Source organism: Meriones unguiculatus, chromosome X (genome assembly GCF_030254825.1).
Source record: "Meriones unguiculatus strain TT.TT164.6M chromosome X, Bangor_MerUng_6.1, whole genome shotgun sequence".
NCBI lineage: Eukaryota > Metazoa > Chordata > Mammalia > Rodentia > Muridae > Meriones > Meriones unguiculatus.
In genome coordinates this window covers 18,384,047-18,960,762 of record NC_083369.1, presented here as the reverse complement: position 1 = coordinate 18,960,762, position 576,716 = coordinate 18,384,047, and the positions used below count along the sequence as shown (strand labels likewise).

The 576,716-nt window shown below is 43.8% G+C and overlaps 7 protein-coding genes, 2 long non-coding RNA genes, 2 other non-coding genes and 4 pseudogenes across 15 annotated transcripts; 4 read left to right on the top strand and 11 right to left on the bottom strand.

Annotated features, from left to right (window-relative positions):
• Positions 1 to 10,127: 10,127 nt before the first annotated feature.
• LOC110542823 (melanoma-associated antigen D1) lies at positions 10,128 to 17,403 on the top strand. The gene is made up of 13 exons (XM_021629319.2): positions 10,128 to 10,384; positions 10,949 to 11,022; positions 11,883 to 12,581; positions 13,179 to 13,850; positions 13,945 to 14,008; positions 14,208 to 14,287; positions 14,452 to 14,543; positions 14,773 to 14,852; positions 14,942 to 14,984; positions 15,191 to 15,253; positions 15,812 to 15,926; positions 16,596 to 16,981; positions 17,190 to 17,403. The coding sequence occupies exons 2-12, from the start codon at positions 10,978 to 10,980 to the stop codon at positions 16,971 to 16,973; spliced, it is 2,331 nt and encodes a 776-aa protein (XP_021484994.1). The 5' UTR covers positions 10,128 to 10,384; positions 10,949 to 10,977; the 3' UTR covers positions 16,974 to 16,981; positions 17,190 to 17,403.
• A 6,999-nt stretch (positions 17,404 to 24,402) lies between these two features.
• LOC132650138 (uncharacterized) lies at positions 24,403 to 66,257 on the bottom strand. Its single transcript, XR_009588522.1, has 5 exons — positions 66,110 to 66,257; positions 64,150 to 64,237; positions 60,625 to 60,704; positions 60,316 to 60,389; positions 24,403 to 24,555 (listed from the first exon to the last, which is right to left on the bottom strand). It is a non-coding gene; the product is annotated as an uncharacterized LOC132650138 (long non-coding RNA).
• LOC132650275 (small nucleolar RNA SNORA11) lies at positions 62,453 to 62,578 on the bottom strand. Its single transcript, XR_009588645.1, has one exon. It is a non-coding gene; the product is annotated as a small nucleolar RNA SNORA11 (small nucleolar RNA).
• Positions 66,258 to 84,639: 18,382 nt separating the features above from the next.
• LOC132650127 (ribosomal L1 domain-containing protein 1-like) lies at positions 84,640 to 88,885 on the bottom strand (annotated as a pseudogene).
• A 19,238-nt stretch (positions 88,886 to 108,123) lies between these two features.
• LOC132650068 (uncharacterized) lies at positions 108,124 to 109,115 on the bottom strand. The gene is made up of 3 exons (XR_009588428.1): positions 108,980 to 109,115; positions 108,741 to 108,786; positions 108,124 to 108,382 (listed from the first exon to the last, which is right to left on the bottom strand). It is a non-coding gene; the product is annotated as an uncharacterized LOC132650068 (long non-coding RNA).
• A 41,876-nt stretch (positions 109,116 to 150,991) lies between these two features.
• On the top strand, positions 150,992 to 413,846 carry Nhsl2 (NHS like 2). Of its 5 annotated transcripts, XM_060375329.1 has the most exons (7): positions 391,086 to 392,182; positions 394,126 to 394,253; positions 394,527 to 394,719; positions 397,159 to 397,290; positions 398,444 to 400,765; positions 402,736 to 402,868; positions 404,475 to 413,846. In XM_060375329.1, the coding sequence occupies exons 2-7, from the start codon at positions 394,251 to 394,253 to the stop codon at positions 404,794 to 404,796; spliced, it is 3,105 nt and encodes a 1,034-aa protein (XP_060231312.1). In that variant the 5' UTR covers positions 391,086 to 392,182; positions 394,126 to 394,250; the 3' UTR covers positions 404,797 to 413,846. The 5 variants fall into 5 exon arrangements, with proteins under 5 accessions (XP_060231311.1, XP_060231313.1, XP_060231314.1 ...); XM_060375328.1 differs by lacking the exons at positions 391,086 to 392,182; positions 394,126 to 394,253; positions 394,527 to 394,719; positions 397,159 to 397,290 and adding exons at positions 150,992 to 151,463; positions 270,083 to 270,151; XM_060375332.1 differs by lacking the exons at positions 394,527 to 394,719; positions 397,159 to 397,290.
• LOC132650194 (U6 spliceosomal RNA) lies at positions 223,632 to 223,735 on the bottom strand. The gene has a single exon (XR_009588584.1). It is a non-coding gene; the product is annotated as a U6 spliceosomal RNA (small nuclear RNA).
• Positions 227,701 to 229,134, bottom strand: LOC110563154 (signal recognition particle 9 kDa protein-like; annotated as a pseudogene).
• On the bottom strand, positions 374,537 to 375,089 carry LOC110563153 (large ribosomal subunit protein uL22-like; annotated as a pseudogene).
• On the bottom strand, positions 389,419 to 391,572 carry Rtl5 (retrotransposon Gag like 5). Its single transcript, XM_021660141.2, is given in 12 exon segments — positions 389,419 to 389,994; positions 389,996 to 390,067; positions 390,069 to 390,131; positions 390,133 to 390,372; positions 390,375 to 390,443; positions 390,446 to 390,543; positions 390,546 to 390,816; positions 390,818 to 391,032; positions 391,035 to 391,072; positions 391,074 to 391,280; positions 391,282 to 391,472; positions 391,474 to 391,572. Coding segments are annotated over 12 exon segments (1,725 nt in total). The 3' UTR covers positions 389,419 to 389,832.
• Positions 413,847 to 452,300: 38,454 nt separating the features above from the next.
• Positions 452,301 to 459,834, top strand: Pin4 (peptidylprolyl cis/trans isomerase, NIMA-interacting 4). Its single transcript, XM_021629451.2, has 4 exons — positions 452,301 to 452,482; positions 454,502 to 454,575; positions 458,731 to 458,850; positions 459,654 to 459,834. The coding sequence occupies exons 1-4, from the start codon at positions 452,440 to 452,442 to the stop codon at positions 459,810 to 459,812; spliced, it is 396 nt and encodes a 131-aa protein (XP_021485126.1). The 5' UTR covers positions 452,301 to 452,439; the 3' UTR covers positions 459,813 to 459,834.
• A 2,042-nt stretch (positions 459,835 to 461,876) lies between these two features.
• Positions 461,877 to 477,747, bottom strand: Ercc6l (ERCC excision repair 6 like, spindle assembly checkpoint helicase). Its single transcript, XM_060374785.1, has 2 exons — positions 477,608 to 477,747; positions 461,877 to 465,826 (listed from the first exon to the last, which is right to left on the bottom strand). The coding sequence occupies exons 1-2, from the start codon at positions 477,673 to 477,675 to the stop codon at positions 462,151 to 462,153; spliced, it is 3,744 nt and encodes a 1,247-aa protein (XP_060230768.1). The 5' UTR covers positions 477,676 to 477,747; the 3' UTR covers positions 461,877 to 462,150.
• Positions 477,748 to 517,445: 39,698 nt separating this feature from the next.
• LOC110542648 (heterogeneous nuclear ribonucleoprotein F-like) lies at positions 517,446 to 518,668 on the bottom strand (annotated as a pseudogene).
• Positions 518,669 to 518,960: 292 nt separating this feature from the next.
• On the top strand, positions 518,961 to 519,767 carry LOC110542647 (inhibitor of growth protein 1-like). Its single transcript, XM_060375338.1, has one exon. The coding sequence runs from the start codon at positions 518,961 to 518,963 to the stop codon at positions 519,765 to 519,767; it is 807 nt and encodes a 268-aa protein (XP_060231321.1).
• Positions 519,768 to 561,575: 41,808 nt separating this feature from the next.
• Positions 561,576 to 565,312, bottom strand: Rps4x (ribosomal protein S4 X-linked). Its single transcript, XM_021629264.2, has 7 exons — positions 565,196 to 565,312; positions 564,391 to 564,468; positions 563,933 to 564,113; positions 563,607 to 563,704; positions 562,726 to 562,897; positions 562,204 to 562,361; positions 561,576 to 561,775 (listed from the first exon to the last, which is right to left on the bottom strand). Exons 1-7 carry the CDS (start codon positions 565,196 to 565,198, stop codon positions 561,674 to 561,676), a joined length of 792 nt encoding a protein of 263 aa, XP_021484939.1. The 5' UTR covers positions 565,199 to 565,312; the 3' UTR covers positions 561,576 to 561,673.
• Between the last annotated feature and the right edge of the window lie 11,404 nt (positions 565,313 to 576,716).

Here is a 576,716-nt window from a genome sequence, read left to right as displayed (position 1 = left end):
AGGTCTCTCTCCTGCCTATAAACATTGGGGTGCGATGCTCCCCAGTATCACCCCTTTACCATTAGTCTACTGATGGGATCCTATGGACAATACGTGAAAGGGTCCTGCTCCCCTCTTAACCATGGGACGAGGGTTTGCATGTGTTTTTCCAGAAGGAGCAGACAATCCTGTTTGGGTGCCTGGTCAAGCCATAAAGCTGTACACCTGCTCTGAGGGAAACGATTAAACCGCTTCAGAAGGCTCTGCAGAATCTATCCCTGAGTGTAGGACAGGATGGTGACCTGTCCTACAGCGCATAGTTCCAGATGCCGGACCATCAGGAGGAGGACTGCAGAAGAGGCGAAGATGGCAAGGGAGGCCTCAGCAGACATGTCCAATTACCTGGGGAAGCCTTAAAGTCCTTGTAAAGCAGGCCCAGTCAGTGTCCCCTGAAGGGCCTGAGACAGGGCCACACACCCTGTTTCTGCTCAGTTATAATGTGTGCCATTATAACTGCTAATTCCCAGGCACATGCCCACCCACTGTTGTGGGAGGCTGTTAGAAATGCTCCTATTTTACTTCCAGTAAGCTGGGATTCCCGGCTTCCCATCATATATAGTGACAGCCCACAAATGAATGAACACCCGTTTCCAGTTAATTACACCCTATATTCTCCATTTAATGGCCCATTCACCCTCACGTCGGGATTAGTGGGTTTCTGCCTAGATGAGTCTGCTTGCCCAATAGACTTTGTCTTTGGCTAAAGCATCTACCAGAGATTTCTCTAATTGGGTTGCTCTCCCTGCACCTTCCTCTCCAGAGAGAGGTAGTCAGACGTTTATCAATGGCACTATGGCAGAAATTAGTGGGATGTTTCCTGTTCCATCTCAGAATACTTCATTTTTTTAAACAAGTCTACCATTCCTGTGTGTCTAGACATTTCCTGCCTTTGTTATTCATGAAATGTATGTAGAGGATGGAAACCTATGCCCTGAGTGGGAGCCTCTGTATTTGGGATTCCTTTCTGTTCCAATTGCACCCCATGCCTTTTTATGGGGACACCTTTACCACAATTTAACTGATCATACTCTCCCAAGATTTTTCCAATGTGACCCCAATCCTGAAGGTTGATGGACCTCCACTCAACCTAGGGCACCCCTTACCTCTGTGGGCATTGATCTTGCGTGGATTTCAGCCTCTTTGTAACCATTTGGGGGGGGGCTTTCTATGGTTCCCTTCATTAGTCCCAGTCAGCCTTTCAGTGAAGGTCGATACTTGCTTATGAGGACTTCCGATGGGGCACCTGACCAAATGTGAGCTAAATTGGTCACCCCTGTGTCAGCCCCCTCACACACACCACTATCTTTTTCCTTTCTTGGTTTCACTCTCCTTATGATACCTCCACCTTGAATTGTTCTGTACAAAATTGTACACTCTCCCCCTGCTGGGATCTGATTGGGGGGTAACTCCTTCTTGCTCCTCAGGGGACCACCATTGGCTTGGATTCCAGTGAACGCTACTGAGGATTAGACAGGAGAATTACCTTCGTCAGGACAGGCCTCTTCTCTGCTTCGTACCAAGAAGACATTTTGATAGACCTGCTTGTATTGTTGCTATTGCAGTGAGCCTGACCGCAGCCACAGCTCCCACCACAGCAGTATGTGTCTTACGGAACTCTATTCGGACAGCAGACAGTCTAAATGGCATGTCTAAGTTTACAGCCTCTGCTCTTGGTATCAGGTAATGATCTTCTCCTGTTGGGAGTCCTTAATATTCACCATCGAGTGGATCTGCTGCAAGACCAGGTCAATAATCTATGGCATCTTGCACATGTTGACCGTTACCCCAGGTATACTGCTATTTGCCTCACTCAGTATCAAATGCACCTCAATAAGAGTCATTATTGTACCTATTTGCCTCACTCAGTATCAAATGCACCTCAATAAGAGTCATTGTCGTACGGCTCCAGTGCAAACATATAGAAGGCACCTGGAACACATAATTCCTTTCTCTCCTTCATAAAGCTCCATCAGGAGATAATGACCATAAATGCCACCAGAGTGGATGTAGTTACCTTATCTGTTGCAGAACATTTTTTTTTTCAGGATGTGGCCTCCAAACTCACCACTTTATTTTCACCCAATAGTTTCTTTTTGCCATAATTGTGGTCTTACTTATATTTTTCCTGATATGACTTAAAAATCATGTGCCTCCAAAATCAGCACACCAAAGTTCTCCGACTAGAGATTTTTTAACCTTGAAATTAAAACAGAGAGAGAACCTGTGGAGAATGTCGAGGTAAGCCGTTTGGAGGGCCATAGGGAATGACAAGTGAATCATCAGCGACTCCTACGACTCTTCAAAAGGTCCTGAACTACTACACACACTGTTGATCTACTAGGGACTCCTAGCACACTAGTCAAGTCTCAAAATGGATTGGAGGCTAGGGCAGTGACTGCCTCCCCTTCTTTACGGAAGTCTCCTAAGGTGACCTCCCCCCCCATCTTCCACATTTCCTTATAGTTGTGACAACCTGACTGATTGTTCCTGGGGCTTGAGGCTAGCATGGGATGGTCTGATTGGCCTTTCGATCGTTTAAAGGCTGTTACACTGGATAATAAAGCTACATCTGCACCTTTGAGTCTGGTCTCAGGAGTCTGACTCCCAGGATTCTGCATGGGCTCCGTAGCCACTCACCCCTTCCTCTCGGTTGCTGATCCCCACAGACAAAAATTCTCCATATTTTTCAGATGTGTTCTGTTTCATAAAATTAAATGTAGACATGTTATACATTTTTATTTTGTTATATATTGTGATTACTTTTCTGAAGCCATCTACATTAATTAATTAATGTTCTATGTTCCTCAGAGTAAGTGGGTTCTAAGTTTAAATTTTCATATCAAGAACACATATGGTCTTTGGTCATATTACAAATATCTGAGGATATATATGGATAGATATCATGGACATATGAAAAATAGATTCTGTGTAATAAAATGTCTGCAGACCATATGGTAAGATCATCTAGTGAGATAGAAGAAGGCATCCCAACTTTGGACATTGAGGTTCTACTTGCCAATTTTTTCTCCTTGTCACCTCTGAGACCCTGTACTTAGTACTGGAATGTTCCTTTGATATTTATTTACTTAAGTCATTGCCCAAATGCAATTGATATAATTATAAATTACAACAATTATGTACGTAGTAAACGGGGCTTTGGTGGTACACACCTTTAATCCCGTGACTCAGGAGGCAGAGGCAAATGGATCTTTGTGAGTTGAAGGGAGTCTAGTCTACAGAGTGAATTCCAGGACAGCCAGGGCTACATAGAGAATCCCTGTCTTGAAAAACCAAAATTGCTTCTGCTTCTTCTTCTGCTTCTGCTTCTTGTTCTTCTTCTTGTTCTTCTTCTTGTTCTTGTTCTTGTTCTTCTTCTTCTTCTTCTTCTTCTTCTTCCTCCTCCTCCTCCTCCTCCTCCTCCTCCTCCTCCTCTTCTTCCTCCTCCTCTTCTTCCTCCTCCTCTTCCTCCTCCTCCCCTTCCTCCTCCTCCTCTTCTTCTTTTGGAAAACACTAACTGGCAGATGACACAGGTACAGCAGGAGGGCCTGGAGTAGATTCTGAGGCTGCTTCCTTGGAGGATTCTGCAAAAGTCTTAGTGGCCATGGTTGTGGCCGAGGCCATGTGTCTCATAGAGGTAAAGCCAAAGACAAGAAGTGGATCCCCATCAGCAAGCTGCGCAGCCTGGTTAAGGACATGAAGATAAAGTCCTTGGAGGAGATCTACCTGTTCTTCCTGCCCATTAAGGAATCTGAGATTATCTACTTTTTCCTGGGTGCATCCCTAAAGGATGAGGTTCTAAAAATCATGCCAACGCAGAAGCAGACATGGGCTGGCCAGTGGACCAGGTTCAAGGCTTTTGTCACTATTGGGGACTAAAATGGTCATGTTGGTCTTGGTGTTAAGTGCCCCAGGAGGTAGCCACTGCCATCTGAAAGGCCCTCGTGCTGAGAAGCTACAGGGGAATAAGATTGGCAAGCCCCACACTGTTCTGTGCAAGGTGACAGGACTCTGTTTTGGTACATCTCCTCCCTATGCCCAGAGGCACTACCATTGTCTCTGCTCCTGGGCTCAAGAAGCTACTGATGATGGCTGGTATTGATGACTGTTACACATCAGCCAGGGGTTGGGCAACTTTGCCAAGACCACCTTTGATGCCATCTCAGAACCTTCCTGACCCCCGACATCTGGAAAGAGACAGTGTTCACCAAGTCTCCTTATCTGGAATTTATTGATCATATTGTAAAAACCCACAACAGAGTCTTCCTCCTCGTCCTCGTCCTCCTCCTCGTCCTCCTCCTCCTCCTCTTTCTCCTCCTCCTCTTCCTCCTCCTTACAGAGGATTCAGGCTCCAGCTCTGCCTACCACATAAAGATTTTTATGCAAGAAAAATAAAGTGAATTAAGTCTGTTAAAAAAATAGAAATACCTAAATAAACAAATAATGTAAATTTTAAATGAGATAACACTTTGCCTGCTTTCTTATTCACATTGCCACAAAATTTGTATGTGTGCATGTGTGTGCATATAATTATGTACGTATATACAATGAACTTGTGGAACCAAAATTAATGATAGAATAGTATTTATAATAAATAAAATGTGAAATAAATGTCAATTAATAATATGTAGAGGCCTTCTATAGTACTATCCAGAAAAATCTTAATATAGAAATGAAAAGAGAACATAATAAACGAGGTAATATACTGGGTTATGGATTAGAAGAATTTAATATTAATATATTTTTTCCAAACTGATACATAGTTTGAGTGAAATTCCTGTCAAAAATGAAGATGTTTTTTTATATATTGACAATATTTTCCAAAATATGTGAAAGTGATACAACAATAGAATAATAATATAATTTGGGGGAAAGAAGAGCAAACTGAGAGAAAATATTCTCCTTAATGTGCAGTGATTACTGCTGTGGTATTGATAAGTGACTAAACATAGAACATAAAGAAATTTTTGACAGAAGTGCAAAATCAATCCAATAGATAGAAAGTATCTTTAAACAAACTGTGTTGTGGTGATTGGATATATATATAGCTTGAACTTTCACCCCCCCAAAACAAGTCTCAAGCTAAACTTCGTACCTCAAGTGAAACGAGAGGCTGCGCAGGGCGTTCAGTGGCATAGTGCTTGTTTGGTGCTATGATCTGAATGGAAACTTTTCCCCATACGTTTCTGTGTTAGAACGAGTGCTAGGTCCCCAGTCAGTGGTTGTGTTGGGGAAGATTATGGAATTTAGGTGCTGGAATCTTGCTGGATGAAATATATTGAGGAGGAGGGCTTCGAAGGTTTGTGACCTGGCCTTACTTCCTTTTTCCTGTCTGCTTCCTGTGTGCTTATGTAATAGTATCAGCTGGCTTCCTGCTCTACTACTAGGCTTCCCTGCCTCGTACCATGTTGTCCTCACCATGATGGACTGTACCCTTTTGTAACTAGAAGCCCAAATAAACCCTTTCTCCCATAAGTTGCTTTTTGTCAGGGCATTTTATAACAACATAAAAGAAAATACTATACCTGACTTGCCTAAATGCTCTGGATTCAGTCCATGGCTCCAGAAAACAAAGCAAATCTTGTAAAAAAAATCCTCAGAATTAAATGAATGAGAGGCATTTACAATTAAAACTAGATTTACAGAAAGTAAAAGAAAAAAGTCTAGCCGGGCATGGTGGCTCATGCCTGTAATCCCAGCACTCCAGGAGTCAGAGACAGGTGGATCTCTGTAAGTTTGAGGAGAGCCTGATCTACAAAGTGATTTCTGGGACAGCCAAGGACACAGAGAAATCCTGTCTTGAAAAAACAAAACAAAAAAAAATCTTCATATCCTAGATATTGTTTATCCTAGATATTGTTAAAGAGCCCTTAGAAATTACATAAGACAACTATCTTTTGATTACATTTGTTTGTTTGTTTGTTTGCATCACAGTCTTAGTATGTAGCTGTAGCTAGCCTCAGGTGTCCAATTCTCCAGTCTCACCCTCCAAAATACTGGAATTATAGACATGTACTACCATACTCAGAAAACTAAACCGCTTTAAAAATTATCTACCAACTGGACTTCCGCAAGATTCAAATTTTTGCTTTGCAAAAGACTCCATTAAGAGACTAAAAAGAAAAGCCTAGGGACCTGGCTCAGGAGTTATGAGTGCTTGCTGCTCTTCCAGAGGATTCAGGTTTGGTTCCCAGCACCCATGTAAACCATCTGTGACTACAACCTCAAGGGATCAAGGGATCAGACACCCTTTTCCAGCACTCATGGCCACCTTCACACACACACACACACACACACACACATAAGTAAATATAAAAATCAAATTAAAATGTAATGAGACTAAGATAAACTATAATCTGAGAGAAATGCAAACTACGGATCTGACAAAGGACTCATGGCTAAACTAGAAAAGCCAATATTCAGTTTTGAAATTCATTGACGTGTTAGTTTTGCGTGTGTGTTTGAGTGTAAGTATGGCAAATGTGTGTGGCATGCGTGTACATATGTGTGTAGGTACGCACATCCATGCACTCACAGAGGCCAAAGGAGGATGTCGGGTGCGTTCTGTTTCATTCCCAGGCAAAGTCTGTCACTGAACCTGAAGTTAGGCTCCCAGACAGAAAGATCCAGCGATCCTTATGTCTCCATCCTCACAACAGGAGTTCTTAGCCATAGACAGCTTTTTACGTGCATGCTAAGAATTTTTGTTTTGTTTTTCTCTGTGGAGCCCTGGCTGTCCTGGACTCACTCTGTAGAGCAGGCTGGCCAGAAAGTCACATTGATCCACTTGCCTCTGCCTCCCTGAGTGCTGGGATTACAGGAGCGCACCACTTTGCCCGAAATAAGCTAGGAATTTTAACTCAGACCCTCATGCTTTGGCAGCAGTGCTCTCAGCAAGATCCAACATATTTTATAAAAGCAATAGAACAACCCAAATGGAAAACAGACATGAAGTATACGGAGACCTTTTATTTATGGGTGTAAAATTTTCACACAAAACTATATTCAATATAGTTAACCATAGGCAAATGCACATTAAAACCAGGGTGAGCTATTTCTACATGCTACTGACTACAGATGCCGCTAAAGATTCGTTAATGGAATGTAAAGTGGTTCAGCCACTGAAAGATCTGCAGCTTCTTGTAAAACACACACCATAAGACCCAGAAATTGCACTGCTGTACATTTAGCTCAAAGAAAAGGTAATATGTTTACACACACGCAAATAAATGTTAAAAAAAAAATTAGAGGCTAGAGATGGCCCAGTGGTTTTTGACTGATGTGAATTCAGTTCCCAGCACCCACACCAGGTGGCACACAACCACCTATATAACTCCAGCTCCAGGTAGCACAATTCTCTCTTCTGGCATTCAAAAGCCAGCCAGCACGTATGTGGCATACACACAGAGAGACAAACCCACACACACATTGAGGTAAAGTTAGAAACACATGCCTTCTCAGGGACAAATATTTGGACAAGAAATAAGAAAAACAGGAGGACCCAAGGTTTTATAAAAAAAAAAAAAAATGCCTATCTACAGTCATATCCTGCCCCTCAGACTCTCACCTCCTGGTTTCCCCTACCAGTCCCAAGGAAGTAGCCTGTGAGCCTGGTTCAGTAAAACTTTTCCTGCGTTTCAGTCTTTTGTCCTTCCTGGTCAGTCAGTCAGTCCTTTGCCTGTCCTACATAATGAACTCAGCTAACACCATGATCCCTGTTACAACATGAACAAACGTAAACAAAAAAATGAAGGTTAAACGTTTATTTTTTTAAAGAATGACTCAGGTAGATTTTTGATAAGATAAAGCAGATTCAAAAATGTGTATGCTCTTAGTTCTTGGCAAATGATGAAAACATGACTCTTTGATCATGCAAAAATATAAAGATCATGCTAACAATGCACCTCTGTCAGACTGAAAGAAGAATGCCAAGTATTAGGCAAAAGAGTGTAATTTAAAATATTTTCCACGTGCATATTTTCCTCTGAGAGCTGTGTGCTTGTGCTTAAAATGCTATATGAAAAGGTAACATAAAAACCTTAGTCACTGTCTCAAGGTAATGAAGATTCAAAACTGATTACTTAACTTGAATAGCATTTGGATAATATTTCAATCTTCAATGATGCATATAGATTGTTTCCATAATGAGTATTTATTATATCTCTGTATATGACAAAAATAAGTTAATTTATCAAGCAAAATATCCTATCAGGCTTCTTGTTTTAGCAATGTGGTAGATTGTGCTTCATTCATTAAACAATTATTTATTGAGAATATAAAATGTACTAGGCATTGTTCTTCGGGCTGAAGATACAACAATGAATCAAACAGACAACCTTCCATGTCCCTAAAGAAGCCTCTAATCTCATATGGCGAAAAGAATGTAACTGAAAAAAATAGTGGCAAGGAGGATCTATACGGCAGAATAAATTTGGAAATAATAATTTTGAGAATATCAAGAGACAGCCAACTGGAGAAGGGAGGTGGGCAGTAGAATATGAATCTAAAATTTATAGACTGGATCATGACTGGAGATACAGACATGGAAGCAGATAATACATAAAATGGCACCTCAGATCTCCTTTCCCGAGTCTGATCACGTCCCACTGCAGACACTTTACAGATGAAGTGCTGAGGAAAAACAGGCAGCTGACAGGGGAGGTTGCTATGCAACAGATGAGGGAAGTCATCCAGCCTGGCAGAACTGATGTTGGCCCTTGGGGACTAAATGCTGCAGTCCTTCCTAGCATTAGCTTCCTTTCATAGGCAGGCTTCACGCAGGAGCTGACGCCAGAATAAAATGGGAAGTGTGCTAAAACCTGCCTTGGATTTTGGAAACGTATGGGTTTGGTTTGAGTGACTTCGTATCTGTGTGTCGTTTTTCTGCGTTTGTTCCTCCATCCTTGAACAAACCCTTTCTGTGATTCTTATTTTGTGTAGTGAGTAAACTAGGCTCAGAGAAGCCCTTTCAACTTAACTATAGTCTCAGGTGCTCACGCAGCCAGGGGCAGATAGGCCAGACACTCATCCTGGAATTCCAAAGCTCGGCCGAACTTTATTCTGCAAGCCTGAGGCAGACACACACCTGGCCGTGCTGGCTGCTCCAGCAGGCCAATGGGAGCACCTAGCGAATCCGAAGGGTTTCTACTTATACTAGGCCTCCTAATACGCAAGCCTTGTTCACCTGAAACAAATACTGGGGAGAGGAAAGCTTCATTCCTATGGAGGATTAAAGAGTGCCTCGGTTCTCAGACCAGGACTAATATTATCTAAATGTTACAAGTCAGGAAAACCCAGGCCTCATATAGATGTTTAACTCTATATGTGGCAGAGCTGGTCTGGAACTCGTGGCTTTTTCGGCCCCAGAGTGCTGGGATTACCAGTGTACACCACTGTGCTGTGCCAAATGTTGTCTTTTCTGTTTAATACTAGCTCAGTGCCTTGGCTCATTCAGCGGGTTTATGCTTTAGCTACCTGTTGTCCAAAATGGAGATGTTGACTTAGAGGTGGAGTAAGAAAAAAAAAAACAAAAAACAAATTCCAGGACAGATCCTGCTGCCCACGCTCTTCCCTTCTGTCTCTGACCCACCCTCACGAAATGTTTCCATAGCAAAAAACTGCAAAAAGAGCCAGAGAAAAGCTAATTTTCTGAGTCTAGTGAGAGGAATCTAGAGATTCCCCTAGCTGACACTTGCTTTGCTACCTACGGAATGTATTTTTCCTGGTCTTTAAGGTTTCTGCGCTGCAAAGGGGGTGAACTCAGCAGGGGGGCCTTGCATGTAGCTAAATGAGAGACCCCCCGCAGAGGCCTACCTAAGAGGCCCTAAGCAAGGGGTGGGCGGTAGTCTCTGACCTGGCTAGAGAGGCCTCGGGAAAAAGGGAGGGACTGAGTGGAGACGCATTGCGGATAAAGGTTGGGGGCTGGAGTGTTGGGCAAGGGGGTGGGACCAAAAGGCGCTGCGCATCTGTTGGAGGAGTGGGTGCATAGGAAGAAGGGGGAGGAACCTTTGTACACTGTCAACCTGGTTGGCGGTGGGATAGTGTGTTGGCAAAGAGGCGGGATCTCGTTCAAGTGTACATGCGCGACAAGGTCTCCAGGGCGAAGCTTTTGTTGGGAAAGCAAGCGGCACTCTTATTTGGACAGTTAGCTGTTGCGCATGCGCGGGCCTTCCTGAGGCGGTGGGTGGTATATTAGGCGAAGAGGCGGGGTCGCCCGAGCTGCCTCGCTGGCATTTTCTCCTGGACAAGGAAAGAGTGCGGCTGCTGAGAGCGGAGCACAGCTATCCTGATCCTCTGAATCGTGAAGAAGGGAAACAGCGAGGGGGTTGGGGTTGGGGCCTGAGGCAAGGTGAGATTAGCCCCCAGACTGGGCATCTGCCCCCTGGTGCGGCGCCCCTCCCCCATTCTTTTATCCCAATCCCTTTACCCTGGATTTAGAAACCCCTCCACTGCCTGAGCCCTGATTCATACCCGCTCCGACCCATTCTAATTTAGAACACCCCCCCCCCTTTCATTCTCTGAGTCTTTATCCAATTCCTTCACAGAATCCTCCGATTTCTGGACCTTGATCCGTTATACGATTCTGCTTAATTCAAAACCTTAATTAATTCAACTTTCCGGAAGCGAATCTCTCCGGCTAACCGCCCCCCCGTCCCCGAAAACTACCGCATTCCTTAGGGTTCTTATCTGATTTCTGAACTCAGATTTGAAGCTTTTCCGTGTCAGCTCCTGGACGTTTTAGATTGTCCATCGGGACGCCCGTTTACTTTTCCCGCTCCGATTAGGCCCGTTTCTCCAGATACCCAGCACCTTCCCCGCCCCCCAGAATCCAACCACACACGCACACACAATTCGGGCCTACGTATTTTCCTTCTATAGTATAATGCCTAGTTTCTCTCCCACACCCCCCTAGGCTCTGCTCTTGCCAGAGAGACAAGAGCTATGGCTCAGAAACCGGACGGTGGTGCAGGCCTCCATGACTTCCAGGTGAGAACCCCGCTACCCATTCCTCCATTTTCCCTACTGACAGATTACGCCCAGCCCTAGCCCCTGTGGCCGCGCAAATGGCAGGATCTGATTTTGCCCTTCCGGCCTAGACTCCGCTGGCTCTCAAATTTCTACCGTTTATCGAATGGGGGGAGGGGCGTCCCTTTTCAGCCATCGGTCCCTGCTTAGAGAGAGGGGAGACCCTGTTAGTCAGGGCATTCTGCCCAGAGAATGCGGGTTGGGTAAGGAACCATTTTTTTTTCTGTAACCCTGACGCGTGTAGAGCAGTCTGTCGCCCCATCCCCCAACCTCTTGCCTCCACCCTCCCTTTCTCTACGCCGCGAGACTCCCCCTCCACCCTCTCTGCTTATCCTTCTCAATTCCTCCCTCCTCCTCCTCCTCCTCCTCCTCCTCCTCCTCCTCCTCCTCCTCCTCCTCCTCCTCCTCCTCCTCCTCCTTCTCCTCCTCCTCCTCCTTCTCCTCCTCCTCCTCCTCCTCCACCACCTCCTCCTCCTCCTCCCCCTCCTCCTCCTCCTCCTCCACCTCCACCACCTCCTCCTCCTTCTCCTCCTCAGGTCTTGAGCTCCCTACCGCAATCCTAACCAGTGCGTCTCTAAACCCGCTTGGCGTTCATGTTCCACACCAGCTCCTCCTGCCTCTGAATGTCCCTCACCTTGCCCTGCCCCCGCTACCCTTAATTAAGTTTTGTTCCCGCCCCGCCTCCCTTTGACCCTCCTCTGCCCTCAGATCTGAGAATTGTGACGCATGTCTACAGCTCCCCTGCTGCGCCGTGCCCCCCCTCCTACTGATCTGGCTTGTGAGGCCCAAAGGTTGAAAATTTCCCCCTCCTGTATTTGCAGGCCGAGGCCTCTGTAGAAGACAGCGCCTTGCTTGTGCAGACCTTGATGGAAGCCATCCAGATCTCCGAGGCTCCACCCACTAACCAGGCCACAGCAGCTGCTAGTGGGCAGAATGCTCGTCCCCAGAGTTCACAGCCCCTAACTGCCAATGAGGTGGCTGATACTGAAGTTACAGCAGCTACTGCCAGGCCTAAGACAGGCTATAAAGCCCAGAATACCAACACAAAGGGTCCAAATGATTTCTCTCAGGCACGTAATGCCAAGGAGATGCCCAAGAACCAGTCTAAGGCGGCCTTTAAGTCACAAAATGTCACCTCTAAAGGCCCAAATGCTGCCTCTGATTTTTCCCAGGCAGCAACCACAGGCAAATCAGCAGCTAAAAAGTCTGAAATGGCTTTTAAGGGCCAGAATACCACTACTAAGGCAGGCCCTAGTGCCACCTACAATTTCTCTCAGTCTCCCAGTGCCAATGAGATGACCAACAACCAGTCTAAGACAGCTAAGGCTTGGAGTGACACCACTAAGATCCCTGGAGCTGATGCCCAGGCCCAGAATGTAAACCAGGCCAAAATGGCTGACATAGGGACCAGCCCAGGTATCTCCGAAACTGACGGTGCAGCTGCACAGACATCAGCAGATGGCTCCCAGGCTCAGAATGTGGAGTCCCGGACTATAATTCGGGGCAAGAGGACCCGCAAGGTGAGATCCCTGCTAGCTTCACTTTGCTTTGGGTGCTCTCCTTTATTTGCAGCTCACTTGCTCCAAACAAACGGCATGTATAATATCAGTATTTTGTTTAGGTTATAAGGGGTGTTTGAGGTAAATGTTTATTCCTGACTCCTGATTGTCCACAGATTGATGGTACAGATAATATGTACCAACCTGTGAATAGGTTAGTTTACATTTTGAACCAACATGTGAATAGGTTATTTTACATTTTGACGGTAAACACCGTGTGTGAAGTCTTAAGCTAGACAGGCTCACACTGAATTATCATTAAATTTCAAAGATTCACCTCACGAGCTAGAGAAAATGCAGTTTGGGAGAAGTGGGGTGCCTTGAGTTCAGGATGATAACAAGTAGTGCCAGTAGTCGCACAGGAGAAGGAGAAGCTCCAGGCCCCACTTTTATGGTTTTTCTTGGTCTGGTTTGGAGATGAAACTCAAAGTGACCAATAGCTAGTGAGGGGTCGGGTTGTTCTTATATGTGAGGATTCATAGGTACTTCCTAGGTTAGCTACTGGGAGAAGCCAGGATTAATAGTGACCCTGGAATTTTCTTCTCTCTGATGATGCAGATTAACAACTTGAATGTGGAAGAGAACAGCGGTGGGGATCAAAGGCGGCCCTCACTGGCTTCAGGGAACTGGAGGTCTGCTCCGGTTCCAGTGACCACTCAGAACCCACCTGGTGCACCTCCTCCTAACGTGCTGTGGCAGACCCCACTGGCTTGGCAGAACCCATCAGGCTGGCAAAACCAGACAGCCAGGCAGACCCCACCAGCACGTCAGAGTCCCCCAGCTAGGCAGACACCATCAGCTTGGCAGAACCCAGTTGCATGGCAGAATCCAGTGATATGGCCTAACCCAGTGATCTGGCAGAATCCAGTGATATGGCCAAACCCCATTGTCTGGCCTGGCCCAATTGTCTGGCCAAACCCAATGGCCTGGCAGAGTACACCTGGATGGCAGACCCCACCCAGTTGGCAGGCTCCACCCAGTTGGCAGAGCCCTCAAGATTGGCAAGGCCCCCCAGATTGGCAGTTACCCCCTGACTGGTCACTGCCCCCTGACTGGTCATTTCCCACTGACTGGCCTTTTCCACCTGACTGGATCCCTGCCGACTGGCCGATTCCACCTGACTGGCAGAACTTACGACCCTCACCTAATCTGAGATCCTCCCCCAACTCTCGTGCCTCACAGAACCAGGGTGCTCCACAGCCCCGAGACGTGGCCCTTCTTCAGGAAAGAGTAAGTTCTGTACCTCTTCGTTTATTTTGCTGTTGTCCTTCATTTCTAATCAAGTTGTCTGCAAACAAAATTTTGTTTCTTACTTTCCTCCCAGGCAAATAAGTTGGTCAAGTACCTGATGCTTAAAGACTACACAAAGGTGCCCATCAAGCGCTCGGGTAGGTCCTTCCTTTGTGCCTGTGCTCTACGGGCATCTTCTGCTTACACATCCCCTTCCATTTTGTCCCCTCCCTTCTATAGCTGGTTCCTCCAGTTCTAATTTGAGGACCCTGGCTGAGATACCCTCACCAGGGCTGGCAAAGGGGCTACTGCTCTGTGTTCCAGCTCAGTCCAGGTGCTTCCCCCTTTCTCCTACAGAAATGCTGAGAGATATCATCCGAGAATACACTGATGTTTATCCAGAAATCATTGAACGCGCATGCTTTGTCCTGGAAAAGGTAAAAAGCCAAACCCGAGGAAAGGGAATTATGGTAAAAGTCTCAGTTCTATGAGATAACCACCAGAAGTTTAGGGCAAAGGCTTACAGGGTGGTAACTGCCTGCGTATTGGTAGGTTATGCTAAACTGCTATCATTTCATAATCTCTTTCCTTACTTCTGCAGAAATTTGGAATTCAACTGAAAGAAATTGACAAAGAAGAGCACCTGTATATTCTCATCAGTACCCCTGAGTCCCTGGCTGGCATACTGGGAACGTAAGATGGGAAAGGAGATGGAAAATGGCCTTTCTCCATGATCCTTTTTTTTCTTAAGAGTTTTAATGTTCAGTCACATAGGAGGTCATGGGCAGAGTGGGGGCATAGTGATTTCCACTGAGGAATACTGGAGAAGCTAAATTGGTAAGCTTGCTGGGTTTTTCAAGCAAATGGCTGCTGGGTTCATATATATATGTGTGTGTGTGTATGTGTTCTTGTATTCCTCTAGGACCAAAGACACACCCAAGCTTGGCCTCCTCTTAGTGATTCTGGGCATTATCTTCATGAATGGCAACCGTGCCAGTGAGGGTAAGTGGCTAGACTTGGAGCTGGGGGTTAACTACAACCTAATTCCCATGCTCACTCTCCTTGTTTTGTCTCCTTGCCTCCCATTATAGCTGTCCTCTGGGAAGCACTACGCAAGATGGGACTACGTCCTGGGTATGATTGGGCTCTTTCATCTCCTGGACGTTTGTTTAAATTATCCTTTGGCAGCAGGGGATGGTTCCAGGATTGCATTAACCCGGTGGTCTGCCTAGGGGATACATAGATTATAATGTGGATAGATGAGAAAAACAATCTTGAATGCTCTCCCTCCTCACTTTTCTTCGGGCAGATTCTCTGATTGTTTTCTTTTTTACCATCAGGGTCAGACATCCCCTCCTTGGTGATCTGAGAAAACTTCTTACTTACGAGTTTGTAAAGCAGAAGTAAGTGATTCTTCTCATTTTGACTCTGCTTGGTGTGCCTGAGAAAAGACTTTCTAAATGTCTCGACTCACAGCACTCATAGGTTCACAGAATTACAAGTATTTACTGAGTATACTCTTTGGGGTGAGATGTTTCTGCAGCATAGTTCTGCTAGCTATCCAGTGTTCTTGTAGTACGCATTCTCCGGGTGGGCCACATTGGAACCACGGAATTGCTCTATTTTGGTTCATTGACAAGATTATAAAAACCTGAAGCAACAGCTTTAGCAGAAGAGTTAAAATGAGTGTTTTTTTTTTTTTCTGTGACCCCACATGTGTCCCTTGCAGCTCTGAGGGGTTGCCTAGTTTAGAATCACTGGCATAGGAATTCAAAGACCTGCTTCTTAAAGGGTGAATGAATACCCTTTAAGGCTATATTTAAGAGTGATTTGGGAGTAAAACAATTGCTGTTTAAAGAGTTGCAAAATCCACAATTATGTTAGTTTTGGGTTTTGTTTGTTTGTTTGTTTGTTTGTTTCAGAATGCCCATAAACACAGACTCTTTTTTTTTTTCCCTCAGATACCTGGACTACAGACGGGTGCCCAACAGCAACCCTCCTGAATACGAGTTCCTCTGGGGCCTCCGTTCCTACCATGAGACAAGCAAGATGAAAGTGCTGAGATTCATTGCTGAGGTAATGGAGGAACCAATGCTAAGTCAGTTGAGTTCACTACCCAGATCCTGTGTAAAAAAAAAAGCTAGGTGTGGTGGTATGTGTTTGCAGTCCAGTGCAGGGCCTACTTGAGCCTACTTGTTGAGAAACACTATCTCAAATAATAAGGTGGGTGGTACCTGAGCAACAACCAACAAGGTTGACTTCTGGACTGGCACATACCTGCACATGTATGTACACATTGCACACACACAGGAACTCACAAGAAAAGCCAACTCGGCAGTTTACAGGTATACACTAGTCGTTAACTTATAGACATTCTGCTCCATAATGGATACCCCGAACTTACTCATTACATCTAACTAAACTTCATACGCTTTAATGAATATGTCCTTCTTCCTCATCTCACTTGACCCTCTCTCTGGCAACTGCCATTCTAATCTATAAGTCTAGTTTTAGATTTTCCACATATCAGTAAAATATGTATTGACTTACTTATTATAAGGTCTTTCAGCTTCACCCATATAGTCACCAATAGTTGGATTTTCATTTTTAAGGGCTAAATAGTATTCCACTGTATATACTAAAAATATTTTCTCTTCCTAGTCATCTGTTGATGGGCACTTACAGTGATTATGTATTTTAGCTACTGTGGAAAGGTATGGTTTTATTTTCTGTTCCTCATTGCAGGTTCAGAAGAGAGACCCCCGTGACTGGACTGCGCAGTTCATGGAAGCTGCGGATGAAGCTTTGGATGCTCTGGATGCTGCTGCAGCTGAAGCAGAGGCCCGTGCTGAAGCAAGAACCCGCATGGGAATAGGAGATGAGGCTGTGTCTGGGCCCTGGAGCTGGGATGACATTGAGTTTGAGCTGCTGACCTGGGATGAGGAAGGAGATTTTGGAGATCCTTGGTCCAGAATCCCCTTTACCTTCTGGGCCAGATACCACCAGAATGCCCGCTCCAGGTTTCCTCAGGCCTTTACTGGCCCTATCATTGGCCCCAGTGGTACTGCCACTGCCAACTTCGCTGCCAACTTCGGTGCCATTGGCTTCTTCTGGGTTGAGTAAAGTGTCAGGTAAGTAAATGACTTTGAATTAGGCAGATAGGGTTCTCGGGGGATTTATGGTCAGTGGGGATTGTATTAACAGTCCTAAGCTAGTAAGTAGGAAGATAAAACCCACGGTGAAGAAAAAGGAAGTACAGAGAAGTACTGTTTGGTGTTTATGTTCTTTATTAATTCATACAGTTTATTGAATTATTTTCCCTTTTTCTTATATTCACAGATACTGCTCATCATTTGCAATAGTTTTCCCTCTGAGTGAGGCTGAAGCCTCTGATTCCTTCAAAACACAGCTATCTAGAGAGCCACATCCTGTTGACTGAAAGTGGCATGCAAGATAAATTTATTTGCTATTCTGTCTATTACTTTTTTTTTTCCTTGTGTGTTGTCAAGTTTTGGTATCAGAAATAAATGTTGAAATTGCAAAGTGAATTAAAGATGCCCCTCTTCTTTTTTTGTGTGTGTATGTGCAGAGAGATTTCAACTTATTTCTTGGCTCTAACCTAAGGAGCGGATCAGCTTTCAATAGACGGAAATGTGGTTAGATCCAACTGATGGTTTGGGAACCAAAGGGGGGATGAACCGAAGGAGGAACAATTGTGTGAACACAATTGTCGGTGAAATCTCAGGGCTGATGTAATAGTTTTATTCATTAAATACTACATAGGTAATGTATGTGGTGGGGAATGCTGCTGTATTGGAAATGGAATGGCGAAGGAAGGTGGATGCTCCAAACAATTACATGTAAGAAGACAGGAGAAGCCAAGACACCCCGTGGTAGCAGAGTGGAGGATAGATGAATGGTCAGTGGCTTAGAAAGCGAAATCACTAGGATAGAGGCAGTGACAGGTATAACCCCATGAGGCCGGCACCCAGTCTCTTCTGTAAGGAAGAGTACCCATAGCCGCCATGGCCATAAAGGGCTGAGGTAATGGATCACCTCTTTACAGTCTCCTGGACATGTAGTCTGTCCCTCCAAAAGCCTTCACAAGCCCCTGTTGACACTGGGTGGGAGAACTTCATCAGAGACTCAGGGTTTACAAAAGCGGCCTAAAATTGGTTAGTGAAAAAAGAGAGGCTATGGTTTTGTAAAAGAACATAGAAGGGTATGTGAAAGAGGGGTGGAGGGAGGAAAGGGAAGGGGAAAATAATTATAATCTCCAAAAAATACTTGAAAAAATTAATCTTCTCTGCAGGGAGAAAGATGAGGTGTTTTTTTGTTTTGTTTTGTTTTGTAGCTTAGAAAACAGGAATTAAGGCAGTAAAACTGCTCTAAGCAGAGCTAGATAGCCTTTCGCTATGACCTGCACCCAGAACCGCTTCAATTACTGAGGCTGTCTTACCAGGAACACAATTAGGCCTCAATCCTAATTTATCTAACGACCACGGTATTTGAGCAGGTGAACAGGGCAGGATCCTAAAATCTGGGTGGTAGGAAAAGCACAAAGACAGTTTAGGAAGGGCTAACAATTGTCGGGGACGGTGTTCGAGGCTTCCACGTTCTGAGAAGAGCCCAGGGTTCATAGGAAGTATAGGGCCCGATCCCTGCACTATCTCTTGTCCTTCCTTCAGGCTTTCTTTTCAGCTGCGTATGGGGCCTGTCACGCGCACCTGAAGAAGCCACGTAAGACCTGTTCGGCAAGGGTTGCCTGTGGTTCTGAAAATTTCTGAGTGCTGGTTGACGTGAGACACCTGGGATGTCTGACCCTGGCGCTAGCTTTTCCGTGTGGGAAGGTGCTTTCAGCGTGCACTTGGTTAACAGCCAGTTTGGGTCCGGAGCACCCCACCTACCTCAAGCCTGTACCCGTGCGTGTTCCGTGACTCCCCCTCCCCCGCAACAGACAAGTAGATAGATGGACGTTGTTTTGCAGCTTTACAAAAGAACAAGCTCATAAACCCCCAGGATAATCACAGGTCTTCGCTGAAGTATTACAACCACCCCCCATCACTACCTACGGCCCAGATCCATGCTTTCTAGATTATATCTGCCCCGAAGGTACAGGAGCTCAGATGAGCTGCGGGAGACGTGGGAAGGATTCCAGACCCAAAAGCTCTGCAGTGAAGTCATCCGGCTCTTCTCCTGCCTGTACGCTCAGCTTCAGCTGCTCAGTTGTACGTGGGAAAAGACATGAGATCTCCCTAAACTTGCTATGTTCAAGAATCTAATCTAATGTGTGTCAAATTGAGTAAGGGTAGGGACCGGACAGATGGCTCAGCAGCTGTAGAGCACTGGCTGCTTCTTCCATGGGGTCCAGCTCAATTCCCAGCTATGTAACTCCACTTCCAGGGGATCTGACTCTCTGAAACAGCCACACATGCAGGTAAAACACCAGTGCACGTAAAATAAAAACAAACCTTTTTTTTTTTTTTTTTTCATTGTCAGAGGGCTGTGGATCCTCCAAGATATGCTAGATGAAAGGGTCCTGAGCTGCTGGTATGTGAGCTCACATCCAAGCAAGACTGATTTAGAGGGCGATGTGGTTACAGCAACACTTAGCGATGTGGAGGCTACCAGGAAGTTCTAAAAAGCCTGCTGAAGGAGTTTGAAAGTGTATCACTGGGGCCTGGAACTGGCAGAGTTACCCCAGTGTTTGCTGGTAGCTCCGTTAGCTCCATCCTCGCGGACTGCATCCTGTCACAAGCTTCAGTATGCCATTCTGTCCTGTTCACACCCCAGACTGGTTTTGATCCTATTCCTTCTCTGGTCACAAAATTCTAGTGTAACTTGTACAGCTGGCAAAACATGAATAAGTCCTTCAGTGTTAATGGTCTTATTTTTATGTTTGCTGTAACAAGATGTAATTGTAATTTACTCTCCAAACTATTTTTTTAAGCTCAAGGTGTGTTAAAAAGAGACAGAGACGTGTGTGTTAGCACATGCGCACACAGACACACACATGGTCGGGGGGGGGGGGAGAAGGATAAGACATCAGAAGGGACTACACTGTTAAGAGAAATTTGTTAAGTGACGAATATTTGGTGCACAGAAATTCTACATTCCTAGATTTGAAGATGAGAGAGCTGCATAGTTTTTTTAAAAAAGATGTGGGTAATTCTGCGCACTCAAAGAAATAGCTAACTGATAGACATGAAAGAAAACAAAACAAACAAACAAAATAACCCACCATATCTATAGCAGCAGGGTCAAGAATTACACCAAAAATTAAGTGAAACGGGAATTTTTTTTTTCTTACGTGGTGGCCCTACCAACATCTTGATTTTAGTCTTGCCTGAACAAAGAACCTAGTCAAACCATTCCTGAACTTCTGACCTACAAAAAACAAGGTAATAAGGGCTAGATGTTTTAGCTACTTAGTCTGAGATCTTATGTTACGCATTATTAAAAAAACTAGTATGTAGTCTGTGAAATGGTATGTTCAGATATTTACTTGGCTTTTGAGTCTTAAACAATTGGCATAAGGACAAAAACATAATTTGTATGAATTTCCCCCAGAGCAGTGTATTAATCAAACGGATCCCTTTATGTTTTGTGTTCTTTACCCCAGTCTTCCTCCGGTTTTGTGAGCCTTTGATATCTTTCTGATGGAATTATATTTATTAATATAAAAGAGTCATTGATACGAATTCCACCTTTTTTTTTTTCACTGATGTGACTTTGGGCAAGTATCTTCCCCTCTGTGACTCCTCATTTTCCCACCTGTAAAAGTAGATGAGGAAATAAAGCCATTGGGATAAACTATATTTCTGTCTACTCTCCTGTAGTTCCTGGCTATCTTTGCTATTGTGTTGAGGTCATAAGACTATGTCTGGCCAGTGTACCTCCAGGATAAGATGCCTACAGGGAAACTGTGTGTCAAGCAAACTCCTGAGGGGAATTCTCTGGATGGCTGTTTGGATGTCCTCATGGTAAGACTGGTGCAGAAGGGGTGAGATCAAGGAAGGACTAATATAATCTCTCAGTCTGGGCCCTGGCCTCAACTGTCTCTGTCTCTGCCACAACATCAAATATGAAAATATGGTGTTCTCCTGTATGAAATTCTCAAAAACAAATGTAAAATTAAAAAGTAAACAACCATAAAGAATAAAGAAACAGTCATCTGAAAGGGCATTTTAACATGTGTTTTATAATTTGGAAATCAAATAGTTTATTTTTATTTTTATCATTTTTAATTTTGTATTAATGTGTACTGATTGTACATATTAACAGGGTTTGGTGTGATATTTCCACATATGGATACAGCAAACTCTGATCAAATTCAACTTCCTTTTATCCACCCCGAAACACAGACCATTCACAGCCTCTATTAAGCATTATTCTGTATTCAGAACTATGTACCTTAATTTTTATCATTCCACTTTCTTTCCAGCTTTATTGAAGCACAATTGTAAAGTTATATGTACTTATATGTAAAGTTAGAGTGTTCAGCTATATATACATATATGTATGTGTGTACATACATATATGTGTATATACATATATATGCACACACATTGTAAAATATTACAGGATAATGATAATTTATATATTCATCTGCTCATGTAGTTGTCATTTTGTGTGGTAAGAAAGATTAGGATATAAGGTCTACTCTTTTAGCAAATTTGAAACATACGCTTCAGTGTTATTGTCTGTTGGTACTATGCTATGCATTAACTCTCTAGAACCTTATTTATCCTGATTAACCAAATATTCATACTCTTTGACAACTCCTGCCCCACCCAAACCCAGGTCCTGGCATAGACCATTCTACTCTCTGCTTCTATGAATCTGACTTTTTTAAAGATTTCATACATAAGTGAGATTATGCGCTATTCACCTTTCTAATGCCTGGCTCACTTCACTTAATATAATGTTCTCTAGATCCCTCCATGTTGTTGCAAATAGCAAGATTTTCTAATATATTTTTTACATTCATTTGTTTATTGTTGTGTGTACACAAGTATATGTTTGGGTACATACATATACATACATATACATACATATACATATTATGCCATGGCAATAATAGACATATCAGAGGACAACTTACAGGAGCTGGTTCTCACCTTCCACTAGGTAGGTTCCAAGGATAGTACTTGGGTTCTCAAGCACCTTTGCCTGCTAAGCCACCTCACTGGCCCAGGATTTTCTTACTTTTTAAACTGATTAGCATTCCACTGGGTTTGTGTACCACACTTTCTTTGTCCATTCTTGTGTTGATGAAAACACAGTTGATTTGTACTATTAGGAATAATGCTTCAATGAATTTTGGCTTACATATATCTATCACTTAGACATATTTATTTCATTTTCTTTGGATACATGCACAGAAGGTGGATTAGTGGTGGGTCTTTTAATTTTTTTTGAAGAGTCTCCATACCATTTTCCATTTAACATTTTCACTATCAATACGATATGAGGAAGAAAGGGAGAATAATGGAAAGGGGGTTCAAGTGAGGAAATCATTAGTCTATAGAGTGATTTCTGGGACAGCTGGAGTTACATAGTGAGACACTGTCTTGAAAAAAAAGAAGAAAAAGAAAAAAGAAATGAGGACATGAAGATGGGAGGAATGATCCAGGTAGATCTGAGAGGAGGTGGAATATGGGCAAGGGTGAATATGATTAAAATACATTATTTGTATATATGAAATTATCAAATAGTCAATATATATGTTGAAAGTCCATTATCACTATTTGCTCAAATGACTACAATAATTAGTGCTAATGAGGATGTGGAGAATAAGGCAACCTTTGTACAATGTTGGTAAGAATTCATATGAATTTAAATTTGAGTCAGTCCACAAAACACTTAGATTTAGATGTAAATGACACTACACCCATAAATCATCTGAAAGGGTGTATAGCTTTACAATGATCCTCCTCTCGTTCATTTATTTGGATCTTCTCAGATATCTTTCATCAACATTTTTTGTCATATACATATACATAATTTGTTAGTTTCTATCTCAGTCTTCCCTTTGCTTTGAATTGACTGTAAACGATATTGTGTTTTTATTTTTCATTTCTACATGTGAGTTAGACAAGTGGTTGGTTTTGTAAATGAAATTTGTTTCTTGTGTCAGACATTGGGGAAGAATGGGGTCTGAGAAAGAAAGGCCAAGTCAACCTTTAGCTGAAACGTTATTAGTGAACAGGACAGCTGTGAGGATGAAGGAAGAGTTTCAGCCTGCTCAGACAGCAGAATTAGTTCTTTCAAGGTCCCTCATGAGAAAGTGGGAAGGTTGTATCCAAGGAACTGGGCCCAAGGTTGACTAATCTTGCTGGGTTAGGCTTGGAAACATTGTGATTTCTATATTTCTGAGTAAAACGGATATTTAAAAAGTCCCAAGGGCATCTGCAGATAGAGGAATGTTTGGAGGGACAATGGGCCTAGTTAAGATTCAGCAAAACAGTTGTGTTCCCATCCTTCTTTCACTTTGGGTTTGTTATCTGGAAATGCCCAGTCAGGGGAGGAGAAGGAAGGTGGAACACTGAGCTCTTGTGAGAACTGTGAAAGGAGCAAGAAATATTAAAGAGAGTTGTTTTAGCCTGCCTGGCAGCACCTAGAAGAAAGACACAGAGAGAAAGAGAGGCATAGAGAGCGACAGAGACTGAGTCTGTGAGGCACCTCATAGCAGCTAGAGGATTTTTGATCTAGCATTTCTAAACTTTAGGATTATAAAACAAAAACAAGACTGATCAATGACCTTATAGAAAAGGGAATTGGGTGGGGGTGGGGCTAAAGGATTAATGAGCATCAAACTCCATCTGGCTTCTTTGCACTGGATTAAGGCATTATTCAGTTAGGAGTTCCCCTCCCTAAATTTAGTGATGAGCAGTCAGAAGTTAGCCTTTGAGTCAGAGGCTGGTATCTGAACTCATACGCTGGAAGAATGTTGTGCACATGAGTTCATGCAGTATATATGGGGTCAACGCACAGACTATAAAGGTGTCTATGGATATAAGAATCAGCATGGTTATTAAGGAAATGACAATATGAACCATAAAGTCCAAGATAAGTTCCAAAATCATTTGGCCTATGATTCTGATGCCTGCTTTCTGACTTTTGAAGCAATGTTGGCTAACATTTTTGCGTCATCTCTGACTAGGACTGATTTACTTTTAGAAAAGCAGCATTCCTCTCCTCGAAGAAGAGACAAAATTCTTCCTTTTCTTCTGTCAGGATAGCTAGGCCTCTCCTATTTTGGATCATAAGTACTGCCAATGAGTATACTTAATCCTCAATCGGATTTGAGCAACCTCATCAAGACTTTCTTGTATATTCTGAGATAAACATGATGGTATATGTTAAGGATGCAGCTAAGCCTCATACTTCCTGTGCTGATGCTTGCTGGGATCCCCAAAGCCACAAGTAGAGGCATGTGTGACTAGTTAAGGGGACTGGAAATCCTCGGTTATTGCAAACCACATCTATATTTGAGCATAACTGTGTTAGACAAAAGTACCAATTCTGTTGGCAGGAAAACAGAGGTAGTCTGGGGTGCCACTGAGGAAGATGGCCCACTTGAATAGACTGGAAATAAAGTGGATGTGGAACATTTGAATAGTTTTTTTTGTTTGTTTGGTTGGTTGGTTGGTTGTTTTTGTTTGTTTGTTTGTTTGTTTGTTTGATGGTTCAATTTCTCATCCTGAAAGAGAAGCATGAGAGGAGGGTTAAGATTTGAAACATCTTCGGGATCCAAGAAGGCATTGCTGAAAGGACAATGTGTCTGATGAGCAGGACAGCAGTGACTGCAAAGTGACCAATAGACCAAACCGTAGGCCCTAAAACTCCAGCGATTTTGTTTCCCAGGAGAGAGGAAATCCCACGGTGTGGGAAGCAATCAGGTCAGTTCTCAGGTCACCCAGCTAAACCCCAGAAGAATTCGTGGGTCCTGGCAAAGCACTAAGTCACCAGCCCAGAGACACACACCTGCATGGTCTGATCACCATCCCAGACTAACCTGTAAGCCCCACAACACCAGAGATTGGGTTTTCCAGTTGAGGGAAAATACCACTGTGAAGGACCAACTAGCCTCAGGTCACCCAGACACCTGTAAAAGGCGCCTGGCTCAGGCAGATGGTCAGTTGCCAGCCCAGAGCCACATGCCTGCATGCCCAATTCACTGTCCCAGACAGAAATGTGTGTCCCCAAACACCAGAGACTGGGTTTCCCTGTAGGAAGGAAACACAACTATGAAGGAAACATCAGGTCCAACCTCAGGGCACACCATCAACCACAAAAAAAAAATCCTGAGAAAAGTTCCCAGATTCCTGCAGGTGCCCAGCCCCCAGCACAGAGCCACTTGCGCCTGCATGCTCTACTCACAATCCCAGACTGAACTGTTGTCCCCAAAACACCACAGACTGGGTATCCCTTTGGGAGGAAACCCCATCATGGGGAAAACATCAGGTCCTACCTCAGGACACCCAGCTAATTAATCCCTGGAAAACTTCCTGGGTTCTCTCAGGCTCAGGGCTCTAGCCTCCTGCCACATGCCTGAGTGTATCTATTCATTTATAAGTGGATATTAGACATATAATACAGGATAAACATGCTAAAATCTGTACACCTAAAGAAGCTAAACAACAATGAAGACCCTGGGTAATATGCTCAATCCTCATTCAGAAAGGCAAACAGGAGAGACATCAGAAGATGGATAAAACAGGGAACAGGACAGGAGTCAACCACAGAGGACCTCTGTAAGACTCTACCCAGCAGGGTATCAAAGCAGATGCTGAGACTCATAGCCAAACTTTGGGTAGAGTGCCAGGAATCTTATGGAAGAAGGGGGAGATAGAAAGACCTGGGGGGGAAGAGGAGCTCCACAAGAACAACAGAACCAAAAAAAATCTGGGACCAGGGCTCTTTTCTGAGACTGATACTCCAACCAAGGACCACTCATGGAGATAACCTAAAACCCCTACACAGATGTAGCCCATAGTCTCTCAGTACTCAAAGATGGGAGGGAACCCAGCTGGAGAAATTAGTCTGAGGCAACTATAGCATATCCTATTCAGATGGATTCCTGTATTTTAATTGAACTCTCATCTGAAATACACACACACACACACACAATACACACACACACACACACACAGAGAAACAGACACAGACAGGAGAAGAGGAAGGGACCAGGATAAAGGATAAGTCGTGAGTCTGCAGGAGAATGGCATGTGGAGAATGGCATGTATAGCTGGGAGGTGGGATGGAGAAAGCACAGAGCTCAGGTTGACTGGCGAATCAAAAGAGGCTTGAAAGAAAGACCTACAACTTAAAAGTTTCTTGGATCAGAACGGCTTCTTCCTCTAGATTCTGTAGGCAAGAAGGCCATCCTAGGATTGCCTTACTTATTATGTGGGAAAATATGCAATTACTCACATATCAGGGCCATGCCATTACCTCAGAAGTCTTAGTGTTTAGACCTATTGAGTGCGTATATAAAGTTTGGACGGACCAGACAAAGTGAGGGCATAGGCAGAAATTAGGTATTTTTTAAGGAGGGAGAAAGCCCTCTGTTAGGAACTGCAAGCTCAAGCTATTTGTGAGGTTCCCGAAGTCCAACTGGTTTTATGTTCTGATAATGGGCCAAAATTGTGAATACAGAGGTGGAAAAAGTTAGCTAAGCTGAGAAAGAAAAGTTTTGTTTTGGAGAGGAGGTATTTCTGTAATTATTTGTCTCCATTTTTTTTTTTTTTTTTTTTGAGCGAAACCTCAGTGTAATTTGGAACTCCAAAGAAATAACTTCAGCTTTAAAGAATTGTCCTTTTGAAAGTGAAAGTCCTTATCCCTTTGGGGGAAAAGACATTAGATGAGGTGAGAGCATTGGAAATAGAGCCGAGAAGGGCTGTTAAAAAGCTGTGAAGATATTGAAAGAGGGTGCTAGAAGTGAGAAAGCTGTAAGGGGTCTTGTGTCAATATTTGTATGCTAGAACTTCTGAGGAAGGGCGGGGCCACTCAGTTGATCCATCCTGCTATAGGCTCTATCCAGGTACAGGAAAAACTGTCTTATGAGGAAAGGTCAAACAGAATTTTGTTATTTTTTTTTAAATGTATCCTTAATGTCAGTGACAGTAAAGTGAGAAGTTTGTGCAGGGACCAAGAAAAAGGGCTAGGCTGAGATCCTAAAATCTGCAGTATCAGCTTTCAGGATTTTTTTTTCTAGGATGGGCATGCTATAGGGGAAAGCTGGCTGGCCTGAGAAGGCTGGAATTGAGGAGGTGTGTTGATTGATTGGACACCCTGTAACATCATGACAGGAAGAGGGCCTGCTGGGGAAGAATGATAGATCTTTTGGGATAGTATTAATAGGGGAGTGGTATGTGGCTATCAAATGATTTTAGTATCCCAGATTTGGATTGTTTAAGGGTCTGGAAGTGAGAGGGTTGGGGAGGGTGCTGTCAGGGCAATGAGGAGGAGAGTCCATATCTGTGCTGTGAGTAGGTATACAGAGGTGGTGGTATAGAGTTTAGAAAGAATATCTCATCCCATAAATGAAGTCAGGTAGGAGGGAGATAATCAAGAAGGGATGAATGGAAGCTAATGTTTCTAAAACAATAAGAAAGTGATTTTTTTTCTGCTTCTTTTTCTAATTTTTATTTTTATATTAATTACAGTTTATCACTTTGTATCCCAACTGTAGCTCTCTCCCTCATTCCCTCCCAAAATCACGCTTCCTCCCTCTACTCCTCCCATGCCCCTCTCCAAGTCCACTGATAATGGAAGTCCTCTTCCCCTTCCATCTGACCCAGGCCTATAAGGTCTCATCAGGACTGGTTTCATTGTATTCCTCTGTGGTCTGGTAAGGCTGCTCCCCCATCAGGGGGAGGTGATCAAAGAGCCAGACACTGAGTTCATGTCAGAGACAGCCCCTGTTCCCCTTACTAGGGAACCCTCTTGGACACTGAAATGCCATGGGCTACATCTGAACAGAGGTTCTAGGTTATCTCCATGAATGGTCCTTGGTTGGAGTATCAGTCTCAGAAAAGAGCCCTGTGCACAGATTTTTTTGGTTCTGTTGCTCTCCTTGTGGAGCTCCTATCCCCTCCAGGTCTTTCTATCTCCCCCTTTCATAAGTGATTTTTATCAAGTCTGTAGATAAGGCCACCAACCCCAATAATAGAGGGTTCCAATAATTGGAACATTGGTCCTGCATATTCATTCAAGGCAAAGTGAACTGCTTCATGCTTAAAAGGAAAGAAATCAGCTCACCTGCAACCATGACATTTACCATTAATTTTGCCTTAGTTATGGCAATGGGACCTTCTGGATGTAGATGTCATCTTCAGTGCAGAGTCCTAAGGAATCAGGAATTGAAAAAAAATCCAACTCAAAGTTAAGAATAACTGGTCTTGGTTCTGATGGAGCTTATGAATTTGAGCAAACTCTTCAAGTTGCTCTGGCCACACTTGAAGCAAGATCCTAGTGGAAACCTGTTAGGAAAGCTATGTTTTCTTCAGCTATCCTGAAAAGTGGTTGCAATTAATTGGTATTTGGCTTGATCTCTTTCCATTTTAGTTGTCTCTATCATTAAAATCTTAAAGATTGACTTGATAAAGTTTTTTAAAGGGTTGAGAGTTCCTCTAGTTTTTGGAGTTGTTTTTTTTTGGGGGGGGAGGATTAGATTTTAGCATAAACATACTAAAATCTGTACACCTAAAAAAGCTAAACAAGAAGGAGGACCCAGGGTAAGAAGATCAATCCTTACTTAGAAAGGCAAATAAGATGGACATTGGAAGTAGGGGAAAACGAGAGGCAGGACAGGAGCCTACCATAGAGGGCCTCTGAAAGACTCTACCTAGCAGTGTATCAAAGCACATGCTGAGACTCATGGCCAAGTGTTGGGCAGAGTGCAGGGAATAATACGAAAGAAAAGTTAGTAAGACCTGGAGAGAACAGGAGCTCCACAAGGACCAAATATATCTGGGCACAGGGGCTTGTCTGAGACTGACTCTCCAACAAGGGACCATGCATGGTTATAACCTAGAACCCCTGCTTGCATGTAGCCCATGGCAGCTCAGTATCCAAATGGGTACCCTAGTAAGGGGAACAGGGACTGTCTCTGACATGAACTCAGTGGCTGATTCTTTGATCACCTCCCCCTGAGGGGGGAGAAACCTTGCTAGGCTACAGAGAAGGACATTGCAGCCAGTCCTGCTGAGACCTGATAGGCTAGGGTCAGATGAAAGGGGAGGAGGACCTCCCCTATAAGTAGACTTAGAGAGGGGCAAGGAGGAGAGGAAGGAGGTAGGGTGGGATTGGGAGGGAATGAGGTAGGGGGATACAGCTGGGACACAAAGTAAATAAACTGTAATTAATATAAAAATATATAAAAAAGAATAAGATCATGTGTGTGTATGAGTTTGGGTGTTAATCATTGTGAGCGCCAGTGAATCAAGCAGATCCAGAGAAAGGAAGTGAGGAAGACAAGAATCCCTGTGTTCCTCAGCTTTGTTTCAGAAGTATGGTCAGGTCACTGACAATAGACCAAGACTGACACCCGGTGTCCCTGAATATAACAGATCTGAGGAAGGAAACAGATCCAAGCATAGAGAGCCCCTGACTTAAAGCTAGGATTTGGGGATCTGGCAGAGAACTCAGAAGATACATGAAAGGAGAACAAAGATCCAATGTCAGAGAGGGACTAAAGTCCTGTGTTGGAAAAGAACAAAGGTGGTGTAGGAGATGGAGAGAGAAGTAACAAGGCTGGAGAAACTCCAGAGAATCACAGTGATATGTCTCTCCCGGGTTTTTTATACCAAACCTTTAGTATTCAGGGAGAAACACAGAACAAGAGAAGAGTGCAGAGCCCCTTCACAAATAGGGGAAAAGAGCAGGGTAAGGAAAAAGCTTTAACACACTCAGAGAACAAAAGTACTTCTGTTATGGTCCCTTGTGAGAAAATATGACATAAGAAGGCATTATACCCTAGAAAATGGGTCCAAGATTAGCTGCCCTCACCAAATCAGGCTTAGAAACATTATATTTCTTATATTTCCGGCTAAAACAGGCATTTACAAGCTCCAAGGGCATTCCTGGAGAAGGGGCCATCCAGCAGAACAATGGGCCTAGCTATTATGTGATGAGATAAGCACGTTTGCAGCCCTTCGTTTGGGGTTTGCTATCTGGAAATGTCCTGTCCCAGAAGGGAGGCAGAAGATAGCTCTTTGACAGCAGTGAAAGCATAAAGAAAGACGGAAGGGGAGTATGGTTATTATCAGGGAACGTACACAGGGTAGTGTTGGCCTGTAACCTTCCCAAAAGCATAAAGAAAGACGGAAGGGGAGTATGGTTATATCAGGGAACATACACAGGGTAGTGTTGGCCTGTAACCTTCCCCGGAAGCATCAGGGAGAGGGAATTCTGACTGCATGTGGGTGGGGCTGAGTCTGTGAGTCTTCGCAATGCAGGAGAGGTTCTGATCTAATACCAGGAATTTGCTCAAGTCATTTATCAGTTTTTCAAGATATTTTTTGCAGAACTTGACATTTTTCTTCACAATCAGACTATCTGTAAACAGGGACAGTTTTATTTCCTCAGTTCTAATATCCATATGTACACTCTTCTTGCACTACTGAGAATTTCAGGTAGTAAGCTGGAAAAGAATAGTAATATTAGGTACTTTTAGTGTTGTTGATGTAACATGGTAGTATTTCAGGGTCCTAATTAATAGAAAGTTTGTATAGATGGTCTTTACTAAATAGAGGAAATTTCTCTCCATAGTTTGCCAAGAGTTTTTAATAATAGTGTTTGATGTATTTTGTTCACGCTTTTTGGGTGTCTGCAGATATGATGGTGTGATTTTTCTTCACCCATTTTGTGAATTTCTATTGTGACAAAATACCCATAAGATAAAATTTATGATCTATGCCATGTTAATTGTACAACTGAGTAACCACATTGTAATTTCCACCTCCAGGACATGTTCGTTTTGCAAAACTGTGTTTCTAAATTTAATAAACAGCTCATTTTTCCTTTCTCCAGTCCACAATAATCACCACTGAATTTATTGTACGTGTGAATGTGACTATGCCAAGTATGTCATAAAAGTTGATTTTACGCTATTTATCTTTCTGTAATTCTTTTTTTTCATTTAGTATAATAAACCTCTAGGTTCATCCATAGTGTCAAACCACATGATTTTCTTCTTTCTTAAAACTGGAGGATTGGCTTGATCCTGTACAAACCACAGCTGCTGTGAGGTAATGAATGTGATAGCTGTGTCATGTCTAGAAGACAGCATTTCACAGCACTCCTACATATCCTTCAGCTCTTAAATTCTTTCTGCCTCCTCTTTCATGATCATTTCTGAGCCCTGGTGGTAGTAGGGTTAATAGAGATGTTGAGTTTTTAAGACTTTTTCTCAGAACTTTGATCAGTTAATGTGTTTTCGCACTGACTGATGTCTACCACAAAAAGAATCTTCTCTAACCTAACTTGAGAGCAGTCCAGGTCTATGGGTGTACATACAAATATTTAGAAGGTAATTTGGCATCATAACAACAAAGTAACTATAGCAGGTTCTATCTAAGGGCCAATGACTTTCCCAGCCAAGGGCTTTTGACCAGTACCAGGCCTAAAATTTCCTCTCATGGGGCCATCAGAAAATCCAAATAGAAAGTTGTTAGTTGCCCTATAGCAGCCATGTCACTACTGCACACCTTGCTTGGCAGGTCAGTAATGCATCACGCAGGGTCAAGCACTGGACAAGATCACTCAGGCAGCCAAAATCTCAAATGCCATAGATAGGATATACAATCTCCAAGCCCCACACCTTACAAAGAAGATATTGGCACTGGATAGTTATGAGGGGACGGAGAATAACTTGTTTTGAAGATGTGTCCACGGATACCTTTCCTGTGCTGCAGTGGATCACCCCATACCCATGCATACATGCAGAGCACTAACTGAACTTAGTGAGCTATAAAAAAGAAAGACATGAAGTTGGGGGTATAGGGGAAACATATAAGGAGTTGGAAATGGCAAATTGCGAGCTAAATATGACCACATTTTATTGTACTCTCAAAAATAATTTTATGGACAGTTGTGAGCTGCCATGTGGGTGTTGGGAGTTGATCCTGGGTCCTTGGAAGAGCAGGCAGCACTCTTAACCACTGAGAGATCTCTCCAGCACCTCAAAAATAATTTTAAAACTTAAATGACCCCTCATTATTTTCCAATTTTGAATATTATTCCAATATTTTTAAAGATGAAGAAAATTCTCTTTTATGTACATATTACATTTTCCCCTTCATATATCTATGATATATCCAAGAACGTTTGATCACATGATAGTTCTATTTTAATGTTTTACTGGAACCATCAAACTGTTTTCCATAGTGCTTGCAGCATTCTAAGTGGCGAATAAAGTTTCAATTTCTTCACGCTGCGTTCTGGTTTTTTAAACATGAGGTGATATTCCACTGTGGCTTTTATTTGCATTCTGTGAAATGTTAATGATATTTAACAACTTTAACTGTTTCTATTTGCATATTATCTTTGTAAACATGTATATTCAAACCTTTTCTTCATTTTTAATCATATAATGTTATCTTGTGATTGAACTGTAGGACTTCTTTGTATATTCTGTTATTCAATAGATGGTTTTCAAGTATATTTTTTCATCCTTTATGTTCATTTTTTTGCTGTTATTTGTTCTTTCACGAACAAATATGTTGAAATTCAGTGTAGAGGCGTTAGTTTTTGTTGCTTGTGCTTTTGGTGTTACAGCAAAAACTTTACTGCCAAACCCTATGTCATGAAGCTTTTTTCATTTTAAAGTATCAACCTTACATTGCTAACCCACTTTGTTTATGGTCTGTGGCAAGGGTGTACTTTCATTTGCTTATGGGTGTATATACTGTCCTTTCTCTACTGTGTGATCTTAGCACCTTTGTCAAGGTTCATTTAACCATGATGTGATTAAACTTCCTAACCTGTTTCCTTAGTCTGCAAGGCTGACTTTAAGCTACTACCATACTGTGTTTGGTTTTCTGGTTGGACTTGGGGTCTTGCATTGGGGAATGAACTTGAGCCTTGACTATGCTAAACAAACACATTGTACAACTCAGTTACATTCTCAGCCCTTAGATTTTGGAGACAGGTTCTTTCATAATCCTTGACATTATGATCCTCCCACCTAGGCCTCCCAAGTACTGGGGTTTCTGGTATATGCTGCCACACATGATTTAATACTGTTTTGATTACTATAGTTTTGTTATATGTATTGAATTCAGGAAAGGTGATTATTTCAGAGCTTTTTTTCTGTTTGTTTTTGTTTTGTTGTTGTTGTATTTTGTTTGTTTGTTTGGGTTTTTTTCTTTTGCTATTTCAGGTCCTTGGAATTTAGAATGATGTAGTTTAGAATGCTAGTTTTCTATTTGCTATTTTCTAACAGCAAAATGCTGTTGAAATTATATTGAATCTACTAACTGGTTTTATTTGAATAGAGAAAGGAGCTATTTGTGAAGAGAAAGGAGACATGGAAAACTAAGGGTTGATTTGATCAAGTTATATTATATGCATATCTGAAAATGCAACATTAATGAAGCCCATTGCTGTAAAATTAATATACACTAATGAAGAACTTGACAAAACTAAAACCATAAAAATATGTTAACTTTTTAAATCTATGAACATGCAAAGCTTGAAAAGCCCCATTGGTGTGTATCTTTCATTTCTCTTAGAAATACTTTCTTTTAGTTTTCCTTCATTACCTTGATTAGGACTAAGCTAGGTACTTTTAAAGGAATTGATTGCATTTATGGTACAATTGTTCTTTATTATTTTCATTGCACCATAAATGCAATTAATTCATTTCATTTTTCATTGTTATTATATAGATATGTAACTTCTTTATGTATGCTGGTGTACTGACTGGTTTTGTGTCAACTTGACACAAGCTAGAGTCATCAAAAAAGAAGGAGCCTCAGTTGAGGAAATGCCTGCATGAGATCCTGCTGTAGGGCATTTTCTCAATTAATGATCAATGGGGGAGGGCCAAGTCCATGGTAGGTGGTGCCATCCCTGGACTGGTGGTCCTTCCTTCTGTAAGAAAGCAGGCAGAGCAAGCCATGGGAAGCCAACCAATAAGCAGCATCCCTCGATGACCTCTGCATCAGCTCCTGGCTCGAGGTTCCTGCCCTGTTTGAATTCCTGTCCTGACTTCCTTTGGTGATGAATGTGGTGAATGGTAATGAATGGAAGTGTAAGTTAAATAAAATTTTTCCTTCCCAACTTGCTTTTTTGTTGTTATTTATTACAATTTATTCATTTTGTATCCTGGACCCAACTTGCATTTTTGTCTTGGTGTTTGTTACAGCAATAAAAACCTTAACTGGGGCAATTGGCTATGAATACTGCAACTTTGCTTAATTTATTAGGGCCAGACGGTCTGTTTGTTATGTAACACAGGGTCTCTTGTAGCCCAAATAGGCCTCCAAGTATCTATGTAGCTGAAGACAGCCTTAGCCTTGAACTTCTGATGCACATGCCTTTACCTCCCAGTGGCAGGGGTGGCCTCTGGTTGAGTAGGGGGTCCTCTGCCAGAGTTGGGGGCCAGTATATGGTGACAGGAAGTGGTAGGGCAAACTGAGGATAGGCTGTGTGGACATTGAGTGGATTCAGTCCATGGATGGACAGCCTATTTGGAATTCTGAGAGATGGTGTGTCCTCTGGTCCAGGAGGGTGCATCCTCTGGAGTTGAGGGCCAGGAAGAGATGACAAGAGGGGAGGGTCAGTTGAGGGTGGGATGAGCAGGTACTGAGAGAGTGAATGTGGTCCATGGGTGAGCAGCCTGCCTGGAGTTCTGAGGGCCAATGTGGACTCTGGTGGAGTAGGGGGCTTCCACTGGAGTTGTGACCACTTCTTGTTTTCAGTATTATTGTTTTCTTCTTTCTACTTGTTTTATATTTGGTCTATTTTTTTTCTTAAGATAGAAGCTTAGATAATTGGTTTTAGATCCTGTTGGAGGATATTTTAAATTTTAATTTATTTCTATGAATATTTTTTCATTACTGTTTTGGATTGTATACCCATTAAAATATTTTCACTTCATTTTCCTTCATTTGAGATGTCCTCTTACATTCACAAACTATATTATGTGCACATAATGTATAAAATTATTTTGTTTCATTTTCAAGCATATTTCCATTTGACTTTCTGTTACCATTTTTTATGGCAATACAACACACTTTGTAAGATGTAAATTGTTCCAACTTCGTTGAGGTTTATATAAGGATATTAATGATATTAAGTGTTTATATGCATTTCTTTATGCATTTGTATGTTGTCAGTTACTTAAATGAAATAACTGGTTTGTATAACGAGAATAATGGTACAATAAATATAAGAATTCAGATAGCTTCACAAGGTGGAGATTTAATCTCCTTTGTATAGAAAACAAAGAAATAACCACATTTTGGCTAATGAGAATAATGGTACAAGGAATATACAAAATTATATAATGAACCAATGCTGATGACTATTAAAACAAGACTTTGACACATGTCTTCTTTCTTTCTTTTCACTGAAGATTTGAGACTCTGTCCCAAATCAGAGAATCTATTTCCTTCTCATGATTCAGCCTGTGCTTCAACCCAACTAGACCTGAGGGCTCTATATTGAGAAGAACTGATAACTGACTGAAAAAAAATCATCAATATGTTTCCTGTGTATATGTCCCCTTTATGGAAAATTCCTGGAGAAATCAGTGTCAGAATTATATAGTGTAGGAATACAGCATCCTTGTGACCTTTAGACAAACGTTAACCCAACACTGCTAAATTCTAATCACTAATGCTACCAACATTGCCATCCCTCTTATTGCGGACTCAGTCAGATAGATCCTGAGATGTTGACAAGGCCCTATCCATTTATTTATTACAAGTTCTGTCCTCTTTGAGCATTCTGGCTTTTTGAGCTTATACCAGGAAATGATCAATTGTTCCTATGCCTTGTTCATAATGACATAAAAACAAGCTACTGGCAAGGTAAGTAGAAAGAGGAATGAGTGATTAACAGAAAGTCTTCTTAATTCTTGCAGCTTTCCAACTCTGTGGTTTTCCATTTGTGTTTCTTGGAACTTCAAATCTTGAAACCAGTTTCTAAAACTAGTTCCTGGTTCTACCCTGTTCTTTCAGTGAGCAACTTGTACTCATTTAGTATCATTTTTCTCTTAAAAATTTGACCTTGTCAAGCTTCCAGACTGCTAAGTGCATGCCAGAGAAAATTGTTGATCTCTTATTTGTCTGGCACTTAGAATTGGTCATTTCAGTTTCTCTTTTATAATTATTATCACACACCTAATTACTTGATGTTCTTGCACACAATGTTATTTGATTACAGATTTGATATTTCACAGTTTCATTAAAATAAGGACTACCTTTTATCCTTTTGAAAAAAGACTTCATCTTTCAATAAGTTATCTATTTGAAATTGTATCCTATATTTCTCTTGAATAAAAATATCACATTCTGGGGGCTGGAGAGATGGCTCAGAAGTTAAGAGCCCTCACTGTCCTTCCAAAGGTCCTGAGTTCAATTCCCAGCCACCACATGGTGGCTCATAACCATCTATAGTAAGACCTGGTGTGCAGGAAGAATGTTGTATAAACAATAAATAAATCTTAAAAAAATCACATACTTGAAAGTTTGTGTACATTGTAAGCATAATCAAATAGGATTATTAAATAAATTTATCTTTGGTGATCAATTTCCAAACATGTTTCCATATGAACAGGCAGTCTACTTTATAGTCTCAATAATCATTCTTCAACTATTTGTTATATAGAAATTCTTTACCATTGGAACATCAATTCTCTGTTCCCATAGACTCTACTAAAATTGTATCCCTCTTCCAACCCCAAATGACCCACTGCTAAGACCAAACCCATATCAGACAGTGCCATCATTGAAACTGAGCCCTATTGGAAAGGCCATAAAGTAAGTACTCCTTCATGTGTACTTTAAAAAGAGAATGGAAAAAAAAATCTCACAGTACAGCTAAAATGTATTCAGATTGGGAGGCATTTTTCCATTTTAATTCATTTGTTTAAATAACACTAGATCATGACAAATTGTAATACAACATGTAAACAGGAATGCCATCTTTCTGCTTTGCACTCATGTTATCTCATTTAATGGCAGGGTTGTATTTATTTGTGTTAGAAGTACAGTGTTTTGATTGTTCCTGCATCTAAGCTACCTATTAGTGCATTCATTTTTAACGAATTAAAAATATAAGCATGAATATTTTTCTAAGGAGGATTAGCAAACAATCCGGCATCTTAGAAAAGGGCATATAGATACTTCATCATGAGATAATCAAAATATTCCCAACAGAAACATTTTGGAAATGAAAAGTACAGTGGTTTCTGTTTTTCACTACATAGTAGAAGAGGCACTTACCACTATTGTCAGTTCCTATAGTGCTGTCAATATTAGTCTTGTGAAAACATTAATTCCTTCAACAAGAGACTACTTGGGAAGAAGAAAAACATCGGCCAGAGTGGGAGGGGGACAAGAGAGGGTAACAGTAGGGAGAACATGATCAAAATGTTATATACATGTATTAAAATGTCATCATGAAACCCATTATTGTGTACAGCAATATGTACTATTGAAATATAAAAATAGGATGTAATAATCATCTACAGAAAAAAGAAATGTGACTTTAAAAACTTTCTGTGTTCTTATGAGCTCACGGAGACCATGACAATGCACACAAGACCCACTCTTGTTTAAACCAGACAAAAATTCCAGCACTGAGGAGAAGGAGTGGAAACAAAGGGCAACCCATAACCAAGAGGCTATTTGCTACTGCTACCTGTTGGGAAAGGGAAATGGGTTTATTCCCACGGAGTGTTACTCTGAATATCAATCACACTACAAGGTAGGCCCCATGGCCAGGAGTGATTGGCCAACATAATGGAGACAGGGCCTGTCTCCGACATGAACTGATTGGCCTGCTCTTTGATCACCTCCCTTAAGGGGGGAGCAGCCTTACCAGGCCACAGAGGAAGACAATGCAACCAGTCCTGATGAGACCTGATAGGCTAGGGTCAGAAGGAAGGAGAGGAGGACCTTCCCTATCAGTGGACTTGGGGAGGGACATGGGTGGAGAAGAGGGAGGGTGGGATTGGGAGAAGAGGAGGGAGGGAGGTACAGGGGGGATACAAAATGAATAAACTGTAATTAATAAAAATAATTATAAAAACCAGATACTGTGAGGTGTGTGTGTGTGTGTGTGCGTGTCCACACAAGTGCATGCTTTGTTTTGTTCTTTTTGCTTTGTTTTAGTATGTTTTGTGCTGTAGATTTTCTTTTTTAAATTTATTGTTTGTTTTGATTTTTACATTTTTTAAGAAAGAGAACATGAAGTTGGATAGGTAGGGAGGTAGAGAGGACCTGGGAGATCAGAGAGAGGAAAGAATATGATAAAAATACAATCTATGACTAAATACAATCTATGAAAGAATATGATCAAATATATCAAAAAATTAAATTAAAAGAAATAATAAGAACTTTCTGTATCCTGACCAAATTTCCTTAATAGCCCATCTCTGTCTTTCTAAAAATTATCTTCACCTCTGCAGAGTGGTGATGACTCACACCTTGAAGCCTAGCACCAAGGAGGCAGAGGCAGGAGGTTGTCTTTGTGAGTTAAAGGACAGCCTGATCTATGTAAGGAGTTCCAGGGCAGCCAGAGCTACATAGTGAGACACTGTCTCAAAAAATCCAAAATACACACACACATATACATACATACATACATACATACTTCACTGAACACACAAACAGAAAACACAACAATAACTGTTTGAGTGATGCAAAAGAAAATACAAGTATACACTGAAAAAATAACAATAATTGAGAACTTGAAAGTTGAATTCAAATAAAGAGATAGAAGTATCCATCTATCCATAGTTATCTATTATATTTCCCTTTCTTAGGGATAGCTAGGTGTTCACCCTAGTTCCTTACTCTATACCTAATCTCTGTGGTTCTATGGGTTGTAGGTTGGTTATCATTGACATAACAGTTAATATCCACCTATAAATGAATGCATACCATATTCGTCTTTCTGGGTCTGGGATACCTAACTTAGGATGATTTTTTCTCTAGTTCCATCCATTACTATTTATCTAGGAAAACTGGGAGGTCACTGTAACCAAGAGGAGGTCAGTCCCAATTTAAACAATCAACATGATCTATGAAGGTCACTCTGGTCGCATGCTATTAAGTTCACTTCTGTACAGTGGTTAAGAGTTTACTAAGTGTAGAGTAAGAAAAAATCATGTTACAGACAAAATTAATTGAGATGCAGAGGCTGTTAAGGGAAAGGAAAGAAATTTAAAGTCACTGAAAAAGGAAAACTAATGACAGGGATGGAAATAGTAGTGAGTAATCAGATCAAAGCCGGTATTGAATTTGCAGGTTTCCAGAATTTCTGATGTGATGAAAGGATGCCAGAATGAGGTTTTGTATCTGGACTGACATGATTATACTAGATTATTAGCAAAAGTATATTTATATTTGTATTTTTATATGCAAGCATACAGATAGCATTTATAAATACATGTTAAAGACCAACAAAATATCACTGCTTCACAAATATGTTTATGGTGACTCAAAAGCATTAATGCATTTCAATATTAACATTAATAGCATTCGAACAAAGTAAAATGAAGAAAACAGATTGTCAAAGTTCTGTCCAAGTTAAACTTGACCAGCATAAAGTATATGACTTTGATTCTGATTGTAATTCAAAGAAATCGGAAAGACAAGTGGAGAGGTGGGATGATTTACTATATACTTTCCAATTCGTATAGTGACAACTGAGATCTTATTGTAGTAGGAAAAAGATCTGAAGCAAGGAGGCCATACTATCAGTACACTAGAAGAGAGACTATAGTAGATGAAACAAGGATGATAGAAAAAGATACTGGGATACAGTGAGGCAGTATATTCAGGTTGTGGCATTTCAAACTAGAAAAGAAGAAGAGGTGGCCGTGATAGGTGACTCACAAGTTTCTGACTAGAGAATCGGTAGGTTAGTAGTATTTACTGAGGTGGAAAAAAAAACAAGTCAAAGAATATATGATATTTGTAAGAAGATTAAATTATGGAAGGGCATTTTAAGACGTTGATTTACAGAGAACTGAGAGATAGCCAACTGGAGAAGGGAGGTGGGCAGTAGAATATGAATCTAAAATTTATAGACTGGATCATGACTGGAGATACAGACATGGAAGCAGATAATACATAAAATGGCACCTCAGACCTCCTTTCCCGAGTCTGATCACGTCCCACTGCAGACACTTTACAGATGAAGTGCTGAGGAAAAACAGGCAGCTGACAGGGGAGGTTGCTATGCAACAGATGAGGGAAGTCATCCAGCCTGGCAGAACTGATGTTGGCCCTTGGGGACTAAATGCTGCAGTCCTTCCTAGCATTAGCTTCCTTTCATAGGCAGGCTTCACGCAGGAGCTGACGCCAGAATAAAATGGGAAGTGTGCTAAAACCTGCCTTGGATTTTGGAAACGTATGGGTTTGGTTTGAGTGACTTCATATCCGTGTGTCGTTTTTCTGCGTTTGTTCCTACAGCCATCTCAGAAGCACATCAGGCTGTTTGTTCTTGGACACGACCCTCTTTCTGTGATTCTTATTTTGTGTAGTGAGTAATTCAGGCTCAGAGAAGGTAAGAGACTGAAGGAGGAGCACACGGCCTTTGATAGGAATGCCAGGCATGTGTCCCTGGGGCTTTGAAGCCCAGCTCCTTTCTGTGGCTGCCTCAGTCACGTGAGATGAAATAAGCAGAGATAAATAATTACTCTGAATCAGAGATTGCCTTGGCAGAGACACAACCACTTGATCCTTCTGGCAACTTCAGGAAGCCCCGGGAAGTCCTAAGAAGCAAAGTGACAGTCTTAGTCCTAGGAAAGATGCCTGTCAGTGGGAGCAGAATGGATCCTGAAGACAGGAGTCTCACATCTAGATTGTCTCATAAATATCTCAGAGCATGACCTTAGGCCTCCTAAAGCATCTTTAGGGGGTAAGGGAGGTCTGTTGCTTCGGTAGAGTAGTAAGTGTGTCTTAGTTCCCAGACCAGCATTTGAAGAACATGTAAATTGCAGACAGAAAGACCCACACTCATATTTTGTATTGTGGTTTAGCGGCCTTTTGGGTTCATACAGTGTATTGGTGCCTCAGCTTCTTAGTGCATAAAATGAGAGTGCTGATGTCTACCTTTTGGGGCTTCTCTGAGAGGGCAACAAACCCCAGTATAATGCTGTAACATGCAAGTTGCTCCCTTCCTCCTTCCAACATACGCGAAATATTTCAGGTCTGGATTCGTGCAAAAGCAGAGGTGATATGGACAATTCAGGAGTGGGTTGTTCATTCAGTTAGTGGTTCCTTCATTAATGTGTTATCTTCTTTTCTAGCTATCCTTATCTCAAACTTAGAAGGCCTTAGCATTAGACTGAATGGAGCTGGCTGCTCATTGTGGTGGCTTGAATTTGGATTCTCTATGCGTACAGCTGGTCTTCAACAGCAACAGAAATCTTTCAAACTCATGGAAATTGAACAACTCTCTACTCAATGATCACTGGGTCAGGGAAGAAATAAATAAATTAAAGACTTCCTAGAATTTAATGAAAATGAAGGCACAACATACCCAAAATTATGGGACACAATAAAAGTTGTGTTAAGAGGAAAGTTCATAGCACTAAGTGCCTTCATAAGAAAACTGGAGAGATCTCATACTAGCAATTTAAAAGCACACCTACCCGAAAGCTCTACAAGAAAAGGAAGCAAACACACGCAAGAAGAGTAGAGGGCAAAAAATAAACTCAGGGTTGAAATTAATAAATTAGAAACAAAAAGAACAATACAAAGAAACAACAAAACCAAGAGGTGGTTCTTTGAGAAAAATCAACAAGATAATCTCTTAGCCAAACTAACTAAAAATCAGAGAGACACTATCTAAATCAACAAAATCAGGAATGAACAGGGGGATATAACAACAGACACTGAGGAAATCCAAAGAATCATTAGACCTTGTTTCAAAAGACTGTACTCCACAAAATTGGAAAGTCTAAATGAAATGGATGATTTTCTAGATAGATAACACTTAGCAAAGTTAAGTCAATGTCAGGTAAACAGTTCTAAAACCTCTCCCCTCCAAGGAAATAAAAGGAGTCATTAAAAGACTCCCAACAACAACAACAAAAGCCAGATGGGTTTTAGCACAGAATTTTATCAGATTTTCAAAGAACTAATACCAATACCCCTCAAACTATTGCACAAAATACAAACAGAAAGAACATTGAAACATAGAAACTTATTCTATGAGGCCACAGTCAACCCTGATACCAAAGCCACACAGAGACTCAACAAAGAGAATTTCAGACCAATCACCTTTATGAACATTGACAAAAACACTCAATAAAACACTCTCAAACCAATTCCAAGAACACATCAATGATATCATCCACTATAACCAAGTAGGCTTCATCCCAGGTATTCAGGGGTGCTTCAATATACCAAAAAAAAAAAAATCATCAATGTAATCCACAATATAAACAAACTGAAAGAAAAAAAAAAGCCCAAATGATCATTTTATTAGATGCTGAAAAAGCTTTGACAAAGTTCAAGACCCCTTCTAAGTCTTGGAGAGATCATGAATCTCTCCAAAGTGCCTATCTAAACGCAATAAAAACAATATACAGCACCCCTATAGCCAACATCAAATGAAACAGAGAGAAACTCAAAGTAATTCCACTAAAATCAGAAAGAAACTGTCTACTGTCTCCTTACATATTCAGTATAGTATTTGAAGTCCTAACTAGAGCAATAAGACAACTAAGGATATAAATTGGAAAAGAAGAATCCAAAGTATCACCATTCACAGATGGTATGATAGTATACATAACTGACCCCCAAAATTCTACTATGGAACTACTAGAGCAGAAAAAGACCATCGTCAAAGTAGCTGAATACAAAATTAACTCAAAAAAATCTGTAGTCCTCCTCCTTTTTACCAGCAATAAACAGGCTAAGAAAGAAATCAGGGAAACAGCACACTTCACAATAGTCACAAATAATATAAAATATCTTGGTATAACTTTAACCGTGGAAGTGAAACACCTGTATGACAAGAACTTCAAGTTGCTGAATTGAAGATATCAGAAAGATCGCCCATGCTCATGGATCAGTAGGATTAACAAACATAGTAAAGATGGCCATTTTACCAAAAACAATCTACAAATTCAATGCTCTTCCCATCAAAATTTCAACAAAATTCTTTACAGACCTGGAAAGAGTAATTTTCAACTTCATAAAAAAAATTAAGAACCCAGGAAAGCTAAAGCAATACTGTACAATAAAAGAACTTCTGGATGTATCACTATGCCTGATTTCAAGCTATATTACAAAGCAATAGTACTAAAAACTGCATGCTATTGATGTAGAAACAGACAGGTAGATCAATGGAATTGAACTGAAGGCCTCAAAATAAACCCACACACCTACAAACAGTTGATTTCTGACAAAGAAGCCAAAGCCATACAATGGATGCAATGGTCTAGGAACCCTCATCAGATTATAAACGACACTATCTCTCCCTCTCTATAGTTGATCCCCACACGGAACTATTGCTGAGTGCCAGCTTGCCACAGCAGAGATGGCTGTAGCTTTGTAGATCAAAGGAGAAAAATCCCTAACCCAAACAGGGAGGATCCCACTGCAAAAGTGCATGTGTTTGTGTTGTGTGTGTGTGTACATTTGAATTGTAAATGTGTGACCACCTCTCTGTGTGCATTATGAGCATGAGTGTGTGTGTGTGTGCATGTGAATGTGAAGGCCAAAGGTCAGGTATTTTCCTCCATTCTCCGTATCATATATTCATTTCTTTTTTTGAGACAGGGTCTTTAAAGGAATGTGGAGATCACCGATTTGCAAAGATAACATCTACAAGAAATGATGCTGGCCTAACTGAATGTCTGCATGTAGAAGAATGGAAATAGAGCCATATTTGTCACCCTTCACAAAACTCAAGTCCAAGTGGATCAAAGACCTCAGTATAAAACCAGATACTCTAAATCTACTAAAAGAAAAAGTGGCAAGAGCCTTGAACTCGCTGATACAGGAGACAACCTTCTGAACAGAACACCAACTGCTCAGGCTTTAAAGGATCAGCAATTAATAAATTGGACCTAATGAAATGGAAAAGCTTCTGCAAGGCAAAGGACACTGTCAATAAGACAAAACAAAAGCCCACAGACTTAGAAAAGATCTTCAATAACCCAGCATCTGACAGAGGGCTAATATCCAAAATACATAAAGTGCTCAAGAAATTAAACACCAACAAACCAAATAACCCAATCTAAGAATGGGGTACAGAACTAAACAGATAATTGTCAACAAAGGCATTTGAATGGCCAAGAAACACTTAAAGAAATGCTCAACATCCTTACCCACCAGGGAAATGCAAATAAAAAGGACTCTGAGATTTCATCTTACACTCATCAGAATGACTAAGAACAACATCTCAACTGACAGCACATGCCTGTGTGAATACATAGAAAGGAAAACACTGCTCCATACCTAGTGAGGGTGCAAACTTGGACAACCACTTTGGAAATCAATCTTGTGATTTCTCAGAAACTTTGGAGTAGTTCTATCTCAAGACCCAGCTATACCACTCCTGAGCATATACCCAAAAGGTGCTCCACTATACCACAAGGACAACTGCTCAACTATGCTCATATTAGCTTTATTCACAATAGGCAGAATCTGGAAACAATCTAGATGTCCCTCAACGTGGAAAATGGATAAAGAAAATGTGGTACATCTATACAATGGAATACTACTCAGCTATGAAAAACAAGAAAATCATAAAATGTGCAGGCAAATGAATACAAGTAAAAGATATCCTGAGTGAGGTAACCTGGACTCAGAAATTCATACGTGGCATGCACTCACTTATAAATGGATATTAGCCAGAAAGTACAAGATAGCTAAGCTATCCTACAATCCACAGACCCAACAAAGCTAAGTAAAAAGTAAGACCCGAGGGAGGATGCTTGAATCTCATTCTGAAGACATCTCAAGACTTCTACCAGTGGATGGATATGGAGCCTGAAGAGGTCATTTACTGTAGCCAGATGGGACTTCCTGTGGAGGGAGGGGAACATGCACTTACAAAACCAAATTTTGTCTTGCCTACAAGAAGTATAGGGATAAAAGATGGAACAGAGATTGAGGGAATGGCAAGCCAATGTCTGGCTCTTGTCACCATTAATGATACTCTACTAAGCTTACAGACAGTAGCCCAGCATAACTCTTCTGAGACGCTCCGTCCAGCAGCTAATGGAAACAGATGTAGAGACCCACAGTCAAATAATAGGCTGATCTCAGGGAGTATTGTGGAAGAGTTAGGGGGAAGGATTGAGGGAATTGGAGGTATCCAGGCCACCACAAGAAGACCAACGGAGTCAACTAACCTGGATGCATGGGGTCTCACAAAAACTGAACCACCAGCTTGCATGGGTTGGACATAGGCCCCCTACACATGTGTAGCAGGTGTGCAACTTGGTCTTATTAATATTTATTATTGATTTGTCTTTTAAACAGCAGTTATTCCTAAACCAGCTGTCTGCTCAAATCACTAAACAGAGACTAGGATGTATTTAATTAACCTAGAGCACAATGCTAGGCAATAATTATTCCATCCTAAACCTCCAAGCCCACATTAGCTTCCTCCCATTCAGATCTCCCACATTATACCTTCCTTTTAGTCATATCTTAGGTCCAGTTCATCTCTCCTGGTGTTTCCAGGTCCTCTTCTCTCAGATCTCTCTTCTCCAATCCTTCCTCCCATTTGCTTCTTTCTCTTCCCCTTCCGGACCAGGATGTCCCATCCTATTCTCTCCATCACTCAGCATTGGCTGATTGTTTTATTGACAGTACAGAGAACAAATGGTGAGATGTTTACACTAACTTGAGACAGGGGATGTTTAGAATAAGCATCACAATGCAATATCCGGATTGAAACCATATAGTAAGGTAGATAAATCAGCATGTGAATGAACAAGGGTAAATTGTATACATCCCACAAGAACATTATAACAACAGTCATTACATAGCTCCCCTAACATTTGCAGCAGGGGACTGTCTCTGACTCTGTTGCTTGCCTTTGGATCCCTTTCCCCTAGCTAGGCTGCCTTGTCTGGTCTCAGTGGGAAAGGATGCCCTTAATCTTGCTGCAACTGAAGATGCCCGGGTAGGCTGGTAACCATGGAAAAAAGTAGGAGGGGATGTGAAGGTGGAACTGGGAGGAGAGGTAGAAGGGGACTGCAATCAAGATCTAAAGTGAATAAAAAATAATAATAGAGCCAAAAATCTCACAAAACTCGCTAAGCATATTAGCACATACCTTTAATCTCAGAACACTGGATGTTGAGGCAAGTGATCTCTGTGAGTTTGAAGCCAGTCTGGTGTATGTGGAAAGTTTCAGGACAGCCAGGGCTACAAAGAGAGAACCTGTCCTAGTAAAACCAGGATCTAGGAGATGTTGAGAGAGGGGAAAAACATGAACAAAATATATTGTAAGAAAAAGAAAAAGAAACAAGCAAACAAAACCTCAATGGAAAGTTTTACTAAAAGAATAAAAGGGGAGCACTAGGGAGGCCTAGGCACAGAGTGAGTTCCAGGACAGCAAGGGTGCCATAGTGAGACCCTGTCTCAAACAAACAAATGAATGAATAAAAATAAAAGGGCAGCAATAACCAGGAAGTGGAGCCAGTCTGAGGCTGACACATGCTGTGTGCTATGGATGGCAGAGCTTGGAGAAGTGCTGTTGCCAAGGCCCTTTGGAACCAAGAAGATCATGAGTAGATTCTATACATTAAGCACATAGCTTTACACTGTTACCCTTAGTGTTTTTAGAAATTTTGAATATTTTAAATAGCTTTGAACTTTTAAATTTAAAAAATTTTAAAGACTGGGATTTTTAAAAGTTTGAAAGTTTTATATTGTGGTATTGATTTTTTTTTTTATCTGCAAAGGGTTTTTTTCTCTTTCTCTTTTATTCAGTTTATATCATTGTTGTAGCCCCGTTCCTCCTCCCGTCCTAGTTCCCTCTCCCCTCCCTCCCAGTCCTCTTCTCCTCAGAAAAGTGAAGCTCCCTTTCCCACCATCCCAGCTCCTCAAGTTGCATCAAGATTGAGCTTGTCCTCTTCCCCTGTGGCCTGACAAGACAGTCCTGCCAGGGGGAAATGATCAAAAAGCTGGCAAGTAAGTCCATGTCCAATGCAGTCCCCAGTTCTGTTACTAGAGGACCCACATGAAGGCTAAGCTGCCCATCTACTAGGGAACCTTTGCAGGGGACCTAGGTCCAGTTCATGCATGGTCCTTGGTTGATATTTCAGTCTCAGCAAGGCCCTCTGGGACCTGGTTAGTTGTCTCTGTTGGTCTTGTGGAGCTCCTGTCACCTCCAGGTCCTTTTCTCTTTCCTCCCACTTTTCCACAAGACTCCCTATATATCACCCAAAGTTTGGCTGTGTGTCTCTGCATCTGTTTTGAGGCACTGCTGTGTAGAGCCTCTCAGAGGAGAATTCTGTCAGGCTCCTGCCTGCAAACTTAGCAGAGGGAAAGAGCTTCACCAATCCTACATCTGACAAAGGTCTAATACCCAAAATATATAATGAGCTCAAGAAATCAAACATCAATAAACAACATAAACCAATTTTAAAATGGGACACAGAACTAAACAGAGAATTTTCAACAGAGGAATCACGAATGGCCGAGAAGCACTAAAAGAAATGTTCAACTTCCTTAGTCATCAGTGAAATGCAAATCAAAATCTGAGATTCCATCTAACACTGCTCAGAATGGCTAAGAGCAAAATCTCAAGTGACAGCACATGATGGTGAGGATGTGGAGAAAGGCAAACCCTCCTCCATTGTTGGTGGGAGTGTATACTTTGGAAATCAGTCTGGCACTTTCTCAGAAAATTAGGGTTAACTTTATCTCAAGACCCAGCTATATCTTTCCTGGGTAGATTCCCAAAAGAAGTTCCACCATACAACAAGGACACATGCTCAGCTATGTTCATAGCAGCTTTATTCACAATAGGCAGAATCTAGAAACAACCTAGATGACCCTCAACTGAAGAATGGATAGAGAAAATATAGTACACAGTGTGATACTAGTCAGCTATTAAAAACAAAGAAATCATGATATTTTCAGGCAAATAGATGGAACTAGAAAAGATAATCCTGAGTGAGATAACACAGACCCAGAAAGACACACAAGGTATGTACTCACTTATAAATGGATTTTAGCCATATTATACAGAATATGCATACTATGAGGCACAGATTCAAAGAAGATAAGTGACATAGAGGATTCAAGGGAAGATGCATAAATCTCACTCAGAAAGGGAGATAGAATAGACAAAAGTAGTGTCTGAAGAGAAGGAACAAGGTAGGAGAGGGGGCATGGAGAGTTAAGTGTGTGGAGATCAGACCTGGGGAGAGTGAGTGTGAGAGGACAGAAAGCCTGTAAAGAAAAAAGAAACTGAGTGTGGGGATATCTCTGTGACAAGCTGGAGACTAAAGTCAGTGTAGGCTCTTGGGAGGATATGAGGGGGACTCAAACAGAGCCTCCTAGTAGCAGAGGCCAGAGACACTGAAGAGGACACCCTCTAACTAGATTAGTCTTCTGGCAGAGAGAGGGGAGTACAATCTCACCCACAAAATCTTTGACCCAAAATTTACACTGACTACATGATATGCAAGAATAAAGACAGAGGAGGGATTGAGAGAATGGTCAACCAATGCCTGGCCCAACCAAAGACCCACCCTATCAGAGAGTGCCAGTCCCTGACATTATGAACAATACCATGTGGTAATAATACTAATGTGAAATTTTGAGAATGAACAAGAAAGAAAAGATTATGGCTTACAAGTGATGTGATTTCACAGCTCTAAATGGGCTGTCTCCATTAAACTCCACCCCTCAGAGCTCAAGAAACTTGTGAACGAGGAGACAGAAAGGGTAGAAGAGCCAAAGGGGATGGGGAACATGAATAAAATAAGGCTCTCTAAATCAACATAAGCAAAGCTCACATGAAGTCACAAAGACAGAAGCAGTCCACACAGCTGCACCAGGTCCTCAGAATATATATTGAAGCTACTAGCCTAGTGTTTTTAGGGGACTCCTGAGTGTGTCAATGAGTGGGTTTTTGATTGTTGTATCTTCTCTTGGGACACTTTTCCTCCTGTTGGGTTGCCTTGTCCAAATGTAATGTAATTATTTTGTTTTATCTTGCTGTGTTTTAGCCAGTTCTTTTCTAGTCCCTCCATCACCTTCCCCTTTCCTACCACCAACCTCTTCAATCCTGTGCATTGTTCCCTCTCATATTCATGGTCTCTTTTCTCTTTCATTGTTATTGTTATACATAATTGTTGCATAAATATATATAATACAAAAATACATAATGCAACCTGTCAAGTAAAAAAAAAAGTGTTTTGGCAACAAGTTGTCAATGGGTAAATTGTGCTATCATTATTAATATTATTGTCTACTTAACACAAAACATATTTGAAAAGAGGGAATATTATTTGAGAAAGACCCATCATAAGATTGGCCTGCAGACAAGTTTCTGGATATCATCGTAATTAATGATTGATGTATGAGGGCCCAGCCCACTGTGGGCAATAACGTCCTTGCGCAAACAGGACTGATGACATCAGAAAGCAGGCTGAGCAAGCCATGAGAAGCAAGCCAGTAAGCAGCATCCGTCCATAGCCTCTGCTTCAGGTCCTGCCTCCAGATTCCTACACTGATTCCCCTGGATTATGGACTGACTACAGGCTGGAAGTTGAAGTAAACAGTTTCTTCCCAGCGTCACTTTTGCTCTTGGTGTGTTATGGTAGCAATAAAGGACATAAATCTTCAGGCCTGTATTGTCTCCCATGGATAAAACCTCAAATCCAATCGTGAAATAGCTGGTGACCTTGAAGGCGATTTCATCTCTATTGCATCTTGCCTGCTAAGATGCTATCACACTGCACAGAAAACAGAACTGGGTAGCTTTTGTCTGGGTATGTTTTCACTTTTTGTTCTTGTTTTGCCACAGCCTTCAATGGCAGCTCCCAGCACCGTGAACACCAGCTAGCAGAGTGGAAGCTCCCAGGTTTGTGGTAGCTACTTTGATCTCCGTACTACATCCCAAGTCTGGGTAATAGGATCTTACCATGTACTTCCAGGAGCAGCTTAGGCCAGTAGCAATACCACCCATTGTTTTGAGCATTTCTAGCCAAACACTCAGAGGGCAATAGCCTACAACTGGTCCTGAGATTTTGGTTTCAAAACGTATGGCTTTGGGAAGGAGCATAATCCATTCGTCTAGCACACCCCCATTCAAAGATTTTCATTCTCTCATTGAACTTTACATCAGACCTGCCAGCAGGAAAGAAATCATGCCTAGCGTGGAAAACATAGCAGACAGCCCAGGACTAATGAAGTCATAAATCTTAAAGGAGAACACACATCAACCGCCCTATTAAACCATAATGCCTAACTGTACTCTAACAATTTGCTTGGTCCCTATCCCCACAGGTAAGTGTAATCCTCAGGCCTCATTGATTTGCATTTCTTTTTGCAGCAGATAGAGGCTGCTACGAAAACAAACACTCAGTCGAACTGCAGAGTTGTGGAGCCCAATCACAACACATAGCTATGCTCTCAGCTCCCCTGACCATAGGGCCTGATGCTCGAAGATGCTCTAAGATGCTCTAGTGCCTCTGCTGACCCTTGGGTCCTGAGAAGAAAAGGTCCCTTCCCTTGCAGAGGACACTGGGGACAGTAGGACAGTAGGATAGACACACAGAATTGTGTGTGCAGAAAGCGTTCATTTGTGCATGCATGTGTGAATGGATGTGTGTTTAGACAGTCTTATTTAGCCCAGCCTTAAAATGTGCTTTGTAGGCGCGTATGACCTGGACCCTGAATTCCTGATTTTCCAGTCTCTACCTCCCAAGCCTTGAGCTAAAAGCATAGCTGCTTTATATGGAACCAGGGATTGTACCCAGAACTTCATGCTTCCCAGACAAGCCTGAAAGACAAGCTCAGCTCCTGGAACCCAGAATGTCAACATGAATCTGGGGGCAACCCAACACAGTCCTTAGCACTCACTTCAGCTACTGTGTAGCCACTATCCAGAGTAATGGGAACTCCAGTCATCTGACAAATGTGACTGTCAGCCCAAGGTGAAGTGACCTCTCCTTAGGTTAAGAGTTGCCTCTGGTTCCCTAGTAATGAGAATAGGGAATGTCACTGACATGAACTCGGGCTGGCTCTTTTCTCACCTCCCCCTGAGAGGGGAGCAGCCTTACCAGAACATAGAGGAAGACAATGAAGCCACTCCTGGTGAGACCTTATAGGGTAGGTTCAAATGGATGGGGAGGAGGACCTGCCCTATCATTGGAGTGGGGGAGGGGCATAGGAGAAGAGGGAGGAAGGGTGGGATTGGGAGGGCATGGAGGAGGGAGCTAGAGCAGGGATAAAAAATAGGAAAAAAGAAAAAGAATAAAAAATAAGGGGAAAAAAAGAGTTGCCTCTAAGGTTGTCTATCATCATTCCACTTTGCAGAATTCTACAGTCCCTGTGTTCTGCTTTTCCAAACCTTGTTTGAGTACTGGGCCCAAGTGCTTGTCTCTGCTCTCAGCTGCGTGGACCATTGTTGCCTGATGCTCTAAGTTTCTATCCAGTGCCTCCCCTGACCCTTAGATTCTAAAAAGGAAAGGTTCCTTCCCTTGCAGATGAAACTCAGGACAGTAGGACAGTAGGATAGACACACAGAATTGTGTGTGCAATGAGCATTCATTTGTGCATGAAATTGTCCCTGCATGCATATCTACGTGTGTGTGTGTGTGTGTGTGTGTGTGTGTGTGTGTGTGTGTGTGTGTGTGTGTATTAGACAGGATCTTAATTAGCCAAACCTTAAAATTTGCTTTGTAGGCAGGTAGGAACCTGACCTCGAATTCCTGCTCTTCCTGCCTCTAGCTCACAGCATCGAACACATACCATACCTGCCTTGTGTGGTACCAGGAACTGAATGCAGAGCTTCAGGCTTCCTCCAGGCTTCACGGTTAAGGTAAATTTTATACTGGAAGGCAGAGTGCATTAGACCCATTGCTGTTTGCAGTGACTGCACACCACTTGAAAATGGCGGTTATGGGCTGGGGACACTGCTGGGAGCGCCTTTTCCTCTTGCATACAACCAGCTTCTGTTTCCAGCACCACATGACAGCTCACAAACGTCTATAACCACCATTCCAGGGGACCTGACCGACCTCCTCTGATGCTCCAGGACCCCTGCAGTGCACATACATACATGCAGGCCAACAGTCTTACACACAAAAATATAAACCAATAGATCAGTTAAAGGTGATACCCAAATGGTTTTCCAAAACTTAATCTACACATGGCCTCATGTAAGACACTATTGCAGCTGAGCAATATTGTGTTTTTGTGTTGTTCGTAACTATACACAGTAGTTGATGTAGGAAGTGATAGACTGACGTGTTTATGTTCACAGTGGGAGAGGGAACGTCATAGAGGAAAATGTGAGAACGGGGAGATGGCAGTACACAGCCACTCCTTAGAGCACACGGACATGTGCAGTGTGGAGGAACAAGAGCACCAGAAGACACACTCAGGGAAGCCAGGAGCCGGTCAGCAGAGTCAATGCTAGTGAGAGGGCACAACAGTCAGAAGAATGATGTTTGGTGTGCTGCTCATGAACGCTATCATGATCATGAAGGAAAGGATGTCTGGAACACAGAAGGGGATTCAGGACACTAGAAGGGTAAAGGAGGAGGAGGACACAGTGACAACGGAGCAACACAGAAGAAAAGTTTGGCAACAAAGGACAGCACATTTAAGCAAGGAGGGGTGACAGAGAGGCATCTTGCCTAAAGTGGAGAGCAAAACAGAGTCTCATGATAATGGATGAAGCCACCAGTGAGGGGCAATTTAAAGGTGCAAGATTAACAGAGATTAGTTGCCAGCCACTGAGTTCATGTCAGAGACAGTCCCTGTTCCCATTACTAGGGTACACAAGTGGGTAGCAGCCTTGCCAGGCCACAGAGGAAGACAATGCAGCCAGTCCTGATGAGACCTGATAGGCTAGGGACAAAGGGAAGGGGAGGAGGACCTCCCCTATCAGTGGACTTAGGGAGGGGAATGGGAGGAGATGAAGGAGGGAGGGTAGGATTGAGAGGGGGCTACAGCTGGGATACAAAGTGAAATATGCTATAATTTATTAAAAAAATGATCCACTTGACCTTTAGTTTTGTGCAGGGTGATAAGTATGGATCTATTTACATTTTTTTTTTTTTTTTTTTTTTTTTTTTTTTACAATTAGACATCCAGTTAGACCAGCACCATTTGCTGTATGGTTTTTCCATTGCATGGTTTTGGCATCTTTGTCTAAGATCAGGTGTCTGTAAGTGTGTGAGTTTATTTCTGGTTCTTCTATTCGAATCCATTGATCCACCAACCTGTTTCTATGCCACTACCATGCAGTTTTTATTACTGTTGCTCTATAGCACAGCTTGAGATCGGGATGGAGATACCCCCAGAAAATCTTTAAATGTAGAGGATTGTTTTAGCAATTCTGGGTTTCTTATTATTCCATATGAAGTTGAGAATTTTTTTCAAGGTCTGTAAAGAACTGTTTTTGTAACTTGATGGGAATTGCATTGAATCTGTAGATTGCTTTTGGTAAGATGGCCATTTGTACTATGTTAATCCTGCCAAGCCATGAGCTTGGGGGATCTTTCCATCTTCTCATATCTTCTTCTAACTCTTTCTTCAGAGACTTGTAGTTTTTTTTCATACAAGTCTTTGACCTGATTGGTTAGAGTTACACCAAGGAAGTTTATGTCCTTTGTGGCTACTGTGAAGGGTATTGTTTCCTTAATTTCTTTCTCAGCCCATTTGTCTTTTGTATACAGGAGTGCTACTGAGTTTTTTTGAGTTAATTTTGTATCTGGCCACTTTGCTGAAGGTGTTCATCATGTGTAGGAGTTCCCTGATAAAGTCCAAGTAGATAAAAAAAACCTCAGCATAAAACCAGACACACTAAACCTGTTAGAAGAAAAAGTGGGGAAGAAGCTTGAACTCATTGGCACAGGAGACAACTTCCTGAACAGAATACTAACAGCACAGGCTCTAAGATCAATCAATCAATCAGTAAATCAATAAATGGGACCTGATGAAACTGAAAAGCTTCCATAAATCAAACTACAGTGTCATCAGAGGAAAGCGACAGCCTATGGATTAGGAAAGTCTCTTAACTATATCTGACAGAGGACTAATATCCAGAATATATAAAGAACTCAAGAAGTTAAACAGCCAAAAATCAAGTAATCCATTTAAAAAATGGGGTACAGAGATAAATAAAGAATTTTCAATAGAGGAATATTGAATGGTAGAGAAACACTTAAAAAAATACTACCATCCTTATTCATAGGGAGCTGTAATTAAAACAACCCTGAGATTTCACCTTACACCCATCAGAATGTCTAAGATCTAGAACTCAAGTGACAAAACATGCTGGAGAGGATGTAGAGAAAGGGGAGCACTCCTCCATTGCTGTTGGGAATGTAAACTTGTATAAACTCTTTGGAAATCAATATGGCACGTTCTCAGACAATTAGGATAGCGCCTCCTCAAGATCCAGATAGAACACTCCTAGGCATGTATTAAAAATATAATCAAGTACACAACAAGGACATTTGTTCAACCACATTTGTATCAGCTTTATTCATAATGACCAGAATGTGAAAACCCCCCAGATGTCCCTCAGTTGAGGAATGGATACAGAAATTGTTGGACATTTACAAAGTGGAATACTACTCAGCAATTAAAACAAGGAAATCATGAGATATGCAGGCAAATGGTGGGATCTGGAAAATATCATCCTGAGTGATCTATCCCAGAAACGGAAAGACAGATATGGTATATACTCATTTATAAGTGGATATTACACATAATATAGGTTAATTATATTAAAATCTGTACACCTAAAGAAGCTAAGCAAAAAGGAGGACCCTGGGTAAGATGATCAACCTTCATTCAGAAAGGCAAATGGGATAGGCATCTGAAGAAGGTGAAAACAAGGAACAAGTGGACTGGAAAAGGGGCATGGGAGGAGATGAAAGAGGGAGGGAGGGCAGGATTGGGAAGGATGGGGAAGGGGCTACAGCTGGGATAAAAACTGAATAAATTGTAATAAATAAAACATTATTTTAAAAATTATAAAAAAATGAATAAATTTTAAAAAACAGAGATTACTTGCAAACATTCAAAATTTTAAAGAGTTAAAGAGATTGGAGAAACCCGCATTTCAAAAGAAAGGCAGAAGCCCACAAGCCTGTGTCTGGACACACCGAAGGTTCAGTCAAGCCAGAGATGTGTAAATAGTGAGGACCTAGGTTCAAAACAACAAGATCTAGGAGAATCAGGACAGGTTAATGTAGAGCAGCAGGACGAGATTAAGACATGTATACACTGGGGTAATTCTAGATCTTGGATGCACGTGTCTCTGTCTCTCTGTATGCACATATTAAAGGCGGCTAAAGATAAGGGTAGATGGCATGTTGAGAGAGAAGAGAAAAGAAGAGGCTCTTACAATACAGTAAAAGGCAGGGCCTGTCTTTCTTCTCAGCAGAGGCAGAGAATGGAAATTCTCAAGAAGCAGCAGGGAAGCTGTGGCATGACATGAAATGGAATCTCTCCAGAAGTCTACCATTCTTGTAGTGAGCAGAGGATGGCTGCTTGTTCTTGGCCTCTGGGAACATACATACATAGTGATGCCTTCCTAACACTTTTGCTGTAAGCTTCAATCACCCTGCTCACCTTCCAGTCTGAGGTCTCTTTACACATAATGCCTGGACTTTTGGGAGTGTTGACTCTGCTGGTGAGGATTGAAGTGTGACACTGGAGGCAAAATTCTGCCCTGGCTGGCATAGAGGTTTTTTGTCATACACTTGACTGGAAACCCCAACTAGATGACAAGCCAGGAAGTGTGGAAATGGGGAAGCAATTTAAGAGTAGCAAGAAGCTAGATGAGACAGTTATTGTTTGGGGGGGTATAAGCCACCATTGGCAAGAGGGGGAGTCGGGAAAGAGGGCTGCAAGGCACCATGATGCAGTATGCGCATGTAGTTATTCATCTCAGATCTCTGTACCTTCTCATGTGCCTCCACCCAGCAGTGATGGGAGGGCAGGGGGGGAATGTGCAAGGTCCCATTTTTCTCCCCGTAATAGAGGCTTGTGTACTGCAGAGGAGCAGAGAACACAAGCACTTCTCTGCTTCCCTTTGTCTCATATTTAGTCCCTAGATCATGAGCCTCAGTTGCCATGGGAACTGAAGCTGAGTGTGTGATGCATTCACCGGGCTGTGGGAGAAAAGCAGAGCTGGTCCTTGAAATAAAGCCCTCTGGGAATAGAGAATTTAGCAAAGTGTTCCCGTTAAAAGAATTAGTAATTTCTAGAAATATATCGATTTCTGTGACTAACAGAATAGGAGGAGTGGAGGAAAGGAGAACAGGAGGGAGGCAGGGAGGGAAGTAAGAGAGATGAGGGAGAGGAGAGACAGGAAGAGGGTGAATGGGAAGGAGGCAGACACACACAGATGGGAGGGAGGGAGGGGGGAGAGAGAGAGAGAGAGAGAGAGAGAGAGAGAGAGAGAGAGAGAGAGAGAACCTTCCCTCCAAGGATTGTCTTGGATGTATGTGTGCTGTATCACATCCACACTGCCTGGACCACATGATTGCTGTGGGTAAAGCGACCATGAAAAGTATCTGGGAATTTAATTAGAGTCACTGCTGCTAGGGTTCCCCTGAAACTGATGTTTTTGCTGTTTTGAGCCATATTGGCAGAGGAAGCAGGCTGAGGATTAGCCAAGACAAGGGTAATGTGTCCTGTTGTCATGGAAAGGTGTAATGTGACACACACAGCTGGGGAAGAGGCATCTCCTGTCCCTTCCTCCAGGCTTCCCTATCTCTTTCCAGGGAGAGGGTCTTTACAAAGAGACCCAGGCTGGACCTGAGATGGAACATCTCCTGTGCTCTTCCTCATTAGCGAAATGAAAATTGAGCCCATAGTCTATGAGAAAATGTCTGCAGCACAAACACTGACAAACTAACACTAAATGGATAAACACTTGAAGCTGCCTCCATGGCAACCTGAGAAAAGGCATCTGTGCAGCCAGGAGAAGAGGCTGGGGTCAAGCTCACTAAGGCATTGGCAGAGCTGGATCAGTGGTCTCTGGCAGGCTGTGCTTTCCTCTGATTTGTTTTACCCTTTCAGTCTTGAAAGCACACAAGATCAGAGAGCATCGTGGACGATGAGGAGGAATTAGGCATGTGTGGTTAGGTAGTCATGGGGGATGGGAGTGAGGACAGAGTGTGGGTGGGAGGTTCTGCCTGCTGGGCCCTATGGCTCTCTCCATGGCAGCAGCCTCATGCTGCAAGGTCCAGAGCAGGCATCATGTTCTCAGAGGGCTCTTTGTTTGAGTCCTAACACTGCTCCCTGCTGGCTGTGGACCATCAGACAGAGTGGCCTCCCTCTTGGGGCCTCAGGCTCCTCATCTGTGGAATGGGGAAGACAGGACACTCGCCCCTCCCCCTCTGCAGTGCAGGTAGAGGAAACACATGCCAAGCAGTAAATTTTATATGAATCGCCAAATAAAAGTTCTCCATAATCAGCCGGCACCAGGAACCCATGAATTCACAATATTTTTACTGTTTGCAAGGGGAGTAGGGGTCAGAGGGGGCAGGCCAGGATGGAGGAAGAAGCTCTGTGGGAGCAGTCAGCCATCACAGGTGTGCCTCACACCTGGCACATCCAGAGGCCTGAGAACACACTTGCCAATCAGAGCCTTGTGCTGCTGCTGCTGCTGCTGCTGCTTTTTTTTTTTGGGGGGGGGGCTTTGTGGGGTAGGGAGGGTTGTGATGAGGTAAGCACAGCAGGTGTATGGGAGCCCTTTGTCTCCCATTGATGATGAGAGTGAGTTGGTTCAGACATCAGGTGGTCTTCTGGCCCTCCTCTGGGACCCACTGTCTTAGTCAGGATTTCTTTTATAGCTGTGATAAACAGCATGAACATAAGCATCTTGGGGAGGGAAGGGTTTAATTCATCTTAAGTTATAGTCCATTTTCCAAGGAACTCATGGAAGGAAGCTGGAGGCAGGGGCTGAAGCAGGAGCCATGGAAGGGTGCTGCTTACTGGCTTCCTCAGCCTGCTTTCTTACAGCACTCAGGATTAATAACCAAATGTGGCCCCTCTCCCAATGGACTGGGCTCATCCATATCAATTATCAATCAAGAAATTATCCCACAGGCTTGCCCACAGGTCGATTTTGCTGGAGTTTTCTCAATTGAGTTTCTTGTTCCCAAATAACTGTAGCTTGTGTCAGGTTGACATAAAAGTAGCCTGAACATCCGTTGTCTGAACCCTTGCCAAAGCTATCTCACTTAATATTCCCAGCCCTCAGTGCTGCTTTCCCTGACCTGATTGCTGTCAGAACCACCCCTTTTAGAGTAGCAGGTCTATGTTCCTAGTGAGGCCTTCTTGGAAAGGTGTTCTGGCAAGAGGATTGGTAGTAACACCCAGGGGAGTGTTTATCTGCCCCTCGGAGCTGCTTCCTCTTTTCCATATGTGCTATACCCTATCGAAATCACCCTCTGCAAACGGTGGTCATATTCAGACTCCTGATTTACTTTTAGTCTCCTTGCCCTGAAGCTAGAGAAGGCATGGGCCAGCAATGTTCAAGAAAGTTTCGGGAGATCCTAGCCATCATGTATACAACACAACACACCTGGCCTGGGGTCACAGACATCCCTTATGTTTTGCACAAATCGATGAGGACTTCCTTGTGTGTGGTGTGTGTGTGTGTGTGTATGTGTGTGTGCGTTTGAGTGAGAGACAGCATGTGTGTATACCAGTTAAACATTGTAAATCGGAGTTTTAAAAGCCCACCTTGTCCATATGTCCACATATTAAGTCTAACACCAGAGAAACAGCACAGGCCACCAAGATGGATTTCTTCCCAACCTCGAAGTCTGTTGCAAAAGGCACAGTTAGGTCCTAGTTGTGATACCTATGCAATTTCCCCTATCCTCTAAAGCCCTCCATTCTGGTATTTTGCTCTCCTGTCACTCTCTTAGAATATTTTTTAAATAATTTATTTTATTTTATGGGCTTTGCTGTTTTGCCTGCACACATTGTGTCATAGTGTTGTGTCCCCTGGGACTGGAGTTTACAAACAGTTATGTATCTTACATGAGAGTTTCTTCTTGGGTAAAAGAAGTGAGGTGGAGCAGGGACCCTGGAAGTATTGCTTCCCTCATGACCTTGTAGGGCTCTGTCTAGCTTGGCTGTGGACATTCTTGGGACAGTCCAGGAATCTCAGACACTTTCCCTGCTTGCTTCTGAATCCCTCCCAAGATCAATCTCTTTCCTCACTGCCTTATACCCAGAAATTTTGCTTTCCAAACCCCATCCTTGACAGCTATCCCCCAGCCCTTGAGATAGCAGCATCCAGGCTTGGCCTTAGCCTCACTGGAAAGTAATAACACCTAGGGAAGAGCCTCAGAGTCCCCAGCCACATTAAAAATGGGCTGGGTAGGTGTGCAGAAAGCTTTATTTTCATCATATTTTTTTCTTTGTCAGTAGTGCTCATCCCCCTTAATGACTACAGGGGAGACAATGGTTGTGATGCTTGCCTCGTTTTTCTTAAGACCCTGTCCCATCTAGGTGGTCTTGAATTATGATCAGAGCGATGAGTAAAAGCTTACACAACATTATATTCACAAAGATGATAGGATTCAGGGGGCATGTAGGCTTTTTGGGTGAGTGCTTGTGGATTATATCCCTGGAGGAAAGGCAATGGCCACAAACTTTAGTCCTCCATGCCATTTTTTTCTTTGTGCTGTTGGCATCCAGCCAATGCTTCAGAGAAACCCTTGCTAGTTTTCATCTAGATTCCTCTCTGAACTCAAGTTCTCCACACTCATCCTGAACCTTCATACAACCAAGGTCCTTCCTCATGGCAGAGTCCACTGATTCTGGCTGGTCTGGCTGGACTAGTAGTCTCCTAGTCACCCGTATGCCTCCTACAGCTCAAACCTTGGTAGGTAAAGGAAGACATCCACATTGATTTTGCAGCTTTAACGTAACCCTGATACAAAAGCTACAAACACACAAGAAACAGCACATGAGAAACACACACACACCCACAAACACAAAATAGCCTTCCCTCACACATGACCTCTGACCCACAGGGAGAAAGGCCGGGGTGTCGTGTGAGAGGGACTCTGACACTATACCTGGGTAAGGAAGATGGCTGCATATCATCAATGCTGTCAGGAACACAGGGAGCAGAGAACAGCATAGACTGAACCTGTAGCAACAAGGGAGAGATGCAATGAAAAGGTATGCTTCCCCACCATCAGTGTGCCACCCTCACTAGGCCTCCCCACAACCTTTCTCAGCTGCTCCCCAGGGCGTTTGGGGCATCATGTGCCTTTGATGATCTTATTGGGTATAGGAGAAACTGGTGCCACCTCTGGTGGCATCTCTGATTCAGATGGTGCAGCAGATGCTGGGGTTATCTAGGCTGTTGGTGCCTGCCTCACCTTCTGGGCTGCTGCTGTTTTCAGCGTTCCATGCGGCTCTCCCATTCGTGCAGTGGCTATTTAGTGTGCACTGCTGAGACCTGGCGCAGAATGCAAAAGAGATCTTAGCCCAAGCATCATTGAAATCTCATCCTCATCTCAGGTCAGCAGCTCTTCCTACTTGTCCCAGATCTACTGTCCAATAAAGGCTTCATCCCCCCACCCTCCCCCCAAAAAAGCTCAATCTGGGTCCTCATCTGGGCCCTGGCATGTTCCTCAGTCATATCCACATCCATATTCTGGAAAGCACCATCCACTGCCTCTAAGAAATGAGCCTTCCCAAGTACACAAAAAGGACATTTTCTCAACCATGTTTGTAGCAGCTTTATTTGTAATAGCCAGAAGCTGGAAACAGTCCAGATGCCCCTCAACTGAAGAATGGATGCAGAAACTGTGGTACATCTATATAATGGAGTATTACTCAGCAATGAAAAATAAAAAAAATCATGAAATTTGCAGGTAAATGGTGGGACCTGGAAAGGATCATCCTGAGTGAGCTGTCCCAGAAGCAAAAAGACACACATGGTATATACTCACTCATATAAACATACAACATAGAATAAACCCACTGAAATCTGTATATCTAAACAAACTAAGCAAAAGAGGGGACCATAACTAAAATGTTCAATCCCTATCCTGAAAGGCAAAAAGGATGGACATCAGAAGAAAAAGAAAACAGGAAACAACCTTGGAACCTGCCACAGAGGGCCTCTGAAAGCCTCTGCCTTGCAGACTGTCAAAGCAGACGCTGAGCCTGATGGCCAACTGTCGGGCAGAGTGAATGGAATTTTATGTGAGAAGTGGGAAATAGTAAGAGCTGGAGAGGACAGGAACTCAACAAGGAGAGCAACAGAACAAGAAAATTTGAACATAGGGAACTTCCCAGAGACTCATACTCCAACCAAGGACTATTCATGGAGATAACCTAGAACAATGCAATGCAGCCACTTCTGATGAGAACTGATAGACTAAGATCAGAAAGAAGGAGAGGAGGACCTCCCCTATCAGTGGACTTGGGGAGGGGCATGCATGCAGAAAGGGGGGGAGGGGGGACTGGGAGGGGAGGAGGGAGGGTCTTATGGGGGGATACAAAAATGAGTAAAGTTTAATTAATAAAAGTTAAATAAAAAATTTAAAAAAATAAAAAAAATGAAATGAGCCTTCCATTTCTTGGGATACTGGTTCTGGTGCTGAGGTAGGAAACAGAAGTTTAAAGGCAGGGCATTGTACACTCAGGGAGCATCTGCTGGCTGCCACATCCTCCTACGTTAGAAACAATGGCAAAAACAGACTACAACTGGAATAAAGCTCCTGGTCTATGTCAGGGCTGGAAATGCCCCCTCCCTCCACCCCACCACATAGAATGACATCTATGAATCTCGAGGTAAATTCCTCATGGGCCACTGAAAGCTTGCTTTGTGATAGGGTCAGTGCATAAAGCTTCAGCCAAGAACCAAGCAAGGCACAGAGGCTGTCATGTACCTGGGCAATGAACCTCAGGACCCTAATTTTGCTGGTCTCATGGCAGGTTCAAAGACTTCAGAGGAACTCATACTTGAATCCAGTGTTGCTGTGGATCTGCTAGTATTCCAGGTATGTTGGAGTAAGAAGAAAATGTCCTTCTCTTCTAGCCAAGCAGATCTGTTGCTGACCCGATGAGTTCCAGGAGAACCTTCTCCTACCCCAGTTATGTGACTCAGCTTGCAGAAGGGGGTCTGCTTGCCTCTCCAGGCCATGACTCACTCTCCCAACACCTAAGCTTCTAAAAGGAAGAGCTTCAAGGCCTTATCTGTGTGGCATATTTGTTCACAGAAAAGCCACAAGTGTCCCTCTTATCAGAATGGCTCCAGGTTTCTGTGGGACACCTTGTAAACAAAGGACTAATTCTTTAAGCCCTTTGCTCTGAGCACTCCCTGGTGCAAGGGTCCTGGCCAGGCTATACAGACAATGACTAAAAAGGAAGAACCTTGCACTCTTCAATCCCTATATGTCTCCGTGTGTGCACAGACACTATGATTATGTGCCTTGGTGAATCATGGAATGTATACATACTAGCTTGTGTCTGCACTTGCACATTCTCTAAGGACCAAACAAAGGGTGTGCCCTGGGTTTCTCCACTATGAATGTTCTCAGAGCCTTCTGATCTCAGAGCCCAAGTCTCTTCAGATGTATGATAGGGGAATTTTGTGTGTGAGTCTGAAGGGTAAACACTTAGTGATGGGTCTCTCACACTGCCCCTGCATAGTGTTCTCAGTCAATCTGTGCCCCCTTTCCACCAAGTCTGCTCCCCAATTTCTTCTTCCCACATGCCAGCTGTGGTGGTTTGAGTGAAAATAGCCCCCATAGGCTCATAGGGAGTGGCACTATGAGGAGGTGTGGCCTTGTTGGAGGAAGTGTGGCTTTGTTGGAGGAAGTGTTTCACTGGGTGGTGTGGGGGAGGAGGTTGAGGTCTCTAAAGCTCAAAGCCAAGCCCAGTGTCACTCTCTCTTCATGCCTGTGGATCCAGACATGCAACTTCCATCATTTCTCTAGCAATATGTCTGCCTGCATGCCAACATGCTTCTTCAACACCATGACAATAGACTAAACTTCTGAACTGTAAGCCAGCCCCAATTAATTGTTTCCTTTATAGGAGTTACCATAGGGTATATATTCATTTATAAGAGTATTTTAGTCATAAAGTATAGGAGAGACATACTACAATGCACAGACCCCAAGAAGATAAACCCAAGGGGCATCTCAGGCTTCGTGTGGGCCCACTAGTTAGGGGAGAGGGGGATATCTCTAACATGGACTATGTTGCCCTTCTTTTGATCATTTCTCCTTGATGGCATTTCTCCAGCAGGCCACAGGGGAAAAAGACAATCCTCATGTGATTGATGAGCTGGGTTATCTGGGTAGGGGGGCTCCCTATTCTTCAGAATAAGGGAGAGGGGATGAAGTAGGGAACATGGGACTGGGAAGAGAGGGAGGGGCTTATGATGGAGATGTAAATTGAATTAATTAATAAAAAAAGAAAAAAAATCAAGAAAAAAAATTACCATGGTCATGGTGTCTCTTCACAGCAATGGAAAACCTAACTAAAATACCAGCATATCTGACCACTGTGTGTGGCTACACCAGAGGCCAGAGTTTCTCTTCTTTGCATTCTGGTCTAGGGAATGGTCTTTCCCACTGCCTATCACCACACAAATGAAACAAGCTTATGAAACACTTACATCTGCTTTGCAAAGTCATCAGTGGCTTTTTTTTTTTCTGGATCACAAAGAAATGACATGACTGGGGGTAGTGTCAGTGAGAGATGTGTTTAAAAGCACTCGTGGGTGGTGAGGTACCCCAACAAGAGGCTAACACCCTCATAGCAGCGCCAGATAAGCACTAGTCTCAGACACCTGACAGGAGAGACTGCTCCCAACTTTCACTGTCTGAGCTCTCAAAGGGGACAGTGAGCTAGCGGTGAAGGGGCTGGAAGTTCCAGACAGCTACCTGTTTGTTGTGGTGAGAACCGTCTGCTGTCTTCCCAGCTCAGGCCACCACAGTCCCATCTCAGGATTTTCCAGCCCTGGATCCTTTCCTGCTGGGGGAGAGAACTGAGGCTCAGGCATTGCGGACAACAGCACGGGATGGGCTGAAACTCCATCAACAGGGTGAGGGCTCACTTTCACCACCCCATTTTTATTCCTGAAAACGATACCCCACCAGCATAAAGCTCAGCTAGGGAGTTCCCTTGGTCCTAACAAGGAGGAACAGTGATCCTGTGTGGAGGCCGCTTTTCCCACACTTGCAGCCAGCTCTCTCCAACAGTGTCTTTCAAAAGGGCAATTTTCCCCCATCACATGCAGGGGTCCTCTCCCCCATCCCAGACAATTGGTAGCATCTCAACCTGAGACTGAATTGCCTCATCTCTAACAGGGGAAGCTGATCGTCTCTTCTCTGGGTTCTGCATAGTGTGGAGTAAGGCAGGGAACAGGGCTGGGAGAAGGTGCTTTGCAAAAGGCTGTAAGGTGTACAGATACAGATGTGGAGTTTGCTTGTCCTGTTTGCCACAAGTTCTACACGCAAGCATCTCCATGAAGGACCAGCCTGTCAATACCAAACCAGGAAAGAAGCAGCAAGGGTTATGCTGATTTTTCACCCAAGCTAGGTGTGTAGGTGTGCACTTGTGTGGGTCCATGCATGCAAAATCCCCAAAGCAGACAGGCTTGGGCCCAACATGCTACCTTTTCACCCGCAGTTGCTGTGTGCTGTTCCTTGAAAGCGAGTCTTACTGGGTCCTTGAGTCCTGGACTCTTATTTTCCTTAGAGCATACAGGCATTGACAAGACTGCAGCATTCTCTTTCCCTTCCTTACTATCCCAGAAGGCAGCAGAAGAATCCCTTGTGTAGACAAGAATGGATGTTATTTCTTGTTTATTTCCTTGAGGCAAATTCTGAAGTTCTACCTGCAGAGAAACCAGTGAATTCATACCCTATTCTGGGTATTAATGCATAGTCAAGCTCTGGTCAGGACATTTCCTTGGCTCTCAGACAGGAACCCATGCCTGTGTGAGATGGCAAGAGAAAATATAGGACAAGAAGGGGCAATGAGTAGCATCTATTTTAGGAGATAGAGCTCCAGAGATCGGGACATAGAGACACTAGGGAGGACACAGTTGTCCCACTACACTGCTGGTATACTTGAAGCTTAGGCAGTGGTGGGCTGGAGAAAGAGTCTAGAGCAATCAAGATAAGAAGTTGTACTTGGTGTCTGACAGCCTGCCTAAGGACTCGTGGGGTTTCTCCCATCATCCTCCTGTCCCACCCCCAGCTTTTCCAGAGTGTAGGTGGGTCTTGCAATGGCCTTAGGCAAATGCTCACTGTATTCTTTGATGACATCTTTCATCATGTCTGTGGAGTGTGGGTCATACTTGGTAAATGCACCTGATCTGAGCAGAGGCCTCAGATATTCAGCCCTTTGGCCATTCCTGCTGAAGGCAGCCATTCTGAACACTGTGATAGGAGACCACAGGAACCATTATATTCTAAGCAGTAGGTACATAAGCAAAGGGATCTCTTTCCTCTTCATGGCTCTCATATCCTTTATCCAGGTGCTTGGACTGTACCAGAAATGACAGACAAAGCCAGGGCTTCCAGATGCTCTGTTCAAGAGTGCCCCACATATACTTACCCAAGCAGGCTCTTGGCAGCAAGGGAAACAAGCAGTGGCTGGTACATTCTCCAAACAGAACAAAGAATGGGAACACCATGAACTAACTAAAACACGCCAAAAATAATGTGTGTGGTGGAAGAACATGGACATACAAGAGTGTGATGAGGAGGGGAAGGGTTAGAGGGGACATGAGAAGACAGAAAAAAAAAGAGTGGATGGGAAGGGAATAGACAGGAGAGGAAGAGAGAAAGAAGGGGTAGGAATAAAGAGACTGTGCAGATCGCAGGGAGGTCTCACCTTCTTGGTCTTCTTGCCAGTGTTCAGCACTGTGCTGGGCAATGATGGCTGCCCTCACGTTCTAGGATGCTTGTGGCTACTTTAGCCTTTGCAGCAGTTGTGGCCACAACATTCTGAGGCTCTACCTGTTCAGTCTGAGCCAGAGCCTCCCAAGGCTTGATGCTCTTGCCCTTTCCCTAGCAGGGAAGGTCTGGGACATTCTAAAAGTAGCACTGGGGCTCTCTGGTGTGGCCTCTTGGGCCTTGGCAGAAGTAATGGAACATGGAAAGGCAATTCTATTGATAATTGCTGGCTGAGTGAAATTAAAGAAATTCTTCTTGTCCAGGAAGGCTGCCTGAGACTGGATGGCATCCACTCTTCTGGTTCCTGGAGCCTAAGAGAAATTACAGGCCCTTTGGCCCCTTCTTAGCAACCTCCTGGGCTAAAGGTGGTCTGGGATTATGAAGTTGTTCTTGGAGTTCCAGAGACAGCCATATTACTGACCACTAACCTCTGGGAAATGTGCAAAGAGACAAACATTATCTTAAGAGGATCCCCATCCAACTGAAGGACCTACAAGCAGTAGCTGTAGCAACACATGCAGCTAGGCTAGAAGCAAAGGCTACATTGGCAGCATATGCCTGGGTCTCCCCATCACTGGCCAGGGGTTTGGGATCCAGCTGGAATGCCTCCACCAGTGTCTGGGCCAGCACGAGGTTTTCCAGTTCCCAGGGCTCATTCTGCAAGGCCAGAAGCCAGGAGAAGGGAGGGGAGGGCCGGACATCATGCTCCCTGGGAAATGCAGACTTTTCCCAGCAACTAGTTTTGGACTCTAGAATGCTTATGGCTGTCTTGTACCCCCAAGACCTTTTTCAGTAGGACAAGAAAACTTTGGGAAACCTGTGAAAGCCTATACTACTCTTGTGTCCCTTGTATCTGTGCCCTTCTATCATGGATAGAGACCAAAAGAATCAGGTGGACAAAGAGTGAGGCTCACTGAAAACATGTGAAAGCCTTGACTCAAACTACCGGAGGCTCGAGGCGATGGATACCAAGAATGTTGAAAGTGCCAAAGCCACCAAGAGCACCAAATTCTTTATAGCTCTCGCCTCCTTAACTTTTCCCCTGTCTTGGTATCGAATGTCATGTTTTCAGCATTGGAGTATTCTAGTTGTACACTGGAGCTTGTCCCAGCTCTGCAAGGGGTTCCTAGAAAAAGAGAGCTCAGACTAAAAGTGAGAGTGAGGGATAAGGATGGAGTAGGCAGGATCTCTGGTGAGGTAGTGGGATTAAGCAGGACATGATCAGGACAGGAGGGGAGACTGTGTATGAGGGGCTGGGCAGTCAGTGACAGAGTCGTGGCTAAGGTAATCATGGGAGAGACCATGGTGAAAAGGAATTTTAGAGGGGCATGCTGGATGTCTAGATTCAATTGCTATTGGAACTGGAGGAACCAGTCACAAGAGCCCAAGATAGAATGCAATGAGAGAGGGTGCGGTGAACACTTGGATTTGAGGGTCAGGGCCTGGAAGACACACACTGATACAGATACAAACACACAAACATAGGCACGTACTCACACACAGTGGATCAGTGCTCAGAAAACAGGGGCAAAGGACAACTCTGAGAAACACCATCTCAAGGGGCCCCTCTGGCCAAAGTCAGGAGGAGAGGTGTGCAGAGCTAGCATGGGAGGGGTGGAAGTTAGGACTCATCTGATTCCAATCTAGACTGAGGCTGAGACTAAAACACTAATCTAATTGGGGCTTGGACTTAGGACGCCTGGGGGGGGTAGCTTGAATCCAAGATCCGGTGCTCTAGGTAAGGGGATAGCAGCCACTTTGCCTGGAGTAATGGAAAAGAGATGGAGGTGAGAACTCTAGACTTCTTTGGCTACAGGGTTGGGAACTTGGTTTCTGGTAGCAGTAGGCGCAGATATTATTCCTGTATCCAAAGGTAATGTGGAAGAGTAGGCAAGGGCTCCTAGCTGATTCCAAGTGCTTTGATTTTTTTTCTAAACCAGATGGCTGTGGGAGAGGACAGTGCATCTGGTTGTCCCTTTTTCTCCTGCTGTGGAATGGCAGACAGGCCACATCATAATCTCTGTCCCAGATGAGCAAGATTCAGCTTCCAGAAGACAGGAGCTTATATTTCACACCAAGGACTCAAAGGAACTTAGCCTTACCCTTGGATGATCTGTCTGGTTCCGCTCACAATGGCATCCACACCTTAGTGATCCACTTTGAGTGACCATTGGCAGACCAGCTCCCTAGGACTGAAACTGTCAGGTTGTGCCCCAGGCTTTCCTGGTGACTACTGGACATGACAAGAACAACCAAGTACTAGAGTATCTACTTTGGAAAGTCATGCTTAAGAGTAAATTTTAGCCCTGTTTTCGACCCCCAAGCAGGCTGGGAATACTCCTGCCTGTGAAAAGAACTGATCTAGGCTTTGGTATCCCAGGGAGGTAATGGCAGGACTCTACGTTGGTGGTCATGAGTACTGTAAGAAAACAGGCTGAGGAAGCCAGTAAGCAGCACCCTCCCATGGCTCCTGCTTCAGCCCCTGCCTCCAGCTTCCTTCCATGAATTCCTTGGAAAATGAACTACAACCTAAGATGAAGCAAACCCTTCCCTCCCCAAGATGCTTATGTTCATGCTGTTTTTATCACAGCTATAAAAGAAATCCTGACTAAGACAGTGGGTCCCAGAGGAGGGCCAGAAGACCACCTGATGTCTGAACCAACTCACTCTCATCATCAATGGGAGACAAGGGGCTCCCACACACCTGCTGTGTTTACCCCATCACAACCCTCCATACCCCACTGAGCACCCCCCCAAAAAAAAGCAGCAGCAACAGCAGCAGCAGCAGCAGCAGCAGCACAAGGCTCTGATTGGCAAGTGTGTTCTCAGGCCTCTGGATGTACCAGGTGTGAGGCACACCTGTGATGGCTGACTGCTCCCACAGAGCTTCTTCCTCCACCTTGGCCTGCACCCTCTGAGCCCTACTCCCCTTGCAAACAGGAAAAATATTGTGAATTCATGGGTTTCTGGTGCTGGCTGATTATGGAGAACTTTTATTTGGTGATTCATATAAAATTTACTGCTTGGCATGTGTTTCCTCTACCTGCACTGCAGAGGGGGAGGGGCGAGTGTCCTGTCTTCCCCATTCCACAGATGAGGAGCCTGAGGCCCCAAGAGGGAGGCCACTCTGTCTGATGGTCCACAGCCAGCAGGGAGCAGTGTTAGGACTCAAACAAAGAGCCCTCTGAGAACATGATGCCTGCTCTGGACCTTGCAGCATGAGGCTGCTGCCATGGAGAGAGCCATAGGGCCCAGCAGGCAGAACCTCCCACCCACACTCTGTCCTCACTCCCATCCCCCATGACTACCTAACCACACATGCCTAATTCCTCCTCATCGTCCACGATGCTCTCTGATCTTGTGTGCTTTCAAGACTGAAAGGGTAAAACAAATCAGAGGAAAGCACAGCCTGCCAGAGACCACTGATCCAGCTCTGCCAATGCCTTAGTGAGCTTGACCCCAGCCTCTTCTCCTGGCTGCACAGATGCCTTTTCTCAGGTTGCCATGGAGGCAGCTTCAAGTGTTTATCCATTTAGTGTTAGTTTGTCAGTGTTTGTGCTGCAGACATTTTCTCATAGACTATGGGCTCAATTTTCATTTCGCTAATGAGGAAGAGCACAGGAGATGTTCCATCTCAGGTCCAGCCTGGGTCTCTTTGTAAAGACCCTCTCCCTGGAAAGAGATAGGGAAGCCTGGAGGAAGGGACAGGAGATGCCTCTTCCCCAGCTGTGTGTGTCACATTACACCTTTCCATGACAACAGGACACATTACCCTTGTCTTGGCTAATCCTCAGCCTGCTTCCTCTGCCAATATGGCTCAAAACAGCAAAAACATCAGTTTCAGGGGAACCCTAGCAGCAGTGACTCTAATTAAATTCCCAGATACTTTTCATGGTCGCTTTACCCACAGCAATCATGTGGTCCAGGCAGTGTGGATGTGATACAGCACACATACATCCAAGACAATCCTTGGAGGGAAGGTTCTCTCTCTCTCTCTCTCTCTCTCTCTCTCTCTCTCTCTCTCTCTCTCTCTCTCCCCCCCTCCCTCCCTCCCATCTGTGTGTGTCTGCCTCCTTCCCATTCACCCTCTTCCTGTCTCTCCTCTCCCTCATCTCTCTTACTTCCCTCCCTGCCTCCCTCCTGTTCTCCTTTCCTCCACTCCTCCTATTCTGTTAGTCACAGAAATCGATATATTTCTAGAAATTACTAATTCTTTTAACGGGAACACTTTGCTAAATTCTCTATTCCCAGAGGGCTTTATTTCAAGGACCAGCTCTGCTTTTCTCCCACAGCCCGGTGAATGCATCACACACTCAGCTTCAGTTCCCATGGCAACTGAGGCTCATGATCTAGGGACTAAATATGAGACAAAGGGAAGCAGAGAAGTGCTTGTGTTCTCTGCTCCTCTGCAGTACACAAGCCTCTATTACGGGGAGAAAAATGGGACCTTGCACATTCCCCCCCTGCCCTCCCATCACTGCTGGGTGGAGGCACATGAGAAGGTACAGAGATCTGAGATGAATAACTACATGCGCATACTGCATCATGGTGCCTTGCAGCCCTCTTTCCCGACTCCCCCTCTTGCCAATGGTGGCTTATACTCCCCCAAACAATAACTGTCTCATCTAGCTTCTTGCTACTCTCAAATTGCTTCCCCATTTCCACACTCCCTGGCTTGTCATCTAGTTGGGGTTTCCAGTCAAGTGTATGACAAAAAACCTCTATGCCAGCCAGGGCAGAATTTTGCCTCCAGTGTCACACTTCAATCTTAACCAGCAGAGTCATGAGGGACAGGAGAGGTGTTTCTCCTCTCCCACGTGACCTGTGGGACCTGAAGCCCAGGCAAGGGGATCATTCATTCCGGCTCTCACTTCCTACAAACTGTTGGGCTTTAAAGAGATGGACTCTGGGGAGATTACTGCTGGATTCAGCCTTGCAGAAAACACACCAACTGATTCAGTCCCCTACCCCTGCCTCAACCTCTTATCCTGAGGAGAAAGCCTTGACCTTTGTCTTCCTGCCCCATTTCAGAGACTGCTTAACACATGGAAGGACCAACAGCATGAATTTGCCACCAGACGCTGCACAAAGGCCATGCTGTATCTCTTCTGTTTCTCTCCTGTTCACTCTCATTATTTCAGTGTGTCAGGATATCCACTTGTCCAGTCACACTGTCTTTTCCTGGTATTCAACTGCCCACCAGTTAGTTCCCCTGGCCTGGCTGTCTTGGCTCCCAAAGCCCAAGAAATTCACCTATACACTGTTCGAGTTGTACACTCACGGCTATGCCCTTCATGCAAGGGAACCACAAAAAGGCTTACCACCTTCCTGACCTCCAGGGCCTTTGTGAGGCAGCCAGTCTGCATTTATAATGGCTGTTTGTGCCCATGACATACACTCCAGGGCTTCATGTGCCAGTGACTCTTCCACGAGAGGCTCCAGATCCAGGTTTCCTTTGGAGAAGATCCCAGGGAGGAACGGCAGTTCAGGAAGGAAAAGCTTACCTTGTCAGTGCTGCTTCTTAACAGCATCCCAACCTCCTTCGCATCCCGCCCCGCCATTTAAAAATCAACGCTCCCAAAAGACCAGGCTTTATTTGTAAAGAGACCTCAGACTGGAAGGTGAGCAGGGTGATTGAAGCTTACAGCAAAAGTGTTAGGAAGGCATCACTATGTATGTATGTTCCCAGAGGCCAAGAACAAGCAGCCATCCTCTGCTCACTACAAGAATGGTAGACTTCTGGAGAGATTCCATTTCATGTCATGCCACAGCTTCCCTGCTGCTTCTTGAGAATTTCCATTCTCTGCCTCTGCTGAGAAGAAAGACAGGCCCTGCCTTTTACTGTATTGTAAGAGCCTCTTCTTTTCTCTTCTCTCTCAACATGCCATCTACCCTTATCTTTAGCCGCCTTTAATATGTGCATACAGAGAGACAGAGACACGTGCATCCAAGATCTAGAATTACCCCAGTGTATACATGTCTTAATCTCGTCCTGCTGCTCTACATTAACCTGTCCTGATTCTCCTAGATCTTGTTGTTTTGAACCTAGGTCCTCACTATTTACACATCTCTGGCTTGACTGAACCTTCGGTGTGTCCAGACACAGGCTTGTGGGCTTCTGCCTTTCTTTTGAAATGTGGGTTTCTCCAATCTCTTTAACTCTTTAAAATTTTGAATGTTTGCAAGTAATCTCTGTTTTTTAAAATTTATTCATTTTTTTATAATTTTTAAAATAATGTTTTATTTATTACAATTTATTCAGTTTTTATCCCAGCTGTAGCCCCTTCCCCATCCTTCCCAATCCTGCCCTCCCTCCCTCTTTCATCTCCTCCCATGCCCCTTTCCCAGTCCACTTGTTCCTTGTTTTCACCTTCTTCAGATGCCTATCCCATTTGCCTTTCTGAATGAAGGTTGATCATCTTACCCAGGGTCCTCCTTTTTGCTTAGCTTCTTTAGGTGTACAGATTTTAATATAATTAACCTATATTATGTGTAATATCCACTTATAAATGAGTATATACCATATCTGTCTTTCCGTTTCTGGGATAGATCACTCAGGATGATATTTTCCAGATCCCACCATTTGCCTGCATATCTCATGATTTCCTTGTTCTTAATTGCTGAGTAGTATTCCACTTTGTAAATGTCCAACAATTTCTGTATCCATTCCTCAACTGAGGGACATCTGGGGGGTTTTCACATTCTGGTCATTATGAATAAAGCTGATACAAATGTGGTTGAACAAATATCCTTGTTGTGTACTTGATTATATTTTTAATACATGCCTAGGAGTGTTCTATCTGGATATTGAGGAGGCGCTATCCTAATTGTCTGAGAACGTGCCATATTGATTTCCAAAGAGTTTATACAAGTTTACATTCCCAACAGCAATGGAGGAGTGCTCCCCTTTCTCTACATCCTCTCCAGCATGTTTTGTCACTTGAGTTCTAGATCTTAGACATTCTGATGGGTGTAAGGTGAAATCTCAGGGTTGTTTTAATTACAGCTCCCTATGAATAAGGATGGTAGTATTTTTTTAAGTGTTTCTCTACCATTCAATATTCCTCTATTGAAAATTCTTTATTTATCTCTGTACCCCATTTTTTAAATGGATTACTTGATTTTTGGCTGTTTAACTTCTTGAGTTCTTTATATATTCTGGATATTAGTCCTCTGTCAGATATAGTTAAGAGACTTTCCTAATCCATAGGCTGTCGCTTTCCTCTGATGACACTGTAGTTTGATTTATGGAAGCTTTTCAGTTTCATCAGGTCCCATTTATTGATTTACTGATTGATTGATTGATCTTAGAGCCTGTGCTGTTAGTATTCTGTTCAGGAAGTTGTCTCCTGTGCCAATGAGTTCAAGCTTCTTCCCCACTTTTTCTTCTAACAGGTTTAGTGTGTCTGGTTTTATGCTGAGGTTTTTTTATCTACTTGGACTTTATCAGGGAACTCCTACACATGATGAACACCTTCAGCAAAGTGGCCAGATACAAAATTAACTCAAAAAACTCAGTAGCACTCCTGTATACAAAAGACAAATGGGCTGAGAAAGAAATTAGGGAAACAATACCCTTCACAGTAGCCACAAAGGACATAAACTTCCTTGGTGTAACTCTAACCAATCAGGTCAAAGACTTGTATGAAAAAAAACTTCAAGTCTCTGAAGAAAGAATTAGAAGAAGATATGAGAAGATGGAAAGATCCCCCAAGCTCATGGCTTGGCAGGATTAACATAGTACAAATGGCCATCTTACCAAAAGCAATCTACAGATTCAATGCAATTCCCATCAAGTTACAAAAACAGTTCTTTACAGACCTTGAAAAAAATTCTCAACTTCATATGGAATAATAAGAAACCCAGAATTGCTAAAACAATCCTCTACATTTAAAGATTTTCTGGGGGTATCTCCATCCCGATCTCAAGCTGTGCTATAGAGCAACAGTAATAAAAACTGCATGGTAGTGGCATAGAAACAGGTTGGTGGATCAATGGATTCGAATAGAAGAACCAGAAATAAACTCACACACTTACAGACACCTGATCTTAGACAAAGATGCCAAAACCATGCAATGGAAAAACCATACAGCAAATGGTGCTGGTCTAACTGGATGTCTAATTGTAAAAAAAAAAAAAAAAAAAAAAAAAGTAAATAGATCCATACTTATCACCCTGCACAAAACTAAAGGTCAAGTGGATCATTTTTTTAATAAATTATAGCATATTTCACTTTGTATCCCAGCTGTAGCCCCCTCTCAATCCTACCCTCCCTCCTTCATCTCCTCCCATTCCCCTCCCTAAGTCCACTGATAGGGGAGGTCCTCCTCCCCTTCCCTTTGTCCCTAGCCTATCAGGTCTCATCAGGACTGGCTGTATTGTCTTCCTCTGTGGCCTGGCAAGGCTGCTACCCACTTGTGTACCCTAGTAATGGGAACAGGGACTGTCTCTGACATGAACTCAGTGGCTGGCAACTAATCTCTGTTAATCTTGCACCTTTAAATTGCCCCTCACTGGTGGCTTCATCCGTCATCATGAGACTCTGTTTTGCTCTCCACTTTAGGCAAGATGCCTCTCTGTCACCCCTCCTTGCTTAAATGTGCTGTCCTTTGTTGCCAAACTTTTCTTCTGTGTTGCTCCGTTGTCACTGTGTCCTCCTCCTCCTTTACCCTTCTAGTGTCCTGAATCCCCTTCTGGGTTCCAGACATCCTTTCCTTCATGATCATGATAGCGTTCATGAGCAGCACACCAAACATCATTCTTCTGACTGTTGTGCCCTCTCACTAGCATTGACTCTGCTGACCAGAGCTGGCTCCTGGCTTCCCTGAGTGTGTCTTCTGGTGCTCTTGTTCCTCCACACTGCACATGTCCGTGTGCTCTAAGGAGTGGCTGTGTACTGCCATCTCCCCATTCTCACATTTTCCTCTATGACGTTCCCTCTCCCACTGTGAACATAAACACGTCAGTCTATCACTTCCTACATCAACTACTGTGTATAGTTACGAACAACACAAAAACACAATATTGCTCAGCTGCAATAGTGTCTTACGTGAGGCCATGAGTAGATTAAGTTTTGGAAAACCATTTGGGTATCACCTTTAACTGATCTATTGATTTATATTTTTGTGTGTAAGACTGTTGGCCTGCATGTATGTATGTGCACTGCAGGGGTCCTGGAGCATCAGAGGAGGTCAGTCAGGTCCCCTGGAATGGTGGTTGTAGACGTTTGTGAACTGTCATATGGTGCTGGAAACAGAAGCTGGTTTTATGCAAGAGGAAAAGGCGCTCCCAGCCGTGTCCCCAGCCCATAACCGCCATTTTCAAGTGGTGTGCAGTCACTGCAAACAGAAATGGGTCTAATGCACTCTGCCTTCAAGTATAAAATGTACCTTAACCGTGAAGCCTGGAGGAAGCATGAAGCTCTGCCTTCATTTCCTGGTACCACACAAGGCAGGTATGGTATGTGTTCGATGCTGTGAGCTAGAGGCAGGAAGAGCAGGAATTCGTGGTCAAGTTCCTACCTGCCTACAAAGCAAATTTTAAGGCTTGGCTAATTAAGATCCTGTCTAAAAAATGATAGATAGATAGATAGATAGATAGATAGATAGATAGATAGATAGATAGATAAAAATAAAAAAATCCTAACAAGCACACACACACATGTACATGTGCATGCATCAACAAATTCATACATAAATGAATGCTCATTGTACACACAATTCTGTGTGTCTATCCTACTGTCCTACTGTCTTGAGTTTCATCTGCAAGGGAAGGAACCTGTTTAGAATCCAAGGGTCAGGGGAGGCACTGGAGAGAAATTTAGAGCCTCGGGCAACAATGGTCCAGGCAGCTGAGAGCAGAGACAAGCACTTGGGCCCAGTACTCAAACAAGGCTTGGAAAAGCAGAACACAGGGATGTCAGAACTCTGCAAACCTGATTGATGATGGGCAATTACAGAGGATCTCTTTTTTCACATTATTATTTTTATTATCTTATCACAATTTATTATATACCCCTATTGAAGCCCTCTGCCTCAACTCTCCCAGTCCCACCCTCCCTCATTCTTACTCTCATATCCAGTTCCTAGCCCACTGAAAGGGGGAGTTTTTCACCATTACCATCTGCCCATAACTTGAAAAGTCTCATCAGGACTGCCTGGATCCTTTTTCTCCTTGGCCTGGTAAAGCCACATAACCAAGGTCAAGTGCTCTAAGAGGAGTCAGTCAAGTTCATGGTTGAGGCAGCCCTTGATCCCCTCACTGAGAGATCCAAAAGGAGACAGAGCTGCCAATAGGCCACATCTGAGGAGGGGTCTAGGTCCTCTCCATGCAAGGTGCTCAGCTGGTGCATCTGTCTCAGCAGGACCCACTCGTCTCAGATCCTTTAACATTTTTGATGTCCTTGTGAGGCTCCCATCCAATCCATGTCCCTCTATCCCAACCCTCTCTTCTTACATAAGACTCCCTGAGCTCTGCCCAAGTTTGGCCATGAGACTCAGCATCTGCTTCAATCCCCTGTTGAATAGATCCTTTCAGAGGACCCTCTATGGCAGGCTCCCATCCTATTTCCTCTCTTCCACCATGTCTGGTGTCTATCCTGTTTGTCATTCTGAATGAAATTTAAGCATCCTCCCTAGGGTCCTCCTTGTTGTTTACCTTCTTTAGGTCTGTGGATTGCTATTGTATATTATACAGCTAATATCAACTTATAAGTGAGTGTATACCATGCCTGTCTTTCTGTTTCTGGGTTACCTCACTCAAGATGATCTCTTCTAGTTCCATCCATTTGCCTACAAATTTCATGATTTCCTTCTTAATAGCTGAGTAGTATTCCATTGTGTGGATGTACCACAATTTCCATATCCTTTCCTTTGATGAGGGACATCTAGGTTGTTTCTAGAGTCCGGCTATTACAAATAAACCTGTTATGAGCATACTTGAGACAATGTCCTTATTGAATGCTGGGGCATCTTTTGGGTAAATACCCAGGAGCAGTATAACTGGATCTTGAGGTACTATTCCCAATTTTCTGAGAAAGGGCAAGATTGATTTTCAAAGTGGTTGTACAAGTTTACACTCCCACCAGCAACGGAGGAAGGTTCCCCTTTCTCCATATCCTGTTCAGCATGTGTTGTCACTTAATTTTTTTAATTAAATTTTTATTCTTTATATTAATTATTGTTTACTCATTTTGTAACCCAGCTGTAGCCCCCTCCCTGATACCCTCCCAATCCTACTATCCCTCCTTCATCTCTTCCCATGCCCATCACCAAGTCCACTGATAGGGAGGTCCTCTTCCTCTTCCATCTGACCCTAGCTTATCAAGTCTCATCAGGACTGGTTGCATTGTCCTCCTTTGTGGTCTGGCAAGGCTGCTACCCCCTCATGGGGGGGTGTCAAAGAGCCAGCCACTGAGTTCATGTCAGAGACAGTCCTTTTTCCCCTTACTAGAGAACCGACTTGGAGACTGAGATGCCATGGGCTACATCTGAACAGCTATTCTAGGTTATATCCATGAATGGTCCTTGGTTGGAGTATCAGTCTCAGAAAAGAACCCTGTGTCCAGATATCTTGGTTCTGTTGCTCTCCTTGTGAAGCTCCTGTCCTGTCCAGGTCTTAATATCTCCCCCTTCTTTCATAGGATTCCCTGCACTCTGCCCAAAGTTTGGTTATGAGTCTCAGCATCTGCTTTGATATACTGCTAAGTAGAATTTTTCAGAGGTCCTCTGTGGTAGGCTCCTGTCCTGTTTCCTATTTTCTCCCTCTTCCAATGTCCATCCGGTTTGTCTTTCTGAGTGAGGATTGATCATCTTACCCAGGGTCCTCCTTCTTGCTACATGCTAAGACTACATGCTAAGACTCTATTTTTGAAGACACCACATGCTTTCAATACAACACATGGAGAAATCATTTGGAACTGAGCTGGAGGCTTTCTCCCTGTTGGCTAGCTTCTTTTTTATAATAATTTTTATTTTTTATATTAATCACAGGTTATTTACTTTGTATCCCAGCCATAGCACCCTTCCTCATTCCCTCCCAATCCCACCCTCCCTCCCTCATCTCCTCCCTGCCCCTTTCCAAGTCCACTGATAGGGGAGGACCTCCTCCCCTTCCATCTGACCTTGTTTTATCAGTTATCTTCAGGACTGGCTGCAATGTCTTCTTCTGTTGCTTAGCTTCTTTAGTTGTACAGATTTTAGTATGTTTATCCTATCTTATAGGTCTAGTATCCAATTATAAGTGAATATATACCATGTGTGTCTTTCTGCTTCTGGAATACCTCACTCAGGATGATATTTTCTTGATACCACCATTTGCTTGAAAATTTCATGATTTCCTTGTTTTTAATTGCTGAATAGCATTCCATTGTGTAAATGTACCATAATTTCTGTATCCATTCCTCCTTTCAGGGACATCTTGGTTGTTTCCAGATTCTGGCTATTATGAATAAAGCTGCTACAAACATGGTTGAACAAATGTCCTTGTTGTGTACTTGATTATATTTTGGATATATGCCTAGCAGTGGTATAGCTTGATCTTGAGGAAGAGCTTTTCCTAATTGCCTGAGAAAGCGCCAGACTGATTTCCAATGTAGTTGTACAAGTTTACATTCCCACCAGTTATAGAGGAGCATTCTCCTTTCTCCACATCCTCTCCAGCATGTATTGTCACTTGAGTTTTTTATCTTAGCCATTCTGATGGGTGTAAGGTGAAATCTCAGGGTCATTTTGATTTGCATCTCCCTAATGACTAAGGACTTGAGCATTTCTTTAAGTGTTTCTCTGCCATTCTATATCGCTCTACAGAGAATTCTCTGTTTAGCTCTGAACCCCATTTTTAATTGGATTACTTGATTTGTTGCTTTTTAACTTCTTTAGTTCTTTATATATTCTGGATATTAGCTCTCTGTCAGATATAGGGTTGGTGAAGATTCTTTCCCAGTCTGTAGGCTGTCGTTTTGTTTTGACAACAGTGTCTTTTGCTTTACAGAAGCTTTTCAGTTTCAACAGGTCCCATTTATTGATTGTTGATCTTAGAGCCTGAGCTGTTTGTGTTTTGTTCAGGAAGTTGTCTCCTGTGCCAGTGAATTCTAGGCTCTTCCCCACTTTTTTTTTCTAACAGGTTTAGTGTGTCTGGTTTTATGTTGAGGTCTTTGATCCACTTGGACTTCAGTTTATCACTTAAATATTTGATCTTAACCATTCTGAGAGGTATAAGATGGTATCTCAGTGTTGTTTTGATTTGCATTTCCCTGACGACTAAGGATGGTGAGCATTTCTTGAAGTGTTTCTCTGAAATTCGATATTCCTCTACAGAGAATTCTCTGTTTAGCTATGTACCTTATTTTTCAATTGGATTATTTGGTTTGTTGGTGTTTAATTTCTCGAATTCTTTACAAATTTTGGATATTAGCCCTATATCAGATGTAGGGTTGGTGAAGATTCTTTCCCATTCTGTAGGCAGTCGTTTTGTTTTGATGACAGTGTCCTTTGCTTTACAGAAGTTTTTCATTTTCATGAGGCCCCATTTATTGACTGTTGCTCTTAGAGCCTGTGCTGTTGGTGTTCTGTTCAGGAAGTTGTCACCTGTGCCAACGAGTTCGAGGTTCTTCCCTGCTTTTTCTTTCAAAAGACTTAGTGTGTCTGGTTTTATGTTGAGGTCTTTGATCCACTTGGACTTTAATTTTCTGCAGGGTGGGTAAGTATGGATCTATTTGTGTTTTTCTACATGTGGACTTTTGTTGGATATGCTATCATTTTTCCACTGTGTGGATTTGGCATCTTTGTCAAAATTCAGATGTCCATACTTGTATGGGTTTATGTCAGGGTCTTCTATTCGATTCCATTGATCCACCAGTCTGTTTTTATGCTAGTACCATGCAGTTTTTATTACTGTTGCTCTATAATACAGCTTGAGATCAGAGATGGAGACACTTCCAAAAGATCTTTTATTGTAGAGGATTGTTTTTAGCTGTTCTGAGTTTCTTGTTATTCCATATGAAGTTGAGAATTTTTCTTTCCAGGTCTGTAAAGAATTGTGTTAGTAATTTGATGGGAATTGCATTGAATCTGTAGATTGCTTTTGGTAAGATGGCCATTTTTACTTTGTTAACCCTACCAAACCATGAGCGTGGGAGATCTTTCCATCTTCTGATGTCTTCTTCTATTTCTTTCTTCAGAGACTTGAAGTTTTTTGTTGTTATTTTGTTTGTTTGTTTGTTTGTTTGTTTGTTTTTCATGTAAGTCTTTGTCTTGCTTGGTTCGGGTTACACCAAGGTACTTTATGGCTTTTGTGGCTACTGTGAATGGTGTTGTTTCCCTAATTTCTTTCTCTGCCCTTTTGTTTTTGGTATATAGGAGGGCTACCGTATTAATTAATTTTGTATCCAGCCACTTTGCTGAAGGTGTTTATCAGCCATAGGAGTCCCCAGGTAGAATTTTTGGGGTTACTCATATATATTATCATATATTCTGCAAATAGTGATACTTTGATTTCTTCCTTTGTGATTTGAATCCCCTTGATCTCCTTTAACTGTCTTATTGCTCTAGGCAAGACTTCAAATACTATGGTGAAGAGAGATGGAGAGAGGGGACAACATTGCCTTTTCTCTGATTTCAGTGGGATTGATTTAATTTTCTCTCCAGTGAATTTGATGTTGGCTATAGGCTTGCTGTATATTGCCTTTACTATGTTTAGGTAAGTGCCTTGTATCCCTCATCTTTCCAGGACTTTAAACATGAATGGATGTTGGAGTTTATCAAATGCTCTTTCAGCATCTAAGGAAATGATCTTTTTTTTTCTTTCAGTTTGTTTATGTGGTGGATTAGGTTGATGGATTTCCGTATAGTGAACCACCCCTCCATGCCTGGGATGAAGCCTACTTGGTCATAGTGGATGATATCTTTGATGTGTTCTTGGATTCATTTTGTGAGTACTTTGTTGAGTATTTTTGCATCAATATTCAAAAGGGAGATTGGCCTGAAATTCTCTTTCTTTGTTGGGTCTTTGTGAAGTTTATCCATCAAGGTTACTGTGGCTTCATACAATGAGTTTACTAATGCTCCTGTTTCTATTTTGTGGAATAGTTTGAAGAATATTTGTGTTAGCTCTTCTTTGAAGGTATGGTAAAATTCTGTGATGAAACCATCTGGCCCTGGGCTTGCTTTTTTTTATGGGAGATTTTTATGATCTCCTCTATTTCTTTAGGGAATATACAAATATTTAATTTATTTACCTGGTCTTGGTTCAGCATTGGTAAGTGGAACTGATAAAGAAAATTGTCCATTTCATTTAAATTTTCAAATTTTGTGGCATATAGGCTTTTAGGGTAAAACCAAATGATTGTTTGGATTTCCTCAGTGTTATGTTCCCCTTTTCATTTCTGATTTTGTTGATTTGTATGGTGTCTCTCTGCCTTTTAGTTAGTTTGGTTAAGGGTTTGTCTGTCTTGCTGATTTTCTCAAAGAACCAGCTCTTGGTTTCATTGATTATTTGAATTGTTATCTTTGTTTCTAGTTTATTGATTTTAACCCTGAGTTTGATTATTTCCAACCACTTACTCCTCTTGGGTGTTTCTCTTTCTTTCTTTTTTTTTTCCTGAGGCTTTCAGGTGAGCCATTAAGTTGCTTGTATGTTATGCCTCAAATTTCTTTTTTTGTATTTTTTATTTTTATTTTTTATTAATTAGCTTATTCACTTTTTATTCCCCCTCTACCTCCCTCCCTCTTCCTTCCAAGTCCATCCTCCCTCCTCCTTCTCCACCCATACCCCTCTCCCAGTCCACTGATAAGGGTGGTCTTCTTCTCCTTCCTTCTGATCCTTGTCTATCAGGTCTCATCAGGAGTGGCTGCATTGTCTTCCTCTGTGGACTGGTAAGACTGCTCCTCCATCAGGGAGAGGTGATCAAAGAGCAGGCCAATCAGTTCATGTCAGAGACAGTCCCTATTCCCATTACTGATAGACTAGGGTCAGATGGAAGGGGAGAGGACCTCCCCTATCATTGGACTGGGTGAGGGGCATAGAAGAAGAAGAGGGAGGGAATGTTTGATTGGGAGGGGATGAGGATGGGGCTATAGCTGGGATACAAAGTGAATAAATTGTAATTAATGAATTTTTTTAAAAAATCTTGTTTTCTCCATCTATGAGGACTGAGAGTTTTGCTGGGTATAATAGCCTGGGCTGACATCTGTGATCTCTTAGGGTCTGCATGATATCCTTCCAGGCTCTCCTGGTTTTCATAGTCTCTATGAATGATTCTGATGGGTTTGCCATTATATGTTACTTGGCCTTTTTCCCTCACAGTGTTTAGTATTTTTTTTTCTTTTTCGTTCTATATACTTACTGTTTTGATTATTATGTGGCAGGAGGATTTTTTTTCTGGTCTAATCTATTAAGTGTCCTGTATGCTTATGGGCCTCTCCTTTAAATTAGGGACGTTTACTTCTCTGATTTTGTTGAAAATATTTTCTGGGCCTTGGAGATGGGTATCTTCTTTTTCATTTATTCCTATTACTCTTAAGTTTTGTCTTTTCATGTTGTCTTGGAGTTCTTGGATGGTTTGTATCAGGAATTTTTTAGATTGAACATTTTCTTTGACTGATATATCATTTTTTTCCATTGTATCTTCCACACCTGAGATTCTTTCTTCCATCTCTTTTAGTCTGTTTGTTATCTGTAGTTTCTATTTTCTTCCCTAAGTTCTCCCACTCCATTTGTGTTTTGTTTAAATTTTCCAATTCTATTTTGAGATCTTGACCTGTTTTGTTAATTTCCTTCACCTCTCTGATTGTATTTTATTGCTTTTTCTTCAATTCCCTCACCTGTTGGATTGAACTTTCTTCTGTGGTTTTTTTTTTTTCCTTTCAGTGATCTAATCATTTCCTCTTTGAAGGCCACAAACTGTTTGGCTGCATCTTGCTGTATTTCTTTATGGATGGGCATAATCTGTTTGACTTTATCTTCCTCTATTTTTTCATGCATTGTTTGTTTCCTTCATTATCCTCTTTGTAAGCCCAGATGTAAGGTCACCTTGAATTTCACTTATGTTAGGGTGTTCATGGCTACTTGTTCCTGGATAACTGGGTTCTGGAGATGCCATATTACTTTGGCTTTTGTTGATTGCGTTTTTATGCCGGCCTCTACTTGTCTGGCTGTCTCAGGTGTTGGCTGTTAGTTTCTGATGCCTGCTGGAATCCTACAATGGGGTGAATCCGATTGGCAGGAAGATGGTTGTTCCTGAAGGAGGCCTCCTCAGCTTTTTGGTCACTTAATGACTGGTGCTTCTCAGGAAATTGCCACTGATCTCCTCAGGTGTATGATCTTGTGGTGTATCTGTTGTCATTGGTAATCAGGGAGGCTCTCCTCTCACCAGGAGAAGTCCTGGAGACAGCTGTCCTGCCAGTGGGTTTCTTACTCTGAATTTAGTGAGCTTCTGCTGCTCATACACTGTGTTTGCTGGGTGCAGCCCTTTTGGTCAGTTTAGCTAGAGAGACAGGTTGTGCTTTGGAGCAGCATCTGGGGGCTGATCCTGTGGATTCCAGGTGTCTGCAAGTCTGAGGTTGTAGCTCTGTGCTCCAGTACCCAAGTGGTAATCAGTGGCGGGTGAGCACAGGTGGCTGAAAGCTAGAGCCTGAGGGAACCCAGAAACTTTTCTGGGCATTAGCTGGGTGTCCTGAAGTCAGAACTGATGTTTCCCCAATGGTGGGATTTCCTCCTGACAGGGAGACCTAAGTCTGTCGTGTTCAGGGGTTCATAGTCCTGGATTGTGAGTCCACCACGCAGGTGAAGGCAAGTGGTTCTGTGCCAATGACTGAGACTGCAGGAACTCAGTTACTTTTCCAGGAACTTTTCGGGGGATGGCTGGGTGCCCTGAGTTTGGACCTAATGTTTCTTTCACCATCGGGTTTACTCCCGACAGGGAAACCCAGTCTCTGGTATTTGGGGGCCCACATTTCTCTCTGGGATGGTGAGTTGGAAGTGCAGGCATATCTCTGAGCTGGTGACTGATCACCTGCTGGAGCCTGGAACTTTTTGCGGGGGTTGTTTGGGTGACCTGAAATCAGTTGGCCCTGATTGCTTCCTTCACTGTAGAGTTTTCTCTCTACTGGAAATCCCAGTCTCTGGTGTTGTGGGGCCCACAGTTGAGTCTGGGATAGTGATCAGAACACACAGACATGTGTCTCTGGGCTGGCAACTAAGTGCTGGCCAGGACCCAGGAACTCTTTTGGGGTTTAGTTGGATGATCTGACATTGGACCTGATTGCCTCCCACATCATGGGGTTTTCTCTCACCTGGGAAACACAATCACTGGTCTCTTAGGGCCCACAGTTCAGTTTGTTGGTCACTGTGCAGTCACTGCTGTCCTGTTCGTCAGACACAGTGTGTTCTCTGTGCTGCCATCTTGGATCCCCCATTGCTGGTCTTTTTCTTGTGGTGTCTTTGGCCATTCGTTAGAGCACAGCTGGTTTTTCACACTAAGTCACCTTGAGTTGAAAGAGATGGAGCATTCTTGGATTTTTTTTCCTTAACATTTTCTTCTTCTTCTTCAACTTATCTTTTTCATGCTTTCTTTTTTTCCTTTAGTTCTTTTCTCCTCACACTACAGAAGGATTCGATGTTTTCATGCTGAGATTTGACAAACAAGAAAAAGATGCGAAGGGAAAACTACTTCTCAGTTTTCAGAAACAAGAGTTTCACACTCTGCTGTTTCTCTGGCAATTTTTCTGAAAGCATTTTTGAGACAGCCAGGATGTTTAAAGTGATGTGCTGAGTCTCCGTTCCAGTGTAGCCCATAAGTATATTACTGCAAGAACCATGCTTGGAGATGTTTAAGACAGTCCCTGTGATACAGTGGTCAATCTCTTTGGACAGATTCCTTTCAGAAGATTGACAGGTGCTGGAACTTTCTTCCTCTGATAAAAATGCTTTCCTATGTGTATAGGCAAATGCTGTCTAATTCTTCCATCAGTAATGAAGATGTCAAAGCTACCCAACAGTCTGAGCTTGGCTTCATAGGCTTTATATTGTCTTTAAAGCTTTAATTTATTTAATTTTTAACTTATTTTATTTTTTTGACTTTTACTAATTACACTTTATTCACTTTGTATCCCCCATAAACCCCTCTCTCCTCCCCTCCCAGTCCCACCCTCCTTTCCCCCTTCTTCATGCATGCCCCTCCCCAAATCCACTGATAGGGGAGGCCCCCACTCCTTCCTTCTGATCTTAATCTCATCAGGAGTGGCTGCATTGTCATCTTCTGTGGCCTGGTAAGGCTGCTCTCCCCTCAGGGGGAGGTGATCAAAGAACAGGCCAATCATTTCATGTCAGAGGCACTCCCTCTTCCCATTACTATGGAACCCACTTGGACACTGAATTGTCATGGGCCACATCTGTGCAGGGGTTCTAGGTTATCTCCATGCATGGTACTTGGTTGGAGTATGAGTCTCTGGAAAGACCCCTGTGTTCAAATTTTCTGGTTCTGTTGTTCTCCTTGTGTGGTTCCTGTCCTCTCCAGATCTTAACTATTTCCACTTCTTTCATAAGATTCCATGCACTCTGCCCAACAGTTGGCCATAAGTCTCAGCATCTGCTTTGATAGTCTACAGGGCAGAGCCTTTCAGAGGCCCTCTGTGGCAGGTTCCTAACTTGTTTCCTGCTTTTTGCCTTTCAGGATGGGGACTGAGCATTTTAGTCAGAGTCCTCCCTCTTGATTAGTTTCTTTAGGTGTACAGATTTTAGTAGGTTTATCCTGTATTATATGTCTATATGAGTGAGTATGTACTGTGTGTGTGTGTGCTTCTGGGACAGCTCACTCAGGATGATCCTTTCCAGTTCCAACTATTTAATTGCAAATTTCATGATTTCCTTATTTTTCATTGTTGAATAATATTCCATTGTGTAGATGTACCACAATTTCTGCATCCATTCCTCAGTTGAGGGGCATCTGGGTTGTTTCCAGCTTCTGGCTATTACAAATAAAGCTGCTACACACATGGTTGAGCAAATGTCCTTATTGTAAAAAAAAAAAAATTAAAAAAACACAAGTTTGTTGTGTACTTGAGCCTCTTTTGGATATATGCCTTAGGAGTGGTATGGCTGGATCTTGAGAAAGCACTATTCCTAGTTGTCTGAGAAAGTGCCAGATTGATTTCCAGAGTGGTTGTACCAGTTTACATTCCCACCAGCAGTGGAGGAGGGTTCCCCTTTCTCCACAACCTCTCCAGCATGTATTGTCACTTGAGTTTTTTATCTTAGCCATTCTCATGGGTGTAAGGTGAAATCTCAGGGTCGTTTTGATTTGCATTTCCCTGATGACTAATGAGGTTGAGCATTTCTTTAAGTGTTTCTCTGCCATTCGATATTCCTCTATCAAGGATTTTCTGTTTTTAAAAGGGGTAATCCGATAGACACTGTTAACTCCATGCTTTTTCAAAAGTTTTTTTAAAAACCTTATGCCTCTTCAGGTGATTCAAAATCAATTTTGGTAACAGATTTCTGATGAATCTGATGGAATACTATGAGGCAAAGACATTCTGACTCAAAGTTCCTTTGCTGGAATTTCCCATAATATCACCATTAAAAAAAAAAAAAAAAAAAAAAAAAAAAAAAAAAAAAAAAAAAAAAAAAAAAAAAACACGTTCTCATTCTCATTCAAAAACAATTTATCACTGCTTCTTCTGGACTTGGAGTGTGCAAACAGAACTTCCACTGCCTTTCTGATCTGCTCTTCGTCCAGCTGTTGCAGAGCAGTTGGGGCTGCTTGCACTGCTGTAGGTGGTCACAGTGGCTGCTGAGGCAGGGGGAGAGGAAGACACTGAGCAACTCCGTGACACCTTGTGTAGAACTCAGGAATTCAATGGCCCACTTTTCAAACCTAATTTTATTAATTTAAATTTTCTCTTTCTTTTGGTTAGTTTGGCCAAGGGATGTGCAATTTTTCTTTTTTAAAAATTACTTCTTGGAGAATTTAATACAATATATTTTGCTCATAGTCATTCTTCCTATTTCCTCTCAGGCCCACCACTTCTTTATCCACCCAACTTTGTGTCCTATTTAAAACAAACCAACAACAACTCCCCCGAAAAAGCATCAAGTCCATTGTGTGTTGCCCATGTACTCTTGGATGTGTGGCCTTTCATTGGAGCATGGACTTACCAGGATCTACACCCTTAAAGAAAACCAGCCTTCCTTTCCCCAGCAGCAATCAATTGTCAATAGCTCCTTAGCTGAGGGTAGGATTTAAAGTCCACCTCCGCTCCCCATGCTGGATTTTGTTTCACTTGAATTCACCTAAGTTATGTGTATGCTGTCAAAATTGCTCTGAGTTCATATATGCAGTTTCCTTGTTGTATACAGGAAAGAGTTTCCTTGTAGTCATCCATTGTCATAGCTCTTATAATCTTTCCACACCCCTTTATACAATAATCGCATTGGAAGAAAGGGTATATGGTACAGACATTTAATTCAGGACTGAGTACGCCACAAGCTCTTAATCTCTCCATGTTGGCCATATGTGTATTTCTGTGTTAATTTCCATGTCCTTCAAAAATTGTGGAAAGGCTACTTCCCAAAATCATGTAAACAAAAACTTGCTAATCAACCTTCATATAATAAAACCCTTTCTAAAATATACCCAATATATAAAACATGTTTTTTTACTGGGACAGTCAGCGTCAGTCTAGGACTGATGGCAAATACAAGCCAGATTTGAGAACCAGGGGAGTGAGTAAAACTGTCCCTCTTCCATGAATTCTTAGCTTGGAGTCCCAGTGCTTGGACCTCTGCAGTTGCCTCGGTAGGAGCACAGCCTGGTTTTATGTGGACTCTGACTCTGCCCGGAATCATGCCCCCCAGATCCACTCTTAACCCTCAAACAATGAGAGACTGAATTGCCACTACTAAGAACACTTCAGAATTAAACCTATCTGTAATGAAAGATACATCATTGGATGGAATAGCAGTGGTAAAGCAGCTCTCCACACATCTACAGGGACCCCTGCTAACAAACTGTTTTGGCATTGTTGGTTTTTAATCTCCTTTCACCTGTAAAGACTCCGTGAAATTGTATTCCTTCCAATATAGGTGGCCCCCAAGTACATATCCTATTTATAATGCGCTACTTTTTAGATACAACCAATAGAGCATGCAAAGGGGCCTTGATGCTGCTGGAATATGGCACTCTCTTGTCACCATCAGAACAACCATTACCCAGAGGACAAAACTTCTGGCTGCCTTTTCTGCCTTCAAATAATTCCCAGATTTGACCCTTTGACGTACTAACTGCTTCTCACTATGTGGCTCAAGCCATCCCACACTACCAAACCACCTTGGTGCATGCCTCAGACCCCCTTCGTTGTCATCCGTATTTACCTCCCTTCAATGCCTCCTTCACAGACAGCCTCATTCCATTTTTATTCAGTACATATGATTTGATCCAGAATTACCTGCCCCCACCTCGCTGACTGCCCTGCCATGTTCTTTTATCAACGTGCTGTTGCTTCTCATTCCTTCTTTCATCAAGGAGCTAAAACATTACAAAAGCAAACCCAATAACCACAGGTACAAACTCAACAAATTGCAACCCCCTCAACTGCCAATTAATTACTGTGTCCTACCATCCCAAGATGAGTGAAACCCCCATGCTCTTAATCCTAATGATCCTTGGCAAGTAGATGTGACTCACATAAATGCCTTTGGCAATTTTAAATTTCTTCATGTTTGTGTTGATTCCCTTTCAGGCTTTATCTGTACTACTACTCAAACACAGGCTTCTGCTCCAGCTGCTCAAACACATGAGTCTGTTTGAGCTGTTCGCAGACACATACTGACTGCTTTCTCTATAATGGGAGTCCCCAAAATAGATGAAAACAGACAGTGGTCCTGATTATGTATCTAAAACATTCATCTCTCTCTGTCAGCATTGGGAAATATCACTTGTGAAATTCTCTAAAACCCCCAAGTACAAGCCTTCATTGAACAAGCTCATTACTCAAGAATCTAATACATAAACAAAAAAGGGGAAATAAGGGATCAACTGCTCAGGAGCAACTGGCCAAGGCAAAATATATATATTTTATATATATATATATATATATGTGTGTGTGTGTGTGTGTGTGTGTGTATTTATCTTTAAAGATTTATTTATTTATTTATTGTGTAGATAATGTTCTGCCTGCATGTACACATGCACACCAAAAGAGGGCACCAAATCTCATTATAGATGGTTGTGAGCCACCATGTGGTTGGTAGGACTTGAACTCAGGACCTCTGGATGAATATCCAGTGCTCTTAACCTCTGGGCCATCTCTCCGGCCCCATTTACATTTTATACATGAGCCTGCAGTGGGAGAAAGGCCACAGCCACATAATAAACAAAAGAACTTCTGTGCTTATAATTCCATCATTACAGTTTCATTCGCAGTCAATGTTTAAGAATACAAAGAGCTACCGTGGTGTTTTCCGAAGTTAGCTTAGTCCCTGTGGAATTCCAGAGTCACTTCCCATGACAAGAGGAGCAGGAAGCCGTTAGAGAGAGCTCCTGCATGCGTATAAACTACAGCAAAGTGTGTTCATGTTTGTGAGTGTGTGTGTGTGTGTGCGCGCGCGCATGTGTGATGGGTGGGTGTCTGCTGTGTGTATAGCATGTATTAGTGCGTATAGTGGGCGTAGCGTACCAGGGGAGTGTGCAGTATATTTATATAGTATGTGTAAATAGGGTGGATATGCCTGCCGGGGTGTGATGTGTGTGTGGTGACCGTATTGGATGTGTATGTGCATGTGTGTGGTATGGTGTGGTGTAGGGATTCGATGTGGGAGGGGGTCGTGTGTGTGAGTGTGGGGCATGGGGGTGGGGGTACATATGCATTATGTATATTGATTAATACAAACTTAGAGTTCTTGGGAGACATCCAGAGAACACAGAGGAGGGCAGTGAGCATTTCCAGGGAGCAGCCAGACCTTACGGGCTCCTTGTTGCTGGCAATGTTGGGGCCGTCACCCCACTTCCCCAGTATTCTCGACACTGCCCTGCAGCTTTGGCCAGGTGTTCACGTGCACCTCAAGTGGCGTGATGGCTTCCTTCATCACCTACCACCTTTTCTCTGCCTGGAGAACGCCTTTGGAATGCGCACAGTGAAGGCAGCACAGAAATGCTGGGCACTGACCCCTGTGCCGTGTCTACAGTGAAGGCTAGTACCTAGGGAATAAATACCTGTGTTCATCTTCTGCCGGAGGATACTTCTGTGGCATGTTCCATCTTGAAACAAAGGGTAGCCCATGAGACTGAACCCCAATTTCCCAACATGGGGACCTACTCACTAATCCCATTGGTTGCTCCTCCTTGCCTGCCTCACCTCTCTCTCCTGCTTTGCGCTTCTGGGGGAACATTTCGATCAAACCAAACCCAGAGCCATGTTTTAGGATCAAAAATTCATATTCAGACAACTAGACAGGGAAGGGAAGGAGACAGGACTAACAGGTCCCAGCAATGACCAAGTCGTGGAAAAGACCAAACCCTCTAGTGTAAAGGCCTACCCTCTCTGGAGGTTGTTATAAGTTGCAGTCTGCCAGGGGTGTCTGTATTAGGGGAAAAAAAGGGAGGAATCTTGCTTGGGTGTGTGGTAGAGCTTTAAAACTGAGCCAAGGTCTGTAGACTCTGATGAGAGAGAGAGAGATGTGGAAGAATGTCGGAGGGAAAAGGATGCTCACTCCATTCTGACTGAGCAGCAAACACACCACAGAGGGTTAAATCTTAGAAGCCATGAGTTTACCTCAAGGAGGAAGGCATAGCCCAGAATGTCTGTTCTTACTAACCCATTATTTCCTCTGATCTCACACAAGTTTCTTTCACATGCTACAGTGGTGGTAAAACTGTTGTACAATGAAAGTGGCCACAGTTTAGGCCAAGGCAATTTCTACTTCAAAGTTTTTAAGCTGTTCCTCTCAATTCCACCTCACCCCTAACACCTGAAGACAAACACCACAAGAAGCAAGAAGTTTGACCATAATCCATGGTTTTATATAAACTTCCTCAAGGTCCCAAACAATGCATGGGTCCTGTTCCCCTCATTATGGAGGCCAAGGCTTCACATATGTGATTTCTCCTACAGGACCTCCCTGGATCCCAGCATTGCTCATAAAGCTGCACCATGAGTTGGCCCCAGAAGAAAAGAACTGAGCAACAAAAGAGGGACCTAGCCCATCTCCTGAACTTCACTAATGTATTGAAAACTCCATTGCCTGGGATGCGCTTCTGCAAGAGATGATATGAACATTACCAATCACTTCAATCTCCAACCCACCATCCAATGTGGAGAAGCATCAAAAACTTGATCAGTGCGGCAGAATGTCCTTGAGAACAATGGGTCTGAAAAAAAACCTGTGACTGCTACAATCTCTCTCAATTCCATATGGTAACACTCCTTATTCTCTTTACTTCCCTGTCTCTTCTTGCTTCAGCTCCACGTGTATACTGGGGACCTGTGGCTAAAATCTCTTCCCTGGGGGAGAGGTAAGTAAATTCTACTCTTCTTCCAAGGTCCCAACAACAAACCCAGGCTTGATTCCTCAGTATTCACTCTGGGGAACCGTGGTGGTTTGAATGAGAATGGCCCTAAATATTTGGATATATGGTCCTCAGTTGGTGGAACTGTTGCAGGCCATTTTCAGTGTGCCACTTTCTCTGCCTCCTACTTGTGAATCAGGATACAAACTCTCAGTTGTTCCAGCCATCATGCCTTTATTCTACCATGGACTGAGCTGTAACCCTCTAAAACAGTAAGTCCCAAATAGACCCTTTCTTTTAGAAGTTGCCCTGGTTTTGGTGTATTGCCATAGCAATAGTAAAAGAACCATGACAGGAGCCAATGAGCTCCTTACATAACAAAGGTGAAGGGTTATGTAAGGTGATGTGGGCACTCTTCCCCCAACAGGCTTACCCAGAAAGAATGAGGGCTTTCCCATAGCCATAAAAAAATGAAGCCCTGGCCTCTGTACCCTCTGTCCCCTACCCCCAGGCCATGTTCTGAGTTTTCAGTCAGTCAGTAGGGAACAGTTGGATAACTATCCAAAAGCCCAGATGGGTTGATCTTTTGCAAGGGGACATAGTTGAATGCTCCCAAATGACAGTTGCTCATCTCAGAGGACAGTGACATATGACAAGCCCATGTTCTTAAACTCCCTCAACTTATGTCAGTATTTCAGTCTGAACCAGAAACTCCACTAAGCACCAATGACACAGTGGTCACTGGAGATACTTTCTCCACTCAGTCTTTTTATCTACTTACAAGATTATATACAGTTTCCTCTAAACAAATTCCATGGATTCCCTTGGAAAATGCATGGACTCTTTCCTCTATAGACATCCCTATATGTCTATCGGCCAGATAAAGTCCATTTTGTGCTCATATGGAACTACAGTGGAATATGAATCTCCTATATCAAAATGACTCCCAAGACCAGATGATAGATATAATCAATCCATCTCTACTTTAGCCAAACAGTTAGTTTCCTTGGATATCCAATCCTTGTAAAAGCCAAGCCACCTTAAAGCCTTCCCCAAGTCCTAAAAAGGAAGTGTTAGGGCCAAGTGGTGGTAGTGCGCACCTTTAATCCCAGCGCTCGGGAGCCAGGAGCAGGCAGAGCTCTCAGTTCAAGGCCAGCCTGGTCTGTAGGGTGAGTTCCAGGACAGCCAGGGCTACACAGAGAAACCCTGTCATTGAACCAAACAAACAAAATAGTGTTAGATAACTGGCCGCCTGCTAATCTAAATTTGATACTTTCTAGTGTTAAATTATGAGATTATACCATTGCTTTAACATGCTGATTTCTCTGACCTACACTGGGACGCAGGATTTGCTTGACCCATTCTCTATCTCCACCAGAATACCTTCCTACCACTCTACTCATATTCTAAAGCCTCTCTCTGGTGCTTGGCTCGTCCTCTTCTTCCTAGATTGCTAAAGAAGGGAAAGTACTAGCCCTCTAAAGTGGGAGTACCTCTGGCTATGGAATGAAACTGAGACTCATGTTATGATCTGCACCTCCCAACCTTCTATTCTAGCTGTCACTTCGAACTGTCACTTCATTCTTACCCAAACTTCTTCTCATTATTCTGTGAGTCTGTATCCTGGATGTACATGACTTACACCTTGTCTAACTCAACAAAATGTCACAAATTTGAAATTTACTTCTATATGAATTCTTAATCAGTGAGTCCATGTCTAGATTTCTGTTAATCTGGCTCACCCATGTCATAGGAGATCTGCTTTATAATAATGTAATCATGTCCTTGAACGTACGTGTAAAAAATCTATCAGAATGATTATTGCAGCTTTTCTATCTGCACAGCCACTGTTGCAATGCTGCCATGGCAGCGGTAGCCTTATCCAAACTGCAATAACTGTAAATTCCTATCTTCAAAATATCATTAGTGAATTAGAAAAAAAAAAAACAAACCCATACTGATTCTCTTAGTTAGGATTTCTATTGCTTATCCGGAATTTCTGTTGCTGTGAAGACCATGAACACAGCCACTCTTATAAAGGGAAGAATTTAATTGGGGCTGTCTTTTAGTTCAGAGGTTTTGTCCACTGTCATTTGGAAGGATGCAGGCAGGCATGCTGTTGGAGAAGTAGCTGAGAGTTCTACATCAGGACTGGCAGGCAGGACAGAGAGAGAGATTGGACTTCACTTGGGCTTATGAAACCTCAAAGCCCACCCCCAATGACAGACTTCCTCCAACAAGGCCACACCTCCCAATAGTGCCACTCACTGTAAGCCTACAGGGGGCCATTTTCAATCAAACCACCACACTGACCAATAAATCTGTAAAAGAGAGCCAAGCATAATGGCCCATAGCTTTAATCCCAGCACTCAGAAGGCAGAAACAGGTGGATCTCTCTGAGTCTGAGGCAAGTCTGGTCTACATTCTGACTTCCAGGATAGCCAAAGTAAGTAGTAACACCCTGTCTCAAAAAACCAAGAAAAAAAATCTTTAAAAGATTAGATGCTCTTGAATCTGCTGTTTTGTGGCTTAGAGAACACCATGTAGTCTTTCGGCTCCACCAGCAGCTTCAATGTGACACAGGTTTTCACTATATGTGTGTCACTCCTTTCCTTCCTAGTTAGCTATACTCAGAGATGGAATAACGTCTATAAAATACCTTGAAATGTTGTTTAGTTTCCCTTTAGAACAAGACATTTCTGCCTTAAATAAACACACTTCTATTTCTTAAAAAAAAACTCAAACAAACACAGAATGCATCTTTATCCAGACTTACCGAAATAACTAATTTCTAATTGGTTTTCATGATTACACCTTACGAAGTGGTCTTTTAGTCTGGTGTCATAGCACATGCATTTGATCCCCAGAAAATGGGGGGCACAGGCAGATGGATCTCTGTGTTCAAAGTCAGCCTGTTCTACAAAGCAAGGCCAGTGAAAGCTAAACAAAGAAACCATGTCTTGAAAAAAAAAAAAAGATGTGGTTTTTTACAGGAATAACCATCCTGTTTGTCTGCATTCTCCTTGAAGTTCTATCATGATTTGTTCAAGTTTTCAAAAGGACCACCTGGGATAAAGTGCTGCTGCCCTTCAGTATGCCATAAGTTCTCCATAACATGCTTCTTTTTTTAACAAAACAAAGAGAAAAGGGATATCTTTGCTGAGTATAGTAGTCTGGGTTGGCAGTTGTCTTTAAGAAATTGAAATACATCTGTCGAATCCTTCCTGACTTTTGAAATTTCAGTTGAATAATATATTGTTATTCTGATGGACTGCTACTTACATGTGACTTGGTATTTCTCTCTTGTTGCTTTCAAGACACTCTTGTTTCTGTATGTTTAGTAGTTTACTTAGATGTGATGATAGGAAGTTCTCTTCTTTTAATTAATTAACTTATATATGTATGTTTTTATTTATTCTTCTCTCAAACATTACATCCTGATTGACCATATTTTTTACCTCCCTCTACACCTCTGCATCCGTTCTCACCTCTTCTCTCCCCCAGATCCACTCCTCCTCCATTTTCCTTCAGAAAAGAGCAGGCCTCCCAGAGATAGCAATCAAACATGGCATATCAAGTTACAGTAAGACCAGCCAACTCCCCTCACATATTAAGGCTGGACAAGGGAACCCAGTAGGATGAAAGGGGTCCCAAAAGCTGAGTCAGGGACAACCCCTGCTGCCACTGTTAGGAGTCCCACAGGAACATCAAGCTACACAACAGTAACATATATGCAGAGGATCTAGCTCATAGCAATACAGGCTCCCTGATTGTCGCTTCCGTTTCTGTAAGCCCCCATGAGCTTTGTTTAGTTGATTCCATGGGTCATGTTCTTATAGTGTCCTCTACCCCTCTGACTCCTACAACCCTTCCTTCCCCTCTTCTGTGTGATTCCCGAGCTCTACCTAATGTTCGGCTGTGGGTGTCTGCATCTCCTCCCATCAGTTGCTGACAGTTGAGATAGCCATCAGTCTGAGTACAGCAGAATATCATTAGGAATCATTTCATTGCCTTTTATTTTCCCTATCATATCTCATGTCTCTGGGTTATCCAGTGTCAGGCGTGAGCTCCCTCTTGTGGCCTGGACCTGAAGTTGAACCAGTCACTGGTTGGCCACTCCCACAAGTTCTCCCCCTCCCCCCCCATTACCCAACACATTACGCAGGCAGGATAAATTGTAGGTCGAAGGTTCTGTGGATGGGTTGATGTCCCAGTCCACCGCTGGAAGCCATGCCTAGTTATAGAAGATGGCTTGTTCAGGCTCCATATCCCCCATTATTATGAGTCTTCTCTAGGGTCACCCTTGTGGTTTCCAGGGAGTCTCCATTGCAGTAGATTTCCACATACACCCCAAGTACCCCCTAATTCCAGTCATCTATCCCTGTACTCTCTCCCTCCACCCCTCCAATATGAACCCTCCTGCTCTCATCCCCGCTCATCCCCAGCCCACCCACAAAAATCTATTCTATTTCCCCTTCCCAAGAAGATCCATGTGTCTCCCCTTGAGTCCTCCTTGTTTCTTGGCTTCCTTGGGTCTGTGGACTATAGCATGTTTATCCTTTATAACTAGTATGCAATTCTAAGTGAGCTCACACCATGTTTGTCTTTCTGGAGCTGAGTTGGGGGGGGGGGTTCTTTTCTGATATTGTCTGTTTTATGTCCCAAATGCCTCCTATATCTGAACTTGTTTCTCTCTTCCTAACTCTGGAAAATTTTCTTTTATGAATCTTTTTAAAAAATGTTTTCTGTACATTTATGCTAGATTCCTCTACTACCTATAAGTTTGATCTTTTCAGAGTGTCACGTTTATCTTGGCAGTTAAGTCAGTAATCTACTCATTATTTTATCTTTATCTTGTCCTTGTTTTTTCAGTTCCTCCACCTTATCTTCAAACTCAGATATTTTGTCCTCTCTTTGATCCAATCTATTGCTGGGATTTTCCCCGGAGCTTTTTCATTTCCAGTATTCCAAATTGTTTTTTGCTTTAATATTTCTCTTTCTAAGAGTCTGCTTTCACATCTTGTATTGCCTCCCTTTTCTATTCAGCAGTTTGTGTTCTCAATCAGGAGCTTATTTTCTTCTTTGAATATACTTACATTCATTCTAAACTCTCTGTCTGGAATTTCCTTTAATTTACTCACACTAGATGCCATTACTGTAGAATTAGGAATTTTTAAAAATTATTTTATGTGTATGAGTGTTTTGTCTGAATATATGTCTATGTACCACCTGTGTACCTGGTGCCTTCACAGGCCAAAAGAGGACATCTGATTCCCTGGAGCTGGTGTTACACATGGTTGTGAGCTCACATGTAGGTACTGGGAACTGAACCTAGCTCCTCTGCAAGATCAGCAAGTACACTTAACCACAGAAGCCATCTCTTCAGCCTGGATTAGTAATTTTTAAAGGACTTATTGTTTTTCATGTTTCCTGTGTTACCACATTGGGACATGCATTGTGTCTTTTCTTCACTTGTTGTTTTTTGTTTGTTTGTTTGTTTTTGGTATTTTTTATCAGCTATATTCTTTAAATTGAAGTATTCTCAACATTCACATGAGACTTGATTTCAGTTTACATTTCTGAAAATAGTTTTCAAGTCTAGGAGGTCAAGATGCCTGGTATAAACTCTATATTATCCCCTGAGTAGGACATTAACTGTGAGAGGAGCCATAGCTGTTGATATTATCATTATTCAAATATTGTAATAGCCAGTTAACAACAGTGACCTCCTTAACTTCAATAACTGTTTGGGAATAGCAATCAGAAATCAGATTTTAGTTAATAAAATTATGAGTGGGAGAGAAGTAAAGCAGGTAAGGATAAGGATTAAGTATTAGGAATTGGAGAGATGGATCAGCAGTTAACAGTGCTTGCTGTAGCCTATAGCCAACATCAAACTGAACAGAGAGAAACTTAAAGCAATCTCACTGAAATCAGGGACAAGACAAGGATTCCCACTCTCTCCATATCTCATCAACATGGTTCTGGAAGTCCTTGCTAGAGCAATAAGACAGTTGAAGGAGATCAAGGGGATACAAATTAGAAAGGAAGAAGTCAAATAATCACTATTTGCAGATGATATGATAGTATGCGTGAGTGACCCCAAAAACTCTACCAGGGAACTCCTACAGCTGATAAACACCTTCAGCAAAGTGGCCAGATACAAAGTTAATTCAAAAACATCAGTAGCCCTCCTGTATACAAAAGACAAAAGGGCTGAGAGAGAAATTAGGGAAACAACACCCTTCATAATAGCCACAAATGACATAAAGTACCTTGGAGTAACCCTAACCAAGCAAGTCAAAGACTTGCATGAAAAAAATTTCAAGTCTCTGAAGAAAGAATTAGAAGAAGATATGAGAAGATGGAAAGATCTCCCATGTTTATGGCTTGGCAGGATTAACATCGTAAAAATGGCCATCTTACCAAAAGCAATCTACAGATTCAATGCAATTCCCATCAAATTACCAACACAATTCTTACAGACCTGGAAAGAAAAATTCTCAACTTCATATGGAATAACAAGAAACCCAGAATTGCTAAAACAATCCTCTACAATAAAAGATCTTCTGGAGGTATCTCCATCCCTGATCTTAAGCTGTACTATAGAGCAACAGTTATAAAAACTGCATGGTACTGGCATAGAAACAGAATGGTGGATCAATGGAACCGAACAGAGGACCCAGGAATAAACCCACACACCTTTGGACACCTGGTATTTGACAAAGATGCCAAAACCATACAATGGAGAAAAGATAGCATCTTCAACAAATGGTGCTGGTCTAACTGGATGTCTACATGTAGAAAAATGCAAATAGATCCATAGTTATCACCCTGCACAAAACTGAAGTCCAAGTGGATCAAAGACCTCAACATAAAACGAGACACATTAAATCTGTTAAAAAAAAAAAAGTGAGGAATACCCTTGAACTCATTAGCACAGGAGACAACTTCCTGAACAGAACACCAACAGCACAGGCTCTAAGAGCAACAATCAATAAATGGGACCTCATGAAACTGAAAACCTTCTGTAAAGCATAGGACACCGTCCTCAAAACAAAATGACAGCCTACAGATTGGGAAAGAATCTTCACCAACCTTCAATCGGACAGAGGACTAATATCCAGTGTATATAAAGAACTAAAGAAGCTGAAAAACAGCAAACCAAATAATCCAATTAAAAACTGGGGAACAGAGCTAAACAGAGAATTCTCTGTAGAGGAATATCGAATGGCAGAGAAATGCTCAACCTCATTAGCCATTAGGGAAATGCAAATCAAAACGACCATGAGATTTCACCTTACACCCATCAGAATGGCCAAGATGAAAAACTCAAGTGACAACACATGCTGAAGATGTTGTGGAGAAAGGGGAACCCTCCTCCACTGCTGGTGGGAATGTAAACTTGTACAACCACTCTGGAAATCAATCTGGTGCTTTCTCAGACAACTAGGAATAGCGTTTCCTCAAGATCCAGCCATATCACTCCTAGGCATATATCCAAAAGAGGCTCAAGTACACAATAAGGACATTTGCTCAACCATGTTTGTAGCAGCTTTATTTGTAATAGCCAGAAGCTGGAAACAGCCCAGATGCCCCTCAACTGAAGAATGGATGCAGAAATTGTGGTACATATACACAATGGAGTATTACTCAGCAATGAAAAAATAAGGAAATCATGAAATTTGCAGGTAAATGGTGGGACCTGGAAAGGATCATCCTGAGTGAGCTGTCCCAGAAGCAGAAAGGCACACATGGTATATACTCACTCATATAGACATATAACACATGATAAACCTACTAAAACCTGTACACCTAAAGAAACTAATGAAGAGAGAGAACCCTGACTAAAACGCTCAATCCCCATCCTGAAAGGCAAAGAGGATGGACATCAGAAGAAGAAGAAAACAGGAAACAAGTTAAGAACCTGCCACAGAGGGCCTCTGAAAGGCTCTGCCCTGTAGACTATCAAAGCAGACGCTGAGACTTATGGCCAACTGTTGGGCAGAGTGCATGGAATTTTATATAAGGAGTGGGAAACAGTAAGAGCCGGAAAGGATGGGAACCCCACAAGGAGAGCAACAGAACCAAAAAATTTGAACACAGTGATCTTTCCAGAGTCTCATACTCCAACCAAGTACCATGCATGGAGATAACCTAGAACCCCTGCACAGATGTAGCACATGGCAGTTCAGAGTCCAATTGGGTTCCATAGTAATGGGAAGAGGGACTGCCTCTGACATAATCTGATTGGCCTGCTCTTTGATCACCTCCTCCCTGAGGGGGAGCATCGTTACCAGGCCACAGAAGATGACAATGCAGCCACTCCTGATGTGACCTGATAGACTAAGATCAGAAGGAAGGAGAAGAGGACCTCCCCTATCAGTGGACTTGGGGAGGGGCATGCATAAAGAAGGGGGAGGGAGGGTGGGATCAGGAGGGAAAGAGGGAGGGACTTATGGGGGGATACAAAGTGAATAAAGTGTAATTAATAAAAAAAGAAGAGATCTAATCTCATCTAATCTCAAAAAAAAAAAAGAGTGCTTGCTGTTCTTCTACATGACGTAAGTTTACTTCCCAACACCGATCTCTGGCAGCTCATAACCACCTGTGACACCAATTCCAGGAGACCCAATAATCTCTTTTTTTTTTTTTTAAGATTTACTTATTTACTATGTATACAATGTTTTATCTGCATGTACACCTCTTTACATGCACATCTCTTTACAAATGGTTGTGAGCCAGGTTGCTGGGAATTGAACTCAGGACCTGCAGAAAGGCAGGCAGTGTTCTTTTCCTCTAAGCCATCTCTCCAGCCCCAATAATCTCTTTTTACCTCCCAGGTAGGGTACCTGCACGCACATGGCATGCATACACATATACATTAGTAACTTTTCTATTGCTGTGAAGAGACACTATGACTGAGGAAACTTATAAAAGAACGCATTTAATTGGAGGAAATCATTTCCAGTTTCAGTGAACGAGTCCATGACCATCATGGTGGGGAGTGGCGGCAGCAGGCAGACAGACATGGTGCTGAAGCACCAGTAGCTGAGAGCTTACACCCTGCTCTGCAAGTTAAAGGAGTGGGGTGGGGGCATATCTGGCATGGGAAACCTCAAAGCCCACTCCCAGCGACATATCTCCTCCAACAAGGCCACACTTCCTAATCCTTCCTAACATTCCACTAACTTGGGACCAAGCATTCAAATATACGAGCCTATTGGAACCATCTTCGTTCAAACCACCACACACATAGAAGCAGAGCTTTAAATAAAACATTCAGTATTACAGTGACTCTGAAAAAAAAAAAAAAAGGTGGTAGATAAATTACAGGGGACATTTGGGAGACGGTTAGGACCAGCCGATTGTAGAGATTGTTAAAGTTATGCAACGTTATAGTTAAGAAGTAAAATAGGAGGGGATTAAAAAAAAAGATGAGAGAAAAAAAGATGTAGGAGTAAGAGACAGCCTATAGGAGATATAGCTAAAGAGTACAGTAAGGAATGTCTTATAATAATCTGGGTTGATAAACGAATACTTCTACAACCTAAGTGAGCAACATGCAAACGAAAACAAAGCCATCACGAGACATACCCACAGAAGGAGAAATTAAATAATCGAAAGCAAGAGATAAAAATACTGTTGTAATGAACAGCAATACACTTGTGATTAGTTGCAAGGTGAAGCTCTTAGATTCCTCTGGTTCTGACAGGTTTCATATGAGGAAGGGCGAGTGTGAGTCTTGGCCTCTGCAGCCTCAGTGTTCTTTGGGATCTGATGAGAGCTGTAGGCTTTTTAAGTGTTTTCCTAGTGGTTTGCTCGGGCTTCTGCATCATCTGGACCTCTTGTGATGCTGAAAGCTGTGTGAGGTGCAGTCTTTACCTCCAAGTTTCTGCTACTCTGCTGGACAGCTTTATCCAGCAGGCAGCCATGGAGAGGGCTTCCTGCTGGGCTGTGATTCTCAGCTTCCCTGCCTGTGTTCCCATAACACTGTTGACTGCTCTTTCTTCACTCCATCATTTGCACTGTTCTTTGGTACCATTCTACTCTCAATTTCCATCAGTCACACTTTCAAGTATGCATGATATTATTAATTACAGTGACCATGCAGAGAGGTAGCTCTTAACATGTTCCTCCTACCTGAAAATTTTCTCTTTATTTTTCATTTCACTCTCCTTTTATAGACAGGGTCTCATTACGTAGCAATTGGTTTTCCTGGATCATGCTGTATATACCAGGCTGGTTTCAAATTCAGAGATCCACCTGCTTCTGCATCCTGACTGCTTGAATTAAAGGCATGCACCATCACGCCCAGCCTAACTGAAGTTTTTATATCCTAGACCAACATCACAAACGTGCCCCATCCTTCTTAAACACCTTTCTATATGCCATGCCACATGTCTGAATTTTTAAATATGAGGGTTTTTCAATCTGAAATACAAATGAGATCATTAGTATTTGTATTTCTTCACAAAAATTTTTAAAAAGAATGGACACTTTTCAACTCATGTTATAATGTACACATAACCACGGTACCAATGCTGATAATGGCATTTTAAGAGTGGAAGATCTATGGTCAAACATCCATGCCTAAGCAGTGAAAATCTGAAGCAGAAAGCTAGCAAACTTGATTCCTGCAAGAAATCGCAAGGAAGGCACAAAAGAGATGAAAAACTGTTGCTCACACTCAAAGTGAAAAGTAAATGTCACCACCTTTGAGATGCAGTGACCTTGCAGAGTCACTGCATCTCAACATATTTCCTAAAAATGTTTCTTTAAACATTTTAAAAATATTTCCTAAAAACTTAACATTTACACAAAAATGTATGGTTTCCTTTAAGACACAGTTAAAGACCCATCAGTATAAGCAACCCAGTATTTACTTACCCCCAAATTCTTGGGGGGTTTGTTGTTCTTGGTTTTTTGAGACAGGGATTCTCTGTGTAGCCTTGGCTGTCCTGGACTCGCTTTGTAGGACTAGGCTACCCTTGAACTCACAGCAGTCTATTTAACTCTTCCTCTCTGAGTGCTGGGATTAAAGGCATGCAACAATACGGCCGTCTTGGATTTTTTCCTTTTTTTCTTTATATTTTTATTAAGTACAGTTTATTCACTTGGCTTCCCACCTGTAGCTCCCTCCCTCCTCCCTTCCCAATCCTACCCTCCCTCTCTCTGTTCCACCCATGCCCCTCCCCCAGTCCACTGATAAGGAAGGTCTTCCTCCCCTTCCTTCTGATCCTAGTCTATCAGGTCTCATCAGGAGTGACTGCATTGTCCTCCTCTGTGGCCTGGTAAAGCTGCTCCCTCTTCAGGGGGAGGTGATCAAAGAGCAGGCCAATCAGTTCCTATCAGAGACAGTCCCTGTTCCCATTACTATGGAACCCACTTGGAACTTGGAACCCACTGAAATGCCATGGGCTACATCTGAGCAGGGGTTCCAGGCCATCTCTATGAATGGTCCTTGGCTGGAGTATCAGTCTCAGAAAAGACCCCTGTGCCCAGATTTTTTGGTTCTGTGGCTCTCCTTGTGGAGCTCCTGTCACCTCCAGGTCTCTCTATCTTCTACTTTCATAAGATTCCCTGCACTCTGCCCAAAGTTTGGCTATAAGTCTCAGCATCTGCTTTGATACCCTGCAGGATAGAGTCTTTCAGAGGCCCTCTGTTGTAGGCTCCTGTCCTGTTCCCTGTTTTCTCCCTCCTCTGATGTGCATCCTCTTTGCCTTTCTGAATGAGGTTTGAGCATCTTAGCCAGAGTCCTCTTTCTTAATAAGCTTCTTTAGGTGTACAGATTTTAGTATGTTTACGCTATATTATATGTCTAATATCCACTTATGTGTGAATATATACCCTGTATGTCCTTCTGCTTCTGGGATACCTCACTCAGGAGGATCTTTTCTAGTTCCCACCATTTGCCTGCAAATTTTATGATTTTCTTGTTTTTTTATTGTTGAGTAATATTCCATTGTGTAGATGTACCACAATTTCTGTATCCATTCCTCCGTTGAGGGTTATCTGGGTTGTTTCCTGGTTCTGGCTATTATAAATAAAGCAGCTACAAACATGGTTGAGCAAATGTCCTTGTTGTATACTTGAGCATATTTTGGATATATGCCTAGGAGTGGTATAGGTGGACCTTTAGGAAGCACTATTCGTAATTTTCTGAGAAAGCGCCAGATTGATTTCCAAAGTGATTGTACAAGTTCACATTCCCACCAGCAATGGAGGAGAGTTCCCCTTTCTCCACATTCTCTCCAGCATGCAACACAACCATCTTAACCCCAAATTCTTTTTATTTTAATTTAATTTTATTTTGTATTATTAGTTACATTTTATTAACTCTATATCCCAGCTTTATCCCGCTCTCTTATTCCCTCCCAATCCCATTCTCCCTCCCTCATCTCCTCCTTGCCCCTTTTCAAGTCCACTGATTGGGAAGGACCAAGATCTTCCCCTTTCATCTGACCCTGTTTCATCAGGTATCTATAGCACTGGCTGCAAAGTCCTCCTCTGTGGCTTAGCAGGACTGCTCCTCCCTTGGGGGGTGGGGAGGTCAAAGAGCCTGCCATTGAGTTCCTGTCAGAAATAGTCCCTGTTCCCCTTACTATGGTAAACCAATTGGTTACTGAGCTACCACGGGGTTCACCTGAGCAAAGGTTCTAGGTTATATCCATACATGGTCCTTGGTGGAGTGTCAGTCTCAGAAGAGACCCCTGTGCCCAGATATATTTGTTAACCCCAAATTCTTAACACCTCTGGATGGAGTACTTCACTCCATGCCCAGACAGACCCACACAACTATCAGTTTGTTTTTCTATCCCTAAAGTAGATTTTTCCATGCCATGAACCTGTGTCTCACAGAATGTAGCCTTTTGCATTTGGCTTCCTCCTCAGCAAGGGATACATAGGGGACTTCTAAAGGGGCAATGCACTGTTGCTGTACCTGTGACATAATTTCCCAGTTTGATTACTCATTGTAAGCACACCTGATGAATTGTAGGCTCAGGTTTTTTGCACTTATAAATGACATGTTCAATGTGACCCAATTTAAGTTTTCCATCTTGGTAAGGCCTATTCCTCACACCAACCATTCACCTGCAAGTGGAAGTGAATGATTCTTGAAAAAGTCAAGAGACATTTCAAAGTCAGGTGACCCCAGGAAAGCCAGAGAAGAGAGAATGGTTAGGGGCAAACGGAGGTCCCAAGGCTGCCAGTGTTGTGCTTCATTGCTCTGGGTGATGGCCACGGGGGATTTCTATCATGTCCAGACACAAGGTGCCCTTCCCACCATGAGACTAGTGTGACAGGAACACTACAGGTATGCTTCCAACAGTCACATGGTGGCCACAACATCCAAGGGCATATGGCCATAGGTGGCCAACAGGAGTGTTTGTTTCCCCTTTGGAGGAAATGGCTGATGGGAAAATGCAGAGAAGGAAAGAGCTACTGGAAATTGATGACAACTGTATGTAAAGTGGGTAAGGATCACCCAGGAGTTGAAGACAGCAAACTGGAACTTGTGTAGTGATTTTCCACCATGACTCTTTTTTTTTTCTTTTTATAATTTATTTATTTTACGTGCATTAGCGTTTGTCCGTGCCAGGGCTTTGGATCTTGGTGTTACAGACAGTTGTGAGCTGCCATGTGGGTGCTGGGAATCGGACAGGTCCTCTGGAAGAGCAGCCAGCACTCTTAACTGCTGAGCCATTGCTCCAGCTCCTTCCACAGTGACTCTTACACTATGGCTGTCATGGCACAGTCCCATATGCAGAGCACTGAGCCTCTGCGCAGATGACTGTGGCTGCTTGGCTCTGGGGATCCCGGCTAGGGGGTCTTATCTGGACCTTGAAAAGGGGACCATCTATTCTGTCACCAAAGTTCCAGGCCATGCTTAGAAAGGAACTCATGGGAGCACTGGCTTTCAGTCCCAGTGGGATGTCTCTAGGGGCTCCCCAGTGCTAGAACAGCAAAGGTAAGCACACAACCTAGCCACACTCTGCAAGGCCCTCACAGAGCTGAGTTGCATCAGGAGGCAGGATAGAGCCTGGGGTGCTCTCCCAAGCACACCATCTTCTTGCGGGGGGGGGGGGGGTGAGGGAAGGAATGATGCGTAGGCTGCCTTCCTGTGGTTAGCTGGTTAGCTTTTCATGTATGAAGCAGGAGCCCTCTGGGGTACCAGGCATATCCTACACTAAAGGACAACCAGGTGGGATTACTACAGTGAAAGTATAAAATGAAAGGGATAAGGTAGCTGTGGAAAGTATGTCAGTGTGTCCCCTCTAGACACCATAGGTTGAGTTCAGGGAGACAACACATAATACTGATGGTAGGACAATCATAGACCTCAGAGCCTGAATGGACATGGACAGAGAGGACTCAAACCATCGACTCAGAGAGCCTCCCCAAGAAGATGGTCTGGGTTCCTCAGGCTGTGGCTCTCATCCTGAGCCACGAGGCTACTTCTGGCAGGGCTAAGAGCTAAGTGAAGTCCAACAGATGTTGCAGCTGGGCTTTTGGCAGGCTGTACAAGTCAGTCAGTCCTGGCTGTTGTGCATTCTAGTACCAGGCACTGTTCTTGCAGGCTCAGGGCCATTGTCACCAGTGCAGCTGCGTGCTGAAGCCATGGCAGGACACCAATGGCCCTGTGAGAATGACCTGCCAGCCGTGCCCCTACCCTCTGACCACACAGCCTTTCTCTGCTTCATTCAGACCTACTGCGGCCCAATATTGTTGCTGTGACAGCAGGCTGATCCCGCTGTCTGACATTGTGACATCAGGCTGATCCTGCTGCCTCTAGTGGGAGGAAGTGGCAGGTTTCCAGGTTCGGTTCTGAAACATAAAATTGGGCCCCATTGGAAAGCAGGAGACAGGAAGGTCCTCATCATTCCATTCCCCACCCTGTCTCAGCTTTTAAGACGATTCCTGGGGATCTGGATTCTGTTCCCCATATATGTAAGGTAAGAACCTTGCCAATTCAACCATCACCCCAGGACAAGATGTTTTCATCCCAGAGAAGGATCAAGAGCCTACTCTAGCACTTCCAACCCTATGAGAGCTCTCACCTTTGGGCAGTGAGTTCGCTGATTTCCACTCTCTTCTCCTCCATGCCCACCATGTTTTAGGGCTTGAAGCACCACTCTAGCAAACACCAACTCTGATTTGAGTATTTGATCCTTTACAGACTGGGGACCCACCCCTACACCTGCCACTCCCCAAGTCAGACCTTTCCTCAAGGGTAATCACAAGCCACTCACAGATTTACAAGCATGCACAGCCTGTAAATAGACTCAATGGCCCTGAATTTTCTTTTCACCTGTTCCCTGCATGAAATGAACAGCCTCTGGTGAATGGAAGGTGACAGAACCTGCTCCTGCCTGACATCATGTGACCACAGATCTGCCTGTGAGTTCCTGCTAGGTTCTGGGGCCTGGCTCAAGGCCCCCAAAGCTTCCCAACCCTCTGTGATGCTAACTTCAGAACATGGGGCTCAGGTAGAGGTCCTTCGGCCTCAGGAGACAATCTGGAAGGCAGACCTGGGATATGTAAGTATCACACCCAGGAACACCTGTGCCATGCGGGAGGTCCAAAGTTGCCTGTGGCTGCCATGCTTGCATGTGTGGATGCATCGTCTCAGCAACCAATGAAAGCAGAAGAAAGTCAGTTGGCTGGTCTGTATGAGAGGATGTAGTGGTTCTGGTCCCTGACCCTCCTCTCCTAAGCTGCTAGTGAGCAGTCCCTCCAGATTGGCTCAGAGAAGCCACTTAACCACTATCTTCAGCTCCAGAGAAGAACAGGTGACATTGTTTTTCTCCAACCCATTTCCCCACCATGAGTTTCTCCAACTATGTTTTGCTCCACTGCCCACCGGGGTGTTATCTTGGTCTGCATCCCGATAATACAATGGGTGAGGGGTAAATCAAAGGACATGAAAACTAAGTTCCCAAGGTGAAGGTTTTGCAATAGCTCAAGTATAATGTGCAAGTTTTGGTCAAACCCTCCCTGGATGTGTTGCCTCCACAAGGAGAGAATGATCCAGAAAGGATGGATCTCTGGGAAGGGGAAAGATGAGTCTAAATGATACCCTAATGTCTGCTGAAATGATCCAGAATGGAGGTCCCCCTTTAGTTCAAAGGAAGAGCTCAGAAGTTTCTGCTGAATTCAGGGAACATCAGGCAAAAACAGGTTCTGTGACTATCCCAGAGAAGGGCAGTAGTCAGGGAAGGGACAGGGACCTTGTGGAAGTGATGAAATGCAGCCTAGGCCAGGCTCCACCTCACAGAATCCAAATCTAGCACACAGGGATGAATGAGTGCAAGGCACCTTCTCAGAAGCAGAAATGCTTAGCCCAGGTTACCCTGAGGGCTACTGTTCTTAAGGGCCTGGAGAAAGGAACAACTCCCCATCCTTTTGCTGTGCCCCGACAAAAAGAGAAAGAACAGAAGACAGCAAAAACGACTTTAATATGCTGGAGCTGTCACAATGTGGAGACAGGGGGCAAAATCAGGGCAGCAAAGGTGGCTCCGGCTGTAGAATAAGTAGAAGGAAGAAGCAAGGCCACATCCCCGGGGATCCATAGGTAGTAAGATGCTGAATCCAGCCTGGCAGGCGAGACCTGGCTTCCTGGGCGGTCAGGAGTATGGGAAGGGCTGCAGATAGCAGTACCCTTACTTCAAAGGGCCTGGAACCTTTTGTTGAGGGCCCACATGTCGGCTGAAACACAGGCATAAATGAGTATTCTAGACACAGACAGACAAGAACTCAACTACCCCAATTGACCCCTTTGCTCTTCTAACCACAGGGAATCCCCAATCAGCAATCTGCCTCCCAGTCCCTTTCCAAAAAGTCCTGGGACTGATTCCTCCGCGCATCACTGAGTTCCATGCGGAAATGTCCTCTGCAAGAGAACATTGTGGGCAGGCACTTGGGAGAACATATGCGCACAGCTTTGTTGCATGCCACAGCAGTCAACGCACAGAGGACTTGTGGTACCTGCTTGGCTGGCCTTCCCTTGGTGCCTGACCCCACCCCACCCCCACCCTTACACAGCCCTGCCCAAGGTCAGTCATACCTAGCTGCTTCCTCAGCCTGTGTGCTTCTTTCTCTAGCAAAGGACACTAATCCAGAAGATTAAAAAAAAGTGAAAAGAAAAAAAAGAAAAGATTAACACTCAATGTCCTGGCCTCCTTTCCATTTACATGCCCCACCCCACCCCCAAGTCCTTATACATCCCACCCTCAGTCCTGTGGCAAGACCAGCACACAATCCTGAGCAGAAAGGAAGTGGGCACAGGAGCCAGATTCACTCTACCTGCCGACATCCTAGTAGTCCTGGTGCTTGATTCTGCTTGTCCCCGACAGGGAATGGGGGAACCACAGATAGATCCTCATCACCTGAAAGAAAACACAAGATGCAGCATCCAGGCTTGAGATCCAGATGGGAAGGGCCTGGTGAGGTGTAAAATGAGGCAACATCGCCCTCTGCTGGCAACGACTTGTACTTTTTCTTAGTTCTTCAGCTCCACCATACCCTCCTGCCTTCCCTGCTGCCCAGGAACAGAGGCTCTAGGGACACTAGAAATTTAGCCCGGGGCTGGTGCTAATAGGGCAACAGCCACAGCCAGGAACTTAGTGAAGTCCAGCACAGTAGGGCTCACTAGAAAAGATTTGGAGTGCTGAAAGCCAGCTTCTAGAGTTGGAGTTGCCCCACTCTTTATAGCCATGTATATCACAATCCCTCTCATGTGAGAGAACACGGCCTGCCCATACCGAGTCTCCCACAGTCCCCCTGTCTAGACAGTGAAGCCCAGAAATAAGGCTGCAATCCCCAGTTACAGAACCTAACATTTCCCTCCTCTATCCCACTGCTATCAAACCCCAAAGACTCACCCCAAAGATTGAAGTCTCTCTGGCTCCGAGACAAGAGGTATGAATTTTCTGGAAAGTGGGGTGCTCCAGTGTTGGCATCACCACTGTTCTTTTCCGCATGATCCAAGAACTTGCAGGGTTGCTCTGCCCTGTGTGTTGGAACCTCACACACAAAAATTCTCACTGAGTATAGGTTGAGGAGGGGCTGAGGGGTGAGTGGAGTAACAAATGGAGGCTTGTGAGACCCATCCCATCTGCACTCTCTGCTCCATATCCAGGCTCAGGTCAAAAGGCAGAGCTCAGCCAGGAAGGAGCCCACAGGCACTGAAAAGCCTCAGGTCCTAGCCTGGCTTCCTTGGAAAGGAGTCAGGGAGGAATCAGGAAGCCCTTGGGACTGACTACACACCCAAGTTGTACAGCCCACACGTCACGGGCTCTCTGGAACCAAATCACCCAAACTGGCAGCCAGGCACACTTCCTAACCCAGCCTGATTAGAGAGAGAGGAAATACACAGGGATGGGAATGTAACCCAGGCTCTCCTGATATCCACCCTTACTTACTGACCCTGAACATCCGAGTCAGGATTAGTGTCCCCTGACAAACCTCCAAGCCAAGGCAGGGGCAGAAGGAGCGGGGGGGGGGGGGGATGTGTGGGCTGGGAAGGAGAAGAGGAAAGGGAAGGGGAAGGAAAGGGTGAGAGGAAGCAGAGGATTAGTCTATTTACTTGGGCATGGAGAGTTTCCTTGAGCTTGTAGGACCCTGGTGTTGGGGTCACCACCGAGAAATTCTTCATGATGTGTTTACGCACAAGGCCCTTGTCTCCCCTGGCTGCTGGCAAGGTCTTCCTTGTATTCTTTACCACTGCTTTCTTCTTGGGTGTAGCATCGGTGGGCTCGGTGGACTCTACAGGTGTTGTGAAGTGCTTCTTGGAACTCTCTAGTGTAGAGGCACACATTGCTGTAGGGATGGTGGCTGTATCCACAGGAGCTGGCTTGGGTCTTTGCCCCCACAGTATGCCAGGCCTTCTCCCGATGACTTTTGGGGTATCCTGTAGGGGCTTCTTCTCCTGGGCTGATTTCTTTTTAGGATTAGCCTTCCAGAGCCCACCAGCAACAGCTCTTGGGTAACGGGACCTGCTTTGTTCCTTGCCTCTGAACACAGTTGCTTTTCTGTTCGAACAAGAGGCCCCTAGCTTTTTCATCCCCAAGGCATGGCTCCTAGGAGCAGACACCTGCTGAGAGCTAGCCGTGTTCTGAAAACTGTCGCTGGGCTGGACATTTCTTTTCCTGGTTCTGTCTGCTGGATCCATAGCATTGCCAGATACGATCTGCTCTCCATTCTTGAAGCAAATGGTCACCCTCATGACTTGCATTTCACTACACTCATCTGTCGAGGAGTCAGAGTCAGGCAATGGATCTTGGATCTCTTCAGGGACGACTTTCTTACTCTTGACGCATTTCTTCTTCTTTTTCGTCCTGCAGGCCCTGGCTCCTTTGGCCCTACGGTGGTGGACTGGGGCCACAGAGCCATGCTTTACATCTACCAACCTTTTGCTCGGCCTGCCTTTCCTGCTACTGTCTGCCTCTGCGCTCATCGGAGGCTGTTGGGTGGTACAGCTTTTTGAGGATAAGTAGCTTCTAGCATCCCGGCTCACCTGGTCAGCTGGCTGTCGCACCTTCTTCTCAACCTTGTCACTGACAAGAGGTAAGCAGTCCACAACATCCCCTCTGTCGATGGCTGAGGCTACAGACTGCTCTCCATGATCTTGATAGACCACCACTCCCGATTCCAGCACCTGTAATTTGGACCTTGAACCAAATTCAGAGTTGTGCTCAATCTCAACCTCATTCTCACTTAGGCTACTCAGTGAAGAGCTCATGTCAGGGTCCAGGTTGAGATCCCGTAGTGAGCAGAGACCATCGAGACGGATGGCAGGGGCTTCCCCGTCCTCAGGGTCCAGGACTACTTCTTCAAGTGCCACCACCTTGTTGAAGCTCATGTTTTTGGTGATAGTCTACATGGCCTGGCCTGTGAGGACAACGGTATCCCTAGTCTTGACTAGACCACCTAGGCCTTCAGAGACATGGTCACCATAGACACGACACACACTAGCGCGAACCTCAAACAAGAGAAACCTTCGAATGCCTTGATGTCCTCACCGTGGCCTTCTCATTGGCTTACCCTCCACCAATCAGATCAATCCTTGTTGAGCCATTGTCCAGGCCCTAACCAATAAGAATAGGGATGCTTGGTTGTTGAGAATTCTGATCCCGGCTGGTCCAAACCGGTTTTATGGGGGGAGGGCGGGGGGGAGGGCGGGGGGGAGGGCGGGGGGAGGGCGGGGGGAGGGCGGGGGGATTGTAAGGGGCCTTTGATGGAGCTGTGGAGGAAACTGAGGTAGGTGGGAGGTGTGGTATGTAGATGGAACCTTAAGGTTATGGTGCAGTCTGCCTTTTCTATCTTTTCCTCAACTTCTCTGGCAAGACTTCTTATGGAAGGAGAACTGCACCCTTTGAGGCTCTTTCTCCTTGTAAAGTGGAGGAAATAACCACACATAGGCCAGAGGCTTGTGAGGATTCAGTGTCGTGACGCCTGTGGAGCAGTCAACACAGAAACAATTTGAGAGCCTCTGTTTCATAGCCAGATATCCCGCTCAACAGGACAGTGGGCAAAGAAGACCATAGCCAGAGATTGATATCTGTCCACAGAAGGGACAGATACATAGAAGATGGTTTTCAAGCCATGGGCTGTATAGACAGCAACTGTGACTGTAAGGGACCATGTTCCCACGATGCTGTATTGACAGGCTACAATTTTCCCACTTCTTCCAGACCCCATCCCATCCTCACGTCTAGTTAAGGCAATGAAGAGCGAATCTCCTCGGTCTAGGACCAAGACATTTAGTGTCATGGATCCTGAAGCTGCAAACTGAAATCAATGTTCACAGACTAGGTTTGCAAACACGAAAGAGCTTTAACCCTACCAAGGGTGGTCGAGGTTCAAAATTTTGGTCTGTCCGCCTCTGAGGTGGAGGATGCCACTAGTAGAGGGTATCCCCTTGAGTGGGTAATTTGGCAGAGTCAGTGAAACACAAATCACAATGTGCTTGGCAATTTCCTTAAGCACTCTGATCAATCTCCCATCCCTTTCAAGACAGCACCTAGGTTCGGGTAACTGCTAACTGCTGCCCTTCTAAAGTGAAGAACTCAGTGCCGGGAGGGCAAGGACACACAAGGGTGTTGACGAAGGTAACCTTTGGGGAACTCTCTCAATTCCCCTGGGTAAGGGAATGCACTCTTGCAGACTAATCCATGCACCCAGCTGGTGAAATGGAGGCAGGCTACACCCCAAGGTTGTGTTTGACATGTTTCAAAAGCAAGAATGGCTGCATAAAGCAAATTCCAGAATGTTTCTTGGATTTGGATACACATGTGTGAATTAAAAATCCCAGTCAGGCATATGTGATATTTGGAAGTGTATATAAGTATCCAGAGGAGTACAGTTTAAAGGCCTAGAATGGAAACACAAGGAAGGCCTTGCAGGGACAGGAAGGCACCGGTGTTACCATACTTTGCCTGAGACTGTCTGTACCCAGCTTTTCCCAGCTGAAATTGGGAGTAGTTCTTTCCTTGGTTTCTAGAAGGTCCCAGAGTGCTAGTATTTCCCCTGCTTGCCACTGAATTTTTCCATTTTTTACAATTTATTTTTTTATTAATGACACTTGATTCACTTTGTATACCCCCTGTAGCTCCCTCCCCTCCTTCCCACCTAACTCACCCTCCCTCCCTCTACCCCACCTGTACCCCTCCACCAGTCCACTGATAAGGGAGGTCCTCCTCCCCTTCCCTCTGATCCTAGTCTATCAGGACTCATCAGGAGTGGCTACATTGTCTTCCTCTGTGGCCTGGTAAGGCTGCTTCCCCCTCAGGGGGAGGTGATTAAAGAGCTAGCCACTGAGTTCATTTCAGAGACAGTGCCTGTCCCTATTACTATGGAACCCACTTGGATACTGAACTGCCATGGGCTACCTCTGTGCAGGGGCTCCAGGCCATCTCCATGAGTGGTCCTTGGCTGGAGTATCAGTTTCAGAAAAGACCCCTGTGCCCAGACTTTTAGGATCTGTTGCTCTCCTTGTGGAGCACCTGTCCTCTCCAGGTTTTACTATCTCCCACTTCTTTCATAAGATTCCTTGCACTCTGCCCAAAGTTTGGCTATGAGTCTTAGCATCTGCCTCGATACCCTGCAGGGTAGAGCCTTTCAGAGGCCCTCTGTGATAGGCTCCTATCCTGTTCCCTGTTTTCTCCCTCCTCTGATGTCCATCCTCTTTGCCTTTTTGATTGGGGATTAAGCATCTTAGCCAGGGTCCTCCTTCTTGATTAGATTCCTTGGGTATACAGATTTTAGTATGTTTATCCTATGTTATATGTCTTATATCCACTTATGAGTGAGTATATACCTTGTATGTCTTTCTGCTTCTGGGATACCTCAAGTTTCTATAGTTCTCTCTGGTCTTAAGTATTTATCAATCTACCAATCCATAGAGCTAGTTTCATGAGCATTTTGTTAAAAGCACTTTGATCATTCAATACTGTTGGCTTATGATCATTAGCTTTCTAACTCCCATCTGAACACAGCTTATCTCACACTCCTGTGTCTGTGTAAATCACCTGCAGCTGTCTTGTGAGGAAGAGCTACAGACTTTACTTGGGGCCATGTTTAAGGGGAAATCATCAGAAAAGCACAAAAATGTAAAATATGCGACACTAAGAAAAAGATACTTGATTGTAACTTAAAAGGGAAGATAGTCCACATTTTTTTACCCAATTGAGTACACACTTGGCCTATGAAGTAACTTTAATTTTTAATCCTATTTGCACATGGTTGCTAATGGCCCTGAAAGTGCACCTGTATTGACCTTGAGGCAGAAATAAAGTTTAGTAAATAGTTGAATTAGCAACCATGGAATCGGCACTTTATCACACTGATTTAATCTCAGTCTGTATGCTACTCCATGCCTTTGGTTTGTTTTTAAAGTATTTTTATTTTATGTGTATGTGTTGAATGAATATTAATAATTAATATTTGTTCATAATATTAGTAAAGCCTTCTTTACTCCTTGACCAGCAATATCCCCCAAATAGCCACATATAGGGACTATGATTTATTCAAAGCTAAGTACAGAGCTGAGCATAAAATCTAATCTACTATCCTGCTATCAGTCTATATTTTTCCCACCCACAGTCCCCAATACGTTATTACCTTCTCTGGAATCAGTCCTCTCTCCTCCTTTCCTGAATCTCTGTTCTTGTAGTCTATCTCCACCCCACCCCACCCCCCACCAAAATTGCTCACTTTGGCTGTTCCTCCCTCTCCCTACTCATCCCAGTGTCAGCAATTTTATTATCCAATCAGAAATAATTTGGGAGGCAAGGGTTACAAAACGTCATTTTGGGTCCGTGAGTGTCTGCTCGTAAAAGACAGCAAGTGGACCTTGGGGAGCAAAATACATAGCACCAGACCAACCCCCAAAATGTATGTATAAGTGGCTGCATGTATATTGTGCACTAGGTGTGTCTGATGCCTAAGAAGGCCAGACAAAGGTGATGGATCCCCTGGAACGCTATCAGTAGATGCCTGATATAAGCGCCACCAGGCCTGGGTTTTTTGACAATGTTATGCTTGAATACTGAATTTACATCATTTCTACCCTTCTCTCTCTTCTTCCAACTCCTTCTATGTTCTTTCACTCCACTGAAATTCACGACTTCTATCTATCTGTCTAGCTAGCTATCTGTCTATCTATCCATCCGTCTATCTATTTATCTATCTATTGGGTTTTTGAGACAGGGTCCCTCTGTGCATCCCTGACTGTCCTGTAACTCACTCTGTAGACCAGAGCTGGCCTCAGAGATCTGCCTGCTTCTGCCTCCTGAGTGCTGGGATTAAAGGTACCTGGCTATGACTTCTTTTAAAATGATTACTGTAAATACTGGGTTCATTGCTTATATACATGTATTTGGGTTTAAACGTTTATGGGGTTGGATTCTTTTTTTCAGAATCTCTCTCTTTTTTAAATTATTCCTTCACAACCCATATTGCTTGCCTTGATTCATTCAGCTGTTTATTTGTATCATTTTTAATTCATTGATGATTTCAAGTCAATCTTTGAATCTTTGTCCCAGCATTTCATCCATTTCAGTTACTGGAGTCATAAGCCTCTGAAAGAGTTATATTGACTTTGTTTTTGCATTGAGATCTGTGTGTCTGGTGGAATAGAGTCTCTTCCATTTCCATGTGTCTCCCTAGTAAACAGCTTTCTCTTGGGAGCTTGATCATGGAGACTGCTCTAAGAGGAGAAAAGAAACGACAACAACAATGAGAATAACACATAACCAAGCCAGAAGTCCAGGCATGGTGGTACAGTCTTTACTCTTAGAATGTGGGAGACTGAAGCAGACCATGGCAAGTTTCAGGCTGATGTAGGTTATGTAGCAAGATCCTATTTCAAAAATCAAGAAGGGTGTAGTTCAGTATAGGAACGATTTGTTTAGCAATCGCAGAGCTTTGGGTTTGTTCTTCGGTATTACAAAATAAAATAAATTCCCCCAAACGTAGTTTCAGAACAGCTGCACCACCAAATAGCAATAGAAAAGAAAGTAGGAAATAGAACAGAGCAAATGTAAAGCAAAAAGTTAATGAGGGTAAATGAATAATAATAAAGAATAGAAAAGGAAAATGGGGCAAGAGAAAAAGAAGCAAGATTTTTTAAAAAATGGAAAATGTGAAAGAGAGAAGTAAAAATCCAATTAAAAATAAGTAAATAAAATGATGTAAAAGTGAGAAAACGGGAACAAAAAACTGAAAAAGAGAATAATGAGTAAAAAATTTGTTTTTATTGTAGCACTTGGATTGAAAAAGTCTCTTTACGACTGTTTCTCCAAACAAGGACCATGTATGGATATAACCTAGAACCCCTGCTCGGATATAGTCCATGGTAGCTCAGTATCCAAGTGGGTTTTCCTAGTAAGGGGAACAGGAACTATTTCTGACATGAACTCAGTGGCTGGCTCTTCGACACCTACCACTCCTGATGGGGGAACAGCCTTGCTAGGCCACAGAGGAGGACATGGCAGCCAGTCTTGAAGAGATTTGATAAGCTAGGGTCAGATGAAGGGGAGGAGGTCCTCCCCTATTAGTGAACTTGGAAAGGGGCAGGGAGGAGATGAGGGAGGGAGGGTGGGATTGGGAGGGAATGAGGGAGGAGGGGGTTATGGCTGGGATACAAAGTAAATAACCTGTGATTAATATAAAAAAATAAATTAGAAAGAAAGAAAGAAAGAAAGGAAGGAAGGAAGGAAGGAAGGAAGGAAGAAAGGAAGAAAGGAAGAAAGAAAGAAAGAAAGAGAGAGAGAGAGAGAGAGAGAGAGAGAGAGAGAGAAAGAAAGAAAGAAAGAAAGAAAGAAAGAAAGAAAGAAAGAAAGAAAGAAAGGAAGAAAGAAAGAAAACGTCTCTTTCCACGTCTTTTGTTGGAAATCCCCAGAAGTGGGTGGGGTTAGTGAATCAGCTGAGGCCTATTGTGATGAGGCTCAGCTCCTGTTAAATAGGCTGGTCTGTGCCTCACATTTCCCACTAGTTCTGTTAAGTGCAGCTCATCTGTGACAGGGGTAGATTCCTTCTAGAAGCTGTGTGTGCACATGCAAATCTAGAAGGCACTGGATAAGCTCAAGTTTCAATTCCTTGGATGCCATCACCATAGAAATTTTTTGAGATAGGGTCTGTCCCTGGCCTGGAACTTGTTGACTAGGCTAGGCTAGCTGTCCAGTAAGCCCCAGGAATCTTTCTGTTCCCACCTCCTCAGTGCTAGGATCACATGCATGTATGTAATCCCATATAGACCTCCATAGTTGGTTTTTTTTTTGTTTGTTTGTTTGTTTTTTGTTTTTTTTTTGGAGACATGTTCTCAATGTGTAACTTAGAACTAACAATGTAGACCAGGACATCCTTGAACTCACAGAGATCCACCTACCCATGTCTCCCATGTGTTAGGATTATATAGGCATATGTCATGCTTGGCTTTTTATTATTATTATTTTGACATGGGCTTTAGGGATCAAACTCAGGATGCCATGCTTGAAAGGAAAGTGCTTTATTAACTGGACTATCTCTCCAGGCATTTTCATATGTGCACCTAGAGCCGCCAATAGGCCTCACAAACTCAGTGTGATGTCGGTACACTCCAAAGCTCCAAAATCCCTGTTTGCAGAAGGTCAACAAAGATTGGATTCCATTAAAAACGCCTATTCTATGTACCCAGGAATGCGGCAAATGTAGAAATCATGATGCCGTGGTTGAAATGTGAAACATCCCCATAGGCATATGTATTTGACCACTTAGTTCCCAGATGGTTGCGCTGCTAGGAAGGTTATAGAACCTCTAGGATGTGAAGCTTCCTTCGAGAAAGTATGTCACTAGGAGTGGGCCTTGAGGTTTCATGGCCCAGCCCTGCTTCCTGCTCACCCTCTATCTCCTTCTTGCAGATACAATGAACTTCTGCTCCTGTCGCCATGTCTTCCCTGCCCTGATGGAATTTATCACTTGCACTGTGAGCCAGAATAAGTCCTTCAGCTGCATCTTGTGAGATGTTTGGTCCCAGTAGGGATGAAAGTAAGTGATATACATTGTGTCTCCCCAAATGCCTCAGGAAATAGGACATGTATATGGAAAACTTGTTTCCCAGCCTGCAACCTGCACTGCTTAAAGTTTAGCTTATAGCAGACACTCTCTTTCTCATGACTGCTTCTCCTTGTGTCCTCCTGTTTGATAGCTCGTGGTTATAGCACTCAGAGTCTTCTTGCTTGGAAAGAAACTAGTCTACAGATCTGAGATCAATCACAATTCAAAGGAAACCCTGTTGTAAGTCATGCATGTAGTATTTGTTGTTCCCATCTTCTTTTTTAAATCACTTGTTTTTTTTAATTAAGTGTGGTTTTCTTTTTTTAATTTATTTATTTTTATTAATTACAGTTTATTCACTTTGTATCCCCCCATAAGTCCCTCCCTCCTCCCCTCCAAGTCCCACTCTCCCTCCTCCTTCTTCACGCATGACCCTCCCCAAGTCCACTGATAGGGGAGGTCCTCCTCTCCTTCCTTCTGATTTTAGTCTATCAGATCACATCAGGAGTGGCTACATTGTCATCTTCTGTAGCCTGGCAAGGCTGCTCTCTCATCAGGGGGAGGTGATCAAAGAACAGGCCAATCAGATTATGGCAAAGGCAGTCCCTCTTCCCATTACTATATGACCCACTTGGATACTAAGCTGCCATGGACTACATCTGTGCAGGGGTTCTACATTATATCCATACCTGGTACTTGGTTGGAGTATGAGTCTCTGGAAAGACCCCTGTTTTCAAATTTTCTGGTTCTGTTTCTCTCCTTGTGGGGTTCCTGTCCTCTCCAGATCTTATTATTTCCCACTTCTTATATAAGATTCCATGTACTTTGCCAAACAGTTGGCCATAAGTCTCAGCGTCTGATCTGATAGTCTGCAGGGCAGAGCCTTTCAGAGGCCTTCTGTGGCAGGTTCCTAGGTTTTTTTCTGTTTTCTTCTTCTTCTGATGTCCATCCTCTTTGCCTTTTGGGATGGGGATGGAGCATTTTAGTCAGGGTCCTCTCTCTTGATTAGTTTCTTTAGATGTACAGATTTTAATAGGTTTATCCTATATTATATGTCTATATGAGTGAGTATATACCATGTGTGTCTTTCTGCTTCTGGGACAGCTCACTCAGGATGATCCTTTCCAGGTCCCACATTTACCTGCAAATTTCATTATTTCCTTATTTTTCATTGCAGAGTAATACTCCACTGTGTAGATGTACCACAATTTCTGCATCCATTCTTCAGTTGAGGGGCATCTGGGCTGTTTCCAGCTTCTGGCTATTACAAATAAAGCTGCTACAAATATGGTTGAGCAAATGTCCTTATTGTGTACTTGAGCCCTTTTTGGATATATGCCTAGGAGTGGTATGGCTGGATCTTGAGGAAGTGCTATTCCTAGTTGTCTGAGAAAGCGCCAGATTGATTTCCAGAGTGGTTGTACAAGTTTACATTCCCACCAGCAGTGGAGAAGGGTTCCACTTTCTCCACAACCTCTCCAGCATGTGTTGTCACTTGAGTTTTTTATCTTGGCCATTCTGATGGGGGAGGCCTGATGAAATCTCAGGGTCGTTTTGATTTGCATTTCCTAACAGCTAATGAGGTTGAGCATTTCTTTACGTGTTTCTCTGCCATTTGATATCCCTCTACAGAGAGTTCTCTGTTTAGCTCTGTTCCCCATTTTTTAAGTGGATTACTTGGTTTGCTGCTTTTCAGCTTCTTTAGTTCTTTATATATACTGGATATAAGCCCTCTGTCAGATAAAGGGTTGGCAAAGATTCTTTCCCAATCTGTAGGCAGTTGTTTTGTTTTAATGATGGTGTCCTTTGCTTTACAGAAGCTTTTCAGTTTTATGAGGTCCCATTTATAGAGCCTGTGCTGTTGGTGTTCTGTTCAGGAAGTTGTCTCCTGTGCTAATGAGTTCAAGGGTATTTCTCACTTTTTTTTTAACAGATTTAATGTGTCTCGTTTTATGTTGAGGTCTTTGATCCACTTGGACTTCAGTTTTGTGCAGGGTGATAACTATAGATCTATTTTCATTTTTCTACATGTAGACATCCAGTTAGACCAGCACCATTTGTTGAAGATGCTATCTTTTCTCCATTGTATGGTTTTGGCATCTTTGTCAAAGATCAGGTGTGGGTTTATTCCTGGGTCCTCTGTTCAGTTCCATTGATCCACCATTCTGTTTCTATGCCAGTACCATGCAGTTTTTATAACTGTTGCTCTATAGTACAGCTTAAGATCAGGGATGGAGATACCTCCAGAAGATATTTTATTGTAGAGGATTGTTTTAGTAATTCTGGGTTTCTTGTTATTCCATATGAAGTTGAGAATTTTTCTTTCCAGGTCTGTAAAGAATTGTGTTAGTAATTTGATGGGAATTGCATTGAATCTGTAGATTGCTTTTGGTAAGATGGCCATTTTTACTATGTTAATCCTGCCAAGCCATGAGCATGGGAGATCTTTCCATCTTCTGATATCTTCTTCTAATTCTTTCTTCAGAGACTTGAAATTTTTTTCATACAAGTCTTTGACTTGCTTGGTTAAGGGTTACACCAAGGTACTTTATGTCATTTGTGGTTATTGTGAAGGGTTGTTTTTTCCCTAATTTCTCTTTCAGCCCTTTTGTCTTTTGTATACAGGAGGGCTACTAATTTTTTTTTTTTAGTTAATTTTGTATCCGGCCACATTACTAAAGGTGTTTATCAGCTCTAGGAGTTCCCTGGTAGAGTTTTTGGGGTCACTCACATATACTATCATATCATCTGCAAAATAGTGATAATTTGACTTCTTCCTTTCCAAATTGTATCCCATTGATCTCCTTCAACTGTCTTATTGCTCTAGCAAGGACTTCCAGAACCATGTTGATGAGATATGGAGAGAGTGGGCAGCCTTGTCTTGTCCCTGATTTCAGTGGGATTGCTTTAAGTTTCTCTCTGTTCAGCTTGATGTTGGCTATACATTTGCTGTATATCACCTTTACTATGTTTAGATATGTGCCTTGTATCCCTGATCTCTCCAAGACTTTAAACATGAATGGATGTTGGATTTTGTCAAATGCTTTTTCAGCATCTAGGGAGATGATCATGTGTTTTTTTTTTTTTTCTTTCATTTTGTTAATATGGTGGATCACATTGATGGATTTCCATATACTGAACCACACCTGCATGCCTGGGATGAAGCCTACTTTGTCATAGTGGATGATATCTTTGATGTGTTCTTGTATTCTGTTTGCAAGTATTTTGTTGAGTATTTTTGCATCAATGTTCATAAGGGAGATTGGCCTGAAATTCTCTTTCTTTGTTGGGTCTTTGTGAGGTTTAGGTACCAAGGTGACTGTGGCTTCATGGAATGTGTTTGGTAATGTTCCTTCTGTTTCTATTTTGTTGAAGAGTTTGAAGAGAACTGGAGTTAGCTCTTCTTTGAAGGTCTGGTTGAGTTCTGTGCTGAAACCACCTGGTCCTAGGCTTTTTTTTTTTGGATGGGAGACTTTTGATGACCGCTTCTATTTCCTTCAGGTATATAGGACTATTTAATTGATTCACCTGGTCCTGATTCTGCTTTGGTAAGTTGAGTCGATCAAGAAAATTGTCCATTTCACTTAGATTTTTAAATTTTGTGGCATATAGACTTTTGAAGTAAGTCCTAATGATTGTTTGGATTTCCTCAGTGTCTGTAGTTATGTGCCCCTTTTCATTTCTGATTTTGTTGATTTGTATGGTGTCTCTCTGCCTTTTAGTTAGCTTGGCTAAGGGTTTGTCTATCTTGTTGATTTTCTCAAAGATCCAGCTCTTGGTCTCATTGATTCTTTGAATTGTTTTATTTGTTTCTAATTGATTGATTTCAGCCCTGAGTTTGACTATTTTCAGTGGTCTACTCCTCTTTGGTATGTCTGCTTCTTCTTTTTCTAGGGTTTTTAAGTGAGCCATTAAGTTGCTTGAATGAGCTGTCTCAAATTTCTTCTTGAAGGCACTTAGTGCTATGAACTTTACTCTTAGCGCTGCCTTCATTGTGTCCCACAAGTTTGGGTATGTTGTGTCTTCATTTTCATTGAGTTCTAGGAAGCCTTTAATTTCTTTCTTTATTTCCTCCTGTCCCAGCTGTCATTTAGTAGCAAGTTGTTCAGTTTCCATGTGTGTGTAGGCTTTTTGCTATTTCTGTTGTTGTTGAGGTCCAGCTTTATTCCATGGTGATCAGACAGGATACAAGGAATTATTTCAATCTTCTTGCATCTGCTGAGGCTCGCTTTTTGACCAACTATGTGGTCTATTTTGGAGAAGGTTCCATGAGGTGCTGAGAAGAAGGTAAATTCTTTTGTGTTTGGGTGTAAGGTTCTGTAAATGTTAGGTCCATTTGATTCATGACCTCCATTAGAGACATTGTTTCTTTGTTTAATTTCTGTTTTGTTGACCTGTCCTTTGTTGAGAGTGGGGTGTTGAAGTATCCCACTATTAATGTGTGGGGATCTATATGAGGTTTAAGTTTTATCAATATTTCTTTTACAAATGTGCATGCCCTTGTATTTTGGGCATAGATGTTCAGGATTGTGATGTCTTCCTGGTAGAATTTTCCCTTGATGAGTATGAAGTGTCCTTCCCCATTTCTTTTTATTAATTTTGGTTGAAAGTCTATTTTATCAGCTATTAGAATGGCTACTCCTGCTTGCTTCTTGGGTCCATTTGCTTGGAAAGCCGTCTTCCAACCCTTTACCCTCAGGTAATGTCTATCTTTGTGACTTAGGTGTATTTTTTGTATGCAACAGATTGCTGGGTTTTGATTACGAATCCATTCTGTTCGTCTGTGTCTTTTCATTGGAGAGTCCATTGATGTTGAGAGACATTAGTGACCAGTGGTTGTTAGATCCTTTGATTTTGATGTTGGCTGTGGTCATAAGGTTGTGTGCTTGGTTGCTTTTTGTTTTACTGTAGTGAAGTTAATTATTTCCTGTGTTTTCTTGAAAGTAGCTAGTTTTCTTGGGTTGTATTATCCCTTCTAGTATCTTCTGTATTGCTGGATTTGTGAGTAGGTATTGTTGAAATTTGTTTTTGTCATTGAATATCTGGTTTTCTTCATCTATGAGGACTGAGAGTTTTGCGGGGTATAGTAGCCTGGGCTGACATCTGTGTTCTCTTTGGGTCTGCATGATATCTGTCCAGTCCCTTCTGGCTTTCATAGTCTCTGTTGAAAAGTCAGGTGTGATTCTGATGGGTTTTACCATTATATGTTACTTGGCCTTTTCCCCTTGCAGCTTTTAGTATATTTTCTTTGTTCTGTATACTTACTGTTTTGATTATTATGTGGCGGGAGGATTTTCTTTTCTGGTCTAATTTATTGGGTGTTCTGTAGGTCTCTTGTATTCTTATTGGCCTCTCCTTTAAGTTGGGGAAATTTTCTTCAATGATTTTGTTCTTTTTCCTCTATTCCTATTATTCTTAGTTTTTGTCTTTTTATGTTGTCTTGAATTTCTTGGATGGTCTGTGTCAGGAATTTTTTAGATTTAACATTGTCTTTGACAAATACATCTATTTCTTCCATTGTATCTTCCACACATGTGATTCTTTCTTCCATCTCTTGTAGTCTATTGGTTATGCTAACCTCTGCATTTCCTGTTTTCTCCCCTAAGTTCTTTTTCCCCACAATTTCCTCCATTTGTATTTTCTTTAATTTTTCCAATTCTATCTTCAGGTCTTGAGCCGTTTTGTTGATTTCCTTCACCTGTCTGACTGTATTTTCCTGTTTTTCCGTCCATTCTTTCAGCTGTTTGTTTGAACAATCCTCTGTTTCTTTTATTTTATTCAGTGATTTAAGCATTTCCTCTCTATAGGCCACAAACTGTTTGGCTGCAACTTCCTCTATTTCTTTACGGATGGCCATAATTTGTTTGAGTTTATCTTCTTCTAGGTCTTAACGTATTTTATTTGTTTCCTCTATTATCCTCTTCATGAACATAGTTGTTAGGTCATCTTCTTGGATTTCATTTATGCTGGGGTGTCCAAGGCTACTTGCCCCTGGATAACTATGTTCTGGAGATGCCATATTGCTCTGGCTTTTGTTGGTTGAGCTTTTACGCTGGCCTCTACCCATTGGGTTTTTGGAGTTAGTTTTTGGTGGTTCCTGGAATCCTGTGGTAGAGAGAATCCCCTTGGCAGGAAGATGGTTTTTCCTGAAGGAAGCCTTCTCAGCTTTTTGGGTATAGTCACTGGATGGCCGGTGTTTTTCAGGAGTTGCCACTGTTCACCTCATGCATAGACACCTGAGTGGTAACTGTGGTCCTTGATTGTCGAGAGGGCTCTCCTCTCACCAGGAGAAGTCCTGAAGATAGCTGCCCTCCTTCTGGGTTTCTTGCTGTAAATTTAGTGATCTGCTGCTGTAACCTGTGTGTCTCGTGGTTTGGTCAGTTTTGTTAGGGATAACTGGTTGCCCCTTGGAGCAGTATCTGGGGGCTGTTCTAGGGGATTCCGGGCTTTTGTAGGTCTGAGGTTGGGGCTCTGTGTCCCAGTACCCATCTGGTACACAGCAGGTCCCTGGGTTGGGCCGGTCTGCGGGACCTCTTCCAGGGATATACTGGGTGGCCTAAGTCCGTCCCCTTTGCTTCGTTCCCTGTGAGGATTTCTCCTAACAGGGACTCTCAGTCTCTGGTGCCCTGGGGCGCACAGCTCTGTCTGTGCCGGAGAGCTGGGCGCACAGCAACTGTCTGTGCCCACGGCTGGAGTCTAGTTCAGGGATGGCAGCTCGTACCCACTGGTCTGCGAGACTTTTTCCAGGGAAAGACTGGGTGACCCAAGTCAGTACCGTTTTCTTCATTCCCTGTGGATTCTCTCACAACAGGGACTCCCGGTCTCTGATATTTTTTGTGCCCAGCGATCAGCCTGGGAAGGTGATCAGGACATGCAGGTGTGTAGCTCTGGTCTGGCGACCTAGTGCCTGCACAACCCGGGATCTCTTCCAGGTTCTGGCTGGGTGACCTGAGGGTGGACCTGACTGATTCCCACGCCGTGGGGGTTTCCTCTAACCTGGGAAACACGATTGCTGTTGTTTAAGGCCCAGAGTTCAGTCTCTTGGTTGCTGTGTGGAAAATGTTGTCCTCCTCCTCAGACTCAGTGTTCTCCTGGTGCTGCCATCTTGTTGTCTCCCAAGTGTGGTTTTCTTTTTTTTTTTAAGATTTATTTATTTGTATACAATGTTCTGTCTGCATGTACACCTGAATGCCAGAAGAGGGCGCCAGATCTCATTTTAGATGGTTATGAGCCACCATGTGGTTGCAGGGAATTGAACTCAGGACCTCTGGAAGAGGAAGCAGTGCCCTTACCCTCTGAACCATCTTTCCAGCCCCTGTCCCCATCTTCTATAGAGAGGTAGAAGACTTGTTTCAGGTGGCCATGGATACACTGCATAACAGAGACATGCCTGTGGATATTTCAATCCCTGCAGTTCCCCTGTTCCCCTACAGAAACATCCTCTCATATACACATAATTAAAAATAAAAATAAATCTTTAAAATATAGTTATAATATAGCTCTTGTTTCTTACCAAGTCTTTGTTTCAGTAAATGCAATCACTATATTAACATACTAAAGAAAACCTTAACAAATGTATAAATAGTTCTAAAAATGTATTATCCATTTATGATGGAAATCTTTCTAAAAAACTAGGAATTAAAGAAAACTTTTTCAAGTTAGGCCAGGTATGAAAATCACAAGCCAGGAATGGTAGTATATGCCTATAATTTCATCATCATTTGGGAAGCAGAGGCCGGAGAAATGCTAATAGTTCAAAGCCAGCCAGAGTCAGTTACACAACAAGCCTATCTCAAAACCAAAACTAATTAAATAACCAAAAAACAAAAGAAAAACTATAAATGACATATTTCTTGGAAGACTAGACACTTTTCTTCCGTTAAAGGAGACAAGACGGTACATTCATTATGACTATTTTTATTCAGTACAGTATCAGATATCTTAGGGTTATCATGAGGCATAAAAAAATAGTAACTTCACCTAGATAGGAAGTAAAACTCTCTTTCCTTGAAGATTGCATAATTCTCTGTGTAAAAAGTCTCAGATATGTGTGGTGGCTCATGATTGTAATCCCAGTAATTGAGAGGCTGAGGCAGGAGGATTACTGAAAATTTGAAGCCACCCTGGCCTGTATAGTGAGTTACAGGCCAGCCTGTCAAAAGAGAAAAAGAACAGAAAATTTCAAAGATTTTACAAAATAAACAAGGACTAGTGAGTCAGATTAATAAGTTCCCAAGATGCAAAAGGCAGCCATATTTTAGCAGTGAACAACTGGACAGCAAAATCAAAGGTAATAGTGTTCAAATTTACATGGAAGAATAGTGAAAGTTTAGGAGCCAGAATAGTTTGAAAGAAGAAAGGAGTGAATGTTGTTACCTGATTTTCAGGCCTATTATACAACTCTAACCAAAACAGTTTGGGCTTGGCAAAAGGATAGACCCACAGATCACTGGAACAGAATCAGAAAACTGAGAACTCTATTCACACATATCATTGAATTTTTTTGTTTGTTTTTTGTTTTGTTTTGATTTGATTTGATTTTCAGTTTTTTGAGACAGGGTTTCTCTGTGAAGAACTGGCTGTCCTGAACTCTCTTTGTAGATCTGGTCTTTGTAGACCAGGCTGGCCTTGAACTTACAGAGATCCACTTGCCTCTGCCTCCCAAGTGACCATCTCATGCTTTTCCCTCATTGCTGTCTGCACACAAAGCCTTGCATGTGTGAATTAAAGGTGTGTGCCACCACTGCCATCCAATTTATCATCGAATTTTCAAAGAGGCCAAAACAAAACAAAATAAAGCAAAAACAAAACAAAAAAAACCCCTGCAATTCAGTGGAGAAACACTGTCCTTTCAATAAATGGTGTTGGTATACTTAGACATTGTGTCTATGTTAACTTTCTGTTCCATAAAAAATACCTGTTACAGTCGACTTATAAAAGGAAAAGGATTATTTTGTTTTACAGTTTTTGATGTAAAAGAGAAAGGAAGGGTGGTGGTGGGGTACCACAATCTTCTCTGACAGCATGATTCTCCCTAAGCCTCACATTTTATAGTTTGAATTACATCCTATATTAGTTGTTTTTCTGTGACCAAATATCTGAAATGAAGCAGCTTACAGGACAAATTTACATTGGTTCCTAGTTTGAGAGGGAACAGTCCACCATGGCAGGAGAGGCCCACAGCTGTGACACAGGTTTGAAGTGGCCAGAAAGCAATAAGCCTGGGTAGGAAGTCGGGACCTACTTCCTCCAGGTAGGCTCTACCTCTGAAAAGAACCACAGCCTCCAAAAACATTGCTCCCACCTGGAGAGCAAGAATTTGAACACATGAGCCTATGCAGGACCTCTTGAGATACTAAAGATCCAAACTATAGCAATACTCTATTACACAAAATGAATTTTAAATGTATAGTAGATTGTCTCGAAAGAAGAATGAATACTGCCAAATAGAGAGTCACCTCATGTTTATCCAATAGCATCCCGCAAACCTGGAGACTTCCCAGTTAGGGTCATGGTAGAATGTGTACAGACCAAAGAAACACCCAGTGCCCATATCTGCAGCTTGAGTGCACCTAGTATTTGGCATTTTTAAGTTGTTCTTTCCACCTTTAACAAAAATGTGGCATAGGAGACTGTTCTGCTTTTGTGCCCTTGCTTGGGAGAATGACACAATCTCATTGGCTTCTATCCCAGGTTCACAAAGAAGATAGATAATAGATAGAAAGAAAGACCAGGAAGGAGAAAGAGAAGGGGGAAGAGGACTAGAAGCTGTGGGGGTGGGGAGGGATGAAAGAGAAAGAGTAAGAAAAAATGGAGGAAAGAAAGAAGGAAGGAAAGAACAGTGGGCCAAAAGTATCAGGGAAGGGTGGAGACTGGGGACATAACAGCACATCTACATTAGGCCTTTTATATCCCAAATGTAAAACCTAAAGCATTTCCAAAAGATAAGCATGTCTTGGAAAATTTTAGTGAGTTTTTTTAGGCAAATATTTCCAAGTAGACTACCAAAACACAGTTCCAAAAGGGAAAGGAAAATGTGTTCCAACACAATGAGAATCATCTGTTTTTTTAAAAAAAAAAAATGCCACTAAAAATACAGAAGTGGAGAAGATACTTCCAGATTTTGAAAATAATGATGCCTGCAAAGTCTCCACCCTTTAAAAAGTAACAGTGGGGTATAGGTCAGTGGTAGAGCATGCTCTCAGTGGCTAAGAGGCTATGGGTTCATACATGGGACCAAAGAAAATGAAATACACAGAAAAGCCTTAATAAAATGGAGAAATTATCAAAGCATAACTTATTTTAGAACTGTGAATTAGCCGAAAGTGTACAACAAATTGGAAAGTAGTTTTCAGGACAATACTGTTAGTGGAAATAGTGAGGCCTGTGTGAGCCATTCTCACTCAAACTAGCACACAGATATTGCTTAATGATTCCAGTTTTGGATTTGGGGTTTCCCTTCCTCTCTTCCTCCATTCCTTCATTCCTTCCTCCCTTTTCCCCTTTCCCTCTCTCTCTCTCTCTCTCTCTCTCTCTCTCTCTCTCTCTCCTTTTCTTCCTTTCTTCCTCTTCCCTCCTTGACTTTTAAATTTTCAGTTTTGAAAAGTAACATAGATACAGATGAACATCCATATAAATTGAACACAACCAGCTCTCCGGTGCTTCTCAAATTGTTCGTTTTTACCTTTCATGTAAATTACAGATTATCCTTTATGACAATCACTTCTTTGTTTTTCTTTAGGGTCTTAATGTGAATGAGATGTGCTCTTAAACAGTATAGTAGTTTTGAGCTTGGGATCTTACAAAATGAGATGATTGTGGGGCTGGTTGTGTGATATGAAGAATGATGGCTATTTAATGTGTTCACTTTTTTCCTCTGAATTACTGTATTTGCATAATTAATTCAATATCTTTATTTTTTTGTTTGTTTGTTTTTTGAGACAGGGTTTCTCTGTGTAGCCTTGGCTGTCCTGGAACTCACTCTGTAGACCAGACTGGATTTGAACTCAGAGATCCATCTGGCTCTGTCTCCTGGGTGCTGGGATTAAAGATGTGTGCTACTACCACCTGGCTTTCAATATATTTTAAAAATATTAACAAAATAAAATATAAGATAAAACAAAAGCTATCACGTTGAAGTTGAAAAATACAAACCAACAGAAAGAAAAGAGCCCACTGAAAGGCATGAGAATCAGAGACCCACTCACTCTCACACTCAGCAAACTCATTAAAAAAAAAAAACAACACTAAACTGGAAGCCAAAATATATATGTTAAGGACCTAGTGGAGCCCTCTGCAGGCCCTGTGCCTGCTGCCTCAGTCTCTGGGGGTTCATATAAGATTTGTTCATGTTGATTTAGAGGATCTTGTTTTCTTGGTGTCTCCAATACCTCTGGCTCTTACACCCTTTCCACCTCCTCTTCTGAGCAGTTCCCTGAGCTCTAAGAGGAGGAATTTGATGAAGATGTCCCAATTAGGGTGAGTGTCCCAAGGTCGCTCACTCGCTGTGTAATGCATGGCTGTTAGTCTCTGTACGTGTTCTCCTTTGCTTCAGGAAGAAGCTTCCCTGAAGGTGGCTGAGAAGGCATTGTTCCTATTGTCTTTCTGGGTCTGGGATACCTCCCTCAGGATAATTTATTTCCTAGTTCTATCCATTTGCCTGCAAATTTCATGATGTCATTTTTTTTTGAATGCTGAGTAATTCTCCATTGTGTAAATGTAGCACATTTTTCTTATCTGTTCTTCTGTGGAGGGCCATCTAGGTTATTTCCAGTTTTTGGCTATTATGAATAAAGCCACAATGAACATTTAGCAAGTGTCCTTATGGTAGGATGGAGAGTTCTTTGGGTATATGCCCAGGAGTGGTAAAGCAGAATATTAGTAGTGTCAGTGGTAAGCTCTGTCTCATGGCTTGGGACTCAAGTTGGGACAATCATTGATTAGGCTGGGTCAAAGGTTTTATGTGGGTTGGTATCCTCCTCCCTCCACTGGAAGTTCCACCTCACTACTTCAGCCTCCATATCTCCTGCTGCTAGGAGTCTCCGCTAGGGTTACCCCACATATATGGCTCCCAAGAGCCTCCCCTGCCCACATATGCCCCCCACACACCTAATTCAATTCTCTCTCCAAGATCTTACCCTCTTTCCCCACACCTGATCCCCACCCGCATTCCACTCCTCACCCTCTCTCTCACCTAGTTCCCTTCCTCTGTCTACTTCAGATGTCTATTTTCTTTCCTCTCTGGGTGATATTTAAGCACTCTTTTTTTGGACTCTCCTTGTTACTTAGCTTCTTTGAGTCTGTGGATTGTATGTTGGCTGTCCTATACTTTATGACTAATATCTATGTATAAGCATAACAGTCACTAAAGTGGCTTCACCCAGCAGCTGATGAAAGCAAATGCAGAAATCCATAGCCAAACATTAGGTGGAGCTCAGGAATCTCATGGAAGGAGCGTGGGGAGGAGGACCCCATACCAAGTGAAATAAGCCAGAGATAGCTCGACAGACACTCAGTGATCTCACTCACATATAGATATAATGATGTCAAACTCAGCCAAGGGCTGGAGTTTGAAAAAAAACAGAACAACTATTCAAAGTTGCAGTTACCCAGGATGGAGGATCTTATAGTTTGAACTTAAAAAAAAAAAAAAAAAAAGGCCTCAAGCTGGGTGCAGTAGTGCACGCCTGTAATGCCAGCACTCAGGGAGGCAGAGGCAGGTGGATCTCTGTTGAGTTTGAGGCCAGCCTGGTCTACAAAGGGAGTCCAGGGCAGCGAAGGGTACACACAGAGAGAAACCCTGTCTCAAACAAGCAAACAAACAGATGTCCTCTGTAGGCTTAGTTCTTTCACCAACCTACTTTATTTTGGGGTTCTTAAACATCCTTACCCCCCTTCCAACCCCTGCACTCCCCTGACCTTAGGTAGGAGATTAATAGGAAAAGGAGATGTAGATCCCTTTTTGCTGATTACAGTTGATGGGTCATTGGAGGTTACCAGACTCAGCGGTCAGGATACCGACCGTCCAGTCCAAAGGCCAACACTGAGCAGCAACACCAATCAGCAGGACTCAGAAGATCGGGACAAGTCAGCAAAAGCCACAAGGCTCAGTTGGTTTGCTCCGGGAAGCTCTCTGGAACGTTTCTCTCTGCAAGGCCAAGTGTCGTGTCGAAGCACACAGATCAGCGCAGTGATGCCAATCCAAAACAGCGATGTCTCACTGTGTGCGGGCCTCTCTATACATCCTCTTCTCGGAGTCCACCCACAGATGTTCTCAGCCGGCCAAAGGCACACCCCTCGCATGTGAGAGCTCACAGCAAAACATCACATGCCCTCACACAAGACAGCTTGCAGTAAAACATCACATGCCGAGCTGTTGGCTCTGCTTGAGAGCACACATAAGGTGGGGCTTCAGAGACAGGGCTCTTGAGTTCTAGGCTGGCTCCATTTCCAGTCCAAGGTGTCTGAGTCCAGGTCTGCCGACACTTCGGAACCCCATTCTCAGACTCCCACTGTGCCATGGCTCCACTGCGCATCACCTCACTACCCTGCCATGATGGCCTGTACCTTCTCAAAACATGAGCTGGAAGAAAGTTTTGTTTTTTTTTCCTCTTTTCCTTTAGGATGTTTCTGTCAGGGTTTTTTCGTATTACAGTGATAAGAAAAGTAACTAATACAGATGAGTGAAGTGGGAGTTTCTGGTTTCTTTGAAGACCGAGGTTTGTCATGTTGTATTTTGCTGCAAGCTAGGCATGTGATATTTTGCTGGAGGCTGTCTTGTGAGAGAGCATGTGATGTTTTGCTGTGAGCACTCTCATGGAAGGGCATGACTTTGGCCAGCTGAAAACATCCTTGGGTGCACTTTATATATATATATAAAATATATATAAAGAGGCCTAAACACAGTAAAAGACTGCTTTTTGGATCAGCATCACTGTGCTGATCTTCATGCTTTGACACTTGGCTTTGCAGAGAGAAACTTCACAGAGCTTCTCAGAGCAATCCATCTGAGCCTTTCAGCCTTTGCTGACTTCATGTTGCTGCTTGGTGTTGGCCTTTGGTCTGGACTGTTGATAACCTGACAACTGAGTTTGGTGATCTCCCAATGACCCATCAGTCCTAATCAGCAGGAAGTATATGAAAGAGGTCTACGTCTCTTTTCCCTATTATTTTCCTACCTAAGGTTGCTGGGGTGTTAGAAGGGAGATAAAGGTGCTTAAGAACCCTAAATAAAAGAGGTTTGATGAAAAGGCTAAGCCTACAGATGCCTTTTGAGGACCTAATGCCACTATGACATAATGGATGCAATGTAATCAATAATGATGTACTGTATAGTTGAAATCTGCAAACAGAGTAGATTTTAAATGCTTTTAGCACAAACAATTGGCAGCTGTTTCAGCCAACGTTTGTGCTGGTGACCATTTCACAATGTCTAAGTTTAGTATATCAAAATGGCACAATGTACATATTCATTTAATTTGCACTTGTCCATCATACCTCAGGAAAGCCAAGAAGAAAGGTTACTACTGTTCTGTACTAGTACTGACTGCGACTGCTTTCTGTGATGGTAGCACTGTGCTTGCTATGGTTTAAATAGGGCTTAGGAATGTCCTCTAAGTGTTCATGTACTGGAAGCTTCATCCTTAATGTGGCAGAACAGCTGAGAGGTGGGCTCAAGAGAAAGTGTTTGGGTTTGGGGGGACACTACCTTCAGAATGAATGAATGCTTCTCTTAGGCAATCAGTTCCTACAAGGGTGAGTTGTTCCATGAAGAGGAATCCTTGCCCTTAAATCCCTCTGGCTTCCTCTCTTTGCCATATCTCTGTTTACCAGTCCCAAGGGTCAAGTACACTGTAAGCAGAGGTCTAAATGTCCATGGCTCCAATCCTATCTCTATTACCCTCTTACTTTTAACATGCATGTAGAGACATCTAGTGTTTAAGAGCATATTCTTGCTGAGAACTTTATTTTTTTTTCCTTAAGTACAACCATAAGGTCCTCCATCTTGGGTAACTGCAACTTTGAACGGTTGCCGCGTGTTTTCCCTGCAAATAGTTGACTGCAGAAGAAAACATTTTAGCCTTGTTTACATGTATGTATAGTCCGACACATTCTGCAGAACCAAAGCTCCTTTCTGCAGCCACCAAAGGACAATAGTGAGGGATTTTGAGCAGTGCACCTGGGCGTTTGTTTTGCCTAAGTGGTGAGAAGCATCTGTGCAGCTTGATGGGCTATGGCCAGTGATCTGGATGAATGATAAGGGACTTGGAACACAATTCAAAAATGGATAGCAGTGAGGACTGTAGGAGAGGTAAGTGGACAGGACTCACTGAATAAATAGACAACTTGTGAAGAGTTCTGTGTGTCATGTGAGTGCTCACTGAAGGATGACAAGGTAACAAGAGCGGAGGCGACTTAATGACACGTTCTGTGAATACCAGTTGGCTTCTTTCTTCAGATACTCCTGTCATTGCCCAGTGGGCTCATGAACAGAGTGGCCATAGTAGCAAGGGACAAAGGTTAGGAATTGGCCCAGAAATGCGGATTTCCATGCAGGAAAGGAGCCAACCCAGGTTTGATCCTCAGCACCCACATGGTAGTTTACAGGATACCTGAACTTTTAGGATATACTCAAGCCTGATCTGATATATATTACTTCCATTCAATAATGGAGTGCTTCCATTATTTGTAATGGAAGTAGTTTGGTGAGTCAGACAATGCCTGGTTCATCATGGACACCTCTGATTGCAAGGTAGCATGGTGAGCCTTGATTAAACCCTATGCAGGCCGACTGGCATCCACACACTAGTTCTCAAAGTAAGGGTAGTATTCTGGATGATAGAACTTTGTTCACAAATCCCACATGGCTGCTTTTGTGATTCACCTACATGGGATTGCCAAAGGTTCCAAACAAAATTTCTGTTTGTCACTGACGTTAGCCTATCATATTTGCAGAGTGTATGGCCTAAGAGGCAGAGTACCTTGCACGGTCGCCTGGATCTACTGCAAAGCCTTCTGATGTTTGTTACATCCCTCAAAATCAGAAGTTTGGGGGGTCATTTGATCAATGAAATGAAATAGCAACCAAAATGAGATCCATGATGCTTCCAAAAGACCCTTGACTTTGGCAGAATGGCCCAGACGTAATGGTTTATACTTTATGTCTTCACATTCTCTACTATCACACCACCACCCTACCATTTGCTAAGGATGGTCACTACTTCCTACTCATCAGATCTAATCTGCATAGTATTATTACTTTTAGAAACCAACATGAAATCCTCTGTGATGGAAAGTCAATAAAACTTCTTGATTTACTCCTGAGGTAAGGACTGTGAGGGTATATTGTTAGCCCTGCTGGTTGAGCTGTCCATAATGAACTAGGCATTGTCTGACTCACCAAACCACCAATAAAGCACTCCATTATTGAATGGAAGTAATATGTATCAGACCAGCTGGTGGTTTTTACCAGCATTAAGAACCAAAAGATCATGAAAATGGCTACATCCTAAACCACCATGAAGAAGAGGTGATTTTTCAAATAAGAAAACCACATACATAAAAGCAGCTGAAACTGGAGTCACCACTTGACACACTTTATTGAAATTCTCTAAGATCTAATTGTTTTCTCCACAGGTGAGTTAAATGGGGAAGAAGTGGGACTCACCACCCTTAAATATTTCACCTTTGATATAGCATTGATCTCTGCAGTCCTTGAAGCAGTTTGTAACACTGCTTTCGCCTTACTCGCCTTAGGTCGAGGCAGGTGTAACCTGGTTTCCACCAGATCTTTTCTACCATAACAATCCTCATTCCAAAGGTCAGGGAACTAATGCGGAGACTCTGCAAATTGTGGAATATGTTTATTCTAAATGCACATTCTGAAAATAGGGAAGTGACCACAGGGTAGGTTTGGGAACTCAGTGGGACAGTGGTGAGATGGACTTTGTTGTGGTATGGATTGGTCTTTTTTTATCCCCCAAGAATTTATATATTGAGAACTTGGTCTTTAGTGTGGCAGTGTTTGTCATCGGTGGGACCCTTAAGAGGTAGAGGTAGTTCAAGGTGGTTAAATCATTGGCAAACACTGCCCCTAGATGAGCTGACACAGCTCTTATGGAACCAGAGTTAGTAGTTGCAGAAGGGATGGTCTAAGAGAGTCACTAGCCTTTCGCTGCCACTTGGCTTTCTGTATACCATGTAATCTTCTCCCACACCTGCTGCCACCACAATGCCATCTGTACAGATGGTGCCATAAAGAGGACCATCTACAAAAGCTACTTGATGGAGTCACCTGATTACAAACTTTTAGCCTCAAATACTTAAATAAATAAACTTCTCTCTCTTTTTTTTTTTTCTCCAAGACAGGGTCTCATTTGTCTCCCAAGTCAGCCCTGTCTGACTTGTATTCAGTCTATAGCTTTGGCTGTCCTCGAACTCCTGGCAATCCTCCCACCTCAGCCTCCTAATTGCTGGGGTAACAAATGTGTACAACCATCCTCTTCCCGTTTTGAAGTACCTGACCTCAGATGTTTTTTCTTATGGCAATGGGAAATGGACTAAAACAGGCCCAATCTAAAAATTCCATTAGTTACCTGACTTCTACTAAATCTTGATCTAACTTGTGGATGAAGATAAAATCTGAATCTTTCAGAATAGACAGGGAACATGGCTGCTCTTTGTTCTACAGGGGAGGTTATCCTTAGCATAATGGACTGTAAGCCCACTTGATCTAGATGGCAACACTTTCTATAAGTCATCAGGCTGCAGTAAAAAAAACAATTAAAAATAAAGTTTGGCTAATGGCAAGGCCCCATTGATGAAGACAACACTTACACGACTCATTGAACTTGGTGAGGTCTAGTTGGTAACTACATAAGCCTTCACCCCTCTGTGCTAACATCTTTAGTGCAGGAAGGTATTCTGTATGCTACCAAAAGAGAAACATAAACACCAACTCAACCACAAACCTTTGATCTACATTGGTATTCTATCTGCAAAAGACAGGCTGGTGCAATGATGGCACAAGACCTGTAAAAGTAACCAAATAATGTCTAATTTGATTTAAGGCCAACTCCACAAGATGGAACCCATACCTGACACTGCTTGGATGACCAAGAACCTGAGATTAGATAGCCCGGAGACCTAGGGTAAAACCAAATACTACTGTTCTACTAAAAGAACATATCAGTAAAATGATTCCTAATGACACTCTGCTATACTCACAGATTAATGCCTTGCTCAACCATCATCAGAGAAGCTTCCTCCTGCAGCAGATAGGAACAAATGTACAGACCCACAACCAGACAATACGCAGATAGTGAGAAACCTTGGAACATGCAGCCGTAAATGGGATGTCTTCATCAAATGCCTCCATTCAGGGCTCAGAGGACCCTGCAAAAGAAGAGGCAGAAAGAATGTAAGAGCCAGTGGGTATGGAGGACACCAAGAAGAAGACAAGGCCCTTTATACCAACAGTATCAGTGTATGTATGAACCCAAAGGGAAAAAGGAAGCATGCACAAGGCCTGCAGAGGTCTGCACCAGATGGGTTCGAGAGCTAAAATGAGAATGGACACATGCTCCCACTCCTAACCCAGAAGCAGTCTCCAATTGATAACCACTTGTAAATGAAAATTTAGTTTTCTCCAAAGAAGTCTCACTGGGGAAACAAACTACCCTTAAGGGTGAACTGCATGCCCAGCAGTGGATGACTAACAAAAAATGTACTCAGTAGATTTCTTGTGGAGTCTTTCCCTTCTGTTTGTTTATTTGGTCCAATTCAGATGTGTTAGTTTTTGCTTTATCTTGTTTTTATTTTATTACTATCCTTAGAAACCTGTCAATCTTCTAATGACAGAACATGGATGGATCCAGATGGAAGGGGAGATAGGGAGCGACTGGGAGGAAAGTAGGGAGGGGAAACTGTAATTAGGATATATTATGTAAGAAAAAAATCTATTTCCAATAAAAGAAAAAAATAAAATGGTAGTTTGGAACAAAGACAGCACCTCTGCTTGCAAAGTATGCAGCACATCAGCAAACCACGAAGAACCATCTCAGAATAAGAAGGCTAGAACTGAATTTTGGACTAGTAGGGGAAACTCTTAGGAGGCCAAGGAAGAAGTGGGTTATGATACTATTGTGAAAGTTAAACTAGACCACTGTTTCAGAAGGTAAGTATGTTAATCACTGAAAAGTCAGCAGAGAGATCAAGTCAAGGTTGGAGGACATGTCATCAGGTTGGTTGACTGAGCCTGGGTCCTCTAAGAAGCAGTTACTAAGATCAATTAGATCTGTATGTATGGAATGTCAATGAGAGAAAATATGGAGGCTGCAAAAGTGACTAATCCATAATTCTGGTCAGATATGTGGAATCCTTGAACTGCTGAGGAATCCTCAAGCCCTAGTTGGCCACCAGAGGAATCTCATGTCTCACAGGAAGGGGCCTGATTTAGAATGACTCCTTTGGAGCCAGGGATACAGCTCAGTAGGTAAAAGTGCTGGCTGTGCAAGCCTTACAACCCAAGCGCAGAAGCCCAGAATCCACATAAAATCTAAACATGGTGGCACATTGTCTGTAATCTCTGCATTCCAACAGAGAGATTGGAAGCAGAAGTAGTAGAATGAATGCTCCAGAAGCTCACTGGCTAACCAGCCTGAAATACATAGTGTAGCAAACAATTCAAGTCCTTGCCTCCACTCCCCTGGTGGTAGATAATAGTACAGAAATGGTAATCAAAGTAGAAACACATATTTAATTCCACTCTTTAGTGGGTACTTACTCCCTTCTTTGTGGGTAGCCAGGCTGCTTTGATCTCAGCGGAAAAACATGGTTTCACCCTGGGCTTCACTGGAGACAGTGAAAAGCTGCCAAGTCTATCTCCTTTTGTTTGAGACAGCAGGTGGGATGTCTTGTCAAGTTCATTCCTTTTGTTTGTGTGAGGATCACACAGACAGGTGGTCGAGGTAAAGAAGTTTTGATTTCTCTGTGAATTCATTCATTGTCCTGAGGTGCTTTTGCTCTGACTTAAAAAGGGATTGTTGGGATAAAGTGAGGCAACCAGCCCTCTTGGAAAGATCCCATAGGTAGAGTGGGGGTTTATTAATTCACTTTCAATCCTCACTCCCGACTCAAGATCTGTTCGACTCTGTCTGCCGGCAGGCTCCAGCACTTCCTCAAGACTCTATTATCTCCTTGCTGATTTCTCATTTCTGGCAGTGCTGGGTATGGCACTTGAGGATTTACATGTGCTAGGCCAGCACTATGCCACCGAGCTACATCCCCATCCCTGGATTTAAATAAAGAATCATGTTTTCTGAATTCTTAAATGTCACATAGCCCGGAAGGATAAAACCAACACCGAGGATGAGGGAGCATATAGATGGAGAAAACCTGGCTCACCAAGCTTAGTACCTGCTCTTTATCTGGATTTTTTTATTTTGCTTTGTTTTATGTGGTAATAAATACCATCGTATAAATGGCTTGGAATTTTTTTTTCCTGTTGATTGTGGCCGAAGTATGCTGGCATACAAAGTCACAACAATTTTTGTTTTAATGTTTATTCTCCAGGACTACTTTGGCTAGAGTTTTATACACATGTTTATGTTTTTATCATCATCATCATGTTTAATGTGAATAGGCATCTTACCTGTATGTATGTATGTATGTATGTAAGTATGTATGTATGTATGTATGTATGTATGTATGTATTGTTGGGATCCATAAGCAGGCATCTCTATGGCCAGCCCCAAGGCACCTGACAAACCAGATATCAGGCATCTGTGAAGCCACCTACAGACCACCTGAAACCACCTGTGCATGCTCTGGATCACCTATAAGAAAACTCATACCACCTCCCTCTCTCTCTCCTGCCCAGAGACAGTCTCTGTGACCCCTTTCCCCCTTGCCTTAATACACCTCCCACATGGAACCAGTTGTATGGTGTGATTTATGAACCAGCTGTGTAAATTTACTGCACAGTCCTAACATTGGTGCATTGGCCAGGAATAGGTGCCTCCAGAGGCCATGCCTCGTGGTGGTTGCTTTTTGGTGACAGCACCCCACTGGAGCTTCTAGAAACCTATTTCATTCCAAATGCCCTGGTGACCCACTTCCCGGCAACCAGATCGTTATTTCCTGCGTGCAACACAGGCTGGATTGGTGAGTTCCTCTCATTGGTCAGCATAAATGTCTCTCTTGGTAGGGAAAGATTGACCATTGAGTGTCTGGCAACTTCCTGGTACCTTTTGAGATTGAAGAACCCCCAACCACGGCCTTCACTGGACACAGTTGACCCTTTTTGCCAACCCCCAGTTAGGGCTTCCTCTTTCCCTTGGGTGAGATATTTTTCCCCTTCTATTGGCATGGTTTCACCCCCCCCACACTCCTCTAAAATCCTAGCACTTAGGTAAACCATGTCTCCTACACACAACTGTGCCCTTGGTCTCTGGCCAGCGCTGATGAGCTGTTGGATCAGGTAGGACCATACTCTACTGAGTCAAACCTTCCCTTTGGGATGCCTCTGGCAGGTCGATAACTCCTACTCTCCCAATGGGAACTGCCCATTTGTCCATTCCTCCAGCATCCCCACTGGGATGTCTTCTGAGTATTTAAAAACCCTACACATGGAGCCTGACTTAAAGGCCTCTTAGCTCATATGCCTCTGTAATAAAACTTGGCCTATATATATTCCTTAAATGATGGTTCAAATTGGCCAATTAACAGCACATTAAATCCCAAAATTTTATGGAATCTTTTTAATTACTGTCAGCGATTTGGTAAATGGAAGGAGGTATCTTATGTTCAAGGTTTCTCTCTTCTCTGCTCTAAACCTCTCTAGTCTTCCTGTTCTCCTACCCAACTTCTTCTAACCATAAAGTCTCAACCTCAAGAGTTCTCTACCCTTTGACCCTGTGGATGAATCTCCACCCATTCCCACCTCCAGCTTCTTCTCAACAGCTATTAGCCCCCCTGCTACCAACTCCTACTCTATAGCAAAGCCCCCTTCTTCTTCTACTCAGCATAAACCAGGCTCAATTCTGCCCTTGCGGGAGGTGGCCAGAGTGGATGGCTTAGTTAGGGTGCATATTCCCTTCTCATTAACTGAACTTTCTCAAGTAGAAAAGAGACTAGGATCCTATACCTCTAATTCTTCTGCTTTCATTAAAGAATTTCAATATCTCATTCAATCTTATAGTCTTACCTTCCATGATATATATATATATATGATCCTTACCAATAACCTATTACCTGAGGAGAGCAGGTGACTTTGGGAACAGGTTAGAACACATGCAAATGAGGCTCACCAAACAAATGCAGCACACCTGGTTGTGGCTGAGGGGGTGCCCAACCATGATCCACAATGTGATTATAATACCCCTCAAGGCATTTTAGCTAGATATCAGTTCATGATCTGCCTCCTGGCTGGTATCCACAAGGCTGCCATTAAGTCAGTTAGTTATGAGAAGCTCCAGGAGGTCATTCAGGACAAGAATTAAAACCCATCTCAATTCCCAGAGCAACTTAAAAAGGCCCTCTTACAACATACTAATCTAGATCCCAAAAGTACAGAGGGTAGGTAATTTCTGATGACCTGTTTTTTCTCCCAGAGTTAACCCAACAACAGGGCTAAGCTTAAGTACTTGTAGAAGGACCTCTTATTCACAGGCAGAAGTTTCAGTGCTGGTCTTTTAGGTATACCACGGGAGAGATGAGAAAGCCCACAAGCAAAAATACCAAATGCTGACCAAGGCCATCCAACCAGCCTAGGTGACTTCCCAGGCTCCCTTGCCTCCTAAGGCATGAGGACCCCAAGGGGTCCCTGTTTCAAATGTGGTCAAGAAGGTCACTGGGCCCAGTTTTGTCCTAACCCCCACAAGGCACCAGGGCCATGTCCAAAATGCCACCAAGAGGGACATTGGGGTGTTAACTGCCACTGTTTCTCCCATGATATGAGGGCATCACTCCCAGATCACCCTCCAGCCAATATCCTAGGCCTGGCTAAGGACGACTGAAGGTGCTCAGGTTCCCTTGACCCAACCACTGCCATCACTAGCAGGGAGCCACAGTTAATTATCATGGTATCTGGGCAGCCCATCTCCTTCCTTGTGGACACTGGAGCCACTTACTCAGTCCTGATGGAATATTGGGGACCAACCTCTCCTTCTAGTTCCCCTATTGTCGGGGCAGGGGAACAGCCTTGCCAGTCTTGCTAGCCTTGTCAGACTCCACCACTTATATTTGTATTTTCAGGGGTGTTCCCTTGACTCATTCCTTTTTAGTGATGCCAACCTGTCCCGTTCCCTTACTGAAAAGGGACATTTTAGCCAAAGAGGGAGCCTCTGTCTCCTTTACTCTACCCATTTGCCTGACCTCAAGCTGACCAGCGTCCTCTCTCCTCCTTCTCCTAGTTACCCTACCTATGAGTTGTGACACATTGCTTCCTTTACCAGCCTCTCAAGTGGACCCCCAAGTCTGGGATGTCCAAAACTCCTCTGTTGCTAGGCACCATTCCCCTGTGGTCATTTAGCTACAGGATCCCACCGGGTATATTACCCAATCCCTGGGGATGTGAGAAGTAAAGAAGGTAATTAAACACTCCTCTAAGGTCATCATCTCTCTGACATCCCCCCTCCTAAATAATACAAACCTATCATTTCGTTTCCTACTTCAAACTCTGACCTCAGCCTACAAGCTCCTTAATGTTACCCAACCGGGCTGTGTGTCTCAACTGGGACCAACTCAGAACTACTGCTGACAGCTTTTCTGGTGACTCTGTCAAGTAGCCTTACTTCACCATTCACTAACTGCTCTGACTCTGATGTTGCCACAACCCCTTGCCTTCTTCATATTACCCTCTTTGGCATGGCAAGATGTTTCAAGGGATCCAGGACACTCTGTAGGAATGCTAAGTTCCTTAGATTGTAATAAAACTATAATCCTCGATACCTCATCTCAACCCCAATGCCGTACTGATAATAATACCTCGATTCTTTGTGACACTCAGGTCTACCATCGTCTGCCTGCTGGTTGGTCAGGAGTTTGCATGCTCGTGCTCCTCTTCCCCAACCTGGGGGTGATAAACCAAAAGGAGCCTCTATCCTTCCCAATAGTGGACTCAGTAGCTACCCAGCAGGAGAAGAGGGCAATTCAAATCTTGCCCCTCTTGGCTGTTGCAGGAATCATGGCAGCTGTCGGGACCTGGACAGCAGGACTAGCCACTTCACTAATTTTGTATTATCAGCTTTCTTCCCAGTTCATCCAGGACCTCCAGCAAGTGGCTCAGACAATACTAATTCTCTAAGGGCAGATAGACTCGCTGGTAGCAGTAGTACTTCAAAACTGATGTTGATTGGATCTCCTCACAGCTAAAGAAGGTGGCCTTTGTATCTTCCTCCAGGAGGAATGCTGTTTTTATGTCAACCAATCAGGTATAGTGAAAGACAAAATCCAACAACTCCAGACAAGTCTACAAAAGTGAATGGAACAGCTCAAGGCCTCTAGCTCTTGGGCCTTTGATATTCCCATATGGAAATGGATTCTCCCTTTCCTCACACTTCTGCTCGTCTTTCTGCTTTTACTTTTTGCACCCTGCTTTATTAACTTCCTTTCTACATTCTTCCAACAACAAATGCAAAGTTCTCTAACCAAACCATTAATCAGTTATTCTTACAGGATTGTCAACCTCTGCCCATAGAACCAGATGACAATGACCTTCCAGTCAAACCTGATGGTGGGGATCAGCTATACCTTGAGAATGGCAATGCCCCTAATCAGCAGGAAGTAGCATGAAGAGCAAAGGTCACCCTTATGCCCTCCTCACCATCACCCTTCCTATCTCCTCACTTTTTAATAAAACAAAAAGGGAAGAATGTTGGGATCTATAAGCAGGCATCTCTACAGCCAGCCCCAAGATACCTGACCTTATAAGAAAACTGGCACCACCTCCCTCTCTCTCTCTTTTGCCCTACCCAGAGACAGTCTCTGTGACCCCTTCCCCCTACCCTTAATAAACCTCCCATGGGGAACCAGTCACATGACGTGATTTGTGAACCTGCCTTGTAACTTTGCTGCACAGTCCTAACATGTATACTGTGTTTGTGCCTGGTGTCCATGAAGATCACAAGAGGGCTTTAGATCTCTAGGAATTGAAGTTAGGGATGGTTGTGAGCCACATGTGGGTGCTGCAAATTTGAACCTAGGTCATCTGGAAGAATAGCAAGTAATTTTTAGCCTCTGAACCATCTATCCAGCCCCTGGGCATGTTTCTTATACTGCCCATGCTTTGGTTTCCTTATCCAAATCATCATACATGGGATAAATATTCAGTTAGTGTGTTTTGATAGTGATCTGTGTACTTTTAGACTAGGGTATGCTTCAGCTTGTTTTGGGTCAATAATTTCTTGTCTGGTATGAGGGATCTTGCAGTTCATAGATAGTGGTGAGATGACCTTTTTTTAGTGTAAACATGGAATTATTCCATGGAAGTTTAGGTAGTGCTCTCTAGAGAACTCCAGAAACTGGGCTTTCTAAGAAACTAAGCAAATGTCCATTTGGATGCCTGTGGTGACAATTTAATTTTTGAAAGTAATCCATAGAAGAGACTCATTTAATTAAGGCAAAGCAGAGATGGTTTAAAATGGAGCAAACCAACCCAGACATATAGAGGCACTTGTTATTGCCATGAGTTTTAAATCTAGTGGGTTTTCTTTTTTTTGGGGGGGGGGGGAGAAAGGCTAAATAAAGAATCTGGAAAATCTAAATCCTTGTAAAAAGGAAGCAGAAAGGCAAAGAGGTTTGTCCACCTCGAAGGGAAAAAATAAGCAGAGACACCTAACTATGAGGCAGGCTTTGACAAACTACCATATGTTTTGATTGGGGAAGAGATTTCTGTGATCCTTGATTTGAATACATTCGTTGTGACCACAGAAGCTTCCAGGCAAAGCCTAGAGACTGTGCTGCAGACACAGCATCAATTACTCATCACAAGAGCTGACACTTCCTGAATGCCCGTGTGTTGAGCATGGCGTTAAGCTATTTGTGTTCTCCTGCAATCCTTAGAACAATCCTGTAACTACATCCCTTACTTACAGGAATTACAGGCAAAAATATGTAACATACAGCATAGGTCCTACCAGCCACAGTAGATACCTGTAAATAGCCAGTAGAGACATCCTTATATACATTAATTCACAATTGGCTATGTCCAACTCTTGAGTAGGGAAACTAAGGCACTGTGAGTTCAGCAGTGGCTCTTCACACTCTCTCTGTGAACTCTCAAGGCTTGTGTTTGCCTGTTAGCACAGTGCTGCACTGTTTAGCTCCCATAGCAGAGGGAAGGCCTATTACATGTAAATAGTAAAGCTTGGTAAAGCAGAGATGTTACTGACTGAGGTCCAATAGTTTTCTTTTTGCAAAGTCCTTTCTGACAACTACCCCAGTCTTAAAATGCTTGATCTATCCTCCTCCGCATGCCACCAAATCATGGGTTGAAACCCAATCCCTGATGAGGTAGAATTAGGCAAGGCCTATAGGTGGTGGTTACTCCATGAAGACATTGCCTTCATGAGTGGAATTAGTGTCCTGATTAAAAATCCCCCCCCCAGCTAGCTGCCTTGCCTTTTTCCACCTTGTAAGGACACATGGATATAGTCCAGGAAACAGGCCTTTACCAGATGCTGAATTGGCCAGCGCCTTCATCTTGTGCTTCTCGGCCTCTGGAACTGTGAGAAATAAATCTCTGCTGTTTATAAGCCACCCAGTTTATGGTATTTTGTTATCACAACCTAAACAGACCAAGACAACCTCCAATTTAGTGTTGTAGAATTGGACATCATTATTACGTAAATCCAATTTTAATGTCAACCACATTGAACATATGCCACCGTGTGGCGTAAACAGCCAGTCTCAGGGCGGGGGGCGGATAGTAAGAGCTGTTACTGCTTTAGGATTTTCAAGAGGGGCAGAGGTGGAAGAGAAAGGGTGGTGGCCATTAAGCCATGAGTTGGATAGTGATGGAGTGTCTTAGCGTGATTCCCCCCCCCCCCCAGGAGTAAAGCACACAACTTAAAATAAAACTAGCTGCTGCATGCAACCTTTGAATGACCATGCCTGTAGTGTCATCCTGACAAGGCAGGGAGGACAGCACACCGGTTAGGTAGGAGTGGAAGAGTGGTAGTGGGGGAGGCTCCACGTATGACATGAGTATGAGGGATGGGAAAAGAATCTGTTCACATTCTGCTGAAACCTCCCGTTGTTTCTTTCAAAATACCACAAATCTTTTCTAGCAGTTTCAGCTGGAGCTCAGAGGCAAGGGCAAAGTTCAAGTAACATCAGAGTTTATTTTTTTGAAATAAAGGTTTATTTCCTCATGGAATTCTTGAAGGGTTTGCCCTGTGTGTGTGAAGCATTGAGTCTGGGCTGAAAGGAATTTATTTTAGGACCTTGAGCGGTCTTTGGCTCTCATGCCTATTGCCCTAGGATGTGATTGATGACCGTGTAAGTTTCCAGTCCACCCCCTGGAGGCCCAGCTCCGGGCCTGCACTCCTCCAGACTCAAGAAACCTCTGTTGCCTCCAGGGCAGGAGCATACTTTTCCCTCTCAGGCCTTGTAGCCCCAACCCCCTCGGAGCTCCCACCCTGGGCTGTGACTCACCGATTAGCATAGACATCGACTGCATTGTCCACTGACTTATAGATGCTTTTCTGGTTGCAAAGTTGCCACCTCGCTTTCTTTGAGTCACTAGACTGGATCTGAGGAGAAAGCATGTTTGTGTTATAGTGTAGAATCAAGCATTAATATCAAAAAGACTAAATGACATTTAGAGGAAGAAGTCCATCTAGTGTTTGCCCATTCTTATTAATTCTCTCTGTTCGGACACTTAGAACCCAGAACGACAGGATGTTAGAGTTTGGGTTGACAAGCAGATTTTTATGACCTGCTGGCTACATATTTTTTTTCATTCATAATGAAAGTATCTTTCCTGAAGTCATAGCAAGGGCATGTGGGTGGAATGCACAGTCTTAAAACTTAGATAAAGCAGGCCCAGGGGATAGTTCAGGGATAGAGTGTCTGCCTAGTACAGTGGTTTGACTTCTGCCTCTCAAACACATAAAACAACAAACAGAACCTATTGAAAAAAAACAACTTACTTTGAAGAACTATCAAGGAGAAGCCCTGGTGTCCCTCCTGAACCACCAAGTACTACCTGTGAGTCCTTGGAAAGTGGCAGCATGAAGGAAGCTTTCTCTCTTCTGCTTCTGAATCAGGTCTGGAGGCTGTGCTGGCAAACTGGCTAAGTAGTATGAAGAGGGTTCCTCCTCCTCCTCCTCGTCCTCATCCTCGTCCTCCTCGTCCTCCTCGTCCTCCTCGTCCTCCTCGTCCTCCTCGTCCTCGTCCTCCTCCTCGTCCTCCTCCTCCTCCTCCTCCTCCTCCTTCTCCTCCTCCTCCTCCTCTTCTTCTTCTTCTTCCTCTTCTTCTTCTTCTTTTACTTTGCAGCTGTGAAAACTGTCAGCTTAAAGGAGAAAGGGCTTATCCTATAACAGTTGTTCATCCTTTCAAAATTTTTTTTAAATTAAAACTCTAGGTTCTTTTCAGCAAGCTGGAAAAGCAGGATGAACTGTGGAAGGAAAGAGAAGTGGTCCATTTCTCCCAACTCCTTGCCTGTCTCTGCATCAGTCAGAGCCATGTCCAATTCCACACGTAGACCTAATTTAGGCCCAGATTGTATCTCCTAGCAGGATTACAGGAAAAACTGCTCAGGCCTTGGAGCCCTGCAGGTGGCAGTGGGTAAGAAGCACCTAGCACTTTGAGGTGTGGTAGGTACAGTTGTTAAGGGCCTCCCCTTCCTCTGCCTCAACTTCCTTGCTTGTCTTAGCTCCTGCATGTGTTAGTGCCAGGGTTTATAGGCAAATCAAAGCAACTGTTTAATTCACAGAGTGCTTATTGGTAACTCAGCCTTGAGGATGTTGGCACAGATGGTTGCAGCAGCCTTGGCCACCACATTGATTCTAGATAAAATTCTTAAATGCCTCCTTCCTGTGTCAGCCAATGCCAGAAACTACAGTGACCCTCCATTGCCCCTTTGGCCAAGTTAAATTCTTTACTAAGGCTTTTCATATCTGGCTCTGCCTATAATCTAGCTTCATTTATTCATTCATTTAACAGACACTTCCTGAGTAACCTAACACATGGAGTCACTGGGCTTGGCATTGGATATACAGCAGCAAACAAGATGAATGTAGTCCCTGCCTTCAGGGAGCTATTGGAGGGAGGAAGATGATGATAGTATTACAAAGAAATACTATTGCTATTATCATAAACAAACAGATGATCATATTACCATCTGTACTCTGCACCAGATGCTGTGTAAGAGGGTGATGGAGACCCTTAATGTTAGCTGCTTTTTGCCTGGTGAGCTTGGATGCAGAGTGGCACTTTTAGGACCCCAATTGTCCCTCCATAGACCAGCAGGACCCTGCTTTCCTAGTGGCTGTTTCTATCCAGTTTCACTCTTGGACTGCAAGGCAACACCTCTCTGGAAGTCTCTGCCTTTCCTGTGTAGAAGACACAGGCTAAGAAGGTAGGTGAAGATTTAAGTCCCCTGACCTTCTTCCATCTGCAAGCAGACCTGCTGGAGTCCTGGGAAGGGAGGAGGGGCTCTGCTCTGAGGGGCCTCCACTGCAAGTCCTTGATATTTCCTTGATGAAAGCCAGGACTCTCTCATTCAAGAGGCTGGAGTGAGGGAACTGAATAGGCTGGGGGGAAGGGCAGGGGTCCAGAACTGAGCTTCTCCTTAGGGAGCTCTGAAAGACTGCTTCAAGAATCAGAGTAGCAGGTGTGAGTGAGTGCCCTGTGGCTCAACTGCCAGGCCCAGTCCAGGTCTGTAGCACTCTGGCTGCAAAACTCTGTCCAGACAGTCTTCTTCAGTCTGTTCTTACCTCATTTCTCCTCTTTAGGAGCAGAGATCAGTCTAAACAGTTCATAGGTCAAGGAAAAGTATCCCTGCTGAGTAAATTTAAGTCTCCTACTTCCTGCCAGTTACTCTCTTGGCTGAGGTTAGAGTTCAGAAACTAAAGAACTTTGGATTCTCATTCCACAACCAGACTTCACAGTTCAAAACAAGGGGTATCTTTTGTCCACTTGTTGATTCTTACTTTAACTAGAACTCAACTTTTCTAGTAACTATGGTTTTATTTACTAAACAAGAAATGAGCATAGATGAGGGCAACTGGGTTCCAGTACTTCATTTTCAATCAACAAAAAATAATTAGTTATATATGTCCAGGGCACAGTATTATGTTTTGATATATGTGTTGCAGGATTAATAAAGAAAGCCAATGAGCATAGTTGTTGTGTCACATACTAATTTTGTGTAGCAAAATGCTTAAAAGCATAAAAATAATATTTAATTAGCGATAAAAAAACAAGGAAATCATGAAATTTGCAGGTAAATGGTAGGAACTGGAAAAGATCATCCTGAGTGAGGTATCTCAGAAACAGAAAGACACACAGGGTATATACTCACTCATAAGTGGATACTAGACATATAATATAGGATAAACAAACTAAAATCTGTATACCTAAAGAAGCTAATCAGGAAGGAGGACTCTGGCTAAGATTTTCAATCCCTATTCAGAAAGGCAAAGAGAATTGGCATTGGAGGAGGGAGAAAACAGGGAACAGGACAGGAGCCTACCACAGAGGGCCTCTGAAAGGCTCTACCCTGCAGGGTATGGAGGCAGATGTTGAGACTCATAGCCAAACTTTGGGCAGAGTACAGGGAATCTTGTGAAAGAAGTGGGAGATAGTAAGACCTGGAGAGGACAGGAGCTCCACAAGGACAGTGACAGATCCTAAAATTCTGGGCACAGGGGTCACTTCTAAAACTGATACTCCAGCCAAGGACCACTCACTCATGGAGATGGCCTGGAACCCCTGCACAAAGGTAGCCTATGGCAGTTTAGTATCCAAGTGGCCTCCATAGTAATGGGGACAGGGACTGTCTCGGACATGAACTGATTGGCTTGCTCTTTGATCACCTCCCCCTGAGGGGAAAGCAGCCTTACCAGGCCACAGAAGAAGACAAAGCAGACACTCCTGATGAGACCTGATAGACTAGGGTCAGAGGGAAGGGGAGGAGGACTTCCCTTTTCAGTGGGCTGGGAAAGGGACATGGGTGGGGAAGAGGGAGGGTGAAATTGGGAGGAGAGGAGGGAGGGAGGTACAGGTGCGATACAAAGTTAATTAACTATAATTCATAAAAATAAAAATAGAAAAATGAAAGTTTTTAATATACCATGTATAGAGATTTCTTTTTAAATTTATTTTATTGTTCTATGTGTATAAGTGTTTGCTTGCATGTGTGTCTGTGCACCACGTGTGTGTCTGGTGCCTGCAGAGGTGAGAAGAGAGCATCAGATCCCCTGGAACTGGAATTACAGACAGATGTAAGCAGCCATGTGGGTGCTGGGAATTGAATTTGGGTCCTCTGGAAGAGCAGCTGTGCTGTTGCTAATGACTGCGCCATCTCTCCAGCTCATGTAGAACTTTCTTGAACTGTTTAAAGAACAATTAATTTTCTGAAGCAAAAAAAAAAAAAAAAAAAAATGGAAACAGTCCACACAATGTTTGTGCAGACACAAGTATTTTGTCCAAAATATTTTTCTAATAGATTTTGTGGGCTTACACTTAACAGAACATATGTAGGATGACAAGTGAGAGAATTAAAAAAGAAAGCACACCTGAAATCACAGTAGATGAGTGGAGAATCACATACAAGTTCAGTATGAGAAGCTCTGAGTGGAACAGTCCCTCGTGCATGCAGACATAAAATACACTAAAAGGCACCCTAGTTTTTTTTTTTTTTTTTTTTTAAACACATTTTACCTTCTACAGTTGAAAGAAATCAGGGTTGTCTGCACTGAAAGAACATCTCAGCTCTTAAAACCCCTCTTCTGGGATACTACAGGAGCTCATGGTGGCCATCCCACTTCACCCTTACTCACTTACAGAGGAAATAGCTTCAGGCTTACTTTGAAAATGCAAGTTGTGTCTCTCAATCCCAGGGGAATAGATTATTCCACAAAAAAATGGGTTTGTATTTATTCACTCATTGCCTTTGCAAGCTGGCAGAGACAGTGCTATTCCACAGGGTCACTTCCCTCCTGAGCAGTCATATAAGGTACTTGGTTCTTTAGACTATATTCCCAAATTTCTGGCGGCTAGCTTACTGCACTCATAGCCTGCTGTGGGGTGATGCGTGGCACAGATTAGACATTAGAAGGAAAGCTAGATGCATAAAGTCAGACCATTCTGCATGTCTCTGCTGCGACTCGCTGGTATAGACGACGGTGCGTTTACTTTTTTTTTGGGGGGGTATTTACAAAGAAGAAAGTTCAAGTTTAAAAAAAAAAGCAGAAAACAATCTTAACCGTCATTACAGGGGCTGAAGCTCCTCGGAAGGACAAGGGTACTACTCTCTCCGTGCACCCAACATCACACCCTTCTCAACACACATTCATGCGGACTTTCCTCCGTTAACTCTCAGCTCCTTTGTATTCCTTTTTTGCTTTTCTCTGGGATCAAGCGTTAGTCTGCGAATTTCTGACCGCAAAAGAAAAAAAAAAAGTGTGTGTGTGTGTGTGTGTGTGTGTGTGTGTGTGTGTGTGTGGAGTCGGGCGGGGTGTGGAGGGGAGGAGGTGAATCCCGAAGTAGCAGAGCAAGGGAGGAGGAGGAGAAAAGCAGGGAGGAGGAGCCCAGTGGAACAGAGTCAGAGGGACTGGTTGCTCTTGCTAGTGTGCAGCCCGCGGGGAGCCGGCGCTGCAGGCTGTGAAGCAGCCTGCCCGCCCAGCCTCCTGCGCCTCTCTCCTGCCCGCGTCCAGGGCCCTGCTCCACCCGGACTGCTGCTGCCTTTCAGGGACTCGGAGTGCCACAGGCTAGGGGACCGTGCTGGTCCCCGCGCCCGTGCCCGGGATGCCGTTCTACCGGCGCACGGTGGTGCCCCAGCGTCTGTGCCCGCGCAAGCTGCCTCAACCACTGGCTGAGCTCCGCGACGTGAACCACCTGGCCGCTCTCAGCCTGCTCCGCCAGCTCGCAGACCTCTGCATCCACTCGCTGGCTTTGCTGGAGGACCTCGAAGGGCACCTGCTGGCAATGGGGCGCCGCACCGACAGCCTGTACTGGCGCACCGTGCGTCTCCACCGCCGCATTCCCTGTCGCCTGCTCGGCCCTGAGGACGACGAAGAATTGCTAGGTAAAAGGCAAAAGGCACCCGCAACCCGCGACCCTCTCCCACCCGCCTCTGGGGATGCCCCGCTGTGTCTGCCTGTGGCCGCCCCTCCTGAAATCGAGGGACACGGCCTCCAGGACGCCCTCATGCTGTCTGAGCCTCCTGCGATCCGCTCGCGCTGTCCCAAGTGGCCTTCTGCCCTCAGGGTTCCGGCCTGGGGGCTGCTGCCGCCTCCGGAGCGCTTGGAGAGGGAGGGGATCGGCGGGGGTCCCGGGCAGTGCAGACCAAAAGCGTCCCAGTGGTGTCGGGAACCGTGTATTTGGCCACTTTGGAAAGCGCGCCCAAGCTGCCTGCCTGCCTCCCGGGGGGCTGGGGCCCCTGCAGCCAGACCTGTACGACTTCGAGCTGGAGTGTGAAGGGGCTTACCGCGCCCAGCAGCTTCTGAGCTCCCTACCCGCCTGCTTCTCCCCGCACTTTCTTCCTTGCCTCGCCGGGAGTGGCCGGCAGGGGGAGGGGAGACTGTCCTGGGCTTTGCTGTTTCCCTCCCACCCCTCCTCCCCAGCCGCTAAGGTTCAGCTGCCCAGATTTGCTCGAGAGAGAACCATTTAAAGAAACTGTCATCGGTTTTCTTAAAAGTGTGTTCGCTTTAAGACCCAGCCATGCCTGAGAAACGCCTGGTCCACGAGTTTGCTCACTGAACGCTAGCAACCTGTGAGATTGTAGGTGGGCGGGAACTCTGGCTCTTTACTACTTTGGATCTCAACACTTTGAATAGGGAGGATCTCCTCTGTGAAAAAAGGCAGGCTTCTCTCAGAATGCGGGACTTCTCTCAAAAGGGGTGGAGGCTAAGTATGTTTAAAATGCTGATAATAGCAGAGACATGCCAGGTCATAGGGCCAACTGGCACCTAGGAAAGGTTAGGAAGGGGTGGCAGGTGGGGTGGGGGATCAGCGTGGTCAGAAAGTTTCAGATGGAGGCAGAAGATGGCTACGTGCTGACTTTTGAGTGAGGGCCTTAGGAGAGAATTGTCTGGGTCAGCCTTTCTTCGTTGCAGACTCCACCCCTTACAAAATGACAGGAGTCAGAGGCTCAGGCATCCCTCTTGCTTCACGAAAGTCTCTGACCTTTGAGGTAGATGGCAGAGGTCACTGCTAAAGAAAAATAAACTGAATCATGTGGGCAAAGGAAGGTGGAAGACACAGATGACTGCCAGATGGAATGTGGACATGGAACCAGAAGCCTCTGGGAGGCAGGGGACCAAGAAAGTCAAAGCCCTGGGTCTGGCTCCTTCTCAGTTAACAAAGAGGGTAAGAAGGTCATTGTTTTTCTTTCCCTGGGGTCCCACTGATTACCAGGATTAGTCTAGGAGAAATTGGATAAGACAGCTTGGAGAATACATTTCCAAATCCCTGCACAGCCTGAAGTGTACAGCCTGCAGAGAGCCACCCTCTGAGTTCAGCAGGGTAAGTTGAGGACTCTGAGGAAGCTCCGCTTTTCCAATTTTTAACTTTCTGTTTGCCGAGTGAGCCAACACCTCCCATGGGCTAGAATGTTGGGATGGTTTCACCAAGTCACCTGTGCCTTTCCAGCGATCTATAGGGTTAGAAAGAGACAGTTTTATGCTGTGGGTATATTGTTAAAGGAGGGGAATGATTCTTAAGATAAAGTGCCATTGATTTATCCTCTTGGAAGTTTGCAAGAGCTGGGAGTGTCTGTCTCTTATCTTCAGTGTGGCCACTTGCCTTTGTTGCTTGGACCTGAGGTACTCCGAGGACTATTGCACACACCAAACAAGGCTGCCTTCTGTGGGTCTCTAAAAAGATCTGCTTTTTTGTTCTCCTGCCCTGGACTCGTCTTGAGATTCCCAGGGTACACTTTTCAGTAGCCATAGGCCCTTTCAGGGATGAGCTGAGGGTAAGTGCCAAATGCAAGGAGAGGTGGGGGAGCATAATCAGAGTACCATCTGGCACCCCCTTGTTGCTGAGGCATAAGCTTCAACAAGGTGTCCAGCAGGCTGGCTATTAGATTCTGATAAACAAACAAGCAGACACTGTCAGGTCCAGTCCTTTCGGTTTGTTCTTTCTAGTGCCCTTTCCCCTAGCATTCCCACACCTTTACTCACCATCTTGCTGAGGGTCAGCACTTCCAGTTAGCCTTTTACCTTGCATACTACCTATGTAGCTGGTCTTGCCCTCACATTCTTCCTGTGGCTATTTCTTCCAACCATAGTAGGATGGAAATCTAGGAAGGAAGGTTTGGAAACATGGCCAGAGTGAATGACAGCTGACAGGCCAGCAGCTTGTAGCCCCCTACTGGGACAACTTGGCTGTCACTAAAGGGCTGAATAGTGGCATGTCACACTGGCCCACAGCATGCAAGCTGGGCTGGGGCTCTGGGAAGCAGCAGAGGGAGGACAGGACAGAAGGGAAGATAGAAGAGGAGAAACTGAATCCTTACACTGTCTGGGGTCAAGCTCCTACCATCTTCAAGGTTATAAGGGAGAGACTGGGCTGGTTTGGTTGCCTGGCAACACTCCCCCCAAAGGCTGTTCTTCTGTAACTTGAGCCCCTTTGAGACTGCCCTAGAAACTCTTGTAACTAGCATGGGGTGGGGGATGAGGGTGGTAGGGAAGAAGGCCCACTCAGATCTGAATCAGGTACCTCTGTTTGTGTCTCTATGGCAGTTGCCATACCTCAGGAGTGGCCTGCTTCTAAATTGAGGTTTCCCCCCTACATAGGGATTTAGATGTGACCTGTTTTGTTGCATCCTGTGGCCTTTACTCTGTGTTCTTCTCAAAGGTGTTACGGTCAAAGCCAGTGGGAAATAGCTCCATGCCGGCTGCCATATGCTGAGTCAATCCAAGCTTTCCTACTCCTCCCTCAGAGATCTATTTAATGTTTGTAAGTGCTTAGGTGATAATTACAGAAGCAATCAGGACATCAACGTAGGGGTATAATATCTCCTTTGAGATCTAGGAAGTTAGTAAAACACTATATGGCTCAAGGTATATTATGGAGGTGAGAGACAACTTGTGGTAGTTGGTTCTCTCTTGCCACCATGCGAGTCCTAGTGATTCAACTCAGGCTATTAAGCTCAGTAGCAAGTGCCTTTCCTGCTGAACTATCTCGTCGGCCCTTCTCTTTATGTTCCATACCAATGGTGAGCTCTTGTTTCACACTAGCCCATGGACTTTCTGTGAGAAACATGCTCTTTTCAGTTATCTTGGCTTGACTGCAATCAGTGAAATCCACAGCAGAAACCCTCATCTCCATTATTGTGGCAACCCTGGCTGCAAACGGTAAAAGGACAGCTGGTGTATTTTGCTTGGAATTATAGTCCTACCATGTTATAGCTTGGCATGGGACAAAAAACCAGAAAACTGCAATACTTGACCACAGCCAGTTGGCCATGGGACATTACACCCCTAGTTACATTGTTCTTACTTAGAATGATGGGGCATGACCTCTGGAGTATAATGGAGCTTAAGGGATCTTGGGACACACTTTGAGACACAGTTTGCCAGGACTTATTTTGTCTCTGTCCTGCCTGTCATCTTCAGAGGCTCTTGGGACAGCGGGTTGACAGAAGGGGGTTGGGAGTGGAAAACAAACCCATTTTCTTTCATTTTTTTCTTCACTTCCCATTTTCTCTTCAAATACCATGAAATTCTTGGTCTGCTTCATGCTATTTCCATGTTTTGAAAACATCTTCTCTGAAAATTTGAACACCAAAATGTTCACTAGAATTTCCTCTCCTTTAGAAACAAGAAATTTAATCTTTGGACACATGAACAAAAAGTGGCAAAAGCGTCAGGATGTCCAACTAGTAGAGGAATAGAAGATTTAAGTTATGGCTTCTGGGCTTGCTTTTGATCCAGATAAAAGTGATCAGGTTTCAGGAAAAGAGTGGCGCCTTGGTATCATTTGTCCTTGTCTGTACCTCTCTGGCTTGGGTAGAGTCTTTTGACACTATATGAACCCAAAATTCAGTCATTAAACCATTGTGAGCAACATAGCACTTGACAGCCAAGGCCCAGGAAAGGGAAAGGACCTGTCACCCAGACAAATCAAGACTTTTAGTGGAATGGGCCTCAACTTAGACTAGCCATTGGTTGTCCACTCCCGCAAGTTCTGTGCCACTGTTGCCCCAGCATGTCTTGCAGGCAGGAGAGAATGTAGGTCAAAGGTTGAGTGCTGGTAAATTTTTGGCACTTCCACATAATGCAGTTTTAAATGAAAATGGTAGACACCTTCAAAGAAAGCATTAGCCTTTGCAAATGACTCAACGATCACTTGCATGTTGAAATTAAAATAGCTTCTTACTAGACTCTTTCTCTTTGTCTCCTTTCTCTTTTGTATTCTTGTTGTCTGTGATCCACGAATGCATCCAGTCTGCCAATCTGGCAGTGTCTCACTGGCCAAGTCACAGAGAAAATCAGCGGCAGAAGTTCTTGATTCAGAAGGGGCTTCTGATGTTCTAAATGAGGGTTCTGCTCTCTGCCATGACACTGAGTTCCAAGTCAGTTCATTGAGAGGTCCCTGCTCTGGCATTTTCTTTAGCTGGATTGCTTGTCCTTAAGCGCCTAAGTAGCTTCACACCTGATTAGCTTTGTTGGTCTCTACTCTTTCAGAAGCCTCGACTCATCTTTTCTCCAGATTGTTGCTTTCTAGCTCCGAAGAGCAGGCAGTACTTCGTTTCAGTTCTTACTGGTGTGCTGGATTCTAGGATGGACAGGGAAGTAGCCTGGGTCTCTCCCTTCAGAGCACTCCTAGTCTGCAGGGCTGGGTGCCGTCTCTGTTCCCACCACATCAGCACGGGACAGTGAGGGGAAGAAAGCTAAAAACCCAGTCTTCTGAAAGCTGAAGAGAGCTAACAAGTAAAATCAGGATCCTAGTTCACGTCCCACAGAGTTCTTCAGTTCAGTCTGGTTTCGGGCCTGAGAAAGGAATGAGAGCCTCCAGCATCCTCCATGGTAAAAATCAAACCCAAAGCACAATAGGAGGCTATCAATAATTTTCACATTAATTTGTACTTTTAGGCACGTGACATTTATGTCCACATGTATGAAGAAGAGTTGGCTATTTAGCATATAGACAATGCTTAGTGGATCTGTAGTCATCATGACCCTCTTGTATATCTTAGCCTTCTAGAATCTTCTGCTTCTAGTTGAGAATTAAACCTTTTGTTCTTGGTTCAAGCAACAAATAAGTTCTTTGCATAAGTTTATTCAGGCAGACTTATTTTAAATATTATTTGTGTTTCTCTCTCTTTCTCTCTCTCTATGTAATAATGTATGTGCAAGCACACATGTGTATGGAGACCAGAGGTCAGTCATGGGTGTTTCTCCTTTTATCCTCTCTCTTTCTTTTTGTTTAGCTTTAAAATAACCCATTTATTTTTTGAGATTATAATAGAATTGTATCATTTTTCCTTCCCTTTCCTCCTTCCAACCCCTCCAACATGCTCTTCCTTGCTCTCTTTCAAATTCATGGTCTCTTTTTTCATTATTTGTTGTTACATGCATATATGTGTGTGCACAAACACATACACACACACATTCCTAAATATAACTTGCTCAGTCTGTATAATGTTTCCTGTACATATGTTTTCAGAGCTGACCATTTGGTATTAGATAACTAGTTGGTATGCTCTTTCCTGGGGGACATTATTCTTCCCACTTTCAGCATTTCTTAGTTAACTGAAGTTCTTTGTTTAGGGTTGGAGTCTCCTGAGCTTTCTGTGTTGCATGTTGATTGGCCTCATCCTTGTTCAGCTTCATGCTTAGGCTTTGGTGTTTTGTTTTGTTTCTAAGACAGGATCTCTCACTGGCCTGGTGTTACCTACTGAACTATCATCCTCTCAACCCCAGCCTTAGTTTCAGTTAACCGATTAATTAATTTAGTAAAGTCGCTGATTAAACCTACAGCCTCATGAATGCTAGGCAAATGGTCTACCACTGAGATGTATCCCTGGCCCCTAATTTTTATTTTCCTTATCATTGTATAGGTGTGTATGGTGTTTATGTGGAATTCAGAGGGCACCTTTCGGGAGGCAGTACTCTCTCCTTCCTCCATGTGCATTCTGGAGCTTAAACTCAAATTATGATGCTTGTATGGCAAATGCTTTTGCCCATTGAGACATCTTGCTGGCCTCATTATTGTAATTATATAAAAATTATTAGATAGAGTGTGATAATTCAATACATGTGTGCAATGTGTAATGATAAAAATTAAGGTAGTTAACATTTCCATCTCTTTACCTATTTAAAATATTTATTAGCACATAGTAGTTGTATATATTTAAAAAGTACAATGTGATAGTCTAATACGTGTATATGGTATGTACTTATCAAAGTAAGATTTTTGTTTCTTACTTTGTTTTCCTTACTTTGTGTTTGGAGACTTCAAGAGCCTCTATTCTAGATTATATAAGAAATATAAAGGGTTCTTGTAGTTATCCCACTGTGCTAAAGAACATTAGAGCTTATTCCTTATAGCTGACTGCATTTTTGGTGGATATTACCCAATTTCCCTGTAAAACCCTTTTGCCATCATTTCCAGCCTCTGGTAATCACTGCTCTACATGTAGCCCAACTCTTTTTTTTTTTTAAGCTTTTGCATATGAGTGAGAATATGCAGTATTTGTCTTTCTGTGCCTGGCTTATTTCACTCAAGATAATGTCCTTTGGTTCCATGTATTTGCTGCAGATGATAGTGTACACAGAAGGGCACCATTCTAATGGATAACGCTACTTTGATAATGCCACAGTCAGGTTTGATGAGTAAGTATTCATATAAATAGCTTACAGCAAAGCTTGCATGTATGTGATGGGCTGTGGGGCTGAACATGCAGGAGACAACTGGATACCAGCCCTTTAACTTGGAAAGTTTGCAGCACTCAAACAGCTCTCCATCCTTCCTTCCCACACTTCCAACTGCTCCCCTGTCTGGAAATTGTAAGTGCCTCAATGAAATGTAAGTTCTTTGAGGGTACAGGTATTTCTGCTTTCACTGCCATTTCTCCAGCTCCTAAGTCAGGATTTGGCACCTAGTGGGCATTTCACTAGTTACTGTCGCTGTTGAGATGAATTCCTTCCTTCTTTTCTAGCCTAGCTCTGTTCATCTGGTGATAGTTTCTTGGTGGGTGGAGATGCACAAGAATGCAGATCCCCAGCCCATCGGGTGGAGTGGTGAATCCCAAGCAGAGACGCTCCAGGAGGATATGATGTCTGAATCTGAAGGACAGTGTGCATGGTTATTGTGTCTCGGGAAGAGAACAATGTGGATTTCTAGTTCAGGAAGTTGCCTATGTTAGTACAGGGATGTAAGAGGGAGCTGATGTGGGGGAGAATGAACTGGAAAGATTCAGGAGACAGCACAAGGTTCCACAGCCCAGAAATCTCACCACAGCAGTAGAAGTTGGGGTGGGGAACCCTTCGCATTCTGTTTGCTGGTCACGGAGTTACAAAGTCTTGGGAGTGGGGGAAAAGTATGGTTGAATTGAAGCTGTTACCCTTGAGGCAGATGAGGCTGAGGTTGCCTGGCAGAGCCAGATTGTTCCCCTACCCAGGTTTATCCCTAGCACCAAAAGTTTCCACCAGGAGGGAACCTAAGCTACAAGGAAAAAGAGAAAGAAAACAACAGTCTACCTGCTGTGTGTCCCTGGCACTCAAGAATGAAATCTATAATTCATTCCTGTTTTGCTGTGAGTGGGGATGTTTGAAGTTTGACTATATCTTTTATTACTTGTTTGTTTGTTTGTTTGTTTGTTTCCTAAATAACACAGATTCTTGAGAATGAGCTACAAGTTCTCTAGGGGAAAACTAGAAAAAAATATTTTTCTTTCTTTTTTACTTCATGGTGCTGGGAATCGAACTTATTTAGGGTCTACCTCATGCTAGACAGGCACTCTACCACTAAACTAGACCTTTAGTCTAAATAAAAGCAATCATTCTCCCTTTGGAAAATGAATTCAAAGGAAGGATGTTTTTTTGTTTGTTTGTTTTTGTTTTTTTAAGTTTCTTTTTAATGAATTTATTTATTTACTATTTATTACATTTATTCACTTTGTATTCCTGCTGTGGCCCCCTCCCTCATCTCCTTCCAGTCCCACCTTCCCTCCTTCTACTCCCCCCTATACTCCTCTCCTAGTCCACTGATAGGGTAGGTCCTCCTTCCCTTCTATTTGACCCTAGCCTATCAGGTCTCATCAGGACTAATTTCATTGTCTTCCTCTGTGGCCTGGCAAGGCTGCAGCCCCCTTCCCCCCCCCCAGGGGGAGGTGATCAAAGAACCTGCCACTGATTTCATGTCAGAGACAGTCCCTGCTTCCTTTACTAGGGAACATACTTGGAGACTGAGTCTATGGGCTACATGTGAGCAGGGGTTTTAGGTTCTCTCCATGCATGGTCCTTGGTTTGGGTATCAGTCTCTGAAGGAGCCCCATGGCCCAGTTGTTTGGTTTTTTGTTGTTGTTGTTGTTGTTGTTTTTGGCTCTGTTGGTCTCCTTTTGGAGCTCCCTCCAGGTCTTTTTATCTCCCCCTTATTTCATAAAATTTCATGCCCTCTACCTGAAGTTTGGCTATGAATCTTAGCCTCTGCTTCGATACCTCAATCAGTAGAGTCTTTCAGAGGACTCTGTGGTACACTCTTGTTTTGTTCCCCGTCTTCTCTTGCTTCCAATGTCTAATCCCTTCGCCTTTCTGAATGAGGATTGAGCATCTTCCCTAGGGTCCTCCTTGTTGTTTAGCTTCTGTAGGAGTATAGATAGTACTATGTTTAGAAAGAATGAGATTCTAAGATCCACTGCTTTTTTTTTTCTTCCTTCGAGCAGATTCCTTTGCTGCTGAGAACAGTGTAATAATCCTCCTGACAATTTATAGTCTGATTTCTCAGTCTAAGCAAAGTACCAAACAAATTTTTCTACCGAACTGGGAGGCAGTGAAATGACTGAGGCCTCCTAATATTAGCATACACAAGGGCATCCTTCCCTTGCAGAAGATAGCACCCCAGAGCTGTTAGCAAGACATCTTTTGTTATTTATGGCGTGTCTCTTTTGATCTGGCAATTCCACCTCAGGATCTTATGTTAAAGAAAAATCAGATATTGTACCAGGAAACTTACAATGTTACCTGAGACTCACATGTTAACCTGAGAAATGAAAGTAGCCTAAACACTCACTAGCAGTAGAGGGGTTATGTCAATTTTGCTAGGTCAGTGATAGAAGTGCTAAAATAGTATACAGCTATGAAGAACCACACTGTGAACAAACACATGCCTTAGCTGACGGATATGCCTGAACCATAGTTCCTTACGTATAAAATGGGGTTTGTACTACTTATTTCGGGAGGTTCTTTTCCAGGTCCTAATAATGTGTATAAAATGTTTGGTGCATATACCACAATTATTCATACCATCTCCAGATACAAATCCCTTGAAGTCTTTATTTGGTTTTGAAGTGGAAACTCACTATGCTGCTCAGGCTGGCATGCAACTTTCTGTCCTCCTGCCTCTGCCACGTGAGTGCTGGAATTACATTCATTTGCCACCATGCCTGACTGCTATGAAGCCTTTTGAAACCCTGAGATGGATATACCATCAAGTCTGTTAAAATAAGTGTCTCCTAGATAGCTCTAAATTGTAGCCATTCTTCTCTAGAATGCTCATGTGTGTGCAGAGGAGTGTGGCTAGCTTTTGAGGCTGTCAGATCCTCTCTCTTTGTCCCAGTTTGCTTTCCTTTGACTCCTTCCTTCATTCTCCCCCACTGACATTTGTTCACTATTCACCTCACTGCCAACTAAGGGTAGGGGATATCCTTTGCAATTGAGGTATATTCTACTGAGTGCTGGCAGCTTTGGGGTGTTTATTGTTACAGACCTGATGACCTGAGACCCTGCCAGGCTAGAACATTAGAGGAGCAGTCACAAAGCAGCAGAGGGTGGATTCTGGCCCACCAGTTTAGCAGCAGACTTTGCCTTCAGGCAGGGCTCTTTAGCAAGTGTCTTGCTATCTCTGTTCTAGTCTCCTAGTATGAGGAGGGGCATGGCTCCTAGCTTGGCTCACCATTTTTACAGAATCAACTTGGCTAAGGGGTGAAGAAGTTTGTTTATTTTTCACAAAATGTACAGAGCAGTTTGCCTAAAGGTCCAACAAGTCTATCTTTCACCAGTGCTCATACAGAATAAGCCCTGATCTCACAGCCAAGGAACATCAAAGTCATGGGAACATCTTGGCATGTGTATGAGATGCCCAAGCCACCTGGCATTTCAGTCATCTCCCTGGAGAGAATCCTTCACAATGCTTGCAATGCTCCTTTGACTTCATTTTAAAACTTTAAATGATAGCCATAGAATCTTGTATTGACCCTGAGTGTAAAACCAAATCATCTGAAAGGATTTAAAAACTACAGATGGCATGCCCTGCTTAGAAAAGAAAAAAGAAAAGGAACAAGACAGGAACCTAACACAGACATCCTTTGAAAGGGCTCTCCTGATGGAGGTATCAAAGCAGGGGCTAAGACTCATAGTCAAACTTTGGGAGATGGTGGGCAAGAACCAGTATGTTTTAAAAGTTTCCAAGTGGTTGTACTGTGCAGCTGGGGTGAAGACTTGGGTTGTGGATGGTTATGGATGGATGTCACCAAGCCAGAGAGAGTTTCCCAAAAGATCCTCCTCCTCTTCTTCCTCCTCCTTCTTTGCTGTGCTAGGAAATATTTTGCGCATAGTTGATATTACCAGTGAGCTACATCTCCAGTGCTTCATTATATAGTCTTTTATAGTGGGATTTGTGGATAATAATTATGAAGTATAATGTAAGCATAGGTTAAAAGAAGTGACAAAAAGGCTACATGTATGAATTAATCACAGTCATGCCTCCAAAGTTGAATAATATACTTTTTAATTTTATAAGTGAAGGAAGACAATTAGAAAAAAAAAACTACTTTATCAGTAAAAAGAGTATATTCTACAGCAAAGTAAAAGATCCTTCATCTTATGTTGCTTTACTCATGTTACCAAATCTACTAACGTTTTAAATGAAGACAATGTCTTTCTTTATGTTATAGCTATGTAGGGCCACACGTTAGGACACTGAACTGGGTCTCTACCTTCAATCAACTTTCCAGCAGAATAGAAAGATTTTGCCATGCACACATTTTTGGGAATCCAGGCAACAAGCAAGACATTTTTTTCACTTTATAGTTTTGTGCTTCAAATTAGGCCAGGCCAGAAATTACAGATGGAAGTCAAATGGTTGCTTCTGAGTTGATATGAAGGGTGGAGTACATGCTTTCTACATTTGGTAGTGATACCATGCACATAAGTTATTGCATTCATATAGCATGTTAGAACATCTGTATAAACATGTTCAGTGCTTTCAAAACCATATATACTTGAAGAAACACAATTCATCTTTGCCTTGTTTTTTTGTTTTCTGTTTTTAGGTTGTTTGTTTGTTTGTTTGTTTGTTTGTTTTGACAGGGTCTCCTGTAGCCCAGGCTCATCTTGAACTTACTATATAGCTGAGGGTGACCTTGAACTCTTGATCCTTCTGCCTTCACCTGCTGGGATTACAGGTATCACTAAACCCTGCTCAACAAATGCAGTTTAGAAGACGGAATAGCTATCATGATACCAACAGAAATATTTTTAGAATGTGTATCCTGGCCAACAGACACCCAGAGAAAGGAAGAAGCCTGGTTCAGTGGCATATTTGATGTTAGTAGCTGTATTTGGACTTCCCAATTGGAACCTCCTCTGTAGCTATTTCGGAGTACCAAGACTAGGCTGTTTCTGTCAGCAACCACAGGAAAAAAAGTGAGACAAGGGGCACAAGGGAGAGAGGGGCTACTTTTAGCATGTTCATCTCAGCTGTGATCAGAGAAGAAGCACTATAAAGGCAACCCCCCACACTTTGCCTCTCAAGCAGCCCCAGACCCTGAGGATGAAAACAAGTCAGAAAGAAGGATCTCCAGAAGTATTCACCAAGAGGAAATGATGACTGCTTAGAGAGATTGAGGTCCAGACTTACAGATAAAATAAGCATCTCATGCTGTACAGACATACCAAAGCACTTTGTGTTACTCTACTTCTATGTATAAGTTTTGTGCTTTCATCAGTTAAGATTTTCAATTTTCACCAGCGAAAACACACAGTTTAAGTTTAAAAAAAGAGGCAGGATCTATTTATGAAGGCTGAGAAGTACGTTTTAAGGAATGGCACCGCTCAAAGTGATACAGGAAACTTTCATTACTGAAATGTGGGAACAGCGAGGCTCAGGAAACAGAGCCAGGAACTAATTTCGTGAGGATTTTAGGGTTGTGAGATCTTGCTGTGTTCCAGCTTCTGGACAAGATTACCTCTTTGAATAACATGTTACATAAATTTACTCCCCATTGTGAAAAAGCCCAGGGAAATCTTTTCCTTATAACTCCAAATTAATGAAAACAGTACATTTAGGAAATAAACATCATTTGTGTGCAGAGAACTTTTATATTTTGTGCCTGGAACTTTCAGACTACCTGAGGCATGTGGGGAGTGAGGGAAGAGAAAGGAGTCCAGATGTGAATCCCTCTGTCACAGGAAATATTGAATTCCAGGTGCCAATAGTAGCTGCTAGCATATGTGGCAAGTAGGTATTTTCTCCAGGTGGAGGGGTAGCAAAAACAGTGCCTCTTAGAGATGAGCAAGTTAGGGGGAACCATTCCTTTTTTTTGTGAAACAATTTTTTGCTATAAGTGTTAAAGAATGGAATAGCACTTGTATGGACCCATGCTTAAAAGCTATATTCTCTATTCAAAAAAGAAAGGCATCCTTCCTCCATGGACAGTCAGAGGGCAACCAACTTCACTGAACTGTGGCCTTAATTTGTGACTCCTTTTTTCAGGAGACCCCTAGAAAACAGCATTGCCAGGTACTCCAAAGCACCAGGGACATAGAGAGTCATCAAAGATAAACCCTGTTTGAGGAGTTTCCAGGCTCACCCCTCCAATGTCTATCCTATTGAACTGGCCTCATCTACTACCAGCTCCACTCTTGCTGATCCTTCCAAGCACAGTTTCTTTTGGTGATAGTAAACTTGCTACTCTACTCCCTCCCCCCCAGATGCTCAGATGTTGGCTACAGTTTGAGGGGGTAGCTTCCATTCCTCTGTCCGCGGCTCTACTTTCTAGAATGAACCACCAGGCCTACTTGTTAAATGTGGCTAAAACATTGCTTTGGGGTACTGGATGGGAAAATGCCATTATCATTTGTTCCTTCACAATAGTTCAAATTTGTGGTTGTGTTTTGTTGAAATGAGCTTTAAAGTGTGAGCTGGCATGGAGTGTGGTCGTGACTCATAATGCTATCACTTGGAAGGCTGAGGCAGGAGGATCAAGAATTCCAGACCAGGCCTGGACTCTGTAACAAGACACTGTCTTTAAAAATGTTGAGTTTGGACATAGCTGAGATATTTTCCCCTTTCATGTTCTTGTCTCATAATAAAGGAAAGTAGTTTATCTCTAATCTGGTGATTTAGAGTTGGCTGCAAAGGCTAATTCCTACCCTGATCGTCACACTAAGCCTGTGCTGGTCTCTTTGCCAGATATTGGTGATACTTAAACCTTAGGAGTTGCTTGAGTCTTAGCTCTTAATCCTAACTCTTATGCAGATGGTGCAGAAGGAGACAGTGTTGTTACAGACAACTAAGCCCTGTGTAGAAAGTACTGGGCTCAGGGGCAGGGAAGGCTTCCATAGCCCTTCCTTCTTGTTCTCCTAAAACTCCCCTTCCTCGGTCCAGACTTGCACTTAGCTCTTCTTGGCTCTTCAGCTCTTCAAAGCCCTCTACCTCCCTCTGCTATGCTCCTGCAGCACTTTGTTCCCTTCTGCAACCTCACTTCCTCCAGGTGGGGGGACAACAATTCAGGCAGAGGCTGCCGATACATATTGACCTTTCTGGAATCCCACTTTTATTTTTTTTTTCTTTTCCTACCTCTTGAATGTAATGCAACTGTCGTCTTAGGAACTTGGAGGAACACTCTGGTAACTCCTTTGCCTAAGACCAGCCAGGAGCTGGAATTTGAGTGCAGTCTCTCCCTGAGGGAGGTAAATCTTGTCTTGATGGTGGTAGAGACTTGGACATAACATTCAGCTACTGAGCCTTTCAGATCCTGAGGGGTTGGAACGAATTCCAAGTGTGTCCCTGAGCCAGACTTCAGTCAAGTGGCTGTGGGTAGTGAAGCACAGATGTTTTGGGGAGGAAGAAGATCGGTTGTGATGGTTATGAGCTTGCTTGCCTTTGCTTATTTGGCCTCTGGTAGAAGGAAAGGCCTGGTATCATCTCACAGGAGTAACTTTTAGTTCCAAGCCTCCTATTTTCTGTCAGGAGCATTAGAAATACCCCTATATGGAAAAAAGCTCTGGAAACATAACCTCATGCCTAAAATGTTACATATTATCCTTGAAGAAAAGGACAGTGGCTGACTCATCCATTTCTCTTTAACATCTAGTTTGGAAGTAGATATGATGCAAGTGTTTGCTGAATGACTAACAGCCTAGGAGGAGATGGAATTTTGTATTTTTTTTAACTTTTGCTTATTATCTAATAAATCCATTCTATCAATTAATGTTCCTCTTAGCTGTAGCATTTGTTACTTTTTCATTGCTGTGATAAAATACCATGACAAAGGCAACTTATAAAAAGGAGAATTTTTGGAGGCTTACAGTTCTAGAGGTATAGGAATCTATCACCATCACAATTGGGAACATGACAGCAGGCAGGCATGACATGAGATTGGAGCTGAGAACTCACATCCGGATCCAAAAACAGGAAGCAGAGAGCACAGGAGGAATGGCACCAATCTTTTTCTATTTTTCATTAGCATATTTTTTTCACACAATATATTTTGACCATGTCTTTCACCTCCTATGACTCCTCCTCCCAGATTCCCTTCACCTCCTTACCCACCCAACTTCATGTTCATTTTCTTTCTCAAAAACAAACCCTGAAAATAAAATAAAATAAGAAACTTCTCCCCTCCTTGTTAAAAAAATCAATATGGAGAGTGGGTAAAAAGATTGTAAGAGGAGCTGGAGAGATTGCCTAGTGGTTAAGAGTACTGGCTGCTCTTCCAGAGGACCTGGATTCAATTCCCAATACCCACATGGCTGCTCACAACTGTCTGTAACTCCAGTTCCAGGGTATTCCGAAGACTGTAAGAGTCAAAGGTAATGGATGAGTCCTAGGAACAGCATTATTCAGACACAACAGGACTGGTGCATGTATAAACTCACAGACTATGACATCATGCACAAGACATGCACAGATTCAAACCAGACAAAAATAAATCTCACCCCTTACCAACAACTGATGCCTTCTGGGAAAGGATAAATCAGTTTTCTCCAATGGAGCATCACTGGTGCTCCCTGCTTCCTGTTTGTGATCTGGATGTGAGCTCTCAGCTGCCATTTTAATGTCATGCCTGCCTGCTGCGATGCTTCACAATTGTGAAGGTGATGGATTTCTATACCTCCAGAATTATAAGCCCAAATAAATCCTCCCTTTTATAAGGGTATATTCATCACTCTCCAGGGCAGGACTCTGGAGAGTAGTTGGACAACACAAAATGGACTCCATGTTTTCTTTTTGGTTTGGGGTGTGGGCTTTTTGTTTTGAGACCTCAAGCCTACCACCAATGACACACCTCCACCAACAAGGCCACACATCCTACTCCTGTTCCACCAACTGGAACTAAGTATTCAAATATATGAACCTTTAGGGCCATTTTCAGTCAAACTACCACACCTGTTTTGTAACTTTTGTCATTACCAATATGGTGAGCCTCATAATACTACAATACTCAGGAGGATATTTATCGGCTCTTTGGTATTTTGCCTGCAATAGGAGACACCATTGTCACTTTGATGGTAGCTTCTAGGATGCAGTCTTTTTTTTATGTATATGAAAAAAAATACACATGGGTGTTTTGTCCAGATGTATGTCTGTGTGCTATTTGTACCTGGTGCCCATAGAGAGCAGAGGAGGTTATTGGATCCCTTGGAACTAGAGTTACAGGCAGTTTCAAGCCATTGTGTGGGTGTTGGAAATCCAACCAAGGTCCCCTGGAAGAGCAGTCACTGCTCTTAACTGCTGAGCATCTCCCTAGCCTTGGCTTTTTGTGAGCTCAGGTCTCACATCAGATTCCTCCAGGCTGTGTCCCTTCCATGCCTATGTCCCCAATCCAACCTCAGTATGAAGTTTTGCTCAATACATATTTGCTGATTTACTAGCAGAGAAAAAAAGGGAGTCCCATGTTTTCACAGTTCTAGTTGGCTGTTCAAATAAAGCACAGTTATCAGAATGTGGCAGCTAGGCTACCCCTCCCTTTGACAGTGCTGGGGATTGAACCTATAGTCAAGCACATGGAAGGCAAACATTCAAGTACTGAGATACCCTCAGGCATTTTTTTAAAACTTTAAAAAAGAGAGACAGTCTCTCTAAATTGCTTGGAATAATCTTAAACTCATTCTGTAGATCAAGCCATCCTTAAATTAATGATTCTTTTGTTTCAGCCTCTTGAACAGCTTTGAGAGTAGGCCATGTACCACATCTTATTTTTGCATACCCCCTTTAAAGATGTCTTTATCTCTCTTTATTTAGCATAACACCCCACCTTTTTAAATTGGAAAAAGCCCTTTGAGCATAAAAACATGCCTCATAGTCTGAGGTTTAAGAGCAGTATGCACATTGCTAACCCATTTTATCTCAAGGATTCCATGACAGAGTTAGCCATTGTCACCCCCATCTTGTTGGTGAGGCAACAGGCTCAAAAGAGGGCTGAGTGTGGCAGAGACTTGGAAAGTCTACAGGGTATTATCTTGATTAACAATTGAGATGAGAAGGCCCGGCACACTGTGGGTGGGGCCATCAATTGCATGTGAGCAAGCCAGTAGGTATCATTCCTCCATGCCCTTTGTTACAGTCCCTGCCTTGACTTCCTGCTCTGACTCCCCTTCATTATGGACTCTTAAGGTATAACGGAAACCTGTTGCTTCTGAAGTTTCTATTGGCTGTGGTGTTTTATCACAGCAACCGGAAAACAATCTAGGACACAATCCATAGGGAACAGCCTAACTGGGAGAAGAGCTGGCATAGGTCTTCCTGGTGAAGCCTAAACAGGTGGGACAAAAAGCAGAATGAGTGTTTCTAGATAGGAACCAAAGAGAGAAAACAGGAAGCTGGATTTTCTATGTGAAAGTGGCATTTTTGCAATTTTTTTTTTCCTTTAAGAAGCACCTTTACATATGTTTTCTCATGTGGTCCACCTGAGAGAAATGGAAGCATAGATTCCGAGAAACTGCAACTGGCTTGCTCATGATAACAAGGTATGATAGAGTATATAGAACAGAGTATTTGTTTCTTTTCATTCACCCTGTCGGGTAAGCCGTATCGATTTCAGGTTCTCATCTTGGCTGTGTGTTTTAGAATCATCTGGCATGCTCCCTTTAACAAAATGGAAACAATGGTGTCTGAGGGCACATTCAAATTTATATAGCTGCTTGGGAAGGAGGGAGTAGGCAACTAAGTTTGAGAAGAATTGGTTTGGGGCAGGGATTCCTGAAATCACCTTGGGAGCCAGGCATGGTGATGCACACCAGCTACTTGGCAGGCTTGAGGCAAGCAGGAGGATAGCTTAAGCCTAGTCTACACAGCATAGCAAGACCTTGTCTCAAAGAAAATTAGTCAGGTACCATCTTCTCAAGAATGCAGAAACAGCGGGATGTCCACAGGCTAAAGAACACAGTTGGCTGCTCACCTCACACCACACTCAGAATTTAGCTGAAAGTGAACATATGGGTTACATACAAAAGCTGTAATTGTAAAACTTATATTAAAAATATGGGAAGCGTTCTATGCATCCTTGAGCTGGGTAACCAAAGAAAAAGAGGTAAATTGGGCTACACCAAAATCAAAAAGAGAAGATCCATCTTGAGATGTTAAAATTAAAATAAAATAAGAAACAAGCAGATTTCTGAATTTGAGGCCAGCCTGATATACAGAGTGAGTTCCAGGACAGCCAGGGATACACAAGAAACCCTGTCTTGAAAATAAAGATGGATAAAGACAATCCACCACTTCTCAAGCATATGGGTCATTCATTAGTATGTAATTCTCTCCACAAATATTTCAGAACCCATTGTACCCATGTGAGTCTCTTCTCTTTCTTGGGTCCTTGTTCTCCTGTCTCTGTGAAACAAGAGCCTGGGCCATCTGTAAAGTCTATTGAAATTCAGTCTATAATTCTGTCAGGAGACATGTGCTGGGAGTGCACACAACATTCCCTCTTTTTTGTTTGTTTGTTTTTGTTGTTGTTTGTTTTATAAGACAGGCTTTCTCTGTGTAGTCTTGGATGGCCTGGGCTCACTTTCGAAGCCAGGCTGGCCTTGAATTCACATCCATTTGCCTGCCTCAGCCTCCCGGAGTGCTGGGATTAAAGCAGGAGTCACCACGACCAGCTTAGCTCCACTGTTAGAAATCTGGGCTTGCCTACCCTTTGATACTAGCATACATTTTATTTGAGAGACAGAAGTTTACCTTTTTTTAAAAAAAAAAATGGGTAGATGTGGGTTTTTTTCCAAATCATAGTAAGCAGGCAACCTCTAAGGAACAGATAGATTTTCCATTCTCACTCACCATTTTTCTGACACCAAGTAGACCACACAGATGGTTTCATAAGGGCAGGATCCGAGCGAAGAGTGCAATGGGATCAGACTATGAAAGGTAGAGGAAAGAAAACAAAAATATGTACCTGCATGTAAAAGCACTGAGAGCAGGTTGTTACCTGACAGCTTACCACTGTCTCTGTCTATCATTTTGTTGCTCTCTTGCTCTTATACCTGTGCATATGGAGGCCAGAAGTTGACATCAGTTGCCTTCCCCAATCACCCCCTACCTTATTTTTTTTAAAGCTTTGTGTGTATGTGTGTGTGTGTGCATGTCTGTGTGAGTGTATGTCACGTTTTTTCTGGTACCTTTGGAAGCCAAAGAGAGTGTTAGATACTTGGAGCTGGATCTACATGCTGTTGGTTATGATCTGCCTAACATAATTGCTGGGAACCAGATTCAGGTCCTCTAGAAGAGCAGGAAGCGTGTTCAAATGCTGAGCCATCCCTCTAGACCCTTTACCTTATTTTCTGAGTCAAGGCCTCTCTTTTATACCCTGGAGCTCATGGATTTAGGTATGTTTGCTGGCTAGGGAGCTCCAGAGGTCTGCCAATCTCTTTCCCAGTGTTGGGATTGCAGGCACGCACCACTGCACCTAGCTTTTTATATGGGAACTGGGAGACTCAAGTCCTCATGCTTGCATGACAAGCACTTCTGTTGTAGTAAATAAAAAATGAGGTTGAGTTATATTATTATCAGCACTAAGTTATCATAGCTGTATTATTTAACCCACTATTACAATTAATTAATAAGACACAGACACCTGTTAAATTTTATAATTGCCGTACCTGGGCTGGGCAGATACTTCACCTACGATGTCCCAATAACCTCACCATCCACCTCCCAGCCCCCATCTAATGCCATCTGCATTAACCATCCTTATTTGGGCTACCTTCCATCCATAATCTTATTAATACTTGTTTATATTTTTCATCTTGGTGTTTTCTTCATCCAGGCCATCCTTAGAGTCCTTCCTCCTAGCCCACATGGTTCCTTCTCCACACTAACCCATTGTGACATTCTCCTTCCTCCTCTTTTCACATCTCTCTGTCTGTTTCCTGTGATTCTCCTGAACCCAAAGCCTGGGCACCTTAGCCACGCCTACCCTATTATGCCCTGCTCAGGGCATAATTTTAATCAACCAATCAGGTATAATGTGTTAAGCAGGTTTACACAAGGATAGGTGTACCCAGACAGTAACCAGATCTTGAGGGCCAGTAATTAGCAGCAAAGTACAAGCATCAGACCAACCCCCAACAACTTCTGTGAGCATGCTTTTTTAAACTCTATTTTATTTCAATTTCTTATGTCTCTACTTTCCTCCTCCATCCCAATCCTTTCCAACACCCCAATAGTGGGTAGAAGAGAAAGACTAGTGGGGAGAAGGGGCAGAGTTTGCTTTGGCTACTTCCTGCTGGTTAGGAGCTCATTCCTTGTGGAAAGTCCAATCTTTGTTTCAGGATATCTCCAACTTCTCATCACGCTGCATCAATAGCAATCAGGGGGAACACTAGCAGTCTTCTTTCTTGAAGCTCCCCTCTCTCTCTTTGGGGTCTGACCTTTAGTCCCTCTCAGAGTCGTTAGAATTAAACTATCTACAGCTGGTGAAAAGCCCCTCTCAGAGCCTGCACAGGGCAAATAGTTTGCCGCTGCTGTGGATAACCTGAATCAGTCCCATATCCTACACCTGGGATCAAAACAAAAACACGTTTATAGCCACAACACAACTTCACCAACTAAGACATCTCCTCAGCCCCTACACTTTATTTTCCTTTGCACCTGTAGTTAGTCTAACTGGTGGAAGAAAGACAGGGCATGGTTCAGATAGCGGTTAAGCGTTTGGGTCTTTGAGCCACCCTCCCTGGTTGTGAGCCCTCAGCTTGCTGTTTGTTTCACTTTGACCCTGGATAAGCAGCCTGACATCCTTTTACGTTAGTGTCTCTGTAAGTAAGGGATCATCATAATGTAGGTACTTAGTTCATTGCCCCATTAGGAAGATTATGAGCTTGGCGAGTATTAAATTTTGTCATCCACGTGTACATATAATATTTTTGTGTTAGTTGTACTTGATCCTTGATCTTTATGTAAAGTAAGTACTATTTTTTTTTATTTAATAGATGAATAAATGAGTGCACAGAGATGTTGTCACTATGATACTACCAACTAGGTCACTTTTGTAACTGAAAAAGATACCGTAGTTAGTCACAGAGCCAGCATTTGATCCTAGGATAACTGATTCTTTCCTGCTCACTTAACCACAGGGCTGTACACAAGACATTATCTTCACCTTGACAGCCACAGATAAAGAACCTGAGTTAGCACTAGGGATGCTGAACAAAATGTGGATTTAACCCATGGAAATATATACAGTAGATAGGGACAGAAGACGTGCATGTAAGAACGGTGTAATAAAAGACACATCTTTTCACAGGAGTTCTAAGTAGCTTTGCCATGGTGTCTGGCCACAGACTGGGGCCTTGACAGACGCAGGGAGGGATCGGCAGGCAAAAAAAAAAAAAAAAAAAAAGAAAAGAAAAGAAAGAAAAGCTGCGTAAGTGAAATGCAAGGAGGCCAGGGCTCTGTGGGGCATCTATGGAGTTGATGAAAGCACCTTTTACCATATTGTTGAAGAATTCTTGGGAGGCCCTGAAAACTCAAAGACAAGGTCAGGGAATTATCTAGTGCTATAGACTTTATTTTTGGATCTCAGGAAAGTAGATAGTCCAGAAGCATACACCCAGGCTATCATAGCTGCACAGGCTGTAAGACCAACCAGAGAAAATCTGTTATAGCATAGATGGGAAAAATGAGGCCAGAGAGAAAAGGATGAGCCCCAGCAAGCCCACAGCAACTGTAGTAGCCTCTGTCATGCTAATATTTTTTTATCCTGCACCAGAAAGTCTGGGCCATTTCCTGGAGAAATCCTTCAGTGGCACTCCTCTCTGTTCTCCTACTACCCAGAGATATTTGTAGAACTCTTTTCCAAGTTCCTGCTTCAGAGCCATGTGTAGCATGACGTACATCTCTTCATTTCAGCATTTGAGAGACAGAAACAGGAAGATTAGGAAGTTGTAGACATCCTGGGCCAATTAGCACATCCAGGCTGTGTCATCAGTGTCCTATCCTACCACAGATGAAGTCCTGAAGAGGAAGCTTGATGGGCCTACCTTGGCAACATAGACTGAGCTGAGGGAAATACAGAAGAGGGGCCTTAACATGGTGTGTCATCCCTGTGACACTGGCATCCCTGTGACACTGGCATTTTCAATGTGTCTCAGAATTGTTTCTCAGCCTCAGATGGTGGTATATACCTGTAATATTGGCATTCAGGAAGCAGAGGCAGATGGAGTTCTGTGCGTTCAAGGCAAGTCTGGTCCACATGCAAAGTTTTAGGCCAGTAGGGCTGCATAGTGAGACCCTGTCTCAAAAATATTTTTCTTTTTTTACTTAGAAAATATTTAGTAAAAGTTTACTTAGAAAATATTTAGTAAAAATATTTATTAAAAAAATGAAAGAATTCAACAATTCAGCTTCCTAATATAAAATGTTGTATATCTATATATGCATAAAAAATAAGAAACACACACCCATATAATTAAGTTATTACAGTGCCTCCTACATTGGAGCCACTCATTCCAAGGTGCTGTGAAACAAATCAACTCTTCATAAAGCTTCAATTGTCATCTTGTCTCTAAGGTCAGACATCAGTGGCCTGAACTTCAGCTTTGACCATGGCTTCCTACATGATCTGGGATACATATGACACAGCCAGTTATTATAGAGCCTCCACTGGGTCCTGACTTTTGTCTTTAGGACTGATGATAGAACAGGATAATGGTCTATAAACAGACTCTCATGTAGGTTAGACTGGCCTTGAACTCCTTCCGTCTCTCAAATGATAGTATCATACAACATCCAGCTCCTCAAGGCTGCATAGTAAAATTCTTCATCCTTGTATCTAGGCTCAAGTTTGAATTTGTCATAAACTCTTAATATGCATTTGGAGGCCTATAGATTCCATTTTTTAGAGATGTCCAGTATTCTTGGCTCCATTGACAATCTCCTATTCTATCTCGTGATTTCCACCAACCTGGACTATCTGAATACTTTGCTGTTTTTCTCCTGTATGTAGCTATATCTTCAGTTCATTCTCTGTGCTGTACTTTTTTTTAAGTAAAAAAGTATTTCTTAAAAAGGTATCGGACGGGTCTGGTGCTCTTTGGGTGGATGACACCTAAATGAACATCAGTACAAAGTCCCAATTTATTTCTAATATCAGAGATCAGACCTCTACTCTTGCCTGATGCGTCTAAAACAAAAAGGGGGAACTGTAGAGAGCTGCGGAATGCCGCGCCTTAAAGATGGAGCTGGTTTCCGCCTTCCACCTTCCCGATGGTGAGTGCTCTCTGTCACGAACAACTCCACATTTGGCTAAGGCTGAGGATCTGGCTTGCTTCCGTGTATGTGGACCTATCTGCATTGCCCACGTGGCATGCTGGGGTTGGCTACCCAGAGGCTATTTAAGCTGTGGGCTGGCTTTCCCCAGGGTCAGATGATTGTTCAAGGTTCCTGAATAAACTGCATTGAAAAAAATAAAAAATAAAAGAAAAAAATAAAAAAAAATACAAAAAAAAAATTTCTTAAACATGAGATTAAATGCTTCTGGGGCCTACAAAGGGAAGCTGCTGAATCAAAACAGTTACCAAAATTTCTTTTGAATTGTGATAATTTGTATGGGTTTGTTGTTCTTGTTAACTCATTAGGTCTAAAAGCCTAAAAATTACTGGAAAATTGAATGAGTGAACATTTGGGGTACTAGCAGCAACTGTCATGTGATATACCATTACCTGTGATTTCTGTTATTAAGGGACAATGCTGCTAAGCCTTCTCAGTTTTGTTGCTTCCATTGATCATTTTGGTTAAAGGTTCATGGCAATAAGTATTTTTCACAGGTGCATTCCTAACTCTTCACGAGAAGGTCACATCACTCAGGCCAGATGCCTCATTATAAGGCAGAAGGGATGCTGGGACATAGACCCAGCATGTACCACAGGCCCTGCTGTAGAGAATTGACCTGGAGGAGGAACAGGGGCCTCTCAAGAATTGGAGAAGGGCGCATGGATGACTGCCATGGTTAGTCACTAAATAGTTCTGACTCTCTCCCAGCCACATGGCAGGCCTGCACTTCCATATCTTTTTACCCTTAAGTGAGGCCACGTGGCTTTATTTGACAAATATAAACCTGTCACTCCCTCACTCCAAAGCTTTTTGTGGATCCCCTTCACCTGGGAGATTTCACCATTTAAATGTCTTGCCCAACTTTCTGACCTTAGTTCCCACCGCTTGCCCCCTGGCCCACTTCAGCTCGCCTGATTCAGATGACCTGATGCTCATCAAGGACATCCTTACCCTAGGCTCTTTTCACAAGCTGTCCTTTCTGGCTGGTGAACTCATCCCTCAAATATTGGTTTGACTGGCTCATTCTTCATCTTTAGAACTCACTTGTGCTGGCTAGTTTTATGTCAACTTGACACAAGCTAAAGTCATTGGAGAGGAAGGAACCTCAATTAAAATGCCTCCATAGATCGAGCTGTAACACAACTGTAACTCCAGTTCCAGAGGAGCTGATGCCCTCACACAGACATAGATGGAGACAAAACACCAATGAACATAAATAAACAAACAAACAAACAAATAAATAAATCTTTAAAAAAAAGAGTGCAAGACTCACTTTAAAGAGATCTGGATGAGCTGGTTGTGGTAGTACACACCTGCAATCCCAGCATTCACTGAGACAGAGGCAGGCAGATCTCTGGGAGTTCAAGGCCAACCTGGTCTAAAAAATGAGTCAGGACAGCCAAGGCTACACAGAGAAACCCTGTCTCAAGCCCCACTTCACTCCCCAAAACATCAGGCTGTAGGGCAGCCTGTAGGCATTTTTTAAATTAGTGATGGATGGGAAGAGGACTCAGCCCATTATGGGTGGAGCTATCCCTAGGCAGCAAGTGGTCCTGGGTTCTATAAGAAAGCATGATGAGCAAGCCATGGAGACCAAGGCAGTAAGAAACACCCCTTCATGGTCTCTGCATCAGTTCCCGCATCCAGGTTCCTGCTGGGTTTGAGTTCCTATCCTGACCTCCTTCAGTGAACAACAATATGGAACTGTGAATCAAATAAACCCTTTCTTCCCCGACTTGCTTGTGGTTATGATGTTTCATCACAGCAATAATAACCCTGACTTCCAGCACCTTATTGTTTTAACATCTCTATTGAGATATAATTTGTGTATTTTTCAGTTCTCCCATTTTAAGTGTATGTACTTAAGTGGCTTAAGACAGTCATGAAGTTGTGCAACCATCACCAGAATCAATTTTAAAAAGATTTTACTTACATATCTTATTGTATGCATATGTGTGAATGCCTACTTGTATACACGTGAACCATGTATGTGTGCCAACACCAGCCAGAAGAGGGTGTTGGATCCCTGGAGCTGGCGTTTTAAGTAGTTGTGAGCCACCATGTGGGTGCTGTGAACCAAACCTTGGTCCTGTGCAAGAGCAGCAAGTGCTCTTACCCACTGAATCATCTCTCCAGTTCCTATCACAATCAATTTTATAACATTTTCGTTACCCCTAAAGAAACCCAGCTGCCCTTACCCATCCAAGTCCTCATCTTTTTACTGGTCTCCTTTCTCTCTTCTGTGTATTCGCCAGTTCTGGACTTTTTCCATTTACGTTTGTTATTGTTATTGTTACGATGATGGGAGACACACAGGCCACAGTGTATATACCTAAGAGAAAGAACTGCTGGCTCATATGGCAATTCTGTATTTAGAGATTTGAGAAACTCAAGATCTTTTCCCCACAGAGCTGGCATCACTTTGTTTCCTGCCAGCAAGGTGTCCAGGCTTCTGTTTCTCTGTATCCTTGCCAATACAGGTATTATCAATATGTTTGGTTATAGCCATCCTAGTGGGCATGAAATGATATCTCATTGTGCCTTTGACCTGAAATTCCCTTAAAACTATGATGTTGAGCAACTTTTCAATGTACATAGTGGCCATTTGAACACCTTTTGAAAAAGAAATATCTGTTTATATCTTTTGCCCATTTTTGAGTTGGGTTGGGTTTTTTTTTGTTTTGTTTTGTTTCTAGTTTTTTGTTTGCTTGTTTGTTTTAGTGGAATTGTAAGAGTTCAATTTTTCTGTCTGCTTGCTTTTGTTTTTACATTTGAGGCAGAATCTGAGTATGTTATTCAAGCTGTCCTTGAACTTGCAACCCTTCTGACCCAGCTTCTCAAATGCTAAAACACAACCTCCCTACCTTATAGGAGTTCTCTGTATATTCTGTATATTGATTCCTGGTCATATATGTGCTTTGTTCATATTTCTCTCATTTAAGGGGTTGTCTTTTCAGCTTCTTGATAGTGTACTTTAATACACAAAGTTTTTAAACTTCTTTTTAATGGCAACCAACTTCTATTCTTCCCTGGCTATTCATTCTTTTAACAGCATATGTATGTGTATGTTTGTGTTTGTGTGTGTGTGTGTGTGTGTGTGTGTGTGTGTGTGTGTGTTAGCTGGAGCTATAGCTCAGTGGTAGAGCATCTTCCTAGAATGTGTGAACACCTGGGTTTGATCCTGCAATACAAAGAGTATGAAATTTCTGTCTTAGCCCAAGCCATACAGATTTACATTTACATTTCTTTTTAGAATTTTGTAGTTTTAAACTCTTATATTTTCATTTTTGAGGCCATATTAATTTTGTATATGTTGTGAGGTAATGGTCTGTGTTGTAGGATAAAACAATATCTGGGAACGTTATTATTATTATTATTATTATTATTATTATTATTATTATTATTATTAGAGTGTCTTATGCCATGGCATGCATGTAACAATCAAAAGACAACTTTATGGGCTTGCTCTCTTTCACCCTATTTGAGAGTTCCAGGGATCAAACTCAGGTTGCCAAGCTTTGCACAAAAGGTAACTTTATCCACCAAAACATCTCTTTCACCAGCAGCCCCTCCCCACCCCACATCTTTCCTTCAGTGAATGATGTTGAGACCCTCATCAACATCAATTGATTATAGCTGTGTGGGTTTACTCCTGGACTCGGTTCTATCCCATTGATCCATGTATGGATCATTATGCCAATACCACAATATCAGGATTATTTTGATTAGTTTTGATTGCTCTGTAGCAGCTTCTGATTGAGAAGTATTAATTCTCCAATCTTGGTTTTCATTGCTGAGATCATTTTGGTTGTGTGAGGACCCATAAATTTCCACAGGAATCCTGGAGACGTTTGTCTGATTCTGCAACACTCCTTTATTTTTGCCCAGTTCTTAGCTGTTTGTCAAGGAGATCAACAGGCATTTATCAAATACTCACTGAACACCTACCATGAGCTAAGTAAGCACCGTGTTAGGTTTTGAAGTCATGATGGTGGGAGAAAAATAGCCCTTAATTTTGCCTTCAGGGAGCTAAGAATAGAATGGGAGTGGCAAACATTAGTCGAATAATCACCAAAATAGAGGTGACATGAATAATAAACTGACTTAATCAGAATGAGGAGGGAGGAGGAGGCAAGCAATGGGAAAAAGAAAACTTTCTTGGGGAAATCAGTAACCAGAAAAGTGCCTGCAGCTGGCAGGACTTTGTGACCAAATGGGGGAGTGAGCTGAAGCACTAGGCAGCAGGAAAATGAACAGCTTTAGGTAAGGGTCACCACAGATCTTGCAGTTCCTGGAAGAAGGCCCAAGGTGTTTGTCCTAAAGGCAACAGGAAGTCAGCAAGACAGAGAAGTAGCATGATCTAATTTTGCTTTCAAAATACTGGCTCTGGATGCTCTACAGAGAATGAACTAGAGAGACAGGGTATGGCCATAAGGAGACAGTGGAAGTTTGGATGAGGGTAGTGGTGGCAGTTGACATAATAACAGTTACAGATGCAAGAGAAAACAAGATTGTACAGATAGTCTTTGGTTAGAGAGATGGATGAGATGGTGTAGGGAGGGATAGTTTTTACCAAGATTAAAATAAAAGCATGAGGCAGTTTTGAGGGGATGAGAGCTTTTAACGTTAAAGCATCTTCTAGAAATATTTTAGGCTATTTGATCCTCATACCAAATCACCCCTGCAAAGAAGCTATAATATTTTTTTTTCATTTTGCAGATGAGAAACCTGAGTATCATAAGGTTAAGTGGCAAAGCTAGCCAGAGTTGCATGAGTCTAAATACAGCTACTAGGGTTATTTCTGTTCTGGGACACCGGAGCTGACTTTCTAGAAAGCCCATCTCAAATAGTTTCAAATAATGAGAAAATCATCAGTAGCACATCTCTCCACACACTATGTCTCCTCAAACCTCAGAGTTTGTGCTCCAAGGGCAGCCTTTGCTCCTATCTGTACATTTCACAGCATTATAGCCACCCCTCCCTCCAGGTCCTATATGAGCCCCGAAACCTTTCATTCCTGGACCCAGACTGTTGACCAAAAACAGAAAAACGCCTGTTTTGTTTGTTTGTTTGTTTTTGTTTTTTGTCTGTTGTGATCACTGTCTGAAAGACATCCTACTTCATTGCTCTTAGAGAACATTGTCCCCAGTCTGTGGCCAATGTGTGGAAAGCTGAGATGCTAAGACATGGAGCTGGAAACTGTGTGGTAAAATAGAGAGAGAGGGGGAGAGAAAGAGAGAGAAGCAAGTCAAGGTGCACTCAAGATTTTTTTTTAATGTCTAATGGGGAGTGTGAGGACAAGAAAATGAATGGGTGGTGGGAATTGGGGAGGAATGCAAAGCTAGGAAAAAGAAAGGCAAATCTATAAATTCAAGGAGGAAGAGGAAGAGAAAACTGAAGTGTTTGAAAGAAGAAGTTGGAGAGGAAACATCCTGCTTCCAAATTAGGAATCTGACATTTACTAGCTGGATGATGTTATGCAAGTTATTCAGTGTCTCTAAGTGGAGATAAAATTGCAATAACTTTATGGGGTTTGTGTAAGGATTATAAGGAAGGCATGTATGTAAAGTCAGGGACACAGTGTGCGCCCAGTGATAAGTACTCACCAATTGTCAGCTGTTCCTCTTCCTGGACCTCCCCTCCTCATTTCTTTTGCTTCTGCTCCATGCAGCAGTCCTAGGCTGGGCCAGCTTACCTCCCCAGGTCTGGATCAAGGAGGAAATATCCTGTTTCAGCATACCTAAAAAGCAAAGCGGCAGGACCTGTGATAACAACTGATGTCGCCTCCACTAGTGATCCTTGAACTCTGCTGCCTGAGCTTGTTTTCTCTTCTTTCCCTCGTCACTTTTCTACCACCCCCCACCGTGCTGATTTATAGTTCTGAACTCTACCCAGTCACTGTGCTGCAGTACCCCCCTAGTACCAAAGCCCTGTCCTTTTTCCTGGGTTAGGCAGCGATTGCCTGGTTGCTCCACGGTCTGCTTGTTAGACTCCCCTCATCCTGAAACCTTTGTGTGAAGCATGCAAGCTTGGCTTGTTAATTGCACCCTCCAAATACCATACTTCAGCCCTTCTCTTTTTAGAATGATGGCTAAGATAATTCTCTGGAGTCCCAGACTTCCTCAGAAATCAGCCACAGGTGTAAAGCCTGCTCTGAAAATGTGTGTGTGTGTTCACTGTCAGCCAGGAGAGAGTGAGTAATGTTGCCAAACAACAAATGTCCAGAGTTGCTCATGGGAACCATATAGAGAGCTGGTGCCTTGAAGTCACCCAGGGATCCAGAGTAGTGGAGAATCCATTTTGGACATATGTTTCCATCATTGTTGAAACAGAATGAAGGGCTATATGCTCTAAATTGTGTGTTTAAAAGAATGAGCCATGGGAGTGAGCCACGTTGCAGCAAGGATGGGAGCAGGGAGGCCAATTGAGGAAGTTTGATCCTGGGAAAGGTGTTGGGAATATGAGCTGTACTGGGGTGTGTGTGTGTGTGTGTGTGTGTGTGTGTGAGAGAGAGAGAGAGAGAGAGAGAGAGAGAGAGAGAGAGAGAGAGAGAGAGAGAGGAGGAGGTGATGGATTTGAGTTATATTCCAGAAAAAGACAGGCAAGATTGGATTAGATTGGATGTGAGGAGTAAGGAGAATAAGAGTCAAGGATGGCTTTTGGCTAGGCTTGAACATGTGGATGGATGGCATCTATCCTTAACTGGCATGGAAATGGCAGAATCTGAGGATTTTTTTTTTAAGATAAAACCCAATGACACCTAAAGGGAGTCTCATCTTGGAAATTTTTTTCTCATTAATATATTTATTTATTCGCTTTACATCCTACTATATCCCCTTCCCTCTTTTCCTACCAGTCTCACCCTCTTCTCAATCTCTACTCCCCTTCTCTTTAGAAAAGGAGAAGTCCCCTCATACAAACCTGCCCCAATCCATCAAGATGAATCAGGACTAAGTACATCCTATTCCACTGAGCCCAGACAAGTCAGCTCAGATAAGGAAAAATGATCCAAAAGCAGGTGACAGAGTCCATGTCAGAAACAGCCCATGCTCCACTTTCTAAGGGACCCACATGATGACTGAGGTGCCTATCAGTTACATCTGTGTAGGGATCCTATGTCCAGCCCATACCCTTTTGTTCATGTTTCAGTCTCTGTGAGTTCCCATGGGCCTAAGTTAGTTGACTCTCTAGGTCTTCTTGTGGAGTTCTTCTTTCCTTCAGGTTCTTCTGTCCTTTCCTCAACTCTTCTGTATGATTTCCTGAGCTCTGCCTAATATTTGGCTATAAGTCTCAGCTTCTGTTTCAATCCGCTGCTGGGTAGAGCCTCTCCAAGACAGTTATGCTAGGCTCCTGTCTGCAAGCATAGCAGAGTGTCATTAATAGTGTCGGGGTGGCTTTCTCCCATGGGGTAGGTCTCAGCTTGGCATTAGTTGGCCATTTTCTCAATCTCTGCTCCATTTTATCCCTACACATCTTAGAGGCAAGGTAAATTTGGCATTGAAGGTTTCGTGGGTGGGTTGGTGTCTCCTTTCTCCAGTGGAAGTCTTTCCTGGCTAAGGGATGTGGCCCCTTCAGTCTCCATGTCCCTCAAATGCTAGGAATCTTAGCTAGAGTAACCCTCATATCCTTCCATGATGCTACCCTGTTGCAGGTCTTCAACCAGTTACAGAGATACTCCCCATAGGCTTCCCTTCTCTTACCCAGCCCTCTCACCTCCCACCCCATGCTTTCTTCATATTGTAGCCGCAGACTCATTCCCCTCCCCACAGTCATCAAGGAAACGTGAATCAAGACTACTCTGAGATTCCATCTCACACCCATCAGAATGGCTAAGATCAAAAACTCAAGTGGCAGCACGTGTTGGAGAGGCTGTGGAGAAAGGGGAACCCTCCTCCATTGCTGGTGGGAATGCAAACTTGTACAGCCACTTTGGAAATCAATCTGGTGCTTTCTCAGAAAATTGGGAATAGCACTACCTCAAGAGACAGCTATATCACTCCTGGGCATATATCCAAAAGGGGCTCTACCATACCACAAGGACACTTGCTCAACTATATTGATAGCAGCTGTATTCGTAACAGCCCCAAACTCAAAACAACCCAGATATACCTTGACCAATGAATAGATAAAGAAAATATAGAACATATACACAATGGAATACTACTCAGCTATTAAAAACAAGGAAATCATGCAACTTGCAGGCAAATGGATGAAGCTTTAAAATGTTCTGTGTGAGGTAACCTGGACCCAGAAAGACACACACATGTTATGCATTCACTTAAAAGTGGATATTAGCCATATAGTACAGCATAACCATTCTACAATCCACAGACCAAAAGAAGCTAAGTAACACGGAGGGCTCAAGGGAGGGTGATTGTAGTTCTTTTTATGGGGATCCCCGCCAGCTGTTGCACAACAACTTAAAAGGAGGAAGAATTTTAAAGAGAACACTTTGATAAAGAACACACACACACGCACAGCCACAGGAGCACAAACACATCCACACATATCATATGCCACCCACACTGTTGGCAAGACCCTTATGGACCTCACGCAGTGGTATTCCCCAGGAAGTCCTTCAAGATCTCTAACATGTCCCATCCATCCTTTTGCTTCTGGTGGGAAAGAACATTTTGCTGATGATTTCTAGCCAAAGAAACATCCATGGCTGCCCCAATAGCAGTGATTTTTCTTAGGGATCCTGGGAGTAGAGTCAGCAGCTATGGGTGACCTATGGTCTGAAGTACCTTTTATCCCATCCAAGTGCTTTCCAACCTAGGGAAATGTGAAAACCCTACTGGTAGAAGAACTATTAAACTAAATGTCCACAGTCCAAGGTAGTAATCTTTCGTTCTTAAACACAGCTTCTAAGAAAACATAGTTCTGTTGCCTGGGTAGCTCATTAGAAGGGATCAGGGTTGTGGAAAGCTGGAAATAAAGCGAAGGCATCTTGGCCACTGACCGGGTAGATCCTGGCAGTTGGTTCTGACTGAAGCTCATTTTAGAGCCTCACTCTTTCTGGGGCCCCAAGCTGGACTTTGCATAGTGGTGTAAGCAGGCACTAAAGGGCTGCATCCATCTTTAGGTTGCCAGACTTTCTATCAGCAATGGCCAGTTGGGCAGAGAACATCAGGCTATGTGCTCAAAGGACAGAGAATAAAACAGAACCCTGGAGCTGGGACAGATGAGCCTTATTTCAGCCTAGGTTGGGAAACTGCCTCACTGTGCAGGGAAAGCCCATGGGGATTTGTGAGAGGCCAGGGAGGCTTCCCTTGGATAGGTGTCAGAACTGTGGGGAAAGGAATGACTTTCCCTTCTGCCTGAGTAAAGAAGAAGCTTTTGAGTTGCCTGTCTTACAGCCTTTATTGACTTTGCCCTCTAGAAATGTAGAACGCCAACTGCCATTTATAGTAGCTACACACAGCTCTTGTGAGACAGCCCTGTCCTCTGTAACAATGGAGACAAGCCACATGACTACCAACTGGCTGTGGTAGGTTTTGTATCTTGTTGGTGAGATCTGGCCAATTAGAAGTGAAGCTGCTCCCTAGGTATAGGGACAGACTGGCTGTGCTCCTTATGCCTAGAGATGGATCAGAGGGCGACCATCTGTCAGCCAGCCTTACCACCTCATGTTGCTTTCAGGATTCTCTTTAGCCCTTCAAACCATGAGCTCTTTGAATCTCTAGACACGTTTTCCCATCAGTAACTTGGGCAGTGGATAAGTGGACAGTGGGTCAGCTGATGACCACCAAAGGGCCTACTGGGCTTTTGGTTTGTGTGTTTTGTTTGTTTGGAAGAGGGTTTTTTTTGTTTTTGTTTTTTTAGTTTTCTGAGATAAAATTTTGCTATATACCCAGATGCGGTGGTGCACGCCTGTAATCCCAGCATTCACGAGGCAGAGGCAGGTGGATCTCTGAGTTCAAGGCCAGCTTATTCCACAAAGTGAGTCCAGGACAGCCAAGGCTACACAGAGAAACCTTGTTTCGAAAAACCTTTTTCTTTTTTTTAATTTGTTTTTTTGTTTGTTTGTTTGTTTGTTTGTTTTGTTTGTTTTTTGTTTTTGCTATATAGCTCACATCAACTTCAAACTTTTGGCTTCGGCCTTGAAATTCCCAAGTGTCAGGAATACATGTGTAAGCTACCACATCCCAGTAGAAAGGATTTTTATTGCGGTTTGCAGTCCTAAGGACTAAACCTAGTGCCTCACCATGCCAGGCAGTAACTCTGCCAACTAAGCTATAGCTCAAGTTCTCCCCTGCTCCTCTGCAGTGCTCAGGAGCTTTGTGCATTGTAAACAAGTGTTAACCCTGAGCTACTGCCTGGCCTGAGCCTAGCACCTATCCACGTGCGACCCTCTGAGCCTTAGGGAATCCAAAAGTGGTGTTTCAAGGGCAGTCATGAGCAGCTCTGGTTTCATATCATATATTGAAGATCTATGAGTACTTTTTCAAAGGTGCCACTTTTGTCTTGAGGAGGATCAAATCCGGGGCCCCGATGTCCTTAGTAAGTGCTCTGCCACTAAACTGCACCTCCTTGTCCAAAGTTGCCACTTATGATCTCAAACAAATGAGCAAAAAAAACAAGCAAAGCAACACATTTAAGGCCCTGGAACTAGATAGTGAATGAGAGAGAACTGGGAAATGAATGGGTCTGCTGTGGTGAGAGGAGTGCTGCCAAGGTGTGTGTGTGTGTGTGTGTGTGTGTGTGTGTGTGTGTGTGTAGGAGTTTATGATAGAACAAAAAGAGGAAAACAAAAACAAAAGAATGAGTTTAAAGTTTGAGTCAGTGAGATGGTGAGTAGCCATTTTGAAGAAGAAACCATAAAAAAGAAAGGAGAGCAAGGCCTACCCGGTGCCTGCCCAGGATCAAGCATTTCCACTGGGAGCCTCACACCGAAGTCAGCACCAGCTTCCCACCTTGAGCTTTAAGGGCATATGCTTTGTGGCTCACCATGGGATTATGTTCCTAACAACCCATTATAAGCTGAAAATACTGCAAATGGAAAATGCAATTAATACTCCAGATCCTTAACCTAGCTTTTTACATGCATAGAGACTCTCACATCAACCTTATAGTTGGGCAAATCATCTACTGAAGAAGCTATTTTACAATAAAGCATTTAAAGTATCATGATTATTATTGAACTCCTGTATCACAAACAAGTGCTGAAAACACAGAACACCAGAGAGTGGCCATTGTTTGCCCTTGTGACCATAAAGCTGACTGGGCTAGGGCTGCCTGATGCTTCCCAGTATCAGGAAAGAGTAAAATTCAAAGTTCCTCTTGCATTAAATTTGTACTTCCTTTTGACTCATTGTAAATAAATAAATATCATTAGACAAACCACTGTAAGTCAAGGACCATCTGTATTATTGTTCCTATCTTAAAAATGAAGATATGGAGGCTCAATTAGAAAAAAAAGAAGAGTTAAGATCACACAGGAAGTCAATAAGATTGATGCAACTCAAGCTGTGTTCTTCATCCTCAAAACCTTTAAAAATATTTTTTCAATTACAGTTTTTTATTTAAATGTGTTAGTGTTTTGTCTACATGTATGTCTGTGTACCACATCCATGCCCAGCACCCAAGAAGATCAGAAGAGAGTGCCAGATCCCCTGGAACTGGAGTTACAGATGGTTGTGGGCCACCATATGAACGGTGAGACTTGAATCTGAGTCCTCTGCAAGAACTCTTAACCACTTAGCCATCTCTCCAGCCCCTTAATTTTTAATTATGTGTGTATATGTATGTGTTGGTATGTGCATATGTGTGGGTACCTGCTGACTTTAGATGGGTGCATTGGATCCCCTGGAACTAGAGTTATGGGCAACTGAGAAGTGCCTGATGTGGGTGATGTTAACTGAACTGGGTCTTGTGTGAGAGCATCATGTGCTTTTAACTGCTGAGTTACCTCTCTATCCCCTAAAAGGGATTATATGAGAGCAGGATCGAAGAAGGCACATGAGCTTTGCTTTTCTTGAAATCTTTTAGATGCTATTGTTGAGACACTGTTCCCTCTTTCTTCTCTGTATTTCACCATTTTCTGCCTGTTTCTGTCTGTTTCCTGGACCCAAAGCACAGCAGGGCTTTTGGGGAATGGAGCTGATTTAGGCATCACTTGAGGTTTCTTCTTGGGCACTGCTTCTCCTGTGTATTCTGTCTCAGGTAACCAGGGAGTTTACTCTACTTCACCTGGAAGGGGGCAATACTTGACAATGGTGAGACTGTATCCTGCGCCAGGTGGTGAGGGAAGGAGACACCATTGTTATTTCCGTTGCAATTCTCATCAATTTCTCAAGGCTATTAAACAAGTTAGTCACTAAGCCATAGCTTGACTCTTGTCCTGAAAGTCAAGAGACAATTGAAATCACAGGAGGACGTGGTCTCTTGACTTTGGGTTAGGAAGGAAGATCTGAGCTGATAGGCCCAGGGAACACAGGACTTACTTCCAACAGCTGGCTCTAAGAATGGCTTGGAAGAAGGAGTAGGAACAGAGAGAACTTGGGCATCATTTACATGCCCATGGGACCCACTAAGCTAAACGAGTCAGATAGTATTGCTGTGGCAAAATACCTGACAGAAAGAATTCCACAAGACGAAACACTTTGTGCGTTCAGAGGTGTCAAACCATTGTCCTTGTCACCATGGATTACAGCCCATGCTGAGGCAGCACATGGGAAGCAGGAGGATGTGGTAAAGGATACTCACCTCACATGGAACAGGAAGCAGAGATAAGAAAGAAAAGTGACCAGGGCAAGACAGACCTCCAGTGGACTGATTTGTCCAGCTAAGCCCTGCCCCAGCCCCCTGCTTGGATTTCTAAGCACAGATTTGCCACTAGCTGTTTGACCTTTGGACGGATTCCTTAACCTTTTTGTTTTGCACTTTCCTCACTTTTAGTCTTTTAGCAATTAAGTCAAAGAATACATACAGAAAGTTCTGAAGTGTTTCTAGAGTATGCAAAGGATTCAATCAGTGTTAGTTATTATAGGCAACAAAAATTAATAACCCCCATAGAAATGATGGCCAGCTCAGATCTGGGGATCGCAACTTCTGGGTTTTTTTTTTGGGGGGGGTCATGCAACTGAAAATTGACTACATAGGTTTAAACTTCGGGACACATGTAGGCCAGAAATAGGAACCCGAGAGTGATCAGTTTCTAAAAGGTCATGGAAACCTTGAAAGATTTTACAGGGAGAAGGTGTAGGGAAATAAAAGGTGGCTTAGGGACAACTGTTGGTTGTCCCTAAGATGGTAACAGGGAAGAGACGAGGCAAAGGAGCCCACCTACTAAGGAGGTTGGGAAATGGGAAATCTTTTGGGGAGAGGCAAAACACTTGCTTAATAGGCATGAGTTTCTGGCCTGCATCTCCAGCAGTGGAAAAGAAAATCCAGAGTAGAACAGCAGCCTTATAGAAGCCAAGATAGGAGAAGGCATTAGCCTAGAGGCAGTGGCCAACTGGGGCGGAGCTTAGGAGGGGCCAGTAGAAGGAAAAATCAGAGAAACTACAGTGAAAGTTGGACTTTTGGTCCAGCGGTTTCCATGAAGGGGTACAAATCACCATCAAACTACACGTGGCTGAAGAATGGGAGTGAAGAAATGGAGAGAACATGTGTAAATGGTCCTTCACAGAAGTTTGTGAGGGGGAAATGAGAGAAGAGAACTGAGAGCTGGGGTGGGAGAAGAAGGCAGGCTTCAGTGTCCATGAGGAAGAGGCAGTGTAGAGGGAAAGGTGTGTGATGCTGGAGAAAGCAAGGGTAGTTGAGACTTGAGATTCCTGGGGCAGTAGGAAATGAGCATAGATGTGGAGATCAAACCACGTGAAGGGATATGGGAGGGCATCAAGCCAACTCACAAATTCAGCTTCCCTTTTGTGGAATTTAGTGAAAGGGTGTGGCAAGGCTAAAAGCTGCACATGATAGAGAAGTTAATAGTGCTCACAGAGACACCATAGAAATGGAAGAGAAGGCCCAACAAGGGCACAAACACACACTGCCTACCCATACTGGTGCTTTTATGACGGTTCCCATCTGTGTGGTCCTGAGGCAGTCGCAGAAAGCGTGGACATTTTGGATTTTGTTGAAGTCTGGGGGATTTGCAAAATGGATGAAGGGCGGCCAATGAGACAAGTTGAGAATATTGACAAAGTGAGGAGTTTAATTGACTAACTGGTATTGGCCCTGTTTCTGCTGCTGCCAATTTCTTTTGCTTTCCAAATCAACTACTTCTTAGTTTCTGTTTACTAAAGGCCTTTGTTCACTCTCGCTCTGGCTCTCATTCTCACTCTAGCTCGCTCTCTCGTCCCTGTGGCACTTTCAGATTCCACAGGAGAACTGAACTGAGTGATGCCACTGGTCATTACTATGGTGTTTGACAGCTCAAGACATCCTGCTGCTTGCTGGACAACCTATAGGTGTTTCTGTCCTCAGTCATAGGATTATGTCTGGTCTAGACAGCTGTACTTGGCATGAACAGTCTTTAGAAAGTGTTCTAGGGAACAGAACAGGTAAGGATTTGAGCTCTGAACCAGCAAGATGGCTCCAGGGATATGAGGTGATGTTGTCAAGCCTGATGACTGAGTTCAATGGACTGAACCCATCGTGATAGGATCCACAGGGGGGAAGGACAGAAATAAATTCTTTAAGTTGTCCTTTGACTTTCGCTCGTACTCTGCAGTGTGTGCATGCATGAGTGTGCTCACATACACACAAACACACACACATACACAGAAATAAATTTAATGAAAGATAAATTTTAAAGAAATTTTGCTTTTGAGCCAGGGCTGACAATGCAGGCCCGTAATCCCAGCTCTTAAGGAAGAAATCAAATCTCAAACCATACCTGAGTTAGAGAGTGAGTTTAAGGCCAGTCTAGCCAACTTAATGATATCCTGGCCTCAATTTTTTTAATAGAAAGAGGAAGTCAGGCTTGGTGGCACACACCTTTAATACCAGCACGAAGGCAGAAGAGGCAAGCAGATCTCTGAGAGTCTGAGGCCATCCTGGTCTAGAAAGTGAGTTCTAGGACAACCAGGGCTACACAGAGAAACTCGGTCTCAAAAAAAAAAAACACAAATAAATAAAATATAGGGAGGAAATAGGTGTGGTGGCACACACATTTTAATTCCAGCACTCAAGACGCCAAAGTCAGTAGATTTCTGTGAGTCCCAAGACCAGGTGCCTGATCTACACAGTGAGTTCCAGAAAAGCCAAAATGGCATAGTAAATCCCTGTCTCAAAAAAAAGGGAGGGTGCATTATCACTCAGCAATAGGGTGCTGGCCAGGCAGGTACAAGGCTCTAGGTTCAATGGCTCAATATCCCGCCATCACACTCACACATACACACACACACACACACACACACACACACACACACACACAATGTGGTCTGGAACCAGACTACTTAAATCTGAATCCAGGTTGGTGCCTTTAGTGTATAGCCTTACAAAATTTACTTTCTCCCTTTTCACCCCAGTTTCCTCCTTTCTAAAATAGGCTCAGTAAGAGTGACTGCCTTACCTCTTTGTAAGGGTAAAATAAGACACAGATGCATCCCTGGCACACAGTTCTTCCCCAGTAAATGTTGCCACTTACTGTCATTGCTAGTGTGACACATTCCCTGGGGAGGAAGTACAAACGGCCCAGCAAGCTTTCAGACAAATTGTACAGGTGGGATCCAGACTCCATCACACTGAAAGAACAGTCTTCTTTCACTCCCAGGAGTCCTCTGTGATTTGTTGGTCTGCTGGCCTTTCTCCAGGGAAAGCTACCCCCAGGCTCAAAAGGCCTGAAGTCTGCCATGATCTTGGGACCCCAGCTGCTGCATCTGCTTGTTGTCAACCGGGAAGCAGTCTTGGCTGTCTGACTCCTCCAGCCCAGTCCTTGGTTTCTATGAGTCACACTCCTCTAGGCTAAGCAACTCCTTTTAGAAGAGGAGCCGGGGCTGGGGGTGGGGAGAAGAAAGGAAGAAAGCAGCTGCAGCCTTGCCTCTTTCTGAGAATCTCAGCTCAACTTGTAGGAATCTCCTTTACACCCATCAAGAGAGGATTTGGGGCCTCACTGTGTCCAGACTTACTGTGGAAGAGACATTTCAACTGGTCCACACAGCCCCAGATAGCTGATGAGGGAGCAACACTTTCTCAGGGACCCTGACATCTAGGACATCCATCTCCTATGTAGCCTCAGAAAAGAATGTAAGTTGCTGACGTAAGGAAAGGGTGTGAGTCTGAAAGGTACATGGGCTGGAGAATGGGCTTCTCAAAACATCTCCCTCTCACACTCCCCAGGAACAAGTCCCAGGTCACTTGGCCTAAATAGTTTCCCAAGGTGTATGTTTCTAAGATTCTTTGCTTAAGATTGTGCTTGGCAGTACATGAAATGATTTCAGTTGGTATATGTCTGAACATACATGTTTTTAAACTTTAATAGCTGTAAATTTCTTTTTCTTTTTTTGTTTTACCTTGCGTGCATTGGTGTTTTGCCTGCATGTATGTCTGTGTGAGGGTGTCAGATCCCCTGGAAGTGGCATTTCAGATGGTTCTAAGAAGCCATGTGGGTGTTGGGAACTAGGTGCTCTGGAAGAGCAGCCAGTGCTCTTAACCACTGAGCCATCCCTCAATCCTATGAATTTATTTTAATAAGTTTTAGAGTAAAACTTTAACTAGCACATTGAATCTGGGACCTTTAAGGATGGCATTTGCTTAGAAACATGTGGAATACTCTTTTAAGCAATTTAAGAAAAAATATTAAATCAATCATTGAGATTATTATTAAGCATGTGACAAAAGTCATGATGGTGACTGGAATTATAGACTCACTACTCCTAGGTAAAAGGTACCTTTTCTTGTGCTTCTTACACCTTTACCCCAAACTTAGTCTGTCTCACTCTCTTCCTCTCCCTAACCCTCTCCCTCTCTCTCTCTCTCTCTCTCTCCCTTCCCTTTTCCCCCTCCCTCTGCCTTCTTCTCTTCCTTCTCAAACTTAGTACCTGCACTGGCCCAATTCCTCTATTCCTCTTCATTCCTCCTTTAGAATGTCTCCTGCACCATGTGTGACCTTCCAGCTGTCATCGGTCATCTGAGTCCCATAGCCTCTGCAATTGCACCTCACTACCCAATTAATCTTCTTCTAGTACACACTTCCTCCTGCACTGGTGCTCCAGTGAGTCTCACTCCAGAGCGAGAGCCTAAGCTAGCAAGTCTTAGCCTTGGAGTATAACTCCAGCCTACCATCTTCCCATATCTTCCTGTATCAGAGCCATGTTAGTCTTGCTGCTCCTCAGCTAGACATGCTGTATAGACTTCCAGGTTTTGCTCTCCCTATACACCTTTTTAAAGCTCCTTGCCTCAGCCTTTAACATTTATTTATCATTTTTCGTACATTGCTATTTGTGTCGATTTTGTTGTTGTTTTTTTGACACAGGGTCTTGTTTATTAGCACAAGCTGACCTGGGACTCACTTACATAGCATTGGCTGGCCTTGAATTTATGAACTTACTGCCTCAGCCTCCCAGGAGCTGGGGTTAGAGGTATAAGCCATTATGATGCCTGGCTATTTGCTTCTTTTGTATCTCTCTAAGCAGGCTCAGTTTCCTTGCATAAGAAATGTGCTTTCCATTTCTTCTGTAAGCTCTTTGGTGCTTAGTAAAGTGTCAGTGCAACTGGGCATGCTCTGTGCTGCAAAGTAACAGCAAACTCAACCTATATTGACTTAAATGAATAAAAGCTGTGCTTCTTTTTCATGTAATAGAATTTTAAAGGCAAGTGGTTGGCTGTTCTGCCATACACAGGAAATCAGTGTTTGGCATCATATTTGTTGCCTTGTAGTTGCAAGTAGCTGCTGCAAACCTAAACATTACATCTTCATCTTAGCTGAAAGAAATAACATTTCCTCGTGGCCTTTGTTCTGTTGTTTTTAAAGGGAAATTCTTAAGAGACTGTTTCTCATATTTCATTAACTCTAACTGTCATGTGCTCAGCCTCAGATCTGGTTGAGATCAATCTGAGTCTTCCCTGTCTGGAATGAAAATGTCTTTATGAGCTACCTGAACAAACTTCATGTCTCTAAAAAGCAAGAAGGTGCAGAGGGTGCACCTTAGGTATTATTAGGTACCTAATAGTTTCTACCACACAACCCAGTAAAGACTAGTTCAGACAACATTGAACTGTTCTGGTCTAGAGTCAGGTTCTGAAATTTGCCGAGGTTAAGACCAAGAGGTTTCCAGGGACAAGGGAAGCTATGTTTCTGTGCCCACCCATCTGCACCCAAGTATTCCTGACTCCCTCTAGGAAGGCCAAGGTGGGTTCTCAGCTCTGCCTCTCCAGAGTGATAGGAAAAACTTGGGTAGATCTGAGTGTTGTCCTGTTGGATGACTGCTGGGTGAGTGGGCAGCTTCTTCGTGTGGCCTGATTGCAGACTAGGGCAAAGAGAGGGTGGACATCTTACTTATTTGTGTGGGAAATTACCCCTATCTTTGGCTCTTTGGTTTCCATATATGCTCTTCTAAAGTACTTCTGAAATAGAATTTGTGTCCAGTGAAACAATATAGAAGATATTGCCAAAAGCAAGTTGCATAGTGTTATTCATTATGGCAACAAATAAGAACAGTCAACAACAGAGATCTGAGTAAGCAGACTGTATATGTTAATATTTCATTTGTATAATATAACCATCAAATGTAAACTTCTGATATGTGAAAATACATGTACAGAATAATGTTGAGTCAAAAGGTAAAACATGGTAGTAGGTACATACTACGTAAGAGGTACAGGTGTGCTTTGGCAAATACCAAGGAAGAGTCACCAAGTTTGAAATCAAAGCCACATCCAACTGAAGGTATGGGTGAAGTTGAGCTCAGCAAAAGAGTGTTTGCTTTGCATGCACAAGGCTCTAGGGTCCATTCTCACACTGCCTGGGGGAAGAAGGCATTAGGCAACTGAGCCCAGTGTATTGAGATTGAACAGCAATTCCAAAGCAGTTAGATGTCAACGATGGGGAGTTCAGTTCAACTGGAGCTGGGTCTCCAGCTCTGTCTCTCTTCATGACAGAGACAGAGATGTTCGGCTGGAGATTGCTTTTGTGCTTGGGCTTATCTTCCAGCATTCTAGCTGGAATGCATCCTGAGTGCAGAGAGAAACCTAACCTACCCGGGCACCCTCACCATGCCCAGCTATTAGTAAGACACCCTTTTCTTTTCTCACAGCTGAAGAAGCATCTTGACAACAGTGTCCACTGTCATTCCAGAAGAGTGCATGTTATTGTGTGGAGACCCGGTGTGAGTTCCTTCTTGAGGTTTCCTGGTATGAGCTGTGCTCTCTGCCCCCCCACCATCCAGATGTTATCTAAGGTTTACACTGTGAGTTTCTGGACATGACATGAAGAAAAGCCAGACCTCTAACTCTGATTGCTTGGCTGGAAGCTTTGCCAAGGGTGTGGTTTGATACAGAAGATAGTTCTTTTCTAAGAGTTTACTGAAGAGTATTGTGTTTTTGCTGGCTCAGGTCTTACAGCTTTATTCAAGAGTCTGAAGATAGGAGGGAAGCAGGATGGGTGTGGAGAGGTGAGGGTGGGGGACAGAGTCTTGTTTTGCTCTTTACTTGACCACCAGCTATCCAGCAATGGATGTCATTTACTGGGTGGCCAAGTGTTACCCCCACTTTATTACTAGGAAATAAGTGCCAACGGAACATACCCAGGGTCTCTTACATGGGGAACAATGAAGGCAGGATGCACTCAATACAATTTCTTGAGTCACTCTATAATAAGCCTTCTGCTGGATACTGGGTATGCAGCTGTAGATAAGATAAGGCCACTCCAATCTTGTCTCAGCAATCTGCAGCCATGGCAGGTGGCATTACAGACAAACAAGCAGGCAGTAACAGGATAAAATGGTGCTTTCTCAAAAAAGAAAAAAAACTAATGCTCTGGGAGTAATGAAGGAGGAGTACACATCACATGAAGGAATGGGTACAGGCTTTGAATTTATAAATGTGCTTTATTTGGGGTTCCTTATGCTTCTACCTCCCTTTCAAACTCCCCAACCCTAGGGAGGAGAGAACAAAGGTTAGTAAGTAAAGGGGATGTAGACCTCTTTATATGTAAGAGAGGCAGTTCCGCTCTTATCCTTAAGGGTATACAACAGTCCAGCAAACCAGCAAACCAGCAGCAGTAGAAAGAATAGGCAAACCAACAATCCAGCAATCCAGTAATAGCAAAAGCAGCAACAAACACCACCACCAGTAGCAGCAACCTCTCTGAAGTGACACTCTCTAAGAGTGTCTCAAAGCTCTCTCTCTCTCTCTTTCTCTCTCTCTCTCTCTCTCTCTCTCTCTCTCTTTCTCTGGGCTTCTATTTATACCCTCTCAAAGTCTGCACCGGGATGTTTTTGAGCTGGCAAAAACTATGCCCCCTGCGTGAGACAGTTTCCAAGCTGACAAGAATCACACACCCTCTCACAAAGCTGTTTATCAGCTGACAAAGATCACCAGCCTCTCATGAGGCTGTTATCAGCTATGGATACCCTCATCCCACACTTGGGATAACAACAAAAACATATTTACATTAACATGACCAAAACTTCCACTACAAATGGAAAGCGGGGTATCAGCAAGGGCTTGGCCGAAGATGTTGTGTATGGGGTTGGAGCTGGAGGAAGAAGAAGCAGTGAGTGAAGGAGGTGTAGGGATAAAAGGGACCCAGGCAGAGAGGAGACCATTACCAAGGGCCAGCATGAAAAGAGACCACAGAAGCTGGGCATTCACCTGTCAGCCCAGCTCTTGGGAGGCTAAGAAAGGATAATCAAAAATTTGAGGCTACTGTGACATAGGGAGTTTAAGGCCACCCTGGGCTAACACAGACAGTCTGAGAGATTGAAATGTGGAAGGAGGAAAGCTTTTTCGTGAAAAGCTGTACAGAACCATTCAGTAGGCACTGGCATGTTGTGAGGTAAGACTGAGAAGTGGACAAGGCTCCCCTTAGAAAGTGCCTGTGGACCGTAATGAGTCTGGGTTTAATTTCTAGTATGACAAGAAGCCACCAAGCAGCTCTAAACAGAAGAGTGATATGATCTGACTGGCTACCTTTTAGGCTTAGCCTGGCAATGTCAAGGAGAACAGTTTATAAAGAACTCAGAACGGAAATGGCCATCCTGGTCATGCCAGGGATATCATGGTGGCTTAGTTCACGGTGGTAGAACCAAAAGAGCCACATAAGTGGGTCACAGTTCAGGAGGAGCTATGGCACTTCCTGATGGACTGCAGATGGAGAAAGAATGAAGGTAGGTGCCAAATCATGTTCATTGGACCTCTCAGCTTGTTGTTGAGGCCCTTGGCCCACCAGCTTTGAGATCTGGGAAAGGAGTGTGTTCTCCCTGTACCAATGGGACAGAATAGAAAGGGCTCTGTGCCTGCTGACTTGTGCACATGAATACCATAGGCGTGCTTACATTTGTCATGAGCCCAACACGGTGAGTGCTTCATGGATACTTCCCTCATAATAACTTCTTGTGTTAATGCAATATTTCTGACATGATAATGGAGGCATAGAAATTTTAAATCACTTGACTAAGGCTACACAGCTAAGAAGCATCATACCTGCAATTCACACTCCCTGTAGTCTCACTCCAGTGTTCCATGTTGCTTTCCCTCTTGGGGTCGTTCAGTCACAATATGGTCTAAAAATGGAGACAGAATGATCTACCAAACAACACCCAGTCTTTGTCCTCATGGAGTTCGCCAGTCTGGTGAAGGAGGCAGATATTAACCAAATGGCCACAGAGACAGGTAAACAAATGCTCTCAGAGCCCATGATAGGGCCTTAGACCTAATCAGGGAGGTCAGAAGGGGCTCTGTGAAGCAGAAACTTGAGGTGACATGTGCAGGATGCATTGGAGTTATTGAGGGAAATGAGGGAAGAACAGACAGAGGAATAGTAAGTACAAGGACCATGTGGTGAAAGAGGCTATCCTTCTTCACCTCACTTCCCTGGTCTCTTGCTCCCCCATTCCCTTCCTTTCTTTTACTGCCTTCTTCCACTCATAGACTGTCCCCCAGCCAGTCTTCCTCTGGTTGAGAGCATGAAGCATCCCTGCATTTTGCTAGCACAATCCTTTCTCTCCATTCACTCTAGCCATTTCTGGGTTCTTATTCACATTTATTTTTATATTTGTGTTTTGTTTGATTTTTGAAACAAGGTCTCATATAGCCAAGGCTGGCCTGGAACTCCTGGTCTTCCTGCCTCTGCCTCCTAAATGCTGAGATCGGCCCTTCCTTTTTTTAAAGTTAAATATTTATTCTCTCTTTCCTTCTAGGTGTGTGTTTGCACATGCACATGCATGCACACATGTTCCATAGTCCACATGTGAAGGCTAGAGGACCACTTGTAGGAGTGGCTTCTCTCCTTGTCAGGCCTGGCAAGCAAGTGCCCCAACCCTCTAAACCATCTCACCAACCCCGATTCATAACTCCTCCAAGATTTCCTTAGGCTACCCATGCCCCATAGACAGACCCCTCAGATGTACGAAAGCGTTGGCATGAACTGGATCAGATGTGAAGAGACACAGTGAGGCATCTTCAGCACTTTTCAATACACCATGGAACAGCTGAGACTGGGAAGTACCCATGATTCTTGGCCAAAGGACTGTTTTCTGTATCACTCCCTGATGCTTTGAAGAAGAAAAGGACATTGGGAACTAATAAATATTGAAATCCTACTGGGTACCTGGCTTTGTGCTGGATACCTTCCTCAGCTGGGTCATTAACAAACTTTATGAGGTAGTGATGCCATCACCTTACCAGACAAGTGCCTCTTCACTGTGAGTTCTGTGAGAATATGGAATACATTCTTTGACTTTGCATCTCAGAAAGCATGGGGTCTGTGCTTAGTGAATACTTTGATTTTTTTTTTTATAGTTCTGGGGCTTGAACCCTTGTTTGTGCAAGGTAAGGATACTGCCACAGAGCTACACTCCTCGTAACACCAGTCCAGGAAATACTTGCTGCAGTGACTTGATTGATGACCCTGTTGTTTCAAGGCATCCTGGCCTAGGGACAAAAAAAAAAAAAATCCAGGACTTGGGGCTCTTCTCTGTCTTCACGGCTTGGACAATCAGTTTCATTTTTCTGAGACTATTTTCTTCGAGTATAAAATGAGAACAACAGCTCTTCTATCCTGGAGGGCTATGAGCATGCGGAGGAGGCTTGGTGACCTTCAAAGTGCTTTCCAAACTGCTGTGGGGGAGATCACATTTACACGAAGCTAGAGGTTTTATTTTCTTAAGATTGTGTGTGTGTGTGTGTGTGTGTGTGTGTGTGTGTGTGTGTGTGTTTATGTGACCTTCGGATTTCAGAGTTGTGGGTGCATGGCTCCTGAGCCATCTGACATAGGTGCTGAGCCACCTCTGCAGCCCCTAAGCTTTAATCACACAGTTGTCATCTAGAAGTGTAGTTCCAAAACGCAAATTGATACCCTTTCTTTATAAACCCACTCTTCTGAGTTAAAAAAGGAGAAAAATAATGATGTAGTTTCCCATAAAGCCAAATATTTTCTCCTCCTCCTTCTTTCTCCTCTTCCTCCTCCTCTCCCTCTTCTCTTTTTTGCAGTTTTCACAATGTCATTCCAACCTAGAGATGTTAAAACTTCCTTTTGTTGATGACAACTTGCTTTCAGTAAATTACCGTTGTTTGAAAGTGCCACTGCTTAGTCAGATAGTCAGATGAAAGGTTGGTACCACTATGCCAGAGCCCCTAAGTGACAAAGCTAGTACTGGCTGCCCGGGGGGGGGGAACTGAACTGTCTTTAAAGTGGGTTTTCTGAAGGACCCTGAGAAGAGACCAGACAGCTAACAAGGAAACACATTATGAGAAAGACACAGAAAAGGATGCTGGGCCTTGCTGGGTGGCACCCACCTGGAAGCTGTGGGTGCCACCCAGCAAGTTGGTAACTGCTAGCTAAGTTGTCCTAAACAAGGTCTGTGGTACTGTGGCATGTTCCAGTAAAGCAATAAGTTGCTGTCATCCAAGCACCCAGTTAAGAATGGAAACCTCTAGGCTACTGCATAAACAGCAGCTGAGCACCTCAACTCAAGCCCAAAGATGGCTGCTCCTGCAATCCACCATGGTGTGTGTAGCCATGCTGCTTCAGATCCCTAGCCCTTCTTTAAAAAAAAAAAAACAGATTTATTGAGGCTGGAGAGATGGCTCAATGGTTAAGAGTGCTGCCTGCTCTTCCAAAGGACCAGGGTTCAATTCCCAGCACCCACATGGCAGCTCACAACTGTCTGTAACGCCAGTTCCAAGGGATCTGACACCTTCACACTAATGCACACAAAATAAAAATTAAATAAATTATTAAAAGATTTATTTTATTCATTAATTATGTGTTATAGGTGTGTCTGTGTCGATGTGTGCATGTGTGCATAGGTGCCCCAGGAAGCCAGAAGTGCCAGATCCTGAATTCAGGCTGCTAGAAGAGCATTAAGCACTCTTAACCACTGAACCATCTCTCTAGATATTGTACTGACCTTTTGACTTCTAGTCCCCCCTCTCACTTGCCCAGGCAGCTTCAGTGAAGGAGGAATCACTCAGGTCTGTGGGAATGGCAAGAGTGCACAGCTGGAACATATGGGGCTCAATCACAAACACCACGTATCTTCCCACTCACCTTTCACACACCAAAACAAAACAAAAAACCCACGACACCCATATACACAAGGAGAGTATGGGGAGTGGGGGTTGGGAGAGGTCAGGCTAGCTTCTTGCCCTGAAATGCCACATGGCCTGCCTGGGGATGTGGGTGGGGAGGTGAGGTACACAACTCTCTGCCTGCTGTGTGACCTCTGGCCTGCAGGCAACCACAGGAGGCCCTGAGCTGCTGCAAAGGCCAGTACTTTCCATGAGAACTTACTCACAGCGTTTCTACCTGAGCATGTGATTTTGCATTCCAAGAGCCTGTCTGGATTATCCATTTCTTAGATTTCTCCAGACCTCTGCTTTAGCCATTAATTTTTTTTTCTACCTGGAATCCTTTGGCCAGTGAATGCAGCCACAAGTTAGTCCAGTAGGGACATAGGCCAGGTGCATGCTGGCTCCCCATCTGGCCCAGGCAAGAGGCAAAGGGTAACTACTTCTAGGAGAAAGCCCTCAGGGGTACGAGTGGAAGGCTAGGCCAAGGAGCTGTAGTAGCTGTGCCCATGCCCAGAACCATGACCCACAATACTTGGCAGGCTTCCTGACTCCCTGTTTAGGGCAGGTCGCCATGGTGCTTTGCCTGCTGGCATATAGAGGATGGAAACAGAGCAGAGGCATGTGCCCGAGAGAGAGTGGGGGAGGTGGTTACAACAGGGCTTCTTGCCCTAGTTCCAACTGAATTTTGAATCATCTGCAAGGTAGTGTGGCTTCTATAAGGAAAAGCCCCTAAGTCCCTGTGGCCCCAGGAATTCCTGTCACTGTGAGTGCACATGCCTACAATATTCCCAGTTGCCTGTTATCTGTGCCATGGCTCTGCTTCCTCCACTGATTGGCAGATTTTTCTCATGCCTAGTAAGCTCTTCCTGCCCCTGTGGCTGAGCTTGGACAGCTTTGTTTATCCCACCCTGAGCCAACCAGCCACTTCTTGAGGTGGATGTCCTCCCAAAGATATCTGTTCTGGCTTGATGTTTACAAGCAGCCTATGGAGGGCTGGGGAGAGAGCTTAACGGTCCTTTTGAAAGAAACATTAGAGCTAAGTCTAAACTCCTGGACTTGGTGTTCAAAGACTTCAACAATTAATCTTTATAATACTCAAAATTCCAATGCCACATATTTCAACCATCAAGACACACACGTGCACAAACATGTGCATGCACACACATACATATGTTGATTATTTGCACATTTTACAGTGTATAAAAATATGTAAAATGTCTCTCACCCTGCAAAAATATTAAACTCCAAGTGGATCAAAGACCTCAACATAAAACCAGACACATTACATCTGTTGGAAGAAAAAGTGGGGAAGAGCCTCAAACTCATTGGCATGGGAGACAATTTCCTAAACAGAACACTAACAGCTCGGTCTTTAAGATCCATAACTAATAAATGAGACTTCGTGAAACTGAAAATCTTCTCTAAAGCAAAAGACACAGTCAACAGAAAAAAATGACAGCCTACAGATTGGGAAAAAATCTTCACCAACCCTACATCTGACAGAGGGCTAATACAAAAAATATATAAGAAGCTCAAAAAATTAGACACCAACAAACCAAATAATCTAATTAAAAATGGGGTACAGAGCTAAACAGAAAATTCTCAACAGAGTTATATCAAATGGTAGAGAAACCCTTAAAGAAATGTTCAACATCCTTAGCCATCAGGGAAATGCAAATCATATCAACTCTTAGATTCCATCTTACACCTGTCAGAATGGCTAAGATCAAAAACTCAAGTGACAACACATGATGGAGAGGATGTGGAGAAAGGAGAACCCTCCTCCATTGCTGGTGGGAATGTAAACTTGTACAACCACTTTGGAAATTTATTTCTCAAAAAAATTGGGAATAGCACTACCTCAAGATCCAGCTATACCACCCCTGGGTATATACTGAAAAGATGTCCACCATTCAACAAGGACATTTGCTCAACTATGTTCATAACCAACTTTATTTGTAATCTCGAAACAACCTAGATGTCCCTCAGCGGAGGAATGGATGCAGAAATTGTGGCACATTTATACAATGGAATACTACTCAGCTATTACAAACAAGGAAATCACAAAATTTTCAGGCAAATGGATGGAACTAGAAAAGATCATTCTGAGTGAGGTAACCCAGAAACAGAAAGACAGGCATGGTATACACTCACTTATAAGTGTATATTAGCTGTATAATATAGGAGAGCCATACTAAAATCTACAAACCTAAAGAAGCTAAACGTTAAGGAGGACTCTAAGTAGAATGCTTAAATCTCATTCAGAATGGAAAACAGGATAGACACCTGAAGCAGTGGAAGAGAGTAAACAGGATTGTAGCCTAATATTGAGGGTCCTCTGAAAGGCTCCACCCAACAGAGGATAGAATCAGAGGCTGAGACTCACAGGCAAACTTTGGGCACAGTGCAGGCAGCCTAAAGGAAGAAGAGGGGAGTAGATAGAGGGACATGGATTGGACAGGAGTCCCACAAGGACACCATCAAAGCTAAAAAATTCTGATCCCAGGGGGTCCTGCAGAGACTGATGCACCAACCAAGGACCATGCATGGAGAGGACCTAGAACCCCTGCTCAGATATAGCTGATTGGCAGCTAGGTCTCCATGTGGGTTCCCGAGTAAGGGGAGAAGAGGCTGCCTCTGTCATTAATTTGATTACCTGCTCTTTGATCACTTGTCCCTGGCAATGCTGTCTTGCCAGGCCACATAGAAAGAGGATCCAGGCAGTCCTGATGATACTTGGTAAGCTAGGGTCAGATGGCAGGGGAGGAGAACGCCCCTTTTTAGTGGACTAGCGGAAGGGAATGGGGGGAAGGGAGGGAGGGTAGGACTTGTAAGAGTTGAGGGAGAGGTCTTCAATCAGGATATGTAATGTATAAATTGTGAAAAAAATTAAAATTAAAAGGCAAAAAAATATGGAAAATGTGGATAGAATATTTGCAGCTTTCATTTTGTAGTTGATGTCTCATAGATATCGGTATGTTGTAAATTTTTATTTGCAAGTTGACAATTTCCAACTGTGTGTCTACTTATGTTTCATGTGTCAGTATTTAATCTAGAAATTGGTATTTTCATGTCTGCCTTTTACTGTCAAGCTGAGCAAACCAGCATGTCCCCACTGATTTCACATATAAAGTTAACATAAAGTATCCCTCCCACAGGAATGGTGGCTCATTTTAGTAATCCACGCCCTTAGGAATCTAAGGCAGAAGGACTGCCATGAGTTCTAGACCAGTCTGGGAAAAGAGTGAGATCACTCACCAAAAAAAAAAAAAAAAAATATGCAGAAGAAGAAGAAGGAGGAGGAGGAGGAGGAGGAGGAGGAGGAGGAGGAGGAGGAGGAGGAGGAGGAAGAAAGAAAGAAAGAAAGAAAGAAAGAAAGAAAGAAAGAAAGAAAGAAAGAAAGAAAGAAAGAAAGAAGAGAAGCACATACTCCAATTCCATATTTCCCAACACCCAACACAAAGGCCACGGCCTCCTGGAGGCTCTGCAGCCTCTTCCGGCTGGGCAGCCCTTCACCTCCCAGCTGTGCCCCCAGCTTCCTTGGCTTTTGTCCAATGTCTCCAGCACATTCTCTCTGAGGTTGTAGTTAGCAGTTCATTTGGCTCATTCCTTCATGGCCTAGCCTCCCAGAACGCTCATGTCTGTTCTGGTTTCTTCTAGACACCATTAGGCTTTACAACTGAGTCTGCACTTGCATACTCCTGAGGATGCATGGCTTGTCCCTATGTTGGAGTTGACCTGCACTGAGAAAAGTTTCTGAAATCTCCAGAGTTTCTCTTTGGGGAGAACAATTATTTCCTCCCAGCTTTGAGCAGGGAGTAGAAGGGCCTCTCACTTTCCCCTTTACTTCCCGTCTCCTTTCCCACTAGTACCTGCTGACATGCTTCTTCCCACAATTTATGACCTTTGGGTCATAAATAGGGTGAGGGTATTAAAAGATGGCGGTCACTAAGACTTATCCTCTATTTGCCTTTAATGCTGGTGCAGGGGTGAAGAGAATGCATGTTAACATCTAAAATATACTTGGAATTATTGGTCTGGGGAAATGGCTCAGTGAGAAAAATGCTTGCTGCACAAGCATGAGGACCTGAGTTCAGATTCTTAGCATACTTATAGAAGCTGGTAACCACAGCATGGGGACAAGAAGATCTCTGAAGTTCATTGGCCAACCAGACTAGCCAGTCCATGTGCTCCAGACTTAGGGAGATATCCTGTCTCACTAAATAAGATGGAGAGCAAACAAGGAAGATACCTGACATTAACCTGTGACCTCCACAGGCAAGTATTTGCAAACACATGCACACATACATGGCCACTCAAACATATACATATATCATACACACATAGGTAAAAGAAAAAGAGAAATATTATACATAAAACTTGCCTGTTTTGCCATTTTAAGTGTACAGTTTAGATGGCATTAAGTATATTTATATAAGGTGCAAGTGCCACTAAAACTTTTCTCTCTTCCCCAAAGAAACTCTACCCATTCATTAATCAGTAGCTCCTCTTTTATTCCCCCCAACCTCTTAAAAGACCATAATTTTACTTTTTGTCTCAATGAATCCGACTATAAGTATTTCATATACACAGAACCACACTATATCAGTCTTCTATGCCTGGCTCTCTTTCACTGAGCATCATGTCTTCAAGTCTTATCCATATTGTGTATGTGTCAGAAGTTCCTTCCTTTCAAGGGCTGAAGGATGCTCATTGAGTATCCTATAGAATTTGTGCATTCATCTGTCACTTGTAGTTAGATAGCATCCATCTTTTCACTATTGTAAATAGGGTTGTTAGGAGCACGAGTCAAAAGTCCTTGCTTTTGACTCTTTTGGGTATGTGTGCAGAAATAGAATTGTTGGATTTCTTTTACATTCTTTTACTGTTGTCTGTATAGGCAGAGGGCTTCAGAAAACAACTTGCTTCTTTTCACCATGTGGGTTCTGGGGATTGAACTCATGATATTAGGCTTGGCAGCAGGTACTTTTACTTGCTCAGCCATCTCACCAACCCCTGTTTTTGTTTCTCAAGCTGAGATCTTATAACCGATGCTGGCTTGGAACTGTTTGTGTAGCCCAGGATGTCCTTGAATTCACTCTCTGTGTCAGCCTTCTGAGTACTGGGAAAACAGGCATATGCCACTTCGGGTAATTCTCTTGTCCAATTACTAACCAGTCCTAATCCTGCTAAGCTTCCAGGACCAGAGGAGATCTGGTACTTTTATGATGGTATGGCTGTAATTCTTGTAATTCCGTGTTTAAATTTTTGAGAAACCATAAAAGTGTTTTCCACAGTGCCTGACTCATTTTACAACTCCTCCAGGGATATATAAGGGTTCTGGTTTTTCTACATCTTCAAAACACCTCTCCACAGTGAGGAGTGTGAAGTGGTGTGCAATTATGCTTTGGGTTGGAATTTGTCAAGTGACTATTGATATTGAGCAGTTCTTCTCCTGTGTAGGGCTGCTAAGTCTTTCCTTTGACCTGTCTTTAAAACTCTGCATTTAGCACTCTTTTCTAGACATTCTTGGAAGTCAGATGTTCCTGTAGTTTTTCAGGATTCAATGCACTTGACTTTAAGAACTTCTTTATTGTATGGTCGGTGGCATCTGGACTTGCAATAGACTAAAGCTTAAAAATCCACAGATCTAGTCCTGTAGCTTCTCTCTTCTTTAACCATGGTTAATTGCTCTCCCTCTCCCTTTCCTTCTCCCTCTCCCTCTCTCTTTCTCCCTGTGTGTGTGTGTGTACACGTGCACGCTTGAGTGTGCCAGTGACATGTCCTACCAATGAGCTATCTACCCAGTATGTATTTTGAGAAGCAGTGTTTGTTGACTTTTCCAGGCTGGCTTCAATCGTGATCCTTCTGCCTCAGTAGCTGAGGTTATAAACTTTTGCTATCATGCCTGGCTCTACCCATTCTTTCTGAGCTGTACTTGCCATAGCCCCTGGGGTTCTTTGATTCTGATTTCTGTTCATTTGACCCATGTAGTACCACTTTACTGTGATAGCTAGCAAGCTACCTTGAAAAGAAAAGAATCAGGGAAGGAATGAGGAGAGGCAACAGGTGACACACTTCTTTAAATTCATTTTCTGGTGAAAACAAGAAGGTACATAAAGCTTCTTTTCTCTCCACCCAAAACAAAGAAACTCTGCCTTTTCTGCCAAGGAGTTCCATCAGGTCTTAAAAACTTAGCAGTTCTCTCTCAGTTTAACTTCAGATGAAAAAGAGAAGTGTACCTGAGGGGAAGCGTCAAATGTCTGCATCTGTTACTGTACATGCCATTCAGGAACTGCTTTTGTATCGATTCTCTGCATGGAAAGAGCTGGTGACTTCCATGGAGGAAAACAAGAAGCCTGTACTAGATGTGGCAGTGCAGGCCTATAAGCCGGCTCCTCAAGAAGCTGAGGTAAGAGAACCACTAAGTTCACAACCAACCTGGAAAACTTAGCAATACTCTTACCTAAAAGTTTTTTTTTTTAATCCCCCCTTCCACATTAAGGACTGAAGATTTGGATTAGTGGTCAAGCATTTTTCTAACATGCATGAAATGAAAAAGTGATTCTTTTTCCTGATTCTTAGCAATGTCTGAATCCATTTAGGCTGCTATATCAAAAATGTATACACTGTGCAATATATAACAGAAAATTATGACTTACAGCTCTAGAGGCTGATAAGGACAAGACACTTGCAAATTTGTTGTCTAGTAAGGGGCTACTGATCATAGATGGGATTGTCTATGTACTCTCATGAGGTGGAAGGGACATACAAGCTCCCTTCTCCCAGGACTCATTAGAGGAGAATCCTTAAGACATTTCACTACCTATAGGGCCCACAGTTTAGCACCACCACACTGGAGATTAGGTGCCAGTATATGAAACTGAGAGCAAGGGATACCAATATTCAGATAATAGCAGAAATACTGCCTCGGTTTCTTTCCCTCTTAAAATCCTCAGTCTAACCCCCTCTATGCCAGGTGGTAGCCTGAAGACTCTTTTGTTAACTGATCTGGAAACCAGATCCAGATCCTTCTGGCATCCTTAACAGGAACTTTATAAAATGCTATAAGAGAACAGGAAGCAAGTTATCAGAGAAATTACAACCAGCAGCATATGAAATGTGTGTTTTCTGAGAGCAGGTTTTGGCTCTAATAAGGAATGTCATCTAAACCACGAGGAGCCAAGATATTATGTCTGGTCCTTCACCTGAGTTCCTTCTATCTCAGCCTCCAGAGTTGGGTACTGCAGTTTGAGGGAGAAATAATCTCATGTACTGGGACACCTGGTCCCAAGCTGGCAGCTCTGTCTTGGAGATTACGGAACTTTCAAGACTTGGGTCCTAAATGGTAGATGCAAGTTAATAGAACTATACCTGCTTCTAGCTCTAGTCTGAATTCCTAGTTTCTTCTCCACTAAAATTTGAGGTGCCTCCACCACATGATCCCAGTACCACAGAGCCATCCCACCATGCCTTTCCACTCTAATGGAATGAAATCTCTCTGGGACCATGAGCCAGAACAAATCTTTCTTTCCTTAAATTGCTTCTGTGATATAGCTCATCACAGTGATGAGAAAAGTAACTAATTCAGTGTGTGTCATCTAACTTTTGTGTGGGAGGAGCTTCCAGTTCAAGGCGCAGAAAGATCATGTTCCAAATCATTTTTTAACCTCTAGCTGTTACCTGCATCCCATCTAAGAGGTAGCTCTGGAACCAGGTCAGTGTGCTCCAGGCCAGACATCTTGTTCTCTGAAGCCAACTTCAAAGTTAGCCCCGTGTTCTCCTGGTGAGGTGTAGATCTCTTGCTCTTAGATAATTTTTTTTTTCTTATGGAAGTATATTTTAGTTTTATAGCTTCCTTCCGTGTAGCTAATGTGATAGTGGATTTCATCTGCATAAGTGATCTAGGCCGTATTGATTACTTTTCTCCTTGTTGTGCTCAAATGCCTGACAAGAGTACCGTAAGGGAGGATGGGTTAGTTTTTGCTCAGAGATGGAAGGCACGCTCCAGCATAGCAGAAGCATGAGGCGGCTGTTCACACTGCCTCCACAGTGAGGGGGAAGAGACGATGACTGCATACACCGGCTTGCCTTCCTCTTTTGATTCAGTCTGAGATCTCACTCCATGGAGTGGCACCGCCCACATTCTTCTCACCTCAGTGAATCCAGTCTAGATGCACCCTCACAGCTGTGCAGAGGTTTGTCTCTTAGGTGATTCTTGATCTTGTCAAGTTGACAATATTAACCGTCACCTATTTCTTTAAAAGTAAAAAAATTATCAGGTGGCAGTGGTGTAATCCCAGCACTTGGGAAGCAGAGGCAGGTGGATCTCTCTGAGTGTGAAGCCAGCCTGGTCTACAGAGTAGGTTCTAGGACAGCCAGGGCTATAGAGAGAAACCCTGTATCAAAAACAAAACAAAGCAAAGCAAACAAAAACAGAGACTGAAAAATCAAAAGAAAAGTATTAATTAAATAAATGTGTGGTGGGTGTTAAAAAATTAGGAACATGTCACTCAAGTGACTAGTGATTAAGATGCTCTCTAAAACTGTTGTGAGAAGGACTGTGTGACAGGAATTGACAGCATTCAGTTTCCACAGCCCTTCTTCCCACTTCTGAATCTCTGATCTTCTCTGGTGAGAGCAAGGGAATCCGAGAATAAATTTCTCTCTCCTCTTTGAATAATTCCATGATAGCTTTCTCTGTGAGTTTAGAGATAGGGCCATTAGCTATGTATTGCATCCTGATTAGCTTCCTCTAGTGTTATTCTTTCCAAGATTCAAGAGTCTTTCTTAGTCCATTTTCTGCTTATATGATCGAATCCCACGGACTTCGTGAGTTTTAAAAAATTTTTTTAAATGCTCCTGGTTCCAGGAGCTGAGGCATTTAAAGAGTATTGTAACAGCATCAAGGGGTGGCCTCTTGCTACATCATAACACAGCAGAGGGAAGCACGTGGCAAGATGAAGCAGGCTCCTAGCTTCTCTCTCTCTCTCTCTCTCTCTCTCTCTCTCTCTCTCTCTCTCTCTCTCCTCTTCCCATCCTAATGACCTCATTGTGTAAGTTACTGTCACCTTACTGGGACCAAATACCCAACAGAGACAGCTTAAGAGAGAAAAGGTTGATCTTGTCTCACAGTTATAGGGGAATTTCAGTCCATCATGGTGAAGAAGGAAGGTGACAGATATATGAGATGGCAGCTCTTCACATGGTGACAGACCAGAAAGCAAAAATAATGGTCAGAACCAGAAGTCAATATAAAGTGACCTACTATTGTCAGCTAAGGCCCCATATAGAAGGTCCCTCAACCTTCACAATGGTGCCACCAGTCAGAGGCAGAGCATTCAAATTAAGACCCTATGAGGGACATTCCAGATTCAAACCACAGCACTCACTAATTCCCCTCCAGAGGACACTTCTCAAAATGCCACCAGTCTATGAATTCAGGCTTTCCCATTTCAGTATTAGTTGCTTTTCTCACTGTTGTGACCAAGTACCTGCCAGAAGCAACTTAAAGGAGGAAGGGTTTATCTAGGCTCAGGGTTCAGAGGGTGTAGTTCAGCATGGTGGGGAAGTTGGTTAGTGGTAGCAGGAGCTTGCCTCTTACATGTTAGAGATAATGCAACAAGTGACAGTCCTCTGCAATCACACTCAAAGGCCTGCCCAATCCCATTCCCGTGAGCCAACTCGGCTACGTGTCTCCTGCTCCAAAGGTTATACAACCTGCCAAAATAGTTGATGGCTGAGGACCAAGTGTTCAAACACATGAGCCTGTGGAAGAAATGTTACATTCAAACTGTAGCGGTCCCTAACACAAGAATTGGGTGGAATGGAAACACTCAAGCTGTAGCAATGCTTAAGAACCCTAGAATTACTCTTCCTTGGAAGTCTCTTCAGCGCCATAGTGCACTTCCATTTTCAGCCTAGCCCCTCCAGAAAGGGGGTCAGGCCTTCTCCTTTGCTTCCACACTTCTCTGGCCCACGTCCTCCCGAGGCACTGCTTGGAAAGTATTCATATAGTTTCTGCCCTTAAGGAATCCACATGAGACTCATCCTTCTGCTTGTGAGACTGCTCCTTGCTCCCCTATATTTGTGCATTCCCTGGGGAGCTATTCCTGCTCATTGAGCTTTTTGGCTACCCTAGCAGGGATTATTTGACATCTGGGAACACTGAGTCTTCAGGAAATTGCCCAGGTTTGCCAGGCAAGGAAGAGGCTGAAGCCAAGAGGACATGCCTCATGAGGGTCTTCTGGCACCCACAAACTTCATAATCTTGGACAGCAAGGAATAGTTTCCTTTGCATGGGCTGTCTTTGTGCTTGTCACAACAGTGAGCTAAAGGAGAAACAGATTGCTTTCAGTCCAATCTGTCCTAGTGGGAAACCCGCCAGAGCATCTCTGGAGAGCCTGGGCCTGAGCCCGCATTACTGTCAGGATGTGGCCTAGAGCCTAGTTTCCCTTCCTGGCCCTCCCTTCATCTTCCTCTTCTCCTCCCCTGCCTTCTGCTCCCTGACCCCACTGCTCCTTCCATGGGAGCTGCAGAGCGAGCTGCTCAGAAGGAAGTGACTGTTGATATTCTACCTACAGAAGTGGTTTAGCATGCCTGCTCTGCAAATTTACTCATAGCTGGAAAGCAGAACCAGGTTCATTGGAGTGTGTTGTTGGGGGCCTAAATTCAAGTGAAAGCAGCACCTAACTGCTTTTCTACCTCTTTGGGGATCTTACTTTTGTTGCTCAGGCTGCTTTGAAACTTCTGGGCTCAAGTAGTTCCCCTGCCTCAGACTCCTGAGTAGCTAAGATCCTACTCTTATAAAACAGTGAATGATGGATATGCTGATTGCCTGGCATGTCAGTTACCAACAAGCTGATCTCAAACAGCCTCCCTAACTTTATGATCACTAGTTTCATTCTTAGTCTTCATTTCTTGCTGGCCATATCTACCATACCTGAAACATGTCCTGCCTGGCCTCCTGTTCCTCCTACATCTGCTTATTTGACAGCTTCACAGGGCAGAGGGAGGAGGCAAAGCCCGAGGCCTGAGTGGAGTGACTCACCTACCAGTCCCGTCCTCTATCAGCCTCAGTTTGCTATTCTCTCAAATGTGGCTAAATAGCTGGATTTCCCTGCCAAATGGCTGTGATGGTAAGAATGATCTGAAAACTGTTTTCTAAAAGGTTCACTCCATCTAAAAGCCATTTCTTCCCTCCTTTTCTTTTCCACTTCTTTCTCTCTCCCTCCCATCTGCCTTCTTCATTCTTCCCTCCTTATCTCTTTTCTCCTTCTTTTCCCCCTTGACACAGCACCTCCCTATATAGTCCACACTGGCTTGGCACATAAACCATCCTGCATCAGTTTCCCAAGTGCTGTTATTACAGGCACATGCCATCATGTCCGCCTACAGTGACATTTCTTAGTGATAAGGAAAACTGATCCGTCCTTTAAGGATCATCTCAGTGGTACCTCCTTGATGATTTGTCTGAAAGTGAGAAGTGAATACACCTTTCTCAGCATTTGGAAAGTCTTCATAGGGTACATAGCTTGGAATCTAGAGGGAAAGGGTCTGTGTCTACATATGATGCTCTTCTATGCTATATAATTATCTAGAATCCAGTTAAGTGGCTTAGGCATCTTCCCTTTTTACAAACCCCCAGTACCACACATGGTAAATTCCCCAAAAGAGTGTGTTGAGCTGGGGAAGCAAAAGGTAAATAGATAGATAGATAGATAGATAGATAGATAGATAGATAGATAGAAGCAAGCCAGTTTTGTAGCTTAGAACCTAATCTTGGCACTAGTTACATGTATGTCCCCTCTGGAAGTTGTGAGGGAAGGGAAAATAGCAGGGTGTGTTGGTATAGTAGAATGGCTGTAGAGGGAGGTGATAGGAACCTTTCAAGCAATGTAAATTAATCTATTTTTTTAGTCCATTTTTTTTTTCTCTTTTGTTTCAGGCTGTGGGTTTTGCCAGGATCTTTAAGGAGACAAAACAGTTAGTCCTGCACCATCCTGGCCTTGTCCCAACTACCAAGTAGATAAGTCAGACAACAGGCTACAGAGCCAGGAATTTGCCTCCATGTCCCCCACACTGCACCCACGAAGCAACAGAGAGGAGTGCCAGCCTCTGAGGACCACCTCCTCTAACAGCTCATAAGAGAGCTCTCTTAGGGGCAGGAGAGATGACTCTGTGGCTGAGTACAGACTGCTTTTCCAGAGGACCTGAGTCTGATTCCCAGCACCAACATGATGGTTCGCCTCCATCTATAACTACAGTTCCAGAGGATCCAATTCCCTCTTGTGGCCTCTGCAGGCATCAGGCACACGTGTGGTGTATAGACATAAGCAGGCAAAACACAGAAACATAAAAAATAAAATAAAAATAAAGCTGCCTTAAGGGTTGGTGAGAACTGGGTGCAGTGGTGTAATCCTAGCACTTGGGGAGGCAGAGGCAGGCAGATTTCGGTGAGTTCAAGGCCAGCCTGGTCTACACAGTGAGTCCAGGATAGACAAGGCTACACAGAGAAACCATATCTTGGAAAAAACAAAGAGTTGGTGGATGTATCCATGAAACAAAGGAAGAAGGAATACTAATACTGAGCAGCAAAGCTACTTGGAGGCCACAGCAAGGCATTGTTAAGTTCTTTCTAAGGGTTACTTTGGGGTCCTCATGTGACCATCCTTTTTTACAGTATTGGAATTCAGTTGACTCTACTAAATGATACATTTGAAGTTGACAGGTTGTTGGGTTTTATTTTATGTATGAATTTGTAAAGCACTACTAAAGTCATATATCACACTCAAGCTTCCTCCTCCTGACTCACCCTTCTCTACTGCCTAAGTGAGGAGAGCAGGGGTCTATTGTTAGTGGGTTAGAACCTTAGAGCTCAGTGCACAAAAGCCTAGTCCTCTGACATTGTAATGTGGGTGGCCTGAGGCAGACCTTACTCTCTTCAGGCCTGAGGGTCTCTATCAATGAAATGAGCCGATTAGGCAAGATGCTAAGGTTTCTTGGCAATCTAGAGCAATGCCCTTTATGTGACAAAACCTTTCTAAAGCAGCAGTTTTTAAAATATAAAAGAAGTGTAATACATCTTCTTGGTTTTCTCATGTCCCGAGTTCCAGCAGCACTAAGTTCCTGGGTGAGGATGCTGGCCAGCAGTGACCCCAATTCCTGACCCTACCCCACTCTCCCTCATTCTCTTCTCAAGATTGCCTCTGTGGTTCTCTCTGTGTAGCTAGTAAGGGATAATGGTGTTCTCCTCTTGGCTCTGCCTGGAGAAGCAAGGCTCTCTTTTTCAGGGGGAGAATAGGGTGGAAAAAAAAGGATGGCTTATTTTATCCTCCTGGACCCCCGAATCATGCCATAGAATGGGAATTATAGATTTTCATCAAATGGAGTTTCCAGAAAGCAGTAACTCTCTTAGCATGTAACGTATAGCCCTCCGAGGAGACATGCTTTGAGCTGGGGTTGGAGGAAAAACTAAGGCGAGCAATATAGGACTTTTAGAGAAAGCAGAGGCCTTACAGTCTTTTTTTTCCACTCCCCAAAGGGATAAGTCACCCCCTTCTACACAAACACACACACACTGTTAGCATCCCCTTCCTATCTGCTGTGCCCCCAGGAAAAGGTGGAAGAGGAATGCAAAAAGGTGGTAGCTGGGTTGTGAGCAGGCTCCAGGATTTACTTTCTCTGTGCTCAGCACGTGCCCAGTAGGTGCTCAGTAAATGTCTGTTGACAGATGGAATGTACTCTAATGCTATGTCAGGCACTTGGAGGAATCCAGAGAGAAACTGTCCCCAGCCCCTGACTGTGGTCAAGAAGGAGGGATAAGACAAGCACATAAATAACTTTATACAGGACAGACTCTGATAAATGCCTTGGGAGAAAAACAGTGAAGAGCCAGGGAGCAGGGCACTAACATCTGGCTGAAGAGGTGGCAGGGGTCCAGAGGAAACGACGTGCTGGTGGTGCCGAGCAAGCTGACCTGGAGTAGGGATGGGGTTTTGACCATGGCTCAGGAATGTGTGTGTGCTAAGGGTGGGGAGTGTGGACAGGCTGCATTCCAGACCCCAGAGGCAGACTGGGGGCTTGAAAGTTTCTTTAGAATGTCCCCAGCAAGCACAGACAGAATAAATCACTGACAATCCAGAGACTTGCTAGAGGTGGGGGTTCTCTGATGTCTCATCTTGCCTCAACCCCCAACTTACAAAACAGACTTAGTGGGGGCTCTTGCTAGCTCATGGGTTGGCCAGCTCAAACCATAAGTGATAGCCAGCCCCGTGGCTTACCAGTGATTTCACAAAAGCCTTCCTTCCAAGCTCAGTGTGATGCTAGAAACAATAAAACTCCTTGCCCCCAGGAAAAGGCCATGCAAGGACCGACAGTTGCTGCTTACTTCATCCATCATCCATTTTACTGAGATGAGCTGTTGCTGGACAGCAGTGTAAGCAGTTGGGCACAGGGGCCACATTATTTTCCATGAGATTTTTTATCTGCTTATTGGCAGCCCCAAACTTCACAGTGGGGATTTGGGTGGTAACATTCCTGGTTGTGCTATACATAGGAAATCAGACCCAGCCCTTCCTCTGCTCTCTGTCTCTTTGCTCCCTAGTCTGGGTCCAATGGAGGTCAGTTGCTATTAACTGGTGTATCAAATGATTTCCTTTAACAAGCTATTATTTTGTTCATTGGACATTTTCACATTCATCATCTCCTTGAATTTTCAAAAATGTCTTCTAAGTGGGAATTGTTATTTTCTCTTCACAGACGAGGAAATAGGCTCAGAGATGTTAAGGGCCTTATCCCAAAACAAACCTAAAAGGGCGAGCTTTCAGCCCTGGTCTTCTAACTGCAAGTGGCACCAGCTGCAGAAAGCCTCATTCTGAGAGTTTGAAATTAGTTACAAACCATCAAGATCCAGGAACCAAGCAAAGGAAAAGTGGAAATGCAAGAACCCCCAGACTAGACTATGCCATCACAGAGAAAAAGTTCATCACAATAGAAAAGAAAACCTAGCATGTCCAATATGGAGGCATCTAGAAGTCTCTAGAATATTGGGAAGAGGGTGGAGATGGAGCTCTTCCTCACCTGGGATCTTTCGTTTTCACTAACTGCATGCTACGACCATGCAGCTACAGTCCATCAGGGGTGCATGTGGGACAGCTCTGCTCGCAATTTCAAGGCCTATGTGGCCAAGAGGGACATTAACCCTGATCAAATTGAATCCACAAACATATGTTATCTGTACAAAAGCAAGAATCAAAATAGATATGGCTTTGTGTGTGCATGTGTGTGTGTTGGTGCATGTACACATGTGTGCACATGGAAGCTAGAGGAGAACATTGGGTACCATACCTCAGGCTCCAATCACATCATTTTTTGAGACAGCTTCTCTCATGGGCCTGGAGCTCACCAAGTAGGCTAGGCTGGCTGATGAGCAAACTCCACGCCTCTTCCTGTCTCCACCTCCCCAACACTGGGATTACAAACCCATGCCTCTTCCTGTCTCCACCTCCCCAACACTGGGATTACAAACCCACGCCTCTTCCTGTCTCCACCTCCCCAACACTGGGATTACAAACCCACACCATCAGGTTCATATAATTGCATGGCAAGTACTTTAGCAACTGAGCCCTTCTTTCTGAAAGGAGTGGCATGTTCCAAGGCAGCCTGGGCTACACAGTGCAACTCTGTCTCAGAACAAAACAAGGGCAAAGCAAAGGAGAAAAAATACACAAAGGTTCAATTATCACCACAATCAATTTTAGATCATTTCATCATCCCCACAAATAAATATTGTACCTGTGATTCTAAATCTCCACTCTCTCAGCATCCTTTACTCCTTACTCCCCAGAGGTAGACAAAGAATAATCTACTCTCTGTCTCTATGGATTTGCCTATTCTGGACGTTTCATATAAATATTATACAATATGTCTTCTTTTATAAATGGCTTTGTTCACTTCACATAAGCTGATTTGAAATTCAGCCATGTTGTAAGATGGGTCAACACATTCCTTTTTTTGTGGGAACATTAAATTGTATGGGCATTCCACGTTTTATCTATTCAAGTAATACAGCTGACAATTTTAAAGGAAATTCTAAAAAGAAAACAGGAAACAACCTAGGAGCCTCTCACAGAGGGCCTCTGAAAGGCTCTGCCCTGCACACTATCAAAGCAGATGCTGAGACTTTTGGCCAACTGTTGGGCAGAGTGCAGGGAATCTTATGTAAGAAGTGGGAAATAGTAAGATCTGGAGAGGACAGGAACTCCACAAGGAGAGCAACAGAACCAGAAAATTTGAACACAGTGATCTTTCCAGAGACTCATACTCCAACCAAGTACCATGCATGGAGCTAACCTAGAACCCCTGCACAGATGTAGTCCATGGCAGTTTAGAGTTCAATTTGGTTACATAGTAATGGGAAGAGGGACTGCCTCTGACATAATCTGATTGGCCTGCTCCTTGATCACCTACCCCTGAGGGGAGAGCAGCGTTACCAGGCCACAGAAGATGACAATGCAGCCACTCCTGATGTGATCTGATAGACTAAGATCAGAAGGAAGGACAGGGGGACCTCCCCTATCAGTGGACTTGGGGAGGGGCATGCGCGAAGAAGGGGGAGAGAGGGTGGGATTAGGAGGGGAGGAGGGAGGGGCTTATGGGGGGATACAAAGTGAATAAACTGTAATTAATAAAAAATTACATTTATTCATGTGTGTGCACACAAGTTTGCAAAGTACCACCATCACATGAATGTGGAGGCTGTAATACAACTTGTAAGAGTTGTTATCTCCATCTACAGTATGAATTGCAGGGATTAAACTCTGGTTGTCTGGACTGGCAGCAAGCAAGTCTTTTCTTACCCAATTGTTTTTTCACCCACTAGGTCATCTCGCCAGCCCTGACAAATTGTGTGTGTGGGGGGAGGAGGATTATTATACTCTCTTGGAGACTAGGAGTAGAATTTCAGATTTAAATAACTACGTCCAAACTTTCGAGTATATAGGAAAGTGGCTGTGTGCTGATTAGTTTTTTGTCAAATCGATATAAGCTAGAGACATACGGGAAGTGGAACCTTCAATTAAAGGAAAAAAAAATACCTGCCTCCGTGAGAGTCATCTGTAGGGAGGTTTGTAAGGCATCTTTGTGATTACTGATTGATGCAGGAGGGCCTAGCCAGCCCACTGTGGGCAGTATCACCCCCCGGGCAGGTGGTCTTAGGGTATAAGAAAAACTGGCTGAGTAAGCCATGTGAAGCAAGTCAGTAGGCAGCATTCCTCCCTAGTCTCTGCTTTAGTTCCTGCCAGTTTCCTGCCCTGACCTCTCACTGATGAACTATGAGATGAGATGGGAAAGTCAAATAAACAGTCTCCTAAGTTGCTTTTGGTTATGGTGTTTGTTAGAGCAATAGAAAGTAAACTAACATAGGCTGTATTGTCTCTCCGTGTTCTTTATCAACACTAGCTATCTAGTGTGACAGTTATTAGAACCATCTTAGTAAGAAATGGTGTCTCATTGTACATTTGAGTCATATTTCCTTGGTGATTCATTGTGCTAGGTATATTTTTTATGTTACTAGGTCATCTGTATCTTTCTTTCGAGAAGTATTTATTCACATTCTTATCCTTCCTAAAAACAGGATATTTTTATTGTTGACTTGTGAATGTTATTTATATATTGTGGCATACTAGAAATCAGATGATTTACAAATGTTTCTCTCATTCTGTAAGTTGTATTTTACTCTCTTGGTGGAATCTATTAATGCATAAAAGGTTTAAATATTCATGAAGTTGAATTCATTTACTTATTTCTTCTGTTACAAAGCTTTTACTATCATGTCTGAGAAGCCAGTGCTAAACCCAAAGTTGATATTCTCTCCCCCCCTTCCCCACCTCTGGCACACTGGCATAAAGAAGCAGAAATTCAACTTTATTCCTTTACATGTGGATATACAGTTGCCTTGCAACGTTGTTTATTGAAGAGAGTGTAAATACTGATGTCACTGTTGCCAAAAATCAATTGTCTGTAAATGTATGGATGTATCTTGAGACTTCCAATTTAGTTCATTTATCTATATTATCAGTCGTTTTGCCAGTACAATATGGTTCTGGTTACTGTTGCTTTGCAGTGTGGATATTGGTAGATATTGGGTTTCCCTGAGCACCACCAGAGGAGTTACTGATTCTTGTGTTCTAGAATAAGAAATTGGACCATATTAGTTACTTTTATACTTTCTGTGATAAAATAACTCCCCAAAAGCAGCCGATTTTCAGTCGTCCTGAAGCAGGGGAATAGAACAGAGAGTAAAGTGTAGAAGACCATGCCCAAAGGCTGCAATGTTAGCTTATGAAATAAACCCAAGGCATAAACTACTGCCTAACCTGTTTAATCAAATCATAGGTTTTTTTTAAGTTCCCTAGATTACTGTTTGCAATTTGTTCTGACCTCTGTCTCCTATTTTTGTCCAGGAAGCTAGCTAGCCTATAGTTTTACTACATCTCCAAGACAGTCACCATTCTCCTATCCATTACTTTCCCCTCAACTCCCCTGGTTAGGCATGGATTTCTCCATGATGTTAGAAATGAAGTCAATTCATTTTTGGAATCATTCAAAATTATCTGTTCTATAGCCTGCTTTTCTCCCAGTGCAAATGCTCTGAGCCACAGTTTTTTCTAAGGTCAAGACAATGGCTAGTATCTGAGTGAATCTCCTCCTTTCTCTCAATTTGCCATTTGGTGATGATTATTAATATTTATTATTGATTTATCTCTTAGTTAAACAGCAGTTTTTCCTAAACCAGCTGTAGACCCAAATCACCACACAGAGCCTAGCATTTATTTAATTAACCTGGAACACAATGCTGGACAACAATTACTCCATCCTAAACCTCCAAGCCCGCATAGCTTCCTCCCATTCAGATTTCCCACACTATACTTTTTTTTTTTTTTTGGTCATATCTTAGATCCAGTTCATCTCTCCTGGTGTTTCCATGTCCTCTCCTCTAAGATCTCTCTCCCAGCATTTCCTCCTACTTGTTTCTTTTCTCCTCCCCTCCGGACCAAGATGTCCCACCCTATTCTCTCCATTGCTCAGCATTGGCTGGTTGTTTTATTGACAATAGAAAGAACAAATGGTAGCATGTTTACACAAACTTGTGACAGGGGATGCTTAGAAAAAGCATCGCAATGCCGTGTCCATATTGAAACCAAATAGTGGGGTAGAGAAATCAGCATTTGAATAAACTATGTCTCATCAGGACTGGCTGCATTGTCATACTCTGTGGCCTGGCAAGGCTACTTACCCCTCAGGGCAAGTAGAACCAGCCACTGAGTTCATGTGAGAGACAGCCCCTGTTCCCCTTACTAGGGTACCCATTTAGACACTGAGCTACCATTGGCTACATCTGAGGAGGGGTTCTAGGTTATCTCTCCATGAATGGTCTTTGGTTAGAGTATCAGTCTCAGAAAAGACCCCTGGGCCCAGATTTCTTGGTTCTGTTGCTCTCCTTGTGGAGCTCCTGTCCCCTCTAGGTCTTTCTATCTCCCACTTCTTTCATCAGATTCCCTACACTCTGCCCAAAGTTTGGCTATGAGTCTCAACATCTGCTTTTATACCCTGTTGGGTAGGGTCTTTCAAAGGCCCTCTGTGGTAGGCTCCTGTCCTGCTTCCTGTTTTCTCCCTCTTCCAATATCATAGCCAGAATCTGGAGACAACCCAGATGTCCCTCAATGGGAGAATGTATATAGAAATTGTGGTACATTTACACAATGGAATATTACTCAGCAATTAAAAACAAGGAAATCATGAAATTTGCAGGCAAATGGTGGGAACTAGAAAAGATCACCCTGAGTGAGATATCCCAGAAGCAGAAAGACACGCAGGGTATATACTCACTTAAAAGTGGATATTAGGCATTTAATATAGGATAATCATACTAAAATCTGTACACCTAAAGAAGGTAAGAAAAACGGAAGACCCTGGGTAAGATGAGCAATCCTTTCTTAATATTTTTATATTCACTTTACATCCTGGTCTTAGCCCCATCCCTCCTTCCCTCCCAGCCACACCTTCTCTCCTTCTCCCTCCACTCTCCCCTTTTTCTCAGAAAAGGGGAGCTCCCTCTCCCATCCAGCCCAGCTAACCAAGTTGCATCAGGACTGAGCATGTCCTCTCCCCCTGTGGCCTGACTAGGCAGTCCCACCAAGGGGAAGTGATCAAAAATCTGGCAAATGAGTCTGTGTCCAATGCAGTTCCCACTTTCCTTGGTATGGGATGCACATGAGGCCTTAGTTGCTCATCTGCTACATCTTTGTAGGGGGCCTAGGTCCAGTTCATGCATGGTTTTTGGTTGATGCTTCAGTCTCAGCAAGGCCCTCTGGGGCCTGGTTGGTTGGCTCTGTTGGTCTTCTTGTGGAGCTTCTGTTACCGCCAGGTCCTTTTCTCTTTCCTCACACTTTTCCACAAGACTCCCTTCACATCATCCAATATTTGGCTGGGAGTCTCAGCATCTGTTTTGAGGCACTGCTGGGTAGAACTTCTCTCAGAAGACAATGCTGACAGGTTCCTGTCTGCAAGTTTAGCAGAGTATAGTTCATAGTTTCAAGGGTAGGCATTCTCTGATAGGGTTGGTCTTTTGATGAGCCAGACATTGGTTGGGCATTCCCTCAATCTCTGCTCTATCTGCTCTTATCCCTGCACATCTCAGGAATCTTAGGCAGGGTATAAATTTGGGGTGGAAGTTTTGGTGGGCGGGTTGGTGTTCCCATCACTCTGCTAGGAGACTAGGCTAGTTAGTAGGTGTCCTCTTCAGTTTCTATGGCCTCTACTACTAGGATATGAGGTCAGACCCTAGCCAAAGGAGAAATGATACACTGAACACTTGCATTAGAATAAAAACCAAGTTTGCTTCTTGTCTTGGTGTGTTTGCTCTTCTGAGTGTGCCCTCCCTCTTGTTAGATTGGTGGCCTCTTTCTTTGTGACCCCCCCCCAGTGTATTTATAACATAGCTTTTGTTGAGACACTCAGGATGTATCTCTTTCCCTTTCTCTAGCTCAATGTTTACACTTAAATGTAAAGCATGTATAATTTCTCTTTCTACTTAATAAACTGACCAACTTTGTTCTACTCTAATCTCTGTAGCGGAAAGCCATCTGTAGTGGTCTTTTTTAAAACTCTACTTTATTTGGTGTGTTTAGGCCTCTACCTCCTTTTCACCACACCCCAACCTTAAGCAGGAGAGAGAAAAGGTTAGTGGGTAGAGGGGGCCCAGATCCCTTTACTTCTCCCAACTATTATTACAGAGCCCTAAAAGATCCCAGTCAAGGGGCCTATACCAAACTCTGTCAACCACAGATACAGCTAGCAAGCTCCTCCATGCCACTGTGCCCCAAAGCATTTCTCTCCGTCTGTCTGCTCCAAACTGCCACACCATATCTGGTCTCTGGTCTCTCCAAACTGTTTCACACCAGACACCAACAACAAACACCACACCACATGCACATTTCTCGTTCTCCGTCTCAGCCTCACATTTCTGCTGTTAGAGCCCTGTCTATGCAGCACATGGAAGGCCACTACCAGCCGGCAAAAGTCATGCTCCCATACCTGACAAATAACAGGTGTGGACAAACAATAGCCCAGCTAAAATCTCACACTTTGGCTTAAAAGAAAAAGCATATTTACATAATATACAAAGAAACCAAAACTTCCATTACATCTCTCGAGATCTTTTTCTGTGGCATAGTCAAGATCCTGCTTGAATAAAGTCTGCTAAATGGGACAACCCCTCAGGCTATAGGACTGTGCTGTTTTCTGCCTCTGACAATATATACATTACATGGTCTGTAGCCTTCTCAGATATATTTCTTTCACTTAGCAATATGTGTTTAAGGTTCTTCCCTGTCCTTTCATGGCTTCATAGCTTAATTCCCTTTTGTTTGGTTGGTTGGTTGGTTGGGTTGTTGTTGTTGTTGTTTGAACTCAACCTGGGTAGCTCATCTCTTTTAGCTCTGAGTGATATTCCATTGTCAGGTAGTAAGTGCAGTTTATCCACTTGCCTACTAAAGAGTATCTTGATGGCTTCCAAGTGTTGGCAGTTATGAACAAAGCTACTCTAAACATACATATGAAGGCTGTATGTAAGCACAAGTTTTTTTATCATTTGGGCAAATACAAAAAAGCAGGACTGCCAGATCATATGTTTAAGACTATGTTTAGTTTTGTGATAAATTGTCAAACTATCTTCCAAACTGTCTATACCATATTGTATATATTGTATTCCTAACAGCAGAGAGTGAGCGTTCCTGTTGCTCCATATTCTTGGTTGTGTCAGGTTCTAGATGATTTTCACCATCATAATGTAGATATTACTATTTCACTATTGTTTTAATTTGTAATACACTAATGACATAATGTTAAATATTCCTTTTTTTTTTTTTTTTTTTTTTTTTTTTTTTTTTTTTTGAGCCAGAGTCTCATGTAGTGCAATCTGGTCTCTCTGGTCTCAAACTCACTACATAGCTGAGGACAACCTTGAAGACAACCTTGAATTCCTGATCCTTTTGCTTCCACCTTCCAAGCTTGAAGATTTTTTTCATATTCTTATTTGCCATCTGTACATCTTCTTTGTTAAGTGTTCAGGTCTTATATCACCATCATGGTCATCATCATTATAATTTTCATCGTGTGTGTGTGTGTGTGTGTGTGTGTGTGTGTGTGTGTGTCCCACTGTGAAATTCAAGTGGTGAAGAACAAGAAGCACTTTATGTACTGAACCATCTTGGCAGCTACTATTCAGGTCATTTACTCATTATTAAATCATGCTCTTCATTTTCTTATAGTCCATTTTTGTGACTTTGTATATTTGAAGTTATTAGCCTTTATCAGCTATGTTTTTTCTAAATATTTTCTCCTAGTCTGTGGCTTGCCCATTCATTCTCTTGGCAATACCCTTAGCAGAGCAGAATGTTTCCATTTTTTCTCCTTTTTATAGTACTAAAGTTCAAAGCCAGAGCCTCAAGCATGCTAGGTAAGCATTCTGCTATGAAGCCACACCCCCCAATCTAAAATTTTTACTATTAATGCAGCTATTATATCAATGATTTCTTTCATAGATTGTACCTTTAGCATTGTGTCTGAAAACTCATTGCAATATAGATTCATTAGTTATAACAAATGTACAGCTCTGGTGTGGTATGTTTATAGTGGAGGAGGTTTAGCACCTACAAATACAGGGCTTATATTGGAACTCCACCATTGCTATCCTTTTGCTATGGATCCTAAAGTTCTCTGAAAACTAAAGTCCATATGTTTGTTTTGGCTGTTTGTGACAAGGTCTTACTCTCTTGTTCAGCCTGGCCTGGAATTCATTCTCTCAAGACTGCTCTTAAACTTGTGGTAACCCTCTAGGATCTGCCTTTTGAGTGGTGGGATTATAGGTGTAAACCACCATCCCCAGCTAAAATTTATTCATTTCAGAAAAACTGTAAAGGTCTAGATGAAGAAGGCTGTCAGCATTGTAAATAAACTAATAACTGAGGGGGAAATTTATCATCTGCATACAAGACATCTAAATTTTGAGTATTATTAGCTTCCAGGAGTTATGTGGTTTTTCTATTTCGCATTTAGATCTGTGAACAATTATGAGTACATTTATGTGTGAGATCCACATTTTGTTCCTTCCTCCCTCCCTCCCAACCTTCCCTCCCTTCCTCCATCCATCCCTCCCTCCCTTCCTTCCTTTGGCATGTAAATGTCCACTTGTTTCAGCACAGTGTGTTGAAGAGGATTTCTTTGCTCCATCATGTTGCTTTGTCCCTTTCTCTCAGAGCAGTTGACTATATTCATGTAGGGCCTATTGCTGCGCTCCACAGATCTATTGTTTGTTTATTCACTAACAACACAGTCTTAATTGCTGCAGCTTTACATGTGGTACTTAGAGGGTTGGATAGTCCTCCAACTTTGTTTCTTTCCTTCAATATGGAGTTGGTTGTTCTAGGTCTCTCTAAATAAAAGTTTAAAATTAGTTTGGGGATACCCAGAAAACAACTTCTATTTCTATCAGAACTGCATAGACCTATTGATCAACTTAGGGACAATGGGCATCTTGACAATATCAAATTTTCCTGTTGTGAACAGAATGTGTCTCCTCCATTTAGTATTGCTTTCTATCATCATGGTTTTATAGTTTTCTCCATACAGATATTATATAGCTAATGTCAATTTTTTACTCAAGTGTTTGATGCTTTGGGAATGCTCATATATGGTAATGTGTTTTAAAACATTGTACAAGTTATGATGAATATAGAATAGGTTGAACATATTTGATAAATATATCTTCATGAGTTTGAGGTAAATATATGTTAAGAATATGAAATATTTCACAGTGTTGCCTATCATCCTTGCATAGGAACCAAACTAATCTTCTCTATATTTTGCAACTTTACATGGCACTGAAGAAAATATAGTAATGTGTTTTTAGTTCCAAACTCCACTTTTCCATTGCATCTGTGTCCTGCAACCCTGCAATAACTATTAGTTCCAAGAGTTCATTGGGTTTATTTTTCAGATTGTGATCATGTGATCTGTAAGAAGAGATGCTTCCTTCTCTGTTTATCCTTCATTTCTTATTGTAGTATCTATACTTTCCTATAAGATGTTGAAAAGCCATGGTGAGAGGGAATGTCCTAGATTTTATTCCTGATCTCAGTGGGAAAGCTCCTGGAGTGTCACCATTAAATATGTTTGCTGTTGATTTTTTTTAACTTTTATCAATTATACTTTATTCATTTTGTATCCCCCCATAAACCCCTCCGTCCTCCCCTCCTAATCCTGCCCTCCCTCCCCCTTTTTCACGCATGCCCCTCCCCAAGTCCACTGATAGGGGAGGTCCCCCTCTCCTTCCTTCTGATCTTAGTCTATCAGATCTCATCAGGAGTGGCTGCATTGTCATCTTCTGTGGCCTGGTAAGGCTGCTCCCCCCTCAGGGGGAGGTGATCAAAGAGCAGGCCAATCAGCATAAATACTTTTCTTTTTGTTTTTTTGTTTGTTTGTTTGTTTTGAGATGAGGGTCTAATAATGAAGGGCTTACCTCTAGCCTCTGTGTCTGGAGTGTCGGGATTACAAATTTAATCTCAACTACTTGGGCTCTTTTACTCCTAGTAATCTTTTAATATTAACACTTCCTAGCATCTATTAACATAGTGTTTTCTTCTTTGTTACCTTATCAAGTAATGGATTATGTTCATTCATTGATTTTTGTTTTGTTTTGTTTTTGAGACAGGGCCTCACCATGTAACTCTGCTGGCCTGGAACTCACTTTTTAAAGCAGACTTATCTCAAACTCCTGGCGCTGCCTCTAGAGTGCATCAATTGATTCTGAATGCTGAACCAACCCTTCATATCTAGCATAAATCTCACTTCGTTGTGAAGCATAATTCTTTTTCTATATTGTTGGACTAGATTTTTGTCTTTGTTTGATTTTAATACTGGGATAATGCCTCATAGAATGCATTAAGTAATATTCCTTCTGGCTTCTAGAAAAGTGATAACATTTTTTCCCCACAAATATTTGGTACAGTTTACCACTGAAGTCATCTGAGCTTGGTGTGTTCTGCTTGTGAAAGGTATTAATTAGTGACACAGCTCCTTTAATAAATATAGGCCTATTCATATTGCCTAGTTGTTTTTGTGTGGGTTTTGGCAGGCTATCTTTAAAGGCATTGAGTGGTTGAATTGGGTGTTGAATTTGAGGGCATAGAGTTGGTCACTGAATTCTTTGTTATTCTTTGGGTGAGTGTGGGATCAGGAATAATGCCCTCTCATTTGTTACATTGATAATCCATGCCTCTTTTTTTCTTTGCCTGGCTTTAGGGCTTATTGGCTTTACTGTTCTTTTCAATGAACTCGTCTTTGGCTTTGTTGATTTTTCTCTAATGATTTCCCACTTTCAGTTTCATTGATTCCACTCTAATTTTTATTATTTCTTTTCATCTATTTAGTTTGGATTTACTTTGGTCCTTTTCTAATTTCTAATGGTCTAAGCTTATGTTATTGCTTTTATTTGTTACTTCTTTTCTGATAGTTGCATCCAATGCTATAATTGTTCTTCTAAGCACTGTTTTTGCGGCATATTGCACATTTTGAGACGTTGTAGTTTCATTTTCACTTGGTAAAGGTGTTCTTTTTTTCTTTGTTTTGAAATTTCTTCTTTGACTTGTATGTTATTTGCTGGTTTAATTTCATTTTCTAAATACTGAGGCTTCTACAGACAGCTTTCTGTTATCCACTTCCACTGTGATCTGAGACATGATAGCATGGGATTTCTTTTCCGTTAAAGTGGTTAAATGTGTGCTTTATAGTCCATAAGAAGTTACTATTAGCTAGCCTTTGTCAACTTGTCCTCATTGACCTTTCAATAATCAGTCCATTATCTTCAGTTCACACCCTAGTACTGTTTTCTGCTTATGAGACTTTCACGCACATTTTATTTTTGAGTCATGGTCTTGCCACAGAGTACTGGCTGCTCTCTTGAACTCCCACACTCAAGTGATCTTCCTTCTTCAACAACCCAAGTACCTAGGGGTACAGATGTGTGCCACTGCAACATGCCTGCAAGCTTCTGTTACCTTAAGTTTTCATTCTCTGTATCTAGTGTCCGTCTTCAATTTTTTAAGGACAGCAGTTTACCTTGGGACTTCTGTGTTTGGACCTAAAAAAATAGTGTATTCAGATCTTTATCTGTTGTTATGATGGAGTAGTGACTTTTAAGCTCAAATGGTAATTGATATCACACTTGCCACTGTGAGGTTTTTGGTTTGTTGGTTAAAGTTTTGGGTTTCGGGTTTTATATAGGAATTGTGGTGGTGCTGGTGGTGGTGGGTGATTTTACATGTTTGTTTCCTTTTTGTTTTGAGCCAGGGTCTCTTTTTGCAGTCCAAACTGTCCTAGAATTTTTTCTGTAGCTCAGGCTAGGCTTGAACTCAGTATCCACCTGCCTCAGCTTTCCTAGTGCTGGGATTACAGGTGTGTGCACCATACCAAGCTTTGGTCTTAATTCTTCTTTAAATATTTTATAGAATTTATCAGTGAGGCAGCCTGGGCAGAACTTTGCTATGTGGAAGCTTTAAATTTGCTGATTCAATCTTTTTATTTGTTTTAATGTATTCATGTTTTCCTTTCTTCTTGAGCCCATTTTAGAAATTGTTCTCTCTGGTATTTATTCTATTTTATTTTACTTATCTAATTTTTTTCCATGTAGCTATTTTCATATTGTCAGTAGTGTTGAGTCTTCTCTATTTTCCTACTGGTTTAGTCAAAGATTTATCATTATCCTCCTGAATAACTGATTTCTGATTTTGTTGGTTTTACTCTATTGTTTTTCTATTTTCTTGGTTATTTCCTCTTTTATTTAATATGTTTTGCTTGCTTTGAATTTAGTTTGCTCTTTAGTTTCTTTTTTTGCATGTTTGTATTTTATTTACTGACCTCTCTAAAGTAGAATAAAATTCTTATAATTAATAAAATGTCAAGTTAAAATGCTATTCAAAAAAATTCTTTCATGCACTACCTTAACTTCACTCTTGAGCAGAAACCATGGAATAATTACATTTAGATTGTAAAATCAGATTAGCAATACAAGCTACCTATAAACAGAGATTCTGGTTTATTAGAAACTAATCGTTCAGAGAGGCATGCCGCACTTAATACTTCAGTTCAATTTAAGTAATCCTTCCCCCTTCTAAGAAACTACAGGTGGGAGCTACACGACGAGTGTTGTGCCCATTGGATCGGTCATTTGCTCTGCTTGTGCAGCCACAGAACTGCATCTGGCTCTGTTCACTGGAAGCCAGACTTAGAGTCACTCGGGGCTCAGCAAGCTGATCCTACACATCCTTCCACTCCAAGACAGTTTGAACCTGGCAAGAAAGGGAAAGCAGACCTGCTCTTCACAACACCAAGTCAGCTGCAACACAGAGAGGACAACCCAGCAACTACGTATTTAGGATAAATGGCACACACCCTATGCTCTAAAGAAAAAAGAAAAAAGAAAAAAAAAAAAACATCCTGACTGATGCAGCAAAAGGTTACATTTTATTTCCTTTTAGAGAAATACCATCTAGAAGGAATTAACTTTTCTTCTTACTTCTTCAGCAAATTACTGATATGAATTTACCAGAAAAAAATAATTATATATTTTCCCAACAGCAAATTGTCTGCAAAAAGGTTTCTAAGGTATTTCTTATTCAGTTTCCAAAATTAAAAGTTTCCCTAACTGAAAACACTGACATTCCTACTCTAAAGCAAACCTTAGAACACAGGCTAGTCGCTCAGCTTTTGACAGCTCATTTACATAAATATTTTCTTCCCAACACTTTCTCGGTTTCAAAAACTACTTACTTCCCAGGTACATAACGGTCTCCATTTCAAACCGTTCACTCTGTTTCCATGGTGACACTGCGAGACTCCTTGGCCACCATAACTCACATTAGTTGACTGTGGAATTTCTCAGTCTTTACATCTTGACCTTGGTCTGTTCTATACATCAAACAAACTAAATCATCTGTTACTTTGACACACAAATTCCCATCAACAAGCCTATATTTGAGAACCACACATACCTTCATGGAGTCAGTGAGGTAGAGCTTCTCCGTAGCGTGGCTGAACTCTCCCCAGGTCTGGAACTGAGGCACTGAGGCTTTGGGAGGCAAGAAACCAGGCCGCTGAGCAAGACACCTCCTGCCCACCTCTTTCCCACAACCACCCAGGGCGCTGGACTCTGGAGGCACCTGTGTAGTTTCTTAGGGAGTTTTTTTTTTTTTAATTCCTTATATGGCCACAACTCATTTTGTTCCTCTGTTCTTTCACTGACTTCTTTTGTATTAAGTGTTTTCTAGATCATATTATAATCCTTTTAGTGATTTTCAACTACAGTATTTTTTTAATTTTTATTTTTCATACTAATTACATTTTATTCACTTTGTGTCCCAGCTGTAGCCCCTTCCATCTTTCCCTCCCAAGCCCACCCTTCAACTACACTACTTTTATCTCACTTTTTTTCTGACATTTTAGTCTTACGGTTTGTTGTTGTTGTTGTTGTTGTTGTTGTTGTTGTTGTTTGCTTGTTCTGATTTTTTTTGGAGGCTTTTGTTTTTCTCAGTTGTTTCTTAATTAACTTGAGGACTATGATAAACATTTTAGCTTGTGTATTAGTTGCTTTTTGTAGCTATGATAAAATACCGTGAGCCAAAACAAATTATAAAGGAGAGATTTCATTTTGGCTTGTGATTACAAAGGAGGAATCTATAGTGGTGAAGGAGCCATGGCAGCAGGCAGTCAGAGCAGGAAGCTGAGAGATGACTCCTCAACCTCAAACATGAAGCAGAGAGAGCAAACTGGAAGTGTGACTAGCCTATTAACTCTCAGTTTCATGCCCAATGAGCATACTTCTGTCGGCATTGCTACACCTCCTAAAGGTCCCGTACCTTCCCTAGACAGTGCCACCAGCTGAGGGCCAAGTGTTCTAACATGTGAACTTGTGAGAGACGTTTCTTATTCAGACCACCACATCCCACCACTGGCCCCCATAGGTTCATGGCCACCTCCTGATGCAAAGTGCACTGAGTCCGACTTCAAAAGTTCCCATCGTCTTTCACAGTTTCAACATGATTTAAAAACCAAAAGTCCGAAGTCACTTCTGAGACTCAAGACAATTTCCTAACTGTGAAAAACAAGATTCAAAGTACTCACGTCCAGCAGACAATGTACGTGGTCATTCCAAAAGGGAAGGATGAGGACCATGTGAGGAAATACTGGACCAAAGCAGTACTGAAACCCAGCAGGGCAAATACCACGTCTTGTAGCTCCATGTCTAGTGCTTAGATGGCTCTGCTCCTCCAACTCTGCTGCTGCCTGCCACCTGTCTCTCTCTCTCTCTCTCTCTCTCTCTCTCTCTCTCTCCCCGTGTGTGTGTGTGTGTGTGTGTGTGTGTGTGTGTGTGTGTGTGTGTGTCTGACTGATTCCAACCTCTGTCTGCAGCTTGCCTTTGCAGATGTCTCACAGCTCTGGCATCTCCAGCATCTTGGGGTTTCCACTCCAACTCAGGCTTCACTATCATAACTGCATACAATGGCTTTCTGTTCTCTCAGGGCCTTCTTCTCATAGTGACTCCAGCACTGCCACACATTGCCTGGCTACAGTGGCTCTCTGAAACCATGGCGGAAAATGTACGGTTCCTTTGTTCCTGTATCTTTTATACCTCCAAAGCCAACACTGCTAAGTTCAGCTGCCTGGGATGGACCCTCACCACTTTGAATTATATCGGTAGCAGCTTTCTCATGGTGAGGCAGTTCACTTCTAGAGGCAGAAAGCCTCCTAGGGTTTCTCTTTTCACAAGTTGGAAACTTAGTTGGGTGGGTTATTGCCCTGAGGGCACCCTTCCCATTGTTCTAGTGCAAAGAAGGACTCCTCTCTTTAACAATTACAGCCTCTCTTCTAGCACATGCACTGTCTATAATGTTAAGCTTCCCAGTGCTTTTTTCTCTACAAACTGTACATTTTATATTTCTTTCTGCCTCACTTGTTATTTTTCATTGAAGAGCTACATGAGTATTACCAATGATAGCTTTGCCACTCATTCGACCTTCTGCTATTTGAAATTTCCTCAACCAAAGAAATGAGTCCATTACTTTTTCATGTAACCTCCAGCAAGTTCCTATGGCACAGGCAAAAGACAGCCAGATTCTTTGCCAAAATACCACAGGAGTGGCCTTGCCCAGTTGCTAATATTGCTCCTTTCTGAAACCTCATGAGCCCCACCTCTTTTGTCTGCATTTCTCTCAGTACTACTGTCTTCCAAGTCCCAACTAGAATGTTCCATTGAACTCTTCTTACAGCATTCAACTGCTTTTCTAACCAAATGTGCCAACATCTTCTACATTTCTCCCCAAAGCAATAAAGCATAGTAACAGCCCACTCCTGGTACTAACTTCTGTATATACTACTTTTCTGTTGCCGTGATAAAATACTGCTACCAAGGCAACTTACATAATAAAGGTTTACTTTGACTTACAGTTCTAGAATGGAAGGCCATAAGAGCATGTGAGGCATGGCAGCTGGTGACCAGAGTAGGAATCTGAGAAATCATGTCTTCAACCACAAACAGGAATCAGGTAGAGTAAACCAGAAGTGGGGCTAGGCAAAGAATCCTCAAAGTATGCCCCCAGTGATATACTTTCTCCAGCAAGATTACACTTCCTAAAGATTCCACAACTTTGCAAAACAGCACCATCAACAGAGAAAGTGTTCAAATACATGAGTCTCTGGGGAACATTTCTTGCAGAAGCCACCATGGGTTGACAGAATTTACTACAGATTTATACTAAACCAACAATAGTGAAGTGTAGGAACTGCATTTTTATGTAGCTCTCTTCCTTCGTCCATTCTTGTGCTACTATTATTGTGTGCATATATATATTCCAAATCTAACAATGCCTGCTTATAATTATTGCTTTACATAGTCTTATATCTTTTAAAGAACATACAAGAAAAAGGAAAGGTCAAATCAATTTTTAGAGTTTCTAAAGTGCCATTGCTGGTCCTCCTCGTTTATTCCTGCACATTCGACTTAACATCTTTAGTTATGTCCTTAACCACCACATAGGCACAGTAATGCTTATATTCTAACTATCTCATTCTGAGTCAGAAATGTTTTATTTGCGTATGTATGGCACAGGGATAGAATATAATTTTATAGATGTTGCTCATGAAATTACTTTTTAAATCAGTTAAATAAAGAAAATAAGTTTGTTGTTATCCCCTCCCCAACACACACACACACTCCTCTCTCTCCAAGAAATGTTGGGGATTATACCCAGGGAATACAGGCCCTTACAGATGGTTGTGAGTCACCTGACATGGATGCTGAGAACTGAATTTTGGGTCCACTGTAAGAGCAGCAAGCACTCTTAACTGCAGAACCATCTTTCCAGCCCCATGAACACAAGGTCTTATGCATGCTAAGCAAGTGTTCTACCACTGAGCCACACAGTCAATCCTTATTATGTTGTATTTTTATTATTATGTATGGAACTCCTGTCATTTGTGTGACTGTGTCTTTAGTACACCGGTTTTCAACCTGTGGGTCACAACCCCTTGTGTGAGTGTCAAACGACCTTTTCATAACGGTCACCTAAGACCATCAGAAAACACAGATATTTATATTATGATTCAGAATAGTAGTGAAGTTACAGTTATGAAGTAGCAATAAAAATAATTTTATGGTTGAGGTCACCATAATATGAGGAACTATAATAAAGGGTAACAGAATTAGGAAGGTTGAGAACCACTGATTTAATGTTTTGTAAAGAATGTATTCTTTCCAAGTTTATTTTCCTGAGAAGGTCTTTATTTTTGCCTTGGTTTATAAAGCATGGTTTTGTTGTGTTTAAGGACTGACAGGGTTTCTTTCCTTTTTCTTTTAGCACTTTGGATACATCATGTCCTCTCATGTTTCTGTTGTGAAGTGAACTGTGACAACGTTATTTCTTAGACATGTGATGAGTTAACTTTTCTCTTTTTCTACTTTCAAGATTTTCTCTTTGCATTTGAACAGTCAGGATTTCAATAATTGTTTTTTTTTTTTTTTCATGCTACTTGGAGTTCATTGAGCTGAATGTGGTTCTTAATACCTTCCATCATACTAGAGTGAGCTTTTTGTTTGTTTTGGTTTGTGATTTCATTTATATGCCATCCGTTCTTCCTCCTTCTGGTGTACATGTGCTGGTACACTTGATGGTGTCCCACGTTCCTCTGAGGCTCTTTGTATATTTTTGTCATTTGTTCAGATCAAAAGTCTTCTCTGACCATTTTTCCTGGTAGGTGAGCATGGGTGCGTGTATGGTGTGGCATGGACACTGCTGTTGCAGGCCAAGCCACTTAGAAAATTGCTCTTTGTTCAACTGTAAACAAGTAGCTTAAAAATTCTTTCCCCAAGTCATTCTTGAAAGGGGTGTGATCAGACACAGTCTTCAAGACTTGCCAGGGATAGGTGTGGTTTAACTTTAAGCCTGGCTTCATCAGAGGAGTGGCTCTTCAGTGAAAGCAGATGGGTCTTCAACCAGCATCAGATCAGAGGTTATGGGGTAGGAAGGCATCTTTCCTAGCCACTTCATCTGCATGTGGTTTGGGACTGTTTCCAAGTCTACCCCATACCCTGCATATCATGGTTGCTCACCTGGATGCATGCTATATGTGTAGACAGCCTTTCAGGTCTCTGGGCATGTTGTAATGCCATGAGGTATCTGCATAGCTGTCTCCCTCCCAGGTTTTCTCGGGGGCCTCTCTGATTGGGATGGTGTTTTGTTTTTGTTTTCGTGTTGCACTAGTTTCATGTAGCTACTAGCCTCCTTCTGCTTGCCTGTGGCTAACATCAGCACTGTTCTCAACAATACCCTTCCATGGGAACTTCTCCATGGTCTCCTCTAAACGAACAGTCTCTGTAGGGCAGAGCTGTGGAGCTCTCCATCATACCACCTGCCTACAGGGCCTGAAGGCCACTAACACTTGGGACAGTTACATGCATCTCCCAGACTGATACCCCTTGCCTTGGAAACGGGCACCAAGAAGACAATAGTAGTAGCAGTCCTTCTCTCTTGTCTCTCCAAGTATGGGCCCTCCATCCTATGAGCAAATTGGGGTAGAACAAGGGAGGCCGGTGTGCTTGGCCTGCAAGACCTAGGACAGAACTTCTGCCCTGTAAGCTGCATCTGTGTAGGGGAAAGGCTGCTTCTACCCAGAATGGAGTGTCTGCTACACTGACCTGAGGAGATGACGCTCCTAGGGTGGAACCGTCACTGTTAGACTGGGAGGTGAGGAAGAGGGAGCCGTGTTTTGGAGCCTCACCCATTCAGAGCAGTCACACAAAGTGGGGTTGTTGGTGGAACTGCTGTGAACTGTGGTGCAGATGCCACAGATTCAGTGTCCTTACTGACATTTAGTAAACTGCCTTGGGTAAATACTTCTCCATTTGTGTGTACTCGGAGGACAGTTTCCAGAGACTTGAAATGGGTGCTTTAAAATTGTTCACCAGTGAAATGCCTGTTTACTGAAGAGAAAAAGAAGGTTCCCTGTAACAGCTATCCTGGAAGTCCCAACCCTTAAAATTTTTTCCAGTGGAAAAATGTTTCTTTTGTTGGAGACTTTGTCATTTTTATCTCTCCTAGAATTCAATCAAATCCAGATCCAAGATTTCATGCAGCCACAAAAGAAAGCACTCACTCAAAAAGACAAGATTAGGTTTCCAATATAAGGCCTATTTCAAAAGCCAAGCAAAGAAATCTGTTGAGGTGCTTTTCAGAGTAGTTGCTCTCCAGAAATTGGGCAGTAATCAGAGGGGAAACACTAGCAATTACGTGTAAATCACTCTAAACCCGGAACAGCAGAAATAACCTCCTCCCTGGGAACTGCTTGGGGGGTTATGTTGGGACTTCTTCACTGTTAATACAGCTATTGCATTGAAATTCAATTGACCCTTTATGAAGGTGGATGGAAAAAATGTCTTCGATAAAGATTGGCAAGAACACAAAATAGCCCTCATCTGGTTTCTAGAGGCCCATAGGACAGGCTGCAAAGTACAGCAGATTGTACAGATGGATTGAGTGCAACGTAGCCATGCCTTTGAACCGCTTGCCTGTTGGGAAATTTGTGTCCCTTCTCTCTACCTCACCTTCTCCGTTTGCAGCTCCTGCTTCCGTGGAGCATGCGGAAATGTGGTGCACCTGGGACAGGTGGCTTCTGACTGGATACTGTCTCCCCAGTTGGACTTCTTCTTAGCCCCGCAATCTGTCCAAGAGAATGGCCAGTTGTGATGACAGCCAGTATGCCAAAGAGAAGACACAGCCCTAGGCAGCAGCCTTTGCTTCTGCCCCACGTTATTTATCCTGTGTGTTCCAATTCTGAACAGCTAACATCCTTCATGCCCCAAGCAGACAGCCATTTTCCCTGGCTTCAGGGCTAACAGAGCTGAAGGGGTAAATACTGACTCACCTGCTCCCTGGAGATACTCTTACTTGTCCTTTTCAAGTGACTATAGGACTGATGGTCAGGGGCACACTGAAGTCTGGCTACTTGCAGGCTGTGACCACTGCAGGGGTGACCTGACCTCTGCCTTTCTGATCCTGACCTCCACTCATGAGTTCTCTCTGAACACATTTGTATCAAAATACCCCACTCTGTATCTCTCTATTCTAAGCACAGCTTCTCCTCCCACAGCTTCCCAGCACATCTGCAGTGAGGCTTCTCAGCTTTTTTTCAAGAATATCATGAATTTAGACACTGCCTCACCACTTAACTGCATAGTATCTTTCTCTCCTTTCTCATCTCTGTCTCTCCCCAAGTCCCTCTTTCCCTTCCTCCCCTCTCCCTCGATCAGTAAATACCTTTCATTCCTTCTCTAAATAGCCTGGACACCATGATGGCCTCACCTCTTTGACCTTTGGCCTTCCTTGTCAATCCAGTTGTCTCAAGGCTTACTCTGGGCCTTTTTTTGTAACAGCCTCTCTCCTCCTCTGTTGGCCTCAACTATTCTTTAGAGACAGCAAGATTCCCTCCATACCCATCCCCCCCAGAATACAGGTTTGAGGCGTGATAAAAGGCAGAGCTCCTCTTCTTTCATTCACTGAGATGACAGAGAATTAGGCCATAGTCATGTACCGTGGAATGACCCAGAGTCCAAGGAAAACCTGCTGCTGGATCCTCCAACAGTTCCCTGTTAAAATGCCTTTAAAAGAGGTTTGATGCTGCTCAAACCTCTGATTGAATGAAAGAGGAAAGAAACCCAGATATTAATGTAAACTGCACTACTTTTAAATGTTGACAATTACTCTTTTTCTCCCCAAGAACCGGGGTCAGGGCTGGAGAAAAAAAAACTTAGCAGTTAAGGGCACTTCTATTCTTCCAGAGGACCTGAGTTCAGTTCCCAGCACCGACACGGTAGCTGACAATTGCCAGCAACTCCTGGGAGATCCAATGCCCTCTTGTGGCTTCTGTGAGCACTGTATACACATGGTGTACACACATACACACAAGAAAAACATTCATACACAAAATTAAACTAATAAAAAATAACCTGGGACCAGAAGAAAAACCACTTCTAGGCTACAATTAACCCTCCACCTCCCACAATAACTCAGTTCTCAGTCCTGGAAGGTTACCAGCTCAGCAATCCACTCAGGCTAATGGTAATAGCCGAGCATGGTGGCTGACACATGCAATCCCAGCACTTGGGAGGCTAAGACAGGAGATTGCTGAGAAATCAGGGTTAGCCAGGGCTACACAATAAGTTCCAGAACAACCTGGGACATACAGAGTGAGAACCTATCTCTAAAAATGTAGAAATATCTGTATCATAGGGTTGTCATAAGAGGAAAGAGTTACTACGTATAAAGTGTTTAGAACAGCAACTGGCACATAGTAAGACTTACTTTAAATAGCTATCATTATTATAATCAGAAAATGAATTAAGAAATTATTAGATCCGTCTGAAAGTTTCCCTCTGGGTTTTCTTTTCTAGCTCATTCTCACTTTCCTATGCATTACAAGCCACAAATGGAGTGCATTCCTCAAGAAGGGATCCTGTTTCTAGCTTTACCAGCCTCCACCCTTGGATGCTTTAGACCCAACCTAAACCATGGGGCTCTCACTTGGTGCCAAGACTCTTAGAACATCTACTTAGAAATAGTCCCCATATTGTCAGGATCTTAGCCTCACATTATCTTGGACTAAAAGAAAAAAGGTTTTCAAGCTAGATGCCTTATTCAGCAGTGGCAGTACAGAATGGAACACATGGACCAGATATGAAGTTGTTAATGCATTCCTTACTCAATGCAGGAGTTTTGGCTGTGTGTGGTGGTTCACCCACTGAATCCCAGTGCATGGGAGTCTGGGGTAGTAAGATTGTGAATTTGAGGCCAACCTGGGCTACAGAGCAAGGCCCAATATCAAAAACCAAACCAAAATGACAATGCAGGTATGCATGAGCTATTCATGGCTCAAGCATCTTTCAGCCTACTCTGGCCTCACATTCTGTCTAATACCAGCCATGGACCACACAAACTGTACTCATCTCTCCATCCTCCCATGTGTCTGAATGAAGTACTTATTACTTAACACATACATAAAAATAGTGAGTGCACAGGGATCAATGAACATAATGATTCCTACTTCTGCATTTCTGTAGCCCTGTAGCACTGAGATTTGGGACTTTGGTGATATATGGGCCCAATGCATATCTTGGCTCTCTGCTTCTTGTCAATTTTGGAGCATGGGACAGGTGCATCTTTCTCACTTTGAAGGTTTACTGTAAAACTAAGAGGTAGCATTGGTGTGCATTAGTTACTTTTCTATTGCTGATATAAAACACAATGACCAAGGCAACTATAGAAGGAAGGGCTTATTTGGGCTTATGGTTCCAGAGGGTAGGTGTCCATAATGATAGAGACAGCACGGTATCATGGCCAGACATGGTGACTGGAGCTGGAAGCTGAGAACTGAGGGTTCACATCTCAGACTACAAGTAGGAAACAGAGAAAGTGAACTGGGTATATGGAGGCTTTTGAAACCTCACGGTGATGTAATCATTCAGCAAGGCCACACCTTCTAAGCCTCCTCATACATTGCCAATAACTGGGGATCAAATATCTAGATGCCAGATCCTATGAAAAACATTCTCATTCAAACCACTGCAGTAGGTGAGTACCAACAGAGTCCTAATCAGTGACATTTCCTGTTATTGTGAATCATGATTTTACCTAATCCCAATACCCAACTGATGCTGTCTAATGGTGTTGGAGCAAGTTCATTTTCTCTGCTGGTTAACTCATTGAAGGGCAAGAAGGAAGTATTACTGTAAATTTGGGGGCGTCCTTGTAGAGCCAGCATATGATTCCAGGGAAGTCAGAGTCTCCTTTTGAGGTTGTCTTATTAATAAAAAGATTTTGAAAATGAACTCAAATGGAAGCTCAAAGACAATTTATCAGAGTTTAAACAAAAAAATCTCAGGTCAGAGAAGCTGTAAATCTTGAAGCTGCCTGGAGGAGGAGAATGGAGAAGAAATTGGGGGGAAGTCATGCTCTTTGAGATAAGCTGACACAGAGGTCAGCCACATGGCAGGGAGAAAAGAGCAAGCATTAGGGAGTTTAAATGAAAAACCCCATTATAGGCAAGTTTCAACTCTCACAGTTGTCCTTGGGGGAATGTGGAGAAGAGAGTAAGGGGTGGCATGCCATTTGAGATACAATGGCATGTGGATCAGCATTTGGTGGCAGCATATCCAAGAGAAGAGCTTTAAAGAAAGGGTAAGGAAGCTCAAAGTACCAGGGATTTTAAAGTCATACTTAGGCTCTAGCCAACAGCAAAAGAAAGACAGTAGAGAAGAAAAAGAAATAGTTACACTTTCCTGAGTCAGGACTCAGAAAGCCTGTCAGAGCCAGTTGAACCTCAAGGTGTCTTGTAGGGATGGCATTCGTAAGCGGGAATCCTGGAAAGGAAAGGTATATCACCTTATGGTGAACCTACCATCCTAAAAGTGATTCCTTCGGTAGGTTTAATTTTTAATATTATCATTTATTACAATTTATTCAATTTGTATCCCTGCTGTGTCCCCCTCCCTCATCTCCTCCCAATCCCACTCTCCCTCCCTCTTCTCCCCCTATGCCCCTCCTCTAGTCCACTGATAGGTGAGGTCCTCCTCCCCTTCTTTCTGACCCTAGCCTATCAGGTCTCATCAGGACTGGCTGCATCGTCTTCCTCTGTGGCCTGGCAAGTCTGCACCCCCCAGGGGGAGGTGATCAGAGAACCTATCACTGAGTTCCTGACCCGACCAACTGAATCAGCTCTTAAGGGAGAAACCAAGAGCATGTCTCCACCTAGAGGTAGATTCCATTCTTCACTGTCACAAAACCAGGGTGTTTCTCCCGGGAATCAAAAGAAGGAGAATCCATAGGGGAAGGGTGGAGTAAAGGTGGACCCTATGTACAAAAGTTAACTCAAAATGGATTGATCAAAGGTATACATGTAAGAACTAAAGCTTTAAAAGTCTTAGAAGGTAGCATAAATCTTCATAACCTTGAGCAAGCATAGACTTCTTAGGTATGACACCAAAGGCACAAGGGACAGAGAAAAAATTAGATACACTGAACTTTGTCAAAAGTTTTTTTTAAAATGTGCTTCAAAGGACACAATGAAGAAAGTTCATTGTGTTTCTGAGTTCTCCCAGGCTTTTAAAAGAAGAATTAACATCACATTTACTTAAACTATTCAAAAAATTTTGAAGGAGAAGAAAGAATTCTTCCAGACTCATTCTATGAGACTAACATTACCCTGAACAAAAAACGAACACAGGTGAAAAGCTTTTTAACAAAATACTGCCTAACTCATCCCAGATGATCAAATGAACACTCAACCTTTATCAAAAAGGATTTCTCCAAGCAATACAAAGCTGGAGCAATATATGCAAATCAATACAATTATCACCCATCTTTTTATATGGAAACCTCTCAGCAGACTATGTCTAGACACCTTTGGGTAACTATCAAAGGAATCAAAGACAGCTCACAATGGAGGTCCCTGCATACCTGTGTTTCACATGGCACTGTTCATAATAGCCAAGATATAGAAGCAACTTAGATAGCCTTCAACGGGTAAAGGGATAAAGACAATGTGATGAGTAGAATTTTTCAGAGGCCCTCTGTGGTAGGCTCCTGTCCTATTTCCTGTTTTCTCCCTCTTCCGATGTCCATCCTGTTTCTCTTTCTGAATGAGGATTGAGCATCTTTCCCAGGGTCCTCCTTCTTGCTTAGCTCCTTTAGTTGTACAGATTTTAATATGTTTATCCTATCTTATATGTTTAATGTCCACTTATAAGTGAGTATATACCATGTGTGTCTTTTTGCTTCTGGGATACCTCACGCAAGATGATCTTTTCTAGTTCTCACCATTTGCCTGCAAATTTCATGATTTCCTTATCGAAGCAGATGCTGAGACTCATAGCCAAACTTTGGGCAGAGTGCAGGGAATCTTATTAAAGAAGGGGGAGATGAAAGACCTTGAGGGGACAGGAGCGCCACAAGAAGAGCAACAGAACCAAAACATCTAGGCCTAGGGTACTTTTCTGAGACTGATACTCCAACCAAGGACCATTCATGGAGATAACCTAGAACTCTTGCACAGATGTAGCCATGGCAGCTCAGTCTCTAAGTAGGTTCCTTAGTAAGAGGAACAGGGGCTATCTCTGACATGAACTCAGTGGCTGGCTCTTTGATGACCTCCCCCTGAGGTCAGCAGGGTGGGGGGCAGCCTTACCAAGCCACAGAGGAAGACAATGCAGCCAGTCCTGATGAGACCTGATAGACTAGGGTCAGATGGAAGGGGAGGAGGCCCTCCCTTATCAGTGGACTGGGGGAGGGGTATGGGAGGAGAAGAGAAAGGAAGAAAGGGCAGGGTTGTGAGGGGATGAGGGAGGGGGTTACAGCTGGGATACAAAGTGAATAAATGATAATAAATAAAATAATAAATTTTGTAAAATGTATAAAAAAAAAAGAAAATGTGATGAGCCAATCTTGATGGCACAGGACTCTAATCCTAGGTATTCTGGGGACTAAAGGAAGAGGAACAAAAACTAGCTGGGCTGTAGAGTGATTTCAAGGCAAGCCTGGGGCACTTAATAAGGTCCTGTCACTAAAACAAAAATAAATTTGGTGTATATACACAACGGAATGTTATCCAGCCATAAAGAAGAAAAAAGCCATTTATTCTCAGGAGAAAGGCTGAAACTCCCAATCTTCATTTTAGTGAGATAAGGCAAACTCAGAAAGATGAGAGTCGCGTATTTTTTTTTCTCACATATGGAATCTAGATAAAGACAAAATGAAAGAGGTGATTATTAAGAAAACAAAATGCAGGGAGTGAGGAAAGGAGGTAAAGGAGAGGGTCTTCGGGTGAATGTGATCAAAGTAAATTCTATGGCTATGTGAAAAAGTCACAATCAATCCCATCTTTTACAATTAATTTACTTTATTTTTTTAATCTCGCTTTTAAAATTGGAAATAAGCCAAAAGCAGTAGTATGCATTTATAATCCTAGCTCTTGGCAGGCTCAGGGAGTCAGGGTTTGGGGCCACAATGGAGTACATAGTAAGTACCAGGCCAGCCTTAGCTACATAATGAGACCCTGATTCAGAAGAAATAATAGGCTTGATTTAAGCATTGGTGGTGAATGCCTATAATCCCACCATTTGAGAGGCTACAGCAGAAGAATCGTGAATTGCAGGTTAACCTGAGCTACAACCCTCCGCAACTCCAGTTCCAGGATTTCTGATGCCCTCTTCTGACTTCTGCAGGTAGCAGGCACACACATGGTACACAGACATATGTGCAGGAAAACCACCTATAGCTATAAAAGAAATAACCCATTTAAAAAATAAAAAAGAATCCAAATAGACTGTACCCAAAGAAGATACACAAATGACCAACAACATGAAAAACCATACAACATCATTATCCTCAAGAGAAACTTGAATCTTAACTACGTGAGGTACCACTTTACACCTAATAAGATAACTATAGTATTTTTATGTTGTTTTTGGTTTTGCGGTACTGGGGTTTGAACTGAGAGCCTTGTGCACATTAGGCGGGAGCTTTATGATTGAACCACATCCCTAGCACAGGATGGCTATAATCTAGTAGACAGACAATAAAAGGTGTTGTTGATAGAGATGTGAAGCAATTAGAACTTTCAGACATTGCTGACAGGACTGTAAAATGATGAGGTCTCTATAAGAAACAGTCCAATAATTCCTGAAAGAATTAATCATATGACCCAGGCTATCATATAATCTACATATTCCAATTGTAGATATATCTGGGAAATAAATGTATATGTCCACATAAAAATGGCTACATAAATATTCATAGGAGCTTGTGCATAACAACTAGAAAGTGAAAATAGCACAAGTTTTATTTGGTATGTGAGTGGGGAAACAAATCCACATTATGAAATTCAGTTATAAGAAGAAATAAAGTAAGTCAGACATGGTGACAAATACCTGAAATCTCAGTTCAAAGAGGGCTGAAAAATGCAGTGAGTTTGAGATCAGCCTGAGCTGTATAGTGAGTTCAAGGTCAGCCTCAAAACCAGAATGAGACATTGCCTCAAAAACAAAAACAACAAACAAAAACAAATTATAGAAGTGCTGATATGTGCTCTAATGTGAATAAACTTTGGAAACATTGTGCTAAGTGAAAGAAACCAGATGCAGAGCCTACGTGTTGTTAGTGATTCCATTTATGAGAACTACTCAGATGAGGCAAATCCATAGAGACAGAGAATAGATAAGTAGTTGCCAGGGAATAGGGGAGAAATGACACAGAGCCCAAATAAAGTTGGAGTTTCATCGGCAGGGGCTGAAAATGATCAAAAGTTAAAATGTGAGGGTGCGACACAGCTCTGAACATATGAAAGTCCACAGAATTATATACTTTAACTGGTGGACTAGTTGGTATGTGTTTACATCAGTTTTCTACACTATAACACATGTCTGAGATAATCAATGATAAATGGTTTTGGTGTTCTGTCTTTTGCCAGTTGGTCTCATTGTTTTGGGCCTGTGTTAGTCCAACAAGGCAGGAGGACAGGGCAAAGCAAAACAGCTCAAGAATGGCCAGAAGTGAGGGAAACAAAGGAAGAGACCAGGATCTCACAATCCCTTCAAGAACTTTTCCATGGCCTAAAGACTTCCCATTATGCCTCACTCTTAGAGTTTTAGATCATTTCTCAATGGTAAGAAGCTGGGGAACAAGCCTCTAATACAGACATTTGGGACTATTACAGATCCAAACTGTAATTGCATGTGAATTATATCTCAATAAAACTTTTTAAAGGGGGAGAAAAGAACTATTCAGAGCCACCACGATCAACTTAACAAGAAGTCATCAGGAGGCATGTGTGTAGGAATGTGGTCCTTTGGCTATTGTGGCTGTAGTGTATGTACACATATGTTTCAAGTGTACATATATATAACTGTTTCAAACTATTCTTGTCCTGACGTGGCCCTAAAGCCAAGCTGTCACATGGGCAAAATTCTTCTTCTGGCTTTCCAGCTAAAGATGAAAATTTTTAATTTACTGTCCTTTGAAGGGTCTTTGCATTCCTATTGCACACCATTGCTGTATACAGTTTGGAGAGCAATGCATCTTCCTAGGTGAGGCAAATTTAGAGAGATTTTACCATCTATTTCTCTTTGTAGGCAGGGCTTCGGGAGAAGAGTGGAGTCATAAAGACTGTATGTAGCATATACTGACACATCAGAATGCCACCACTAGGTTTCCTAGCCAGCTATATTAAACTTTTCCTTGTACACAGGACCCAGGGCTAGAATGCTAGGCCTTCCCAGTGGAGACTTTACCTGATGAAAGCCTTCTCAAGATGTCCTGAATCCCAGGCCACTGACAACCAAAGCAGAGGCTTCTTGGAGGAATTAGTCTTAACAAGACCTGCCTCAGATAAGGGACATTTTGTGGCATAATGGTAAGAGAGATCAGTGGCACTGATGGTAAACCAATGGACAATGAATGCCATGATAGACTTCCATATTATTCCTGGCTGGACTTTACATAAGTGAATTTGAACATACTCACAGAAATCACAGCAATAGCCTGTGGCAGCCCCTCATGCCCAGTCCTGTTTCTTCAAGGCCACCAATTTTAGCTCCTCATTTCTCTAAATAAAGCATTTTAACTATTGTTCCTTCCTTTACCAATTTACGACAATCTGTTGAACTGTGCTAAGCTAGCTGAGGATTTAATGTCACTATATCATTCATCATCATTTTTCATTTCTTTGTTGCTCACTCTAGTAGTGCTTGCAGTATACTAATACCCTTATGTTCCTATCATTGATTATCAACTGCTTTTCAACCCCTACTTGTTGAGATAAGATACTGGTACCCTTCTCCTTACCTTCAGCTCTTTCTCCATCCAGCTTATTCACTAGGAAACATTTTAGTAAAACATTTTTTTTTATTAATTACAATTTATTCACTTTGTTACCACCTGTGGCCCCCTCCCTATTACCCTTCTAATCACACCCTCCCTCCTCCTCCTGCTCCCATGACCCTCCCCAAGTCCACTGAGAGTGGAGGTCCTCCTCCCCTTCCATCTGACTCTAGCCTATCAGGTCTCATCAGGACTGGCTGCATTGTCTTCCTCTGTGGCCTGGCAAGGCTGCTCCCCCATCAGGGGAAGGTGATCAAAGGGCCAGCCACTGAGTTCATGTCAGAACAGCCCCTGTTCCCCTTACTAGGGTACCCATTTGGACACTGAGCTGCCATGGGCTACATCCTAAGCAGGGGTTCTAAGTTATCTCCATGAATGTTCCTTGGTTGGAGTATCAGTCTCAGACAAGACCCCTGTGCCCAGATTTTTTTGGTTCTGTTGTTGTCCTTGTGGAGCTCCTGTCCTCTCCAGGTCTTTCATCTCCCCCTTCTTTCATAAGATTTCCTGCACTCTGCCCCAAGTTTGGCTATGAGTCACAGCATCTGCTTTGATACCCTGCTGGGTAGAATCTTTCAGAAGCCTTCTGTGGTAGGCTCCTGTCCTGTTCCCTGTTTTCTCCTACTTCCAACGTCCATCCCGTTTACCTTTCCGAGTGAGGGTTGATCATCTTACTCAGGTCCTCTTTCTTGCTTAGCTTCTTAAGGTGTACAGATTTTAGTATGTTTATCTGTTGGAGCCGAACAGTTCTTGAGTTGGGAGTGAGGATTGAAAGAAAAAATTATTAAACCAACCCACTACACATGGGATCATTCCGAGGGGGTTTTAGTAGAAAACTAGTAGCCAGTTTATCCCAACAATCCCTTTTTAAGTCAGAGCAAAAGCACCTCAAGACAATGAATGAATTCACAGGGAAGTCAAAACTTCTATACCTCAACCACCTGTCTGTGTGATCCTCACACAAACAAAAAAGTGTGAACCTGACAAGACATCCCACCTGCTGTCTCAAACAAAAGGAGATAGACTTGGCAGCTTATCACTGACTCCAGTGAAGGCCAAGGTGAAAACAGGTCTTTCCGCTGAGATCTAAATAACAAAGCAGCCTGGCAGACCAGCAGCTTCCCACATTTATCCTATATTATATGACTAGTATACATGTAAAAGTGAGTATATGCCATGTGTGTGTTTCTGCTTCTGGGATACCTCACTCAGGATGATCTTTTCCAGTTCCCACCATTTGCCTGCAAATTTCATTATTTCCTTGTTTTTAATTGCTGAGTAGTATTCCATTGTATAGATATACCACAATTTCTGTATCCATTCTTCAGCCGAGGGGCATCTGGGCTGTTTCCAGCTTCTGGCTATTACAAATAAAGCTGCTACAAACATGGTTGAGCAAACGTCCTTGTTGTGTACTTGAGCATATTTTGGATTTATGCCTAGGAGTGGTATAGCTGGATCTTCAGGTAGCACTATTCCTAATTTTCTGAGAAAGCACCAGATTGATTTCCAAAGTAGTTGTGCAAGTTTACATTCCCACCAGCAATGAAGGAGGGTTCTCCTATCTCCAAATCCTCTCTACTATGTCTTCTCATTTGAGTTTATGATCTTAGCTATTTTAATGGGTGTAAGGTGAAATCTCAGGGTCATTTTGATTTTCGTTTCTCTGATGACTAAGGACACTAAGCATTTCTTTAAATGTTTCTCTGTCATTCGAAATTCCTCTACCGAGGAATTCCTCTCTGTTTAGCTCTGTTCCCCAATTTTTAATTGTATTACTTGATTTGATGCTGTTTAACTTCTTGCATTCTTTATATATTCTGGATATTAGCACTCTGTCAGCTATAGGGTTGATGAAGATCATTTATCTGAAGGCTGTCGTTTTGTTCTGATGACAGTGTCCTTTTTACTTTACAGAAGCTTTTCAGTTTCATGAGGTCCCATTTATTGGTTCTTGATCTTAGAGCCTGTGTTGTTGGTGTTCTGTTCAGGGAGTTGTCTGCTGTGCCAGTGAGTTCAAGGCCCTTCCCCACTTTTTCTTCTAACAGATTTAGTGTCTGGTTTATGTTGAGGTCTTTGATCCACTTATACTTTAATTTTGTGCAGGGTGATAGCTTTCTGTCTGTCTGCATTTTTCTACATGTAGACATCCAGTTAGACCAGCACCATTTGTTAAAGATCTATCTTTTTTCCATTGTATGGTTTTGGAATCTTTGTCAAAAATCAGGTGTCCATTAGTGTGTGGGTTTATTTCTGGGTCTTCTATTTGATTCCATTGATTCACCATTCTGTTTCTATGCCAGTACCATGCAGTTTTTATTACTATTGCTCTATAGTACAGCTTAAGATCAGGAATGGAGATATCTTCATATTATCTGTTGTTGTACAGGATTTCCTTGTTTTTAATTGTTTTAGCAATTCTGTTTTTTTTTTAATTTTTCCATATAAAATTTAGAATTGTTCTTTCAAATTCTGTAAAGAATTGTGTTGGCATTTTGATGGGAATTACATTGAATCTGTAGATTCCTTTTGGACTTGGAGCCTGGAATCTTCTTTTTCGTCTATTCCTACTATTCTTAGATTTCATCTTTTCATGGTGTCCTTGATTTCTTCGATGTTTTGTGTTTAGGACTTTTCTGATTTTACTTTTTCTTTGAGAGATATATCAATTTTTCGCACTTGTATCTTTAGCACCAGAGATTCTCTCTTCCATCTCTTGTATTCTGTTGGTGATGCTTACCTTTGTGGTTCCTGATCTTTTCTCCAAGTTCTCCAGCTCCAGGGTTTTCTCTGTTTGTGTTCTCTTTCTTGATTCTAATTCTGTTTTCATGTCTTGCACCATTTCCTTCATCTGTTTGCGTGTGGATTCCTGTCTTTCCATGATGGTCTCTAAATATGCCACTACTTGTGCCTCTACATGTGCCTCTATTTGTTTGGCTGTATTTGCCTGTATTTCTTTGAGAGCTTTGTTTGTTTTCTCTCTATATGCACTGAGGCTCCTGCTAAGGCTAGCTGCTGCCCACCTGAGCCACAGACCTGGGAGGACCATACTGCTGCTGCCTCTGCAGTCTCAATCACCCAGCACAAAGGCTCTTGCTTGGGGCAACTACTGCAGCCTCTGCCAAGCACGGAGGCCAATGCTTGGAGCAAGCAGAAGTGCAGGGAGGTCTAATATTCACTACTCTCATGCTCTGGAGATATCCATGGGTGACCTGGATCCAATCTGTCCCAGCTCATAGGTTGTCTCCTCGCCCAGGAAGCCTCAATGTCGATGTTTTGGCTTCAGCTGCCCCTCCACTCACCAATTTCGGAATTTCAGATCCTGTGTCCCTCAGATATGGTGAGTGCTGGTCACCACTATCTTGGACTCCTTAGTAAAACATGTGATCTTTTTTTTTTTTCATTTTAATGGTTTTGAGATAAGATTTCATGTAGTCCATATTGATATGTAGCCAAGGATGATCTTCCAATCCCAATCTTCCTGCTTCCACCTCCTGAGTGCCAGGATGTTAGGAGTGAGCCACCACTCCTGTCTGCTTCTTTTCCAAAGCCCTTGTCTAAAAGGCAGCTATGAAGGACAAAGTTGACTTTTCCGGAGCATGCACGATTATCAGGGGCTGCATGCCCACAATGTCTTATTTAATCCTTGTAATACTGAAAAGGGAATCACATCATTGTGATTTGAGACATGAGAAACTGACCAAAGCACACATCTGGTAGGGACCCAAGCTGGATTTGAACCAAAGTTGGACTTCAAAGTCCCAACTCTTTTCCCAGAGGTCCATGAGTCCTTCAGCTTTGGTTTCATCTACAGTATTCTGAGTCCCCTTATTATGACCAAAGTTTGAACTGAAAGTCCGTATCTGTTTTTGGAACCCCATGGCGATTCCGGCTCATTCACTGGAGGGCACAAGAAAGGGCAACTTAAGAGGGAACTGAAGGCAATTGCAATGTCCCTGGGGAAGAGGAGTGGGCCATCTGCTGGGATGGATGTTTTAGCTGCATTCCTGGCCTCCCTCTCTACCTGATTCTAGGCCTTGGCCTTTGGAAGCCAGCGCAAAAATCTCAGGTGGTATCTGAGGCAAGACTGAGGTCCATTTAATAGGACCACCATTCCTATCCCAGTCATGCTGCCTTAGATATAAAGCAAATTCTGGATTTTGAAGGTTATAGCTGACTCAGACCATTGTTCTGGCATTGCAATCGTAGACACATGTGGGAAATTCCCAAACTGACTTTCCCACAGAGCTGTTTTGGAGTGGGAGGCAGAAAGAGTCGGGGGGGGGGAGTGTATTTTAGTTATTTATTTGATTAGTATTTTTTTTTAAATTGGCAGACCATTTCAACCAGAGGCTCCAAGTGGGATTCCCCCAGGAGTCACTTCTGGGCATATAAAAGTCTAAAGGTTAGAAGGCCTGGACCTAATTTTCCATATGGAGTTAGAGAAGGCCATAATACAATTAAATGGACTATCTAGATTTTTTTTGCTCATCTTCATGATGCTTTCATAGGAAAGCATTTGGACCTCCACACCCATCTATTTCTCCCCCAACCCTGAACAGCTGGATTCTTCCTCCCTGTTGAGATTCTAGACATCCTCCCTACTACACCTTGGCTACATCTCAGTCTTTCCATCTCCTTGCTTTAGTCTTTATTCTTGGGCCCTGGCTTACCAACTGCCCCATACCTCCAAAGTCCTGCCACCTCAATGATAACCCCACATCATGTCATCACCACTGCTAGATGGATCTGCATACATAACAGCTCTCTGAGGACTTAGGAAAGGCCTGCTATGCATCTTACATCATAAAGCCCAAAGGCCTCAGTTTAGCACCCCAAGGGCCACGCTTACCTGCCTTCAGCCTACCTCTTGGGTCACCTCTTGATGCTCTCTAATGGATAGAGAGATTCCTGGAGAAAGACAAGCTGCATAGTATATTTTTGGACTCCAGGTGCACAGAAAGTTTAATTAGGAAGTGGTGGGGTTGTTCTGCTCAGTTCACGAACCCCAAAAGACCAGGAATAAACAGACTCTGCTGTAAATACATGAGGTTCTTTTTATTGTAAATTTCAAGCTGCAGCTTGGGCCCACACACACCCACCGCCGAAGCGGTGGGAGCCAAGCACGCCGTGCCCAGGTTAGTTGGGTCATTTAAAGATTCTGGTCCATCCCAGCATGCCCAAGGCAGGGGCGATTCCTGCCTGGAAAGCATCTATTGGTCAAAATATGCTACATTTTGAATTGATTGGCTATAGGAAGGTTCCCAGGCCATTAATGATCTGGTGTCCCTCCCTAGGGGGATGGACCAGTTTCCTAGCAATTATATTTCTAGTGGGTGGGGAAAGAATGCAGTAAGGTGGTCCTTCCCCTCAATGCATTACTGGACTTCTCTACCCACCTAGTTCAGGCCTTAATTAATAATAGCTGCTAATTTATCTTTTGGTCTCTCAGGGTCAGGACTTATTTGCTGAGGGAATAAAAGAATGAGTGTGACAAAGGCATCATGAGCTGGGGTTATGGCTCAGGGGCAGAGTGCCTTATTTAGCACAGAAGACCATGGGTTCCATTCCAGTGTCACTATAAGATAATTAAAAATAAATTGCATGGTTTTGTGTGGAAAAGAGCTGTCATTTGACTTATTTTTTTTCCATAGCTGCGCAGGGGTCTCTTTCACTGGCTGAGTGAGTGGCCTTTTAATAAATCTTCCTATTTTCTGAGCTTCTTGTCCTACACTCAAGCTCAGACGGACCACAGAGGTGTTTGTTGATGAGCACATGAAATTCACTTGAAATGCCTTGTGTCCAACACACGTGCACTTTAGTTGTGCACCACGCCAGCCTGTTTCTAACCCCCCCTCCCAGCCCCCAGCCCATCATTTTCATTAGCTTTTCAGTGCCTGGAGGCGTTTACATTTGTAGCTCTGGGATTAGACTCTCCTTTCAACTCTGGCACGGCTGGAATTCTGTTTGACCTGCTTTGAAAGGCAACCTTGCCAGTGCTTTGCTTAAGCGGTTTGCAAGGCTAATATCCAGCAGCCAGGCAGAACTAACCGTGCCTCCTGAAAGAGTCCACAAAAGGACAGTGGTGAGAGCCTTTAGTATTTCTGATTTGTGTAGTCAGCTGCACAGGGAGATGCTATTCCATTGAAAGTGATTGTTTTTACATAGCCAAGCACAAGTGGTGCCCGTCTACAGCGTAGAACGGACCCAGCACAGCCTGCCATTGGCCGTCAGCTGGGCATACAGAGGGCATTGGTTGGAGGCACAAAGTATGGATTTAGCCCAAGTTGCCTGGCAGGGTACTCTCCAGAACAGAGTGTTGAATGGGAGTGTGTGCTGGATATGGCCCAGTGTATGGAGGGACTCCACAGAGCCACCCACAGAGTGCGCAGGGGGATCAGGGAAGCATTTTCCCCAGTGAGTTCTTTGGCATTAACCAGTCCCAAGGGCTCCATGAGCTGCAAATCTGCCTGGCCACAGGCCAGCAGAGCACAGCTTCCTGAGAGATGTTAGACAGACACAGCAGTGGCTGGAAGGCAGTGGCTTGGCCCGGATGGCAACTGAGCCCCGCTCTTTTGGTCAGCATCTGGGTAAGAAGTTCTGAGAGCCAGGTAGATGGCTGATGAGGCTGTGGGACCGTCGTGAGATGCAAGTCAGGCACTGGGTGGGTAAAAGTGGAGCTGCTGATGGCTACAGCCACTGTGTAGCTGTGTAGGGATGGGGCTGCCCCTAAACTTGGCATGGCTAGTGGGGAGGGGCTGTCCTTTTAGGGAGTCCCAGCAGCCAGTGCACTGCATGTAGGTGCTTGTTGGCTCCGAAATGGTGGGTGGGAGCGGGAGAGGTGGCATAAGAGAGAGAAAAGCCACATTTCTGACTAAGCTGTCTCACGTGCCTGGAACAGCTCCAGGGCGCTTTCCAGTGAAGGAGATTGATGCAGTGTGATTTGGCCTCCCCATTCTTTCCCGCACTGTTGCTTTTGAACTCAAGGAGACAAATCTCCCATAGTCCTGTTGGTCAGCATCAGATAGAATGGAGAAGGTAAACTTTGCAAAACAACTTCATGGAGCACATTTCAAAGTCCCAGGGAAATGTTTTTGACACACTTGTTGATGGTTTCTTTGGCATGACTACAGCCCACTCATGTCAACCAGACACACTTAGGACTGAGGGCTACAAAGAGTAGTGGGCACTTGGGTGATGGGGCTGTCAGGCCTCACTGATGATAAGGGTGATAAGTACTGGCTGGTCAAGGCTTGGTTGTGGCCATCCGCAAAGAACAGGAAAATGAAGGAAAGATGGTATGTGGAGATGGGACGCAACTAGAAGATAATTGGAATTGTGCTATGTGGTTTGATAGTGTGTGTGTGTGTGTGTGTGTGTGTGTGTGTGTGTGTGTGTGTGTGTTGGGGAGCCTACATATAGCTGTGGTGTATAGATTTCTTCTGAATAGCCTGAAACCAGGATACTAAGTCACCGATGGGATGGCTCAGAACAAAGCCAGAGAAGCCAATGTCAGCTAGGTAGGAGTATAGGAACTAACAACTAGACCTTTGCCTGGCACTGGCAGACCCATTGAGATTTCTTGCCTACTCCAGCTAACTTGCAGTGTGCTTGCTTATTGGAAGCCACAGAAACCCACACACTGACCCATGCCATTTCTGACACACTCAGGTGCTCCTTGGGGCCCTGAGTGAAGAGAAGAGTTTGTGAAGCCAGGATCTTAGTTGCAGACGTATACTGTAGCCTCTATAGCTAAGGTTATATCATCATCATCCGGCCAGGCTGTTTGCTGGGATGTAGTTGCTTGCTGAGATAGAAGCTGTGGAAGGGATTCTGGCGTCTATGGGATCCTCTGTCCCTTTTCAGTACTAAGAGTTCAAAGCACACTAAGGGTTCAGAGAAATCTTGGGCTCTGCAGCCGCTACCTGTGCCCTGCCCATCTTCCCCATCACTTCCTACTGGGGATGCCTGCGAGGGTATGATACAGGAGCTAGCAAGCACTTGGCCCTTCATCCTTACAGCTGCTAGGCAATTGTCCAGACCTTGATGGTGAAGGCATCCATTATACGAGGGCACTATGTGAGTGAGCCAAAGACAGGCATCCCTTAAGCAGCAAGACTTTGGTCTAGCAAGTAGGCTCTGGGCTTCCCTGGCCTGTGTATGCCAACAGATGCATACAGGACCACATTCTCCACCCCAGCCCTGGCAAACAGCATATGGGTAGAGGTCAGCCAAGTCTGAAACAACTTGTAGTATAAGCAGCCACAATGCTTATATTCACAATGCCCATCCATTCACTTTACTTTTGAAAACACTATGCAGGGGAAAGAAAGCCAAGTCCAAAGTACCTGCGAACCATTTTCTGCCTCCTTTCTGCCAGTTTGTGACTGATGTGAAAAGCAACATTGGTTTGAGCTCTTTTTCCTTAGTGAACTGCTTTCTTTTCAAAAAAAATTTTTTTAAAAAATTTATGTGCATGTCGGGGAAGTATGCCTTGTATGTATGTGTGCCCAAAGATTACAGAAAAAGACATCAGATCCCTGGGAGCCAGAGTTACAGGACGTTATAAGTCGTAGCCCCCACACTGCCAATGTGGACTCAGGTCCTCTGGAAGATCAGCAAGGACTCTTTTTTTAATTATTTTTATTAATTACAGTTTATTCACTTTGTAGCTCCCCTGTACCTCCCTCCCTCCTCCCCTCCCACCCTCCCTCTTCCCCACCCCTGTCCCTCTCCCAGTCCACTGATAGTGGAGGTCCTCCTTTCCTTCCATCTGACCCTAGCCTATCAGGTCTCATCAGGACTGGCTGCATTGTCTTCCTCTGTGGCCTGGTAAGGCTGCTCCCCCCTCGGGGGTAGGTGATCAAAGAGCAGGCCAATCAGTTCGTGTCAGAGACAGTCCCTGTCCCTATTACTATGGAGGCCACTTGGACACTGAACTGCCATAGGCTACCTCCGTGCCGGGGTTCCAGGCCATCCCCATGAGTGGTCCAGCAAGGACTCTTATCCACTAAGGCATCTCTTCCACACTGAATTGTTTACTTGGTCTTCTAAACTGAGCTCCAGTGGTATCTCTAACGCCTTCCTTTGAGACAAACACTTTTTGGTCCAACCCTCAGTGTTGCTACTGAAATACAGTTGAATATTTTCATGTTCATTCAACAAACTTTATAAAAAGATAATATCTCATGTATACCTAGAGTCCCTTGGGACGCTGAGGCAAGAGAATAGCAAGTTTGAGGCCAGGCTAGGTTACATAATGTGAATGTTTTGAAAGAAAATGAATGGGCAAAGAAAAGAGGTTTTGGTGTCTTCTATAAGCTGGTCTTGAACTCCTGGACCCAACTGTCAGCCCACCTCAGTCTCACACATAGTTGGGATTACTGGAACACACTATCCGGCCTTGCTTTCAACAAACTTTCATTGACTTCATTGGCAAGGGCAGTGCTGGGCTGCCTGGATGAAGAAATAAGCAATACTTGCCTTTAAGAAGTAGCTAGTCTAGTAGGGAGAGAAACAGAGAGCAAGCAATGAGTTTAAGTGTGTATCAGCTTGCACAGAACTCCCCGAGAGAGGCGGCCCTGAGGATGGAAATAGAGGAAAGACACATCGCCAGGACCACACCGAGGAACACGTAGGACTTTCCTGGCCTGGAGAACCTTGGGCAGAAGCTGAGCGTTCTGGAAAGCAAGGGCATGCTCAGGCGTTGGCGAGCAGCCCTGTGATGGGTGTGTAAGGAATGGAGAGCTGGAAGTGGTAGAGAGCGAAGCAAATCTGTTGGAGCCTGGTGGGCCATGCTGTGATCTTGGCCACTTTTCTTCTGGAGGCAGTAGGGAGCCAGCTGAAAGGCTAAAGGGCAGTGGCAGGTCTGTCTGATGTTGGCTCTGGAAGTTCTACTCTGGGGCCTGTATGTTTCGGGTGACTAGAGGGGACAGTAGAAAGGTGCCACTGGGGAGCCAGATCCCTAGCATCTAGACTTGCTCAGTCCAGACCTGCAGACTGTGAATGAGGGTGGTGAGTTGTGAAGATGGGCTGGTGAACTTTTTGCCTTCGTGCAAATGCTTGCAATAAATAATTTATAAGGGAGAAAGTGCTATTTGGGCTGATGATGTAAGAGCTTTCAGCAAATGGGTGGGCTGGTTTCCTTACCTTGTGTCTGTGGCAAGGCAGACCATCCTGATGGAATGAAAAGCTGCTCACCTTAAGGTGGGCAAGAAACTAACAGGAGAAGCTGGGGCCAGGGTTCTTACACCATTTTAAGGGCACATCTCCAGTGAGTTAACTTCTCTCCAGTGGCCTCCACCGATAGCCCATCAGTGCTATCAGCTGAGAGGAGGAATGTGGGAAGCTGTTACTACAGCCTGTCCTGGGTACTCAGCTCACCACTTCATGGGGGCTGGCTCCCTGGGCATCTACCCTGAGCCTCCAATGGACATAGAAAAGGTGAAACATTCAAAAGCAAACTCCTGGCCTTGTCTCTCACCACTGTTGTTATGGTCCTCCCCACCACTGTTAATGTCAAACTGAGCTTTCTAATTGCTCAGAACCCAAATCTCCTCAATTACATTCTCCTATCCTCCACATCTAAATCATGTGGTTTCCATCTCCAAAATATATCTGGAACCAAATGACATGTTATCTTCGTGGTCTGTGGCTGGTCTGTCACCTCTCACCTGGAGATCTAAACGCCTCCCATGGGATCTCCTGGCAGATTCCTCCCCAGATCCTCTCCAGTTTTCTCAGCACCACAGCTAGCATGATCCTGACATAAAGGAGATGAGACCTTGACTTGGCAAAAAGCCCCCTCTAATGGCTCTCTCTTTCAGATTGCCAGCACCCCTGCCTGTGTGACCTTGTGCTGACATTCTGTTTCTGGTCAGTCACTGCTCCAGCCAGTGGCCTCCTTGTTGCTCCCCAGGCAGCCTCCAAGGCCTTTGCATGTGCTCTTCTCTTTACCTGGAGTCCTTTCCTCCAGATCCCCGCACTGCTCCCTCCTCTCTCCCCTCATCCAGAACTCTGCCTCATAATTAGGCTTCTTCAGCCCTCCTGTTAAAGAGTAGCACCTCCCCCCAACCCCAGAGCTTGTCCTTTCTTTCCTGTTTCTCCAAATATCTTGTTTGCCGCCTGTCCTGATCATTTCTTTTATGTGTTGTCTATCTTTCTCCACCAGAATGTAAGCCCTGTGCAGCAGACGTGTTCCCTCTGCTCCCTCTCACTATGGTTTGGACTACAACAGGTGCATAAAGACTACTCAGCAAGGACTTATTGAGTAGATGAACAGTGAGGGTCACCGAGATGCCCTGGACCACCTCTCAGCCATGGGACATTGAATTCTCAGGAGCAAATGATTTTAAGAGCAGCAAAGACTCCAGAAGCTCGTAGGAGTTAACAGGCCCAGCCACAGTAACCTTGGACTAGTCCCCACTAATCTTCAGTTTGCTCATATATAAAATGATTGTAAACATGGTGAGACAGTTCACAGGATAAACCTGAGTTTCATCCCCAGATCTACAGTGGAAGGAGAGAGCCAACTCCCAAAAGTTGTCTTCTGATATCCTCATGTGTGCATCAAGACATGTGAATGCACATACAAACACACACACACACACACACACACACACACACACAGAGAGAGAGAGAGAGAGAGAGAGAGAGAGAGAGAGAGAGAGAAATTAATTCTTAACTAATTAGGCTAAGGCATAGCTCAGTGGCAAGGTTCCTGCATAGTATGCATGAAGCCCTGGGTTTCATCCCTGCTACTACAATACATTAACAGATAAAGATAAAATGTAACAGATAGAGTACTTTCATATTGTGATGCCATAATCTGTAAAAACCACTGTATTCAAGCCTGGTGACATGGGCCTGTTATCCTGGCTGTTTAGGAGACTGAAGTGGGAGGATCAAAAGTTTAAGGACTGCTTGGACTGGGATTTGGAGTAAGTTCAAGGCCAGTCTAGGCAACTTAAAAAGACCCTGACTCAAAATAAAAACTAAAGAAAAGAACTAAAAATGTAGATCAATTGTAAAGCATTTACCAAGCATGCAAACTCAATTTCCAATGTTGCAAAAACAAACAAACAAACGGTTTTTTGAGTTCTTGAGAAGTGAGATGAACAACTGACAAACTGGCCTTGCCACTCAGGCCCTGCGGCAGAAAGCAGAGGTTTTGACTCCTGTGATTCACTATTTCTTTCTTGACCTCTTCTGTTTAAAACACAGTCTTATCTTTGACCTGCATCTATAAATAACACTCCATTACAGCTGTTCAAATAATAATGGGAAAGGGGCTGCCAGACTGCTGAAACCAGCTGAGCCAGCAGTGTTCCCTGAAGTGGGCTTGGTTCTGACCAAGCAGTGGTCTAGGAGAGGCCGGTGGTGGGATGACATTGCAGCCCACTTCTCAGAGCCAACATGTCCACCGTGTCTGCTGTTCATGTGCACCCATGTCCTTTCCCAGACCCAACTTTCTTATCTAGTCTAGTTAGAACTAACAATTTACCAAGCGCCTGTCATTTAAGATTTAATCCTCACTGTTACTACATAAAATCAGCATCCTTGGGACCAGTTTTCGGAGAACACAGGCTCACTGGAAGTCCCACACAACCTCATCCTTCTTCTATAGAAATCAGAAGATACTCGTTCACAAATGTCTAGGCTGGAGCTATGAGAGAGAGAGAGAGAGAGAGAGAGAGAGAGAGAGAGAGAGAGAGAGAAAGAGAGAGAGAATGCTCTGTACTTTCTTTGGCTCTGTGTAGGTGGAGCCTAGGGGAGGGAATGCAAGCCTAACCATATTGAAGTCATCACTACCCCATCAGCTCCATGAGGCTGAGCAGAAGGGAGGTGCCCTTCCTGCCTCACCAGGAATGCTGGGGTTCCTAAGGCCAATGCGGGGGGGTGGGGGGCAGGTTACTCTAGGTGATGAACTATTTTCTTTTCTCACTTAGCGAGCTGCTCTTTGTTGCAGTAGAAACAGAAAACCAGAAAAGCCCAGTGGGGGTTGTCCAAATCTTTCCTTTGTTCTGCTGAATACAAGGCTAACTAAGCAAGGGTCGGGCGGGGCCAGCACAAGGGCAACAAGTCTACAGATAAAGACCAGGATAGAATTCTAGCAAAAACAATGACCAAAAAAAAAAAAAAAAAAAAAAAACCGCACACACACACACAGGAGGAAGACACCTCCCCCCTCTTCACAGGCACAGGTCTACATCTGCAGCCTCTAGGAGGGACCAATGAGAGTCTGGAATTTTAGCATGCACAGCTAGTGCTCTCCTGGCCTAGATGTGCTAAAGACCACCCCCCAGAGGCCCTGTCCACATGTATTCTCTTAACTTTGCGGTCCAGAAGTTTTTCTGCCTCCTCAATATATCATGCTCCCATGATGAACAAGAACTTACATGTGTCCTTGAGTTTGCCAAACACATTCCCATCGCACTTCCAAAGGCACGGTTGCCTAGTTGGTAAGAACATGGGTGACGGGCCCACTCTTCCTCACTTCGACTTCCCACGGCTAGGTGATATTGGGCAAGTTATTTAGCCTATGCATCCCAGGTTCCTCACCTTAAAATGGTGCTGCTCTCGAAAAGCAGAAACTTTTATCTTTCATTCAGTGAATGGACCCCGTGAAATACCAGACATCTAGTAGGTACGTGGCCCATTCTTATGACACATGGCAGTTAGTAGGCACCAAAGATGTGAGCTCTAACATTTTCACAGTTTTCCAAGAAAAGCATTCTGAATTTCATCCTTGTCATCGTTATTTAAGTTCTAAGTTCAAGCTACTGAAGGAGGAGGCAACACACTCAAAGTTAGGAGGGGATGTTCGGGCCACAGAAAATTAGAAATACAGGCTTGAAAACTTGATTTTTAGCATTCATCCATCCATCCATTCACTCATCTATTCTATGAATGTCAAAAACAACCCCACAGGCCAAGTCCTGAGTCTGTAGAAACTGGAGGGAGACAGTGAGAACAAAACAGTAAAGGCTTTTTTTTTTTTTTTATTAACCAAACTCTTCTGTAGTCCAGGCTAACCTCAAATTTACTATGTAGTGGAGGTCTAAATGTTATAAATAAAAGAAAGCAGTGCTGTGTGGAAGGTTAGAGCATGTCAGGGGTCTGCCGACAGTGCCCTAGGTATGAAAGAGGCTTGTGAACATGTGGTATGTATACAGGAAGTGGCACTGAGTGTCCTCTAGCAAGAGTGGTGGTTGGGTGGGGTTAAGCTGGTTTTCAGCTTCTCTAGAGGTTTTTCAGTCCTATGAGGGAGATACCTAGCAGTAAGACCTCTGCACAGCAAGCTATACTTAGCGTTCATGAGCCCTGCTCCTTCTTCCATGACAACACTCATCTTTCACGACAACACAGGCACCATTATAGCCTAGGTTGAGCACCCTTACTCATTCCATTCTTGAGCCTCTGATGCTCTGTATAAAGTTAACACCTGGGAAATTCTTATAGAATGGAGTGAATAAATGGGCGACCGTTGTTGGCTCCTCTGACTAGGTCATTCCCACTCTCGAACAGATGCTCATCTTATCTTTTATTCTACACAAGAAGCCTCCCTCAGCCTCCTTGCACCTACCTGGAAACTCTTGACTATCCTTGGTGGAAGCCTTTCTTGACTTCCCCAGGCAGGGTGGCTCTCTCCATCCTCTGAACATTCTGGAACATTCTGTACCCTCCAACCTATCCTTGTTCATTCAGTGGGATCTGTCTGTTATTCCAGTCACCTCTCCTAAACTCTGATCTTTCTGGATGGCAAGGACTATGTTCATTGCCTGTGTGCCTCCAGCAGTAGCCCTTAGAGGATGTCCGATTACTATTTATTGAACTAGGGATAGAAATATAATTGGTAGAGGTTGTACCTAACATGCACAAAGCCCTTGGTTCCATCCTAAGCACCAAAACGTGGAATCAATGGGAGAAAACAATAATAATGAATTGTCAGCTTTTTCTTTGAGTAGTTGGCTGGGACTGGCTTGTACCAGCTAGCAACAGCCAATTGTTAAATATTTAGGAATGTATGAGCCAAATGGTAAACATTCCATCCTTAAAAATTAAATTACACCAGAAAACAGAAGACAAACTAAAACTGAGGTACAGTCAACAAAATAAATGACCAAAACTGTGCAATATGGGATCCTGGAGTTGATCCTAGAACAGACAAAACTGTGAAGGAAAGCCTGGTCAAATTGCAGTAATTTTGTACTTCAGTTACAGCACTGCACCAAGGTTAATTCCTAGTTTTGAAAAATGCTTTGTAGATTCTGCAAGATGTCAGTGGAAAGGGGAGCTTGGTGAAGGGTACACAAGGAAGAAACAGTGCAGAAAAGATATCTGTAAGTCTAAAACTTATCCTGGAAAGCAAAGATACTAAATTATATAAACCTGTATGTAATTAAATCAATCATGTTGAAAACAAAGGTAATAAATACAGCTTCTCACTTCCTAATTCTCCTGCAGCTTTCCAAATTAATCTGTGTCCTTATACTTCTTGCCATCCCCTGTATATGCATGGCATACTGAACCGTGTCTCCTCCCACTTTGTGCCAAATCTATGTCACTTTTCAAGCTTGAAATGGGCCAAAATGAATGCATATACATCATGGAAAACTAGAATTTCCACAAATCAGGGTGTGGGTTATTGTTCTGGACATTGTACTGTAAGCTTAAGAAAGTGGTAGAAGCAGTGTGGACTTAGAATGCATGAGACTCCATCCTCAGAAGGAGAGTTCGGAGTGAGAGGGAGGGGAAGAGGCAGGAAGAAGAAAGAAGAGGAGGAAGAAGAAGGGAAAGGGAAGGGAAAAGAAGAAAGAGGAAAGAAGGAAAGAGAAAAGGTTAACACCATACATGAACCTTGAAAGAGTGATGTGTTGACTTCATGAGTAGTGCACCAACAACTGAGGAAATAATGCTCTCAGTAAGCATTATGATTCAACAAAGAAGTTCACTTGATGAAGAGTCAGTGAGGGTCTTAAGCGTCTTCATTGGTTCACTTTCTTCTTACTCGTGAATATACATGAACTATCTACCTTTCATGTAGGAAGTGCACTGGCCTTTCTACCACAACCAGCGTTTGACTTTGGATTTGAGGGGTCATCAGGATCAATAAAAGCACTACGTGAAAATCAGTTGGCCATTATGCAATAAAGAGTACCTATGTCAGGCAGGGCAGTGGTAACACATGCCTTTAACCCCAGCACTCAGGAGGCAGGGGAGGGCAGATCTCTGTGAGTTCGAGGTCAGCCTGGTCTACACAGTAAGTTCCAGGACAGCCAAAACTCCACAGAGAAACCCTGTCTGGGAAAAAAAAAAAAAAAAAAAAAAAAAAAAAAAAAAACCTATCTCACCATTTGTTTGTGTGCTTCGTTGTCCTATATAAGTATATGTATAGTAATTATTTATCTACATAAATAATTTTGATCACCCCACTGATGAACATAGTTTTTTAGAACACCGCTAAACCCACGGACTTACTTTGTCATCAACTGAATTTAAGAAAGAAAATACCTGCACCTCCTCTGCCAAGCCACACCATCCCGTTATGTGGAGACTTTGGTTCCCCTTTGGCTCAACTGTGTGAAAGCATTGTTGTCTTCATTTTGCAAATGGGGCCATTGAGACCCAAAGAGGCTAAGTGAGGAGGCCAGAAATAAAACACTACTTATCTTTGCAACCAAAACTATTTATTAGTTCTTGTTGCTGCTGTAACAAATTACCATAACTGTAGCAGCTTAAGTCAACACAAATGTACTGTCTTACAGATAAAGTTTAGAAGCCCAAAGCAATATGGACTCTGCTCCTCATACTTGGGTGGCAAGTGTTCTACTCACTGAAACATCTCCCTAGACCTACATCATCATTTGTCATCATTTTACTAGCATATGTTTATTCTATATGATAGGTTTCATTATTTCATTTCTGAATATACATATATATAATGTTCTTTTATCACAGTCATCTCCCATTTCCTTCTTCAGGTCTCCTTTCATTCCTGCTTATCCTTTTCCTCTTGGTGACCGACTCCTTCTTTCACCTTCAAGCTTCTGTCTGTTTGATTTTGATGATCCAATGAATTTCATTAGGATTACTCACAGGGTTCTTACAGTTACCAGTGGCTACACCATTGAAAGAAATATCTCTCCCTCTCCCAGGGACCATTATAAGTACCATAGGTTTTCAAGGAAGTGGGGCACTTCATTATCCCCCACCCTAGAGCTGCCATCATCTGCCTGTAGGTCCTTGGAGGATGCTTTACAAGCCTTTTTCCTTCCCTGGAAGGATGTTAACAAGCCCAGTCTTGTGCAGGTCTTTGCCAGTAATCACGACTAGCATGCCATCAAGGGTGCAAAAGCTGCGCCATGTTCTAAGTCGGCATTTCATAGCACTCCTCCCCATCCAGTTCTTATATTCTTTATACACCTTCTTCCATGAGCTTTGGGAAGAGGGGATATAAAGGACCTATTTCTGGTTAAGCTATCACCTATTCTTATCACCTTAACCAGTTCTGAGTCTCTTCAAGTGACTGCTGACTACTATTAAAAGAAGCTTCTCTGACCAAAGCTGATCATTGATTAATCTATGGGGATAAACATGATTATTTAGATGTCAATTTGATGGGTACAACCTGTCCACTTAGCAAAACAGCCCCAGTAACTTCCTCACTAGGACCTCTGACCTCCTCAGTCATAGGGTATTGACCAAGTTTCCAGAGTTGGGCATGGATCCCCTCTTGTGGAGTGGGCCTAAGGCTGTGTTTAAGGGTTCTAGGGAAGAATCTGTTTTGTCTTTCCCAGCTTCTAGAGGCTGCCTACATACCTTGGATTCAGAACCAGCCATGGCTGGTCAAATTTTTGTCACACCCCATCTCAGATTCTGTTTCTGTCCTCACACCAGTCACTGCCTCATGCCTCTCTCTTTCACTTTAGAAAGACTTCCTTACAGTCAAGGGCAGCTGCTTAGTAGCCTTTATTCCACTTGCAAGCCTTATTCTCCTTTGCCATGTGAAGCAACTGGCCAGGTTCCGTGGATGAGGACCTGGGAAATGTTATGGGCTGGGTTTCTGTCTACCTCTTTCTCTATGGTCCTTCTCCATGCTGCCTCCTTCTTTAGTGGCTACATACTCTAAGGTAAGACCAACTTCCTTCTCCCTACTCCTGCATGCACACAGCCCTGTGTTCTCAGCTTGGAGGTAAGATGCTTTTGTCAGTTGTTATGCGGGAGAATGACTTCCAATGCCTGGAATTTTTGATCCTGAAGAAATATATGCTATACTTAGATACACTAAATAACAATAAAAGGGTATAATATCTTTAACAGTAGTCCTTACCCCAGGATCTCAAGCCAAGCCCCTGGTTTAGCACTGAGCTATACTCCCACACCCCGGGCATGTGTTTATTTGTGTTCTTACTAAAGTGTTTCTTCACACATACTTACCTGGAGTTTTGTGTGTTCCTGGCTTTCTAAAATCTCCTGTCCACCCCTTCCTTTCTCCAGTACCAGAGCAGTGTAGGGACCTCAGACCACTGTAGTGGGCTTTACCACATTGTGGACCTGGGCCCACATTCTGAGCTTGCTTCTAGTCACCGGCCATGGTCAGGGCGGTGACTGAATTTTCTTTCTTCTTGGGTTTTCAAATCACCTTATTCTTAAAAAGGCCATGGCCTTACAAAGTGTCCTTGCTTGCCAGTAGAATAGTCAGTCTGTCTGTGCTTATCATTCCTTAGCATGCTGTTTTAGCCTTAAGCTCTCTAAGCAATACTTGCCCACCTTTCTCACATTCTACACAGTGAGCTTCCTGGTTCCAGCCATGACAAAAATCACCCACTGAGACTGTGGTCAGAAATCACTCATGCCCCAGAACATCAGAGAGAGACACATCACACTACATTTTGTTTCTGTCCTTGGTCTTGCCAAAAGCTGTTTCCTTCTATTTGCCAAATTTGTAAGCACCTCAGGCTCATTCTTCCTGGCTTCCTGATGTGGGCTCACTTCAAATTTTTAAAATTTGCTTTTATTTCTCACAGTTGTTTGTATATGTGTAAGTGTGCACATACACACATGTGCTATAGGGCATGCATGGAGGTCAGAGGATAAGTGTGGGAGTTGGTTTGCTCCTTTTCCATCAGTAGCACACTTATTTTGACAAAATATATCATTTATCATTATGAAGAAGCCACAAACTGGTTACCACTGGGCTAAATAATAGCCACAGATTGTGTCCCAGAACACTTAGTAATCTTTACAAGTGGTCTGGATTTCTGGCTCCTTTTAAAAAACAGAAAAAAATCTGGTAATACTAGATCTTCTTTTCCACAGGACAGTAGGTAGGTGGGTTGGGATGGTGGCTTCCGCTTTCACTAGAACATGTGTTGTCCCTGCAGTCCTTATTGTATTTTTACACCTTTCTTCACTATCCTGTCTGTTTGGCTCTTAAAGGCATTTGAGTTATACGAACTATTTCATTCATGCCTAAGTTCCCACTTATACCACAATCTTTTATGTATATATGAAAATCTCTGCATTTCTTTTGTTTCTCTCATGCTGGTACAGACATAGCAGAGTGTTCCATCAATACAGAGAGATGAAACAATTTTCCTCTAGGTGATTTCTTTTTCATTTTATGTGTATGGAGGTTTTGCCTGCATGTATACTGTGTACCACGTGTGTGCCTCTAGGTGATTTTAGAATAGGTACCAATTTACTTTCACAGCACAAGAAGGCATTATAAAGGCAGTGTTATGGGGAAGGCCCTCATATTCCTGAGTCAGAGGAACCCTGTGTGGGAGACAATATTACTCCCATGTCACAGAGGAATGCTGAAGTGCAGAGAGCCACACGGTAGGGCTGGGGCAGGAGACCTGACAGTTTCTGCCTTTGTTGTATAAAGAAGCTTCTGGAGACAGAGAGGAGCTGCCTCCCAGCCCCCCTCCCAGGGACTCTCTTAGAAAGTTTGTGCACAGACTCTGAGAGCTCCTTTCGCTTCAACGGAGATGAGGCATGTGTCATGCACCTGCTCCGTGTGCCTCCTGCACTCTCGGGAACTCCAAGCCTCCCAGTGGCCCGCTGAAAAGGTGAAACAGATGAAGCCAAATTGCTGTTGGGATTTGGGGCCCATCTGAGGAGTCACATCCAACTGACAGAAGCGCCAATGGCCTCCTTGCCCGTGTGTGCTCAGAGCTTGCCACTCCCGCATGCCATCACTGGCGTGTAGGGTGGGGTGGGGCAACACGGAGAAATTATGCATGGCTAATTGTGCGTGCGGCAGCAAGCTGGAAGGAATGTGTGGATGCCAGAAGCTCCCACTGGGGCAGAAGTGTGGTGTCATGTGTTCCTGAACAGCTGCGGGAAAACTTGTCTGGATCCCAGGATGCAGACGGGTGGGTCTGGCAGACATGGGGTGTGTGTAAGTCTGGTGGCAGAAAGGGTTTATTGGAAGCAGGTATTCAGCATCTGGAAACTTCCCTCTGGGACCTTTGTCGGCATTTTTTGCCACCCTTGTTCCCTGTGGTCACCTCCAGTTCTAGCCATAGCTAAGAAAGAAACAACGTAGGAAGACCTCAGCTGCAGGGTCAAAGCATTCTTCAACACCTGGTATGTCCACAAAGCCATCTTATGATCACTAAAACTGTCTGCTCTCCTGGGTGCATGCACTAAGCCGCTGTACCACAAGCTCCAAGCCAGCCATGAAGGGGGAAAAATAGGTCAGGATGGAGTGAGGAAGCCAGAAGCTCAGCTAAGAGATTTTTGCCTTTCAGACCCTGTGGGAAGCCCAGAATCCATGGACCAAGTATCTTCTGGTCCTACAAGTATAGCCTTAGTAGGCCACTCAGTCTCTTCGCAACCACATGTCTTACCTCTTCCTGTGTGAGAAGGTGCATGGTAATGCTTGCCTTGTGAACAAGAGGTGAAATGTTGAGCTCTACAAGCGATGCAACTCAACAGTAAATCTTTGCATTGCTTACTCGTGTGTGTGTGTGTGTGTGTGTGTGTGTGTGTGTGTGTGTATGTGTGTGTGTGTGTGTGTGCGTGCATGTGCACATGTATTACTAGGGACCCAGACTTCATACATGCTAAGCAAATGCTGTATCTGAGCTATACCCCAGCCCTATTCATTACTCCTTACTGAGAGCTCCCCTGTAAGGCAAGTGGTAGCGTAAAATATTTAGATTCATTATTTCTTTAATCTTTAGAAGAAAAATCAAGAGCTTTAGTTAAAAGAGGAAGACTAACCCATCAAAGGTCACCCAAGGAGTAAACGACAGAGCCAGCATGCGCTCCATGCAGAGCGAGCACACCACCTGCCAGTGCCACTTGAAACGGGATTTCGGAGGTTACAGCATCAGGGGCAGGCCTGGATTTTCCTCTTCCGTCTCTGCTATTTAGTTTGCTATGTGACCTTAGGCACATTAGTCAGCCTCTCTCAGCTGTCTCCAGTTTGCAAAAGGAGTCGGGGTTGGAAATGTCAGGATCCAGAACCTCTGAGAGTCTCTACCAGGAAAACCAGCATTAGCAGGAGGTGGTGGAGAGGACGCAGACGCAATATATCCCAGACACAAAGAATGAGAAGGGGACCTGGGTGTGCCTTGGCTTTACGAGGTAGAAGCAGGCCTGGAAAGCAGACTTGTCAACTTGGCTATAGCTCACAGCACCCCCCTCAGCAGCCGTTCTGTGAGGAGGCACCACGTGGCATCGTGATAGCCAGGTTCAGCAGGCACTCCTACACAGTGGGCTGCTGCTGCCACCTAGGGGACAGTGGTGACCCTAAGCTTGGACTGTACAGAGCTGCGATTTGGCCACTTGCTGCCCGTTCCCTGTCCCCTGCTGGTTTCCGGAGTGGAGAGGGGCCCCGCCTGGCCCCGTTCAACAGTGGGGAGGGGAGAGAGGAGGCCTGGCCCTGTTCAGCAGCGGGTGAGGGGAATTACGCAGAGCAGCAAGTGTGGCCTCTGTTTGGGGAGTTATAAATAAATCCATCTGGAAGTGTTTGGAGCTGTGAGAGCCGGGGGCTGGCCCTGCAGTTCAGGTCATGTGGCACATATTTCCATCCACACAAGCCCCCCCCCCCCCCAAGTCCCCAGAGACTGTCTGAGTCAGGCAGGAACGTCTCAGGCCACACTTGCTTCAACTACCAGCCCCCACCCAGGCCTCGTCTACTCTGATGGAATCCACAAAATCAGGGCTGAGCACTACTTTGAACTCTTTCAGAGGCGTCTGGATGCCTGATGAATGAATGAGTGAATGAATGAATGATTTTTGTAGTTCAGCATTTCGCTTGCTAGGCAGGGCCTGTGATGGAAGTGAAGCACACTGGGTTTTTAGGATTACTTTAGCAGGCAGCTAAGGCTGGCCCAGGTATAAAAACACTGAAGCCATGAAATGATTTACTAATGTCTCAAGCACTTAGTGCACATCCTCCTGTGCCTGACAAGGGGGACAGAAGAGGGCAGCCTCAGAGAACTTGAACTCACAGTTCCAGTTGCCCCCTTATTCAGGGGGTGTAACGTGGGTGCCTGAACTGTTTTTCCTTTCATAAAAGCCCCATGATGAGGCCCAACTGATAAACTAGTCGCAGGAGATTAACAATAACTAGTAATGAAACCGTATTGTAACCATGAACTAGCGCTAGATGAGTTATTTTTTAATTAACGATTGTTTCTCGTTTTTTTTTCCTTTAGTATTTTCAAAACACAGTTGTTCGTGGGTAGAGAAAACTTCAGAAAGTGAAACCATAGGTGCAGTGTGGGGGCCACTGCTCTGTTGGCCATTGAGGTTACATAGTTCTTTGCAACGTGAGACTGTCCTTTGCACTCAGTGCCTTGACTTCCTGACCTGAAATGACAATTGTACCCTGGAGCCATTGTGACAATCACAATATCTCTACCCATGCCTCTACACATTTGCAGATACTTACAGGGGACAGAAGGGACAAGCCCCGTTTGCAGGTCATTTGTAAAGAGCTTGACAGGAGGGAGGAGAAAAGAAGTTTCTCCAATGTGAAATGATAAACTAGCTCTCTATGTTGGCAGGTACTTTGGTGCTATAGAACTAGTAAGTTGTGTTTGTCCCAAAGGTATAAAAAGATACTTAATTGCTGGATCAGATCCCAGAAACCCACAAGACCACAGCTCTACCAAACTGGATTGGAGCCAAGAAGCAAGCAGGAACAGCTGAGGGGTTGGGTAGGTGCAGTTGGATGAGAATACACTATGGAAATTGCACTTGAAGGCCTGAGCTCCATGAAAATGGCCATGGGTTAAAGTATTGGTGTTACAGGAAATGACACCCCCCCCAGAAGACCACTCGGACATAGTTCATAGCCAATTGAAAGTCTTTATTCCAGACAGCTGGGACTACACTCAGATATTCGGGACCCAAGCATAGCCTCGAGTGTTTAGGGTAAGGGATTTTTTTCACCACACCCTGGTATCTCACTTGAAAGCTGCAGGGGGAGATCTGCACAAATAGGGATTTAATGGAAGCTAAGTTAACTGGGAAACCCTGACCTTGGGTTCCTAGAATAGAGTTGGATAATTTCCACAGGATTCTCCAGCGAGGAGATCAAATTCTCGTGAAAACTAAAATGGCCTCAGCAAGAATACAGGATGGAGTAACTTCCGCACTGTCTTACCCTGTCATTTTGGGAAGGGTGACAAATGATGGCTGGATACAGGCCCATCATACAGCATGTAGGCACTGTGTTGTCTCTTCTCTGCCCTGGGCTACCATTCTTGGGGTGGGCATCCTTGCCCAGGGCTTCACCTAATGTTAGGACCATGGCAGCAGTGTTCTGACTGGTCTTTTCTGTTTCTCTGCCTTCTGGAATAATCATTTTAGTTATTCTGGGGATAGACTCCAAGACTCCCCATAGTTAGACAAGCCACACATTCATCCAAAATTATCTTCTTGTTCTACCTTTCACCATGTCCTACCAGCATTCACCAAGTACTATCTACTGAGCCTTGCAATCTGACTTCCATGACCTAGCCCCTATCACCTGTCATTCTGGCCAGTTGGTTCCAGTTAACTTTTTCTAGACTCTCTACTTCCCCTGGTGCCAGATCTTATTGTGTAACCAACACCAAGACCATAGGGCCCTTCACTCCTCATGGCCTCATCATTCAATGCCCTTTGAACCTCTCTCACTGCAGAGTGAATGCTTAGGATTCAAGGCCCAGCTGAGGTCTCTCATACAAGCAGCCACTCTTCTCCCTCAATGGTAAGTCTCCATGCTGGCTGGTGAGGTCCCTAAGGGCATCAGCCAGGTTTCATTTGGCTTTGCCATCCTCCTCACACCCCAGTGGAGAGCAAAGGAAAGGTGCAGCTGGCATTGACAGAGTGACCCAGTAGTAATATCCTCCTTAATTGGGCCATGGGTCTACTCGATCCACTCTTCATAGCTGTTTCCTCGTGACTACTACATTTAGATGAGGGTTTGTTTTTTTTTTTTTTTTTTTATTTGAAAGAGCCAGTGAAGGTAAGAACAAGATGAAGGGCCAAGACCAGGGACACAGAGAGGGCATAGGGATGGAAAAAAAGGAATGGCAGAAAGGATAGAAGAGGAAAGCGGACCCGAAGTTCTGAAGATGAAAGCAGTTGTTGTGGTGTGTTAGCCTGCGGTGGCAAGCAGTTCATAGAAGCATGTCTTGCTAGGACCAAATCACAGTCAAGCTGGACACCTCTTAGTAAAGAGTAGAAACAAGCGTCAGTGTAAGAGCTGTCAAGTTCCTCAGAGAGCTCTGAAGGGCTCCAGGGGCTCCAAGGGCCACTGGAATAGCAGAACTCCCTCACCCCACAAGCCTCGCTCTTGCCTAAGAAAGGTAGACACAGGGAGAGAAGAGACATCTACTGAGCAGCCAAGATTCGTGGGTCAGTGCCAGATACATGTGACACACAGAGCTCATTTGACCCTTACTATGACTCTGTGAGCTATAGAATGGCTTCATTTTCAAATCAGAAAACTGAGGTCTTGGCCAGGTTCAGAATATTACCTGAGGACATCCAGCTTGAGAGAGCTGGACTCAGGATTCTAATGTAGTTTATACATCCCTTGATGAGCAGGCCAAGATTCAGAGGTTGGCAGCAATTTGATCTCCAGCATTTTTTTTTTTTTTTTTTTTTTTTTTTACTTCAGCTATGGGGCTCATTTCTTTGGGTTGATTTATGTAAGTGTAAACAAAACACCAATAGTTGTTTTTCCCAGCTTTGGAATGGGTCCTCAGAATTATGTGGTGATCTCCACTTTCCAGCTGGGCACCTTTGCTGAGGGGTTCGTGAATCTGAAGCAGAACTTTTAACCTGAGAATTCTACGGTGTTCACGGAAACATGCAGGGCGGTTTTTTTTTGTTTGTTTGTTTTTTTTGTCCTGAAACACACCCAAATGTAAGCACTTGCAGCCTGGGGCCAAGCTTTTCAGCCACTCCCTCTCAGCTTCCTCACCAGTATATGATATGGCTGGTGTTTGCCTGGGCTCCCGACCCCCCTACCCCGCCTTTTTTTTTTTAATTTCTTTCAGATGTCTCGTCCACACTGTCCCCACTGTGGTCCATTGCCTTTGCTCAGTGGGTGATGGATGCCTTCTGTCTGTTGGCAGCTGTGAATGACAGGAAGTTGGACAGGGCAAACTGGGACAGCTTTTCTTGGAATTCTGATGTTGACGTGGTTGGGCTAGCTTATGTAGGTAGAAGTGGCTGGTGCCAGGGGCCCAGGGAAGGGGGCAAAATGGCATGTTGCACCCCCTCTTCCTAGTAGAGGCTTGGCTCTGAGGTGGGACGGGTCAGGTTGAGAGCCCAGAATGAGCGTTTCCTGGACAGGAAGGAATAGACTAGAAGAACTCTTTGCGTTTCCCAGAGTTGTGTGATCTGCGTGAGTGGCTGTATGTTAGGATGTTTGTGCTACACAGAGACCTTCTGAAATCTTGCTGACAACAGAGCTCACATTGGTTCACACAATGATGTGTAGAGGAACAAGGCACTGGCTTGTTGGGTTGGAGCTTTTGCTGTAGTGCAGGTCGCCTCAGGAAGACCTTCAGAACCTAGTCAGAGGAGGGTTAAGAGAAGATGGGTGAAAATGAACAAAACATGTGATATGAATATGTTAATAATGCCATAATAAAATCTACCATCCTGTACAGTGAATATATACAAATAAAAAATAAATTAAGTATATGGTGAATCTGAGCTGGCTGTGGTCACTTAGGCCCGTGAAAGCAGCAATTAACAGAATCCAAGGGGAATGACTGTGAGTTTGAGGCCAGCCTGAGCTACACAACAAGATCCCACCTCAATATGCATGGAATTGACTTAGCCCCTCTGCACATATGTAACAGTTGTATAGCCTGGTCTTCATGTAGGACTCCTAACAGAGACAGCAGGAGCTGTCTCTGATTCTGTTGCCTTTGGGACCCTTTCTCCCTACTGAGTCACCTAGTCTAGCCTCAATAGGAGAAGACGTACCTAATTTTATTGCAACTTGATATGGCAAGGCTGGTTGATATCTATCGGAGGCCTCCCTTTTCTGAAGAGAAAGTGGGGAGGGGAGGTGGGGAGAAAAGACTGGGAGAAAAGGAGAGAGGGGGAAAAAAAGATCCCGACCTAAAAATAAACAGAAACGAAATCTAAATAACAAAGAATGTAGCCACTTCTTACCACTCTTTGTGGAGAGCTTTGCCTGAAGGAGTTGGATGCACCCAGTACACAGGCCTGCGCAGAAAGGGTACAGAAAGCAGTGCCCTCACCTCGCCTCACTTTCCTTTTCCTTCTCTCGTCCTTACAGGTGCCTGCCACTGGGTGAACGGGACCCGCAGCCAGAGGGCACGGGAGCTTGTGGATATAGCCAGCACAGGTCAGCTACCAGGACTAAACTGGGTAGGGAGGGACGGAGACTGTACGAAGGGGTAAATAGAAAATGGCTTGACAAGCTGCCTGCTGCCGACCTACTGCTTTCTCAGTGAGACCTTTTCTGGCCACATTTCTCAAATCGCACTTTGTGCTCCCCACCACCTCCCACCGTTTTTTTTTTTTCCTCGCCGCTAACAGCAGCACTTCATAACACCATCAGCTAAGATCTTCATTTCGCTTGCCCATTGCTCACTCTCCCAGTAGAATGGGCACTCCAGCAGGGCAAGAACTTTGTTTTGAACGCTGCCATTGTTGCTCTCTGGCACATAGTAGGTGCTCAACAAATGGTGAATAAAGAAATGATTGAGAGGATGATGCACTGGCTGGGGCCACCCGAGGTGAGGTCCGGTCTTAGCCTTTTGTGGTGGGTTGAAGACATCCAACCTTTCCTCACGCCAGGAGGTATTGATTTCCTCCCCCAAAAGACTCAAACCTGCCATTTCTTCAAGCCTTCAGGTGGGGAAGTCTTCGCTGCTCCTAAGATTGTGGCTACATGACACTTTATCAACTTTAGCCTTTTAGGAGATGTTGCTGTGTTGTTTGCTGTGTGTTATCTAAGTGGTTGTTAGCAGCTGTGGGGCACTGGCCCTTCCACAGATTCACAGTTGCTATGGGCCTTCCCCAAAAAGAAGAGGATCAGAGCTGCTTCCTTCAGGCTCAAGGGCAGGGTTCAGGCTGTTGTCCCCTGCCACCATGGTGATGAGCTGTGTCAAATCCGGATGAGAAGTGCAGATCTGAATTCCTGAACACTGCAGTTGTGTCAATGATGTTTTTCTTATGACCCAAATAGTGTGAATATATTCTCAGCAATGCCTGTGTTGTTTCAGTGCTGGTGGTGGAACCCAGCACCTTGTCTCACTGCGCTCTGCCATTTAGCCACACCCCTAGCCCATGAATACATTGGTTTTGTGAGCAGAAATCAATTTGTCTGTTCTTAAAATCCTTCCTGTGTCCAACCCACTCCCCAGAGTAGCCACTGTTTTCTGTGTGGAGTGCTCACCTTCTCTCAGCTCTTCATTTCTGTATATATCGTGGTTCTCTGTGGAAACTTAAAAACAGTTGGTGGTGCACTAAAGACATCACTCTGCAACTCACTTTTCTCACTTAACAACTTCTTGGAAACCTCTGTGTCAGAACTTGCATCTCTTTCGCTGTTCTTGTAATTAAACTTTGTTTGTTAATCATTGTAGAGTTACCTGTCATTTCAAAAATAATACAGGTGCTCTTCACCCAGCTTTTCTCTATGGTCAGAAAGCCAGAACAACACACAAGCAGGATGCTGACACTGATTACCAAGAAACAGCATTTCCACACTACCAGGCCATGTCCACCCAATCCCTCTTTACCCTTATCAGTACCATTTTCAAAAATTATTTTTACGTGTGTGTATGTGTGTGTGTGTGTGTGTGTGTGTGTGTGTGAATAAGACATGCTGTGAAAGTCAGAGGACAACTTGCAAATTCACTTCTTTCCATCCTGAAGGGCTGAGGATGGAACTCAGGTCATCAGGCTTAGCCTCAAGCACCTTTACCCACTGAGCCATTTGGCCAGCCCCACCATTCCCTTGTTTTATTTCATTGACTATATGTATTGTACGTTAAGACTATATGGTACATAAGGATGTTTTCATGGAACTATATGTTATACATTGAACACCTTGCCCCATACTCCCTCCCCTGCCTGTCCTCCCCACTTTCTGTTAGTCCCCTTTGGGACAGTTTCACTTCTACTTCCACATCATATGTGCATGCATGATTTATGTGTCTATATAAAATGTAGGAGTCACAAATGGGAGAAAACATACAATATTTGTCTATCCAAGACTGGCTTAATTTGCTTAATACGAGTATCTTTCCTTGCGTCTAGTTTCCTGCAAATGAATAACACCTTTTTTTCCATATCTTGAATTACGTCATTAAAAAATTAGGCTTAAAAAATACAACTATACATCATGTTACCTTTAGGGATTTCTTTCCAACACCACCATTATCTAGAGCAGATGTTCTCAACTTATGGGTCACAACTCCTTTGGAATCACATATCAGATATCCTGCGTATTAGCTATTTACATTACAGTTCATAACAGTAGCAAAATTAAAGTTGTGAAATAGGAGCTGACATCATTTTATGGTTGGAGGTCACCATGTGAGGGACTGCATTAAAGGGTCACATCATTATGGAAGTTGAAGACCACTGATCTGGAGGGTCTTCAACAGGGTCATCACGTATGTCAATATTCTGTTTTCTTCATTTGTTTGTTCCAAGGCCCTCCTCTGTTTTGCCAAGTCGTTTTCTGTGGTCTTGATGGAGCACAGAAGGTTTATCCATTCAGGCACTGGAGGGCACCTGCAGTGTTTCATGGATTTGACTTTTACAGATAACGCTGCTATAGGTTTTTGCCTAGCAGCTTTTTAGTGGGCTTAGGCTTTAATTTATCTAGGATAGATGCCTAAAAATGCAGTTGCTGGATCATATGGTACTTCCATGTTTAGTTTTTAAAGAACCTGCCAAACTGCTTTCCAAAATACTCTACCATTTTACATTCCCACAGCAATGTATGAGGGATCCAATTTCTAGACACTTTTATCAACATTCGGTTTTGTCACATTTTAGTAAAATTTTAGACCTTCAGGTAGGTGTGTGGTTATGTCTCCCTGTGGTTTTAATTTGCATTTTCTTGGTGGTTACTGATGTTGAACATCTTCTCATGGGCTGATGTGACAACTATGTCTCCTCTTCAGTAAATGTCTATTTATGTCTTTAGCTCATTTTCTGGTTGCATTGTTTGAATTTTTAACTGAAGTTTCAGAATTCTTTATACATGTTAGATTCAAGTGCTTGGTTAGACACATGTTTTGCAAATATTTCTCCTAGCATTTAAGTTTTTAAATTCCTCTTAATAGGGTCTTCCACAAGGCAAAAGTTTTAACTTTGACAAAGTATCATTATTCAGTTCTCCTTTTGTGAATTCTTTTGAGTCAGAGTCATAGAATGTAATCCAAGAAGGCCTTGAACTCAAGATCTTTCTGTCTCAGCCTTTCTTTGGAGGAAATTACAGTCCTGTGCTCTCACATCTTCATATGAACAAGTTTTGTTTTGTTTTGTTTTTTAATCAGCTATGTGGTTTGGCTTATATGCCCAGCTGTGGATTTCAAGTTGAATTTTTCTTTCCTAATTTTCAGTTTGGTTTGGTTTGGTTTGGTTTGGTTTGGTTTGGTTTGGTTTGGTTTTTGGTTTTTCAAGACAGGGTTTTTCTGTGTAACAGAGCACTGGCTATCCCGGACTTGCTTTGTATACAGGCTGACCTCAAACTCACAGAAATCTGCCTGTCTCTACTTCCCAAGTGCTGGGATTAAAGATGTGCACTACCATGCCCAGCAATTTTCAGATTTTCAGTGTATCATGGGTGTTAGAGTGTATCAGTTGCTTTCCTGCATTGACATGATTATATGATTTTTCTTCTTTAATACGTTGACATGCTGAATTATATCAGCTGTGTAGAATTAGGACAAAACTATTTGAACAGTTGGAGGAATTTACCAATAAAACCATTGGACTTAGACATTTCTGTTTTGTGTATTAAATTTTAAACTTGTTTCTCATTTTTTTAAGCTTAAGGACAACTTTATTATAGCTTGAAAGAAAACCCCAAGTAAGGCAAGCTGCAGGTCTCAGCAGCTTCCCAGAGGAAGAGAATAAAGAGAAGGGTGGGGGGCCTGCTACTTTAGTTAAGTAGGCCTGAAGACCAGCCATATGGCAGCAGACAGCCACATGGTGGGACAGGAACTTCACAGAGAGACTTTTTAAAAAGCTAAGTGTGTTAGGGAAAGCATGCTTAGAACAGAGGCAGAAAGAAAGAAAGTTCTGCTTTTCTGAGTAATTCAGAAAGTGGAATGACTTAAGAAGCAGTGTGGCTATGCTCTACAAGAGACTGTAGTGGGGAATTCTGGTAAAGAAAAATACAGTATCTCATTAAAGAGATAATTATTCCTTCTCTTTCCTTAGCATGGCTTAAGGTGATCCTGCCTTCCTAGGAGTGATTTTTCCTTCCTGAGGGATGGTCCCTTGGCCAATTGATTGACCCAGCCAACTGGAATGTTAGGTCTCCATCCAGGCTAGAGATTTATTCTCTTGATCAGAGGGAGTTTCCATTAACTGGGTCTTTGTTGCTACTCTAGTATCACGCCCCCGCAACACACACACACACACACACACACACACACACACACACACAGGCAATCCTAAATTCATTAGGAGATAGGCTGAACACGGAGGATAAAACCCATTTATACCACAAAACCTTAGTTCTAGTTCCAAAATTGTCCACCAGAAGGGGCCAGTGTCTACAGTGGAAGAAATTAGTGCTCTTATTAGCTGCAGAGCTTTTCAAATCTATTTCTTATAAGGTAGATTTTGGAAGTCTATGCTTTTTAAGAGGGTAGTTCATTTTATCCAAGTTATCAGTGTGCAGTTTCTCGCAGCATGCTAAACGTCTACTCTTGTGTCCATACCACAATCCATTAAGTACTGTGGATTTAATACTTTCTATAATGAATCATCTTTCATTCTATTTTTTCTAAAGTGTTTTTAGCATTCGTTATGCATGCTCCCTGATTTTAGAATGAGTTTGTTAAATTCAGTGAATAATTACTGTGGCAATTTAGCTGGAATAGCAGTGAGCTTACAGACTACTCTAAGGATACCAGACATTTTTTTTCCTCCTTCATGCAATATTTTTTTTCTCCTTTACAAAGACCACAGGGGCCTTTATGAAAAGCAGCCAGGGCTAAAAAAAAAAAAAAAAAATCCACATATAACCCACCTCCCTGACCCACACCCTTCCCCACCCCCATTTCTGACTGTTTGTGAAGGCCTGAAGTAATTTTCTTCTGTGGCCCTAGAGCAATGCTGTCTGTCCAGCACCATGTCTGTTCAGTGGTGCTACTAGATGTGCTACTCATGTGGAAGCCAAATGGGCCTTGATGCCTGGCTCAGAGTGGAGCCATCTGAATGGATTCAACAGGCTCACTTGGGTGCAAACCTTAGGTCTACAAAGACATTCAGCATCATGGTGAAGCAATTGTCAACCACAGCCCTCCACAGTCTCCCCAAAAGAGACAGTAAGAACTGGGTTAGAGTTTCTTTGGCTTCCGCAAACAGCTGAGCAAACAGCTCTGATCCCCAAGTGGATGTTCCATTCAGCCCACAAGATGGGCACTGCCCTCACACATCTGGATTCTCTTCGACTACTTTCTGGTCTCTAAAGCAGAGGCGGGGCCTTAGCTGCAGGCTGTACTCTATTTCTTGCCATTTAACAAAACAAACGATATACTATTAATATAGAAAATAAAACCAGCAGTGCCAAACACCTGAGGCAGGTGCAAAGGTGGTGGTGAACTTTAACTGAATAATGTTTTATTTACCAGTAAGTCCGTCCTGACCTCAGAGCCATATTGACTTTTGGGCCCACATTCTTGATTCAACTGCAGACCGTACCAAGATTCCAGGGTCACTTTGGTCACCTCTCTTTCCCATCTGTCCCAACTTCTGCTGCACATTCCTAATCCACAGCTCCTACCACTATCCCCTGCTCCATTTTTGTTTTGTTTTGCCTTGTTTTAGAGACAGAGTCTCACTAGGTAGCCCTGGCCGTCCTGGAACTCACTCTGTAGACCAGGCTGCCCTCGAACTCACAGGGATCTGCCTGCCTCTGCCTCCTCAGTGCTAGGTTTAAAGATGTGCACCATTCTGCCAAGCTCTGTGCCTCGCTCTTTGACTCAAAACATTTTACACACTCCAGCCCCACACCTACCTGCCTTTCTCATTAAGGTGCTATCTTATAGCTTTTCTTTTCTTTCTAAAATGGTAAATGTTCGTTCTAATGCTCAAATTTCAAAGTCCTTTATGACGTCATGGTCTGACTGACCCTGAGTATTTCTGGTGTGTGTGTGTGTGTGTGTGCGCGCGCGCGCGCGCGCGCGCGCTCGCAGAGAAGGGTACAATTTGATGCTGTGGAAAGTCCATGTTGCCATTTACCATGAATTTTGGAGACACACGTGAAGGAGTCATGTAGCCCTCCCCAACTCTTTAGTGGTTTGATCCCTGCCTTTATCCCACCTTTCTCTGGCCCTCACCGGGTCCCCGGTCCCATTAGGAGTTGTAATGAATAGACTCGGGCGAGTCAGGGGGGGGGGGGGGCTCATGCCACATTGGAGGTGGCGAGTGCTTCCAGCGTTGGAAACCTGAACAGTGCTGGGGTTCACACAGGTCAGGGGCACAGGAGGGCAGAGCAGGTGCTGCCGTCAGGGCTCAGTGTCCACAGGCTGCTTTGCGTGAGCAGAGCAACTCTGCGCAGGTCTGCACGTCAACAGGCGCGTGTGGAGGCGGCGGGAGAGGCGAGCGGTGAGTCATGGTCGCGGCGCACCAACGGAACTGGAGGCTGTTTGGTAGCTGCACACCCCATGACTAGCTTCCTGCTCCTCCTTGCTCTTCCGGGAGGGCAGCAGCACGACCCGGGGCTGGACGGCAGAGGGCGCTGCGCTGCAGCTGCTGGCAAGCCACACCAGGAAGGCTGGAGCTGCCTCTGGCTGGAAGGGGTGGAACGCTGGTCCCGGGGCGGGGCGAGTGGGGAATGACTGTCAGGGCAGCCTTGATGTTTTTAAGAGAAAGGAAGTGTATTTTTCAGAATGATTCATTCCTGCACAGGGTGATGGGGCTGTGGACCCCCGCAGGAGGATGCCCTTCTTGCTTCGCCCAAGTTGTCTAAAATTGGCAGCATTCTTCTTTCCTCAGAGAGGGTCCCTGATAGAGTGGGTTACCTCTTTTCAAAATGTTTCTACCCAGGTGATCCAGCCTGCTACCTCCTTACCCTCTGATGAATGCCACTTGGGAAGTGGCCTAAGATTTGAGCTGACAGTAATACAGCACAGGAGAAAGTGTTCTACTTATTGGGGTCCAAAGTTTCACTGTCGTTTTTGTTGTTGTTGTTGTTTGTTTGTTTTTTGTTTTTGTCTTGAGAGTGGTGGGTGTGTGTGTGTGTGTGTGAGAGAGAGAGAGAGAGAGAGAGAGAGAGAGAGAGAGAGAGAGAGAGAGAGAGAGAGAGAGAGCTTGAGCTTTTGCTCAGGATAGAACCGGAGAGCCTTGTGCATGCTGGATAAGTGCTGTTCCACTGAGCAGAATCCCTAACCCCAAACTTAAGCTTATTGATTCATTCATTCAGAAAATGTTTTTTGTGTTGGAAAGCTAGTCACAGTGCAGAGAAGGGAGGAAGCCAAACGTGAGAACAATGACCCTGTTTAGCTTATGCCTGCCACAGGGCTGTGCACCTAAGTGGTCCATAACACTTACTGAGTAAATAAATGTAAGGACTTCATGTTGCACACTGGAACAGGGTTGTTTTGGTCACTGATATATTCTGGGGACATACAACAGTTACTGACACACAATGGGCATCCATTTCTCAAATGAATGCTAGAGAAATGCTTTGAATGTTTTGTGGGCTCAGAAGAAGGCATGGAGCCCAGAAGAGTACAAGATGAAGACATTAACCAGACAGATCAGGGCCATATGGAGAGCAAGGCAGACGGAAAAGAGCCTTGGCTCCATACACACCTTCCTATGCCTCAGTCCCCTCATTCCAGGAGGAAAGCATAAAGATGGATCTGTAAACACTCACACCCTTTTAGCTCTCAGACTGCTTCCAGAAATAAACCCAGGTTTGTAGGTTAGGACCTGACCAGAGCTTTTAGGCCTTTCTTTCAGCCGGGGAGGCTGAGGTTTTGACCTCTGACTTGGCTCATCTTCAGATTACAACCTTGGCTATTTTTCATGCTCCTTCCTCCCCTCATTCTGTCTTCCCTCAGACTCCCACAGAGTAAGTTATCTATGGCACGGAAGTCTGCAATAGTTTGTGTTTTGCCATGAGTTTTCTTTGTATTAATTTGTATTTCAAAATAAAGTCTTTGTTATTTACAGAATTTTATACTAACACAGTCTCATTGTAGAAAAACAAGTCAGCACGTTTGTACTAAGAATAAAATAAAATCCAACCATAATTTCACCATCCAATGTAGTTATTGGATTTTGGAATGCCTTCATTAAAATTTGCACACACTGGCACTCATCCGGATAAAACTGGCACAGATTGTGTCTTATGTTCATAACAAAAGCATGAGCTAAGGAGAGTGTGTCCTTACCCTCTATCAGTTGTGACTCTGATGACAAGAGATTTTGGTTGGGACTACCAAGCTCTGATTCTTTAACCCTCTGAGGCTCCTCATGCCATCCTTGGGAAAGTTCAGAGGACAGAGCTCTGCTTCCACAGCCCCTTATGGATGCCTCCTAACCTCCAGTTGGGTTCAGAGATCCCTTTGGATTTCAGAGGGCTACAGAGACAGTGATGAACTCCTTGCTTGGAGGGAGAGCTGGGAAATGTTGCTTAGGAACCTATTGCCCCACTTGTCCAAGGGGGGGATCCCGAAAACAAGCCCATAACCTTGACTGACTCTGATGTTCACTGCTTCTTTAAAAGCACCAATGTGAGTCCAAGGACTCTTTTCTGTCTTCCGTCCTTGCTTCCCACTGTGTGTCCAGTGACCTAAATAAATAGCAAAGTCTTGGAAGGTGGTTTGTAGGTTGGACATTGGGAGACACAGCCAGGGGATGCTGCACTCCAGGGGTGGAGTCAGGAGGCTTGCCACAAGTTCCAGGTCAACTAAGGTTACATACCCAGACCCTGTCTCAAACAAACAAACAAACAAACAAACAAACAGGATTATGAGGTAAAGTGTAGATTCTGCTGTTTTTATAATTTTTTTTGAGATGGGGTCTTTCTGTGTAGCCCAGCTGGCCTTTAATTTGCAATCCCCCTGCCTCAGCCTACAGAGTTCGAGCACTGCAGCTCTATACCACCGCAATTGGGCACAATGTGTTTTATAAGGTCTGGAACAGAATATAAAAACTTTCATTTTCTTTTTATGGGTTCTTTTTTGGGGGGGAGTGGGAATTTTTGTTGTTCTTCACATGGTGGCTCACAACCATCTATAATGGGATATGATGTCTTCTTCTGTTCTGTTTTACAGACATATTGAAAATAGAGCAGTCACATACATAATATACATAAATAAATAAATCTTTTTAAAAAACCTTTTATTTTATGGTTTTAGGGGGATTGTTGGTTGATTTTTTTTTGAAAACAAAACAAAACAATAGTGTCTCATTCTGTATCTAGGCTGGCCTAGAACTCACTGCAAGCCTCCTGCCTCAGCCCTCTAAGTTCTAGGATTCCAGGCATGAGTCACTATGGTAAGTTTCTTTTGAGACAATTTGTGGCTAAGTTTCCCAGGCTGGCAACAAACTCCTGGGATCCTGGGGTCCTTCTTCCCGAGCCTCCTGAGCCTGTGGGATTTCCGGTGCACAGCCGCCATTCAGAGCTACACCTGACATTTCCTAATGAGTTTTCAAGTTGTGGTGAGAAAACAGCTTGTCCACAGACCACACTGAAGATGTGTCCAACCCACAGCCTACGAGCTACACGCAGCCAAGGATAGCCGTGAATGTGGCCCAACCCAAAATTAAAAAAGCTAGTTAAAACATTTTAAGGACTTTTCTGGTGACTGTCTTACATGGTTCTTAAGCCTGAACTTTGTCAATGACAACATCACACTCCAGTATCAAAAGGTTGGACATACCTGTTAGAGTCCTTTTGCCCTTGCCTTTCCTGGAGATGAAAGGATAGGGGACACCTGAGCACTCCATAAAAGGTAGAGCACACACACACACACACACACACACACACACACACACACACCAATGAGGTCTATGTCCTGGGTGTTTGGTGAGTGCTTCCTAAGTGACTATAGCAAACTGAGGAGTAAGCAGACTTAAAGCAACACTCCTTCCTCCCCAGTGACTTGCTCATTTCAGTGGCAATACTGTCAACTTCCCGGTAACAAAGTGGAATGGTTTGACAGCTGTCGTGGCTCTCCCTTTCCTTTTTTCCGTGTTGCCGTTCCTACACGCTTCTCACCTATCCCCTGCCTTGTAGTTTCCCGTGCTTTTCCTACTGAATTTAAAATTGCTGCCTGTATGCGTGTCAAGGGAAAGTGGGTGGGCAGAGAAAGAGAGCTTTTTCTTGGGGCTAAGCAGTGCCTTTGACCTTCCTTACTGTGCACTTAGACTGGTCTTGTGAGGCTGGCATTTCTGTTCCCTAGGTAACTGAAACTCAGAGAGGTTGAGTTACCTGCACGGGTCTCATAGCAAGACAGTGATGAATTGAGATTTGGATTCAAGTGTATCTTACTCCAAAGCCCCTCTTTCAGTGTAGCACCCCTTCATCTGATTCATGTTGAATACAGAAGGTTGTGTGAGGAGTCTAAAGTCAGACAAGGGGTAAGAGGTAGATTTGAGACTGGAACATCCTTTCAGACATTTAAACTAAGTTTTCCTTAGGTAATCTCTGTATGCAGTTTAGAGACACCCTCTTTCCTGTAGAGTGGACACTTTTGAGTCTGACAAGGCCCCTTGATTCAGCTCAGCTCAGCTCATCTTCCAGCCTGACTCTCTCCTCCCAGGATCCTCTTCCTACCATGCGTTAGAGTTTCATCATCACAGTGACCTAGCTCTCTGAGTTTCTGAGGGATTGGGATGGGAAAGGACTCGCTGTATGGCTCAGGCTGGCCTCGAATTTGAGATGTCAATGATGACTGATATTGGTTATCAGCTGGACAAGATCTGGAACCAGACATTGACTCCATAGCACTTAGCATCTCTAGTTCCTAGAAACATCTGAATCACGTCCTTCCCCTAGCTTCTTTTTATTATCTGGCAATTGATTCTAAATGCTGCCTTAGACTGCCCCAACCCTATGATCTGCTCTATGAAGCCTCACACCCTACCGCTCTTTGCATTCTAGCCTGAAGACAGTACCTAGGCCCTTACCTGTCCCGAAGGCGAAGTTCAATATGGCTACCTGGTTCACTGTTCACATACTTCTAGGACCACTTTTCAGATCTTGTCTTCATAAGCAAGCTCTGGGCTTCCGGGAGGGGACAGAATTATCTTGGTCCTCTCATTATCCCTCAGAATAAAAACATTTCATCCTATCCATCCTTCACCCTTTCACAGCTTTTCTTTTTTCTATGCTTTTAAGATTTATTGGTAGGTTCACGTAGCCTAGGTAACTATGTTGCCAAGGATGACCTCAAACTCTGATTCTCCTGCTTCCATCTCCAAAGCTCTGAGAATACAGGTGCACATCACCATGCCCAGCCTTCATTTATTTTTGGAAATCCAAAATGTCCTCTCCCTTCCATGCATGGTACTGAGGGAAGGCAAAGAGGTCTGGAAGATTCAGAACAACACGGAGGGCAGTTCAATAACGTCAGACCAGTAAATTGATTTTGGGTGCAGGCCAGTAGAAATATCTGTGAAAATGGTTGACAATTAGGTGGGGCCCACCCATTCCTAGAGCAGATAAGGAGGAGGTTGAGTGGTGCTGTGGGTAGCTTGAGGAGTCCAGGGGAGGAGGGAGAGAAGGCGAAGGAGCATTGTCTGCATTTTCCACATGAGCACACAGAAGGGGAAGTCCTGACTACGGTGCTGTTGAAAACAGCATTTCCACGTGTTACCTGAAACAATAGGAGCTGGAAGTGTGGTTCTGAGAAGTGGTGATGTCATGGGAAAAGCATGAAACTAAGCTTCTTGCAGAGCATGACTCTTTGACCCTCTTTTTTTTTTCCTTCAAGTTCTCTCCCTCCGTCTTGCTCACTGTCAAACCTCTCTGGGCTATTTCCCTGGCCTGGACTTGGTTTCTTCCTCTCTGACATGGAAGGAATGGGGAGTAGGGGTGGTGTGTGAGCAGCTTGAACTGCCTGCTTTTTCCAAGCCCTAGGCATTTGAGGCACATGACAGAGACAGAAGTCCAGATCAGGGAGGTTTTCCTGGAAGGCAAGACACAGACAAGGTGGCTGAAGAGGTGGCAGTGTCTGGAGGCCAGAGCCTGACCCAAGGTGGCACTGGTGGTTTGGTGACTATGAAGCTGACATGTTCTGACAGGAACTGATTGAAAAGGTTCTAATAGGAACTGACAGGAAAAGGGGGGGAGAGACAAGGAGGATGGAGATTTCATTTGCCTCTGGGGGCCTTCGTGACAGCAATCTTGAGTCCCAGGTTGAGCTCTGCCTGCACACTAATAAGTGTATTCAAGCATTTCCTTGCCTCCTTTGGGGTTTCAGTTGCCACATGTGCCCAGGGAAGCAATGGGCCTGAACCTCCCCTTCAACCCAAGTTATAGGCTACTGCAACAAGTTGCGGCACCTCAGGTTCCAAATTACCTGCTTGCAGGAAATTTCTGGAATCTTTTTTTGTTTGTCCTGGGTTTTTGCTGTTGCTGCCTCTGTTGGTTTGTTTGTTTCCTTTTGTTTTTTGAGACAGGATTTTCTATTGCTGCCAAGGCACCCAAAGTTCTAAATCTTAAATGGGAAGTTTAGGGCTATGGTAACAGTTGCAATGAGAGTGGCTAGAAGAGGGCAGTTAGGAGAGACTACCAGAGACCCCAGCAGAAGCAACCTTGGGGACTTTCAAAGGTTACACCTAAGGTTTGGGTAGTGCCTGAAACAGAGCTAGCTTCCAAACCCAGCAAGATCTGGCCTTCAGGGATGCAAAAGAGACCTTTAAGATCCCAGGTCCCCAAACAATATAAACAGTGTGGCAGCAGCTTGCCTGCAAACCCAGGGCCTTGTGCATTGCCAGGCAAGCACTGATGAGCCACAGCGTGAGCCTTGTATTGAAAAAGTTCTTTTTACGCACACGAACCTAGCTGGAGGTAGGGCTTTGGGTTTGAGTAAATGAACTCCAAGCCCTGATCCATAAAAGTACTTTTGCAGATAATAGTAGTAAGAGCTGACGCCTGATGAAGTTCTCCAGTGGAACTAAATGTGGAACTAAGGGCGTCATTTGTGTTCATCAACTCATTTCTTCCTTGCAACAACCCACACTTAACAGATGAGGAGATGGGCACAGAGGGTTCAAGGAAGGTGTCCAGATAACGCAGCTGATGAGTGCAGGAGCAGGCAAAGCTAGCTCCAGAGCAGTTAAGTACAGTGCTATTAGCAGCACCTGTAACTGTCACCAGTAGAATTACAGCTATTTTCAGATCACATTATGGCTGCTGCAGGTATCTCAAAAATCATTTCTACTCATCACTGTACACTGGAAATTATGGTAGTCATTAGATCCATTGCTGGGTCTTGTTATATTGAATATATTAATCAAGCAGTGAGCATGACTGCATTGTAAATTGTGCTTCAGGAGCCAGTCATCAATTTCCTTTCTGATCCTAGGTAATTTACTTGCTGCACTGGAAAGCATTTTTTCCTGAGAAAGAGTCGATAAGCAGTGCCAGAGTGCCAAGGCTGTGTATAGCATGACCAGGCAGGCTCTGCCAATAAATAACTGGAGGTTCATTGGTACCACACTCCCCGAGGTCCATCATCTTCACTCTCTCTTTCCCCAAACCAGTAATGAAGACCACCAGGGCACTTGGGCAGGCTGAAAATTAGAAACCTGTCCAGGCTGAGATAGACATCTAGGTCTAAGAGTTCATCCTGTGCCCATTATGGTTTTGCCTTCTCTGGAAGTTGAGTGTCTGCCCTCCAGTACAGTTCCGTCAAACACAAATGACCTACTTAAGAAAGGGTACACCACACCTCTGCCTTCAAGTCAGAATCACCTAAGGGGGTGGTGTTCTTTGCTTTGTCTCTACTGTCTTCTTTTGAGACAGTGTCCAAGCTGCTCTTGAACTCTGGATCATCCTTCCTCAGTCTCCTGAGTGCTGGAATTAGACATGAGCCACCACACCTTCTCGACTACGAAGCTTTTAAAATGGATTCTCCTCTAAGTATGAAATCGGACTTGGGGTAGGGACTAAGAAATATTTTTTTTCAGAAATTCCTTAGAAGAATATCAAGTGGAGATAACTGAGAGTCATGGCCTCAAGTGGAAACAGGCCTGTGTGGTGCTTTAGGGGATGAGGAAAGGGGATCATGGATAGGGGGATGCTGGGAGCAAGGAACGGCTTGGAGTCCATAGCCTGGTTCTGCCTAAAGGATGAGAAGGAACAGAAGCATGAGTGCATGGGGAGGCTATGTGTATACTTTGGGGAGGAGAAGGGGGAGCTCGGGCACAATAAGAAAGAGCTGGGAGAATCCACCAGGGTGAGAGACTCCAAGCCCTGCCGGACCAGTGACCTCACGGATTTTCAGTCAGAAGGGAATGGAAAATATGGAGGCAAGAGACAGAAGATAATATGTTCGTAGGCTCCTACACCCAGAGTGACAGGTATGAGGAATGTTAACATCTAGTGAAGAACATACAGCTCTATCAGGTCCAACCTCTCCACAATAATCCACGCACCTGCTCCCTCATACACTCACATTAGATGCCACTGTTACCCCAACTCAGCAGAAAGCCCCTATGCACTATTGCATATAAAGTGACCAAAGCAGGACAGCATGCTGAGACAAATGCCAGGCTACCACGGCCCGTTTGCTGCCTTTTGCTCTGACAGAAGGAGACCGAATCAACCTGGGAACTGGACAGGATGGGGCGGTAGTTAGCTTTCAGTGTAATCAGAAAGGAAAATGGCCGAGAGGAGAGTGGCTTGCATGTGAGAGACCAAAAGATAAATTAGCAGCTATTATTAAGACCTGAAGTAGGTGAGTGGAGAAGTCCAGTAATGCCCTGAGGGGAAGGACCACCTTACTGCATTCTTTCCCCACTCACTAGAGATAACAGTTGCTAGGAAACTGGCCCATCCCCCTAGGAAGGGACACCAGGTCATTATGGTCTGGGGACCTTCCTATAGCCAATCAATTAAAAATGTAGCATTTTGACCAGGAATCGCCCTTGCCTTGGGCATGCTGGGAGGGACCAGAATCTTTTTTTTTAATTTTTTATTTAACTTTTATTAATTACACTTTATTCACTTTGTATCCCCCCATAAGCCCCTCCCTCCTCCCCTCCCAATCCCACCCTCCCCCTCCTTTCTTCATGCATGCCCCTCCCCAAGTCCACTGATAGGGGAGGTCCTCCTCTCCTTCTTTCTGATCTTAGTCTATCAGTTCTCATCAGAAGTGGCTACATTGTCAGGGTTCTAGGTTATCTCCATGAATAGTCCTTGGTTGGAGTATGAGTCTCTGGGAAGTTCCCTGTGTTCAAATTTTCTTGTTCTGTTGCTCTCCTTGTGGAGTTCCTGTTCTCTCCAGCTCTTACTATTTCCCAGTTCTTACATAAAATTCCATTCACTCTGCCCGTCAGTTGCCCATCAGGCTCAGCATCTGCTTTGACAGTCTGCAGGGCAGAGGGACCAAAATCTTTAATCACCCAACTAACCTGGGCACAGGGTGCTCAGCTCCCACCGCTTAGGCGGTGGGTGTTGTGGGCCCAAGCTGCAGCTTGTAATTTACAATAAAAAGACCCTCATGTGTTTTGCAATGGAGTCGATTCCTGTAGATCTTTTGGGGGCTCGCGAACTGGGTGTAGCACATGCAGCGACACAGGGAGTAATGATAAAGCCAGGACTTGTGGTCCAGTGATATTTCTCTACCCCCTCACTGACCCCCAACTTTCAGCTTTGGCCCCTAATCTACCTGTGCTGGAATAAGTGACCAGTTTCCTGCTATAGCCCTGTGCCTTTAACTGGCCCTGTGAGAAAGCCTCAAGTCAGCCTCCAGCTCAGAGTATGGATCTGGAGCCAAGGCACATAGCATTTTAAGTTTCACACCTGTGTGGCCTTCGCTATTGTTTGCTTTAGGGCATCTTTTGCCCAGGTGAGGGCTGCTCAGTTCCCCGCCCCCACAGTGAGACTACGACTTTAAGAGAGGACGAGTCAGAGCCACAGGGATCAGTTTCAAGCAGCCCTCGGAAGGCAAATCTGGATTGAGTTTAGGAAGAAAAAAAGAAGGGGTTAGCTTTGGTCCTGCCTCCTTTCCCTTCTAGAAAGCTTGCCCCTCCTCCAGCCAACGCCTGGAAATTCATTTCATTTGGTCTGGAGGTTAAGAGCCTGCCAACAGCCTTGTCCTCTTACCTGGTCCCTTCCCTAGTTCCAGAGCACACCATCTGGAGGACTGCCGAGCTAGTGGCTGCAATGAGTAGGTAGGTGTCTGAAATTTCAACTTTCACTTTGTCAAAGACGTCTGACGGGAAGAAGTGGGAAGGATTCCAGGGCCTTCACGACCCTTGGCAATAGGTGGGAAGATGATGAGTGGACTTTGGTGACTCCGCCAGGTCTCTGTGTTCAGGCTTCCACATGCTGATAGAAAAACCTAATCCGTGCAGCCTGGCCCATGTCCACCTTGAGTTGCTTACCAAACCCCTAATACATGGGTGCTTGGCAGTGTAAAGAGCTGAGCTCTGCAGTAGGAATACTCGGATTCCTATACAACCAGCCTGCTTGAGAAAAGAAGATGCAGAAGTCTCCAGGGTCCCAAGATGACCTGGTAAGGACACAATAGATGCTGATGCTGTTGATTCATTTTTGTTATTGTTGCATACATGGAGTCACTGTATATCCCAGGCTGGTCTGGGCTTTGCCATCCTCCTGAGTGCTAGGATTACCACACACTGCAGAGGGATTTGTTTATAAGTAGGGTGTTGAAGCCCCTAGAAGGCCCGCTTAGCTCTCATGAAGCTCAGCATCTTTCCCCTACCCTGGGGGCAGCCCTGAGCATAGTAAGAGCAAGGTGAACAGGCCCTGCTTTTGGTCTAGTGTTCCTTTTCTGGTCACTGGTCTTGGTGCAAGATGGTGGATGTAAGAGTTCAGCCTTGGATCTTAAACCTCCTTAGTCAGACTTAGACATCTTGCTGTGCTTTTGCCAGGCCTTTGAGGTGGGGGAGGAGGGATCCTACACACACACACACACACACACTCCATACACAACAAAATTCTCACAACCAAGGGACTGTCCAAGTTATGACAACCCACCCTAGCCACAGGAACCGAGTCCCCAGACGTTCTTGGCAAATGCAAGCACTGCTTGCTCCATATACAATTCTGATGGTGTGCTCAGGGGCCTTGCTTTACCCCCTAGTGACCAGAAACACAAGGTTGGCCCCTTCTGGGCGAGAGAACTCTGGAGGAACCTGTTAACCTTGGCGGGTTCTGACCTTAGATTCCTCCTGAGCGGCTGAGGTACGGTTCTGGGGCCAGGCCCAAGCCTCTTTCAGAAAAGACTGCTGTCAGGTAAGATGTGTCTACTCTAGTGCCAACAGTATCAACCTCTATTGTACCCTCACCGTGTCGTCTGGGGACTCTGGAGGCTCCTGCACCTTTCTTTTCTCAAGCAGGCTGGGTGTACAGGGAAAGACAGTGTAGGAATGTGGAGAAACAGCTCAAGTAGGAGAATCAGCTGACATATGGGGAAGCCAGGGTGCCCTCAGACACACCAGCAATGGGCACTGACGGGCATCTACCAAGCATATCATTGCTGCCTAAGTACACAAATAATTACATGATGAAGCCTGAGATACAGGGGGATGGGCATACCAGAGCTTAGGAAGCCCTGGGCTCCCCGGTTTGTCTTCTCTGCCTCTTCCTTTGTGCACCACCCCCCTTGTAGCTAAAAGTGCTATGCCCCTTTCTGTGAACTAGGAACCTAAATGCTTAGAAACTAATAGCCTTGCCTGAGGTCATGTAAGCAAGTTTAAATCAAAGCCCAGAAGACTTCACATGAACCCTGGCCTACTGGAGGGTGCAGATCAAGCTGTCTGAAACCCATTTTCCTTATCTTATCCAAGAGCCCCGAGTGGCTAGGGCTGGCCAGGTTGCTCCTTGCCTCCCTGGTAGGGTTCCTAGCACCCATCTTGCCTAAGTTCTCCGGGAGCACAACTGTACCCCTCTCGGGGAGGGGGGGCATATGCTCATCTGAGAGGTTATACCTGAGCCTGCACGTCATTCCCCAAGGCTATGATGATGGTGCTGCATTTGATTATCCTTGCATACCTTCCACCCTGCTATGGCTGCTCCTGCCTCCTGGTGATGGGATATCACCGAGGTGAAATGGCCTGTGCTCTGCCCACTCCGCAGTGACCTTGAGATTCATCAGTCATTTTCAGAGTAAAGCAGTCAACCCCAAGCAAATGGCTCAGCTGCACAGCGGGAAGATGTGGGCAGGGAATGTGAGACTTCACATTAAGAAAGTTGGATGCTTGCCTGTATCCTAGAGATCAATAGGGAACCTGAGTGATTTCATAGCAGTTCAGGCAAGATTGTTGGCTATCGCTCACGTGCGTGTGTGTGTGTGTGTGTGTGTGTGTGTGTAGTAGTTATTTCCCTACTCTTTTGTACCCAACTCTGTTGGTTTGAGGAAAGCTAAAGGTTTCATACACTAATTTTTTTAATGTGGAAAAAGCCATCCCTTCAATGTAAAGCTGAGTAATTCCAGTAAAAGGATCCAAGTGAATGAGGTTTCTGCCCAAGTATGGGAAAATATCCATCTATCTCTCCCCTTAATTAGAAAAATGGCCTTCCAAGTAGTGAGTCATGCTGCCTGCCAGCAAATCGCACCATCCCTAGCCAGTGCCCCAGGGACAACAAAAGTAAGAGATGGTAGTGGCCGTGACACAAAAAAGACACAAGAAGAGGCTTGAATTCCTGATGCCAGAAGCTCTGTGGCCTATTGTTGCCTGCAGCTTTGCCAAAAATAATTCATTCACCTGGCTGCATTATCCAAGATGTTGATCCTATTGAGTTCACCCATGCATTCTGATAAGCAGGGAGATGCAAGGGGCACGTGGAATCAACCGCCGCTCTGCATGATCTAGGCTTCTGTTTTCTTGAGGAAGGCACATACAGTAAATAATGGAAAGCACACTGGGTCATAAAGGTACAGCCAGTGAGCTTTCCCGTATGTGGACATGTGTAACTACCACCCAGTACAAGACAAAGAGGGTTTGAACGACCAGAAGGCTCACGTTTGCCCCTTCCATCCAGGGCCTCTCTGTGTACATGTTTCAAGTACCGAAATTCAGTATTTGTAATTGGGGAATTTGTGCTGGGGAATGTAAGAACCAATTCTGCTGTGTGTATGGGGGTGGCCTGCCTTGTAGTGTTTCCCAATTCTTTGTGATGTAAACATTCTTGTCTCAGCTAGTTTCAAGCTACCAACAGCTTAGCAACTGGCTCAAAAAGATTCTGAAAAAAAGGGAACAGATGCAAAGACCCACAGACAAAAACTAGGCAAAACCAGGGGAACCTCACAAAAGAGGGGGAGGAAGGAGTCTAGGAACCAAAGGGTTTAAGGACATCATGAGATCATGACTAAGGATCAAAGAGGTCGAGGACAGCATGAGAGCATGACCCACAGAATCAACTGAGCAAGGCTCATTGGAGCTCACAGAGACCAATGCAACAAATCGTGTGACCTGCATTGGTCTGAACTAGGTTCTCTGCATATATGTTATGGTTGTATAGTTTGGGGAGACTCCTAAGAGTAGAAGTTGGAGGTATCTCTGATGCATTTGCCTCTGCTTGGAAACTTTTTCCTTCTGGGTTGCCTTGTCCAGCCTTGATATGCGGGTTTGTTTCTAGTATTATTGCCATTTGTTATGGCAAGTTCAGTATTTCTCTTTTTTTTTTTTTTTGAAGGGAAACACGAGGTGTGGATATGGAGGAAAGGGAAGGTGGGGGGCACAAGGAGGAGTGGAGGTAGGAGAAACTATGTTCAGAATGTAACGTATATAGAATAAAGATATATATTTTTTAATCTGAGAAATGACCTTTTGGTTCTGATGGGTTTGAGTAAGCTGACTATGAATGTGAAGTGGGATCAAAGAGGGTAAATCCAATTATTTACCCAATACAGCCTAATGGGATGCAATAACAGGTCTCCCACAAACTCTCAGCCCTTTTACTATAGAAACAATTGTTCACAGGATTTAGAATTATCAAATTCATCTATCTACACAAATGACTCTAGAATCACAGACATAAGCAAATCAATGTGGCTTTATCACTCAAGGTGCTATACAAATTTGCCACTTGGAAGGCTGATGTCTTAGTTACTTTTCCTGCTTCTGTGACAACATATCCTGACAACAACAAAAGAAAACATTTATTTTGGCTCATAATTTAACAGTGTAATCCTTCATAGTGGTGAGGTCAAGGTGGCAGGAGTTCAAAACAGCTGGTCATGTTGAGTCTTAGGAAGAGAGATCAGGGAATGTTAATTCTCAGCTCACTTTCTCCCTTTTTTTGCATAGTCCAGGTCTCAGCCCAGGAAATAGTGCTGCCCACAGTGGGCAGGTCTTTCCACCACATTTTATCCAGTCAAAATAACCCCTCAGAGGCATCTCCAGATGTCCATCTTTCAGGTGATTCTAAGTGTCATTAAGTTGACAAGTGAAATTAGCCTTCACAAAGGAAAAGACGGGAAATCACACAATAGTCCATTCTTATTGGAAAATGTATGAAACCACTCCCTGTGGGTGGCTGAAACTGCAGATGGTACTGGACCTTGTAGAAACAGCTTTCTTGAGTTTTCACCAGTCTTGCATGCACTCTGAACGTGGGGACGCGTTTGATTCCAAAGAGTTTCGTTACATTTATCCATTTCCACAGTTGAGATGCTGAATTGTCCATTACCATTAAGATCTTCCTCATACTATCTCCTGGTATTCACACGTACTTAATTTAGTTGGGCTTGTGGCTTAAAGGGATACAGTCCAGTCTGGTAGGAAGGCTGGGTGATAGGACTTTGCTCACATCAGGGTGGGTAAGGAAGCAGAGAGAAGGCAGGAAGCAGAACTGGGCTATAAATGTCAAGACTCAACCTCCAATGACCCACTTCTTCCAGAGAGACCCTTCCTCCTAAAGCTTCAACAACCTACAAAAACAGTACTGCCATCTGGGGACAACTTATTCAAATATGCAATCCTATGGGAATATAGCACACTGAAATCCTAACACTCCACCCTTGCCTTCAGAGGTGCATGGTCAACTCATAATATAAAACGCATTCAATCTAACTTCAAAAGTCCCCAGAGTCTTAAAGTTTCAACCCTTCAAAACTCCATAACCTCTGCTGAGACCCAAAGCACTCTTTTAACTGTGAGCTATTGTAAAATCAAAAACCAAGTTACCAACTTGCAGCATGTAATGGCACAGGGTAAGTAAACATCTTCATTCCGAAAGGGAGAAACAGTTGTGGCATCTAGCAGTAATTTGTTCCTTTCAGGGCTGAGTAGCAGTGCATGACCCCAGTGTACCCGTTCATTTCAGCCATGCACCTGTGGAAGTCAGCTGGGTTGATTTCAATGTAGGGACATTATGAGACAGAGCTACTCTGAGCACGAGTGAAATGGGTTTGTGTATGAATATGTATTCATTCTTCTGGGATAAATGCCCAAGAGTTCATTTGCTGAATTGTATGGCAATAATTTCATGCTTAGTGTTTCAATAGCCACACTCTATTCCAGCGTGCCTGTTCCCTCTCACGCTCCCTCCAACAATGGATGGCTGATTTGGTTTCTTGACATCCTCACTAACACTTTGTGTGATCGCTGGCCACCCTGATAGGCACGTAGTAATACACATCATCATCTTGACTTCCATTTCCTTAGTTGCTGATGACTTTGAAAATATTTTCATCTTTTGTGTGTATTTGTCATCTATATGCCCTCTTCAATGGAATATCTGTTACGAATTTTGCTCCTTTTCTACCTGAATGGTTTATTTACATTTGTTTGTTTTTAGAGACAAAATTTCACTATGGGGCTCTGGCTGGCCTGGAGCTCTCTATGTAGACCAGACGGGCCTTAAACTCAAAGAGTTCTACCTTCCTCTGCCTTCCCAGTGCTGGGATTTGTTCGGCTTTGTTGGATACTCCTCCTATGCTGGCTATTCTTCTACTGTACTTTTATTGTACCTATTTTATTTTATGTGTGTGGGTACTTTGTCTGTAGGTATCTCTGTATACCATATGTATGCCTTGTGCTCATGAAAGCCAGAAGAGGGTGTCAGATCCCCTGGAATTGTAGCTACAGATGATTATGAGCTGCCATGTGGGTGCTGGGAACTGAACCTGGGTCCTCCAGAAGAACGGCCAGTGCTCTTAAATTCTCAGCCATCTCTCTAGCCCAGTGGTTCTCGACCTTCCTAATGTGGTGACCCCCTCCCCCAACCATAAAATTATTTTTGGTGCTGCTTCATAACTGTAATTTTGCTGCTGTTATGAACCATAATGTAAATATTTTTGGAGATACATGTTTGCCGAAACGGTTGCAACCCATAAGTTGGGAACCACTGCTCTATCCTGTCCCAGTCAAGTTCATCTTTTCATTCTCTTTATAGATACAAGAGAATTAATGTTGTGGTTCAGTGAATCAGGTTTTTCTTTATGGTTCATCCTTTCCCTGGCAAGTCTAAGAAATCTGTGCTCAACTCCACATTCCGAAGATTTGTCTCATTTTTTTCCTAAAAATTTGGTAGTGTTTTGTTTACATTTGGCTTATACATTTTCAGTTGATTATTATTATTTCTTTTTCTGTTGCCAAGAGTTAAAACCCTCAGCATCAAATATGCCAGATGTGCTCTATCACAGGGATGCATCTTTAATGCCTTTGATTTGCAATTTGCCTTACTAAACTTCCCAGGCTGGACTCAAAGTTGTCATCCTCCTGACTCAGCTTCCTGAATAGCTAGCATCACCCAGCATCTGCTGCCATGCCTGGTGGAGCTAGTTTTTTCTCTAAGGCATGAGGTTTACGTCAAGACTCTTTTTTGCCCATTTGTATTGATTGACTTGGTACCATCTGCTGAGTAGGTTTTCCTTCCATCAAATTGTCTTTGCACCTTTAGTCAAAAATTAGTCAGGCATAGTTTGTGGGTGTCTTACTGGGTTTTCTGTTCTGTTCCATTGACCTTTGAATCTATATATTCCACAATGCCACACAGTCCTGGTTAATACAGCTGTATACCAGGCGTTACCACTGGGTGAAGTGGTTTCTTCCACTGAACTTTTCTCTTTCAACATTATTTTAGCTTTTCTAGGACTCATAGTCCCTTTCCATCTAAATTTTAGATATGCTCTTTATCTACAAAAAAAACATTAGGAGCTCTTGATTGGAATTGCATTGAACCTAAAAACAAATTTAGGAAGAATTCATGTGTTTACTGTGTTGAGTCCACGAACTTAGCTTGTCTTTTTGTTTATTTATGCCTCCCTGGCTTTCTTTCCTAAGCATCAAGTGACATTCAGCAAAATGTACATTCTGTGGAAGGTTGTTTGTTTGTTTGTTTGTTTGTTTTGAGACAGTCTCATGCACCCAGGCTGGTCTGGATAGATGAGCTATGCTGTTAAGGAGGAGCTTGACTATCTCTCTTGACTGTCTCTACCTCCTAAATGCTGGAATGACAATGCACAGCCATCCCTGAGTCACGCAGTGCTAGGGACTGTAGGTCATATTCATAAGCACACTATTTCCTTTGTTGCAGCTGAGAATGGTAATATTCATCACAGGTTATTTACTTTGTAACCCAGCCTTAGCCCCCTCCCTCATTCCCTCCTGATCCAACCCTCCCTCCCTCATCTCCTCCCTGTCCCTTTCCAAGTCCATGGCTAGGGGAGGTCCTCCTCCCCTTTCATCTGATCCTAGCTTATCAGGTGTCTTCAGTACTGGCTGCAATGTCCTCCTCTGTGGGCCTAGCAAGGCTATTCCTCCCTCGGGGTAGGGGGAGGTAAAGAAGCTAGTCCTTGAATTCATGCCAGAAATAGTTCCTGTTCCCCTTAGTAGGGAAAACCAATTGGACACTGAGCTACCATGGGCTACATCCAAGTAGAGGTCCTAGGTTATATCCATACATGGTCCTTGGTCTCATAGAGGACCCCTGTGCCCTGATATATTTGGTGCTTGTGGAGCTCCTGTCCTAATGTTAGGGTTTTGGAACAAAACCTGTTTCTGGGTTGCCTAGCAACTTATGATGTCACCATGTGTTGCTGGCAAGATGGCCGCACTTGGAAGGCATGATTACCTTGCCCCTTAAAAGGACAATCCAACACGGGGTCTTTCTCTTGCTCTCTTGCTCCTTCTTCTCTATCAGGGCGCCCCCTCTTTCTTCCCCCTTCTCCCTCTTTCCCCTTCTCTCTTTCTTTCCCCCATCATGTCCTGCTCTCCCTGCTCTCCCTTCTCCCTCTCTTTCCATATCCACCTAATAAACCTCTTTTATATATAAGATCTGTCGTATGCCTAATTGTCTTTATTTAATTAGTTTGTCCCAACTTACATTTGGTGTTCTGTCCCCCCACATTTCATTTTCAATATATACAAACTTTCTTTATTCCTTTTAATTGCATAACTAGAATTTCTTTTTCTTTATTTTTTAATATTAATTACAGTTTATTCACTTTGTATCCCCCCATAAGCCCCTCCCTCCTCCCCTCCTAATCCCACCTCCCCTCCCTCTTTTTCACGCATTCCTCTCCCCAAGTCCACTGATAGGGGAGGTCCTCCTCTCCTTCCTTCTGATCTTAGTCTATCAGATCACATCAGGAGTGGCTGCATTGTCATCTTCTGTGGCCTGGTAAGGCTGCTCCTCCCTCAGGGGGAGGTGATCAAAGAGCAGGCCAATCAGATTATGTCAGAGGCAGTCCCTCTTCCCATTACTATGCAACCCACTTGGATACTAAACTGCCATGGATTACATCTGTGCATGGGTTCTAGGTTATCTCCATGAATAGTCCTTGGTAGAATTTCTAATACTGTGTCAAATAAGAGTGTTAAGAATAGAGCCAGGGATGTAGCTCCATGGTGGAGCACATGACGCTTAGCTGGGATTGGTCCCAGTACTGAAAAATCAAATTGTAAGTGGCGGCATTCTTCGTTTCTGGTCTCCTGAAACATTGACTAGGGGCAGTGAAGAAATGAAGAAAGGACAGGAGCACAGATACATGAGCAGTGAAGCTGTGATCAGATGGGGTTCTACTTCTGCCACAGCCCAGAATTCTGCCTGGTTGCTATGCACAACACAGCGGGAAGGACTGGCTCTTCGGAGTAGGAAGTCTCTGTAGGTGAGCAGTCTCAGGCTGTAAGCATCTGGGGGAGGAGAGCTGCAGTTGTTAGTCTTTTCACACACCGATCAATAGTGTATAAACACTCAGACTCCAGAGGAAACCTTTGCATCCTTCTGAGCTTCCCCCAGGTAAGGCTTTGCCACTTCTGTCAGTCTGAAACCTTAGGACCCTTGGCATGCGTGTGCCCCTGTTAACACACATTCACCCACGACTCCAGTCACTCAGGGCTTCTTCCACCCAGCACAGTATCTGATCTCTGTTAAACTTAACACCATTAAATGCACTGGTAACTGTAGAAGTGTGTGTGTGTGTGTGTGTGTGTGTGTGTGTGTGTGTGTGTGTGTGTGTGTGATGTTTTTAATGCAACCACCAAACTCAAACTCAGTATACAAAGTTCTGGTAGTATCCAAAGGCAGCATTGTGTTTACCCAGTTTTTGTTTGCCATATTCTTCCTTCCCAGAATTCCTTTATGTTTAGAGAACTTTGTGTAGCCATTATTTCAGACTATGTTTTTGAAGTGACAGACTTGTTATTTTCCTGAATGAATTAATTTCCTCATCATTTCTGAAGGGTATTCTCACTAGATAGGAAACTCTGAATTGGATGTGGTGGCACACCTCTGCTCCTTCTGGGACTCTGATGATAAAAACCCCAAGTCTTTTGTTATCTTTGTGCAGGCTGGGAATGTTTTGCTTATGTTTCAAGCTCTTCCCTCTGTGATTCACATCCTCTAATTTCTGTGGTTCCATCTTGAACTTCCTTTCCTGTCATACTATATTCTTTCAATATGCAGTAGAGCCATTGAATTTTTGCTGTTATATTTTTCAATGCTGTCATTTCCGTTTTGTATCCCATTCCCTACCCTCTCTGTCTTCTCTCTCATAGTGCTGAGGATAGAACCCAGGGTGTGGTACATGCTAGACAAGTGCTCTTACTGCTAAGCCACAACCCCAAGCTCCCATTAGTTTTGGGGGAATTTTTGTTTCTTTTTTTCTTTTGGTTGGTTTTGTTTTTAATCTTCTGTTATTTGTTAAGCTTCCCCCCCCCCTTTTTTTTCAAGAATATTAACTGAAGCATATTGTGATGACTGTATTTAAAATTGTTGCCTGGTGATTGCTACTTATCACATCTCAGTGTTGGCTCTAGTAGTGGCCCCTAGTGGTGGCAGAAGGTGTCCCCCCCCCCCCCCCGCTTCCTTGGTCTCAGGATGACTTCCCTTAGGAATGAGAGGAATGAGAGGTTCCCGGCTGCAGGACATTCAGAGCCACTCACAGCCAACTTTCTCCAGAGCTTTGTACCAACAGGGCTTATACTTGATTACAGCTAGTGTCACCAGGGCACTAGGCCAACTTGTCACTGGATAGAAGGGTGGAAAATGCTGATCAGTCCTTTAACACAGAATCCAAATCATTAAAAACTCAGATTACCATTTAGGTGCAGCATAGTGGAGACTGTCCATAATTCCAGGATCCTGGAGGCTAAGGCAAGGGACTGCCATGAGTTTGAAGCCAGCTTGGATCGCAAAGTGAGTTCTAGGCTAGCCTGGGTTATACATAAGACTTTATCTCAAAAGCCAAAACCAAATCCCCATTCTGTTTGTCAGTACAGGACTTGTATTCCCAGGTGCAAGGCACAGGAACTTGGAAGCTAAACACACCTCTTGTCCTAAAACAAATCACTTTGCTTATCTGTAGCCTAAGTGCTTCCTGTATCGAATGGCATGAGAGTGTCACCTCCTTCTCTGAGCTGGCAAAATGGCCATGGTCTGTAATGGTCCCTGTCTGTGCCTGCTGCAGCAGGCCCTAAGTAATGGGCAAAAGGATGAGGTAAGCAGGGATGGCCACAAACAGCTTATTGCCAAGTTTAAAAATTATAAACCCTTTCAAATGTATAGCAAAGTAGGGAGAAAAATGTCATATCAAAACATTTGCCACAGTTGCTAAAGATCTTTTCTAAGAAACAGCTTATTACAGACCCAGCTGTGAGCCCCACCCCATCTCAGCTTAGATAGAAGTAGTCAGTAGCCCAAATTGGTTGTTTCTAACCTCAATATCTATGTTTCTTGTTTCATCAAACATGCACGCACACACACACACACACACACACACACACACACACATCCTTAATATAGAACTTCATCTTGTATGTTTTACAACTTTATATAAATGACATCCTATTGTGTTTCTATATTCTGCAACTTTATTTTTACCCTTTGATGATTTATCGATGCTGATGCATGAATTATATTCACTTTCAGTTGCTGAATGCTATATTGTAGCACTGTACTGTAGTGTGTCCATTCTCAGGTCAGGGTGTAACTGGGTGGTACAGCTCTTGCCTAGTGCACAATCCCCAGCCCTGCTAAGAAGAGCAATCAATACTTACACATTGTCTAATTCTTCGACACTTCAGTTTCCTCTCCTTTTTCCACTATGTACTTCCAATGTTAGCATGACCTGCCCTTTGGAGCAACGGTACAAGTCCTACAACTTCAAGTTCAGTCAAGTTTAATAGCAGGTTCCCTTCCAGCCAACAATCCCTACCCAGTGTCTGTGGGAAATCTCAGAAAGATCTGTTTGTGGTCTGGCTTTTTGGGGGTTGAGTAGGGAATAGTTACATCAAGCCATCTGTGGCCAGTGGGAAGCTGGGGTAGGTACTCAGGACTCCTCCAGAAAGTCCGCACACATTTCAGACTCACATGTGCATCTTCTTTGTGGATTCCCAACCTCAACCTCATCTCCCTGGGGCACTATTGAAATTCCTCTGGTCCCTGTCACTTTGATGCCCACCCTCTGCAATATGAGACACGCCCTTTGAGTCCTGCCATTCCTCAGGACGTAGCCTGCAGCCCTAGACATTATGAGTGAGGAGTGAATGCGGCTGGGCTCAGCTGACCCACAGATGGCCTTCAGTGGAGGAATGGAGGTTTGCTTTTTCTTTCTTGAGACAGTACCCTAATCTTTCCTGTGGGTGGGGAGGAGCTGAAGGAATGGGAGCTGAATGGGAACACAGATCCTCTGTCCTGGTCTCTTATTTGGGATTTTTGTTTTTGTTTTTGCTTTGTGGTTCTTTTTTGTTTGAGTGCTAGAGACATATTCCATCATCAAGCTCCACCCCCAACCCCATAGTGATGAGTTTACTTGCCACCGATCATTACTCACATACTCTCTTTCTCACTCAGACTTAGAAAGTAGCAGAATGTACACTTATTAATTGTCCACAGCAAATCACTTAGCCTACAGGTATCTTTTTTAGTCCCCATTCCCATTCAGGAAAGCATTATTTTTAGGTTTACATAATGACCTTGAGGGTCACTCACCCTCAATCTCAGATCTAGGAGGCAGCATTGCACCCCAGAGTTACATGCATGAGATGGCCCTTGGAACACTCCAATCCCAAAGTAAAGTTCAAGCAGGGTCAAATGGGCTTCATTCTTTACTTCCACGAATGCCTCCTGAGCTTCTGTTATACTCTGTCGTAAGCACTCACTGCCAGTGTGTTAATTTTACAGTGCTGTCATTTCTAGGAAACTAGAACTGAAGTGGTGTTGCACAGTTGCTGGTGGCCCCTGTGGAGGAACAGTCACTGTCTGTGGGCTCTCCGCTGCTCATCCTCTCATGCGGTCATTTTATCCTTCCGTCAACAAGCAATCAAGGAACTCCTCTATGGGTCAAGGAGGTCCTGTGTTAAGAAGTAGAGACTCAGGGATGAGGAAGGCCCATATTAAGAGCAAACCCATGGATATTATTTTTAGTCAAAGCATTTAATTTGGGGCTTGCTTAGAGTTTCAGAGGGTTAGTCTGTTATCGTCATAGTGGGGAGCATGATGGCACACAGGCAGGCATAGTGCTAGAGCTGAGAGCTTTACATCCTGATACATAGTCAGCAGAGAGAGGAAGAGAGAGAGCCTGGGCCTGCCATGAACTTTTGAAATCTCAAAGGCTACCCTAAATGACCCACTTCTTCCAACAAAGCCACACCTCCTAATCCTTCTAATCCTTCTCAAGTAGTGCCTGTCTCTGATAACTAAGCATTTAAATATATGAGCTGAGCCTATGGGAGCCATTCTTATTTAAACCACCATGTCTTTGTAACATGGTAGGTAAATGACGATCGTGGAGTATTGAACTAGATGATCTGTGAATTATGATCACAATACCTGACAGAAACACTTTAAAGGATGGAGGATTTATTTTGGCTCACTGTCAGGGTTTTAGTGCATCATAGGTAGGAAAGCCTGAGCAGAGAATGCAGGAGGTGGGTGGAGTACAAGAGAGAGGGAATGTAACTCAGTCCAGCCACTAGAGTGGCCACAGTTGACATTGGGAAGATGGAACCTGTGATGGTTAATCTTCATTGTAAACCTAACTAGATTTAGAATCACCTAGGTGACACACCTCTGAGTGTACCTGGGGAGGCATTTCCAAAGAAGATTAAATAAGTAGGGAAAAATCTACCTTAAAAGTCAGTGGTACCATTTTGTGAGCTGGGGGCCCAGACTGAATAAAAAGAGAAAAAAAAGAGAAAACCTGATTCATACCCTGGCATCCACATCTCTCTGCTCCCTGATCTATCCAGATGTGGGCAAGGTCCCCCTAACACAGCTGTGAGCTGCTTCTGTTAGTATGCCTTCTCTGCCAGGACGCATCCCCTCCAACCATGAGCCAAAATAAATCTTCCCTCTTTTAAGTTGTTTTTAATCAGCAATAAGAAGTATAACTAATATAGCTCAGGCTACATAGTTTCCCTACTTCAATTTTTTTTAGGTGAGGTTTGAGACAGGGTTTCTCTGTGTGGCCCTGACTGTCCTGGAACTTATTCTGTAGACCAGGGTGGCCCTGAACTCAGAGTCACCTGCCTCTGTCTCCTGAATGCTGGGATTAAAGGTAGTGTCACTGTGTCAGGTCCTACTTCAGTTCGTAACTATATCACACCTTATACCCCTTTATATAACCAACTTATTAGCACTTACCATCCTAAATTGAAACTCTTAGGAAATATAAACCACCCCCTATATACATGTGACTTTACCCAAAAAGACAATGAGGAGTCTTTGCAAACTCAACTAGGTGACTCTTCAGCACTGGGATCAATCACAATGCAAACACTATCATATATACCATTTCTTGAGTATGTCCTGAATGTTTGGGTATTTTATTTAGTCTCTATACTAGCTCCATGAAGTAAAAAAATGTTATCATCCTCATTTTACAGTATGAGGAAACTGAGGCAATGCAATTTTCTTTCCTCAGGAGATAGAAGTCATACAGTAAGTGACACCGCTGAGATTCTAACCCTTCAGCCTCATTTTTATTACACTTTGTTTCTTTGGAAACAACTGAGGTTCAAACCCAGGGGTTTGCCATGCCAGAAAAATTCTGTACCACTAAAATAAATTCCCAGACTCTCTTTATTTGTTCGCTCTGGTTATTGTAGACGATGGTGGTGCTGTTTGAGACAGAGTCTCACTGTGTAACCCAGGCTGGCCTTGCACTCAAGAGCCTCCTGCCCCAGCCAGTGCTGGGGTCGCATTTGTGTTTCAACACTTCCAGCTCAGAAACATCCTCTCTAGTGTGTCTCCTTTCTCATAGGCTGCTATGTCTCAGTACTCCCATGACCTCCTTTTGGCTCTTGTGGTTCCTTTCTTTTTTTAGGCCACGGTTGGTTATTTTGACGAATACGTACTCTCCATTTCACCTATGGTCTACATTTTCTTAAGCCCTGCTCCCCTTCCAGGCAAACAGAAATTCAAATAGGCTCTTTCTTAGAAAAATCTAGAGACTCTAAAAGTACATTATACTGAGAAAGCTGTGCAGAAACCAGCTTGCTCCTCTACTTGCACCCCACTGTTCCGTTTATTCTGCCCACACTTGGCTGGCCTTCTTTTGTGTCACATTCTCAGTATGTGGCATGGGGTTGACAGAGATGAATGAACCCCAGCCAGTCCCTGCATTTAAGGAGCTACCAAGTTAATTAGGCAGGTGGTAGAAGCAAATTGATATGTGATGGGTACTGTGATCTGTGAACACAACCAATGAAGAGAAAACAGATCAGTCCTAGACCCTAGTAGACTGAGACTCAGGGCAGGACTACTTCATGATTGATAAAGTGGCTTAAAATCTATACGAGCACTTGGGAGGCAGAAACAAACAGAAGTCTGTAAGTTTGCAACCAACTTTCTACACTCTGTTTCAGGACATACAGGGATACATAATGAGACCCTCTCTCATGACCTCCACCTCCCAAAAAAAGAAAGAATTCAAAGAAAGAGAAGTATATGTTCAACAACATGTCAACAGGAGAGGGTATCTTGCCTTTTGGATTTCTACATGTTTGGGGCTAGCTCAAAGCAAGAAAGTAGTATTTGAGGCAGCTCAAATCAAGATGAAAATGAAGATCAATGCACACAGCAGTAGGCACCATTTGCAGTCCACCTCAGACTACGGGCTTTAGAGAAGGGAACTACGGCCTTTCAGACTAGATTCACATATCCTAGAGTTGGGCCTGGTTGAGCAGGAAGAAGAGCTCGAGCCATCTGGACTGCAAACAGACCCAGATAAAGCAAGGACTAAACATCTAAAACTAACTTTTCCTTCACTGGGGATTTAAGATGGCCATATATGTCTTTTTGTCCTATGCGCTTACCACATGTCTGCAACCCACACAATTTACATTTGCAAAAGTCTGCTCAACTGCTTTAGTTTTCTGATGTGATTAAGAATTTGAAAGTAAATCAAAATAACTCTGAGATTTTTACCTTACACCCATCAGAATGGCTAAGATAAAAAACTCAAGTGACAGTGCATGCTGGAGTGGCTGTGGAGAAAGGGGAACCCTCCTCCATTGCTGGTGGGAATGTAAACTGGTACAACTACTTTGGAAATCAATCTGGCACTTTCTCAGACAATTAAAAATAGCACTTCCTCAATATCCAGCTATACCACTCCTAGGTATATATCCAAAATATGCTCAAGTACACAACAAGGACATTTGCTCAGCCATGTTCATAGCCACTTTATCCATAATAGCCAGATCTGGAAATAACCGAGATGTCCCTCAACAGAGGAATGGATATAGAGATTGTGGTGCATTTACACAATGGAATACTACTCGGCAATTAAAAACAAAGAAATCATGAAATTTGCAAGCAAATGGTAGGACCTGGAAAAAATCATCCTGAGTAAGGTATCCCAGAAGCAGAAAGACACACACAGTATATGCTCACTTATAAGTGAATATTAGCCATATAATATAAGATAAACATACTAAAATCTGTACACCTAAAGAAGCTAACCAAGTAAGAGGACCCTGGGCAATATGATCAATCCTCACTCAGAAAGACAAAAGAGTTGGACATTGGAAGAAGGAGAAAACAGGAAACAGAACAGGAGCCTACCACAGAGGGCCTCTGAAAGACTCTACATAGCAATGTATCAAAGCAGATGCTGAGACTCATAACCAAACTTTGGGCAGAGTGCAGGGAATCTTCGGAAAGTAGGAGGAGATAGTAAGACCTGAAGAGGACAGGGACTCCACAAGGAGAGCAACAGAACCAAGATATCTGGGCACAGGTGTTTTTTTCTGAGACTGAAACTCCAACCAAGGACCATTTATGGATATAACCTAGAACCCCTGCTCAGATGTAGCCCATGGCAGCTCAGTGTCCAAGTGTGTTCCCTAGTAAGGGGAACAGGGGCTGTTTCTGACATGAACTCAGTGACTGGCTCTTTGATCACCTCCTCCTATGAGGGAGGAGCAGCCTTGCCAGGCCACAAAGGAAAACAATGCAGCCAGTCCTGATGAGACCTGATAATCTAGGGTCAGATGGAAGGGGATGAAGACCTCCCCATCAGTGGACTTGGAGAGGTACATGAGAGGAGATGATGGAGGGAGGATGGGATTGGGAGGGAATGAGGGAAGAGGCTACAGCTGGGATTCAAAATGAATACACTGTAATTAATACAAAAAGAAATTTAAGAAAAGAATTTGCAATTCCCATGGATACTTGCTAGGCCCGTTCGAAGACAGGTAATGACACCTAGACAGAGCAGTAAGCACTGCCACCTGCTCCCCTCCTCCACCCTACCCCTTTCAGGAAGGAGTCTCTGTTCATAACCAATGAGAATCAAGGATGCCTCATGGCAACAGAGGAGATCACCCCCTATTGGTCCAGGGATGTTGCTAAGCACTTTTATTGGTCAATTCTCGAAACTCCTGGGTCCTGCATTCCTAACCTTTTAAGGTGATGGTGTCTTAGCTGCTAGGCCTACCCTCAACCTTATCTGATAGGTAAAGGACAGTCTCTTCCACAACAGCTGGCAGCCTGTCGTCCTCCACAAGTACTGAATGGCCCTGGACTAGACAAATCCATGCTGAAAATTCCAACAGCTGGAAGGTAATTCAACCTGCATAGAAGAGGGATGGAACGGGCCAAATGCTGGACGTGGCAGAAAGTTTACGTTTTGTAAATCTTAAATCTTCAAAGCAGAGAGTAAAGGACTGAGTCTCCTGAGGGTTGCTGTGAGAGGCATCCCACAGCACTTGGCCAGTGTGGATGCAAGCTGGCAGAGCTCCTTATCGCGAAGGAATCTGGACCAGACCCTCCTCTCGCAGTGCTAGCAAATGCAGAAAGCATATTAAACTTTAGAGCCTGCTGGTGCTAATAAACTGGCAGAGCCATCTGGATTTTGCTCCCAAATCCTGAGCTAAGAATTATACTCCAGGGGCATTTCAAGGAGAGAGCCTGCAGAGCAAAGGTGCAGGGATCACCTTGGCTACATGTTTCTGCTTCTTGGTGTCTGTGATGCAGGCCAAGCCCCTGTTGCTGGCTCAGAGGAAGATTGAGATGTAGCAAATAAACAGGCAGTCCTGTGCCAGGCACCGGCTACTCGCTAGCATATGTCTTTTTCCATTTCAGCCCAAACAACATTACCAATTTGGTAATGTTATTACTATCATCAAGGACATGCAGATGGGAAAAACCAGGATGCAGACAGGTTAAGTGACTCATCCAAGGTCACACAGTTATTAGTGGCAGAGTTGAAATTAAAAACCCCCAAGGAAGGTAGGGGAGTAGAAATCTGCCACAGAGTGTTTGCCTATCACCTGCAAGACCACAGTGTTAACCCCAGTGCACTCATGAATACACACACAGACACACACACACACACACACACACATACACAAGACACATGCACACAGAGAGAGTTTATTTCATCCAAACTGCACTGTGATGCACAGAGAGTGTTGTCATGACTTTTAGGCTCTAAAATTGAAACGTGATTTTTGTGTTTGGTTACCCCAGGTCCCCTCACTTCTGTATCCTCTTTGCTCACCATCCTGAGACCATGCCAGGAGCTCTCACGGTTTTCCCAAGGGTCTGTACCATCTGTCCCTCTCCCCTGTGTTTGGCTTTATTTCTTAGTAGTTTTTGGCAAGGAGAAAGGGAGCTAGTCTTTCTCAGTTTCACATAGGCTGTTCGTCAATGGTCCCTCTGAGGCCAAAAAACACTGGAGAGTGAATTGCTCTGCCCCATTTCCAGGACCTGTACACTGTCAGGAAGCAATGGCAATAGCCACAGCTTAAAACATTTTAAGGATGGAACAGTTGCCAGTAGCTCCTGGATGACAGAGGAATCAGTCACTCTTGGGCCTTTCTTCAGGTCCACACCCTTCTCACCAGCACCACTGGAAGGTTGTTTAGTTCAATCTCTGTCTGTTTAGTTCAATCCAATCTGAAGACTGGATTCCAGGAAGTCCAGGAGGACATCGCAGAATTTCTCGCAACTGTCATGAGGCTCAGAATGCTGAGCTGGGAATGGAGGTAGTCTTCACACTCTGGTGCACGGTGGTGATGCCAGAGCCAGGGCCTAGTGCCAGCAGCCCTTGGGACAGCTTGGACCGTTCACATCAGTGGAACAAGTGCAAACAGGTTTAAGGAAGCCAAGAGTGTCGGGAGCACAAGGGCCACCAACTGCCTCATGGAGGAACATGCCCCAATAGCTTCTGTAGCCTTTGGGTGGAGGGCCCCCATCATGGGACAAATACTGTTTTCACATATATCCAAGCTAGCTGTCCATGCTGATTCAGTCTCACTGTACTTCATACTCATAATGACAAGTGACATTTATTGAACATCTAATGTATGACAGGTGCCAAACTAAACACACTCAGTCTTCATGACAACCCTATTATAGACACTCTTTTCTCCCCATAATACTGATGAGAAAGCTGATGCTCAGATTAAGTGAGTTCAAGGCCACTCTGCTCTACATAGTGAGTGACCAGCCAGGACTACATAGAGAGACCCTATCTCAAAAAATAATAATAAAATAAATAAAAAGGAGTGCAGCTGCCATTTTAAGTAAAAGAAGGTCAGAAATGGTAAGCCAAGTAACTTTGTTGGGAATGGGCAAAGTGACAGAGCTCCTGTACACAGGCCTCCAATACTTTTGAAATTTCAAAACTTTGCTGTTTGAGAAAGGTTGACAAAGATGCCGCCAGAGTCCTATGGAGGTTCTGTTGCTACACCCCCACTGTTTACCATGTATGCCCCCAGGCACTCTGTGATGGTGGAGAGGGGTTTTCCTGCATAGTGCCACAGAAATGACATCAATACTTCCTTTAGGCAATACCAGGAGGCACAGCAGCCTGTTTCTGGCCAGTGGCTTCTTATCTTTTTCACTTGACTTGTTTGGACAGGGTAAGACAGCTCAGGCATCCCTAACTGAGATGTAGAACACAGTCTTTGTACATAGGGTAATAGAATTCACTGGAAAACTAATGGTTGTCTGTTGCTCTAATTCTCTCCAAGACATCACACCTCTCTAGGCTGAGCAGTAGAGGACAGAGCCTGTGCCTTCTTTATTAAGCTCTGTTGTCCATTTTGCTTCCCCAAGCCCTATCCACACATCTATTTGTCCCTGTGCAGATTTTTCAGTTTTAGGAGCATGTGTTGCCTCAGCCTACAGGCTCATGGAAGCTCACTTCTCTACTACCATATCCCTTTCTTCTGCCAATCCCTCTATCCCAGACCCCAGCCCCTACCTCAGGCAGAGGTAGAAAGCCTCTAGAAACGTGAATGCCTGCCTGCTTTGGTACATCTGAAAATTTTATTCCTTGGACAACCAAGATGACAGAGAGCTGGGAGCATTCAGGTGTCCTCCCTTTCCCCCATGCCATTCCCTGTCCCCTTTCAGTCTCTGCACTTGTGATTACTGAGCACCTGTATTGTCTGGGCACTGTAACAGGCACAGGGCCATTAAGGAAATGGGCACAATCAAATCTTTCTAGAACTTAAGGTATAGTTCTAGTGAGTTCCTGCACTTTGATTCCACCATCCTTCTTTCTTGGTCAGGTGCCATGGAAGTCCTCCTTTCCCTCTCTTCCAGAAGCAACCCCATCCCCCCAAAAAAAAGCCTGGACCTTGCTACTTTGGCTTCAGTACCAAGACCCCCGTGTCCCATGTGGGAAATATATGTATAAATTTTCCTCTCTAAGTGTCTTTGTGTCCCAGCCTGGCAAGAGCCGTAGAGCACTGTGCTCCACCTCAGGTCAATTTAATGCACTATTTCTTGTTTTTTTGGTTTTTTGTTTTATTAAGCCAGCAAAGGCAGGTAAGTGGAGCTATGACTGGGAGCTCAGTCTCTGAGATACGCCATTCACTAAGATTTGTGGAGTCGTTTTTCCTGTTATCCTTCCTGTTCCTGGATCTGGTGTCCTTCAGTAAGAGACATGGACTTGGGGCTGGAGAGGTGGCTCAGTGGTCGAGAACACATGTTGCTTTTGCAGAGGACCTGGGTTCACTTCCCAGCACCCACATGGTGCCTTACAACCATCGATAACTCCAGTTTTAGAGGATCCATCACCGGTTTTATGATCTCCTTGTACACCAAGAAAACACTCATACATAAAAAAAATAAATAAATCTAAAAAGAATTTTTAAAGACCCATGGTCTTGTATTTGCGACACGGGGTGATGGCCTGTTTACTGTCCTTTATCCTTTTTTTTTTTTTTCCTTAGAAGATGCCAAGAGAAAAGGGAAAATATAGCAGATGTCCACCCCCGCACTCAACATGAACAAATATTAACATGTGTTGTTTGCCTGTGATGTTGCAGTACTGTGCATTTAAACCTGTGAATTGTGCATGCCAGGAAAGCTCTATGAACTGAGCTACACCCACAGACTGCCCATGATGTTTTCCAGCAAAACAAAACATTCTGGATGCTGACATCCTGTGCTCCCCTCCCATCCATGGAATATCTTAGATACTGACAGGCCCTATGATCAACTCCTAGCCATCTCTCTCCTGTCTGGCTTTCCCCACACTGCCAGGTCACTGTTATTTCAGATTTCTCCCAACACAACAGGCCCAGATCTAGTTCCCCAACTGGTGTTAAGACCTCTGCGAGATTGGTCCAGGCAAACAGCCAGTATCACCTCCCTGCCCCAGGACAGTCAGGAAGTTCCGGATCCTTCCAGTGGACCTCTGACTATAAGTCACATCCTGTTGTCAGCACACATTTGGTTAAACCTAGTCACATTCTTTCCCTCCCACCCAAGAAGACCTCACAGGATTCTGAAACCTTGCCTCAGTGATACTTTATCTTGAAGCTCCTACCGACACCTACAGACAAGCTGTACCCTCAACTCATCTATGCCTTCTTCCAACTTTTACTGGTCCTCCAACTCCTACAAACCATATGTAAAGCCTTTTGGCTCTCATTTGGAAAGCAACTTTAGCCAACATAGGCCTCACTTTCCCTTGTTGGTGAGCAAAGGAAACAAATGCCTGTTCCATGCCTATTCAGCCAGGTGAGGGTGCTGCAGTGTGGCGCTTGGGATGGGAAGAGAGGAGAGAGAGCATGCAGTGCCAGCAGCCTTTGAGGAGGTTGGCCCCATAGAGCCTCTGAGGTACCTGGGACTGGACAGGCTGGATATTCCCTCACAGTTTCTGTCTCCCGAACCCAGCACCAAGTAGAGGTGTGAATGAACTTGCTGTGTGGCAAGCAAAGCCCTTGAAGACTTGAGAAAATGAGGAAAGAGAGCCATGTCTCAACTAGGTCACAAAGGTACTGGGAGTAGCCTGTGATCTCCAAGACAACTGGCTTAGGAGTAGCCTGGGAGATCTCAAGATTTCTGGAAAAAGAGAGGGGTAATGGCTTCCAGAGATGGTCTGAGGAGGGGAGGGGAGGGGAGGGGAGGAAAGGGCAAACTGGGTAGGATATTAGATGCACGTCAGCCCTCTGACTCTTCTCTTTTCGAGCCACTGTCCCCCTGTCTCCCATCTGTTCCTTGGGAATACGGGCCGCTCTGACCTGAACTCACCAGCTGGGGCTCCTGTCCAAAGGCTTTCAGACCTGTGGTTTCCTGTCTGTGCAGAAGAGAGGCCCCCCTCCAGGTTGCAAATGGAAAAGGCAGGCGGGGCTTCTTCTAAACCATCATTCCATTCTGTTCTGACATTGTGCTGGCCTAGCCAGGACCGATCCCTCCCCTGGCCCTTCCCTAGACATTTCCTAACAGGAAGCAGATCTGGAAGGAAAGCATTTCTCTCTTATTAGCACCAGTTGAAGGGGCCTGCCTCCGAAGAGAAGACTTGTTTGTTTTTTTTTTTTTTTTAAGTACAAAATCCAAAGCTACAGGAATGTAATGATAATCTGTTTCTGAATGTTTCCTGCCGTTATTGGGTCACTTGGCACCTTGTTTAAGTAGCCACAACAATATGTTCTGCTGGAGGAAGGGAAGGGAGCAGCACCCCTCCACTTTAGGAAGGCAACCCTTGTCTAGGCCTGTGAGGTCTATGATTTTGCAGAAGTATTGCTGAGGACAATGGCAAAGTTCAGAATCACAGCCAAAGCTGGGTGTAGTGGTGAATACCTTTATACCCAGCACTTGAAAGAGTCAGAAGCAAGAAGGAACTCTGTAAGTTTGAGGCCAGCCTGATCTAGCTATCAAGTTCCAGCAGACCAGGGCTACATAGTGACATCCTGTCTCAAAAACCAACCAACCAACAAGCAAATAAGAATTATAGCCAAGCAGAGCTGACACAATGCCTGGGAGAGCCCTCCCCTCCTCTTTACCTTCCTTCACTTCTAATTCCTATGCTCACCCAAACTCCTATACTCCTACTCAACCTTCAAAGCCCATTCCAGAGCTTTTTCTTTTTTATAACATGCATATCAACCTCCCCTCTCCCAAAACAGGGCCTGGAAACTGTGTAAAAAAAAAAGTGTCTCTGCTTTTTAGAGGAATACTTTTCTCCATTGTCACCTCACCGAGAGCCAAGCAATGTTTGGGACAGAAATTAATAGTCCTTCCTAGAAGCTGCAGCATCACAGTGCCAGAACAAGAGCTTGAGACAGAGAGCCACAAGGGGTTTCTGCTGAGCCTCTGAGAGGGTGGAAAGATGATCACGGAGATTTCTTATGAGCAGAAACCAAACCTAAGGACTTGGCTATCAGGACTTCTTGCCCATGGCCTTATTGAGCCTCTGCTTGCTCTAGTGCAGACTCTGCAACAGGAGCTGGGGATTGCGGGTTGGGTGACTCTATGGCCCTCTCCCCAAGGAGATGCTGCTACGATGTTGACAAATTTTCCTTTGAACAAATATTCCCCTATGCACTGTGTGGGGAGTGGAGCTCCCTGCTTGCCCACGTCAGTGGCAGCTTCCAGTGCCATTTTGATAGTCTGTTCTACAGTGATTGTTTTCATATCAGTGGAATAAGATTTAGGAGGTACCCTCCTTCCCAACTTCCCAATGTAACAAGCAGATCATTTTCACGCTCTCTCTTCTTAGATCGCATTTTCTTGGCGGGGGTCACTGACTGTGGAAGCAAAGACCTCCTGCATGCTAGGCAAGTGCTCTACCACTGAGCTGTAGCTCTAGCTTCCAGTCATTTTAACAGGAGTCTGAGCTGATCACCTGAGGTTTCTAACAGCTTCCCTTTCTTCTTTTGGCACTATCTTTTGTACTTTGAAAAGGAAAACATGCTTCTTTTTACTTTGTGTTGTAGAGATTATTACTTAAAGCTTTTTGTGTAGTAAAGGTGGTAATCCTTTCTTTCTTCTGCTCCAGACCATATTCCCCACTTTGCTACTTTTATTTCCAGGGCATTGTACTTTAGAGTGTACTAATGTTTGTTTTTTGTTTTTGTTTTTGTTTTTTAATGAGGATGCCAAATATGGTACCATTTTCCTTTGTGGTTTTTATGATTAGAAGTCTAAGTCTTCTCCCAGACTGAATAAGTACTCCTCTGTAATCTCCCAGAGTGATGAAGGTGAAATTCACTGACCTGTTCTTCCAGGCTCCCCTTCTTTCCTAATTTCCAGGCATCCCTCCCCACTCCCCAGTTTAACACAGCCTTTCTTTAATGGCACAAAGCAATCAATTAGGCTGGAGTCTTAAATGTGCTAATGAGTTCAACCTTTCTCCATCTAGCCCCACACTCTTTCAGCGCCTTTGAAAGGGAACAGCTTGAGGTAGGTCCTTCTCCTGGTGGCCTGTCTCATTAGCAGGAAGAAAGAAGAGGGAAAAGTACAATGCAACTTCAATCATTGTAGGCTACCTATCTGCCACCCAATTTCCCCTCCTTTTACCCCTCCTAGGTAAGTTTAGTGAGATCCAAACCCGGAGCTCCCAGTTCATAGAAAGTCCTGGGACTCAAACCACTCAGACTTGAGCAAAGTCACGCAGTAGCCTGAGTTCCCCCAGCAACCACCAGGCCAGGCCACTGCATCTTCTCCATCGAGCTGGCACAGTTGCCATGGGAACATGAGTGCTAAATTGCTTTGGGAGTATAGAAGCTGAAGACCTCAGCTTTGACGCACATAGCCCCCCCAAAAAAAATACAATTGACCTCCAATTATGTTTTTGTTGTTTTCTTGAGGCATCTTTCTGTTTTTGTCTTCCCTATGCCTCTTGAGGTCTGCGTCAGAGACTCATATATTTGGCTCCATTTTGTTAAAAATTTTTATTTACACCTTGACTCATTTCTAAGGATTTCAGGTGACTTCTGAAGATGCACCCAATACTTGGAGCCAAAATTTGATGCAAAAGGAGGATGAAGCAAAGAGTAAACAAGGATGACTTGGAAAGAACTAGCAAGAAACTGGATGTCAGGGAGTCCCTGTGTGATAAATGAGAGTCCGGAATGTGGCCGTTATGCTTTCATGGTAGATAACGAAAATGGGCAGCAGAATCGTTACAAGATTTACAGATAAAAACAAATCAACTGATGAATAGAAGTTCTAGTGTTCCTAACCTTGAAACGAAAAGTTGGCTTTTCTCCTGTAGACTCTAAAAAGTAATGTCATTTTTCTATCCCTGTACCCAGCAGATTACTTAAACCAATTCAAAGTGTAGAGTCAACTTCAGTAGATAGTTTTGTTTCAAAACTTCTCTGCTTTTATTGTTGTTATTGATAAATGATTAATATAAATTTCTGGTACTATCAAAAAAGCGGAATACAATACAGCCTTTAAAATGAGTTGAGCAAAGCTCAGGAAATATCTCAGTTGCTAAAGTGCTTGACATGCAAGCATGAGGACCTAAGTTGGATACTGAGCACCTACTTAGAGATCAGTGTATAGTGATGCATGTGTGTAATCTAAATGCTAGGAAGGCCAAGACAAGACCATTCCCAAAGTTCACTGGCCAGCCAACCTAGCCTAAATAAGATCCTCAGGTCCCAATGAGAGCCTGCCTCAAGAATAAGATAAGGCTGCAGAGATGTCTCAACAGTTTAGAGCAGAGCACTAACTGCTCTTCCAGATGACCCTGTATCCACATGGTAGCTCACAACCAGCTCTAACTCTAGTCCCCGGGGACCCAGTGCCTTCTTCTGACCTCAGAGGGCATTAGGCACACATGTGGTACAAAGACATCCAGGCAAACACAACACTAATACACATTAAATAAACAGAAAAAAGTAGAGAACGCTAGAGGTTAACCTCTGGCCTCCACATGCATGTAGACATACATGTGTACATGTACCCATGTGTGCATGAGTATGCATACACACACATACACAATCACTGTGTGTGTGTCATATGAAACGTGGGGGTGCAGAAAATGCATATAGTATTATGTCACCATTGCATCGCTTGCACCGAACATTAATTAATTAAAAAAAAGAAAAAAACATTGTAGCACAGAGGGTATCTCCCATGCTAGATAAGCAACCTATTACTGAGCTACATCCCTGGCTTCAGAAATATTTGGAGTAACACAATAACACATCAACATGTTAAAATAGAAAGAATAGAAAAATATACAAAAAGGAAATTGCTTTCTCTTTTTTTAGACAAGATTTTGTCCTTCTATAACTCTAGCTGGCCTGAACTTGCTGTGCAGCCAGGCTAGCCTCAGACTCACAGAGATCCTCTTGCCTTTGCCTCTCAAGCAAGGGATTATAGAAGTGCACGACCGTGTCCAGCTTTTCTAAAGATGGTTTTGTACATCCAGGGTACTCAACCTGGAACCTCATACATACCAAGCAAGTACCCTACCACCAAACTCTATCTCCAGCCTGTAGGTAGCCTATTTCCCATGCAAATCAGTGCAGCCTTTCTGCAGGACAATATTGCACTGTGTTTCATAAAAACTTTAGAATGTGCATACCCTTTGAGCTGGCATTCTACTTTTAGAAATGCATACTAAGGAAATAGCCAGAATGAACGCCCAGAGGTGCATGCACCAAGTTGCACATCAGAACATTTTTTTTTACAGGGGCTAGAGAGATGTTCCAGCAAGTAAGTACAGCGACTACTCTTCCAGAGGACTCTGGTTTCAGTCCCAACACCTACAGGATGCCTCACAGCCCTCTGTGGCTCCAATTTCAGGGAGAGCCAATGCCCTCTTCTGGCCAATATATACCATGCATGCACATGGTTCACAGACGTACATGCAAGGCACTCACACATATATATAAAATAACTGAGTAAATTAATTTAAAAATAGTATTATAGGAAGCTAGAGAGATAGCCCAGCAGTTAAAAGCTTATACTGGTTTTGCAGAGGATCGAAATTCAGTTTCCAGCACCCATACTGGGTAGTTCACAACTGCCTGCAACTCTAGTTGAAAAGGATAATCCTCCACCTGTAGCCTCTGCAAGTACCCACACTCACATACACATATCCACACAAAGATACACCTACATACAAATATTTTAAAATAATAAAATCCTGAAAACTACATTTATTTAGCTTGTGGGTGTATGTATACGTGTACATGTTTGTGCATGCATGCACGTGTGTGTGTGTGTGTGTGTGTGTGTGTGTGTATGAGAATCAGTGTGCATAAGTCACGGTGCACATATGAAACTCGGAACAGAACTTGTGAGAGTTTATTTTCTTTTACCTACCAACCTGAGTGGATCCCCAGGACGTCTGACCACCACACATATGTGATAGTACTCTTCTGTCCCCAGATAAAGTTTAAATGCATTTTTAAAATCACCCATTATCAGAGTGAGGATTAATCATCTTACTCCGGGTCCTCCTTCTTGTTTAGCTTCCTTAGCTGTACAGATTTTAGTATGTTTATCCTATCTCATAAGTCTAGTATCCACTTAACCAAGGACCATGCATGGATATAACCTAGAACCCCTGTTCGGATGTAGCCCGTGGCAGCTCAGTATCCAAGTGAGTTCCTTAGGGAGGGAACAGGGACTGTCTCTGACATGAACTCAGCGGTTGGCTCTTTGACCTCCTCAACCCCCCCCTCCCCCCCTTCCCCCCCCCCCCCCCCGCTAGGAGGAACAACCTAGCCAGGCCACAGAGGAAGACAATGCAGCCAGTCCTGGTGAGACCTGATAAGCTAGGGTCAGATGGAAGGGGAGGAGGACCTCCCCTATCAGTGCACTTAGAGAGGGGCAGGGAAGAGATAAGGGAGGGAGGGTGGGATTGGGAGGAAAAAAAGGAGGGGGCTACAGCTGGGATACAAAGTAAATAAACTGTGACTAATATAAAAAAATAAAAATAATTTTTAAAAACTCACTCGTTATCATGCAAATGGAGACTGCTGCATGGCCTCCAAAAAGATGAACGAAAGGTGGTTGCACCCATAAAGAAGGGACTGGGTAGCTACTGAAAGGCCATGAAGGATGTAGGTATCACTCAGTGGTAGAGGGTTTGGCTACGCCCTGGCTTTGATTCTCAGCACCATAAAAAAGAAAAGAAGCAAACTGCTTGAAACAAGGAAGAAGATGGTTCTATTTACTATCAAGGTTCCCAGACCACAAATCTCAGTAGTGTGCCCTCTCCGTGCCTGGTATCCTTCTTTCGCTGCAGTTATGGTTTAGCTAATATGTATTGTGTGCTTGTCTAGTTGACATGTGCAAGTCAGGAAGGTCCAGAATTATATATACACACATATATATATATAATATCCAAGAAAAAAAATTAAGCAAGGAGAGTAGCTTTGACAAAGCAATGGAAAATGTCCATTTTATTAAATCATGACCCTTGAGCTCAGGCCATTTTAATATCCTGTGTGAAGAAGCAGAGAGCGTGGAAAGCAGTGCCACTGTGGGCACTGGTTGTTCCTCAGCGAGCACCAGGGGTGACGAAGGTGTGAGCTCAGGCAGCCTCTTTCTCGTGGAACATCAATTTCAGTTGAAAGAACAACTACAGTCGTCTGACTTGGGTATTTGACAGACATTCTTTTTCAGCGTGAACTAAGTGACCCTCGGGCTTCAGAGAAACAGCTGAGGGTACTTGTTACCAAAGGTAAGGTGTAAACTTTCAATTCAAGATTCTGAAGTTGGGGAAACCTGTTTCTTCCACCAGGGCCTTGGCAATGTCCCAGTATTTAAGAAAGCTCTTCTGGCCCCTTAATTCTTTATGACCTGCTGGTATTCCCAAGCTCCATCCTGGATTCCAAGGTCACCTATTGTACTGGCTTGCTAGGGTCCCATGCATGTATCTGTGTGTACAGTCTTTGCCCTCAGCACAGCATGCAAATCTCGGCCACAGAGCACAGAGCTTCATAGATGCCAGACTCCGTCAGGAAGGCTAGCATTGCAAAGCAGTGCAGGAGTGGCAGGACGTGACACAAAACTCCAGTGTCCATGTGTGCGTTTCTTCCCACCACTAGCCTGTGCCCTCTCATCTGTCTTTAGGCCTTCAGTCTCCTAGGAGCTAGTGATGGCTCTCTACCTCCAGCCTTGCCCTCTTCTGAGCCGCATGTCTTCGCTGCCTCTCGGCCACATGTACAGCATCCAAGCCCATGTTTATCAACTCACGTCCCACACTGCCTCTCTTCCAGGGCTTCCTAACTTGGAAACATCATCAATTTTAGCACTGCCTCACCAGTGAGATCTGCTTGTCCTCTTTCGTCTTAGACTCTCCCCCCAGCACACTGCCTTGCTTCTCATCCCACCCCTCCCTCAGCCCCATCCCTCTCCCATCAGCTTCCTACACAAAGCCACCACTGGCATTTGCAGACCACTCTCTATCCCAGAAGTTTCCAATTTTCTTCACCGTAAGATTCCACACCACTTACCCTGACATCTACAGGCTCTGCTGTGGTCTCATTCTACCTGCCTCATCTTCCATCTGACTGGCTTGCTTCCTCCTCTTCATACCAGGGACCTTCATACTATTTTACGCTATTGCCTAGGAGTTCTCTCTTCAACCTTCATTTTCCCAGCAAATGTTTTCTTTTTCATTCTTCATTTTTAGGGGTCCCCTGTCCTTAAGTGCCACTCACATCCTAGGCAAGCACCCTACCACTAAGTGACATGTCCATGGGCTTGAGAGATGGCACAGAGGTTAAGAGCACTGGCTATTCTTCCAAAGGTCCTGAGTTCAATTCCCAGCAACCACATGGTGGCTCACAACCATCTATAATGAGATATGGTGCCCTCTTCTGGCGTGCAGGTGTACACGGAGGCAGACACAGTATATATAATATCTAAATAAATAGATAAATAAATAAATCTCTAATTTTTTAAAAAAGTGACATGTCCAGTCCCAGGAACCAGTTCTATATAACCTTGTCTTCTTTCCTTTCCTTTCCTTTTTCCTTTCCTTTCCTTTCCTTTCATTCTTTTTTTCTTCCCTTCTCCTCTCCCCTCCTTTTCCTTTCTTTCCCTTTCCTTTTTTCTTCTTTCTAGTTTGGAGACAGAGTTACACTGTGTAGCCTAGGCTAACCTGGAACTCACTATACAGCCCAGGCTGGCCCTGTTTGAAATTACAGTGATCATTCTGCCTCAGCCTTGAAACTGCTGGAGTTAAAAGTATGAGCCACTAAACTTAGCTCTCTATTACCTCTCTAATTTTCTTAAAGATTTAGTGGTGTGTGTGTGTGTGTGTGTGTGTGTGTGTGTGTGTGTTCATGAGAGTATGCATACGTGTACAGGCAGGTGTGTATGCCTGTGCTTGCACAGAGGCCAAAAGAGAGAGACACTGAATCCCTCATTGCTGGAGACCTTTGTAGGATGTACCGGTGGCAAGATATGAATTCCAGTCTTCATAATTTCACAACAAACACTCTTAACCGGAGAGCCATCTTAATGGGGGGGATGGCTTATACTTTCTTAATAGAGATTCAACTTTGGGAGCTGGCAAGTGAATGAGTGAATGAATGAATACATGTGAATGAATCAATGAATCAATCGTATGGCAAAGGAATGAAACTAAGTTGTATCAAATGAGGGCTGGAGGCCATGTACCTGCAAAATTGAAGTGGGGAGCAAAAGGGAATAATCTGGAAAGGAAGTACCATTTACTGAGCCTTACCTTGTCTCATCTGCAATATGTGCTTGTGTGCGTTCTCCCGCTATTGTTCTAACGACTGTAAACCAGCACCGTGTTTGATGTGGGGATCTGGGGCGCAGCCACCTCAGCGCTTCCTTTGCTGAGTGGCAGCCTGGCAATACGACACTTCCCGTCATAAAGAAGAGAGCCGGGACAGCATATAGGGTTCTTGCAGTTGTATCTGTCCTTCACACAGAGGGAAAGAGCCCTGTTTGAAAGTCAGTGGAATCACACACACACACACACACACACACACACACACACACACAAACCAACCAAACAACAACAACAACAAAGCACTCCTCTCAAGTAACCTTGAGCCAATTTCTTTGAAAGTCAATGGAATCCCCCCCACACACACACAAACCAACCAACCAACCAAACAACAACAACAAAAAAGCACTCCTCTCAAGTAACCTTGAACCAATTTCTTTGAAAGTCAGTGGAATCCCCCCCACACACACAAACCAACCAACCAACCAAACAACAACAAAAAAAGCACTCCTCTCAAGTAACCTTGAGCCAACTTCTTAACCTCTCTGAAATATGAGATAGTAATAGTTGCCTTGCAGATTTGTGGTGCAGGTGAGCTCTAGGAAGTATGAAAGGATCTAGTTTGGCTCAGCCACAGACTGGCTCTGCCAAGGATTCACTTTCTTCCCCCATCAGTACCCACAGAAAGAAGTGTGGTTAGTGAAATTCATGCTATGTTACAAGTCAAGGAACTGTGCTCTGTCCCTGGCCCCACCAAGGCTACATGACCTTTGTCATGTCACTTTCCTTTTCTGGGCTTTGGTTTCTTCTTATATTTGTAATATAAAGGAGTTTTATTTCACAGAAGTTGGATGTTCCTATTTTTTTCTCATTATCCAGCCACTCAAAAAGCAAAGGGGCATAGTCCACTTGATATAGTGTCTGTCTATCATGTATAAAACTCTGGGTTTGAACCCTAGTACCACATGCACCAGGCTTGGTGGTGCATACCTGTGATCCCAGTGCTGAGGAAGTGGAAGTAGGAGGATCAAAAGTTCAAATTCATACTTGGCAGCATAGTGAGTTCAACACTTGCTTTGTTACATAAGACCCTATCTCAAAAAAAATTTTTTTTAAAGAAACTCATGGTCATCATCTTCAACTACGTAAACAGTTGGGATTCAGCCTGCTTTATGCATGACTTTGTCTCAGAAAGAATGAAATGAGATGTACCCTACTTGTAGAGCACTTGCCTAGCATTATGCAAAAATGGAAGGAAGGAAAAAAGGAAGGAAGGAAGGAAGGAAGGAAGGAAGGAAGGAAGGAAGGAAGGAAGGAAGGAAGGCTACCTGGGAAGAACCTGTCCACCACATCAGATGATTTTAACCTGAAGAGCTATGTTTATGGAAGTTGGTTATCTCAAAAACATATTTCCCAAAGGCATAAGTCCCCAAAGCTTGGTGACCTGAAAGGGAAGTCAGGGCTCCTCATCAACAGATACAACCCAGGCCCCTCCCTTCTGACCTCCAGAGAGATGCCCCGACAGGCTTGGGCCTTTCTGCCAAGGCAGGCCTGGCAGCTGATTCAGGGGCCCAGCTGCCTGTTGCCATGGCAACATTCCAGCACACTTTGCATAGTGACGGGGATGCTAGGTTTTGCTAACAAAGTGCTCTGTAAAGGACTTCATGTCTTTGGCAGGGACAATTCCGCCTTCTTTTTCTTGCAAATAACTGTGGGGGCTGTGAAGAGGGAGTTGGCAAGTCACTTCCTCTGTCTTGGCCTGCGCCCCTGGGCTTTCCTTGAAGGCACAAGTTGGCAGCTTTTTCTTTCTCTAGTTCCAAATATACCATCACCACTCTCCTCCTGTCCACTCCCCTGTCCAGGGAAAAGAATGGTTTTTCCCTTACATAGAGCCCAAGATGTTTACGAAAACAGGAGGAATGTGCTGTTCTAATGGCTTGTATCCCTCAGCTGATTGCTGGGTCAAACAGTCCTCAATACCCTTTCTTTTGTTCAGAATGCCCAGGGATTTTCAGGATTGAAGCAGGAAGCCTATGTCCTATCCCAGGGAATGAGTCTCTAGGGCAGGAAATAGTCTCTGAATTTTGAGTGGACTTGGAAGAAAGCCAGGCAGCTGAGCAAATCCTAAATTTATTTTGTCCAAGGGATGTGATCTTGAACACTTTGCTGAACCTCTCTGGTCCTCAGTTTCCTCATACATGCAATGGGAATCATAATATAGGCTGTAGGTGGACGTTATGGAAGGAATGCTCGGAAGTGTAAATGTATCTTAAGCTTGCGTGCTTCTGTTTCCTTCACTGTCATCTTGGTCCAACATATTGGTGCATCAGCCTCCTGACCTCCTTATTACTACAGCAATCTCCCCCAGCTCAGCTAGACTTGGTGATCATGCCAACATTTAAATAGCTGGGAATATGACTCAGTGGTAAAGGGCTTGCCTAGCATGTGTGAGACTCTGGCGATTCCTAGCACATGGTGGGTGGTGGTAGGGTGCTGTATATATCAAGCTGATCCTGGCAGCACGGGCCTGCAATTTCAGCTACTCAGGATGCCAAGGCAGAAGAATTGCTAGTTCAAGGCCTGGATGGGTTACTGATTAAGCTCCAGGCCAGTTTGGGTAATTTAATGAAATCTTGTCTCAGACTAAAGTCTGGGTATATAGTCCAATAGAAAAGCACTTTTGTGCATAACATTCACAGAAGCCTGGGTCCAATCGTCAGTGCAACAGAAAAAAATAGAAAGAAAAGAAAATGAAAAAAAATCATTGGGGAGCTGAGGCAGGAAGATTTCAAGTTCAAGGACAGCCTTGAACATAACAATACTGAGTCTCAATTCCCCATCACTAACACTTACCCTATGTTCCCCATTGCTTTCAAACTCTAGTGTCTTCTCAGTGCTTTTCACATAAAACCTACCCTTCTCCCCTCATCTCTTCCACTTTGACACAATAATAGTCTTCTTTCCATTTCTCAAAAACATTAAGGCCCTCGCCTCAGGGACTTGGCACTTTCCATTCCTTTTGCTGGTTCCTTCTGGTTATCAGTTCTTAGCCTGAGGAAACCTCCCCCCAGGACACATCCATACTGGCTCCCACAATCATCCAATGTCACAACCGCTTGCTTGTTTTCCTCCTAACACTGCTCACTAGGTAATTGCGCTTTGATGTTTTGCACATTTGGTACATCTGCCTCCTATAGCTCTCTATTCCCAGTGTCCACAAAGGTGCTGTATGATAGCTTCAATACAATCTACTGATGAATAAATGAACGAAGGAGGCAGTCAGAATCCTGGAAACAAAGCCTGAAATGTAGTAGAAAACAAAGGATGTCCACCTTTTTTTTTTCCTCTCTCTCTCTCTTTCTGTCTTTCTTCATTTTAAGTTTATTTGAAATGAGGTCTCACTAGGTAGCCCTGGCTGGTCTGGAACTCACAGAGATCCACCTGCCTCTGCTTTCTGGGTGCTGAGATCACAGGCGTGCACCATCACATCTGGCATGTCTACCTTTTTTCTGCCACCTTTATCATCGGGCTGTATGGCACAGAACTCCTTTACTAGACCCGTGTCCTCCAAAGCTGAGAGTACGTTCATCTATTGGAGTGTGGGAAGAAATATTAAAACTTCTATTAGCGTTCATTTTAGCAAATTCTTAATTTCCGTATTTGTCTGTGTTCTCATTTTAAAAACCAATTAGCACAATATTACATGTATTTAGTTTATATATAAATATACATCTCTTGGAGCACGGGCTTGAAAATACTTGGAGACTTCGGCTGGTAGGAAATAAATAAACAGACTGTTGGCAGTGTGATACAGAGACACTGGGCTGGGCCAGCACAGATTTCTAGATCAGGGTGCTGGAGGCTGCGTGCCTTGGGGTTGAGGTGGGGATGGTGGTGGCAGCAGGCGTAGTTCCCCACAATTTGTAGTACATATGTTGACCTTCTTCACAAATGCCCCTGCCTGTCTTATCCTTCAGAGAGGCCTGTAGCTTTCCCTTTCTAGGAGAGTCTCTTCTGCAAGTCTCTAGACAATCTTTTTTCCATCCACAGAGGCAAGTATGTGGATCCGGATGTTTCTCCTTTTGACATGTCCTCTGTAAGCGGGATGGTGCTTCGGACAGGCTTGGTGCTATACTTGTTGATCGCCATCAGTACTCAGTACCCAACTCCCCCCAACTGGCTGGAGTGAAAGAACACTCAGGGAGCAAGCAGGCCCATTGTTTCACTGCCAAAATAGAAACTAAATGAGGCTTGGAAAGGCCAGGGCTAGCCCTAGTAACAGAGCATCCAGCCATCACTCTGTTTTTGTTTGTTTTTTGCTTGCTTCTCTCCTCAGCCACCAGCGATGAGTGCTAATTTATGACCCTGACCTTCCTTGGCTCCTCCTCCTTGGTCTGCTACTTATAGCACCGGTTCTCTAAAACTCTCTGCCTTTCTCACTGGGCTAGGAGCCAAAACTCAAAATATTCCAAATCATAATTCCGCAGCCTCCTGCCTTCACCAAACCCACATTTGATATTTCTCATCACTCTTTCTATGGATATTAATGATGCCTCTGCCCTTCTACTTGCTTTGGCCTCGATTACAGAGTAGTCAACATCAATTGAGTAAAGTCTACTAGATGCCAGTCACTTTAAAAAAAAAAAAACTTGCTTCAATTTTTTAAAGAGATAGCAAGAAATAGCGAGGAGGGAGAGAGAAAGGGAAAGGAGAGAGGGATGGAGAAGGCATGTATACCATGGCATGCATATGGAGGTTCGAGGACACTTTTGTGGAGTTAGCGCATCTTTGTGTGGCTTCTGGGGATCAAACTCAGGTCTTTCCAGGTGGTTTGAATGAGAATGTCCCCCATAACCGCAGAATTTTGAATACTTGTTTCCCAGTTTGTATCATTGTTTAAGGTTTAGGAGGTGTGGTCTTGCTGGGGGAGTATGTCCTTAGGAGTGGACATACATTGGGGTTTTAAAGCCATGCAGCATTCCTAGCTTGCTATTTCTGCTCTGTGCTTGAGGTTGAAGATGTGAGCTCTGGGGCTGGAGAGATGGCTCAGAGATTAAGAGCACTGGCTGCTCTTCCAAAAGTCCTGAGTTCAATTCCCAACAACCACACGGTGGTTTATAAAGAGATCTGATGCCCTCTTCTGGAGTACAGGTGTACATGCAGACAGAACATTGTATACATAATAAATAAATTAATTAATTAAAAAAATAATAAATGTGAGCTCTCAGCTTCTGCTCCAGTCACCATCTGTGCCTGCTGTCATGCCTCCCTGTCAGGATTGTGATGGGTTCTTTTTTTTCCCCCCTGGGGACGGGGTCTCACCATGTAGCTCTCTGGCTGTCCTGGAACTCACTGTATACACCAGGCTAGCCTTGATCTCACAAAGATCTGGGATTACAGGCATGCACCACCATATTTGGCTTGGTTATAACCTCTTTTCTATTTGGTTCTGTAAACGCAAACAAGCCCTTCCTTCTGTAAGATGCCTTGGTCATGGCATTTTATCATAGCAATAGGAGAGTAACTAATATACCAAACTTGAGTAGCAAGCACCTTTACTTGCTGAGCCATCTCAGCAGTCCTAGAATTTCTTTTATACACGATTAACATAAACACCAAAGAGTGCACATATTGACTGGTGTTCAGAGTATACATCTTGTACTTGCTTTCATTTGCTTGAGAAGTTAAGCAGGGTCAGGACCAGGACTGCAGAGCCCTCCTACTTTTAGGCATATTGCAGATCATCCCTCCAATGCCTTTGTGAGCAGTTTAACCCAATTTACACATACACGTTATTTTTCCTTAAACCAGCTAATTTAATTTTTGCCTCAGATATCCAACAAATTAGGCTTTTGACACGCTCAATTTTTCTCCTTGATATTAGAGTCTATTATATGCAAGCATACGTATTTAACTACTAAATTTCCAGAGATCATGCATGTACTTGCAAAATCCTCCTCTGTACTATCAGCTCATACCACTTACAAAGTTTGTGTCACATTTTGTAGGACATTGCACTGAAGGAATTGGTGTGAAGGGAAGGCTGTTTCTATCAGGAAAGATCAAAAAGGCTTTGAATTTGATGGGGTGGTGTCTGCACTGGACATAAACTCTGTGGCTATGCAGGGGTGCCTTCCATTCTGGTAGCAAGTTTCTGAGAAGACACCCTCAAAGTGTTTAGGTTTCAATTTGTGAAATGAGGCTGGCTTTTTATGAGTGCAGTTGAAAGTGAAAAGAAAAGCTATCATCTAGAAGGAATAGAAATGGGGAAAACGTCATTGTGGCTGAAAGAAAATGTCCTGCTTCCGGTTTGGGGACTGTGACTGGGACAGAATCTCTCAGACCAGGGCTGAGTAAGCTTGTACACAGCACACAAGCCCAAGGGTGGTCTCCTGGTAAACTGCTGGAGTCACAGTTGAGCTGTGCCATGGAATCCCAAGTCTCCAGGGAAACTTCAGTCTGAAAAGGCCCCACACCAGAGTGAAATATGTGCAGGTCATGGCAGATGGGGCCAGCCATGTGACTAAAAACTAGGCTTAGAGTTGGCTAACCTGGGTCCAAGACACAACCATGTAACTTTCTAGCTCAGTCTCTTCATTCTAGTCTATTTTTCCATCTTCTGATTGGGCCCAATGAGCCGGAGCATTGCAGGAATGGGAACATGACAAAAAATGACAAGCTGGCTCTTGGCCCAGTTTTGGGGCTCCAGGTAGCAGTGTGGAGACAGCACTGACTCCTGCCCAATTCTCCACCCTTCTTCCTCCCCTTTTTAAAACCATCCCTGAAGACAGGGGAATCTGCTGATGAAATGGCAAATAGCATTAATCTCTTTCACTTTGGAGACGTGGCCCTCAGTGTTGCTTTCAAGCCCCAGATTTCTGTCTCTTCTCTGCTGCTTTATCTGAAGCATCAAGCATGGTAGGGCTGGAGGCAGGATCCTAGCCGAAGAGTGGGGCCTGCCTCTTCCTCTAACCCCTCCTCTCCAGACTTGCCTTCTCCTGGTTTGATTCCGTGTGAGCTTATGCCAGGAACTGCTCAAACTCCAGATGATGACACCGTGAAAGTGCAGCCCCCTCCTAGTGCCTCTTTCTGTCTCTGTCTCTCTGTCTCCATCTCTCTGTCTCTCTCCATGTTGCACAGTGATCAGGGGAGTGGCCGTTCCCAGCCCCTCTCCACAGACAGCCACTTCAGACTAAGGGGCACATCAGAAGAACCACCAGCACCCTGTCCATCTGAGGTATTCTTTCTGATGAGCAAGAAGGGCTGAGAAGCTTCGAGTGTGTGGGGCATGAGGAGCAGTGTGTGAAGCCTTCAAAGGAGGAAGATTGGAGAAGTCTGCAGGGTAGGCTAGCTGGCTTGGAATGTGACATCAGCTTCTTCCCTGATGGACAAACCGTCCTGAAACTTTTATATCTGTCAGCCCAAACCCATTCTTGAGCATGTTTCCCATTACTTGGGAAACATGGCTTGGTATCACTCTCTCCCAGCTCCCTTGCTAGAGGTTTCTTATATGGTTCTGATGGCACACGTTGCTAGCAAAAGTTGGAATATGTTTTTGGTTCATATCTTCCACCCACAAACTTGATTCCTTTTGCGTGCGTTTCTTCTTTCTTCACAGTTTTGCAAAGAGATTTGTTCTTACCATAGTCTTAGCAACCTTGACACACAGTTCCCTTTTCCCTCATTAACTTTAGAACTTTCACTTCCTGGAAGATTTTGGTGGATTGTCTTTGGCACAGCCAAATTGTTAAGTAGCTGGTTAGATATTAGCAGGATTAGAGTGATAGGGATTGGGGCTGGACCACTTTCTCATATCAACAGCTTGTAAAATCAAGTGCTCCAACTGCAGGTCTGATCATCCGAATGAAATCTCAATTTTTTTTGAGACAGGGTTTCTCTGTGTAGCCTTGGCTGTCCTGGAACTCATTCTGTAGACCAGGCTGCCCTCAAACTCACTGAGAACCATCTGTCTCTGCCTCCAGAGTGCTAGGATTAAAGGCATGTGCCACCACACCTGGCATCTTTCCCTATTTTCACCATATTCTCTCTCTCTCTCTCTCTCTCTCTCTCTCCCCTCCATCTCTCTCTTCTCTCCTCTCATCTCTTCTCCTCCCCATCCCTCCATCCCTCCTCTCTGAGATTCTCACCATGTAGCCCTTACTGGCCTGGGATTCACGGTATGAACCAGGCTAGCCTGGAACTAACAGAGACCCTCCTACCTCTACTTCCAGACTATTGGAATTAAAGGCATGTACCACCACACAGGGTCCTATTACTTGTTTTTTTAATTGGTGTATTGAGGACTAGCAGCTGAGCCTAGCTTGTTATGGCTGCCAGGATCCAGGCTTTGACTCTAAAATCTCTAGCAAAACCTCATAGTTTCTTCTTCCTTTGGGTTTCTATATTTACTAAATTTGTTAACAGTTTAGAAAACAACAACAAGAAGAGAGATCTGCAGAGGCAGACCCTCATCTTTTCTCTTTGCATTCCTTTGCTTTACAAAGTGAGTCTAGGACAGCCAGGGCTACACAGAGAAACCCTGTCTCAGAAAGAAAGAAAGAAAGAAAGAAAGAAAGAAAGAAAGAAAGAAAGAAGAAGGAAGGAAGGAAGGAAGGAAGGAAGGAAGGAAGGAAGGAAGGAAGAAAGAGGGAGGGAAGGAGGGAGGGAAGGAGGGAGGGAGGGAGGGAGGGAGGGAGGGAGAAAGAAAGAGAAAAGAAAAGAAAAGAAAAGAAAAGAAAAGAAAAGAAAAGAAAAGAAAAGAAAAGAAAAGAAAAGGAAAAGAAAAGAAAATAGAAAAAGAATTTCAGTATGACCTCACTTGAAAGAGGAACAAATAGAAGGGTCTACTGCACCCAAGTCTATCTTCAGGGTTCTTTTTTTTTTTTTATCTTCAGGGTTCTAATATGAGTTTTAGGTTTAAACAGAGTGCAGGAGGTATGTATAAATGTCCTAATTAGGTTTCTAATGCTGTGCTGAAACACCAAACAAATCCAACCTGGGGGAGGAAAGGGTTTATTTGGCTTACACATCCCAGGGCACAGTCCCTCTCTAAGAAGTCAGGAAAGGAACTGAAACACGAACAGAGGCAAGAACCACCAAGCAACACTGCTTCCTGGCTTGTTCCCCAGGGCTTGCACAGCCTGTTTTTTTATCCAACCTAGGACCACCTGTTTAGGGGGTGGCACTTCCACTTCCCTCAGTCGACTGAACTCTCCCACATCAATAATTAATAAGAAAATGCCTCCACAGACCAATATGATGGAGGTGCTTCCTCTAGTGAGGACCCTAGTTAGCGCCAAGTAGACAAACTAAGCAACACAATAACTAGTCAGTCCCGGTCAGGGTGTGGTCCTGCCTTTTACTGACTTATAATGGCCCAGCCTCCGTCTATCCAGCAAGGTAGTCTGATTAGTTATGAAAACTGTGTGAACTTCCCCCCCGCCCCCGGGAGACAAGTTCCTCCTCTGGCCGGCACCAGGACTTCATCCTTCCTTTCTATGGCATTTCAATTTCTTGGGGTTATTATTTCAATAATCTGATAGTCAAGGTGATGGGCACATGTGTCTCTTTTAAATATCTGCTTTTCCAACCAGGGTGGTTATACAGAGATCTGGGGCAAGCTGCCTCCCCTCTCTTAGCCTCTATTTGGATATCTGTAGGCTGCATTCAAGTAATAACTCTCTGACAGGGCTGTTATGAGAAGGTCTGTAATGATGAACTGTGTGTGCTTTGAAGAACTGGGAATGTCGATTTGAGGAGGGCTTCTGTAGTCATATTTAACTTAATTTTTTTTACTACATTTGTTTGTTTTATTAATATGTGTTTTCCCTGAGTGTATGCATTGTACTACATGTGTTTGGTACTCAGGGAGGTCAGAAGAGGGCATCAGAACCCCCAGAACTGGAGTTACAAGTGGTTGTGAGCCATGTGGGTGCTAGGAACTGAACCTGGGTCCTCTGCAAGAGCACAGCAGCAAGTGCTCTTAACCCCTGAGCCATCTCTCCAGCTCTATATTTAACTTCTTTTTATTTTTATTTTATATGCTTTAGTGTGAAGGTGCCAGATCCCTTGGAATTGGCTTTACAGACAGTTGTGAGCTGCCATGTGGGTACTGGGAATTGAATCCAGGTCCTCTGGAAGAGCAGACAATGTTCTTAACCACTGAGCCATCTCTCCAGTCCCATATATTCAATTTCTTGAACAGGGCAACATGTGCACAGGTGTATCCAGTTCCTGACCATTCATTCCTCATCCCCCACCCCTTGCCATCCTCTCCTTGAACACTTCCAAAACCCACTTTTTCTTGGTCATGCCTCCTCATCTCATTGAGAATATAACACAGAATCCCATGTTTACAAGCCAATTGAGTTTTATTCTATTTCAGATTTCAAAATGTCCCACACTCTGGAATCACCTCACAGTACCACAGTTGTCTTTCTAGGTTTCTCTGAGCTTTATTTTAGTCCATTTTTACAAGTTTGAACCTTCCAAGATTCATACTTAGGACCTACTATACAGTGATAAAAGATCAAGAACCAAATAGTCCCCAAACTTCAGTTATTCACTTATTACCTTCAAGATTTTTTACCAGCTTCATGAATCTCCATGATTTACAACAATCATATTCATAAATCTATTTTCCCAAAATGCTTCACTCTGGATACTTCCCACTTGGTCTGTGGCTGTTTCTCAAGCCCTTATTTTGGTCTCATGTTGGTCCACAGTGAGCTCCAAAACCCAAGTAGGGGTCCTACCATCTTTCAGTTCCTTGGCAATTTCTCCCTCAAGTAGGCTGGGAGAGCTGGTCACTAATCAGAGATGTTTGTAGATTTGTGGAGGATTGAAGAGACCCTCTAGCCAACTCGTTGTCCTGCATGGCCCAGTCCACATGTCATCACCTTTGGGAAGTAGCCCCCAGCCCTCCAGACAGAAGCAGGATTTTTTTCTGATTCTCCTTCAACACTGTTAATTCTTCTCTGTATTGTCAACGTCTTTTGACGCGACAGTCACCCGTTCCTAGAAGGTGACTGATGTCCCTCACTCCTAACACTAGCACAGATCTTGGGCAGAGCAAATACCTGGGAACTGTGGGCAGAATGCATAAATGATAGGTGGATAAGGGGGTGCAGGGATGGATGTGTGAATGGATCTCATTTTAGACCTCTTGTCCCCAAATCAGAAAGCTCTGACCCACACCCACAATGCTCTGTGGCTGTGAATATGACAGACAGGTCCCCTGTCCCTGTGTCTGATGACATCAGCACTAAACAGTCTTACTACTCGCCTAAGTGAAGCCACTCGGGGCTGTCTGGCTCCAGCAGACTTGATTTCAGGACTGATAGCCCTAGCGTACTGCCAGGCTGTTGAGACTGGAACAGGCTGCTGAGCCAGCACCACCTGCCCCTTGTCACTTATCCCACAGGGCTGCAGCACTCGCGACAGGCTGCTGCATATGTGTGTGAGAGAGCACGCGCATGCGGAGCGCGCATGGATTTTCTGTGGGACATGAAAAGAGCCATCTCATTGGCTGCTGAGGGTCCCAGTTCCAGTCTGTGAATCTCTGGGCTGCTGGCTCTGCCCTCCCATGGGAAGGCAAAACAGGCAAGGGAGGGGAAAGTAGAGGGAGGCTTCAGGTGTGCCTGACAAGCAAGCAGGTACGCCTGGTGGCTGCATTGAGCATTCCAGAGGCGTCTGGATGTGCAAGCGCCAAGCCTGCAGCCTGGAAGCCTCGTGCTCTGCCCAAATTTCTTCAGGTTAGAACTGGAGCCCAGAACCCACTGGCAGCTGTCACAGAGCTGGATCTGTCCCCCAGTGGAACAGGGAGCTGTGTCACTTAGAATTCCTGGGTAGCACATTCCTTCACTGGTCCTTGTCACACTCACGGATGAGGCTCTGTTATTGGCCCCTCGCTCCTGCAAGCTTCTGCAGATCCAGAGAGCAAACGGCAGCAGGAATGACAGCTCTGAGCGCAGAGGCAGCCAGGGACAGTAAGGGCAAACGAGTCGGGTCCCGGGGGTTGCGGGGGCTGACCCCATGTGCAGACTCAGATGAGGTGGGGGTTGCACTCAGGATTTGCTAGGGTTCTCTTTTGGAACCTGGGCTGCTAGACCTGACAGGAGCGCTGAGCAAGGGGGAGGGGATAGAGAAGGAGGAAGGGAGCGAAGGAGGGAGGAGAGAGAAAGGGGGGGGGCTAGTAGGCTCTAGTCCAAGTGAGAGGTTCATATCTGGACAATACTGTGCCAAGGGCACAAGTGGGATTTGGAAGAGCCATGTGTGTAAGAAGCAAAGCTGAGGTGATGTAAGCACCTGGGGAAGAGCACAGGTCGAGGAGGAGGAGGAAGAGGAGGAGGAGGAGGAAGAGGAGGAGGAAGAGGAGGAGGCGCGGCGCGGTGGCCCTGGTGGCTGCCAGTCCAGAACAGAATGATGGGCAACTCTCACTACAAGCAACCGAGGAGTAAGAGCCAAAGCAGCAGGATGCATTCAGCAACAGGTACTCTTTTTCCTTCCCTCCTCCCCCCCCCCCCCCCGCCCCGGGCTTCTCTAGCCAGGGCCTCCCTGGCTTACAGGGCCTCTGACCCTTGGCGTGACTTGCAGGGGCTGGCAGGGGGGCGGGGAGAAAGCCTGAGGGAGATGCGGGTGAATTCTCAGATCCCCTGCTCCAATGCAAGGCTGAATCGCATTAAGTCTGAGTTCCCTGAGCAGGCAGGAGCTGGCTCCTTCGCCAGCAACTCTGTGCAGCCTCTGGAGGGTGGCTGGAGCGCCAGCAACTGAAGTTTATTGCCAGCACAGAGCTTTCTCCCTGGAGCCATGCACAGCTTACCCTTCAGGAGTCTCCTTTGTTATTCCAACCTCCAGCTCTCCCAGCCCCCAGCCCTGCCCCACACGTGTACACCTACACCTCTCAAGGTTCCATCTCGGCTGCCTCCAGCTCAGAGTAAGCCAGATGAAGCTGTTTCTTGCTGTGTAATGCCCTGCCCCCACCTCCCGGCCCCAGCCCTGACTGAGCTCCCTCTCCGTGCATGGTCTGCTGGAGTCTGTTGTCCTCCTACTTTCAGTGTGCTCTTCTTTGCCCACTGTGCCCCTCCAAGGGTGGACTCAAGGGTGCTGGCATAGTTTTCCCCAATAACTTCTTCCTAAATGCTCCCAGTGCAGAGATTAGGGTCTGGAGACAACTTTTGCTTGCTTGCCTTTGCAAGGCACTGCAAGAGCACTGTGCAAGAAAACAGCCACTCTTGTCCTGTTTACACCAACTTAACTTTTATCCCCTTCCTCCTTTTTGAAACCTGGGCCTCAGACATTCCAGGAAAGTGTACTACCACCGAGCTGCACCTCTAACCCTCTTCTCTGGGCAGCACCCCATTTTTTCTTCCCACTCGCACAGACCCAGGGGAGCCCAGAGTTCTCTCTGTGCCCATTTGGAAAGCTTTCATCGACTATCCAGGTCAATGGGAAGGAAAGTTAAACTTCTGCCAAGTGTAACTCAAGTTTACTGTAGAAAGTGATAGGTGGATCAGTGCCATTCCGAAAGCATGGCATGTTTTGGCATGTTTTGATATGTCTGTTTCTTGGACTCTGCTGACCATGAATTTAAGGGTAGTTGTTCTGGGCTAGTCATGGTGGCAGCTCTAGAAGAGGAGGATCTCACAGGGTGTTTGAGAGGAGCAGCTAGAAGAAGGTCGCGAGGGATGGCTGATGGGCTCCTGGGGCCTTCTAGAAGGATTGCTTTGGACTTCAGGGTAGGCTGAATTGGCTCCTTTGGTGGACCAATTCAAGGACAAGATTCTGAGTATTGGAGTTTCTTTGATAATCTGAGAACACAGTCTTTTAAGGCTATTCTTGGTAGGTAAATGGCCCAGCTGGCCACCTCCTAGCATCTCCTTCTCTGCCATGGAGATGGAGTACCTGCTGGTGAACACAGAGATGCTTTGCACTGGTTTGTCCAGGAACTGGATGATAGCTTTCCACTTGCTAATGTTCAAATTTTGGACAGTTACTGACTGTTGTTTCATTTCTTAGCAGTTGTTTTGTGTTTTCTTTTTTAAAAATAATTTTATTTCTGTATGTCTGAGTACTCTACCTGCATGTACACCTGAATGCCAGAAAGGGGCACCAGATCTCATTATAGATGGTTGGCGAGCCACCATGTGGTTGCTGGGAATTGAACTCAGGACTTCTGGAAGAGCAGCCATTTCTCCAGCCCAATGCCTGCCCTAACCCAGGGTCATCCTGGAGGTAGAAGCTATTAGAGCAGCCTCTCACAGCAGGAGGAGGTGGTCTCATGACCACTTCTCCCTCTCTAATACTTTTCACCTCCTAACCCAGCGCCATGCCTGTTCACTTAACTATCTCTAGGCAGCCCCCAGAAGCCTTCAGGAAAAAACTCACTCCCACTGGACAGTTAAGTGTCCCACTGGACACTAAAGAGTTAATGCTTAGTTCCCCATCCCTTGCAGTATACACCTTCACAGGCTGCTCAAAGAGGGAGAAAGGAACAAACAATCAACCATACTCTCAGAGAAAAGCTGAGATCCTGCCTGCCTATGGCAAGTCCTGCAGTGATCAAGATTTTGTAGGGGGAGAAAGCTTTCCTTCCTTCTCCCATCATTAAATACAAATGTCCTGTCCTCAGAGTTCTCTCTTAGCCCAGCCCCCACACACCTCTCTCCCCCCCCCTCCTTCTTCCTCTCCCTCTCCCTGTCTCCTGCACCTCTCTCTCAGCAGTCTACACTACCTGAGGAAACCACCTCTGTAGGCTTGACCTCTGCACCGCTGTCTGCTGCTAAGACTCACATAATCTAAGGCTTCAGCTCCAACCCAAATGAATGCCCCACACTCAGCTGAGCACAACTTGCTCCATCCATCCTTTACCTTCTTGCTTCTCTTTCTCTCCTCCCTCTAGAAACCCAAACTAAGAACCTTGGAGTTACCCTTCGCTCTGCTCCTCTCCAGGATCTCACACAGTTTTCACCCATGCATCCACCCAACCCTCTACCCTATACTCATTTGGCTTCCTCTGAGACAGAGCCCCTGCTCCTCTTGTCCAGTGCCAGTGTGCATTCTCACCTGTTCTGGAACTGATTCCTGGCCCCTGCCTCTGACCTTCTTGCTAACCTAATAGCCACCATAGTGTTCTTCCCTGGTACTTCCTTGCTTTGAGTTCAAACCTTGCTGCTGTGGAGGTAGATCCCAAGTGGGCCTAGAATTATCATAGCTGGCGGAGAGAAAACTTCTTACCTTTCGGTTGCGTATATATTTTAATGCCTATTAGGAAACTCTACATAGTATATCAGACCAGGATCTCCCATAGCTTTTATTAGGTTAAGGTTAAGTGTTTTTCAAGTGAGTCTCCTTGGATAAAATGATTAATAGTGTACTTGCTGCATGAAAAAGGCAAAAGTTGAGAAAGTGGAAAAACAGTGCTTGAGCTTTTGTGGGGGGGGGAGGGGGAATGGTTTCTGGGATAAAGAGTATGTTCCCTAGTACATTTTAGTGAGCTTGATGATTGGGCCCTGCCTACTTCACCAACCTCACCTGCTGTCACTTCTCACTCTAAACTTGATGGTACAGTCATATGAATGTCTTCTCTTCCAAAATCACCCATTCACCATTTCTGTGATTTGCTAAATGTGTTTTTCTTTGCCTGAGGCATATCCTCCATTCCCTGTCATGTCCTGGCAACTTCCTATTTGTCCTTCAAATCCCTCATCAAACATCATCTCTTCTCTGAAATCTTCCTCATCTAGACCCCTTCCTTCTTCACTCTTTCCTTTATGTACATTTGATACGTTTTCATAAATTCAACAGTGCGGATACTAATATTTTTTTGTATTATTTATTTCTGAAATGTAGTTCCACTCCATAATTCATGCTGACTTCGAATTGCAGCCAAGACTGGTAGGGGACTCCTGATCTTCCTGCTTCAGCCTTCCCAGTGCTGAGATTACGGGTACATGCGACTACAACTTGACATTGTAGTTGCTGTCCATTCATTTACTTAATACAGTGCTGGGGGCTGAACACAGGGCCTTTTGGGTACCATGCCAGCAGGTCTCCCATTGAGTTCCACTCCTAGTGCTGTAGTTGTCACTGTATGCGTAGATGGATTTCAAAGACTGCACATCTGGGAGGATAAGAGCGAGCCCATGACTAGCCCTCTGGGCTTTCTTTCCCATGAACCTGCGGGATGATCTTAGGCAAGTCGCTTGCTTTTATTACTTGCATCTTGGCTGTAAACAGTCAGGGATCCTTGGGGCGGGCAGGGGGAGGGGGGAGCTTGTAGAAGCCCTTGCCGGAAGTTGTGAGAATCCGCCGTGAGCTAGGTTGGCAAGCTTTTCAAAAGTTGATATTGCTTTTCAAATCGGGGAGGGGATCTGATCACAGAAGGGGGAACGCTCCCATGCTGGAGGACCCTGCATGTTTGAGAGCACCGGGGGTGGCCACCCACCTCAGCAGTTGGTGCAACTGCATGGGGAAAGTCAGCTGCCCGTTTGGAGAGGTGGGATGGAGAGGGGCAGAAGCAACCTGCAGAATCCCAGCAGGACCGTAGAACATAGAAGGCTACTTTGGGGGGTGGGGAAGCTTGTCTACCAGCATTTCACTTCTTGAGCAAATGCGGCTCTGCCACCCTGTTATTCTGTATGTACTGTGGTAGTTTATGTTTGTGGCGCCGTTACTACCTAGCATATGCATGGCTTTCCATATAGTACCTTGCAGAGAAGGGAGAGGAACCCTGCATTCATCATACACCTATTACATGCACATCCATTACTCAACAACTGCCAGGGAAGGATTATTGATGCCATTTAACAGATGAGAAAATAAGAACTAGAGGGATGGCTGTCCCATGGTCTGATAACAAGGAAGACATAGAAAAAAAATTGAGCTCAAGTCTGTCTGCCTTTTGAGCTGGACCTATTATGGCATGCCATGTGCTTCTCAGTATCTTTGTAGCTGTGGCAGGAGTTAGTAACCCTGGAGACTGGGTAGCTGTGGAAGGAGGAGATCATGGCTCTGTTCTGGTAGGATGAGCAAATCTCTATAGCAACAAAGACTGCAATGCCCAGCTTGGTAGAAGTCCCACCATATGTCTGTTTGATAGCATGTTTGTATTGTTGGAATAATTGCACTCATGGGGCTCCAGAAGCTAGAGCAGGGAGTACCTAGGCTCTCAAGAAAATGAGACTTCAGCCTAAACCAGGTGTTTAGAGAGCCTTCAGGTCCAGAGACAACTGTTATCAAGTTGGCTTCCAGCATCCCCTCCCCACTGGTGCAGTGCTGTGAGCAAGGTAACCCATGCTTCAGGCTGAAAACGAGTGCACCGTTCTCTTGTTCTCTGTACTGAAACAAAATGATGGAATCACTTGATAACATTTTCAAGGCACTTTTGCAGTTGACCTGGCCCTTTCATCTTCACAAATTTATTGAATTTACAGCCTCCTTACTATCATTAAGACGGTAGCTAAATGACATTGACTTAGGAGGAAGTCAAATTATACCTCCCCCTCTGGAGGCCTTCTTCCTAGAGACCTATTTTTCTAACCAGACTTAATGGTTCCATTGGAATGCAAGGAATGGGTTAAAATTCTAGGCTAGTGAACCAAAACATTTCCCAGAACTCTTGCTTCCTATACCTGGCAGATATCCTTAGAGCAGAGGTGTTGGCTCTAGAGGTTAGGGCTTATCCTAGTACTCACATTGTATTAGTTACTTTTAAATATGTATGAGAGAGACTTACAAGGGAAAAGACTTCTTTTAAAAGAGAAAAAAAAAAAGTCAAGGTTTGAGAGGGCTCAGTGCATGGTTGTCACGACAGAACATGATGGTGGAAACGTGGGGAGCAGGTTCTCCAACTGTGGGGTCCAGAATGCAGAGTATAAAGAAAGGACTGGGTGGGGACCAGGTAGAACCCTCTTGCCAACAATCTCCCCCTCCTAAAGTTCCTACCACCTTACTAAATAGCTATAGACAGAACAAAACACATTAGCCTAATGGGGAAATGATATAGTCAATGACGCCCACATTTCCTGGGTCACAACTGGAAGCAAAAAAAGACATTAAAAAAAAACTAACAGCAAAACATAGGGACCCTCATAATGTCAAATGAATAAATTTAGAGCAGCCAACTTCATTGAACCATGGTGGAGTTGTGTGAGCGCCGATTAAGAAAACTATTGAGCAACAAGAATAATGCTTATCAAAAATAAAACATAGGGGGAAAGGGGTGGGAGAAATGTTAGTAACTATAATCTCAGGAATAAAAATTTAAAATATGGAACATAAAAATACAAAACCATTTCTGCATGTGGTCAAGAGTGGGAACAGAAAGACACACATGGTATATAATCACATATAAGTGGATATTAGTCATATAATATAGGATAAATATACTAAAATCTATATTCCTAAAGAAGCTAAGCAAGAAGGAGGACTCTGGGTAAGATGATAAGTCCTCATTCAGAAAGGCAAAAAGAGAAACCCTGTCTTGAAAAAACAAAAGAAATATAAAAAGAAACTCCATTGTGTCCATATACCACATTTTCTTTTCCTCCTGTGTTTGGACACCTAGGTCAGTTCCATAATTTAGCTGTTGTGAACAGTGCTGCCATAGACATTGTTGTGTAAATACATATCTTTAAGAAATGTGCTGGGGATGGAACCCAGGGTTTATGCATGCTGGGCAAACAGTCACTATTGAGCCCCACCCCATGATTATCATGTTTTTACATGTCAACATTGAAGTGTCTTCCATGGAAAAACAGACATGTTGGAACCCAGGCATTCTATTGTGTTTATTAAAGAATGAGAAATAGAGGTATTTTGATAAAAATGAGGTGTGGGTTTGGAAACTAACCATCTTCCATCAACCTTTCATTTTTAAAGACTCATAGAACTGACATGACATTGACAAGGTCACTCAGCTACAGAGATTAATGTGGACAACAGTTCAGCTGCTCCCTTACTGCTGCTGCCAGTGATACACTGGAATTGTCCTTTTGACCTCTAGGATTTCCTCAGAACCACAGGGCAGGCATGTTTGGAACACACAGCCATGGCATGTAGCCATAGCCTGTCTACACAGGAGAAACTAAAAAAGGCTCTCACACTGAAAAAATGATACTTGAGATGACAAAGAGGTTCCTGGTAGGAGATCTTGCATGATGACAGGTCAGCTCTTTGTCGCCCTTGGGCAATATCTCCGAATGATTTGGTCTTGTATAGCCTTCTAGGTGCCATCTGTGTCCCTGTGGAGTGCATACGCTTTGGATGCAACCTTCATTTCTCTCAACAGCAGATTTCTTATTTCCAAAGTTAGTCTCCTGCCCAGTTCTCCATGAACACAGATGGAGGGATGTGGGGTCCTAGGTGTATTTTGTTCATGTCACTTGATAGAGTCCTGTTTCTGTTATTGGGGAAGGTGGCACAGAGCCATCTCTTGGAATAGCTAAGGGGGTTGTCTCAGGAAAGAGATGCTGTTGCCTTGGCCACACAGTAAGTGAGAGATATCCACCATGTATCTTTGCAGTCCTTTGATTCACTAAAGTGAACAAGGAAGGCAGACGAGCTGCCATCATTCTTGCTGAAGACACTTAGGTGGGTTTTGGAGATCCTGTTTCTGCTTCTGAGCCCTGGCTTGGGGATTTCTGGCTTTTGGTTCTTTTTCTTCATACTTCTGCCCTTACCCTATGTCTGAACACTGTTGCTTTCACCCTCTCCCCTGCCAGACTCTTAACTTTGGTTTGGTCACTAGTTATTACCTCTTCGCTGGAGACTTCAGGGCCTGACCTGGGGGACAGAGGCTGTGACCAGAGCAAGGAGCAGAGTTACAAAAGTTGAGATCTCTTTGGGTGCCAACCCAAAGAACAGTTGTAATCGATAGAACCCAAAGTCACACTGCTGGATCTAGGGATGAAGATAGTTCTCCATTCCCACCATTATCAGCAATCCAACCCCACAAGACAAAGCCTGTGTTATAAAGACTTACATACACCATGTCGAAAAAAGAATAGATAAATTTGCAACTCTGCTTTATGTAACTAACCTATAGAGGCCTAGAGAAGTTAAGTAACTTGTCCTAGAGCACACAGGTAGTAAAGGAAAAAGCTGAGAATTTGGGCCTGGGTGGCAGGGCACTATAAAAAATCTGCCCATGTGAGGGAAGTAAGATGCTCACCCGGCTGTGCCCGCTTCGGTAGCTAAACTTTAACATTTATTTTCAGTGTCTCCCAAGACATCCAGCCAGATGACAAGGATCATGAGCTCAAAGTCAGCTTGAGGTACATAATCAGACACAGTCCAGGAGGGTGTGAAAATGTTGTATGATGGTTCTCAACCTGCGGGAGATTTTAAACTATGACTGAACTCTACCCTTCAGAAGGCTTGGTCTTATTACTTTCACATAAAGCACAAGCTACAGGGAGCTGGGAAAGGGTAGACCAAAAGGCTGCAGCAGAAACACCTCAACCCCTCCAGTCAAGTGCCTGACACCCATTGCCACCTTTGCCTGTCTCTCCACCTGTGATTGTAGCTTTTTCCTCTTTAGCAACAACCAGACTTCCTGAGAGATAGCCCCAGTACTCTTCCCTTTCCTTCTTTAACTTGCTACAGTGTGGCCACTACGAAGCCACCTTTGCCAAGTTCAGCCCTTCAGTGTTGCTAAAGTTAACCTCACTCCTTGGGCACCAGCCAATGCCATTCTTAAGTGTAGTCCCTTAATCTCCCCCCCCCCATGGCTTTTTTTAAACCATGGAATAGAAATTTACCCTGAAGGTAGAAGCACCAGGCCCTGTGCTGAAGGAGTGGAAAAAGCTCAGTACAGGTGATTTCCACTGCCAACCCCGACCCCTACCCTCAAACGGCATTTCCATCTCTGTTTCCCCAGCGAAACAGATAAGAGCCCAGCTCATTCTGGGTCTCTTCCCACACTGTGGGCAAGAACCAGTCATGCATCTCCTCTGATTAGAAAATGGTTAGGGGGACCCAGGCTCAATTGCTGGCCCCATTTCACCAGTAGAGCCATTTAGTCCTGGGTAACAAAGGAGTCCATTTATAAGCAACTTCTGGCCTGCATGTCTTGCTTCTGTGTCCTTGTCCTTCTAAATGTACAGAAACAAATTTGAACAAGTTGTGTTTTCAGTACTTTAAAGCCAGCCTCTCTTTCATGCTTTGTGCCCTGGAAAACAGGCTTTGCTAGAATCTGTGATCTGCTGTCTGTTGGAGGTAAGGGAAGCAATGAGGAAGGTTAACAGTCTTCTCCTGATGCCACAGAGAGTGGGGTTGGGCTTCAAGTCTTGTTGTCCTCTGGCATGTGTACCTTAGGAGAACCACTGTCTCCCCTGAGCGTCACTAAGGACCTATCATCTAGCTCTTCTGTCCATGATGATGATGTGCTACGTTGTAGCATCTACATGGCTGTGGAGTAGGTCCTTGCTAAGAGCTGGAGAAACTGAATTGAGTTACACCCAGCTATAGTTTACAGCCAAGAGGGAAAGTGTGTGTGCTGGAGAGCCTGGCAAAAAATCAGGGCCTATCTCTGTGCACGTCTCTCCTCTGGGAAGGAAGGGGCCTGCACAGTGACAATAGACCAGGGCGCTGACTCAGACAGCCAGTTCCTGTTCATTTCCCCTCTCAGCAGGACAGCCGCTGAGCTGGAGGTCACCACTCCATGAGGCTGGGACTCAGCCTTTGACTGAAAGCTGAGATCCTTACCTAGAGAAAGATAAGCCTAACTCACACAGCTCCCTTCACTGTCCATCAGCTGTGACTGGAGCAAACGGGACCGTTGAGGTTGTGGGTGGAGAGCAAGGGGGTGCTAAAAGAGAAACGTGATACTCCCATTTTGAATCCAGAATTGCTTTCCTGGACTGGACTGCCCAGGAACTTCACTGGACAATGTGATTGATTGGGCCAAACTGACCCAGCCCGCATGCTGGGAACTGGTTAAGGACGTGGTGCTGGGTGCTCTACAGAGGAACCTAGGGACAGGTTTGGAACATATGGAGCCCCTGGGCTCTACGCTCTCAGAGTGAGCTTGGTACACAGTTCTCTGTTGTGTGAGGATTGGCTGAAAGTGGTTCCTCGGGGAGACACAGCACTAGGATGGAGAGAGGCGAGTCTCTCACACTCTTCTGGAACCGGGGAGGTAAGTCGTTGGAAAAAGAGGGGCAGATGGCCAACTTGGAGAGGGGGGAAAAGGGAAGAAACTGTGGCCTCTCGGTAGGGGAGTTATGCTATGGTGGTAACCTGGACTGTCCCGAAAGGGAGGGATACCCTTAGAGACCCTTAGGGAGGGGCAGGAGGGAGACTTGGAGGAGATGCTATACAGCGGGTCTGAAATTGGGTGGTTCTGGATACAGAAGGGGCAGGTGTGATCATACTCTAACCCTGATAGCTTGTGTTCTTAAGAAACTGTAAAACTGTGTGTGTGCACATCTCTTATTTTCTTGAAGTGAACTTAATGGAGATTCTGAGGCTTTGTCTTTCAGTTGAATCTCAGTCAATTTGGGGACTTACCCTTACCTCTAGGTCTTCGACTAAAATGCCAGATTTGGTTTTGCAAAGCATGGTCACTGGGAGAGGCAGGTGAAGGGTACTGGTCATTCCCACAAGTGCTTTCTAGTGCTGTCTAGACTTGATTCAAGCTAGACCTCCTGGCAGTAAGATAAATTCAGGGTTCCTGGGAGCTTTGTCTGGCTTCTGCAAAGAGAACCAGCCAGGATGGGGAATGTAACGTGGCAGGTCTGTATCTGGAAACATCTGGGAAGCTGCTGTTTTTGTGGAGGCAGCTGACAGGACAAAACAGTGAGTGCATCTATGAGGTGCCTCTGGGGCTCTAGTCAGCCCTTTGTAGCTGGAGTAGGCTCAGAAAGTATTTAGGAGCTCTTAAGGTGATTAGAAAAGCAGAGAGATGCAATCAAAAAGAAGTAATATGAGGACCACGTATTGCAACCTTGCATGGAGAGGTATTAGAATAAAGTGGTGTTTAGTCTTCAGTTCTTTGAGGGGTTGTCACAGGGTGTAGTGACTAGATGGGTCTGTGCAAAGTCTCATGTGGCACAAGTGGGGCCTGTAATCAAGAAGGAGTTTCCTAACGGGCTCTGTGTACATGCATTGAGCAGCCTAGAGGAACAAAGGTTCAGCTTCTTTGGAGGGACTGCCTTTTCCCCACTCAGAGAGGGATCCTTTGATGGGAAGCAGGCACGGCCTTTCTCTTCTGCTGTCACCTGGGGTGTAGGCTGGGCCCTACCTTGCAGTCGCCTCCGTCCTCCTCCCTTCACAGTTGCTCCTCTGGTTGCAGCCCCCTCATTTCCCTCCCTCACACTGGGTTCCCTGCTTCGACTCTCCATCATTTCCCCACTCTGCAGCCAAGGGTTTCTTTCAAAAACACAGACCCTGCTGCTCAAAATCCTCCAGCCGCCTCCCATCACCCCTGGTGAAAGTCCCCATTTCTTTTTCTTCTCTATTGCCTCCTTTCTACTCTAAAAACAGAACAGAGATAAGATTATTTTTCACTCTAATACCACTCTGACATTTCATAAATCTATGTTCTAGACAACTGGAAAGGGCTATATTTAACCTTGCATCTTGTAGCTTTTAATGGAGGGACTTGCTGAAGGCTCTGCCTTGTAACGCCACAGGAGACCCAAGGCTTGTTTTTATTCTCTCTGCTAGCTTAGCCAGCAAGCAGCCTGGAAGGGCAAAACAGTCTCACCTTCCAGTGAGACGGCCAGCCCTCTCTCCTCAAACATTCACCATCCTCTCTGTCCCTATGAAGAAGGTTCTTAGAGTGTGCCCCTTGGCTATCTCATCTGCAGGTACTCTCATTGACCACAGAGATAATCTAAGTGGGGCAGCTGGTGAGCGCAGGCTAGAACAGACAGCCTGGAGACAGACAGGGCTGGGAACTGGGCTAGGAAACAGAGCCAGGAGAGACGAAAAGGTGTTGTCAGGAGTCTGACTGTGGGACAGACAGGGAGGAGAAGCGTTGTTTATATTGCCGCAAGAGTCCTAGCATTACATACATTATACCTCAGTGAGGAGGCTTGGACTAAAAGGAATTAAGTGACTTGTCCAAAGTCATATCTGTCGAGAAAATGGCAGCTGGGGTGAAACCCAGGCTTATCAAATTACAAAGGCTGGTTACTTTCCCCAGACCCAGGAGGTACCTGATTGAATTGCTTTTGTCCTTTAGAGCAGTTCTTATGGTTGCTCCCTGCTGGAGCCCTTAACAGACACTTGCTACACTGCCGGTCATCTCAGCCCAGACCTACCTCAATTTCTGGCCCAAGCCAAGAAGTTCAGTCTGGTAGTTGGGTTTTCTTGTTGTTGTTTCATAGTTATTTTTGTTTGCTTTGCTTTGTTTGCTTGGGAAAGAATCTTACTGTGTAACCCAGACTAGCCTCAAAGTTGTTCTCCTGTCCCAGCCTCTGGAGTGCTGGGGTTGCAGGTATGTGGCATCGTGCCTGGAAGCTTCCCTGCTCTCAGGCCTTAGGGCTGGCTTTTCTCATACTGTTCTCATCTGCCTTGCTGATAATAGTTTCTAGGACCACGACTATACAGCGGTAATCTATACTCCGTTTTTCCTCAGATGCGGTCGGAACTGCTAATGCTAGCGCTTTCTGTGGCCTGGGACAAATTTCATCCCCCATTTTGTCCCAGTTTCACCAGCTGCAATGAGGGATGGAGGAGATTCTCTAAAAGCGCTTCCAGTCTAGGATGCCCAGGGCTCTGTCCCCTGGCCAGCCCTTACTCTCTGCTGCTTTCTTAGTGGTATTGGGATAAAGATCACCATAGGTGTAGGTTTGGAAATCTTTGCTGAGCCAAGTGATTGCTCCTGAGCCAATCCACAAAACGACAGCTCTATGATAACAGCCACATGCACAGGCCCTTTTCTTGTTTACCAACTTTTCACAGTGGGCAGTATGTGGTAGAGGGAGTGGGGCTTCCAAGGCGATTTTCATGGTACACAGTACTGCTGTAGAGAACACAGAATTACATAGTGAGAAAATGATTCTCTCTCCTACTTTCTGATTACCTTAAGGAGAAAGTCTCAGTGTGGTACTATTCTTCCACCTCTATGATGTTTGCTAATCTTCCACTCTAACAAAGGTAGACCTGCCTCAGGCTCAAATATGGGAACAGGCGACAGCATCTACTTGGAATTTTAATTACTATGCTCTGTTTCTATTGCATTTCCTTTTACAGTTACTTTCTAATTATGGCAAGTGATACCTCTTTGCTTTCTGTTTTTGTGTTGCTTATTTGGGCAATGCTGAAAATCAAACCAGTGCCTAGCATGTGCATGCAATCCTTCACTGAAACACATCTCCAGCCTTTTGTTGTTATCCTTGGTTTGGGAGGTTGCCATTTAAAATTTATTTTAATATAATTTTATCATTATTATTTTATAATTTTTTGAGCAGGGAGAATGTAGACTTATTAATGAAAGACAGAAAGAATCCTTAAGCATGGGAGGAGTTCCAAGACAGAAATGCCTTATTCATTTTGTTATTTAATTTTTTTTTTGAGACATGATCTCATAATGTAGCCCTGGCGGGCCTGTAACTTGCTATGTAGACCAGGGTGGCCTCACATTCACAGAGATCTCCCCATTCCCCCCCCCCCCGTCTCCCAACTGCTGGGATTAAAGATGTACATCACTTTGCTCTTCTTACCCTATTTATTTCTGAGGCCATTCTGTATACCAGGGTGGCTTCAAACTTGCTATGTAGACAGGGTTGACCCTCCCGCCTCTCCCTTCTCAGTTTGGGATTTTATGTACTACCAGATCCAGCTCTGTAGGAATGTATTCAATATACATATTACACATAGGGTTGGAAAGATTGCTCAGTTCCAATAACAGCATCCTAGCATGCTGTTGCCTGTCTAAGTGCTTGGCATGCGAGCATGAGGGCTAGAGTTCAGATCCTTGAATCCACTTAACATTGGGAGTGTGGTGGCCCACTTGTAATTTCAACCTCAGAAGGTAGAGACAGTGTTCCCCAGAGCAAGCTAGTTGGCAAGATTATCCATATTGGTGATCTCTGGATTTTTTTTTTTTTTTGAGAGACCCTCCCTCAGTAAAGAAAGTAGAAAATTGATCAAAGACGACTCCTAATGTAGACCTCAAGTCTCCATCACACTAACACACACATATATACACACATGAAATGTAAAAAGGTAAAGCATTAAAAATAATTTTCAGCCAGGTGTGGTGGCACATGCCTTTAATCCCAACACTCACGAGTCAAAGGCAGGCAGATCTCTTTGATTTTGAGGTCAGCCTGATCCACATGGTAAATTCCAGGGTAGCCAAAGTTACATAGAAAGACTTTGTCTCAAAAAATAAATAAATTAAACAAACAAGCAAAATAAACATTTTAATGTTTCCAAAAGATATATAAAAACACTTAGAGGAAAAGGACAAAGTGAATAGTAAATACAACCATTGATCCCAAAACTTGTAGGAATGGAAACAAGATGGCTGTAGCTTGACCCATATTGGAATGTGCCCATCATTCCACAGACATCTCTGGAGTATCAGCTACAGAAGGCCTTGCATGACTTTTCTCTCCTGTCCTCGACTTCATTGCCCATATTCCCTCTACTCCTAGACTCGTTTGTGCTTCACAGCTTGCTTTTCCCTGTCTGAAATGTCTCTCACACACATCCCTGTCCTTCTATCAAACCTCAGCTCATCGCTCAAGACTCAGTTTGAACATCTCCTCCTCTAGGAAGCCACTTCTTCTAAATGCCCAGGTTGAGTTCTGATACCAGGCATGTGTAAAGGCGTGTACACACCTCCACTGAAGCCTGTCTCGCTACACTGGACTTAAGTTTCCTGCCCTTTGGGTTCCAAAAACATTTCCTAAGGAAAACTTAGAGGGGGGGGTGAGGATAAAAATGTAACTGAAAGTGAAGCCTGTGACAGTGACTGGACCCTGGGGACTGTCTGGCTGCTGGGATCATTTGGAATGGAGACTTCCCAGAATCAGAGCCAACGCTCACATGGGCACAAATGCAGTCTAGAGAATGCCTCTGGGGGACTGTTACAGGTTATGTGTATTAAGATCATCGGGATGTCTTTGGGAATTACCATCTGAAGTTGAAAGGAAAGCACAACTGGTTTAAGGAAGTGGTATGCGATAACATTTTAATGACAGCATCAGCCAACTATTTGGGGGGGCTCTGGTTCTGTGGAGACCAGTCACAGGTGTTCCAAGTTTGGGTGATTCACACCTTAAGTGCATCCCTACAGATGGAGCAGTTGCCTTGGGTCAAGCAACTCTGTCTGAAGAGGGGAGTTTGCAGTTCCCAGGGAGGGCAATCAGCTTGCAGCAGCCTTGCTGGCCAAGGCAATAAGACTCCAAAGGGGAATCTGAATGGTGCATCACAATATCCACCACAGAGGTCTGCTCCGGACCTCTGGGGCTGCAAGTGCTCAGGAAGCAGTAAGATGAAAATAACAGTGGGTTGGAGTACAGACTGCCTGGTGGTACATACCATAATCAAAGTTATTGGAGAGGCTGAGGCAGGAGCGTCACAAATACAGAACTAGTCAGGCTTGAGAGAGAGAGAGAGAGAGAGAGAGAGAGAGAGAGAGAGAGAGTCCAGCCTGGGAAGTTTAGGAAGACCCTGACTCAGACAGAAGGAGTAAAAAATAGCCAGTGAGGGAGCGCTTGCCTGCCTGCAAGCAGTGAGGCAGTGAGGTCAATCTCAATACTAAAATCACCTCCTCAACAACACGGGGTTGCAGGGCCTTGTAACCCTGGGTATGATATTCCAGTCCCTAGAGGACATAGAGACAAGAAAGTAACAAGGAGCACCTGGTATAACTGGGGCAAATATATATATACATATATTTAAAGGGACTATTGAGAACAGTGTGCCAAGTGCTCCCCCTGTGATGTGTACCAAAAGACCAGGCTGCCTTAGCACTTTGTTCTTGCTTCTCTCCTGGAGACTTTATTATCTGGGTCTTCCCTTAACACATGATGAGTGGCCTCAATCTACACAGGTGAAAACAAGAGAGCCCAAGATGTGCTTCAGTCCTCACTGCAGGTCAGGTTTCCCCCAAGTTGGGCCACCTCCAGCACTGTGCCCTCTCCCCAGCGCTGCCTGCCCCCTCAAAGACACACGCAGCCCTCTGCAGCCTGCGGAGGGCTTATTACATATGTTTCATCTCGACAAAAGCCTGCAAGATAGCAAAATAACGGTGTCAGAAGAAAGGAGCTTTCCGCCTTTGTTTTCTTCACCTGCCTGACATGCGGTTCAGAAATAGATGTATTCAGATCATATTTCTATCAGGGACATTCTTTTCTCATTCTGCTTTTCTTTTTTGCCTGCACAGTCTTAACCATCTGTGAAATTCTTCCATCGCGTTCATCTGTTCTTCCATATCTTGTCTCAAAAGTGAGAAAATTGTCATCAAAATCAAGTTACTTCCTTTTAAGCTGTGAGGGGAGAAATAGAGGTTTTTGTAATTTTTCAGCCTTCCCAAAAAGCAGATGTTCTTGGACTGAAACATGAAAATATATGAGATCAAGAATACATCTGATTTTATGTGTGATTACTACTCTGTGAGAGCTTTCTTTTTTTCTTAAAATTTTTTTCACATTTCTTTTTAATTTGATGGGGGTTGGGGATGCCGTGATGCACATGTAAAGGACAGAGGGCAAATTGTGGGTGTCAGTTCTCACTTTCCATTTTGTAGGCTCTAAGGATCATCAAGCTTGGTTGCAGGTGCCTTTACATGCTGAACCGTCTCACATGCTCAGGATAGCCTTCTTGTTGAAGGGGTGGTAATACAGTTAGAGACCATCAAAAGGCCCCATTTGAAAGAGCTGGGGCTCTCTCAATGTCTTCCCCACCACACCTTGACCATGCTCTCTTTTCTGCACCCAGCCTCCTCTTCAGACCCAGGCCAAGCCTATTTCTTTCTCTTCATCCCTTGTCTAAAATATGCTCTGTCTTCTCCTGTCAAGCGCCCGTGAGCATACATTTTGAGGAGAAACAAAGAGAATCCACCCATCTTCTCCAGTGAGTTTTATTCCAGTCTACCTGGCTTCAGAGTTTCTCTAAAACAAAGCTTTTCTCTAGAGTTTTCCTAGCAGACAACCACACCAGTAGCAGTTCTGTGTTTACAGGAGAAAAATCTTCCTATGTTCCCAGCAGAAACAAATGCACACGTTCTGTGGCCCTGCCTGAATTTCACATGACTTCATTTCCCATCACTGTCACAGGACCCTAATTTAAATTTCCTTTCCCTTTGGAACTACCAAAATACTTTGCTGGTCTCTTGGTTAAGCAGGGTGGAGGGCTCATTTCCTTTACTTCCTTGTAGGGAACATGCAGTAAGTAATGCAGGCCAAGATGGAGATCAAGAGTCAGCATTTGGCTTTAAAGATTAACAAAGTAAATAAATGATCCTTATCAGAGTGTAATTTTCAAAGAGTTAAAATACAAACTCATTCAAATTATATTGTGATCAGATGTCAAAGATTTGTTTACTTTACTGATGAAGGAACCAGTTTCACGGTAAAGCTGATTTGAAGAACTATGTAAAGGCTACAGGGATGGTGTAGTGAGTGGGTAAGTTACTTACCATGCAAGTGTGGGGACCTGAGTTTGAATCCCCAGCACACACACAAATGACAGGTAGCTGTGGCAACCTGTCTGTAATCCCCAGAGCTGACTAGCTAGACTAGTCAAATTGCTGAGCTCTAGGTTCAGGAAGAGACCCTGCCGAGAGAGAGAGAGAGAGAGAGAGAGAGAGAGAGAGAGAGAGAGAGAGAGAGAGAGAGACCCAACTTAAACTTCTATCTTCCACTCACACATGCATGCCTATATGTACATACTCCCACCCGCACATGTAAACATGCACACACATGCACACGAACATGCAAAAAAGAGAGAGAAATACCTGAGAGTTAAACCTAGAATTACCTCAAAACAGAGGACTGGAATGATGGCTCCATGGTTAAGAGCACTTGAAGTTCTTGCAGATCTAGGTTCAATTCCCAGCACCCACACAGTGGCTCAGAGCCATCTGTAACTAGTTCCAGTGGATCTAGTGCTCCTTCTGGCCTCTGTGGGCACTGCATATAAGTGGGTACACAGACATACATTCAAGCAAACACCCATATATTTAATTTTTTTCCTTTAAAGAATTATATCAAAAAGTTAATAAAGAATTACCGTGTAACTTAGAAGTTCCACTTGTAGACACAAAACACTTGAGCACATATCTATGCAGGAATGTTCACAGCATCAGTGTTTATCGTGGAAAGTTCAAAGTAACACAGATGGCTATCAATGGGAGAAGCAATAAATAAAATAATGTACTCTATGCATAAAATGGATTATTACTTAACCATAAAATGAAGTTCTAACATATGCTATAATATGGGTAAGTCTTGGCATTTCCCTAACTAAAAGAAGCAAGATAAAAAGAACAAATTTGGGGGCTGGTGAGATGGCTCAGAGGTTAAGAGCTCTGTCTACTCTTCCCAGAGGTCTTGAGTTCAATTCCCCGCACCCACATGGTGGTTCACCATCTATAATGAGATCTAATGTCCTCTTCTGGCATGCAGGTGTAATGCAGATAGAGCACTCCTATATTTAAAAAAAATACATAAATAAATAATTTAAAAACAGAAAAGAACAAATTTCGTGTAATCCCATTTACATGAAATATCTTGAATAGGCAAATTCATAAGGGCAGATAGTTAATCAGGAATTAGCAAGGCCTAGGAGGAAGAAGTAAGTAATGGGAAAGTAAAGTAGTGATGAGAAACTACTGCTCCTTTAAAACACAGGTATTTGTTTAATTAGTATGCATGTGTGTGTGTGTGTGTGTGTGTGTGTGTGTGCACATATGCATGTATGTCTATTTGTGAATGTGGAAGTCAGAGGACAACTTGTGGGAGTCAGTTCTCTCCTTCCTCAACTGTGAGTTCCAGGATCAAATGGAGGTCATCAGGCTGGGTCATTAGCTTAACCTACTGAGCAAACTCCCAGGCCTAGAAATTATTGGTTGATAGATACACAGTTTCTGTTTGAGATGATTAAAAATTAGATATAGATAGTACTAGGCACTTTACAGCATTGTGAATATAATTAATGAAATTGACTTCTGCAACTTAGAAATACATTAAAAGAAAAAGAGGAGCTAGAGAGATAATGGCTCAGCAGTTAAGAGAACATACTACTGCTCTTGCAAAGGAGCTGAGTTGGTTCCCAGCTCCCACAACAGCCTGTGATTCCAGCTCCAGAGGGATATGGCACCTCTGGCCGCCATTGACTCCTGCACCCACATGCACTCACACGCGCAGACCCACATACAAACACACACATACAGATCCCACATGGTGCCTCACTACCCCTAATCCAGTTCCAAGGGATCTGTTGTGCTCTTCTGACTGCTTCAGGCACCAAGTACATATGTGGTGCACATACATAAATGCAGGCAAAACACACGTTAAAAAGAAGAAGAAAATACATCTAATAATTGTTGTTTTGTTTTGTTTTTTGAGACAGGGTTTCTCTGTGTGGCCTTGGCTGTCCTGGACTCGCTTTGTAGACTAGGCTGGCCTCAAACTCACAGAGATCCACCTGCCTCTGCCTCCCTACAGTCGTGCACCACCATGCCCAGCTTAACAAATTTTTTTAAAGAGCTAAGATGTAGCTAGCACTTCAACACACAATATTTTTAGAAATAGGTATGCAAATCTTCAAAAGAACATTGAAGGACAATTATAAAATGGCTTTTTCTATGAGGTAATAAAATTATAATTTTGGAGGGGGTACTTTTCCTGTTGACCAGAATTAACTTTAATTGCTGTCAGACAAAAAACCATTTGCGGCTAATCATTCTCCCACAGGTTAAGTCATAGCTTCACAGAGTCTGGGCTGTAAGCAATAATGACTAATAGTCCAGGTCCTTCAGATGGTGTTGTCGTCTTTACCTGAAAGATAACTCAGGGAGTGCTCTTTTCTTCTTTGTAATACTTTACATGGTTTTTACATCATGATTTTTACATCTTTCTTTTTTTTTCCCCTCCCTCGGCCCCTTCCCTTTTTTCTTCCTTCATTCCTTTCTTCCTTCCTTCCTTCCTTCCTTCCTTCCTTCCTTCCTTCCTTCCTTTCTTCTTTCTTTCTTTCTTTCTTTCTTTCTTTCTTTCTTTCTTTCTTTCTTTCTTTCTTTTCTTTCAGATATACTTCCCCATAATCCAAGCTAGCCTCGATCTTTATAAGTAGCCAAAGATGACCTTAAACTTTTGATCCTTTGACTTCCACCTCCACAGTGCTGGAATGACAGGCATGCACCACCTCACTCAGTTTAGGATCCAACCCAGGGCTTCCTGCCTTCTAAGCAGACACTACCAACCAAGGTACACATGCAGCTTTTATTTTTTTTCTTAATACCTTAAATAATGCATGACAAAGGGAAATTCCCATGCAAGTCTTTGTGAAAAAACCTTTACTTTATAGCTTCAAGGTCAGACCCTCATGGGTGCTAGCATCTTGGTGACACCTTCTGGTATCACATTTCAGACCCACTTGGGTCCATACTGAGCATGGTCATCTCATGTACTTCTTTCCATGCAAGAACCCAAGAACCCAAGGCCAGAACCGGAACTCACTCCTGCTCTATCTCACATTTCCTAGGACATCTTCCAGAAGCATCTGGAATCTGGCTAGAGTCTGGAAGAGTCTTCTCAAGTATTCTTCCCCTTGGTGCCAGCCGGGTGTCTCCCTACCCCTGGTCGAGCCTGTCCTTGCCTGCATACATTTGCGCTTATAGATACTTCAACTGAATGCTCTTGGCAGCCTGGTCTTTCAGCCTCCCTGCTCCATGGCAGTGGCTCCTGGATTTCAGTCATCTATGTATAGGAGCCACACATTTCATTCACTATTTGTACTATTTCCTTTTTCTGCTTCTGTGTGCTTGTTTTTTTGTTTTGCTTTGGCTTTGTGCTTTTTCTTGAGATAGCATTTTGCTGTAAAATAGCTCTGGGTGCTCTAGAGCTCACCGTGCACATCAAACTAGCCTTGAACTCCCCTACTCCTGCCCTAGCTTCCAAATGTGGAATTATAGCCATCTGCCATCAGTCCAGCTTATCTGTACTACTTTCTAACTTCAAAAAAATGTCTCTTTCTTTAAAAAAATAAAGTTTTTTAATTCTCAAAAGTGAAGTTAATACTCTGCAGAGTTAATATTCTAAAAAAAAAAAAAAAAACCTCAATAGAGTACCACACCCCAAGCCACCTCCATTTCCTGCTTGATTCTGTTTGTTTGTGTTGTTTTTTTTTTTTTTAATTATTGTTCTTTGACAACTTCATACATGTGTAGATGCTGGGTTTTGAGCATTTTCACTCCTTATTACCTTCTCTCATCTGCCTGTCCAGATGAGGAAAATGGCAACCCCCTTTCCAGTACCCATTAACTACCCACAGGCCCTTAATGAGAAGTGGGGCTTCATGAACCCCTTTCCTATGTCAAAACTGTTTGGTGCCTTTGGCTTCACATGAAGATAACAACAGGCTAAAGGTCTTCCTAGCACTTGGCTTCAGGACTTTAAACTTTGGGTGTCTTCTTTTTTTTTAAGATTTATTATTTATTATGTATGCAATATTGTGTCTGCATGTACACCTGCATGCCAGAAGAGGGCACCAGAGTTCATTATAGATGGTTGTGAGCCACTGTGTGGTTGCTGGGAATTAAACTCAGGACCTCTGGAAGAACACCCAGTGCTCTTAACCTCTAAGCAATTTCTCCAGCCCCCTGACTGTCTTCTTAAAGACTCCATCATAGTGTTGATGAGAACTCAGCTCATGTCCTCTGCAAGAGCAGTACAGGCTCTTAACTGCTGAACCATCTCTCCAGCCCCAGTCTTTGTCTACATTTAAACTATGTGACCTGGGCATTTGCTTTGTTTGTTTTACTGGTCAGTAACCAACTCCCTCAAGCACAAGGATATGCACACATGTGACTAAATAATGTAGTTAAAACCATTTAATTCAAAAACTTCTTACCCAGTAACCTCTAGTCAGAGGCATTGTTAGTGAACATCTTCTCCCACTCTTTGTCTTGTTTCTTTACTCTTGGTTATCTCCTTTGCTATGCAGATTCTTGTTCATTTCACAGAATCCCATTTGGCATGTGTTTTTGATATTGTGTTTATTTTTTCTTTTCCGTACATGGGTGTTTTGTCTGCATATATGGCTGTGCACTACATGCATGCAGTGCCAGCACAGGCCAGAAGAGGGCACTAGATCCCTCTGGGACTGGCTGGAATTACAGACGGATGTTTGGGCCATGTATTTTATGTGCCTGACCTTGGTGCTTTGCCTGCATGCACGTATGTGTGTGCGCCACATACATGCATGCTGTCCACAGAGGTCAAAAGAGAGAGTCATATCCCCTGGAACTGGCATGATAGAAGGTTGTAAACCTCCATGCTGGGAATTGGACTTGGGTCCTCTGCAAGAGCATCAAGTGCTCTTAACTGCTGAGCCACCTCTCCAGCCGGTGCTTGTGAGTCTTGAGCTAAGTTTGGACTTCTCAAGTCAACACACAGCCAGCCTCCCCAAACGGTCTACTTAGTGTTGTTTCCAAAGTAAGAGAATAGCCTTTCTTTCTGCGAGTTGTTTAGCATGGAGACAAGGCAAGGCATCCCTTCCATTTGCCAGTGTTCCTTTCAAGTGCTTGTGCATTTGACTCCATCTAAGGTTTCTGCACCTCAAGTTCTAGCCTATCCTCTGGGCTATTTTCCCATCTTTCTTGGACTTGATTGCCAGGAAAGGCTTCTTACCTGCAAATGTGGGGCTTTGGCCTGATTGCTCTTGCCAGTGGCAAGGCTTTCTCCGTCTAAGGCAAAGACACTTTCGAATCACCTCCAGGCTATCTGGCTATTGGATATAAGCAGCATTATTATTATTTCTTCTGTCCAGGAGAATAGGATAGGTAGGTGAGAAATCTTGCTTAGTTAGTCCTCCTTCTTCCAAAGCCCATGACAGTCCATGAGGTCGGGAATTCTGTGGTTGTTGATCTGTCCCAACCAACTTTGTTGGATATGGAGTGACAGCAAAGTCATCCTATTCCTAGCGGTGATCAGTCAGCAGCCTTGTGCATTTATCTGTGGTACACATGTAAGTATTCTCCTAGTACAACTTTATGAAAGTTCAGCTATTTGATCAAATAGGGAATGAGTAATTACATTGACTAAGCACCAAAATATTGCCCTCAAAAAGGGGCTGGGGGTGTAGGTTGGTGATAGATACTTGCCTACTATGCACAAGGCCCTGAGTTCCATCACCAGTGTGACAAAATAAAAGTTACTCTCTTGCCCTTTCCCTCAGCTATTATGTTCCCACAAATTCATGCTACAACTTTCAGATGAGCAAACCATGTCATATACACTATGAGTATTCATGGTGGCATTGTGCATTTTCTGTTGTTTTGGTGTTTGTTGTTGTTGTTTTGTTCTGTTTGAGACAGGGTTTCCTTATATACCCCAGATTGGCCTTGAATTCACAGTAATCCTTCTGCCTCCACTTCTTAAGTGCTGGGGTTACAAATGTGCACTACCATTCCCAGCTATGACAACATTGGTGTTGTTTTTGTATGTGCCATGTAGGTGTTTGTATGTGCGTGTAGTATGTGTGTATATAGGTTGTGTGTACATGTGCACATATGCCTATGGGGGCTAGAGGTTAATGATCAATGTCCTCCTCTATTGCTCCCTACCTTATTTTTTTGAGGCAGGGTCTCTCCCTGAGCTTAGAGCTTGCCAGTTGTCTAGTGCTGGCTTGCTAGCAACTCATGAAGTTCTGCTTGTCTTTATACCACATTCCTCCAGCACAGGAATACTGACATGCCACCACACCTCGCTTTTTAATAATGGTCCTGGAGATCCAAATTCAGGTCCTCATGCCTGTGCATCCGTCACATTACTGAATAAGCCATCTCCCCAGCACTCAATATTGTTTGAGAGAAAGAGAGAGAACAGAATAAATAAAATTTCACATTGTAAGAGTGGAATACTACACACCCTCAGCTTGCATGAACAAGTACAACCTGTGTCAGCATGGATATCTCTCAGAAATATACCATGAAGCAAAGAAAGCAAACTGCAAACGGTTACGTACAATTCAACGCGATTCAGATTATACCAAGCAATATGGGATAGCTTCTGACTTGTGAGCACACATGCAGCACCTTTTTAAGTATGCATGTGGGACAGGGACATCCAGTTCAGGACAGCACTTCCTCTATGCAGTTGGAGAGGTACAGAAGCCTCAGCTGGGGCAAATATGGGGAAATTGATTTGTTTCCAATAGTGCTTTTGCACAGCTTGAACTATCTCGGCATTTAAAATAAGAAGCCAAGAAAAGCCAAGCAGGGGTTGTTTCCGCTGCTCCTTTTTTGTTCTTGAATAGGAAACTGAGGCATGGGTTCATGGGCATCTGGTAGTACATTGGAGAGATAGATAATCTTCACAGGAATAGACCTCACTCTGATTCACTGAAAGCCTGCCCTCCCCAGACACAGGAACAAATCCTTGAGATGGATCATTTGGATGATATAATTCTCACCTTCCTAGTCCACAAGGATGATGATGACTCCTGAATTTTGCTACTGCTACCCTCATACTGGAACCTGTCTGCCCACTGGGAGAGCTCTAAATATATTGGGTCAAATGTGAAGAGTGCTTGGGGCAAATATTCCATCCAACCTTAAATGTGGCCATACCTTTGGCTGTGAGCTTACACTGCAACATGGCACAATGAAACAGGAGCATCCCAACACTTTCTAGGACCAGAATATTGCTATGATGTCTCTTACAAGCAGCTGTGCCTAATTAAATGACACAGTGGAGCCATCAGGCCTTATCAGTACCACTTGGTCTAAGCAGAAACCAGGATGGGTGGAGAAGGCTGTCTCTTAGTGCTTGGCCCCCGTTGCCATGGCCCCTGTTGCCATGGTTGCCAAGCAGTTTCACTTATGATTTCCCTCAACCACTTGCTTATGGCATCCATCAGCAAGCAGGACCTAGAAACCCGCTCATGCAATCCAGGAAGAAAGCTGATAACAGAAAAGATGAGTGAGTAAGGGAAGTAATTAAGCAAATCCATAGAAACTGGAGGTGGAAGGAATTTGGTGTGTGGCCCAGAAACAGTTTGGGTGGTTGTTGTTGTTGTTGTTGTTGTTGTTTTGTTTTGTTTTGTTTTTTTAAATCTTTTTGAGCTGTAATGTACTGAAGAGGCTGGGTCAGAATTTACAGAGAAGTCCCCATTATGTAGCCACCATGTGGCACAGGTATATCAACACCATGACCTGGATTTCCAGAAAAGTCCTAGTTTTAAGTATTCTATTCTCTTTGTCAAACCAAGAATTCTGATTTTTTTTTTTTTTATTCAGAAAATAAGGTCACGGTAGTTACAGTGGCTCTCTAAGTGATCCAGGAAAGCCTGATTTAGAATCCCTACCCTGGCTGGTTGGCAGGGAGTCCCCACAGGACCAGCCTCTGGGCCCTAAAAGGCTGAGTGAAGTGGCCTCTTATTCAGCCAAGAAATATCAAAGTGCTGTGACTACACACTGCTTTCTTCAGCTCTGTAGTTCTCTGAGGAGCCAGAAAGGCATGGCACTGTGACCTCTTCAGAACTGGATTTCGATGTGTGCTGCTTAACTCTCATTGATGTAGACAGTACTCTGAGCCCTGCTTTCCTCGCCTGTAAAATGAGAACAAATAAGGGCTGTAGCAGGGTTATTCTGAGCATCAGCTGGGGTGTTTGCTACCTTTACGGTGCGATGAGAATGTTAGCTGTTAACATTCACTCCTTGGAGCCATGCTAGGTGGCTCATGTCTGTAATCCATGTACCCAGGAGGCTGAGACAGGAGGATTGCCAAAAGTTCAAGTCTAGGCTCTATAGTGAATTGATCCAGGTCAGCTTGAGTTGCAGAGTGAGACCTTACTTCAAAAAGAAAAGGGAAGGAAAAACAAACCCACTCCTTCATTCAACAAATAAATGTGTGCTCTATGCCAGGCATGAGACTAAGCCTTGGGACATGAAGGTCAGCAAAAGTCAGACAGGATCCTTGCTAGCATCGTGGTTTCTAACCAGAAGGGTAGGCAGACTTTGGTCAAAGATTACCTAGTGCAAAATCCAAACAGAAAAGAGCTATGGCAGAAGAATTCTTTTCTCTTTGTTTGCTTTGTGAGACAGAATCTCACTGTGTAGCCATGAGTGCCCTGGAACTCTATATAGACCTATATAACTCTATAAGCTGGACTTGAACTGGAGAATTCTTTTATTTGTATTTATCTTGTTATTGATTTTTTTAGGTTAGCATACAAAGAAATCGTTTTGTTGTGACATTTTCATATATGTGTCATTGTACTTTGTTTTCAGTCGTTCTCACCCCTAGTGCCCTCCTCCCATGTCTCCTGCCTATCTCTGGCTGGTTCCCTAAACTGACCGTTTGTGCTGGGGCCATGGCTCAGGGGTAGAATACTTGTCCAGGTTGAAAGTAGTGCTGAGTTCCTATAAACAAATGATTGCAGCTGCTGGGTAGAATCCGAAGGCAGGAAGAGAGGACTCTGGGGGAGTGCTGCCCGTGACGGCACTTTACATGATGGTAGTGCCATTGTGAGAAATGATCAGATAGGTGCGGATTTTTGAAATTGGAATCAATGGAACTGAGTGAGGGGATGACTGGGAGCTGAGGAACTGACAGTCGGTATTTTAGCTAACTGTACATGCATGACTTAGGTCACTTGGAGCGGCAGCCAGGCCCAAAGCTGCTGAGGGGCACTGTTTAAGTTTCCACGTCCCCTCTGTAGAGCAGCGTGATGCCAGTCCTTCAGTGCAGAAATCAGTTACTAGACTTCATCAGCAATGACCATTTGGCGGTTTAAAAAGTTGCCTTTGTGAAGAAAAAGAAAGCCAGTTGTTTGGCGGCTTTTGTGTTTGATGCAGATTTCCCTTGAAAGGTAAATCCTTCATTTTCAAGGTTTGAATGGAATATTACTTAAAAAAAAATTGCGTAGTTTTCATTAAGGGAGACAGCAGAAAACATTCTTTAGTCTACGATCTCCCGGGGGCCCATATATGTTCTTTGAAATAGATTTCTTTCAAACCTTTAGCCCAGGGGCTTTTATTCTGAGAGGCCAGAAGACAAGAGGGTCTGAAAGGGGCAGGGATGGTAAGTGCCAAGGACAAACTTGGGTCTCATGACTGTAGGTAAGCATTCATTGGAGTTCCCAGGGGGACTTAAATGATTTATTGTCATATTTTGCAAGCTGTTGCTCCTCAATGCATTAGCTCCTTAAAACTTTTGAGCAGGGAGGGAGTGGGGGTCAAATAGGCACCAAGGCCCCTCTTTATTTGAAACAGTTTGTTTCATGTGCATTGAGAATGAGTTCAATAAAAAGAAAATGTGCAATTTTCCCACACCACTTGTCCCCCACTCTCATCAACAGGGCTTTCATTTCTCAATCCATGCAGGCCCACCCTTCAGAAGCTATTATCTGCTGACAATTGGTGGGGATCTCTTGTCTTTTCTTCCTCTCTCAATTAAACTCTAAGGACTGAGATTCCCATCTGCCTCAGAGCAAATAAATCTCTTGTTACACCTACTTCCCAGAAGCTGGAGAGCTTTTTTCTACTTTCTCCAACGTCTATAGTTCTCTTTTTCAGAATGCTTGACCCTCTTAGCGATTTTCAACTGCGGGTGGCAATTAAATTGGTTTCCCAAAGTTGGGCCAAGCCATATAACCCCCGTTTACCCCATTCTGGCGACCCTTGTTTCAGAAAAAGAAAAAAAAAAGCATTTTTCTGGGCTGCTAATTTTCTCTCCCTAAGCAGGCCTATGTAAATATAACTATGACACAATCACTAGGCAGGATACTTTTGCTCTAGATGGGTTTTTGCTGTCTACTGCACAGAGAGCTGGCTATGGTATCAACAAGGGCATTATGGCCTGCCTCAACTCTCTTTAAATAGAGGTGAGCCCGGCTTGAATGAAGCCAAGGGCCAACAAAAGGGGAGTGGCTCTTCATTCACAGATCCTTGCGGGTTTTGAAAGTGGAATAAGAAAAGAAAAAGGACAGAAAAGGAAGAAAAAGAAAGAAGGAAGTAAGAGGGGTGTTTACAAGTACACAAATGGAAACAGCTGTGAAAATAGAAACTAGTTGATTTTTTTTCCTTTAATAGTCTGATGATAGAAACTATTCAAGGACATTATCTTAATCTATGAAATAGTAACGTATTTTATCTGTTTTTTGCCATTGTGGTTTCCATTGGGAAAACCTCAGATTTGTTAACATTTCAAATAGTACTGAAAGGGCTCGAAAGGAAAGGACAGGTTACAGTAGTTCCCTCCTCCCCCCTCCCTCAAGTCTTACACACATTCCCCGGAGGCCAGCAATGGAAACAGTCACCTGTGTGTCTCTACAGACTCGTTCCCTACATAGATAACTCTGCGCGTGCTTCCCATATACATAGAAGACGGCACTATACATTCTGGCCCCAGCTTGTTCGCTTGTTGTTGTCCAGGGTGTTCTTTGTTTTTGAGACAGCATCCTGCTATGCAGCCAAGGCTGTACTTCAACTTGTGTCCCTTACTTAGGCTTCAGCCTCTGGAACGCTAAGGTTATATATATATATATACTATCACACCCTCCATTTACCCCTCCTGTGCTTTGTGGTACTAAAGACTGAACCTAGGGCCTCATTCATGCTAGGCAAGCACTGGGCACTTTACTACTGAGGTGTACTCCCAGCTCTCTGCTTTTTGAGACAGGATCTCACGGTGTTACCCAGCTGGTCTTGAACTCACTCTGTACCTCAGGCTAGGCTTGACTTTGTGATCCCCTTCAGCTTCCTGAGTAGCTAGGATTCTAGGCATGCACCACCATGCCTTGTTCTCGCTTTCCCTCACCCCATCTCACCTCAAGCCCTGCTTTTTTAATTTACTATTAACTCTGCTGTTTTCTCACTTCCTCTTTATTTTGTCTGTGCTAGGGACTCAGGGCTTTGCATGTGCTAGGAAAGTGCAATGCCACTGAGCTGCAACTCCAGCCCTCATCACATTGTGTGGATGCAGAAGAATGTATGGAACCATTCTGATTGGTGGACATTTACTTAAAATAGAAGATCCAGCACCATTCTAAGAAAGAGAAATGTTAAGTGAACCACAATAACGAGCCTCGTAAGGAATTTAGGATTTCCTAGTAATACTCAGATATTACACATACACATACACAGGAGTTTGTTTTACATTATCTATTTTGTTCCATCCATCCATTTAGCAGTTTTGGCAGTAGTAGCCTCCATTTCCAGTAGTCACATTTAAAAAGCAAAAAGAGGACTAGAGGCATAACTCAGCAGCTGAGCACTTACTCAGTGAGCCCTGAGTTCTACCCCTAGCACCACAAAAAAGTCAAGTAGGTAAGATGAATTTTAACGATATATTTTTAATCCAACATATAAAATATGTCAACATATAATCAACATTAAAATTAATAAGGCATTGTACATTCTTGGTTAGATTTTGAAATCTAGTGTATGATTTACAATTCCATCCAATTTCAAATGTTTAATGTGGCTGGTGCCAACGGTAATGGACAGTGGAGGTTGAGTAGGCAGGGAAATCTAAAATATCACTTGGGCTGTGAACCTCTGTGGTTGGTAGGAATGGATTAGGAAGCTAGATGCTGCAATTTATGAGGCCTCTCCAGCCTTGTTGTGAGCAGAGGTGCAAAAGTGTCCTTCTCCTCTCCTTTCCTCTCCTTTCCTCTCCTCTCCTCTCCTCTCCCCTCCCCTCCCCTTTCCTCCCCACCCCTTCCCTCCCCTCCCCTCCTCTCCTCCCCTCCCCTCTCCTCCCTTCTTCTCCCTTCTTCTCTCCTCCCCTTTCCTCTCTTCCCCTCTCCTCCCCTCTCCTCTCCCCTCCTCTCCTCTCTTCTCCTCTTCTCCCCTCCTCTCCTCTCCCCTCCTCTCCCCTCCCCTCCCATCCTCTTCCCTCCTCTCCCCTCTTCCCCTCTCCTTTACTCTCCTCTCCCCTTCCCTCTTCTCTCCTCTCCCCTCCTCTCCCATCCTCTTCCCTCCTCTCCCCTCTTCTCCTCTCCTTTACTCTCCTCTCCCCTCCCCTCCCCTCCCCTCCCCTCCCCTCCCCTCCCCTCCCCTCCCCTCCCCTCCCCTCCCCTCCTCTCCTCTCCTCTCCTCCCCTCCTCTCCTCTTTCCTCCCCTCCCATCCTCTTTCCTCCTCTCCTTTACTCTCCTCTCCCCTCCCCTCCTCTCCTCTCCTTTCTCCTCTTCTCTTCTCCATGGGCTCCAGTTCTGCTAGCCAGAGACAAGAAAAAGACCTGCTACTCAGGGGTATTCTGAGGCCCAGGACAGGTTCCTCTTTCTCCACCTTCAGAGGTGCCTCTGCTCACAATTTCTTAAAAGTTTCATTGTACTCAAGACCCAGTGCCCATTTCCCTTTTTTTGCAAAAGCTGAGTTGTGTGGCAACGGGGCTTTGAGGAAAGCCCTGCCTCTGAGGTCAGAGAGAGTGTGGTGGGAGGAACCCATATTGTGGCTTACTCAACTGTGAGATCTTAACTTGGGTGGCCATGACTACTGTGGTCCTGTGCAGCAGTGGCGACAGCATGGCATCACAGCCTGGAGCGCGGAATGGTGAGCAAGGGCACGGTTACTGACTGTAAGGGGATCTGGGGTTCAGGTTTGGTACCTGATGGTGCTGGCAGTGTGGAAGAAGACTAGTATCTGGAGAGCCCAGGGGATGAGACATCCAGCTTTGGCCCAGTCCGAGTACACCAGGCCATTTGGGGAAGCATTTGGACTCTACAGTAGCCTTGAGAGTTGCCCCACGGCTGAGGTTGGCAGGATGCTGAGAAGTAGGATTATCCTTTGCAGAGGGCCACATACTTTCCCTGGGCAAAGGTGGTGGCCCAGTGCCCACTGCTTGATGATTTCCAAGCCAGCTCTCTTCCCTTGCCTGCCCTCCCTAACTGGCCAGCTACCAAAACAGAGCCTGAGGCGAGCCAAGGTTCAGAGCAGCTTTGCTGCGGGAGGGAGCTCTTGGTCACTGGCACTGCCTGCAGTGTCTCCATTGCCTCTGAAGTGCCTAGGGTGGAGTGCCAGCATTTCTCTTTCATCCTCACCACTCTCTTTGCCAGCCCTTCGGCCATAAACTTGCAGTGGCATCAGGCTCCTAAAAGGGTCAGGCAGCAAGCTAGCTTCTTTCTACCTGATCACATAAGCTGTACCCTCCCAACAAACCAGCCTGGGCTAGTAAAACAGGATGATTTTCTCAGCAATTCAGAATGCGAGCATGATGGCTTTCTGCCTCCCAACATCCTGCCCCTTCACTGGCTGGCCGACACCCAGAAACCCTGTCCATATGTCCATAGCACAGAAGCTCACAGAGAGCCTAGCCTGTCTGTGGAAACTACTCAGTAGTTGCCTCAGATGGATGGGTGTATCCATGAATATGGATATGGAGTCACATGGCCCTGGATATTGTTTTTGGTTGTACCTCTCACTCTCAAAGTCCCCCAACTTAAACTTGTCACCTTGTCACTTTGAAACATTGTATGCAGGCACCTGGGTACCCACTGATCTGCCCCACTAAGAAAAGGTCCCAAAGTCAAACCAACTGAAGACTCTTGTGGCTCTGCCACTCCCCTCATCATTGCTTTGAGCTCCATCCTACCTTTAGGATCAAGAGCATGAGGACTGCCATTCAGTGAACTTAGTTCACATCTGAAGTCTGTTGTCTCCTATATATCGTTAATCAAAAGTCTTTTCATCTCCACTCTGTACAATGGGGCTAAGAACATCCAGGAGCTGCAGCAAGAAACAAATGAGAACATGTAATAGATTGGACCGTATGAAATTGCTGAAAGAAATTTTCTGTGGTTACACATAGTATTTTAAAAAAAGAAGAAAGCACTATACTAAAGAGTCCTAAATAAATATGTTTATTCTTAGGGGATACAATTTCAAAGGCACAGAATATTGCCTTTTGAAGAAGCAACTAGTCCTTTCTTTCATCAGAGTTATGAGTTATGGGCCATACTGACAAAAGCCACTTCTCCACCAACATAGGGTTACAAGCATTTTCTGGAGCATTTGAGCTTGGGAAGAGGGAACCAGGTTGTTTGATTTTTTTTGTTTGCTTGCTTGCTTGCTTGCTTGCTTCTTTTTGAAGCAATCAGGCTGGTTCGTGGAAAACCGAGAAGATGGTCAGGAGGCTAGCTCCTGATAACTCCTGCCTATGAACTTTTTTTTTTTCCTAAAAGCATCCTCTTGCTCCATGTGGGAGTGCCCCCTCCCTGGCACCAGTTGCAATCTAGAGGCTGCTGAAGACAGGCTTTCTTTCCCATGGCACAGAACCATAAGAGTCCTAAGTACCAGGGACCTAGAGGAAACTCAAAGTGTTGACCTGCCAATCCTGCCCTCCCTGATAACAACTGGCAGACGTCCGCAGAGCTTTTTGACTTTTTGTACTCTTATCAAAACTTGCATTTGAGCTTCAGTGGGTGAAACCAGGGAGAGACCTCTCTCACCATCTGTGACTCAGTTGCAATGCAGGCAGTAAAGATGACCTACCTTTCAGGCCGGAAGCGACTTGAGAGGGGCCTTGAGAAATGTGCATCAGTTGATTCTGCCCCAGGTGCGGACAAACAAGGACCACTTCTTAGGGTGTTTGCTCAATGTTTTCTACTGACAGTACAGTTGCAATTCAGGTTCCTCATTTTACAATATTGTCCTGTGCTCTGCAAGATGTTTTACATGTGGTAGCAAAGGATAGAAAGCACTCCCGGAAGCCCGAGAGCCTCATCGTCGCTTGGAATCTTAGAATGACTGCTTCAACTAGGTGCTCCATAACCATGAACAATCCCTGGAACTTGGTGCCTGGGTGCTTTTTTCTAAAAGCAAACCTTTTGTTGTTGTTGTTGTTGTTGTTTGTTTGTTTGTTTGTTTTTGGTTTTTGTTTTGTTTTGAGATAGGGTTTCTCTGTGTAGCCCTGGCTTTCCTGTAAACTCACTCTGTAGACCAGGTTAAATGATTCATTTATTTTATGTGTATGGGCGATTTGCCTGCTCGTATGTGCATACCACGTGTACGCCTGGTGCCCTCTAAGGTTAGAAGAGGATGTCAGATTCTCCCGAACTGGAGTTGCAAATGGTAGTAAGCTGCCATGTAATCACTTAAGCAAGACTGGAACTAGAGTGGAAGAAGCCTGTGAAGATACCCCTGGGAACTGCCCAAGTGGGCTGTGTGCCGAGCAGGCAGTGGCTTGTGTTGCTCCGGGCTCTGAGCCCTGGCAAAAGGTCTACATGGAGAGTGGAGTTTTTACCATGATGGACACGGGCTGCATGACATTTGTTCAAGGAAGTACTAATATCCAATCATAGCTACGGTTAGAGTCCCTGTAGCTCAAATGTACACAACCAGATGACCACAAACCTCTAATTGGAATTTAGCCTGTTTTCCAAGTAGTGCATTACAGTAGCATGAGCAGTATCTAAGACTTTGTCTATGAAGAAACCACAGATGTTTCTGAGTCGCTGAAGTTGCTGCGGATATCTTGAAAATTTGTTCTACCTAACAACTACTTGAAAACTATGGTAGTTACCAGAGCCACTGCTAAATCTTGTTACTTAATGTGTTAATGATGAAGCACAGGTTGCACGCCATGAATTAAAAATCTGTATGGATAACTTTAAATCCAGCTGACTTCCTCTGCCATCCTATGTGTTTTATTTTCTGCTTGTGAAAACATTCTAAGAAAAGGTCTATAGATATTGTCAGGTTCCTGAAGGAACCAAAGCCATGAAAATATTAAGATATCAGGGCTGGAGAGATGGCTGAGAGGTTGAGAGGCTGCTCTTCCAGAGGACCTGTGTAAAACTCCCAGCACCTACATGGCAGCTCACAACTGTGTCTAGCTTCAATTCCAGGAGGATCTGATGGACTCTTCTGGCCTCAGAAAACAGGCTCATACATGATACACAGACATACAATCAGGCAAGACACCCATACACATAAAGTTTTTTTTTTTTCATTAAAATTAAGGGCTAGACACCAGTGGTGGTACATGCCTTTAATCCCAGCACTCAGGAGGCAGAGGTGGGTAAATCTCTGTGAGTTCGAGACCAGCTTGACCTACAGAGTAACTATAGGACAGCCAAGGCTACACATATAGAAACCCTGTCTTGAAAAATCAAAATAAAATATAATAAAATAGGGGCTGGAGAGATGGCTCAGAAGTTAAGAGCACTGAATGCTATTCCAGATGATCGAGGTTCAGTTCCCAGCACCTATATGGCAGCTAAGAACCATCTATAATAACTCCAGTTTTAGAGCATCCAACACCCTCTTCTGACCTTCATAGGTACCAGGCATGCACATGGTTTATACATACACACACACACACACAGGCAAATACCACATAAGTAAAAAAAAAAAAAAAAAAAAAAGAAAAATTAAGAAACTGTGTTAGAGGCTTAAAAGGAAAGCAGTTGATTGGAGTCAGTGGGGATGGCCTCAAATGCAAAGATAGGAAGTGATACTTGTATTCTTCAGGTGCCAAGGAGATACTAAAGGGTTCTGAGCATGAGGCTGCCTGAAATGATTCTTGAAGTCTCTCTTGAGCATGGAACGGCTGAGGTGCAGCAGCTCAAGAGCTGGTGTTTGAGTGCTGTAGAAAATGCAACTCCCCTACACAGTCCTCTGAGTCAGCCTCACGTGGCCTCCCACAGCAATCATTGGAACTGTGGGACCAAGAAGCTTTGGTACCTGTACTTCTGGGTCCTCAGTATTTCCTCCAATAGCTCACTCTCATTTAGAGCCAAGCTACACACCATGGGTTCAGGAAGTTGGAGGAGATGGAGCCAGCGCCATTCTCAGCATAGTTTGTGATTAAAAGGTTGCCAAACTAAGCAAGACACAGAAGCAGGTCTGTGGTCTCTGTGTTCCTTCCTGGGATGACCCATATCTCAGAGAGAGGGTGTCACCACATTGAGGTTACAGTCCTGTTCTCAGGTCTGTGGGTTGCCTGTGAAACCTGATATTTTTAGAGCCATCAAGGAAAAGGAGGTTGAGCTTCGTTTTAAAAGACAGAAATCAAAAAATGTTGGCTTTTGATTTTGACTTTCATGTCCTCATGCCAACTGACAAGACACAAATTCTTCCCAGTACTTGAAATGTACAGTAGCTGTAGGAAGTTTGAATACACACACACACACACACACACACACACACACACGATAGAATCTTGGTGACTCCTCAAAGTAGGAGGGCAAGTCTGGGCAACCTGGCACATAAATGCTCTCTGTGGTCCCAGGCAAAAATTAGCTGTTGTATTTTCAGTATTCTGTGACAGTTCTTACCCATCCACTAACTCACCGAAGATCACCTATCCACTGTCTAGTCAACAGGTTCTTGTCATACTTAGGCAGCAAGCAGAGGGAAAGCCAATGTTCTCATCTATCCTGGGAAGAAACTACCCAGACACCCCTAAGGTAGCTTTGGCTATAACATAATATTTTATGCCTTAGTCTACATCCTTACCATGTGAGGACACTGAGGCCCATTATATCAGTATGATTTACCCAGGGTCTCATAGCTAAAATACGTGGCAGACCAAGGATTTGGACCTGTGAAGTGTACTGCAGAACAAGAGGGCCTGCCCGATACACAGTCCCTGTTGACTAGCCTATGCCAACTGTAGCAGACTAGTAGCGCATGCAGGCCACCCTGCTTCTGCAGCCAAAATCTGCTGGGCAGCCCTGCAAGTTCAGGGGACCTCTCTACAACCAGGTAGGGAGGAAAGAAACACTGAGCACATGTTACCAGCAGAACAGGCCATGAAGCAGCCAGTTCGGTCATATCGCGTCTCATTCCTGCCCCAAACCCATCCTTCCAATGGCTTTCAGTTATACTGGGCACCAAATCTGAGTGCCTGACCAATGGTCTGCAAGACCTTGTGGCAACGTGTCTCTTGCTCACCTCTGCAATGTCCTTTTTAACAACTACACTCCGCCTCAGTCATACTCCAAAGATACATTGACCTCCACTGTCATGCTTTCCCACTCCAGAGCCTTTGTACTTACCAGTCCTAGGGTCTATGTGACCAACACACAGAAGGAAGTCTGTATACACTTAGGAGTGAACTCACTAAAAAGGGGCCCAACTGTGTCTTGGGTCCTTTACAAATATTCTTTCAATGGCTAAAAACATCCGTATACATTAGCTATGAGTATCTCCATTATGTAGATGGAGCACAGAGACACGACGTGACTTGTGCTGGCTCTCCTCTAACACAGCACTCCAAAGTGTGTGTTCAAACATGGTCTTTTTAAAAAGTGGGAGGTTTTAGATATATTTATTTTATGGTTATGAGTGTGTATGTACCAACTATGTTCCTGATGCCCAGGGGGTCCAAAAAAGGCATCAGATCCCCTGGAACTGGAGTTACAGAGGGTTGTGAGCCACCATGTAGATGCTGGGAACTGATCCCAGGTCTTCTAAAAGAGCAACAAGTGCTTTGAACTGCTGAGCCATCTCTCCAGCCCCATTAAGTGGGGTCTTCATTGAGAATGTTCTGGACTCTTTCTTCCCCATGCCGTGTCAGTTGACTGACTCGACCTTGCTCAAGAAGGAACTGAAGCAATTCTGGTGGTCACTAGTTGGAGTTGTTGAACCACCCTGGCTCTACCAGGTTTTCATTCTTGTTTATTAAAGACCCCAGAAGTACCTCAGAAGGCAAAACAGAAATCCCTACTCACTCAAGTGAAAAATAGCTCTACTCCAGTGGGAAATGTAGCCGAGACCCACAGGACTAAGCATCCTCTGGAGGGTGCCAGGAATGGAGGATAAGAAGCTTCCTGCTGGCCTTGAAATGTTTTCTCTTCCAATTTCTAATTTGCTTAGCTCCTTGCACCTCAAAGTAGGATATGAGTACCTGGAAGGACATGCAGAATCCAGAACCTCTGTGTGACCCCCTTCTTGCCTCCTGCATCCCAGCCTACATTTCAGTGAGATCCCTGGGTACTTGGAAATTCCTAAGCATGAAGGTTTTAGGAAGCAGTGTCCTAGAAGGGCAGCCTCTGAACACTGCACTGGGGCTCCCCAATGGCAGAGAGGAATACCCAAGACCTCTGTACAGGCCTGATCCCAACTAGCTTCTTAGTCATGCTTGCTGAAACAGGCCACCCATAGCCAGCCACTGATGGAATAATTTACTGTGTACACGATGCTGCTCCCTGCTCCTCTCTGTCATCACTCCTGGCCTGTGCTCCTCTGAGGGAGGTCCAGCAATATGGTATTTGCATATGGAAGCCTCAGAGTTCAAAAAGATCTTGAAAAGGCTTGTTGCTTCCCCCTTCTTCCATCCTCACACCACAAAAGACCCAAGAATAAAGGTCTACGGTATCAACACTGCTGCTTTTCTTGTGGCCTCCTCAGCTTACCTGGCCACTGAGACCCCTATGCCACTTCTCAAGGGCTGGGAATTCCAGGCCTTCCAAAGGTGCAGAAGGTGTTGCCAAGTGCTGGCTACCAATCCCTCGCTGTACGCGGAACCAAAATAAACCCCCGTTGATATGGAAACGGGTCAAATTATTTTAAGAAAAAAATTATTCCTTCATTAAGTCATGTTGTTATAGAAACCAGGATTAGGAAAGTAACTTGGCCGTGGAGGTTAGGTACAATGTTTAGGGGACAGGGACTTTTCCAATAATGGAAAACAATTTGTGAACACATTTTCCTGGACTTTTGTCTCTATACCAGGAATGAGGGTAAAGGTCAGTTTAGGATCCCATTGTCCCATCTGGATAGGTCACACTGTAGGACCTTGCCAGTGGGATACACTAAGGCATATAACCCATTATTTAAGCTAGAGCTAACTGAAAGGGTGTCCAGCACCACCCAGTATGTAAATTAGCACCCCCTACTCAGTAGCAAAGTGAGTCTCAACTTCCTGGAATTGGAAAAAGGAAGCTAGACCTGAAAGAATTAACAGTACCTGTTTTTCACTGTCTTTTTTTTTTTTTTTTTTTTTAAAGACAGGGCCTCATTTTGTAGCTCTAGCTGGACTGGAACTTACTCACAGAGATCCACCTGCTTCTGCATCCTGAGTGCTAGGAAAAGGTATGTGCTGCCACACTGACCGTACATTTAATTGTTAAACTTTTTTCAAAGAAACCCTAGCTGAGCCTGGTGTACATGGCGATAATCCCAGCACTTGGGAGGCTGAGGTAGAAGACTTGTAGGCTAGTTAGACTACAGAGTGAGCCCTGTTTCTGTCTCCATAAAAAAAAAATTAAGTGTTTTTAAAATGACTGGGGATACCGTTTGGTGTTGGAGTGCTTGCCTAGCACATGCAAGGTCCTGGGTTCTATCCCTCACATCGCTATTCCGAAAAGTTGAAACTTTATCTGTTTGTTTGTTTTTTCACAAGGCTTTTAAACTTGTCATTTATATGTATATATAATGATATACACACACATATATGGTAAAAATCCAAGACCAAAAGATTCTCAAAGAGAGCTTTTTAAATTCATTTTAGCCAACACATAAAAATTACATGTATCCGTGGGACAATGTTTGTGTGACTGTATATATCACGAGATGTTTCAGTAAGGTTAATAGTCAGCTCTTCAACTGAATATCTTGAAATTATATCTGCCTTTGCAGAGTGGGTTGGAAAATTAACTGCTAGAGGGACCTGAATTTCAATGTGGATCTATTGTTTACCAACTGTGACCTGGACAATTTATATAGTCTCTCTCTGTCTCATTTTTGTAATGAAAATGTGTTGTGGAAATTGGAGATAATGTATGCACAGGGTTTGTCTAGTCCCTGACATATAATGGAGACCCAGTAAATGCTTTTGAAGGCTTGCCCAGGGAGCTTTTTAAAACAGTTTATGTTGAACCTGACTCTGAACAAAGAAGTCAAATGTGAAGCTCAGAATGGGTATTTGGATATCCCTGGATGGTTCTAACGTTCAAGCAGGATTGAGGCCCATAGCTTCAGACAAGTATATGCCGACCCTGGGCTACTGTTTGGGCAGAAAGAGAAACATGTTTACAGAGGAAACAGTACTGAATGTGAGGTCCCAGAAATTCTGATTGCGGCCCCTTCCCTCAGGAGGGCCTTAAGCAGTGAAAAGAACAAAGGTTAGCAAGCAGCCACAGTATTGATGGAGAAGGCTGTAGCTGGGGCATTGGATGTGTGACCAGATTGCAACTAGTGAGCTTCATGAAAAGATAAGACCCTTCCAGGAGAAAAAAGGGAGAGAGAAAGACCAATTGCAGCAGCCATTTCATGTAGCATTTTGAGGGGCAGGGAAGGGCTGCAGGAACTCTGAACGCTTATATTCTTCCTTAGAAGAAAGAGTGGGTAGTTTCAAAAACAGCCGAAGAGCAATTCATGCATTTGTTCATCCCACATGCACTTACTGAGCGTCTATTATGTGCCTCCGACTATGGCTATGTTGACAACCAAGACAGATAAGGACCCTGGCCTCCGGGTGAGGCAAGCAGTTTAACAATGAAATCAATAAAGAAGAAAAGTTATAAGTGGTGTTAAGGACTGTGAAGAAAAGCGGAGCGATATGGCTAGAGTGAATAGCGTGGAGCCGCCATAGCAAAAATCACAGACAGCCTTTCTGAAGGGATGTTTAAGCACATTCAAATCGTGTTTCTGGCAGAGTGAATGGTGGTGCAAGGTCTTTTTTTTTTTTGCCTTTTTATTTTTTTATTACACTTTATTCACTTTGTATCCCAGCTGTAGCCGCCTCCTTCATCCTCTCCCAATCTCACCCTCCCTCCCTCTGCTCCTCCCTTGCTCCTCTCCTAGTCCACTGATAGGTGAGGCCCTCCTCCCCTTCTGTCTAACCCTAGCCTATCAGGTCTCATCAGGACTGGCTGCATTGTCCTCCTCTGTGACCTGGTAAGGCTGCTTCCCCCCAACCCCAGGGGTTGGTGACCAAAGAGCCAGCCACTGAGTTCATGTCAGAGACAGTCCCTGTTCCCATTATAGGGTAACCACTTGGACACTGAGCTGTCATGGGCTACATCTGAGCAGGGGTTCTAAGTTATCTCCATGCATGGTCCTTGGTTGGAGTATCAGTCTCAGAAAAGACCCCTGTGCACAGATTTTTTGGTTCTGTTGCTCTCCTTGTAGAGTTTCTGTCTCCTCCAGGTCTTCCTATCTCCCCCTTCTTTCATAAAATTCCCTGCTATAGGTTGGCTATGAGTCTCAGCATCTGCTTTGATACCCTGCTTGGTAGAGTCTTTCAGAGGCCCTCTGTGGTAGGCTCCTGTCCTGTTCCCTGTTTTCCCCCTCTTCTTATGTCCATCCTCTTTGCCTTTCTGAATGAGAGTTAAGCATCTTACCCAGAGTCCTCCTTCTTGCTTAGCTCCTTTAGGTGTACAGATTTTAGTATGTTAATCAAAAGTCTTAACTTTGGAATTGGCTTGGCATATATGAGGAACAGTAAGAAAGCCTCTGTGATGAGAAAGATATAAGCAAAGAGAATGGTGAGCAATGGGGCCAGATGGGGGGCAGGGACCAGAGGTCAGCTTCCTCAGCTTATACTAAGCACTTGCATTTTGGTGTAGTGTGGTGAGAAAGAATGGGGAGCAGAGCAATGGGGTGTAATTTGCCTTTTTCTTTTCTAACAGCTTGAAATAGAGTTCACTTGCCATACAGCTCACCTTGTATGCTTTAGATAGGTGATATCTAACACATACAATCCAATGGTACTTAGTGTATTATTCCCAGGTATGAGCAACTGTCACCACATTTGAGGACATAGTTCATTCATGGGCAGTCACTTTCTACTTCTACCAGCCCCCCCCCCCCGAATCCATCCCTACCATGAGGCAACCCTCCATTTATTTCCTGTCTCTGTGGACTGGCCTGTTATGGACACTTCATATACACAGAATCATACAATGTGGGACCCTGCAACTGACTTCTGCTACCTAGCATAGTGTCTTCAAGGTTCCCACATGTTATGCCATGGAGCAGCACTCGGCTCTTTTCGTGGCTGAATAATGTCGCACCGTTTCTCTTTTTCTCCATTAACATTTGATAAACATGTGGGCGGTGTATTCACCGCTCTTCTACTGTTGTGATAAAACACCATGACCAGGGCAACTCACAGAAGAAAAGAGTTTATTTGGGCTTACAATTCCAGAGGGTTAAGAGTGCATGATTCCTCCAGTGACATACTTTCTCTAGCAAAGCTACACGTAAACCTCTCAGGGTCATCATTTGGGGATCAAGTATTCAAATGCCTGGAACTATGGAGTCCATCTCATTCACACCGCCACAGAAGGTTTACTGGTTTTGCCTATTAGACATAATGGTACTATAAACACTTGATAGGTTTTCATATCTTTGGGGTAGATGCCTGGGGTAGGTTGCCAGGCTGTATGGTGATTCTCTGTGTAAGCTCTCTGTTTAATCACTTGAGGAGTTGCCGAGCTGTTTTCCATAGTGGCTGCACCGTTTTCCTCACCACCATTGTTATCAGCTGTCTCCTGGTGCTGGCCACGCTACTGAGTATGAAGTGGTTCCCACTGTGGTTCAGTTTGCATTCTTGTCTTTTGCTTATTGGTCATCTGAAACAAGGTTTAACCTTGTGGCACTGAGTGCCCTGGTACTCCGTGTGTACACCCAGGCTGGCCTCAAACTCATGATCTTCCAGCCCCTGCAATACAAGTACTGGAATTAGCAATTTGCATCACCATGCCCAGCTGTTATTTCCCTTTGGATTATTATTTTTAATTTAGGTTTATGGGTGTTTTGCCTGCCTCCATGGCTGTGCACCGCATGGATCAGTGTCAGAAGAGGCTTCCTAAGGGCAGTAGATCCCTTGGCACTGGAGTTACAGATCATTGGAGCTAGCTGCCATGTGGTTGCTGGAACTTGAATCTGGGACCTCTGGAAGAGCAGCCAGTGCTCTTAATTGCCAATCCACCTCTCTAGCCCTTCCTTTTTATTGTTGAGTTGTCAAAATATACGGTACTCTAGATACAAATTCCTTATCAAATACATGACTGACAAATATTTTCTTCATTGTTTGAGTTACCCTTTAATTTCCCCCCCTTTTTATTTGTTATTTGAGAATATCATACATGCATATAATGCATTTTGATCAGATCCAAAACCCACTTCCCCTCCAGTTCTTCCTTTATCCCCTCTCCCATCTTTATGTACTCTTTTTTAAACCCACGGAATCCACTTGGTGCTGCCAGTACGTAAGTGGGTGTAGAACCATCCACTGGAGCATGGACAGCCTATCAAGAATTGCATCTAAAACAAACTGTCTCTCCAGTAGCTCCTCAGCTAGGTGGGACTCATGAGCCCCTCCTCCCCCATCCATGTTGGAAATTTGGCTGCCTTCATCTTGTGCCTGTCTTTTGCATGCAGTCCCAGCTACCATGAGCCCTTTCATGGTGAACTTTGAGACTCAAAAGTTTGTAACCTCGATAAAGTCCAGTTTACGTATTTGTTGTTGTTGTTGTTGTTGTTGTACATGTTTGCTTTGGGTATCAAAATAATTCCCTCATTCCTAAGTGAATTTCAGTAAGAAAATTTTATTTGATTGCTGTAGCTCCTTTGATAGAAGGCAGAGATACAAAGGACCAAGCAAGAGAAGGGATGGCATGGGCAGAGAAGAGCACTTTGTCCACAGATTTCTTACTCCCGTGAGAACTCCATGCATAACCTCAGATCCCTGGCAAGGGCAAAGCCCTGAACCATTAATGTGATCTGGACACAGGCACACTGGTGAGCCCGCCTCATTTTCTTGCAATACTTTTATATACATGCCACTTCCTGCTTCTTTCCCGCTTTGAACCTTGTTGGGTAACTCAGGTCAGAAGGTAATCTGAGCGGTCTCCAGTGGCTGGGGAGGAGCCTCTGTCACGTTCATTCAGTGTAGGACTTGAGAACATCCCTTCCTCTTTCTGGACCTCAGTTTCCACATCTGACTCATGAGGGAGCTGGATACGGTTTCTGACTTTCCACAAGCTTCTGAGCCTTCATTTCTCAGTTCTCACAAAGTAACTAGGCAATAAATATTTATCATGGTAGCAAGGGAGAACCTACACAAACCACAGGATAATGTTTACAGTGTGATCGCATCTTTGTTTGACATAGGAAAACTTCCAGAAAGATAGACCCAAGGTATCAGCAGTGCTTGCCTCTCAATGTCAGATGAGGATGTTCCTCGTTCAATCTGTTTGCTTTGATCTCTAACTGTGATAAACTTGTTCTTGAAATAAGAATAAAAAGAAAAGCATGACGGATAAAAGTTGACACATTTTTGAAGAGAGAAGTTGTCTAGAAACTATTAGCAGGCAAAGGAAGCAGGAAGTGGCAGCTGGCTATGTCGTCACTCAGTGGTGGAGATGTCTTCACCCCACAAACTTCCCTCCATGCCAAGTTGGCACTGAGGCGGACATTAATATAGGAGGGCTGTTGTGGGGCGCTCTTGGGATCCTCGTCTGTGGAAAGTGTGTGTGCCAAAAAGCTACTGTAAACTCATGGTTGATAGAACAAGCTCCCTCCCCAAACCCTCTCAAAGTGGTGGGAGGGAGGACCTCTGGAGCTGAGATGGATGCTCTGAACTGCTCTAAGTTGGGATGAAGTCACTGCTGGAGAAGGAGGCGTGACATTAGATAAAGCAAGCCTCAAAGCAGTTCGATAATGAATGCCTTCTTTTGACAACTCCAGCATCAGTAGGTTTATCATTTATTTCTGAGGTGAGAATCTGACTGGCTCATCACAGCCCTCACTCCTTAGCAGAGGTCACCTCCACGAAGGTAGGTATCAGAAGCTCGCTTGCTTTTTCTCCTTCCTTTTCCTTTTTCCTTCCCTTCTTTCCTTTCTTTCTTGTGCATGTGTGTGCTGAAAATTGAACCTAGGTCCTCACACATACTAGACAAGCTCTCTACTACGAAGCTACAACCACACTTAAGGGATTTTGAGAAAATAAAGGAGAGAAAAAAAAAACATCATTTAACTGCAGTGAGTCCTGACTGCATCTACCACTCTGAACACTGATCTCTATCCAGACTCCTGTCCTTGGGCAATGATCTTTGCAGGTCTGCCTGGGAAGATCCTTAGTTTAGGTGCTTCCCAGGATGCAGGCACTGCTTTGGACCCTATGATCCTTTAACAGTACTGCAAGTTATCAATGAGGAAACCTAAGCTCAGGGAGTTCACACAGCTGGGTTAGGCAGAGGACCTCTCAAAGCTAGGTATCTCCAAAGTGCCATTCTCTCCATTCTCTCTCTCTCTCTCTCTCTCTCTCTCTCTCTCTCTCTCTCTCTCTCTCTCTCTCTCTCTCTCTCTCGGAACGTAACTGCTCAGACTTGCCAACCATTTGTTTCTAGGTCAGATGGACAAACCTTCCTCCTTGTTAGTGCTGAGCCGGTTGGTTTCCCGTAGTCACCATGTCCGAAGAACTCTGAGCTGATCTTGACTTAGTTGAAGCCCTCCCTTTTCTGCAGGACTTCGTAATGACAACTTTTTTTCCTACCGTGAATTTCCTCAAGTTTGGGGGACAAAGAAGGCTATAGGCAGTCCAGCTGACTTCATCTTGAGTTAATCTTATTAGCCTGTGAGATCAATTGGCTGCAGGCACCAGGCAAGTGACAGCACGAGCACTAATTCAGCTGCAGCTGGAGCAACCTCACAGCCAGGGACTGATTTATCAATCCCTTTAATGGATGGGATCACATTTAGCTAATTGTGTCTGAGGCTGGCACGAATAAGGTGACCTCCTTGTGATATGGGTCTCCTGCAAGGATGAGGGAATGAGAGAAGAGAGTGGGCAGCAAGTCATGCCACCTTCCTGGCCACTCTTGTTTGGGTTCCAGGTATCTCTGAGCTATATGTTACTGTCAAAAGCACCATAGTGTAGGGCAGTGGTCACCAAAGCATAGTCCTTGTACCAAAAGCATTAGCATTCTTTGGGAAGCTGTTAGGCATGCAGATTTCTGGGTTCCATCCCTCATCTGGAGTATCGAGAAGTGGTGCTAAATATTCTGTGTTTTTGTTTCCCCTAAGAGTTGTGAACACAAACTCTGGTACCAGGTAGCCTGGGTATGACCTTGGACAAGCTCTGTAACCTCTCAGTGTCTCAGTTTCTTCATCTGTAACATGAGAAAAATCATAACATCTGCTTCATGGGATATATTATATTATATTAATTATAATATACATTATACAATATACTATATGTTATATTATATATATATTATATAAATATACAGACATATTCCTAAAGCATGCCAGTGATTCTAAGTGGATCATAAAGTCCCTGTGATTTGCTAAGTAAAATTCTATCATTTCTGTGGTGGTATAAGTGTGTGTGTGTGTGTGTGTGTGTGTTTGTGTGTGTGTGTGTACAAGGTGAACTTTTTTTTCTTCTTCTTCTTTTTTTTCTTTTATGCCAAATTTATTCCCATGCCATCAGTTTTCAGTTTCTTCTGGGATATTTTTTTTCTTCTGTGCAACCTCCTCTTCTGGCTTTGGGACAACTTGTTCCTTTTCAGTGAGGAGCATCTCAATGTGGCAGGGGGAGCTCATGTATGGATTAATCCAGCCAGGAGCTCTGTAAGTTCAATGGCGTATCTTAGGTGCCTTGTTCACCTGGATACATTCTATGACTAGAGAATCTACATCTAAACTCTTAGATTCAGCATTACTCTGCACTTTTAAGCATGTGCAACAACAACAACAGCAAAAAAAAAAAAAATAGCATTCTTTTTTTATCTACCGACTCTGTGTCCAGGCCCACTGTTTGGCCTGGGTGCACCTCTTGACTCCGTCGTTATACCACCAGAATGGTGGTACTTCTTTCAAGTGGCATCTTTCAGATACTTGCTGGCTCTTTGAATATGTATACCCCTGATGGCCTGGACAATTTCCTGGCTGTTCTTACAGTAAACAAGAAGGTTTGAACCTCTTGATTTCTGTGATGTTGTATGGTTTCTGGGTCAAGAGAGTAGTGAACTATCTTCATGGGTCACCCACTGGCTGCTTTCAGGAAGAGGGACAAGGTGAACTTATGCATGATTTCTTTCTACAGTTTCAAACTTTTAAAATGTGGTTAGAGAAATACATCTTTAGAATCTAGTGAGTATGCACTGGTGAAGTGGAGAAACATATACTTCATGAATAAGCAACAGGCAGAGCGGAAGTCAAGACTGCTCGTTGAGGACTAAGGTGGTATGACCGCTCTGTGTGCATCTCATCTATGGGCAGGAGAATGAGTCTGTGCTCCTCGGGTGACATTGCCGTAGAGCAGAACTCATGGTTCTGTAAGTTTCGAAGGGGGAAGATCTGAACCAATGTCTCTTGCACTAGAGGAAGCTTAACCACAGTATAGAGAAAGGCTGGCCCCGGGAGATCAGCTGGGGAATGGCTAGGACATGAAAGAGTGGACACAGCGGAGAGGGAGAGAGTCCATCTATGATGCAGGGAGTTCTTAGAAGCTGTCCAAGTTCATCGACTGCTGTAGGGATGTCTGCTCAGTGGACTCTAGTCATCTCCATTTCCCCAAGTTCCAGCATCCTAACTGGGCTGTGAAATCTGCTCTAGGGCTGGAAGAGCTCATGGTAAGACCAAGATCCAGCTCAGGTGATGGGAGTAGGAGTGTCTGGTGGCGAGGGGCGGGGAGGGGAAGGGAGAGCTAAAAGCTCCAACCAACCACATATGGTACTAACAGCCCCACCTGTCCCTTTTAAACTGTGGTCCCCAGGAGAGAGACACTAGTAAGGGTTTAGTATGCTGCCTGCCTCTAAAGCATATTGCTTAGCATCCCAATGAACACTTTAGTTCTCGCTGGGCCCAATGCCTATGAATATATGGTCACTGCCTGGCCTTTACTGAGCTGCACTGGGATTGTTGTAGTTTGGCACATAGTTTCCCTAGTCACATTTTCCCATCTTGTCTTGATGTTTCAGTACAGTATTATTTACACTTCTGTTTTGCAAGGCTTGTTGTTGGTTTGGTTGTTTTGCTTCAGAGCAGCTTTATTGAGACGAAGCATGAACACACCATAAAATCCCCCCATTTCCAGTTGTGCAATTCAGTGGGTTTATACTACACTAAAGTAACTTCAGAGAATATGCAGCCATCACCCTTATCAATTTTAGAGCATCACCCTAATGTGCCCATTATCAGTCACTCACCATTTCCTCCCAAGCCTCTCTCCAGCCTTAGGCAAGCATTGATATAGTTTCTGATTTTATGAATTTACCTGTTCTGAATGTCATAAAATGGGATCATTCACCATGTGGCCTTTCTTTCTTTCACACGACTTGATAGTTTCAAGGTCTATACATAGAGTAGAATGTATCAGTACTTTTGTTTCATTGTACGATTGATTGGTTTTCTACTTGCCGGTTGATGAATATTTGGATTGTTCCACTTTGGGGCTAGAGTAAATAGTTCAGCTGTGAACATTCAAGTATAAGTTTTACGTGGACATAATTTTCATTTCTCTTGGGTATATTCCTAGTAGCAAAATGTTGCATCATGCAGTTAACTCTGTGTGACATTTTTGGAGATTGCAAGGCTGTTTTCCAAAGTAGATTCATCAGCAGTGTATGAAGGGAATAAATTCTCCACATCTTAACCAACATGTATCTGTTTATTATTGTTGTTGTAGATGTAAAATAGTATTTTTTTTTTACTTCTGTTTCCTTGGTGATTAATTGTGCTTTGAACATCTTCTTATGTGTTTCTGGCTATTTGTGTATCATCATTAGAGAAATATCTTTTAAGATCCTTTGGCAATTTTTGATCTGGATTATTCATCTCACTGATTTATAAGAGATGCTTAAACATTTTAGATGCAAGTCACTTATCATATAAATGACTTGCAAATATGCTCTCACATTCTGTAAGGATGGCTTTTCACTTTCTGCCTGGAATTATTTGTGACAATATGTTTTAAATTTACATGAAGTCCAGTTTGCCTATATTTTTCTTTTATTGTCATATCTAAGAAACCATGATCTAATCCAGGGTCTCAAAAAGTTATTCCTACACTTCCCAAGTTTTATAATTTTAGCTGCTATTTAAAGGTCTTCGATACACTTGGGTTTACTTTTGTGTTCACATAAGAACAGATTCCAGTTCCAATTTTTTTTCATTCATTTAACCAGTTGCCCCAACACCATTTGTTAAAAAGACTGTTTCCTTTTGAATGGATTGACACCTTTGTCAAAAGTCACCTGGTTATAGATGAGTGAGGTTTGCGTCTAGATTCTGTTACATTGCTTTAAATTTTTAAGTTTGATGATTAAAAACTTAATTATCAAAAGCTTGTAGTTTTTCAAGACTGTTTTATCAATTTGGGCTGCCTGAATTTTCATATAGACTCCACAGTCCCTGTGTCAATTTCTACAAAGAAACTGAAAGTATTATAAGAATTGTGTTGCATCTATATACCAATATAGGTAGTATTTTAATGATATTAACTATTCTGATCCACAAACATGAAATATCTTTCCGCTTACTCTCATAGTTAACATTTTCATGTTTTGTAGCTTTCAATATACAAATTTTGCACTACCTTTGTTAAATGTTTTCCTGTGTATTTTATACTTTTTGGAGAGGAGGTATTGGTACTTTGGATTGAACACAGGGTTGCATAAATGCTGATGAAATGCTCTATCACTGAGCACTATTCTCAGCCCTCTTTTTATTTTAATTCTTTGGGATTTTGTTTTTAGGACAGGGTCTCACTATGTATCCTTGACTGGCCTGCAGCTTGCTCTGTAGATCATGCTGGCCTTGAACTCATAGAGATTCTGGGCCTAGTGGTTCCCCAGATTCTCTGTCTCCTCAACCCCTACCATGTATGGTGTAAAGGGGCGAGGTATGTAGGTAGGTAGGTAGGTACATATGTATTGTGGTACACATGTGGAGTTCAGAGGACAACTTTTGGGAGTCCATTTTCTCCTTTCACCTCTTTGAGGTAGTATTTCTCTTGTTTCTGTTGCTGAGCAGTGAATTCCAGGATAGCTGGCTCACAGATTCCCAGGTTCTTCAGGCTCTGCCTCCTGTGTCTCCATAGGAGGATTACTGACAGTACAGATACTCACCACCACATCTGCTTTTATTTATTTTTAAATTTTTTGGTTTTTTGGGACAGAATTTTTTCATGTATCCTTGTCTTCCCTGGGATTCACTGTATAGACCAGGCTGGCCTTGAACTCATAGAGATCTGCCTGCCTCCGCCTTCTGAGTGCAGGAATTAAAGGCATACTCCACCATGGCCTGGCCACATCTACCACATCTGCTTTTTACTTAATGGTGTTGAAACACTGAAGACATTCACTCTAGGATCAAAAACAAGAGAAGGGTGTCTACGCTTTACTACTTCTATTCAACATTATACTGGAGTGTGGTGGTTTGAATGAAAAATCTCCTCACAGATTCATGTATACGAACACATGTAAACATGAAAGTCGGGTCATCGGGAAGTGCTTTTACCCATTAAATCATCTCTCTATCCCACATTGTTTTATTTTCTCCCATGATGATATTGTAAATAGAATTGTTTTCTTTTTTTATTAGTGTACAGCATTAGATATCAAATGAACCTTGTATATGCCAGGCAGGAGCTCTCCTACTGAGCCCTTCTCTTGTTTTTGATCCTAGAGTGAATGTCTTCAGTGTTTCAACACCATTAAGTGTGATGTTATTGTGAGTTTCTCTTACATCCCTTTTATCTAGTCTCAGTTGGTTTGCATGCTTTTAAGTGAAAGGATATTGAATTTTTTATATCAAATATTTTTTGTGTTAATATTGGTCATGGTTTTGTTTTTCATTATATAAATATGAGGCATTACATTGATTTTCAGATGTTAAGACAATCTTGCATTCCTAGAATAAGTTCTACTTGGTAGTGGTATATGATTACTTTGATATATTACCGATGTTTTACACTTCTATTGAAAAGCAATAATGGTCTGTACTTGTGATGTTTGTTGTTGGTATTAGTGCCAGAGTGGTACTAGCTTAATGGAATGAACTGAAAACCGCTACATTCGTATCGATATTGTGAATGATTTTATGAAGAACTGGTGTTAAGTTTTCTTTAAATATTTGGTAAACTTCACCAATGAATCCATGTGTTTCTGGTCTTTTCTTTTAAAAAATATCTACTATGTGTATACATACATATATATATATATTATATATTATATATATTATATTTTATTTTTCTGTTCATTTTTTAAAGATTTAATCATTTGTATTTTATGTGTGTAAATGTTTTTTTCTGCATCCAAGTCTGTGCACCACATGCATGCAATGTTCATGAAAGGCAGAAAAGGGTGTCAGATTCCCTGGTCCTAAACTGCCATATGGGTGCTGGTAACCAGACCCGGGACCTCTACAAGACCAACAAGTGCTCTTTACTGATAAGTCATCTTCCCAGGCCTCTGGGCTTCCCTTTGTAGGTAGTTTAGTCTCTTTAGTTGTTATAAGATTATTTGAAGCTTCTATTACTTTTTTTGTCACTTTGAAAAGTTTTCTTTTTAGTTATCAGTAGTGTGTGTGTGTGTGTGTGTGTGTGTGTGTGAGAGAGAGAGAGAGAGAGAGAGAGAGAGAGAGAGAGAGCAGGCATGAGCATTCCATAGAGCAATGTGTGTCTTCCTGCTATGTAGAGACACCATGACTAAGACAACTCTTATAAGAGAGCGCTTAATTGGAGGCTTGCTTACATTTTCAGAGGTTTAGTCCATTATAATGCAGGGAGCAGCACGCATGGCTCTGGAGCAGTAGCTGAGAGCTTTGCACTCTGATCCAGAAGCAGCCACAGAGAGAAAGGGAGAGAGAGAGAGAGAGAGAGAGAGAGAGAGAGAGAGAGAGAGAGAGAGAGACTAGACCTGGACCTGTTACTGGCTTTTGAAACCTCAAAGACCACCTCCAGTGACATCCTTCCTCCTATAGGATCACACCTCCTAATCCTTTCAAACAGTTCCACTCCCCGGTCACTAAGCATTCCAATATATGAGCCAATGGGAGCCATTCTTATTTAAACCACCACAATGTGCGGAGGTCAGAGAACAACTTTCTAGAGTCAGTTCACTCCTTCTACCATAGTCTCCAGGGAGAGAACTCAGGTCATCAGGTTTGCAGAGCAAACACTGTATTTGCCAAGCCATCTTGCTCATCTCATCTTGAGTCATTTTTGACAGTTTGTGTCTTTCTAGGAATTTAGTCATTTTATTTGGGTTGTCTTTTGAACCCATAATTGTCTACAGTATCATCCTTTCTAGTTGTTTTGCTTCTATAAGGTTAATTATAATGTCCCCGCATTTACTTCTGAGGTTTAGTCATTGAGAGCCTTCTGTCTTTTATTCTTGGTTAGTCTAGCCAAAGTATTTTGAAATCCCATTTGGCCTCCTTCTGCCTGTGTTTGGACATCTAAGGATGTTATACGCATGACCTTTACAGGCAGGAAAGTAAGTGTTCTCCTCCTCCTGGCATATGTAGCTTTTAGCGTGAGGCCCAAAGCATACTCTTCTGCTCCTTGTTCTAACTGAGGCAGATTTATTCAGAACCAGCGTCCTTAGTAACAAGTAACTGTGGTGCACAGGACTGCTAAAGTCCTACCTCTCACTGTGGGGATTAAGCTGCAGCTTTTTAGTACATGGCCATCAGCCAAAGTCGCTCATTTCTGAGTAAGTATGAGAGCATGGAACAGAGTCGAAGGAAAGCATCAGGTTCTGACTGACAGGGCCTCTCAAGCAGAGCATTGTGGAGAGCCCTGGGTCTTGATCTTATTGAGCACTGTGTGTATTGTGTCCTGAATGGGAGCAGAGGCAAGAAAGGCCTCCTACCATTCTCACCATATGTCTCCTTGGTCACAGTGCCCAGTACTGGGCTGTCCTGATTGGCAGGGACTCAGGTGACAGATGAGAGACTCAGGAAGGCAGGCCAAGGCATTTGAAATGTAGGGCAAAGGCTGATTCTGATTGTTGATCTAGGGGGACTGACCCAACTGCTAAGTTTTCCCCTTTTCTCTACATGCCTCAAGCCTGACCCAGGTCCTGTGGTAGAGCATTTAGTTCAGAAAAATGTGTTAGAGACAATAACACCTCCACTTCTAGATTATTTCCAGACCAAGGAGATATCTGTCTCTCTTGCAAGTAGGTCTTGATTTTAAAACAGAGCAACCCCCACCAACATTTCCTTAATGAGAAAATGAAGAGAAAAGAAAGTCAACTCTCTGGGATGGGTGTGTGGCGAACAAGAAACCCAAACCAACTCTGACAGCATCAGCCCCACCCCTGCTGCTGACTCAGGACTGAGAGGAAGAGGGAGCTGCCAGACTTCAAGATTTCTGTAAACAGTTCTTGAAAGAGAGAAACCACACACTTGTCCCTCTGCCAGCCTGAAGCTCTGAAGCTTGTCCCCGCAGCTGACAGGGCAGCCATTGTCTTTTCACTAATGTCCTCTGGCAGGGATCCTTAATTAGAACTCCATAGATCTCTAGCAGGTCTACAGCTAGAACTTGGTAGATCTGAGAACTGGGGTTAAAAAAAAATGATTTGATCTTTTTCTCCACCAACCAGGAACGAATTTTAGCACTTTCTTGAAGTATGAATGTAGGCAACAAATCACAATAATATTAGCCATATTGGGATTTTTCTCATCAAGAGAAATCACAACTATTTTCATATCGTGTTACAGTTGTTACATCTCAGAAATCACCAAACTCTAATGTCTAGACTTGCCATTAAGCCTTGTGATTTAATCTGTTATTAATGATAGAAAGGGACCATAAAATGATTTAAAAAAAAGACAGTCTCATATGATTGATCTTCTTTGTCATGCTACGTATTTTATTTTATGCATGTAAGGCAGGAAGAACGTACCTCAAAATATGTAATTTTGAGAAAGGAGCTAGGTTTTCCAAACTGACAAAGGAGTCCACATATGACTTGCCAAAGATTAAGACCCTGCCTGAGATCTTAGACTGCTTAGACTGCTTTTGTTCCTTGAGCCTAGGTTTATTTTGTTTTTTGTGTGTTTTTGTCTGTTTGATGAGATGAGAGGCAGGGTCTCAGTATGTAGCCAAGGCTGTCTTTAAACTGGAAGCCTCCTGCCTCATTTTACCAGGTACTTGGCTTAAAGGCATGAGCCACTATGCCTGGGTCCTGGTTGTGTGTCACTGTTTTGTTTTTCTTGAGACAGGGTCTTACTAGGTAGCCAAATCTGGCCTGGAATTTGCTATCCATCTGCCTCAGTGTCTGTCACTATGCCTGATGGGTTATCTCCAATCCAAGCTAGAATAAAAGTACAAAAGGGACAGGTTTTATTGAAGCATCGAGGGAGGGGGAAGGGGAGAGCTGGCAGGGTGAGAGGGAGAATGAGGACAGGAGGAAGGGAAAGGAAGAGAAAGGGCAGAAAAAAGGACAAGGAACCAAAATGTCTGGTTATATAGTGAAGGGCCTCTGGGAGAGAAGCTCCACCCCTCGGTGGAGGGCAGGGTATGGCAACCACGCCCTGCATCGGGTAAGAACTTTAACAATTCCTAGGCCTCTTGCGTTTCATTTCTGAGCCACAAAACTTTGCTTGTCTGACATCGTAGTGTTATGACATTGGCCAGCTTCACCTCTGGGCCGAGTGTCTTAATCTATCAAGGCAGGACTGCTAGCACTACCACTGGCTGACATCAAGGCTTCAGCTTTTCCATTCTGCCAGCATGGGATTCCTGGGAAATTTTCAGTTCTTTCAATTCATAGGAATGGTGTCATGATTAGTAAATGTAAAGCATTTGAGATTAACTTATGATCAGTCTAGCTAACTAGGTATTGGCTATTAGCATTGTTGCTGGTTCATGTCAAAAAGGTCATTAATATGTTCCATTTTCCTCCATTTTTTAGAAAAAGGAAAGTAAAACATAGAGAAACACAGTGATCAACTCAAGGGCATGAATCACAAGAATGGCAGAAACTGAGTTGAAGGGAAAATATGTGTAAACTTTAAGCCCGGTGGAGGTCACTTTTCACAACCGAGTGAGAGGAGGTCACCGCCCTCAGGTTGATGCTGGACATTGCCAATAAGCTCAGCTAAGAATGAGGGAGTAACTAACTCCCTGGCAGTGTGAATTAGGTTTTGCCTTCTGTCCCCAGGATACCAATTAAAGAGAGAAGTAATAATGAAAACCAGATAAAAGTGGTTTTCAGTGTGGCCACATGGAGAAGAGGAACGAATAAAGAGGCTCACTGACTCCCAAGTCCGTGTTTGGGGCTACAGATGTGGGGGTTAATCACTGACCCATTATAGTCCAGGCACTGGTCTGCCCTTCAAGTTGGTCTGAGGAGTTGTCAGGAATCTTCCTGAGAGTCGAGTTCCTCTGCTGGCTGACATCAAGGCTTCAGCCTTTCCATTCCTCCAGCATGGGATTCCTGGGAAATTTTCAATTCTTTGGGTTCCATTGTTTCAGAAGTCGGCTAGCAGAAGGGAGGAGCATGAGTCTGTTATTAGAATATCCCTTCCCCTGCTTAGATGATTACAATTCCTATTGTCTCCCCTCTAGTTTTTTTGGGGGGGACCTCCCAGCCTCACGTGCACAACACCAGCCAGGTCTAAGGGGCCAGTCCTCCTTACAATGGCTACTACAAATGCAGCACCCACACTCCGTGGAGAAAGGCCATGTTCTCACGCTGCACAGACCCTGTAAGCAATGAACTCATGTTGCAACCCAGAACACTCTTGTTCCTCATAAGTGGAGCTGCAGCCTCAAGGTTCAATGAGGCCAGGAGTACAGGGCAAGAAGGAACTCTTGGCTGTTTGGGAGCAGAGGTGGTTTCATAAAGTAAGTAACCTTGGAGCTAAGCAGATTGCCACTGGAATGGAGCCAAGAATGTTTGTGACTCCTATCCTTTCCCCCTTTCCCTCTCCTCCTTCCTTTCCTACCCTCCCTCTTCAGAACGTTCTCATTATAGTGTGCAGGTTGGTCTTGAACTCTTGGGCTCAAACAATCCCCCAGCCTCGGCTTCCCACCTAAGATTGTAGGGCTGTGTCATTGCATCCTGAATGTTTGCATTTTTGAGACAAAAAAGTGAGGTGTTCAAAGGCCCAGAAGCATAAAAGGGCGTGGTGTGTAAAAAAGTGATTCAACGTGTCTAGAGATAGGGCAGACTAGAAGGAAGCAATGTGGCTGGGCAGATGAGTGGGTGTGAATGGCAGACTCTGGCCCAGGAGTCTTCTTTTCCAGGAGAGATACTGAGGATGAGGTTTGTAAGTTCAGAGCAGCAAGTGTGTCCATGCACACATGCACGCATACACACACACACACACACACACACACTGAAACACCACCTCAGATACATAGGAAGTGCTTTGATTAGTAGGAGCAGATATTAGAGGTTCGTGAGAGCAGCAAGGAAGCACAGTAATAGTCTAGGGGAGAGATAATGAGAGGCTGAAGTGAAGGAATGGAGAATTTGGACTGGTTAGATTGTCTGGCTTATTCCATATCCCAGCCAGGTTTCATTTATGTACTGTGAAGTGGAAAGAGAGAGAGGAATTGCAGGGGAACTGAGCCTCCTTGTTTCAGCTGTGTGTGGGTCCTGTGAGATAAGCCCTTCCCCTAAGCCATGGCCAGCACTTCACACATTCCATTTTCACCTTTCTCATAGTAACAGCCAGGGCCCCGTGATGCAGTCCACACCCTTCTCCCATCCCCCATTAGGAGGGCTGCTGCGGTAAGGGGCCCCTGTTTAGTATGTGGCAGGCAGGAAGGGAAGGGGGTGCGGGGAACAGGTCAGGGCCTGTTCACTGTCAAAGGAAATATCCACCCCCTTAAGCCTTTAAGAAACTGTTTACTTCCAAGTAGATCCACTGTTACCAAGGCAACTTGAGCTCCGGGCTTTGTGTTTCTGCCCAGGGTCCCTGGGGAGAGATGGCCTGCTGAGCTTTCCCTAGTCTGGGCAAGATGCAGGACCTGCTGACTGGAGTTCCTTCTATAGGGGTAGTCTCACCTCATTCCTTAGGTGCTTATCCCCCAGGGGGAGCCCACACTACCCCCTTCCTGAACCCCATAAACCAGTTTTGGCCACGAAGGGCACAGGCTTCACATCAGTGGGTCCAACTTCTCCAAGATAAATGTCCACACCCACCCTATGGACTTTCCTGCTTAGAATCTGAGGCAGGTGCCAGGGAGGGGTCAGCTCATCCCAGGCCATGGTATATGCTGAGGAATCATTGTTCCATTTATTTCTCAACTTTGTGCTATATATTAGAACCATGTCTCTAGCCTGGTGCTTGCTTTGGAAGCTTTATGGGAAGCCTTGGAGGAAACTGGCCAATAAATGTCATCTGAGCTACTCAGTCTCCACAGCTAGACTGGCATTAGAATTGCCTAGGAAGCTTTTCAGCAATAGGAATCACAGATACTGATTCAGCGGGTGGTATAGGTAGAGATTAAGAGCACAGGTTCTCCATGTCACACTGTTGGGGTGACCTGGAGCCAGTTGTGTGAAGTTTTGGATCTCAGTTTCTTCCCTTAAAGATCGTTTAAAGGACAGAAGGAGTAAGCAAAGGGACAGTCAAGCCAGTAGCATAGGCAGCAGAATCCTCTCTGTCTTCCTCCATCTCTTGGTTAGAGGGTTTGGGGAACCCTTGTGATCCTTTTCATCCTTCTACTCCTCCTTCCATTCTGCTAGTCTGGCATTTCCTTATTCTTGGCATGCAAAAAGGCTGCTGTGGGGTGTAATCTTATGTTGGGTGCCCAGGATCCCAGGTGGGGGCTGTCTATCTTTGGGTGGCAACCCAGCAAAGCAGTGGTGTCTTTCTACACCCTGCCTACTTCTTCAAGCCATATCTCTCACGCTCAGGCTTTTGTGAGGCATAAGGGGTTGTTTTCTTTTTCTAAACCCTGATTTCACTTTCAATTTCAACACAGGCATCCTCTAGTCCCCTAACCTTCTTGACATCTAGAGGTATCCTTAGCAGCTACCCCTAGCTCTCCCACCAGAGGCTTATTTATATACCTGCTTTTTCAATTATGGACCAAACTGCTGCTGATATTCTGTTGTGTCCCATGCCATGAACTGCTTCTGTGCATTAAACAATGACTAGACAAGCAAAGAAGGTGTGGCCGAAGAGAGGATGGGTTGATGACAGGTCTGCAAGCCCACAGGGCTGGCACACAGTTGACCCTTTTTCCTCCTGTCCTTCACCTGCTCTTATTAGTCTTTACACAAACTGATCCAATTGCTTTTGCCTGCAAGATCATGAGAAATCTCAGGGCTAATGGGCATCCTGTCTGACCCCCTAAATCCCTAAAAGAAGTCCTTGTCCTCACTGTTCAGCTCACAGCCTGTATAGCTCCTTCCTTCCCCAGAACGGACAACGAGTCACGTACTCAGCATTACCAATGGAACAGCCTTGATCCTGGGTTTCTCTGCAGAACTACCACCTGTCTGGTCCCCCCAAGGCCTCCAAGATACAGCTACTTGATCCAGAGCCCCCCATCAGACCTAAGATTCCTGATACTTGGGTTCCTCAGTTCTAAAAAGAGACAACATTGCCTGCCTAGGTTGTAGTAATGAAATGCTTGGTGAAATGGCTTTCTTCCTTTTCTTTTTCTCAAGGGGTCAAGACTAACATTCTTCTGTAACTAGGACTATTTCTCCCCTGGAATCTGGGGAGGAGGCAGAGCAGGGCAGAATCAGGAGACAGGCCTACCTTGTTAGAAAGTAAGACCAAAAGCGTCAGGGAGCTGGTCTGGGAGATGCATACCAACAAGTCCAGGATTGTAAAGAAGCTACTCACTGTCACCTATAAGGCAGTGGCTTCTAAGCCTGTATCCTAACCTTGAAGAGGTGAGACTAATAACCTGCTGCCCAGGGTACTTATCAGGATGAAGGATAATGGTAGAACCTCGGTGACTAGCCCAGCACTCAAAAGTAGTAGGGATTCAACGGGGGAAAATGTTTTAACCCATGTCTGAGAAAGCTGAGCGAGTCCTAGAATCGGGGGAGGAGGGCAAGATTTTTTTCTGGCTCCACGGTCCATGAGAAAGAAGCAGGGAGGTCTTGTTGGCCCTACTTGGCCTGCTCTGGGAATTTGGTTCCAGTTAGTTCACTGGAGTCCCATGGCACCATCTAGTGGAAGTGGAAGGGCCCTCCCTCTCCACCCTGCCTGCCTTTACTCCTTCCTTCCAGTACTGCTTGTAGTTGCTGGACCTTCTTTTCCTCAAGGATGCCACGGCTTCAGGCTAGCACAGATCAGCTAAGGTGCCTGAGAAGTAAGGACCACAGGCCCCCATCTATATTCAGTAACACAGACAGATGCAATCTTTACACGCCCCTTTATGGTTTTGTTTTGTTTTATTGAGGAGAGAAAGCTTTAGCATACAGAACAATTTATCTCCACAACATAGTAATACAACAGTAATAGTAATAACAGTAACACATTTGTTTCTCGGGAGCCTTTTGGTGTCCTTGAGCTAGCCTCCTACCCTGCATGCATCCTCCCCATTTCCCAAGCCCTCAACCGGAGGAGACCCACTCCTACAGTTGTCACATCAGAACAAATGTTAACGATCTGGGAAAGCAGGGAAAAAGGTTCAAGTTCAAGTTCAAGTCCCCTCTGGCTCCAGAGGCCCACAAACTAGTTTACTGCTCATCTGCGCTCTCCCCCTGGCTGGGGCTACAAAGTGTTCAGAGTAAGAACCACCATGGGGCCAAGCAAAGCCTGTGCCAAGGGGGGTTTTGGAATTGGAGGTACATGCCGCCTGCTTTTGGCACACAGGCAGCACGACCAGCATGCTGACCTCAGCAGACAGGGTCCGTAGCTTTGGAGAATAGCGTCTCCCTTGTGGAGCTCCTGCCTGAGGAAACCAGCTGAAAAACAGACACAAAACAGGGTCTTCACACAGTTTCTTTAGTCTTGCTCTGCTGGATAGGGGCAAACCAAACAACTGGAATATCTAACAACTCAGGACAGTGAAACGACTGTACCACACAGATGACGGCCATTTTCGGGCCTGCTGCTGACCCTCCGGCGGGATGACACGAGAGAAATAAGCTGATGCTGCTTCTGTGGGGCAAGATCCTGAAGGTTTGCAAGGGACCTCTTCTGTCCTTGAGATGTCCTCCGCTTCTCAGATTTTCCGTAGGGACTAAATGTTAACTCTTCTCTTTGGGGCAAACGCTTTTACAAGGTTAGAGGAACCCTAGTCCGCTGATCTTCAGGCTAAGAAACAAAAGTGATAAGTAAGAAAAGCCCCTTATCTCTTGCTGATGAATAGAGATCTCACCCTAAACCAGCCTGAGGACTGTTTTTGTCTAGGACTCCTCTTCCTTGGGTTTCTTCTTCTGGTCTCAGGTTCAAATTCAAGGCCTGGGTCCTCATCTTCATACTCCAGTGAGGAAGAGATTCCAATTTTTTCTTCCTGCTGACCATAGACACGTGGGCTGCACTTTGTGCAGCTGCAAGGCACTGCACAACAAATTCGGTATCCACAGACAAGTCAGGCCAGCAATGAATTGGGCTTCCATTTTGTGGTCAGGACTGCTATAACACGTATTGTTTCCACTGCAGAAACCGCAAAACTCAAGATGAACAGCAGGCCTCTTTCTAGGGGGGCACCCGATTTTGTACCCAAAAAGTCCCTGGAATGTGTAGGAGGTAGTCAGTCACCCATTAAGCCACATTGGCTAACTGAGGTTCGACAACAGGACTGGGAGGGATTGACCCTTCCTGTGAGAGCCGTGGAGGTGTTGGGCAGCAGCGCTGCTATAAGTACAGTCTCTGGAGAGCAAGCCCTGTTTTCTCCTTTCAGCACAGACAGCACCTTCGAGTCAGCGGGACTTAAAGAGCAGAGCAGCAAGACCACCCCCACAACTCTGAGAACAGTATCCTCAGAGGCCTCTAGCTGGGCCTGCATCCCAAAGCCTAGCTGGGGAAAGGGCCTTAAAGCAAGATTCACTCTTTAGGACATCAAACTGCTGCCACCCCTGCCTCCCTCTGCCCCCAATAGCAATATTTTAGGGGAAAATGGCCAAAGCCTGTTCATGGATGCTGGTGCAAGAGTCCAAGGGAAGGTAAACCACAGTGCTGAAAGTGAAGTCTGTTTACCACCATCAGCTGAAGAGAATAACTCTCAGTCAAGCTGTCCATTGCACATGTGGTTTTGCACGCTCTCACTGCACTAGGTGCAAGTTCCCCCTTCCAGCCCTTCCGCTGGAAGTATGGCTAGTGTGTATTTCTTCACATCACCCTGTTCATTGTCTAGTCAGTGGCCTCAGTGGCCTCAGTAGTTTAAAGTAGCCTGTCCTTTAGACCGCTGATGGGGGCAGATCAGTGGGGCAGTACATGAAGTCCTCTTGAACCAGTCAGGGTAAAACTGTAGAACACAGGGCAAAGAAAAACAGGAGAGGCAAAGATTGGGGACAACTGAAGGAGAAGATAGAGGTGACCAGTGCATTTATAAGAATAGGCCCAGACAATTGCTATCCAACTAATCTGAGGATTGAGCAGAGTCCATGGCAGGAGGGCTGTGAGTACTGCCCTCTCCTTTCCTAAATGGCCTTGGTTGGCACATTTCACTCTCTGGTTGTGGTTTCAAAACAGTCTGTGATCCTGTGGGTCCTTCTTTGAAAAGGTTCTTCCAGTCTGGAGCTTTCTCAAGGACTGGTCAATAGAGGGGGCACATACAGCGGCAATAGCAAGGGCAAGGGATGCAGTAGAAGGGCGTGTTCCCTGTGGCCAAATCATCCCAGCATTCACACTCGAGTTCGGCCTTGAGTAGCACGGTGGCCCCCCTGTCTAGGAGTCAGGCAGCATAACACCGAGGGACATCTTCGTATTTGGTGTTGCCTTAAGCGACCTGCATGGCGGATCCGTGCTGGTGAGCTGTAGACATGAGGATTGGTACCTGGGAGGCTCCTCCAGAAGTGAGACTCGATTCTGGTTCCTCCCTCTGCTACAATGTACTATGGAAGGTGATACACCCAGGTTAATTCTCAGCATGGGGATAGCCTATCGCAGAGCTAATGGGCTGGGTTGAAGTGTCAGCAAAGGACAGGCTCGACCATCTCTGTCAGCTCTCCATGTAGGCTATGATGGTGGGCAGCAAGCACACATATGTGGTCATGCACATACACATGCTCATGCTGGGTCTCCTCCCTTCCTCCCTCCTGTCCTGGTTCCAAGATCCTAACCTCAGTCTCATCTTCCTCCTCATACTTATTTTCATCACCATACTCATTTTTTTCATCTCCCTCTTCTTCCTCCTCTTCCTCATGCTCCTCTTCATCCTAATCCCATCATCATCTTTCTCATCCTCCATCCCTTCTTCCTCTTTCCTCATCTCCTCCTCTTCCCTCCCCCCACCCCCATCTCCTGTGAGAAAGCCATCATGCACTTCCTCGGGTCCTTAAGATAAAGCCTGTGCCTGCCTGCCTCTTCACCCTCATCCTCATTCTCACTGTACACTCTACTCCTTCATGTTCATCCTTATTAGGAATTAGAACAAAAGAGCAGAAGCTATTTTGAACTCCAGGGAGTGAGATTGCCTTGGGGACTTGCACTTTCCTTTCTATTGCCATACACTCAAGGATCAGCTCATCCAGGTCTGCCATTGCAGTTGACCATAAGATTTCCTTTCGGAAAACTTCTGACAAGCCTTTGAGGAATTGGTTTTGGAGGCGACAGTCATCCCAAGACACAAACTGAGCCAAGAACTGAAAAGCATCTGCATAGCTAGCTGCCCAGGGTACAGTCTCCCTGCTTGAGCTTGAGGATGGCCTTTTTAGCCACGCATGAGGGGATGGGGCCGCTTGAGGGGATGGGGCCAGAGAATTCCTTATGGATTTCATCCAGGAAGCACGGGAAGTTGACATCCAAGGAGCTTCCTTCCTGGGTGACTGAGCTAGCCCAGTCTCTCCCTTCCCCTGTGAAAAAGGAAATCACAAAGGCCACCCATTCGCACCTCCAGGGAAGTGATCTTCATGATCGGCTATGAGTCTCTAGCTGCATCAGAAATTCAGCCAGGTAGATTGGGTTGCCTGAAAAGGGTTCTATGTCTGGCCTCTCCAGTGGTGGCGGAAGGGCCTCTAAGAGTGGCAACTTTGACGTTGGTGAGTGCAGCTCCGGCTGGGACAGGCTGGGTGACAGAGGAGGGTCAGTGGACCCGTCGGAGTTGGCATAGTCCTGGACCACATTAATCAAAGACATACTCGGGATCTGTGAGTGGAGGAGGCCAGCACAGGAAAGGTACCTCTGGAGTGGGACCTGTCTCATGGAGTAGGAACTCAAAGTTGTCCTCTGCACGGACCAGCACTATGGGCACCGGCCAGTGGATGTAGCTCGAGACATTGCCTCGCAAGGAATTAACCTCGGCCAAGGCTCTTCCGAGCTGCAGGGCCTAGATGGGCATTCTCTCTTCGAAGGGCATTTAACTCCTCTCTCGGGGCCACATTTGCCAAGCGGAGGCTATTAAGATTTCCTGCCGCTTCTGACATCTTGACTAGTTCCCGGGGCTTTGAATGTCTGGCAGTTGCGGGTAGGGACTTACGGAGACTGCAGAAGGAGGCAGAAATGGGTAGGTGGGCGTGAGGAGAGAGCCAAGTGCAGCAACAGGGAGACTGGGCACAAGTGAGCCAGGAGTACACAGGCAGGGGTTCCGTCCGGGACTGTTACCTCGTGGCAGGGGTTGGAGAGGACGGCAGCACGGGACCTACAGGCGGGTCCTGGAGCCAGCAGGCACAGGACACTGGCGAGATGCCGGCAATGGTTATGCGGACAGACACAGACAGAGTAGGAGGGAAGGATCTGTCGAGGAAAAATGTTGCGGGCAGCAATCCCTCGCCCTTTAAAGGCAGCCATTCACGGCCCCCCGCAGGGGCTGGCCTTCGGGAACTTAGGGAGCCCACTGGCTCCCGTGGCTGCGCTCTCACTCACTCTCTCCTTCCCTAGCTGCAGCTAACTCGGGTCGGGAAAATGCGACAGCGGCTGCCCATTCGAGGTCGTCATGGCGACAGCCAGTGAATGTGTTCCTCTCCTCGGGCAGGCCACCGAGTGTAGAGGAACTACTTCGCGAGGCGCAGCTTAATCTCCAGAGCCTGTTGCAAGGTACTGCAAGGGAGTGGGGCTGCCTAGAGGCGGCTGTGCAGCAGGAGGGAGGCAAAGAAGAAACCCTGAGCAGCGAGGAAGGAAGGAAGAAAGAAGAAAGAAAGAAAGAAAGAGAGAGAGAGAGAGAGAGAGAGAGAGAAAGAGAAAAGAAAGAGAGCAGTTCCAAACCATCTCTCTTTTCACCTTCCAGACTGATGATGCTAACTAAGACTCTGTTTCCAGCGCTATTGCACTCTCCCTCCCTTTTTCATCCAGTAGTCCATAAAGGGGGAAAGGATACAGGCTAAGGTGGGGCAGTGGGTCTAGCAGTTCACAGAGAAGGGAGTGGGAGACTCCCTCCATGGGGACCCACATTCCCTCCAGCCATCCTATTGTCCTATCACCCGTGCTTGGGATTCTGGCACCAGAAAACAAAGGGGATATCTGTAGCATCTCCTAACCTGGACTCCTCACACTCTGCTCTTATCATAACCTCCCAGCCACAATGAGCTTCTCCATAGAAATCACATCCCCAAGCTGTAGGGGTAGCTCAGTGGTGACAGGTGCCCAAAATTCTATGTCCAGCACCACACACATTTTTAAAAAAGGCCATTTCTTATTACCTTTGAGTTTCTCTTACTACTCGAGATTTTCAGAAATACTGGATACAGGGTTGGACCAAGAGGTGCCTAATGGATATTAAATGTACAAAAGGCCTTATCAGTTCTTATTTCTCCATGCCAGCAAATATTAACTCCAGTGCAGAATAGGCCATCTGATGGGCCTCCCAACTGGGAGGCAGCTCAAATCCCTGACTCTCCGCAAAGGGCAGTAGTGATGACCTTAGAAAAGCAAGATGCTGAGAGATAAGCATGAGCCCTGTGTCCAGCTACCGTACAAGGGGGGAAAAGAGTGAATGTGCTATTACCACAAGCAGAATTAGGACGAGTAAACAGAAACTCAGAGAGGCACATTCCACTTCCAGACAAACAAAACAAAACAAACAAACAAACAAAACCTTTTCTGACATGCCCAGGAGCCATAGCCAAGAAAGGAGTGCTCTTCAGGCGTCTGCCCTGAGACTGAAGAAGAGGGATTCTGAGCCCAGAGAAGGGGCATTATAACAGAGAATCAGCCCTGAGAGCAAGCCCCAGTACCAGATTCGAAGTCTGTTCAAATACACACAGACCCCTGAGATTTGTTCTGAGCTGTCACATTCTGTATTTCATCCAAGCCTTTGCTTTTGGTCAACCGCATTCAAATCTTACACATACTTATTTCCTCATTGTTATTCATGAACTTTGCTGTCTTCTATGCCCTCACCTTCAGTTTCCTCACTTTTAGCTTCCCTAGACCTGACTCCATCCACAGTGGAACCAGACCTAGAAAACATCAAGTATGAGTCCTTGCAGACAGGTATGGTGGCACAAGCCTGTAATCCTAGCACTCAAGAGACTGAGGCAGAAGTATCTTGAGTTCTGAAGTCAGCCTGGGCTATGTGCAAAACTTTATGTCAAAGAAAACTTGAAGTTTTTGCAATCCAAGATAGTTCCAGACTGGATTTCTTAGTGTGGATCTCTTCTTGCTTCATGCACAGTGTTCTTTGATAACACTGCAGAACACCTGAAGAGATGCAGAGCCTCAGAGAATGAAATGTTTAGCAAAGGCTTTCTACATCCTGAGTTTTGGCTCCTGGTTGAGTGCTTAAGGTGGGGACCACTAAGAAAGGGCATGGTCCCCAAAACAGCACAGCTTGGATTTACTGGCTTTCTTTCTTCCTCTGCACTCAGGATCCCAGGCACCAAACCTTTTTTTTCCATTTCTGAATCCAGTAGTCAGAAAATAGCTCAAAGAAACAATTGAAGTCAGACTGGGCAGCTTAGGGCAGAATCTGGCTTGTGGTACCCCCAAGCCTGGCACTAGGCTGAGACCCCCTAGAGTGTCTCCACTATGCTGTTTTTCAGAAGACTATGAGGAACAGTATTCAGAGGCCAGACTTCTGGGGCAGACCTTCCGCTCTTCTGATGAGGCCCCTGAGCCTACTCCCAGCCCAAGGCCCCAGTCTGACAAGCGTCTGGAGTTTGTATTGATGGTGAGTTGCCTCTTCCCCACTGTGGGAGAGCCAGTGTGCACCCACTGACAGGGGGTCTCATGTGACCCCCCACTGGATGCTGCTCTTAATCACTGCTCACTAGCCGGGCTGCTGTGAGGGTCCTGCACTGCAGGTGCCTAGCCAGGCAGCCCGTACATGCTTTCTTGCCTTCAAGAGGACGCCTCCAACCATTCTGCCTAAGCGACCATCCTATGGGCACCAGCTCCTCACCACTCAGAAGCACACCCTTTCCGTCACCCTCTCTCCCAACAGCCTACACAACGACAACTGAGAGAGGATGAGACCACGACCCAGGGTGTGAGGGCCCCAGAGGTCTGCCTGAGCCTGTCTACTGCCAACAAGCCAACTGCCTGGGATGGCCCCTTCCCTCTACCCATCCTAAAGGAGAAGCACTGGCTTCAGCCCTGCTCCATACAGTCTGACCTTGTGCCCATCAACATTTCCGGTAGAGTTCCTTAGCATCCACTGTCTGCTTCCCTTCATGCGAACAGCCCATCCTCTCCAGATGCACTGGGTACTGGGGAGGGAGGGCCACTCCATCTGCTACTGGCTTGCTCTGCACTGTCCAGGCCATGACTCCCCAGGGAGTGGGGGCTTGCTGAAGAGGGGGCTGTGGCTGCCCTTCCCTCACCCCTATCTGCACCGCCAGTATAACCGATACCGTGTAATATTGAACAAAGGTTTCTTTACAGGATGTGCCAAAAGTTTTGTGCACTTGGGTATTTTTTTTTTTTTTAGTTTAAGTGGAAACAAAGTCTGTGAGTTTTGTTTGTTTTAGGTAAAGATAATGTTATAAAGCCAAAGCTGGATTTGGAATGTACTAATAGACTGGAGAGGGAAATCAGAGTACATGTGTTTTAATTGTAGGGCAACGAGGGAAGGGGCCACAAAGGGCACAGAGGAAAAAGAGAAAGACCAAAGGGGAATTCGGGATGACCTTGAGAGTAGTGGGGGAAATGTTTACATTTGTCTCAGCCTCTCTTCCCATTGCTTTGATAAGATACCCTGACAAAAGCAACTTAAGGGCAAAGAGAGTAGATACTGGTCCACTGTTCAAGGAACAGTGCCTCAAAGGCAGCTGGAGCTTAAAAGCAGCTGCTCAGTTCCTTTTCTCCACCTGTAGGGTCCACAATCCCCTGCCCAAGGAATGGTCACATCCAAAGTTACACTGGGTTTTCTTATGGAAGTTTAATCAAGTTATCCCCGCAGGCACACCCCAAGGCACGTCTCCCAGGTGGTTCTGGGTTCTGCCACGTTGGTAACATTATCTCAGTCTCCAGATGGGGGCCACAAGTAACTTCTTACAAGTGGCTTCCTACTCCAGGAGCCTAATGAAAGCCAAACCTCAATAATCTGAAGGGACTCAGAGGCAGGCAGATGACTGGGAGTTCGAGGCCAGCCTGGTCTACAAAGGAAGTCCAGGACAGCCAGGGCTCTACACAGAGAAAACGTGTCTCAAAAAACCACCACCAACCACAATAATAATAATTATAATAATTATATAATTATGTTATATATTATACATATTATTATAATATATAATATTATAGAGTTTATATTATAATTATTTATTTTTATTATTATCATTATTATTATTATTATTATAAAATCTGAAGGGACAAGAGGAAGCCTGGGAGCTAGCATAGCCCCTGTTGTGTTGAGAAAAGTTGGTAAAGTCAATGAGGACTGCTCTGTCTCTGTGTGGTAATGCTCCCTGGGTTCATCCATTGCCCCTAGAGTCATCTTGAGAAAGAGAGGCAGGAAGTCGAACTCATGTCCTAAGGAATTTTGCCAATGGAAGTGAACCCGTGATGGGAGACTCACAAAGCATTATTGACGTCCTTGATCTAAATGGCTGTCTCACTCTCAAGCTGTTTTGAGTTTCTCCTGTGGAGCCATTTACTGGGAAGGAACTACAGCAGTGTGACTAGAAGGCGAAGGTCTGCTAACCCAGCTACATAGTGAAAGACAGGGAGCTGAACTGCCTTTCTAGCCCCACAGACCATCTCACCCTGACTTTTCAGCCAACAAATTTCCAAAACTAAAGGCTAACCCAGCACTTTAAGAGAATTACATAGGGCACAATTTTGGTAATATGTGGTCAAGTGGCTGGCTATAGGACAGGCTATCAAAATGTTGCTTTCTCAATGTTGGGGTCAGGAGGACAGCTTCTTGGAGATACCATCTTCACCTGGCCCCTGTGAAGACTTTGAGAAAAGACCACAGTCAATCTAGGCATGATGACACATACTCATAACTGCAGCAGTTTGGAGGCCGAAGAAGGGTGATGAGGTCAAGTCCAGGCTGGATAACCAAACAAGTCCTTTTCTCACAAAAGCAATGCCCGGGGAGTATAAATGCATCTCAGTGGTAGAATATTTGCCTTGAATATAGAAGGCTCTGGGTTCTGTCTCCAGCAGCACAGGAGAAACATTATGAGCATAATCAAATACCATCTAGCCTCCGTCCATCACTCCTCAAGCAGTGATGCTCACCCCCAGCTATGCATCTGGCCAGGACTCCTAGGCAAAACTTCTACTCAGGTTCTTCTCCCAGAAAGTTTGGATGTTCTGGAGTTCGAGTCATGGAATTTCAAAAGCTAGCCAGTTTATTTCATTATGGACCCAGAGTTGAAAAATACTGTCCCAGTAAATCTTAGAAGTACAGGTGAGCTGGGTGTAGTCTGTAAAACCAAGTGTGTGTGTGTGTGTGTGTGTGTGTGTCCAGCAGCAAACTGGGAGGGATGGGGAAGAAGTGCCGCCTGCCTGGATGCTACTCATGCTCATTTCTGCTGCCATCATCCCTCCTCTCTAACTCAGGCCAGTTTCCACTGCACTGTAAACAGAACCCAGGATGCACCCAAGTATCTTTATTTTGACTACAGGGCAGCAGTTTGATAGACATGCAAGTTTTCGACACTCATTGTTTAACACAGAGACAGCCGTGAACCCCAAGTCCACCCTGAGGCGGAGGCGGACCATTATTGGATTCTCTAACTTTTCTCAGCGAGACCAAGGTGACCCCAATACAGTTGATTCCCTCCAACCTTTTCCCCACTTCCCACTACTCCTTGTCATGCAAGTGGCAGGTGACAGTAGGGAACCGAAATAATTCGGGGGAGAAAGACTTTGAATATCCTGAAAAGCCAATGTGGTAATTAATGGTAACCAAGGGCTCTTGGCCAGACCAGAAAATTGGGTATGGAGAGCAGGTATCGTAGGCTAATGAAACCACAACGTTATTTATTGTTTTCCATTACAAATGTAATGTAATTTAGGGATGACGTATACACCTTTAATCCCAGCGCTCAGTAGCAGAGGCAGGAGGATTGTCTAGAGTTTAAGGCCAGTTTGGTCTTCATGAGTTCTAAGCCAGAGAAGGACTATATAAAATGAGGTCTTGTCTCCAAAAAATGTGCTGTTACCATATATTCCAAATTTAGCCAAATAATTAAAAGTGGGGAATCACCCATACCCCCCTCAAACTGTAATTGTGTGTTGACCCAATATGGTCAACTGTAGAAAACAGAACTATTTGTGTAGTTTGCCTGTCATGTACCTGGGATATAGTCAACATTCAACAAATGCTGGCTATTATGAATTATTATGTTGGTAAAGTAGCAATAATAGTAATGTTATAACAGTCATAGCTGTGGATATGTGAAAACTTCTGGAGATTGGGCCATCTGAATGGTGTTGTCACATCTGTGAATTCTCCTAAGTCTTTTTTGTTCAAAGGCAAAAAGTGACAGATGCAAGAAATACAGCATTCTGGCAAACTTCAGATGTACTACTGGGGCTGTGAACCACATGAAACTGTGGTTTTTAGTTGGTTTAGAAGCTCCTGCTCCAACCCCAGGAACCCAGGGAGAATGTATGGGGGAACCCTGAGGTAGTCCTATGTGACACTTCTACTCTGAAAAGAGTCATCAAAGCTGGAAAGCCTTTGGCAGCCATATGGCCAATTCAAGGGTACCCTGTGACTCACTGTGTGGTTATGGGCAGGAACCCAACTTCTCCCGGCATCCTCATCTGTGAAAAGAACCAAGGAATTCTGACAAAGTTGTTGGCAAATGCTGCCTGGCACAAAGTTGATATTCTTGTCACAAAACAGCTGATGGGAGGTGGGGGTCCTTTGCTGTACCACTAACATGTATTTTCCATCTCCAGGTCACAGCAACAGCCCCGTAGGCAGCCTGGCCCACTCTGCCACCTCAGACATCAGGCCTGGCCACTCAGCTCCACACGTTGTTCAAGGGAGAGTTGCTGTTGGGCAGGATACTCGGTTCCCAAGTCTCACCTCACCAGGACTGAGACACTCTTCCAGTGAACCCGGAGACCCTCACCAGGCACACAGTGGCGCAGACCCTCCTGGCATGGAGAGCATGGCAGTGGTGTACAGCGTTCCCAGTTCTTGCAATGGACCAGCAGAATCAACATCCTCCGCGTCCTGGAAGGGAGATGCTTTCATGTACATGACTCCAAGTGCCAGTAGCCAGGGCAATCAAGTCAGTAAAAATGGAAAAAACCCTTCCTCGGGGAATTCTTGGGTCTCTTTGAACACACTCCCGCCTCTGGTCCCTAAGGAAACAGCTGCTCTCTTTGTCACCCGTGATAACCCAGCAGGATGCACTGGGCTATCCAGCTACTCTGAGCACCCCACTCAACGAAGACAAATACCGGAAAGACCTCCCAAGATTGGCCTTCTTGCTCACGGTCCCTCAAGGCTGGAAACAGGCCCAGGTGGGACCAACAGATTCCGGGAGCGGTCACTGTCTGTGCCCACTGACTCAGGTGTCATCTCAGTGGACTATGAGGAAGAACAGAAAGCCAGTGAGGCCCGTAGCCTGCCCTATACCGGTACAAGCTCTGAAGGCAGTAACAGTACCGACAACATTGCAGCCCTCAGCACTGAGCAGGAGGCACGGCACAGAAGGCAAAGGTCCAAAAGTATTTCACTCAAGAAGGCCAAAAAGAAGCCCTCTCCACCCATGCGAAGCGTCTCACTAGTCAAAGATGAGCCAGTTCTCCAACCGGAAGGTGAATTGGTACTTCCCAAGGACCAGAGGCCCAGGAGCCTTTGCCTCTCCTTGGAACACCAGGGCCACCACCCAGATGCTCAAGGTCACCCACCTGTGCCAACACTCAAAGATCCAGAAGGTACGCAGTTCTCTCACCACTGGTATCTTACTGACTGGAAGTCTGGTGATACCTACCAATCCTTGTCCAGCTCCAGCACTGCCACTGGCACCACAGTCATTGAGTGCACTCAAGTTCAGGGAAGTTCAGAGTCTCTGGCCTCCCCTTCCACCTCCAGAGCGACAACACCCTCTCAGCTCTCCATTGAGGTGGAAGCCAGGGAAGTAGCCTCCCCCGGGAGGCCCACTGGACTAATGTCCCCTTCCAGTGGCTATTCCAGCCAGTCAGAGACACCCACACCCACTGTCTCCATGTCTTTGACCCTGGGCCACTTACCTCCTCCAAGTACCACTGTCCGAGTACGTCCAGTGGTACCAGAAAGGAAGTCATCACTGCCCCCAACATCACCAATGGAGAAAATCTGCAAATCACGGTTGTCATTTGATCTACCACTGACCTCGTCAACCACCCTGGATCTGTCAGGGATGAGTATCTCCATCCGCAGCAAAACAAAGGTGAGCCGCCATCACTCTGAAACCAATTTTGGAGCTAAACTGGCACAGAAAACTAGTCCAAACCAGCCAATCATGCCCATGGTTACTCAGTCTGACCTCCGTTCTGTTCGCCTGAGGTCAGTCAGCAAGTCTGAGCCAGAAGATGACATTGAGAGCCCAGATTACACCGAGGAACCTGGAATGGAAGAAGTCTTCTCCTTGCCAGAGAGAAAAGTGAAACCTCCCATAGCCGAGAAGCCGCCACTGGCCCGAAGGCCTCCAAGTTTGATCCACAGGCCTCCCTCCCTCCCTGGGGAGTATCCACTAACTTCTCCTACTATGGCTATGACACCTAGGGGCTCTGGTACACACATGAAGCAGCTCCCCCAAGACAGCTACACAGTGTTTCGGAAACCAAAGTCACCCAGCTTCCCCGGTGGCAGGAGCCCCGGAGACTCAGCAGCATCCTCTACCCCTGTCTTCACACCTCTTGCCAGTTCCTCTGGTGCTTTCTTCTCAGGAACACAGCAACCTCCCCAGGCCAGTGTGGAAGAAGGGGGATCCAAGGTGAAAGCCTTGCCTGAAAGAATCAACCTCCAGAGCCAAGAAGAAGCTGAGAAAAAGACGAGCAAGATTCCACCTCCAGTACCAAAAAAGCCCAGCGTGCTCTACCTGCCTCTCACCTCCCCGGTAGCTCAAACGGATGCCTGCGTGGCAGAACCAAGGCTGCCTTTCAGCCCCATCATCACCCTGGAGGAAGATGCCGAGTGTCCCTCCACTGGTGACGGCCTGAAGCCACCTGGTAAAAGGATGACTTCGGCTCTTTGTGTTGACAGTGAAAAGGAGACCACCTCTTCAGGTTAGTAAACTTGGTTTTTCTTTTTTCTTCTTTTTTTGCCTTTTCCTTTCTTCAGTTGAAGGAGGGATGAGGGTAAGGCTGAAGTTGAGAGTCAGAGCAAATGCCCCAGTATGACCAAATCAGTAGGGGATGCATCTAGAGGGTTTGGGCTAACTCTGAAAAGGAACTGTGGCTTGGTCCCTACTGTCCTGGGGGACAGGACTGACCCAGGACAGATCTGCAAGGCTAAGTAAGTCTGGGCAATCTACTCTTGATGCAGGCACTATGACAGAAAAATCAGATGGTTAGCACACTGGGACTTCCAGACCCCATCTGCCCAGCCAGGCACACAGCCCCTGCCCTAGGAGTCCATCTCATGAGACAGTAGTTTTCTTTGGCCACACTAAATTTATATTAATGCACAGGACACAGTACTGTACAAGACCAAGTTCCAGCCTCCTGGAAGGCTTGCATGATTCTGAAATGATGCGCTGTGTTATTACCTGCACCCTTTTTCAGTGTCTCCCAGAAGAAAGGGCACAGTCATCCTTAGATGGTTCGATTCTAACTCTACCTGGACCCATAAGACCAGGAGAGTTAATGATTCTACTTTTGGGCTGATGCTGCTTCTGTGTCTTTTTTGTTGTAAGGTACACACAACACATATTTTAACCACTTCCAGGAGGCGGGTAGGCCACAGGTTGTGTTGATCATCTTCCACTATCACTCTCTTCCTTATTTTTTGAGACAGAGTTTCTTACTGATCCCAGAGCATATTTATTGGCTAGAATGGCTAGCTGCCAAGCTCTGGACATCCACCTGTCTCCACACACCCAGACCTGGATCACTAGGATCACAGAATGGTGTCTGGCTTTTACATGAGTGCCAGGGATCTGAACTCAGGTCTTCATGCTTGCATGGAAGCTGCTTTCCCGACTGAGCCACCATCACAGCTCCAACCTCTCCTCTTTTGAGACAGAATTTCACTGTGTTACCTAGGTTGGTCTGAAAGTCATAATTCTACCTCAGCTTCCCAAGTGCTACGTTAGTAGGTGTGAGTCTCCATCCTTGGGTTAATTACAGCCTCTTTACCTATGCAGTTCATTAGCATTTAAGAACATTTATTTGAGTTACCATCTCCAGAGTGTCATTTGTCTTGCAAAAATGAAGGTCTATACCCTTGAAACAACTGTCTCTCTCTCTCCTCCTCACCTGCTGCCCTATCAACCACAGTTCACTTTTCAGGTTTATGGATTTGACTGCTCTGGATGCTGAGTGGAATCATAGATTTGGTGTCTTTTTTTGTCACTTGCTTATTTTTATTAATGTCCTCAAGGCTCAACTGTGTTTCTCATCATTTTCAAACTTTAATACTGAACACCACAAATCTCCTGACCTTCTTTAAGCTGATTTAGACTTTCAGTGTAAGCTAATCGCTGTGACAAAAGCAAGTGAGCATGTCAAAGCCAAGGGTTATTTTCAAATGCGCTTCCTCTGACTCCACAGGCTCCCTCAGATTCAAACAGGTTCCAACCCCTCCTCCCCTCCCCGACCGGGTGAGCATAATTGCTTTACCCTGCTCTCAGTATCTTGAGTCTTTTAATTATGTATTTATAACAAAGAGGGCAGGAATATAGCTCAGTGCCAGAGAGCTTATCTACTGTGTGCAAGGTCCTGAGTCCCATCCCCAGCACTAATTTTTGTTGAAATGAATAAGAAAACAAGAGCATGCTTAAAGCACCCATTTTAATGAAAAGCATGCATGAGAATAGGGATCTGGGCCAGTCTTCACCATGTGGGCACTGAAAGGCTTGTGACTAAATCATTAGCTTTCTGAACTTTAGGTTCCTCCTCGAAAACCGGCGACATCAAAAGTCTCTGCCCTGTTGTCCTTCTAGAGTCATTTTGAACATCAAGCCAAATAATGAAACTGCATGTGTTTTGTCCTAGCTATCATGGTCAAAGTCATTCCTTTTCATTCTCATGCCTAGGGAGACCTGGCGAACCAAGTACTGAAGAGAAGAGTTTAATCAGTGATAAAACAGCCGAATGGATTGCAGAGGAGGAGGATGACGTGTTTGTAGCTTCTCGAACAACTGAAGATTTATTCACTGTGATACACAGGTCAGGATCATTTTCCTTCATTGTAATTGCAATTGCTGTCCTCTTTTCTACTTGAACAAAAACTGCTGCCCCTGAGCAGCCATTAGAATCACAACTGGACATTGAGTCCGGGTACTTACATATGTGAGCACAGTCTGGGACCTCACATCTCAAATTCACTGATGTCTTTGGGTGAAGTGGTGGAGGGGAGGACCGGGTGCTGAGAGAGCCCTCCGGTCTCCTAGCAACTGCTTGGCCTATTGTATCTCCATCTGCTCCCTCACAGTTCTGCCTGCATTTAGAGACATTTAACCCTTCACAGAATTCCTTGTACCAGAGAATTCTATCTCAAGGTGATATGGAGCACTGGACAGTATATGAGAGCAGGGACTTGAGCAGAGGGGGAACAGAGGGGGACATAGGGGCATGAGGCAGTGGCTTGGTGGTGAGGTACCTGGGTCTGTGAGCCCAGTTTCTGGAGTGGAGCACCAGTTCAAACCAATTCCAAACCTCTGACTGTCTTGATTCAGTCACTGAGCTCCTGGCCTTCTCTCTCTCTCTCTCTCTCTCTCTCTCTCTTTCTCTCTCATTTGCTTTACATCCTTGTTGTAGCCCCATCCTTCCTCCCCTCCCAGCCCTACCCTCTCTCCCTCCCCCTCCCCTTTTCCTCAGAAAAGAGGACCTCCCTTTCCCATCCACCCCAGCTCATCAAGTTGCATCAGGACTGAGCATATCCTTCGTCTCTCCCGGTGGCCTGGCTAGGCACTCCTGCCACGGGAAAGTGATCAAAAAGCGGGCAAGTGAGTCTGTGTCCAATGCAGTCCCCACTTCCCTAACCAGAGGACCCACATGAGGCCTAAGCTATCCATCAGCTACATCTTTGTTGGGGGCCTAGGTCCAGTTCCTGCATGGTGCTTGGTTGATGCTTCAGTCTCAGCAAGCCCCTCTAGGCCCTGGTTAATTGGCTCTGTTGGTCTTCTTGTGGAGCTTGTATCCAGGTCCTTTTCTCTTTCTTCCTGCTTTTCCACAAGACACCCTTCCTGTCACCCAATGTCTGGTTGTGAGCCTTGGCATCTGTTTTTTGAGATGCTGCTGGGTAGGGCCTCTAGAGGACAACTCTGACAGGCTCCTGTGTTAAAGTTTAGCAGAGTGTCATTCATAGTGTCAGAGGTTGGCACTCTCCGATAGGGTGGGTCTTTGCTTGGGCCAGGCATTGCTTGGGCATTCCCTCACTCTCTGCTCTATCTGCTCTATCTTTATCCCTGCACATCCTGTAGGCAGGGTAAATTTTGGGTTGAAGTTTTTTTTGTGAGTGGGTTGGTGTTCCCCTCCCTCTGCTAGGAGACTAGTCTTGGACTTGACTCCTTTAAGTTTTGTTCTTGATCACAGAAAACTGCTAAGGACTGAACCTGTAGCATAGGGCAAGCAACTCCAGTTGTGAGCATTGAAAGAACAGAGGGCCCTACAAGGACCTGGGGAGCTAAGGGATGAAGAATAGCCCATCAGCCCAAGGCTGTCATATGCATGTCCTTGAACACATCCCTAGCTGGTAATGCATCAAAGCTTTGCCAGCTTTCTGCTCCCTGGGTTCCCTGAATTCGCTCAAGCCAGTCTTTCTCTCATTTAGGTCCAAAAGAAAGCTATTGGGCTGGAAAGAACCTGGGGAGGGCTTCGCGGGAAGCAGACCCAGCTCCCATTCGCCAGTGAAGAGTACAGCTGATTCTCCCACCAGTGAGTCTACTGCTGCCACAGGGCCAAGTGGCAGTGCCTGTCTCGACGCTGGCAGGAATGATGATTTCAAGGCCTTGCTCCAGAAGAAGGGAAGTAAGGCTACTCCCAGGACCCGCCCCTCAGCGGCTGAGCTGCTGAAGACCACCAACCCTCTGGCTCGAAGAATTATTGCACAGTTCTCAAAAGATTATGAACCCACTGACAACCCAAGTACCTAAGCCTGCTTCTTACTTACTAGACCTGAATAGAGAAGGGGGAAGACAGAGGGCTTTAGAAAGGGATCAACCACAGAAATGACAAAAGAATCTATGTCTTTGATGTTAACTCATACTCTGGACAGCAGAGAGGCCAACACAATGCAACTGAGCTCACCGGGCACTTAGATAGGCTTCAGATCATCTGCATTACCATGCCTCCATCCTTGCCATGACTGAACATTGGAGTCTTTCTTATTGTCTCCCAGCACTGTGCACTAAGAGATCCTCAGATCTGAGAACACATATGCCACCTTCTCAACGTCCTGGCTGCTTTGTCCATTGGCTCCTATCACTGAGGGGCATGCTGGGAGAACAGATTGGGGACTTCCAAACCAGGGCTGGGGACAGAGGGTGCCAATTCCACTGCTGCTTGTCTACTCTCCTGGGGAGGCCTTGATGGCCTTATGTGAAGACACAGAAAGACACAGAGGCCTCCTCAACCACAGTGTGACTTTCCTCCAGAGCAAGTTCTGCAGGTGTGCACTAATTTCGGCATGGGGTTGATTGGATGGCTTTTGTGGTGCAAAATATGAATGTGGCTCTTCCAAAACTTCATGCCTTTTTCAGTTTGATTGTCTATGCGGAGATCAGGGTGATGAGTTTTAATAAACTTCTAGGACCTCCCCCCACCCCAATTAGCTAGAAAAGATGTGGCTTTGGCCGAAGCCAGCTCAGCAAACGAATGGGACCTTTGTTCACTCACACCTAGCCAAGGTAATTTGCATGTGCGCCTAGAGGTCTTTCAAGTGTCTGTCAACATGGGTAGCCAGGATCAGTGCCCAGCTCATGCTGTAAGCGCTAAGAACTCTCATTTCACTTGCATGTAGCATTCATTACAGAAAATCATTAGGTAAGAAATGTGGCATCATCAGAGGCTCCAGGAGTAGAAAGCACGAGTCTCTTGCCCCACATCATTTGATTCAGATTGTGCTTTCTGTGGTTGTTTGGGTTTTATTTTAAGGAAATCTGACTCCGTTTCAAAAATCGGGAACCTGTAGACTTAAAAAGGTCTTCTCAAAATCAAAAAGGCAGCCTTGCTATGGCCCAGAATACAAAAGGGCTACTTTTTTGCTATTTAGGTACTGTTATTTGGCCAACTTTCAGTTAGCCATGGTGGGGGAGAGCAGAGCAGCTAGGATAAATAGAATCCTGAAAGAGTTGCAGAACAATCGTAATTACCCCTTCCCTTCCAAAGCCAATAGGCACTGGCTGTTCTTGTCAACTCAATTTTGTAAGCAGAGCAAGAGCTCCTGATTGTCATGCACCTGGTTTCTGAGGAGCCGGGGACAAGATAGGCAAAGCACTGAGCAGAGAACTTGCTGGCCAGTGCTGGGAAGCTTATTGTCTTCTGGTGTCAAGGGGCCAAAAGGAAATGAACCAGTATATGCTTTGCAAAAAAAAAAAAAAAAAAAAAAAAAAAAAAAAAAAAAGTTCCCTGGCCTCTTCGTCCTGCACCTCCTGCCCTACCAGCTTCCTTGCTCAGTCTCTTGGAAGAAGCAGTAAGAGGGCCAGAGGCAATCGGATCTTCATTTTGATAGGGCATTACTTCCTACCAACGAGAAGCAAGCTCTTAGTTCAACTGCCCATACTCCAACAAGACAACGTTGCTGAAAAGAACTAAACCAGGTACTGAGAAGACTCAGTCTTCTGGCATAGAAGCCCTGGGCAGAAATCCTTGGTTGGCTTGGTCTAGTTTTGAATTCTCAACAAGTGAAAATAGAGCAAGATCACCAACACTCTTGCAACTAGCATGTCTCTCAGATTTAGAAAGAAGCCACCGAAATAATAGTTCATGGAACTCTAGTTGTTTTGAAAGTGTTTATAACATTTTACATGAAGATCTTAACACAGTTTCATAAGTTTTGCCTGAATTTAAACAAGAGGCAGGAAGGAATGTGGTATACACAGTTTTTAATCCCAGCACCTGGGAGATGGAGGCAGGCAGATTTCTGTGTGTTTGAGGCCAGCCTGATCTACATAGGACATCTGGGGCTACATGGTAAGAAAGAGACTTCAGTATTGGTGTTGGTTTATATATAAGTATCACACCTGAACTCAGAATTCCAAAAGACAGAGGTACTTTTCCTCTGTAGGGAAATGAAGGACTGGCGTGGACTGCCCACGCTTCCTGTCTATCAGAAACAAAAAGCTCCCTGAGTCTGCTCCTCAGAACCATTGTGAATTGTTGAATGCTAAAGTATGAGCCTATAGGACTCTGTACAGGGCTTGCTACTTTTGCTGATTTTTTTTAGAAGTGTCTTGTTTGTTCCTTCTCATGGGTTTTGCCTCTCCCCTTGCCTTGCTACCTCTGGAAGTGTCCCCCAAAAGATTGTAATTACAAGCTGAATGCTTAGACCGCTTGAGGTTGTTTTCAGTTACCCGAAGCCTTGCTTTCCTCTGCAAAAATCTGTGTGCCTGGGATGTTCAGAACGTTTCTCCATCACTACGACCCTCAGAAGCCCATTAGCACAAGAGGGCGTGGGGCAGAGACTCTACAGTTAGGGAAAACGCTTAGGACTGGGGCTCTTCATTCAGTGTTTGCAGAAAGTGGACCTAGTCTTAAACTACCAACCAGATTATTTTTAAAAAAAAATCTACTAGTTGATTATCACAACACCAAGCATCTTTCTAATACTTAACCTTTCTCCTGTCCTTAACATCATAAACACCAACCCTCTTCCCTTGGTATAATGTGTGCTGCCTGTGACACTGGGAAGGTGGGCTTGCTCCTAGAATCATCTCTACAGGTGAGCTGGAGGGAAAGAAAATTGGCCCCAGTTAGTCAGCCCCTCTTTGAAGCTTCTCCTATCCCTTGTTTCCCTCCAACTCTACCCCTTAGTGGTAGGTGGCTCTGTTAGAGTAGCCTCGGTATAGTCAAGGGTTGGGGAGAGCCCCCACCCCAAGATGCAGTTAATGCTTTGCACTTGGTGGGGATATATCTGTGGTTCAAACAAGAGTGGTGGAGAGCAGGTTAGTCTTACTACAAAGGCTGACTTTGCCTATGGTTCCTCCCCTTTGCCTGTATTCCTGGCCCACCTGGGCCTCCCACCTGGCTCCAAATTGTCGTTTGGTCTTAGTACCCAGGGGCTGCACCTGTACCAACAAAGGAGTCAAGGGCACAGGCAGCCAATCCATTCATATTAGCTTCCTGACCGCAAGGTTAAGGTTCCCCCAACAAGCATTCTGCCTGACATCTGCTTTATCCAGACAACACAGATCCAGTTGTCCCTTTGTACTTGTCACTCTGAGCAGATCTACCCATGAACCTGCCCCCTTCCTCACCTCTGAACCAGTCAGGAAAAAGACTAGCTATCTTATCACTCAGTGCTTATTGCTCACTGCTTCCGCCCTCTGTGTTCGCCAAGACCGTGGCACAATGGTGAGCTTTTCCTTTGCTATGATTTGCCAGGGCCAAGACTAGGGTGAGGCGACTGGGGAGACGCCCACTCTCAAGGCCCCGCCAGTGCCTTACCCTTGCCGCGGCCCTGCGATTTGCACTCTGTAAAGTAGTATCAGTTGCTCTTTCTCTGAGTGTAGTTCTGATTTGGGGGCAGGTTTTGCGCCAAATGTTTCCTTGCTGTTTTTCCATTTGTTGCCAGAAGCCTTTGTATGCCTAAGCAGTAAAGAATCTGAAGTATTATCACAAACATTTCTAAATAGCCTGCTCCAGCTGGTGAGTTAGCACCCAGTCCAGGAGGAACACTGAAGGCCAGTGCCCTTCACCCAGTCAGTTGGAGGTCTGCCCCTGTGACCTTCTGTTGGTTCTTTCTGCTTTGTTCTCCCTCCTCAGAATCCTTGTGGCCCAGCACCGATTCTCCTCAGTGCCTCCTACTTTGTTCTCCTCCTAAGAAAAAAAAAAAAAACATGCTCTCAGGAAAGGGATGGATCCATTTGCTTTGCGACTGGGAGGCTTAATGCTACCTTTTCCCGAGGGTTGCTTGCATTTGAACAGGGGAACAGCCTTAAGCCAAAGGAATGAAGTTCTTGCAGAATGTTAGGCATCAACTAGTCGCACAAGTTGTTTTTTACCATGGAAAGACCAGACTCCCTGACAGCTGGCTCCAGAGTATAGAAAATACAGTTTTCTCCTGAAATCACTATAGTTAGTTGCTGATGGTCAATTATCTAGATAATAACCCTGTGCTATTTTCCTACCAAGGGACTCTGAGAGAAAGCTACTTCAAAGCCTCTGAAAAGGCCTAGATCAATTATTCATATTGTACATTAACATGTCTGTGTAAATGGAATTAATGCTACTTACCATTTAGGTAAAAGAGACAAAGATTTAAGGAGTTTGTGAACTGTGTCCTGTTTGCGCAAGGTGACTGTGTCGAATCTGTTTCTTACTGATGTCAGCCGTCCGATATCAGTGGTGGTTCTTAAATTGGTTGGAAGTGCAGTGACTAAGCACAGGCCTCCACTCCCCCTCCTGCCAGTCTGTCTCTGTTGTGTGCTATGACTCCGACTTGGTGTGAGAATGAGACCTTATCTATACCACAGCCCCCAGTCCCTTCAATGCCTTTGCATGTATTTCAGCTATAAGTGACCAAGATAGTAAGGACTTAAAAAGACAAGAGAGTAGGAAAGAGGTACAAAACAGTGCCTTCGTCAAAGGTCAGAAAGTAGTATGATGCTTTTAAAAGGACATGAAATAAGCCTAGTCAAATTATTTTATAACACTTTGAAGTCAGTTTTTGGAGGACTACGGTGGTAAATGTTTTTTTGGCACATGTTGGAGGCACTTTAGTAAGTTGAGCAAAAAGAAATTTGCCTAATGAAGATTGTGTGAAATTTTAAGTATATACCTTTGTTCTTAAGTAAAGGCCTGAATCTAGGCCACTGGTTCTCAAAGTGTGGTCTTGGAACCACCAGGAACAACATATGAAAGAGAAGAAGGGGGAGGAGAGGGAGAGAGAGAGAGAGAGAGAGAGAGAGAGAGAGAGAGAGAGAGATTACTCCTTTAAGCCCCCCCAAATCACCAGAGCCACACCTCTCCAACAAGTTACCAACCTTTCCTACTGGTAGAGTTACCAGTCTCCAAGAAAGAAGTGTGTGTATCATCTTCTTGGTCAGCTACACATTTGTTTGGTGTTGAGAAATTGCCAGACTGAATCAGGCCCATTTGGCCTGGTTTGAGTTTTTTTAGTAGCAAGAACAACAACAAAGGGTGGTGTAGTTCCGTTTGGCATTACCAAAATAAACGACCTCACCATGGTGGCTGTTCTCCAGGAGGGCTCTAGCAAAAACATATTTGATTTTGAGGTTCTGCCTAATGTAAGAAGTGTGGCATTTTATGGTATTGACCTCCCCCCTACTGATAAACAAACATCGGAACCAGAGCAACCAGTGAACCCCTCTCAACCTCTTTGTAATGCAAGCTTTATAGAAATTTATTCTGTCTGTGGTCTTGAGATTTTCTATGTCCAATTTTATAAAATGTTCTGCATGCGAACACAGCATCGTGGTCACTGTATCAGTCGCTCCAAAGCCATTCCTCCTCCGTGTGTGCTGGTGAAGAAATACTAACATGTAAGTTCTGATGTTTCCTGATCAACTGTAAATGACATTTGCATTAATTTTTAAATGAGATATATTTACTCTGGCTAGCAGTTAAAACGGAATTCTTTTTATTATCTTTCATTGCTACTTTTTTTCTACTGACTCCAAGGCTTACTTTTGCGGAGGGAGGGGGGATTTCTTATTTCTAGATTGTTGTATTTCTCTTATTTCTATATTTATCTATTAATCACAGAGTGTAAGAGCCGAAAGGGACCAACCCCCCCCCTTGTGTCATAGAAGAAATTAAGGCCCAGAAGGTTCAGGTGACTTACCCAAGGTCACACCGTGAGTCTGAGGCAGGGCCCAGCCTCACTTCTAGGTCTCCAGCCTCTGGGATGAATGTCTTGTCATTTAAAGCACTATATTTATGAAGGACCCATGACTGGCTTCTACTTATCTGATGTATGAATTTCCCAAGTATTTCAATGAAAAAAAAAAAAAAAAACAACAACCTATATGCTTTAAGGGAACATGCGCAAGCATTCTTTAGTTAATGAATCCAAAGAAAATCTGGTTTTTAGATTAGAAACTCATTCCCCTCCATGTTTGCTATCTGTGCCCTATTTTGTAGAGTGGATGTATTTCCTAAAAGCTATGTGGAAAAAAAAATGATTTATATAGAACAAATTTCATTTTTAGTAGGAAAGTTTCCCTACGTGAGGGAATCTTCTAGGGGCTTCTTTTAGAAAAACAAGACTTCTTGTCATCCAAGAAGGTCTTTCATTACCTATTAGTATGAACTTTTGTAGTTGCTGTTGACTTCAAGTAGGGCAAACCAGTGTTAGCTTTCCTAGAGTTTACTAGAACCTTACCTTCCTAATCTTTTTGAGAGATCTTGAGACTGTTAGATGCTTATGAACTACTCAATTATATTCTAGAAACCTCACCTTACTTCCTATTTTACCAATCCCTGGGCTCAAATCCCATCTCTATCTGATCAGAAAATAACAGTGTTCCCTAATCAGTACTTATCTCTCCATGTGGTCTCTTTTCCAGAACATCCTTTGCCCAGTATTTCTTAGCGTGCTCTGAACTTAGCCACCTCGGGCCTCCTTCCGTAAATCACACATACTTCGTCCTATGAACTTGTGGGCACTATATTTCAGTGTTGTGCTAGTCATGCCAAGCAATATTTCCAGTTACTTCCATGTTCTAATTTCTCTTGGATCTCTTCTGACTTCCCTTTCCAGGCTCAAAGGGACTGATGGGACTTTTTCCCATCATTTCAGGAAATCTATACACTTTTTCTACAAAGGGCCTGAGTATAATTGTTTTAGGGTTATATGTGTCACATATGGTTTCTGTGGCAGGTTGTTTTGTTTTGTTTTTTGTTTTGGTTGGTATGTTGTTTGTCCATTTACTTGTTTTACAGCCTTTGGAACATATGAAAAACACTCTCAGCTCACAGGCCATGCATAGCTGATACATGAGCCACACTCCCATTTCTGAGCTCAGCCCCATGTTGGTGAGGGCTGGCACAGTGGCACAGTATGCCATCAAGGCTGATCATCTGATCTAGGTTTGAGTAGAACCCACAGGGTAGAAGAAGAGAGTCAACTCTTGAAAATTATCCTCTGACCTCTGAGCATGTGCCAACACACAGGCTCACACATACAAATAGATAAATGCAATCATTCTAAAAAGTTTTTCCTAAGTGAGACTTGTACCAAAGGCTGTCACTAGCTGCCTCATATACACCATACCATCAGACCAGTCTACCCACATCGAGACAGGAACAGGTGAAGAGGGGCTGCATTTGACAGTCTTTCTCTGTGTTCCCCTATCACACATATAAGCATATTGATATAGAATATCTTACTTCCTTCTATGGATATGTCCCATTTGTTGTGTTTTGTTGTGTCTCTGTTTGCCCATGATTAAGGTAAACTGGTAAGAGAGTTAACTTAGAACTTTTGTCCTGTCCTTTGTCTCTCTTACTTGGGCCACATGGTCATATCCTACACTGCTATCTCCAGTTTAGGGTGCTGTCTTTCAAAAGTCTTATAGCACACACTATAAGACTCCAATTCAGTTTACAATTTCCTGGGGGAAAAATATCCCCAGCTTCCGGGTTCCACGGGCTGATTTTAAAACCCAGAACACACACCTATCTCTGTCCATTGCAATTGAAACCTAGCGCTAGACAGCATGAAACCCCAGCAAGAAACCAATGGGGTGCAGAAAGTATTTGTGCCAGTGTCCTCTGCCTCCTGAGTCTCCATCTCCTAGAGTGTATCATCCCACTCCTCTAGCCCATAGGCATCCAACACACCATATCCTCTCTGCTTCCCACCATATCCTGTTTCATTCCTCCCTCTCTCCTGCTCCCCTCCCACACCCCACACTTTCAGGAACTGGAGTTCAGGTTCACAGTTCTCACACTTGCTGTGTATGAATGGGGGCAGACCCGTGGCTGCGGGCGTGTATGCCTGTAGGAGTGTGTTTTCTGCACCCCGGCTTTGAATCACGCCCGAGTGTGTGCACAACAAACACACAGTGCTCTCGTTGGTCCTGTGGTCCAGAACCAGATCCCATGAGACTGGTCAAGGACAGGAATGACAGAGAGAGGAGTCTTGAGGCACCACTCCTTCTTGACTTTGGAGAGCTTATTTGCATTGACTTGTGCTGGCTCCTCTCCCACAGAGACATTTAAAGGAAGTCCTCTGTGTCATTCCCCGCAGGCAAGCAGCCACGGAGCCAGGACTTTTATTGCATGTGGGCTCAGTCACTGGGACATAAGCTGCGGCTTTTTCAAGCTCCACAGACTCACTTCTTAGGCCCTTTAGCTTGATTTCTGTCATTTGAACCCAGGGATCTACCTATTTCCTGAAATCGGAATTTCCAAACATCAGATTCGAATAACTTTCCAGGGTTTCCTCTTTCAAAGCACCCATGAAATGGTTCATTTCTGCCTTCTGTTTAGGATTTCCAGAATTAGGAAGGGAAGGAAAAGAGGGTTGTGCCTTGGACCTAAGAGGAGCCCAAGTAGTACACCAGCTCAAAAATCAGAGTGAGGACTCAGGACAGGTCAGCCCTGCTGCTCAGCCCTAGTACAGTTGTGCTGACTCAGTGCTGCAGCCAGTGTTCCTGGGCCCACTGTGCTGTGAAGACAAACGCCAGATGGGGATGTACAAAGTGATGGCCTACACTGAAAGGCAGGGGTAGTGCCCATCCCCAGGGATGGGACTGTAGCCTGGATTCCAATGCCAGGAGAAGCAGTAACTACAAGAGATCACACACCCAGTCTTGGTAGGATTCCAACACAAACTAGAAGGGAGTCACCTCTGTGGGGTGATATTATAAAGGTGATTTCTAGTCTTTTGTTTCCTTTTTTTTTTTTTTAATTTTGGCCAAGATTCCTTACTCGCTTGCTACCAGCAATCGAACTGTATTCTTTATAGAGCTAGAGCTGTTTGTGTCTTCTTAAAAATAAACTTTTTCTGTTAAAATCACTTCCTGCTTCCCTCCTTTGTTTTCACTGTACCGATGCCTTAATTCAGGAACAGGCTCAGTTCATGGGTTGGTTTGATTAGCCACACAAATGGTACTGAACCAACCCGCTTTTCCCACTTACAATGTGTCAACTATGGAGGTAAGTTTTGTGAAACAGAATGTATTCATGTGGCACGTAAGTTTTAGGCTGGATGTCCTCTGATGTCAAAGGGTCATGCAGCAGACATCTGGCACAAGCAAGGAGTCAGCAGAAGAAGCCCTCCTGTACTGGAAAAGCAAAACAGGTGATGATTATCATCATGAGCACATAGCTAAGGAGTTACCTACAGCAAAGCTGGTAGAGACTAAACACATTGCCTCCAAAACTGGGATTTCTTGGGTTTGGTTGGTTGGTTGGTTGGTTGGTTGGTTGGTTGGTTGGTTTTGGGGTTGTTTTTTTTTTGTTTTTGTTTTTTTGTTATTGTTCTTGATGACATCTTGTTTTCCCTTTTATTTTAAATCAATCCCAGGGCTTTACACACACTAGGCAAGTACTCTACCAGTAGGCTAGAATTCCAGACCTAAAATAGTGATTTTGAAGGTGTATAGAAAGTTCATTCAGGCCTTCCCTTGGCTTCATCTGGGACTCACATACATCACATTTGGTGCTCACAAACCCTAAGAACTCCCAACAAATACATGACCCACAATTTCTTCCAGGAACATGCCCTGGTGAACATGCCGTAGGCCCTAAGGCTTAGGGTATCTGGGTAGGTGGTTCATGCTCAGCAACTTCTATCTGAAGGAGTCAAGTTCAGCTGCTCACAGAGCTGGCAAGAGCTAGCTGCAGATGTGTGGAGTAGCCATTCGCTACTTTGGGAGTTGTCTCCTGATCTCCATGCGTGACCTGTAGCTTGAGCATCCCAAACAAATGGACTGAGACCTGTGTGGCTTGGCTCCTGGAATGGTGACTAAGGGTGTCAAGGGGAATGAGAAAGGATAAACACACAGAAACAAGGACAGTAGGGCTGGGTGGCATACAGTAAGCAGGTGGGATTCTGCTACTAGCTCAGCCTAGAACCTTTGAGTGTTTATTATGCACAGCACAAGGCTTTGGGAAGTATCTGCTGACGAGCAGTCTTAGGCTTTAAACGTCCCTAAGGAGGAAACTGCAGTTGCTAGTCTTTGCACAGACCCAGCAACCATCCGTAAAAACTCATACTGGGACTCCTATGGGAAGCTTTGCCGTCCCAATGAAACTCACTGGGAAGGTTTTTTCACTGTCATGCATCATTGACAAGAGTACTTGCCTAGCGTGGGTTAAGCCCTGGGATTGTTTTAAAGAAACAAACTGCTGTGTTCTGCAGGCAATTCAACTGGCCTTCCCTTAGGGACCTTCAGAGTCCTGACAACATCCTACGGTCAGTACCTGTGTCCTATGTCATCACCTGGGCCAGGTACATAGTGACCTGTCAGCCACTCCCCTTCTCTCTTGCTCTTTTGCTCTTCCCTTCTCTTGCTTCTCTCCCTCTCTCTGTTGGGGCGCCCCCTCTCTCCATCTCCACCTATAAACCTCATTGGATTTAAGATTGGCTGTGTGCATGACATTTTTATATAAACACTAACATTTGGTGCTGAAACCCTGGAGGACTCTTCTAACAATGTTTAGACATGCTAGAACCCCAATCACTTTCATGCCCGCCCACAACAAATCTTTCTTCTCCTCCGGCCTGTCATTACCTGTCCCTGCCTGCTGAGGCGGCACATCTATCCGGCTGCTCTATCCGGCACATCTATCTGCCCAGCTGCTCCCTCTGCTTTCTATGGCTGCTCAGAAGGCTGGGCACACAGCTGCTCAGAGCAGCCCACCTCCACCGCTGCCACGTGTTCCACACACCGGGGACAAGGCAGTATGCTGGGATGTGGGGTTACTCCTGACCACCATCATGCCACTCGCCTCAGCCGCCCTTCAGGTGTGTCTATCAACTCTTCACTCTTTTCACGTGGAGCCCTGGCTCATTGTTGCCCGCCCTTCCCCTACTCTTAACCCAAAAGCCTGCGCTCTATCCCGCGCCCTCCCCCCCACCCCCGCACCCCCCACCCCCCACCCCGCCTAATACAGCAGGTCTGCAGGGTTTTAAACCAAGTCACCAGTCCTTCATTTCTTTTTCTATTTTCAAAAAAAAAAAAAAAAATTAAGATTAAACCACAAACCTTGCGATGGTTACATAGCAAAAAAAAATTTTTTTAAGCTCTTTAATTATGATTAACTATTTTATCTCCCTTTAGACTAAAAACAAGTCTCATTTTAAATGGGTATGAATTTTTATGTAAATTCAAAGTTATAGTTCTACAACATGCTATATATATAATTCAACCCTAGTTCAAAATTTTTATATGATGCTAAAATTTCAAGATTATAAATGTCTATTCAAATTAAGCTAACTTAAAATGTATGTCTAACTGCCTATGTCTCTATCAATTCCTCAGTTAATAAATAAATGCTATTTTTCCTGCCATGAGCTGCCTGTGATCCGGATTCACTATTAGGCTTCCTGGCTAATAGATTTAGTATAATAAATTTAAGTATAATTTTAAAACTATTTGTACTGTTCTACTATATTATTTTTATTATATTATTGGTTCTAAAACTCATAACTCATGCAATATTATAGGATCAGCAAGATCACCAGTCTATGAACTGTATTTATGATTTGAAGTTTTGCTTTGATACTAGTTCAAATATTTCTTTACAGTCATGCTAAAAAAAACTAATTAAGCTTTACTTAATCTCTTATGTTCTCAAGGTTAAGCCTAGGATGGGTAACTATACAGTCAACGTTTGTTTGGCTCAGCTATACTTAATATATCATGGTCCTCAAACCATGCACAATAGTACATTTAGATGGTTAATAAAAAAGCTTAATGTGACAGAGACCCCAGCCTCTAGTGATAACCCTAAGGCATCCAGGAAAATGTGGGTCCGATGACAGATGACTCCACCTAAATTATGCTATTGGACAAGCCTGCCCCAACTGGTTTGCTACTTAAACTGTGGACAAACATGATACCCTGAGAGCTGACTGCCCCGTTTTACTTAGACAAAGTAAGGTTAGTCATTCTCCCAAATTCCTCTTCCATGGAAAGGACTCAGATTTGCTGGGCCCAGCGCTCACAGACTGATGCTATGATGTGGCCCTAGAACTTGTGCCCATAATAGCCATTATCACCAGAGGAGTCTAAATGGGAAGGCCGTCTGGATAAGGATTATGTTTCCTGTGGTAATTTATCCTTCTCAGGCCTCTGATGGGTTTGAAGACCAGTTTAACAGCAGAAACTAAGGCTTCAGCTGCCTTCTCAAAAAATGTACAGTTTCTGCAGGTCTGAGCTTCTGGTAAAATGTTTAAGGGTCTAAGAACGTGTTTTAAGGGTGATAAATGCAAGTTATGAAGGTTGGAAGGTCTGAGATGATATAAGGCATGCTAAATAAATAAAAATGCTCCATATTTCTCCCTGTTGCTTTGCTACTGTTGTATTGACTGTCCAGAGCTTTGACATTTATCACTAGAGCTCTCATTTATTAATCTAACTCTAATAAAAACATTCCACTATATGATCTATTATCATTGTTCCATGCTCAAGATTTTAAGTCATCTTTGGTTTTCCTTTAAGTATAAACTTAAATTGTTTTTCATTGTGCTAGACTTAACATACATCCAGTCTTCTAGTTAAAAATAAGCCTCTCTTCCATGCTATGTAATCATACTAAATGTCAAGATTAAGTGAGCCCCTTCTACTTCAGGAAAGGCTTCTGCCTTCCCAGAGCTCACCTTAGAGACTGTTTATGCTGTTCACACAAAGGTGTGTGTCTCCTGCCTTTTCTACAATGTATATTTCAATGCCTATTACAATGAGGATGCTAACATGTCTAAAGTTTTATCTCCTTTGTAAACCTTAAAAGGGATTCTTGTAAGCTGCAGAAAATCCACCCGAATCCAGCTCTCAGGTCAGTTGGGCTCCAGATAAGTACTGCACCCATTGTCTATCTCAAAAGGTGGCACCCCACCCCTCTTTTCCCTGGTTTTGAGACTCCTCTTTCCTGGCTACCCAATTGCCACATCCATACATCCAACACCGGCAGGTTGATGAGTCCCTTCCATGATCAGTGTAAACATTCCTGTTTGTCTGAGAGACTGACCAGTATCTCTCTGTCTCACTGGGGAACACAGGTACCCTCCCTTCTCACCGACCCTCACACAGATGCCTTCCTTCCGGTGAATAATCTTGTTCTTTTTACCAACACAGTTTCTTCAGCTTTTCCTTTCCTCTTGTGGTTGGATGTGCCCTCAAGAAATCCTAGTACTAGATGAGCCGTGTGGCCCCTGGCACTGCTCGTGAAGACCTGCTTTGCCAAGTTGTGCCCCCTGTACCTCTGGTTCTCCTGAATTTTGTGGGGACACCCCAAAGACTGGCAGAACTGACTTTTCTCTCTTCCCCCATGGAAATCGTGTCTTCCACCATACACCCCATGCTCTCCTCTGAGATGCCTTCTAAATAATTTTAGATTTGTACACCTAGCGCCTGCCTTAAGGGCCTCTAGGCTTACACGTTTCTGCAAACAAACTTGGCCTCAATTTCCTTAGATGACAGATCCAAAGCAAAATCTTTTCAATTACTATCAGTGATAGGGTAAATGGAGGTTCCCTCAGGTAAATGGAGGTTTCTATGTTCATGTCTCTTCTGTCTCTTTTCGCTTTCCCAAAAGTTTCAAACATACACCTAAAAGTAATGTACGCCTAAAGAAATTTTCTCTGTAATGTACTTACCTCTGTCTTCTGCCTATATATACATTCCAGTATCCTGCTGGACGCAGGTGTTTCCTACATCCATGACAGCTCCAAAGCAGCTACAACAGGTGTTCCAGTTTTGCCTCACAGACTATGTCAAGCTGGACCTGCGCGTTCACTCCCAGCCACGGATGTTCTCACAGACCCTGACAGCATCAAAACAGCCTGTTCTTCCTGGACTTGACCAACATTTCAGCCTTTTGACCTCCCTATCGATGCCCTAGTGTCAGCAGGAAGTAGCTAAAGATGATTGATTTCTTTACCTGTGATCCACTTATCATCAGCAAAAGGCTGGAATGGTGTGCTTCAGGCCCAGGACAAGCAGCTCCAGGTTCTCCCAGCATTCCTCAGTCCTTATCTGCTGCTGGGCATGGCTGACAAACTTCACCCTCTACCCTAAACTTTTCAGGACAGGGAATTCCTTTCCTTCTCACCATGTAATCTGGACATTTTGGAGCTCTTTCTCTTTCTCTCTCTCTAATCCCCTTGCATGGCAACCAATAGCTGCTTCCAATGATCCTACATCTATATACTTTTAATATATCCCCAAGCGCAGGGAATGATGTAAATTGGAGATACTCTGTCTTACATAAAATTTTGAAACATGGCAAATAACCTTGTACTTGAGACAATGTTTCTGAGTCCACTTAGTCTGGAGATCCACTCATGCCCTTTGCCTAGGGGATTCTTTCTATTTCCTAATTACTATACCAGGACTTGCCTTTTGTGAGATTGGTCGGTGAAGGTGAATCCCTAAAAGCATCACTAGCCCTAAAAGCATCACTAGTTCCTGGTGTAGTGGCCAAAGGGGGTTCTGAACCTACCACAGTGAAACTGAGTGATGCTGAAATTTGAGATCCTGTTACGGAAGTGCTTGTCATGAGGCCAGCCTCACATATAAACACTCACACACACACACACACCTCTATAAAAATTTTAAATTATATAAATTCTTAGTGCATGTTGTGTATGTGTAGGGAACAGAGAAAGTCCCGAATGAGTGAAGTCCTCCAAAATTAGGGTTTCTGTTAGTGTTTATATAAAAACGCCATGCACGCAACCAATCTTAAATCCAGTGAGGTTTACTGTATGAAGATAGCAAGAGAGAGCTAGAGAGGTGGGGGGAGGGGGCGCCCCAACAGAGAGAGGGAGAGAAAGCAAGAGAAGGGAAGAGCAACAGAGCAAGAGAGAAGGGGAGTGGCTGACAGGTCACTATGTATCTGGCCCAGATGATGTCATAGGACACAGGTACTGACATAGGATGTTGTCAGGATTCTGAAGGTCCCTAAGGGAAGGCCATTTGAATTGCCTGCACAACATAACATTCTTCCCTTTTTGTTTACTTAAAAAAGGAGGAACTTGGGCTGCTTCTCATGACAAGCACTTCCTTAGCAGGACCTCAAATTTCAGCATCACTCAGTTTCACTCTGGTAGGTTCAGAACCCCCTTTGGCCACTACACCAGGAACTAGTGATGCTTTTAGGGATTCACCTTCACCGACCAATCTCACAAAAGGCAAGTCCTGGTATAGTAATTAGGAAATAGAAAGAATCCCCTAGGCACAGGGCATGAGTGGATCTCCAGACTGAGTGAACTTAGAAACATTGTCTCAAGTACAAGGTTATTTGCCATGTTTCGAAATTTTATGTAAGACAGAGTATCTCCAATTTACATCATTCCCTGCGCTTGGGGATATATTAAATTCAGCCTGGGGCTGGAGAGATGGCTCAGCCGTTAAAGGCTAGGCTCATAACCATAAATATAAATTCATCCTGCTTCCCAATTTCCTGAAGGCATTTTAATGTGTGGCCCTTGCACGAAGGGTGGATTTCCTGGTAGGCAGCCTCTAAGATGGAGTTTATTGGTTGCTCACATGTTTCCAGGGAATGCCTGGGTGGTCCCTAGGTATGTGTGGGAAGAGAAAGGAACTGGGATGAGGCAGGAGAGGATAAGAGGCACAGCAAAGGTTCAGCTCACTTTGTGGCTTCATGTGGACTTTGAAGCTCCAGTGATTTGTCAGGGCACAAGATGTGGTTTATCACACAGAGTGTGCTTGTCTGGCACTCAGGAGGCTTTAGGTCCCCTCCCCAGCACTAAACAAACAAACATTTTGAAATGCCTTTATACTCTTGCTTCAGTGGGGCAATGGCTCTGAGACACGACCTTGGGTAACTTTCGCTCGGAAGGAGCCAATGGGTTGAAGAAAGCCTTTTGCTGCTCCACTCCCAGCAACTTGGCATCTAGTCCTCCTGTGAGGACACCTTGTTTGCTGTTCTATTGATGTGAAGAGACACCATGACCAAGGCGACTTGTAAAACAAAGCATTTGATTGGGGTCTTGCTTACAGTTTCAGGGGTGAATCCATGCATGATCATCAAGGTGGGAAGCATGGCAGCCAGCAGGTAAGCATGGAACTGGAGCAGCAGCTGAGAATTTGCATCTGATCCACAAGCAGGAGGGAGAGAGAGAGAGAGAGAGAGAGAGAGAGAGAGAGAGAGAGAGAGAGGGAATGGGCCTGGGCCTGGTGGGCCTTTGAAACCCCAAACTTCCCCCCACCCCCATCCTGTAACACACCTTCTCCAACAAGGCCATACCTAGCCTTTCCCAAAGAGTCCACCAACATGGGAAACAAACATTCAAATACATTAGCCTGTGGGGGCCGTTCTCATTCCAAGCACTGCAGAGGTGGTCCAGGTGACAAATCATACATTCATCACCAGCACTTTTGTCTGCAGAATACTACGTGCCATACAACGACAAATTCCTATTTTCTGAATCCCCTTTTCATAGATGTTACCCAGTCAACACTCCAGATCGATTAATGCTCATTTAATTATGTTTATAGTTTTTTAAAGTTGTAGTCACTGTTGGGGGGGGACACATGCCAACAACCTTCATTGGACATGGTATTTCCCATACCTCACTAATACCCATTAGGAAATTCTTGCCAAGGCAATGGCATGTAATGTAAGCAAATGACTAATCTATCCATTTCAAAGTACCATGAAAAAATGGTGCTAATGTCTACCCTGTACCTGTGAAGGTCCAGGCTTCATTTGCCCTCCATTGCCTCTTTTGATTTAGCACCTACGTGACAAGCTCCTACTACATAACACACACAACACTAGGTGTTAAGGAGAGTCCTAGCCAGTACAGACCCCATGCCTACTCTCCTGGAGTTGGCCATCAGCTAGGCCATCCCCGGGGCCAGAAATCACAAACCCACATTCCTGTTATTGCATAGTCACCACTTTGAGGTCCTGTGGTCGGTCATCTCTCCAGTCACCTCTCCTCTCTCAGCATTTACTCCACATTGTTCTAAACAATCACCCTGCTGCCCCTGCTTCCCATCTTTTCATCAGTGCTCACTGGAGACTCAGTTCTGAGGGCTCATAACTAACCCCAAAGGCCCAAGCAGAAAGCCTCCCACAATACCTTTCATAGTTACCTGGCTGGGAGGCTCCTGAGAAACCCTCTCAGACAAATCCCATGTGTACCGTGTTGGTTTATTAATTTTCTTTCAGTCCTCACTCCCGATTCAAGAACTGTTCATCTCTGCCAGCAGGCTCTGGCAATGCATGAAGCCTTGAATTCAATCCCCAGCACTGCGTAAAATTGGGCAAGGTGATGCATGCTTGTAATCCTGGCACTCAGGAGGTGGAGGCAGGAGGATCAGAAATTCAGGTTATACTCCACTGTGTAAGTAATTTTAGGCCATTCTAGGATACGTAAGACTGTCTAAACAACAGCAAATGTGTATGTGTTTGTGTTTAAAAGGCACAAAGGAATACACATGCTATTCAGCCAAAACCAAGCAAAGCTGAAAGGATTGTGTACATGAAGATATAACTATAAAGAAAAGAAATTGTTATCATGAAAGTTAGGAGTGTCAGGAATGGTGTCACATGACTTGACTGTAATCCCACTATTTGAGGGATAGGAATTTCACAAGTTCAAGTTAGCCTGGAATACATAGAGAGGTCCTGCTTTTAAAAGGTTAAGAAAGTGTCTGCTCTTAAGAGCAGGGGTAAACTACAATTAACAAAGAAAGACAAGCGGGCTGGCAGTGGTGGCACACACCTTTAATCCCAGCATTTGGGAGGCAGAGAAAGGCGGATCTCTGAGTTTGAGGATAGCCTGGTCTACAGAGTGAGTTCCAGGACAGCCAAAGCTATACAGAGAAAGCCTGTCTGGGAAAAGAAAAGACACATGGGAGAACATGGGATGTAGCTCAGCTAATAGAGTATTTACCTAGCATACACAAAGCCCGAAATTTAATTCCTAGTACCACATAAACCAGGCATGGTGGTGAAGGCTTAGAATCTTGGCATAGAATCATAAGTTCAATATTATCCTTGGCTACATAACAAGTTCATAGCAAAGTCAGCCTGGGCTATATGAGACTTTACATAAAAAAGGCACATGAAGGTGATGCATAGCTATATCAAAACATTACATGATAACCCATTAATATGTGCAAGTTTTGCATTTGTTAAAAATACATTTTAAGCCAGGCATGGTGGTACAGGCCTTTAATCCCCACACTTGGGAAGGCAGAGGCAGGCAGTTTCTGTGAGTTCGAGACCAGCCTGGTTTACAAAGCCAGTCTAAAATAGCCAAGGTTACACAAAGAAACCCTGTCTCAGGGGGGAAAAAAGTGTGCCAACTAAGTGGACATCTGTTTAAGGCATGTGGTGTTTATACGTGTCTGCTGTATGATGGAATTATGTCTCCCTGTCTCTCTTTTTGTAGTGCTGTTGATAAAATGAAGAACCTCATGCCTGCTAGGCAAGCAGTCTAGCACCAAGCTACACATGTCCAGCCCACAATTAGACAGGTTTTAAAGACTCAAGATACATTTCTAAATTTCAGGTCCAGTGTAAGGGGGTGGGAATGTGTCTACCAGAGAGAAATCCCCAGACATCCCAGAGGCAGCTGCGGGAGGGAGTGGCAGAAGAAAACTGGGAAATCAGCACGGCCTGCTCTACAGAACACGGAGGAGCAGGGCCAGGAGCTGCTTATTCAAGTCCTTGTAGCCATGATAAGAATACTCCTGCACATTAGGAGAAATGAGCTGAGACACAAACAGAGAGGAAACAATCATATCAGGAGCCAAGCATATCAGGAACCATCTCCACTCCCTAATGAGGAAATACATACACAATTCAAAAAAACCCAGTGGCCATTTTGCCAATTATAGCAGTGAAAATGAAACAGGAGGTGGAGGGAATGGCAATATGTCAGGCTGAGGAGAGAACTGAATTGATGCATGGTTACCAGCTGCTAACACTAAATAAATACCAGCCTTGAAAATAAAATCTGGCAGTATGCTCCGGGGAATTTTAAATGCTCATATCATTTCACTCAGTAATCCTATTTCTGGGAGTCTACTCCAGGAAAATTATGTGATGGAAAGAAGAGAAGAGGCTCTATGAATGAGTCTAGATGGGATTCCCAAAGCTCACTTTTTACCCCAAGCCCTGTGGTACAGCCAGTAGGTCTGCCTGGCGTAGATGCTCAAAGGCTTAATACGTGGAAAGCAGAATCATGAATCCCTTGGTCTTTCCCAAGCCAGCTGTTTGCCACTGTCCCGACAAAGCACCTCCAGCCTGGCCCACGCCACTGCCCTCTCCACCCAGATCCTTGGAGCAGTCTCCCACTCTCCCACCTGCCTTCAATCCTGCTCCTCTCCAGTCCGTTGCCCACACAGCAGCCAGAACAGCGTTACTGTCTCATTTCTTAGGCAAACCTGCTACGGTGGCCCCTTGTTTGGTTTCGAAACAGGAGTCTCGCTACGTAGCTCACACTGGCCCCAGTAGGTTTTAGAAAATTTAAAGCATTCTAAAGACAGCTGTGCTGGCTCACACCTGTAATCCCAGCCCTCTGGAGACCGATGCAGGAGGATTAAGAGTTTGAAGCCAGTTTGGTCTTTAAAAAAAAAAATCATTAAAAAAGACCCTGTCCAGATTCCATCTAAAACAGCTTGCTGAATAGAATCCAAACATGTCCACAGCCACTCTGCTTCACCCGACAGTGGGCTTGTGCGTGTCTGTGTGTGTGTGTGTGTGTGTGTGTGTATGTGTGTGGTTTTTCAAGACAGGGTTTCCCTGTGTAGCCTTGGTTGTCCTGGAACTCACTCTGTAGAGCAGACTGGTCTCGAACTTGCAGCGACCCCAACTGTGATTAAAGGTTTGCACCCCCACCACCCAGCTCACACTGGCCTTCTTACTCTCACTCTCCCTTGAAAACAACAAAATTTCTCCCTCCTCCACATCTTTGCACCTGCCACCTCCTGCCCAGAAGATTCATTCTCCCTCTAGGCTGCTTGAGTGTCAGTCCCAGGCTTGAAGAGGAAGGTCTGTGATCTAGTCTTTTAAAGCAGTGGTTCTCTCAACCTTCCTAATGCTGTGACCCTTTAATATAGCTCCTCATGCTGTGGTGATCCCCAACCACATAATTATTTTCATTGCTACTCCATAACTGTAATGTTGTTATTGTTGTGAATTGTAAAGTAAATATGTTTTTTCCCATGGTCTTAGGCAACCACCTGGTTAACTCTCACAGCACTTGATGCAATCTGGACCAGCTTGAGGTATTGATTTGCATCAGGCCTGTTTTCTATGTCTTCTAACTGGAATGCTAGCTCCATGAGAGCAGGGGCTACATGTCACTGGCTCAGAGCTGGATTCACAACCCCTAAGGGCCAAAGTACAAATTAAATGAATGAGTGTATAAGAAAGGCTCTGCCAAGGTTTGTGGTAAAGAACCTTTGTGATCCTGCATTTGTAAAATCTATTGGTGATGCTACTTTAGGGAGGAGATTCTCAGGAAGTACTAGCAGAAGTATCTTTTCCAGCTAATGGAATGAAAATAACAGAGGCTTCGTCTAACAGCAAATGTATACTCTAGCTTTGGTCTGTCTCTTGCTTCCTAGGCCATCTGTGGCAGATGAATTTGCTTCTCTGAGCTTCAGTTTTTCCTTTGATGAGGTTTTTAGTTGTTACTTTTTGCTTTGGGTTTTGGTTTTTCCTGTGATGGATGTAGAACCCAGCAACTTGGACATCCTAGGCCAGCACTCTACCACTAAGGTGCATCCCCAGGCTTCTTGAGATAGGGCCCCACTATGTACCTCAGACTTCAAAATTGCTCTACAAGTGACTCGACCCTTGCTTTGAGCTCAAGATCCTCCTACTTCCACCTCTTGAGTGCTCAGGTTACAGATGCGCCACCAAACCTGGCTTCAATAGCGCCCCCTCCTTCTTCTCTTCTAGCACACATGAGGCATGTAACTGTCATTGAATCACATCCCCAGCCTTTCTCCATATTTAAACAGAGGGAACACTAACAGACTTTCAAGGAAGAGACATGGTATCTTTCTTAGGCAAAGCAGTGTGAATGGCTTTATGAGGGAGTGAATGTAACAGGAGAGAGTCCTGGGAAAACTTAGGGCTTAGATGGCAACCACGTCGAGAAAGACCAGCCTAGGAGGAATCAGCTCTAATCTCCTGTGAGAAGGGCTTTAACATTCTGATCACGCCACCTCCATCATGAGAGGTCGGCCCAGCAACACACTGTGAGAAGTGATGGCTCGTTGCAATACGGGAGACGGAGGCTGCAACAACAGCATGCAAACAATGCTCACCACCATGCTTAACCATGTGAAGAAGGTACCTGGCTGTGCGCTCAGTAAACATTTGTTAAGTGAGTTAATGAATGTAAAGGGACATACGTGTGGACAAACACACTAAGGGGGGAAATAGCAAGTGAGGGCTGCATTTCATAGCTCAGTGGTTAAGAGCATTACCGCTTGTGCAGGGGGATCTAGGTTTGGTTCCCAGCACCCACCTGGCAGCTCACAATCATCTGTAACTCCAGTTCCTTGCAATTCTAACACCATCTTCTGGCCTCCATAAACACTAGGAGGCATGCAGATGTGGTGCCTACATACATGGAGAAAACTTTTGCACACACAACACAAAAACAGATAAAGAAGGACAGACGAGTTGTCTCAGCAGGTGAAGGATTTGACATCAAGCCTGATGACCTGAGTTCAATCCCAGGACCTCTGTTATAGAGAAAAAGGGAAGCAACCTCTGCAAGTAGACCTCTGACCTCCAAACCAATGCTGTCGTGAACATAAACATAAATAAGTGTGAAAACAAATCTTTAAAAAAATGACAGCAGCTGTTAGTAGTATGCTCTATAATTCACAAGCATTCCCCACATTTCCAGTGATATGTTGTCGTCTTTTTCTAGTGGGTTTTTGCCAGATCTGTGCATCCATCTGTCTCTGCTGCATTCAGGGGCTGTTCCCAGAAGCTTCAGCCCATCTCTCCTGTCCGTTCTCTCATGGCTTCTTTTAAAATCCTAGACAGCAATCCCTGGCCTGCTTATTTTTGTTGTTTCTTTTTTCTTTTTCTTTTCTTTTCTTTTTTTTTTTTTTTGAAATAGTCTCACACTCTACCTAAAGCTGGCTAGGAACTCACTACATCTCCCAAACTGGCCTGAAACTCACAGCAATCCTCCTGACTCAGCAGCCTGGATGCTGAGATTATGGCACTGGCTCTGTTTAATTTTGACTCTACCCAGTTTCATCAACAAATACTTACTCAGTCACATCTAGTCTGTAGAAGCTCTCTAGAGCAAAAAGAATGAGATAGGAACAAGAGATGAGAAGAAGGACAGCAAGTCTATAATCTGATCTCGCTCTCGTTTATTTGAAATTTTTCACACAACTTTATAGGGAGAAGGCAGGAAGGGAAAATGTGTCAGCAATATAGTTTACAAAACATAACAGCGTGATTAATGATGACGCAAAACACCACAAGAATGTTTACTAAAAGAGATACTACAAGATTATCAGCTAAGATATCTCAAAATGTCTAGCCTGACACACAGATGTCTCATAAGTTCTGGAAACATAAATCTCTCACCCAAGACCTTGTTTCAGCTGTCTGTAACTTGGCTGGCCTTGTCTCCTGGCATTCCTCCATGGACTCTATATCAGTTTCTGCCTCCAGGTTCAAGCCTTTTTCTCTTGTCCCTACTTCTCTCAAAGGTGGAAGTGACCTGAGAGCTGGAAGAAGAAATAAACCTTTTTGTTTCCAAGTTGCTTTTGGTCACGGTGTATTAATACAGCAGTCAAAACCCTATGCATATGTGTGTTCACATGAGCATACACACATATGTATAAATAAATGAGTATGAGCACACACACACACGCACACACACAGTCTTTCCTATATAGGTTATGCCCCATTCCAACCCTGTTTGTTTACACTTTCCTGCTTCAGTTCAGTTCCCTCCAGCTTCTGGATTTGGCATCAGCAAATCCTTGGAATAAAAGATTCCATTGGGGATTGGAGAGATGGCTCAGCTGTTAAGAACTCTTGCTGCTTTTGCAGACTATCTGGGTTTGATTCCCATCACCAGCTTGCAGAGCTTTCCTTATGGTATCCATGCATTCTGTGAAAGAAGAAAGGCTACTCAAGCGCCCCCACCCCCCCACACACACACCCAGAAGATAGAACCATTTAGTCCCTGGAGAGCATGAGCACCATCCTAGAGACTCTGTTCAGAATTTATTTAAGTCTCCTAAAAACTGTATGAAGAATATACTACTATTGGCCTGTTTTTTCTGTGATTGTTACAAATACTAGGTAACAAAAATGAGATTCTTACCCGACAAGAGGCAAAGGTGATATTCTTCCTGAGACATTTTCTCTGCTGTCTACAGATGCATTGACATTTGTATTTTTTAAAGTCGTCCACACAGCCAGGTGGTGGTGGCACACGCTTTTAATCCCAGTACTTGGGAGGCAAAGGCGGCCAGATCTCTGTGACTTTGAGGCCAGCCTGGTCTACAAAGTAAGTCAGCGACAGCCAAGGCTACACAGAGAAACCCTGTCTTAAAAAAAAAAAATCAAGCTGTAGATCTAATCCTGACCCCTAAAGATATCAGGAATGTTTACAGGTTTCCAATCTGGAACAAGTTCCTCCACCCCAAGGCCCATTATCACTTCAATTCATTTTAGGATGTCATTTCAGTGAGCAAGGGCTACTGCCTCAGCCTGGTTCAGCTCGCAGTAACGCCAAATTGGCAATAGCTCTTGGAGAGGATGAAGAAGACATGTACTTCTGAAGTTCTCAGAGTCCCTTGCTAGCTGGGGTCTTCTCTTCCTGAGACAATCCTGTGGCCTAGCTACAGACAAAAGTGTTCTTGGAAGGTCTTGCTAGACTGTGAGCTGCTTAAGTAACCAAAATTGCTCTTTTTAGAGGGAGGGAGGGGTGTGGCTCAGTGAAAAAACTGTTTCCTATCATGCTTGAAATTCTAGGTTCAACGCCGAGAATGACAAAAATGTAGCTCTGTGAGAATAATGGTTGTAGAGGAATTTTAATTCAGAACTTGGCTGCTCTAGCAAGAAATCACATCCAAAGATCTTCTAGGTCTGTGTGATCTGGCTGAAATACAAACACACCTTTAATCCAGGCAATAGAGGCAAGCAGACCTCTGAATCCAAGGACAGCCTGGTACAGCACAAGTTTCAGGTAAAGAAAAGCTTAGGTCTAGGTATAATGGTACACACTTTTAATCCCAAACAGTGAAGGTAAAGTTAGTTTTGTAGAAGGAATCAATCATGTTTGAAAGTGATATTTAATTGAGTGGTAGGAAAAGTGAAGATATGGCAGAATAGGCTACACCCAACTCTCACGAGCAGAGAGAGCAAAATGAAACTACTTATGGGGCAATGATGAAAAGGAGAAGAGGCAGTTTTACCAGGAGAGTAATAGAGAGACAGGTTGCAGAGAGGGAACTTAGATGAAGAACGAATGAGCCAGAGAATGAGAAGGAGCCAGAAGATAACAGCAGATTGCTTGAGTTAGTTGGAAGTCAAGCAGAACAATTTAGAGGCTGAGAGAGCAGCCAGATTGAATAAGTTACCTGGGAGAGGAGTTTGAGCCAGAACAGCTGAGTTTAAACCAGGCATCCCAGAGCTCAGTAAGAACAAGTAAGGGTGAGCTTATTAAGCACTAAATCTCAGAGGCTGACAACATTCTAGGCCTATGTTAGATTATACAGAGACTAGAAGCTTCCATGACTAGGCCTAGGTTAGCAGACAGAGGCAGTAAACCTCCCAGACAACAACTGAAAGAGGTGAATAAAAGGCCATTTTACAAAATGAGTTAATGGCAAAATGGGCACCCTAGGCATTGTTGTGGTCAGTGTTAACTGTCAGAGTGACAGGATCTGGAATAACCTAAGAGGCAAGCTTCCAGGGACACCTGAGAGGGATTATTTAGACTCTAGGCATGCCAATAGGGATTATTTTGATTGAGTTAATTGAGATAAGAACACTCATCATTAAAGTGGGTGGCATCTTTCCCTGGGCTGGAGTCTATAAAAAGGAGAAAGCAGATCTGTGATGAAGCCAGTATCCCCATGTGTTTTATTAGCAACTGGATCAACGGCTGTAGGCAGGGCCAAGCCCAGTGTGTGGTTTCCTTAGCCCTGCTGAGTAGAGCCATTTCTTTAGGTTTCATGTTCATAGCTTTCTTTCCTTAACCTTGGCTGTAGGAGGTATATGGGGTGATGTTTATTCTAAGAATCACCTGTCTCAAGTTTGTGTAAACATGCCACCATTTGTTTCTCAATAAAATAACCAGCCAGTGCTGTGCAATGGAGAGAATAGAGTGGGACATCCTGGTCTGGAGGGGAGGAGAAAGAAGTAGTAGGGAGAGTTAGAGAGCAGAGATTGGCGAGACAGGACTTGGAACCATGAGAAGAGAGAATTGGACCTAAGATATGACTAAAAGCAAGTATAATGTTGGAAATTCTGAATGGGAGGAAGATATATGGGCTTGGAGGTTTAGGATGGAGTAATCATTGCCCAGCATTGTGCTCTAGGTTAACTAAATACATCCTACTCTCTGTGTGGTGATTTGGGTTTACAGCCAGTTTAGGAATAACTGCTGATTAACTAGAAGGTAAATCAATAGTAAATATTAATATTCAACAACAAAGTTGCTTTTGTCAGGGTATTTTATTACAGCAACAGAAAAAGAAACTAAGACAGGCATATGGCCAGTGGGAGTGTTGGCCGCTCCTCTCTCCTTAGAGGAAAGTTTGACAGTTACAGAAGTTCAAAATGTGCATGTCCTGACACAGTAAGATGGATCAGTGAGAGAAAACACCTGTTATCAAGTGTAGGGTACCTTAGTTCAACTATATAGTGGGACCCACACATGGAATGGAGAGCATCAGCTCTCTAACAAGGTGTTTTCTGATCTCCATATCTGTGCGCGCCCATCCACACCCAAGTGCACATGCATACACAAATGAATAAAATGTAATAAAAATGTGCATTCCTTTGCCTCAACTGTTGTTCATTTACTGGTGCTACATAAATAAATAATATAATTTGAAAATAAGAAAATATTCATTTAATGGAATAACAACTACAATTTTAAAGAAAATAAACTGAGGTTATTATGAGTTTATTAAAATAAACTATGGTTATTAATAGAGTGCTTGGCTAGCATGCGTGAAGCCTTAGCTTCAACCCACAGCACCACATAAACTGGGCATTGTGGCACGTGCCTGTAATCTCAGACAAGAGATTCAAGGTTATCTTCCACTACATAGTGAGCTCAAAACTAGCCTGGGAGCCTGGGACTATCAGAAAAAAGAAAAACCCAAATTGTCATGTCAGTCCATTTGTGTTGCTATAGCAAAGGAAGGACAGCAATCTCTAAGCGATAAGAAACAAACTAGAAACAAACGTGCTGGTATGAGTGGTTCCAGGCCCTGATGCAGGGAGGGAGAGCCAAGGTGAAATCCATGGACTTCTGGGTTGAATGACTTGAACCAAAAATGAAAGAAGTCCAAGGCAACTAGAGTGAGCATGAGCGTGTTTCAGCAAGGAGCATAGAGAGAGGCCTGGAGACCTGCCCAGAGTGTTCAAGAACTCTAATGAGGCAGGGCATGGTGATCATATGCCTTTAACCCCAGGACTCAAGAGGTAGAGGCAAGTGGCTCTCTATGAATTCAAATCCAGCCAAGGAGACATACTGAGAGGAGGGGAGAGGTAAATATAGAAGAAGGGTGGAGGAGGGTGAAAGGGACTAGCAGGACACAACTGATCTATCTGATAGGGGAAACGAGTGCTCCTTAGGGAGGGGGAAAGTAAATATAAAAGTCAAGAGGTGGGTGATATAATAATAATACTATAACTATTTAACAAAAATTCCCTATAATACATGTAAATCTATATACGTTGTTTTTTACTGATTTTGTTTGTTTGTTGTTGAGACAGAGTCTATATAGCCCTGGCTGTCCTAGAACTCACTATGCAGATCAGGCTGTTCTCAAACTCACAGAGATGGACCTGCCTCTGCTTTCCAAGTGCTGGGATTAAACACATCACACCTGACATATATATAGCTCAAATGAACCCTTCTTCTCTGGGCTGACAGTACTCCTTCCAAAAGCCAAAGACCACCTAACGAAAACTCCAATACCAGACATGAGAAGCCCTATTTTGATTTGTTGTCCAGGGCGATCTAAGAGACTCTCAAAACATACAGTTTATTGTTGTTGCCCTTGGTTACTCCTCAGAAGTGAAAGGTAAGTCTCTACTGCTGAAGACACCATGAACTTCAGAAACAGGGCCCAGAGACCCATGAACTATAACTGACCTGGTTATAATTTCATGGTATTAGAAGGTGCCATGCAAACTTCCTATGAACCATATCAATGGCCAACGTGGCACAATTATTCTAAGGGTGCAGTAGTGGCATGCAGTAACCAACAGCTCTCAAAATTGCACTTAAGACCTTGTGTTGGTTTGAATAGTAATGGTCTCCATAGGCTCATAAATTTGAATGCTTCATCACAGAAGAGTAGCACTATTGGGAGTCATGGCCTTGGAAGTAGGTGTGGCCTTCTTGGAGGAAGCAGGTCACTGGATAGTGGGTTTTAAGGTTTCAACTTTTCAAGCCAGACCTAGTGCGCCTCTCTCTCTCTCTATCTCTCCCTGTGCTTGCTGATCCAGATGTAGAACTCTCAGTTACCTCTCCCCCACCATGTCTGCCTGTGTGCTGCCAGTCTTCCCACCATGACGATAATGAATTAAACTTCTGAAACTGTAAGCCAGCCCCAACTAAATGTTTTCCTTTATAAGAGTTGCCATGGTCAGGCTGGAGCCATGTCTCAGTGGTTGAGGGCACAGGCTACTTACTGTTCCAGAGGACCTGGGTTCAAATCCCAGCATGCATATGGCAGCTCACAATTGTAACTCCAGAATCTGACACCCTAACACAGATATGCACGCAGGCAAAACACCAATGCACATAAAATAAAAATAAATAATTAAAAAAAAAGAGTTGGCATGGTCATGGTATCTCTTCATGGCAATAGAACACTGACTAAGACAGATCCACTCAACAAGAGGGAAACCATGACGGTTACTGGAAACATAGCTTGCTGCTCAGTGCTCATGTAATCATGGTTATTGGAGGAGAATCTACAACACTAATTTACTAAGCCAGAATAGTCTTTTTAACAACAGTCTATAATTATTTGTACTTATATCCATTTGTCCTTATAAAGTCCTCATCCTTTATCAAGAAAAATTCTCCTTGCAACAGATGGAGAACATGACAGAAAAACTCAACCAATCATGGAGCCCAGTGTTAATGGATACATATACAAAGCACTCCCACACCTAGGCTCAGGGAACATTGGAAGAAGAGGGGGTAGAAAGTTTGTAAGAGCCAGAGAATCAGGGAGCTTGCCATGATATTGTGTTTCCTAGTTATATCAAAAGCCATACCCATAAAATCTCAACCATCATGACTGTCCAAATGTGAGCATATCAAGGATGACACTAATGAACATGCAAAAGTGAATGGAGGAAAGCCCACAAGGCCCCAACCCTACACAAAGAACTAGGTTAACTGAGGAAAGCTGGGAATGGGAGAGGTGGCCCTCCCCAGAGAAGAGCACACCAATTGGTTGTCCAATGCCAAAACAGTTAGCCATGAAAACATACAGATAGGTAGCATTATGCAGACTGAATAGGTTATATTTAGGAATATACATATATATATATACACATATGTATATATATATGCATATGTATCTATATATGCTTTAAAGGCATACAATAACAAGTAGTTAACAGAGGCCATGAATTTGAAGGAGAGTGGGGAGGGGTATATTGGGAGGGTTTGGAAGGAGGAAAGGGGAGGAAGAAATATTAATATTATAATCAAATTATAATCTCAGAAATTTAAAAGAAAAATGTGCCCTGGATGGACAGATGGAACCACTGTGGAAGCTCAGGCAGGGCTTGCAAATAGTAACTGGTTACAACCCCTGCTCATCCCCTGAACAATCTAAGAAACGCCGTTTGCTCTTCTTCCCCTAACATGGCCCGCAAGGAGAAAACTCCAGGCTAACACATCATCTCTTATTTCCACTACCCACCCATGATTGCCCTCTCAGGGGCTCAGCTCTTTTACCTTTTACGGGTACACTCCCAAGTTCTAGCATATACGTTATGACCCCACACCCCAAACCCATAAAATTCCCTTGCATTACCCAGGGCGCTTGACTTCACTGACCTCCACCTGTGAGATCAGTGAACTTGCCTGAGAGCTGCTTCTCAATAAACCTGCCTTTATCCTTTTGATTTGGCTTGAATTGGTTCATTTCATCAGCGGGGTAACCTATTTGTAACGGTCTACGTTCTCTCCTAAAAGGTTGAGAACTCAAGGGGATTAGGCTAGAGTCCTCCCACAGCCATAGCCTCCTTAGAGGCATGTAAGTCCTGTACTGAGGGTCATTCTAGGCCCTACTTAGACATACTAAATGTAACAGTCAGGGAGGAAGCTGTAGCTCAGTCATAGTGCAGTTGTAAGACAGACAGCCCTGAGATCCATCCCCAGTTCCATCCAACAGAGAGAGAGAGAGACAGAGAGAGAGGGAGAGAAAGAGAAAGAGAGAGTCAAAGGAATTCCAGTAGTCAAGCAGCTTAACTAGGTCCCAGAACAATGCTTAAAAATCTTTAAAGGGTTAGTGAAGGGACTCTTGCCAGCTTGAGCATGGCAAACGTGCCTCTGGCAGGCCTTGCCCTTCTCCCCCATTCCCTCTGCCTTGCTAAAAACCATTAGATTAGGTTCCTAAACTAGCCAGCAAGGTCTGTTCCCTTATTTGGCCACTTCCTCCTCCTGAGGCTTACTACCAAGGTCTAGTCCAAGTATTCAAAAGACCTCCCTAGCTACCCTAATTAACATGTCCAATAAAAATATACTACTGCAGCTGGGCTGTAGTAGCCCATGACTTTAATCCCAGGTTCCTGTCCAGCCTGGTCTACAGAGTGAGTTCAGGAGGGAACCCCCGTTGTGCAGCAGGGTCTCCTTCAGATACAGAGATGTGTAGCATAAAGTTACCAATGCTAAGCATCCCACCGAATATTAGCACTAGATTGCATAGAACTGAAAAATGTCTCCCGGGCCCAGCATGGTGGTGGCATGCCTTTTATCCCAGCACGCAGGGGGCCAGAAGGAGGTGGCTGTCTGAGTTTCAGGCCAGCCGGTCTACAAAGTGAGACCCTGTATAAAACAAAACAAAAATGGCTCACCAGTACTTCCCGTCCTGACTCCAAGGACTGACTCAGGTATGTCCGCAGTTAGGTTAAATTTTGTGTAGCTCTTTCCTGTGGGTGTAAACATCCTCTTCTGGAGTCAGTGGGAGGCTTACAAGCCTTCTGAAATTCACAAGAAATTTACAAATCAAAGCCTCAATTTAAAGTCTCTTAAAGGATTCTTTTTTAACATTTTATTTATTTAGTGTGTGTGTGTGTGTGTGTGTGTGTGTGTGTGTGTGTGTCTGAAGGCAACTTGTAGAATTGATTTACTCCTTCTACCATGTGGCTCCCAAGGATCAAAGTCACACACATCATGAGATTTTGGTGGCAAGCACTTTTACCTCATGAGCCATCTCACCAGCCTGGTCTGAGGTTATATAATTGCTGAAGGACAGGAGACTCTTCTGTGTGGCACTAACTGCAAGTTTTGTAGGGGACTCCCGCTGATGTAGGTTTTCGATGATGGAGTAGCCTGGGTCGCCTATGTCAAACTTTAAAAATTTTAACAGCTGTAACAGCGTAAAATGCTTGCAAGCTGATGAAGAAACTGCATGTAAATTCACGGCCAGCCTGGTTTACATAGTGAGTTGCAGGCCAGCCAGGGCTCCATACCATGACCCCACCTCAAAACAGAATAATAAACAAAGAAAGAGTATGTCAACACTTTTTAAAAAAAAAATTTTATTTAACTTTTATTAATTACACTTTATTCATTTTGTATCTCCCCATAAGCCCCTCCCTCCTCCCCTCCCGGTCCCACCCTCCCCCCCCCCCTTCTGCATGCATGCCCCTCCCCAAGTCCACTGATAGGGGAGGTCCTCCTCTCTTTTCTGATCTTAGTCTGTCAGTTCTCATCAGAAGTGGCTGCAATGTCAGGGTTCTAGGTTGTGTCAACACTTTAGAAAAGTAAATGTGAACGTTTTATGCAACCAAGAGATTTGGGAAATGAACTCAAAGAAATGAGAAATTTCTGTTCACACAAATACTGTCCAATTTTAAGCTGAGCATTGGTGGCACGCACCTTTGCTTCCAGTGTTCAAAAAGCAGAGGCAGGTGGATCACTGAGTTCAAGGCCAGCCTGGTTTACAGAATGAGTTCCAGGACAGTCAGGCCTACACAGCAAAACCCTGTCTTGAAAAATCAAAAGATAAATAAATAACATCTGTTTTGCTTGTTTTTGTTTTGAGACAGAATCACACTAATGTAGCCTTGACTGGCCAAGAACTTGCTGTGTAGACCAGGCTGGCCTTGAACTCACTAATATAAGCCTGCCTCTGCCTCCCAAATGCTGGGATTAAAAGCTACCACTTATTAAAGTAAGCTTAATAAAGTAAAATTTTAAAAATAAGTTGGAAATATGATTGAGGAAGACACCTGAACATCAACCTCTGGCCTCCACACAAGTAAGTGCACCCACGGGCACGAATATGACATATACACAGAATGAATGGTAAATCAAACTGTGGTGCAGCTATGACTTGGTATGCTACTCAGCTATTAAAAAAAAAAAGAAAAAAAGAGCTAATATCCAGAGACTAATGGTTAAAAAAGTATCTCCCTCCAGGCAGTGGTGATAGACACCTTTAATCCCAGAATTTGGGATTTAGAAGCAGGTGGGATTTCTGTGAGCTCGAAGCCAGCCTGGTCTACAGAGCGAGCTCCAGGACAACCAAGGCTACACTGAGAAATCCTGTCTTGATTCCCCCCCCCCAAACAAAACAAAACAGTCCCTCTCTCTCCTGGTGTAGTGGCACATATAACTCCAGCACTCAAGAGGCAGAGGCAGGTGGATTTCTGTGAGTTCCAGGACAGCCAGAGCTGTCTCAAAATGACAAAACAACAACAACAACAAAAATCCAGTCCTTTACAAAATACTTAGAGTTCATGAGGCCATAACATTCTTGGAATAACAAGCTGATAATAATGGAGACTAGATCAATGGTTGTCCAAAACTAGGACAATAAGGAGGGAGAGTGGTGCTGTAGTTATTAAAGAATAGCATAAGGGATCCTTATTAATAGGATTATTCTGTGTCCTGGCTGTGGCAGAAGTCACACAACTCTGTAATATGGTAAAAATGTTTAGAATTAAACACACACACACACACACACACACACACACACACACACGGAGAGAATTAAAATTAGTGAAATCTGAAGAAAATGGGTACATTGCATCAATGTTTCTTCATTTTGATATTATACTATTGCTTTGCATGCTATTGAATGTTCACAAGTTTTAGCCTCCCCACCTTCTGCTCATTTTTTTTTTTTTTTTTGAAAAACAGTCTCCCAAACTGGCTATGACTATGTACCCAGACTGGCCTTAAGATCACAGCTTTCCTGCTGACTAATCTTTCTACATGCTGGGATCACAAATCTAGCATCAAATTGACACACGAGCAGGCAACTTTAAGGCTTAACTTTCGAGCCCTTGTCTCAAAGCCTCATGTTAATATCCTAAGATAAAATACTGTTGAACTCTAAAAAGCCCCCAAAGTCTTCAAACATTTCAATACTTTAAAAATCCAAATTTTCTTTAGGAGTCTAATGTCTTCTTAAATGTAGGCTCCTATAAAATTAAAAACAAAACAAGTTCCATAAACACTTTTATTCCAATAGGGAAGAACCAAGAAATAAAAATAATCACACCAAAGCAAAAGCATAATCTACCAGGGTAAAAGCAAATCCTGCAGCTCAAAGTCCTACATCTGGGCTCAAACAGGCTTGAGTGATACCACTTCTCCAGCTTTGCTAACCCAAAGTAGATATGGATACTTTCTTAGGCTGTCTCCACTTTACACCTGAAGCTCTTCTTGGCAGATCTCCTATGGTTCTGGCATCTTCAATATCCTGGAGAATCAAAGTCACCTGACCAGTGGCCTCCCAGGGCCTCTCTTCAGGAACTCTGACCCTGACATAGGGTGCCAAACCTCAGCTGTTCTCCATGAACCCTTCAATTTTGCATCTTCTGTGCCTTCAACTAGTACCATATGGACTATGTTTAGATGGACAAGTTTAGCTTGGGATGTAGCCTGGCCCCCTTGGTCCAAAAGCTCTGTCAGCTTCTGTCTTCTGACTCTGAGAAAACATTTTCCTATTGTCCCAGGGCATTCCCACTTAAAGGATGCTGCTCTCTCTAACAAACACAGCTGCTTATTCAGCCACCAGCGTGATCAGCAAATACGGATTATTTTTAACAGGGTTTCTCTGTGCAGCCTTGGCTGTCCTGGACTTGCTTTGCAGACCAGGCTGACCACAAACTCACATAGATCAGCCTGCCTCTGCCTTCCCAAGTCCTGGATTAAACGCATATGCCACCACCTCCCAGCTGCAAACATGGATTTTTAGATAAAATGTCACACAAATGGGTGGCGGCCTGATCCCTGATCAAATCTTTGCTTTCTTCTGAAACATTTGGTCGTTCATTATCTGTTTTACTCTGTCTTCCAAGTCCCTGCTAGGATGGTCATTAAGCTCTGCCTCCAGCATTCAACAGCTTTTCCATCCCAGAATTCCAAATGTATCCATGTTCCTTTCATTTAAAACAAAACAAAACAACAACAACAACAACAACAACAAAAAAAAACCAAACAGGCTAAGGCAACAAAAACTCACATGGTCAGGTCCATCACAGCAAGGCTTCAGTTCTTCTGAACCAGTTAATGTCCTAGTTTCATAACTGTTGCCATGATAAAATACCCTGACAGAAAGCAGCCCAGGGAAAAAGGGGGGCTTTATCTAGCTTACAATTCCAGACCACGTTCCATTAATTCAGAGAACTCAAGTCAGGAACATAAAGCCTCAGGTCCATAGTCAAGAACAGAGAGAAAATAAACATGGATCTTTACTTGCTTGCTGCTTACCCTTGCTCATCTGGCTTTCTTCACTGTTAGACAGTTTGGGATCCAGCCTGTGAAGTGCTCATGTCTACAGTGGCCTGAATCTTGAACCGTAAAAGAGATAGGTAGGTAGGTAGGTAGGTAGGTAGGTAGGTAGGTAGGTTGATAGATAGATAGATAGATAGATAGATAGATAGACAGACAGATCGATTGGTGGGTAGGTGGTTGCATGGGTGGATGAATGGACAGACAGGCAGGCAAGCAGACAGACGGACAGACACAGACAGATAAATGCAGGACTAGTAAGCTGGCTTAGGAGGTAAAAGTGCTTGTTAGGAGCTGGAGAGATGGCTCAGTGGCTAAGGGCACTAATACGCTCTTCCAGAGGACCTGGGTTTGATTCTCAGCACCCACACGATTGCTCACAATTGTCTGTAATCCAGTTCCAAAGCATCTGATACCATCTTTTGGCTTCTGAAGGCACCAGGCATTGCAAATGGTACACAAATATACATGCAGGCAAAGCACTTTTACAAAATAATAAAATAATTTTTAGAATTAAAAAATAGACAAAGAGAGCTGGGCACAGTGGCACATGCCTGTAACCTCAGCACCCAAAAGGCAGAGGAAAAAAGATCAGTTGTTCAAGGCCAACCTGGACTGCACAGCAGGTTTGAGGAAAGCCCATGCTACATGAGACCCTGTCTCAAACAAACATGAAAATGGACAAAGAACACGAAAATACGTTTCACTGAAGATGTCTATAGATGGCACATAGACAAAAAAATCCATTCAACATAATTAGTCTTGCTGCATACTTAAAGAAAGATGCACACAAGTTAAAAGTAAAATGACAGGACACAGAAGGCTAGAGACATGGTTGAGTTGTATGTAACTTCAGCCCCTGGGAATTTGATGTCTTCTGACCTCTGTGGGCACAGAACACATGTAAGCATGCTAACGCACACATACACATAAATAAAAGAGTTTTTGGTGTTTTTTTTCTTTCTTTCTTTTGTTTTGTTTTGTCTCGTTTTTCCTAGACAGGGTTTCTCTGTGTAGCCTTGGCTAGTCCAGGACAGCCTTGTAGACCAGGCTGGCTTCAAACTCACCGAGATCTGTCTGCCTCTGCCACCCTGAATACTGGAATTACAGGCATGTGTCACCATGCCCAGCTAATATAAGACATTAAAAAAAATTAAAGTAACGAACTATAGAAATGATCCCTGAAAGTATATCAGAGATCAGACCTCTACTCTTGCCTGATGCGTCTAAAACAAAAAGGGGGAACTGTAGAGAGCTGCGGAATGCTGTGCCTTAAAGATGGAGCTGGTTTCCGCCTTCCACCTTCCCGATGGTGAGTGCTCTCTGTCACAAACAATTCCACATTTGGCTAAGGCTGAGGATCTGGCTTGCTTCTGTGTATGTGGACCTATCTGCATTGCCCACGTGGCACGCCTGGGTTGGCTACCCAGAGGCTATTTAAGCTGTGGGCTAGCTTTCCCCAGGTCAGAAGATTGTTCAAGGTTCCTGAATAAACTGCATTGAAAAAAAAAAAAGAAATACACAAATATCTATTACATATAAATATCTATTATAACATTATGTACACTAAGAAAAAAAATTAAAGTAAAAAGTGGTATGTGGCTTTAAATGCCAGTGCTCTGAAGGCAGAGGCATGGGGATCTCTCTGAGTTTAAGGCCAGTCTGGTCTACATAGAGGAACCCAAGGCCAGCCAGGCATATACAGTGAGACTCTGCCTCAAAAAAAAAAAAAAAAGGAAAAGTACAATGGTTAATTTTAGTTGCCACTTTGACTGGATCTAGAATCAACTAAAAGAGAAGCCACATTACATCATGACTCTAGCCCTTGTTCAAGTTACTTGAAGTGAGAAGACCTACCCAAAATGTGTGTGGCACCTTTTGGTGGAAACCAAATACAAGGAACTTTGAAGGAAAAGCTTTGCTTTTTGAGTAATTGCCCCTCAAGTATTAATGGTGAGTTCATCTACCCTGTGATTGGTATCATTATTGCCATGTTTCTTTGCTGATATCAAAATGCAGCTTCTTCAAGCTTCCAGAGTAGACTGAAAATCAGAAAACACGGAAATATTATGTTGTGGGTATTTAATATTTATTATTGATATATCTTTTTACTTAAGCAGTGGTTATTCCTAAACAGCTGTATAACCAAATCACCCCACAGAGACTAGGATTGATTTAATTAACCTAGAGCACAATGCTGAGCAATAGTTACTCCATCCTAAACCTCCAAGCCGTCATAGTTTCATACCATTCAGATTCACCCACTATACTTGCTTTTAGTGATATCTTAGGTCCGGTTCATTTCTCCATTTGGTTCCAAGACCTCTCCTCCAGATTCTCCTCCTCCCTCCCTCCTGCTTCCTTCCTCTTCCTCCCACTCCTGACCAGGATGTACACCCTATCCTCTCCATTGCTCAGCAATGTAGCTGCTTGTTTTACTGCCAATATAGAGAACAAATGGTGGCATGTTTACACAAACTTGAGACAGGTGATGCTTAGAATAATCGTCATAGTACAATGTCCGGATTGAAACCAGATAGTGGGGGAGAAATATCAGCATTTGAATGAACAATTTATATTGTATACATTCCAGAAAAACATTATATCAACAATATTATAAGAATATGTTTATGTTTTAATCCCAGGTTTGGAGATATAGGGCTGCTTCGTGGCAGATGACTATGATTTGCCTCACGCTCAAGCAGAGGAATGGTTTTGCCAGCTGCAGTAGTTTCTGTGACTGTGCGATGTTTGGAGTTCTGGCAACTTTTCAGATGGTGTATACATTAGAGGGCCCCATGAGGTGGGGTTTTGAGGTTTTGGTCATGGGGTGGGGAGGGGTTGTGGTTTGTTAGTAGTTGTGCTCAAAGAAGAAACAAGAAGAAAGAAATTAGATTCAGAGATCTCTATCTCTTTTTCTCTTCTTTATCCTTTCTCTGCTATCTAGCGATAGGGGGGTGAAACTAGGGGGATAAAGGTTGGGCAAAAGAAGAACCCACAAAGTAGCAAAGACCCGTTACAAGCAAAGAAGAAACAGGAAGCAAGAAATTAGATTCAGAGAGCCCTATCTCTCTTTCCCCTCTGTCCTTCTTTCTCTCTTATGTAGTGATAAGGGGTGAAACTGAGGGATAAAGGATGGGGAAAAGAAGAACCCACAAAGTAGTAAAACTGCAGTTACATCTCTCCACAAATCTTCCAGGCCTTTAACTCCAGGTTATGACTGTTAAGTCATCCAGACTTGTGGATGGAGCAGCTATTAGGTTCTCAGCCTTTCCTGTATAAAGGTAGCCATTGTTGGACTACCCAGACCATATCAAATAAGCCAATCTAATGAGTCTTCATTAATATCCTATTGGTTCTGTTCCTCTATTGAGCCCTGACTAAGACAAAAGTCTATATCATGTTAACATTAGGAAATCTGGAATGGCTATGTTAAATAAAAATAAGCTTCTGAGCAAATATTACCAGGATTAGAGAAATGATCAAATGACCATTCATCCAAAAGATAAAGCAATCCTAAACATTTACGCACCCAGTAACGGAGTTCTAAGATATATGAAATTAAAACCATTACAACTGGAAGGAGAACAGATAAATCCACAGTAACATTAGAGAAATTTAGTGTTCCTCTTCCATCAATTAGTGGAACTACATTGATTTAGCAAGGATATAAAAGAATTAAACAGTACCATTAACCAACAGGATAACATCTCCAGTCCTGAAGAAATGGCACAGTAGTTAAGAACACTTGCTTCACAATCTTCTGGACTAGAGTTCAGATCCCAGCACCGTGTAATAAGGCAAGTATCCTGAACATGCCTGTAGTCCCAGGTATGAAGGAAGACAAGGCAAGATACTCATTGAAGCTTGCTTCTTTCCAGCCTAGTTGATAAAACATAAGCCTCAGGTTCAGAAAGATACGCTGCCTGGAGAGATAATTCAGCAGTTAAGAGTATTACTGCTCAGCATTAAGAGTATTATGGCATAGGCCTATAATCCCAGTACTTAGGGAGGCAGGGATAGGCAGATCTCTGTGAGTTCAAGGCCATCCTTGTCTACAGATCGAGCCCAGGACAGCCAAGGCTACACAGAGAAACCCTGCCCCAAAAAAGAGAGAAAAAGAGCCAGAGAAAGACAGAGAGTACTGCTGTTCTTCCAGAGGTTTTGAGGTCAATTCCCAGCACCCACATCTATAACTGTAGTCCCATGAGATCCAATGCCTTCTTCTGGTGTGCAGATATACATGCAAACAAAACATCTATACACATAAAATACACAAGTAAATAAATCTTTGCCAGTGGAGGCAGAGGCAGGCAAATCTCTGAGTTCAAAGCCAGCCTGGCCTACAGAGTGAGTTTCAGGACAGCCAAAGCTACACAGAGAAACCCTGTCTCAAAAAAACCCCTCAGTCTTGAAGTGTAAGTAGTTATCCAGATCTGTCTATCTTGTTATCACAGGATGGTAATCTGAACCTCCCGGAGGTAGAGCAGTAGGGTCACAAGGTTGAGGCCAGTGTGGGCTACAGTGTAAGATCCTGTTTCAAAAAAAAAATTAACATAAAAGATAGCAAAGAAAGATAGAAAAGAAAGCAACACAGGCAGGGAGAACAGCATGGAGGCTGAAGAACGGGCTGTAAATGATACCCAGATGTCTAGAACCCAAGTGTATTAGCAAAACATCAGGCTGAAAGTATCAGCATAATGTCCTTGAGGCTTCAGGCTAGAGTGGGACAACATCCAATTGGATAACGGGGAGCCACTGAAGGCCCTCAATTAGGAGAGTGTCAGTGTCAGATTTCTGTATCTGAGAGCTCCCTCTAAATGCCACTGGTAGTATAAGGGTCAATGGTGAGACTACTCCAAAGGTAATAAAATGTGTAGGAACATTGAATGGCAGAGAAACACTTAAAGAAATGCTCGCCACCCTTAATCATCAGGGAAATGCAAATCAAAACAACCCTGAGATTTCACCTTACACCCATCAGAATGGCTAAGATAAAAAACTCAAGTGACAACACATGCTGGAGAGGATGTGGAGAAAGGGGAACCCTCCTCCACTGCTGGTGGGAATGTAACCTTGTACAACCACTTTGGAAATCAATCTGGCGCTTTCTCAGAAAATTGGGAATAGCACTACCTATTATAGATAGCACTACCACTATAGATCCAGCTATACCACTCCTGGGCATATATCTGAAAGATGCTCAACCATACAACAAGGATATTTGCTCAACTATGTTCATAGCAGCTTTATTTATAATAGCCAGAATCTGAAAACAACAACCTAGATGTCCCTCAACTGTAGAATGGATAAAGAAACTATGGCACATTTACTCAGCTTTTAAAAACAAGGAAATAATGAAATTTACAGGCAAATGGATAGAACTAGAAAAAATCATCCTGAGTGAGGTAACTCAGAACCAGAAAGATACACATGGTATGTACTCACTTGTAAGTGGACTTTAGCCATTTGATACAAGATAAGCTTACTATGAGGTACAGACCCAAAGAAGATAAGTAACAAGAAAGATCCAAGGATGGATGCATAAATCTCACTCAGAAGGGGAGACAGAATAGACAGAGGTAGTGGTTGACAAGAGGGAACAAGGTAGGAGATAGGACACAGAGATTTAAGAGGGAGGAGAGCATACCTAGGGAGAGCAAGGGCAAGACGACAGAAGACCTATAGAGAAAAGAGAAACTTGGGCTGGAGATATGGCTCAGTGGTTAAGAACACTCTCTGTTCTTCCAGAGGTCCTGACTTCAATTCCCAGCACCCACATGGCAGCTCACTACTTTCTATAACTATACTCCACAGGATCCCCTACCTTTTTCTGGTGCAAAGCAAGTGTACATGCAGATAAAACATCTATATACTAAGTAAATAAATCTTAAAAAAAGAAAAAAAACTGAGGGTGGGGACATCTGTGACAAGCTGGACACCTAACTCAGGGTAGGTTCCTGGGAGGATATGAGTGGAATTCAAGCAGAGACTCCGAGTAACAGAGGCCAGAGACTGAACTGGACTCATCTCCTAGTAGAGGAAGGGGAACACCAACCCACCTACAAAAACCTCTACCCAAAAATTTACCCTGCCTACAAGATGTGCAGGCATAAGGATAGAGCAGATAGAGCAGAGATTGAGGGAATTCCTAACCAATGCCTGGCCCAACCAAAGAATCCCCTATCTGAGAGTGCCGTCCCTGACACTATGAAGAGGATACTCTGCTAAGCTTGCAGACAAGAGCCTGACAGAGTCGTCCTCTGAGAGACTCTACCCAGCAGTGCCTCAAAACAGATGCTGAGACTCACAAGCAAGCATTGAGCAATGCTTAGGAAGTCTTGTGGGAAAGTGGGAGGAAAAAGAAAAGGAACTGGAGGTGGTAGGAGCTACATAAGAAAAACAACAGAGCCAACTCAGGGCCCAGAGGGGCTTGCTGAGGCTGAAGCATCAACCAAGGACTATACGCATGAACTGGACCTAGGCCCCCTAAAAGATGTAGCACATGGGCAGCTTAGGCCTCATGTGAGTCCTCTAGTAAGGGAAGTGGGGACTGCATTGGACACAGACTCACTTGTTGGCTTTTTTTTTTTATCACTTTTCCTTGACAGGAGTGCCTAGCCAGGCCACAGGGGAAGAGGACATGCTCAATCCTGATGCAACTTGATGAGCTCCGGTAGATGTGAAAAGGAACTCCCCTTTTCTAAGGAAAAAAGGAAGGAGAGGGAGGGGGAGACTAGGAAGAAAAGAAGGATGGGGCTTCAACCAGGATGTAAAGTGAATAAAAATAAATTTTAAAAAATTTATAAAATTGTCCCTTTCCTAGCCTTCTCCATCAGGGAGCCAGTGTGAAAATAAAAATAAAAGTTATGCAGTGTGAAACTGAAAACCTTTTCAAGTAAATAAATTGGAATCAGAAAAAAAGAAAAAGGAAAAAAAGGGAGGGGGCTTGGTTAATAAAGTGCATACCATACAAGTATAAGGATCAGAATTCAGTCCTCCACACCCATGTAAAAACCTTGGTGCAGGGGCACACGTTTAGTTATAACTCTGGGGAGGTGGAGACAGGGGGCCCTTAGGGCTTGCTGGCCAGCCAGCCAGCCTCAATTGATTGGTGAGCCTCACTTTCCAGTAAGAGAACCTGTCTCAAAAATCAAGATGGACAGCTCCCGAGGAACAACACCTGCAGTTGATCTATGGCCTCCATGTACACCACCATCTATGTATGCCCCAGACATGGAGAAGAGTTCTTTCTACAAGGCAAGGCTAGGTACACAAAGCCATCCTCAACATCAGCTGGGCCTCGGCTACAGTGCTTCACTCCTATACTCCTGTTGGTACAGGTTCCTCCTCCTGACCTTCATGCTTCTGCATCCTGGGAAGTCCAGAACACCAGATGGGGAGGGTGCATGCTAAGCTCTTGATGACCAATATGCTCCTGCATAAGCCAGACACTGACTTCTTAATGTCCCACTATAGGGCACAATTTGGCCCTTGGACATCTGTCAGAATCCTCCTATGGCTCATGGTCCCTGGGTAGCTAACTGGGGAACATAAATGAAAAACAAGAGGAACTAGGTATTGTGAAGCCTGTATAACCCCATTTCTGAAAAAGAAACTCCATCTTCCAGGTAAATGATCTGGGCATAAACTCCAGTTTCAAAAAGGAGAAAATCCCACAAAAATGTGCTTCAACCACCTATTTCTGGTAATATTTAATCATTACCTCTAGCAATGGCTAATCAGTGAATACCTGGAGTTTACACAGGTGTTCTTTACAATAGGTTGAGTAAACAATTTCTAGGCAAACAATTTCCTCTGGACAAACAATTATGGTTTGGCCCTCTGGAAACCCTATATTTGCTAGATGTCAATCAACTATGGAACTGACAAGCTGGAATTCCATGGCCCTTGCTCAAAACCCGATAAAAACCCTCCTCCCCCCGAGCTTGGGGCTCTACACTTGAGAACTGCTGCTTTGGTGACAGTGTGGGCCCGAGCTTGAGCTTATAATAAAGACTCTACTGCATTTGCATCAGAATCAGCTCCTTAGTGGTCTTTGGGGTCTAAGAGATTTGGGCATAACAGTATCTGTGGGTTCCCTTTAGGAGCTGGAAAGTACCATCTGGGAGATACACATATATGACAGCCCCACTCTGCCACAGGGCCCAGCTAACAGAAAACTTGATTCCCATCATTGACTTCTCCAAGGCTGTTTCCCTAAAATGATAGTGACATTTTACAAATAAATCTGCTGTGGAAACAAAAAGACATGTAGGTATGTGGTGGAGAGCATGTTGAGGTCCTGAGTTTATCTCCTAGCTATACACAGACATAACCAAAACAACCAAGTAAACAAACAAACAAACAAAAATAAAAGTTATGCAGAAGCTTAAGAGAAAGCCTCTGGCTCATAGAACTATACCATTGATATGGATTGTTCTCTACAGTCAAATCAACGCTATCTCTGGAAACATCCACCCACTAGATACATTGATTACACAATGCTGAACAAACATGGTTGGAGGTCTTTCTCTCTGAATCCCTTTTGAAATATTAGTTACTCTCTGCCAGGCAATGGTGGTGCACACCTTTAATCTCAGCACTCAGGAGGCATAGGCAGGCAGATCTCCATGAGTTTGAGGCCAGCCTGGTCTACAGAGTGAGTTCCAGGACAGCCAGGGATACACAGAAAAACCTGTCTCAAAAAAAGAAAAAAGAAAAGAAAAAGAAAAATCAGTTACTCAAAATGTCACTCACTACCTCATGTCAGACATGTTTACAACAGTGTGAAGTGGGTTAGAAAATTCTTTGCCCAATGACTATAGTCACAAAGACATCAATCATAATAGCAATGCCCCCGCATCTGTTTGGTATGATGGCTGATACTTTTGCAGGTAGTGGCTCTCATCCATTCTGCAATGGTTTTTCTTCCTGATTTCCATCATCAGATTTCTATTCTATGTTAGTTAGTTAAGTTTGGTTTTTGAAACACAGCTTCTCTCTTTTTCTTTCTTTCTTTCTTTCTTTCTTTCTTTCTTCCCCCCCCCCCCCTTTCTTTCTTTCTCTTTCTTTAAGACAGGGTTTCTCTGTATAGCCATGGCTGCCATGGAACTCACTCTGTAGATCAGGCTGGACTTGAACTCACAGAGATCTGCCTGCCTCTGCATCCCAAGGGCTGGGATTAAAGATTTGCACCACCACCGCCTGGCTGAAACACGGTTTCTTTATGTAGTTCTCACTATCCTGGAACTCACTCTGTAGACCAGGCTAGCCTCAAACTCACAGAAATCCACAGCCTCTGCCTTCTGAGTGCTGGGGTCAAAGCCGTGGGCCACAACAACCTGCTCTTTTCTACTTTTGATTGCAGAGTATGGGGCCCAGAGATCCCTATGCACTGCCCACCTGGGATGGGGTCAACAAGATCTCTGCGTTGTTAACAACTTCAAGCTTTTCTTTTCAAAGTATTGCTGGGATACCTAACAGATGAGAAACCACAGCCTCTTGTTTCTGGTGCAGTTGGATTGGGCAGTGAGTCTGGGCCAAGTTTGTGAACGATTTTTCCTGGGTAGAGGGCTGCCAGCTTCCCTTCCTCATTTCACTTGTTCAAGTAATATATAAAAGCCTTAGTCAGAGGAGATCATTACTAGAAAATACAACTAGCAGCCATTACTGGCTCTGAGTCACTCCTGCACTCCAGCAAAGGTTACCATGGTTTCAAGGCTGAATCTTCTGCTTCTCTGCTCCTTCTGCCCTCTATTCAGATAATTTGTCACTCTGCTCCACAGATTGATGCACACTTTAACCCTATAGAGACTTGGGCTTTTTTAATCATTGCTTTCTCTGATAACATTACCCTTATGTTTATTAGCGTTTTTGAGATAGGCTCTCAGGTAGCCCGGGCTGACCTTGAACTTGCTATCGAACCAAGGTTGGATTTGAATTGTTTTTAATAACATTTAATTTTATCCTTTGCGGCATTGGTATGAAGGTGTCAGAACTGCAGTTACAGACAATTGTAAGCTGCCGTGTGGGTGCTGGGAATCGCACCGGGTCCTTTGGAAGAGCAGGCAGCGCTCTTAGCCACTGAGATGTCCCCAGCCCGGATTTGAATTTCTTACGTTCCTATCTTTATCTCTCCCAAGTGCCAAGAATTCAGAAATTCGCCATTTTACTTGCCTATTGCCTTTTCCTTGAATAGAAAAAAAAAATTACATGCAATGGAGCCTTCTTCTTTTTCTGAAGCTCCTGGTCTTCGGGCACTGCTTTAGACCAAGTCAGTCATACACATAGGCTTGGTTATTACCTTTATAGCTGTGATTATCTGCTCCAGTACACAGAAGGCTCACAAGGTTCCAGGCAAAGTACATCACTATGGTTCTCTGTTTTGTCATGTCCTGTGTGCATGGGAGCACAGGAACATCTATATGTACATGACTGTGGGGCACACGGCGGGGGGGGGGGGGGCAGAGGTCAACCCTCAAGAGTGCTCCACTTTTTTGAAATCAAGTCTCTCATTGGGACCTGGGGCTCACTGTTTCAGATGGACTAGTGACCTTTCTGTGACCATCTACCTAGCACCAGGGTTGTGACACATGCCACCATGCCCAGTATTTTTACATTGCTGTGGGGATCAAACTCATGTCCTCATGCTTATATGGCAGGCACTTTACTGACTGAGCTATATTTCCATTGCCTGATTTAGATACCTCCCCCCCACCCCCTGAGAGATTCTGGCTGTGTAGACAAGGGTGACCTCAAACTTTGGATTTTTTTTTTTACCTCAACCTCCCCAGTGCTAGGGTGGTGCGTACCACTATACCCAGCTTTCACAGTGACTCTTCGGTGGGGTCTGCACACTGGTTTATTACTTTCCTACCCCAACACTACTGTAGCCACTGCTTCTAGAAAAGGCCCTTCTTAATTAAAAACAAACAAACAAAAAGCAACGGCAGAGAGGTCATCTGACCCACTTGGCCCTAAGCATGAGTCAACACTGTTATTGCTCAGCACTCCACCTCACCTCTCAACCAGACATGGGAAAGTCAGCATGGGGTAGGAGGTTCCCCATTTCTGATGTGGAAAAGCAATGACCCCTTCCATACTGGAGGCATTCTCCACAGTGGATGCTGCCAATCTGAAACAAGAAGGGACCAAAATGTGTCCAGAAGTCACATCATCACAAAAGGGCACCTTGTTAGGCCCTGTTCGATGATGAGTATAACCTGAAAAATAACTACTCTTTAGGGCATGAGCCACCTCCACATCCAGCAAGTGACTGCTCAAACACAAAACTCAGGCTGAGACTGGTGGTACCTGTCTGTGATCTAGCATTCAGGAGGCAGAGGCAGGAGGACTGGAAATGGAAGGCCAATTTGGGCTGCAGAACAGCAGCAAAGTAAAAGCTCTAAATTTTTGCCTGGGGTGTGGCTCAATGGTAGAGCTCTTGCCTGGCCTTTGTGAGAGGGGTTTGATCCTGGGTATTGCAAAAAACAAATTTGAGTCAAACAGCCAAAATGGGATGGTGATCTCATGGAATACAGAAAAAGGTGTCATATATAAAAAGTATTAGTGGAAGAGGGAAGGATTATATATATATATATATGTGTGTGTGTGTGTGTGTGTGTGTGTGTGTGTGTGTGTATTATATATATATTACATATATGTGGATAAGGAGAGAAACAGATTCAGGTGGCACATGACTATGATCCCACCACTTGGGAGGCAGAGGCAGGAGGACAGTGGAAGTTGCAGAACAGTCTAGAATACTTACCAAGACCCTATCCCAAAAAGAGAGACTGAGTGAGAATGAGAGGAGAGCCCACTGGGATGCAAATTTAAAAGCCATTCATCTTAAGTAAATGCCCTGAGTTAGCCATCATCTATGAAGTTAATTCTCCTGATACTCTATAAGCAGACATTATTATCAACTCCATCTCCCACAAGATGAAATTGAGCCTAAGAGCTTCTTCAAGGTCACAGGCCTAATTGAGAAGCTTTGAAAGTAGGCTATGTACTTCCAGAATCCAAGCTTTAAATTGCATTATGCTATGCTGTCATATGAATTTTGAGCCAGATGGTGGTGGCACATGCCTTTAGTTCCAGCAGATGGGAAGCAGAGACAGGCAGAGTCACTCTCTGTGAGTTCGAGGCCAACCTGGTCTACAAAGTGACTGTGTAGCAAAGGCTGCAGAGAAACCCTGAGACTCGAAAACCAAAAGAAAAAAAAAAGGCTGAAGAGATGGCTCAGTGCTTAGGGGCACTGTCTGCTTTTTCAGAGGACCTGAGTTTAAATCCCAGCACCCACATAACAGCTCACAACTGTCTGTAACCTCAGTTCCGGGGGACCTAAAACCCTCACGGATGTAAATGCAGGCAAAACATGAAATAAAAAATAATTTTTTAAAAAGGAAAAAGAATGACTATATAGATCGACAACAGTGGTCACATGCTGTCCTGCTGTATTAAGTATTAATAGCTTGTCTGTCTTTTCGATACATGTATTATGTAGTACATGACATATAACTTTAAAAAATCACATTCTACACCTTGTTCTGTAACCTTCTTTAAGGCTATTTATGTATAACAGTTTTTAGTCGTCATTTTAAAATCAATTTAGGCTGCTTCCAATGTTTCTCATGGTAGTTTTCTGCCACAGGCAGTGGGATGATAGGCTTTTTCTCCCATCTTTTGGACCCCATCAACTACTGCTGCAAAAATATAAACAAACAAATGAATAAATGAAAAACGAAAAGCCACCAGAGAGTGCTCGCCTGTGTAGGCGAGAGGACAGAAGAGAACCATCACCTCAGCTCTCGCTGTTTTCCTTTTGTTTAGAGTCCCCAACGGATTCGTAAGAGCCCACGCCAAAGACCTGCAGTGACCTGAGGCTTGCACTGCGCATGTGCAGAGAAAGTGGGCGGGGGCGAGAGAGACTTTAGAGTGGGTACAAATGAGGGGGCGTAAAAGACATAAGAAAAAGCCTCAGGGAAACTTTTGTCTCCGCCTCGCCATTGGGCTTCTGCTTCTTATTGGTCAAACATCTCCAGCTCTCATTGGTCAAGGAGCCCAAGCTTGGGTCTGTCCCAAGCTATGACTGTTTCCGGAACCGCGGCGGAAGTGGTTGATTGCTGACACTGCTTTCAGGCATTGTTTAGGGCATACCTACGGGGCCTGAAGGGGGCTTCTCCTATCACCGGAACAGCTGGGAGTTCAACCGCAAGCTTCAGAGATGCCAATGAAGGGGAAAAGTGGTTCTGGAAAAGGGGGCAAAGGTAGACCGGCCGAGGCAATCAGGGAACTTGGGGTTGGATGAGGAGAAAGACGGGATTAGGCCGGCAGCTGTGGGGGTCAGAAGCCGAGCAGCAGGTGACCAGTGGTCCTCCGAGCCGCTGTGGTCTGTGTTTTTGTTTTTTTTTTCCGGTAAATCAGAACGGATAAGTGCGTGAGTGGCTTCAGTGCAGGGACCGTCATTGTGGGTAATAGAAGCTGGTGAGGATGGTTTCACGTAACCTGAAATTACTGTTTTAAGGGTTTATTACCACTAAACTTTAATCTGGTAAAACGCCAGCAGTAAAAGGAAGCCTGCAATAGTGGGCCGTATAGGTCTCATTATAACATTCCCCCACACTCCCTCTTGAGGGTCTCATTTCTTGAAGACGGGTGTTAGGCCCATCGCTGTGCTTTCAGGCTAGAAAAATAAGACACAGCTCTTAGTCATCCCTGGAAGAAGTGGGAAAGGTAGTAGCCAGAAATTACTGTATTGAATGTAGTGCTGAGAGATAGGTATATTACAGAAAGTGGAAAGGGGGTAAGGAAACAAACTGGAGATACTTTGGGCAGGCCAAGATAAGCAGCGGCAATAGGGCAAAACACACTTGCCCCAAGAGAGTCCAGCCCCAAAAGCACCGATGAGAAACAGCACGGTTTGTGTAGTACACCATTGCTGAACTAAAACTTCAAGACAAATTGAGTGAGTGAGGATAATTAAAGCAGAAGACTAAATTGTGGGGATGCTGTATATGATGTTAGTAAGGTTGGTTAGGGGCCAGGAAGTCCTTTAGTCTATGTGCTGCCGAAGCGAGCACCAGGAAGTCCTTTAAAGAGATCATTTCAGTAGTTCCAGTAAGAGATAGAGATGACCAGGATTAAAATTGTGGTTGTGGGAATCCAGAGAAGAGACAAATAGAGTGTAGTACAGTGATATCTCAAAGGCTCAAGACACCAAGACGTTTTAAAGAAAGGATGAGAATGGTTGAGGTGCCACAAACCCAGGCCACAGCACTTGGGAGGCTGAGACAGGAAGATTTGAGTTTGAGGTCACCAGAAGTACATAGACCCTTTCTCAAAACAAAAACCAAAATAAATATGAAAATAGAATTATGCATGGGGGGAGGTGTTCTTGCTCTTCTTTAACTGGTCAGCTCTTATTCATCTATTAAATATTCCCTGGCTAACTAAGATGTCTATTTCTAAATTCTCCATCCACATTTTTTTTAACCTATTGTATTCTCAGAAAGTTATCTGTCTTCCTCACTGGAATGTGAGTTCTTTGGTGACAGCTATGAACCCTATTGACCTTATACCCCTCACACCTGGAACTGAGGATTTATTTAGGAAGCAGTTGTTGAACTAAATACTCAGTCCAGGTGTAGTTCTTAGACACCTTGGCCACTAACAGTTAATACCCTGTCTTCGACACAAAACTTAACAGTAGTAAGATGTGCTACCAGTGCTTGATAACTTGAATGTCACAAATTCTTGCCAGGAGGAAATCTGTAGGCATTGTGGTAGACTACAGAGATTGTTGCGTAAGTACATTCCTTAGGCATATATACTTTGTAGTATCTTTTTTTAATACAGCATTCGCAAGCACCCGTAGAGATAACAACCAAAGCCTTCAAAATAAGATTCGTGGAGATTTTGTATGTTAAAATTGCAAGTGTAAATCACACTGTCACAGAACATGAAAGAAATGATATATAATTTTGTATAATGGCAGCGTTTAGTGTTCTGCCATTAGAAGGCAAGATTTGAAATGGGGTCCATAGAGCCTTGACCAGGCTCCTAGAGCTCATTCATCCATGCCCACACATTTCTTTCTCATTTTCTGTGAAGTGTTTTGTAATGCACATTTCCTGTTATTAGAAGTGAGTCACAGAGGAAGTGACTCACCATATAGCTGTTTGGAGCTTGGAGCTCTAATGGAAGGGTCATAGTGTATTGTGAGATGGACTTACCTATAAATGTCAAAGTCGAGCTGAAATGAGTACCTCTCCTCTCTTTTTCTAAAGGAGGTGCAGCCTCTGGGAGTGACAGTGCTGACAAGAAGTCTCAGGGCCCTAAAGGTGGTGGCAATGCCGTAAAGGTGAGTTATTTTGCTTGCCCCCCCTTTTTCCTTATGAAGTATTAAGGTGTGCTCGTGGATGCAAACAGAAGGCAGTATGGGTAACTTGTTCTTAGCTAAGAGGCTTCATACGAAGTTAAAGACAAGATGATGCTGCTTCTAAATTTTAACCCAGTGTGTCCCTTAAAACTGAAGTATATGCCATCTCTGCTCTTAAAATATGAAACTAAAATTTCAATTTAATTTTCCCATTTGCAAATTAGTAGAGAAATTTGTTTAAGAAATAAACACCAAAATGACAATATGGTCAAACTAGAAACCAAAGACAAGTTTCACTTCTAAACGGTAGAATTTTCACACTTTTAGCACTGTTCTTTAAAATGTGTTAACTTAGGGACTGAGGTAATAGCTCAGTCAGTAAAATGCCTGGGAAAAGGACCTAAGTTTGATTCCCAGAACACATATACACATATTTAAAAAGCTGGAGATAGTGGCATATACTTAAAATTCCATTCCTGACTATAGCTAACTAGCCTAGCCTAATCCAATAGAAGAGCTCATACAAAAACAAACAAACAAACAAAAAACAACAACAAAAAAAAACAAGGTGAATGGCATCCTACAAAGGATTATTTTGTGACCTACACACATACACATAAATTTTGTTACTTTGACCACGGATAGAAGATAGTCAGCAAATAATTACTTGAAGCACTTAGCCATCTAATCCCAGACGAGCATCTGCAGAGAGAACTGTACTACTATGGTTATGTAACAACTGGTTTTTCTGTTTGGGTCAGGATACAGGAAGTTAAAAGAATAGATTCCATTGCCTGTAACTGTAAATTCAACCATAGACATATAGGAAGAGAAAGAAGAATGAGAAGTGTGATCTGAGCTGTTCTACTCAATACCCCTATGTCTCTGAGAGATAGTGAGAGATGAGGAACAGAAAACTGTTTTTTTCTAGGCTTGTTTTGGATGTATGTGTGTCAGTACCATGTGCATGCAGTGCCCAGAAGAAAGTGGCGGATCCTCTGGAACTGGAATTGCAGATGGTTGTTAGCTACCAGTGTGGATGACTGCAGCTGAATCCAGGTCATCTGCAGGGGCAGCAAATGTTCTTAACCACTTAGCCATCTCTCTAGCCCCTGTTCTCTGTACTTGTATGAACGTTTAACTGTGTCGGGTGGGAGTCTGGTGTCCCAAGAGAATTTTCATAAAGCATGGCGTAGCCCAGCTATGTCATCATGTGTTCAATTGTAGAGGTAGTCATTGTTACAGTCTGGGGTGGGGGCATCTGGCTTGGTTGTGCTTCATGAGAACTGGCACATTGGTGCCCAGCATGGCATCTTCATAAAGGATATTCTAGGGTCATTTAGGCTATGTGTACTCTTTCCACGCCCCCAACGTAGGAGAGTACTCAGATGCATAGACCTTTAAGTAGCCATCCTGACCCCAGTGTGGCTACATGGGAGATAAATGAAAAGGAATGGCATGTAATTAGGTAGGAGGGTAGATTGGGATTAAAATTTTATTAAGCTTTTTTGTTTAATGCTTGTATCTTTTACCCTGATTCCCTCAATAGTAATATTTTCTAAAACTATAGTTCAATAGCATGGTCATAATATTGACATTGAAACAGAACATTGAGGTATACCCCAAGCCTTTCACCCTAAATAAAGACTACTCTTGCTGCTCCTTTATAACTAGAGCCCTCTCCTCCTTTCTCTCCTATCCCCCCAACACATGTATACTTTTTATTTTTGAGACAGACTCTTCTTTAGCCCAGGCTGGCCTCAAGTTCATTACGTAGTAAAGCATGTCCTTGAATTTCTGATCCTCTTGTCTCCACCTCCCAAGTGCTGGAATTACAAGCTTCTAACCTGTTTCCTGTTTTACTACTCCATTTCTAAATGTTTTGTTGTGGATACTGTTGTTGTTGTCTTGAGACATGGTCTCACTCTGTAGTCCTGACTGTCCTGGAACTCACACTGTAGACCAGGCTGGCTCCGAATTCAGAGATCTGCCTGCATCTGCCTCCAAAGTGCTAGAATTAAAGGCATGGGCCACAATACCCAATGATATCTACCTCATTTTTAATTGAAAGCAGCAACTAATCTGCTCTCCACTCATATGCTTTAATGATTTCAAGAATGTTAAATAGAGCCGACCACAGGGGTGCACGCCTGTAATCCCAGCACTCAGGCCGAGGCAGACAGATCTCTGTGAGTTTGGAGCCAGCCTGGTCTACAAAGCAAGTGTAGGACAGCCAAGGCTACACAGAGAAACCCTGTCTCGAGGGGGGAAAAAAGAATGTTAAATTGAAGCTGGGCCAGGTGGCACACACCTTTTAATCTTAGTACTTGGGGAGGCAGAGGCAGGTGTATTTGCGTGAGCTCAAGTCGTGCCTGGCCTACAAAGTAAGTTCCAGGGCAGCCGAGGCTGCACAGAGAAACCCTGTTTCAAAAAAAACCAATTCTTTAATATTTTTGCAAGGAGTAGAAGGCCCTGGTCTGTAGCTTTTTTTTTTCTTCCTGAGACAGGGTTTCTCTGTGTAGCCTTGGCTGTCCTAGTCTTGCTTTGTAGACCAAGTTGACGTCGAACTCAGAGATTCATCTGACTCTGTCTTCCCTAGTGCTGGGATTATAGGTATGTGCCACTGTGCCTGGCTTTGGTCTTCAGCTCTTATCAGGAGTTATTTTCCTTGATTGAACCCCCAGCATCTTCTCTATCTTCTTCTTCCCTTTCTTGTTTATTTTTTTTAATTTTTTCACAATTTTTTTTCATTATATCCCGATTGAAGCTCCCTCCCTCAACTCCCCCGAGTTCCACCCTTCCTCCCTATCCCCTTCCCCTAGACCACTGAAAGAGGGATTTCTCCTCCTCTGTCATCTTCCCATAGTTTTATCAAGTCTCACCAGGATTTTCTGGATCCTCTTCCTCTATGGCCTGGTAAGGCTACATCACCAGGGGGGTGAGTGATTAAAGAGCAGACAACCGAGTTTATGACAGAGGCATGATATCTGAGGCATTCTTGTTCCCCCGGAAGCCGTCCTTTGCTGTCCAGTTTGTGTACCTGTCTCCTCTGTATAGGACTAGAAACATTCTAAACAAGGTGCTTGCCACCAGCTCTTATGACCTGAATTCAATCCCCAGGAGCCACGTGGTATTAGAAAAAAAAAAAAAACTATTGTCTCCTGACCTCCTCATGAGTATTATGGCACACATGCATCTTTACACAAATGTACAAAATCAATAAAAGGAATAAGTTTCTTTTAAAAGGGCTTGAGAGATGGCGCTGAGTTAAAGATATGTGTTGCTCTTTTGAGAGATCTGCATTCAGTTCCCAGCACCCATTTCAGGTGGCACACAGCTGCTGCCTATAACTCCAGTTCAGCTAATCGGATACCTCTGGCCTCTGCAGGCACTTGCATGCGTATGGACAAACCCATCCACATAATCACATAACTTCAAATCAGTTTTAAAGAAAGAAGGTTGTCTACCCAAGCCCTGGTATTTTTTATTTATATATATATATTGTGTGTGTGTGTGTGTGTGTGTGTGCATATGCATGTGTTCCATGCATGCATACCATGAACCATGTGTGAAGATCAGATGACAATTTGTGGGAGTTGGGTGCTTCCTTTTTTCCATGTCAAATTCTAGAGACCGAACTCAGGTTGTCAGCCTTGGCAATAAGTACCTTTACTTCCTGAGCCAGCTCACTGACCCTCTTTGGCCCATTTTTGATGTGTTTATAGCTCCTGTGTACCTCTACTCATTGGGAAGCCATTTTGTGGGCAAAAGACTCTTTGTAGCTCAATCTTACCTCAGATTTCAATAGTTAATCTGAAGGATTCCTGTTTCTATAAGGGAGAAACTGGATAGAGTGGGATATTCCTGTAGTCCTGGAACTTGGAAGAAACAGGAAGATCAGGAGTTGAAGGTCATCCTCAGTTAAATATTGAGTTCATGGTCATCTTGGACTATATGAGAACCTTTTCTCAGAAAAACGGGATTCTGGCAGTCACTCTACTGGGCAAACTTGTGCAATGTTCAGTGACTGAGTTAATGTGTTGTTTTTGTAGTTACCATGGATAATTTAGGTGTGACTCCTACACAAAGAATCATTTTCCTCTCCAAGTACTAATTGGACATACTTTTCCATTGCAGGTCAGACACATTCTATGTGAAAAACATGGCAAAATCATGGAAGCCATGGAAAAGCTAAAGTCTGGAATGAGATTCAGTGAAGTGGCCTCACAATATAGTGAAGATAAAGCCAGGCAAGGGGTATGTTACTTTTTAGCATTTGAATGTTCTGTTGTCATGCTAGGAGCATGAGCCCTGCAAAAAACAAATAAAAGTTTCCTTCACAAAGGACGCAGGGACATACGCCTGTAATACCAGTACTCTGGGATGCAGAAGGCAGGCAGGAGTTCAAGGCTAGCCTGGTCTACAAAGTGAGTCCTGGGCAGCCAAGGCTACACAGAGAAACCCTATCTCAAAATCTAAAAAAAAAAAAGAAATCCAAAAGCAAGAACTATGTCCTATCATTAATTTTAGCCATATCTTTGTTTCAAAAAGTAGAAATGTCCAGCTTGTGGGACTAAGGATGTAGCTAAATGGTAGAACATTTGTGTGGAATGTGTGAAGCCCCGGGTTTGATCCCTAGTCTACCAATGTCTAATTTATGAGCAGTTGCATACAAATAATCTGTGTTGAGGGGAAGGAGTATGGAAGAGGAGATGGGAAAGAGTATATATATATACTCTGAAAGTACATTATATAACCTGTGTGAGATATGTCCTTCGAAAACCAAGCACCAAGGACACAGAGTTACCTATGTCTAAATGTAGGTATGACCAATCTTTCACAGATCACTTTAAAATACAGTGGTATTATGAGTATTCATGCTCCATCCAGTCTTAGACTTCCTCCCCCCATTTATCCCTCATGAGTCAGCGCCTCCATAGCACAAGTGAATAATTGCAGCCCATTGAGCCTTTGTAGTCATATTGGGAAAACTCTCTAAAGCTACAGTAGAAATGTTCTCTTTTTATCACTTGCTAACATGTATCTTTTGGACTTTTCAGGGTGACTTGGGTTGGATGACCAGAGGGTCCATGGTGGGACCATTTCAAGAAGCGGCATTTGCCTTGCCTGTAAGTGGAATGGAAAAGCCTGTGTTTACGGACCCACCAGTTAAAACAAAATTTGGATATCATATTATTATGGTTGAAGGGAGAAAATAAAATCCTATGAAAGACTGAATAAGTGTTCTATATTGTTTTTTTCTCTTTAAAAGGTATAAAATAGTCCTCATGTTTTGTGAACTGTCAGTGTGGGTTTGTAGGAAAAAATCAGGTGTGTATCAATACGTTCTGCAGTCACTTTGTTATCAATTTTCAATGATGACTCATGCAAACTTCTTTTAACTTATGTCCTATTTATTTCTCCCAAACTAACATTGACACCCCCCCCCCCCGTGTGTCTCATAAATTAACTCTGAGGAGTCAAATCTTAGACCGCTGAAAACTTTGGGCATCTAGTAGGTGAATTAGTACATGAAAAGTATAATTCAGGTTAGTTAACTCTGATCTGCAGAACACGTATTGCTTTAATATAGCATATGGTGGCCCAGCAGCCATTCAACACCAACCAACGTTCTCCTTTTATTATTAAGGCGTGTGTGTGTGTGTGTGTATGTGCTTGAGCGTGTATGCGTGTTTGTGAGACCTCTGCAATTTGCTTGCGAAAGATTATCACAGCTGGGCTTGTTGACATTCCCTCACAGGAGGGGCACGGAGGGGCACTGTACCCTTACCCAAATATTCACAGCTGCTCTAGTTGTATGTAGCCTCTGGCTTTCATGGAGAGGCTGGAAAGGATTAGGGGAAGAGGGCTCTATCTTCACAGCCAAGGGGAAGTGATCATCATGCTGGGTGGACTTTCCCAGTGTAACTATTTTGTTCACCCATGCTCCGGTCAAAAACCCCTCACCTATGCACTGTAAGCCCAGAAAATCACTGGTTCCCCCTAATGGTTTGCCATTAGGACCTTGAAAAGGGGATATTGTTTAGTTCTCCCACACTGGGAGAAAATTCTTTTCCACTACCCTGTGAAGACAGTCTTTGTGGAACCAAGGCCTAAAATTAAGTCTCACACCAACTCTGGGTGGTGTCCAAACTGCAGGGCACTGGTTGGTGTCCACAACTGTTTTGGTATGGACTCCCACCCCTGCACTGGGTGTCACATGATGAAATTAAGAAGAGCTTGGGGTTATATAGCTGCTTTTCATTCAGTACAAGGTTAAGTCTTGTTTCATCAATAGGTGGGTCACGCTGAACCTTAGAGGTTTCAATTCAAATGCAAAAAACCCTCCACCGCAAAGGTTATGGTAAGGATTAAACAAGCCTGTGTGACATACTCAATATACAGTAGGCACTTTCTAAACACTAGTTCTTTGGTGACTGCATAAACAATGCCGCACTTGGTATTTCTGAGGGTAAATCAAAATTTAGTTTTGTTTTTGAGACAGGGTTTCTCTGTGTAGCTTTGGCTGTCCACACCTGGCTTTGAACCATTATCTGGTCTACAACCCAAAGAGGGGCTGTGATAGCACCAAAACACCAACATAAGCGGGGCATAGTGTTGCACACCTTTACTCCCAACTCCCAAGAGGCAGAGGCAGAGGCAGAGGCAGAGGCAGGTGGATCTCTGTGAGTTCCAGACCAGCCAGGGCTACATAGAGACCTTGTCTCAAAAAAAAAAAAAAAAACCCACAGCATAATTTCTTTAAAGAAAAAGGCAGTCAAGGCTCAGTGAGTGAAGAATAACCAGTTGGTAGAGCGACTCCAGGATAGTCTACAAGTGCTAAAGAATGCTAGTTAAAGGTACTATGTGCAGCTAAGCTGCAAGTACAAACACATTGCTGGGGATGTCTTAGAGGTTATTGGAACGAAAGAGATTTTGTATACATCTTGTTTGCGTACAGGGATTCCTTCGGGGTCCTAGCAATTGCTTATGTCATCACAAGCCACAGCCAGCTGCAGTGCTTGATATAAGGAACACCTGCCCCGTCCCCAGCTCTCCCTCATCCCTGGTCCAGATCCTATCTCTTTGTCCTAGGTGCCTCTACTCTGCCCTCATGGCTTACTATCTCTACCCCTTCTCCCGGTCCTCACTCCTCTCCCTTCCCACGGTAACCTTTCTTATACCAGACCTGTTGCATTGCATAATTCCTCAGGCAGCACACCGTGGCATTGGCCCACCATAGTGCCCTCACCATCGTTACATATCATAATACATCTGCCTGTCTCCTTGTGAAAGAAAATGAATGGAAAAGAAAACATTTGAACAAAGCCGCTTTATTCCAGATCTGAGCTAACAGACAAGATGGTCTATTTCAGAGTAAAAATAGAATAGTTTCACAAAAACTTTAGAACTATCAATTTAAAACAAAAACACTTCTGAAAGTTTGCAAAGTATGTCTAAAGAGAAAAAAATGCAATATTCATGGGAAGAACTTCTGAACAAAACTTACTTTGTATTCAGTTTCATTTTAAACATAGTAAATGGGCTATAAAGTTCTCAAGAGTTGTTAAGTTGCTTATACAAACTTAAGGTCATGAGCATGACCTCAGGATCTGTACTTTTTATGTCAAGTGCTTTAAGTAAGCAGTTGAGAGCCTCCTGTATCTTCCCACACTCTTTCAGCTCTTTCCCAAGAGCCACAAGACTCGAATAGTCATTAGCAGTCTCCACTGCTGGATCCTGGGGAGGATCAACCAAAGGGTCATTTGACAAAGGTCCAGGGGCACAGGGAGAGCTCTGCGGGGCCAGAGAGCTCTGCAGGGCCAGAGAACAAGGCTCAGACACAGGCAAGCTGCTGGGCTTGTTTTCTGAAGCCAGTGTTTCCCCAGAAGGTTCCTCTTCTGCGCATTCTGAGGCTTCTTCACTGCTGTCTTCTGAAAGACCCGGAGCACTCTCCTCCTCACTGTTATTATCAAGCCCTTCTTCCATATCTTCCACATCATCTAAAACAACATTGATCAGAGACCTCCTAGAAGCCAGAGATCTCCTAGAATTTAAAGACGTGTTCACACGATCAGGTATTTTAGGTGAAAAGAACCTTCCAGATGGGTTGTTGTCATTTTGGGGAGTTGAAGCATCAAATTGTTTCACAGATGAGAATGGAAAGGGAGACAGGCTAAATGAACTTGTGCCAAAAGGACTTTTAAAAGCTTCTTCTTCATCTTCATCATCTGAGAGGATCCTTCTAGCTTTGTTTCTCTTTTTCACACTAATCACTTGTTCTTCCTTACTGAGATTAAGTGCTGACTCTGCCCCGGAGTCAGCTGCAGGACTCTGCAAGCTATTTTCTTTCTCAACATCTTCCAAAAACTTGCTGGAGAGATTTTGTCCAGTGTCTGCAGAGTCTTCCAGGAGAAGATTGAAATCACATGCATACTGTGGGGGTGATTCTAGAGGGTCCTCTTCCAACTCCAACTGCGGCCTCACTTCCAACTGGGCCTCGATTGCTTGAGCACCCTGCAGTGCACTAGGGGATGCTGACAAGTCATCAGATATTTCAACTACAGGTACATCTGATTCTATGTTTTGATTTTCATCTGCTGTGGGACTGTGCTGACATAAAACCACACTATCCTGTAGATCTAAATTTGGCCCCAGATCAGCCTTGCTGAATTGTCTAGGTAAATCATTAAAGCTTCCCAGGAGGTTCTCTGGCAGGGCTTCTTGCCTAGGCGATGCTTGTAATGCCTCCTGCTCAGCTTCATTTTCAGCTGCAAAACCTTTTGCAGGTCCCAAGAAAGAGTCAGTCCAAACTCCTCCTGTACTTCCAGCCCCCTGGGGTGAAGGAGCTACAGTGCCAGCATCAAACGTACTTTCGTAGTGGTGCCGAGTACCTTGCAGCAAAGTAACATCACCTGCCTCTGGGGGCTCACTCTCTGCAGACTGATCAGAAATGTTTATAGCAGCCATTTGAGAACTGATAGCTTCTACCTGGGTAGGAATAGTCAGAAGAGGGGAAGGTCGAGGCTGGTGGGGCTTATTCAATCCAGGACGTTTCTTCTTCTGTTGTGAAGGAAATTCCTGTGGTTTAAGCCAGGCCTCCTTGCTTCCAGTTCTTTGTCTTTCCATTGTATTTTGAGACTCAGATTCAACGAGGAGTTGAGCTTTCTGAACTCTCTGCTTAATGTACTGAGAGTCTTCTAGCAAGGCCAGCTCTTCTTTAACAGACAGATCTCGGGTGAACATCAAATCATGGTCTGAGATTCCTGCTATGCCCAGCGAGTGCAGATATGCAATATGCTCATCGAGTTTCTCATCAGATCGCCGCTGAGCGGCATGCAGAGACTCAAGCTGCATCTGGGTTGCAGAGTTATACAGATCCCCGATGGCGAAGAGCTCTCTTAAGTCTTGTTTGGTGAAATACCGGAATGGATTCTTCTTATCACCAGTACTCTGTCTGATTAATGAGTCCTTGAAAACCTGTTTCCTGTATATCTTTTCTTCTACAGTTCCACAAGTGATGAGCCGATAAACCACAACATTCTCTTTTTGTCCAATTCGATAAACTCGATCCACAGCTTGAGCATCAGTTGCAGGGTTCCAGCTAGGGTCAAAAATGACCACTCTAGTCGCTGCAGTTAACGTTAGGCCAACACCACCAACCTGAGTGGTAAGTAGAAAAACAGAGTATTCTTTATTTTGCTGAAATAACCTAATTCTTTTTTCTCGTTCTGAAAGATGAGTAATAGTGCCATCAATTCGCAACGTCTTAAAGCACTTGTTCTTTAAGAGACGCTCAATGATGTTAAGAATTTGTCTCGACTGAGAGAACACCAGAGTTTGATGTCCTTCTTCTTGAAGTCTCTCTAGCAGGGACATTAAGAATATCATTTTTCCAGACTCTTGCATCAGTGTATTGTCCGTTAAGTGATCAATGCTGTCCATATCTGAAGCATCTTCTTGCTCATTTTCATCCAGAGCAGAGGATCTGGCAGTTCCTAGATTCAGCAAATTACATGCTCGTGCAGATAGCAGCCTAGGGTGGTCACAGAGCTTCTTTAAGACACCCAGCTCAGCCAGAGGTGAGCGTGTCTCCACCAACAACTCCTTGATGTGATCCAAAGACACAAACTTTCTATAAATTTCCTCTTGTAAAGGCACAAGACGTATCCAAACGATGAAATCATTTTTCCTGGTGCGGGAAAACATCTCACAAATATCTTCAACACTTGGATTCTTTTTGCTGAGTCTGGCCTCTGGGTTGTCTGCCTTTTTCATCAGCACCTCTTCTTTGGTTCTCCTGAGAAAATAGGGTTTTATGATTTCCATTAAGTTTTCAGCGATCTTAAATCCCAAGGCTTTTTCCCCAGGGGTAGCATCCTTCTCTCTTGCTCTGATAATAGGATTTTCATACTCCATTTTAAAAGTTTTTAATGTTCCTAACAAGGAGCCTTGGCAAGCAAAATCAAATAAGGACCACAGTTCTTGCAAATTATTCTGGACTGGCGTTCCCGTCAGGAGGATGCGATTATTTGCAGGTACAACGCGAACACATATTGCTGACTTGGTAGTGGCACTTTTGATCTTATGGGCTTCATCCAGGATGATATAGTCCCATACAAATGCTTGTCCATTAAAGCTTGCAAGTTGCTGACAATTATTGATTAACATTTGGTAGGTAGTGATAATGACGCCATTCCTTCGTTGAACCCGTGTCAGGCTTCTGGTACGTTCTTCCTTGCTGGAGCCATGAAAGGTTTTGACTCTCATTCCTGGAGTCCACTTGGCAAATTCTTTGACCCATGTATTAATGAGATTGGTTGGCATGATCAATAGCACATGATTCACAAGTGAAGCATCAAACATACCAGACAGGAAAGCAATGATTTGAACAGTCTTTCCCAATCCCATATCATCTGCTAAGATGCCCCCTTTCCTTCCATCCTTATACAGGCTATAGAGAAAGGCGATACCTTCCTTCTGGTGCTCAAAGAGTTTATCATACAACTCTCGATAAAGCAGCAAGCCAGAGTTGCACACATCTGTAAATTCATCACCATCGTCGTCTTCTTCTTCTTCTTCTTCTTCTGCCAACTGCTCCAAAGCTTCCTGCAGTTTTTGGATTCTGCTCAGCACCTTCTTGGTGGGAAAAATGTCCTTTGCCAAATTGAAAAGTTTCAATGCTTCTTCCAGATCTCTATTTTTAGCTGCTTCTTTGGCTTCTTGCACATATCTATTTAAAAAAAAAAGGTAAAAAAATATGACCTGGGACTAGGGATGTAACACAAGTAGTAGAATACTTGCTAGGCTCTGGAGCTATTGAGTCAATTCCCAAGAAAGGAAACAGACTGAGCATTCAATCTCTGAAAGCTTTAGAGTCCATTTTGGAATCTAGACTATAGTTGGGCTTTTTTTTAGACAGTCTCAATTGCCCCATACAGTTCTTCTTAAACTCACTATATAGCCAAGGATGCCCATGAACTATACTCAGGCCTCTACTCCACCTCATAACTGCTAGGAATCTTAGGCATATGCTTTGCCCAATTTTATGTGTGGTGCTAGGGATTAAACTCAGGGCTTTGTGTATGGTAGGCAAGCACTTTAACACCTGAGGCTCACCCAGCCCTGTAACTGAGCTGCTTTTCTAACGCCCTCAATTCAGTGTGGCAGAGATTAGCACAGAAAAAAAAGTACACACTCATATTCTAAGCACTTCAGAGGCTGAGACCAAAGGATCAAAAGTTCAAGGCTAGGGCTGGTGAGATGGCTTAATGGGAACAGGGGCTTGCCACAAAGCCTGATGACTGAGTTTGATCCCTGAAACCCACATGGTGGAGGGAGAGAACTCACTTCCTTGTGTTGTCCTCTGACCTACAAACAAGCTTTTCAATGTTCATCCATCCACCTATAGCAACACAAATCGATCGATAGACAGACAGATGTAAAAAAGAAAAAGAAAGAAAAAACCTTTTAAAGTGCTAGGCCAGCCTGAGCTACAGAGTTAAGACCCTATTTCAAAACTAGCAAAAATAAATAGTTGGACATGTTAGTGTACACCTATAATCTCAGCAGGTGGAATGGAGAAATAGAAGAACTAAAAATGTTGTTTTCAAGGCTGGAGAGATGGCTCAGTGGTTAAGAGCACTGTCTGCTCTTCCAAACGGACCCAGGTTCAATTCCCAGCACCCACATGGCAGCTCACAACTGTCTGTAATTCCAGTTCCAAGGGATCTGACACCTTCACACTAATGCACATAAAATAAAGTTAAGTAAATTATTATTTTTTAAATGTTTTCTTTCTCTGTGTATTCTTGGCTATCCTGGACTTGCTTTGCAGACCAGGCTGGCCCCGAACTCAGTGATCAGCACAACTCTGCCTCCCTGAGTGCTGGGATTAAAGGTGTGCACTACCATGCCTGGCTGAGGATTAGGAATTTAGGGCCAAACTCAGCTACACAACAAGTTTGACACCAACCCAAACTCTATTTCAAAAAACACAAAAGAAATAAAAATGGCCGAACCATGACGGTACCTGCCTATAGTCCCAGCACTAGGGAGGCAGAGGTAGGTGGATCTCTGTGCGTTCCAGGCCATAACTCTGTGTAATTCCTGGTCTACAAAGGGAGTCCAGGACACCCAGAAGCCCTACCTTGAAAACTTAAAAAAAGAGAGAGAGAAACCCCCCTCTCTTTTTCTCCATGGTTCAAAAGGATTAAATATAGGGCTTCATGCATGCTAGGCAAGCACTCTATCACTGGGTTATATCGCCAGCCCCCAAATCCTCTTTATTTGCGGCAAAGTAAGTCAGATTCAGAAAGGTTAGTAGTACATGATTTCCTCTCATAGGGAGTGGGAATAAAAGCAACAAAACAAACTGAAGGTTAAAGAAGAGCTATCTACTGGGGACTGGTAAGTAGATGGGGGAAAGAGAACAGGGAAAAGAAAGGAACAGGAGAGGATATAAGAGTAGGTGAGGCCAGATATGGTGGCACATGCTTTTAATCTCAGCACATGAGTTCCAGGCCAGCCTGGTCTACAAAGGGAATTCCAAGCCATCCTCAGTTACACAGTGAAACAAACAAACAAACAAACAAACAAACTATATATATGTGTGTGTGTGTGTATTATTTAAATGTATATATGTGCATGTCACTATATGTATGTATACATATATACATATATGTATGTATATACATGGTAAACATGATCAATACATAGTATAAACATATGCAATATATGTGCTGCCCATTAATTTGTATACTTACTCTGAATTAAAAATGATTAATATTAAAAAAGATAACATAAAAAGATGTTCCATGTTAGTTATCAGGAAACTTCAAGCTAAAACCACAAAGAGATACAACACTATAAGCCTGTAGTGGTACAGGGGGAATGATTAAGCAGTTAAGAATTTCTTTGAGGGGCTGGAGAGACAGCTTAGCAGTTAAGAGCTGCTCTTTCAGAGGACACGGTTCAATTCCTAGCACACACATGGCAGCTCACACCTGTCTGTAACCCCAGTCTCAGGGCTTCTGACACTCTCTCATAGATATACATGCAAGCAAAGCACCAATGAACATAAAAGAAAAATTATATATATATATGTGTGTATATATATATATATATATAATTTTTTTTAAAGGAACGGTTTCTTTGGAGGGTTGTGGAAATGTCCTAAAACTGTCAATACTAAGAGGTGACAATGATTTGAACGTGCCACATTCACAATTACATGGGTCTAATCAATGTCACTGAACCATACAGGAGAAATGCCTGGCACAGGTATTCAGTGATGGTGTTAACTCAAAAATGTCTTTGGTGGACCCATAGTCTACAAAGTCTACAAAGTGTACACTGCTTAATCTGTTGTTACAAGTCCTCTCTAACATAGCCAGCAACCTGTGAACCCCTCTAATCTTACCGGTCACTTCTTACCTCACACATTTTTGTTTTGGAGCTGGAGCATTCCTTTGTAGCCCCGGCTATTCTGGAATTCACCATGTAGATTAGAGAAGACTGGCCTGGCCTCAGAGGTCTGCCTGCTTCTACAACCTGAGCACTGAGATCAAAGGTATGTGCCATCACGTCTGAACCTTCTACCTTATACATTTTTTTTTAACTAAGCCCTTATATCTATTATGCTTCTCTGTGATCTCTAAGTACAGGCTCATACCACCAGCCTCTTCCTAGAACACTCTCCTCTACCACTATGCTAACTTTGCCTCATTCATCCTTTAAAGACTTTCAAAGCAGGTGTGATAGCTCACACTTGTAATTCTAGTGGAGGCAAAAAGATCATGAGCTTAAGATCACTGTTTCAAAAGGCTAAAAAAAATGATTCTCAGGCTGGTAATGTGGCTCAATAGTAGAGTAACTGCCTAAGATTCACAAAGCCCTAGGATCAATCAATCCCCAGCACCACCATAGATGGATGGATAGATAGATAGATAGATAGATAGATACTCTATTTTCTATTTCTAAAACTTCTATTTCTAGAATTTCTTGGGCTGAGGGCTTGTTAAGATACAGATCTCTGAGCTTCAACGTCAGACTTTTCTGACTGTATTGGGATGCAAGAATTTAAAATCCATCAAAGTAGCCAGGTAATTTGACACTAATGATTTTCACCCGGAGGCCACACACATATATAACATATATATACAATGGAGTACTACACAGTACTAAGAAGAAAATCACTGAGCCGGGTAGTGTACACCTTGCCAGCACTGGGAGGCAGATCAATCTCTTTAAGATTAAGTAGCCAGCCTGGGCTACATAGCAAGGTGTAAAACAGCCAGGGCTCTGTTACACAAAGAAACCCTGTCCCAAAAAAAAAACAAACAAAAAAGTGAGTCTAGCCAGGCAATGATGACACACACCCCCAATCCCAGCGCTTGGGAAGTCGGGGTGGGAAGATCAGGAATTCAATTAGAGAGACCAGCCTGGGTTATATGAGATCTTGTCTCAAAAATGAACAAAACAACAAAAAAAGTGATTCTAGCTTGTAATCTCAAAACTGGGAAAGCTGAGGCATGAGGATGGCAAGTCCAGGGGCTACTTGACTATACCAAGTTCAAGCCCACCCTGAGCATATTTTCTTTTTTTTTTGGGGGGGGGGAAGGGGCAGAGTTTCCCTGGCTGTCCTGGAACTCACCAAGATCTGCTTGCCTCTGCCTCCTGGGTGCTGGAGTTAAAGGCCAGGCTTAGCCTAGGTATCTGGGGTTTTTTGTTTATTTTGTTTGGGTTTTGTTTTGTTTTTTAAGACAGGATTTCTCAGTGTTGCCTTGGCTGTCCTGGACTCCCTTTGTGGGCCAGGCTGGCCTCAAACTCACAGAGATCCACCTGCCTTTGACTCCTTTTTGCTAGGATTATAGGCATGCTCCAGATTAGCCTGGGTGTAGCTATGTGCATAGATTGTAATTACAATGCCAAAAGAAACAAAAACACAAGGATTGCCTGAGGCTTGCTAGCCATCAACCTAGCTCCAGTTTTAGAAAGATCCTAAGGTCAAAGGAACAGAAGGAAAGTGATAGAGCAGGACATCCAGTGTCATTCTTTGGTCTCTAGACATTTGTATACAGGTGCTGGCACCCGCACATATACATGAACATACTTTACACTCACAACTAACCCCCCTTTCCCCAAATAAAACCTCAGGCCAGCAAGATAGCTCATAGGGTAAAGGGACTTGCAACCAAATCTGACAGCTTGAGTTCAATTTCCAGAACCCACACCACAGAAGGAGAGAATCAACTCATACAAGTTGTCCTCTGACTTCCACATGTATGCATTCAGATACACACATGCACAAAAATAAATTAAAAAGGAAAAAAAACCCTACTGTATTAAAACAGAAAGAAAAACTGCTTTGAAGAACTAGTCCCAGTATAATGTTCAAAGGTGGGACTTTTGAGCCTCAAACAGGGACTCTGACCTAATAATCCCTTGATAAAATCGTAATCATAGCACTATTGGGAGGCTGGTGGACACTTGAAGATGGGGTCCAGGTAGAAGAAGCATGTGACTGCAAGTGTGCCCAGGAGGATTATACATCTTCCCAGGTCACTCCTCTCCCCTTCCTGCTTCCTCTACCATGCTAGTACCTCATGAAGCTGTTGCCTTGTCCAAGAAAGTCCTAAAAGCAATGGAGCCAGCCAAGCATGCACCAAGACCTCTAAAATCGTGAGTCTAGATAAATCTTACGCTGTTTTTTTTTTTTTCCAGGTATTCTGTTACTGCAACAGAAAGCACAGGAGCAAACTTGCTCTTCTGAAAGTTAATCCCTATGAGGACTGAGCCCTCAGAGACCCAGCCCACTACTTCTCAAGACCATTACTTTGGCAATTAAATCTCCACCTGAGTTTTGGTGGAATCAGGCCAGACACTGTGGCACATGCCTATAAGCCCAGTACTCGGGAGGCAGAAGCAAGCAGAGACTGAGTTTGAAGCCAGCCTGGTCTACAAAGCCAGTCCAGGACAGTCAAGACTACACAGAGAAACCCTGCCTCGGAAAAAAACAAACAAACAAAACCCAGCAGGCTCTATCCCTGCCTCTGAAAGGCGGTCAATACAGGAGGGCTCTAGTTACCGATAGCCACAATGCTACATATGGTACAACTATTACATTAAATGGTGTACAGGGAAAAGATAAGAGAACCTCAAAAAAGGGGGGATCAAAAAACTCAAAGGACTGGTAAAAGTAACCTGCATGAGCACTGAAACTGAAAAGAATGTGATATGCCTTCATCTATACACTGCTTCTTTAACAACTTCATGGTAATCAATGTATGGATTGATTTTGCAATTTTCCTATCAACAGGTGTGTAAACTGGGCTGAGCTGTAGCTCAGTGAGAAAGCACTTGTCTAACATAGTCTAACATATGGAAAGCCCTAGCTAGGTTCAATCTTCATTACAAGCCAAAGCCAATGCCAAAAAACAAAACAAAACAACAACAACAAAAAACATTTAATTAATGTTGTTTTTTTTTTAAGTTGCTACCAGCTGGGCACGGCGGCACACTCCTATAATCCCAGCATTGCCGGAGGCAGAGGCATGAGGACCTCACACTCACTGCAGTTTTCATGTGACTTGCGGGGGGGGGGGGGGGAGAGATGCGCCAGCGGTCACGTGATTTTGCAGTGTACCCAGATTTTGCAGTGCCACACTAGCTAGCGCCAGTGCTCGAGAGCGCAGGCGCCAGACCTTCCTGGGCGGGGCTCAAGAAACCCCGCTCGCTCATTGAATGTTGGATTCTATAAAGCGAGTCCAGGACAGCCATGACTTTCCTACCTGGAAGTGTAAGCTAAAATAAAACCTTTCTATCCTAAAAACAAAACATAACTCAAATACGTTCCGGATATGCTGGCACACAACTGTAATCCCAGAACTGCCCAGAACTAAGGACACGGTAGCAGGAGGATCACCCATAAGTTCATAGCTAGCCTAGTCTAGATAATGAGACCCGTAAAATAAACCCCAAATAAAACACATAAAAATATTTTAAACTTTTGTTCCTAAGATTTTATACTACCTTAAATTTTCTCTTGTGAGTTTACAATTACTAAACAAACCCTCTGCCTCCTGAGTGCTGGGCAGCATGAACCAGTACGCCTGGCAAAAAAAAAAACAAAACAAATAAAAAATCCCTTTCTTTCCCAGCTTTGCTCATTCCTGAAAGAAGCCCTTGCAGGAATGTCTTCCATGTGCTCAATGGCAGTGAGTATCCAGCCTCCCCCCCCCCCCCCGCCCCCCTATGTGGCCTGATCCCTGCAGCCTAACAAATAAGCCATCCGCATTACTTTAGGAAACCAAGCTATTTTGTGAGCTAATAAGGGAAAAAAAAATCTTCTGTGCATCAAATAATTTAACCTAGTAAGGTTAAATTATCTACATCTTGTAGCCGGGTGTGGTGATGCACCCCTTTGATCCCAGCACTTGGGAGACAGAGGCAAGTGGATCTCTGTGAGTTCAAGGCCAGCCTGGTCTACAAAGTGAGCCCAGGACAGCCAAGGCTACAGAAAAACCCTGTCTTAAAAATAAAACGAAAAATTTTTACAAAAGTGCTTGTTCATATGCAGGACCTGGGTTCAATTCCCAGCACCCATACAGTGGCTCACAACCACAGATAACTCCAGTTCCAGGGAAGACAATGCCTTCTTCCAACCTCTTCAGTCACCACGCAGGCACTCACATGGTACACAGACACAAATGCAAGCAAAAACTCATACATGGTACACAAATTTAAATAAAAAAAATTTAAATCTAAAAAGAGTCCTTGAGCCAGACACAGAGGACACTGGTATGCTTCCCTAGTCCCAGATAACCAGGAAGCTGAGACCAAAGATTCCCTTGTGTGTGGAAGCCCAGGAGCCCACATGGACAACAAAGTAAAATCTTGTTTCTTAACTGCCAGAGCCTGCCAGCAGAGTCGAACAGCTCTTGAGTGGAGGGTGAGGATTGAAAGAAAATTTTAAAAAACCAAGACACTACACAGGGGATCTATTCAAGGGGGCTTGGACTTCCAGTTCCCCCGCTTATTCCACAGTCCCTTTTTTATAGTCAGAGCAAAGCACCTTGATACAATGAAGGGGTTATGGAGAAGCCAAATTTCTTTATCTTGACCACCTGTCTGTGTGATCCTCCCATAAGCAAAAGGAAGTGAACTTGGCAAAAACTTCCTGACTACTATCACAAAAAAAAGTGACATTCTGTCTAGCCCTGTCTCTAGGTGAAGGCCAGAGTGAAAACATGTTTTTCCCTGAGAGCTCACTAATAAAGCAGCCTGACAAACAAGCGGCTCTTCGCACTTTACTAATTATAATTTCAATATTAGGCTGGGCATGGTGGCTCGTGCCTGTAATCCCAGCATCCAGGGAGGCAGAGGCAGGTGGATCTTTGTGAGTTCAAGGCCAGCCTGGTCTACAGAACAAGCTCCAGGACAGGCAAGACTACACAAAGAAACCCTATCTCAAACAACAACAACAAAAGCATCTCACACAATAAAATATTTTACAGAGAGAAAAGGCGGGCTGGAGAGATGGATCGGTGAGCTAAGGTGCTTACACCCCTACAGGAGGACTTGGGTTCAATCCCCAAAATTGACTTCCAGGAAGGTGAAAACTCACTCCTGTAAGTTTTCTCTGGCCTCCACATTCACTCCACGGCACTCAAGCATACTCCTGGACATGAATAAGTCATGAACATGAATTATAAATTGGGGCCAGTGAGATAGCTCCGTGTATAAAGGCACATGCTATCAAGCCTGACAAACTGAGTTCCAATCCCAGGAACCTACTGTAGAAGGAGAAAACCAACTCTTATCTTCTGACCTCTGACTTCTACACATGCCATTGTACATGCACAAGCAAACCCTCGAGCGCGCACACACGCACGCACACACGCACGCACGCACGCGCACACACACACATATGTATATATACATATATATATACACACACACTAATATACAAACTTACATACACACACACAGAGACACACACACACACACCATACCCATTAATTAGGGGCAATATTTGCTAACATGATGAGTTAATGTTCAGATTATCTAGTTTGCCCTTCCTCCTGATGGAGCATCAAACAATTTGAATACACTGACAAAGCCAAACTTCCTATAGAGAATGTGTTTTTCTAAAGCAAATTCAAACAAGAACGTTAAAAGCAAATAAAATGTGTTTAAAGGCTAGAAGTTTGTCACCTTGAGCTTCACTGAATTAGCACTCTTCTCATCCCTAAATCTAAACAACGAACCTCTTTTCATTTCAATTTCAATTGCAAGAACATTCTTTAAGAGAAACAAGTAAACCAGCTCATATATTTTTACTCAATTTAAGGACTTTAAGTTTGATTTAATTTTTAAACCTTGTTGTAAATTATATCCTTTGGGATATTTAACTTGGAAAGCCACAGACTTTTATATATAGATAGTCATTGTGAAAACACCTGAGAATCAACTCTCTTGGGAAGCACACACGATTGTCCTTTTCTTATATGACCCCAGGTCTAGATATTTATAGACCCGCTAACTTTGTTTCACTCTGGTTTGTCTTGAAATTCTTTTCTCCATTTTTTTATGTAAGAGGAGGTGCCTCAGAATACTGGTGGCTCTATCCACTGCTGACACTGGCTGATCTTTAATTCAATGGGACATGGTGGTACACACCTGTAATACCATCACTCTGAAGGATGAGGGAAAAGGATGGGGAGTTCAAGAACAGGTTGGGAACCTACTCAGACCTCGGACACCACCACTGCTAGTTCTAGAACTGACGCAGGATGTTCCAACGAGGGGTTAAGGTTTCTCATAATATTTCCTATAAGCCCACACCTGTTTGTTTATATCCCCCATTTTTATTCATTATTAGCCAGATAGAGCCAAGTAATTGTGGTAATGATACTTGCTTTTTTGTCCAATGCTGGAATGCTAGTAAATTTAGGTATGCCCTGGTTACTCGCATGCCTCACTGGGTGCCTGTGCCCATTGATGCCCCTCACGCTATGACTCTCTTCAGACAGAAAAGGGATCTTGGAACTACAGCCACCATTGTTACTACCATCTCATTGGCGGCTGTTGGAGCTACCACCAGGGCATTAGCCATGAGTCATACTGGGCAGACTGCTCAGACCCTGAATAATCATTTAGCCAATATAGCTCATGCCTTAGTTGTACATAAAGGAATTAATGCTCAACTAAAAGGAAGCTTGATTGTGGTCAATCAGAGGATTGACCTCTTGCAGGAGCAAATTGATACCCTCTGGCAAATCGCTCAACCTGGCTGTCAATGAAAGTATGCTGGACTTTGTGTCACTAGCATACAACATGAGAATTTTTCCTGTGCTGCAAATTTGTCTAAACAATTGTCGAGCTATATTTTAGGTAATTGGACTGGAGAATTCGATACTACGATGGAGCAGCTGAGAGTGGCCATTGCCACAGTACATTCTACCAGAGTGGACGCAGGACTAGCCACAGGATTATCAACATGGATTGCTGCAGCCATGAATCATCTGAAGGAATGGGCGGGCATGGGAGCGTTAGCAGGCCTTCTGGTGTTGGTCTCCTTGGTTTGCCTGTGGTATATATGCAAGATTAGAGTCTCACAACAGTGTGATGCAGCCATGATCATTCAGGCCTTTACAGCCATTGAAGCAGGACATTCTCCCAAAGCATGGTTGGATACCATAAAAAGCTAAAATGATACGCTCAGGATGCGAGGCTGAGCACTGCACTCAGGGTCAGCAGCTTTCGACCCAGAGAAGAGCATGTCTGATTGCATGCGGGTTGATGCCCCAGGTCCCGCCTCTGAGAAAAAGGTATCGGACGGGTCTGATGCTCTTTGGGTGGATGACACCTAAATGAACATCAGTACAAAGTCCCAATTTATTTCTAATATCAGAGATCAGACCTCTACTCTTGCCTGATGCGTCTAAAACAAAAAGGGGGAACTGTAGAGAGCTTCGGAATGCTATGCCTTAAAGATGGAGCTGGTTTCCGCCTTCCACCTTCCCGATGGTGAGTGCTCTCTGTCACGAACAATTCCACATTTGGCTAAGGCTGAGGATCTGGCTTGCTTCCATGTATGTGGACCTATCTGCATTGCACACGTGGCACGCCTGGGTTGGCTACCCAGAGGCTATTTAAGCTGTGGGCTGGCTTTCCCCAGGGTCAGATGATTGTTCAAGGTTCCTGAATAAACTGCATTGAAAAAAAAAAAAAAGAACAGGTTGGGCTTCACACTGTAAGGACCTGTCTCAAAAAAAAAAAAAATGCCTGGGAGTAGTGGCACATGCCTTCAGTCCTAGCACTGGGCAGAAAACAGAAGCAGGTGAATATCCATGAGTTCAAGGCCAGCCTGGTCTATAGAGCAAGTTCCAAGACGGACAACTACACAGAGACACTGTGTCTCAAAAATCAAACAAAACACTACAATTCAACAACATAAAGCTACATGCTGAGCCGGGGGCATGGTGAATGCCTATAATCCCAGTACCCAGGGAGGCAGAGGCAAGCAGATCTCTTTGAGTTTTGAGTTTAGCCAGGTCTACCAAGTGTGAGGACTCCATGGTTAAGAGCACTGGCTGCTCTTCCAGAGGACTCTGGTTCAATTCCCAGCACTCTAACCATCTGTAACTCCAGTCCCAGGAGGGGATGCCATATAACCCATCCTGGTTTTGAGCATCTTTTCATGTGCTTGTTTGCTATTATTCCTATGTTTCTGTGAGGAAATGTCTACAAAGTCCTCTGCTTATATTTTAATGTCGATTTTGTAAATTTTAATGTTATAGCCATGGATGTTACGCCTGCATGTAGGTCTGTGCACCACGTGGGTCCATGCAGTAGCCAGAAGGGTGCATAGGATCCTGTAGGATGGGAGTTACAAAACAGCTGTGAGCTACTTGGTTGCTGGAGATTGAACCTGGCCAGTGCTCTTAACCTCCGAGCCATCTCTCCAGGCCTGTACTACAATCTTTAAAAGCTGACTGTTCCTCACCACACTACCAAGTTCCGAATTAGCCATATGTATTCGTTCACAGGGCTTAATGGTTCCTTTTCTGGTTGTTGTCTTCCCTTCACTCACCGACCCTTATAACTGGCCATTCTTTCATTTAATGCCAACACTCTGGCCAGGAAATGCAGCATTTTCCAGCACCATCAAACACTATCACAGCATTTCCTTTTTTCAGATCCCGTTTCCATTACCCGATTACTAACAACTTGAGGGCTATTTCTCCTCTCATTTCCGACCAGGCCTGATAGTTGGCAAGTTAGAAAGACTCAAGGACTTCATCCGTTAATTGAAACCCGGGCTCTTAAAGAGTTCATACTGAAATTATTTGACTAAGATGGCAGGGCGCGTAGAAACAGGGAGCTCCCCAAGTTAGAAATCTGGTGAAATCCACAGGTGGTTCATAGGGGATCGTGGACGTGGGGGCCATTCCACCCCAACCCCAGGCTAGGTACTACAAGAGAGACCCGTCCGGTGGCCCAAGCATACCTCAGGTACCTCTCAGCCAGCTGTGGGCTCAAAGTCTCGACCTCCGTTAGACCGCGGGAAGCCTCCATGGCCAAGGAGACCGGATTCCCACTTAAAGCCTTAAAGCCGGACTTGAATTTCGCTCGCTCCGCCTATCGCAGGCTCAGCGCTCCACTGACGCCGGAAGCGCCAACCGTCAGTCTCAAAACTGGCCAATCCAGCATTCAATGAGTGAGTGGGGTTTCTTGAGCCCCGCCCAGGAAGGTCTAGCGCCTGCGCTCTCGAGCACTAGCGCTAGCTAGTGTGGCGCTTCTGGGTTTGTTGCAAAATCACGTGACCGCTGGCGCTTCCCCGCCCCCCTCCACCCGACACCCGCAAGTCACATCAAAACTGCAGTGAGTGTGAGTGTTGAGGGCGCGAAGGGAAGGAAGGGAGAGAGTAAATGAAATGCGCACTTGTTTTTTTGTCCTTGTGAGTGGTGGATATATTATTGTTACAGCCCATAGAGCTCTCCATTGCCCCTTTATCTTCCTATCAATACTTGGCAGTGACCATATTTGGAATTCAAACACCTAGGTGTGCAATTCTACCACCTAAAGCTGACACTGAAGAAAGGTTTTTAAAGCCAAAGCCTAAGAACCTGTTAGATTTGTAGTGCACATCTCTAATCCCCGTGTTCAAGAGGCAGAGGCAGAGGCAGGAGGATCTCAAGAGCCACTCAACCTGAGCAATTTAATGAGCCTTTGAAAATGAAGAGTGCTGGGGATATACACCTCAGTAGGAAAGCGTTTGCCTACCATGTGTGAGTCTCTGGGTTCCTTACTATTGTAAAGATAAATAAACACAATTATAGTGTGATTCAGAAGTTTTAGTTAATATACAATCATTTTGAAAAGCAAAGTTCAGACCTTAGGGAAACTAGGAAAGAGTGATACATAGGAGGTTGTGAGCCAATAAAAATTGTTATTTTATGCACTGCTTAGAAATCGGGGTGCTGGTTGACTCCTGAAGCCCCGGAACTCTGGAAAATGAGGCAAGATTCTGAAAAATTCAAGGCCAACAAGGACTTAAAAACACACTGATGAGGGCATGGATAATGTGATTGAGATGACCCACATAACAGTTGTATTCCATACGTCCCAAGGATTTGAGTCTTCTTTAGAAATTTCATAAACCATTAGGGATCAAAAGAGATCTTAGAGAACATAGGGTATTTTCTTGGCTTTTATGGTTTTTTGTTTGTTTTTTGAAAGTGATTCTCTACATACCCCTGGCTATCATGGAGCTCGGCCTCTGCCTCGGCCTCTGCCTCCTGAATTCTGAGATTATAGGCCTCTGCCAATATGCTGGCCTGATTTTTATATACATATATACATAATCATACTAATAAGCCACAGCTGGCCTTCAACTCTCACTCTTAGTTCCTAAGCCTCTTGAATATGAAGATAACAGTAGAGCACCACCGTGTCAGGCTTTGTGTATAAATACTAGGTGTTCTTTTAGTGGAATAGAGTCTTACATGTTGTTCAGACTGGGCTGGAACATTTAATATTACTCCTGCCGTCCTATGAGTTCTGGGAGCCCAGGCTTGGCCATACATCCATGATTTGAACTCATGTTTTTTAGTTCAATTTCTCTACTGAGAGACCCTTTAGAGCTAGGGTGCTGGTGCACATCTTTCATCCCAGCACTGGGAAGGCAGAGGTGAGAGCATCTCTGAGTTTGAGGCCAGCCTGGTCTACAGAGCAAATTCCAGGACAGCCAAGGCTGCTGTTTATTTGGTACATACGTGTGTGCCCATACCATAGCATGTGTGTGAAGGTCAGAGGAGAACGTGCAGGAGGTCTGAGATCAAAATGAAGTCATCAGGGTGGGCTGCAAGTTACCTTTATCTGCTACTGTATTTTCTCAGCTCCACTGGGGTTCCAGTCCTTGGGGTTCCTCTCCACCTGTGAGCCATGTACTTGCTGCTTCGTGGGTTTTGTTAGGGGGTAGTCAGATCAAACCCAAGGCGATGGTGCATGCTGCTTGGTAAGCCTCTTCCACTGAGCTACATCCCCCAACCTTGCTGCTTCCTTTGGGCCATTTCTAGTGCCTCCCAGAGTCCCATCTGCTCAACCAAGGGCTCCAGTGCTCCACAGAACTCCCCACCAGAGCTCTAAATCCTTTTAGCCTCACCCAGAGGACAGAAATAAAACAGACTGAAGGGAATTTAGAGTGGATAAAAGATTCATCATGACAGTTCTGTATCCCACTGGTATGTGATAAGTACTGTTCAAAGTATACTGTTTGCATACTTTAACTTCCTATTCCTGCATTTACAGTGAATCAACAATTGCTACTCCCCCAGTGTCACTCAAGGGAATGGGGTTTGAAAAGCTGTCCCTAAACCAGGCATAATGGCACACACTTTTAATCCCAGCACCTGGGAAGCAGAGGCAGATGGATCTCTGTAAATTGGAGGCCAGCCAGGGCTACAAAGTGAGACCCCATCTTATGGAAAGAAAAGAGACACTCCCCTTAATTTTTGTTAAGTTGTAATTGTGATAATGGTAGTATTGTAATTTTCAAGTCCTTGTCTGTTAACAAAGCATATTGGGGAATTTTTTTTTTCAAACACAAGATATTTTAATTTGATACAACAGAACAACTCTTTTTTAGTTAATCTATCTATAGTTTAAAAAAAGTCTGGTTTCAGTGTATCTTTACCCTCTGAGAGGAGACGGTATGGAGATCCCTGGATCACCGCATCTCTACACAGGGGACAGACAGTGAGCAGCAGGCACAGGCCCAGTCAACACAGGCTGTGTGCCCAAGAGTTCATTCCCTGCGTTCTCAAGCTGGGTTTGTATTCCTGTGCCACAGGCAGCTAACCAGACAAGGCAGTGGGCTCTGGCTGTGGCCATCAGCTCCCTTGTCTGATCCTGCAGCTGCCTCTGTTTTGAAGACCAGAGTTGGGGCATATGCATGAAACTGTTTACCTGAGGATACCTAAGGATTTTCTACCTCACGTGTTCAAGTAAAAGTTACACACTTTGCATTATGATTCAAAACTCCATAATATCACAATGTCCAGGTGTTAACATTTTTTTGAACACCATGTAAAGTCCTGTCAAAGCTTAACAAGTAAACTTATTGTTCTATGTTTAAAAGTTTAACATCTTAGTTGATGGGTGGACAGACTGATGGGTAAGCAGTTGGATGGATACGGTGGCTGGGCGATGGACAAACAGACATGTAGCTACAGATGACAGACCTAGTACACTAGTTCCAGTAAAGACGAGAACACTCTGACACTGCAGCAGGCCACTGAAGCTGTGCCACAGGACAGGCAATGGGATATCCAGGGACACAAAACAGCACACTGCACACACTGAGAAACTCGAGGACAATGACTAGAGGCTTTCACTATTTAACCCAAACAAAGAGGAAGACACCTCCTCTGTCAGAACACTGTAACTGGAAAACAGAAACAAAGCGTGTGCACCACCTTGAGGATCCCCTACGGAGACAGCAGCACTGCCAATACAGGAGCAGAACCGAGCACAGCCAGCAGGCAAGACAGGCAGAGCTGGAGGGGAGACACTCCGTATAGCTTTAACGGTACTCATAAAAGCATCTCATTTTGAAAAACTAAACATCTGAGACTAATAGAAAAGAGGCACTTCAGTATTTCATACACAGTTTAAACTCTACAGTGAGCAAGTTCATGTTCTCTGAGCAAAGTTAAGATTACTGGGTGACTAAAATTCATTCATAGTATTTCTTTCATCTCCAAGTTTCAAATCAACATTCTTTTGAAGAAAATAAAGATCTCTGTTTAAAAGTTCAGGGTAAGAAGAACCAGTTGCCACCCAAGCCCACACTGGAGGTCACTTTCCCTCAGCAGCAGATGGGCCACTCAAAATGCCGACATTCTACCTCAAACCACCCTCAAGCGCTCCTAGCAACTAGATTTTGTTTTGTTTTGTTTTGTTTTGTTTTAACTTAATAAAGAAATATGGACCTGCTGTTAAACTGAATTATTGTAACCTCTGGAAGATGCTGCTTGCATCCTGACAAGGGAAATGGCGCCAAGCGGCCTTGTTCATTCACCGTTAACCGCAGCGCTCGTGCCACGTGCAGGGCCTAGATACGGAGGTTTTCAAAATACAAGTGACTGAGGCTGGCGTGAAACTTAGGGGAGGCTATGAGTGGTTCTTCCGTCTCGAGGGACAGTGTCTGCACTGCACGTGTGGACACGTGCACCCCGAGGGTGGGTGTCTCTGCAGTGAGGGGCCACCAGGAAGCATAGTGCGTGTGGGTTACTGAGGACGGGGACACAAGCAACTCAGTGGATTCCTTCCCTGAAACACGAAAGGGCGCAACAGATTCACGGTGTACTAGAGGGCGGCCACGAGGCCGGGTCAACGGTAAAAGCAATGTGACGTCACAGTGAAGCTCGCTCAGTTCAGTCCACCTCCTCAGAGGTGGCGGTCAGCTGGCCCCTGCCTTGCCGCCTGATGCCGACCGGCTTCCCCGCTGACCGGAAGCTCCAGTGGGAGCTGCTGCCTGAGCTCGCCAGGCTGGTGTGTGTGTACTTGGTAGAGCCCTTCGTATCATCCTCCCAAGCGGACCAGACTAGGAAGCCACTTGGGCCGTCGTTGGCATCGGGCGCCACGTCGTCAGCAGTAAGTTTTAGAGGGTCCCAACCTTCGACCTGATCTGGGTTTTTCGGCTGAATGTTCGGCTTCAAAACCAATGTGACCCAAGTTCCTGATTTCTTCTCTACCTTCAACTCTTCTTTTAGTAGTAGATTACTTCCTTTGGACTTGGGGGATTTCTATGTCTCGTGTAGATTCTGTTCGTCGTCATCTTTGTTAAACAGAGACGTTACTTCTTTTCAACCTCTGAGACTCGATCCCGGCACCGGGGTGGTTGCTGGTGCCAGCGATGCCCCTTGAGGGGGTCCTCCTCCTCGTGTGTGTGGGGGGGGGTGGAGGGGGTGGCTAGTCCACAAGTACCTTATTGTGACTCAGCTTAAACAACTCGAGTGTCCGACCGCTCAGCGTAGTGTCACCCTCGGACTGAGACATATTGGGGAATTTTTACACAATATGATAGGATGTCTGGAACTTACATTCAACTACTCCAGTAGGGATTAAAAGGAGAGGGGCAAACCAAGATTATTGATAATTTCCGGGGCTCCTTACAGGTTTTCATGATCCTCCTCTCTGTATGTTTGAAAATGTCTGTATCAGAGGCATTTTAAAACAAAAACAAAAACAAAAACCCAGCAAATTATTATGAGACAAATAGGGTCACAAAATGGGAATAAAATAATGTGGCATAGCAGGAGAGTTTACAGTGTGTACTTAGAGAGAAGAGCAGAGTAACCACAGCACTGCTGGACAGGCCCTGTTCTACACTTTCCAAATCGAAGCTTTCCACTCCTTACATGACCTTTCTGACAAGCAGAATCATCCTCCCTTTACACATGAGAACACTGAAGCACAGAAACGGTAAGTCACACAAGTTTGTGGCCTGAGAATATAGTTGAGTTGTTACAGGGCTTGCCTACTCTGTTCAAGGCCCTGGCTGGCATCCTTGCTTCCTTGCTTGCATATTTTTTCATTCATTCACTTACTTTTTTTTTTTTTTTTTTTTTTTGAGACAGGGTTTCTCTGTATCACCCTGGCTGTCCTAGACTTGCTTTATAGTCCAGGCTGTCCTAGAATTTACAGACATCTACCTTCCCAAGGGCTGGGATTACAGGCATGCACCACCCTGCCTGGCTCCAAAGCCCTGGATTCTCCCTCCAGCACCCCACGTGAAAGTAGGTGTGCTGGAACCTCTGGGACCCCAGGACCTGGGAGGCGAAGGTAGCAACATTAAAGTTCAAGGTCATCCTCTGCTACTTAAAGTCAGCAAAAACTTACAATTCTCTCAGGGGCTTTAAAAAACAAGACTACCAAACAACAACAGAAAGATCTTGAGGGGTTTTCATAGGCCTTGGGACTTCCCTTCCAAAAATACATATTTTTTTCCCATATCTGACTTGAGATTTTCTTCTTTTTGGCATTTTAAAATCACTTTAACGTCCATTTATTTATTTAGAAGTTGGGTGTGAGGAGGCAGGTCAAAAGCTTGCGGGAGTCAGCTCTTACCTTCCAGCATGTGAGTTTCAGGGACTGAACTCAGGTTATCACACTTGGTGACCAGCACCTTTCCTGACTCAGCCATCTCATCCTGCTATTTACTTTTTTGTTTTGTTTTGTTTTGTTTTTTTGTTTTTTTTTTCCTGTTTTTGAAACAGGAGCTCACAAAATCCACATTATCCTTGAAATCTCAGTGTAGGTGAAGATCACCATAAACCTCTGAGTTTACTGCCTTCACCTTCAGGATGCTGGGTTTACAGCCATGCATATATGGTGCTGAGAATCCAATACAGGTCTTTGTGTATCCTAGGCTAGCACTTGACTGAGCTACATCTCTGGACCCTTGCTGCTTGCTTCTTTCTTTTTTCCTTCTTTCTTTCTTTCTTTCTTTCTTTCTTTCTTTCTTTCTTTCTTTCTTTCTTCCTTCCTTCCTTCCTTCCTTCCTTCCTTTCTTTCTTTCCTTCTTTCTCTTTCTTTCTTTCTTCCTTCTTTCTCTGTCTCTCTCTCTCCCTTCCTTTCTTTTCCTCCATTTCTTTCTTTCTTCCTCTCTTTTCCTGGGGTCTAATCTGTGTGTCAAACCCAGAGAACCAAACATGTGTAAGACAAGTGCTGTACCACTGAATTCTCTGCTCTTACACACCTCACTTGTTAGCTATAGAAAGTAGTTGAGGGCTGGGCACTGTGGTGCAATGCCTATAATCCCAGCACTCTGGGAGGCAGAGGCAGGCAGATTGCTGTGAGTTACAGGCCAGCCTGGTCTACAAATCGAGTCCAGGACAGCCAGGGCTATACAGAGAAACCCTGTCTACAAGACAAGACAAGAAACCCTAATCTTACTACTCAGGCAGAGCTGGCCTCAAACTCTCATTCTTAGTACCTAAGCCTCTTGAGTATTAAGAAAACAGTAGAGCACCACCGTGTCAGGCTTGGTGTATAAGTACTAGTTGTTCTTTTAGTGGGATAGGGTCTTACATGTTGTTCAAACTTGCCTGGAACTCTTAATATTCCCATTGCAGTCCTATCAGTTCTGGGAGCCCAGGCTTGGCCATACATCCATGATTTGAACTCATGTTTTTGAGTTTAATTTCTGTACTGAGAGGTCCTTTAGAGCTAGGGGTGCTGGTGCACATCTTTCATCCCAGCATTGGGAAGGCAGAGGTGAGAGCATCTCTGAGTTCGAGGCCAGCCTGGTCTACAGAGCAAATTCCAGGACAGCCAAGGCTGCTCTTTATTTGGTACATTGCTACGGCCAGCGGAGCCTGTTATTAGTGGGGGATAGAAGAGAATCCGAACCTGTGAAAAGATGAGCTGAGAGAAAAGAATGAGTCCAAGCAAACAGGTGCTTGTCAAGGACTAACTTTACTGAGCAGAATCAGCTTTTATAAAGAGTTCAGGATGAGGAAGTAGGGTGGGTGAAAAATTACAAATTCTTCTCGGCCAGGGGCCTGAAACATCTTGTGATAATCCACGATTCTGTGAGCACATCTCTGCTGTTACCAAGCAGTATGTTTACTGCACGTAAGGGAACAGGCAAGTTGAGGCAGTTTGATGAGTTTCCACAGGTGGTCTCTGACATCTCCAAGCAGTATGTTTACTGCAGGTAAGGGAACGGGCATCTCCAAGCAGTATGTTTACTGCAGGTAAGGGAACGGGCATCTCCAAGCAGTATGTTTACTGCAGGTAAGGGAACGGGCATCTCCAAGCAGTATGTTTACTGCAGGTAAGGGAACGGGCAAGTTGAGGCAAGTTGGTTAGCTCCTACAGGTGGTCTCTGAAGTTGGCGAGCTCCCTCAGGTGGTGCCTGACAGTACATACGTGTGTGCCCATGCCATAGCAGGTATGGGAAGGTCAGAAGAGAATGTGCAGGAGGTCTGAGATCAAAATGAAGTCATCAGGGTGGGCTGCAAGTTACCTTTATCTGCTACTGTATTTCCTCAGCTCCACTGGGGTTCCAGTCCTTGGGGTTCCTCTCCACCTGTGAGCCATATACTTGCTGCTTCGTGGGTTTTGTTAGGGGGTAGTCAGATCAAACCCAAGGCGATGGTGCACGCTGCTTGGTAAGCCTCTGCATTGAGCTACATCCCCCAACCTTGCTGCTTCTATTGGGCCATTTCTAGTGCCTCCCAGAGTCCCATCTGACTCCCAAGGACTCCAGTGCTCCACAGAACTCCCCACCAGAGCTCTAAATCCTTTGGCCTCACCCAGAGGACAGAAATAAAACAGACTGAAGGGAATTTAGAGTGGATAAAAGATTCATCATGACAGTTCTGTATCCCATTGGTATGTAATAAATACTGTTCAAAGTATACTGTTTGCATACTTTAACTTCCTATTCCTGCATTTACAGTGAATCAACAATTGCTACTCCCCCAATGTCACTCAAGGGAATGGGGTTTGAAAAGCTGTCCCTAAACCAGGCATAATGGCAAACACTTTTAATCCCAGCACCTGGGAAGCAGAGGCAGGTGGATCTCTGTAAATTGGAGACCAGCCAGGGCTACAAATTGAGACCCCACCTTACCGATAGAAAAGAGACACTCCCCTTAATTGTTGTTAAGTTGTAATTGTGATATTGGTAGTATTGTAATTTTCAAGTCCCTGTCTGTTAACAAAGCATATTGGGGAATTTTTACACAATATGATAGGATGTCTGGAATTTACATTCAAGTTCTCCAGTAGGGATTAAAAAAAGAGGGGCAAACCAAGATTATTGATAATTCCCGGGGCTCCTTATAGGTTTTCATGATCCTCCTCTCTGTATGTTTGAAAATGTCTGTATCAGAGGCATTTTAAAACAAAACAAAACAAAAACAAAAATCCCCAGTAAATTACAACATGACCCGTAGTCGTACAGAATGCGAATAAAATAATGTGGCATAGCAGGAGAGTTTACAGTGTGTACTTAGAGAGAAGAGCTAGTAACCACAGCACTGCTGGACAGGCCCTGTTCTACACTTTCCAAATCGAAGCTTTCCACTCCTTACATGACCTTTCTTACAATCAGAATCATCATCCCTTTACACATGAGAACACTGAAGCACAGAAACGGTAAGTCACACAAGTTTGTGGCCTGAGAATATAGTTGAGTTGTTACAGGGCTTGCCTACTCTGTTCAAGGCCCTGGCTGGCGTCCTTGCTTCCTTGCTTGCATATTTTTTCATTCATTCACTTACTTTTTTTTTTTTTTTTTTTTTAGACAGGGTTTCTCCGTATCTCCCTGGCTGTCCTAGACTTGCTTTATAGTCCAGGCTGTCCTAGAATTTACAGACATCTACCTTCCCAAGGGCTGGGATTACAGGCATGCACCACCATGCCTGGCTCCAAAGCCCTGGATTCAAGCTCCAGCACCCCATGTGAAAGTAGGTGTGCTGGAACCTCTGGGACCCCAGGACCTGGGAGGTGAAGGTAGCAACATTGAAGTTCAAGGTCATCCTCTGCTACTTAAAGTCAGCAAAAACTTACAATTCTCTCAGGGGCTTTAAAAAACAAAAGACTACCAAACAACAACAGAAAGATCAGGAGGGGTTTTCATAGGCCTTGGGACTTCCCTTCCAAAAATACATATTTTGTTTTCCCATATCTGACTTGAGATTTTCTTCTTTTTGGCATTTTAAAATCACTTTAACGTCCATTTATTTATTTAGGAGTTGGGTGTGAGGAGGCAGGTCAGAAGCTTGCGGGAGTCAGCTCTTACCTTCCAGCATGGGAGTTTCAGGGACTGAACTCAGGTTATCACACTTGGTGACCAGCACCTTTCCTGACTCAGCCATCTCATCCTGCTTTTTTCTTTTCGTTTTTTTTTTTTTTCTTTTTTATTTCTTTTTTTGCGTTTTTGAAACAGGAGCCCACAAAATTCTCATTATCCTTGAAATCTCAGTGTAGGTAAAAATCACCATAAACCTCTGAGCTTCCTGCCTTCACCTTCAGGATGCTGGGTTTACAACCATGCATATATGGTGCTGAGAATCCAACACAGGTCTTTGTATATCCTAGGCTAGCACTTGACTGAGCTACATCTCTGGACCCTTGCTGCTTTTCTTTTCTTTTCTTTACTTTTCTTTTCTTTTCTTTTTTTCTTTTTTCTTTCTCTTTCTTTTCTTTCTTTATTTCTCACTCTCCCTTCCTTCCTTTCTGTTTCTCCCTTTCTCTTTCTCTCTCTCTCTCTCTCTCTCTCTCTCCCTCTCTCTTTTTTCCTGTGGTCTAATCTGTGTATCAAAACCAGAGAACCAAACACGTGTAATACAAGTGCTGTGACACTGAATTCTCTGTTCTTAAACACCTCACTTGTAAGCTATAGAAAGTAGTTGAGGGCTGGGCACTGTGGTGCAATGCCTATAATCCCAGCACTCTGGGAGGCAGAGGCAGGCAGATTGCTGTGAGTTAGAGGAGAGCCTGGTCTACAAATCGAGTCCAGGACAGCCAGGGCTACACAGAAAAACCCTGTCTACAAGACAAGAAACCCTAATCTTACTACTCAGGCAGAGCTGGCCTCAAACTCTCACTCTTAGTACCTAAGCCTCTTGAGTATTAAGATAACAGTAGAGCACCACCGTGTCAGGCTTGGTGTATAAGTACTAGTTGTTCTTTTAGTGGGATAGGGTCTTACATGTTGTTCAGACTTGCCTGGAACCCTTAATATTCCCATTGCAGTCCTATGAGTTCTGGAATCCCAGGCTTGGCCATATGTCATGGTTTGAACTCATGTTTTTGAGTTCAATTTCTCTACTGAGAGACCCTTTAGAGTTAGGGGTGCTGGTGCACATCTTTCATCCCAGCACTGGGAAGGCAGAGGTGAGAGCATCTCTGAGTTTGAGGCCAGCCTGGTCTACAGGGCAAATTCCAGGACAGCCAAGGCTGCTGTTTATTTGGTACATATGTGTGTTCCTATGCCATAGCAGGTGTGTGAGGGTCAGAGGAGAACATGCAGGAGGTCTGAGATCAAAATGAATTCATCAGGGTGGGCTGCAAGTTACCTTTATCTGCTACTGTATTTCCTCAGCTCCACTGGGGTTCCAGTCCTTGGGGTTCCTCTCCACCTGTGAGCCATGTACTTGCTGCTTCGTGGGTTTTGTTAGGGGGTAGTCAGATCAAACCCAAGGCGATGGTGCATGCTGCTTGGTAAGCCTCTGCATTGAGCTACATCCCTAAACCTTGCTGCTTCCTTTGGGCACTTTCTAGTGCCTCCCAGAGTCCCATCTGCTCAACCAAGGGCTCCAGTGCTCCACAGAACTCCCCACCAGAGCTCTAAATCCTTTGGCCTCACCCAGAGGACAGAAATAAAACAGACTGAAGGGAATTTAGAGTGGATAAAAGATTCATCATGACAGTTCTGTATCCCATTGGTATGTTATAAATACTGTTCAAAGTATACTGTTTGCATACTTTAACTTCCTATTCCTGCATTTACAGTGAATCAACAATTGCTACTCCCCCAATGTCACTCAAGGGAATGGGGTTTGAAAAGCTGTCCCTAAACCAGGCATAATAGCACACACTTTTAATCCCAGCACCTGGGAAGCAGAGGCAGGTGGATCTCTGTAAATTGGAGACCAGCCAGGGCTACAAATTGAGACCCCACCTTACCGATAGAAAAGAGACACTCCCCTTAATTGTTGTTAAGTTGTAATTGTGATATTGGTAGTATTGTAATTTTCAAGTCCCTGTCTGTTAACGAAGCATATTGGGGAATTTTTACACAATATGATAGGATGTCTGGAATTTACATTCAACTTCTCCAGTAGGGATTAAAAGGAGAGGGGCAAACCAAGATTATTGATAATTTCCGGGGCTCCTTACAGGTTTTCATGATCCTCCTCTCTGTATGTTTGAAAATGTCTGTATCAGAGGCATTTTAAAACAAAACAAAACAAAAACAAAAATCCCCAGTAAATTACAACATGACCCGTAGTCGTACAGAATGCGAATAAAATAATGTGGCATAGCAGGAGAGTTTACAGTGTGTACTTAGAGAGAAGAGCTAGTAACCACAGCACTGCTGGACAGGCCCTGTTCTACACTTTCCAAATCGAAGCTTTCCACTCCTTACATGACCTTTCTTACAATCAGAATCATCCTCCCTTTACACATGAGAACACTGAAGCACAGAAACGGTAAGTCACACAAGTTTGTGGCCTCAGAATATAGTTCACTTGTTACAGGGCTTGCCTACTCTGTTCAAGGCCCTGGCTGGCGTCCTTGCTTCCTTGCTTGCATATTTTTTCATTCATTCACTTACTTTTTTTTTTTTTTTTTAGACAGGGTTTCTCTGTATCACCCTGGCTGTCCTAGACTTGCTTTATAGTCCAGGCTGTCCTGGAATTTACAGACATCTAACTCCCCAAGGGCTGGGATTACAGGCATGCACCACCATGCCTGGCTCCAAAGCCCTGGATTCTCGCTCCAGCTACCCACCTGAAAGTAGGTGTGCTGGAACCTCTGGGACCCCAGGACCTGGGAGGTGAAGGTAGCAACATTAAAGTTCAAGGTCATCCTCTGCTACTTAAAGTCAGCAAAAACTTACAATTTTCTCAGGGGCTTTAAAAAACAAAAGACTACCAAACAACAACAGAAAGATCAGGAGGGGTTTTCATAGGCCTTGGGACTTCCCTTCCAAAAATACATATTTTTTCCATATCTGACTTGAGATTTTCTTCTTTTTGTCATTTCAAAATCACTTCAACGTCCATTTATTTATTTAGGAGTTGGGTGTGAGGAGGCAGGTCAGAAGCTTGCGGGAGTCAGCTCTTACCTTACAGCATGTGAGTTTCAGGGACTGAACTCAGGTTATCACACTTGGTGACCAGCACCTTTCCTGACTCAGCCATCTCATCCTGCTTTTTTCTTTTCGATTTTTTTTTTCTTTTTTTCCTGTTTTTGAAACAGGAGCTCACAAAATCCACACTTTCCTTGAAATCTCAGTGTAGGTGAAGATCACCATAAACCTCTGAGTTTACTGCCTTCACCTTCAGGATGCTGGGTTTACAGCCATGCATATATGGTGCTGAGAATCCAACACAGGTCTTTGTGTATCCTAGGCTAGCACTTGACTGAGCTACATCTCTGGACCCTTGCTGCTTTTCTTTTCTTTTCTTTTCTTTTCTTTTCTTTTCTTTTCTTTTCTTTTCTTTTCCTTTCTTCTTTCTCTTTCTTTCACTCTCTTTCTTTTCTTTTTTTATTTCTCACTCTCCCTTCCTTTCTTTTTCTCCCCCCCCCTCTCTCCCCACCCTCTCTTTTTTCCTGTGGTCTAATCTGTGTGTCAAACCCAGAGAACGAAACACATGTAAGACAAGTGCTGTACCATTGAATTCTCTGCTCTTAAACACCTCACTTGTTAGCTATAGAAAGTAGTTGAGGGCTGGGCACTGTGGTGCAATGCCTATAATCCCAGCACACTGGGAGGCAGAGGCAGGCACTTTGCTGTAAGTTAGAGGCCATCCTGGTCTACAAATTGTGTCCAGGACAGCCAGGGCTACACAGAGAAACCCTGTCTACAAGACAAGACAAGAAACCCTAATCTTACTACTTAGGCAGAGCTGGCCTCAAACTCTCACTCTTAGTACCTAAGCCTCTTGAGTATTAAGATAACAGTAGAGCACCACCGTGTCAGGCTTGGTGTATAAGTACTAGTTGTTCTTTTAGTGGGATAGGGTCTTACAAGTTGTTCAGACTGGCCTGGAACTCTTAATATTCCCATTGCAGTCCTATGAGTTCTGGGAGCCCAGGCTTGGCCATGCATCCATGATTTGAACTCATGTTTTTGAGTTCAATTTCTGTACTGAGAGGCCCTTTAGAGCTAGGGGTCCTGGTGCACATCTTTCATCCCAGCACTGGGAAGGCAGAGGTGAGAGCATCTCTGAGTTCGAGGCCAGCCTGGTCTACAAAGCAAATTCCAGGATAGCCAAGGCTGCTGTTTATTTATAAACATACGTGTGTGCCCGTGCCATAGCAGGTGTATGAAGGTCAGAGGAGAACGTGCAGGAGGTCTGAGATCAAAATGAAGTCATCAGGGTGGGCTGCAAGTTACCTTTATCTGCTACTGTATTTCCTCACCTCCACTGGGGTTCCAGTCCTTGGGGTTCCTCTCCACCTGTGAGCCATGTACTTGCTGCTTCGTGGGTTTTGTTTGGGGGTAGTCAGATCAAACCCAAGGCGATGGTGCACGCTGCTTGGTAAGCCTCTTCCACTGAGCTACATCCCTAAACTTTGATGCTTCTATTGGGCCATTTCTAGTGCCTCCCAGAGTCCCATATGACACCCAAGGACTCCAGTGCTCCACAGAACTCCCCAACAGAGCTCTAAATCCTTTTGGCTTCACTCAGAGGACAGAAATAAAACAGACTGAAGGGAATTTAGAGTGGATAAAAGATTCATCATGACAGTTCTGTATCCCACTGGTATGTGATAAATACTGTTCAAATTATACTGTTTGCATACTTTAACTTCCTATTCCTGCATTTACAGTGAATCAACAATCGCTACTCCCCCAATGTCACTCAAGGGAATGGGGTTTGAAAAGCTGTCCCTAAACCAGGCATAATGGCACACACTTTTAATCCCAGCACCTGGGAAGCAGAGGCAGGTGGATCTCTGTAAATTGGAGGCCAGCCAGGGCTACAAAGTGAGACCCCATCTCTCGGAAAGAAAAGAGACACTCCCCTTAATTATTGTTAAGTTGTAATTGTGAAAATGGTAGTATTGTAATTTTCAAGTCCCTGTCTGTTAACAAAGCATATTGGGGAATTTTTACACAATATGATAGGATGTCTGGAATTTACATTCAACTACTCCAGTAGGGATTAAAAAGAGAGGGGCAAACCAAGATTATTGATAATTTCCGGGGCTCCTTACAGGTTTTCATGATCCTCCACTCTGTATGTTTGAAAATGTCTGTATCAGAGGCATTTTAAAACAAAACAAAACAAAAACAAAAATCCCCAGTAAATTACAACATGACCCGTAGTCGTACAGAATGCGAATAAAATAATGTGGCATAGCGGGAGAGTTTACAGTGTGTACTTAGAGAGAAGAGCTAGTAACCACAGCACTGCTGGACAGGCCCTGTTCTACACTTTCCAAATCGAAGCTTTCTACTCCTTACATGACCTTTCTGACAAGCAGAATCATCCTCCCTTTACACATGAGAACACTGAAGCACAGAAACGGTAAGTCAAACAAGTTTGTGGCCTGAGAATATAGTTCACTTGTTACAGGGCTTGCCTACTCTGTTCAAGGCCCTGGCTGGCATCCTTGCTTCCTTGCTTGCATATTTTTTCATTCATTCAATTACTTTTTTTTTTTTTTTTTAGACAGGGTTTCTCCGTATCTCCCTGGCTGTCCTAGACTTGCTTTGTAGTCCAGGCTGTCCTGGAATTTACAGACATCTAACTCCCCAAGGGCTGGGATTACAGGCATGCACCACCATGCCTGGCTCCAAAGCCCTGGATTCAAGCTCCAGCTACCCACCTGAAAGTAGCTGTGCTGGAACCTCTGGGACCCCAGGACCTGGGAGGTGAAGGTAGCAACATTAAAGTTCAAGGTCATCCTCTGCTACTTAAAGTCAGCAAAAACTAACAATTTTCTCAGGGTTTTTAAAAAACAAAAGACTACCAAACAACAACAGAAAGATCTTGAGGGGTTTTCATAGGCCTTGGGACTTCCCTTCCAAAAATACATATTTTGTTTTCCCATATCTGACTTGAGATTTTCTTCTTTTTGGCATTTTAAAATACTTTAACATCCATTTATTTATTTAGGAGTTGGGTGTAAGGAGGCAGGTCAGAAGCTTGCGGGAGTCAGCTCTTACCTTCCAGCATGGGAGTTTCAGGGACTGAACTCAGGTTATCACACTTGGTGACCAGCACCTTTCCTGACTCAGCCATCTCATCCTGCTTTTTTCTTTTCGTTTTTCTTTTCTTTCTTTCTTTTTTCTTTTTCTTTTTTTTTTTTTTTTTTTTTTTTTGCATTTTTGAAATGGGAGCCCACAAAATCCACATTTTCCTTGAAATCTCAGTGTAGGTGAAGATCACCATAAACCTCTGAGCTTCCTGCCTTCACCTTCCAGATGCTGGGTTTACAACCATGCATATATGGTGCTGAGAATCCAACACAGGTCTTTGTGTATCCTAGGCTAGCACTTGACTGAGCTACATCTCTGGACCCTTGCTGCTTTTCTTTTCTTTTTTCTTTCTCTTTCTTTTCTTTCTTTCTCTCTCTTTTCTTTCTTTATCTCTCACTCTCCCTTCCTTCCTTTCTGTTTCTCCCTCTCTCTCTCTCCCTCTCTCTCTCCCCACCCTCTCTTTTTTCTCTGTGGTCTAATCTGTGTGTCAAACCCAGAGAACCAAACACGTGTAAGACAAGTGCTGTACCACTGAATTCTCTGCTCTTACACACCTCACTTGTTAGCTATAGAAAGTAGTTGAGGGCTGGGCACTGTGGTGCAATGCCTATAATCCCAGCACTCTGGGAGGCAGAGGCAGGCACTTTGCTGTAAGTTAGAGGCCAGCCTGGTCTACAAATCGAGTCCAGGACAGCCAGGGCTACACAGAGAAACCCTGTCTACAAGACAAGACAAGAAACCCTAATCTTACTACTCAGGCAGAGCTGGCCTCAAACTCTCACTCTTAGTACCTAAGCCTCTTGAGTATTAAGATAACAGTAGAGCACCACCATGTCAGGCTTTGTGTATAAGTACTAGTTGTTCTTTTAGTGGGATAGGGTCTTACATGTTGTTCAGACTTGCCTGGAACCCTTAATATTCCTATTGCAGTCCTATGAGTTCTGGAAGCCCAGGCTTGGCCATATGTCCATGATTTGAACTCATGTTTTTTAGTTCAATTTCTCTACTGAGAGACCCTTTAGAGTTAGGGGTGCTGGTGCACATCTTTCATCCCAGCACTGGGAAGGCAGAGGTGAGAGCATCTCTGAGTTTGAGGCCAGCCTGGTCTACAGGGCAAATTCCAGGACAGCCAAGGCTGCTGTTTATTTGGTACATATGTGTGTTCCCATGCCATAGCAGGTGTGTGAGGGTCAGAGGAGAACGTGCAGGAGGTCTGAGATCAAAATGAAGTCATCAGAGTGGGTTGCAAGTTACCTTTATCTGCTACTGTATTTCCTCAGCTCCACTGGGGTTCCAGTCCTTGGGGTTCCTCTCCACCTGTGAGCCATGTACTTGCTGCTTCGTGGGTTTTGTTAGGGGGTAGTCAGATCAAACCCAAGGTGATGGTGCATGCTGCTTGGTAAGCCTCTGCACTGAGCTACATCCCTAAACCTTGCTGCTTCCTTTGGGCCATTTCTAGTGCCTCCCAGAGTCCCATCTGCTCAACCAAGGGCTCCAGTGCTCCACAGAACTCCCCACCAGAGCTCTAAATCCTTTGGCCTCACTCAGAGGACTGAAATAAAACAGACTGAAGGGAATTTAGAGTGGATAAAAGATTCATCATGACAGTTCTGTATCCCATTGGTATGTAATAAATACTGTTCAAAGTATACTGTTTGCATACTTTAACTTCCTATTCCTGCATTTACAGTGAATCAACAATTGCTACTCCCCCAATGTCACTCAAGGGAATGGGGTTTGAAAAGCTGTCCCTAAACCAGGCATAATGGCACACACTTTTAATCCCAGCACCTGGGAAGCAGAGGCAGGTGGATCTCTGTAAATTGGAGACCAGCCAGGGCTACAAATTGAGACCCCACCTTACCGATAGAAAAGAGACACTCCCCTTAATTGTTGTTAAGTTGTAATTGTGATATTGGTAGTATTGTAATTTTCAAGTCCCTGTCTGTTAACAAAGCATATTGGGGAATTTTTACACAATATGATAGGATGTCTGGAAGTTGAATTACATTCAAGTTCTCCAGTAGGGATTAAAAAAAGAGGGGCAAACCAAGATTATTGATAATTCCCGGGGCTCCTTATAGGTTTTCATGATCCTCCTCTCTGTATGTTTGAAAATGTCTGTATCAGAGGCATTTTAAAACAAAACAAAACAAAAACAAAAATCCCCAGTAAATTACAACATGACCCGTAGTCGTACAGAATGCGAATAAAATAATGTGGCATAGCGGGAGAGTTTACAGTGTGTACTTAGAGAGAAGAGCTAGTAACCACAGCACTGCTGGACAGGCCCTGTTCTACACTTTCCAAATCGAAGCTTTCTACTCCTTACATGACCTTTCTGACAAGCAGAATCATCCTCCCTTTACACATGAGAACACTGAAGCACAGAAACGGTAAGTCACACAAGTTTGTGGCCTCAGAATATAGTTCACTTGTTACAGGGCTTGCCTACTCTGTTCAAGGCCCTGGCTGGCGTCCTTGCTTCCTTGCTTGCATATTTTTTCATTCATTCACTTACTTTTTTTTTTTTTAGACAGGGTTTCTCTGTATCACCCTGGCTGTCCTAGACTTGCTTTATAGTCCAGGCTGTCCTGGAATTTACAGACATCTAACTCCCCAAGGGCTGGGATTACAGGCATGCACCACCATGCCTGGCTCCAAAGCCCTGGATTCTCGCTCCAGCTACCCACGTGAAAGTAGCTGTGCTGGAACCTCTGGGACCCCAGGACCTGGGAGGTGAAGGTAGCAACATTAAAGTTCAAGGTCATCCTCTGCTACTTAAAGTCAGCAAAAACTTACAATTCTCTCAGGGGCTTTAAAAAACAAAAGACTACCAAACAACAACAGAAAGATCAGGAGGGGTTTTCATAGGCCTTGGGACTTCCCTTCCAAAAATACATATTTTTTCCATATCTGACTTGAGATTTTCTTCTTTTTGTCATTTCAAAATCACTTCAACGTCCATTTATTTATTTAGGAGTTGGGTGTGAGGAGGCAGGTCAGAAGCTTGCAGGAGTCAGCTCTTACCTTACAGCATGTGAGTTTCAGGGACTGAACTCAGGTTATCACACTTGGTGACCAGCACCTTTCCTGACTCAGCCATCTCATCCTGCTTTTTTCTTTTCGATTTTTTTTTCTTTTTTTCCTGTTTTTGAAACAGGAGCTCACAAAATCCACACTTTCCTTGAAATCTCAGTGTAGGTGAAGATCACCATAAACCTCTGAGTTTACTGCCTTCACCTTCAGGATGCTGGGTTTACAGCCATGCATATATGGTGCTGAGAATCCAACACAGGTCTTTGTGTATCCTAGGCTAGCACTTGACTGAGCTACATCTCTGGACCCTTGCTGCTTTTCTTTTCTTTTCTTTTCTTTTCCTTTCTTCTTTCTCTTTCTTTCACTCTCTTTCTTTTCTTTTTTTATTTCTCACTCTCCCTTCCTTTCTTTTTCTCCCCCCCTCTCTCTCCCCACCCTCTCTTTTTTCCTGTGGTCTAATCTGTGTGTCAAACCCAGAGAACGAAACACATGTAAGACAAGTGCTGTACCATTGAATTCTCTGCTCTTAAACACCTCACTTGTTAGCTATAGAAAGTAGTTGAGGGCTGGGCACTGTGGTGCAATGCCTATAATCCCAGCACACTGGGAGGCAGAGGCAGGCACTTTGCTGTAAGTTAGAGGCCATCCTGGTCTACAAATTGTGTCCAGGACAGCCAGGGCTACACAGAGAAACCCTGTCTACAAGACAAGACAAGAAACCCTAATCTTACTACTTAGGCAGAGCTGGCCTCAAACTCTCACTCTTAGTACCTAAGCCTCTTGAGTATTAAGATAACAGTAGAGCACCACCGTGTCAGGCTTGGTGTATAAGTACTAGTTGTTCTTTTAGTGGGATAGGGTCTTACAAGTTGTTCAGACTGGCCTGGAACTCTTAATATTCCCATTGCAGTCCTATGAGTTCTGGGAGCCCAGGCTTGGCCATGCATCCATGATTTGAACTCATGTTTTTGAGTTCAATTTCTGTACTGAGAGGCCCTTTAGAGCTAGGGGTCCTGGTGCACATCTTTCATCCCAGCACTGGGAAGGCAGAGGTGAGAGCATCTCTGAGTTCGAGGCCAGCCTGGTCTACAAAGCAAATTCCAGGATAGCCAAGGCTGCTGTTTATTTATAAACATACGTGTGTGCCCGTGCCATAGCAGGTGTATGAAGGTCAGAGGAGAACGTGCAGGAGGTCTGAGATCAAAATGAAGTCATCAGGGTGGGCTGCAAGTTACCTTTATCTGCTACTGTATTTCTTCACCTCCACTGGGGTTCCAGTCCTTGGGGTTCCTCTCCACCTGTGAGCCATGTACTTGCTGCTTCGTGGGTTTTGTTTGGGGGTAGTCAGATCAAACCCAAGGCGATGGTGCACGCTGCTTGGTAAGCCTCTTCCACTGAGCTACATCCCTAAACCTTGATGCTTCTATTGGGCCATATCTAGTGCCTCCCAGAGTCCCATATGACACCCAAGGACTCCAGTGCTCCACAGAACTCCCCAACAGAGCTCTAAATCCTTTTGGCTTCACTCAGAGGACAGAAATAAAACAGACTGAAGGGAATTTAGAGTGGATAAAAGATTCATCATGACAGTTCTGTATCCCACTGGTATGTGATAAATACTGTTCAAATTATACTGTTTGCATACTTTAACTTCCTATTCCTGCATTTACAGTGAATCAACAATCGCTACTCCCCCAATGTCACTCAAGGGAATGGGGTTTGAAAAGCTGTCCCTAAACCAGGCATAATGGCACACACTTTTAATCCCAGCACCTGGGAAGCAGAGGCAGGTGGTTCTCTGTAAATTGGAGGCCAGCCAGGGCTACAAAGTGAGACCCCATCTCTCGGAAAGAAAAGAGACACTCCCCTTAATTATTGTTAAGTTGTAATTGTGAAAATGGTAGTATTGTAATTTTCAAGTCCCTGTCTGTTAACAAAGCATATTGGGGAATTTTTATACAATATGATAGGATGTCTGGAATTTACATTCAACTACTCCAGTAGGGATTAAAAAGAGAGGGGCAAACCAAGATTATTGATAATTTCCGGGGCTCCTTACAGGTTTTCATGATCCTCCACTCTGTATGTTTGAAAATGTCTGTATCAGAGGCATTTTAAAACAAAACAAAACAAAAACAAAAATCCCCAGTAAATTACAACATGACCCGTAGTCGTACAGAATGCGAATAAAATAATGTGGCATAGCGGGAGAGTTTACAGTGTGTACTTAGAGAGAAGAGCTAGTAACCACAGCACTGCTGGACAGGCCCTGTTCTACACTTTCCAAATCGAAGCTTTCTACTCCTTACATGACCTTTCTGACAAGCAGAATCATCCTCCCTTTACACATGAGAACACTGAAGCACAGAAACGGTAAGTCAAACAAGTTTGTGGCCTGAGAATATAGTTCACTTGTTACAGGGCTTGCCTACTCTGTTCAAAGCCCTGGCTGGCATCCTTGCTTCCTTGCTTGCATATTTTTTCATTCATTCAATTACTTTTTTTTTTTTTTTTTAGACAGGGTTTCTCCGTATCTCCCTGGCTGTCCTAGACTTGCTTTGTAGTCCAGGCTGTCCTGGAATTTACAGACATCTAACTCCCCAAGGGCTGGGATTACAGGCATGCACCACCATGCCTGGCTCCAAAGCCCTGGATTCAAGCTCCAGCTACCCACCTGAAAGTAGCTGTGCTGGAACCTCTGGGACCCCAGGACCTGGGAGGTGAAGGTAGCAACATTAAAGTTCAAGGTCATCCTCTGCTACTTAAAGTCAGCAAAAACTAACAATTTTCTCAGGGTTTTTAAAAAACAAAAGACTACCAAACAACAACAGAAAGATCTTGAGGGGTTTTCATAGGCCTTGGGACTTCCCTTCCAAAAATACATATTTTGTTTTCCCATATCTGACTTGAGATTTTCTTCTTTTTGGCATTTTAAAATACTTTAACATCCATTTATTTATTTAGGAGTTGGGTGTAAGGAGGCAGGTCAGAAGCTTGCGGGAGTCAGCTCTTACCTTCCAGCATGGGAGTTTCAGGGACTGAACTCAGGTTATCACACTTGGTGACCAGCACCTTTCCTGACTCAGCCATCTCATCCTGCTTTTTTCTTTTCGATTTTTTTTTTCTTTTTTTCCTGTTTTTGAAACAGGAGCTCACAAAATCCACACTTTCCTTGAAATCTCAGTGTAGGTGAAGATCACCATAAACCTCTGAGTTTACTGCCTTCACCTTCAGGATGCTGGGTTTACAGCCATGCATATATGGTGCTGAGAATCCAACACAGGTCTTTGTGTATCCTAGGCTAGCACTTGACTGAGCTACATCTCTGGACCCTTGCTGCTTTTCTTTTCTTTTCTTTTCTTTTCCTTTCTTCTTTCTCTTTCTTTCACTCTCTTTCTTTTCTTTTTTTATTTCTCACTCTCCCTTCCTTTCTTTTTCTCCCCCCCTCTCTCTCCCCACCCTCTCTTTTTTCCTGTGGTCTAATCTGTGTGTCAAACCCAGAGAACGAAACACATGTAAGACAAGTGCTGTACCATTGAATTCTCTGCTCTTAAACACCTCACTTGTTAGCTATAGAAAGTAGTTGAGGGCTGGGCACTGTGGTGCAATGCCTATAATCCCAGCACACTGGGAGGCAGAGGCAGGCACTTTGCTGTAAGTTAGAGGCCATCCTGGTCTACAAATTGTGTCCAGGACAGCCAGGGCTACACAGAGAAACCCTGTCTACAAGACAAGACAAGAAACCCTAATCTTACTACTTAGGCAGAGCTGGCCTCAAACTCTCACTCTTAGTACCTAAGCCTCTTGAGTATTAAGATAACAGTAGAGCACCACCGTGTCAGGCTTGGTGTATAAGTACTAGTTGTTCTTTTAGTGGGATAGGGTCTTACAAGTTGTTCAGACTGGCCTGGAACTCTTAATATTCCCATTGCAGTCCTATGAGTTCTGGGAGCCCAGGCTTGGCCATGCATCCATGATTTGAACTCATGTTTTTGAGTTCAATTTCTGTACTGAGAGGCCCTTTAGAGCTAGGGGTCCTGGTGCACATCTTTCATCCCAGCACTGGGAAGGCAGAGGTGAGAGCATCTCTGAGTTCGAGGCCAGCCTGGTCTACAAAGCAAATTCCAGGATAGCCAAGGCTGCTGTTTATTTATAAACATACGTGTGTGCCCGTGCCATAGCAGGTGTATGAAGGTCAGAGGAGAACGTGCAGGAGGTCTGAGATCAAAATGAAGTCATCAGGGTGGGCTGCAAGTTACCTTTATCTGCTACTGTATTTCTTCACCTCCACTGGGGTTCCAGTCCTTGGGGTTCCTCTCCACCTGTGAGCCATGTACTTGCTGCTTCGTGGGTTTTGTTTGGGGGTAGTCAGATCAAACCCAAGGCGATGGTGCACGCTGCTTGGTAAGCCTCTTCCACTGAGCTACATCCCTAAACCTTGATGCTTCTATTGGGCCATATCTAGTGCCTCCCAGAGTCCCATATGACACCCAAGGACTCCAGTGCTCCACAGAACTCCCCAACAGAGCTCTAAATCCTTTTGGCTTCACTCAGAGGACAGAAATAAAACAGACTGAAGGGAATTTAGAGTGGATAAAAGATTCATCATGACAGTTCTGTATCCCACTGGTATGTGATAAATACTGTTCAAATTATACTGTTTGCATACTTTAACTTCCTATTCCTGCATTTACAGTGAATCAACAATCGCTACTCCCCCAATGTCACTCAAGGGAATGGGGTTTGAAAAGCTGTCCCTAAACCAGGCATAATGGCACACACTTTTAATCCCAGCACCTGGGAAGCAGAGGCAGGTGGTTCTCTGTAAATTGGAGGCCAGCCAGGGCTACAAAGTGAGACCCCATCTCTCGGAAAGAAAAGAGACACTCCCCTTAATTATTGTTAAGTTGTAATTGTGAAAATGGTAGTATTGTAATTTTCAAGTCCCTGTCTGTTAACAAAGCATATTGGGGAATTTTTATACAATATGATAGGATGTCTGGAATTTACATTCAACTACTCCAGTAGGGATTAAAAAGAGAGGGGCAAACCAAGATTATTGATAATTTCCGGGGCTCCTTACAGGTTTTCATGATCCTCCACTCTGTATGTTTGAAAATGTCTGTATCAGAGGCATTTTAAAACAAAACAAAACAAAAACAAAAATCCCCAGTAAATTACAACATGACCCGTAGTCGTACAGAATGCGAATAAAATAATGTGGCATAGCGGGAGAGTTTACAGTGTGTACTTAGAGAGAAGAGCTAGTAACCACAGCACTGCTGGACAGGCCCTGTTCTACACTTTCCAAATCGAAGCTTTCTACTCCTTACATGACCTTTCTGACAAGCAGAATCATCCTCCCTTTACACATGAGAACACTGAAGCACAGAAACGGTAAGTCAAACAAGTTTGTGGCCTGAGAATATAGTTCACTTGTTACAGGGCTTGCCTACTCTGTTCAAAGCCCTGGCTGGCATCCTTGCTTCCTTGCTTGCATATTTTTTCATTCATTCAATTACTTTTTTTTTTTTTTTTTAGACAGGGTTTCTCCGTATCTCCCTGGCTGTCCTAGACTTGCTTTGTAGTCCAGGCTGTCCTGGAATTTACAGACATCTAACTCCCCAAGGGCTGGGATTACAGGCATGCACCACCATGCCTGGCTCCAAAGCCCTGGATTCAAGCTCCAGCTACCCACCTGAAAGTAGCTGTGCTGGAACCTCTGGGACCCCAGGACCTGGGAGGTGAAGGTAGCAACATTAAAGTTCAAGGTCATCCTCTGCTACTTAAAGTCAGCAAAAACTAACAATTTTCTCAGGGTTTTTAAAAAACAAAAGACTACCAAACAACAACAGAAAGATCTTGAGGGGTTTTCATAGGCCTTGGGACTTCCCTTCCAAAAATACATATTTTGTTTTCCCATATCTGACTTGAGATTTTCTTCTTTTTGGCATTTTAAAATACTTTAACATCCATTTATTTATTTAGGAGTTGGGTGTAAGGAGGCAGGTCAGAAGCTTGCGGGAGTCAGCTCTTACCTTCCAGCATGGGAGTTTCAGGGACTGAACTCAGGTTATCACACTTGGTGACCAGCACCTTTCCTGACTCAGCCATCTCATCCTGCTTTTTTCTTTTCGTTTTTCTTTTCTTTCTTTCTTTTTTCTTTTTCTTTTTTTTTTTTTTTTTTTTTTTTTTGCATTTTTGAAATGGGAGCCCACAAAATCCACATTTTCCTTGAAATCTCAGTGTAGGTGAAGATCACCATAAACCTCTGAGCTTCCTGCCTTCACCTTCCAGATGCTGGGTTTACAACCATGCATATATGGTGCTGAGAATCCAACACAGGTCTTTGTGTATCCTAGGCTAGCACTTGACTGAGCTACATCTCTGGACCCTTGCTGCTTTTCTTTTCTTTTTTCTTTCTCTTTCTTTTCTTTCTTTCTCTCTCTTTTCTTTCTTTATCTCTCACTCTCCCTTCCTTCCTTTCTGTTTCTCCCTCTCTCTCTCTCCCTCTCTCTCTCCCCACCCTCTCTTTTTTCTCTGTGGTCTAATCTGTGTGTCAAACCCAGAGAACCAAACACGTGTAAGACAAGTGCTGTACCACTGAATTCTCTGCTCTTACACACCTCACTTGTTAGCTATAGAAAGTAGTTGAGGGCTGGGCACTGTGGTGCAATGCCTATAATCCCAGCACTCTGGGAGGCAGAGGCAGGCACTTTGCTGTAAGTTAGAGGCCAGCCTGGTCTACAAATCGAGTCCAGGACAGCCAGGGCTACACAGAGAAACCCTGTCTACAAGACAAGACAAGAAACCCTAATCTTACTACTCAGGCAGAGCTGGCCTCAAACTCTCACTCTTAGTACCTAAGCCTCTTGAGTATTAAGATAACAGTAGAGCACCACCATGTCAGGCTTTGTGTATAAGTACTAGTTGTTCTTTTAGTGGGATAGGGTCTTACATGTTGTTCAGACTTGCCTGGAACCCTTAATATTCCTATTGCAGTCCTATGAGTTCTGGAAGCCCAGGCTTGGCCATATGTCCATGATTTGAACTCATGTTTTTTAGTTCAATTTCTCTACTGAGAGACCCTTTAGAGTTAGGGGTGCTGGTGCACATCTTTCATCCCAGCACTGGGAAGGCAGAGGTGAGAGCATCTCTGAGTTTGAGGCCAGCCTGGTCTACAGGGCAAATTCCAGGACAGCCAAGGCTGCTGTTTATTTGGTACATATGTGTGTTCCCATGCCATAGCAGGTGTGTGAGGGTCAGAGGAGAACGTGCAGGAGGTCTGAGATCAAAATGAAGTCATCAGAGTGGGTTGCAAGTTACCTTTATCTGCTACTGTATTTCCTCAGCTCCACTGGGGTTCCAGTCCTTGGGGTTCCTCTCCACCTGTGAGCCATGTACTTGCTGCTTCGTGGGTTTTGTTAGGGGGTAGTCAGATCAAACCCAAGGTGATGGTGCATGCTGCTTGGTAAGCCTCTGCACTGAGCTACATCCCTAAACCTTGCTGCTTCCTTTGGGCCATTTCTAGTGCCTCCCAGAGTCCCATCTGCTCAACCAAGGGCTCCAGTGCTCCACAGAACTCCCCACCAGAGCTCTAAATCCTTTGGCCTCACTCAGAGGACTGAAATAAAACAGACTGAAGGGAATTTAGAGTGGATAAAAGATTCATCATGACAGTTCTGTATCCCATTGGTATGTAATAAATACTGTTCAAAGTATACTGTTTGCATACTTTAACTTCCTATTCCTGCATTTACAGTGAATCAACAATTGCTACTCCCCCAATGTCACTCAAGGGAATGGGGTTTGAAAAGCTGTCCCTAAACCAGGCATAATGGCACACACTTTTAATCCCAGCACCTGGGAAGCAGAGGCAGGTGGATCTCTGTAAATTGGAGACCAGCCAGGGCTACAAATTGAGACCCCACCTTACCGATAGAAAAGAGACACTCCCCTTAATTGTTGTTAAGTTGTAATTGTGATATTGGTAGTATTGTAATTTTCAAGTCCCTGTCTGTTAACAAAGCATATTGGGGAATTTTTACACAATATGATAGGATGTCTGGAAGTTGAATTACATTCAAGTTCTCCAGTAGGGATTAAAAAAAGAGGGGCAAACCAAGATTATTGATAATTCCCGGGGCTCCTTATAGGTTTTCATGATCCTCCTCTCTGTATGTTTGAAAATGTCTGTATCAGAGGCATTTTAAAACAAAACAAAACAAAAACAAAAATCCCCAGTAAATTACAACATGACCCGTAGTCGTACAGAATGCGAATAAAATAATGTGGCATAGCGGGAGAGTTTACAGTGTGTACTTAGAGAGAAGAGCTAGTAACCACAGCACTGCTGGACAGGCCCTGTTCTACACTTTCCAAATCGAAGCTTTCTACTCCTTACATGACCTTTCTGACAAGCAGAATCATCCTCCCTTTACACATGAGAACACTGAAGCACAGAAACGGTAAGTCACACAAGTTTGTGGCCTCAGAATATAGTTCACTTGTTACAGGGCTTGCCTACTCTGTTCAAGGCCCTGGCTGGCGTCCTTGCTTCCTTGCTTGCATATTTTTTCATTCATTCACTTACTTTTTTTTTTTTTAGACAGGGTTTCTCTGTATCACCCTGGCTGTCCTAGACTTGCTTTATAGTCCAGGCTGTCCTGGAATTTACAGACATCTAACTCCCCAAGGGCTGGGATTACAGGCATGCACCACCATGCCTGGCTCCAAAGCCCTGGATTCTCGCTCCAGCTACCCACGTGAAAGTAGCTGTGCTGGAACCTCTGGGACCCCAGGACCTGGGAGGTGAAGGTAGCAACATTAAAGTTCAAGGTCATCCTCTGCTACTTAAAGTCAGCAAAAACTTACAATTCTCTCAGGGGCTTTAAAAAACAAAAGACTACCAAACAACAACAGAAAGATCAGGAGGGGTTTTCATAGGCCTTGGGACTTCCCTTCCAAAAATACATATTTTTTCCATATCTGACTTGAGATTTTCTTCTTTTTGTCATTTCAAAATCACTTCAACGTCCATTTATTTATTTAGGAGTTGGGTGTGAGGAGGCAGGTCAGAAGCTTGCAGGAGTCAGCTCTTACCTTACAGCATGTGAGTTTCAGGGACTGAACTCAGGTTATCACACTTGGTGACCAGCACCTTTCCTGACTCAGCCATCTCATCCTGCTTTTTTCTTTTCGATTTTTTTTTTCTTTTTTTCCTGTTTTTGAAACAGGAGCTCACAAAATCCACACTTTCCTTGAAATCTCAGTGTAGGTGAAGATCACCATAAACCTCTGAGTTTACTGCCTTCACCTTCAGGATGCTGGGTTTACAGCCATGCATATATGGTGCTGAGAATCCAACACAGGTCTTTGTGTATCCTAGGCTAGCACTTGACTGAGCTACATCTCTGGACCCTTGCTGCTTTTCTTTTCTTTTCTTTTCTTTTCCTTTCTTCTTTCTCTTTCTTTCACTCTCTTTCTTTTCTTTTTTTATTTCTCACTCTCCCTTCCTTTCTTTTTCTCCCCCCCTCTCTCTCCCCACCCTCTCTTTTTTCCTGTGGTCTAATCTGTGTGTCAAACCCAGAGAACGAAACACATGTAAGACAAGTGCTGTACCATTGAATTCTCTGCTCTTAAACACCTCACTTGTTAGCTATAGAAAGTAGTTGAGGGCTGGGCACTGTGGTGCAATGCCTATAATCCCAGCACACTGGGAGGCAGAGGCAGGCACTTTGCTGTAAGTTAGAGGCCATCCTGGTCTACAAATTGTGTCCAGGACAGCCAGGGCTACACAGAGAAACCCTGTCTACAAGACAAGACAAGAAACCCTAATCTTACTACTTAGGCAGAGCTGGCCTCAAACTCTCACTCTTAGTACCTAAGCCTCTTGAGTATTAAGATAACAGTAGAGCACCACCGTGTCAGGCTTGGTGTATAAGTACTAGTTGTTCTTTTAGTGGGATAGGGTCTTACAAGTTGTTCAGACTGGCCTGGAACTCTTAATATTCCCATTGCAGTCCTATGAGTTCTGGGAGCCCAGGCTTGGCCATGCATCCATGATTTGAACTCATGTTTTTGAGTTCAATTTCTGTACTGAGAGGCCCTTTAGAGCTAGGGGTCCTGGTGCACATCTTTCATCCCAGCACTGGGAAGGCAGAGGTGAGAGCATCTCTGAGTTCGAGGCCAGCCTGGTCTACAAAGCAAATTCCAGGATAGCCAAGGCTGCTGTTTATTTATAAACATACGTGTGTGCCCGTGCCATAGCAGGTGTATGAAGGTCAGAGGAGAACGTGCAGGAGGTCTGAGATCAAAATGAAGTCATCAGGGTGGGCTGCAAGTTACCTTTATCTGCTACTGTATTTCTTCACCTCCACTGGGGTTCCAGTCCTTGGGGTTCCTCTCCACCTGTGAGCCATGTACTTGCTGCTTCGTGGGTTTTGTTTGGGGGTAGTCAGATCAAACCCAAGGCGATGGTGCACGCTGCTTGGTAAGCCTCTTCCACTGAGCTACATCCCTAAACCTTGATGCTTCTATTGGGCCATATCTAGTGCCTCCCAGAGTCCCATATGACACCCAAGGACTCCAGTGCTCCACAGAACTCCCCAACAGAGCTCTAAATCCTTTTGGCTTCACTCAGAGGACAGAAATAAAACAGACTGAAGGGAATTTAGAGTGGATAAAAGATTCATCATGACAGTTCTGTATCCCACTGGTATGTGATAAATACTGTTCAAATTATACTGTTTGCATACTTTAACTTCCTATTCCTGCATTTACAGTGAATCAACAATCGCTACTCCCCCAATGTCACTCAAGGGAATGGGGTTTGAAAAGCTGTCCCTAAACCAGGCATAATGGCACACACTTTTAATCCCAGCACCTGGGAAGCAGAGGCAGGTGGTTCTCTGTAAATTGGAGGCCAGCCAGGGCTACAAAGTGAGACCCCATCTCTCGGAAAGAAAAGAGACACTCCCCTTAATTATTGTTAAGTTGTAATTGTGAAAATGGTAGTATTGTAATTTTCAAGTCCCTGTCTGTTAACAAAGCATATTGGGGAATTTTTATACAATATGATAGGATGTCTGGAATTTACATTCAACTACTCCAGTAGGGATTAAAAAGAGAGGGGCAAACCAAGATTATTGATAATTTCCGGGGCTCCTTACAGGTTTTCATGATCCTCCACTCTGTATGTTTGAAAATGTCTGTATCAGAGGCATTTTAAAACAAAACAAAACAAAAACAAAAATCCCCAGTAAATTACAACATGACCCGTAGTCGTACAGAATGCGAATAAAATAATGTGGCATAGCAGGAGAGTTTACAGTGTGTACTTAGAGAGAAGAGCTAGTAACCACAGCACTGCTGGACAGGCCCTGTTCTACACTTTCCAAATCGAAGCTTTCTACTCCTTACATGACCTTTCTGACAAGCAGAATCATCCTCCCTTTACACATGAGAACACTGAAGCACAGAAACGGTAAGTCAAACAAGTTTGTGGCCTGAGAATATAGTTCACTTGTTACAGGGCTTGCCTACTCTGTTCAAGGCCCTGGCTGGCATCCTTGCTTCCTTGCTTGCATATTTTTTCATTCATTCACTTACTTTTTTTTTTTTTTTTTTTTTTAGACAGGGTTTCTCCGTATCTCCCTGGCTGTCCTAGACTTGCTTTGTAGTCCAGGCTGTCCTGGAATTTACAGACATCTAACTCCCCAAGGGCTGGGATTACAGGCATGCACCACCATGCCTGGCTCCAAAGCCCTGGATTCAAGCTCCAGCACCCCACGTGAAAGTAGGTGTGCTGGAACCTCTGGGACCCCAGGACCTGGGAGGTGAAGGTAGCAACATTAAAGTTCAAGGTCCTCCTCTGCTACTTAAAGTCAGCAAAAACTAACAATTTTCTCAGGGTTTTTAAAAAACAAAAGACTACCAAACAACAACAGAAAGATCTTGAGGGGTTTTCATAGGCCTTGGGACTTCCCTTCCAAAAATACATATTTTGTTTTCCCATATCTGACTTGAGATTTTCTTCTTTTTGGCATTTTAAAATCACTTTAACGTCCATTTATTTATTTAGGAGTTGGGTGTGAGGAGGCAGGTCAGAAGCTTGCGGGAGTCAGCTCTTACCTTCCTGCATATGAGTTTCAGGGACTGAACTCAGGTTATCACACTTGGTGATCAGCACCTTTCCTGACTCAGCCATCTCATCCTGCTTTTTTCTTTTCGTTTTTTTTTTCTTTTTTATTTCTTTTTTTGCGTTTTTGAAACAGGAGCCCACAAAATCCACATTTTCCTTGAAATCTCAGTGTAGGTGAAGATCACCATAAACCTCTGAGCTTCCTGCCTTCACCTTCCAGATGCTGGGTTTACAACCATGCATATATGGTGCTGAGAATCCAACACAGGTCTTTGTGTAATCTAGGCTAGCACTTGACTGAGCTACATCTCTGGACCCTTGCTGCTTTTCTTTTCTTTACTTTTCTTTTCTTTTCTTTTCCTTTGTCTTTCTTTCTCTCTCTTTTCTTTCTTCATCTCTCACTCTCCCTTCCTTCCTTTCTGTTTCTCCCTCTCTCTCTCTCTCTCTCTCTCTCTCTCTCCCCACCCTCTCTTTTTTCTCTGTGGTCTAATCTGTGTGTCAAACCCAGAGAACGAAACACATGTAAGACAAGTGCTGTACCACTGAATTCTCTGCTCTTACACACCTCACTTGTTAGCTATAGAAAGTAGTTGAGGGCTGGGCACTGTGGTGCAATGCCTATAATCCCAGCACTCTGGGAGGCAGAGGCAGGCAGTTTGCTGTAAGTTAGAGGCCAGCCTGGTCTACAAATCGAGTCCAGGACAGCCAGGGCTACACAGAGAAACCCTGTCTTGAAGAAAAGGAAAAAAAAAAGACAAGAAATGAAAAGAAAAGTAATTAAGGGCTTGAGAGAGATTGCTCAGTCATTAAAAAGGTAGGCCCAGAACCAAATTTAAAACAGTTGATTCCACATGCAGTATCACACTGCTACCATCACAGCACTCAGGAAAGTGAGGCAGGAGGAATGAGAGTTCTAGGCCAGCCTGAGCTACTTGTCTCCTAAAATATGGGAGCCTCATGTTGAAGGTGCAAGTGACCACTTACCTAGATAATTAAGTGAGATGTGTCCAAATTCTAGACATTTTTATGTGTTTACCCAATGTCAGAATTTTTTAATGACAATAAATAAGTTTTAGGAATTATGCTGGCTTTAATTCAATGAATACTCCCGATTTCGCTTGTTATTCATGCCTGTTTGCAGTCACAGGTTCACTCTTTCCAGTCCCTTTATTATTTATATAATTTTTTTGATATGCTGGGTAGTTCTAGCCTGGTATTCACTTTGTCACCAGGTTGGCCCTAAACTCATGGTATTGCTTTTGAAATTATAAGCATGAGCCACTATGCAAAGCATGGCAGGAAGTTTTTTAAGTATCAGAGTGGGCTGTGTGTCACATGTAAAGGAAACTGAGCTAAACCAGGGTACAATGGCAAAGGTCCTTTGATGTGACAAATTTCCTGGATGAAGCTTGATGGAGGATACACTGATGGAGGGTACCTGCCATGTCTCATTCTTAAGGTGCTTTTTTTATAGTCTCAGATAATGGGGTTATATGTGGTGTGTTCCGGTGTCTTGTGTTTCTTACAGGATTTGGTATATTCATAGATGTGATTATTTATTGGTACAAATTAATTATTTATTAATTTGTGCTCATGCCATGCCAGCAGATGTAGGTTGTTTATTTCTCTAAACAAGATGTGGTGTCATTCTGCCTTGGCGGTCATTCTTAAAATGGAGTAAGTCAAGGCTAGGTGAAGTCTTGAAGCTATAGTTAGTTCTGTACAATCTAGAGGAACCCAGACCAGGTCCAACCTGCTTTCTTTCTTTCTTTCTTTTTCTTTTTTTTTTCTTTTTTTTAAGAATAAGAATTCTTTAAAAGCCTCTCTTGTCTTCCTGTCTGCTACAAGATGAGAACCTCTTCTACCACACAAACTGCCACCACCATGATGTTCGCAATCATGGACCATGCAGTCTCTTGCAATATAAACAAGAATGAATAATCCCATCCTTGAAGAAAAAAGTAGGTGGTGGTGGTGATGGGTGAAGAAAAGGATTCATTCATCCCATCAAAAATGCCATTTTGTGTTGAACCTTTAACAAGCAGGCAAACAAGGACCTGGTGCTGGGGTAAAGTGGCAGGCAAGACAGGTCATTGCTTTCACAGGGTTCACAAAGGAGGTGGACTTGAAACAATAACCAAACAAACACGAGGGAGCTGAGTGACGAGTTATGAGAGGATGTCAGGAAGGACCTGGTCTAATGAGAAGCACCAAAAGAGAAGGAAGAACCTGTCAGGGAACAGGGTGATTAAAGGATCTGAGGTAGGAAAAGGGCTTGGTATAGGCCAAAAATTGAACAAGTCAAGGCAGCTGTAGCGAGGAGCAGAATACCATGATTGGAAGGCCGTTTTCCAGTCCAATCTCGTGGCATAGGTGGGGGAATTATTTCTGGGAAGGAAGAAAGTCCTAGGATCCATACCCTGGATCATTGGCAGAAACAAGACTCCAACCTGGGTTTCTAGTGTTGTCAAAACCCTTCCCAGCATAGTTCTCGGCTTCCCTGCACAAAGAAGGCAAAGGTGGTATCCCCAAAATACTGTTCTTGGGGACTAAGAACAAAGGAGGAGGGTTTTGTTTTGTTTTGAGGTAGATTCTCATGATGGAACCCTGGCTGTCCTGTAATTCACTATGTAGACTAGTTCTGTCGAACTCAACAGAAATCTGCCCAATTCTGGGGTGCTTGAGATTAAAGGCATATACCACCAAGGGCAGCACAGGACGAAGGTTTTGGAGCTTTGTATAAAGAATCAAAGTAAGCTGTGGGTGGGCAGTGGTGCACACCTTTAATCTTAGCACTTGGGAGGCAGAGGCTGGCAGATCTTTGTGTGTTTGAGGCCAGCCTGATCTACAGAGCCAGTTCCAGGACAGCCAGGGCTACATAGAGAAACTCTGTCTCAAAAGCAAAAACAAAAACAAAATACCACAAACAACAACAATAACAAAAAAGAATCAAATTAAGCCTTCATGAGCACAGAATGGAGTCAGTTTAGGAGAACAAAGAAGAAAATTATTCGGGACCAGAAAGATGGCTTAGATGGTTACAAGCCCTCTTGCTAAGGACCCAAATTAGGTTCCCAGTACCCGCTTTAGGCTGCTCACAACTTCCTGTAACTCCATCTCCAGAAGATCCATCACCCCCTTCTGGCCTTTATTGGTACCAGCACTGATATGCATATACCAATATACCTACCCATAAAAAAAAATCATTTTTAAAAACCAATTATTTTAAAACTTAGGAATTTAAACTATGCTTCCACATAATCAATTAGCCTTCCCTGTTTCCGGATAGTGTTCTTGTCAAGTAGGTGGGGTTCTAAAAGAATAGATGGGAAGAACTAAAGTTTTTGTTGTTGTTTGTGTTTGTTTGTTTTTGGAGACAAGGTCTCACCAGGTAGCCCCAGCTGGCCTGGAACTCACTCTGTAGACCACTTTGGTCTACAAACTCACAAAGATCTGCCTGGCTCTGCCAGCAGAATGCTGCTGGGATTAAAGGTTTGTCCTGTTAAAGAGAACTCAGGAGGATGGAGGAAAAGGCTAAAATGAGAAGCGCCCCAGCTGGGAGTCATTTCTGACTCTGCCGGCAGGGGGAGCCATAACTGTATTTCCTAAGAATGGGAGTGGGCCAGGGCCCCTGGGTTGGATAAATTCTTATTCCAAAACTCGGGTCAGCTTAGCAGCCGGGATGACAGGAATGAGGATAAAGGAAGAAACTAAGAGGATTTCCTTCAGGGACTTTGCAAACTCTTTGCAATGCTGGCTAATCTTGGCTGTCATCTTAACTGCATCTGAAATCAACTAAAACCTAAACAGCTGGGCATGCCTATGAGGGATTTTCTTGATTGGATAATTTGAAGTGGGAGGATCAACCCTAAATCTGGGTCATGCCTTCTGGTGGCAACCCACATAAAAGGACACAGAAGAAGGAAACTTCTGTTATTTTTAGCCTGCTTAAACTCATTCTTAAAGACTTATTTATGTTTGCGAGTTCTCTGTCTGCATGTTGGCCTGAATGCCGGAAGAGGGCACCAGGTCCCATTATAGAGGGTTCCAAGCCACCATTTGGTTGCTAGGAATTGAACTTGAGCCGTCTGGAAGAGCAACAAGCCTTCTTAACTCATGAGCCAGCTTCTCAGCCACACACTCAGGCTTGCTGGCAAGTTCATCTATCTTGCTGCTGAGGCATGGCTAGTATTACAGTCTACTTCTTCGGGATTCCAATGTACCAGCAGCTATCTAGGATTCCCTGGGACTCCAGCATCAGGGTGCTGGAGACAGTTAACCTCATGGACTGAACAACTACCAGATTCTTGGCTTTTCTGCCAGAAGCTAGTGGTTGTTGCACTAGCCAGATGACAGCCTGTAAGCCACTGTAACACATCGTGTGTGTGTGTGTGTGTGTGTGTGTGTATGTGTGTGTGTACTCTATCAGTTCTGTTCCTTCAGACAACCCTTACTACTAATGCAAGTGCCTTCTTAACTTGCCTCCCAGAGCTTGAGGTAAAACTGGTACCAAAGGGTAAGGAATCTTTTCTAGGACAGTGTCCCTGTCTGGAGCAAGGCATCCTCCACTCTGGGCTACTAGCCCACTCTCAAGACCTCACAACTGTATCTTTCTGTTCATTCACTCTTGAATTTCATACCTTGATGGCAAATTGGTTATGTCATCCCAGGAGCTCAAACCCAACATGACATGGAATTCACCTCCTACCTTCCCCGGGATATCCTCCTTCATTATTCCTCATCTCCAGGAACAGCACTACCAGCTTCTCAGTTGTCCATATCAGACACTGAGGGGCAGGGCTGGAGGTGAAGCTCAGTGTTTGGTAGGGATTTGCCAACATGCAAAAGGTCTTGGGTTCGATTCCCAGCACAGGGAAGGAAAGAAGAGGGAGAAAAAAGGAACTGAGAGGCATCCTTGAGGCTTCCCAGTCATTACACCCCTCACATTCAATGCATCTGGAAGTTCTGTTGGCTCTACCTCTAAAACATATTCTCAACCCAACCAATTCTGCCCATCTCCACTGACACCATGCTGGTCTAAGCCACCATCATCATTTCCTTGGATTACTGAAATTACCTTGGCTTGCCTGAAGCCCTCAGTCTCCCTGGTTCTACCTACTAAGTGCTGGAATTTATAGGGTGTGCTACAAGGTGCCCAAAGTGGTCTCCATTTTCGTTTTTGTTTTTTTGTTTGTTTGTTGGTTTTTGGTTGGTGGGTTTATTTTGTTTTTGTTTTCAGTACTGGGGATCAAACCACAGGCCTTCTGCCTGCTAAGAAAGTATGCCACTACTAAGATATGTCTTGGAGACAGGATCTCACTGTGGACTTTGCATATGAGTAAGGATGTGTTTGTTACTGAAAAGGGAGCCTAGGTTATTACACATGTGTTGTTGAATATTAATATTTATTGTTGAGTTATCTGGAGTTAAACAGCAGTCATTCATAAACCAGCTGTATACCCAAATCACCACACAGAGACTAGGATTTATTTAATTAACATAGAGCACAGTGCTGGGCGATAATTACTCCATCCTAAACCTCCAAGCCCGCATAGCTTCCTCCCATTCAGATTTCCCACATTATACTTGCTTTTTTGTCATATCATAAGTCTGGTTCATCTCTCCTCATGGTTTCCAAGACTTCTCCTGCCAATTTCTGCTCTCCTCCTCCTCCCTTCTCCCCTCTGGACCAGTATGTTGCACCCTATTCTCTCCATTGCCTATTAGCATTGTGGCTGGTTGTTTTGTTCACAATAAAGAGAACAAATGGTGGCATGTTTACACAAATTTGAGACAGGTGATGCTTAGAATAAGCATCACAATGCAATATCCGGATTGAAACCAGATAGTGTGGTAGGGAATTTGAACGAACGAGGGTAAATTGTATACATTCCATACATTATACCAAACACACATGCTAGGCAAGCCCCTTAGCACCCCAAGCCCTCGCTGTACTGGAACACTGATTTGTGATGCAATTTGTATTTGTACCTTTCCCCTACTGTCTTATTGCCAAAAACCTGGAGTGATCAAAGCATGCCCCTATCTCAATTTTCAGTCTTCAAGATCATGTCCTACCTTTTCATCATGACTTCCAAGAGCTTCCAACAACCTCCCCTACTTCATGTCACTTCTTCCCACACTCTGCTCACAGTGAGCATCTGCAGCTGCTTAGCTTTCTGCTGGGTCCACTCACACTATTTCCTCTTCCTGGACTCTTTCTTGTCTCCTCAGCATCTCCTGTTTGCTCAGGTCTCCTTTCCAAGAACTTTCCCCTCATCCTTCCCAAGTGTAATCCCCTGCGACTCCCACATCCTGCTTTAATTTTATCTCATGGATTGATTCTATGTAATAAAGCTGCCTGGTAACTTATATCCCCCACCCCCACCCCATGAATCAAGGGAGCTCTGGGAAGACTTAGCTGATCTTTTCAAAGTGTTGTCCTAGGACAGAACTTTGTGTATAGTAGTATTATCAGCGAACGTGTTAGATGAATAAACTCCGGAAAAGAAGCTGTGCGGACCACCTCAGGGTCAGAAAAAAGCCTTGGGAGGGATTGATACATTCAAAGCCATTATGGGAACCAGACACCAAGGAAAGGGGAAACACATGCCTATTCTGGCATTCCTCTTGCTATTATATACCCCTGTCTCCCTCTTATACCTGCCCCAAGGTGACACCGGAGGTCACACAGAAGAGTAAATTACCCCCAGGAGCAGGACATTCTTCTGTTCCCTTCCTAGGGCTTATACTGAGGCAGAACCACCCACCCTTGGCTGCACGATGGGTATCTCCAGCCATTGCATAGTGTTGGTAGACTCCAGGTACCCTGGAATCCCCTCTTCCTGGTCCACAGACATTCCTGGGAGTGCCATAAACTTTCTCTTGGCTTCTCTCCAGTGAAGAAGAACCCTTCCTCCATATCAGAGTTGAGGCCCCTCCACATAGGCATCGAATCTTGATGTTTCTTCATGCTCTTTCTTCAGTGGCACTGGATGAGCCCAGCAGTAAAACTATTTAAACTCTCAGGAACACTGTAGGGAATGGGGCCTGGGGAGGCTGGGATGAGGGTTAAGTTTTTCTAGAGTCTTTTGAAAGCCTTGGCCACCTGCCTAGATCTGAGTCATGGACTGTATGTCCTAGAGAACTGGCTTGCTAGCCATCTGCTCTGAGCTTAAACAGCCTAGGGGCCTTGGGATGCTTTGTTCAAATTCATCAAGGCAGTGTAAGAACTGGACAGCTAGGACCTTGGCCAGTCATGGCCTTTGAAGGTATAGAGCAAAGTTACAGAACTGATACCAGAACATGTTTACAGAATGGCAGGTCCCAGAGTGGAGAGCTCCCAGAGCCATACCTCTCGGTCCCCCTTTCAAGAAGTGATGTGTTATGAACAGCTGTTTGATACCAGGCCCATTCCCAGAAACAAGCAGTGTGTCTTTAACCAAGTGAAGGAATCAAGGTCAGGAGAGGTGAATCACCTTGTCATAGAGCAGTGCCTGGTTGATTCAGTAAGACCAGATAACCAGGTGGCAAGTAAATGATGGTCATACCTTTCAGTGGACAGACAGCCAGATAAGATAGATTGGAGACCCATAAAAGTAAGGAGCTTCTGAAGCTGATCTTTTCTTTTTCTTTTTTTTTTTTTTTTGCCAGGACTTCTAAACTCTGGATTCACAGTAGATGCAACTAGAGACCTTGTCCTTTTCTTTTTTACATAGGAATTCAGTGTGTAGTCATGGTTGGTTTAAAACTTGAAATGTATACCAGGCTGGCCTGAACTTAGAGATCTGCCTGCCTCCTCAACAGTGCTGAGATTAAAGGCGTGTGCCAACACACCCAGCTTTCACTACAGAGCTTTGTTTATAAGGTTTGTTTTTATTGTAGTGTGTGTGTTGGTGTGTGTGTGTGTGTGTGTGTGTGTGTGTTTGCAGGTGCTCTTGTGGACCAGGGGTGTTGGATTCCTTGGAGCTGGAGTTGTGAACTGCCCAACACAGGTGCTGGGGATCTTCTGGTCCTCTGCAAGAGTAGTTAGTACTCACTCTTAATCAATGAGCTAGTTGTCTCCCTAGCCCCCCTAGAGATCTTTGTGTGTGTGTGTGTGAAAAGTCTTTATTTTAAGAAAATCAATTAGGTAACAAAAATTTAACAAGTTTCACTTAACAAAATACACCCAAAAGGAAATCACAGTACAAAGAAAGCTTTGAGTCAAGTCCTCACCAATTCCTATAGTATTAGTATTGTGTCTCAATCCTCAAAACTTTTAAAAAGCCTAAACTTAACCTAAAGATTTTAAATGAAAAAATCAACTAGAATGAACATGAGAAATGCTGCTGTTTGCATCAGGGATCTAGCACCTTTGAGTTCTCCAGAAAAGTATATGCTCCCAGTGTGTCCAGTGTGGTGGGCTTAAAGATCCACTCAGCATACTTAACACTACTTAACTCAGATAACATCAGTCTTAAGTATACCACCAGAAATGTTCATTGAGAAAATCCGAGGAAAACTGTTTTCGTTTACTCGATATGACATGCTAGAAGAAAAGTTTGCATGAGAAACACCGAAGAGGTAATTTTTAAATTCAGATTTCACGAATTCATGGCGCACAGTGGGTCTCCCGGCTTCCTCTAGACTTATAAGCTGCTGCTGACTGCTTTATTGTCTGCCTGTGAAATATTTGAGTGAAAGAACGCAAATGTTCCTACCACACTAATCATATCCACCCAGGATATCCTGATCGCTGTAACTGATCCCATAATAGCCACTCACTGACTGGCTCTCTAGACCACTGTGAGATACTTGGGCAGCTGACACTCCCAGGGCCTGCATCACCTGGCTGCTCTAAGCCACAGTGATAGTCCCTGCTGTTGAATTCAGGAAGAATTTTATGTGTCTATGCTGCATGTTGGCCCTGTCTTTCCCCTCAGCTATCACTGCTTCTTCATGAGAGGCAAACTCAGCATGAGCTTCTCCTGTCCTTCTTTCATCGGGGTCAATAGGAACTCTCACAGGGGCTGAGTGGAGAGAAGTTGTAAATGTCGTTCTCCTTTGTTTTGTAGGGAAGCCACCTCATGTGGCTACAGTGGCAGGTGGCGCTCTGCACTGGGAACTCGCTGTCTCCGTATCTGTGGTCATTCCTTCCTGAGAGACAGTAGCTGAGGTCTCTCCCAAAGAGGTCATCGGTGAAGCCATACCATCACCGAGGCCACTGTATTCTTCATAACCTCCATAGCCTTCACTAGAGGCACCAGACCTCATCCTATCCAGGTCTGCCTGTTTCACAGTGCCGATGTACTTCCGGGCTGTGCCAGGTCGGTCATAGGCCCAGGTCTCTGCACAGACATAAACTTCAGAGGCAGATGTGAGTATGATCTAACTTCCTCCTGACTGCTTTTGAACATGTCAGTATACATATGCCCTATTCTCTCCGTGAGCTTCCCTAGAGCTTTCTCAGCTAACTCTTGTGAGGCAAACTGAATAAAGGCCTCCCCTGTAATCTCGACCCTCTGGGTCCACAGGTAATGTGATCCCGTTTGGACAATTTCCAACCCTGAGAAGAAATGGACGATTTCTTCCTTTGTGCATCCAAACGGGAGTCCCCAAAGCCTCACAAAGCCATCATTGGCACTGTTGATGCTGTTTGTACCACATGCTTCAACACCCAATCTATTTTGGTTCTGTGTGACTTGAACACCTTAATATACCGGTGTCCCATGCTTTCCCTCTCTTTTTTCAGAGCCATTTTTACATCGTCTTCTGACTCAACATCAACAAAAGCCTCACCACTCTGCCTGCCGTCTCTAACATAAGTGAACTGCGACCCCATATTGAATTGTGCAGTCAGCGAGGACATTTTGTACAACCTCTATTGAGTAGGAGCAGGGTAGGCCACGGAGTTGGACCACATAGCCTTTACTTCCCTCAGGGCCCAGTATTATGAAAACGTGACAGGGCTGATGTCACACAGGCCTGGGCAATTTTTTCTAGCGTAAAGAAGCACCACAGGGAGGAGCCTCAGTCGCCGAGGCCTGCGCCTCGTCCCCACAGGCCCGGAGGCGGCGCGGCAGGCGCCACATGTAACCGTTGGCCGGCCCGGCCGGAACAGCGCGAAGGGGGCGGGGGGTGGCGCGAAGGCGAGAGCTTTGCGTTGTGCTGTGCTGAGGGGGCGGAGGTGTGTGGCGAAGTGGAAAGCCGCCGAGTTGCGGGAGACCTCCAGGGTGAACCATGAGTCGTGCCAACCGGCAGAAGATCCAGCTGGTGAACTATGTGGAGGATTACCTAGACTCTATTGAGTCGATGCCTTTAGACCTGCAGAGGAATGTCTCTCGGATGCGGGAGATCGACGCCCAATACCAAGAGATCCTGAAGGAGTTGGATGGCTACTATGAGAAGTTCAACCAAGAGACGGACGACACCCAGAAGAGGCGGGTGCTGCGCTGCATCCAGAGGGCTCTGATTCGTAGCCAGGAGCTGGGCGATGAGAAGATCCAGATCGCGAATCAGATGGTGGAGCTGGTGGAGAACCGCAACACGCAGTTGGACAGCCACGTGGAGCTGTTGGAAGCCCACCAGGCCACCAGCAGCAAGGCAGGCCAGGATAAGTCCAAGAGTGAGGCGCAGGCAGGTAGGCCGAGGAAGCGGTCCCGGAGGCAGCGGAACGACGACAACCGTGAGGACGAGTCCAACGATCAGGACCACGATGACACCTCCTCAGGTACGCCCAAGGAGAAGAAAGCGAACACCTCAAAGAGGAAACGCTCCAAGGCCAAAGCAGACAGTGAGGAGTCTCCCGCCGACCTCCCCGTCGACCCCAACGAGCCCACGTACTGTCTGTGCAACCAGGTCTCCTATGGGAAGATGATCGGCTGCGACAACGACGAGTGTCCCTTCGAGTGGTTCCACTTCCCTTGTGTGGGGCTCAACCATAAGCCGAAGGGAAAGTGGTACTGCCCCAATTGCCGGGGGGAGAACGCGAAGACGATGGACAAGGCCCTGGAGAAGTCCAAGAAAGAAAGGGCCTACAACAGATAGTCTGTGAACATTCACTCAAGAACAAGCCCACAGTGGATTTATGGCGTTGCTGCCTTGTCAGACATGTAAGGACGGTCAGATGGATCCCCCACCCACCCCACCCCACCCCGTATGGCGGAAGCAGCCTGTGTTTTCACGGTGTACCTTGTCACCAGGCTGGGTCCGCAGCATTTTAGAAACTACAAATACAGGTTCGGATTAACATGTCAGCAAGTGTCAGACTGATTTTTTGGGGTTGGGGAGTGACTTGGAAGGAAGGAACCTAACGTGTATAAAGAAGACATTTAATTTGGCTGTTTTAACAAAAATGTATGGTTTAAAAAAAAAAAAAAAACAGGTTGCTGAAGTACAGCAATGTGCTTCTTGTTTCCAAAATGTATATCCACATGACAAGTTGGTCAAAGGTTTAAAGTTTAAATATAATTGTTTTTTTTAAAGTTAAATGGGTAAATTTTACATGACATTTTATATATGGCCTAATCCCCAACTGGCCGTTTTTAATGACTGGGTACATTTTTAATAGGTCAGACACATGTGATCCAGGCAATGGGTCCAAGTCCTGCCTTTGCTACCCTAAGTCATAATGTAACAACCTTTAACTTATATGAAGTGTATAAAAGTACATTTCTGCCGTCTTGCTCCTGCTGTATTATAACTGGAAGTGCAGCCTTGTACTGTTGTGAAGCCAAGGTGCATGTCCTCCTGCGTGCATGAGCTGTATAGATGTTGCATCAAGAAATAAATGAAACTGGGCCAGTTTGTTTCTTGCATTTAATTTTAACATATAAATCATTAAAATGTTTTGTCTTAAAAATTTATACACCAGCAGTTTAGACAAAAGCCTTAAGCAAATTGTATATTAATTGATCTCACGTAATGAGGGAGTAGCCATCATGTCTGTGCCAGCAAATAAGTGTCCAAAAGTATTTAGAACAGAGGTTAGGGAGTGAGCACTCGTGAGATCCAGCCCCACCATCTGTTTCTTCTGTATGGCCTGTGAGCTAAGAGTGGTCTCTGTGTTCCTCAGTGGTTTTAAAAATCACATTTTATGAGAAGTCAAAGTCCTATGAAATTCAGACCTGCGTGCGTATAAATAAAAGACTCAGAACAAAAAAAAAAAAAAAAAGGAACCACCAAAGATGCCAACCACCAAAGAAAATTTATGGAAGATAAATTTTCCATGGGAGGAAGGCAGAGGCTCCAGGGAAAGTCCAGGTGCATCTTCTTTTTGTTCTTAACCTTCAGCAAGATGAGGCACAGCCCTCCTACTATGGAGCTGGAAAGATGCTGATTTTTTTTTTTTAATACAGAGTTTCTCTGTACAGCCCAGGCTGCCCTTGAACTCACAAGAGATCTATCTGCCTCTGCCTCCCAAGTGCTGGGATTACAGGCTTGTGCCACCAGCAGCTGGTTCCAACTAGAAATATTATAACCAATAATCATAATACAAAACCATCTGTCAAAGGATTAATATGTCCAGCATATAAAAGAGCTCTTCAAAACCACCAATAAAATTTTAGCCCAAAAGGAGTAAATGACTGGAACAACCTTATGAAAAAAATATGAATGGTTGATAAATACATGAAATATGTATCCTAATAATTAATCTTAGCTTCTGATCCTAGTCAATTAATAAAGAATTAAAAAATAATAATTAATCTTAGAGAAATGCAATTTAAAACTATAATGAAGGCCAAGCATGACAGCTCAAACCTGTGATTCCAAAACTTGGAATGCTAAATTGGGAGAATTGCCAGTTTGAGGTCACCCTGGGCTACATGGTAAGTTACAGGCCAGACTGGGCTACAGGGTAAAACTTTCTCAAAAAAAAAAAAATCCATGATAAACAGATACAGCTTTGATTTTGATAGTTGTCTGGTGGAAGTGTGAATTGGTAGGATCTCTTTGGAAACTGGCAGTGGCAAAAATCAAACATAAATCCATTGATTTTCCTCTAAAATAAATGAATCCATGTGTCCACAGAAGGATTTGTGCAAGAATATTTACAGCAACTTTATTTCTGAGAACAGCCCCCAAGTGTCCCTGAATATGTGAATTGTCCCATGGGATATGCATATGCCGTTGTTTGAATCTGTTTTGTCTCTGCCAAAGCTGATGTTGAGGCTTGATTCCCATTGGAATGGTATTGAGAGGTGACAAATTCTCTAAGAAACATTTAAATCATAAAGGATATGCCCCTTCTGAAGAATTAACACCCAAGTGAACTCTCAATATCCTGGGATGTGGGACTGGTTCGAATGCAATTGACTTTTTGCTCAGCAAAATGCCCCTCAGGTTTTGTCTCAAATACCCACCCTTGACCTTTCCATTTCTGCCATGAGGTGAGGAATATACGAGATCCTCACCAACAGCTGTGCTTTTGGACTTCCCAAGCTCTAGACTCATGAACAAAAACAGTCTCTCAGTCTCCTTGCTCCTCCCTCACCTTTGGTAGAATCTTCCTATGTTTTCCCAGGCTGGCCCTGAACTTGAGTGCTTCCTTCTTTAGCCTCCTGAGTACTGGGACTACAGGTGTGTTACCCCAGAAGTGCTTTTCTTTTTAGGTCACTTAGATTTGCACCAAGCATGGTGGCACACAACTTTAATCCCAGCACTTGGGAGGTAGAAGCAGATAGCTCTCAATGAGTTCAAGGACAGCCTGGTCTATGTAGCAAGTTCCAGAACAGCCAAGCCTACACAGTGAGACCCTGTCTCAAAAAACGAAGTAAATTACCTAGATTCAGTTATTTCATGATAGCAATGGCAGAAACATAAACCTGCAAACAACAAAAATACCATACAAGGGAATGCCACTGATCAAAAATAATGAATCACTTGATCAGTGCAATGATTTGGATGAATCTCAGAGTGATATACTAAGTTAGATAGGCCAGTTTCCAAATGTTACCACTGCTTAAATTGGTTTCTACGAAGTTCAAGAACAATCAATATGAATCCCTAATAGAAATCAGTACAAAGGTTGCGTTTGGCAGGGGTCAGGTGAGGAAATGTTTTTTTATTACAACTGTGTCTTAATCAGAGTTACTGTTGATGTGATGAAACACCATGACCAAAAGCAACACAGGGAGAAATCACAGTCTATTGAGGGAAGCCAGGATAGAAACTCAAACCAGGTGGGAGCCAGAAGGCAGGGACTGACAAAGGGATGCTGCTTACTTGCTTGCTTCTCATAGATCCCTCAGCCTGTTTTCTTACAGAACTCAGGACTACCAGCCCAGCGGTGACTCCTCCCACAATGGGTTGACTCTTCCCACATCAATTACCAATTAGGATATGTCCAACAGTTTGATCCCAAATCTTATGGAGGCATTTTCTCAATTGAATTTCCTTCCTCTCGGAGGACTCTTAACTTGTGTCAAGGTGACATTAATGTAGCCACGATAAGCACTTAAATCCTAGGCATCTTATTGTATCTAAATTATGCCTCAATTTTTCAAAATGGCCAGGTTCCATCCCTGACTAAATCAGAAGTCCCTAGAGGTAGGACTGGAGCAAAGATACTTTAAAATCTTTCCCAGGGCTCAGCATTTAGCTAGAAAATGTGAAAGGTCTTGGGTTCCATCCCTAACATTAAAAAATAAATAGATGTCTTAGCCTGGTATAATGGCACATACCTATTATCCAGTTGTGCCTGAATCACGAGACCCCTAAAGACCGCCAGGAGTCGAGTCCATTGCAAAACATATGAGGATCTTTTTATTACAAGCTCGAGCTTGGGCCACAAACCACTGGCCCCTGTTGGAGCAGGTTAGGAGAGCAGCCTCAAGTCTAGGGGAGCAGAGTTTTTAAAGGAAAAAACCACAAGCAAATTCCAAGCCTTAGTGTTACAGGATTGGGTAAGGGTTGAGCAAGCGAGGTGACCTTTACTGCTATTGGTGGGTGCCATCTGGCAGAGTTGCTAAAGGAAGTAAGCTTGTCTACAGGAATATCTGGTCCAGTTTGGTGGTTACATGTTTGTACATCTTGTGGTTTTTTTCCTGCAACTCGGTGGATGGAGGGTAACTCTTGGGTCTGTACCTTTTACAAAATGAAACCCTCATTCAAAATGGAGTTTGCTTAGCCCTTACAATCCCAATACCACATGGGAGGCTGAAGCAAGAGAACTGACTTCAAAGCCATCCTGGCCTATATAGCTGACTTAAGAGTTCTGGTACAGGGTGGTTGGAGCAAGACATATTTGGATCATGCTGTCTTATTTCCAAAGTCTCTGGCAAGGCTTTCAGATTTGGAGGGAGAAGAAGGGGTTAGAGATGAAAGGGTTATTTTTCATCGCCTTGAAGGGAACAAAACTGAATTTATGCTTAAGGTTTGGGTGTGGCTAAGTGGTTAGTATAGTCTTAACCTATTCACTAACTGGTTCCCCTTGACTAAGAGAGCTGCTTTTGAATAACAGTGAGTCATTGCAGGCAATAAAACAGCACCGCTTTGTCAATATTCTCTGCTTTCAAATTTGTCACTAATTCCAGCTGGCCTCATCCCAGCAGATCTGAACAACTGGAAGGCAGTGAATAGAATTTGATCAGTGGCTTGCCCCACTCCACCCCCACGGGATGAGCTTGAGGTTGTCTCTGTGGGCCTTTTCCTTTAACAGGTGTTTCAGTGATTGTGAGTTTTGTACAGAATAGAAGAGAGCTAGCAGGGGCCTTGCTCCTGCTGTGTGACAATGGCAGGTTGTGGTGAGACAGAAAGCAGAGAGAAGCAGAGAAAGCAGCTCCAGAGAAATGATAGCCAAGGGAATGAGTACTGTAATGCTAGCAGACCCTTGTTTTGCAGTTTACAAAGTCTTGCAGACATTAGACCATTTCTACCCTAAACTGGTTCCAACAGAGACTGGGGCTGGTAAGGTGACAACAAGGGGCAATGGCCTCCCTGCTTCCAGTGCCCTTGGTCTCCTAGCAAGCTAGGAGTCCCCAGCTCACGGACTGATTGCTCCTGCAGTAACTGAGCCCAAGCAGGGGCTATGTCTGTTTCCCTGGAATGTCAGAAATGCCAAGGAAGCATGCAAATAAACCTGTGTGAGAGCTAGCTAGTAACCAACTTCCAGTTTACTAGCAGTAATCACTACCCCCAGAAGACAGCCTATACCCAGTCAGGTGACGAAGGACAACAGGAGAAGGGAAGACTTGAAGAGAGGGAAGTAGGCAAGTGGCCCTGCCAGGGTTGGGGTTTTCAGGGTAGGGTGGGGAGAGTGGAGGCCTGAAGAGGCCTCTGTCCTGTTTGTCTGGAAACTGGAATGCTGTTCTGGACAAGCATAGCAAAGCATTTCATTCATTACATACTTTGGGCCCCTTTGGTAGTGGCTTTGCTTGGTTCCGAGAATGCAGAGCCAGGGAGGTTCAGTTCCAGTTCACCGAATGGCCAGTAGCCTCCTGGGAGAGTGAGTGGAGGGAAAGATCCAGTCAGAAGGGCTATCTGTCAGTCAGTCAGTCAGTCAGTCAGTCAGTCAGTCAGTCAGTTTTTATTTACCTAGTTTGCTTTTAATTTGCAGTGTTGTCAGGGATTTTTTGTTTGTTTGTTTTGTTTGTTTTTCCAGACAAGATTTCTCTGTGTAGCCGTGGCTGTCCTGGAAGACTTACCTTGTAGACCAGGCTGGCCTCAACTCACAGAGATCCACCTGCCTCTGCCTCTCAGAGTACTGGGGTTACAGATGTGTGCCACCGCATCCAGCTTGGTGCATACTTTGAATTTCAGCACTTGGGGCAAAAGCAGGTGAATCTCTGAGTTTAAAGCCAGCATGCTCTACAAATCGAGTTTCAGGACAGCCATGGCTATACAGAGAAACCCTATCTCAAAAATCAAAACAAAGTTCTCCCTATATCCCAGGCTGGCCTGGAATCGCTACATAACCCAGGCTGACTTCAAACTTGTGACAAGCATTCAGTCTCAGGTACTGAGTCAACACATTCATCTTCAATCATTATTTATTTATTTATTTTTCAATCATTATTTATTAAGCACTTGCTATGTGGCAGACATTGTGTTAAGGACACACCAGAACTTCCATCCTCATGAAGCTTAACTTTAAGTGAAGGGAGGTGACAAATTGTACAACTAAAACAAGGTTAGATATATTTATCCAGATTCTCTAGAGACCCAGAGCTAATAGGATGGAAGCACACAAACAACACTCTTAAAATATAAGGACTGGGCCAATTAAAAATATTTTTAATATTTATTTATTTTTATTATATGTCTTAGGATGTTTTGCATAGATAGATAGATAGATAGATAGATAGATAGATAGATAGATAGATAGATAGATAGACAGATAGAATGTCTGTGCACTATGTGTGGTTGGTGCCTGGTACCAGTATAGGCCAGGTGAGGACATTGGGTCCCCTGGAACTGGAGTTACAGATGGTTGCTAAGCTGCCATGTGGATGCTGGGAATCAAACGTGATTCCTTTTCAAGAATAAGTGCTCTTAACTGCTGAGCCATCTCTCCAGTCCCAGACTCAACCAATTTTAGAGACCGAGAACAAGATTTGCAGTTGGCAGGTGGGAGACCAGCAAGACCCAAGGTATAGTTCTAGTTTGTGTCCAAATTAAAGGCAGAGAAGGTGGATGTCACAGAAAAGGAAGTCCAACAAGCATGGTGGCACACACCTATAATTATACCACCTAAGAAGCAAAAGCAGGGACTGAAGAGATGGCTCAGTGGTTAAAAGCTCTTCCCCAAGTTAGGTTCCCAGCACCTGCACGGCAGTTCACAACTGAATCTGATGCCCTCCTCTGGCCACTGCAGGCACTGCATGCATGTGGTGCAAAGGTATACATAGAAAAGAGAGGTGAAAGGAGGATGATCACTTGAGTTCAAAAGTTCAACCAGAGGCCAGGTGTGGTGGCACAGCAATTAAAATTGCTGCACTTGGGAGGCAGAGGCAGGAATATGTCTGAATTCCGAGGCCAGCCTGGTCTACATAGTGCATTCTAGGTAAACCAGGGCTATGTAGCGAGACCCTATTTCAAAAGAAAGGAAGGCAGGAAGGCAGGGAGGCAGGGAAGGAGGAAAGGAGAAAGGGAGAAAGGAGGGAGGGAGAAAGGAGGGAGGGAGGGAGGGAGGGAGGGAGGGAGGGAGGGAGGGAGGGAGGGAGGGAGGGAGGGAGGGAAGGAGGGAGAGAAGGAAGGAGGGAGAGAAGGAAGGAGGGAGGGGAAGAGAGAAGGAAGGAAGGAAGGAAGGAAGGAAGGAAGGAAGGAAGGAAGGAAGGAAGGAAGGAAGGAAGGAAGGAAGGAAAAAGTTTGACTAGGAGCTGGAGACTCAGCAATTAAGCTTGCTGCTCTTTCAGGGTACTGGTTCTGTTCCCAGTACACATGTCCAGCAACACACAGCTGCCTCTAATCTAGCTCCAGGGAATCTGATGCCCTCTTCTGGCTTCTACAAGCACCTGCATGTATGTGTGCACACTAACTTCCACAAACATTTACAGGTGGATCTCTGAGTTCTAGGCCAGCATATATATATATAATGAGTTCTATGCCAGACAGGGGCTACAATATTGAGACCTTGTCTAAAACAAAACAGGTATATATGTAAAAGTTTGTTGGGCAGTGGTGGTGTATGCCTTTAACGCCAGCACTTGGGAGGCAGAGGCAGGCAAATCTCTGAGTTTGAGGCCAGCTTGGTCTACAGAGTGAGTTCCAAGACATCTAGGGCTACACAGAGAAACGTCCTGAACACCCCCCCCCAAAAAAAAACAACCTACACACATTTGAGAGTGAGAGACAGAGAAGGTTTATATGACTACCCTCCCCACTCCAACCTCCCCCCGCAAAAAAAAACAGTCTAAATAGAAAGCTATTGAAGAGAACTCTTAAACATTATGATAAGGATGCTGAAGTATCCTTAGTAGCTCTTCAGAGTTGATGGCTTCTGGTAGGGGTGCAGGTGGGGAAGACTCAGTTTTCTTTAAGGGGCTGGCCACTGGGAGTTTGACCATGCTCCCGTGAGTATATGGGCGACACAAATTGGACTTGTTTTTCTTTTTCTTCTTTCTTCTTCTTTTGTTCTGGGGGAGGTCACAAGGGTGGGGGTGCACCTGAGATGAACATGATCAGGATTCGTTATGTGAAATTTCCAAGTGATCAATAAAAATATTTTGTTGGAAAAAATATTTCAGCCAGCCTGGGCAACATATCAATACCCCATCTCAGCAAAATGGAAGGCATTATTTCTTGCTCAACCCTTGATTGTTATATTTACACTTTCAAGGACTTGAATAAGGGAGGCCTAGACACCATCTGTGAGAGTAACCTGTTTTATTCATTCGGCCTACTCAAGTATTCAAGTATACTTTCTTTTTTTTTTTTTTTTTTTTTTTTTGTAGTGCTGAATATTGAGTCCAACCCTCAGGACAAGGGCCATGTTTCTCAATTATATGAAGGGGACGTTTTTAATTTCTTTGGAAACTCAGTTGTGTCATGTGAATATGTTTTGTTGTGTTTTGTTTTGTTTTGGTCCCGATGTGAGAATGTTTTTTTCCCACTGGAAAACAAACCTGTGGAAAGGCACGTGATGATTGTCAGCTGGAAACTACCTTGTGCAAGGGGCATGCTTTTTTTTTTTTTTTTTTTTTTGTGAGCCAGAAAACATCCTCATGTGGACTCTAAGAAGGAATAAATAGAAGCCCACAGCCAGTGAGACAGGACTTTTTTGCATCTCTAAACTTTGCAATGGTTTGGATCACTTTGCAGGTTTTCACAGAGAGAACTGCTCCAGAGAACTTTTCTTGCTGCTTTGGAGGAGTTTTGCCGTTTTGGTTGACTCATGCAGTTTGGACAGAGTCTAGTGGTTTCTGTTGAGTGGTACGCACTGCTGCTGTTTGCTGCTGCTTCTGTGGTTTGCTGTTTTGTTGTCTGACTGGTACCCTGACAACTGAGACTGGTATATCCCCAAACAACCCAAAGACCATAGTCAGCAGGAAGTAATTAAAAGGTGCTACAGCCCCTTTCCCATCTCCTACCTAAGGTCAGGGGGTTGGAAAGGAGGTACAGGCATTTAAAAACCTAAAATAAAGTAGGTGTTTAAAAAATTCTAAGCCTACAGCCTTCCCAATTCAAGTGTTGATATCATTTTGGGTGCCTTCACAAACATACAGAAATAATGTTTAACCAAGTTTCTAGAACCAGGTATGGTGGCAAATGCCTGTAATTGAAGCCTTTTCAGGAGATGACAGAGGAGTCAGGAGTTTAAAGTCTGCCAAAGAGTGAGTCTGAGAGCCAGGTCTCAAGGTCGTTTTTGATTTGCATTTACCTGACAACTAAGGACATTGAGCATTTCTTTAAGTGTTTCTCTGCCATTTGATATTCCTCTGTTGAGAATTCTCTGTTTAGCTCTCTACCCCATTTTTTTAATTGGATTACTTGATTTGTTGCTGTTTAACTTCTTGAGTTCTTTATATATTCTGGATATTAGCCCTCTGTCAGATATAGGGTTGGTGAAGATCCTTTCCCAATCTGTAGGCAGTCATTTTGTTCTGATGATAGTGTCCTTTGCTTTACAGAAGCTTTTCAGTTTCATGAAGTCCCATTTATTGATTGTTGCTCTTTGAGCCTATGGTGTTGGTGTTCTGTTCAGGAAGTTGTCTCCTGTACCAATGAGTTCCAGGCTCTTCCCCACTTTCTATTCTAACAGATTTAGTGAGTCTGGCTTTATGTTGAGGTCTCTGATCCACTTGGACTTTACTTTTGTGCAAGGTGATAAGTATGGACCTATTTGCATTTTTCTACATGTAAACATCAAGTTAGACCAACACCATTTGTTGAAGATGCTGTCTTTTTTCCATTGTATGGTTTTGGTTTCCTTGTCAAAAATCAAGTATCCGTAGGTGTATGGGTTTATTTCTGGGTCTTCTATTCAATTCCATTGATCCACCAGTCTGTTTCTACGCCAGTAACATGCAGTTTTTATTACTGTTGCTCTGTAGTACAGCTTGAGATCAGAGATGGAGATACCTCCAGATGATTTGTTGTTGTACAGGATTGTTTTAGCAATTCTGGGGTGTTTTTTTTTTTTTTGTTAGTTTTTTTTTTCGTTTGTTTGTTTGTTTGTTTTTGTTATTCCATATGAAGCTGAGAATTTTTCTTTCAAAGTCTGTAAAGAATTGTTGGTATTTTGATGGGAATTGCACTGAATCTGTAGATTGCTTTTGGCAGGATGGCCATTTTCACTCTGTTAATCCTGCCAAGCCATGAGCATGGGAGATCTTTCCATCTTCTGATATCTTCTTCAATTTCTTTCTTCAGAGATTACAAGGTTTTTGTTTGTTTGTTTGTTATTTTTTTTTTCTTCAAACAGGTCTTTCACTTTCTTGGTTAGAGTCACAGCAAGGTACTTTATGTTATTTGTGGCTATTGTGAAGGGTGTTTTTTCCCTAATTTCTTTCTCAGCCCTTTTATCTTTCATATACAGGAGGGCTTCTGACTGTTTTGAGTTAATTTTGTATCCAACCACTTTGCTGAAGGTGTTTATCAGCTAAAGGAGTTCTCTGATTGAATTGTTAGGGTCACTCATGTATACTATCATAACATCTGTGAATAGTGATACTTTGACTTCTTCCTTCCTGATGTGTATCTACTTGATCTCCTTTAGCTGTCTTATTGCTCAAGCTAGAATTTCAAGTACTATGTTGAAGAGATAAGGAGAGAGTGGGCAGCCTTGCCTTGTTCCATTTCAATGGGATTGACTAAAGTTTCTCTCCGTTTAGTTTGATGTTGGCTATAGGCTTGTTGTTTACTGTCTTTACCGTGTTTAGATACGTGCCTTGTATCCCTGATCTCTCCAAGACTTTAAACAGAAATGGGTGTTGGATTTTGTCAAATGCTTTTTCAGCATCTAAGGAGAGGATCATGTGGTTTTTCTCCTTCAGTTTGTTTATGTGGTGGATTACATTGATGGATTTCTGTATATTGTACCTCTGCATGCTGGGGATGAAGCCTGCATGGTCATGATAGATGATATCTTTTATGTGTTCTTGGATTAGGTTTGCAGGTATTTTCTTGTGTATTTTTGCATCGATGTTCATAAGAGAGGTAGGTCGGAAGTTCTGCTTTTTGTTGAGTCTTTGTGTGGTTTAGGTATCAAGGTGACTGTGGCCTCACAGAATGAGTTTGGTAATGTTTCTTCTGTTTCTATTTTGTGGAATAGTTTGAAGAGAATTGGAGTTATCTCTTCTTTGAAGGTCTGGTAGAATTCTGCGCTAAAACCATCTGGCCCTGGGCTTTTTTTGGAAGGGAAACTTTTGATGACTGCTTCTATTAAATAAGTCTATTTAATCTATTTAACTGATCTTGATTCAGCTTTGGTAAATGGAATCTCTAAAGAAAATTGTCCATTTCATTTCGATTTTCAAATTTTTGTAGCACATAGGCTTTTGTAGTAAGACCTAGTGTTTGTTTAGATTTCCTCAGTGTCTGTTGTTATGTCCCCATTTTCGTTTCTGATTTTGCTGATTTGGATACTTTCTCTCTGCTTTTTAGTTAGTTTGCCTAAGAGTTTGTCTATCTTGATTTTTTCACAGTTCTTGGTTTCATTGAGTCTTTGAAATGTTTTCTTTGTTTCTAATTCATTGATTTCAGCCCTGAGTTTGATTATTTCCAATCATCTTCTCCTCTTGGGTGTGTCTGCTTCTTTTTTTTCAAGGGTTTTTAGGTGTGCAGTTAAGTTTCTTGTATGAGATGCCTCAAACTTCTTTCTGGAGGCACTTAGTACTACGAACTTTCCTCTTGGCACTGCTTTCATTGTGTCCCATAAGTTTGGGTAATTTGTGCCTTCATTTTCATTGAATATTAGGAAGTCTCGAATTTCTTTTTTCATTTCTTCCCTGACCAAGCTGCCATTGAGTAGAGTGTTGTTTAGTTTCCATGTGTATGTAGGCTTTTTGTTATTTCTATTGTTGTTGAGGTCTAGTTTTATGTCCTGGTGGTCTGATAGGATACAAGGGACTGTTTTTATCTTTTATCTGTGGAGGCTTGCTTTGTGCCCAACTAAATGATCAATTTTGGAGAAGGTTCCATGAGGTGCTGAAAGGAAGGTATACTCTTTTGAGTTTGGGTGAAAAGTTCTGTAGACATCTATTAGGTCCATTTGATTTAGGACCTCTGCAAGTGTCATTATTTCCCTATTTATCTTGTCTAGATAATCTGTCCTTTGGTGAGAGTGGAGTGTTGAAGTCTCCCACTATTAAGGTGTTGGGATCCATGTGTGATTTAAGCTTTAATAATGTTTCATTTACACATGCAGGTGCTCTTGTATTTGGGGCACAGATGTTCAGGATTGTGATGTCCTCCTGGTGGATTTTTCCTTTGATGAGAATGAAGTGTCCTTCCTCATCTTTTTTGATTAATTTTGGTTGAAAGTGTATTTTATTAGATGTTAAGATAGCTACTCCAGCTTTTTTTCTGGGTCTGTTTGCTTGAAAAGCCTTTTCCTAGCTCTTTACTATGAGGTAGTGTTTATCTTTGTTGCAGAGGTGTGTTTCTTAGACGCAGCAGAATTTTGGATCCTGTTTCTGCAATCATTCTGTTAGTCTATGTCTTTTTATTGGAGAGTTGAGTCTGTTGATGTTGATAGATAATAGTGACTAATGAATGTTAGTTCCTTTTATTGTGGAGTTGGTTGTGTTACTGTGTTTCTATGCTTGTTTTCTTTTAATTTTTTGTTGTGAAGTTATCTCTATCCTGTGTTTTCTTGGGTGTAGTTGTTTTTGTTGGACCGGAGTTTTCCTTCTAGTATCTTCTGTAGGGCTGGGTTGCTGTGTAGATATTGTTTAAGTTTAGTTTTGTCATGGAATATTTTGTTTTCTCCATCTATGTTGATTGAAAGTTTTGCTGGGTATAAGCTGGGTTGGCATCTGTGTTCTCTTAGAGTCTGCTTGACATCTGCCCAGGCTCTTCTTGGTAGATTTATTTATTTATTTAGTTGGTTTTTCTTTTTTTTAATTGTTTATTTTTGTTTTTATTATAATTTTATTACAATTTATTCACAAATTTTATAACAATTTTTTTGAGACTGGGTTTCTCTGTGTAAGCCATGGTTTTCCTGGACTTTCTCTGTTGACCCAGCTGGCATCGAACTCACAGAGATCTGCCTGCCTCTGCCTCCTTGAGTGCTGGGATTACAGAGAATCTACTCTTAAACCAAAGAACATTTACAAGCCAATAATCTAACATTGGTATAGATTTGTATATTGTTACAGAAATGAGGTTACTTTTGCTTACATTAGTATAGATTTTATATATTGATACAGAATTAAGGTTATTTTTGATACATTGGTATAGATTAGTGTATACTGATAAAATTTAAAGCTATTTGTTTGTAACCTGCTTAAACTGTACAATCTCTCTGTTGAGACCTATTTTAGTTAGCATAACTATGGTTTCTCTATTAACAACTGCTTTAGCTTTTAGCATATGAGATACCATTTTGCTTCCAACTCTCCATTTTGCTTATAAGGTGATATTAAGTTCAAGTTCTCAGGCCTACATTCCCAAGACCAGCATACAATTCAATAGTTCAATACTTGCTCCTTAAAATAAAACACTAGAAGATAAATGCTTGTTCTGCTAGAGTTAAAGATCCCAACATCCTGCTATGTTCCTTAGTCTCAGAAACCTGGAAAGCCCCCAAGAGCTCCCCTACCCTAAATTCCAGCCAATGTGCTTAAAGCACTTTATCTAACTACGTAGATAACAACCAATACCCTTGGAACAAAATCAGTTATGTTTAGCTAGTCAAAATGATGTAATGCTGCCCCCCTCACTTCCTACACCTGGTTACCTGGTTGTTACCTGATCACAGTTCTTCCTATAAAAAGTCTGCCTTAGAGATGGACTGGCATCATAGTCTGGCTCCCAAGTGCAGATTATGACCCTGACCAGTCATTTTTGTTCAGCATTCAATAAACTTCCATCAATCTGAGACTGGTATCTGAGTGGTCACTGCGTGGCTATTCCTGAACCCATAACAATTTTTGATACATATATGTATATATGTTTCAACTCTTGTATAAGGTATCGGAACCTATACAATTCATTTATAAATATAAGGTTAACTTTCAGTTCTTTTAATAGCTGTTTAGGATAATTAAGTATTGCAAATTGATAGTTACATCAATCAAACTCATAGTCATGTGAGATACTTGTCTAGTGTATCACAAAATATACATCCTAAGGTTAAACAGATAGTGAATAGCTAGAAACAAGCAATGTTTGCCTGTTCAAATGTGCTATAGATAGATACATGGTCTTCAAAAACCTCATAGACCTACAGAAAATGGCATTTAAAGATGTTTTATTATTTTAAAGCTTTTCTGGTAATGAGACATGTCAGCTTCTGGCAGGACCCCCATTCAACTCGAAAGAAGATGATGAGCATCCAAAATTTTTCTTTAGGTGTTTGCTTCAAAAGTGGTAAGTTACCACTGGGTAAAGGGATACCCCTACTCTCTTTGCATTATGTATTCTGTCTGAAATGGGGAAAACTTAGATATAGGCAAAATCAACTTCTAAGCTTTGCAAGGACAAGGTAGGAAAGTCCTTCCTAATTCCTGCTTCACAAAATATGTCTGTCAGATATAATGGGCCAGAAGGCCAAAGATTGATGTTCCAATGTTATAGAGAAACTTTGGGGACTGTCCTGGGAGCCAGCTGTCCGTCAATTCTTAGTATTTGAAGCTACTTCCCTGTACTTCCTATATACTAAGGTAATATTGTTTCCTTCTGAAGTCTTTGATGGGGTTGAAGACTAGATATTTATAGTCTTACAATAAAGCTTAAGTTATTTAGGAATTAAAAAGATTTGTTTTTAGGCTTAAGCAGAATTTGGGGGTAGTTAAATACAAACTGTGATAGAAAATGATTTAGGGGCCAGGAGTTGGTAGCACACGCCTTTAATGCCAGCACTCGGGAGGCAGAGGCAGAAGGATCTCTGTGAGTTTGAGCCCACCCTGATCTACAGAATGAATTTCAGTACAGCTGAGGCTACTCAGAGAAACCCTGTCTCAGAAAAAAAAAAAGAAAGAGGAAGGAAGGAAGGAAGGAGGGAGAGAGAGAGAGAGAGAGAGAGAGAGAGAGAGAGAGAGAGAGAAGAAAGAAAGAAAGAAAGAAAGAAAGAAAGAAAGAAAGAAAGAAAGGAAGAGAGAGAAAGCAAGCAGGCAGCAAGTGCTTAGGAACACCTAGTTTGTGCCAGCAGCTATGGAACTAGGATTTTTACACAATCTATCTTCAAAAACTAGCATAGTAGTCCACACCTGAGTTTCAGTATTCAGAGGCTAGGTGGGATCCTTTGAGGCCAGCCTGGGCAACATAGATGTTTCAAACAACAACAAAAGCCTCACAACTGTCTACGCAAAAACCCATAGCTCTCATCTTACAGGAATAAGAACGTATTTTGAAGCCATTTTGAGTGATCATGGTACCAGAACAGGTTTAGGCTACTCCAAATTCCATGTTCCAATGTGGAGCAGCAGAGCTTTTAAAGTTTTAGAGAACAGAGAAAGTCACAAATAAAGGCAAGTTGAAAATACATTGGTGGTTGCTGGAGAGATGGTTCAGCAGTTAAGACCACTGGCTGCTTGCCCAGAAGTCCCAAGTTCAACTTGCAGCAACCACATGCTGGCTCACAACCATCTATAATGATATCTGATGCCTTCTTCTGTCTGATGTTCTCTTCTGTCATGTACGTGTACATGAATATAGAGTGTTCATATACATAAATAAAGAAACCTTTAAAAAAATCATTGGCGGGAGAATGAGCATGATGGGGCACACACTCAAGAGGCAGATGCAGGGGGAATCTCTGAGTTTGAGGCCACTCTAGTCTACAAAGCAAGCACTAGGACAGCCAGGGCTACACAGAGAAACAGCCCAGGGTTGGAGGAGGATAAACAAAAACAAAAACAAAATAAAATACACTGGTGGGTACATCAGAGAGGCAGAGACATGGAAACAGGGAAAGCCTTTCTATAGGCTCAAAATGTCTGATGACATTCTTAATTTTTGGATTAGCAGAAGCTACTCACCTGCTAAGTCAATAGATTCTGAGGTTTTTATCTATTGTCACCAGACGTTAGTTCCAGTGGGGGTTGGACAAAGAATGGCTGTTGCAGAAGGCACCATAATTTAGCCCAAGATAAGGTATTAATTAGCCTTTGGTCCTGCAACATTCCAACATCTCCACAGCACTGCTATTCTTATCAATCAGTCTGTGCAGACACAGCTCCACTTATGGAGTTTTCATGCATGGCCAGATGCAGATTCTTTTGGGAACTTTTCATTCACACAGTATACCCGAGTTGCTATGGATGAAGAGGTTTAGGGCAACTTGGCCAAGGACACACAGATAACAACAGGGACTGAGTTCTCTGAGTCCTTTTGAACTTCAGTTGTCCATTTCATACCACAGTGCCTCAGCCAAGATACGTCCTTTCATATTCTTTAGCTCCTCTGTGGCGGTGGTTTTTCCTCCCACCCCCAAGCTCCCAGAGTCATGACTCATGAGACTCAAAATAAATTTACAAAGACCTAGTCTATAGAGCTAGGCTCTTCTCTTACTAGCTCCCAACTTCAAAGAACCCATTTAGACTGAGCTACATTCTACCATGTGGCAAACTACCTGTGTAAAATGAGCCCGACACACCTAAAGTAGTGCATGCAAGGGGTCCAACTGCTACGGTTGAGAATTGGGAGGCCAAGTTAGTGCTGCCTCTTAAGCCCTGCTTTGGACTGGACCTGGACAGGAAGACCATGGAAGCCCTCTGAGTCGGGATGAAGCTAGTTGTAAGGATGGCATGCAAGATTATCATGCTGAGAAGTGGCAGGCAGAGATTTTCACTGAATAGAATCATAACAACCTGGCGTGGCTCCAAACGTGTGGATCTCACCCCACTAGCCACACACATGCCAGTTACAAACATACAGCCCCCAAGGCAGAGGCTCTGGGAACCATCTTTGTGTTAAGCTTCTCACAAGCAGCCCCTACTCATTGCACAAAAGCATGAGTACCATTGGGTTCCCCACTGAGTACACATGACTGTCCCCTAGAACTGCAAACACCAACCCCTCACCTCTGGGAGGTCTGACATCAGACTGCCTGGATATATTTTTTAATCCCGACTCATCCCTATTTGTTATATAAACTCAAACTTGTCCCTTAACATCTGTAAGCCTTATTTCCTATGTCTGCAAAGCAGAATGTAAATGATTCCTCCTTCACAGGCTCAATACCAAGCTCCAGTGGTATTACCGGAGGCTAGGGTTTACGGACCCTGCTGGGTGTGGCATGCACACTTGTAATCTCAGCATGTCAGAGGCAGAGACAGGAAAATTACTGCAAGTTTGAGGCCAGTCTGGTCTATACAGTGAGAGTGTCTCAGAAACCAAACTGGAACAGTAAGAAAGCCTCACTTCACAGGCATAAACACATACTAAATCGAGTAAGCATGGTGACCTGAGTTTGAGCCCCAGAACTCACGCAAAGGAGAGGGAGAGAACTGACTCCACAAAGGTGTCTTCTGACCTCCTCACATGTGTTGTGGCATGTGCTCCCGCATACACACAACATGGACACATGCATATGAATAACAAATAGTTTTTTAATTGTTTTTTCAAGACAGGGTTTCTCTGAGTAGCCTTTGCTGCCCTGAAATTCCCTGTGTAGACCAGACTGGGTTTGAACACAGAGATCCTCTTGCCTTTGTTTCTTGAGTGCTGGGATTAAAGGTGTGCACCACCACCACCACCACCTGGCTGCAAATATTTTCTAAAACCCAACTAAACAACACCAACAACAAAATGGGTGTTTTACCTTGCCCTTCCACTCCCTGCCCACTGTCAGAACACAACTATCATGATGGGGCTCAATGTAAAAACTGACCAAACTGAAGAGAGGGGAAGAAAGTGTAACCAAGTTTTCTTCTGACGAGTAACTACTTTGATGGAATCTTTCAAAGAGCAGTGAGCATATTGTATCCCAAAGTATTTGGGTTATTTTCTCCGCTTTACAAATGCCACATGTTTTTATTGAACAATCGGAATGGAGAATAGATTTGGAAGCCACTAATGGGCCAAACACATTCTGTTGGGACAGAATCAGCTAACAACACTCGATTTAATGCACTGCTTGCCAGGGGAATGCTCTACTTGGTTTTCTCCTCACAGCAAAGCCTATGCAGTCAGTGCAGCTGTTACCCCCTTTTGCAGGTGGGAAAGCTGAGCATCAGCAGGATGAACTGACTCGCTCAGAGCTCCAGCTAGTGAATGCTGATGGAGGCTTGCAACACAGCCAGTCTCATTATAGAGGCTGTAAGCTGCTGTGCTTTATGGTCATCCCTCGTCATCCATGGGGATATTGGTTCTGGGATGCCCAGCATACCAAAGTTGATGGACGCTCAATGACAGAATGTGTGCTTAGCATGCACTGGGTCCTGGATTCAATCCTCAGTAGGAGGTGTGGCAGGAGTTGGAGTGAAAGGAAGAAAGAAAATGGTACAGTAGTTCTCCACAACCTCCTCATACCTTCCCCTGAACCTTGAGTAATCGCTAGGGGCTAGAGGTGTAAGTGGGTGAGTCCCAGGGAGCTACCGTGTATGAGCCCCTTGAGTTCCATCCACAGTGCCTTCTCTGGACTGCTTTTTCCCATACACTTTTCTATAGGGTTCTTGAGTAGCCTCCAACTTTGGTACACCAGAGGTTCTGGAAGCAATCTCTGCATGGCTAATGAACGATAACTGTATACCAAAGCAGTCAAGCATGTGGCCTCTACAATGAGACTACCATCATCCAGGCAGCATTTAGCTTTTTTTTTTTTTAATTTGTTTTATAATTTTTCAGGGCTGGAGATTAAACCCCAGGCCTAGCAAATGCTAGACATATACTCACTCTATCATTGATCTACACTCTCCATTTCCTGGAAACATTTTTTTTTTTTTTTTCATTTAGAAACAGTATTTGGCTATGCTCCTAAGGCTGATGCCAAACTCGTGGGCCCTTCTTACCTCACCCTCAGGGCTGACTTGAGGCATAGGAACACACAATGCGATTAACACACTTCAGCAATTCAGCACCTTAATAATATGCTGCGAATTATTTCCTGCTAGCCTCACTTCTCCCAACCCATTCCCTTCCCTTTCATTTACTTGTCAGGGACTCTTTCCCCAGAACTTCTCATTTTCTGCTCTCTCCCTGAAACACCTTTTTACACCACCCACTTTTTGTTTTGCTAAGATGCTATCCTAGACCAGTGAAGATGGCTAGCTGGTGGTCTCATGCAGCATCTCCCATATCACATTGTAATCATTTACTTGTTGGGCTTTTGGAATTATGGTCATCAATTTGAAAAGAAGTTGGCTATCTTGCTTTGTTTTCTTTAGATGAGACATTGCTGTTTTAGCTAGACTAATCTCAAACTTTTAGATTCAAGGGCTCCTCCTGTGTCAGCCTCCAGAGTAGCTGGGACTACAGATTTGTGCCACTGCACCAGCTAAGAACCCTTAAGAACCACCATATTTAAACTCTAAGCACTCTGCTGAGCCTATAGTCCTATAAGTGTTAGCTGATGAACAGGAGATCCACCTGATAGAAAGCAGTGGTCTCCCTCTGTCCACCTCTCGTCAAAATGTCCTAGGCCCCAAGGCAGGTTTCTTTGAAGCCAAAAGTAAGTCAAAGTAAGACTGAACAAAGGTGCACGCGTTAACTACCTGGTCAGTCTAATAACTTCCTGTACCTGCCCAGATATTATATATGATTTTCTCTGTGTGAGACAGGATTGCAAGTAGCCGAGGCTGGCCTCAGACTTCTCACGTAGCTGAGGATGAAACTGAAGACTGATCCTCCTGATTCTCCCAAGTCCTAGGATCATAGGAGTGCACTGCCACACCCGAGGTTATGTGGTGCTATGGATCAAACTCAGGACTTGATGCACGCCAGGCCAACACTCTACCCCAACCCCAGAGGTCCTCCTGTCCTTGAGTTGATAACCCTCTTGCTCTTACTGAAGGAGTAGACATTTTTTTAATCTGCAAAATGGATTTCGTGTAGGGGTCTTCTTGGAGATTCTGAGGTAAAGCACACCAGTGCTTCCTAAGCTGCAAAGGAACACGTGCAGTACTTACTGATAACAAAACAGAAAATGTGTCCTTCGGCTCCCTTCTCTTCAAGCCCCCATACAGACACCGGCTGTCCTGTTTGTCCAGCAATATTCCTTGCAATCTGGTTACGATTGATTGACATTATCACTTTCTTTTTATCTGGCAGGTTCCCAGCCTGCAGCAACATGGTGTTTGCCACAGAGAGGTAAAAAGCACCCTTGTCTCAGTGTGTCATATTTACAAACAACCCTTAAAGTGGATTATTTTGCAGATGGCTGAGCTCATCTTTTCAGTCCTGATTCTATTAGTTCCAATTTCGGAAAGTGACATTTTCAGACTTTGTCCCCTTAAGCAAGCAAGCAAAAAAAAAAACAAAACAAAACAAAACAAAAAACACAAACCTATGGATTTCTGTTTTTATTTTCAGCAGCCAGAAAGTACTAGGCAGCATGGTGAGGAAAACAGACAGATGGAAGGGAAGACTTCTACAGGAAATGCAGGATGTACCTCTCATTCATTCACTCACAAACTCCTCTGCTCAGATTTAATGTGCCAGTGAATGAGCAAATGTTTGGGATAGAGCTGTGGACAATATTGGTCTTATGGACCTCATAATCTCTCATGGGAGACAGACTCTTTTGCGGAGAGGATGGGGAGTTGCTTTTGAAACAAAGTCTTATGTACCCTAGGCTGGCCTTGAACTCTTTAAGTTGCCAAGGTTGGCCTTGAACTCCTGACCTTCCTGCCTTCATCTCTCAAGTGCTAGGATTACTAGCATGTACCACCTATATCCAGCTAAATAGACAAGTGTCATTGTGGGGCAAAAGTCCATGATGGAAGGACAGGAAACAGTGAGCATGGGCCCCTAATCTTCAGAGATTTGCCAGAGTAAGCAGCAACTCAGTTGAAATCTGAAGAATGCTTGAGTGTCAGCTAGAAATAAAGTTAGGGGAAGTGGGCAAACAGGAGAGAAGAGTGAAGAAAAACAATATGTCCAAAGAATCTGAAGAAAGATGGGAACGGGGTGAACTTTGAAGCCTAAAGAAAAAATAAGAGCCAGGTATGATGATCTCAGAACCTGGAGGGCAGAGAAGCAGGAGGACCACAATTTCAAAGTCATCCTGAGCTACATAGTGAGAGCCTGACAAAGAAAAAGAAATGGAGGGGGTTAGGCGTGGTGGTGCACACTTTCAATCCTAACACTCAGGAGGGAGAGGCCTGTGCAGCACTGTGAGCCTTCTACATATCAAGTTCAAGGCCAGCCAGGGCTACATGGTGAGACTCTGTCTCAAAAATATAAAAGTAAATAAAGAAAAGATAATGTAAGAAAAGAAGGGGCGGTGAAATAAATAAAAGAAGAAAAAGCCAAAGTAGGAAGTAGGATAGAGGAGGAAGAGGATGAATTCTGTTTATGATAGGCTGAATTTTAGTTGTTTGGGAACCATTCAAGTGATGTCACCGGCATGGGGGCACATGCCTTTGATCCCAGCACTTGGGAGGCAGAGGCAGGCAGATCTCTGTGAGTTCAAGGCCAGTGTGATCTACCAAGAAAATTCCAGGACAGCCAGGGCTACACACACAGAAACCCTGTCTTGAAAACTAAACAACAGCAACAAAGAGAGAGAGAGAGAGAGAGAGAGAGAGAAAAGAAAAAAAAAGAAATCAATAAAGAAGTTGTGTGGAGGCTTGAGAAGTGACTCAATGGCACCCACACAGCAATTCAAAACCACCTGTAACAACATTCTTTGAGGCTATGATTCCTTATTCTGGTCCCCACAGGCTACTACACATGCATTGTGAACATATATTCACACAGACTTACATACAGGTACATAAATAACGCATTAAAATAATCATCTTTATTTTTAAAATAGAAAGAAAGGAGAGGTGATAACGAGCAATGAGTTATAAGTTGGGAGCTCCTTCAACTGAAAATGTAGCTTAGGACCCCTGTGAGGAGGGCTCTCAAGAAATCCAATGAATTTGGACTTGACTCCGTAGGCAATGCCATTGAACCAAGAGGTATTAAGAGCAAGTGACAGGATGCAAAATGAGTTCCAGGGATGGGGCCATAATACAAGGGAGAGACTAGGCTGGGATGAGATGAAGTAGCTGTCTTCAGAGCTCTACTGAGGCTGGGAGAGGAGAAAGGCCCCTCACGAAAGTTACTGAGGTAGTATGCTGGAGAGAACTAAGATCAATCTGCTGGGCCTTGTAGTACGATACAGTGGAATGTACTGTGACAGGCTTATACAGATTGGCAGAGACAACTGTTGCTTTTTCAGGCATGGTGATGCACGTTTTTAACCTCAACTTACAGGACAAAGAGGCAGGGAAATCTCTGTGAGTACTAGGTCAGCCACGGTCTCACTATTGTTGCCATTAATTTAATAGTAAGGTCTAACAACGTTTATTATTGGCCTTAAAATTATTACAGTGGTAGAGCTAACCCACTATCACAATCAATTAAAGACACAAACACCTGAATTTAGAATAACCTAAAATCACCTAGGAGAAGGCAGCTATTAACCCTCTAAACCACCTTTACTTCCCAGCCCCATCCCAGGCTACCTCCCATCCATAGTTCCACAAATAACTTGCGTATTCTTCATTGGGGCCACTTCCTCCAGCCATGCCAGCCATGCGTTTCTTTCCACCACCACCTACGGAGGCTCTCTGCTTCCTTCCTCTCCCTGTTCAGATCGCTCACTCACTCTCTCCTTCCCATGAGCCTCCTGTCCTCAGCCACGCCTACCCCATTCGCCCTGCCTAGGTGTGTCAGCTTTGTATTGGTCAAACAGGATTGATTTCTTAAGCAAGTTTTACACAAACACAGGTATACTTGAGAATGTCCTGTCATCTGCGCAGCAATCAGGTCTTGGGGTCCAATAATTAGCATTGGAATACAGAACATCAGACCAGTCCCCAACACAGTATTAAAAGAAAAAAAAAAAGATAGTCAATACCTTAGAAATCGCTATTTTCAAAAATTAAAAATACTAGGAACATTATTTTTTTTTCCCTGAGACAGGGTTTTTCTGTGTAGACTTGGCTGTCCTGGACTCGCTTTGTAAACAAGACTGGCCTAGAACTCAAGGCGATCTGCCTGTCTCTGCCTCCCAGAGTACTGGGATTAGAGGTGTGCACCACTGTTCCCAGCTTCATTCAATATTTTTAATATACAAGCTTAAGATTAAATTATGAGAAACACAAAATTTTCAATACTGAAAACTCAATATTTTCCGTAGTTGAGTGTGAAGCTCCGTGGTACAGCATGTGCTTAACATGAATGAGACCCTCAGCTCAGTCCCTAATACAGGAAAAAGAGAAAACCAAAAACCAAATCCCAAACCAACAAAAAATAAATACAAAGAAAAAAGCCCTCATCACCTCATATGTAAATTGCTAGATTTTACTCTTATCTATGCCCTCCAGGTACTGGCACCTGTTAAACCTTCCAGGGTACCACAAGGGATCTCTTCCCAGCCCCCTGTTTAGGAAATCACACCTGTCAGTTCAGCGCTTGGCTAATTATTTAGAATAATGGTTCTCAACCTGTGGGTTGCAACTCCTTTGGGGGTTGAATGACCCTTTCATATCCTGCATATCAGCTATTTACATAACAGTCCCCAACAGTAGTAAAATTACAGTTCCAAAGCGACAATGAAAATAATTTTATGATTGGGGGGTCACCACAAAATGAGAAACCTTAGGGGTTTTAGCATTAAGAAGGCTGAGAACCACTGATCTAGAAGGAAATGGTGGAGACAATGTTAAAGAGGCAGATTAGACTGGTTGGTGGCGGGTGGCAGGTCACGCCTTTAATCCCTGCACTTCGGAGGCAGGGGCAGGTGGATCTCTGTGAGTTCAGGACTAATGTGATCTACAGAGTTGAGTTCCAACACCCAGGGCTACAAACAGAACTATCTCTAAAAACAAAAACACTGCAAATTCGATTTGAAGTGTAATGTGATTAAGCATATTGGTGTATGTCTATAATCCCGAAATTTGAGAGGTTAGGAAAGGAGAATTGTGAATTAAAGGCCATCCTGGGCTACTGGGTGAGACGGCATTGCCATTGTCACTGGTTATAGTGGCCCAAGCGTAAGCACAGCACAAGGAAGGAGAATAGGGAGTTCAAAATCATCCTTGACTACATATCAAGTTTGAGGCCAGCCTAGGCTGCATGAGATTCTGACTTTAAAAAAAAAATTACAAACAGCTGGATGCAGTGGCACATGCCTGTAATTCTAGCACTCAGGAGGGCCGAAACAGGCATATCTCTAAGAGTTCAAGGTCTGCATAAGCGAGTCCAGAACAGCCAAGGCAACACAGAGAAACACTGTCTAGGAAAAAAAAAAAAAAAAACCCAGCCAAACAAAACCCCTAAACAACAAAATAATAAATGTGTTTCTTTTTTTCTCTTTTTAAATTTTTTTATTAATTACACTTTATTCATTTTGTATCCCAGCTGTTACCCCCTCCCTCCCTCCTTTTCAATCCCACCACCCTCCCTCCCTCATCTTCTCCCATGACCCTCTCCAAGTCCACTGATAGGGGAGGTTCTCCTCCCCTTCCATCTGACCCTAGCCTATCAACAGGTCTCATCAGGATTGGCTGCAATGTCCTCCTCTGTGGCCTGGTAAGGTTGCCACACCCCCTCAGGGAGAGGTGATCAGAGAGCCAGCCATTGAGTTCAAGTCAGAGAGAGTGCCTGTTCCTCATATTAGGGTACCCACTTGGATACTGAGCTGCTATTGGCTACATTTGTGCAGGAGTTCTACATTATTACCATGAATGGTCCTTGCTTGGGGTATCAGTCTCAGAAAACACCCCTGGGCCTACATTTATTGGTTCTGTTGCTCTCCTTGTGGATTTCCTATTTTCTGCAGATCTTTCTAGCTCCCCCTTATTTCATAAGATTCTTCCATAAAATTCCCTGCACTTGGGCTGGAGAGATGGCCCAGAGGTTAAGAGCACTCACTGTCTGCTCTTCCAGAGGTCCTGAGTTCAATTCCCAGCAACCACATGGCTCACAACCATCTATAATGAGATCTGGTGCCCTCTTCTGGTGTGAAGTTGTACATGCAGACAGAACATTGTATACATAATAAATAAGTAAATCTTAAAGAGAGAGAAAGAGAGAGAGAGAGAGAGAGAGAGAGATTCCCTGCACTCTGCCCAAAGTCTGGCTATGAGCCTCAGTAACTGCTTTGATAACTTGTTGGGTAGAGTCTTTCAGAGGCCCTCTGTGATAGGCTCCTATCCTGTTTCCTGATTTCTCCCTCTTCCGATGTCTGTTGAATTTGCCTTTCTGAGTGAGGATTGATCATCTTAACTAGGGTCTTAACTAGGGTCCTCCTTCTTGCTTAGCTTCTTAGGTGTACAGATTTTAGTATGTTTATCCTATATTATATGTCTAATATCCACTTATAAGTGTGTACATACTATGTGTGCCTTTCTGCTTCTGGGATACCTCACTCAGGATGATCTGAAACTTCCCACCATTTGCCTGCAAATTTCATGATTTCCTTGTTTTTAATTGGTGAGTAGTATTCCACTGTGTAAAAATACCACAATTTCTGTATCCATTGCTCTGTTGATGGACATCTGGGTTGTTTCCAGATTCTGGCTGTTATGAATAAAGTTGCTATGAACATGGTTGAGCAAATGTCCCTGTTGTGTACTTGAGCATATTTTCAATATATGCTTAGGGGTGTTATAGCTGAATCTTCAGGAAGCACTATTCCTTATTTTTGGGGAAAGCACCAGATTGATTTCCAAAGTGCCTGTAGAAGTTTACATTCCCACCAGCAATAGAGGATGGTTCCCCTTTCTCCACATCCTCTCTAGAATGCATCATCCTTTGAGTTTTTGATCTTAGCCATTCTGATGGGTGTAAGGTGAAATCTCAGAGTCATTTTGATTTGATGACTAAGGACATTGAGCATTTCTTTAAGTATTTCTCTGCTGTTCAGTATTCCTCTACTGAGAATTCTCTGTTTAGCTCTGTACCCCATTTTTTAAATTGGATTACTTGATTTGTTGCTGTTTAACTTCTTGAGTTCTTTATATATTCTGGATATTAGCCCTCTGTCAGATATAGGGTTGGTGAAGATCCTTTCCCCGTCAGTAGGCTGTCGTTTTGTTTTGACAACAGTGTCCTTTGCTATACAGAAGCGTTTCAGTTTCATGAGGTCCCATTTATTGATTGTTGCTCTTAGAGCCTGTGCTGTTGGTGTTCTGTTCAGGAAGTTGTCTCCTGTACCAATGAGTTCTACGCTCTTCCCCACTTTTTATTCTAACAGATTTAGTGAGTCTGGCTTTATGTTGAGATCTTTGATCCACTTGGACTTTACTTTTGTCCCGGGTGATAAATATGGATCTATTTGCATTTTTCTACATGTAGACATTAAGTTAGACCAACACCATTTGTTGAAGATGCTGTCATTTTTCCATTGTATTGTTTTGGTTTCTTTGTCAAAAATCAAGTATCCATAGGTGTTTGGGTTTATTTCAGGGTCTTCTATTTGATTCCATTGATCCATCATCCTGTTTTTGTATCAGTATCAGGCTGTTTTTATTACTATTGCTCTGTACAGATTGAGATCAGGGATGGAGATACCTCCAGACAATCTCTTGTTGTACAAAATTGTTTTAGCAATTCTGGGTTTTTGGTTTTTTTTCATATGAAGTTGAGAATTGTTCTTTCAAGGTCTGTAATGAACTGTGTTGGTTTTTTGATGGGAATTGCAATTAATCTGTAGATTGCTTTTGGCAGGATGGCCATTTTCACTATGTTAATCCTACTGATCCATGAGCATGGGGGATCTTTCCATCTTCTGATACCTTCTTATATTTTTTTCTTCAGAAACTTGAAGTTTTCTCAAACAGGTCTTTCATTTTCTTGGTTAGAGTCACAGCAAGGTATTTTATGTTATTTGTGGCTATTGTGAAGGCTGTAGTTTTCCTAATTTCTTTCTCAACCCTTTTGTCTTTTGTATACAGAAGGGCTACTGATTTTTTTGAGTTGATTTTGTATCCAGCCCTTGGCTGAAGGTGTTTATCAGCTGTAGGTGTTCCCTGGTAGAATTTTTGGGGTCACTCATATATACTATCATATCATCTGCAAATAGTGATAATTTGACTTCTTCCTTTCCAATCTGTATCCCCTTGATCTCCTTCAACTGTCTTGTTGCTCTAGCAAGGATTTCTAGAACTATGTTGAAGAGATATGGAGAGAGTGGGCAGCCTTGTCTTGTCTCTGATTTCAGTAGGATTGCTTTAAGTTTCTCTCTGATCAGTTTGATGTTGACTATAGGCTTGCTGTATATCGCCTTTATTATGTTTAGATAGGTGCCTTGTATCCCTGATCTCTCCAACACTTTTCAACAGGAATGGGTGTTGCTTTTGTCAAATGCTTTTTCGGCATCTAAGGAGATGATCTTGTGATTTTTCTCCTTCAGTTTGTTTATATGTTGGATTACATTGATGGATCCATATGCTGAATCATCCCTGCATGCCTGGGGTACTTGGTCATGGTGGATGCTATCTTTTAAGTGTTTCTGGATTCAGTCTGTGAGTATTTTAATGAGTATTTTTGCATCAATATTCATAAGAGAGATGGGTCTGAAGTTCTGTTTTTTGTTGGATCTTTTTGTGGCTTAGATATCAGAGTGACTGTGGCTTCATAGAATGAGTTTGGTAATGTTCCTTCTGTTTCTAGTTTGTGGAATAGTTTGAAAAGAATTGGAGTTAGCTCTTCTTTGAAGGTCTGGTAGAATTCTGCTCTGAAACCATCTGGCCCTGGGCTTTTTTTGAAGGGAGACTTGATGAGTGCTTCCATTTCCTTGGGGGATATAGGACTATTTAATCTATTTACCTGATCTTGATTTAATTTTGGTAAATGGGTTCTATCAAGAAAATTGTCCATTTCATTTAGATTTTCAAATTCTGTGGTGTATAGGCTTTTGTAGGAAGACCTAATGATTGTTTGGATTTCCTCACTGTCCGTTGTTATGTCCCCATTTTCGTTTCTGATTTTGCTGATTTGGATAGTTTTTCTCTGCCTTTTTGTTAGTTTGGCTAAGAGTTTGTCTATCTTGTTGATTTTCTCAAAGAACCAGTTCCTGGTTTCATTGATTCTTTGCATTGTTTCTTTGTTTCTAATCCATTGATTTCAGCTCTAAGTTTGATTATTCCAACCATCTTCTCCTCTTAGGTGTGTCTGCTTCTTTTTTTTTTCAAGGGCTTTTAGGTGTACCATTAAGTTGCTTATCTCAAACTTCTTTCTGGAGGCACTTAGTACTATGAACTTTCTTCTTAGCACTGCTTTCATAGTGTCCCATAAATTTGGGTATGTTGTGCCTTCATTTTCATTGAATTTTAGGAAGTCTCTAATTTTTGTTTTAATTTCTTCCCTGACCAAGCTGCCACTGAGTAGAGTATTGTTTAGTTTCCATATGTATGTAGGCTTTTTTAAAAATAAGATTTTATAATTTTATGCCCTATCTGCATGTACACTTGTATGCCAGAACAGGGCACCATATCTCATTATAATTGGTTGTGAGCCACCATGTGGTTGCTAGGAATTGAACTCAGGACCTCTGGAAGAGCAGACAGTGGTCTTAACCTCTGAGCCATGTCTCCAGTTGTATCTGTTGGCTTTTTGTTATTCCTGTCGTTGTTGAAGTCTAGTTTTAGGCCATAGTGGTCTGATAGGATATAAGGGATTGTTTCTATCTTCTTGTATCTGTTGAGCCTCACATTGTGCCTGACTATATGGTTAATTTTGGAGAAGGTTCATTGAGGTGCTAAAAAGAAAGTATACTCTTTTGACTTTGGGTGAAAAGTTCTATAGGCATCTTTTAGGTCCATTTGATTTAGGACCTCTGTAAGTGTTATTATTTCCCTATTTAGCTTCTGTCTAGATGATCTGTCCCTTGGTGAGAGTGGAGTGTTGAAGTCTCCCACTATTAAGGTGTTGGGATCCATGTGTGATTTAAGCTTTAATAATGTTTCATTTACAACTGTAGGTGCTCTTGTATTTGGGGCATAGGTGTTCAGGATTGTGATGTCCTCCTGGTGGATTTTTCCCTTGATGAGAATGAAGTTTCCCTTCTCATCTTTTTTGATTAATTTTGGTTGAAAGTCCATTTTATTAGATATTAGGATACCTACTCCACATTGTTTTCTGGGTCTGTTTGCTTGAAAAACATTTTTCCAGCCCTTTACTCTGAGGTAGTATTTATCTTGGTTGCAGAGGTATGTTTCTTGGATCCAGCACAATGTGGGATCCTGTTTCCACAACCATTCTGTTGGTCTGTGTCTTTTTATTGGAGAGTTGAGTCCATTGATGTTGATAGATAATAGTGACCAATGAATGTTAGTTCCTTTTATTGTGGAGTTGGTTGTGTTACTGTGTTTCTATGCTTGTTTTCTTTTAATTTTTTGTTGTGAAGTTATCTCTATCCTGTGTTTTCTTGGGTGTAGTTGTTTTCATTGGACTGGAGTTTTCCTTCTAGTATTTTCTGAAGAGCTAGGTGGCTGTGTAGATATTGTTTAAGTTTGGTTTTGTCATGGAATATTTTGTTTTCTCCATCTATGTTGGTTGAAAGTTTTGCTGGGTATAGTAATCTGAGTTGGCATCTGCGTTCTCTTAAGAGTCTGCATGACATCTGCCCAGGCCCTTCTGGCTTTCATAGTTTCTGCTGAGAAATCTGATGTGATTCTGATAGGTCTACCTTCATATGTTACTTGGCCTTTTTCCCTTGCTGCTTTTAATATTTTTTTTTCTTTGTAGATTTAGCATTTTGACTATTATATATGTTTCTTTTCTGGTCTAGTCTATTTGGTGTTCTGTAGGCCTCTTGTATGTTAATGGACATCTCTTTAAGGTGGGAAAATTTTCTTCTATGATTTTCTTGGAAATATTTTCGGGACCTTGGAGCCTGGAATCTTCTTTTTCATCTATTCCTGTTATCTTTATTTTGTCTTTTCATGGTGTCCTTGATTTCCTGGCTGTTTTGTGTTTGGAACTTTTCTGATTTTACTTTTTCTTTGAGAGATGTATCCATTTTTACGAGTGTATCTTCAGTGCCTGAGAGTCTCTCTTTCATCTCTTTTATTCTGTTGGTGATGTTTACCTTTGTGGTTTCTGATCTTTCCTCTAATTTCTCCAACTCCAGGGTTTGCTCTGTTTGTGTTTTCTTTATTGATTCTAATTCTGTTTTCATGTCTTGCACCATTTCCTTCATCTGTTTGAATGTAGATTCCTGTCTTTCTGATGGACTCTATTTTTTGTTCATTTCTTCTCTATATGCCACTACTTGTGCCTCTACTTGTGCCTCTGTTTGCCTGTAATTGCCTGTATTTCTTTGAGAGCTTTGTTCGTTTCCTCTTTATGTGCCTCTAATATCTGGATAAGCCTAGAATTGAGATGATTTTGCTGTGTTTCTGATGATTTAGCATGTGCATTGATTTTAGGGTTGCTGATAAAGTAATGATGTGCTGATTTTTGTGTGTGGATGTGTGCCTTGAAGGACTGGGTACTAGAAAGTGTAGATGCCTGGAATGTGGAGCTTAAGCATAGGAGGTGGTGGGGTGCTGGCATTGTTTGTGGGTGCAATGCACATGCGCAGGTGCCCTGAATACCTCAGTCGCCTATAGGCCTGTCCAACTGTCTTCCAATCTGTATGGGCTCCAGGAATTGTTTGCCTGGACTCCACTGGTAGACCCACAAAACAGGGGCTTCAATGTCGAGAATGCTGTCCAAAGGATTCCTATGTTGCCCACAGTGCAGGGATGGGTAGGAGAGATCAGATGTCTAGCTGCTAGTATAGAGTGACCCTGGATCGGGGTTTCTGCACGCACTCACTTGAAGGCAACCTCACTCACTAGCAGGAAAGCACAGGGGTTCCCCCTGTTCTCTACTCTCAGATTTGGGCCTTCAGTGGCAAATGAGAGTCTAGGAGATCTGTCAGCTCAGGGGTGTCCACTGTGTGTCCATTGGGCATGGAGACCCATACTTGGGGTAACCCCCTGTGCTGCCTCAGTCACAGAGTATGGAGGCTCCTGCTAGGGCTAGCCACCACCCAGCTCCTGCTGCAGACCTGGGAGGCCCTGGGAGGCCTGTACAGCCCCCCATAGACCTGGGTGTCCTGTATAGTGGCCTGCTGGGTGGCCAGCTTCTGCTGTCTCTATTACAGAGCAGGGAGGCTCATGCTTGGGGCAGTCACTGCAGCCTCCCTCGAGCAAGGAGGACGATGCTTGGAGGAGCAGGCAGTGCCAGCTGCCTCCACAGAGGAGGGAGAACTGTGTTTGGGGCAAGGAGAAGGGCAGGAGGGTTGAATATTCACCACTCGAAGTCCCCGGAGATACCTGCAATTGACCTGGATCCAAATGGTTTCATTTGGGTTGTCCCCTCTGGCCCAGGAAGCCTCAATGTCAATGTTCTGGCTTCAGCTGCCCCTCCACTCACCAATTTCAGAGTTTCAGATACTATGCCCCTCAAATACTGTGCGTGCTGGTCGCTGCCATCTTGGACTCCCCATAAATGTATTTATTTTATAACTATTATAATGTGAATGTACAAAAATGTACAGAAAATTAAGAACACATTGATACAGTGTTAAAAAACTGATACAGAAAAGTTGTTATGCCCAAGTCTTGAGGGCCACAAAGACCTCCAAGGAGCTGATTCCGATGCAAATGCAGTAGGGTCTTTTACTACAAGCTTGAGCTTGGGCTTAAACTGTCATCTATGCAGTGGTATAGAGTATAGAGTCCAGAGCTTCAGGGGAGGAGGGTTTTTATTTAGGGTTACAGCAAGGTTGGGAAATTCCAGGTAGGCAGTTTTATGAAAGACTGACATGTAGCAAATATCGGGTGTCTGGAGAAAATTGTTTGCCTGGAGGGCCAAGGCAAACTGTAATTGTTTTACTCACCCTATTGTAAAGAACAGCTGGGTGAATTCCAGGTCTTCACTGATTAGCCTTTGCTAGGGGTGATGGTTAAATATCACTGGGTTTTCTCCAGGTTCTTCCTTGGGTAGGGGACTCCCCTATCTTCTTTCTGGAATTGGTGGCCTATGGCCTAGTTCCTGGGACTGGTGACTTTTAGGATCAGACCTGGTTTGCTCAGTTCATAACATTGAAAATGTGTGAAGTTCTAAAATTTGAATCTTTGTTGATCTACTTCTTATTTTTGTTTGAAACAGGGTGCCTCAGATTCCACTTGTCTCAGTCTCTTGAGAGCAGTAATGACAGGTGTTAGTTAACAAGCCAACCTTTTATTTTATTTGTTAATGCAAAAACATGAACCTCACTTGCTAGAACTAACATCTTTTTTTGAGACAGGGTTTCCAGTGTAGCCTTGGATGTCTTGGACTCACTTTGTGGACCAGGCTCCCCTCAAACTCACAGTGATCCACCTGCATTTGCCTCCCTAAGTGCTGGGATTAAAGGCATTCACAGTCACGATTTTCATTTTCTTTTTTAAAATAAATTATTTAATTTTATTTTATGTGCATTAAGGTGATGGTGTCAGATCCTTTGGAATTGGCATTACAGGCAATTGTGAGCTGCCATGTAGGTTTTGGGAATTGGAATTGAACCGGGGTCCTTTGGAAGGGCAGACAGTGGTCTTAACCACTGAGCCATTTCTCCAGCTCTTGTTTTTGTTTTCTAAGACAGAGAGAGTTTCCACCATATGTAGGAGCAGTCAGGTTCTTTTCTTTTCTTTTTTATGTTTTTTGCTGTTGTTTTTGAGACAGGCTTTCTTTCTGTAGCCCTGGCTGTTCTAACTTACTCTATAGACCAGGCTGAACTTGAACTCATGGAGATCCACACTGGGACTAAAGGCTTGCACCACCACTACCTAGATTATTTCTTTCTTTCTTTCTTTTTTTTCATTTAAATTCAATCTTGGGGACCCATATAGTGGAAAGAGAGAGCCAGTTCTTGCAAATTGTCCTCTGACCTCCACATACTTGCTGTGACATATAGGCACACACTCAGACAACAAATAAAGGTAATAACATTTTTAAAAAAGAGTTTAGCAAGAATCAATGAATGCATCCTGGAAAAGCTGGGCCTCATGACAAAGGTTTATAATCGAAGTTACTCAAAAACCTCAGTAAGAATAACAAGTTCAAGGCCAACTCGGGTGTGATGGGTTGTATTGCTTGTTAACTTGGCAGCATTAGAATCAGGAAGAAGTAGCTGAGTGTGGTGGCACACCCCTTTTTAATCCCAGTGCTCCAGAGGCAGAGACAGGTGGATCTCTGTGTGTTCAAGGCCAGCTTGGGCTACATAATGAGGTCCAAGATAGCCAGGGGTATACAGAAAAACAAAAACAAAAAGAAACACCTGGAAGGAATAGAGAGATGGCTCAGCAGTTAAGAACTCTGGCTGCCCTTTCATAGGACTAGAGTTCAATTTGCAGCACCCACATGGCAGTACACAATTGTCAGTAACTCAAGTTCCAAGAGATTCCACACTCAGTCATGCAGTCAAAAACATCAATGCACATAAACCTTTAAAAAATTAATAAGTTATTACATATTATACACACATATATCTATATACATATACATATATTTTAAAGAATCACCTGGGAAATAGGTCTCTGAGCAGGATTTTGGAAGATTATTTTGAATGGGTTAGTTGAGAAAGGAAGGTTCATTATGGATAACACTATCATCTACATGGATAATGGATTGTGGATCAAAGCAGCAAGATAAGCATTGGTCATTCTTTGCTTTCTGATTGTAGCTCTGATGTGAACAACTGCATCAAATTCTTGTTGCCTTGACTTTCCCAGCATGATGTAATGTACTTTCAACCGTGCACTAAAAGAAACCCTTTCTCCTTTAAGTTGTTTTCGTTAGGATTTTATCCCAGCAAGGGGGAAAGAAGTTAAGACAAAAACTGGTACTAGGAAGTAGGGCTGTTGCTGAGATAAACCTAACTGCATGGTTTTTAGGACATTAGAACTGTTTTCTGGTTGGAATGGGACAATCTGGAACTTTGGATTAGAAAAGCTTTTCAGTGTTGTAAACAGGACTTAACTGGACATTCTGCTGGGAGCTTGGAAGATAAGAATGCTAAGGGAAACACAGACAGTGGAGGCCTGGATCAGAAGGTTGAAGAAGGGAATAGGACTCTCAGGAACCGGCTAGGGCATGCTTTATGTAACATTTTGGTCAAAAAATCTGACTTTTTTCACCTGTGTCTTGAGAACCTGCATAAGTTAAATTTAAAGATAATGGACTGTGGAAGCAAATAGAAGACCCAGAAATCAACCCACACACCTATCGATACTTGATTTTTGACAGAGAAGCCAAAACCATACAATGGGAAAAAGATAGCATCTTCATCAAATGGTGCTGGTCTAACTGGACATCAACATGTAGAAAAATGAAAATAGATCCACATTTACAACCTTGCACAAAACTGAAGTCCAAGTGGATCAAATACCTCAACATAAAACCAGACACACTAAAACTGTTAGAAGAAAAAGTGAGGAAGAGCTATGAACTCATTGACAGAGAAGACAACTTCCTGAACAGAATACCAACAGCACAAGCTCTAAGATAAATAATCAGTAACTGGGACCTCATGAAACTGACAAGCTTCTGTATAGCAAAGGACACTGTTGTCAGAACAAAATGACAGCCTGCAGACTGGAAAAGCATCTTCACCAACTCTATATCTGACAGAGGGCTGATATCCAGAATATATAAAGAACTCAAGAAGTTAAACACCAATAAACCAAGTAATTCAATTGAAAAATGGGGCATGGAGTTAAACAGAAAATTCTCAGTAGAGGAATATCAAATGGCAGAGAAACACATAAAGAAATGCTCAATGTCCTTAGTCATCAGGAAAATGCAAATTAAAATGACTCTATTTCACCTTACACCCATCAGAATAGCTAAGATCAAAAACTCAAGGGATGATGCATGCTGGAGAGGTTGTGGAGAAAGGGGAACCCTCCTCCATTATTGGTGGGAATGTAAACTTCTACAACCACTTTGGAAATCAATCTGGTGCTTTCTCAGATAATTAGGAATACTGTTTCCTCAAGATCCAGCTATACCCTCCTAGGCATATATCCAAAAGATGCTTAAGTATACAGCAAGGACATCTGTTCAACCATGTTTGTAGCAGCTTTATTTGTAATAGCCAGAATCTGGAAACAACATAGATGTCCCTCAGTTGAGGAATGGATACAGAAATTGTGGTACATTTACACAATGGCATATTACTCCGCAATTTAAAACAAGACAATCATGAAATCTGCTAGCAAATGGTGGAATCTAGAAAAGATCATCCTGAATGAGGTATCCCAGAAGCAGAAAAACACACGTGGTATATATTCACTTTTAAGTGGATGTTAGACATATAAGATAGGATAAACATACCAAAATCTGTACTCTTAAAGAAGCTAAATAAGTAGGACCATAGGGAAGATGCTCAATTTTCATCCAGAAGGGCAAAAGGGACAAACTTCCGAAGTGTGAGAAGACAGAGATCAGGACAGGAGCCTACCACAGAGGGCCTCTGAAAGACTCTACTGCTCATGGTATCAAAGCTGATGCTGAGACTCATAGCTAAACTTTGGGCAGAGTGCAGGGAATCTTATGAAAGAAGAGAGAGATAGAAAGACCTTGAGGGGACAGGAGCTCCACAAGGAGACCAACAGAGCCAAAAAACCCTGGCTCAGCCTCCCCTCAGCCTCCCCACCCCCCCACAGAGGCTGATGCTCCAACTAAGGACCATGTATGGAGAGGACCTAAAACCCCTGCTCAGATATAGCCCATAGACAGCTCAGTCTCCCAGTATGCCCTAGTAAGTGGAACAGGAGATGTGTCTGATATGAACTCAGTGGCTATCTCTTTGATTACCTCTCCATGGGGGGAGCAGCCTTGCCAGGCCACAGAGAAAAACAATGCAACCAGTCCTGATGAGACCTGATAGGTTAGTCTCAGGACGCTAGGAGGAACTCCTCTATCAGTGGACTAGGAGAGGAGCATAAGGGGAAAAGGGAGAGGGAGGGGAGAACTGGAAGGAGACAAGGGAGGGGGCTACAGCCAGATACAAAGTGAATAAATAGTAATCAATAATAATAAAAAAGAAAATAACGGACTGGTTTTTTGGCAGAGACATTTCAGGATAGGAGACCATTTCAGGTTCGGGCGAGAAACTAGCTCTAATTGATAAAGAGATCAGTAGTTCTGAAGAGAAGCCATTTATGCTTTGCTAAGGCACTAGGGAAGGCGCCCTGAGGGCAAACCCCGCCCCAGTCAGAGGATTAACCTTGAGAAGATCGAAATTCATCTAAAGGAGGGAAGCCCAAGCCGGAGGGTCTTCCAACTCCTTGAAGCAACTGCCTAGGAGAGTGCTTCCCCAGGGCCAGCTTACCGGAGTTGACACAGGAGGCCAAGGGACACCTGTAACTGGCAGTGGAACTTGGCAGCATCTTCCTTGTGGTCCTGTTTTTACTGGCACGGACGGTGCAAAATGGAGGAGGTCCTGGAGTCCTGCTCCATGGTTTCAGAAAACAGGCTGAAGCCAGATGATGTGTGGCAATAGGTCTGCACAGATGTGTGAAGCCATGAAGGTGAGCCTAGGTTGCAGCACAGACTTTAGGGTATTGGAGAGGCCAGGACCAGGTGCTCAGGAGCAAAGCCAACCTAGGAAAGTGTGATGAGGGCAGGAGAGCTGGAGAGGGTGGAGCTACACAAGCCTTTTGGAGCTCAGTTACTTATAGTATAAGCCCCAGATTTTGGACATGTAGCTGTAGCATTTGGTGTTTTCCCTGCTAGATTTTGTTTTGGTGATTATTTCTTCCTATGCCCCACTCTTCCATTTTGGAATAGGAATGATTACTCTGGGCTACCATAGGTTGGAAATATGTAACTTTTTTTTTTTTTATTTTATAGGTGTCACAGTTAAGGGACTTTAGACATTAAAAAAATTCATTCATGGGAAGGAGAGATGACTCAGCTGTTAAGAGCACTGTCTGCTCTTCCAGAGGTCCTGAGTTCAATTCCTGGCAACCACATGGTGGCTCACAACTATCTGTAATGTGATCTGATGCCCTCTTCTTGCGTGCAGTGTTAATGCACATAGAGCACTCCTATACATAAAATAAATAAATAAATCTTTTAAAAAAATTCGTTCATTATTTTGTTGTCAGAGGCCAACTCTGTGAAGTTAGTTCTCTCCCACCACCTTTCTGTGAGTTCCAGGGATTGAATTCATGACACCAATCTTGTACAGGAAACACCTTCACCTGTTGAGCCGTCTCCAGCCCTGAGAGACTGGACTTTGAAACTTTTGAAACTGTTAAAGGTTATAGGACTTTTGTTATTATTATTATTTTGGTTTTTTGAGACAGGGTTTTGTTGCCTAACTTTGGCTGTCCTGGATTACTTTGTAGATCAGGCTGGCCTCCAAATCACAGAGACCCACTCTCCTCTACCTCCCTGAGTGCTGGGTGGGATTACAGTCGTGCACCACTCCACCTGGCTGGGTTTTAAAGTTGGAATGAATGGATGAATTTTGTATTATAACATTCTGTCCTGCAGGGACAAAGAAAAAAAAAAAAAGAAAGGTTATGGATTAAAAGTGTTCTGTTTAGTTGCCAAGTTGATGGGGTAGACTTGTGATGATGTTATCTGCTTGACAGAATCTAGAAATCATCCGATGGATGTGCTTCTGGGCATGCCTTTGGGGGGATTGTCTTGATTGTATTCATTGAAGTAGGAAGATTTGCTCCCTGTAGGCAATATCATTCCCTTAAAGGGACAGTGGACTGTATGAATGGAGAAAGAAAGCTGCGCAGCAAACTGTGAATGCATTCATTACTCTCTCTGGTTTCCATTGTGGGTCTGATAGGATCAGTTGCTTCCAGCGCTTTGAGTTCCTGCTCTGATGGACTGTATCTTGAACTGTTAACCAAAAGAAACCTCTTCTCCCTTAATTTGCTTTTTCCTACAGTACTTTATCACCATAAGCAGCAAAGAAACTGACATAGTGCTACAGAGTATGTCTAAGGGTCAGCATGAACAATTCTGGATAATTTATTGAGACCTTGTCTCAAAATAAGGAGGAAAAAGAGGTCTGGAACCTGAGGGTATAATTCAGTAGTCGTTTTTATTTGGGCTGGAGATGTAGGTCAATTCCTTGGTAGTCTGCTTGCCTAGCATGCACAAAGCCCTGGATTCAGTTCCAAGCATCGCATGTACTGGCTATGGTGGTGTATATCGGCAATCCTAACACCCGAGTGGTGGAAGCAAGAGGATCATAACTTCAAGGTCATCCTCACCTGTATAGCAAGTTGGAGCCCAGCACGAGCTACATGTGACTCTGACAGAGAAGGGGTGAGGGGAGACCAGAAGTGTGAGTGAACTGGAGTTCATTAGTTAGCATTTTTGTCTAGCATTGCTTGCCTAGCACATGCAAAGCCCTAGATTCAGTCTCCAGCAGTGAAGATAAACAGCATTCTGTAAAAATTACCTATTTATAAGGCACTCTCAATAGAATATTGTATTTTTTTTTAGATTTTTTTAAAAGAGCGTTTACCTACATGTATGTGCTCCACGTGTGTGGAATGGTTGTGAACTGCTATGTAAGTACTGGGAACCGAACCTTCATTCACTCCAAAATTGGTAAGTTCTCTTTCTTTTTTGACAGGGTAGCTCTGGCCCTGGAATTTACTATGTGGATCAGGCTGGCTTTGAACTCATAGGGATCCTCCTGTGTTTGCCTCTGCTGACCAGTATTCTTAACTGCTGAGCCATACCTCCAGCCCTGAGTGTTGCCTTTTAATCTTTCTTTTCTTTGTCTGTTGCCGTTTGGCAGTACTGGAGATTGAACCCAGGACCTCACACATACTTGGCTCATGATACTTAGTAGCATGCTGTTTTATGATTCTGGGTAGTGGCAGTGAGCCCCAGTCCCGATTCTGCTGTATGATCTCCAAGGGGAAGCAGCCAATACTCTATAGAGTGTTCTGTTGCTCCACTGTGGTATCTGGTAGGTTAATGTTACATATTTGAGGGGTTTTTGTGGCAGGGTTGCACGGAACCCAGAAGGGCCTCCTCAGACTTTGTAGCTTAAGACGCCCTTGAACTCTGAACCCGTCTCTGCTTCCCAAGGGCTGGGATTACAGGTGTGAGCCACCACTTTCAGTTTAAGTTAGGTTTATTAAAAATCTAATTTTGATTTGTAGTTGTTTTAAATCGCAGCGGGTTTCACATTAGTCCCCCTTCTCATTTCTTTTGTTTGGAAACCTGTACTTTATTCTAATAATACAATACTCCGTTTCCTAAGTCTAGTAATACAACCTGGTGTTGGGATAGAAATCTTTCCTTAGTGAACCCAGGCCTCCCAGGTAACCAAACCCCAAACAGAGAGGTCTCAGACACACATCTTTAATCCTGTAAGCAGGACAAGAACACACCTGGTGCCCCCAACCTAGTGGGTTGGTAGCAAGCGGCTTAACCACTGGTATCTTGGTCACATTAACCAAGACCCCAACTCTCCTACCCAGAGAAAGTTGATCCCTGACTGACCTGTAGCTTAAGTCATAAATGTTCTGCTTCCCTATCTAAAGATAGATACCCTAGGTTACATGTTTACTAAAGTCATTTCCCCAAGTGTAAAATAGCCTTTTCTCTAAGAAACTTGAAAATTTTCTCATGGTAATCTCAACCCACTTCTTCAAATCCCTGCTGTGTGGTCAGCATTAATAAGATTTTTTTTTTTATTTGTTTGTTTTGCCTGAAAAGACAAGTTCATCCATCTTTCAAATCTACGCCAAACTCTCCCGAACATTTCTCCCAAATCTCCCAAGATTGAGGCTTGTTGCTTAAAGAGTTTCCTAGGTGGGCCTGCTGGTACACACCTGTAATACCAGATACACAAAGGTTAAGACAGTAGGATCGAGGGACAAAGGAAGGACGGAGAAATAAAAGGAGAGAGTAGGATAGATAGGAAGGCAGCCAGGTGTAGTTTCACTCCTATAGTTCCAGGTATCCTCTGAAAAGAAAAACACAGCAAACATAGACTGTCGACAAGCAGAAATGAACTGTGTTTCCCTGGGTCATGTGTGTTTGACACTTTTGGTATGTTTGAGAAGGTTCCAAATGTTAACACCTCCCTGTACACCAGTGTAAAGTGCTGTTGGTGTAAAACCATGACTCTAACCTGCAAGAGTGTAAGAGACACTATTCTGGATTCAAATATGAGAGACAATGGCCCAAGACTGGAAGATTCAGGTAGCCCCAATACTATTTCCAAGTTGGTTACAGTCCCGTTAACAAAGACAGGTGTGCATCAAGACTTTTCAAATACATTGATGGAAATAGCAGGTAGGCAATTTACAAAAAAAGGGACATCTCTTCTGTAAGCTTCAGACACTATCTGCCAACACTCTCAGCCTTTGGTTGTGGAAGCTGGTAGGCTACCAATAGGTTCCAAACGGGTTTTTATCTGATTAGCTACAAGGATATAAGGTCAGAAGAGGTGGTTAAGGGATGTCTATGAAAGGGGCTAACATAAATTGTTAAGTAGGCTCTTGCCCTGCTACACTTCACCCTACCTAGTCACTCGTCTTCGTTATTCAAACATAATGTGCAGTTTTGTTGAGAAATGTCTGCTCACAGTGCTGAGACATATATTTATATTGAAGCAGGAAATGGCAAGACACTTGTAATCCCAGCAATTGAGGCAGGATCATGAATTTGAGGATGGACTAGGTCCGCTATCTTTAAATTTAAAAGAAAAAAAAAAGTGTTGAGTGAAATTTTCCTGGGGAGATGTGAACACTTCTCTACCCCACTAACCAGAGAGACTAACGTAAAAGATTCCACCCGAATCCAGCTTGGTGTACTATGTTGAAGAGCACAACCAGGTGAGAGGTTATAGGAGACTCAAAAACATTTGTATCACCTCCAAGTCCCATCCCACTATGAAATCCACCTTTAACCATCCACTTCCCATTATCACTTGCAGCTGGAGTTGGTGAGAGTCATGGCTCCTTTGCCCCTCCCTCCCTCCTCTCCTACTCAGGAGTCAATAGCTCCATTATTACCATCAGCACACACTAACCTTTATTTCCACACCCATTTCCCAACTCTAGGGTACTATACTTTTTAGCCAGGCTGGCGGTAGTGGCACACACCTTAAATCCCAGCACTTAAGGTAGATCCCTGAATTAGAGGCTAGCCTGAGTTGTTTGTTCCAGGACAGCTAGGGCTACAGAGAAATCCGGTCTTGAAAAGCAAAGAAAAAAAAAACCTGCTTCCTAGACTTACCAGCTGTTCCTCAAATCCTACTGCTGACAAGTTTAAAGCCTGTTTATCTTGGTCTCTCTTATCTCAGGCCTATTTGTCTGCTTCTCTGTTGACACTTGCTTATTTTAGGCACAAGGATCACTCCCTCTTTATTCAGTCCACTTCCAGTAAGCTTAGTAGTGCTAGGAGACTTACATCGCTATATACCAAGGTCCTGTGTTAAAGCTCCAACATTGCACACATGTGGCCAGTCATGTCTAATTCATCAGAAGCACCCAGACTTGCTAGGCATTAGAGCTAGATCAGGCCCAGGATTTGATTATTTATGTTTCAAAACACCAACGAATTTGAAAAAAAAAAAACAAACAAAAAAAACAAAACAAACGGACACAAAACCACAAGTAATTTCATCATGCTGTTTAATCAAGCATGCCACCATGAAAGGCTTGTATTGTAGCAAGAGTACAAATACTTCTCCAGCATGTCTCCTAGAGACTATTTCATCCACTGCTCTGTTTGGCCGCTAGCCTCTTGTCTCTCTCTTCAGCAATGGTGAGGCGGATTCCTTTTCCTCGGGGAAGAGAAATATATGGTTTGTTGCCCTAGAGGAAAAAGAAAAACTGTATTAGAAGGATAGCATAGGGCACAATTGTCCTCTTGGTTAATGACTGAAGTCACTTGACATGCTGGCCACTGGGCAGTCGGATGATCCTGAGATGCATGTCACCAATTCCTGTTGCAGTGGCTATTTCATTCAACCACTCACTGCCCATATCTACAGACACGGGTGACAATACCCTTCATACTTTACCACCACCTTTGGTGGTTTACAGTAGAGCGGGCACAAATTAACCTAAGGAGGATCATTTGTTTCTAAGAAAAACCAAACACTTAAGGAAGATTCATGCCATTTCAAGCACTGCTCAAAATCAAATGACAGGGTTCCTTGGTCTTATGACACCAAAGATGCCCAGCGGTGTCTCCTCTCCGTATTTTTATAGACAGCTAGTTAAGGGGGACCCAGACTCACCTTGCCAATAACAAAAATGTTGGAGAGCCGAGTGGCGAAGCTGTTGCCATTGGCATCTTTCACATGAACCACATCAAAAGAGCCGGGATGTCTCTCTCTGTTGGTGATCACACCAATTCTTCCCAAGTTAGCACCCCCGGTCACCATGCACAGGTTCCCTAGGCAGGAACAAACAATCTGTCAAGCAAGGCACTTCAACCCTATTGAACTTGAATAAGGTCCCAGGCGTAATCACCAGCAGATGCAAGCCCTATCCCAAACAGAAGCCAAGCCAACCATAGCCCTACTTCATCAGTCTAATGTCTATTGATCTGTAGCCTTAAGATCTGCCCCAACCTTCAATTACAGCTAATGTAAACCAAGTCTATCTGCGTGAGGAACTTCAAGCCCTCAAGCAAGATTCTCTTGCTTGGAAAACCTCCAGTCTAGTCCCAAGGCACAGTTCAACCTACCTGCCTCCATCTTCATCAGCTGGTATCAGGGAAAAAAAATGAAACAATCCCCCAGGGACAGGCTGCTTACCGGTGTCAAACTTGATGAAGTCAGTTATCTTGCCGGTTTCCAAATCGATCTGAATGGTGTCATTCACCTTGATGAGGGGATCAGGGTAGCGAATGGTACGAGCGTCATGGGTCACCAGATGTGGGATCCCCTTTGTGCCCACGAAGATCTTCCTCACTTTGCACAACTTGTACTAGTATAAAGGGGTTAAAGACAGTCAAACTCACATATACCTCATTGTAGTGGTTTTTAGGTCGGGCCACTGGCTTCAAAATTTCTCAAGTAGTTTGTGCATTCTGCTCCAAACAACAACTGTATTAGGAGACTGTGAAACAATGATTTCACCAAGCATTTCAATTTGCTGCACTACTTGATATGCTTAAAGAAATCAAATCCCTGGAGGCCACTAGGCCTGTCCTTCAGCCTGCTGATAACAGAGCAGCATGCATAGAAGCCAGAAGCTATACCACTACTTGAATTAATCTTCATTCACAGCCAATAATCAAAGAAGCCCTAAACCTATGTGAAAAACTACCTAAAAACTGAATTAAGCAGACGGTAATTAAGAGAAAACAAAACACCTCAAACCAACGCCCTCAAGATTGTCAGGCCCATTAGGACTTTCTAGTCCTTTATGTTTAAAGAAAACACTTCAAAATTAATCCCAAGAAATGATTTTCCCTGTTTCAAAAAGCTCCAAGACACTTGGCAACGGACTAGATGGGCTGGGGGTAGGTCAGTGACAGCATGTGTTAACCACGTGAGATACTGAGCACCAAAAGAAGTTAAACCACACACCAGAGTTCATTTCCAGACACACAACTGAAACCAATCCCCATTTGCTCTAGCTTACTCCTACGATTTAACTCAGAAACAAGACCTAGCCTGCTTGCTATACTTACCTTGGCCTCTTCAGGTGTAATACGATGAACAGCAAAGCGACCCTTGGTGTCATAGATCAGACGGAAGTTCTCTCCAGTCTTGTCAATGCTGATGACATCTGGCATCAAAGAAAAAGGTTACCACAGTGACCCTCACCACGCCGCACTGAACTGGGGATCGACTCCATTTTCACTATGACTCCACATAAAATTTAAGGTAAATGAGAACATCTCCGTAACATTTAAGTTAAAAAAAAAAACAAACCTGTATTTACTCTGAATTACCACAGCTGTCATTTTGGCTTAGGGGCTGGTATCCTCTAGCAAGTCTCTTTTTAACCACTCACCCATAAACCCAGCAGGGTAGGTTATATCAGTCCTGACTTTGCCATCAATCTTAATGAAGCGCTGCATGCAAATCTTTTTCACTTCATCTCCAGTCAGGGCATACTTAAGTCTGTTTCTTAGGAAAATGATCAGTGGCAGACATTCCCTTAGCTTGTGAGGACCAGTGGATGGACGAGGAGCCTGCAAAAGTTTTAAAACTTAATTACACAGGGGCATCGTTTAGATATTTAACATTCCCCAATATTCTCTCCCCCCCCCCCCCCAATGAGATCTGCTCCTTTAAGACCCGGAGTCTGTGTATCCACTTAAGTGTACTTTGTAACATGTGGAGAAATCAAACAGATGTATCAAGATTGAGGCAGGACACAGGTCTTTAGGAGAACCAAAGATACTCTACATTCAGTGCCAGGAAGAAATAAGTTTGTCAAAGGTATGCCTTTTACAGCACGATACTTACAAAAACGCCGGTCAATTTATCCAGCATCCAATGTTTTGGCGCTGCTACACGCTTCAGATGTTTCTTGGGACCACGAGCCTGAAAGAAAATTTAACGGCAACATTGTTAAAATTGTACAGGGTCCAGGTAGAAAAGGCAGATGAGCATTAACAAGCTATACCTAGTGTTACAGTTATGCCAGATCTCTCCAGTATACTGGTTAAATGCCTGTTCACAAAGTTTCTCAATTGCCCAGCGGCTTAACCCTGGATGCACAAGCGGACAGCAACAGAAAATGGCCCGGGACCTTATTTCAACTGTCAATCAAATCTGTAGTATTTAGCACACGGCCATCTGTGTTTCTGGTACAAAAATCACATTTAACCACGGCACTACCACGTGTACTGCTCCTTTGTATGCTAAGGGACTGGTGCCGGCTTTCACATTTGAGTGCGGAAGGAAGTCTACCGCTTCGTACCTTAACCCGCTACATACTGTCAAGTCTGCCTAAAGGACAAGCAAGAGCCCATCCTTCAAGCAGACCCGGCGCCCACTTGCCCCAGGCTTCAGTCTGCAGTCCCGGCTACTCGCAACTCCTGCCCAAGAAAAGAAGTCCTCCCTGGGCTAGCCGATGTGATAAGGCCTTGCCCTCTGCGGCACACTTCCCATCCTAGCTCCCTCTACATGGAACCCATCTCCGCCTGCCTGCAGTAGCGTTGCCTTCGCTTCTGCCCTGTAGTCAGAGGGAGCCCGGATGCTCGGGGCAGCCTCGGTCAGAGAGGATGGAAGCCGATCCAACCCAAGAGCTCGGAAGACCCGTGCTTACCATGGCTGCGCTGGGAACGGAAAGAGACTCTCCTTCTTCCGGTGAACGAAGAAATTAGGGTCGGAGGCTGCGCGCGCCGGAGCATGGGATGCTCCGCCCAGCTTCAGCCTTTCCCAGCGGGCGGGGACTCTCTCTTGCCATCTGCTGGTTGGAGGTCAGAGGTCCCAAGCTGGGAAATCGAGACTGAGAGAATCTCCCCAAGATTCTTGTGGTTTTTTCCCAGTCCTTCCTTTTCTGTGTGCTGAGTGTCTTCCCAGGCTGAGTGGTGAGTGCTGGAGATGCCCAGACATCTGGAGACGTACTAGATACCTGCCTGCAAGCATAGGCGATAAAAAAAAGATACATTTTAACACTTGATACTTTTCTTAAACAAGATTTCTCTCATCTTCCAGAGTTCCCAAGCCAGCCAGCCAGCCAGCCTCTTGCTAAGAGGGCCAAAGGCACTTCTTTGCTTTTGTGCAGATTGCTGAGGAAATGGAACTTTCAGGATGAGAGGGTTAGGATCTCTGCTGGAACCTGGCTCTCTGCGCATCCATTCCTGTATAACGCATTTGGCGTTTGTCATACTGTAAGGGAAGAGAAGGAACATTAGAGATCTATACAGGTTACCTAGTCAGTATAGATCTGACTGTTCTACTCTCCTGCATTGAAGTTGTCCTTCATTCTCCATTTCCTGCTCTAAAGGAACAGAGTCCTCTCAGTTATCTGTAGCCTCCCCAAGTGGAAGAACCTCACCCGTCCTAAACTTCAAAGATTCAATCCCTTCAAACTATTATGAAGGGCGATTTCCCTCTCTCTTTCTCTCCTCTCCTTGCCTCTCCTTCTCCTCTTTCTCTCTCTCATATGTGTGTGTGCATGTAATAATATTACTGCCATCAATGGCTGCTGGGGGAGGAGTTGCTTATATATATCATATATACTATTCTCTTAAGACAGAGCCTCATTATGTAACCCAGGCTAGCCTCAAATCCATAATTATTCTGCTACAACCTCCTGAGAGTTGGGTGTACAGGCATGCACCCCCCACAGTCTAAATAGTCTTTTTGTTGTTGTTGTTGTTGTTTTGGGAGGTTTGTTTTCTTGGATTTTGTTGTTTTGTTGACAGATTCTTGCTAAGGCTAGTTTTTAATTTTTGGACTCAAGCAATCTTACCTCAATCTACCAAGTGTCCAAGACAACAAGCAAATGGTCTTATTTTTATTTATATTTCATTTTTGAGACAGGCTCTTCTAGGTAGGCTAGGCTGGCCTCCAACTCAAGATCCTCCTGGCTCATCTTCCCAAGAGCTGGAATTCTAGGCATTTACCACTATGGCCAGCCTATAGCTTTATTTTAAATTGATACATAGCAAATTGTACAAATTTAATGGGGCACAGTATTACATGTCTATGCATGTATATAATATATAATAATCAGCTCAGAGCAATTGCCACATATTCACCTCAGACCTTTATAACATCTTTGTGTTGGAAGTGTCCATTTATTCTCTCTCCTATTTTTTTATTTTTTATACTCTTATTAGTTATACTTTATTCATTTTGTATCCCCCATAAGCCCCTTCCTCCTCCCCTCCTAATCCCACCTTCCCTCCCTCTCCTACCTATTTTAAAGCATGCCACCAAAAATTTTCACCCATCACTACTGTGTGTAGCCACGAACCATCCTCTCTCTTTCCATCCTTCTCAGGTTCTGTTAACCACTATTCTACACTTTGTGATGAGCTTTTAATGCAATTAATCTATTTTTATGCTTATTTATCTTATTTTTATGTTTATATATGTTTGCTGGCATGTAGTCTGTGCACCACTTGCGTGCCTAATGTCTCCAGAGGTCAGAAGAAGACCTTGAATCCCCTGGAACTAGAATAATGGATAGTTATGAGCATGTAGATGTTGGGAGTTGAACCCAGGTCCTCCACAAGAACAAGTCTCTCTCTAGCTTTCTCTCCCTCTGGCTCTCTGGCTCTCTGGCTCTCTCTCTGGTTTTTCAAGACAGGGTTTCTCTGTGTAGCCTTGGCTGTTCTGGACTCACTTTGTAGGCCAGGCTGGCCTTGAACTCACAGCCTCTGCCTCTAGAGTGATAGGATTAAAGGTGTGTGCCACCACACCCAGCTAACAAGTCCTCTTAACAGCTGAGATATCTCTCCAGGCCTTTTATTTTATTTAAAAATCAATAATACTGTATTGATTTTCTGACAATGTCATACTAGTGTATAATGGATTTTGGTCAGATTCACACTCCATCCCCCTTTGTTATTCCCCTCCTGTTACCTCTGGAACTCTTCTTCCCCACATGCCCCCTTTGTACTTTTTTGGTTTGTTTGGTTTTGAGACAGGGTCTCATACTATATAGCCCTGGCTGGCCTGGAACTCAGTAGAACCTGTCTGCAATTGCCTCCTGAGTGCTAGAATCAAAGGTTATGCATCACCATACTTGGCTTTCTTTCTTTCTTTCTTTCTTTCTTTCTTTCTTTCTTTCTTTCTTTCTTTCTTTCTTTCTTTTTTTAATAATTCACTGAAGCAGCTGAGTTTAGTGACATAGGGCTACATCGTGAGACCTCTATCTCAAAAACAAAACAAACAAATAAAAAAACTCCACAAAACCCAAGCAAACAAAATTAAATTAGTTTGTTTGAGCTTCAATATTACTTGCATGTGCATGGGTGTGGAGTTGTTTACTGGATCATGGACAACTTAACAGTGACTGCATCCCTGAAGAAAACTGACTCTTCAGTAACCATTAACAGCTCTCCAGCTAAGGACTGGGCCTCACAATCCCCTCCCCGATTCCATGCTGGAATGTTAAACGACTGGATCTTTCGCAGGTTTTGTGGAGGAAACCACAGCTGCTGAATTCACTAGCCATGTCCTGTCCAGAAAACAGCACTCCTTTCCATCTTCTGGCTCTTAAAACCCGCCACCCCTTTCCACCAAGTTCCATTACCCTGGGAACTCCGTGTGTGTGTGTGTGTGTGTGTGTGTGTGTGTGTGTGTGCGCGCGCGTGTGTGTGTGTGTGTGTGTGTGTGTGTGTGTGTGTGCGCGCGCGCGCGCTACCTTTTGTCCCATTTCAGTCTAAAAGATCTGCTCTGCAGACTGGCTCTTTCAAGACTACCTGTAGGCCTGGCGTGGTGGAACACACGTTTCATCCCAGCACTTTGGAAGCAGAAGCAGGCAGATCTCTGTGAGTTACAGGCCAGCCTTGTCTACAGAGGACAGCCAGGGCTACTCACTGGTCAGGAAAAAACAAAAAAGAAAAGAGAGAAAAAAAAAAGACTGCCCGTGGACCCCATGATTCCTCAGCTTGGAACTGCCATGAACAGCTCAACCCTCTCTATGGTACCACCTCATCCTATGCCTCAGCTTTAGAGATGCCTACAGCTTCACTTTCTCAGGCTCTGGGAGCTACCAGGCTCCTTGGGTCCTCCTGAGACTTGGTTGTTTGTTTTTAACCCTGGACTGAGGTGCCTACTTAACATAATAAAGCAGACCTGGCCCTCAGGTTCTCCATGCAGTCCTCAATCCTTACCTGTTACAGGGTCCTCCTAGCTATAAGCCCAACCCCCTTACCGTGAACTCACCAGCCCAGGAGGCTGGGCTGCTCTTCCCTATAGAATCCAACTGTTTTGGTTACCTGCTGTCTTTGTACCCTTGGGCTTCCTGGCTGCTGCACCTGGTTTCCCTGCTCTCCCTTCTCCTACCCCATGTCCGCCTATGGCTCAGCTCCATCTGGTCATGTCTACTCTGGCCTCCCAGGTGTCCCTACCTTTGGCTATGCTATCTCACATAATCTATAAGAAACCTTCTCTTCCACCATTAGGAGCAGTCCTATCCCTCCCTCCCATCCCCACCCCCACCCCTTTCTTTTCACCCGGTCGTCAATACCTCCTTCCCCCTGCTCCGAAGCTCAACTCCAGCACTTAGCTCCACAGGCGGCCAGACGTGACCGACTTGCCTGCTGTCTGCTAAAGCCGAACATTCCCAGGCCAGAGCTGTCCTAATCCATCCCCGCACGCCCTCCGCCCTTAACAGAGAACTCGGCACTTCAGCCAGCACTCCGTAAAAAGTTGCCGAATGGACACATTGAGTCAACAGCCTGCTCATCTCGCCACCCTGCTATACTACTCCCCCCACGCCCCCGCCATGAGTCTGAGCTCCTGACTCAAGAGGTTCCGTGTTACAAAGTTCCGTCTCTGCATTCTCTTAAAGAAAAATAATTTCGTAGCCCTTCTCTTTAGTTAGGGATAAGTAGGAGGCAAAGGAGTCTTCTTTCTTTAAAACTAGGGCAACATCTATAGTAAATTTCATTATAACTAATTACTGGAAAGGAGCAGAGAAGCTGGGTATGATGCCACACGTTTGTGATCCCAGGACTCTGCAGGCTGAGGCAGGCAGGAAGAATGCGAGCGCTTGAAGCCAGCCTGGGCTATTTGGTGAGACTCTGGTAAGACACAAGCAAACAAAACAACAGGCACGGTTGACTGAAGAGGGGGGCTAGAAAAATAAACAGAGGGGACAAGACAATTAAGGTTTGTATGATTTTTTTTAGTCCTGGGATCACTGTGAAGAGAGTGGTGTAGCTAACAGTATTCAGAGAGGAAAGTAAAACACGGCAGTGGTGCGCACCTGTAATCTTGGCACTTGGGAGGTAGAAGGTCAAGAGTTCAGTGTTATCCCTGTCTACTTAACAAGTTCAAGGCCAGTGTGAATTGTATGAGACCTGGCTCAAGAAAAGAAAAAAGAAGAGAAAAGAGGCAGGAGTTGATCTTGGGAGTGAAGGATGACCATGGGCTATCTATTTAGAGAGGATAGGAGAAATGGCTGGCCAGAGCTGGACTATAGATCAAGATCACACAGCCATTAGAAGAAATGTTGGGGAAATGAACAGCCTGATCTCCCAGGCTGTTGGGTTTTTTTTTTTTTTGTGTGTGTGTGTTTGTTTTTAATATTACATTTCATCAAAGAACTTGAAAGAATCAAAACATCCATTTAAATATTTTCTCTTCTCTCCAAATTTACATTTATACACAAATGCCATTATAACAATAATAAAGGGAAATTGGAACATGGTAAGTAAATTGCAATTAGTACATCCCCAAACACCCCGAACACATAATCTGTCTTCATTTGTTCCCTCTCCTGTTCTTTTTCTGATCAGTTTGTGTATATGCATACTTTTACTTAATTTTAGTCCTAGCATACAGTCCATTTTGCATTATGCTTTTATTACATCAGAAACATCTTCTGAGTCAGTACATTTCCATAATTATAATTTTAACAGCTGCATCATATTCCACTAAGTGGTTATCCCATAATTAATAAAGTTCTCTACTGTTGAACATTTAGTTTCCTTTTCTTTACTTCCTATTTTTTCTTTATTAAGATTTTGCTATGGTGGACAAGCTAGCTTCCTTCTCCTCATCCTCCTCATTCTCTTCCTCCCCCTCCTCTTCTTCCTCCTCTTCTTTTTTGGTCTTTCAAGACAGGATTTCACTGTGTAGCCCTGGATGTCCTGGAACTCTCTCTCTGTAGACCAGGCTGGTCCCAAATTCACAGAGCTCCACCTGTCTCTGCTCCCCAGTGCTGTGACTAAAAAAGCATGTGCCACCACAGTCCAGCAAGAATTATTTTTTATGTGTATTGGTGGTTTTCCTGTATGTTTATCTGTGTGAGGGCATCAGATTCCCTGGAACGGGAGTTACAGGCAGTTGTAAGCTGCCGTGTGGGTGCAGGAAATTGAACTCAGGTCCTATGGAAAAGCAGGGTGAGCTCTTAACCACTGAGCCATCTCTCCAGTCCCTGATAGCTTTTTTTAAAATAGCCATTTCCTTCAGTTGGATTATTGCCTTAGAATAAATTCAATGCTGGAGGGATTGCTCAGGGGTTAAGAGAATGTATTACTCTCTTCTAAGTTTGTCATGTGTTTCTTCCTTTTATGTGTATTGATGTTTTGCCTGCATGTATGCCTGTGCACTACTTGAGTGCCTGGTGCCCTTCGAGGCCAGGAGAGGGTGTTGGACCCCTTGGGACTGAAAGTTACAGATAGCTGTAAGCCACCATGCAGATTCTGGAAATCTAACCTGGGTCCGCTTGTAATAGGAACCGGGCTCTTAACTGCTGCACCATCTCTCTAGCTCAGTACGTACCACTTTGTACAGGAGTTTGGTCCTCAGCACCCATGTCGGGTGGCTGACAAACACCTGTAACTCCAGCTCTACAGGAACATTCTAATGCCTCTACTTGCACATGCACTCAAGTGCTTATACATACATACATACACATAATTAAAAGTAATACATTTTGAAATCAAGGAAGTAAAAAGGATAATCCATGCCTTCAACCACCATTTATTGAATGCCTACTCTGTGTCAAGCTCTATATTATGAAATAGGGATGAAACAGACATGACTAAGCCTTAGCTCTTGCTTACAAAGGGATCACATTATAACGGTAGAAGCGGGGGAAGAGGGAACCTGCTAGAAAGCTGGCGGAAAGGTGGTGAAGCAAGTTGGATCTTGGATTGGACTTCAGCCTGGAGGTGAACAATGCTGAGCCACGAAAGGACTACAGAGATCAGGATCAGCGTGTACTGTAGAAAGGTAGATTCCCACTGCTCCTTGAAGTGTGGCTCCAAGAAAGTCTAAGCAGCATTGAAGAGGAGGGAGTCAGGGTTACTGCAACTCTTCAAGCAAGAAAGAGGTCTATGAGGCCCAGATCTGTGACCATGGGACTAGAAAGGCTGGGCAGATTAAAAAGGCAGAGCAGATGGAATAATGACAGTATCTGATTGGGAAGTGATGGAGTGGGGGGCCAGTGAGGGGCAATTAGGGTGACTGTCAGGTTTTTGGTTTGTTGTATTTACCTGAACCAAGGAACATGCTTGGGAAGAAGGGCAAGAGGTCCGTGCGAGATGTGGGGCTGAGGGTAGAGGAATCCTAACCCTTATCTTGGAGGTACCCTATACACACAAACCTGAACATAGACAGGTGTGTGATCTGGACCAGAGGCTTGGGTTCAGAACTGGCACACCCATCATGAGTCCACAGTGCTGACTGGCAATAACCAACCACTGAAGGGGAACCGTGGGCCTCAAGCTGTGGTTCTGTAGAGAACTCTTGGCTAGCATGTGCAAGGCCCTGGGTTCTATCTTCAGGACCACAAAAAAAAAAAAAGCCAGAACCAAAACGAGGAGTAAGATGCTAAAAAAGCTTCTGAAATGTCTTTGCGTAGCATCTGTGCATTGCTAAGAGTGATTCCCAGAGGTTCACTGTGATTCTACCACACCGATGCCACCTCCGTAATTGCTTCGACTTTTGCTAATGTGATTTGTTTTAATTTGCACTAAAAACATGCTAGTGACGTTAAACATCCCACCAGATACTTGTTTACTCGTTCCATTTTCTCCCGTGTGGAGTGCCTCTGACAGTTTATCTTTGGGAAACATGGGAGGGACTTGGTCTATTTTCATGAGCTCTTTATGAAATACAGAGGTAAATCTTTCATCATTTGTCAGCTTTCCAAGTTTAGCTCAAAGATCTACTACATACTGGATTCTATCTTTTTGAGGTTATTGATTTGAAACAGACTTACCATGTAGTCCTGGCTGGCCTTGAACTCATAGAGATCTGCCTGCCTCACCTTCTGGGTTCTAGAATTAAGCATCAATGGCAGCTCTATCCTAAAAACATACTTAAAATGTTTATCAACTTAGAGTGGACAAAGAGTACTTTTGTCTATTTTTTTAAAAAGTCACTTAAAAATTAAAAATTATTTCAAGTACACATAGTCACCTAATACCTGGATCATCTCTCTCTCTCTCTCTCTCTCTCTCTCTCTCTCTCTCTCAGTTTTTCTAGACAAGGTTTCTCTGTGTATCCATGGCTGTCCTGGAACTCTTTTTGTAGCCTAGCCTGGCCTTGAACTCAGAGATCCACCGGCCTCTGCCTCCTGTGTGTGGCTTTTAAAACAAATAAACATACAAACAAACAAAAAACAAGGTCTCTCACTGAATCTGGATCTAGCTGTTTTGGGTAGACTACCTAACTGGTAAGCACTCCTTAGAGCTCCCTGTCTCTGTTTCCTCACTGATGTGGTTACAGATGTGCACCACCACACTCAGCTTTTACATAGGCCCTCATACTTGTGAAGCAAGCACTTTCCCCTGAACCATCTTCCCAGCCTCTCCCATTTGTCCCTTCTTCATCGTGACATTCAGTGGCATGAAATCCCTTCACAGTTTTGTGCAATCATTGTAAATGACCAGTCCCAGAATTATTTCATGTTCATAAACAGAAAATGTATCCATTAAATTCCTGTTACCTCTTCTTCCTTCTTTTCTTTTTGTATCTTTTATTCTCGGACAACTTTGCATGCCTATACAATTTATCTTGATCGTATTCCCCTGTTTATGAAGACAGCAGCCACGCGCTCACAGCACTCTTTCCCTATTTTTTTTTTTTTTTTTGCCTCTTATATTCTTTCTGCCTCCTCTTCCACATTGTCCCCTTAACCTTGGGTGGGGATTGACATAGATGTCCCATTTAGAGATGAGCACTCGGCAATCACTTCTAAGCACTTTGGCAAGTTAGGAGTCCCTGCATTAAACTGCTGCTCACTGCAAAAGAAGCTTCTCTGGCCAAGGTCTGAAAGCAGCACTAATCTATGGGCATGAACACAAACATTTAAAAGGGAATTCGAGAACATATCCATTTAGCAAAACAACAGTATTAGGTTTATCCTCTAGCACTTATGGCCTCCTGAGACATTGGCATTTATTTTGTTTAAGACACAGTCTCACTGTGTATTCTCGGTTGGCCTGAAACTTACTATATAGACCAGGTTGGCCATGAACTCACAAAGACCCAGCTGTCTCTGCCTCCTTGGTGCTTGAATTAAAGACATGAACCAAATCAAATGCCATTGGCTTTTGAGCAAGATCACAGTAACAGACATTCATTCTTTCCTTGGATACAAGTTTCAGATCCAATCAGAAAGAGATTGGTTACCCCAATAACCCTCATGCCTCTGTTACATCAGTGGGAATATCTTGCCTACCACGTTGGTGTTGTAGTATTCAGGGTTCACCAAAGGATAAGGCCACTGATGACTGCAGTTTCTGGTGCTATGAAATCAAGCCAACAAGGAGGAAGTTTTCATGGTAGTTCCAGCTTGATTTCTCTATGTTCTGCAACCAAAGTGTATTGTGTCTTCAACAATGCTTTTTTTTTTCTTTTTTCAAGACAGGGTTTCTCAGTGTAGCTTTGGCTATCCTAGACTGGGTTTGTAGACAAAATCTCAAACTCACAGAGGTCTGCCTGCTTCTGACTTCCCGAATGCTGGGATTAAAGGTGTGTACTACCAGGCCCAGCAGCAATGCAGTTTTATCAGCTAAGTTTGGCAACAAGATCAATGTTGTTTTGGAACCATTTCCTCCAAGTTGATATGCTCCTTCCTGGAGGGAAACTGGTCAAGATTTCAAGAAGTTGGAAAGGAAGACCATTCAAGACTCAGGTAGTAAACAACTCAGGATCCTCAGAAAGTCCCTGAAATTGATCAGATGCATTGATTTCTTTTTCTCCAAGATTAAAAACTGTTGAAGAGATCAGATCAGTCAAGCTGTCTGAAAGAGTCAGACCAGCTGAACTGCATAGAAGACACTGTTAATCAAGCTTACCACTAAGACCTACAGTGTGTTATAGGATTCCAGCTTTCCTGAGCTGTCACTCATGCTGAGGTGGGCTTTTGGTGATGGGACCGCCTTTGAGTCATCTTGAGCCTGTAAGGTACCCTTCACCCATGCACCTGTAACCCCAGCAAACCCATTGGTTCACCAAGTGGGATTATGGTGGTATCCTTAGTTTGGTCTGTCATTAATTCCTCTACCGGCTAATTTCATGTCAACTTGGCACAAGCTAAAATCATCGTAGAGGAGAGGGCCTCAGCTGAGAGAATGACTCCATAAAATCAGGCTGTAGGCAAGCCTCTTAGGCATTTTCTGAATTATTGATTAATGGGGTATGGCCTAGGCCATTACGGGTAGTGCCATCACTGAACTCATGGTCCCGGCTTCTATAAGCAGGCTAGGGAAGCCATGAAGAGCAAGCAAGTAAGCAGGACCCCTCCAGAGTTTCTGTATCAGCTTCTGCTTCTAGGTTTCTGCCATACTTGAGTTCCTGTCCTGACTTCTTTTGATGATGAACTGTAATGTGGAAGTGTAAAATGAAGTGTAAAATGAATAAACCCTTTCCTTTTCAAGTTGTTTTGGTCACGGTGTTTTATCACACCATTACTAACTCTAACTAAGCTAGTTCCCTAGCTGAGGTGAATTGACATTTTTTCACTTCTTTCTAGGAATGGTATCACACAGCAAATTGCAAGAGCCTATGATGTTTTGGGGGCCTTCCCTGACAAATAACTCAGAATGAGGTATTCCAAGAGCTGGCCCTAAGATTTTCATTTAATAGTCCATGACTTCTGGAGAAGCATTATTCATTTATGCAAAGTACCTATGTGCAAACTTCTTTTTTTAAAAAGAATTTATTTATTTATTACGTATACAGTATTCTGCCTGCATGTGTGCCAGCAGACCAGTAGAGGGCACCAGATCTCATTATGGATGGTTATGGGCCATCATGTGGTTGCTGGGAATTGAACTCAGGACCTTTGGAAGAACAACAGTCAGTGCTCTTAACCTCTGATCCATCTCTCCAGCCCAAACTTCTTCTTCTTCTTTTTTTTTAAACTTCTTCTTCTTAAAAAAAAATTGGGCAGTATTGACCCACACCTTTAATCTCAGCATTTAGGAGGCAGAAGCAAGTGAATCTCTGAGTTTGAGGCCAGCCTGGTCTACAGAGAAAGTTCTAGGATAGCCAAGACTACACAGACAAACCTGTCTCAAAAAACAACAAAGAATTAAATATATATATTAAAAATTATATATGTGTTTTTTTGGGGGGGTTTCAAAACAGAGTTTCTCTGTGTACCCTTGGCTGTCCTGGACTCATTTTGCAGAACAGGCTGGCCTTGAACTCACAGAGATCCACTTGCCTCTTTCTCTCAGAGTGCTGGGATTCAAGGCATGTACCACCACACCCAGCATATATGTGTATTTTATTTTTAATTTAATTGAAAATGCTTTTCATGCAATATATTCTGATCACAGTTTTCCTCCTTTGTCCTCTCAGATTTTCCCCACCTTGTCACCCTCCCAGCTCTAAGACTTCCTTCTTTCTCTCTTTGGAAAACAAAAAGAGATACAAATAAACAAACAAAAAAACCCCAAAATTAAAAGAGAGAGAAAACACAAGACATACATACAACCTGTAAAATATAAAATAAAATACTATAATATACAAAGCTAGGTGGTGGCGGTGTATGCCTTTAATCTCAGCACTGAGGAGGCAGAGGCAGGCAGATTTCTGAGTTCATGGCAACCTGGTCTAAGGAGTGAGTTCCAAGACAGCCAGGGATACACAGAGAAATCCTCTCTTGAAAAACCAAAAACCAACCAACCAACCAACCAAAC

Bases quoted from the DNA above. Each gene is read 5' to 3' on its own strand.
- Nhsl2 (XM_060375328.1), top strand. From the start codon at position 151,184: ATGCCGTTCTACCGGCGCACGGTGGTGCCCCAGCGTCTGTGCCCGCGC. The intron at 151,464-270,082 runs GTAAAAGGCAAA...TCGTCCTTACAG, and splicing joins GGACGACGAAGAATTGCTAG to GTGCCTGCCACTGGGTGAAC. The intron at 270,152-398,443 runs GTCAGCTACCAG...TTCCATCTCCAG, and splicing joins TGTGGATATAGCCAGCACAG to GTCACAGCAACAGCCCCGTA.
- Rps4x (XM_021629264.2), bottom strand. The intron at 562,898-563,606 runs GTAAGTATAGCA...CCTTTATACTAG, and splicing joins TTACACCTGAAGAGGCCAAG to TACAAGTTGTGCAAAGTGAG. The intron at 562,362-562,725 runs GTAAGCAGCCTG...GTTCCTGCCTAG, and splicing joins CTTCATCAAGTTTGACACCG to GGAACCTGTGCATGGTGACC.
- Pin4 (XM_021629451.2), top strand. From the start codon at position 452,440: ATGCCAATGAAGGGGAAAAGTGGTTCTGGAAAAGGGGGCAAAG. The intron at 454,576-458,730 runs GTGAGTTATTTT...TTTCCATTGCAG, and splicing joins GTGGTGGCAATGCCGTAAAG to GTCAGACACATTCTATGTGA. The intron at 458,851-459,653 runs GTATGTTACTTT...TGGACTTTTCAG, and splicing joins AAGATAAAGCCAGGCAAGGG to GGTGACTTGGGTTGGATGAC.
- LOC110542647 (XM_060375338.1), top strand. From the start codon at position 518,961: ATGAGTCGTGCCAACCGGCAGAAGATCCAGCTGGTGAACTATGTGGAG.
- Ercc6l (XM_060374785.1), bottom strand. From the start codon at position 477,675: ATGGAGGCTTCCCGCGGTCTAACGGAGGTCGAGACTTTGAGCCCACAG. The intron at 465,827-477,607 runs GTATGCTTGGGC...TTTTTTAAATAG, and splicing joins CTGGCTGAGAGGTACCTGAG to ATATGTGCAAGAAGCCAAAG.
- LOC110542823 (XM_021629319.2), top strand. From the start codon at position 10,978: ATGGCTCAGAAACCGGACGGTGGTGCAGGCCTCCATGACTTCCAG. The intron at 11,023-11,882 runs GTGAGAACCCCG...CTGTATTTGCAG, and splicing joins CAGGCCTCCATGACTTCCAG to GCCGAGGCCTCTGTAGAAGA. The intron at 14,985-15,190 runs GTATGATTGGGC...TTTTACCATCAG, and splicing joins AAGATGGGACTACGTCCTGG to GGTCAGACATCCCCTCCTTG.